Here is a 487741-nt window from a genome sequence, read left to right as displayed (position 1 = left end):
ATGTTACCATCTCAGTCTTTTTCTAGTTATTCTTTCTTTTTGATGGACTTGAGGCAACTCTTAACGTTTTTACAGACAGAAGCAGGGACAGTGTACAGACTTGAAGATGTGAGTGCATTTCAAGATCAGAGTATTTGACCACAACATTCTTCACTCCCTTTCCATTAACTTTCTTAGGTTTCCATTACAATTTTCATTGTTGCTATCACTGAAATACCTATAGTCTGCTCAAGCTATGTCTAAAATAAAGACAGACTATTTAACTACACTGCATATTTCATTTTAAGCCTGAAACTGAATAAACTTGATACTTCTGGAAAAAACAGTTCCCTTAATAAGAATAATCAATTACATTTTCCTTTCTGCCACGTGGCCAGACATGCAGAGCAATTCTTTCCACCTGGGTTCCTCATGTCATTTGAAAAGCCAGAATTGAAAGGGACAGAACAGGGATTGCAGCCCTTTCCATGTCATTACATAAACTTTCTCTCTGTGCAGCTGGTACACCAAAACCAAAGCTGCTTCAGAATAGACTCAACAGATCTTAACTGTGAGAACAAAAGAACTTTAATTCTATATTGTGATTTTTGTCCTCAAGAATTAGTATTAATGTTATTGTAGGGATCCATCAGTACATCAATAAAAAATGCACCTATTTATTTCTGTAAGTTTTGTGGTTTATTTTCTTCTCCATCTTGCTGCCCTCCCTGAACCTGCCATCCTCTGTCTGTGAAGTGTAGATCTCCTTTTTACAATATGTGACCTGTAGTAAGAAAAACCCTGAAAATTACACACCTACCCTGATCTCAGCAATTAATTCCTTCAGTATTTTATGGCATCTATACAGCCACTGCTAACTTCAAAACAGCTGGGATAAGCAGGAATTAGAGGAAGTATATAAATAAGCAATTAAATATAGAAACAAGGGAAAAAGGCGTTTTCTATTCCAGTGGGTTTTATGTGTGAGCTACAGGTACTTGTCTCCTTGCTGAGAAAACTCAGGTCCTCTTCAGAGGTCTGAAGACCCTCCCTAGGAAGGAAATGTCTTTGTGGCTCTTTCTGTAACATTGTGTTGTGGCTTCTACCAGCTAGAACAAGGCAGAAGTGTCTCTCTCCAGGCTCAACACTGTGCGTGTTGTGTACAAAGAATTTTCAGAACCTGTGTTCTGAAGGCAGTTTAATTTTACTGATTGATACATCGTCATGCATGGTCTTTACAGAGCCTCTTAAGCTTGGGCAGTCCTTTATCAGAATTTATTGTGTATGAAATCATCTGGGTCTTTGAGGTCCTAGGCCTGCTGTGACTCGGCAAAATTCCTACAGTTTGTTGCTATTTTTTTTTTTTTCAGGAGCTTTCCTATTCTTTGCATATTGATACACTGTGCTCATCTCTCATAGAACTAGTGCAGCATTTTGTTGTAAAGCCTTGTTGTAAATCACTTTTATGTTTTAAAATGTCTTTGCAAGGTGGTGGAATGACTTAGCAGAAAATATTGCAATTGCTGACAGCAGATTCTTTCCCTTAAGAGATAATGCTTGCAAAAAAAAAAAAAAAAAAAAAAAAAAAAAAAAAAAAAAAAAGTGTAAGCAAAAAAAAATCTGGAAGTCTCATTGTCCACTTTGGTTCCATGACCTTGGATGTAATTAGAAGACCTCTTAGCTATGTTTCTCAAGCAATGTGTAGATAGTCCTATATACAAACTTGACTTATTTTTGTGAAAGAGGAAAAATTAGCTAATCTAGGAGCTTGAAATGAAAGGTAACTAAATTGATTTTCTTTTCCTAAGAAATTTTTATTAATAATTCTCTGCAATCTGAAAAAATACAGACTCTTTTATGTTAGTTCCATCTACTAAGGAAAAAAAGAAATTTGGGGTTTGTTTTTTTTTTTCCCTGAAAATCTTTATCTAATTAAAAAGGTGTGAGTATTGCCTTTATTCTACAAGGTTATTTGATTAATTATATTATCTATTTCACTAGTGAGTGTAGTCCTTAGACATTTTTTGAATGAAAGTAGGACTTTTTAATCTGACTGTATTCATGGTATCATGGGAAATCCTGTTCCAGTTATTTCTCTTTCTCTTTTGCCTATTCTAAATGCCTGATGTCTGTGATAGTAGTTAAGTTATATGAATTCTGATTATTGTAGCACACATCCTGTTTTATGAATCTTTATTTTATTATTAACCAATCAGACCAATGTGTTTTGTAGCATCCTGACTTCATGTCTTTTTTTGCCATGTTTGTCTTTTCTATTGATTGCACAGAAGTGAAGAAGACAGTGTGACAGTGCTGTATACTTATTTATTTATTTATTTTCTTCTACTCATTCTTTTTCGTTTACTCATTCTTTGTTTCTGGACCTGTGGAGGAATGATGGGAACTCTTGTGCATTGCTGGCTGGTTGTGAGGGAGGAATGTCTGAGGGGCAATGAATTAATTGATGTACTTAGACTGTGAGGCTGTAGGAAAAAGAGCCCCCCCAGCCCAGACTGTTCCGGTGGCTGTGGTAGCTTGAGACTGCAGTGACACTCAGACTGCTGCAGGAGCACAGTGCAGCTACTCTTCATCACCTTGAAATGTCACATTAAAAAAGGCTCTGTCAACTTCCCAGATTTCTGGTCATGGCAGACTTGAGTTTGCTTTTGGGGGAATGGCTGTTGGTGCTTTCTGACAAATCCAGTTCCTTCCTGGTGATTTTTTTTTTTTAGGAAAGGGAAGAGTGCACATACTTAAAGCTGAGTGCCAATCATCTTAGGGCAGTAGCACCAGATGACATTCTCTCTCCTCTTCTCACCCTTTTATCCTCAAACTGGTAATCGCCTTTGACAAGCATTGCTGTGATTAAGTAAAGAGACATATTGCCTTGTTAAAGGTACTTCACAGAGTAGGAAAAAAATACTTTGAAGACTGCTTAGATTAATAATTCATAGTTAGCTGATGTAGCAGGACAAACGAAGTACACTCAAAGTTCCAGTTACCTGAAGATCATGAATGTCACTGCATCCTTAACATAATGGACAAGATGCTGCTTCAGGACTTCCAGGGACAATGTATTCATTGTTCTCCACTTTGTCCAATGTGGCAATTAATGTGATTAAGCTAGCGCCAAATCAGTTTTAAGTACTATTGCACTGGGTCGTTAACTTTAACACTGTCATCATGTTCTCCCTAGTGCATTTGCCTTATTTAAGGGTGGTACTAATGCTTAGCATTCACTTGAATCAAGAATACATTAATGCTTCTCTAGTTCTCAAGATATTACTCAGTATTCATGTATTAAGAATTACATTGGATTAATAGGGGGGAAAAAAATCAACCCTATATCCCTTAGCCACCTGAAACTCCCACTGGTACAGTAGCAAGTGTTTTTATACTATAGTTTGCAAACCTATTGGTGTTTAGCCAGTTGTATGTGTTGTTTTTATCTTTTTATCTTTGATTTTCAAGGCTGTTTAGAGTAAAAGAAAACTGGAGCTGTTCATAGATCCTATAAAGGAGGGGATACAGTGTAGTTAAGAAGAATTACCAGGTAATTCTCAAGCAGTTCCTTTTATTCTAAAGATCCATCAAGTCATGCTGGATTTTCTAGGGAGCACTATTGGGATTGGCTGTACACTGCTACAAGGGCTGCCTGAGCACATGGGCAGTAGGTCTAGACACCAGTGATGTTGCTTTTAGAAATAACTTAAATAGAGGCACAAACTGCATATTAAACTTTGGTTGGGTTTGGAAAATCGACTGATGTTTGAAAGAGTCCCAGTGATCAGAGTGAAGTGAAAGGCACATAGCAGAAACTTCAGCAAAGGTTCTGGTGTCAGTTGGCTGTGTCTAAACAGCCATGAATCCACAGAAATACTTAGGCAGCAGTTGGTGCGGGTGGCTTCTAGTCTTTGTCTGAAATTCCTCATAAAGTTGAAACAATGAAGTGATTTAATATCACATATAACGGTATCTCTGTGCTAGAAACTTAATGTAACAAAAGAAGAAAAATGAATGCATTGATTTTTTTTTTAATTAAATGTATCAGTCTGTCACTGCTCTCATTGTTCACATGTGGGAGCAAGGGTAAGAAAAATGTCTAAAATATATTCTTATATAATTTGCATGTATTTGACTTTAGAAGATTGAGTCCTTGGCCTTGAGTTTCAAGTGAAGAGGAAATGCACTCCTGTGGGTCTGTGTCTGAAAAAATTCCTAGAGAAGCATTGAATACACACATGTATCTGCTAGTGATTTTCAGACATGCTCTTCAAATGGTCATGTTGCTTTACTTGGGAGAGTTTTAAAAGTAGTCAGATGTTAAATTGCAAACATGTGGTTCACCAACATGTGAAAGTGATATGTGAAAGTCTGTGAGGAGCTAGTGTGGAAATTGATCTGTGAACTGAGTTCCAGTGAGATAAGAATACATTCACAATTTAGGGTGCACAGTTCCATGTGCAGAAAAGCATGTAGTTCTCCAAGGGCTTGTATACCTAGGAACAGTCACTGAATTAAGGAAACTTCACTGAATAAAGTTAAGACCTCCATAAGTGAGATTTGTACCACATTAATTCAAGAGGGGCTCTCATCAAAATGTAAATGTGAAAACATTTATTTTTACTTTTGTGACTACTTTTTAAAGATGTGTAACCTTCTCTGAAGTACATAAAGCACTCAGAGATCTCTTTCTGGAACAGGCAATGCTATATTTTTATGAACCAATCTATATGGACAGCTACATGACCATAATTATGCTTGGTTTTAACCTCTTCCATGTTTATTTTTTTCTTCTGAGTTCCTGTAGTTTTCAAAACAACTCCCTATGATTTGCAGTGTGACCTGACAAGCTTAGAATTAAATGTATAGAAACCTGCTCCTGTAGAGCTGGTGAAGGATGTGGTGGATTCCATCTCTCTCATGTATAGCAGGAGGAGCTGTGTTGTTGTGTTAATTAGCTCTTTTCATTGCTGCATCATTTCCTAAAAAAAAAAAGAAAAAAGAAAAAAAAAAAAAAAGAAAACTGGTTATGGACACAAGTTGACTTCTTCACTTTCAGCCCTGGTACATACCATAAACTGAATTTTCTCTAATAGCCCTTCTGTTCCAAAATTGCTTTTTTTTTTTTTGTCTCAGCAGCCTTTGAAAGCATATGTCTGCAGCACGTTGTATCTTGAAATAAACGGAGGGAACTTTCACACTACTGTAGAATCATCTGACTTGATAAGTACCAAGGAAGATGGAGTTTTTCTTGTGCACTAGCCAGATGGATCCCACAGATTCCACACTGCAGAGTCTGGTCCATAGTCTTGGCAATAGTTTCTAATGTACATTTGAGCTTCATTGTTTCATTTGTGATGACCTTCGCTTCACTAGTTAATGATTTTAAAGTGTGTAATCCACTACCTGGTTTTCTTTCCTTTTTTTTATTCAATAGCCATGTACTTCTAGAAATTGCTTCCCCTTAGATTCTCTTAGTGTTTTATGTTTTTAGAGGGAGGGTAGTTGGGAGAACAACTTCTTGGACATTTTCAAACTCTTTTACAAAATTGGGGTTGAGAATGTATAATGCTTAAGAAAATTTCCCTTTAATGACCTAGTCCACTTCCTTGTGAGAAAATCTGACCTCCTCTGTGCAAAATCCTATACAAAATATATTTTTAGGCAGAGTAGGTATATCTGCACTTCCATCCTTTGCATCTTCCTCAAATGCTGATTATTTTTTCTATTTTTAAAATGATAAAACCCAGTGAATGTTCTTTGGACATTCCCTTTTCCAGGTACTTGGGAAGATCAGTGCCTGTTTATCACATGTTTTATGTGTCTATTGCTCCTGCCCAGTTCCCCAGAGGATTTGCTAACTGAACCTCACACTCTTATTATGGCATGTGCCTGTCAGGAGTAACTTAGGGGGCAGGTGGGAGGTGAGAAGATACTTCTCTAAATAAGGGACCCTGTGAAATCCTCATCTGAGACAAAAGGAAGACAGGTTTGTTGGAAGGTACCATGGGATTTGTTTATGGATGAAAAGAGAAGAATAATTTCATAATGTATCCCTCCAAGATAAAAAGGTAGCAGCCTGTTTTGACTGCATTCTGAAGGACTTGTGGCACATGAAATAAATTCAGGGATGTAAGAGGGAACCCAAGAACCTTAGGTGTTATTTCATATAGGCTCATGTAAAAAAATTCCAAATTTTGTGTATGTATTTTTTCTATATATGATGAGCTCATTAGTTCCTCAGAGACCACAGAGCTATCTGAGGATAAGAAATGTTAGGTCACAGACTAGTGTAAAATAATTCCCAGGATGATTTTTTTAATCCTTTCAGATGAAAATCATACAAAATTAAAAACAAAAAAGTGCATTTCAAGGTTAAGAGATTATTGCAATGAGATGAGTACACAAAAACATGCATAAATTATGCCTAGTAGATGAAGCCTTTTAAGCTATTATTCTTACTAGTGTTGCATTCAGTATTTGTAATATAGGCTCTAAGGAATTCTGCCTGATGCCTGTATTTAAATTAAGGTGGAGTAGTTTATAAGCAGAATAAAATGCTCAGTGTTTCCTATTAATAACAAATAAAATATTTGCCATAAAAGGGGTTGAAAGAGATATAAAATCTAAATTGTGTACATTGGCCCTTCATTAGGAAGATCATCTCTCCTTAGGGGATTTGCTTAGTTCATAGCAATTGCTAGCACTTTGAACTGCATTTTGACTTTGGTACAAAATATATTGGACTCTTTGCAGCTTAGTGACCATGTCATGTAAAACCTACATTCAGTAAGTGGCATGCAAGGACAGTATAAATATCAGTGTGTATGTATAGATAGCTAACACATAATTATCAATAAGCTGTCATCATGAATACAAAATTATGGTGATTACAAGAACAGAAAATAACTACCTTTCTGCCTCTCTATTTAATACTAGTACATATTCTCATGTCAAAACCACAAGTTCTTTCCCAGGTCACTTTTGTGTGTGTTGTTCCTTTCTGTGAAAATCTTGAGAAAAAGAATTCTGAAAAATGGAGATTTTTCAAGCCCTCATAGACTATCCATATTTGACATTTTCCAGCAAGTTAATCTCCTTTGCAAAGCAAATTCATTATTGATCAGGTAGTTTTGGGCATAAAACACAGTAAAGCCAGTGCAGAATCTACAATAGATTTCCAGCAAATTAGCAAGAGTGGGGTAGCATGAAACAAATCAAGTACACCTTGTGGATTTTTTTCATGCAGTAATGGAAAATTCTCCCATAGCATGGCTTGTCTAGCACATGTTTCCAGAGGGTATCATTACAGATAATGGAGTTTGGTTTGCCCCTCCTTGCAATGCCAGAATTTTGCAGAGCTCCAAATTTGATTGCCATTGTCTCAGTGCATCTCTGAAAATCCATAATAGAAGCAATATCAAAACTGTCAAAAGACCCAAGCAAACAAAACCCACAAGTGTTAAAAGACAAAGTATGTGTTTTTTTAAAGTGGTACTGAACTTCAGGATTACATTTACAAAAGACCCTGCTGCTTCTGGGCTGTAATGCAGAATAACAGTTAAAGAAATATTGCAGAATGGTCAGTAAGGCAAAATCCTCAGCCCTTGGTGTTATTTGAACAGGCCTGTGGTAATGATGCTCTTTCATGGGAGCATTTAGATGTAATGTGAGGCACTTGTGGATGTTGGATATACATTACAAACATGAATATTCTCTTTCTTATCTACTCAGAAATTACCTTTCTCTCTATCCTTCTCTCACCAATCCTTTTGCTAAAAGGGTTTGTAACTTGCACATCTCTGTGTTTCAGACTGTGGTTGATGCATATGCATTCCCTGCTCTGGCAGGAGCAGTTCCTGTTCTCAAGGACAGTGATCCAGTTAAGTGCTAAATGTGCAGGTCGGCTGTGGCATCACTTTTCCAACTGAGTCCTGGCAGATTCTGTACAACAGGTTTTCATTGCAGGGATCATCTCCAAATTACTGATTGAAAATTTGTGCATGGAACATGCTGTAAGAGTTCCCTTATACTGCAGAAGGAACTCCAGTCAGTTTCAGGTTTTTGGCACAGAAGAGCTGCAAAGCCGTATGTGGCTCTCACCATGGAACTGGGCTCTGGAATCCTTTTACCATGTTGTACATTCTGTGTGAAGTCAAAAACTGGTTATGCAAATTTGTGAAAGGAAAATTCTTGAAGGATGGGCAGGCACAAATATATCAACTCTGGGTCAAGATGTCTAAGGTGCAAGCTGGTGGAAGTTGTGAGAATATACTTTAGTGTTATCATTCCAAGTTATTTTTCTTTTTTTTTTTTTTTTTTTTTTTTTTACATTCACTCTTGGTATCTGTTGGAGCTGGAGCACTGAGTTTGCTGGCTGGCTTAATGCAGAGATACTTATAATAAGTTCTTAAAATCATTAAGGAATTTTTCACAAGAAAAAATTATTTAGGAACAAAGTCATTTTCAAAAGTCTTAAGGGTGCCTCAGTCCTTCTCAGATAGGAGGGAGAGTTGGTGATAGCCTCCAAACTGAGGTTAAATATGTTTGTATCTTCTTGAACCTAAGTCTCTGTTGCTGTCTCCATGATGACTGTGCCTTCTAGGGCTGATTAAAACTGACGTTCCCCTGTTTTTAAGGTGATTAGAGGTGGCTGACTTACTACCCTGGTGTGGAATGGGAAGTAATGTGAATAATTCACTGTATTATGTAGAAAAACCACACAGATGGTTTGTAACACAGATGGAAATCAACTGTATCATTCCATCTCCTTCCCTATGGGTGCTTGGACTTGTCTCAGCATATTGCCTGGTTTCATCAGAGTAACAAATCCAAAAAACTGTCAGGTTTCCATTATCACCATGTCTTTGGCACATGAGGTAGATTTTAAGTAGATGATTCATGAGAATACGTTGTTGGAAAGGGCTATGCTGGAATGTGTGTGACAGATGTCAAAGAAATATTGCTGATATATTTTAAGTGCTGCTCCCAACTGAGGCATTCCTGAAAGTGTAAATATTCTATAGCAACAAGGAAAAAATCCTTCTGTACTCATCAGGAAGTGCTTTGTATATGGTTTTCTGGCTGAACATTTGTGATGTTGACAATAGACAGATATAGAACAACAAAATTAAAGTCATCCTTCAGGATCGTGTTCTGGGACACACAGCTGTGCTCCCATGCTGCTGTCCAGCTTTTGTGTAAAAGGTGATTTCCTCTTCACTGCCCTTTGTCATTTCTTTCTGCTGTAAACAGAACGCTTATTTTTCAGCTTGCAAAAATGTTTGTTTAAAATGCACAGAAATTCATGAGTACCTTGTAAATGCCAGTTACAATAGCAGATATGCAAGCATTCAACTGAATTTCCTTGTATGTATGTGTTAGTAGGACCAGCTTGGGAGAGTTATTCAAGGGAAAGTTTGCCACAGATGCAAGACTGTTTTAACCATACAAATAACTAGTTACATGTCTTGTACATTAAAGTATTGTAGGTTCTTAAAAATGAAGACAAAATTCCAAAACGAAGCACAAACTCTCCAAATAGTTTAGAAAATCCAGACATGGTAGGAGGATAACTGGGAGTAAAACCAGTCCACCTAGATGAGAGTGAAGGGGAGTGCATGCCAAGCTTAGGACAAGGACCCTCTTGCTCTTGTGGCTGTTCTCTAAGAACCATGAGAGAAAAATCTGCAATTAATAATTTTGACCAGAAAGATGAGAATGGCTGAGAGATAACAGCTGTTGGCAAGGATGTTCGCAGGAAATCTGACAGCACCTAAGGAAAGTGGCAAAAAAAGGGAAAGAGCCACCAAAACTCTGCCAAGGCTTTGTGACTCCATGAACTGAGTGTGTTCAGTTTCTATTTCTATTGGAAGACATCCTTGCAAGTTAACAGATCTGAAATTTCATTATACTTAATGGTATTTACCAAACATTATGACTGTAAATGACACCAAAGTTAAACTTTTAGTTTGTTTTGTTTTCTGAGTCCAATAAAGTTGCTGGGTTTTTTTTTTTTGTACTGTAAAGTATTGAGGGACTTTAGTGGACTGAAATCCAAACCAGTACTTTCAACTGTGGTGATAACAAGGTGCAAATATGAATAAAGATGTATTAAAGTGAAAATAAGCATAATAACCAGATACTAGAAAAAAAATTACTAAATATACAGTCAGATCACAATTTAAAATTTAAAGAGTATTTCCCCTTATAACTTATGTTAAAAATTTGACATTTTTATTCTGTGCTACAGAATCAGGTTTGTTTCAGGACAACAAGCAAGTTAAAAATCTTTGTAGATAAGGTGTGTTAATCCCCTTCCTAAGGCACAGGGAAATCAGAAAGGTGCCTTTGTCATCTGAAATTTTCCTCTTCTGCACAAAATTATAAATGATATAAAGAAATATATGCCTTAAGCACAAGGAACTTAAGCATACACTAACATCAGAATCAATGATTTCTGCCTAGAGAAGTGACCTTTTCTACAGCAGCCAGTGTTCTGTTTTATAAATATTTGATGAAACGCTTTAGATTGGGCTTGTTGTAACAAAGGAGATAAGTGGGGCTAAGTGTGCTGTGCTCGCCGTGGGCTCGCTGGGCAGTGCTGTCCTGACCAGCTGCTGGACCTTCTAAGAGGCTGTGTGAGGCTGTGAATTTGGCTTCCACACCTTGCTGTAGCAGTGAATTAACAAGTGAAATATATATGTGTGTGTCTGTTTCTATTTGCAAGACTCAATTCCGGCTTTGTGTCTGATTCTATAATGACAGAGTTAAAAATCCATTTCTGTGTTTGCATCCAGTATAGGCCATGCTCCAAGCAATGGCCACAGAAATTGTCTTTCCTCTTGGTTTCTGTCTACAAGTTCAAATGAATTCCGTGATGTGATACTGTCAGCTAGTTTTGTGCTTTCATGTATTTGCTCAAAAAGAAGCGCACTTTTGATGTTGTTCTACTTATGTCTCATCAAAGGTTTCGTAGCAGCTGCATTTCATGGTTCTGTGCAAAACCACCTGGAAAACATCCATCGTCTGAAAGTGATATTCTTAAGAGCGCCTTGCAGACTCAGACTTGCAGGTTGCTGAATGCTGCTAAATTGAAAACGACCCTATTTGAAAGGAAATGGATGCCGTCAATCCTTTAAGAATATCAAAAGCTACAGTACAAACAGCTCACAAAATGTAATGAGTGTCTAGAGATCCAGCTGTAAAGCTGCAGTGTAGTGCAATCTGTTGAATTTTAGTCATATAGAGTGAGATTTTGCATATCTCTCCTAAAATGATTTTGTAGTGAATGGCTATTTTAAACATTTACTGAATGCGTGATTACCTGTGCTTATTGAAAGAGACAAGACCTGTATTTAAAGGAATTGTAGTTAAATTCTCCTGTTACCTTCACGTCTTCCCCTATCAAGTTGTCAAAGAGCAAAGCATGTGCTTTATGCCTGCTTATCCAAAAGTAAATGCATTTAAAGATCATTGAAAAAGAATCATTGCTGCAGTTCTGAAATCGTTAAAAGAGTACTTGAAATACTATTTTTAAAGGAGAGATGAGAAATAAATTATACATGTTCATGATGAAATTACTCATGAAGGCCTCAAGGAACTGTTTGTGTACTTGTGCTGGTTTATATATGCATAAATTATTAATAAAAAAGGGCAATAGTACTATCAACAACAAATTTTGTTTCCTCAATGATTGTAAACAGTGAAAACTTAATTAGACTGTGGAGAGTTTGACAAGGATCTTTTAGAATTGTATGATGCAGTAATATGGTAGCAATTTTTTTTTAAATGCCGGGTAGTAAGCAGAGGAAGTCCTGATATAATTCTACAGTGATCTTCAAATTGGCTATTGTTTTTCAGAGGAAAAAAAAAATCTCAGAGATATTCTTGATGGTTCTCTAAGAATGTTGGTGGAAGGTTTACACTGGATTATTCCAAGTGGCTTTAGAAAATACTCATTTTGATGAAAATTTGATACTTTTTTAGCAAATCCATTTTGAAAAAAGAAATTTATTAAAAGTGTTCTCATGTCCACCTTGTTCCTTTAAAGTAGATCAATTAGATGACATTAAGATCCTTAAAGATCCAAAATTAGCAGAAAATACCAAATAAGAGGAGAGGTTCTGTGTCCCTATTTGTCTGTTTTCTTCTGTAGCAATCTGCTATCCCATTCCATCAATCACTTGTAGTGGCATTTAATGCTGTGATTCATACCTTTAATTTATTCCAAGAATTACCTAGATAGTGTGTAATAATTAACTATGACATGCTGTAGTATGGGTTTCACTGACTGCTACATGAAAGGACAGATATCTCTGTACTGATCTGAGACTTTTTGCTGTTCAGGTGATATAAAGGAGCCAGATGCTGGCTGTAATTAATCCGTAGAGAATTGCTCTGTTGATGGAAAGCTCTCAGCTGGAATAAAGCACACAGAGCTGGCTTCTGCACCAAACACTTCTGCCTCTGTGACATCGGAAGAAGGACAACATTTTGATCCATTAATCCAGCTGATATGTAATGTTTTATGAAAAACATGTGTTTCTAGGACATTAGGTTGGTGTTGGCTTGCCCGCAGAATCGTGGAGCTGTAATTATTTCCTTGTTTTTCATCAACGGTATTGGTCAGATGAAAAATTTCAGGAGATAGCATAATGAAAGAAGAATTTGGACTCTACCATTTTTTTGAGTAATGATTATCCTCTTAATAATAATTCCAAGAAGTATTAGAATGATGTGAAACTAAGTCCTTTAAACTATTTCCCCTGCTACATTGACAAAGATTTGTGAGGATCTCATTAGTCACAAGAAGTCCAATAAAAGAGTACTCACTCTAAGTAAAACGCTTCTTTAAAAAAGGAAATTTATTGTTTTGGATTTACACAAGCAGCAGACAGTAAGGTGCCCTTCTTGCAGGGTCACCCAAGTAAGTAGCATGGATATGTTTTCTGTTGAACTGCTTCTCCTGTTTCTTTACTTACAGTACATTTTAAGGAAAGGAAGATAAATTCGTACCAGGAAATAGAACACAAAATGAAATCTTTATTCAAAGCATAGAATCCAAATATTTTGTGGAGAATTTATCATTGCTAAAAAAGAAAATTATTGGTTTTAACTCTTCCATAGTTTTATAACATCTCCTATTCCTTCCAAATCACAGCAAAAAAGAAAACTCCCAAAGCAGAACTCTCCATGGGGAGGACTAAAGCGGGTCGTTTATGGCGGGTTTTGGGGTAGAGCTGCGTTTTTCGGTCAGGAGGGAAGGCGCCCGGCGCTCCCGCCTGCGCTGCGCCCTGGCCGCCACCGGGGGGCGCCGCAGGACGCGAGACGCGCCGGGGATGCGGGAATGCGGCTCGGGAATTCGGGAATGCGGCTCGGGAATTCGGGAATGCGGCTCCGCGGCGGATCGGGAGCGGGGCGTCTCTGATCCAGCCCTCCCTTCCAGAGCTGGAGCTCTGAGTGGCAGTGACCGTTCTGCCGTTCACCCGAGAGTTTAGAAATGCGTCGTGATAATTCTTTCTGGGCTGATCTAGCACTGGGGAGCTCCTGTCCCAGTGGAGTATCAAAGCGGGTAGGGGTGGTGGAAAGAGAAATTCCCAAATCCTGCTCTTTCTCCCCTCCCCCTCCTTCCCCCCCTCCCCCCCCTTTTATTTATTTTATTTTAACCCTCTGTTACATTAGTTACAGAATTCTGATCCAGACCCTTCTTTTGAATGCTTGCGCTTTCTGAACTTGTTTCACCTTTGGGTACAGGCAGTCATTGCCACTTCACGGTGCAAAGACAATGACTGACAGCTTTGAAATGAACTAAGCACCTGGAGCCCATTTCTCCCAGGTGTGGCTGCTGACCACATTTAACTGTATTCCTCATGCCCATACCAGCATTGCTCTTTAATGTTCTCTAGAGATCCATGGCAGAGAGACTCTGCTGATTTTTTTTTTTTCTCTTGGCATGAACACCATCAGGACTCACAGCATCCTTATGCTGGCTGCAGGGAGGTGCAAAACCACCTACCAGGTTATTCATCCACTTCAGCTTTTTGCTTGGGATCACAAGAAGTTGGCATTGCCACTTCAGGATGTGGTGAAACCAAAGGGCATGGCTGTGGTAGACAGGATGCTGTTGTAATCCAGCTTCTCTTTGGGGTAAGCCATAATTCTGACTATTAGGAAAGGTATCATTTCATCATGGTTGCTAAACACGGTGGAATTCTGAGAGACCTTCCAGGTGGGTTTGACCTGCCATCAGCTGGGTTACTGCTATAATGCATTTCACGGTCAGTGGAATGCTTTGCACCTGGGAGTCCCTCCAGCCCTGTGATGAAAGGGAGCAGCTGGGTCCTGGAAGGTCTCTTAAGGCAGTGTTAATGCCCAGCGCTCCTTTCTGGGCAAAAGAGCCCACTCAAAACACCAGTGTGGATAAGAAGCTTATGACAAACACCTCTGAGGAAAGTAAATCTTTCCATGTCTCGATGTATTCATGTGAATACTGGATGCTTTTTAAAAAATGTTTTAATTTTTTTTTAGCTATAATTAGAGCTCATTAAAGAGCTAAGTGGATCAAAACCTATGGACTGTGATACAGTTATAGACCATGTGTGTGGTAGTCTAAGAATCTATATTCAGTTCTTCACAACACAGACTTGGCAGTTTCTGTGCTTTCACTCCCACTTGCTATAAATATACAATGGAGAAATCTAAGTGTTAAAAATTTTAAAGTGTTTCCCAGGCTGTTCCTGTGATGAAATTATTGTGCCAAAGTGGGTCATAGGTGAGAGTGGAGAATGGGATCTGCTGTTCCATAATCTTGTTGCCTCATGTTAAGGGTAAAGTGCTGTAACAGTGATACTGTACATCCTGACAGGTCAAACAAGTAAGAGCAGTGCAAAGAAAACCACAGCTCATTTAATCATTGAGATTAAAAAAAGTATTAAAACCAGGGTTTTATTTCTTAAGGTGAAAGGTTTTTGAACTGCCTTTGTAGTTATTTCAATTCTGTTTTATACATTCCTGCCAAGCAGCTCACAGATGTAGGGGCACAGCTGGGCAGCACTTCTGGTTTTGCTTCTGAGGAAAGTCTGTCTAAGAGCTGGCAAAGCAGTGAACCCTTGAGTAGCTATTGAACCACTGTGCAAAGGAATCCTTCAGTTCTGTAGGGCTTCTTTCATAGTTTTTGCATGGAACTTCATGTTAAAAAAAAATACTCAAACAGGAAAATGTTATCTCTAAATTCTAGCATGAATTCCCATAAGAAGAACACAAGATTTCTGATGGGGGTGTTTCCCTCATTCCTTGTTGGCCAGTTTTCATCAGTCTTTTCTCTAACAGAAAGACAATCTGCTGTGTATTAACTTCCCTTTGGGGTCTGCCATCTTTTTCCCTCCTTAATGCAGGTACACAGCTAGTGTGTGGAGGTGTTCCTGCAGTCCCATGGGAGCTGCAACAGAGGTGGTGGTATGAAATGTTCAATCCTCTCTCTTACGAGCGTACATCATGTGTTTTTCATTATATATTTTGCAAGGATGGTAAAATACAGCTTAAACATTATTTGCTCAGCACAAAATCACTTCCCTATTGATTTGGTTACATTCTTGCTGCTTTTGCCATGCAGGCCAGCAAGCAGTTTTGTTTCCTTTGGTGAACTTAATCAATGAGAAGAGAGAGAGAACATGGAAGTAAATATGCTTGTTCATATAAAAAAATCTTACCATGCATTTCAGCAACATTCATACCAAAACAATACCCTTGTTTTTCATGAATATTCCTGTAAGAAAGAAGCCATTTTAATCTAAGCATGGTTATTAATTTTCCTCATGAATACATTGGAACACATTTATTAGGAATATTCAGAGATATGCAACTGGTGGTAGTGCTGTGTACCATTGGGAAGCCCATAATGATTGGCTCCTGAGACCTCCTTTCCTCTCTGTGCTGTGTGTTGGTGTGGGTGAGAATAATTATTGGTTTCAGTGCAATGTGTACCAGTGCCCTTTTGAGCAGAGGGCTCAGGCTGCAGTGTGTAATTGCTGGATGGATGGATTTATAGTGAGCTGTGGTCTACAGGGCAAACACTTCCTTGGCACACCATCCCTGCTTCTGCACAGCTCTGCAGCTGCCTGCTCCCAGCTTCATTTTTACACATGATGGATGCTGTCATTCCTGCTCTCTGAAAGAATCAAAAAGGAAAAAATCTTGCCATTAGTCCCATCATATGCTTATAGTTTCTGACTCTCTTATTTGACTACACTGAAATTATTTGAAGTTGTTTGATTGTTTGTTTTTTTGGTTGTGTTTTTTTTTTTTTTCCCCTGATATTTTTGTGCCCATATTTAGTTTGGAGTCCCACAAGACATCTGAAGTGCAAAAACTTTTATTAGTTGTATTTAGGAGTGTCAATAGGGCTCTGTTTGTTACTGTATCATTTTGTTATCTCACCAAGAGCATGTTATGACATTTTACATGCCTGTATTTTCTAAAAATGTGGAAATACAACTGAAGAATAATTTTTTTTGATTCTCCTTTTTCAGATAGGAAAGCTGAAGCATAAAACCAGAAAGATTCACTCAGGGCCCATAAAAAGGCTGCTGTTAAGCTAGAAATAACCTGAAGTCTGGACTCTTAGAATCCTATTTTATTATTCATTACTGATCCATATCATGTCCTTTTTGAAATATATGGGAGTCAGGATTTTATTTTCTGTTACTTTAAATAGAAAATATTTCTCCTAATAGAGGACCCTGTGCTAAATACACATGATTTTAAGTTACTGAATCTATAATCTCTGAGTTCTTTCCTTGTTTGGTTTGGAAATAATTTTTATGTTGTTCCATGAAGTTACAATTATATTATTTCTACTCAGTGCTCATTTTGATGTTGACATCATGCAAAATCTCAAATTCCCATTCCCTCTGCTGAGCATCTTAGAGCACAGAGGAGAGAGACACTGTGAGTAATAATATTTTTGATTAGTTAGTGGTTCCTCATAGTAGGACTACAAGTCTTTCTCAAGTACTGTTACATGCTAAATACAAATTTATTTTCTAATTGCATGGAATATATTTTCCTGGTACTCAGCAAATGAAACTGTATCAACCAAATTAATTCAGCTACAGAAAACAATACCTGGATTTAGAAATGGTATTTTTTCTTTCTCCTTTTTTTTTTTTTTTCATGTCCCCATTACTTTATTCTGCATGCTATTTAGAGTAGTAAAAAGGTGAAAAATTCAATTTTAGTGTGTCTGTGTGTAAGTGGTGTATTTTGGGAAATGTTCAAAAGAATGAAGTGAGTGTGCTGAAGGAATCCATGGTGCTTGTGTTGGAAGGCACAATCTGCAATTGAAGAGTTTGGGAGCTGCAATCTGCATTTGAAGCACGATGTTTCTAAAGGAGCCCACACTGCTTTACAGGGCATCTTGGATCATTAGCATTTATTTCTGTGACTGCAGCGTGGCAATCATGAATCACCCTGTCAATAGGTCCCTCGCCTGGAGTATTTAGATTTGAGACATTGATCCCTAGGAGTCCACTTTTATAAAGAAATACTGTCCATTTCCATCCAAGAAAAGACACCATTGAGAGTAAACATGGACACAGGAAGCCTTGTCTTCCTTTTGGTGTTTGCTTTCTTCTCCAGGCAAATGGATAATCTGGATTTGAATTCCACATCCTGATTCTATTACTCTTCTTGAGTTAGTTCACTTTTGATATTCTCTGCATATGAATTTATCTCAATAAGTACATGCCAAAAATGAATGTGCAATCAAAAAATCGTACCAATATGTAGTGTGTTAAACAAATTAATATTTGTGTCAATAAACACACCAAATAATTTTTAATATAAGCCAGGCAGTGATTTGATGCAAAAAAGTATAAAATAAGAGGCAAAGAAAAATCCTTCAGTTGTGAAATTGACATTAATGAGTAAAGAACAGTTCTAATGTTTCAAAAAAACCAGTGGTCCACAGGAATGTGCTGGTATTCAGATATGTACCACAACATGAAACATTGCTGTGCCACATGTGTTCGAAATACACTTTAAAGAGAGTGACTGCAATTTGATTTAATTATATTCATAATGGACATTCACAGCTTCCTAGCTATAACTGATTAATCAGCACTGAGCACATTCACGCTGAAGTCAAGGCCAGCTGTGGCATATGCACAAACATAGGAAATATGGAATACAGCCATCTATACTCTGTGCTGCAAATAGCTTTGCTTCAGTTAAAAAAGGGACCTTACCAAAAAGTTTTAGTGTACAAATGTATATATATTTGCATACACACACAGCTATATGTATATATTCATAAAAAAGTATTCTTCCTTCAATAGTTCTTGTTTGTACTTCACTATTAATTAATGTGCAGTGCTTGTGTTAAACAGCTTTAAACAGCTACTTCCTCAAGTCTTTTTAGTGTACCTCCACATTTTTATGATGTGCTTATAAAGTTTTTGAGGTTACAGGTAACTGTCACGTTAGATCTTGAATCTTCAGTTTTGGAAAGCACTGTGTAGTCAGCTGCCAGTTTTTATTAATTATTTCAATTTATTATTTCCTTAATATTTCAGCTTTCTCAGTTTGTAGCTCAAACTTCTGAGAAAGTTTGGTTTGCAGCTCCAGCAAGTTCTTCAACAGCTGCTGCTGGTTAGTCAGCATTTTATAGGTGATTGTCATTGTGTAGTACAACAGCAAAAATGCTGTACTGAATAATGCCATATATTTAATAGACTTAGAATTTTTGCAAGCAATATGAACCTTAAAATGAGTCCTAAAATAGGGGTCTTTCTTAATATTTTTTCATCTGTTATACTAAGAAAATATAATGCACAATACTTTCTGAGGCTTCTTTTAGAAATTTCCATGGTCAACAACCATAACGGTGTTTTGCAGTTCTGCTTTGCTGGGTGTGAAGCTGCTCTGTGTTGAGGTGAGAATGCTTTCATTCCCAGCTGTTATCATGGGGAAGTGTTTTATTTCACCAGAAGGTTATTTGTGCGGTGCTTCCACGACGAGCTCTGAAATAACTCTGGAATTTCTCTTTGAGAGCGTTGCCCAACCTTAGGATCTGATCTGACAACACCTTGGCCCTAGTCCTGCCTGCACTGCAGGCTCTTTGCACCACCCAGAGCACAAGGTGACTCTGGAGCCAGTTTAATTGGCCATGGAGGGATGTGCAGAGCAGGAGCCTCCCTGGAGGCTCCGCTGTGCGTGGCTGGGCCGTGCTCAGGGAGCTGCCAAGCTGATGGTGCAGGAGCCTTTGGGAACCTTGGCAGGCAGAGAAAATCCAATTAGACTTTGGACAGCTCTGATTTATGTGAAAAGCCTACACCAATAAATGTGCAGCCAGTCCACTTGCCAGCCAGGCTGTGGGGAGAAGTGCTCACAGAGAACTCATGTGTTCACAGGCCGGTTTGCAGTTTTAGTGTATCTCCACTCTCTGCCGTGCTAAAGACATGATAGTTTCAGTTAAAACTCGAGGACAAATAATTTAATCAATGTACTTCTGTTTTGTTTTTTTTTTCTGCATAATTATCATTGTGATAGAAATGTCCCAGTCCGTGGATTTAACTTCATGCCTAGGCTCTTGCACAACCCAGTGTAAAGAGCTCCTCATTCCACTGGAAAGGGTTAACAGGAGATGGAGAACAAGGGATGTGCAGTTAAGATATTTGCATGAAATTGTTAGGGTATTTGTAGGAAGCATTTTAATCTTATAATTTCTCACCAATTATTCCTTTTTTAAAATAACATCACAAATTTGAACGCAGCTAAAAGGCCCCAGGCTTTACCACACGTCCCAACTTTTACAATCAAAAGAGAAAATGTAGCCTGTCCAATTTTTATCTTTTCTTCAGCCATCTCTTCACTTAGAGAGTAAAGGGAAATGATATTTAAGCTTTTCTCTGTTCTTTCTCATCCTCCTACCTAGAAAATTATGGCACTGAGTCAGGTGGGTAATTCAGAATAGAAAGAATAGCTCTTGTTTACATCCTTGCATCTAGTTTTCAGAGCTCTTTTTATATTTCAGAATTATTTTCTCTGATAGTTATGGGTGTAAATTTGGCAGACTGTTCACACTGCATTTATTGATGATTCAATACAAATTGTCCTTCTCTGAGACAGTAGTAATGATTTTTTTTCCATGTTTTTTTCTTTCTTTTGCTTTTTTTTTTTTTTAAATATTCAAATCATGGCAACAATTGCATCATTCCTCCACTAAATTTTGAAAAAATATTCATTACCATAAGGGAACTATAGTTAAGAATCCCTTTGTGACTTTTTATAATAGAAATGGGCAAAAATAATAGGGCTATTACGTGTGCAAAAGGCTATGTTCATCCTTTATGTGTCTTAGAATTTGAATAGATGAAGTATCAAGGCTCAATGAATTGTTATCTTCCCCACTACCGAGTCAAAATAGCAACAGCAGCATTTTTGGGATGGCCATGGGATACCCAGGATGCCAGTTTGAGCTGCTTTTACTTTGGCCCGAGTTGGGCACTGGCTCACTGCTGTGTCAAATAATAACCAAATTGGTGTTGACCCTGTGGCAAAAAGAGCAAATCCTTTGGATTACCAAGTCCTCTTTGGAATAGGAAAATTACATGTTTATTTTAGCAGAGAGTAAGGCATTAAACAGGCTCAGAGAGTTGCCCTGGGTTAGATGCATCCAGGCAGTGACTGAAGATTGTTGGCCAGTCAGTGTTAAAGCCTCTCAAATCTAACTTTAGTTTTTATTGCGACTCAAAGTACCTCTAGTAGCATTTATGTCTGTATTTTTTAAAAGATTATTTACTACTGAGAAAAAGAAAATGTTTAGATATTGTATATTTACAAAATATAAGGGCTTAACCTCGCTGGAATATTTGCTAATCATCAAATGGTCAATTTTACATTCCTGCTTGAGTAAAGATGTGAAATATCCTTTCAGCAAGAAATATAAAGGCAGACATGAGGTGGAGAGCAGATATTTAAAGAAACAAATTCATAAAGAAGGGGTTGAAAATAGCCTGTATTATTTACATACCGTGGTATGTAAAGTTTCAAAGCCAAGTGATATAGGTCTTTTTTGTCTTTTTAAGATGTGTCCTATCAAAAACTTTGTTTCAGAACTCTGTGTTTCAACTATATGCTTGTGACTGTATTTTGAAATTTTAAAATTTCAGTGTCCCAACATGTAAGATTATTTCTGTGATTGCAGTCATGGCACTGAATCCCTTTGGTATTTCTGCCATTGTGGTAGATCTTGGTCTGTGTATTTAGTCATTTCTGTAGGAAAACCTAATGTATTTCTGGAAGTTTTGATAATATGTTTAGTTAGATACACACACACACACACACACATATATATATGTTAAACCATATATTTTGTTTTCTGTATAAAGGACACATAGTTTTGCCATTTTGTTCTGAAGTTTTGACTTCAAGAAATAATTATCTTGAGGTTTGTCTCATTTATTTACCATGCATCTTACTTGATAGTCCAATTCAGAAAACACATTTATCTGCTGGACATAAAATAAATGATGGTAGCAGTGGTGCTTAGCATTTTGAGAGGATTAAAAACAGTCTCCAGTGAAAGTGTCCCATTCAAACATCTCAGCTAACATTTCTTCTCTCATCCCAAATGGTAATTGGACCTCAAACTGGAGCATATAGTCCAGCAGAACAATGTAACATCACCTGAAAAATATGCCCCTGCACCATTTCCCAGTGGGGGATGCAGCCATGCATGGCAGGTGAAGTTAAAGGTATGTCACATCCTGGCACATCAGCTGTGTCGTGTCACCCACGCCGCAGCACTGCAGACTGGAGGTGACGTGCCACAGCTGAAGAGCCAGCTTTTGACAAGCTCTTCATTTCAACGAGTGTGCCAGGTGCCAGGAAATCCTGCAGTCTCCACTGCTGTTCTGTATAATCAGTCTCCAAGCCACTGTGCTCTCTCCAGTGTGGTATTTTGAAACGCCACTTAGGCAGAACAATGATTATCTACACTTTAGGTGTGCATCTGGAATAAAATAATGCCAAACCCTCTCCCCACTATCCTGCCCCTACATCTGTAAATCATTTAAATATAGCCCTTTATTTCAGAACTCCACATTTGCCAAGGAGTATCAGAAATCCATATAAAGTCCCAAGTGCCAGATTTTGTGTCTGGATCTCTGATTTAGATGAATAATGTGTAAAAGTTCATGAGGTGTGAAACTGCATATAGATGGCTCCTACTGCTTTATGCACATGAGGACATTAAGGTTTCTTCCAAGGTCAGTTCAATTTATGCTCACCAAATCCTATCAGAAATGTCACCTGCCTTCAGACAAAGCACATGACTAAGAATTTTGTTAATTTTAGCTTACTGTCCCACCATACTCACTTTTGAAAGCCTCATATTAAAAGAGGGATCATGTGAATACCATACTTTCTTAAAGATGTCATGATATATTGTAATTTAAAAGGACTGCTAGCTACTCTCACAATCTTAATTTTCCATATCCTTAAGAGTTATGAGCTAGATTTAATATTAAATTTGGTTCTAAAACTTGTTTAAAAAATAACTACAATGGCTGCAGACATATCTATGCATTTTTTTACACGTTTCAAATATACTCACCTGTTCTTTATTTGGGCTCATCCATCCCATTATTGGAAATCATATTTATAACAAAATGTATTTTTTTCCCTGTTCAAAACAATTAGCTGGTCTTATAAATTGGCCAGTGAAATCTTTCACTAAAATTGTATTGCAATGATCTTATAAATTGGCCAGTGAAATTTTTCACTAAAAGTTGTATTGCATTTAATAGCACTGTCAGTTCTTGTAGCTGTGAATTGTTGATAACTGCAGGCTATTGCTAATGCCACAACAAAGTTATTTCTAAAACATGCAGCTACATACTAAAGAACTTACTGAGTGGATTTGATTAACCTCTTTTGGACAAAAGAATAGGCTTACACAAAATGGAAGCTGACCAAAAGGTGTGATCACTGAAAAACATGACATAAATAAAACTGTTAAGAGTGGTCCAAGGAGAAGAATTAATATCCTTTATTTAATATTTATTTATTATTTATTATATTTAATTTATAGTTCATTGGTTCAAATATATTGCAGAAACAGAAAATTATTTCCATTTGAAAATGTCGAGCTGTTCAGTGCAGTGTGATGCCTCTGTTCACGTGCTTTGTGTCATAATAACTTCCAGATTTAAGTTTTAGATCCCTTGCCGGTAGCTCATCAAAAGGTGTAAGGATTAGCATGAGTAATACAGATTTATGTCTACCGAGATCCAGGAACGTTCTTTTGTGGAAAAGAATAAGACATGTCATGTCTTACTTTCCTGCAAAGCCTTTCTCTGTAAGCGACCAGGTCTGGGTGTCACTGAACCCGAGTACTACCAGAATTCTAAAATGATGCCCTTAATCCTTAGTCACCATTCTTCTTTGTGACTGCTAATAACCTGCAAAATTAAGTGTTAGTCTTTGCTGCTCTTGCTGCTTCCTTTTTTTTTTTTTGGTTTTTTTTTTTTTTTTCCCTCATAATCTCTGAGAAGCTGTTGATGAGAGCATGGTTCTGAAATGGTGCTTATGAATTTGTGGCTGTTTTGGAGAATAGGACATGAGGATTAAATCAGTAGCTAACACAACATAACAAATGACTGAATAAGGCATTATTTATGTCTTGTGTTGACATAAAGATAAGCTGCTACCTGCTGTACTATTTCTGCTCTGGAATTTCTACAGCAGTTACTTTCAAACCCACACTAAAGTGAGTAGCCATAGATGCAGAATGTTTTTAAGTCCAACACAATCCATGACTTAATAAGAAGTACCATTGAAGTGCTTCAGCTTTAGGGTAAGACAAAAAAATCATAATCATGGTGGGTAGACAAATTTACTTCACTTTTAGTGCTGTTTGAACAGTCAGGGAGCTCTAAGCTGTATAAGTTCCTACAAGTCATAAGGCAACACTGGCTTGAGAGAACTTCCCTGTGGATTTCACATTTTAGAGTTGCAGTCGTTGCTGTGGCCCATCCCTTATGTGCAGTAGCTCTGAGTAAGGTAAATCAGGCACACTTAAAAACAGGAAGTTTTTCATGTATCAATGATCCTGGTTTTTCAGATTCACCTATGGATTCTTTCTGAGATTTTTTTCCCCTCCCTGAAAGTGTGTTTGTATTTCTTAAGCACAAATATACTATATTTCTAACCAGGAGATTAAAAATGTAAATGTGTTGTTCCCTGAGATGTTCATATCTTTTTGTGGGTTTACTGGTGGGAGAGAAAATCTGGCTTGAGTTTTAAGAAATATTTACATATGTGAGTTCAAATGTTTCTAACTGCATGAAGAAAGACTGCTTTCAGCTTACAAGAGGCATTTTTAATGCCAACTTCAATTAAATTTTGCAAATGCTATATTACTAAGGAACACAAGGTTCTGATAAGAGAGAAAATTTTTTGAGGCTGGAATGATTCTTTAAAGTCTTCCATATTTGAATAATTAGTAAAGCATATATTGTTACGAAATAAGTATCAGCGTTGTCCCTTTGAAAAGCACAATAAGAAATGTCTTCAAATTCCTGCAGAAATAAAGCACACTTCTTTGGATCAGAAAATACATCTGTGTTGGCTTTAAGAATTAATACCTGTGTTAACCACAGTGAATTTAAAACTGTGTCAGAATTTCTGAAAAAATCCCCAACACTGGCTCCACTTGCTTGATCATCTGGATGAAATTTCAGGTACGTATTTCCTGTTATAGTTGCATAGGATATAAACTTTTTCTGTTTTACCTTTTTAACTCAGTCAGATTGTACAAGAACAAGCTTTGCATGCCTAATGAAGAACAGCTCAGAAGATCAGGAAAAAAAACATTTTTGTAGAACTAGCACAAACTTCAGGTATGTGAGTGCAGAAACTTTTGCTTAGCCACAAATGGTTTCTGTCAGATTCAACTTTTATCTTGGATGTTCCTGAAGGAATCTGGATTAACATAATGAAAATTGCCATGAACCATCTCATCGTAATTTTAGAAATTTCAGTGCTGAATAGTACACTAGGCTTCATTATACAGCTTCATGACTGCGTATTTTTATTTTATAAAATATTTTTGCCCTGTATAGTTTTGTTTACATTTGTTTTCCTTTTATCAGCTATTTTTTTAATGTCTAGAATTTGAAAAAAGGAGACAAAGTACCAGTAAAATTCTGATCACTAATGTTGAGGATTATATAATCCAAAATAGCAAACAATTGCAGGTTCTCTATATTTCCTAGTGCTCTTTGTACTGGACGTGTCTAAGGGGATATTCGTTACATATTTTTGTGAGTTATAAGTAATTGCAATTTATGCCAAGAATTACTGGAGTTGAAAATATCCCTCATCCTGAATTTATGGTAGGATGAGAAGCTGTGCATCACTTTTAAATTTGGCAATCAAAAGAAATCAATCATAAAGGAATAAGCATATTTAATATGCATTAGTCTTCTATGAAACTATCTGTATTGAAGTTTTTTAAAAATATGAAATATTTGCTGTGATACAAAAAGTCTGCTAAGATTTTTCATAGTCTATTTTTGTTTCCCACATCAAAAACACAGAGCAAATGTGATAGTTGAAGAACTGATGATAAAGGGGTTTTTCTGTTTCATTCATGTTATTGACAGCTTCTATCGCAGCTTTATATCTCTACACGAGTGTGCAGCATTTTTCTCTTTCTTCTTGCTTCTTTTACAGCTTTTAAGCTATTTTACTTCATGTAGTCTATGATTCATGTAGTCTATTATTCCACTACTCTTCTATTAAAGATGGAGAATGGTCCTTTACAAGGGAAGCAGTTTTGCCATCAGAGATGACACTGCCATTTCTTTAAATGCTTCTGTTAGTAATAGCAAAAATATTTTGTATAAAAGAGTTAATTTTGTAAAAGAACTCTCTTGGAAATTCATCTGTCCTCCAGTTCAAATATGTTCTTACCTCCTTTTCTTATGTACAGAGGAATTGTAACCCACCTTTCTCTAGACCCAGTGTGGACAAAAGTAGCACTACTTGTTGGTGATGGTGTGGATTAAAATAAAACAAACTCTCTCTGAAATTATAGAGCAGAATTTATAGAGCATGGAGAGATTTTCATTCTTACCTTGACTAGTGTATCCAAGAAAAAACAATGTATTTAATAAAGATATCAATATGATTTGCACAGATGGCAGTGAAGTAGACTTTTTCCATTGTGAATTTGATGGCAAGCCTTTCCCCTTTGCTGTCCTTTGCAAATTACTTCCCCTTCCTAAACTCTTGTTTCCAGAAGTCCTTGCTGTGAGAAATGTATTAGGTCGGTTACCTAGTACTTATTTAGTGACATGGGTAAAAGCACACATGGAATTTTGGAGGGGTAGGTGAGCTCTGCCACAGACACAGCAGGAAGAGAGGAGCCTCAGAAAGCAGAGTATCCCGTAAGACAAGTCTATGAAATTATGTCTTCAGGATATTAAAAGTCTACGGTGCCTGAATTTTTGAATTTCTTCGGTAATCTTACTCTTTGGCAAGGATATTGAGTGGATTTCTCTAAATATTGAAGTAAATTTAAATTTGGAAGTCTGAAATCAGGTTCCAAGTCCATAGATTGGTGCCTAAATATAACTGGCCTGATTTTTAAAAGGTTGAATATCAGGTCATTCAGACTGAAGCAACAGAAATTATTCCCAAGGGATGTATACCAGAGGCTGGTTTTAGATGTCAGTTTGGAAAACTCGGGCTTTGGGCTTCAAATTCTAAAATATATACAATAACTCTTTCTCGTCACATCTAAATTTTACTATTGATCTTTGTTAAATGTTGTGGATGAAAAATTTTTCATGAACTTTTTATGCACTTTTGAATTGTGTGACTGAAATTCCTGTTCTCAGATGACCAGGTGTTTAAATCCAGGTGCACTGTAAGTCTCGCTTTACTGAATATTTATGAACTTCTCAAGATGTAAACTGAGCTAAATGGAATAAATGCCAGTTTGGGTTAGCACACAAGTAAACCTGGACAGGAATTGTGCCATATACCCCTGTTCTGTTGGAAAATGCTTTGTAATGAAGTGATTCACCATAATTTAGTGATTCAATATTGTTACTGTGCAACCACTTAAAATGTTAGTCTGATAGTCTTAACACTGTTGTGGTCCCATATTTTATTACAAAACATAAAACATGCAATGCTGCACCAGTTTGTATCCACCTATTTGCATCTAGACTTTTCTAGGTTCTTTATTAGTGGGATTTTGGGAGCAAAGAAAAGATCATACATAGAAAATCCTTTCTGAATTTTAACTTAGTTTGATGGCTCTTGAAAGCAAGCTTTGAGAGGTTAATGAGGGTTCTGTGAGTATTCACAGAGGGTTAGCCATTAAAAAGATGACAACTGATGTGGTAATTATATCTTTTTATGGAAAATTCTCTTTGCTTATTGATCATTACAGAATTCATTGTGAGTTTCTGAACCCCAGCTCAAGAAGGTTTTAGAAGCTAAGGACCCATGACTGTGAACACCTTGTTCCTGCTGCATTGTCTCCAATGCTTGCATTTTTCAATGAGTAACTGCACTGCAATGGAAAAAGATTTGATTGTTTTATCCTTTAATAGTTGCTTCTCCAGAAATCTGTGTAAGCTGGAAATATGCTAATTTGATGTGTCTTTTGGGCCTATGCAAGCAACTTTGTGTAAGTTTGGAAGGCTGTGGAAAAATAGAAATTTTGAAAAATAGAGAGATTTAAAATATTGTGAGCACAACATACAGAGATTTTACTCACCCCCCAGCCCCCTCCCCCAAAAGTTTTCCTGCACAAGTTTTAAAATACTTGAATGTGTATATTATTAATTTTCTATTCAGTACTTGGCTGCATTTTTCTCCTTGCACTTGTGAAACAGCCACATGTAATGAAATCTTGCCAAACAGCATAGGGAGGTTGTCAGAAAATGGAGGTTCTTTACATAAGTAACATATGTAGATGAATATATAATTAATTAAGAGTGTATGAGAGGCTACATCCTCTGTAAATCTGCAATATATTATTCATTTTTCTTCACCTTTTCATTAGTTAACCTATTACTGTAATTATCACTCATCTTTTGTGGCAAGCTTTCTAGATTAGAATTAATCACTCTAAAAATAATGCAGTCACCTAAAATAGTCACATCATCAAAGATGAATTCTTCTGTGGTGCTGCAACCTGATACACCTTGGTGAAAATTTGTAGATGTGGCATTTTATATACGTTAGGGAAAAAGAGGCTGACTGCATGAGAAAAGGAGTGGTGAGTCAGAGGAGGGAGATAGGAGTGACCTTTTCCTTTTTTGTTCTTTGTCTTCGTCTTGCACTTGTGGTATGTAGTCATCATTTTCAGAGCAAAAAAAAAAAGCCAAACCAATTAATTCAGTATGATGTATAAATGCTTTCTGAAGTTAATCGACAATATTATGTCATTTAAAAAAATAATTGGGATGTAAGATCTTTATTCACATTTTCAACAAATAATATTCACAAGTCACATAAAAATTTCTTGTAGGGCGAGTCAATCATCATTTGAAAGTTTTTGGCCAAAAAATTGTCTGGTGTTCCTTGACGTGAGAGTTTCTGTAGTATCCAAATGTTCAAAAAAACCCCTAAGTGATGCAAAATATGGTCTGCATTTCCTTCTCATTTTTTCTTGTAGTGGTATAATGTTGTGCTCTCAAGAAGTAATTATGACATCTGAGAATGGATTTAGAGGTGTAAAAGCTCTAAATTAACACTACTTGTAAAAAGGGACTGAGCACTGTGTATAATTTTCATCTGTGTTAGTGGTTTCAGAAGGTGGGTGAGTGAATCAGCCCCAGCTGGAGAGGTCAGCCTTGCAATTTTTCCACCATCATTTGCACTTGGAGTACTTGTGACAACAGAAATGGAAAAATATTGGAAGGAAATTATTTTGGATCATGCAGCATGATATCTTTATGCATGATGGATAATCCTGCTGAGTGGGCTGTCAGCCAGGAATTCTTTTCCACTGCTGAAGCTTCAGACTGTGGCAGGACTTGCATTACGTGCAGTCTTCAGAAATGATATTTAAGACTAGATTTTCAGCTGTTTGCCCTGCGGAAGGAAGAGCTTTCACATTTACAACTCTCTCATATCCAACAGATTCCCCAGGGAGGAAGGAACATGGCCAGCCTCTTTTCTTTTATCAAAGGTGCCATCAACGAGCTAATTATCTAATTCAGATTAATACTTTTATCATGTCTGTTTGTGCCAGCTTTTATGTCCAGCAAGGAAATAAGACACTTGTCCTTTTTCAAGTTGCTTTGAAAAGATCAGCAGAAGACAAGTTCTAATTGCAGCTCCTGTTCCTCTGGCTTTATATTTAAGAACAGAGCAGAACACTTCCCACATGTCCTTGCCACAGTAGCTCCCAGTCTGCTGGCCTACAGACACAAACACTCTATAAAAATGTAAGTAATTAATGCAAGCACTGAAAATGGCTCTCTGGTTTGCCTTTATATCAATCATTTTGAGTTCAAACACCTCAGTGAATATTGCAAAATGATGGATTTTTAAAAATTCCTCTGTGTGATGACTAAAATGGTAGAACACTCCTGAATTTACTGGTAGTTTTCATAGTGTTTGCCTTTCTAAATCTTGCATATTCAACATTAGGAATAACTTAGAGAAGGTATTTGGTATAAGTCAATCTGTAGAAAAAAATGCAAGAGGTGAAGTATCAGACAGCTCAAGGTAAATTTATGAAGCCTTTTGCTTACCCATGTTTCAGCTGGAATCCAGAGGGATAGATTTTCCATAGCATGGGTTAAATGAGTTTTTTTGCCTTAGTGCAATGCAAGATTGTTATTCAGACCATTGTTAGTAAACCATCTGTCCCTGTGTAACTGTAAATGTTTTGGTCATGGAATCTTTTGCAAAATCATCTGGCTGCATCATTTGATGATCATGACAGAACTCATGCCTCTTGTCTCTGTGGCAGTAGTTTGTATCCAAATCCACCATCAAAATATCTGTCCCATGTCTCTTATTGACCTAATCAATCTATTTTTGACCATGGGAAGCCGGTTATTTCTTCTTAATATCTGTGAATATTCTCTTTTTTAGAACAGAAATGTGGCTGCTTGGTGCTAGTTTTGCTCCAAATGGAAGTTTGAGTGGTATAGTTCAGGCATAGGGCCCTGGAGGTATTGACTTATTTTAAAATCAGGCAGATTTCCAAAACTGAATTTCCTTTCATTCAGATACAACTTTCAGCATAAGAGATGAAATAAAAAGGTGAGAAAGAATAAATGTTGATAGGTGAATTGATGTACTTTTCCCTTGCTTAGGGACAAAAAGGAAAAGTAAGGAAATAAAAGTTACCATTTGCCGTGTCTCAGGAAAATGAAGCATTTCATGTTCACCTGTTCACAGCCTCATCTACAACACCATTTTCACTGTGTGAAAGGTGCTTGGAGGCCTATTGCTGTGAAATGCACTTGCTTTTACTACTCCTAGTGAAGGGGCAGGTAATGAGGAGAAAGTTTGGAACAATTAAATGAACTGCAGCCCCTTGTTCCCTTATCCATTAAGGAAAGAGCATTACAGGAAGCAGCTATAGTGCATAATAACTCTGGAAAACCAAGAAGAGAGCTGACATTAGTGATAATGCACTTTCTGCCTCTGGAAGGTAATATGTCTGCAAAGCAAACAATTTGAAATACACTCAAAAGCAGAGAATAAATACTGTGAGTGGAAATGCTGGCTAGCAGATTGAAGCAAAACACAAGTTTGAAATGCAGTCATTGACAGTAGGAAAAGACATCAATTGGTATAAAAGTGCTACTGGGATTTACATAGAACATTAAAAAGTTTGGGAAAAGCAAAAAAGCATAGCTTATATGTCAAAAACATTGGAAACAACTTACAGAAGAAAACAATGTAGCTATTGATTCCCCAAAATACCTCATAAAACTTGAGGGTATTGGGAATTGAATGGGAGCATGTGGTTCTGTGGGCTGGATTTTGGCCTGCATTCAGTTACTTGGCGTTTATGGTCACCCCTAAGCTTACAAACAGGTCAGGCTAATTCTTGCTAGACCTGCCTCAGTAAAACTGGAGTTGCAAGGGAGGAATGACAGAATGGCTGCATGTAAATGACCAAAATGACCCACCTGAATGGTCTACTGAAGGCTCTGCTGAATAAATTTATGTTCTGATTTTGGAGATTCGATTATATTCCCCTTAACAGTGGATTTTTGATTTTACAGTTATTTAATACACAGAAATAAATAGATTATTAAAGTAAACCTTTAAACTTATGTACTTTGAAAATATATTTTTGCCAGATAGTTGCATCCTCTAATTAATTGTAAATCTAACATAACAGCAATTTACATCTGTGTTCTGTGTGTTAATTTATCTATTTCTGTTTCTCAGTTGCTCCAAATGCAGGAAGTGAATTGCTATCACAATATTGCCTCTATTCTGTAAGTTGTTTACCCAGCTGCCATAAGGCTGTGCTGTTTCAATAACTCACATGGAATTCCACATTGCTGGGGATGCAGCTGATACCCATAGGGGTGTGCATGTGTTCGTGTCCTCCTCTGCACCCTCACACAGCACACCCTGAGACATCCAGGGTAGCATCTGAAATACGTGTGAATAACTTATTAGATCTTTCCAACAGTATAGCTGCTGTTTTCTGACTAGCTTGAATGTTTAATTTAGAAAGAACTGATGAATTTTTCATATTGATATAGTCAGTTCCCTTTTAAGTGTGTATCTTGTATCCATAGGGAAATACATGGAGTTGCCAGGGTAACCATGACTTTTCTTGAAGTCCCAGGATGATTGAACACATGCAGTTCATGGATATGTGTCTCTGTGTGGGGTGAAAAGGTTTCTGTCTAGGGCCATTTTGACAAAATTGGGATGAATGGCATCCAGTATCCCAGGGAAGCCTGTAACTAGAACAACACTGACCTTGGGATTTCTTTTGCGAGCTTGTGCAACACAGACAGAAACCACTTTGCTGTGCAGCAGCATTTATTGCTTGTAGGGAAAAAGTAAAGACAGCACTAAAGGTGCCCAGGTGGTGAAGACTCAAAGCCAGAAACTGTGAACCTTCGATGTGTCTTGCCATGGGAGCAGTAAGTCAGGCCCACAACTCTCCTTGCCTGGGAGTTGGGATGCAAATGTGGTTGTGAATTGTGGGATGGGCTGCAACCAATAAATAAAGAGCAACTGCTGCAGTAGTTCTTCCTGATACTTAATTCCACAGAGATGATGAGACTTTCCACATTTAATAATATTTGGTTTCCCCAAACCATACAAAGATTAGGCTTGTAACATTTACATATGGATGTATGAATCAGGTATGACTACATTTGCAACTTCAGCCTAAAAACCATAGACGCAGTTATTTAAAAGTCAAATGTTATGACAGGACATCACAAAAAAAGCTCTGTAGAAGTAAAAATCAAGGTTAAGAAAGGTTATATTTAATATATTATAAATATTTGCTTTATTTTTTGTGGCTTTAACAAAAATATTCTTGCAGGGTCATTCCCTAAATATCTATCACATAACTTTATACTAATTAGAGTACACATGAGTAACTCTGCTCTCATTATCTTTGGTTATCATGCACTAATATGGAAAGTTGGAAGTGTAGACCGAAGATCAGTTTTTTAAGAGTAAAATGAGTCCTATTTATATACTTGTGTACATAAAATATTAGTTGTACTTAGACTCTGTGATCTAGACAAAGGCAATTATTTTATTTTAGTGGGAAATTTAGAAGGCTATCTCAACCTGATGTGAATTCTTCTCTTTAAGATGCCAAAGACTTTTGTCTATTTCTCTTCAAACATCTTAGTTCTGCCCAGGTTAGAAACAAATTTACTGTTTTGTTCAAACCTTAAAACTACAGTGGTGCTGTTTTACATGTTGTTTTCCTTGTTTTTTTTTTCCTCTTTCTTCTGACGAATGGAATGCTTTTTTTCTGCTGCTAAGCAATGAATGACACTGATAAAACTTGGCTATTTTCAATAAAATAGAACAAGGTCAATTTGAATAAAGAATATCTTATGCTAGTCAAAATGCTCAAGGACAGGGGAGAAGGGGAAAGAAACTGAGTGGTGGAAGGAATTCAGTTACATTTTTTTCAGGGGAAGTCCAATACCTCTGCAAGTCTAAAATTAGAAATGTCTGCTGTATTAAGAAATTAGCAGTAAGAAAGGTGGACAATCTAATGAAACTGTAATAAAATGATTTGTCAAGGTCAAATATTTCAGTTTAGTGCTGCTTGAAATCTATCTAAAGTACTTAAGTGAAGCTGTGTGCAAATCTGAAACCACTTCAGTCCCACAGTGAAGGTTTTGCAGTGAAATAGATCAGCCAGTGGGAGAAAGCACATCACGAAGAACAAGTACAGAACTTAGTTATGGATTTTCATGACTGGAGCACATAGTAAGTGCTAGGAGGACTTGATGAAAAAGAACCTCTCAGTAGATGTTCTCAGTTCCCAAGCTGGTTTTGCATGTCTGGCTCCAATGGCTATTACATTCAAACACTTTGAGTTTGGCTCAACCTGAAGTTCACTGATGCAGCACTTGACTGAATTCTGTCACAGGTGTTCATGCACGTAAATGCAGACCTTACTCAACAGCTTCCACCTGTGTTCACTCCTGGGTCAGTCACTCTCTCTTTGAGCTTGTACAAAAACTTAATGCTGTTACTGCATGTGCTTTTTATCATAATATAAACATAAAATAAGTATTTTGCACTGTCATTGGATGGTGCTCCCAAGAAACTTCAGAACAATGTATTGAATTCAGGTCAAATGTATGTCTACCCTGAGCAGCAGAGTATAATGCAGTGAATGTCAAGTTATCCAGGCTGATAACTTCTCCAAGCAGGACAGAGCCAAGGTTTAGCTTCCAGTAAGAATCTGAACTCCTTGTCAAGACCAACGACCTTGCAGTATGTCAGCAGAACTGCTTGAACTACCTGGGAGAGATCTCAGGTGGAACTTTTGACTGGGAGCTGTTTCTGTGCCTGCCTGTTGCTCAGAATGCTTTGGATATGTGGGTTTCTCTTGGACAGTCCTGGGATTAAATCACAATCACAATCTTGATGTAGGTAGACACAAATCCCTGTTTTACCTAATTTGATGACAAGAAATTCACCCACAGTGAGAAATGTCAGACTGCAGTATCTGTGTTTTCTTTCAGGATTTCCTTGCAAACAGAGGTAAACAGTGCAACCATGAGAGAGACTTTGGGGCTTTGTATAGTACAAAGAGGAAAGAAAAAAGTGTTTGCCTTTGGACACCTTAGTGCATAAACCTCACAGGGATTTCTTTAGTTTAGTGGGTTCACAAGAATGATGCTTATGGTCATCAGGGAAATCTCTCTGCCACTTGCTTGTGCTCAGAGAGTTGAGAGTTTTCTCAGAGTACAAAAGCTTCTTTCTCCAAGCTGGCCCCTCTTACCAATATGGAGTTTGCAAAGCAGCTGAAGGCATCTGTGCTAAATGCACCCCAGTCCTCAGCTCCTCCAAGGCCACCAAAACAGTTTGATTTAGATCATTACCTCAGTGAAGACAAAGCCCTATAAATTTGCCAATGTAATCCTGGTTTCAACAGCAAAGGACATGAGTAGTAAAACTTAACAATGTCCATTTAAATTTAGATATCAGTGTGAAAAAGAAAGGAAGTTAGTATTAAATATATTCCTACTGTATATTTAACAAACAGTGCCTGTTGATTTGTGCCATTCATCTGGAGCACCTTAGGCAGATCTTCCAAGTCTAGAGTTTCTAGAAATCATGAATTAAAAGCTGAAATGACTCTTAGGATCTGTTGAATTTATTCCTATTTGCATTATTGTTAGATAATGGAGTTAGATTTTGGATTTTGGATACAAATGGAAATGCCCTGGCTGCTATACCTAGATGCAGAACACAAACTAAAATTCAAACACATTAAAAAGAATGAAGGATTTCCAAAATCTCCCTCCCCAAAAGGATATACTGAACAAAAGTAGGAGAAATAATGTGGGAGATTTAATTCCTCAGTAACTTCTGTCTCTGCCTTCTCTCCTATGACCCATGGTAGGTGTAGGCTTCTACCACTCTAGTCTGCAGTATCTCCTGAGGAGCCAAAGGCTACACAGCCTTGTGTAAGAAACTGAGTGCAGCACATGCACCCCTTTCATCTGGCTCAGATCAATCCCTCACTAATCCCTTTGGTCAAATATTTTATCGATGTTTATATCAAAGTACCTGAATATCATATTCTTACAAATATTTTCCAAGGATGGGTTAAAATGATGGCCACTGATATAATTGGTCTCTCGTGTTTCATGAAGTGGGTGAGACTAACTGTGATTTAATCAGATCTTTCTGTCCTAATGCATGGGTTTGCACAGAGATAGTTCCCATCTGTGCATCTCTTCTTTTTGCCTTAGGGAATTTAGCAGGAAACCTAGTGCTCATTCAAACTGTGCAGCATAGTTTAGTGATTTGTATTCTGATTACATCATAAATAATCCTCCCAATGCTTGTTCCAATATATAGTAAACACATTTGGGAAAACACACTGTGTTGAGTGGAGTTGATTTGGGATCACTAAAGTAGTATTAAACCAGCATGTTTGTAGCTCCTTCTTAAAATTTTAACCATTTGGGAGAGAGAGATTTCTGAAACTATCGGATAGATAATAGTGAACTCTAATATTTATTTTCCTTGAAGAGACAATCCTTTTTTTGGATATTGTAAATTAATTTTATATCTTATTTTGTGCCTTGCAAGCAGACACAGAAGCCATAAACTGAAACAGCAAAGCAGAATCCAAGTGCTTGAACACATTTGAAAAGGACAAATGCCTTGTTCACAACAGCAGCCAGAGCTGAGCAGAGAAAGTCCCAGTATTTTTGAAAAGCAAGGCTGTTAACAAAGAATTTAAAATGTGGTTTTAGTAGCTTTAATTACAGGTAGGTTTTTAAATGTCAAACACATTAGTTGAGCAAAAAGTAAAGTAAGTCAGAGGTGGTTAAATGAAGATTCCTTACGTTGTCATGGGCCCAACCAGCTAAACAGCTAGAATGTCTGTACCTGACTATCTTGAGAGAAACATGAAAGCCACTGTAACCTCAAATTCCTTCCTTTCACATCCTGCTCCAGACAGAAGACTCAGTCCTGTTTCCATGTGCTTGTTACCAGCACAATGTGGTTTCCTATCTTCTCACTTACACTGAGCACTGTTTTGCATGTGTTCCTCTGAATATCTTGGTTCATAAGGAATTTGCAAGGATATAAAATCCCTGAAATGCCAAAGGTGTTTTTCAGTTGCTGAAGGCTGGTTAGGGTCTTAGAAATCAACTTATTACTTTAAAAAGAGGTGAGAAAATGTCTGTTACCTCCAAGATATATTGCAATTATGTGTGCCATACATGATAATTATTTCAATGTTTAATAAAAAATAGAGATATAAGTTAATATATGAAGACTAGGCAGCATGGGGTAGACAGCAAAGCAGCTGCAAGACCAAGCAGCCCTGAATTCAAATCAAGGCTGGATTGAACCTCTGCATTTTATGGACAACACTTTTTTTTTTTTTTTTTTGAGTCAGAGCCTTACAAAAACATCTCATCTATAGATCTGTTCAATAGACAAACAGTATTTTTGCACAGTAATTTTTAATATTTCAGCTCCATTGAAGTCCTCCTGTGCAGGGCAGGTCTCTTCTAAAATCCACGGCAAAACCTTTGAAAACAAACCCCCAAAAATGTTTAGAGCAAATATATTTTGTTCTAAAACGAGACATCCAGAGATATATTCCATTTCTGGTTAACTGACTTTTCATTAATGAAAGTTCCTCTAGCTTTTTTTTTAGTGTTTTTACACATTTATTTATTCACAGATTTATTTAATTTCTTAATTGTGCTACTTGTGTGGGGCAGTTTTCAAGGATGAGATTTCAGATTACATCCAGGTGATTTCACTCACCCACCTCATCTGCTAAGTTTTCTCCATGGAATTCTTTTTCTGGATGTATTTTAAGTGATGTGGAATTTAAAAGGGACTAAATAGCTTTTTGTTCAGGAATTGTATTGAGTAAATATACTTCTTTTTCCTCAGGGTCTTACCAAGGACTAAGCTGTAAATAGTAATGTATACTCACTTTAAGATGGCCATTACTGCTATGGAAGTTGACATAATTTTGAATTGTTTTTGGTTGGTTGAGGAATGAAAGGAGTACAAAGAAGAAGCAAAGAGGCAAAGAGGCACAGGCTTGAATAACTCCAAATGCCTCTTGGCAGCTGAAATATTCAAGTGTTTAACAGAATCATAGAATAGCTTATATTGGAATGGACCTTTAAATATCATCCAGTCCAAAGCCCCTGCCATGGGCAGGGGCATCTTTCAGTAGAGTAGCTTGATGGATGTAAATACTTTGTGATGTTTAAGCTCTTGCTTTAATGGTTCTGGCAGCTGCATTTGGAAGACTGAGCCTTATCAAGGGTCAGAGCAGTGGCTTTGGGCAGGTGCTTGTTCTCTGACCTTTTCCTCACAGACACGCATCTCTCTGATCTAAATAAACTAGTTAACTCCTGCTTTTCCTTTAGAATAAAAAGAAATGAAACATTTATTCTGTAAGGTGACCAGCATTCACTAAAATGATAAGAGAAGCTTGTTTTAATGCAAGAGTGCTTAGGAGAGAACTGTGTATGATTTAGGGCAGGACACCCATGTAAACTTGTGCTTAGGCAAATGGTAAAGTTGCTTAACATGCACATGTTGCACAGCAAGGCTTCTTACTCGAGCCAGGAGACCTGAACACTGAAATATTAGGACCTGTGTGTTGTGTGTTTAGACTTGGGGTTCAGTGCTGACATACAGCAATAATGGCTTCAGATATTTTAATTGGTACACCTGCAACTGAAAAATGTTTACAGTTTACTCAGTCTATTTGGACCCAATCTGTATCTGTTATGCATTTTTAGCACTTTCTATTATCACTATCATGTGTTTGGATTATCCACATTCTTGAGCTCAGATTACTCATGTCCATGACAGTAGTGCCTAGGGAACAACACAAATCAGGGGTAATGGTAGAGATAATGTATTTTAATATTTTATCACACATAACAGTTGTCTATCTCTGCCCCCAAAGCACATAATCTGTCTCTTCTGTTAGACATATTTTTTTTTTAGTAAAGAAACAGGAGAGATCTAATTTTGCAAGACAGTCAAATTACACTTCTCTAGTCATAAAATAAAGAACTGTTACAAACAAAATCATCACCTAAAGAAAGAGTAACAATAAAACCTGTTTTTTTAAGCAATAACAATTCTTCATTGTTGTTGATCATGGATGCAGTAATTCCTGAAGGTTAATGGGTTATTTCTTGAGCACTTACAGTAACATATTCACTTATGTATTGCTTTTGCATGGCCTGGTTTTTGGCAGCAGGGGGATCACAGAGGTGGCTCCTGTGGGAAGCTGCTGGAAGCTTCCACCATGTCCAGCACAGCCAATCCCTGATGGCTCTGAAGATGGACATGCTGCTGGCCAAGGCTGGGCCAATTAGAGAGGGTGCTAATGCCTCTGTGGTGACATACTTAAGAAGAAAATCAAAACCAAATAATGCAGATTTTTTTTTTTAGTCAGAGAAGAGGAGGAGGTGAGAACATGTGAAGGAAACAACATGGGAACACCAGGGTCAGTGGCACAGGAGGGGGAGGAGGTGCTGCAGGTGCTGGAGCCGAGATTCCTCTGCAGCTGTGGTGAGACCATGGTGAAGCAGCTGAGCCCCTGCAGTCCCTGGGGATCCACCCCCAGCCTGTGGGGATCCACGGGGGATCCAGAGATCCATCCATAGTTCATGGGGATCCACAGGAGATGCAGAGATCCACCCACAGCCTGTGGGGATCCACGGGGGATCCAGAGATCCACCCACAGCCTGTGGGGGTCCATGGGGAATCCAGAAATCCAGTTGAGCTGTTTTGCCCTTGAAATATTTCTCCTTGTCCTTATCTCACTCATGAAGTGTTCATTAATTTTTTTTTTCCCTCTCCTCTGCCCAGCTGTGGCAGGGGAGGGTAAGCAGGTGACTCTTATGGGCCTCTGGTGTTGGGACAGTGTCAAACCATGACAACATGAAAAAGAGAAACTTACATTAAGTTCAAGTTCATCTTACAGAAAAAATTGCAGAGATGAAATTTGTAATAAATAACTCTAGATAAATACAAACTAGTAAATATTTTAACAGATTTTATGTGGTTTAAAAAACACCACCACACACACCTGGTCCTCATTGAGTTCATCATTATTGTCCCCATCTGGGACCAATCTGCATATGAGATTCAGGTGCTTTGAGAACAACAAGCTAGGTTATAAGAGATGAGGTTGGCTGTGAAGGAAGAGGTGGAGGGGAAGAAAAAGCTGGAGAGGTGAGAATGTAGAGTGCAATACAAAGGAGTTGTTGGAGTTCGTCTGGTTTAGGTTCCTTACTGTAAGAGAGATGTTATGATTTGTGAGAAGACAGATGTGGAGCTTGCATGTTGGGTAAGCAAATCTTCCTATCTTCATTTGCAGTCCACCTAACTTCTGTTCATCCTGGTTTTGTGTGTTTGGTTTTTATTTTCCCTAGTAAAGCAGTTTTTCTTAAATTTTGTCTTTCTCACCTGTGCCCTTACGTTCTTTACAGTCTTTAAATTCAATAGCCTGTATGTTGTTGTGTGCTATGAGAAATCTCCAGTAATGCATTATTGCTGCATATAATGAAAAGGCTTTGCAATTTTGCAGAACAGGAATTGTAAGCAAGGGACAAGACCAGGCATAGGAAGATATTCTGAGTTTTCATAAGTGCACAGAAATGGAGTCTTCATGCTTTAGCCATAAGTCAGGTGTTAGCCCCAGGCTTCTCTAGAATTACATATAGAGCAGTGAGTGATGTTGAGAATCTGTGGGCTACTTTTAAAGGGTGCAAAAAGCAGCTACTGTCAGTAAACTTGCATTTGCCATATGGGGACTCTAGTTGAAAACAGCTGAAAATGACTGATCTAAACAGTAACACACGTGTGTGAACTTCCTTTGTAACATCTTCATAACCCCTTGTGCACTGCTTGGCTTGGCTCAGAATCCCTGAGAGGATCTTGTTCTTCTTCTCATGCCTGTAACATTCCTGCTGAATCATGTAAGTGCTTATTTTCTGACTTAGCAGTCAATGCCCTTCTGGTCTCCAAAATCAAAGTTGTGAGACCTTTTTGTTCCTCCTTTACAAAGCTGTTGTATGGCAGGTTTGCTCTGAAGATCTAAGTGCCCATCCAGGTGATTATGTGGTTTCTCCCTTGGAGTTCTGATATAAAAAACTTGTCTTGCAATTAGTGGGAATGACTTTGCACAGTGGCACCTTGCTGGAATATATCACTCAAGATTTAAGAACTGAAGTTATGCCTTAGTTATTTACAGCAGTCTCTCTTGTGTCAGAATGGAGATGAGTGTTTTTCACTCCTTTTTGTGATGTTAATAAGTCTGCAGCTGGACATGGACATATCTGAGTTCCAAATGCTGGAAAATGTCAGTGGTATAACAACTTCAAGTTCACCACAAGCCATCCAATGTAGTTGGGGCAGAAGCTGTTTTCTCCCCCCATCCCCATGCTAATTAAGTCTCCTCCTAGAAAGATCTATTCCATTTTGGGTCCTACTGATGGGGCAATTCAGCTTGGATTGCTGCATTATTGTTATGTTCAGTTATTATCCTCTGGCTCTTTGTACTGCTGAATCACCCTGTCTCATCTCGGAGTGTCTTTGCTTGTGATCAGGTGGTTGAGTGACCTTGGTACCTACAAGAGTTTACTTTAGGTTGCTGTAAGACATATGATGTTAAATAGATGTTAAAGGTTCTTCAGAACAAAACTGTAAAGCTGTGACTCACTGAGCAATACAGACTGAACAAAGACAAGCATTTGAAAACAAAGAAGGTTTAATAATACCTTGTTTATGCCTGGCATTTGACTCCAGTCCTTAGATAAGTATGACTTATCTTTGGCATCCTTTGCCCAGTTCTCTTGGGGCCCAAATTACAATCTGCTTGCTGCAGCCTCTGTGAGATCGCTGCAGCTGACAGCTGCAGAACTCAGCACTGGCCAGCGAGCCAGCAGCAGTGAGTTTGCAGACGTGCTTGTGCTCTGCCTGATTTTTGCTAACTTAAAATAAAATCCTGTGGGCAGATGACACTGGTGGTGACCGAGTTTACAGACATCTCCTTTTAGTATGTCAGATAAATGTGTATATAGATTTAATAATCTGTTAAAAGAAGTGATTTTGTCTTGTTTTCCCTTGCTCTTTTATTGTTATATCTTTTCTGTTACATGAAAGAAAGGCTTGGGGGGAGAGACAAACAGGAAAAGTATAATTAAAAAAAAAAACAAAACTATGACAATATCATTAGGAGTACATGCTAACATATTTCAGTGTCTTAACTTCAACAAAGAAAATGCCATGGACTCTAGGACTGTAATGTATAGCATGGAAAAGATGGTACTATATGCCTAATTTTGAGAATAGAAATATGCCTAATTTTGAGAATAGAAATAAAAGTAAAAATGTTTTTAACTTGCTAGTGAAACTATCCAGTCCTGTTGAACAATTAGGAAGTTACTGGTGAAAAATTTTTAGTTTTATCATTGGTGTATCTGGCTGTGTAGTCCTCAAAGCTTTGCTCATCATCCTTTTAAAGGATTCAGTAGTCTGCTATTTCTTTTTTTTAGGAAAGCTTGTACTAAAATGTGTATTAATTTCAATCTAGAACCTGTTTTGGACTATTTAATTGGAGTCTAATTGGAATACCTTGGAAGCTCTATGCATTTTGAATGAAACCAAATCTGGTGCACTGCCTCCTGTCGTACTTGGAGCTGTTACTTCTCCCTGCTGGTTAGACAATCTATACTGATGAATGGTTTCAGTCTTCATTTAAAAATAAGTAATTCTTCTCTGTTGCCTGTGTTTAGGTTTCCTAGATTCTCAATGTAATTTTATTTGTTTCTATTATATTGGAATTCTGTGCTCAGTTGCAATTGAGTCTTGAAGAACAAAGCATGAAACAATTGGGTTTAATAAAAGAAAAACTCTCCTCACAGTGATCAGTAAAGCACGAAGGTGATGCTTATATGTAGGAGCACCAGATACATGTGCACTGCTTACAAACTTTAAGGGCTGTTCATGCTTTTCTTGAAATATCTCCTGACTTCATTGACCCTCTACTACTGAGAAATCAGTGGTGACATTGTACATCTAAAATTGTAGATAAAAGCCCACCTTGAGCACAACCAGCAATTCCAAGAATTAGATTTAATAATATGCTTCAAACCTATGGATTTACTTTGATGACTGTATTGGAGAATTTACCAAGTCCCCTTTTTGTAAGGTTGATCTTCAGTGCCTGTGGCTCGGGAAATGTGTAAACCACAGGCATTACTGACTTTTCAATTACTAAGTAGTAAAAAATACTTTTGTTCTACTTCAGGGCTTGAATAGTTGTGTGTGTGCTGAAAGTATGGTGAACTGTTTTGTTGAAGAAACCTTAGGACTGCTTGAAAAGAAAACAAATATTAATAAATGCAATGAAACTTTGCAGACTGAACCTTTATATTTAAAAATAATGCAGCAAGCCCTGTAGTGGTGGAACCATTAGCTGGCCTCTTCTTACATTTTGTAGAGCAGGATACTAATTTCCCAGGCGCAGAAATGACTAGCTAGCTTTATTCCATTGCTTCCAATTTTTTGCTACCCAGAAAATACTCTTCAATTTTTTTTAATAAGTTGTTATCTATGGACCAACATTAATCAGAGCTGGAAAAATGATTCTTTTTTTCTTAAAGTACAAGAGGGGAAAAAGTGTTATGGACTGTAATTTTCTTTGAAAAGCAAGTAGGTTAAAAAAATTACAATATGCTCTTTTATTGTCACTCATAAAAGCTAAACTATTACTGGGAGTTATGTGAAAAAATCATGTTTTAGTTTGGCAAACAGTATTATCAATTTGTCGAGGTTTTGCAGAATTTTTTCTGGGTCATAATTAACATCTTGGCAACCTTGCACCTATATAGCTTCATTTTTATTTTTGTGCATATTTTTTAAAATAAAAGTGCCATCTGCAGTGCTGGTAGCCTGCTCTGCTTTAATATAGACCTGGGAGATGCACAAAGACATCATACTCTTTGGTGGTGTGTAAATATCTTTGCTCTACAGTACTCATGAGAAACTTCTACTTGTTAGAATTTTGTGAATAAAAATTGCAGTTTACTTCCTTAACGAGGAGTTATAAAAAGAGAATGAAAACAAAGAAGACTGGAAAAAAGAATTAGGGCATATCTTCAAATGTCTTTGGGGATTTCTCAAGACTAGTGTGTGAAGATCCCTCATAATAAACAGTGCCTTTTGTAAAGCTCTGTGCTCTTGCACCTGCAAGTATCAGCATAGGTGTATTTCCCACTCAGTTAAAAAATGTATTCTTGAAATTGCTCTTAATGCAGGGAGGAGAGCAATGACCAATAACTGCAATACATTATTTCAAAGTCCCTGTGGCTGTTGTTATTGATACAAACTTCCAAATTCTGTTATGTGTGAAGCATTGTACTATTAACACCACCTACGCAATATTCTTATTTATAGTCTGCATACTGTATGGTGTGATAGGTGATAACAGGACTGTGTCCCTTCAGAAAAAGAAACTGTGAGGTGGTTTTGTTTGGGGAATTTCACAGAATTTATGTAATTGGTTAATTTATGGAAACTACAGTCTTATACCAAGAACCAAGTTGGTGTAAGTTGAATGATGCAAGACCCTTGGTAATTTATAAAGATAGATCTAAACTATAAATGGCCAGTATAAAACAAAAAAAAAATCCCAAACAAGAAATATATAGTAGTATTTTATGCTAACTCCTTGGAACTAATGATTGAAAACAGAGTTTGCAGATGGCACTGGAACAGAAAGAACAAATATTGAGCAATGCAACTAGACATGAGAAGGTTTTTGTTCATAACCATCATGTGTGAAGTGAACTGTTCATTTGATACAAGTGCAAGAACAGATGCTGAAAATGTCCATTATGGCATTATCACAATGAATCAATATTTTTAGTCTTGGTGTGTGCAAATGACTTGCATACTAATAATTTGTGTCATGGTGCGTTATTACAATACACAATCCTCACGTTCCTGCAGTACCCACAACTTTTTACTCCCATTGATATGTATTAATACTGCTTGCAATTTTACAGCAGATTAAAAGCCCCTTGTCATTCTGAAAGATGACTCTACTTTGCATGGTTCAGTGTGTTAGTTGAACACATTGTTTGTATCTTCAAATTTTATTCTTAAATCCACAAAGACAAAGAAATCAAGGACTCTCCTTTCAGCCAACAATAATTTTTAAAAATATTTTTATTTTTTTGAATGCAATTAAGCAGTATAATTTGTGTTTAAGGGGCTGAGGATAAAAAAGTCCTTGCCCCACATTAGGTATTTTTCACTTTTTATAACTCAGTGGTGCTGTGCATATCTTCTGCTGGGTGGCTTTTTTTTTTTAACTGCTTGATATAAGATACCCATTTAGAAACCAACAGCTTCTGGAGCTGTCACATGCTCATGTCTGACTGCTTGAAGTTTGCCTATGTTTTCAAATTCTTGTGTTGTAACTCACAAAAATAACAACAGAACTAATGCTCATGTCTATTAATTTTCTGTTTTGCATATACTATTATTTTCTATAGCCATTTGTTCTTTGACTGGAACAATGTCTAGATGCTGTTCCAGACTTTGCCAGTTCATTTGAGGTCTAGAGTAAAGCTTTAAGGGAAGCTGAATGACATCCTGAAATCCATCACTGATTTCAATGTTAAATGTGCAAGGCAATATTAAAACAAGAGCTGGCGCCTTCTGACCTCCCTTATGCAGCTGAATTAACAGTTTAAATGAAATAGATTTACCACTAGTGTCAGTCTTTGGGCTTGAGGCAGTGGGTCACAACACTCTGTGTCTGCCTTGCAGCAAGAGACAGGAAAAATATTGATATTGAAAAACTGCTTTTAAATCCCTGCATCAGGATGGTGGCAATCTGGAAAAAAAAAAAAAAAAAACAACAAAAAACCCAAAAAAACCTAAACTAGCTGAAACACACTGTAAGAGCTGTGGGGCCAAGGTTACCAAAGTGACATGTTTTGTCCATTTCCTACACAGAAAATGAAGCCAAGGGAATTGGTTGCTTACCTCATTTTTCTTCCAGCAGTAGTTTTGAGTTTCTCTTATCCCTGCCTTTGTTTTGTACTCTGTAGAGATTCTTCCCAGATCAAATGGTTCTGGTTTTTCAATAGGGCTTGCTTTTTGCTTCTGAGATTATTGCTATTTAAAAATGAATGCACCTGGTAATTTTTATCACTCCTGTCTTTAATTTGAGCTCAAAGTTAACTGCTCTTAAATTAGTAATTCCACTGCAAAGTTGAAGAGTCTTTTTGAAGCTATGAATATGTGAAAATGGCAGGAAATGAAGTGTGGGTTTCTGTTTAGAGATAACAGCACTGTTTTTCTTGCACTCCCAGGTTTTGGGTCCTTTGCTCCTAAACTCTCTTCCCCATTTTGCACAAATTGTAGACCTCAGCTCTGAAGTCCAAGTTGGTGATAAAAATTTCTGCCTAACTAAAATATCTCTGATAATTTTCCTACCTCTGAGTGTTATGGGAATATAATAAGTGCTATTAGAATAAATTAGATTGCATTTTCAATTAAAGTTTCTGTTTTGAAAACTCAAGAGCTCCAATGTCCTTTTGAATGATTACAGAAGCTGCTTGTTTGATGTCTCTTCAGTGGTACCAGCTGTAGGGAACACTTCAGGATAAATCTCAGCCACCACCCCTTGCCCAAGAAGGGGACACTAAGCCACCATTTGATGCAGAAATGAATGTTGTGTTATTTAGTTGCTCTGTAACAGCAAGAAGCATGTGCTGTTTCAGATTCATTGAGGTGTGAAGGGATGTGACTTGTGTTGCCTGTTTCTACCTTTCGCTTCTCCTTTCTAAAATTTTACCCTTGAATTTTACTGGTGTGTCATCTGGCCAGCAGACACTGGTTTTCAGACCAGTGACCTCTAGTAGCTTCTTGTTTCAGTAGCCCTATTTAAAACTAAGGAAAAGGTTTCAAAATATGGTGAGACTACAAATGGAAAGTGCTGATTTTTGTTTAAATCTCTTAATGCTGTTTGTGATGAAGGTGCTGAAATATTTTAAAGAAAAGCTCCAGTGATGAGCACACGTTAACAATACAGTGAATCACTAAGCTTTTTCTAATAGTACAGATTGTCAGTGATTACTGAATTTTCTGGCTCCTGCTGCTTTGCGCAATTCCTGCTTTGTGTTATCAAGGGTCAGGAGAAAATTGTGGTGTTTCTTTTGTGGTTCTGAACAAAGTGCCATGTTTCTTGACTTCTGAAATTAAATAATTTTGAATTTTTTTTCCCTTTTCTCTTCTTATTCACCTTTTGCACAGTAGTTTGAATTCCCATTAGAGAAAAGAACGTTAGTAACAGGCTTTCAACTTCCCAGTGCTTGCAAGGCAGTCATTAATGGAGGTATTTTGACATACTTCTTTCCATGACAGCCTTAAGCTGCAGCCACAAATGGCTTTTCAGATTTATTTGAACTCTTGTCTTTAGTTTTCATGTTTTTGATGAATGGATGTTCCCTTTAGAGTCTCTAAATATATGTTGGGCATATGAAAACATATTCAAGGTCTCTTCTTAAGTGAAAAGAAAGAGTAAAACCCATAAATAAACCATCAGAGCATTGCTTTTGGAGACATGTCACACCTGTTGTAGAATTAACATTCTGAAACTTCAGAATGTCAGGCTGTTTTTGGAAAGATTCTTCCTAATGAAGAGAAAAAAATAAAAGAAAAATAAGCAAGATTAAAAAAAAAATCACTTCAAAGAGCTACTTGCCTGATTGAGTTGGGGTGAAAAAATGACTTGATGGCTTTGATCCTTCCATCAAGTGAAACAACATGAGAGAGGAGGGGGGAGGGAAATGTGTGGCTTTGCAGAGTAATGTCATGCTATCAATGAGGACCACTAAAGATATTTATTGGCTTCAGCAGACTGTATCATAATACAAAAGAATTTTCAGTCACTGTAGGGCTACCAATGTCCTCTGCATTAAAATTTGTACAGAATGTTAATAAATCAACACTGATTATCTAATCAACACGGGGTGAGTGGAGATAGATTCAGCATTACTCTGCAAAGAATAAGGGCTGTCTACTGTGCACAGCTTATTTCCAGTAAAAACAAACATTGTATTACAGAAATATAAACATATTTGTCTAAATATGCTGTGAATATTTTATGCATAGCTCCTACTGGGGAAGGAAAAAAAAATCTATCAGACCTACAGTCTGAGTTTCATTGAAGAAAAATGCTACAATTTCCATATCTGCCACCAAATTTGATCTAAGCTTTATTGAGAACTTTATTGAGAATTGCAGGGAGGGGGAAAGGGATTGATCTTGAACATCTGGTTGGTGTTTCAGATCCTGTGTTTACCATTTATGATGTGCATGAAGCAATTGAGGACTTTGAGGACGGATGGGTTGTAGGAAGGATAACAACATGAATTGGTTGGGAGAGGAACCCCTGGGTGCTGAGTGGTGTCAGGAGCTGGCAGCTGTCACAGGAGAGGTTCAGCACAGGGTGTGAACACTCAGAGCTCTGGTGGGAGAGCCACAGGCAGTGAGCAGGGAAAATGCTTCCTGTTCCTTAGTTCTTGCTGTCTTCAGGGAATTGGGACTTTATACTGTCTCACTAAAGATGGGCAGGGCTGCATCAGGAGATATTTGGCTCTGTCATCAATTTTACCTGAAAACAGTGATCTCCAGGATTCTGTGCTCGTTTCTGGCCCAGGAATAGTTATTTCTGTTCTCTGATGTTGTGATTGTGAGTTGCTTTTGAAGCCAAGCTTTGCAGCTGACCTTTCAAATTTGAGGTGCTATCTCCTGTAGCAGAATACAACACTCCATTTTCCAAGTAATGCTAGAGCATTCAAGGTCTGCTTTTTCTATTTTGAGACTTTGTTTTTCTAACCTTCTTTTTAGTCTTCCATCAAGATGATAGAAGAAGGGGGAGGGAAGAGAATAGTGGCATATGCTTTTAAAGATTCAAAGAAACAGCAATGCAAAATTTTTTTAATGTGGAGTCAAATCTAGCACAATTGCTTTCTTGTCATCTTTATTGTAAGGCTGTAATAAATAATTAAGTTGGATGCACTACTTCTGTACAGGTTGGTGTAAAGCATAAACAGCTGCTGTCTGCTATTTCAATCTAATTTTACTTACTCCCTTTAGTGAAAATGCTGACCTAGAAATTGTCATCTCTGACTGAAGCTGCTTCTGCTCCACTACCTACATCTGATAGTAATCAGTGGCAGCTGTTTTGGAAAAAAAAATAGGATTAAAAAAGTCTACAGTGGGAATATATAGAATAGTTTTTGCATTTGGAGAACATTTCTGTATGTGATGGTGTGGTAAGAAACAGAAGACGACCCTAGGGGGTCAAGTAGCAAAGATGTGTTTTCATGCCAAACAATGAAACACTGATTAAAAAAATAAAATAATAAAATTTGTGAAAGATCTGTTTCTTGGATTATGGTAAACATTTTTTTTTTTACAATCCAGTTAATATTTAGCTAACACTGATGCATAATTGGTACACCTTACAATCAAAATTCGAGTATAAGGTGAAGTATCAAATCTTTAGCACTTTCAGAGGCTGGGCTTGGGAAGGTACAAATTTGACTCACTTGTAATAGTTCTGTCCTTACATGCTCTGGGAATGCTGACTCAATTACTTGTCTAAAAGACATAAGAGTGAATAAATGTATTTTCCTGGATTATGTACAGGATGTACAGGACAGGCCTGTAAGTGTGGGCTGATACAGTTTGTGGCTGGGGCTGTTCAGATGTGTTTGGTATGTTCAGAACATTTCATTAACGTGAATGTATTGTTTTGGAAATGGGTATTGACTTTACAGCCTGTTACTGTTTTTGTGTAACTCTTAAGGAGAATTGAATGTGAATTATTACTCCACTGGGTTGGAAATGCTGGCTGCTGGTTTTGAGTGGAAAGCAATTGAAGCCAGTTCTCACCAAGTCAGGCATCTGAAGTGCTAGGTGCTTTTCAAAACTCTAGCAGATGTCTAACTCTATTTTTAGGTGCTTGAACAACGTTTTGGAATCTGGTCTGAAAAAGCTAAAACCCCGCTGTAGATTGCAGTAGAACTTTCATGGCGGATTCAGGTACATAGATTATCTGTCTTATTAATATAGTTTCTGTGAATTCTTTGCAAGACTTGCAGGATGTTTTACTTGTGATCTCACAAATAAAACACTTTAAGATATTTTCTGTTCACTGAAATAGTAATAAAGGTCCTTTTTCATGGCATTGGTGGATAGAAACAGTCATAAAAGTGATTTCTGATTTTACTTTTATTTTTTATGTTTGGTGCCATCATGCTCTTGGTTATGTTTGGGGACTAAGAGTGATTAGGTGATGGCTGTGAGACTTTTGTTGTTTGGAGGGGTGTTTTTTATTCTTCCTTAAATTCACAGTGGTAAGGAATAACTGAGGACGTACTTACAGCATAATTTGGGAAGGTATTTTGGTAGACACATTCTTTATTTCTTTAGTTTGAAAGTCCTTTTTGGGATGTGAAAGAAGGCTTATCAGTGAAATGGAAAATTTCTGGGCCTTGGCATGTGGTGACTCTGACCTTTATGATGACATTGATTGATGTTCTGGGTGACACTCTCCAGAACACTCTGCCAAGCAACCTTGGCCATTGTCCCCCAGAAGAAAACGTGGGGGTTGGGTTGAAGCACTGAGCTTGGTCAGCCAAGAGAAAGCCCTGAAGCTGCTGCTCACCTCTTTGCTGGGGGCTCAAAGCTTTGGGCCCTCAGTGATGTCTGTGCTAATAATTATTTTTTAAAGCTCTTTTGCTGAGAGAATAACAAAACAATTATCTGTTTATTCTGACAGATTAATTGAGCATCTGTGGGGAGGATGAAGCCTTCAAGTGAGCTGCTATTCAGCATCTGTTTCCATCTTATTGGCCCTACACATTCACTTGTAAACTTGTTTAAATTCTATCCCACCACTACTGTTGGCCATTCAGATGTGCTGCCACCTGGACTTGTTCTCAGTAGAATAAGTGGTTTACCCACAGGGAATAAAATCTGAATTAGTGCAACTTGCGAGTGCAGGAATGGCCTGAGCTCTGGCTGCTACTGTGCTGCTCTTACCAGGCTGCCATCAAAACACACTTCTGGGGGTGCCCCTGGCTGTTATTTCCCCACAGTCTCCTGCAAAACTGGTGCACAGTTGCATGGCCAGAAGTTTGTTCCCTTCTCAAAAAGAGTAGAGTTATCTGTGTGATGTGGGAAAGGCATAGACAAAACTGAGGCAAATTGCCTGGCTGATGTGTTACTAGATGTTAGCAGGTTGTTCTTGAGCAGAAATGAAGAGTTAATGACTATGTTACACACAGTTTTGTTGTATCTTGGTTTAAAGAACTCTAGAACTCTCTGTTAGGAAGACCTATTTTAATTGCAAATGATTCTTTATTAAATGTAGCAGAGATTAATGTGTTTTGCTTTCAGTTTCTTCTGGGTTTCTCTGTAGTGTTTGAAGCACTGCTTTGCTTGAGTTTTTTACCATGGCGGCAGTTTAATGATTCAGTTGTTGAAGTCTGGGAAAAGAAGTCACTTAGTCCTGTTAAAAATGTTTTTGATAAATATTTACTGTCTTGTACAAAAGCTGGCCTCATCTAGTAGAGACTAGGGCTTTTCTCTACCTTTACTTCTAATAGTGCAAGGGGAATGTTGAGGCAGACTTGAAAAATAAAAATGGATTATCATTACAGTAGATGCAGGTCCTTTTAAGTATCCTTTGTTCAGCAGCTTCCAGCAACATGGAGCTACGTGTTATTGTTCTAGCTTTTTTTTTTTTTTTAATAGAAATTCTATCATTATATAGTTTAATAAGTTAAAGCAGTCCACAAATGTTGCATCCCGGAGTTTGGGTTTAGATTAGGGTTTTTAATTTATGTTAAAATAAGTCAAGTTCTGTAATCCCGCGTTTCCCCCGTGTTGTTCCCCCCCGTGGTTTCTGGCCCCATGTTGCCTGCTGCCGGATCTTCCCCCTGTGCCGCTCCTGTAACCACCCTGCCGTCCGGCCCCGGGAAACCCCGTGCTGGCCACCCCGAGCCACACGATCCCGCTCAGCCCGCTCTGGCTCAGTGCCCGCCCCTGCGGGGTTCTCTGGTTGGTTGCGGTTGCTGGCGTCACCGCCACGGCAACCGCCCCTATTGGCCGGCAGGCCGTGGATCCTCTCGCCCCGCCCCTCCATAAAACCCTATCCTGCCGGCAGCCAGGCACCATTTTCTCCCATGCGAGTGCCGGGAGCGGTCGCGTTCTTCCATCGAACCGCACCACGTGACCAATTAACCGTTCCTGCCAAGCACGGAGTAAATGGACAAATTCCTTCCTCTTTGCCGGGTCCCTAGCGCACGGTAACAGAGGCTGGCCAGCCCACGCGCCCGAGACACGGAGCCGTGTCCGGGAACCCGCGGCAGCAAACCCCGGCAGCACGTGGAAGCTACGCCACAGCCGGGCTCCCAAGAGCCGCGTGCAGCCGGGGAGAGCAAAAACCCACGCCGCACACAAAATAGCAAGTTTTGGAATGGACATTATATGTGGAAAACCCAAACTGCCTGTATACCCTTAAACAACAAGTTGGTATCAAATAATCTGTACTCCTCCCCATTGGCTTGCTCATTTAAAGAAGAATCTGATTTACAAGCTATGCTTATAACCAGCTGATGTCTAAAGGTCTTGCAGTGTAATATTTTTTGCTTGTGACTGTTTGCAAGACTTACAGCGAATGAGATAATCTTTACAGGTTGTTTAAAGTATATAATGGATTTTGTGTTTTGTATTTTAGAAGGAATTTTCCTGACATAGCATGTGAAACTAACAGCTTGATAGTGAAATAATCTGCAAGGAGCTCAGTGTGTGTTGCGTGGCAGTTTGTGGGCTGGATTTTTTTGTAGCTGTAGTAAACAGAAAAGATCTGAAACAGACTGAAATAGGGAGGAGCACGCAAATGATAATAGAGCAAAGCTTTTTCAAAATACCGCTTAACTTTCCAAATGTATTCTCTGAATTCATTATCTCAGCAGAAAAGGGGGAAAACCCTTTTATACAGCAAGAAAAAGTGACCAGAAGTGTAGATAATTAAAAGTGTAGTCAGATTATTTGATAACAGATTAGGTAGCATATAGGAAAAACAGAGAAGAATCTTGCACGGAAAGATGAGTTATGGATCCAGGGGTCAATAAAACAATCTGAGAAGCAGGAAATCTGGTAGGAATGGTGTAGCTGGTTTAGTCAAAAGCAAGACTTTGAGCATGTCTTGTGCAGTGTGCTGAGCCAGGTGATGGTGTGGGTTTAGCCTGGCAGAAAGCCTTTCAGTGAAGTTTAGGTGTTACTGGATCCTGAGGGCTCCTGCTGCTCTGTGTCAATTCATTTTCCTCAGTCCTGACAGCTTGGGTTCTCTGTGCATGAGGAATTTGCTGTGAAGGTTTGAACTTTGTTTCTCTTCAGTGCCCAGTGGTGGGGATTTTGTTGGGCAACCAGTCTAGTAAATATTTCTTAATCTGCCCAGTATAACCCATCAGGAAAGAGAGGTTTTCACAAACAAAAGCCAGACACAGCTCTCCAAACCAGTCTGTAGCACAGATGGGCACTTGGCATGGAGGCAGTGATGTTTAACGGGTGAATTCATATCCTGGAGACTTGAATGCCCTTTCCCAAAAGGTTCATATGGTATAATTTTTTTTTTCTTTTTTTTTTTTTCCATGCTGGGAGGGGGGGTTTGGACAGGGAATAGGCTGTGGTTCCTCCCCAAGGGCCTGTGTGCCACTGTTCTCTTGATGTATTACTGGACCTACTGTGCAGTAGGATGAGTGCTGACTGGAACACGGGTGTGCACTGCACTGTTCCTGTGTTTAATGGGATTTTCCTACATTGTACAGCATTTTCTTTTTCTAATTCACTCCCAGAATAGGTGTGAAAACATCTACGAAGCATGCATTCTTTCTGAATCTTTAGTCCCAAAAGTTTGAAATAAATCACAGTAGTGTGAGGAAAGAATAACTTAATCTTTCTAGGCAAGTCCTGGGAGACTGTTCTAATATCTCAATAATTACTGAGCAAGTATAATAACAGGGCACAGAATAAAAGCTGAAATCCATCAAAAATAATAAAATGACTATTTTTAGTTTGCTCTTCTGCTTGGATTTTTACCTTGTAATGGCAAGTTTTCCAGCAGTAAATATCTTTTCAATTGGTGGCTTCAAAGCCTTGCACATTTTAAATAATATTTCCTTTTTATCGATATGTGAACTCCTGCTTACACAATAATATTTACCCTAAGTAGATATGTATTGATCTGGCACTTACTCCTGGCTCACATATTTAACACAAACTGAGAGATTATTCTATATCTTCTATAATCTCATTCTAGAATGATTCCATTCTGAAGGGACTCAGCTGTTGAAACTGCAAAGTACAGTGTGTTTCTGACTAGTAAGTAATAGGCTTTTCTTGATTTGAAGGTTTACCAGCCTGCTTTCTTAGAGACTGGCATGTTTGATTTGTCTCCTGTGTGCATGTAACTCTTCCTAGTACCACTGTTTGCCACTTTACAATTTAATTAACTCGTAGTTGCCAAGTTTTTTTTAAACTAGCCTAAGGCTTCAGCTAAGAAACACGTAAAATATGCTCTGCTAATGCCACCTGCTGATGCTGAGAGTACATATCTGTCTGCAGTTTCATTTTCTTCAAAGTTTTTTTTGTGCCATCCTGTATACATGCAATGAATAACTTCTCATATGCTTTGTCAGAGTGTTATTTTAGACACATAATAATGAAATACTTCTGGCTCTTACTCCTGTGTGCAGTAATTTCACTTTAGCTCTAGTCCAACTCATAATGTGCAGTTCTGGTTGCTAAAAGTAAACAAAAGAACCCAACTTAGTCCTTGTTCTCACTGTTGTATACTAGTTCCATGCATAGTTAAATTGCAGACTTCAAATAAGCCATTCTTTACATTTTTATAAAATGTGTCTTACTGTCTCAAAAATTTCATGTGTCTGTGGAGGTATAAACTCCTGGGCTTGCATGTGACACAGTGCAGTAGAATTTAATTTCTCTGCCCCGACTTCTTGCTGTACATGGGAGGACTCATGTACAAAGTGACCCTGGTGATCAGGATCAAAGGAGTGGTAAAAGAACCTCTTTTTTTGGAAGTAGTTTTCACTTTTCTGGTTGGTGGCAGGCAGGGCTGCCAACAGCACTGAGAGACAGGATGAACATACACTCCCCACTTTTGGATGGGTTTAGCAGTGGATCATTTTTGTTCTAAACCTTGTGTTTGGTTTTCCCTCCTTGCACAGTTCAGTGGGATGCAAACAATTGAAATAACCAAGAGCTGGAATTACTTAGTATCAACCTGTACATAAACAGTAATTGAGTGATTTTGAATGGGGCTGTGCAAAAGCAGGGCAACACTGAAAGTTTAAATTACTGAAAACCTGCTTTTCACATTTCCCTCCACTAAGGGCATGGTCTGGGAGTTGGGGAGGGAGAATTGTGGTAGACTAGAATGCGTCAGGCATGAGCTTAAACTGTGAAACAGAACTCTGAAACAAAACTAATACCACTTTAGGGGAAAAAAAAAACTGACCTATTAGCATCATTAATTTATTTGTGGAGTAGCATCTCCTTTGGCAGACAGATGTTTATCATCTGCTTGTTTCAGCCACAATCATGTCCTTCACCTTTATAATGATGGACATCGTAGCTGAAACAAGGTCTGCTTCTTGGCTTTAGTGGGATTTTAAAAATATTTAATTACTATTTATGATTCCTTTTTCTCTGCTCAGTCTTAATTGTGTGCTCTGCTGTTCTTATAGTACCAATTTCTTTAGTTCATCTGATTCAAATAGTTTTCATCAAAATACTTGAGGATTTAATGTTTGTATACCTTTTTTCACTATGTGTTTTTACTTGGAGTTGCAAACATCCCAAATTTCTCTTTACCCATAAGAAAAGATCTCTCTTTCTCTCTGTGTTTTCTTGTGGATGTTGGGGCAGATATCTTTGCCTCCCCTCAGGCACTGAGCTCCAGCCCTGTGGGACAGCCCATTTGTTGTTTTGGGATCCTGGCTCTTATCTCCCATGGCTGTGACAAAATTCTGTTCCTGTAGAATATAATTACTTTTGATTGTTCTGCATTGTTCTTGCTCCGTGTTAGTTTGTTCACTAATTAACAGTAAGAAGAAATATTTGGACTCCTGACTTTTATGCCTTATCTCTGAAATACTTGTTTTGTGGTATAAAGTGAAAAACTAAGTCAGGACCTCTAACTGGCATCACACAAACCCCTTCAGCAAATGCAATTGTCTTGACATAGATGGGCCTTCCTATGCAGAAAGACAAGTTTATTTAGCAGAGATGTTAAAGTTGTTTATATTATTCCTTATGTACCTATGAAAGTGAAATATGTCACTGACAAAAAATGTGTCATGAGTTTAATTTTTCTTTTCTTATGCAAAAGAAAAGATATTTTCTTTCTTACTTTGTTGGGTATTTTTTTGAGAAAAACAGATTTTTTTTTTAACTGAAGGTATTAAGAACAAAAATGAACTTTTATTTTGGTAGACAAGCGCTTATCTGTAAGTTAAATTTTAAAGCTGTCTCTTTAGGAGGCAGAAAGGAAGAGACAGACTGATGAGTTGAAGCTGTTTATCTTGTGTGTGCAGGGGATTTGGGAATGTGATTCTGATGTATTTTAATTCTTTGAGATTGTTGCTGCAGTAATGCTTTTCTATTTTAATTTTGGATGATGCACGTGTACATAGAACCAACAGAGTAAGTTTCTGAGTTTAAAAGTCCCTGCTTGCAGCTGCTTGAACTGCACTTTGCTTTGGACTAAAACAGGTGTTTAATTTGTTTATCTGCCTCTTATCCTCTCCTCCACCCCCTGTGCCTCTGAAGTGGACTGTGAAATGCTGTAGCAGCAGTTGAGTATGGTTGTTAAAGGAAATGGAAGGAGAGAGACTCTTGCTTTAGCACAGCAGGAGTCTTTGTATGTTGTGGAGACCTGCTGCACTCACCCAGCTACCATGCAAAGATCATGTCATTTTAAAACACCATCCTAAAGGAAAATTGTCCTAAATGATGGACTTTGCTAATATTGAAGAGTAGAATTAAGAAATGTTACAAAAGGTCTAAACATACCTGGGTTTTTCTTTTCAGTCTAACAGGGGCTGTTTACTCTTGTGTTGGAGCACTTAAGGACAGCCCCATTCTGACAAGTAAAATGAAGGGGTTATGTAGTTTCCAAATATTTAATTTTGAGGAGAAAGGCTCAAAAGTATGGTCCAGAGGAAACTATATCTGATCTGCAGGTACTCCCCAGTATCCTTCATTCATTCATGTATGAATGTACCATTAGAAGTCCAAGATGTAATAAAAATGTGCATACCTGGAACTGACAATGTCCAGGTGTGTGCAAAAATCAATCAAATTCCTTCTAATCCAGAAATCAGGGTCAGTTTGCTGGTTTTTGTAGGCATTTTTGAATGTTGCATGCTTACCAACAGAAGGCTCAGCCAGCCTTACTTAGCCTGTGAACTCTGAACTCAGTAAGTAGAGCAGACTTTTCGTCTGTCAAGTTTTCATTAAATTTTAAAATACATATGCAGGTTTGTGGTGTCAGCAAAGAATTCCTTCTGGCAGGATTCAGCTTCAGGACTCTGTGCTCCAGGATAACTCTGCTTGAGCAGGAAGGTTGAACCACTGTGGTCCCTTCTAGCCTGACCCATTCTGTGACTCCAGAACTTCAGTACCTGTGTTGGTACATTGCAGCTCTCTGTGGTGTTATTTATATCCCATAATTTCTATTAGCCAGGAGCTGAGGGCTCTGCTCAGTGAAGGCAGATTTAGTGTGTGCACAAGCTGTAAACCTTGTGATGATCATTGTCACAGCATTTCCAACACAAAGGGCTTCCCTGCCCAGAACAAACCACTCTCAAGCTCACTGCACATCTCCTCCTAACCTCTTGCTGAGCCTTGGCAGGCTGGCACAATGGCAGATTCTGCAGCTGGTTTCCTTTTAATGAACTGGAAATGGCATTACACGGGTGCAGGCTTGGTGTTAACCCCTGATTGATGTGTTATTTCACCAGGTAACTTCCTCTGTGCGTGTGTTAGTGCAGAACAGGCACGTTCCACTGCACACAATGGCTTCATTCTTCACTAGATAAATATAATGTGAGTAATTGCAGTTCATTATGTAAATTCCTCTGTGTGAGACTTTTATGGAGTAGTAATGGATTTTGCAGAATGTTTTTTTCCTACACAGAATGTTGTTTTTTAAAACAATGTAACAGTGTCCATCAGGAAGGAGGCTTCTAAACCTGCAATTTAGAACATTTTGTTATAACTTAGTCTAACTTGGAGAGAACAATACTGACTATAGAAACATCTTACTACCTACAACTGGAAGGTGAAAGGCTGTTTGGTGTGATAACTTATTTTACTATTTATTAAGCATCTACATCATAGTAGGGGGACAAAGGTGGAATTTAAGAGGAAAGAAACATATACCCCTAAGTAAAAGGAAAGATATGGGACAGTAAAGAAAATGTGATGGAAATGAGGAGAATTGAGGTCTAGAGGCACCATTGTTTGTGGTAGTAATGGAAAAATATCTAAAACATAGGAAATCTCTTGGTAAATCCTAAATTTAAAGGGATTATTTTAAGTATTTCTCTCCCTGTATTTGTGTATGTTAGTACTGGTACAGAGATAACAACAAATATTTGAATATAATAATAGAAGAGCATTCTAGTGTGAAAAATAGGAACAGATCTTCTGTTGGTAAAGCATCATTAAGAATGAAATATTAAAGGACTGAAAGATATCCCTGTTCACATGATATTATTTTTTCTGACAGTATGGTTTTACATCCCATCTTATATTTAACTGCAGATTTCTGCCTAAGTTTTGTATTCTAGCATGTAGAAAAAACCCAGTCAAATAAAAAAAAAGAGCTGGCTACCCTTATACCTCAGATTGCAGTAGATTTTTAATGAATCTTTTCTGCTTGGAATAATGTGGAATGGCCTTTGTTTCTGGGCAATAATAAGTGAATGTGTGAAAATCTTATATTTTATTTCTGTTGGGTTATTCTGTTTTGCAAATAGAGGAGGGAGTCTTTGATCCTTACATTGACTGATAACACCAAGATGCAGTTGTATCAGTCAGCTCTGTGAAAAAAAGGTTGCCCAGGTTTGTGAAGACAGATCTTTGTTGTGTCCTGGTGAACTCCAGCCAATACTGTGACATATCTGGAGGTCCCTGACAGGCTTCCAATCTAACACTGCCCCTAAAATATCGACGTATACAGAACAGAAGCCTTGAGTGTTTTTGCTATAGCTGAGATCCCTGCATACTGAACAAAGACTGTTAATGAGGGAAATAGTTTCAACATACTTAGAAAAGCAGCTCAAGTCTATAAATGAATGAAAGGAAAAGCCAGATAACACAGCTGCTCTATGTAATGGCTAGCCTGTCTTCAAACAACTCGACTGTGAAATGATGCAAGCCTTGAGATTATTACTTTTCCCCACTGGCAATTTGTATGCTTGAACAGCCTGTGCTCTACTATATTTCAGTCTCAGGATGGGGGTGGCAGGATGCTGGGGGTGCATATTGTGCCAGTTGTGGTAAAAAAGGGCAATTAGGGCACTCCATTTAAAAAAAATAAATCCCTAGTCACTTCACCTACTATTCTTCAAAATGTATAACACTGGCTCTCTGGGTGGTACAGCAAGGCAAGATGCCCAGAAAGATGACATGTGTTGTCTTCAACTACTGCAGTTTCCTGGTCTTACTGCTTCAAGAAATATGTAACTGCTGCTCTAAAAAGTGCGCCTTGAAGTGTGGGCTGTCGTCAGATCTGCCTCTTGCTGCCAGCAGGCTGTGGGATCAGATGTTACCCAGGGTGCTGTGGAAGAGCTCAGCTTGGCTGAGGGACTGGAGCTGACTCTGTGCATCTGTAGGTTAAAGACTGGGCATGAACTGATTGCATCCAGACTACCTAAATGTTGTCTTGGGAAACTGAAGCTTTTTATTTACTCGATTTGGGAGAGCTTATCTCTTCAGAGCTCTGCAGTTTCTCAGCTGTGTGTTATGACTGTCTTGCTTTGCCTGGGAGTAATTAGTTTGGTTCAGCAAACCTACCAGACTCCTGACTACTAGGACAAAACTGTTAAAAAGAAGTGCCATTGAACTGTTGCAGTTTTCCTTCATAGCAAAAGCCATCACAGTATTGCTTTCTTTTCATAACTAAAAAAAGGTCTGGCTTTAGATTTTAAAGCTTGAAGCAAAGTAAGGAGCTTCCTAGAACAGCTGCTTGGGAGGAGGATTTTAAGCAGTGTGAGCAGATGACATCTCAGGTGGAGATTCCCAGGGGAGAAGTAACACCCCAGGGAACCAGCAGGGCACTGGTGAGGGGGTCGGGGGCTCATGGTGATGGATGGCAGTGGTGCCCTCAGGGGCTTGTGGCTGTAGCCCTTGATTATGAGGCAAGTGTCATAGGAGCACAGGGCATCGCTTCAGAAGGCTTTTCTTGGAGTTCCGGCACCTCCTGTTCTGGAGATATTGAGCAGCTTTTGCAGTTCAGGTTTATGAACTGATAATTTTGATATGAACTAGAACTTTTAATTTGAGAGAGAACTGAGCATAAGCTGTGATTTACATGGCTGCGTCTTCTCCAGAAGCCTGTAGGAATTAGAAGGGGATCTAGGATGAAACAGCCTTCACTACATTTATAAAGGAGGATGGAAGCATAGGATTTAGGGATCCAAGTAGCTGGAAAAATGTTTAGGGAATTTGAGGTGTTTTTTTGTGAGAAAATGGGCGGTACCTTTCTGTGGTTGGGAAAAGTGGGACTTGCAATAGGTAAAGGTGAGAACTGAACATAGAAACACACAGCAGTGGAAAACAAAATGGTGGGGCAATAGATGTACTGGAGGAAAAATAGGGAGCCTTAGATTACACATGCCAAATTATGTATCAGGTTTTATAATGCTCAGGAGAAGCTCTTGGGGTCTGATGCCTTTCCTGTGTCCTTCTTGTCTGTCTTTTTTGTAAACATTGACAAGATAGCCTATTGCGTTTCATCTCGGCAACCCTCAGCTAAAAAAAAAAAAAACAAAACTTTGAGGAAAGTTAAGAAGTTCATCCACCACTGAAAAGGATACAGTTATTTCTAGTAACAGCTGAGAAGTGGAGGGCTGAGAACTGCATAACCTTTTTATTCTTATTTTTGGGGTCCCTAATAAATGGCACATATAATAAAACATCCCCTTTGGATTGTCACTGGCGTTGTCACCAGTGTGTCCCCTTTGGTGTTGTCACTGGCCTTTGCTCAAACATTGCATTGAATCCATTATCTAAATCTACTTTATTGGTCCCAATTGAAAATTAAGCACAAGTGTTTTCACAGCATAAAAAACTCCCTGAACTAAACCAACCCTGCTCCCCCCTAAACTCCAGCCCTCAAAACCGTAAAATATTGGGGTAGGAAAAATGTGATAATAAGTTTGACTCAGAAATTTTCTTATTTTTTTCTAAAATCTATCTAATATTGTGTGCTTATAAGTAAAATTGTATAAACTGGCATTTGGGTGGTGGTTTTTTCCTTTTCTTTTTATGGATAGGAAGGATGACTATATTATAGCCTGAACTTGTTAGTATTAATGTTTAAAATGGACTGATGCATTAAAAAGTAATAAGCACAGCAGTCTGAGTGTGTCTGTTGCAATGTTAGTGACACTATGATGGATTAACAGCCTGTAAAATAGAAATGCATGCTCTGGCAAATATTTTAGCTAACACTTATTAGTTTATTTATGGGTATCAATTGTACTTCTACTTTGCATCTTTTAAACATAATCATGGTTTAATATATTTTAAAAACCTAGAAACCTATAAATCTGCTATTCTTCTGCAGGTGTGAACTTTCCATGACATGTAATGTCAAGTTATAGTATTGAAGTAGGAGTAGAATTTGAGCACTATTCACAAGGCAGAGTTTGAAACCCCAGAATAAGAAACTATCTTGTTGTTTTGGTGGGGTATTTTGTGTGATGTTGGAATCATTCATTATGCCCAAGTCCACTTTTCCACTTCAGAGTATTATAGAAGTGCCCTAATAATAGATGTTTTCATCTGTCTACAGCAGCCAGATGCCATCAATTAATGCTCCCCAGAACAAGAATGCGCTTGCACTGGTGGGAAAAAACACAATTTTAAATTTGATTCTTACCCAAGGTGGCAGTAACCCCTTAAGGAATGAAACTTGATTTGCATAAGCCAGCAACTCATAAATAGGTTTTATCAGCTTGCTATTGAGACCTTAAGACAAATAATGACTTGTTTACACTCTTCTTGAAGTTAAATCAATTTCAAACTCTGAAAAGTTAAGAAATTTGCTTAGTGCTCTTCAGTATTATATTATTTTAGACCTTATTGGAATCTCTTTGTCTTTTGGTAGTTCCTGGTGGCCTTTCTCTGCAATTGAGATCAGATATGTAAGTATAATAATGTCACAGGACACCTTATTTTGTTATATATTATTCTTTCTTATGCAACAACTTAATGGAATTCATTACCACAGTATGTTACTTTTTAATACATACTATTTCCAATTTGAGATAACTTTCCTTTTGAGATAGCTGACTTTCAGGATAAGTCAATGTTCACAATAAATGAAAAAGGCTCAACAAAGTGATAGAGCAGAGGTGGATCACAGGTTAGCAACTGCTGCCATGGAATTATACAAAATCCATTTTCTGTACTCAAGAAGCAGAACTGTGGTGAATATCAGATCAAGAAACTGGCAGTTTAGTCAAGACTTCATAAAAGCCACATTCCCACCACAAAATTCATACTTGTGATGTAGGAATTAATTGGAGAGTTGACAGAATTCTGGGCCTCTGAAGTACCTTATGGCTCTATGTAATTACCTGACATGGCACTGTTTCTTGGATTAAAAGCCATGTTATGTTTTCCACTTAGCAATAAGAATGTTATTTTGAAAATAATTGCATGCCAAGCTAAAGTCTGCAGGTTGCTTTCAGCTGAGTGCTTGGAACCTTGACCTCCCTGATGACAGTGGCTCCACAGATGTCACTTCATCTCCTGCTGCAGAAGGTGCCCCTTTGGCAGTGGCTGCTCAGGACTGTTGCTCCTCCCTCCCCCCTCAAATACATCATTTTGGCACCCAGTGTTTGTGTCACCAACCCTGCCAAGGTCTGGAGTAAAGGCAATGTTTTTCCTGACCCTTGATGCTGCAACAAGGGTCCCTTCAAGTGACTCTGAGGAATTTGTAAGGTTTGGGGGGGAACATTCACAGGCCATTATAGACATGATGGGGTTCATTCTAGAGTGTAGACAGCAATAGATTCACACTTAAATATGCTGTGACCTCTAGTTTGGTGGTTTGTTGTTTTTTTTTTTGTCAGAGAAAGAATGCTAGATAGGTTCATTTCCATAGCATTCTGTCCATTATATCAGAGCTCTTAATTACAGTTTCTCATTTTTTTAAGTCCTATCTGCAGTTTGCAGGTATTTTGAATTTATTGAACGCATTAACATTTACAACCTAGCACCAGCTTTGGGAGTAAAAAGATAGTTTATTTGCTTAGAGAAGAGTTCATTTCCCAGCGTGAAACACTTGAAAGAAACCAAAGGCAGACTTTGTCTTAATAGTTGAAAATTCAAAATAAATGAAGCTTATTTAAAATGGCAGTAACAGACTAGAGCTACAGTGGACTGCTGAAATTGGATTTGGGTAGCTATAAACATAATTAGCTTAAAGCATTCTAGCTTGCCATGCAGTGTGAGCTCTCATAGGCTGGGATTGATAATGCTTTGCTCTTTTGCATTTTAACTCCTTGTGGAGATTCAAAAGCCAGCTGATCTTAGGCTTTGTGGAAGCAAAATTAACCACACATTCCTTGGGGGGTTATGGCAAACTGTGAGCTTTATTGGGTGTTGAAATGTGCTAAAGATAACGTGACAGAAACCTAAAATGCTGTACTACCAACATACTAATTAGGATTGTATATTAGTATTCTTAAAAATATTCAGAGATTTGTACTTCTAGTTGTGTAAATGATTGATTATATGTAAAAATTGGCTGTGCCTGCTCTTAATGCTCTCATGGATGAAACACTAGTGCTTGATTTGACCTGAAGAACATACACAAACAAGGTGATAATATTGTAAAGTTGCATATAAGAAATACTGATGTGGTTCAGAATTTCTGCAGGATTTTTGTATCTCTGAAACACTAGCTCATGCCCATTATGTGAAGTTGTGCTCATTTAAGCCAGTGAGTAACGCCACTTGACCTCAATCTTTGCTGTAAGTGGGTTGGAATTGGCCAATAACTTGGCATTCCCACAACAGTGGAACACTTAGATTTATACACATGGGGCCTCCATAAAATTCTAGGAAAACATGTTCAGCCTCTCCAGAATAGGCTTCATGTGCAGCCTCCTGCTCTTCCTCAGATGTACGGATCGCTTGAAACAAGAGAGCCTGTGTTCTCACAGCAGGCAAACGCTACTCGATGAGTGCTTCCACCACTGGGCTGTTTCCAAATAATAAATTCAGAACCTTCAGATTTTGCCTTTCATCTGACAGTCTCAAGCGTTGCAAAGCTGAGATAACTTTTGTTATCCCTCTACTTCTCCTGCATCTATTTTCCATGAGTAAGTGTATGTGAAACATTATGCTTATACAGAAGTAAGGGAAAGTTTCATAGAGTTTTTAAAGGCTGGAAGGATTTTTACCATGGGATATTATAATAAATTGTTTACTGTATGAGGTGACTCTATATCCTTTCACTTTTTCCCTTTTTATTCTGCCACTGCCCTTATTTAAGGGAGATTTTTTAAAATGAAGTATATCAAACAAGAGTGAGAATGGACAATTTAGTCCGATAAATAAAAAAAATTCACTGTGGAGAACATATCTGAGGATTATAATCTTAGTATTTATAAGTGCAGAGGAATGTAGTACAAAGCAAGTATTAACACCACGTCATGTAGTTACAGCTTTTCTATTTTTTGCAGTATCTGAATCTTCTAATATATGTGGAATATAGATAAACTGACTTTTTTCCTTTCTTGTATTCTTTTTTAAATATTAATTTCCAGTGGAGGTGGCTTACATCTTCAGCAAGGCTTTTAGTACTTCAGCCTTCTGCATTTATTACTCTGTTTAGAACTCATTGTAGATAAGCATCAGAAAAAAAAATACAACAAACATTTGTGTTAATTATATAATTTCTTCCTACCCTTCTCCCCTGCACCATATGTTCTCTTCTCTGTATGGCTCTCGATTGACTTTTATTAGGGTTTGATACGTGAGAGACCCCAGAGACCTCAAAATACACGCTGATGATGCAGTTGTGACCCTGTTTCTGCACCCTTTCATAAGTGTAAATATACCTGGGGGTAAAAGAAAAGAACAATGGGATTAATTTATCAGGTAGTTATTATGTGTCTTAATATATGGGGCTTTGCCTTAGTCTGTAGTCTCTGCTTCAGCCTTTGTGTCATATCTCATATTATCCCTTGGCCTAGATTTTTTGTTTGTTTATTTGTTGTTTTGTTTTTCCTCCAATCCCTTGGATATTTTCTTGAATGTGATCCTTTGAAAAACCTTTGGGGGTTCATCAAGTTTCTCTGCCCCTGTCTGTGACTTTCCATTACAACATTTGAGTCACATATCCAAGTTTTATTTCTGCTTTCATAGGGAAAACACCTTTCATTTTCTGTGAGATACCAAAATGCACCATTGTGCTTGATCATCAAGGACACAGCAGAAAATAAGTTGCCATTTTATATCCCTTAAAAATGAGAGGCCAGGAGCAGGGAGATGCAACTTAATACACTTGTATGGGGAGCTCTACTTCAGAGACCAGTGGCATGTAAGGAACTTACCTGAACTTTCTGCTGAGGTGCACTTTGGTTTCAGAATGTGTATTTGCTATGTGCATAAATGCTTTCCTTCTCTGGTCAGTTATCTGTGCATACACTTTCCTAGTGGGATCAGAAATTATTCCAGATTTAGCAGTTGTCTCTAACAGCATAAGGACATGATAGAAATGTCACATTACTTCCAAAAGATAAATTCATTACTATGCTTTGAAACTTGGCTTTCTGCAGCCTTTGCTCCAGGACATCACAAGGCTCTAGCAAATAATGAAACACATTGCTCTGTCCCCAGTAAAGAGGACTGAAACTCTTCAGCAGGACTTACCACTTCTTTTTCCTGTCTTTTTCTTGGTCCTTCATTATGCAAACCCACTGAGGGAAAGTTTCTGCATCCTGATGGGAACAACATGGGAGAAATGCTGACGTGAATTTTGAATCCGATGTCAAGACTGCAGTGATCTGCATACCAGGAATAGTCAGCAGTGGTCAGGCCAGGACACAGCTGCAGACAGGTTGTGGTGTCACCTGTGGTGGTTTGTGGCTGTTATGGTTCAGGCTTGCTTTCCATTCACTGAATGGTCGGGAGGAGCTGATTTCCTGCATGGGCAAACCCAGTGTGCACTGATGAAAGGTGCTGAAAGCACTCTGAGGTGTACTGTACACAAGTGCTTGTTAACACAAAAGAAGCTTGTTCTTTCAAGCAAAAATTAATTTTCCTAGTGAATTTAGTTTCTTATAGACTAGCAGTGATACAAATACCATTTTTGTATTAAACAAATGTGACTGTCCAGTTTTGCACACACCAGATGCATAAACTGTAAGTCTGATATAGTATTGAATGTATGATAAATATAAACAAAGTCAAGGTTTGATGAATGACTTTATCATCTTTTCTTGCCAATAATTAGTGATGGGTTAAGTCTATGTTAAATTTTGCTGACCTCTTGAACACAGACATTTTGTGGGCTTTCAAAAAGCTTCCAGTAATGCTTGCAGAAATGAAGGTAACTGTTACTTGTCATCGGGGCACTGTGTTGGCTTGAAGCAGATAAGGATCTTTGTTAACATAAGAACTGGTTGAATCTCACAAAATGAGCTTATGAATTTACTGCCTGACAGTGTTTAGCATGTAAAAAGAAGCAAACAGCACAAGTATTGAGACATTCACCCATTTCTGTTTCATTCCTGGCTTTGGAAAGATACTATTGTTTACGTAATATGTTCAAAGGAGCACATAATTGATTATATACTGTTAGTCAGCCGTGTGCATTTTTACATTTCTGCCTGTAGGTAAGCTGAACACCTGGTGACATGGCAGCGTGTTTTAAACACTGCTTAGGAAATCCACAGTAAACAGCACAGATAACAGGATTTTCAAAATGGTTCAGTAGTACACAAAATAAATGTTCCTTTAAAGAATTTTTTTCTTTATTGCCTTCATATGAAGGTATTAGTACAGAGGGAAATGTCATCTATTTACTGTTCATGGTGGGGATGGCTGGTGGGTGGTGAAAGTTGCAGGGTGCTTTGCTACTCTGTTCTGCACAGTTCCCCTGTTAGTCTTTCTATCTTTAAACTTCTCTCTTTTTTTTTTTTTTTTTTTCCCTGAGAAAGCAGGAAGCTTTTGTCACCTAGGTATTGAATAGAGGTTCTGATATTTAAAGCAAACTGTTCAGTGCTCTTAGAGATGTTAATGTGGAAAGAAATACAGGTACTACATCTCGAGCTTCAAGACAGAAAATGTTAAGATAAGGACAGTGTACAGAGGCAGAGTGACTATTTTGAGGTGTTAATTCTAACTACAGAGGGAAGAAACTAGAATTCTGGAGCGGACACTCGAGCTGTATTGTAGGATGCAAGGATGACTCAGCCCGTGCTCAGATCATGGTCTTGCCATACTTGTTTATATTAAAGTTCAGTTGCTATTTTAAGTCTGCACATTTAGTGGAGTAGAAGGTGAGAAAAAAGCAGAAGGAGCAGAATAAAAGCAAAAGGAGGGAGGGTATATTTCAAAATGCAACAACAACAAAAATACCTGGACCAATCCCTCCTGCTCCGTACGCTGCTCTCTCAGTGGAAGAGCTTGTAATCCTATATTTGCTATATCAAGAGGATTCTTCTATGAGCACAAATTAATAATTTATTCATAGGCTGGAGTCAGCCCGCATTGATTTACTTATGCTGCATTTCTTTTCATTCATAAGCCTTTGCTGGTCCCGAGCTCTCGGAGAGTGACTTGCTGCAGTGCTCCGGCGTGGGAGGAAGCAGCAAACGCGCCTTTATGCACAAGGACGTGCTTCCCACTTCTCGATTAAATGTGCCAGCCTGACCGACAGCCGGGGCTCGCTCCGGGAAGCCGCCGCTGCCGCTCCTGGGCGATGCTCCCTGGGCAGGGACCGCCGCTCTCCTCCCTCCGCCCGCCCGCGCCCGCCCCGGTGCGGCGCCGCGGCCGGGATGCTCCGGTCACCGCACGGCGCTGAGCTCCGGGCAGCCTTCGCCCCTCCGGGCTGCGTGACAGACAGGTGCTTGTCATGCAGCCGTGCCCTGCCTGAATCGGTCTCCGGTGGGTGTGCACGGCCCCACGCCCCCGCCCCTGCCAGCCCTGCCGAGCCCTCCCAAGCTCAGCCCCCGGCAATGTGCAGCGCTCTCTTCTCGCCTTCCTGGAAGGGCTCAACTACACTTTCAGCTCCTCCAGACTTTTCTCTGCTTTTGCCGTACCCTCCCTCTGGTCCAGCTCCTCCTGTGCCTGCCTCTGTCTCGGCGCTATCCCGTTAAAAGGCTGCTGCTCCTGCTTCGCTGAACCAATGCTCTGGCTGGCTTGATCTGGGATGAAGGCTGGAGGTTATCGGCGAGGGAAAGGAGAACTCTAGGCAGCTTTCCATTTGCAAAGTGAGCAGTAATTGCAAGAAGATAGCCTTCCCAGCTGGAATCAATAGTCTGCTTTCTTGCTGCTAAGGGCACTTTGGAGCAGCAGTAGGTCACTGAAGTAACTTCAGCACACTGCTGACTGCGGAGTTGTAAAGAACTACATGCAAGTGGCTGCAGTAGTGCTGGAAAACGCTTTGCTGTTACCAGGGACACAGTAGTTTTCAAGTCATTAGAGCTTCGATTCTGGTCCCGCTCCTTCCATTACACAGAGAGGGTCATTCTTTGGAAGAATGAGGATGGAACTGTGATTTTTTTCTTTTCCAGTGTCCCCTTCTAGTGGAAAGGGGTAAGAGTGGGGGAAAAGAAGCTTTTAGAAGCAAACCCCCACTGCTGCTGAACTCAGCTTCACTTGAATTTCCCAAACCTTTCCAGGCACAGAGAGGCACAATGCCAGAGAACCTGAATCTTCTTCGGGCTTTTGGGGGCTTTTTCTTTATCTTCTGGACAGCTTTTAACACAGCCTTAGTGGATGTGGTTGGATCGGAGCAGCAGATCCCCTTGTCAGTGTAAGTGCTTTCATGCTATTCCTCTCAGGACCATGTCCAAGGATGAGAACTTGGCTGCTCAAGTTCTCCTGTTTTTGTATTGCAGATACCTGGCTGTTCAGGGCACCTTTGCTCCTCTGTCAGCTGTGTGTAAAGTGGTTGTCTCCAAGGCACTTGGCATTACTTTGATTTTTTTGTAGGAGCATATGTTGGTTGAGTATGTGGCCACTGAGTTTTAAGTGCTTGCATTTACTGAAATTTATGCTGTTAACACTTTCTCATGTGGGAATTTATCTTTCAGAACTGTTTTGCCATTTTATCTGCTGTTTTCCTTTCAATGGATATTTGTCACGTTGTGCCAAAGCACGTTTCTGTACAGGTTAATTCCTTAAATGTTAATGGTTCAGGTTGGTAGTTTCATATCAAAGGCCTTACCTTAGCACAGAGTCTAGTTTGTGCTTATAGTTGTACAGCTTCACTGATCTTTTGCTGTGCTTATGTTCCTTAGTGAGCTCTCTAATGCACAATTGCTCGGATCCTTCCGAGTGCAGCTGAAGCTGTTACAGTCTCTGTTGCTAGCTCTGACATGTGTATTACATTTCTTCCTGTCTCTCTTTTTTTTTTTTCTTCACAGTGTAAAGCTCTGGGCCTCAGCATTTGGTGGAGAGATCAAATCTATTGCAGCCAAATACTCAGGTTCCCAGCTCCTACAGAAGGTAAGGAATTCTTTGGTTGTAATAAGGAAGGTTTTACCAGAGAAAATGGAGGCAGATTTAATTTTTGAAATGAAGAGGAAAGCAGTGCTGTGTGTGCTTTTGTCCAAGATCTATTTTTGTATTGCATACTAGTCCCTGATGACTCTTTGCATTGCACTGCACTATCTGTAGAGTCCTTGCTTAACCTGATATTTTTCTGTTGGAATGACTTTTTTTTTTTTTTTTTTTCCCATTGGAAAGTAAACTCCAACACTTATTTCTTGTAGCCTAGGCTTCAGCCCAGGTTGCGGGTGTTTAGTCTGGTTGCTGCATTGTGATGATGATGATGTTTCTGTGCAGAAACAGCTGTTTCTTATGAAAGATGTTAACTTCGTTCAAGGAGCAGAATTAGCGCATATTGTATTATTTTCACCCTGGGCTCTATGTACACAATGCTCTGTATCAGGAGAAGGCGGCTGCACTGTTGTTTGTCATCTCTGCAGTTTTTACAATGCCATTATTCCCCCAATCATCTCAACCCAGTGCTGAGATGTATTACATCATTACAGATAAGAGCAATGAATGTGGTTATCTTCTTGCTCAGCTGCACAGCTGGGTAATAAGGTGGTGAAGTATAGCAAAAACTTGAGAAATTGGTATAAGTCTTCATAATTGGGACAGAGGATAATGAAAATGAGTATTAGATATATATCAAGGGCTTAATTTAAATATGCAACCTGTAGTAAACTTCTCTGTTGTGGGCAGTTTATTTTTACAACAGTTGCAAAAAATAATGAGAGATTAAGAGGAATATCTTAGATTGAAACTGCTATTTTGGGGCATTTAACATGTGATTCTCAAAATGCAATATGTAAATGGAAAAACATTGAGACATTCACTGATCAAAAGCACTCATTCAACCCATATATTAAATTTCTGCTGAATTTTTGTAGACATGATTTTTAGTTCTCAGTACACTAATTTTATTTTTTGTCTGATTGTGAAGGAAATTATTCCTTGAGCTTTTGGTAGTTATTTCAAAAGGCTTATATATGTGTGAAATTATATAACAGTACGTGTAGCAGCTGAAATAAAAAGCTTGTGCTATCCTTTAAAATGAAAGCAACTGGCTTTAGTAATTACTAAAGACATATGAGTTCTTTAGTAGCTTGCCTTTTCAGATTTGTATACCCAGGACTGTAAAACATGAATTTCACAAAGCTAAAATACTGAGCTATTAAGAACAAAAATATTTGCCGTCTCTTACTGCCTTTCAAGGCCTTTAAATGGCTTCACTTCAATATGTTGGGCAAACTTTCATTTTATTATGAAAATCTGGACACTCAATATTTATTATACTTCCAGCTCACATTCTTTAAAGTCTGTGTACTCTTACATTGTCACTGTTTTTTATGAACACCTTAAATTCATAAAGCAGATGGAGCTTTCAGTTTTGATTAGTTTGTAATCAAGTATTATTAAAAAGCTTTATTTTTTTTTATTAGGCCATAACAAACAAGTATCTTTATTTAACTTTGGAGCTCTTCCATGTGTAGCCATTTCTGTGCAAAAATGGTTTTAGAAATGAAACCTACCCAGTGCTGAGCCCAGCGTTTGCTAGGAGAATATGGAATGTACCGTGTGAGGCAATCATGGTAAAATCCACAGAGTCAGTATGGAATCCTTAATCCTCCTTCTCTTCCTCATAGTAGATGCTGCTGTCATCCCTTCTGTGATGTATTTTTTCCCTCTGAAGTAGCAAGATTGCTTCCTATTGGTTGTTATAATTGTAGGTAATTGGAAGCTATTCATTCTACCTTTTCATCAGCATCCTTTCTGTTTCACTAACCAGTCTGTGCTCCTGTTTTTGAAGGTGGACAGTTTGTGTTCTTTCACAGCTATTTCGTTTTTCTTTCTTGCTTATATTATATTTCCTTATTTAATAAAAGAGAAAAGAAAAAACACAGGTTTGGCAGGTATTTAGAGCATTTTTATTCCTCTGTCACATATATTGTTTTTTTATTTTTTTCTTCCTTCTGGTTACAGTAGTTTTTATAAGATGTCTGTTGCTTTTTCTTTTAATTAGAATTCCAAAATGTCTCTGTCCATTTAAGCTTGCTGTATTGTGGTGTTGATTGTGGCAAATGAGCCTGGATGCCAGATGACTTTAGCATATACTTTTTTGTAGCATTTTTTGTAAGCTTGTCTCAATAGAAACGTACCAAACTTCAAGGTCTGCAGGTATTTTCAACATGCAAAGTCAGTGACAGAGGTTGTCACAACAGTTAAGGAGGTGATAGCACAGGAGGGCTCTAAATACAAATGCCTTTTTTTCCCACCCCCTCCCTCCCCACTAGCCAGGCATCAAGAATATGTTTGGTATTTACTGTGAGCTCTGGTGATCAGAATCCATGTCATTTTAAAGTCAAGATTCCACTTTTAGAAGCAATGAGACTTCTGATATTACCAGAGGAGCCCACATTTCCTGATTATGAATTAAGCATCTTTAAACAAGTGAAGATATAAAATGTGTGTATGATTATGGATCTGGACAGTATAGATTCCTCAACTGTCAACTGCTTTGGAGTGCCATTTAGCTTAATACAGACTTGCTAAATGAAAAATTTATGTAAAGGTTACTTGATTCATTCTGTCAGCACACACAGTGAGTGCTGCTTTCAAAGGGATGCGCTCACAGTCGAGGTGTGATTGACAGTCTCTACTGCCCAAATGTTTTGCACATTGAGTCATTTGACCCACACTAAAATTTCATTGAGCAAATTAATTCATGTGAGATACTCAGTAAAGACATTTTTTGCCAGTTTACAGTTGTGAATATTGATGGAGTTATTGCAATTCTTAAGGTCTTGCTGTACCATGAACATCAAATACATGACCAGCACTGGTGTCCTCTTGAGTTTGTAAAAGATGCATAAGAATATTTTGGTTGCTTTTTGAAAGTATTTTTTAAAAATCCACTACTTCCCATATCTTAATTGAATGTTTCATTATTTTTTGTCATTATGATAATCTTATCCAAGTATTTTGTTATGCCTCCTAGAACTATCTGGCATACATGACTTTTCCCAAAACTGACTTTAGATTAAATACAGATGCTTCAAATTTCTTGGAAAATCATAGTTCAGTAAGTAATTTCAGAAACTGTGATGATGTTTTAAGCAAAATTAGCACTTAAAAAAGGCTCCTTGCTTTCAAAGAAATGGAACCACATTAAGTGTACAAGAAAACGTCCAGTAGCAAACAGGACTGTATTATTCCTAATTTGTCTGTTTTCTGGAGGTTTTAAAGTTGTCATACAGTACTGTAGAGATGTTCATACTCCTCACTTACTTAGGAAATACTACTGGGGCCTAAGAATTAATTTTATTTCTCCCTTAGATGTTGTTTTTTTTCCTTAGATTGTCAAAAGACATCTGCCTTATTTGAATCCTGACATTTATGATATTTTTCTTTTGTAAACACTCTGTGTTTAGTTGGTCCTGTACTGAATGTGAGAGTGCAGCCCACTGGCAAAGTCAGGCTTCAAATATGGGATGCAAAGCAAGGCTTAGGTGCCAGGAACATATTCACTTCAGCTGCTGCAATTAGCGTTTTGGAAAACAGGTTTTGGGGAATGCTGTTGTAATACAGTTAAGCTCTTAAATCAGTTGTAAAAGTGCAGCGTGGTCTGTGCTTTCTCAGGCTCCTTTTGATGACACTCTTTTTTAAAAAAATATTCTGAGCATTGATAATTCTTCATTTCTTCCTGAATTTTTGCTATTATTTATTGCAAATATAGGAATGGTGAAAATGCCCTTAATTTCTTGGTCCTTCCACAAGGGTTTGTTCCTGACCAGAAGCCTGTTTAAAGCTCCCTGAGATTTCCCTTATGTAAGTTGTCTGCTGGAGCCCTCAGTGTTATGTAAGCACTGCCTGCCTTGGTCTGAAGCAGGCTGGAGTCTGCATCTGCCTGCTCCTTTCAACAAATCCTTCATTGTGTTGGGAGCTCTCAAATCACTGTTTTCTCAGAGCAGGTTTTTCAGTCAGGGGAGCATTCCTGTTTTTAAAGATGCAGAATTGCATTTTATCTCCCTGACTAGGATGGGGTGCTGTATCTTGGTAGTTTCTTGCAACTGTGGAAATGTCAGTGCAAAATTAATATAACAGGGTGATTTAGATCAATTAGCATTCAGCTGGTGGATCTGATTCATACAGTACATCTATCTTTAGTTTAAAATGTATAATAGGGACTTAAATTCTTAGCAAGTTTAGTGCAATCATCTTGACATTAATTGCCTTTCTTTTACTCAGCCTTATGTTGGTTTTGGGTTTTGTAGGCTGCTTCTTTGCTTGAGACACTGCAACTACTGCTTGGAAAGAAGGGTCAAGTAGGATTGAGACCTGCAGATTAAAGGATAGGCATGGACTGACTTTTTGGATATCAATTTAAACTTCTGCCAGCTGAGCAATTCTAAACCAGCAAAAATAATACATAATTTTAAAATCAAAAATAGGGAAAAATGATCAATAAAATCTGTAGGCATATAGCTGTGAATCAAAAAATACAAAAAACCCATCAAAGAAAATACCACCACCCCCAAAGCCCAAAACCCAAACCAACAACAACCCTTTTCTCCCCACCAACCAAACCTGACACCTACTCCGAAGCCCAAATTCAAAATCTCACGAGGCAAGTAAATGGTGTAGAGCTTACCAAAAACTGTATTCAGAGTTAATTCATTATAATTTGGACTCCTGAAGTCTGGTTTATGCAAAATGTCTCTTAGCACCAACTTAAAATCAAACCTTCACAAATAAAACAAATAGGCACCTGAGAATTTTACACCAGTGTAATTCTGTTGATTAATGCAAACGATGTTTTGGAACTTGCAGAACTTGAATCTCCATTCCCTTTAATTCCTACAGATCTTTGGGCTACATTAAAAAAGACAAGAAAGACAAGATTATTCTCCATGCCAAACTAGGTACAGAGCATTTCAGTGTGTCTTGAAGTATTTAATGTTATCTGCAGACATAAAGATGTAAATTCTTCTAGATAGATATTTTAACTTTGTTTAAGAATAAAAAAAAATCAAACACATTGTTATGCTACTAATGTATTTGGTGGGAAAACCTGGTGGGTTCCATGCTAATTTTCAAGTAGTATGTTGACCTGTAGAGGAAAGGATTAGTCTTATCAAGCTTTGAATGCTTTCTTCTTTTTCTCCATAACCAAAAAAAACCCCTTGGCCTTAATTTTTGTAATAAAGTTCTGCCTTTCTGGAGGTATTGGAAAATTTTCTTTCTCTTCTGTGAAGTTAGAACTGCACCTTGAATGATCTGTGTTTTGTACTTTCCTCTCCTGTTTGAATATTATGGCAGGAGTAATAATTTTTTTGGTGTTGGTAATGGTTTTAAAATATAGTCAAATCAGCTTGAATATCAAACATCATGTTTTAAATTTCGCTTGATCTAAACGGGGAGCCATGCTGAATTCATGTTTTGCTTCCGTCAGCACTCTCTGTTTTGAAGTATGTTCTGTGTCTTTCTGGGTTTTGTAAGCAGAGTGTGATCCTCTTGTATTATTGAAAGTAAAAAAGTTAAATTGTTAGTATGTAAGAGGAATATGAGATGGCTTTAGTAAGTTCATGATAAATGCATTACACTTTCAGTAATGTCTTTTAATATGGAAATTATTGAGCAGACAATCCAACTGGAAAGCATCACATCTTGAAGGGAAGAGAATGATAATTCCCTCGCTTAATGCATTTATGGTTGTTTGTTTTCACATCCTGTATTGGGAAATGCTTATATTTCAAGGTTAAAGGAGCTGTTCTCCATGCAAATTATGTTGACAGTGAAGGTATGTAGAGCATGAGTAAATGCTGTATTGTAGTGGTGATTCACTCTTAAGTAACTACTGATCAATACTCCACACTTTCAAATGTCAGTACTGTTATGTAGCGGACAGTTTTTTGTTGCTGATAATAAGTCCAAACATATTTTACAACACAAACTCTATATTGATAGGGTATTTTAGTTTCTGTAGAAGCTTCACTGACAGATTTTAATGAAATAGTTAATTTAATTTGTAGTGGAGTTACAGTTTGCTTTTTTTATATATAATGTTTTTGCAAAAATTACATGGACGTTTTTATGCCCCTGTTTAGCAGCCACCAAGTTAATTTGTGTAAAGCTGTAGTACTTTCTTAGAGTGTGGGATCAAATACTTGCAAGGTTTGTATTTAAAAAGGAAGTCTTGGCAAAGACACTTCTTTTAAAATCATAGTTGGAAAGAAGTTGATAAGGGTCTTGGTAACCTTTCCAGAAGTGATTAATTTCAAAGACAAATAATTACTGAAAATATCCTGCTCTCAGGTCTCCCAGGACCTTCCAGGTGAAGTTACCCATGTAATAAATGATAACCAGTACACTGGTTTTAAAGACAACCATATAAGACATGAGGGGGTTGTGATTGCTCAAGGCACTCCTTCACATAGGAGTGTGCAGATTCTGCATCCAGCTTATGAAAAATAGGGCAATATAAATTTGTTCTCCGTATCCATGGTAGATGTACAAAAACTGGTCTTTAAACAAAAGAATTAAAATCTTGCTTGTATCAATTTATTTATTTAATTGGTTTTTTTTACTGAGAGAAAACCCTGGAATAGTGTGGAACTCTTGCAGGTTGGCTGCTCAGAACAGGTTCCTGGCCATTACATAGACTTTGTTGAACTGCCTTATATTAGGTAGATGAGCTACATCCTTTATTTTGGACTATCATCAATAACAGTAATTGTATTTCTTCTTTTATGTCTGTATCTATCTATCTGTGCTATTAATCTTTGTGTCTATATCTCCTTAAGGCATAGCTGGGGAGTCCTTCACTTTTCAGAGCAGGAACAGGTTATAAACACAGTTGTCAGTGCTGTACAGGGTAGCCAGGCTGGATGAAGACTTGCTGGTTTTCCTCTCCCCTTTTAAGCATGCAAACGATCTTATTAAAATATCATTTTACTATAGAGGAATAAATATGTCAGCTCTAATAGACTAAACTTGTTGGAAAAAGATATGGACTGCTGACACCATGTCTTGTTGGGTTTTATGTCTGACAACCACATGATAAGGTATCAGCAGGTTGAGCTTTTCAAGGTGTTCAAATGTGTTCTTGAGTGAAATGTAACTATGAAGTACAAAATGGAACTTCAGTGGGGCTTGTAAGACTCTGGGATGTCCCAGTGAGGAAGAAGGAAGTGATGAGATGTAAACTCCTGGTTGATTCCTTATGTACCTGCCACAGGTTCTAGTGCTTTGTTATCAACAACTGATACTTGTTAAAGTTTGTTCTTCACTGTTGCTATTCTTGGGAAGAATTTTCTTGAAGAATTTCTTGCATTGAAGTTTTGCTTCTTTAGGTGGAGCCTGGTAGGTTGGTTGGATGGAGTCTTCAAAGCATAAAGGTTCTTGTAGTGATTTTTCATCAAAAGAATTTGACAAGTGATTTCTTCTAACCTTATTTTCAAGAATCCTGAAAGAACTGGAAAGAGTTAAACTAATGAATTTCACTGAGGTGATAAAGCAAATTATAAAATTTTAGAAGGTGTTTTCTTTGTCAAAGTACCTGCTCCTACTTGTGTATTTTGCTTTTACTTTTCTTGACACATTTTATTGTTGTCTTTTTCTCCCTGTCTCTTTCTGAACCACCTTATTTATCTTTAATCTTTTTGTATTTAAATGGGCATATTTTTTAGAGAGAAATGTTTTCTTTTGAGTCTGATGCCAAATGTTTTGCATAAATAATTTTATAGTACAGGAGGCACTTAGAGATAGTTATTTCTATTTATCCTTCTAGATTGAGATCTTAGGGCACCAAAGTTAAGGAAGTAAAAGATGAAGGAAAAAGTTGTTCTCAGGTCCATTAACAAACCAAACTGTAAGGTGGCCTTGTCTATATCATAAGACTGGGGATATAAAGAGAGAAATGTGTATGTATAATTCATTCAGAATATCAGGGCTTAATGCGTGGATCCTGTGGATTGTTTAATAAAGTTTCTCATATGTATGACTGACAGTAATTTCCTTGAAGCATTCCTCTTAGTTTTTAGGAAAAGGTGGAAGAGCTTCTAATAGTCTCATAAGATGTTTTTCCTTGGTGCTCTCAAAACATGGATTTGACAGGCTTCCCTGAATTTTGTGCAGGTGATGGATTATGTCTTGATACCATTCCTCTACAATGTGCAAGCTGAGTAGATTTCTCTTGCTTAATGATCTGAATATAGTGATACTGAATTAAAAAATTCTAATTATACTGTAAGAATTGAGACTTTTCTGTTTGACACTAATGACTCCACAAAAGTGGTTCTCGAAACCAACACTCATCATCCCCTCTACACAAAGTCTTCTTGCCTTCCACTGTGGAGCTCTGCTTTTCATTATTTCTGGACATATGGAATAATGAATTCTGGAACAGGATTTAGAAGGTCTTTTAATTCTGATTCCTGTTCAAAGCAGGGTCAAATCGAAAATCAGTGCAGATTTCTTGGGTCTTTGAGTTTGATCTTCCAAACCTTCAAGGACAGCAGTACCACAACCTCTTTGGTTCCAATGCTTGTCTCTAGTCTGGACAAGAAGTTACTTGAGCTGGAACTTCTTATTTTGATTTGACTCCTGAGTGTTACTTCTGCCTCCCTAAACATCATTGGTTCATCATCTTCATAATCTCCTGGAAGCATGGAAAGGCACAGCACTTTGTCATGACAGGCACCCCTGAGGTCCTAATCACAGACAACATTATGGAATTCTTTAGTTGCTTCATCAAGGCTCAACACTTTTTTGACCTATTATTTTAAAATAGTTCTCAGTAGCTTTATGGACTCTTAAACTGAGCTCTCTGCTGCTTGATATTCAGATGGGTTTTTTACCACTCACAATAGGAATATGTAATTGTTCTCATAATTATGGAGTCTCAAGAGTAATTTCCACTTAGCTGATTGCATGAATAGGAGAAGACTTTTTAATTTGTCGTGGTAACACAGGAATTTATTTTCTAATCTAGGGCTAAGACAAGCCATTTAGCTCCCAGTTGCTTTATTAGCCATTTTTTTTTTTACTATCTTTATCCTGCCCAGTATCTTAAGTGAACTTAGTGTTGTAGAGAAAGAGTCTCTCAGCTGGCAGGAGGTTTTATGTCTTATTGTCTATTTTTACTTTATTCTACAGTAGCTGTCAAGGGATTTCTTTGTGCTTTTATACACAAACAAGGATTTCACTTGTTTTCAAAAAGCGGGATTCAAAATTATGCAGTCATAATATCTGTAGCCTGTTAGGTAACAGCAGAGTGAAAATGCTGTTTGGAATGCATTATGAAAACTCTGGTCAGGGCCCCAGCATGCAGTGTTCCTATTGTTCCTCCAGGTCCCATTTTAATACTTGGCTATTCATTATACTTTGAAGATTTTGTGTCAAGCTATCTAAAATTGCTAACTTTTAAAAGAAACACAAAAAAAAGATCTACATACTACGGGTATTAAAATTTGATGTGTTGGGAACACATCATTGGTCACAAAATTAGATAATTATCTACTAAAGTAACAAAGCTTTAGAGATAAAAAGCAGGAACATTCAAACTTTGGCTTTACCTTGAAGCTAAATGTCTATCATCTTCTGACAGCTGTATGAAGTGTACGAGTACTGAGCTGTTTGGCCATGATGCTATCGTATTACATTAATAGCAATTTTCACTGATAATGAAAACTGGTAGGAGGCTAAGAGCAAAGCTTTAGATTATGACTTGCAGCCATAGACTATCTGCATCCAGCAGATTTATTACCCCCTATGCACATTGTGCCTTTTATAATGTTTTCTGCCGTTTCTTCATCAAAGTACAACAAGAAAGATATTATAGATGGCATGAAAGAGAAAAAAATCTAGGTACTTGCTTCACTCGTTACAAACTGCAATGCAGTTTTACAGTAAAAGTAGGGATAAACTCTAGCATCCCCCATGAAACCTTTGTGAGGGAGGGAAGTGTGAATGAAAGAAAACTGGAGAATTTCTGTTGGTCAACTCAAATTTTCTGTGTATAGATATATCTGACTTTTATCCTGGGGCTGTGATAACTGTTCTTGATGGCCTACTTCAGTCCTGTAATCTTCGTGGCCAAAACTCAATGCAGTCCATGGGCACAATGCTAATTTAACCTGTAATGTCACACAGACAAATCTGGTGCATATAGTGGTGGTAGGATTTCGTGGGCAGTGCCAGAAACCTTAAACTGAAAATTAAAACTACAAGTGTAACTCCTCTCCCCAACTAGAGGCATATATTCCTAATTTTCTGTGCAAAATATTTCATTTTTCTTCAAATTTTAAAACTTTGAGATTAGAATTAAGGGCATCACTTCATTATAGAGAGTTTAGCATATAGAGAGAATTGGCTGGTGAAGAACACCCTTAGCATATGGATATGGAAACAGAGGGAAGTGGAATGGAATGGATCAGCTCTGAGAGCTACAAGGCATTAATTTTAACACACTGTTTAAATATAACTGCTTGCACTACTGAAAACATAACTGGTTTCCTGTAACGGTCCTGAATAACTACAAAATTGATAAAAACGCTTTTTCCTGTTGTTGATATTTGGTATCTGTAGCTGGCAATAAGTCTTCATATGGCAATGCACTGGCAAGTGAGATTGAACCTTTTTTGTCAGAGGATGACTCCCTCCTGTGCTTTGAATACAAGGTGATATGCTCTGCTGATATCAGAAAGTAATTTGCAAATTTGCAAACCTTTTCTTCTTTCCATTATAATTTTTCCATGCTGATATTTCTTTCTCATTAGCCATTTTCCACATAACTACAGTTCTGCACTACTTTTTCCTGTCTAGATCCTTCTGACCTTTTCTGACCTATTCTGGTTTTCTTCCAAGTAAGATTCAACAAGACTCTCATTAGAGTCAAATTCACAATTGTTAAATGCAGCTAAATTGGGAATTGAGCATTTTTATTTATCATTTTATGAGTGTTTGATTATTTCTGTCTACATTTCAATTACCACAGAAATTTATTTTCATACATTCTTTGCTACTCTGTCCTTCTCTTTACTCCCACTTGTTTATAGCCATTGCTTTTTTCCTTTGGAAATTTTTGCCATTAATGTAACTTTTCTAAAAGTTCCTTTAGAGGTTTAATCATAATGCTGCAGTAAGGGTCTGTTCACCTGAGAAAATGATCCAGAAATAAAATGAGTAATAGCTTAGTAATAATTTTATACCTAAGAATGGGGGAAGGTTTTGCAAATACAGCTGTTTTTCTTAAAATCTTTTCATTAAATTATGATGCATGAACCCTTAAAAGGAAGAATAAATAGATTAGGATCTATTGGTGCACTTTATACATTGTGAATGTCATTGGAAAAAGAGGGTGGTTATTTCCTCAGTAACAGCCAACATACTTGGTGGTGCCTTGGGTGGCATGTGCAGGAAATGGAGTGGGAGGGACAGAATTCTCTCCAAAACCAAAGGGAAATTCTGTCATGGAGGGGGAAGCAAGTTTTGGAGAAAGGAGCCAGCATCAGGAAGCTGCTGCACACTCAAAAACCAGCCAAAGGTGAGGACAGGGACAAATAAAGGTAGCAAATGAAGAGGAATGGAACACATTGGGAGCAAAGAAGCAGAATGACTGAAGAATGTTGGTTTTTTTCTCTGTATTTTAAGACAATTGGAGAAATAAATACATTTGTATTAAATGCAGGCAATATCTGTATTCTGGTGATTATTTTTGACAAATCTATTAAATAAATAACATAATAAAAATATGTAAGTCATAGAAGGTCAAGCTTACTTTTTTTAAGTGCACAAGTACCATGTGATTTAAAACTTTAGCCAAGAACTAAAAATAAAAAGAACTTATATGCTAAGAAATGTAAATTTCAATTCAGGAAAGGCATCTGATGTTAAATTTGATTTAGTAATGATGTAATTCTGACTTTTGTATTTTGCTTCTCAGATGCTCAAAATTGGAATGCTTAAGCATTTAAAAAAAATTGTAGTTTGCTTTGCCAAAGTCCTTTATTCTATACAGCCCCAGTGTAATAGGAATATATTTCAGCTACCTTCATAAATTCGCACTGCTCCTGTCCAGTCCACCTTAAGCACGTTGTTAATGTAGATATATATTTGTTCAGTAGAACTTCCTCAACATTGCAAGATGTCTAGGGAATTTTGCCTGAAAAAGGATGGCAGAACACAGCATTATATGAGGGACTGGGACCTATACTTATGTGTTGGAGTAATTCAAACGTTAGTGTATAGTATTATTCATGTAGACCATATTTATCTGATTGCATGCTGCTTATTTATCTTGGTTTATAAATATATAGGAGTCGAATTACTGAAAGCTCTAATTATTCTGAACATAATTTGTCAGACAAAACCAGCTGCTAACTCAGCTCTTCTGAAGTATCTTCAGTAAAATGCACAACCTAAATAATAATGTCATGAAAAGTACAGAATTCGCATTCTTCACACAAATCCTCTCTGCCTGTTGGGTACCTTCCTCTCCAGAGTCTAGTAAAAGCCTAGATTTTTCTCAGGTGGCTGCAAGGACAAAAAATCCAGGCAGAGTGTACTGTGGCTTGCATTGTTTGGGCTTCACTCACAGCAAAATTTTCAACATTATTTGACCTGTAGGTTGGCAGAGATGATCCTTTCCCATCTTGGGTGAGATGTTGATATGTTCATTGTCTAGTGCAGCCATTAAGCTGAATTAAATAATAATCCTACTTTCAAAACCTTCAAAAAACCTCCTGTTCTAGTTTGCCCCTGACTTTGGTGATTAACCTTATGCAATTCAGTTCTGAAATGTCTTCTTCCATGTGTATAAAGATGTGCAAAGTCCTGATTTGTGTCTGCAGTTTAAAAAAATTTTGATGGCAACTTCTGTGCAAAATTTGCTTCTGTGGGGTGTGTTTTAATAGGTGTGGCTTTGTTTTGTAAGTTGGGTGGCTTTGTTAATAAAATGGGTTCAAATATCACAAGTAGGTATGGCTGAATTATGGATCTAGTTGACTGAACAGGTCAATTATCTGTAACTTTGCATATATAGCAGTGCTGCCAAAAAAGAACAATCATCTATATGGCATTTATAGAATCTGTTTCCAAAGGCTTAGGAGCTCGAATGAAAACAAGGTGTGTGCAGGATTGATGTTATTATTTCAGTCTCATTTGGAAGTAAACTAATTACCATAACATTTGACTGAACAACAGTTCAGGGTCGATTGAGGCCAATGCAGATGGGAGTCACTTCCCTTGTTGATGTGAGTGGCAACTCTGCAGCAGCCTTGTGCCTGAAGTGAGGTTGTTTTGGGGTAGCTTTTCATGAAAAGCTCTTGCCTAAAGTGTTGTGTGCCTCAATTATTGCCAAAGAATAGCAGATTCTCAGTTGAGGGTCTAGGGCTGAAATCATTGCTGCTGATGAGAAGTGATGTAAAGAAGAAAAGTGAAGAAAAGAATTGCTGCTGACCAGCAGGTAGTTAAGCCAAAAAAAATTTCCACATTTATCTAGGATATATGAGAAAGTCTGCATCTACTGTGACTGTATACTGCCTTGCAAGCCTTTAAACCAGTTCTTGGAATGCTGAATTTTGTACAAATTGTAAAAGGATTGGACCTGCAATCAGGAAGTTTTCTTTTATATTCACAATAGTCATACACAATAATGAGACTGTTATCAGTAATGAAACCATATTCTCTTGGAAAAGAGGGGGAGAATGTTTGAGGGGGCAGTGCTCTTCAGACTAGAAAAACGTTATGGTTTAAATATGAAGAGTAATTATAAATCTTCTTGATGGCTTCACATTAAGTTGAGCTGTAATTTATTTCACTGCAAAAGTGTGTGTACTTTGCTGATTTCTACTTTTTCTCCTTGGTGGGTAGGAGGTTAGAATTGAAAGATGGCTTTTGTTTCCCTGTTTAATTGCCTAAAAGGAAAAGTGACTGGAATAGAATCCCATTTCTTGTAGAGGAACAATAAAATGAGATTCTCTCACCTACTGATTTCAAAATATGCACTTCTTAATTCTTCTGTTCGTTGCCTCCCACAGGAGCTGGCAATCCTTCTGTGACACCAACTCTTCTCTGTCCTCGTGTCACGTATAAGGAATTGCTTTTTTCCCTTTTTAATGAGTGACTTGATATACAGCATGTCTTTTGCCTTAAGCATTTACTTCCATTCTCCTTTCTAATACATTTAATTTCTTTCTCCCCACAATTGTCTGTCTTTGCTTCAGACTTCTGATATTATTTGATAATCGACTTTTTCATAATACAGTTTATTTCATTCTGTTTTCAGATTTACTCCTGTATATTAACTTAATTTTTTTAATATATATACACATATAGTAAAGCCGTTAGTACTTTCTCAGCTCTTGGAAACACCCCAATACCCATCGCTGAAGAAATATCAAAGCTAACTTTGATGTACATAAAATCCCTCTGGGAGTGGTGACTCCACACTTCCCTGGGCAGCCTGTGCTTGACCACTTTTTTAGAGACAAAATTTTTCCTAATATCCAATCTAAACCTCCCCTGGTGCAACTTGAGGCTTTTTCCTTTTGCCCTATCACTTGTTAACATGGACCTCTCTGTCTCTACCAGTGTCATTCAGCCCCCTTGGTTTTGGCTGCATTTAGTCTAGAACTTCTCCTTGCTTGTGGAATGTGATTTTGTCTGGAAAGTGTAAATTATTCTCTGCTTGTTCATTGTGCATGAAACAGCTCAAGGTCATGATTTGCTATAGTTGCAGAAAGGAACTGATTTACTTGGCTGTTTCTTAATGGCAACCACCTTCATTTAAAGAGAGAGACACTGTTTATAGGATTTTACAACTGCAGGCTAAATACTGTGCTAGAAAGGGGTAACAAATAACATTTGTATAGCTTTATGCCTCTTTTTTGACTGCATATTCAAAATTCCATTTTTAAGACTATTTATCTGTTCCATCTTAACTTTCATCTCATTGCTGTTGATAGATTTTACAAGATATGTTATATATATATGTATATAACCATATGCCATCCTTAAAAAACGAAACTCCCCAAAATCTTGGAAAACCTTGCATTACATTTGACTGTATTATGTAGCTGTGTGAAGCATTATGAGGTTTGGTAAAAAAAAAATATAAAGCCATTTGAATACACCTTATTGTCTGAGATGGTGAAATTTATCACTAATAAATTACATACTGCATTGTCTATTCTTTGTTTACTGTGTCTAAATAGTCCTTAAAAATCATATAGTAGAATTGTGGTATGATTCTAAGTCTTGATAAGGTTTACAGGGTTAACTTTTTTTTTAATACCATGGTTATCCAGGAGAACAAGAAAAAGGCTGATAAGAAAAAAAAAAAACACCTGTACAGATTTTCCCCCTGCCATGTATTCATTATACATTCAAGGACTGCTCTACCTGTGCAGAGATAAAAACACCCAAACACTGCAGCAAGATGTTGTATTGCAGGTGGTGTCTGTCCAGGCATGAAACAAACCCTTCCTTACTCTGGTTTTCTGAGATGTGGAGAAAGTATGAACAGAGATTTACTTTGTTGTGCTGCATAAGTATTAACAGTTGTTTATTCTGAATTAGAGAGGTAAAGGAGGAAGACAGTAGGTGAAGCTGGATACCATTGTTCATTGTCCTAAACGAGCCAAGTCTCTTATCTGATGTTCTAAGAGTAGGATTTAATTTTTTTTTTTTTTTTTTGCAAGATACTGTCTGGATTCTTTCTTGACCTTTCATATGGAAAGATTTCCTTTCCATATAAAAGTATCCTTTGCAACTTCCTTACCATAAAGTTGTTACATACTTGTAAATGAAAAATAGAAAGAATGAGAGTTAAAGATGAGCAACACCCCCAAGGACATCTGATTTTCCCAGAGCATGCTGTGAATGAGATCTTGGCTTTACCTAGTTAGTTTTGGTGTGTGTTTCTTTTGTTTGAGGTTTGGTTTTACCCAAAGTTTTATAAGGGCAAAGTAACAATTTGCTACTTAAACCATCCAGTCCCAGGTATCAGTGGTATTTTAGTAGTACTTGGCTACTGTTTGGGGAACTGCATAGCCCAGAGCTGCTGCTATGTCAGGTGTTCAGGAGTAAAGAGCACTAAAAATCAAAATCCTGAAATCAATCACTGGTATACTCTGGGGGAGGCTGGGGTATAGGTATAAAAAGCTTTCACTTTGTTTGGTGTGGTTAAACAAATTCAAAGTAAACCAGGAAACTGTTGAGGAAGCTTGACTTGTAGAGTCATTTTATTACTAAGGTTGGGTGTATAGCTGACATCAGAGGGAAAATAGTGGAAAAGAAAAGAGCAGGAAATGAAGGAGTTAGTATGTTGGCCTGGGAGCCAGGTGTAGAGGCAGGTGTGTCATGGTGACCATATTTTGCTCCAAATCTGCTCAGCTGCGTTCTGAGGAGTCTTTGCCACAAATGCTGTTGAAACAGAATATAAAGCAACTGCTCAAATGGAAGTAATTCTTGATTAGAACTTTAATAAAATTAATATTAAAGTTTTAATCAAAGGGGGATTTTTTAATGATGTGTCCCATATCATTTGATGTGTGCTGCCTATTGTGTGTCAGACATGAAGACAGATGTGTTTCTGAAGATCAGTGTTGCTTGGCTACTCAATTCCTCAGCTTTTCTGTTCTGGAACTGGGAATGGCAGCACAGTAAGACAACAGTAGGTGTTTATCCCTTTGTCTAGGTGTAGGTCTGTCTTTTTTTTTCCTCTCACCAAAGGTAAATGTGTTCCTCTTGTAAAAAATTGGCTTTTAGTTAGTTGGCTAATACTGAAAGATAAACTGCAAAAGTGCCAGAGGTTATTAAGTCACACTGGGACTCTTAGTTGTACTGGCTAATAGTCCCAGCAAGGAATCTTTGGGTTACAGCTCTCAGTCCAGACCACACTTCATCTATGAGCAGATCCTTACCTGGACTTCATTAATTTTAACCCTTCTTACCTGGAATCAAATTAATGCTAACCTCTCCCTCCCACCTCCCACTTCAGCCCTGCTTCTCGGTGGGTGAGCTGTCTGAAAAGTTCCTGTATTCAGATTCCACTCTTATGTGTTTCTCTGCTGAGCCTTTCTCATCTGGTTGGAATAATAAGCAATAGATAGTTATTAACAGGTAAATTAGAACAATTACAGTCAGGCAAAATATCGCTTTGTGCACACGGATCAATATTTCATTTTCTACCATTTTATTAATCTGTTTGGGTTGCTGAGGATAATTTGCCCTTCTCCTCCAGCTAAGAGGATGCAAATTTTCAGGAAAATGATTCCACCCTTCGGAAGGTTCTCTTTAACCAGTGCCATGTGCAAGCCGGAATTTTTAGGTGATCTATCTCAACTTTTAAAAGGAAACCCTTCAGCATTCCTGCAGTTGCCTAAACATTTTGTATCTATGACATATGCTATAAAAAAAAAAAAAAAAATCCTGTTTCACACAATAAACTTGGTCAACACAGGAAAAAACAACCAAATCTCATGCAACACTCTATCTTTCTAGGATTTATTACCATTAGGAATAATTAAAACACTTTGAGGATAGTCAGTTAAGCTTTGACTCTTTGTATGCTTCTGTCCTCAGGAGTGCTGAGCCTAATGTGGGCATTTTTGAGTTCCATCTCATTTCACATAATATGAGTACTTTATTTCATCAAGTCAGGAGAAGCATTTTAATCTCCTGACACTGTCATGAGGCAAGGTGTTTCTAGGAAATGTTACCTGTTACACTGTTATAGCAGACAAAAAAAAGGGCTTATGGGAGCCATAATCAGATTTTATTAGCTTGACCTATTTAGTAGTTTTTTCTTCCTTTTTGTGACAATTTCTGTATAGGGATCAGGAGAAGTGTCAGTTTTTCACTGTGGAAATGGTAAGGCAATTACACACACCTTTAAGGCATTATATTTTGAAGTTTTAGGTTTAATGCAAGACTTTCTTCTAAGCATAAAAAATGGGCTGGAATTTCAGAAGTGTTTTGATAATGGTCTGGGATTTTTCTGTGGAACTTTTTTCTTGCGTTTACTGTTTTTTGTCACAGGATGGCAGCATGAGTAAGACCCTAAGAAGGTATAGCAGGGAGTCCTTTTTGATGTATTTTAAAGATTTCTACAGGGTTAGGTTTGTTGCCTTTCAAAGTGAGACATAAGCTATAATTTTGCATCCTAAAGACTGATTAACTAAGTTTGTAATGCTAGTGCATCATCTTATGATCTGGAGAGCAAACTATGAAGGAACAAAGTGGATAAGTTTCTCATTTGAAAGATAAAGTTTCCACTCTGATCAGGCTTTTGAATAGAATTAACTTTTATACACTGGCCTTTTATTTTCCAGATTAGAATCCAGGGTTCATTTTAGCATGCTTCTATATGACTTGGAATTTTTTTCCTTTTTGTTACTGCACTAACAACTTTTGGCTCTTCAGAGTATTTTACAGAACATATGCTTGAGGCTGAACCAAATGCTTGGATCCCGAAACCCTGATGCATCTTAGCTATTAGAACTTTGTAGGCCAAACCCATTTTTGAAAGGAGTTATTTGATCATTGGTTTAACCAGGTCCTGGGGAAGATCTCTTACAAAGTGACTGGTTTTGCAAGACAGCTACTACTGCTAGACATGCAATTGCATGTGATTGTGTCTCAAATATTTCATCTGGAAATGCACCTGTTTTTCAGAATAAGTGGTTCTTGAACATGTACGTGTATTCTGATTTGTACAAAATCATAGATTGATTTTTCTTGCCATTCATTGCCTTTATCCTCAAAATTATTTGCTTAAAAATGTAGAATACAAAAGGAGGAAACCCAACTTCTATTCGTGACCTAATGTTTTTACATTTTATTTCTGTTACTCAAATCTAAACTCTCCAAATTTTACAGCCTTAGTTTCCTAATTATCAAAGAATTATATTATCTGATAGTTTTGTGTCCTGCTCACCTGTTATATTTTAGAGTTTTATAACTGAAGATACAGACGTTCAATACCTGTTCCAACATTGAGAGATATGAAGAAAAATATTTTCTTACTGAAAATTCCCTGCATGGTAGACTGAATTCTTCACCCTCTTTCCATAGATTAATTCAATACAAAGATCCTAGGATGTATCTTCATGACCAAGTGCTAAGCCTTGCAAGTTTATGGCTTGGGTACAGAGAGCAGTTTGGGTTCATAAGAAGCAAAAAAAATGCAGTCTGAAATAAACCCAGTATTAGCCATCATATTTACAAAACTTATAGCTGTTACTAGTAAATGCAGAATGGTAATAAAGAGGCAATAAATGGAGATTTACTTATTCAATTTTTTTCTGTAGGAGCAAGAATTGTTATTATAGGGCATTGTCAATAGAAAGGGGGAATACAAGAGGAGGGAGGATGAGGTTTGGGTGGTAAAAGTGCTGACATATCACTTGGTGTGGTTCTGACTATGTAATCTCTCTTTCCCTGCAGACTTCTTTCATACTGGATCTTAATTTGCTACTGCAGATAATTCTGCTATAAACCACTTAGAGTTGTCATATGCTCTCACATAATGCTATGTCAACCACAAAGCCAACAATGTCTTTGATCACTTCTGTGGAGTTTATTAGTCACTTTCCTTTCAGGAATTTCTGGGCCCTTTTGAAAGCTTCAAAGAATTCTACTCCAATCCTGCATCAAACCAAGACACCCTTCAGATGAAGAGGGCTCTGCATTATCCCTGCAGATGCCATTGGTGCTGGTTCTGAGTCTACAGAGGAGTTCATGAACAGCAGTGTAGTGCTTTTCTGCTACTGCTGGGGAGCTAAGCAAACTTCTGCTGTAGTACTCCCAGCTGCCAGTAATTTTAGATGCTTTAAGTATAATGCTCACTATGCAGATTTACATTTACAAATTCTATTACTTTGTCCATTTTATTCTGTGAGTGGTTCACGTCCTTACTATTCATTTTTCTGTTCGAGTGTTATTTCAGCTCTAATTTGTTTGACATTCTTGGTAGTAGTATATTTGTATTCACAGAAAAGCATGTGAACAATTTCATCTATTGATGCTGTACAATGTGCCTATTAGATATACAAGTAGCAGTTGAATATATCCCCCGACCATTGTTAGGCCTCTTCAAATGATAATGTGCCCACGTTCCTCTGTGAGGCTGATGCAGCATAAGAATGAGTCTGCAATCTTCAAGGACTCGTATGTTGTGCTAGCACTGACCAGAAATTGAAAGTAATTACTTCCATTACTTATGCAGTGAATAGCAGGGAATATGTGTACTTTCATTATGTTCATTAGTTTTACTTGTGGATCGCAGTCATTAGCAAATCACAGCCTTGCAGTTCACCTGGCTCAGTTGGGGAGCTCATCCTGTTCCCGTGGTGGAATCATGAGCAGAAATAGAGTGAAGAGTTCTGGGTCATTTTCCAGATATTTCCACATGAAGTGTGGAATCAGCCAGAGAGTGACTTTTAAAATCTTTTTTATTCCATACCAGCTCCTTCGCTAAAAATGCCTTTGTAGAGTGATACTTATTGTGCAATGATAAAAATATATACACAAATCTTCTTATTGGCCTCTTTTTGCAGAGCTATTTCTGAATATTAGGAAGAAGCATGAGCATAAGGAGATTTGCTTTCAATATCCCAGGAAAGAGAAATTATGCTCATTTTGTCCTTGCTGCTTAAAGGTTCTAATAGTAATAAGTGATATTACATAAAGGGATCTCAGTGTAGCATAACTACAGAGAAAGCTGTCAAGTCCATGTTCTAAGATCCCCTTGAAGGCAAGAATTAAGAATGACAACTTGTTAACATTTATTTCCTGAGCTGAATTTTAGGCAAGTCTATGTGTTTTACAGAAGCAACTGTATAGAACAGTGAGCATGTGGGTGTTCTCAGCAGGATCACAGTGTGCTGCTACCAGCAATCTCACTGAAAAATAGTAATGAAGCAAGAAGGAAAACAACTATCTGCTAGTAATGTATATGCTAGTGAATGAGCTGCTTGATATTAATAGCTCAAATACATCACAGTTGCAAAATGGAACAAGCTCATACTAAGTGGAATGTTAATTGGGCAGCTTCTTTAGGCTTGTGTAGCTTCTCACTCTTCAGAGAGAACTGGGGAAATTCATGATGCAGAGATCTTGAAATGTCTGCTTTGACGTGGTTCTGGCTTAATGCATTCAATAGATAAAGTGAACTAAATGGAGAAGGCAAGCTCATGAGTGGCTGAATATAGGACTTTGTCATGCTATTTTGGCATGACAGCATTTTTGAAGCATTTATGGACTTCAAGAAGTAAAGTAAGTAGAAATCATGTGACTTCTTTGTGTAAGGCTTTTGAATTTTCTGTCAAACTCAGAATTTGCTTGAGCAAAATGTTACTTGGTTTGAATTACTGAAACAGCATGCTCAGCTAGCCATAAAAATATAAACGGTGCAGTAGGTCCTTTCTGTGCTGCTGAGGGTGGTAGCACTGGATTGCCATCTCTGAAAACTACTGCATAAATGCTCTGAAGTGTAGAGGTGAACCCAAGTTCTGTGCATGAATAGAGTCTGTACTGACCATGTTTTATTGCAAAGAGCAAGCCCAAGGTTGGAAAAGTTCCTTCTTGGTACCGTGTGTGTCTGTGTGTCCCAAGGACCACTGGCAGGGCTCTTTTATTGTGTTCGCTCACCCATACCTCCTATGAGGGATTGCAGCGTTAAATTGTTATACTTTGCACTCAACACCATTAATCTAAAGTGTGTAATTTAACTGATTCTGGGTTATTAGCTGCTAACCTTGAAAACCAGTGAATAAAAAATGAAATGTATCCTGATGTCAAGCATTATTTCTTGAAAATGCAGTGCCTAGAATCAGTAATTGTCATTAACAACAGAAAGGAGACAGTGCCAGCTGAAGTATTAGTTTAGATCACCTGTTATGTAGTAAGCAAAGAAAATGGTAATATCATAAAATTTGGGAGCTTGAAGGACTGCCTTCCCCCCTTTTTTTCCCTCATCTTCACACACACCAAGATACTTTGGGGTTTAGTTAGCAAGTGGATCTTCCCCCATACACTCACCATTCTCTTTATCATAGTATTGTAGCTTGGATTCTGGAAATTTAATGTTTATTGAATTCATCAGGCTGTTAGGAAAAGGAATATTGACTCTTATATGTTGCTTAGTTATGAGCACAGTTAGAATTTGACACTGTCATTATCAACCTTCAAAATTTTCTTAGGAAAGAATGAATTAGGGTTATGTGCACCTGACATGCTTATTGATTCAAAGCATGATAGGCAATTCTGATAAGATAATTGATTTCTTAATATGGCTGATAAGTGAAAAAGGGAACTCTTCAAAATGATGGGCTTTGCATTAAAAGAAGTGATTTACTATGTATAATTTTAATTATTTCACTCATATATTTTCAACGTAACTTTTTCTGAGGTTTTTATTTAAATCTAGAGGTTGTTTTTGGAGTTTAAAATTGGAGTTATGATTATTTTGGTTTATAATTAAACTTTGGATTTAACAGGTCTTGTGTTTTCTCTATTTGCAGTTTAATTTCTCTCAAACTGTGTAATGTCTTTCACATAATTTAAATTCATGAGTTCTGAAACTTATGATCATGTGAGTCTTTCAGCTACAGGGTTTATAACTGTACTGGAATAACTGCATAAAGGAGTAGTAACTTTGAGCTTACAGTCTTTCAATATGTGAGGAAAAAAGGTAACATTTGCAGAGCAAGGGGGGGTTTTGTTTTGTTCCTCTATTTGTAAGGAGTAGGAAATGTGATAGAAGAAGTTCAAGTATGGTGGCACATCCCACACCCCCTTCCATTATTTCTCTCCCCTCATGAGACTGCACTTTCTTGGCTACTTCTTGTCATTATGTACTCTATCCTGAGACAGAAAATTAGAAAATCTCTTGGCTGGCATTATGGCAGTGATTTCAGTTAGTGGACACCAGCTTCAGCTGGAAGGATTTTCTAAAAGTTATTTATTTAGTGTTATTATATTTTTTCCTTATCTGTTTAGTGGATATGGGCACATTAATGTTTATAAAGTAGTTTCTGAAAATTGGGGGAAGGTGTTGGAAAAGCATAAAGCAGAGCCTTTCTCCTGTTCTCTGCCATAGTCTTCAAAAGGGATTAAACTTAAAAGCAGTCTGGTAGGATCAGTTCTGGGAAAGTAGCACAGTGTTTCAGCTCATTTCATATGGCTCAAAATTGGGGAGAGGCTTTTCAAATCAGTTGTATTTGCAGAGCCAGGCTTAGCCATATTTGTTTGTTGTCTTTTGTACCAAGCCATAAAGTTTTCTTTCATCATGGAGAGTTTACAAACTATTTCATATTTTTGATAATAAGAAGGGTCTGTTATCATTAATAACTAAACTCCAGCTTTCTACAAAATGTCATTCTCTTGAAAAGTTTTCTCTAATCGATACCATTCCTTTTCTGTAAAGCAATTTTTCTGTTGTTTCTGAATACATTCTATCCCCACAGAATAGCCTGATGGTGTCAGGGGTGAGAAGCCCCCCAAGATCACCTGGGGGTTATTACTGTTTGCCCTCTTTGGACAGAAGCTGTTGGTGTGCTCCAGGCCTGGTATTGTGTACATGATAGATCAAGTCAGTGATTTAAGTTTTTTCAAGGAAGAGTGGGACTAAATTTAGAGACTATTTTATGCAGGATATTATGGGAGGAAAACTGATTTTGAAGCACAGGCTTAGGATTTCTAAAAATCACCCCAAAGCCCCCATTCTGGTGAGAGTTATGGGTCTGCTATAAAGTGGCTTCTGTTGTAAGAAGGAAACTGCTCAGAAATACTTTCCCCTTCAGGATTCCTACTTGCCATGAAGTCAGAGCCCTTCCAGGATAGGCTGTACAGGAGGAAAAGAGGTTTTCACATGATAGTTATTGGTGAACCTAAAGAAACATGACTGTGCTGCTGGCATTGAAGATGGATGGCTGCAGAATATAGGAAATGTTGCTTGAAATTGCAGGGCAAACACAGACTGTTCGTTTGGGTTATCCTGTTTATTGGTGCTCTTCTCTTACCAACGGAATCTATTCTTTCTGAAAATAATTATATATTTTTTAAGAAGGGCATGTGATACAGTGGTTAAGCAATGTTGCAATGGCAATTTAAATAGTTTGGACATCTGAGGAAAACATTGTAATAATTACAGAGAGTGTTGGGCAAACTTTAATGCAAACAACTTTTTGTATGGTGCAGATAACTCTGCCAGGGATAAGTTTACAAAGTGGTATTTCTGTGGTTTCTCTTCAAGATGGAAAGAGATTTGAAGGCATTTCTTTACTTTTCTTGCATCAATTAGGAATTTGCCCCAAAATATTATTCTTCTCCAAAATGTAGCTACACTACTTTATCCTATTTTTGTTCTTTGTATTGAATATCAGAAACTGATAAAACTTGTAGTGTTTGATTAAAATGAGTAAATCTTTGCTAGGGCAAAAGCCATTTAAACATTTAATGATTATGTGTGCAGAGAATGTTTCAGCTGAAACATCTGAGAACTCTTACCAGGGCACCAGGTTGAGACTTTGAGAAGCCCTGCACAATTTAAATAATTCTGAGGACAATCACTTGTTACTTTGTTTTTGCCCTTCTTAAACCAAACTGGTTTCATTAAAAAAAAAAAAAAAAAGGTATTGATTTTCCTTTTTCCCAGTCACTTGATGTAATGTTTTCATTTTTTTTTTTCCTTGAATTTTAACATGTAATCTCTGGCAAAGAGCAGGGAGGTGTCCATGGTACTGGCACACCAGGACAGCTTGAAGCAGCAGTTGCCCAGGACTGCTGTTTTGAGACTTACATCTTTGGCTGTATCAGCCATAGAATTTGAGTGGTACTATGGAAATACAGCACTGCTTGCACAAATCAGACATTCTGTATTCATAATCATAGTGCTTTTGTCCTGTTCTGGTCCCAGCTTCATATTATCAGTTCTTATTTCTTCTTTATTGTCTGCTCTAGAAGTGAGATCCATTCAGATGTTGACCATGTGCAGAAAAGAATCAGGCTTATTTTATGTAATATTTTAAATCCTTGGCAATTTTTTCTGGATTCAAGATATGCCTCTATAGAAATGGAAATAAGGCCTAGAAACTGAGTGGTATTGTGGAGTGAGTTCCATCAGCTGCATGAGCAAGTGAATAAAAAGATGAAAGAATTTGAAATGAGCTTAAATATATCTCTTCCTATTACTTTGTCCCTTCTAATTTTTTAAATCTGTCATATTTTATATTTAAAAATTGAATTGAAACAGGACTCTTCCTTAGGATGGTATATTTTAGTGGGTTCTTAAATTTGAAAGGTTTAAAAGGCAAACGGTTTTCTTTTGTGAGCTTAAGATTACTCTTGAAAGCAATAACTCCTTCAAGAAATATAGTTCAATGGATAATATTTATGTGACCAGAAGCAATTTTAAATGTGCAGTTGGTTATGCACGTTACAATTGGAAGGGAGAATAATACAGAAATTTTGCAATCCACCAATATATCCTAATGCATTCAGTATAACCTCATTCATATAGCTACAGTTTCTTAGAGTCCAGGAGTTTGCTGAAAAACCAGTGCTGGAGTGCTACATTGCAGTTGTGTTTGGCTAAATCTCAGTGTTGGCTTTCTAACTTTGAGTTGAATCTTGCAGGCTTTGTGCTGCTCAGTTCAAAAAGTGACACTGTCAGTCTTGATCTCTGCATTCTTATAAAAAGCATCTCTGGTTTACAGTAAAACAGGGAGTTTGGTGGTACTGCTAGGTCCTGTAGAATCATGCTTTGTGCAGAGTGGAATTCCAAACTGCAAAAAGAGAATTGCTGGGAATGGAACAGAATGAACTCTCTTATGATGCTAGGCTATTAAGGCATGTTGGACTCAAATCTTGAATAAAATATGCAGGGTTGATTTTCCGTCCCAAAAAAGTTTCAGTAGGATGAGAAAAGGTAGAGGCAAATCTTAAATATGCTGAAATGCACAAGACATCTTTGCAGAGTGAAATTAAGACCAACATACAAAAAAAAAAAAAAAAAAAAAAAAAGGAAAGCAGAGAAAGGCTAGTATGAAAGCTGTGTAAAATCACTGATGACAGGAAAGAAGTGATCAAGAAATTATTCACAGTTTCTTTTAACAAAGGAGTTGAAAAGCATCATATGAAATTCAGTTGAAAGTTTTGATATAAAGGAGGTGCTGTTTTCATTAGACATAATAATCTATGCAATTCATTGTCATGGGATATTATAAATGCCAAAGTATAAATAAGTTCAAAAAGCAATTAAGCAAGTGCACAGAGGAAAGGTTTACCAAAGAGCATTAAAAATTAGGTGGATGCAGATGCTACTTTTATCTTGAAGTTCTGACATCACAGGTTTTTAATGCCTGGGAGAATATATGTGGAGCATATTAACACCTACGTGTTATGGCACCTCTTTATAGCATTTAAGCATCTACTACTGGACACTGTAGCAGTGAATATTGTGTTCATCCAATGTGACTATTCTTGTGCCCATAATGATTATTTTAGGCTACATAAAGCATACCATGTTCATTTATGCTAATTAAGGGTGACAGCATAAACCATGGTGGCTTCAGGGCGATGAAGTTCAGGCATGACTTCCTGTGCTGAGCAGGAACAATTTCAGATGTGTCATAGGAGCTCTTACAAATAACCTGGCTTTTTGCTTTCCATTATTAGCTGTGTTTTGTGTGTTATTTCCTTGCTGAGTACAGTGTGTGACTTCAGCTTGGTATTTCAGCTTGGTATTTTTGGTATTTGGTACCACTCTAGGGGAAGTAATCTTTGATCTCTGCTAAAGGAATGATTTATTTGCAGTGCTTGTCTCTTGAACTGGATGTGGCACCTTCAATAACCAGAAAAGGAAGACAATAAAACAAGTAGTTGACAGCAATATCAACCACACCAAACTGTTTCCTCCTGCTGTTTCCTCACATAATTTGCTGTGTCATAGTAGATTATATTTGTTAGTGCAATTACTTTTAAATTCCTTGATAAAATAATTTGTTAGTGCGTCTATTTAGAAAGGTCAATTAAAATTACTTAGCCCAGAGAAATCAATTTACATCAGAAAAACTGCTTGAAGATACCATTAAGTGCCTGATTCACTGACAAAACTGGATGTGCAGTTAGATTTGACCTCCAGATGTGGAGGCCTCTCATCTACAATGAACTTTCACTTTTAAGTTATGAATGCTGAAGCATATGAAAGGCTTCATGAGTCAGGAGTTCCATGGCTGAATGTTTGCTCTTGCACCATTTCACTTCAGGTCCTTCTTATTTATTGCTTTCAATTAATTTTTCTTTGTTGTAAAACAGCTAAAAAGAAAATTAGAAGCATAACCTGTCATAGTAAATCTAAGGCTACATAGTCAGTGTAGCTTGTAGTCTGTTGGTCTAAATAAACTATTCAGCTGATTAGGCATCAGTTGCTTCTTTGTGTTTTGTCTTTACAACTAAACCAGCAGAAATTGGCACAACTAAAATTAATTTTAAAAGAACAGATTACAATATATGCATCTCTTTCTCACCTCTTTTACCCTTTGTTAATTGTGAAGAGCAGTAAATCGACTTGAAATTGGGCCGAACTGACACCTACAATTCTTATGCTGTGCTTATTGTGTGAGAAACTAACTGTAGCATCATTAATCAAGCTGTCAGGTACAATGTGAAAGTCCTACATTCATTACATAAAGAGGAACTCCACAAAGAAATGGAACCCCTATGATGAATAGGCACTGGACACCAATTATTGTGGTGCTATTAATCATTACAACCAAAGTTAACATAGACTGGGGAATGCAAGCTTAAACCACTGTGGGGAAGAAATGCACATATGCTCACATTCATATATATGGTTTTGTGAGCTTAATAATCTTCAACATTCACTTGATGACATGACAACTAGAAGTGAGTGCTGCCAAGTTAACTTAGAAACACTTCTAAAGGGAAGTATGATGGATGAGGAATGTTCTTGCCACGCATGCTCTGGGAACACATGGATTGCACTGACTGTGGCTGCCTCTCAGGTTTTCCTTGGGAGCTTGGATGTTATTTCACAGAGAGATTTCTCATATTTAACCTGGAGGTGATTGTCTTGTTTCCAGAGTTGGAAAGTTTCTCATCCTATGAGAATATGAAAAGGATGATACACTTGCAAATGACAGGAGTGGTAATATCTAGTTAGTAATATCTAAAGAATATGTTCTCACTGATAGGAGTCTTTCCACATCTCTGTAAGGAATATCTATGATTGAAGTATCTAAAAATTTGTTTCCTTGGATGGCAGACATCATCCTGATTTACAGTTTTTCACATGAGTTTCTGTAAGTAGTTTTGTGGCAGGTACTTTTTGGGGGTCTTATTCCTACTTCCTGTAAATCCTGAAACTTTCTGTCTGAAATAAAAATCTGAAATCGAAGCTTAATGAATTTGATGCAAGTGAAAAAAAGCAAACCCCTAAAATGGAGAGGTAGTGGATCTCAAAGGAATTTATTGCTGTGTAGCACCATTGCAAAGCAGCATCTGTTGTTGAAATGATGTGCAACATGAAAAGTGTACACTCCACTTGTCTGACAGTCAAATTGAAGATTTTTCTGAAAATGCTGTGAAATCATTAATTTTTGTGGAAAATGGAGACTTCCCTTAGGGGTAGAGACTGTACGAAATGGGTTTGATCCTATATGCATTTGAAAGTTCTTAATGAAATTATTATGAATCTCCAGAATAGCATTTCTTTTATCCTTATGTCTTTTGCTCCAACATTAACTTTTGAAAGCCATTCTTTTGTGTTAATTCCCATCAGTGGAATAATTCTCATTTATTTCAGATGCTTTGAACACAAAGTAGATATACTTATTTGGATGATCAGTGACTTAAGCTAAACAGTGAGATTTAAACTCTTCAGTTCATCTGCCTCCCACTTCTCTTGCATTTTCATAGAAAACTCTCTGAGCTGTGGCAGAAATCTAAAGTTGATTTTTGCCCTTATGCATAAGAGAACTGTACTCTGCTGTTCTTTCTTTTTCAAGAGAATTTGAGTGGAAACCCTGCCTGCTGCTTTGCTTGGACTTTTCCAATTATTACTTGAATCCTAAAGAGTCTTCAGGATTTCTTGTCCTTTTTCAGGCTTCTGAGAGCAAATGTTGCCATCTCAATGTTTCACTGCAGAGAGGAAGCTAATTGCACGAGGCCACTTTCTGTACAATAATCACAGAACATTCAATCATAATTAATTGCTAAAATTATATAATTACAGCTGCACTGAATGAGACTAGACCATAGCATCTGTTCCAGTCCCAACTGCATTTACTCTTGCTTTTGGGAGATGCAAACTAGGATATTGCCTTTTCTGTGCCATTTTATGAATACCTAAATAAAATAGTGGTTTATTTAATGGGAGACTTTGAAGTGAAATAGATATTTTAAAACCACCATATGGTAATAATATTACCATAGGAAGAAAAGAATTATGACTTAAATTATTAATTAAATCCTTGAAGGGCTTTTAGGTTTGCTCTTCTTATCTTATGGTAAGCTATCTGAAGAATTGTCATAAAAGAATACAGTAACTTGAATGGAAGCTCTTTACACTGAGTCCAAATGAATTAGTTTGTGTTAATGACTGTATGAGAAACAGTAAGTTTAGCTCTAAATATCAAGTAATCTTTAGAAGGGAAAGGTGATCTGGTTTTGACAAAGCAGGAAGAGGAACTGAAGCTTCAAAAGACACAGTGAGAAAGGTAAAAGCCACATTTGAGTTCCTTGCTCATGTTGACTGATCTTGGTGTCCTGTCCATTGCATTTACTTCCAGGCTATTGACTGAGCAGTAAGGAAATATTTCCTTTTTGCCAGTCCTAAGCCATCAAAAAATTTGAGACAGTCCCCTTGAAACAAGAGATGGGCTTGAAAGATAGAACTAGTACATTCCATTTACCTGCTCCACTAGTTCTTAATCTTGAAGTTGACCAACTTTCAGAATTTACTCTAAAATCATGAAATTGGTATAGATATTTTTCATCAGAACTCAATTTATATGTAATAACTTTTCCCTCAGAAAACAAACCTTTAAAAAGGCATAAACAGCTTGAGATGTGCAATCATGAATAAGGAAATTTAGCAGACACTGTTCTGCTATGGAAATTCTAGGAGTTCAGGGTTATAACAGAGCATTTATTAAAGCTATTTTATTGTCAAACATTTCAGAAAATTTTGATAGATCAAACTGACAAAGAAAATAAGAGTTATATTCCAAACTAAAAAGCATCAGCGTGTGTATCTCACAAACATTTAATTCATAAATTGTATTTCTTAGTATCTCATCCTTTCTTCAGAAATCCTGTAGCACATCACTGAATCCTTGTTGGTCACTCTTTTTATGTTGGAGTCACTAGTTTTTAAGCATGTTTTTTGAACACATTAGATTTATTAATACAGTCTGATTTAAATGCTGTCTTTCCTAAAACAACCAAGCAGCATATCTCAGGCTGTCATTTAACACAAAATGTCAACTAAAAACTGCTGCCTCAGTCCTGTAAGTTCATTTACTGCTCTGTCCTTGCTAAGAAGGCAGGATTGTTTTTTATATTTCACACATATAATCAATGTTGACAATATTTGTCAAAAACTTTTTATTAGATGAGACAGAGATAAGATTGGATTTTGTGATAAAAGGAGCACTCAAACAATCTCATTTAGAATCTATAGTCTTTTTTGCAGTGCCACTCTGCAGAGATGTTTGGTGATGAGTTCTAGTTATATGAACAAAATATTTTACTGACTGAATTGTTAATGTGCTTAATTTCCAGCAGCCTTTGCAGATACATGGAAGCATATTGTGATAATTTCTAAAATGATATTTTAACATATTTCCTTGTTTCAGAACTCATTTTATGTTCAAGTGTTACCTTCTCTCTCCACTCTAAGTAAGACCACATTTATTTATGACCAGCTGATATACAACAACGCAACTGAAACTGAAGTCCAAAAGTAATATTAAGTAATATTATTGATGAATAAACAATAGGTTTAATATAGAAATAATATTTCTGTGTATTTCCTTCCTAGTTCTAATACAATACCTGGGTATATGCATGTAGTTTCCATGTATGGGGTAAAGTCACATGAAATTAGGTTTTATGTGGACTGGACAAACTGACAGTGATTCCTTTCTTGGTCAGGAGACTGAAGCTGGAAAAGGGCTTTTGACTTAATAAAATGCCATGATGGAAAAATGCAATTTGTATTGTTTCACATGGAGTAATTTAGGTCTTTGCTGTTTTTTTTTTTCGTTCATAATAGGAGCTTCAGATGAAATGTACACATTCTGTGGATATCTAGTAGTTGAACTTCAAATGAAGCCTCTTAATTGGCATTGATAATTAAAGGGAAATCAAATAAGGAAGTGCTAAGGAACTGCTTACAACAAACTGGGATTTTTGCGCTATTGAGATTCATGACTGAAAGATATTTTGATGAAAACTTTGCTGTGGCATTATGTGTGATTAAATCACACAGTGTTTGCTGAGCAGCATTGCCTTCAACAGTATCCCTATAAATTACCTTTATGCTCTTTGCTCTGAGAGTCTTTGGAGCACCTGTATTTATATGCTGCTGTCTGCTCTTGAGGACTCTTCTTTCATAATGAGGGTGCAGCTCTCCTCACGTGGTGTTTGATGCAGGCATGATTACAGACAAGATACAGAAGGTTCATATAATTTGCTTTATTTATTCTACTGCTGAAGATACGTATTTCCATTTTAAAGATATCCTCCTGTAGTTTCTCTATGGAGATTAAAAGATTTCAGTAAGCAAGTATAATTAGAATTTCTTTCCAATTCAAACAGTGATTTTCCTGTTGGTGGGAGGCTTTTTTAAAACACGTGTCTGGTGGTTATTAAATGCAAATGTTCCCGTGTTTATATTTAATTCAGGTTGAATTCAGGTCTCAACCCACTGAATACCCTGCCTTTGGCCCTACAAAACTTTATTACTGTGATGGCAAAAGGAAAATTTACAGTGTTGAGCAGCAGGGAAAACAGGGATAGGGAATGTCAGGATAAGCAGCAGGCCATCTTTGTTCATGCATCCCTTTTGTAACTGGAACAGGTTGTGCAAGGAAGGTCTTCTCCATCCTGCTGAGCTGCCACTGGGGCTTTGCCTTGTGTTGAGTTGCTGATGTGTCACTGGGGGGTTTGCTCAGCAGCATTCTGGTGCCTTGTTCTTTGCAATCTAAATTGAGTTAAAGTGACCTCTCTGCACCTAAGCTTTGAAGAAACTGAGAGACATTTCAAAAACACAGGTATTTCACTTTTTCACAGTCTCTCATACAGGTAAATAGAAAAGAAAAATTCATTTTTCTTTTCTATTTACCTGTATGAGAGTGCAAATCAGTTTGCACTGGCTTTTTTTTTTTTTTTTTTTTTTTTTCTTCTAGCTTATCTGGATGGTATAGTGATGTAAAGAAGCAACAGTTGTTGAAATCGTTCTTGTGGACAGGTTTATTTCACAGGAGAGATGTGAGACAGTAAAATGCTGCTATTTGGGTCATGAGTCTTAACAAAAGGATCACAGAAGAAGATATGCTGTAATTAAAGTGAAACATTCCAACTACTTACAACTAAAAACCTTTCTTTTGAATGGTGAAATGATGAAATAAAGCTAGGAGGTGAGTGAACAAATATGTGGCTGTGGTGTATATTGGTGTTTGTTATACCTGCATAGGGAACAAAGGCAATCTAAACAAATCAACATAAATGTGCTTGAAAATGACAGAAAATCCTACTGAATGTGCTCTATGGTGTGCTTAATGAAAGCTTCTTGGAGATCTCAAAGGTAGCACTTGTTAAGATGTGTGATATTAGGCAGCTAAATTAAGTGATCTAATGTCCTGAATTTCTGTGAGAAAATAAGGTTTTGATTTCACTTGAATCATCAATATAAAACTTTGTATTTGAGCGCATATGTTTCAGAATGTGAGAATTGTGTTACAAAGCCCTGGGCATGTACAACACTAAAACTTCATATGAAGAAGTAAAGTGCCCAGTGTTTCGAAGGATTCTGCTTATGTTATTTTGCTTATGTGTTAAACACATTGCAAAAAGTTGAAAAAAAACCCCAAACAAACAGGGAAGCGAGCTGTAAAATAGCTGTAGAACCAGTAATCCTTGTTTTATTCACGTATTGTACACTGCATTCTGTATTCTTACTGACAGATGTGGCTGATCAGTTTGAATGTAGTTGCCCTAGAGTGTTCCTTAATTCTGGGGAGATGTATTTGTGACAAATTCAAATTCTCTGTTATTAGAAAATGTGCAAGTTTCAGAAGAGTTGAAATAATTTCAGATTTAAGAGGCAAAAATAGGAAATAATTGAAAGCTTAGAGGAAAACCTATTACCTTGCTATGGCTGTGTGTATGGTGACTGGGAGCTGTCAGTGTGGAAGGAAGGAGCTGGGACAGTGATGCTTTGGGCAAACCAGCAAACAAAAGCACCCCGAGCCTGGACTACACCCCAACTCACATTTCTGTCCTGCCCGGGTAGCTGCAGTGGTTTCAGTGTAATGGTGGGTGATTTCTTGAAAACTTTAGCAAAGAGAAAGCTTTTGAGATGTTAATTTGCTCTTATGCAAATTAACCTGTCAATGGCACACTGAATGTGGAAGACCCAACTTCTTTTCCTAGAGTGGTTCCTATGGTTTCAGAGGTATGCCTTCTCAGCTGGGAAGATATGAATATTTATGGGACACCAAAAACCCTCATCTGTGTTGCAGTTTCTATAATTTTTATTTAATTTTACATTAAAAGATGTCATTTCTATCCATTGCATAGGTAAACGGCTTCATCAGCAATCATTTTATGCATGCAAGAGCTGGCCTGATTTACAGAATGCTAAACACAGATGGGTTTGTTCCTAATGCTCCCTAGTAGCTACTGCAGGAAAGAGTGCACAGTATATGCCTAATACATTATTTACTGAAGATAAATGCCAGACATGATTATGGTAAATTAGACCTTTTGAATTATTTATGAGACTCAGTGCTAAATGTTTTTCTCCTCCTTGTGTTACTATAAAAGCTGTTATATAATTGTTGGTAAACACTTTTTTTGTTAATTATTCAAGATACAGGAAATAAAATGTTTGGTTAAGTGAATCTGTTATTCACTTAAAGCCATCTGTTTTCTTTTTTTTTTTTTTTCCAAATGTATTTCAACATTTTTCTCTGCTTTCTGAGGTAAAAAATTAGTGCATTATCAGATAACATTCCTTGTAGTGCTGTTGTCACCTAGATGGAGAAATTGAAAAGCAGATGTATGGAAAACCTTTTTATTTTTATTATTATTCTTTTTTAACCATCACACTTCACTTTGTAATATTTCCTGAATACGTGAGTGGAAATATATTCCCTGATATGTGGCTATTCTTAATTGAGTGGATTTGTGGCTAAAGTTGGGTATTTTAGCTTGTGCTCTGACTTGCACGATGAAAGCAGACCTGAGCACTATTGGGATAATATTTTCTATGTTCCAATCTCTAACTGCTTCATTGGTTTCCAGTAAAACACCAAACAAAAAAATCTGACCCTGAATTAAGTATTCTATACAGTGAATTCCTCCTCCAGCCATTTTAATGTTTGTGGAGTTCTTTTTTCTTTTCCTAATTATATTTTGAAATTGAAATTCTAAGATGCTGCCATTCCCAAAGGCCAAATGAACATAATCTAATTGACAACAGACTGTTTTTTGGCAGCAAGGAACACACTGACAATGTGGGCATATACAGATTTTGTCAGTTTTTATTTAGCATTCAAAATATATTTCCCATGCTGTGAGAGTGCTTCTGCACCAATTTTAAAGCTATGCCGGCAATTATGTGTTAAAGTCTCATTTTGCATTTTTCACAGAGACAATGCCCTCTTATTCATTCCAACTGGAGCATCTTTGGAGCAATTAGTATTTATTTTGATAAATTTTCTCTATTATTTTTTCACTCAGTTGGAATAGCAACGCTCCCTGGTTGGTAGTTGTTTGGCCATCACATTTGGATGTGCTGTAAAATGTAGCCATTCTTAGGTGTGGAGATGTTGTGTGGTTTTGGGAGAATTAATTCCAGGAAGATTTTCTCCATGCTTTGTGTGTGCCTCATGAAATACCTTGTCAAACTGAGAGGTATGAATGGAGAAATGCTGGAAACACATTCCAGACTGTTCTGTGATATGTGCCCAGTTCCCACTCACCATATTTCTGAGTCTGGAGGAGGAAACAGTGAATTCGTGGAAGGTGTAAAAAGTTTGGTTGGGAAATTTTAGGCATAATGCATTCCTGCCATCGAGTATTTCTTATCAGTCTTGCTCATATTAAGAATTAGACAACTTTCTTATCAACTGGGATATTTTAGAAAGCTGTTACTGTTTCTTCTTTCTTGCAGCAGATTAAATCTCTCTCCTCCATACTTCTGTCTTGGATTCAGCAAGAGAAATGAAATACTATTCTGTGTTACCTTTTACTGATAAGTGTTTTTGAATTGTTTCATTTTCCTCAATTTATAAAGCATTATGAGAACTGGGTTGTTTTTTTTTTTTTTTTTCTGGAAAGCTTATTCTTCTATAGAAGGGGAATGGACAATTCAGGCCCAAATCTAAGCTATATATTTGTTTCAGGAAAGCTTTTGCAAGTAATGTTAATATATGCATTTTGTTCCATTAAAAGGGTAAAGTGCAAAATGTTTAGCACTTAAATCTGTGAGGAAAATTGGAAAAAAGCAGCTTTAATTTAAATTAATTCAACTTTAAGATAGATTTCTACATAGGTCCAAATCCTGTCTGTTTGGTTTTTCACCCTATAAACCAATGAGCTGAAGGAAGCAGCCCCAGTGTGGTTTGGTCTAGTCCTATGTGTACATTTCTCCAGAGTGCTGTTGCATGTGTGAGGCAAGAGGAGCTGGTTGAGAACATGCTGAGCAATGATTTGTTTCTCCTCTACCCATTTACCAAAGGAACAGGTGAAGAACAGATAATGATTTGTCCATGAATATTCACATCACTTGACCTGTTCAAATTTTTTTGTTCCCTGTGTTCTTTTCATAAATGCAGGGTCTTGAATTTCAGATGTGATTAAAAAGAATAGTTATAAACCCTGAGCTAATATACAATAGAGAACAAAATACCTACAAGGCTATAGGAAACATTTCACATCACTCCTGCAAAGCAAATTCAGCCAGCCAGGGTTAAAAGCTGGTGCTAGTGAGGTAGTAATTAATGTCAGTAAAAAACCTGGAAGCGCTGTAATGGGTAGAGCACTGGACTTCAGTCTCAAATGGTGCGATGGCCTATTTATCACCTCTAACACTGCTTGTTAGCTATCAAAGCCTGAGATTCTGTGCCAGCTTTTACATGCAATTTCTTAATTTCTATTTTCAAGGTAGATGTAATTGTGGGGCTGGTGTGGATGCAAGTAGTGGAATAGGTGTCAGCTTAAAAATTTCTGATGCTGACCTTTGAAGGAGGCGTATTAAACATTGCTGCAGTATAAAAAAAAGCAGTTGAACACTATTGCCCCAAGTTTCCCTGAATTTCATGCTAGATATGCCTAATTTACTGGAAAAAAATAAAAAGGGGTTTGGGGCTGTATAATTTCCTTGCTTTGTGGCCTTTCTTTCTCTAACAACAGTTTTGTGCACCCTGACACAGTAAAAACCACTGTCTTTGTAATTTCATTGGTATAATTTAATTAATTTCATAAAAACTATGAATTCAAATGATTTCTAGATTTTCACTGTGCAGTTAGCTGTAGGAAAAAACTGGAAAAATCCTGTTATAAATTAAATATTCTGAGCATAAATCAGTTTGGAATCCATACTGTACTTTAAGAAAACTAGTTAATTTCATTATTTGCTTATTAGAGTTTGTGTTTTGCCATAAAAATTAGTTTGGAAAATGTCCCCATTCATTCTGTTTAAATTTTGATCCTGTGAAGAAAAGTTAAGTGTAACTTTTCATAAAAAATTTTTACCCTTTGAGTTCTATCAAGTGGAATTAAATATGGCCCCTTTGTTTTCTCCTAATCCACTGGCAGCCTGCAGTTTTCTGATAAACAATTAGAGTAATGATTTATCTAGAGGGAAAACTCAAATATTTAAAAGTTACATTATCTGGAAAATTATTTTAAAACTAAATGGTGAAGCAATGGACCCAGAGGGCGTGCTGATTCAAAACACCACTGAGGAATACTTACAGTAAGGTTTGTAAGCTAAACAGCCATCAATATTTACAGGTCAGACAAATGGTGATTTATTGTACATGATTAACTTGTGCTTTAGCAGAAACCCAGTTGCCAAGACAAAAAGAAACTCCATGTGCCATTTGTTTGAAATAGGACAAATGAAATTTTTGTAGGTGAGAATAACAGATATGTCTGCAAGAAGTTGGATAGTTCATCTCTCGCTTGAAAAAACAAAACCAACCCACCACATGCTAAAAACCAGCTCCCCAAAATAAAACAAACTCGAGTTAACCAATCAACATCCCCAAAATTCTGACACCCAGGAGCTGTGTCTGGTGGAATACTGAGGATCACACATTAGATGCTGATTTTTCTCGGCTTTCTTATATTTAACGAGATGTTGCAGGCACCCAGCATGGTGTGTGTTTGGAAACACAGGTGTTAATGGCTAGCAATGAAATAACAAGTATTTTAAATGGGAAAATTGTCATTATGTAGTGGAGTACTGTTTGCCCCAAAGGGTTAACATCTTTAAATCCCCACCCCCTCCCGGAGTACATCAATAACGCATTTAGAATTCATTACTGCTAATTTTATTATTGGTAGCCGTTTACTGTGCTTTAATGGCAGTGCTGATAAGCGCCTGTCTGCAGACGATAACAGACTTTTCCCTTTCCTGTGCTCAGGGCTGGGGTTGTTTTTTTGCAGCTCAGGAGCTGCAGCTGAATTCAGGAGCTTCTGGAGCTGAGCAGCAGTAGCCAGCCCCAATCCAGCTGTTATTCCATGAGCTGACTGCAGGACTTAGGATTTAGTTCTCAGTGTTCCCCAAATCCTAGGGAAAAAAAATGGCTTTAGAAGCATCCTATTGTAACAGTGTTAGCACAGAAATGATTTGGAGATGAATGGAGCTGGGTACTTTCAAAAAACACTTTCCCAAGGATGTTTCACCTACAGAGCAGCATAAAACTAATTTTATGAAAAAGCCAAATTATATTGCTAGATAATTATTTTCTTAATGAGGTGATTTCCACCTGCTTATAGGTGACTGTCTCAGGCAGATAATAGCCTTAAGAGTCACCAAAATCCCAAGCATCCCTTGGGTGCCTGCAGGTGTGGTGCCTGCTGGCTGCTGTGCAGGGGATGGCGGGGGCTGCTGGGAGCACAGGCAGCAGCAGCTCTTTGTCTCCCTGGTGCTCCATTCATCATTTCCTGGGGAAGGAATGAGCTTCCTGCTTCCCTTGCAGTCCATGTGGCAAAACCTTTTCCTTGTCATATGGAGCCCTTCCTTGGGAAACAAATGAGCTGCTTCTGCCTCTCCTGTGTTAGGCTAAAAAGGTGTTTAAGCAGGAGGTGACTTAGACACAGTTCTGCTTCAGTAGTGGCTTCCGCTGGCTGTTGCAGGGAAAAATGGTTCTGGATTTTTTATTGCTCTGAGTCCTTAATGCCTCAAACTTCTAAGCAAGTGCTACTGGATCATGGGCATTGTTTAGCTCTGGCAAACACTGAGTTTTCCCTTATCTGATGTTCAGGCACAACTTTGGAACTACCATCAGGAAGGGTGATTCTTGTGCAGAGCCTGAGAATGCAGTAAATCTGAGGGCAGCCTGGCTGTGACTCTACTAACTCACTGTTTCATGACTTTCATCTTTTAGCTGCTCTCAGTGTGTTTTTGTAGGGTGGCAAAGCCTGCCTTTGGCTGCTTTTAAGGACCGATTTGTGTTTTTGCCTATATTCAATTATAAAGTCTATGTCAATGAAATAACTGCATGTATCATATATTCTATGATCTCGATTAATTTAATTTAATATGTCAAAGTTCCAGTGTAAACAAATCTCTGGATGCATTTGGAATGCTTCCTCTCTTCAATGAGAGGAAAATTGGGACTGCTGTGTATTAAATCCTGTTTCATAAACAGTTGTGGAAGTGCACAATTTTCGGAACATAAACAGTCTCAATGACCTCAGCAGAAATGTTTAAAGTGACTAAAATGATTAGGAGCTGACTGATGGAACTGGAAGGCTACAGTCACTACAAAGGTCTGTGCTTGGTCCCAAAAAAACTACTGGCAAGCCTTGTCAGCTTTATATGAGCTTCTGTGTTCTGGGAATCTGAACCCATTACAGTATTAAACAGGTTTTGGATCAATCTAAACTCCAAAAATCTAAGATATCTGAAAAAAATAATTGTACTATAGAAACAGGGCTCACTCTGGCAGGACAAATCAAGTGCCCTGTAGTTTAATACAGGTGAGACTATATGTGGAAAACATGCACAGCCTATCAAGAAGAACAGGAACATGAAATAAGAAGAGACCAGACCTTTCCTACTATGTCTTGAACTGATTTCAACAAAATGAACCTATTATAGAATTGCCTTTGGGGTTTATTAATTGCATGTTTTCATTTCTATGTAAATACAAAAATGCAAAAGAAAAAAAATATAAACCCTGAATCTTTAGATGAAGATTCATCTCAGGTGTCCCAGCTTTCCTCAGTGTGCTCAGCTTTTCCCAGCTGGTCAGTGGCCCCTGTGTGAAATTGGCTGTACCTGCAGTACCAGCACAGTACCAGACAGAAGTGGGTCCCTGTGCCCGTGGACAGTGCTGGACATTTAACATCAGACATCTCTTTGAAGTGTTATAGTGGAACAGGTTGAAATCTGCAGAAAGAAGCTGCTGATGATAAAACACTACCTGCAAGGAGGCTTGTAGGGACAGTAGGATGAATAAAAAATACATGATATCCATGCAAAATGTGTTCTAATAGAAACACAGCTGCCTTTTTTTTTTTTTTTAACTTACATTTTGCTAAGATCTTATCAGTGTGATGCAATGGTAGCATTTGAAGATCTTAAATTATGCTTGATATTTTTAGCAATGTGCAATGTTTTCCTTAATCTATTTTAATAGGATTTACAATCCTTCTTTGATCAGAATCTTCAAGCCTTTCTGAAGCTTCACTAAAGCAATAATTGTGGTAAAGCCAAAAGGGTTGTATGAATTTGGCTTGCAGTCTCTTGATGCAATTTACATACATTCCTACCAGGGGAAATACCCCAACACAGCATTTGTAGTATGGGTAATACATGTTGTAAATAAGTGGTCTTTTGTAGTGGTTTACAGTTAACATATTTTCTATATATTTGTCTTCTTATCTTAGAGAGTTTATTTAAGAACATTTTGAGATTCATCAGTATATAAAATTCATTTCCAGGGCTAAAACACCAAACCTGGATCCTGTTCAGAGCATTTTGTTGTATCACACATAATGAAGTGTTAGCCAAATATTTTCTTTAGCCATTACCTTCTTTTTAATCTGCTTAATCTGGTGTGAGCACACAGTGCCCTTCCAACCCAGGTGACTGCATCACATGCAGACTCCTCCCATCAGTGAAATCAGAGGCAATTCGACCAATTTAGAAATCAGGCATGGAATCAATAGTCCTGATGATCAGATTTGCACGGTACACAAACTTGCAATTGTTATATAGATGTATTAGTAGAAATATGCTGTCAATAGCATGTAAAACTATCCTAACCACCTGATTATATAACTTGATCTCCACACATTCCTTTTTACACAGTTTGTTTGGTGTAGAAAATAGGTTTTTTAAAGCAAGGATTAGTAGTAGTTAGTGTTTAAAGAAAGCATTTTTCACCCTTTTGCTCACAAAGAGGATTATATTTAAGATATCTGACTTGACCTGATTTTCCCACATGGGAGAAGCAAGCCTTCTTTTCCTGAAATGCTGTGAAGGTGTCTTTGGCCCTCCATCCACATAGGACAACCTTGGTCTAAGTGGGAAGTTCTGTAGAGCCTTCCATGGAGCCTCCTGGAAATATGTTTAGAATCTTGAATAATCTCTTTGTATACTTATTCTCTTATCCCCTTCAATATTTTTACCCTGTTCTATCTGAGAAAAACACAAAGTGCATCACAACTGAGCTTTCCTTATTAGCTGATTAAAATCTTAGGTTTTTGTTATTATGTCTGTCAAAGTTGATCACTGATAACATCAGAACAGCAAAAGCAGAGAATTTATTATATCTATCTGCTTCCTCTGAAATGCACTAAGTAGCAGAGACAGAGGCTTTGGAACAGCAGTTGTGCAAAAAAAGATATGGTAATTACTGTGGTGATGTTTTATAAAACTACTTTCTGCTATTATTTTCTGCATATCCTTGGGCTCAAAAAGCACTGAAATGAATGTCATTAAAGACAGTGTATTCCCAGCTGTGCCAAGTACAGTGTTCAAGAAATTCCTCCTGTGCCTTTTGAAAAGTGTTTCAACTTGTATAGAATCTATTTACAGAAAGGATGAACCAGAAGACTGAGTGGGGAAAATACTTTGGGAAAAAAGATTGTAAACATAAATGAGTATATATTTTCCAAAGAATTTTGGAATATCTGCAAGGTAAATACAATAGAAAAGGTTTCACTGTTTACTCTAGGGCTTTACTCTGTTCCCCTCACCCTATTTATCCATTTTAGTGTAAAAGTTAAATAGGTAATCACTGGGAGAGGTTTTTTTTGAATCTGGAATCTGTAAAGTGCATTCTTGTATTGCAGGTCACTGCAATAAATTAAAAATTCCCTGTTCCCTTTGTCATATTTCCTATTGAGCTCTAGTCACATGAATGCTGGGTATGTTAGATAATTTTTTTAGTCGAAGATGTTTAAGTTCCATGATTGTTTAATGTGTAAATTCCATGATTGCCAGATATCTGATACAAATGAATTTTATTGCATACTTAGGTAAATCCAGTCACAGTGTGTTATGAGCGTGCTCTAAAATGTTTTTCTTACTGACTGTAGAAGAGACTACAGACAGTTGGCCTCATTAAACATGTGTTGAGAATAGCCAGTGTGAAAGAATAACCTGGCATTGTATTGTCTCAATAAAATTCCGTTTTTGCAAAGGAAGGAGTTCTAGATTATCACTGCACTCAAGTTTCTAGTTTTCACAGTTATAATATTTTATACCAATTACTTTTTAAAGTGCTGTTTGTCCACTTTGTAGAATTCTATAGCCAAATGTTTTAATTTGCCATCCTACTTAAAAATCATAAATTGAATAATTGCAGAATATAAACCAGTGTTGAATTGGATAAGCTTGGTTTAAAAGGTCTGTCTCTATTTCATACTGCCCATGATTACTGAAAATTTCTTAGAAAAGGTAAATGCTGACAAATTCCAAATTGTGAAACAGTAAAATTGCAGTCAATTCAGGGTCCATCCCCACCCCCATCCCAGAACCAGAATAAACCTGCATAAATGGGATTGCAGGATTTTATTGGGAAGGCAATTAATCCCTTGAGAGAGAGCGAGATCTATTAATATGTAAATGAAGATCATGACACGGTCAGCATATTTTAAAGGGTTTTGTGTCACTGAGAGGCGTTTCCATTGAAACAAAGCCATTTCCAAGAATTTGCAGGAAAAGGAAGTTCTGAAAAAAGGAGTTTCTAGAAGATGACACTCTCAGAAATGCCCCTTTGCAGCTGGTTTCTGACAGGGAGCTTCACCCCTGGACACCCAGGCACTGGAGCTTCAGTGTTTTCTCCATGTGGTTCTTTGTCCCCCACAAACAGGGACTGCCAAGGCAGGGGACAGACCACGCTCTTTCTGGGGCCAGTGTGTTTCTAGTGAGCTGTGGGAAGGAGGAGCTGGGGTACACCAGGGCAGAGTGACCAGGATGTTTGCAGGGCAGGCACCTGCCCAGGCATTGCCTTGTTCCTCTGCTCTTCCATCCTCTCCATGCTTTCCTCTGCCCTGGGCTTTAGTTCTCATGGATAATTCCTGCCCCAGAGCCTCTTTAGCTAACTTTGCAGAGTACCTTTCCTCTGTAGTGCATGTTCTGCCCCTTATTTTCATCCAGAAATTTGAGACAAACATCCTCCTTCCCCCAGATGTGTAAGCCAGAACAGGGGCATTGACTGTGCCTGAATTATTTACTAGGGGCTTACAAAAATCTTGGGTGTGAAGGACTTGATAAAGTACTTATGGTGCTTATTTCATAGGTAAGACATAACATTTATTTTTAAATCCTCAAAAGTTGGAGAGTATTTTTGAAAATGTTTTCGTAAAGATCAGTTTTTAATGGGAGGAAATTCTTCCCTGTGAGGGTGGGGAGCCCTGGCACAGGCTGTCCAGAGAAGTTGGGAATGCCCCATCCCTGAGGTGTTCTAGGCCAGGTTGGACACTGGGGCTTGGAGCAGCCTGGGATAGTGGAAGCTGTCCCTGCCCATGGCAGTGGGGCTGGAACAAGATTATCCTAAAGGTCCTTTCCAACCCAAACCACTGTGAAGTTTTTAAAATTGTGTATGACTAATGCAAAAGATTTGATTTTACTTCCCCTTAACAATTGCCTTTTGATTTTTTTTCTTTGCTGTTTAAGTCATATTTTGATATGAAATGACAATTTTGTGACTGAACACAGTTCAATAATATTCAGCCATATCTAGTTGAGGAATATTGCTTATTTAATATGCTATTTGATGAACATTTGCCACTATTCCTATGTTTTATAAAAGGACCAGAGGTATTTTAGTTTATCAAACAATGAAAATGTAAGAAGGAAGAAAAAGTCATTTGAATTATAATGAAGTGGTATAAAATTCACAGTACATTAGTTTTCAGCTGTGGGATCTTATAATGAGAATTATTCTGCCAGGCTAAAAATTAATGTTGTGAGGAACTCCCCTCAAGTGCTTTGTGATGTTTCATATCTTTTCACTGTGTTAACCATCATAGGGTTTGACCCTGAGTTCCCAAAAGTATCTCATTAACACAGAGATTTCTGCTTTAGTTTGGATAATAAAATAGCTGTAGCTGATTTTCTCTGTCAGTTTGTCAGTGGGATGGAAATTTCTAAACTTCTACTTTCGACAAAAGTACCTCGAGAGCACCAATACTTGCCAAAGAACCTTTGTTGACATTTCCTGTGGTATTGTACAAGTATAGCAGTTTCAAATTGCATTTTCTGCAGTCCTATCAGCACAAATCTATTTGACAGAACCCAGAAAACAAATCACTGTCAGTTTGCACGTTAAGTGTTGGATTAGAAGAGCACAGAGTCATTTTTTGGCCACTTCTACATTCTTGGATTAGTTGTGCATGTTGTCTTCTGAAACTGAAGATACAACCCCTTCACCTTCACACAGGTTGTAGAAGGCTCTTTCAGTGAAAGTCACAATTGATTTTGGGAGATGATCTCAGTGGGTAGAATCAAAACACTAAGCATTTCTTTTTCAAACCAAAGATGCAAAGGCAAGTCTTTTTAGGGGTATATTTTCTTAAGAGGTTTATAGGAATGCATAGGATGCAGCTTTTGCTTTCATTCACACTGTTTCAGCTGTTGGAATGAGTGTCTGGTGTTCTGAGGTTCAGTCAATGATTCAGATTTACATCTGGAGTTATAAAATGTTGCTGCATCCATAGAAATGTTTCCTTGATGTAAAACATTAGAACTGAATAGAAATAAAATAGCAATTAAATATAATAATTTTGCATAAAAAGCATCATCACAATTGCAAAATTGCACATTTGAAACCTTAATTTGTGACATTGAGAGACCATCCTGTGCACTGGAAGTCACTGATATCATGAGGAAAGTTAAGCTTACATCATAAAATATTGGAACATGCAAGCTGAAATGCTTTTGCTTTTGAAACTGTAAATCGAGTTTCTTTTAGTTTACAAATGCTTGAGTTTGTCAGATAAATTGTTTTCCTTAGCATAACTTGTTCATTTTTTACTCCCCTGAGGGTTTTTGTTTGCTTGTTTTTAAAGACAAAGCCTCAAAGAGCTTCTTGTGTTCCCAGTTGCCAACAGCCCTGGGGATGGGTGGGTGTGAGCAGCTGCTGTGGTTGTGAGCACTTCATCCTTGGGGCTGGCAGTGCTGGCACGGGCTTGGGAGGGTGCTGAGCCTAGGAAACGGATGGATGGGATGTTAGCTGGGTGTTAAAACTGCTCTGCTGCTTCTGCTGGGTGACTCTGGTCTCTGCCTGCCCTTCTTCAGCTGCCCAGGTCCCTCCCAAACGTTTCCATCCCTTGTGGCAGTGCTGGTGCTCTCGGTAATGCTCCCAGTGGCCACTGCCTAAGAACTCTGCAGATTTCATCTTCCAGTGTCAGTTTTGGGAAGGTAACAAAGAAAAATGCTTCTGATAATCCAAGAGAGTGAGAGGAGAAGCTCTTCTCATATTCGTAACATGAAGTACCTCAGTGAAAACAAGCACACTGTAGACTGCTTCCTTGTCCTTTGAGAATATCAACAGCTTTGGCAGCAAACAAAAACAGTTCTAACAGAAAAGATCAAGGTAAACATAGGGGTTGCTGTCTTTTTCCCCTACACAGACTTGGATTTTGTTTCCTATTTGTACTCAGGAGATTATTAATTCAGTAATGGTATAGTGTCCTGGAAATGTAAAGTATTTAATTGTTGCATTTTCAGAATTTTTTTTGAAAGTCAAAATTCAAACTCTGGGCTGTCTCTGGAATCCACTTCTGTTTCCCAATTGACATCTGTTTTTTCTTTTCAAAATGAAAGGACAAGAAGGGCATAACTCCTCTTGACACAAGCTAAAGTAATTTATTTATCCCTGGGCTAAGAAGTCTAGTGTTTTTATAATTTCTGTAAAATAAATAACAATACTGGCAACAAATCTGAGGGAGAACGAGATTCAAACTTTTCACACTGTGTGCATTTTATTGAGTAATTTTTGCTTTGTTTTAGAAGATCTCAGAGATCAATTGTGTATAGTTACATGTGGGCAATGAAAAGACAATTGCAGGCCCAGAAGTCTGCAGTGTAAATACAGCATGAGAGAGAACAGCTGGACACTGCAGCAGCACAGGTGCTCTGGAATGAGTGAAATAATTGTGATTGCTGTAATAAGGGGTGCTCACAGCAGACCAGCTGTCTCACCAACATGAAGCAAAGCTTCAACTGGATCAGGTATTCATGAGTTTAACTTCTCTGGTTTACTGTCCTGAGGCTTGCAAGTGAATTTCTTACTTGTCAGAGGAGTAAATTATTAGTGGCTGAAATAACAAGAGAATGTATCTTGGCAATGTGGTTGGGAAGAGTCTGAACTTAAGAAGATGACAACAAATAAAACTGTCTTTAGAAGAAGTGTGATGTTCTTTGAACTAGTCGAGTTAGTCTGTATTTATGTGTGCTTCATAGTAACAAACGTGGAAAAAACTGGAATTGGAGAGATTTATAGTAAAAGTAAGGGAACAGCTTATTTAACATAATGCTCTGGGTATGGAAGGATTAAAAAATACTTTGCAGACAAAGCTTTGTTGCCATTCAGGGTTCAACTGCAGTGCAGTGCTTACAGGTTCCTTGGTTGGCCATGTCCTATACAATTGATGCTGGAATAAATTATATTTGTCTATGTCAGAGGAAGGCTGAATTTAGTACTGAATTAGTCTGATTCTCTCTCTCCCCTGTCTGATCTGCAAACACCCACATGTAATCAGAGTTAAATGCATTGCAGAGCCATGTCTTTTGTATCATGGTGAGCAATTATTAGTTTTCTATTATAAGTATAGAAAGTATATTATAAATATATCTATTAGTTTCACAATTTTTGAGGGAATTTTTGTATAGCAGATGAATAAGGCTTGTACATGTAAAGTATAGCACCATGTACATGTAGTAACTATTCCTGGTAGTATTTACCTTTAAACGTTATTTATTTACTATTAGTTTAGTAGTTTAATGACTTTAATGAGTAAAATGCCTTAAATAATGTGATTGCATGTCTAATGAGGGATTTGGATGAAGTCTTGCAGTCTTCTGAAAGCACAGACTCTTCCATCTCTCATGTCTGCAAACAGTGTTGCATATGCAGTCTTACAGAAATGTTAATTTCTTTTCTTTCAAACAACTCTGGTTCAACATACAAGAAAATATTTTGTGGCAAATTTATATTAGAAGACAAATGGAATGTGGGTTTGGTGTTTTGTGCCTTTTTTGTTTTGGTTTTTTTTTATTATTATTTTTATTTTATTTTATCAGCAGTTTTTGGACAAGCTATTTCAGCCTCAAACCCTTCAATTTTTTCAGATAATCTCATGCCTTAAAAATGAATATTGATGATTATACTAGAATTTTTTATAATCTACTGATTATTTTTCATTCTAAAATCATACAGGGAAAAGTGTAAGACATTAAAATGAGTATTCACAATATACATCCTGAATTACAATGTTTGCTTCTCTCAAACTAAAAGTTGTGAAGACTTCATGTGACTGTAGGGATACAAAGCAGAGCACTTAGCTGCTACAAGCTATTTCTACTGAAGACTGTTATTTTCCTCTTGTCAAAGCAAGCAGGACTGCAGATCCCAGTGAGTTACAGCTTCCTGATGCTCCCTCCTTTAATCAAAGGGAGGAAAGCAGGAACTTCGTGGTAAAGGACAAGGTCTTGATGGGCAGAAATTTCTCATGATGTGGCTGAGTTTGGAGAGCAATCTGTTTTATTCCAAATGCTTTTGAAAAGTTTTATAAAAAAGCCACTCTTGTTAATATGGAATATCAGGCTATGACTGGTTGAGTATATGTTACTGCTATCCTGAATTCTAAAATTTTTGTGCTGATTGTGGTAAGAAAATTAATAAAGATAAATCTTTTTTACTGTAAATTTCAGACATTTTCAACTTCACTGGGTTTGCTACTCTGTATTTTTCAATGAATTTTAAAATGCTGTGACATTTGAGAACAACTGGAAGAAAAAAGTATGTATGTTGCCCTTTATTCCAAAACAGTAATTCTGCACTTTTGCTTGTGTTTATATTTGCATTAAAAGAAATGTTAATGCTTGCATTGAAAGCTGGACCATTCTGAAACTGCAAATGCACTGTAAGCAGGAGAGAAAGATTATATAACTTAGACAAAAAAGGTAGAAATGGCTTTGAAATTGCAGGTACACTCAAGAGATGAAGATTCCAAACTGAAATTGTGTTGACATTTAGCATTGGAACAATGGGCTTGCATCATGATTTGTTTTTTTATAAGCAGATTTTAAAGTTATTTCTCTGAATATTTCTGCCTAAATTGGATTTTATGACCCACTTATGCATAAACATAAACTGCCTTAATAACTGAAGAGTAATTAATAGAATGAGCAGATCTTCCCAAACTTTATACAAAACTTCAGCAGTTCCAATGAAATTGTGTGAATCTTTATTAGATGTTTGACTGATGAAGAAACAAATAGCCCAGCAGGCAGTTTAAAAAGAGAAAAATATGTGTTTTGTAATAATTCTTATTATAATTCTTGTTCTATAACAATCAAAACTTAGAAGTAATTTTCGCCCCTTTTTATTGGTTTGGAAAAAAGGTGTTTACTCCGTAGATTAGTGTGCTGTCCTTAAAAAGGTGGAGGTTTCTGCGAGGATCAAGTGAAATAGGAAAATAGAAGATGTTGTTTAAAATATTTCAGGGCAGAATAAAATATTGTAAAACTTAGTATTTTTTCTGCATAAAAACTTTTGATAGGTTTCAGTCTCCTGTAACTCTGATCAATATCTGACAGCTGTATTTACTGCACACACTTCTGCTTAATTTTCATGAGGCTAGGATATAAAATCTGTATGTCTCCTCCATTTAGCAGGTTTTGCCAGCAAGGCTTGCTCCATGCATGTGAAGCAAGAATCCCTAAAAATATACAAAGCCACAACTTTCTTTACACTTGTTAGTATAAATATACTTTAAAAAATATATGAGTGTATTAAGATCTATGTTAAGTCTGCCAAAAGTGCATTAATCAGACTGGCAGGAGCAGAGATGCTAGAGAACTTAATGCTGGTTGCAATATTTGGCTAATCAGGTGTGCAGCCTCAGCTCTGGCATATGGTTAAGAGAGATGTTTGTATTCCCAAGGCAATTATCAGTAGGTTTCTGTGCATGTTCTGTGTGTTACTTACACACAGAGTAGCTGCTCTGCCTTTGATCTCTGTGTTTCTGATGGAAAGCTGCTTGTAATGGTAAATGTTTATGCAAAAGCACACAGTTGTTTAAATACAGTACATTTTGCTGACTTTAATGGTGACTCTACTATAAAATGCTGGTGGTATTGCATTTTAGCATTTGTGTATATTTAAATACTAAATTAGTGTTTTAACATTCAGGCTTTTTATATCTTACCTGGCCATCCATTTGAACTCTCTCTTGCCTCCTTGTCCCCTTCTGGTATACCTGGACATATGAAACAAGACCAGGGAAGATATTTTTACTCTGATGTAGCAGAGTCCCATCCGCTGTGCCAAGTGTTTAACCTTTTACCACAACTTAGTTCTCACATAAGTGGCATTTTATGCCCATTTTACAAGAGATTAATTTTGCTCTGCTTGTTGTCAGAGAACTGTTGTGTCTCACAGTGCTTGCAGTCGTAGTGCCAGCAAATTTCTGTTTTGAAAGTTGCTTATGCTATGGCTGAGCAGAGATGTGTCACACGTCCTGTCTTGCTGTAACAACATGATGTGTTTATTACAGCACAGAGTTGTGTTGTGTGTCTCCAGCCTCAAGGAAGCCGTTCTTACCAACTCCATTCATGCAGCGCTGTGGATTTTCTTGTGTGTGTAATAGGCTGCTGTTTAGTCAGCATGAAATCCAAATCAGCAGTCAGTGTAAGTGTGAGTGCCTCCACAGGAACTGTATCATTAAACAAAGGTTAAATCAACAAAATGCTGTGGGAAGAGAAAATTGCAATTATGAAACATTTTCTGTTTTGTCTAAAGCAATAATATGACACTGAATCTATACCATGAAATCCATAGAAACAGGAAAATCAATTGGAATAATATTCCATCCAAAATGTCTAAGAATTCTTAAATATTTTCCTGGCTATTTGTTACAATTCTGCATATCTGTGCATAAGGTGGGAGTTTCTCAGAGCATATCTTTGATGTGCTACAGGAGACTTGAAGGAGCTCAGCAGCTGGATTGCTCCCTGTTGGTAAAACCTTCAGGTAGGAAAATGCAAGTAGGTGGCTTGTAAGCAGATTACAGATTGGTCTGTGCTGAACTGCAGTCCTGCAGGAGCTTTTAACACCAGCAAATTGTCTCTAAGCATTACCTACCTACAAATATTCCTGGCCCTTTGAAGGGAGCCCTAACTGGGGACATCATGGCAGAAAGAGTTGCTTCAAAACTATAGAAACAAACTGAATTCCTTTACCACTTTTTAGTGAAGGTGGCTTATAATCATAGTAAAATGCTAAGATAATTGCAATTTATTAAAAGTATCTCTCCTTGTTTAATAGCTTTTTTTTGTCTTTATCAGTAATAAGTGCCACTGTCAACATTTTAAAGATGTTTGTTAATATATAATTTTAAATTACAGTGATATAAACAGTGCAGAGGAGTGAGATGTGCTTTTTTTTTCTATGGTTTATCAAGCAACTATCTTGCTGGCATTTTAAAATTCTTTTTAAAAAGCATGATTTGTTGAAATAGAATTTACTAGCTCAGTGTTAATGGTGGCACACAGGCACCTCGGGCATCATTAGCTATTTCACTCTGTCAGCTATTTTCAGAGGGCAAGGGTTTTATGACATTTCATTCACCAGCTGTGCATAGCTTTTGCTCAAGGAAGGTTTCTAAAACAGATAATATAAAGATGAATTAAAATTAGAAATTATGAACACATAAGGATGTATACCCCGAGAGCAGAATATGCATTTGGTTTAGAGGAGATCTGTCTCTGTGGGAGTTTTCCTGTAGGTTCAAAGTGACCTATAATTTATAGTTATCTCATAAATACTCTTTACTGTAACATTTTGAAAACATACTGTTCATACACAATTCTGTTTAGGCTGTTTTTATTCCTGTATCTGCAACTTGGGCTTGTAGCTGGTCCTGCTATACTCTGTGCACTTAGCACAGGATAAATATGTTTGTATGGAGAGCATGGAAGGAAACCACCTGTTCTCTAAAGGTGTGCAATCTGCTTTGTCTGGTTTTGTTTTCTGGGTTTCTGGGGTAGTTTTTTACCTCGATTTTGTAAATTTTAGGCATACTGTTTGGAGAAGCTTTTCCCAAGATTTTATTTTTTGGAGGAAGCAAAATATGCAGTAACAGTACAAGTTGCTGGTCCTTCATCCTTGTGATGGTGGGGTTAAAACAGGTTGGTGCACATTAAGAAGTCAGTATTTACCAGAAGTGGTTTGGTTGTATCCAGCAGTTCTAGTTCTTTCATGATTAAACTTTACAAAACTCTGCCAGTCGTAGTGTCAGGTGCCTCATGCACCAAGATTTCTCGAGCTTTAAGAGACTGCATTTGACAGACTTTGCCAGCTGTTAATCCAGGAAATGATTAAAGCATCTTGGATGAGCATAGATAAACTTTCTGATAATATCATTAGAGTGGAAATGTAATCCCCTTGAGGAAAAATCCATGGCAGCATTAGTGACATGGAATTATGTAGTGCACAGCTTAGAGGGTATAAATAGACAATATAGAGAAAAATGTTTTGCTATCTAAAGACTTAAAATATTTGATATTCTCATTCTGTTGATATTCATGGAGAGCTCTGGATTATGAGGCCTGATCCTAAACACAGGAGGGTAAAAAAGAAATTTTTTCTTGTCTTCAGTGGGATGTGAAACAGGTTGTATATAGTGAGTTTCCTTATTACAACCAATGACAGACTAGATATGGGCTTTTATTTAATATAATAATTGTTCCTTGTTTTTCTTATTCTGCAAAATTTTATTTCTTTTGTCCTAAGCATCTTGGCTTCAAAACATTCCATATTATTAAGTCTGGTTCTGAGACCTTCAAGGATTTGTAAAATATACTCTTAGCAATTAAAACTAAATTGAAGCAATTTCACCCTGCAGTCAGAATTCAACCATGTTGTTTTCATGTTTCAGCTTACCTTTTCATCTGAGATACCCAAATATTTACGCTAACCTTATCAGGAAAATAATTTTAAAAAATTCTTCCAGATGCCTGTTTACCGCTGAGGATACTGATCGCAGTCTCTGTGTTTAACCAGAGCCAAAGTGGAATGCTTAAGGTTGACTGCTGTATCAGATTCTGGGAAATCTATTATCAGGCAGAACATTTCACACTTCAGTAAACTCCAAATTAATTACATTGATGGTACATGACTACCAAAAGAAAGTGAGCATAATTAATGCTACTTCAGCAAACATCAGAGGAAATATTAGAGATTTCCAATTGATGATAATGGTAATGTGTTACATAAAAGTATTTTATTAGAAATGGTATAGTGCTGTCTCTTGCAGTGCCTGTGTAATGTACCAGTTTATTAATTTAAACATGTTTTCACTGGCAATTTAAGATTATATCAGCATGCAAATGTATTTTAATATAGTCTTAATTACATGCAGTTCCCTTGCAGGACAGTTTAGGCGTGAGGACAGACAAATCTGAAATGAGATAGGAATATGTATGAAGATATTGGAAGACATCAAACCTGCTACCTTAGACTTGTGGAGGGCAGACTTTGGCATCTTTAGGAGACTGGTTGATGCAGTCCCTTGGAAGGCATTTCTGAAGGGCAAGGAAGTCCAGGAAGGCTGGACATTATTCAAGAAGGAAATCTTAAAGGCACAGGAGCTGGATGACCCCATGAGCCAAAAGATGAGCGAGTGGGGAAGATTGTCCTGGCTGAACAGAGAGCTTTGACTGGAATGCAGGGGAAAAATAAATAAAGAGAGGGTTTATGACCCTTGGAAAATGGGATAGCAAACTCAGGAGAACTGCAAGAATGTCATGAGGTTATGCAGGGAGAAAATTGATGGGTCAAATCCTAATCTGGCTACTGCCATAAAAGATAATTAAAGAATGTTTCTATAAAGGTGTTGACTACAAAAAGGAGGCCTAAGGAGAATCTCCATCCTTTATTGGCCTTGGGGAAAACATAGTGAAGAAGTGTGAGGAAAAGGCTGAAGTACCAAATGCCAGTTCTTTGCCTGTCTTTAATAGTAAGAGCAGCTGTTCTTCAGGTACCCAGGCCCCTGAGCTGGAAATGAGGGCTGGGGAGCAGAGTGAAGCCCCATAATCCAAGGTGAAATGGTCAGCAACCAGCAACCCCCCACAGCCCTGAAACACACAGACTGTGGGTCCAGGTGGGATCCCCAAGGATATGGAGGGAGCTGGTGGCAGCACTCACTGGGCCACTTTCCATTATTTATCAGTGACTGGAGAGGTCCCAGCTGACTGCAAGTTGCCAAATGCGATGCCCATCTACAGGATAGGTAGGAATGAGGATCCCAGGAAGGTCAGGCTTGTCAGTGTGACCTTGGAGCCGGGGAAGGTCATGGAGCAGATCTTCTCAAGTGTCCTCACATGGCACATACAGGACAACCAGGGATCAGGCCCAGTCAGCATGGGCCAGTTTATACAAGGCAGGTGCTTCTTGACCAACCCGATCTCCTGTGATGACCCCTTAGTGGATGAGGGAAAGGTGCTGGTTGTTCTCTCTTTGGACTTCAGGAAAGCCTTTGACACCATTTCTGCAGAATTCTCCTGGACAAACTGGCTGCTCTTGGCTAGGCTGGGTGTACTCTTTGCTGGATGAAAAACTGGCTGGGTGGCTGGTCACCAGCGGTCTGTAGTGGGGCCAGTCATTTATCAATGAGCTAATGAGGGGGTTGAGGGTACCCCAGTCAGCTGCAGAGGACTCCAGGGTGGTGGGAATGGTCTGAGGACAGGAAGGCTCTTCAGAGGGGTCTGGTGAAGGGTCTGCAGCACGAGTCTCATAGGGGAGCTGGGGGTGTTTAGCCTGAATGAAAGGAAACTCAGGGGGGACTGAGTTTCCTTTGGCTCTCTACAACTACCTGACAGGAGGGTGTAGCCAGGTGGGGTTTTTATTTTATCTTCTCTCACATAACAAGAGACAGAAGGAGAGAAAATGGCTTCAAATGTGGCATGGGAGGTTTAGATGGCTATTAGGAAAAACTTCTTCAGTAAAAGGGCTGCAAAGCTTCCTGTGAGAAGGCAACCCAGGGAAAAGTGGAGTTGCCATTCCTGGAGGTATTTAAAAGATTTATAGATGTGGCACTGAGGGATGTGGGCTGGTGGGGGCTTGGACAGTACTGGGTTAATGGTTGGACTTGATGACATTAAAGGTATTTTCCAACCTAAACTATTCTATGATTTTCTATCTTCTAGATTTTATAGTGCAACATTAAGAGCTGATGCTATCTCAAAAGACCATCTGTAATTCAGTGACATTTACACAAAAATATGCCATTAATGGTATTATGCCTTCAATTGTTTACAATCTGAGCCATAATGAATTCCACCCTGCCTATTGTAGAGTACTGCAAGAGCAGCCATTGTAAAACAAGCTGTCAGCATCCAGAATGCAGTTTCTCACCCAGAAACAATGTAATAAGAAAAATAATTAGATTCTGTGATTAACAGAACACAGTGAAATTATATAAGGTAGTTTTGAGTTTTTTTGCAGATGTTAGCACTTTATAAATTTGCATTGGAATCTTATTTCAGCCACTAAGACTGACTTTCAAGCAACAGTAAGCAGGCTATAGTTAACCACTGAAGCAGAAATTTAGAGTCAATGAGTAATTATTAAGAGCTTTCCAGAATATTAGCTGTTTCAGTTGCTGCAGTGATGGAATAGTCCATTAGATATTTCTGTTTCTGGCAACTCCTGAGAATTGATTCTGATACGAAACAAGGAGCCATTTTGATCAATACTGTAATTACTCTTATTGATGGATTGTTTTACAATGATAGTCATCATTGCAATGTGTCTGCTCAGGAGGCATCAGCGCTGTCCGCTGCATGCCGTAATGCGCCACAAATATCGGATTCAAATCAACACACTATTGAGACTGGGCTGACAAGCGTGAAATTAATTGTTCCACTTCATGTAAGACCTGCATTCTTCTTTTGAGAGAGTAATTTGTTGCCGTGTGTAGCCTGGGAACAGTACAGCTTTGGTGCCGTGTTAGGTGTGGCTTTCTTGGTCTTTGTCTTTTCCCGGCAAGATCACTTCTTTTACCCTTTCTAAATAAAATCAAAGGAATTTGTGAATCAAGGGCTCTGGCAAAGTTCACATTCTGTCAAGTTTTTCAGAATGGAACTGCATGTCTTGGTAAGAGAAAAATAGGCTTTATCATCCAAGCTATTGAAAGGTTTTAAAATACAGGAATATCACTGAGGCAAGGAACTTCAAAATCCTTGTACATGAAAATACAGCATAACAAGATAATGTTTCAAAAGCTGTTTTTCTGGTTTTTCTTTTTCATCTGAAATATTGCATCATTACTAGTATGTTTTTTAATGAATATTTATACTGAAAATGTTCTCTTCAAATTGCCTTGGTGGAAAAAGAGACTACTTGCCGGGAGAGAAAATATTTAGAAACATAAATATAGATGTACTGTGCCACACCACTATGGTCTATTCATGGTTGGTTGGACAAATGGTTTATTAATAAATGGAAAGTAATTAATTAATTGTGATAATCAAGTGACAGTTATTAGTACACTTCCCAAAATTGTGTTGCCCTTACACTTATAGGTTTCTAATTTGAGTATGTTAATTTTCAGCTTTAGGTTTCTTAACAGAATAGTCATGACATTAAAATATTTGAACTCAAAGGTTTTTAACTTTATCCTATTTCACTTTGCCATTTTCTTCTCTTTTGTATAAGCTTTTCTCTCTCAAAGGAAAGGCAAGTTTATTGCCAACTGGCATGGTGTGTGTGCACCCATGCATGTGTAATTTCACTGCATCTGTGTAAATTCTAACAAAGTAAATTCATAGCTGGCCATGAGTATACTGGTTTGAATATGGAAAACATAGAAATAGCTGTGCAACTCAATGGACATATCTCAATCTACCATTCTGTCTAATAATGTCAGACTTAAATGTTTGAGGATGATGCTAATATTTCTGTCATGAACAGCTGAGAACAGCCTTCTTGCAGGAGTGAAGAGCCCAGCACAGAGTCCCTTGTTGGAAGCTGGTTACTGAGAATTTTAGATTTTTTTGTGTTGACAGGTACTGACTCTTAAGAGAGCACTACATTTGACCTGAGATTGTGGAGAAGGTTTCTAAAATTGAATGATAGAACTGGGATTGTGGGTATGTAGTTTGAATAGAAGTGTGTAATATTATATGGTGGAAAACTTAGAGTTTAAGGTTTTTGAATATAGTGACATATATAAAACAAGATGGAGGTTTTAGAGTAGAGGCTATTTTGTTTTTCTTTACTTTCTTCTGCATGGGTTTGGGTAGTATTGTATAATTGGGTAAAAAAGTCTGCATTGCAGGCTATAGGTAGTTGGTTATTAAATTAAAAGTACAAATAATTTAAGTGTAATTTCTTAATTAGATAGTTGATTTTTTCATTTATTTTCATAAATATAGATTTATTTTCATAAATATAAAAGCTCATGTCATTTACTGAAAAAGAGTCCTATCTTAAAGCCACTGTTCTCTCATCAAGCACAGGAGACTATCCATCTGTTTAAATACTACTTATCTAGATGGCTGTGATGGGTTTTTTGTGATGGTGCTGAGAGGGTTTTACTTCTGAAGTGACTTGTTCATTCTGTTTGTGTTACACCTGCTTTCTTATGCTCTTCCCAGGGAATCTTCCAGTGATGGAACACTACCCACAGGTTTTTAGTGTACCCTAAGCACATGCACAGATGGTTTATTTTTCAAGAATGCCACTTAACAGGCAAACATTTGCTTCTTGCCCGAAAAAAGCTGTTGAAGGGCTTGGATCGTCCTCTGACAGAATTTATCACACTGACACCACCTCTCCCCTATGTCCCATGTTTCACATTTGTGATGTGTCTCAGAGAATCACAGAATGGTTTGGGATGGAAGGAACCTTAAAGACCATCCTGTTCCAGCCCCATGCCATGGGCAGGCACACCTCCCACTAGCCCAGGTTGCCCCAAGCCCTGCCCAGCCTGGCCTGGCCTCATGCTTTAGTGCTGAGCAGTAGCTCAGTAACACACAGTGCTTGTCCAGTGTCCTGATCACCAAAATTCTTAGGCACTGATAATCTCAGCATTATCCGTCGGCAAACATCACAGATCCTGTGTCTCACTGAATCACTCTGGTCTCACCTTGTACCATTTAGGTGTTAGTAGTGTCTATCAGCAAGACCAAAGATTCAAGCATTATTTAGAAGTGGAAAAAGTGCTTTGTTTAAATCTACTTTCCTATATAGAAAGAAAGAAATATTTTGAGTTGTATAAAATAACAGAAAAAAATTTCAAATATTTAATGAAACTTTTGGCTCAAGATTTGTCCTGTGCTAATTGAGTTTTGTGTTTTTTTTTTTTTAACTAGCTTGGATGTTTGGTTCTTTTCTGCCTGAACCAGTTGAAGTTTATGCCATCATCTGAATTTCAAATTGCATTTCCAGGATGCAGGCATGAATCAAACACAAATGAAGGAAGCCCAGGGCCAGTTGTGGCTCAACTCTAGCAAATACAAAAAACCTGTCAGGGAGATTTAGCTTTGTGTTCTTTTTTCTCACGTATCCGTATTGCCGCAGTCAGCAGGGAACTTAAGCTTTCAAATATATCTTGAGACAAAACTTTTGAATTTCAATTGATTTTTTTTATTTTGTTATAAAATTCAGATTTATATGTCTATCAAAAACAATGCACAGGAGTTTGCACACAAATTAATCAACTGTGGTGGTTCTTTCATGAATTAAAAAGAAAAGTAAAATGTACCTTCTCCCTAAAGACCAAACTTTCTTTTTTTTAAAGCTCTTTTTTTTTTTTGTTGAGTTTTGACTTGTTCTTTGAAATTGTTTTTTGCAATGAACTCACTGAAATCTAGCATTTATCTTTAATTCATCCCTAGGCTAAGCACACAACAAAGCTCTTTGCTGAAGATAGATCATGCCAGAACAACAGAAATATATCAGGCAGTTCTCTAGGTCAGAAACTCAAAGAACTGCTACTTGCTGACTTTCCAAAATAAAACAGATATTTTATTGATCTGTCTCCTTAATTACCATAATCCTGTCTGCTTTATTGCTATTATGGTGTGTGTGATCTGTGATCACTGGAGTTTTATTTTATCTAGGATATCAAATATAATACCCCCTCAGTCACTTATAGTTTTGAGATTGTTTCTACAAGTATTGATTTTTCAGCTTATTTCATTAAATTGCAAGAAGAATAAATTCAAAAGCTTGCTTGCTTGATAGATGTTTACATGTTTAATTTCTTGTAGGATAGATATCTCAGTGATAGAAAGAAGGAAAAGACAATCAGAGTGCATGGTTTGCTTTCAGAGATGAAAGGAGGGAGTATTGCAGGGCAGGGCTCAGGGTTGGTAGGACCAGGCATCCTGAGGTGTTTTGCTTTGCCCCACATATGTAGATAACAGCTGCTTATCTTCAGTCTGGACTGCTTCACCCGAGCCAGAAGTTTTCTGGGCAGAGAACATAATCCTCCTGCTTGAATTTCAAGTAACGCTTTCCATTTCTGAATGGCAGAAATGAGTTTTCTTCTTGAAATTCTCTGAGATGCTCACTTTTGGTGGCTGTTGTAGTGGAACAGTGTTCCACAACAAGTTTGCTCTTTCAGGTTTCTCTTTGTGTAAGGTTTTGTGCTGGTGTGTGTGTGGAGCAGTTGATGAGTCCAGGATTTTTCAGTATTCTTTTAAAAACATAGGATTGTATTAGTTTATGCCTAAACATTGTTATGTGCAGTTTTAACAAAAACTTGTTATTTCTTCTTCAAAAATTAAAATCAAACCAAATTTAGATGAAAAAATCCAGAACTTGCTATTTTCTGAGCCTTAGCAGGCAAATGTATTTACCTTCATACTGATTTTTAAAAGAGAAAAAGTATTAAAAAGTATCAAAACTTAAAACTTCTCTTTGTCTACTGCCCAAATCTTGTTGATCATCAAAAGAAATAAAGATTCTCTCTGCAAGAGCTCTGCCAGGTGTACCTTGGCTTTTTTTTTTCCCTTTGCAATGTTATACTACAGCTGAAGTCTATTTTGCACTTTGTTGCACAGTGGAAATTCACCCTTCTTGCATAAAAAAATGCCTACTTGGAGCAGGTTGCTTTAAAAAATAAAGGAAGGAAGCAGCTAGAAAGAAAAACAGCTGAATACTTCTGAATGGGAAATACTTGGGCAGAGGGAAGTTGTGGCTATTGACACCCGGGATCTGGTACAGTTACGAACCTGAGTGTGTTCTTGAAACTGAACCAAATGCTGCCTTTAAAACCAGAATTTTGTCTCCATTCCCAACAGATATATTTGAAGTAGCAAGTGCTCAGTATATAAATGCTTTGATCGGATTAGCAGATTTGAGGATTAAGTTTGTCTCAGAACTGGAAATCACTTTGTCTAAAAAACTCATATGCCTGCATATGTATGCTAGTTTTCAGAAATTCTCCTTTCTTTCCTTATTTATACTTTAATCCTGGATAATATAAATGTAGGCACGTATAATGCATTGTATGATTAAAACTTGTGAGAAAAATGGATAAAAAAGTCTGCCTTCATTCAATTGACTCTGCGGTCCTACATCTGTCTCTCACAGGTACTGGTTATTCATCTGGCACAGTCCCAAAATGCCCCCTGTCAGCTGACAATTGTCTGCCTAAAGCTTAGTCTATAAGTAGGAATTACTTCCCCCCTTTCTCCATGCATTTGGGGAGTAAAGCTGGAGTGAATTAATTTTGAAAATCTGGAGTGCTTGCTGAAAGCAATTGGGCACGTTAGGACTGTAAACTCTGATGGAACCTGGAGTGCTCTGCTGGCATTTGCTCTGTGCACAGTGGGAATTAGTGTTCCTCCCTGGTTTGCTGCAGGGCTTTGTCCTTGGGCTCTGTCTAAGGTGGATGGTGGCACAGCTGGGGGTGCTGGAGTTATCCTGTGTGCTCTGTTCTGGGACTGGGACAGCTCCTGCGTGCCCAAAGCACTCGGGGCACACCCTCAGCCTTGTGCTAGGAAATTCCCGGCTGGATTTCCTGAGTCAGAGCTAATGGATCGTGCAGCCTGTCAGGGGCACAGGAGCAGGCGGAGCACGCTGCAGGAGGGAGCTGCTGGGCCAGGTGTGCCCAGCCGGGCTGAGCTCTGCTGGCCACACGCTGACCTGGGGCTGGGGGCTCCTTGCCTTGCTCTGAGCCACCAGGACAGCAGGGCCAAAGCTGCCTAAGCTGTCTTGCCACCACGAGAGCTGCCCAGCAGACCTCAGAGTGCTGTCAGGGCTTCCTTTGGATGTGGGATGAACCCGTGCAGGTGGAACAGCCACAGGGTGGAGTGGAACCCGGTCAGCAGCTGTGAGAGCCTGGAGAGAATGACAATGCTCCAGAAGTACATTGAGGTTTTATGTGGTTTTATTTTTATCCTCCTGATTCAGTTTGCCATTGAACTTTCCTGAATCTGGTTGTTTTATATGTGAGCTGAAGGTAATGCATATAATGTAGTGTTCTGCTCGAAACTGAAAATCTCTAATTCTTTAACAGACTTAGTGTCAGGCCTGAAAATAATAGTGAAACAGGTTCACATGTGTGTATATATATACACACATATATATATATATACTCCATAATGTATCTGTAGTTTTAAAAATAGTTCAAACCTGAGACTTCACCATTTCTCCTTTTTTATGGGAGAGCATAAAGATTTAGTGCACGAAATGGACAATTTACACTGGAAGGATGAGGATATATATAAAAAAAACTGTATGTGGAAATGAATCTGGATGTTGTGGGTTGAAAAGCAGCCATGGTGCCTGTGTGTGGATTTGTTTCCAACAAGAAAGTTCCAGTGGCAGATTTATGGAGCAGGTAACCAAATTGTCATGGCAAAGTATTGTCACTCTGGATCTGGATCAATACTCCAGAGAGTAAATACAGATGAATTTCTGTATACAGATGACTGGCATTTCAAGCTAGAATTTAAAGATTCTGTATTTTCAGTGGTTTTTCAAGGAGAAGATGGGTGCACTTTCAGACTTGTAGCTCTCAAACAAAATTGCAAGTGAGAAGACTGCAGCCTCTATAGCAATTGGAAATACAGTATCAGCTCCTAAAAAAGAGCATGATTTTCACTAGATTTATAATTGTTGGGTGAATTCTTAAAATAGTAAGAAAATGGATTTTTATTTTTTGATTAAATAGAACACAAATCTGAAATACATAGTTCAATGAAGGATTCTTAAAGTATTATATTTTTAGATTAGTAGAAATTGATGACAGCAGTTAAGTCAAATTACCATCCTCTGGTTATAGGATTTTACAGGAAAAACATATTTTGAAACCTCTCACTTTTTTCATAAACTGCAGTAAGTAAAAACTTCAGATGGGGTCAATTAAATTTTAAAGGTTTAGCAAATAGAAATAATACTAAACTTTCTTGTTAGCCCTCAGTGAAGTTGTATGAAATATTGTTTGCTGCAGCACCTCTGCAGTTTGGGGGTTCATGCAGATCACTCATAGCCTTTATTTGGTTACAGCAACATTCTACTCTTTGTATTATATTGCATTTAGATTGTATATCAGTCTGATTCTTGCTGCTGCTTGAATTACAGATTATTATATTTCGTACTGCTTTAGCTGTTGTGGACTTTTTATTTCATGCTACCTACATAGGCTTTAAAGTGTAAAATCTTTTTATGGCAACTGCTCCTCCTGTGGTTACTGTTTGCACAAGTAGGAGCTGCGCTGCTGGCAGTTTGATCAAGTAGGTGAAGGAGGGTTTGCAGGAATGTATCACGTACTGTATGCAAATTTCTTTTAGTTTAAAATTATTTAGAACACTTGCCTACTATGCATTAAGCTATTCTCCTCAGATTTATGGGGGAAAAATACCCTAAAAAAAGATTCATCCACTCCTACCTGAAGGTTTTTTTGGGCTAATCAAATGCCTTTTTTTCAGGTCCCTTCCCCTCTCCCCCCACATTAGCATTATGAAACAGGTTAGTAAAGTCACGGTTTCTTTCAAGCTATTTTAGTAACATTTATTTTACTTTGGTACCTCATTTTCACAGGGGTTTTTGCTGCAGTTAGTAAAATGTTTGATCTGTTAATATTGTGGCTTGATTTGGTAGACGGTGTGAATATTTTGTCCCCTTTTGGTTTGTTTATTACAACTTCCAAGAAACGGAGTATAGACATTTTGTATTTCTGAATGGGAAATTAAAGGAGAAGCAAAGAGTTTGTGTGGAACTCTCTGTATTGTTTTTGGACTAGAGAAACCTGGCATCCAAGAAAATTGCTTATGCAGTTAGATTTTGTTGTTTCTCCATTGGGGTGGATTACACACTCAGCTTTAGAACAAAAGAAATGATGATTTATGCAGTACATAATGGTCCAGGGGTAATGAGTATGTAACTGCATGCTTTGTGAAAAAGAAATTCAGGGAACCATAATGTATAAAATAAATAGTGACAACAGTGAATTAGAGATCCATAATTTCACTGAGAGGTTCTGAGCATGGCATAAACTTCAAATGTGAAGCTTGGGTGGTTTCTGGTGCTCCATCACTGGAATTCAGAGGAAGAATGAATTCCTGTTTGAGGCCCTTAATTCCAAATTCATGAGATTTTCTTTTCTTCTTCAACACATGAACCTCACCTTTGCCATTTTAAGCAGTGTGTCCCCACATTTTTCTATCAGGACATCTTTCGTGCTCCCAGTGTGTTCCTTCTTTCTTGCAAGCTTCAGGAAAGGAGCAATAACAGCTTTCATTTTCAAACTACTGCAAACTGACATCTCAGCTGTGCTTAGAATGGTTTTATTGCAGTCTTCTTTAAATGTGCAAAGCTGCTCATCAGTCCGGCTTAAAATCTGTGACCTTGTCATAGATTGACCATGTCTTAGGTCAATATGTGAATGCTTTTATGGAATTTAAAGAAAAAAATAAGAGTGCTGTGGTTCTAACTGCAGTTAATTCCTTGTGGAGTTGTGCAGCTTTTAAATAAATGGTTGGAAAATATTTTTTTATGCAGTTTATCTCTTAAGGGTTCTTTGGGAAAAATAAAAATAGGGGATTTATACAGAAAATAGTTGTTTTTATTTTTAAGTGATATAAAGTACCTGTGATGCTTTATGATATGTATTTATCATAGGCTAAAAAGTGGATATCTTTTTTACAAATTGAATAACAGATTATGTACATAAACTTTTAGTGGAAGAAAATAACAAAGATTTTCTTATGTTTGTTTCAATGTATCAGTTCTTCAGAATCCGGTACTGGCTGCTCTTGCTACATCAAGAGTGTTGTGTTTTAGGCTGTATATGTCTCTCTTGGATATGAATTATGAAAAGTACATTTTATTTCATCAGATTCAAGTTTTAATCAGAATTCTGTATTCTTTCCATTGCATACACACAAAGTGTATGTGCTGAAACTATAGTAATGTATTGAAAAACCCAAATACTTCTGTTTTTATATTAGGTTTGAAGTTTGCTAGTGTTATTTTAACAATCAATGTTATAAGCCTTTGCCTTTCATGCAGATACAGTACAGATGACACAAATATTATTGCTGGAATTCTATGATTATTGATTCTTTTTTTACTGTAGTTCCTAGGATTTTTGGTGTTTGGGATCCCACAATGCAAACTGAGACTGATGCCAAGGCTTCAGAGCAGAAACTTAGTCCTGAAACAAATTGTTCTTGGCGGTAAACTGCTGGGGCCTTTCACAGATTTTTGTTTTCTTCCTGATTTGCCAGAAAACAAGGTGAAGCTGACCATGGAAATATTATTATCTGTGTTTAATATCTTGAGAAGAGAGGCACCAAGTAATTAAGTGACTAATTCAAGGTTATGCAAAACTCTGTGGCAAAGCTGGGACTTGATCCCATTTCTTTCAAGTCCAAGGATAATATCTCAACCACCAGGCCATTCTTCTTCTAAGAATGTAGCTTTCATTTTAACCCAAAATTTCACTTATGCTAATTTTACTGCAAAACCAAAATCCCTTTGAATTAAATTTTCTGTAGTTACTGTCAAGTAACAAGGGACTTAAAAACTGCTTCTGCATAGTCTGACTATTATTAAGGTGTATTTGTTGGTAAAATAATGGCTATCTGAAAACATGTTTAAGCTTAACTTTTTATGCTCTCTTTGAGTTTTTATTTCCTCTGCAACCTAATACTATAGATAATTTTATTATTTACTGTAACTTTCTGGAAACTAGGCAGATTGTGTCTATCTCAGAAATATTTGAACTACACAGCATGGTTGTTATATTCCTTCTCTCTCTCAATATATATTTATAAAATGTAAGCTGAATTCTGAAGGAATTATTAATAATGTGACAGTTCACAGTAAAATTTAAAGCTGCTGTAGAGGGACACTTGACATCAGACTTGAGTTGTACTGTAGCTCTTACTTTAAAGAATTAAAAGTACAGTATTCAAAAGAAAAAAATGAAGTATGAGTCCATGCTGCCTGTCTAGAAGATGTTTTATCATAGAACAAAATTATTTCTTCTAATGCAACTTGTGAAACTCTGTCTGGAATAATATGGGAATTGTTTTACAGTTCAGCCCTGAAAAAGGGTGACAAGTCAGGATCAGTAACTGGAAGAACAACAAGTAATTAGGAATGTAATCATGGATGCTATAAATTATTGGGAAAGAAATGGAACACTAAGGAAGTCTGAAGTATTGTATATCTAATGTGTGTGCTGCTTTAGGAAACAAGCAAACATTTTATTTGCCAAAATATTTTCAGGGGAACTCAATTTTCAGAGGCAGCTTCAATGATCTGGTTTGTTAAGAAGCCAACTGGGGTAGAAATAAATGTAATGGTACTTTTGGATATTATTCATTCTTATTTAGTTTGCTCTGTGCTGTATGCTAATACCTGGTCCTTTTAAACTAATTCAGAAGATCTTGTAAATATTTTAGTGAACAAATGAATAATGTATTTTAAATGTTTATGTATCTTATCTATACAAGGATATTGAAGAATGATGACAATTTTGGCATCAAACTATTCCTGAAACACAAATTTAATTTGGTTTATGAATGAAGAAATGAAGAAACAGAAAAGTTAAAATAATTCCATCAGAAGGCTGCTGCAGTGCAGGGAAGACAGCTGCAGTGCTCAGGAGATTTGTGTTATCTTCCCAATTGTCATTTAGCAAATGCTTTGTTCTCACTCAGTGTACTGTGCAAAACAGGACCTTTTTATCCCTTTTCCTGGTCCAGATATATAACCTTTAAACCCACCTCTACCTTCTTACACCAGAAGGGAACCATTACATTATTATGGAAAATATGCAAAAGTTAGGTTCTAATAGTCATGCAAATGTATATATTTTCTAAACCTATTGATCCTTTCATATGCTGTTAACTGATACTGTATAGAATTTGGATTATGGAAGAGTTCCAAGGAAAGCCAGGGATGACCAGCTGATTATGACCTTTACCCATTTGTTGTTATAGAATCTGTGAAATGTTTCTGCTTGTTAGTGGAATTATTATGTAGGAACAAAGAGTTTTTCTTGGCAGGATTATAGCCAATGCATGCTAATTAATGGAACAAAGGGATGAGCATTACAGAAGCAATAACAGTAAAATGTCCAAGAGCAGTTGCACTGGGGCATTATCTTCTGTCAGTTGTGCTGTTTTGTGCTTTGGCACATCTCCTCTTGTCATCCCACAGTAACCAGAGACTTTTACAAGGGCCTCACAGCAACTCGCCTTGTTCTGTCCATGTGGCTTTTCTTTTCTAGAAGAAATCCTGCCCACTGGGCCAGCAGAACCAGATGGGGAGAAGTAAATAATCTAACGCTGGTATTCTGAGTGAGATATCAATGGTTCACCAAAAGGGATAGAGGATGGGTGATTTCTGTAACCACTACATGTGAGAGAAACTGTTTAGGGTGAAGTGATTCACTCTTCAAAACTACATGGTGGCAATCTGACTATCCTCTGTCTGTTCCGCCATGAGATCCTAATGCATAGAGAGATTTTCTTAGCTATCAGGGTCATCAAAGAGTTCTAAATCTGGTAACTGATAGTTAAGTTTTTACTGGAAAGCATGGCAATACGATAAAAGGTTAGTTTGCTGAAGAATGTTTTCATTTCTAGTACTGAGTATCAGAGTTCAGATACTCTTAGCATATTCTGTATATATTCTGCATTTTCTTCAATTTGTACTCCACTGTTTTATTTAGAAATATTGTCTTGTCAGGACTTCTAGTGGCTCTTTTATTAATTTATCCTATCTCAAACCTTGAGACCCCTAAACCTTGATTTTTAGATAGTTAAGCAAGTGGGTTCATGTGATTTTTCTATTTGTTGTTTTGGGAAGAAGTTTCTGCCAACCACAAATCTCTTTTAAAGCAATCACCAAACACTCTTCATTTGAACCAAGAATATAAAAGGGCCAGGGGTGTGATTGGAATATTTGCATGCTTATTTCTTGATTTTTTTTTTTTTCAAATGCAGTATTGACAGAAAACTGTAGAACAGACAGAAATCAAAGTAACATTCTTTGATGTAAACTGTTGCAAAATTTTCTAATTTATTGCGCTAAATGCTCCCTTTCACTGTTCCCTATAAATGTATAATTTTATTTTTCAGACTTGCATAGGTGTACTGATTGGCAGTGTTCTTGTGGTTTGACTTTTCATCACCAGTTGGAACAGGAAAACCTTGAAGAATGAGCCAAAAGCAAATTATGAACAGTGCAGATTTTTTTGTTTGTTTTAAAGGCTAGAAAACATTCCCTTATCAGCTAAGGCATCATTCAGCATCCATCTGATTAGGGTATTCTAGAGATGTATGACGGCACCATTAAAGCAGAAATAAAGCTCAGGAACCCACACAAGTGTTAGTGCAGTGTTGCAGGCAGGCTTGGGCTGTTGGTGTAAAATGACCTTTTCCATGTTCAAACGCCCTTTAGAAGAGTTTGGGTGTAGCTATCTGTCACGTTCTACTGGGACACTGCAGTGGGAAACTGCGAGGAGTTATTTTAGAAATGGATGGTTGGGGATGAAATTAAGCCAAATGAGGCAAGTATTGTATCTGAGAACTGTTTATTGGTAACGAAAATGAGATGGAAAAGGAGTTTCCCAAATGAAAGAGGGCTAGAAGAGACAGAAAAGAAGGAAAATGGACAAGGCCTGGGGGAGAGGGAAGAGAGAGGAGAGAGAGGGAGAAGTGGAGCTCAGGAGTGCTGTCCATGTCCCGTGGCCAGGCAGAGCTGAGGGGGGACAGAGCAGCAGGGCCAGGAGCCTGGATGGGCAGCGGGCAGGGCTGGACAAGGTGGCTCAGGCAGGGACAGAGAGAAGCAGGCAGGACGTTGGTCAGGGACACAGGGAGGCAGGACAGGTGCGAGGGCGAGCAAGAGCCAGCGAGGGCAGGAGAGGCAAAAGATAGGCTGGGGCCAGGGCAAAATGTGTAGGATTCTAAAAGCCCCCCACAAGATGAAAGCATAAGCTCCAAAAGCAAGTTCAAAAAAGCCCCCAAGGCTTAGGATGCAGTCACTTTTTATGCCCCTTGGCCCCTCCCAGAGTCTGCCTGCTGACAGGAGACTTGATGATGTCCAAAAAGAGTGGTTGAATATCGAGTAGGTTTTATTGTGCTGTAGGATTTTCAGTTATCAGAACCCTTCAGTTCTGTGATAGGAATGCAAGCTTTTTCAGAGTCAGGAATTTCTATGCAAGCATTGAAAGTAAATCTAAAATAAATTAATAACTCTGTATAACAGGTTATGTGGTGATTGTACAAGTTAGAATTCTAGAGCGAGAAGAAATGCATGTGGTGCAACCCATGGTTAAAATGGCCCCTGTGAATTGTTTTCAGTCTGTGTTTTAAAAAAAATTGTAGGTGGTGTTCTATTGAAGTCTTTAAAGATATCTTGCATCTTTTGCCAGTGGCTATTATGCATTCAGGCACCTCAGGAACAAAGAAATGACAGAGAAATGGATGGCCTGGGTTTAACTAAGTAGGTGATGGTACAGATGAGGCCTGATAAGCTTAACACTCCATCTCTGTGCTGCCACTGTGGTTTGCAAGGAGATTAGAACTGTCTGACTGTGAGGAGGGCAAGCTCCACAAATTCACTCATACATGGCAGTTCTGTAATGAGGTGATACTTCATTCCTTAAACTACTGAACTAGAACTGCACAAACAGATGTGTGCCTCTGGCAATGCTGTGCAGGCAGCACAGGCTCTGCCATGCCTCCAAATGCAAACACAACGTCCACTTGCCACAATTATATTTTATCACTGTACACTGTTCTTTGTATGTTTGTAATAATAAGGGACAAATTATGTTCTTGTGAAAAAGGGAAAGTAAATTTAAGGGTGTTTATAGTGCAGGGTAGAGCTTAAAGAGGATCTAAATAATTGTAATTTTCAGTAAGTTAACATGACAAAATTTGATGTCGGAAACTGAGAGTACCTTTCCCTTGGTTATTTGCATTATGTTGTTTCACAGCAAAACTTTCAGCAAGCTCACAAGATGGAGATGTGGCCCCACTTCGGGTGTCTTACACAGTGAAAAGCCCAAGGTCAGCTCAGACTCAGAACTCAGTTTTTCTGTGTTCGGGGGCAGCAGTTTCGCAGAACCACAGAAGGATGTGAAATGACCACCGAGACCCTAATTCACAGAGAGTTATGTGCTGACTTGTTCTGCCTGCTTTAATAGCACCACTTGTGATTTTAACTTCAGTATATGTTAATTACTCTGCTGCTTAGAGGCCCGAATGCAGTTCACCAAGGTCATTGCCTTGTGGTGCTCACTGAGGAATTTATCAATAGGTTGCCTTGCAATGACCTGTGATTGTGGTGCCTTTGTTTGATGTTCTGAGGTTTAGTGAAATTGTGTGTTTTTATTAAGCAATGAAATAGTTGCAGTTGATGGCAGTTTGCTGAACATTGTCACAAAGGATATATTTTAAAAATGGAAACTTTAATTTCCATGTCTGTGAAAATGCACTGTTAATCACAGCAGCCTAAGGTTTACTTTATACAAAAACAGTACTTAGAAGAGCTTTAACACAATGAATATTTAAATTCTGTTCTTTAGAAAGCAACAGCACTCTCTTTAAAACCAGAGAACCAGAAACTTTATCTTGTTTCCTCTCCTAGAAGCTTGCTGGTCCAGAGACAGTCTGTCGGATTAACAGGACCTCCAAATATTTTTTTTTTCCTAAGAAGGGGATGCCTCTATTAGATGGTCATCACTTAAACCTTGTATTTTTTTCAATTGCAAAGAAAAGGCATTTAATTAACAGTGGAGTTGAATAAAAAAAGCTAAGCTGCAGCATAAGCAAATGTAGTTTTCAGTGATAAGGCCATCCATTATGGGATATTGAACCACACAAGACTTAGAACATTTCTACAGGTACATTCATTAGGAGAGTATTTGTGCTGCAGAAATGTAACTTTAGGCATTGGTATTTATACTATCAAACAACCCAACCAGAGCAAGATCTTTTATTTAAGAAACAAATTTTCAAATTGCAGTACTTGAAAATATCAGCTGGTATGTGCATATGCTCCCAAAAACACAAGCTGTTTTTTTCTGTGTGCAAATAAAGTAATATTTTTTAAAGTGCTCTAAACGTATGAACAGAAAAGATACAGTAAGGAGATAACAATATGTGTTCATTTTATAATTAAAAAATTTTATGTGAGTACTGTGTTCTTCTGCTTGCTTCCTCTCATGTGTGAAGGAAGGGAAAGTAAATTAATTACTATTAGCCTGAAGGAGAGCACACTGTATTCTTTACAACTTCATAGTATTGATTTGGCTGTTATTCATGGATTCTATCCTCTGCTATGCAGATTGATGCATCTTTAATTCATAGATACATTATCATTAATAGTGGTTTATTGACCAAGCAAAACAAAGCTGTTGTTGGGTCCATTCTAGTGCCAAAGCTCTTGACTTTTTCTGATAAATGTATTTGTTTGTGCAGTCTATTACAGACTCTGGAGTTAGATGGTTTATTTCTATATACGAGGGTGATGATCTGTTGTGGTGCTACTATGGGTAATACACTTTTTCTGTGAGATGGTCTCTGTTGGTAAGGTAATGAATTCCTAAATTACAAAAAACCCTTTCTGCTCTTTTTGAGAATCAGAAAAAAGCTGAATAAGCATCTGTAGGTGCACAGTTAGTGGTGATTGGGATGGGGCTGGCCCAGCCTCATCCCCAGTGGGTCCAGCTGTGAGCAGCACTGACAGCAATGAGCCATGGAGTGCCCAGGGGCTCTGAGCAAGCACCAAAGGGAGCAGAGGGCACACAGGGGCAGTGCAGGAACATGAGGGGATAAAAGGCTGGGCTGAAGAAAAGAAGGGCAGATCCTTGCAGCCTTCTGAAGTGATGTTACTCTGTGTGGGCAGACACCTGAAGCTTTCTGAAGAGGTCTGGTGTTACTGTGTATGGGCTGAAGCTTTCTGAAATTGTGTGGGGTACTCTGTGTATTGTGGCCGTTTCAACTGTGACTCGTGCTGTGACAAGGATCCCGTGTTTGTGTACGTATTTTACAGCTAACTGAACATAAAAAACTCTCTATGTAGTAGAAAAAATAATGTGCCCTGCGTTTTAACTTGAAGTAGGTTTGCTTCAGATTTAATTTGGGCAAATTTCTTTTAAGTTTTCAAAAACAGAACTAAGCTGATGATTTGCTGAAATGCTTCCAATCTGATCAGGTACTGACTTGTGGATACACAAAAATAAATCTTCTCTAGCTTGGTAGCCAACTTATTTTGTTGTTTAGTTTTGTGGGATTTTTGAGAGAGGAGAAAAGGACAGGTTTGTAGTACAGGTGAGAGACTGCACAAATTTCTGAGTAGAGGGTCTGAATCTGGTCCATTTGGGATGGTAGGTTTTGATGAAGGTGATATCATTAGGCAGCTATGTACTATTAATAAAACCAGCTTGTGTTTTCAGTTTTGGAGGAAATAAAGGCAGAGACTGGGGCTGCTGTACTTCAGTCCTCTCTGCAACATTTGAAATTGCTTAGGGTTTATTTACTCTTTGAAGTGATGTTTGAGAAGACCTACGTGTGGGTATGATATGGTACAAAGGTTACTACTGTCTAGAGTATTCATCCGATTTTCATAAAAGACCCAAAACAGCCAAAACAAAAAAAACCCAAAACAAGCAAACAAACAAAAACCCCAAAAACAAATTAAAAAAAAAAAAAAAAAAAAGAAAAAACAAATGAAAGAAAGAGCTACAAACAGAATTCTGGCTGGGATTTTGAAGCACAGGATTTTTCCTTAATGAGGTTTCAAGTGTCATTTTTAAAAGTGTGAGAGTGAAAAAACTCTGTTGAGGGAAAAACATATTGACAGCCAGCATGCCAGATGCCAATTTAAGACTCTCATAGCTAAATGGTCCAAAGAGAAAAGGATCTGCACAAGTTCTGCTGTACAGGGCATTAGTTTATATCATATTACAGCCATTGAAAGGCAGTTATTAAATATTGGATTAAGGTGGTTTGGCAGTTGAACTTCAACCCTTTCTTTGTCCTTGTCTATTTACCAGTTTGTTTTATGAAGCTTTGAAGGAAATCATGATGGATATACTGCTCTCTAGAAGGATACAGAAAGGCTGACCATCCTGTACTCTTTCTTTGAAGTTTTATAAGTGACTGGGAATCACATATGGAAGGGAAAAGCATTAGCTTGTGTGGCAAAACCACAAATATGTTTTCACACTTCCAGGCAGTGCCAAATGCTATAGTTAGGTTCCCAAATATTTTTTTTTTCTTTTTTTATGGGCAACTTACTGACTTCTTTTCAAGACATCTGCACTCAGGCCACATGCAGGTGGTCTGATTTTCACAGATTCTGAGAATAGACTGATGATACTGGCTTTGATGTGACTGAGGGGAGTCCAGATTTTTGAAAACATAGTAATTTTTAACGTTCAGTCATGAGCTGAAGAATTGGGAGCCTAAATTTAGGTACCCAAATTCAGGTATTCAGATGTTATGCTTTTTCTTGTTATTACAATTCCCCTTTGGTCTGTAGTGTTCTGACACCTCTCTGAAGCCCTAAATCAATAGAAATACTTTTATCAGGTGCGTACAGAAAAGTGCAATGATGAGCCAGAGCAGCAGGGATCAATGCCATGTCCTTCAGAGTGACAAACAATGAAATATAAAGCTCATTTAAGAGTTAATGTTGAAGGTACCACACAATGGTTTAGAGGTATCCAAGCAGACAAATGTTCATGGTAGAGAACATTGCAAAACATAATTTGTGTCCTGAGGAGATTGTGTTTCTTTTTCTGAGGAACAAAAGCTATGAGAGATTCTTAAAAGCAGTGCTTTTGGACCTTCTCAAAAGGCATGGATATTGCTAAGCAAAGGTTTGTCTTGGAACATGCTTCATTTTTTTTTTTTTTTCTTCTGCATACATTCCACTTTATTTCAAGTTTTCTTGGCTGCTTATTTTATTTTATTGCTCGTTTAGGGGCAACCATGAAGGGTGGGAAGCCAATTGTGTAATTTTTCTTTGATGGAAAATAAGTGGTGTCTAATAAAAGTCTATGGAAATAGCAAAACCGGGTAGAAGAGTTTAGTGTAAGGCAGGCATAGGTCGAGGGGGAACAGTAAGGACAGAAAGAGACATTCAGTGATAAGAGGAGTAAAAACAGAATTACCAGAATGTCTGATTGAAAAGAATTAGTTTGTGGTTGTATCCTATGACCTTACAGCACAAATTAAATTGTCTCTTTCAGGTGTTCTTGTTTCCAGCGACCATAGAGGCTTTTGGAGAAGACTAATGCAGCTCTGTGTACAAAAGAAAATGTAGTATCTCATCCCTGCTGAGAATTGGCGATGGCAGTGAATTGTCAGGTTGCCTACTTCTGAATCTTCAGTGGCTTAGGCTAAGTGTCCAGGGTGAAAGGATTGCATTCTCAGATTGCTTCAGTGTTTTGTGAGGAACAGATTAATTGTTCATGCTTTTAATTTACTTACTTTTGCCTGAAAATATAGTGAAGGCTTTGCCTTGGGTGAACACAGCCTCTGGATCGTCTTTAATTCTGCAGGTTTATACTGATAGGTGTTTTGTTCCTCATCTAAAGCAGTTCATATGAAATGCTGCAGTGAGTTTTCAAGAGTATCCAGAACAGCCTTATGGAAAAAGGACTCTCCAGGGCAGTTCCAGAATGTTCTTTTTCAGTTTAAATGAGGGCTTTATGTTCTTTTCTAAAATAGAAGCAAAGGTGTGGGTAATTGTATAGACAGCTTCTGTGAAATAAATTTCCAAAGCAGCTCTTAATAGCCTTTGTTAATTAGCTCTTGAAACATCCTCGCCGGCCTGTGGAGATGTTTCAGATGTCTGAAAGAATTTGCAAGACAATAGTTGCTTTTTCAGCTATTTTCAGTTATGATTAAATTCATACTCAGGAAAGCTGGTGAGGTGCCCCTCCTGTGAAGGACTCCCAGGTGCCTCTGCCATGGGCTCTGGAGGCAGCAGCCAGGCAAACATTCCCAAACATTTGTTACTGTGGTTAGCACTGACCAAAGCAACTTAGTTAAAGGCAAAGATGGGAATGTGTTTCCAATTTCTGTTTGCTTGGAATTAGATTGCCTAACTAGTTATTTGGATCACCCATTTGTGGTGATTTTCTTTTCATTAGCTACTTTGGGTAAAAGTTAAAATACTGAGTTAATCTCAAAGAGCAAGCATTTGAACCTCCTGGAGGTTTCCTTATCTTTTTATTGATTAGATGTTATAATTTATGCCTCATCAATGTGACTGCTTTTCTAAAATTGTAGTTGTGATGAAAAGTACTCTGTGGTAGAGTAGCTTTTATCTTCCCCCACTAGCTTAGCTGTTTTAACCGTGCTTGTATTGAAGACCCTTCCAATTAATGCTCTTTACATGGTATTTTCAGTTATATAGTTACTATATGTGTTTATATATAGATAGACATAAACATATCTAGTTGTGGAAAGTTCAAGGAGACACCTTGTGTGGCATTTCACAGAGCAGTGTTGCTAAATCAGGAGTTGGGTTGTTTGGTTTTGATGATCATTCAGCTTAATGCTTTAATGGATTTGGTTTTGTGGCATTTACATATAGCCATGAGGTAAAAATAGGTCAGAAGTCAATATCTTTGTAAAGATTAAATATGCTGGGGGTATAGTGCCCTTGCAGTGATTTTAATGTGTAAGTTATTTTGCAAGGAAAGCAGTAACTATCCTTGTCAAGTCTGTTGATGGTGACAAATTTCCCAGGACAGCTGATCTTTGGCTATAATATACCAGGTACAGCATTGAGTAGCTAATCACAGTAAAGTAGTCTGCAAAAACTATTCCAATATTTTGTTTTTAAAGTGTATTTTGTGAAGTAACCAAAGAGGACATTGAGGCACCAGGAGTTCCTCAGGCACCAGTGTGCATGAGAGTCAAATCTGATGGGCTAATCCAGAGCTCCTAGGATTTGTTTGATGAAGTGAGCGAGAATTTCTCTGCAGAAAACGAGTGTGCCATCACACTGGGCATTGCTGATGGATTTCATCAACACAAAGAGGTTCAGGAAAGGTTAATAGGAGTGTGTAATGTGGTGTAACACAAACTCTCAATTACTAAGGAGTTCTCTAATGTCAAGGTGAGGAGAAGTGTGCTGATGTGATTAATCTTGCCATGCAGATCAAAAGGAAGTTAACAAAGCTGACTGTGGTTTATTGAGCAGGGCATTGGAAGAATAACCAAGGAAGCTCGTTCTCTTTGTAGTTCTGAACTGTTGTGTGATGTTGGGCACGTCACTGAATTTAAGGATAGCCCAATATCCTCTTCTACCTGGAGATTTTGATGGATACATACTTTATAAAGTCTTTGAAACTCTGTGACTGTAAATTTTTTTACCAACTCTAAACTAAAATTTTGTTCAACAACAAAATAAAAAATCCATAGTTGCTTATTTTGTTAAAGTTGCTTCATTGAATGAATACATTTTAGAATCAGGAGGACCAGATAGCAGCGTAACAGTGGCACTCTAACAAAACCACCCCACCACGGGGTCAGTGTGATAAGGGGAAAATACAAAGTCTTGTAGGAATAAGAGATTCACAGATGGGTCTGTTGGAGGAGTGCACCATCTGTATTTGATATCTCTGCTGTGCCTGTGCCATCTGAGTACCCTTCTGCTCAGTGGAAAAGCTCAGACTCCCCCTCACATGCACGTGTGATGCTGGAGAAGAGTTTTTATTTGGCTTCCAGTCGGGTTTATTCCAGCAGTGCATACATGGTTAGTGACCCCTCAGCTCTAATGAGGCATTCAGAGGCTGTGCTGGATGATTTTAAATCTTCTCCTGGGAATTGCTCTACCATCTCCCACATGCAGAAGGGATGTGTGCTATATGGTAGAGCACTGCAAGAGCTCATGCCACATAAGGTTGGAACTGTCACTGGTTTTGTCCCATCAATTTGAATATGGATATTGTCTTATAAAATGCTGTGATAAATTTTCCAGATGAAGACTAATTTATATGTATTTTGATTCAAAGCCCAAAGCCATGTTTTGTTATAGTCCCTGCTCTGTGCATAGGCTTTTTCAATTTCAACAGAACTGTTAATGGGGTAAGGCAGCAACTAATGAGACATTTTGAGTTTGCTCCATGTATATGGCAGGTTTTGGGTTCTATAATTTAGAAAGCCCACAAAACCAAAACCTATATAAAGTGCAAAGAGGAAGGGTGTTTTTAAAACACCTGAATAAATGACATTAAAAAAAAGTGCAGTTGTACTAAAAAAAAATACATATAAAAATTGTTATACATTGAGGAGGAAAGAAAAATGAAGGGGTGTAATGTTAGATTGCAATGAAGAATAGATTAGTCAAAAAAAAAGAATTTCTTTATGCATAGAAAAGTAGTTTATTATCAGCCTTCTGATCTCTACAATTTAAAAGAATTTGACATAAAAATTCAAGGCTACTTCAGCTAGGAAAGTCAACTTCAATGATAAAGTCATGCATTTAGGGGTAAAGAATACGGTCAGGACTGTGGCATAACTTTTGACTCTGTAACTAAAGAAAGTACTTTAACAGCTGCAAATTGTATCAGCTGCAAGCTTTTTGCAGCCTTTCAGTCTCATTAATTACATCTGATTGTTGGGATATCTCAAATATAGAATCAAAATAATTCTAATAAGTTTATTAACTCCTGTGGCCCTTCAGTCCAGCACTGCCTCTCTGAAGGGAGTCACTGTTAGGACTTGCATGGCAGAGGGAGTGAAGCAAGTCTAAACAGTTCAAGCACTGCATAGCACAGCCTTTCTGCTGGGCCAGAGATATTAATTGAAATCAAAAGTTGGTGATTTAATCAAAAGTGTATGTTTCTGCAATCTCTCTTTACATTCGCAATGTTGAGGCTTGAACATCTGAAAGTGGTTTTTTGAAAATGGCGTGGAGTAAACACACATTTAATTTTTTCATGGAAACAATGGATAGATTGGATATTTGATCTGCCATTTGCGTGCTGGTTCTGCTTTTTCATTATAAAACATAAAATATATATATGCACATATAGTTTTAACATGCCCGTGACAAAATCTCTCAACCAGCAACATTTGTGAAGTGTGTGCAATAGAGCTACGAATGCACCTCAGAGGCAAATAACAGCTCCAAATGGGCAACACAGAGAGATGACTTTTAAAGTATTATTGCAAGATTCCTGTCGAATTCCTTTCTTTAATCAGGATGGTAGTGGTATTTACTGGCTCTGAAAATCCCAGGGAGTGGGAAGAATTTTCATCATAAATGGGTAGTGTTCTGCAGATGTACAAAGCAACCAGAGCCCTTTTGAAAGACTGAGACTAAGAATGGTGTGCACACATGTAAGTAACTCGAAATATTTTTGTATACAGCACAAAGGTGAATATCTTGATTTTTGATAAGACTTGATAGAAGTAGATACAAATAGGAGCACAAATACCATGTTTCTCTTTAGAATTAAAAAATGGAGAAAAAAAAATCATGCTGTAGCCAACAGTCGTGCTCCAGGAGTGTCCTTCTTTTCCTGCCTTGGTCACTCAGACTCTGTGGGTTTTGCTGTGGTTTGACTTTGTTTTGGTGTTGCTTGTTTGGGGGGGTTCTTTGTTATTTTTTTGTTCTTCTGGGTTTGTGTGTGTTTGTGCTGTTCTTTCAGTGCCAAATATTTAGATTGCATTAAACACTTCTGATCTGAGTTTTGTACAGATAGCTTTTTGGTTTGTTATTTCTAGATGATCATTTACCAAGAAAAAAAAACCCACGCCTAAACCAGTGAAAAACATAAAAGCATTAAGGGTTCTGACAGTGAAATACTGTGTGTCTTTCCCCGGTGCTTATGTGAAATGATCTGGCAAAACAGATACCGAAGAAATAATGTATTTTTTGTGGGCTTTCTCAAATGATAAATGTTCTTGTCTCTCTAGAGAATTTCTTACCAAATGCTGATTTTTGCAAGCCAATAGAATCAGCATTTCAAGTATTTTTTTTTTATAATGCAGCAAATTAGAAGTTGTACCTGCTTCATCTTCTAGACAACTGGAAATTCATTTATCAGAAGAAATTTCCAACTATGCCTCTAATATTTCATACTCTTTTTTTAAGCAAGTCAATTGTTTATAGCAAAGTTAGAGCTGTTTTCTCTCCTTTTAATAACAATACATATGTATTATTGCCTGTGTTACAAATTATAAGAATTATCAGTATCTCTTAATGAAATAAAATTAGGGAAGATTGAAAAAGCCTAAGTGCTGAATTTTTTTTTTTTTAATAAAACAAAATAACAACTTTGTCATCAGCTTCATTATTTTTACAGGAAGGGAAATGGTAATTTAAGGCATTGCTTGTTTGAGCACCTTGATAGCAGCAGTACAACAAGGTAGTTTGCAAGTCTGGAGTATAAAGGCCAGCTTGGCCCAAAAGCTTGGTTTTTTCCACTACTCATTTTGCTTAACTAGAACAATAGTGCCACGCTGCTTTCTCCAGATGACATCAAAATATAATAATTTCATTTATAAAAAAAATCAAATTTAATTCAGAGGGACTATGTCTTTGCTCTTTTAATGTATTGAAACTTAAACCCAAATTTAATATGTAATAATTTAGTGGTGGGGAAAGGATGAGTGACCTGGAGGTCACTTCCTGCAGTGAAAGGAAGAAAATGCAGTATTAATAATGGCCTTTGTTGTGGTTTTATTGTGGTTTTGTTTTGTTTTTTCACTATCCTGAGTGATTCAGGTTTCTTGCATTGAGAGTTGCTATAAAATCAGGTTCTTTATAAGTGGAATCAAAATCTCAGCATCCTGCAGAGTGAGCACTGAGGGCACAGACACACCCAGGTTAAGCTGGCACCTCTCCTCTCCAGGCACCAGGAGAGCAAAAACAGCTGGAAGTTTTTTCCAGCCACATAATTTTTCTGTTTTGGAACCTTCTGATGATGGCTGAGAAAATGATAAAGTGCTTTTTTTTTATGGCGCTGCAATTTCAAATATGAAATATGTAATACATAAACCTTTTTAGTTGCCAGGGTCTTGCAGACCACGTAAGCTCTCCAAATTTTGTTGCAAAAGTTCTTGAAGGTTTCCAGCAACTGAGTAGACTTGCACACCATGCAAGATGTGGGGTCTTTTCAAATAGATCTGAAATAATATCTTCTGTTTCTTCCAATTTATTCCTTTGTGTTGGAACTTTGGCACTTGAATTACGAAAAAATGCATTTATTTACTATGAACTGGCATAATTATAAGATTATAAATTATGAGTTAAGAAATCATTCACATCTCTTTTGAGTGCAAGTTATTTTTAGTTTTCAAAAGCACCAGTTACTCAACATTGAGAAGTGTGGCTTTTTAATGTGCTTTCACAAGAGCCTAATAGACCATGTGGTAGGGTTCTGTGTGCCTAGAAAATGTTGTGGATTTCAACAGTTCCATTCAGTTTTCAGGCAAACACAGTGAATAATTGCCTGGCTTTCTTCACTCAATGGCAAAGCTTAAATCAATAAATCTGATGACCTGAAAGCTGTCTCTTCAAGTGATGCATTTTAGAATACTTTCTAAAAACTCAAAGGTCAAGTTTAAAGGAAACATTTTTATCAGGAGGTGATGCGTTGAACATGATCTGTGCAGCTGGAAATAAGTGATTCAAATTTGTACTTGATTTGTTTTAAATTCTCCAAAGCTTCAAGTCCTCTGGGATGTGGACAGACATTGACATCATTAATTAACTGGCAGTGTTTTCAGTTTACTGATCATTTACTGCATTTTATCGTGGTGTTTGTTACAATTGCATTTGCCTCTCTTGTCTACTGTGTTCTTATATAAAATAAAAATGTATTTTTCTATTTTAGAAAAATCCTTTTTATCTCTAGTAATGGCATAAGTGGACTTCAAGAATTGAAATCAGAACTCTGTTGATGGTATCTAAGCACAGATCAAAGAGATCAAATCTCCCTGCCTGCCTTGAGGGAGTAAAATGCAAGGGGTTTGTTTGAGGTTTCTTAGGTTGCTAGATTGCTATTAAGGTCTTAAACTAGAGATTAATGACAGTTAATAATGTGGAAAAATGAAATTATTGCTGAAATTACATATATTAAAAAATTGCCCATAATATTTGCTTTGTATTTTTAACTTTGTTCCAAAATTGTCTGCAAATTATGTTTTATTAAGTATTGTTTCATTATCAAAGCATTCACACAAGTTTTTACAGAGAAGTGTAAAGTTTAAAGGAAGTACAAAATGTCAGTCTATCTTGAAAATTAATTTTGTTGGGGAAATGGGTACAACATGTGTAGGCATTCTCTTAACAAAAGAGTCCTTTCTTGCATCACCAGCCAGCACATAACTTGTCCTGGCTTATTCACTGTTTTGAACATTTTAAGATTCATCCAGGTGTTTTGAACCACTGTTTTTGGTCACCTTGTTCTCCGTTGTCTCTCTGGAGTTCTATAAGAATCATCATTCTGCAGGCAAATTTTAATGATAATTTTTTAAAATTATACCATTTCATTTTATTCACTCAAACACTGTGGGTTGTCCCAGGAGTCTGCTGCAGAGGTTGGGGAGATATTTTTGGCACACAGGGCTAATTGGCAGGAGGCAGGCGTGCCTCCCTTCTCCCTCCCTGTGCCATGGAGGTGCAGGTTTGTGGTCAGGTGAAGGGTTTGCTGATGGGCACTGATCAGTTCAACACAGCTGGGCATGTTTTAGAGAGAGAGGGACAAACAATGGCCATTGGAAGCCAACAGTTCTTAGAGTACAGGCTGCAGTGGAATAATGTGGGGAAGAAGAATGTTCTCAGCATTAAATTACTTTTAATAATTAATTTTTACAAAACTTCCTTATAAACACTGATGAGGAAAAAAGTATTGACATGCAGAAAATAGAGGATAAAACTTGTTTTGAATATATTTTTAGTGCTTAGGCATTCTGAGAGTTATTCACACTGTGAAACGTGGTAATGCTCATCATATTGGATGAAGGATGCTTTGATGCTTGTGTTTGGATGAAGGCTCAAGTTGATGTGCTTTGTTTAGGCTTTTCTTTGCATGAATAGTTAAGCATGTCTAGATAAGCTTGCAGTGTGAGTACTCCTAATGTAAGTGTTGTATGAAGCTTGTGAAATAGGCATCTACAGAAAGTTCAGCTCAGGAGGAGGATTCTAGGTTGCTAAGGCATAGGGATTGCCAATCATATCACTATTTTTACATGATTTTTGGAGGAGATACAAGGATTTTTTATTACCTTTATTTTGGCTCCTGTTTAGTTGTGGGGAAGAGTAATTTAAACATTGTGAAGGAGAGTTATCGTTTTCCTACAGTGCATGAGATAAATATTTTTATTATTTTTTAAATGGACTTCTGGTTCTAATCCAGTTGTTCTCTCCCCATGACAGCATCTTGGCACGAAGCAGCCTGCTGTCACGCAAATAAACATCAGATAAATGAAGAATGTCAGCAAAAGTGTAATATAAAACGAATAATTAGTTGTCAAAATTTCAGCTGGTTCCCTGTGAGTAATTTTTCCCTATTTTTCTTTTCTTCTTCCAGAAATACAAAGAATATGAGAAGGATGTTGCAATAGAAGAAATTGATGGCCTTCAGCTTGTGAAAAAGTTAGCAAAGAATATGGAAGAAATGTTTCATAAGAAGTCTGAAGCCGTACGGGTAAGCAGCAGATCAAGCTGCTATTTCCTTCTATGATGTAAAACTAAATATATAGCTTAGGCTCTGCTCTGAAGGCTGTACTAGCAATTGAAGGTGCTGAAGTGGAAATGTTAAAGCATTCAGAAGTTTTTTAGGATCAGTGTTCGAGAGAATATATTTAAATTATTTATGCCATCAATAGATAAATGTAAGTGTGCAATGAGATTGGGACTACCAATTTCCAATATGAGTTTGTAAAATATCACTAGTGTGCAGTAAACCCTAAGTGCATATGGTTAAAATGTTAGACTTTAAACTATCCAACCAAAGCAGACTTAATATCAGTGCTCACTCTTATAAAGATAGTATTGCAGCAAAATGTCTGAGTTGAACAATTGTCCTTTAGTTCAAAAAAACATTGATGATCACTGAATAACTAGACTACTCTAGTATGTCTGGAAGTTTTTGTGCTTTTTTTCTTTTTTTTTGTTGTTGTATTTTTCTACCTCCATTCTGATCCTCCTTTCATAATAGCTTTGGTGTCTATTAGGCTTACTCTAAAACGAAAATAAAAGTTCAGATTTTAATGTTTTCTTATATAAAATAGCAGTTTATTGTAACATGTAAAAAAAAAATCTTCCTGTTGTAGTTTTCCTTTTGCATTATTCTTTGCTAGAAATTGAGGTGACTGCCTGGAACAATAGCTCCTGTGGCATCACCCCTGTCAGCAGCCTCACAGGACATTATGGTGATGCTGTTTACATTCAGCTGCTCTATTTCAGCCAGACTTAGCTGCTCAATTGAGCTGAAGATCCTCCTGTCTGCACTGCAGAGCTGGAGGTATCACCCGAGGACAGGGATTCCTTTTGTGTGACTGAGGATACAATTCCACCCTCAGCCTTGTATTATTCGTTATGGTGCAAAAGGGAGGAAGGAATTTGGCTACGTTTAAGAGGTTGCATTTTCAGGGCTGGCAGTGAAGTAAAACATATTTCAGCTTGTAAAACTGAGCTCACTTGGCAGGGAAGCAGAGAAAGACAATAAACATGGAACCCCGCAATGCTATTTTTACAGTGTGTTTTTCAGGGGAAAAACTACACTTTAATATGTGTGCAACAGCTTCCAGAAGCCTGAAGAATATTGACTTGGGGAAGGGGGAGGACCCTTCTTCTTGTTTCTTTGCAGAGAAAACTGCTCCCCTGAGATCATAATGTGAACAAAGCATTCTTGGAGCAGCACTTGTTTAGAGCGAGAAGTGACCGGCGAGCTGCGCACTTGGCTGGTGAGGGAATAGAATTCCATCAGGGAGGAGTGCTGGTGGGGAAGAACAGTTTGTGTCTCAATTAGAGCTTCATAACAAATGTTTAGAACAGGTTTGGTCTCTTCATACAGATGGTGGTTTTATCTAAGGAGGGAAAAAAGTACAGGATCAATATAGACCACCATGCTCTGAGTAAAAACAAGCCCAAATTCCGTGAAGTTAAACCATGCGTGTAATCTTGAGTGAATGGATTTTAGTGCTGGAAAAAGTGACTGAAATCCAGAGCCTTTTTGGAAGGTTTCCATCTTTGGAAAGGAATCTAAAAATGTGGTTTGGACAGGGTCACCTCTTTTAAGAAATGATCTGTTTAGTGTACTTTCCAATTTAGCTCTTAATTTTTGCACAATTATATTAATTGGTCCTTCTTGATGCTAGAGATGTAACGAGTGACCCATTCTGTTCTGGTAGTAAATAGTGCTTGGTAATTTGCATCCTGAGAAGTACAAAATCCATTGGTACAATGCAGGTTTTGCATAAATTTCATCCTTGGTTCATCACAACTAATTTTCCCCTCATATCTGGGGAGGTGAGATGGGAATTAGAAAACTCCTCTACACTTAAGAGTTCTGTTCCATCCTGGTACTGGATCATCTTGTCTCTAAAACACTTGAATTTTGACATAAACTTTTGATGGAAACTTGTGCAAGAGCACTGAAATGTAAAATTCAGAGTAATATGTCAGGTATATTGGTGGTGATGTTGGATGAAGTACTAAATGAAGGATACCATACAAAATATCCCTCAGCCTTAGAAATAATGGGGAAGTGATCGTGAGGCTGCAAATCCAAGGACTCAGAAAATGTTTTCCAATACTAGCCCAAATTGTTACCCTACACCACTGAGCGAATTTGCTTCAAGTACACATCAAAATCCATTGTTGATTAAAATATTTTATCCAAAAGCATTTTGGGCTAAACATACTTCTTCAGGTATTAGCAGATGTAGCACTCTGAAAGATGTTCAAAAATTCAAAGCACATAAAGTGTTTGATTTGTAGAAAAGGCCAAGAAGAATGAATTTTTCTGGAGGTTTTTTTTTTTTTTTATGGTTCTGTTTGATGCTTTCAAACATATGAACTTATTTGAAGCTACTAATCACATGTGAACTCTTCTCCCTTCTCCCCCTTAATATTCTGGATGAATTTTTATCTTTCTGTCTCATTGCTTTTCATACTGATTAGTTGGTTCAGTGTGATTTTTATCATATTCATTCCCCGTTTGAATTACCCTTCAGTATGCAATTATCCTATCACAGATTGTCCTGTTTTTGTTCTGTCAGATACATAAGATAAATGGAAAACTGAAAGTACTAAACCAATTATATAACCTTTTGTCATCTACTTACTGATGGAAAACCTTGCAAGCAACATTCCCCCCCCCCCCACCTCCTTCTCCCCAGTGTTCACTATTTACCTTGGGTTTATATCAGTTCAGGATATTCCTGTTAACTATTTCCTTCCTAATGCTGCTCTACCTAATGGAATTTCAGGCAGGCAACTTTGTATTTTATTTTGAAGTATTTGTGACATGAATTAAATTAAAATCCCTGAGCTGTGGTTTTGATTCAATGCTGCTGGTGTTTTGTTTCTATCTGTAACAAAGGTAAATGGATCCGTTTAATTTTAATATTACAATGCTTGAGATGGGAAATATCTTACTGCCCATAAGGTGACAGACACAGAAATATTTCCTGCACTGTTCAGCAGTTGTTTTAATTTTACAGCCAAGCACAAATAATCCCTTCAAGACCTTTGTGTAGTCTGCTGTCACTTGAGGTATTGCTGTTTTTCTGGGACTTTTAGTTATTTCACTCATAGGAAGTTTGTTTCATCAGTCTTAAAGTTACCTGTGAATTTTTTTTTTAATATAATTTTTAGATGGTTTTATGATACTTCAATGGCTTGACTAATTTGAAACTGAATGGGAAGAAAGGACTGTGACATAATGCTCAGTAACAAATGACCATGACAACAAACTGGATAGTGAAAAAGAGGTGGAGTTAAAATTGTTCATTTGGTGCTTTTACTTTTCCTAGTTATTGCCATATTGGGAAAAATTGAAGGCTAGAGGAAAGAGAAAAATGTAGCAAAATGAAAGATAACCAAGTTATTAGGGAATATTTGAAAAACGATTATAATAATTTTAGCTTTGTACTAAAATTTTGATTTTCATTAATATTTCCTTGCAAATATAGAGGTGCTATAAAAATGATTGTTGATTCACTGCTATGATGGCAAATCAAGTGTTAAGGATGGTTTTTCTTTAAGGCAACTACACTTACTGCAGTGAAAAATGCAAATAAGAGGCTTCTTTTTATTAACTTTTCCTACTATAGCTACCTGGTGTTCATTGTAAAGCTGATTCTCATTATAACTGTACTGTGAAAAGTAATTGCTGTTGTACAGTAATTCAATTTCAGTGCATTCATGCATCAGTAAACCAGCGGGGTTTATCTAGAGAAACCTGGGACTCTAAAGCCTTTTATCATGAAATTCCACATGCAGACAAATGTTCTTCCAAGGAGTAGAATATCAGCATTTACATTTAACAAACATTTGCAATGAAGAGAAATGGATATTTTTTTTTTTTCCACTGATGATTTTTACACCAGTCTTTAAGCTTTTTTTGGGTACTATTAGGATGATATGGTTTATGCGCAGTTAAAGTAATGTATGTCTTTGAGATGCTTGTGCTTACTCATATGCATATGTGGTATGCACATTTTAGCATGCACATGTATATTTTGTGGGTACAGATCTTTATATGTGCATTTTGGGGTTTATATGTGCCATATCAACAGCTGCAATTTACTCTTGTTTTTCCTCATGTATATGTACATATATACGTAAGAAAGTATTAAACAGCACATTCTGCATTCAGATATTTCCAAGCAAATACTGGTAAATTGGTGTCCTGGTCAATAAATGAATTGTTATTTAAAGTGATGTGTTAATGAGTGCAAAAGATCATGGCAAGTAATTCAAAGCTGAGAGTGAAAGTTGCTTCTTTATTCAGAGCACTATAAAAGATTTCCATAGGGTGTATGAAAGCTCAGTAAAAATTTCATACTGAATTCTGTAGTCAATAATTGTAGCTTTATTTACAATCCACCTCCAAATACTTTAATCTTTCCTTGAGTGTACTTGGAATTTAACTTATTTTTACTGTGTAACTTAGTGGTGAGTTCCTTCCTATTCGAGGCAACAGTGAGGAATATTCCAGGTGAATTTTGAACTGATTTTTTTTTTTTTTTTGAGATTGTTTTAAATGTGCACTGGCTTGAATACCCACGGTGTATTTTATTGCACTGTATTTTCATTCTGATTTTCTATCACTTTGATCAAGGCTAGATCGGGAATGGCATTCTTGAGAAGAGAAGCAAACAATCATTCATATTTTATATTCATATAATATAATAGAAATAGATCTTTAATGCCAAAACATGCTCCTTTTCTGGGCTCACTACTTCAAAGATAGAATAAACTAAGTTTCTTCCTTGAGCTAATTTGCATCTGTAGAATTAGAAGAAAAATTAATATCAATGTGCACTCTTCACAGCTGCAGCTCAATGGGGGCTGTATTGACCCCTGATTTTTTTTATAAATATAATAAGAGAGGGTTTTTTTTTAATCTGCAGATGGAAATGAAAAAAAAGAACCTCAACATTAAGTTTATAAAATTACTGAGGGAAAAAAATTATAGATGGTTGTGGGTGGGAGGAAATTATGGTGAATCAACCCACTATCACTATAAATAGTTTTAACTGACAGAACAAAGACATAATGAATAAAGGAGAGATGGCTACAGTTGTCTTAATTAGTGCTAACAAATTAAAGGTTTGCAGCAATATTTTTGTATTCACATTTAGTATTTTAACTGTAATTGTTGCTATTTAATTTTGGTGTCATTTAAACTTGCTCATCGTTTTACTGGTCTTCTTTGTGTGTCAGTAATAAATTTGTGTTCTTGAAAGCATCAAGAGCTTTTTTTTTACTTTTTTTGAAAATTAGGATACATTAGAAAATGAAAAGATGGATAGCAATCCACTGACAGAGGAGTATTCAATTGCATAATACATAACCTTGATAGCCACGATTTGGAGAATATTTAAAGGCACGGTAAATATTTTTCTTTATTGCTATTAGACTAGATTGCTTTTGGTAAACGTGTAGAATTTAGGATATTCAACAAATGAGGGATTGGCAAACCTATTCTAGTGCAGATAACTAAATCCCACATTGCTGCTTCTCTTTTCAGTCCTTTGAGTTTGCCAGGAAATTTTTGTATTTGTAAACAGATACTGCTATGAGTTTTGAAAGGGGAAAAAAAAATCTATTTTTATTGGAGTGTGGATGGGCTTCTTTTCTCCTTAACCTTCGTTCCCATTCCATGGCTGTGGTGTGAGAGCTCAGTGTCCTCAGGTGCATTTGCTGGTAAACAGGAGGAATGAATGAAATAGGTACAATAAGTTTACCTCATTCCTGCCCTATGTGTGTAATGGAATAAATATGGAATAGACAGCTTTAATGGAAGTTAGTTTTTTCGGTCTGCAGACCTCTCTGAATCGTAGCAGGGAGCCCAAGTGCATTGATGAAATATTTAACTCTCATAGGTCCTAAAACCCAGGTTAGCTGAGTTGTCAGAACAGGTCCTGGCAGGGGGGAAGAGGTGAAACATGGAAAAGCTCAGTGGGAGCAAATGAAAAGAAAACCAGTGAAAACTTCAGGGAGATGTTTCAGGGGATATGTGTTTGCCAGGATTTCCAGGGAGTCATGTACAGGATGTGCAATATCCAGGAATTCCTGCTCCCAGCTCGTCACTGCTGGAAAAAATTCTGCTACAGCCCTGCATGGTATGGGTACAGTTTGAAATAAATATCTACAAAAAGTAAAGCATCTTCAACCATCTTTGGATTTTGTCTGTCTTTAAAAGCCTGGCCTGTTTGTATGCTAAAGGAAAAAAAGAATCCATGGTCTAGTCAGTCTTAGGAAATCTAGTGATGTTCTTGAAGTTCAAATTTAGAAAAAAGAAAAAGTCATCATTAACACAAAAAGGCGAAAAATTAAGACCTGTAAAGAAAACTTCAAAGCATTTGCTGCAGGAGACAATTATGATAGTCTCACCTCCAGTGCCAAGAAAAGAAGGAAAAAGTATTTAAAGATAGTGCATTCAACTGTGTAGCATTTATGTGAAAATAAAGCAAGGAAATCAAGCCACTTCACAGATTAGTTCTAGTATTAGGCTTCACTGCAATAGTACATACCATTCAGTCTCTGCAATCAACATAAAATAGTTTTTCAGACAGCAGAAAAAAAACAGTAAAGTAGTTTTGGAAGAATGAAGTAGGATAAATTAGTCTCATTTATCCTTCTTTCTTATCAGTGTTTTAGGGTATTAGCATATTTTAGTGCTTTACATTAACATTAATTATTTTAACAAAGTCATATTGTCCAACTTTCTGTTCAGTGTGGGATTTAAACTAGTCACTTCAAATAGTAATGTTTTAATTAAAACTGAATTTCACTTGCACAACTGTCATCTTCTCAATTTTCAATTAGGATTCTGATCTCATATTGTAAATACATATCATTGAATCTGTTTGTTGGAATTATAAAAATAAATACTAGTACTTTTATGTCAAAGAAATTATAGATGTTCAGTGTCATATCAGTTTTAGAGGGCTTACTGATACCAATTTTTAATTGATTTTAAATATTCTCTTGAGAAGATGCACTATAACTTGCTGTTCATGTAACATTAACCTGTTTTCAGAAACCTTGTGTTCATTTGTTTTAATGCTTAGGTAATAAAAAAGATCTCTTCCTTTAGAGATTGCTCAGCCTGTGCAGAGCAGTTTTCCAAGCTGCTGCCTCCTTTTTCCATTCCATGAATGATGCCAACTCCTCTGCTCCATCTGTGGAGCGTGAGGGAGCAGCAGTGAGGAGGAGCCTGTTAATAGCTTTCTTGGAGGCATTTAATGAATGGTCATTTATCAATATTTTGAGGAGGAGAGAGACTATCATCTCTGTGTGATTCTTCATTTTGAAGTGCTCAGAAGCATTTCAATGAAAAGAGGTGTAAAGAGAATTCATGTGTGTTTTTTATGAGGATTAACTCTTCCCTCTGCTCTGTGATGGAGCTTTCAGCAGGGACAGTGCTAGGTCAGGAGTGTTGGCTCAGCCTGACCTGCCCCTGGAGCATCATTGCACGAGAAGAGCCTCCTACACACCTAACTGAGGGCAAATACCCCATTTATCCTCTTCACTCCCACCTTTCTTGAGTTTGACTTCAGTGTAATCAGGTAGGAAGAGGCCTGCTTAATCTAAAATACTTCCAGTTTAGCTGATTTTTTATGTCTCTAACAGCTGATTCTGTATTCCAAACATGCCCAGCAGTGGTCAGTGCATTTCCTTGCTCTCTCACCTTTTGGATTTTTAAAACTTACTGCTTCAAAAGTTATTCTGCCATATCTTATTTTCTCTGGACATTACAGTTTCTTTTACCTGCTAATTTGAATGGAATTATACTTTATAGGTTTATAAAATAAACCTACTGTGCTCCTTCTCCCAGCTGAAGTTTCTTTAAGACAGGAGAACTGCACAGACTCTCACAGGGCGATTTTTAAGTTCATGGGCTCTCTGATCCTTCCAGGGAGCTGCTGACAAGGGCAGGGGTAAAGAAACTCCCAGCAGCACTGAACTTCAGGTGGTCACAATTTCTGCTGGAACTAAATCAGAACATCAGGGTGGTATGTGAAACTGTTTTGGGAGACAAAAGCTGACCAACAATGAGATAAGCTGCTTCCTTTTTAGTTTTTTTTCCTCTGGAAAAGCTTATTTTGGAGGGCTTATTTTGAGTTTGAGTTAACCAAATATTTAGTTAATGTTCTTGTTTTGAACTGTATTTTAACAGCTGTCTGAAATACAACTGAAATAAAACCAGTTTTGATGCTGTAACTAGAATTTCAAATGTTCAAAACTAATCTTCCTTTTGATGAATACCAAGAAGAAGGCTCAAGTTTTGTTTGCAAACGTTAAAATTCTGGATTGTCCTGGCCTGTACTTTTACATGCCTGCAAATTGGCAATGGCTCTTAAAAAAGAAATCTCCCTTCTGGCTTCTAGAGGTGCTTGCTCACCTCTCCTTTCTCCTTTACTTTTGCTCCACTGAGCTGTGGCAAAGCTGTGCAGAATAGTCTCTGAATTTTAAGATTGAAGAATTACCCCGTGCAGAAAACCCAAACCAAAAAGCTAAGAGAGGCTTTTCCCCTTAGATTAATTAGGATCTTGTTCATTGCATGACTTGAAAAATACTTGTAAGATTAAGGCCCAGGAAAGAGATGGGAGAGAGGAATGAGTTGGATGGGCACTACTTTTTTTATTTTCTTATGGAAATGGTGGTGATGACTTAGAACTATATTGAACCATCTCCCCATTTGGACGATTTTTTTAAACTCTGGTGACTCTACAGCTGTTTAGGGAAATGGTCTAATTACTTCTAGGTCCTTCCAGTTCTGGTATTTTGTGTGCCACTGGGCTAAAACGTGCTTTGCATGCTGTGCTAGAGGGTCAGAATCTCCTCTGTCTGTAGGTCATCAGTTCCTTATGTGTAGTAGCTGCAGAAAGCTGAGCTTAAAATTTCATTTTGCTAGAATAAGGCAAGGTGGCTCACACAAGGCACATATTGATAGATCTGAAGTTTTGCTGGACAAAAGGACTCATCCAGAGTCCCATAATGTGCAAATTCTGTGGTACTTCAGTCTGTGACACTGGAGACCAAACAGCTTTAGGGCTGATAGAAGGGGTGGAAAGACTCTTACTAAAATAATAGTCTTGCTGTTGATCAATTTAACTAATTGATCGAATTTTGCTTAAAATTAAAATGTTAATGGGTTTTAAATTACCTCCAAAGACAGACTCTGAATGTGAGGTTTCACAAAAATGTCTAGGCAAAGCTTTCCATGTGCACAGCCAAAAGCATCCTAATACATTTCTGTTGGAGATTTAGGATTTGTGGCAGGAACAGCTGGGGCCCACAGCTCTGGCAAGAACTGCAGCTCACTTGGGTTGAGAGCAGGTGCAGAGCCTGACACCTGGGCTGGAGTTTGCTTTTCTGTTTTGAGGAGGCACAAAGTTAAAAATCCCTGGGTGGGGGGGAGCAAAAGTGTGAACTTTGATTTTGTAGTATTTTATGTTTGGAAGAAAGAATATTGTGTAGCTCATGTTATCCTAATCACTGTCATTTGCTGCTGGGGCCACGGTAAGAGCAAGTTTAGTCATTTATTTCAGGAGAATCTTGATTACAGTGCCATGTAATTATGCCACATTACCTTTGGTGCATGTTTTAAAATTTTTTGCAGTGAAGGGAACAAACAATAAATTATAGAGATCACTTTTTCATTTCTTTTACCTCCATATAAATAGATACACAACCATGTGTTCTTGGCCCACGTGCATTTCTCTGTCATTTAAGCTAGCACAGCATATCTTGGATGATTGCTTCTGGTGCTGTGCAAGTACTCCAGGAGGACAAATTGTTTGAGTAAATCATAACAAAAAAGGTGTTTCATGTAAGAAATAAACAGTTCCAAACTAATATTATAAATTGAAATTTTATTGATTAGTCTGGGTTTTTTTTTTAATATAAAGTTTAAATTACAGCAATCATTGTGGCACAAAGCACTACAGAAATGTTACATTATAGAAAAATCTTGTGTCCTGTGTTTTCAGTGGGTCATTTAAGAGCAGTAGTATATACAAGCAAAAAGGAAAGAACTGCTCTGTACCTGTGAGTCTTTGTTTTGAAAAGAAGCTGGAACTGAAGAAACAAGGCACAGCAAAATCTGTGTGCAGAAAAAGAGTCAGAGAGCATTTGGAGATTTCATGTAGCTTCACATCACCCTTGCCAGGTGTATCATAACGTGGACTATACACTACAGCCTCCCTAAAAAGATTACAGGGCAGCTTTCTGTACATCAGGAAAAAAATTCAGGGACATCTCAGATTAATTCTGTAATTCTTAAGTGTGAGGCTAAGAGGTTGTTTAAAACCACTGCTGTAAATGGTAAAACTTTGGCACAGGTTAAGGGAGAACCCTGGAAAACATCTTTATTTGTTAATTTATATCTTGGTTTCTTTCATCAGTGGAGTTTCTGGTTTTGATACACCTTGGGGTTAGCACAACGCGGGGATTTTCTCCTTTTTTAACACACTGAGCATGCTAGAATAACATCTATTATTAAAAAGATTGGCTTATATTATAATTTTCCATTATATTGAAAAAAAATGGGTTTTGTCAGTAAAACAATACTTTTATCACTCATTTCCCATAACTTGTAGTGAGATGGTAATTTAGCACTCTGTAAATGTGCCAATAAATTAGTAATACTTGAGTCATTAATTTTGCATTTATCTTAATTGTGTTACATCTATGGATATTTATGGAGTTTCACTTTTTTACACTTGAAAAATATTACTATTGAGATGGGTTTAAGAAAAGTAAATAATCTTAATGGGAATATTTTTGACATAAAAAATGGAAATGTTGCCTTGGTTTGTGAGTTAAACAATTTTCATTTAAATGTTGCTATGAATCGTTACAGAAGTGGGAACAGCTATTTTCCTTTTGCTTTTAGATAACTCCATGCTCATGATCTGGTAATTAAATCCCTAACCTCTTGATCTTTATTTTTGACTGAAGTTCAATAAGGAATTGGATAAATTCATAAAAGATGAGTCCATAGGTGGCTAATTAATATACTAATGGACAGCCTTTAAATCAGGAAGCCCATAAAACAATTGCCATAAACTGAAATAATTTACTGAGAAAACAAAGGCTTTTGTACTATTCCTCAAGTTCTTTACTCCAGCAATCACTGCTGGTCACTGCTGCAGAGAGTTTGGAGCTCTCTTGTGTCCCTCTGTGCTGACGCTCATTGCTGAGATTCCGTTCTTGGCTCAAAGGGTTGAACTTAAAAAGCTATTGCATGAATGCCATGTTTTTGAAAGATCAGGTAGTCTGAGGTTATGACACAGTTCTTTGGGTGCTGCTATATTCTTATTTTAAAAGTGATAATTTATTTGAAAAAATGCTGCATGCTTATGGCTTTTTCTTTTCCTCATCTACCACTTTGTTTTCTGAGCTCGAAGAAACTGAACCACGCAGGTGGCACTGGCCAGGCTGCCTTCTGCAAACCCACAGCAATGTTCAGGAGAAACTCAGACCTTTGCAGATTGAGTTTTGCAAGACTTCTTTCTCTGTATATGGAATATGGGTGGAACAGGTGAGATAATGTAGTTGTGTCATCATAATCTCTGATGATACAGTCAGGTGATAGCACAGAAAAGGATGTGGTTTTATTACAGAACTAGCAGAGAAATAGAGCATAGTTTAAAAATGATTAAAAAATGAAGTACAAAACAATGGCTTTTATATGATAGGTTCTTAGAACATTTTTATGGCACATATTGTGACAATCTGTAGGCCTATGTGTTTTTACTGTTGGTAGCTCATTAGAATCTGGCAGGTAAAGGAGAAACATCTTCTGTAATTGCAAAATTGTAAAAGTCCAGCTGTTCCTGCTGAGGATTCCTTGAGTTAAAGGGATATAGGATGTAGTCAACACAAACTCTAGGTTTTCTAAATGACATAACTAAAATGTTTCATCTAAAATAGCAGAGTTAAGACAAATGTAGAAGCCTTTCATATATTATGCATGAATGAATGAAGTCTTAAACAGCTTCGTTCTGCAGCAGGGAAGATGAGAATTGTGGTGTAACGTGGTGCTTCCTGTCACAGACACAAATTGATCTTGCATTATTCTGATTATGCTGTAGAGCAGGCCTCAGGAGGATGCTCAACATTTCAGGTGTAAGTATGATGTTGTTCAGGAAGTCAGAGGCTTGGCATTTATAAGTAGGCACAAACATTGTGCATTTCTTCCAGGAGAACGTAGTGCCAGTCCTGGGGCAGATGCTCCTTTGGCACAGCCCTACACTTACTGTGATCCCATACACGATAAATCCACACTGTTCATGCAAATCTTACAAGGCAGGGACCCCTGTGGGTGCTGATGTGGATGGGATACTTGATTTCTGGTTAATTTTAATTTGTTGAAGTAAAAGTCTTCCCAGGCACTTACAGGGCAAGATAAACTCACATTCACTCATTGCAACTCCATAAAAGTTTGAAGCTCTGATGTAGAAAAACTTGTGATGCCATATATAAAATATATTCAGATTAAAAAAATAAAAGCAATGAAGTGGGTTTTTTTTCTTTATATCACATAAAATGCTTTTTTGTGTTATCATTGCTGCTGGCATAAAGGAAAACATATTGGACAGTAAATTTGACTGCTTTTCCTTTCAATCTACGTGTGTGGTGACAAAAATAATTTAGTTTCAAAACCTGCTTTATCCCCTGCACTCAGTCTGTCACAGTTAACATATTGACTGAGCCATCCTGATTGCAGTGTGGACCTTTGTCCAGACAGAAATTATTAGCACCAGCAGCTGATTTCACAGAGGGCTGGGACCAGCCTGCAGTGGCACATTTGACTTATTGCTAATGGGACTGAATTAAAGAAAGTGTTTTGCAGGAGAAATGTCTTCATTATCTGTTATAAATGTCTGTTATTTGTTTCCCCTTATTTGTGTTACAAAGCACTAATGCTTTAAGAAGTGAAATGTGGAAGTGCTATGGTGATTTTTACTCCAGCAATTAATTGCACTGCAATCCTCAGTGGCTGAACATTTAATTTCAGACCAAAGTAAAAGAACATAAAATTAAATCCTAGATGAAATTTTATTCAGTCTGATTTCAGTATTAGTTTCTTATAATGCTTTTTGGGACACAAACATGTATTACCTACTGGCATGAAAAGAGCCCATAAAATTTAATAAAAACACAAAGTAGTTAATATACTTTTTTTTATTGGGGTACGATTTCATTTTGTTGTTGTATGTCTTTTATTTCCATTTTTCCTTCAAAATGGGCATTTTAAACTCAATATTTTCTCCTGTACAATTCTGCTCCTTTTGAAAATACAGCTTTCCTTTTCTAGTAATTTTGTTCTGCTGTTTGTGAAGAGTTGAGAATAGACAAATTAATCATGAGTTTTATTCCTTTCTCTGCCCTAAGTGCTTCAGTGTTAGTAAGCTAGTTTGGTCTGCTGGTATTACATCATATATGAATTAGGTGATGAAAATAATTTTAACCGTTTTTTTTTTTGTGGAGTAATCATAAAAAAATTAAAATAACTAGGAAAAGGGATAATTGTTTGATTTAGAATTAAAAAAATGTAACTAAACACTTTTAATTTGCAGTGTTGTATTTCACTTGCCTACTCTCACTTTTACATAGTTCACAATATATTTTCCAGTGTTTTACATATTATCACATTTATGGTTAAAAGCTGTGAAATTGTTCCCCTTTCCCTTTCTCTCACTGGGGAATTTGAGTACTCTGAGCCAAAATTAGCGTTTGGGTCATTACAAAGACACTGCTGATATTGTATTTCATACTTAATGAATCTTTATTGGCATCTGGGTCTAACCTTGACTCTGCTTAGTGAATCATAACTTGGCAGTCTCAGAGTAGGTGCTCCACTGTCCTATGAAATTCCAGCAGAGATAATTTGGTCTTTCCCAGTGATTTCTTAACAACATGCAGCATTGTGTTTTTTAAAAAACAGTAATAATAAAAATAAAATAAATGCAAAATAAAACTTCAGAATAAAAGATATTAGACTTAAACTTTGTAAACTTAATATGATTGTATTGTTAGTAAAGGTGATGTTCTCATATTTTGTACTGTTCTGCTAAAACCAAGCTTCTCCAGCTCATCGTCTCTAAAGATCTCAAAGCTTGGTATGAACTTCAGAGTTTTCAATACATGCAATCATTTTTTAGCAGAAGAGAATAGAGAAATTCAAATTTCCTCTATGTGAACAAATGAGAAGGAGCTCATTTCCAAGTCTTAACTTTCAGTATCTTAATGCAGATCTGGAGAGCTGCCCATCCCCTTTATGGGGTGTGGGAAGCTCTTTCAGGGTTCCAGGTGTCTTAACCACTGCTCTCTCTGCACCTGCTTCTCCTCCTTGCCCAGGAATTCTATGTGGCACTTCCAGTATTTCTGTTGTAATTCCTTTTCATCTCAAAAAAAGTAGTACAGAAGAGGAAAATTTTTTTTTTTTTAATGATGGGATTCTGAATTGATAGAAAATAGAGAGTTAAATATGTTTTTAAAAGGTAAAAAAAAAAAACCTGAGAAAAATCCTATTTTTATATAAGTAGAAACTCAGAGAAGACATTTGCAATCCTTGAACACAGATTAATATTTTTTTATCAAAATGCATGTATGCTTCTGATAGCTGAGTGAAAATGATACTGTGATGTGCAGTGACTGGCACCAGGAAATATCATAAGCTTTTACCTGGTGGTGACCAAGGTCTCGTGGTCCAGGCAAGTGGTGTAGCAGGAGCAGCCACCTGGTGTTCACCCTTCATCACATCCCACCTGAGGCCTCAAAGCCTGGATCATGGTGTGGTAGTTGTGCTCAGGTTTATGCTGAGGATTTTCACCTTGTGCTTTTGGGTGTAATAAAGGCCCCTGTGAACTCTCTCATTTCTGTGTCAGCTGTTTCCCAGTATCACAATTCACAGCACAGCTGCAACTTCAGCAGTGCAGGGTTCAGGTCTTAAGAAAGCAATAATGGACTTAAAAAGCTCACAGAAGAGAAGCAAAGGCAATTGCAGGTTGGAATGTCTTTGTTGCAAGAGGATTCCATAACGCGAATTCCTCATTCTTGAGAAAAAGAGCCGAGGTGGGGGTGAGCAGCATCACAAACAGAGGGGAGGACTGCAGAGCAAGCAGCTGCTCTGTTTTCCATTGCAGTGCCTAAGGGAGGCTGCTCAGCTCTTGTGAAGTCCCAGAGATGCAGACTGGAAGCTTGGCAAAGTATTCCTAAACCTCCCTCCTCCCCAGTGCACTTTCTCTGCCACCTGAAGGAGCAGCTTGTTTCATTTTGTTTTCCTCTCTCTGCAGTCAGGCTGTAGACACAGAAAGCTTTGTGGTTTTTCTCTTGGACTGAATAACCCAATAACCTGGAATGTTATCATACATACTGGATGGTTACTTTGTACCTTATTTCCTTGGATTTCTTCTTTTGGCCACTTGTGAGACAATTGTGGTCCAGATGAGCTCTGTGGTCTGAGTGTACCCACCTGCTCCCAGGTGTAGGAAGGGAATTCCAGTCTAGCTTTGGGGTGCTTAGAGCCTGAAAAGGACAGACTCAGCAGACTCTCCCTAGTAAGGAGAGAGATTTCTGTGTAGAAAGCTAATTACACTAAAGTGAAGTAAGAAAATTTCAGTGCTCAACAATTTCTGTTGCAGGGAGGGTGTTTTTTAATGTCAGCTCAAATCTAGAATCCATCCACCCAAATACGAGTTTATGAATGCATTTACCCAGCTCTTTGGCGGTCATGTATTCAGAGGTCTCTCTCACTTGTACCAGACTTATCTTCTCTCCTTGCATACACACACACAAAATCCTGATAAGTTTTTAATCTAGATAATTTTTGAAAAACAGCTTTGTGCTTTTTGTTTCTATTTGAAATCAAGCTCTATTTCTAAACCCGAAGGCCATTTAGTTTTGATGTATGTGCAGCTCTTGTACTGACAATTTTGAGGGCTCATAAAGGACCATTTTTTCTTCCTCAGAAACTTGCCTTTGGCAAGAGACACTGTTGCAAAGTGGCCCTCAAGCTGTGTTTTTTCTCTCTTTCTCATTTTAGGAATTAATCTGAGTTTTGCCATAGGGAATACCTGGTATTTCTGCTCCGTGGATGTTCCTTACAATTCAGAATATGTCGTGACAGGTACTGTGTGATATAGAAGGAAAAGGTTGAGAGCAATGGATTTTGTGGGTTGTAGGTGAAATGTGGAACACTGCAATCCAGAGAGAATATTTAAATGTCTCATTTAAACTGTCAGGCAAAGTAGATATGCAATGAATGCATATGTTCTGAGAATATCAAATCTGCTCATGTGCTACCTTCAAAGAGAGACTTTGAAATAGGAATTGCAGCTGAAATTAATTCTGTATGGCACTTTCCCTATCTTCTGGAATTGGCATCAAATTTGCCTCAGAACAAGAGAAAAGTAGTCAGACATATAGAGAGCTTCTGGAAATGGTAAAATTCTCACTGGAATTGTGGAACAGCAAAACTAGTAATAAGATTTGGTGTATTCTTTAATTTTAATACTTCTGTCTACTCTATCTGGATGTCACTTAATTAAAAAAGGAAAGGAACACCACCAAGGCATTTATTACTTTTGGGGTAAGCTGTGTGAAATCTGTCAATCTGAGTTCACCATATCCCTGAGATTCATTTTCTTTGCATTTGAAAATAAACCTTAAACCTCAAGGATGAAATGCCACTATGGCTCATTTCATTACTTCCAGCAGACAATAAACCAGCCCAGAATTAGCATTCCCCCCACAGCTGTGCCCCTTTCCCCTGTAGCTTCTGTGGAGGGAGGATTGTGAGCAGAGGTTTCTCCCATTTCTAGCTGGTTTAGCCCTGTTATCCCCAGGAAGGATCTACAGATCTCAGCACTCGCTCTCTGCCTGGTCCTTGATAATTCCATGGATGCAAATACAGAGATGTACCTGGGATATTAATCTTCCTGCCTGTTGATAAGTAAGGCATAGTATTCCTAAACCTCCCTCCTCCCCAGTGCACTTTCTCTGCCACCTGAAGGAGCAGCTTGTTTCATTTTGTTTTCCTCTCTCCGTGGTCAGGCTGTAGACACAGTAAGCGTTGTGGTTTTTCTCTCAGACTGAAGGACAGAATTAATTGGCTTTGAAGTTTCCAAATCTGTGTTTCTGAAGAAGAGATTTGCAATGAGTGACTGTGAAAGGGAGCCTCTGTGGAAGCCAAATCACTCTGGAACTGGAGCAATGCTGGCTGGGTCAGATGCCTGCTCTAAAATCCTCTGTTAGCACTTGACATGAAATTGAAATTGGAATGATTTCCATCCCTTGATGGAACTGGCTTTTCTCACTGCTGTTCAAGCATCTGTGCAGATGATGATTTTGTCCTGGTATCTCTTAGAAAGTACTCCTAAATCTAAGAGTATTTATTTGCTTATCAAGTTCTTAGGGAACCAAAAAGAACAAAGCAACCCCAACACCACTGAATTCTCCAAAAAGACTTACCAGCAGTGCCTGTGCTCAGACAGCATGTGCTGATTCCCTTGTGCCAGGAGCTGCCCAGCCCTGGTGATGCAGAACTCTCTGCTACACATCAGGCAAATTCCTTCCCTGTCACCCTACATAAGTTTGGAACTTGTAAAAACCAGAGATCTGCAATAATTTTTGAGGAAGTGGTATCAAGTTTGGCTTTCTCAAGTGAAGTTTTAATCAGTAGGCAATATGAATAATGGGAAGGGACTAATTCTCTTGATCCCAGATCAAGGTGGTGTTTTGTCTGGTGGTCACAAACTTCTAAATCCTGATTTGCCAAAGGATGAATTTGAACTTGAATGAACGTGTGGTGTAGCTGATCCTGACCACTTTCTACTTGCCCTCTAAACTCTTGGAATGGCAAAGTATGGGTTCTGCTGGATACCATTCCTGAGATCCCTGACTGAACTCCATACTTGGGGACCCTGGCAAAAACAGCTTTCAAATAGCTGTCAGTGACCTGGAAATGGATGTGAGTGAATGTGTGATTCCATTGTGAGGAGCATCATCAATGGCTTCATTTCTGTGAGCATTCCCCAGTCAAAGCTTGTGGGAGGTAGGTTTAGCTTTCACAGGAGTAGAATGAATTCTAACAGGAATGCACAGCAAATGACCTCATGTTTTCCCTTTGGCCTCTCCAAATACAAAGCACATTCCTTCTTTCTTGCTCTCCCCACTGTATGCAATGCTAATATATGGGTTAAAAAAGCACATGAATGACTGAAGAGTAATAGTTAAAAACCAACACCTTCTCAGGTAGCATTACTAAAATTAAAAATAAACAGTGCATATTTATCATCTTTTGGGACAAGGAGAAGGTTTTATTTGTGGCAAGTTGGAGACTGGTGCACTGCTGACACTAGTGTATGATGTTAGGGCTGGTAAAATATCCTGAGTCAGGTTTGAGATGTTCAATTCAAGCCTGTCCATACTCTAAAGCCAGCTAGCTTGCTACTAATTAACATCTCTTGTAGCTTTGATTTGTTTTAAGACAAATTAGTAGATGTAAAATTCTCATTCTTAGAGTTGTTAAAAAAATCTGTACCATAATAATATTCATATATGGCTTGAAAATGCAAGGTTCCTCTGCATTTGAGTTTTTAGAATAAAGCTTTTAAAACTGTTGCCTTACAATCACGTGCCAAGACAAAGTAGACTGAATAAAGTAGGATTTCTGATTGTAAAATGGGAACTGATGTGCAGAGTCTGGTGTTTCATAATGTAAACGTGATAATTGCTAGATGAAGGTTAGTTGGAAATGTTTCTGATATTTGATTTGTCTTTACCATGACAGAATTTCATAATTTATAATGTTTTAGACAATATTAATTGATGTGGAAGAAATCTGTGTAAAATCTGTTAAATGAGCTGAGAACTAAATGACTCCAAGGTACTTTGGGGATGTCAATAGTTAGACATCTCAGCAGAGCAAACCACATAATTTTTCAAGCTTTGATCTTTATACAGAAACAATATTTGAATATAGCAGTTGCCACACAGAACTCAAGAATTTAGTACTGTGATGTGAGGTGGCTGAACAGCTATTTTTGTTTATATTACCAGAATACCTGCAGCAAACAATCAGCTGTCTTAGAGAGTTAAATCCCTTTTTTTAATCCTTTCAACTCTTTAACCTGAAACAGAACACTACACATTTCAAAGAACTGATACTTCCAAATAAAGTTTAGCTGTAGATGTATTAAACCCAAAAGAGAAAAAAAACCAACCCGAAATATGAAGTTTATTTCTTAATTTCTGAGGCTGAGTAACATAATGCAAAAAGAGTGGCTTTGCTCTGTGTTTCAGGGAAGATGACTATCCTACCAAGGTTATTAGGGAATTATGCATTTCACCTTTAAAGTGTTATCTGGCACTGCCACTAAGACTTATCATTAGCATATCCTTTGACTAGAGATGGGACTCATAAGCAAAACAATATTGTTACTGTGTTGGCTCACTCAGAGTGGTAAATTTTTCTTTACCTTTAAAATAGAGATAAAATTGTTTTAAGAACTGTGCAAACTTGTATCACAATGTAAATTATTTGGGAAATGAGCCCAAGCCAGTAGAGTTGCATTAATGAAAATGTTATCTGTGAAACTGCTATAAGCAGGTCATAAACAATAATATTGGGACTTTCTATTAGCTTCTAACCTAGCTATCTTCACAAAAGATGGGTTTTTCCATTGATTCTGAAGTAGATTTGAAGACAAAGTAGCTGCCTGGTGAAATACTGTGGGACAATAACTTTCTTCCTTTGGAGGTCACCCTCTCTGTGTGGGCTAGAATAAACAGGGTAGGGCTGGAGTTGCAGATTTCCCTGTTTCTTTAACTCTTGACTGTTTCTTTGCAGATATTAAAAGTTCATATATACAACTCACATATAAAAAAAGTAAAATGAAGATATTGTGTTATTCTTCCATTTATCTTGCCTCTGCAGAGAGTTAAGATGATGGTGGTCAATGCAACTTCTGTAACAAAATGGGATCTGAATTGATCAATACCTGTATTTATACATGGAAGTGTTCCATTGTACTACTTATAGCTACCGTACTGTTTTACTACTCTAAAAGGGCTTATTCTTTGGTATTTTGCTGTTTCTCTTAATGAGGAACTGAAATATTTTCCTAGATGTAGCAGTAGAGATCCCTGGGGCTCAATGCCTGCTTTTGAAAATCCCTACTGAATGTCTGAAGAGGAAAGCAATATCCCAACTTTCAAAAATCAAGGATTTAATTGCCATTTGCACGGTCTGTTACACATTTGTGTAATAAAATTGACCTTGCAAGTTTTATTAGTGTATGACTTAGCCATCATTCATACTTCTTAAAGATTCATGGGAAACATCTTACACATTTTTATTTGAATATTGTTTGGCAAACAGTTCAAACACCTATTGGAAAAAGACTTGAATAGAGTAAGCAGCATATGCAAAACAACTCCTCAAAATCCCCAAACAACAATAATCTTGCCCTCCCTCCACCCCAAAAAAAGTCTCCCAAAATTCAACACGAAGGAATCCAAGAGTTGAGGCTGCCAAGATGATACTCTTTTACAACCCAAATCCCAGCCTTTATACCTAAGAGTTCTAAAAAAATATTTGTCTTTACTTCCTCAGTCAGTTGAAAATTATCAAGGCCGGGGGGATTGCAGACATTAACGCTGACCACCAGGACATGATTTTGGAAAGACTGGAAATGGCACATTCTTCAGCAAGCCATGAAATGTGTGCAGTGGGAACATGGCAGTCCCCATATGGAAGTCCTGCTGACAGCAGCAAAATAGTTTTTAAGCAGCATGTACTGTTATCCTGCTCCAAAGAGCTGTGAGTTGTGCGGTGTGGAAGCCTGGGAGCCTGCACCATATCCCTATTCCATCTGTGCAGGATGGCTGTGGTGCCAGACAGGTAGTAGACTCTGCTGTGCTCTGCTACCCTTCATCTGCTTTCATGACTCCCACTAGTAAAAGCAGAATTAGACTGCTGAAATTCAGTTAAATCAATGAAATTCCATATGGCAAGGGGTTAGTCACTTGTTTTCAATACACTCTTTAAAGGGTGTGAGCTTTTAATTTTGATGATATTTAGGTTCTTAAAATCAGGAGTAGAGTGCTGTTCAAGTTCCTGGTTTTAACAGATTATGTGTATTTAATAAAATTAAAAAGCTACCAGCAACCAAAAAAAAAACAAAACCCAACAAACAAACAAAAAAAACCCCCACAAAAAACCGTGCGAACAAAAAACCCTCCAACATTTTTAGAAGAAAGATATGTTTTTAACATGCTGGAAATGCAACTGATTTTGAAAACAGCTAAAGTTTCAAAATTCTATTCTTCAATGTAAGACTAGATTTTTTTGTGAAATTAGATTATTTAATTTTTTTTTAATACAGCATACATATCTTAATGTTTGAAAATTTCCTCCAAACTCAAACTAACCAAATGCCCCTATATAAACTGTTTGACTTCCTTTCCTCCTCTTGTTCTTGATAATTCAGCACCAAGATTACTCACACCTGGTGCTTTTGTTTCTCCTCAGTATTCTGATTGCCTCTTGAAGCTCTTCACAATTTCATTCTTCTACAAATGGCTCAGCTGTCTGGAAAAAGGCCGATTGCTTTTGTGAATTTCAGCATTGAGAAGCTCAGTACAATACTCTTTTGATCTTTCTGTAATTGTTTTAACAAAAATATATCTGCATTTTTATGTTCATTCTTCAACTTTGATTTCTTCACGTATTGAAGTTGCAAATTAATCTGGCTCTAGCAGTGTTATCTTCGTTCATCTTCTCAGCTGTTCTCTGTGAGTTCTGGCTTTTACATTCTCTGGTGAAAATAAAAACTTGGATATTTTTTTTCCCCATGCTGCTGATTTGCAAACTTTGCTCAGGCCCTCTGTTGTCCTGTTCTGGCCCTTCCTTTGTCCTCTGTATTACTGATTACTTTTGGATCTCTCAGTGTATTTCATACTCATAGCATGTTTCATTTGCTATGAGTATTTTCTGGAACCTCTAAGGACTCTTCTAAAGCCTCAAACCATTCTTGAATTATTCCCCAAGAGTTTCTATCCATGTTTTAGGAGAATTCTACCTGTACACTTTTGCATTACTCAAATGGAATCCAAACATTTCATACATTCTGTTAATTTATTTATTTCAGTAATGCTGTTGCCTCGCTCTATCAAGATGGTGCTTGTGACACACTGCTGGTTGGTGATTCCACCATCCCTGATGTTTTTTACATCAGGTACCTTGCTTAATATAAAAGTTTTTCTGTTGAATCTCTGGGAGCATACCCCTTGTGCTGTATGATGAAATCTGGTTTTACCCCTTTTTATTTCAGCTACTAAAAAAGCCCCGACACACAAAACATCATGAAAAATCCTTGTTTCCAAGGTCAATCATTAAAAAAGTAGAAAATACCATTTAATGTTTGCAGCAGATTATTTATATTCTGATACATTATATTTATTTAATAATTTTTCTTTAGGCTTTCTCACCTAATGAATAGAGCAGACTTATTCAAAGATTAAATCAGTACTGCATGGGGAAAAATTGTGCATCAAAAATAATATTTTTATGTTTTAAAAAATTTGTTTTCCTATGTAATATTCAACTTTGTGTGCCAGAACTATCTACTCAAAGTGTCCTCCAGAAAAAAAACCCTAGGTCTGATTTCTCTGATTCCATGCTAAAAAGCCTATGTTGCTATGCAACAATCCTAAAAGCTGGAATTCTTTCAGGTTGGCTTCAGTTAAACCCAATGTTTTGTTCTTCACTTTGCTGGATATAAGATGCTAAAATAATGTAATAAAGATATTCACTAGAATAGGATAATTTATATAAGAAACTGGGGTTTTTTTTTGTTGCAGACTATTGCCAAAAGGTGGCAGTCTTTGTCCCCAGAATCCTGCACTCTCTAGGAAATGTTATATGGCAAACATAATTTATTCCTAGCTACACCAGATAATAAAAATTACTTTTTAAGCAGACATAGAAGGTAAAACCTCCTATATTTGAAAGTTTAAGGGTGAGATAGCTGTAGTTATATTTTATTTTGACAATAGAATGTTAAATAACAAAGCTTGGAGGGGAGCAGTGATGGGGAAAGAGCACTTCACAAGTAGACTGCTAATGAACAAGAATTACTTAGGTCTCAGATTTTAGTGCCTGCAGTACTTCAGCTTTTGGAGGTGCTGTTAGGATCTGATGCTTTAGATCAGTAGGTTGCTGTGCTCATCAATCAGCCTGATGAAATTAATAGAAATTATCCACTTCCATTAAAATTCATGTTCAAGTTGTTGATTTTTCTTTACAAGTGATTCAGTTAGATCCAAGCAAAGGACAGATTGGTTTCTTACAAAATAGCCTAAAAAAGGCATCTGATGATAAATGATAGCCCTGCTAAATAGGTGCAAAAAATTGGCTATATATTTTGTGTTTAAAATTATATTCATTTTGGTTTTGTTGTTGTGGTTTTGTTTTTTTTTTATAGTGAGAGCTGCTCAGGCTGTGGGGAGAAGATGGGCTTTTTTGGCAGGGCTCTGTCAGACCTCTAGTAGAGCAAGGGCTTCCTCTGCTTAGCTGAGGAAATAGCTGAATAGTCCAAGAAGCTTGTGAAAGTTAGTAACGTGTCGCCATCTATTATATTATTGAGTTAGAAGTGAGAAATATTAAGGTTTTTAGAACTTAACAGTGTTACTCTCTGAATTCAAAAGTGTGGCAGGCAAATTTCTTGTCACCAATTGAAGGGCATGGAAGGAGTGTAAACTGAGCTGCACCTTGTGCTTATTACAGATGCAATATCTCTGTATACTCGCTGTCTAATTTTCTGAATCCTTCTCCCAAGGTTTTTCAGTTGATGGTTATCTCAGATTTTCTGCCAATAGTTACAGCAGACCACTGCGATGAAAGAAGTCATTGCTCTGTCTTTTTAAAATTTTTATGTCTATTTATTGGTACTTACATTATTGAGGTCTTACATAATTTACAGGGATTGTGTGAGGTATCAGTTGGTGAGAACTCATTCTGAACCATTTGAGTGTTACACAGAAGTGTTCTTCATTTCAATTTGCTCTTTACTTCTTCAAGGGCCTATGATGAAAGCCTAATTACTGAGCATGTTTGACTCCTCTTTGTGTCCTGGTGTAGTGAAAACATTAATTATAATGGTTTGGTCATAGAAAATACATTTAATTTCATCTTTTCAGCAGAAACATAGAGTGGTTTGAGTTGGAAGGGACATGAAAGATCATCTCATTCTACCCTGTCATGGGCAGGGACACCTTCCACTATCCCAGGTTGCTCCAAGCCCCAGTGTCCAACCTGGCCCTGACCACTTCCAGGGATCCAGGGGCAGCCCCAGCTTCTCTGAGCAACCTGTGCCAGGGCCACACCACCCTCACAGAGAAATATTCCTTCTTGATATCTAATCTAATCTTGCTGCCTTTCAGTTTAAGGCCGTTACCCCTTGTCCCATCACTACATGCCCTTGAACAAAATCCTTTTCCAGCTCTCCGGTAGATCCTGTAGGTACTTTAGCTTTACATGTTTTTCATGACAGATATTGCAAATCACTTTATTCAGTTCATTATTTGGAATGAGTTGTAACTGTTAAAAGAGCATGAAAGACTCTTTTTGAAAGCTAAATCTAATATATAAGTCTTGGAGAGGTTGCCCAACAGGTCTAATAACCAATAGATGACAAATTTTACAGTCTAACACTGCACAAACACACCAGGTTTGTGCACCATGAGCCCCTTTCGGTGGTACCAGTGGGGTTTCATGAAGGTGTGGTCCAAGGCTGGCCCTGAGGGTTTGCTCAAGGTGTGTCCTGCAATCTCCCCACAGAGCCTGGGCTGGAGGAGCAATGACCATTCTCATCCCTGCCTTTGGTGTGCTGTTGCCAAACAAAGGACAGATCTATTGGAGTGTACAAAGTCAAGGTGTTCACAGAGGCTCCAGCCTGCAAATGTAGGCAGTTTCATGGAATAAGGATTTAGTAAAAGGGGAGCCTACCTCCATATGGAACCACAGAGTTAGCTTAGATCTTCCCGTTCTCATACTGTGTGATTCTCCATCAGTGCGTGTGTTTTATATTCAACAGCTACAGACCTTTGTGACCTTCTGGTTTTTTTGTGGAAGTGTTTTGCATGTGTTTCTCAGGATCAGGGTTGACTGGGATGTAAAACTGCTTGTAGCAACAGTAGTGACCTCAGTGTTTTTTTTCCTTGTTCAGACTTTGCATGTTGGAGCACATTTTCTGGTTGTAGATAAATGCATGGTGGGAGAACCAGTGGTGATGGGTGAGGCATTTCAGCCAGTAGAGGAAGAAAGCAGTGTGGGGTGATTCACAATTCTCCTACAAACCAAGATAAATGGAGAAGTATTGTTACAATTTACACACTACCTCTGCAAACTTAAGTTAATAGTTTTTGTTGGCTTGGTTGTAGTCTTGGTTCTTACTTTTTGAACCTGCAGGTGTTGGTTAGCTCTGTGAAGACTCTTATTGTTCCCCAGGTGCATTTTAGAAGCACTTTGAGAGGCAAGACAAAAAAATTAGTCAGAAAAATGGGAGTATTCTATGAAAAGAGTTCCCTAGGTCATACCAAAATCTAGAGGTGTGTCAAACTTAATGGAAATTATGTGCTGTGTTGCATATTTTACTTTGTTTTCCAAATAAATCTGCATATGATAATTAAATGGTGATTGTTTCAGTTGATAAAAACTAATTAAGAGGTGAAAGTACAGCTATCTTTTAGTCACTAGGAAAATACACGTTACAAGACTCTTCTTAATAAGGAACAAAACACCCACTGGATTTGAACTTATTCCCTTTACAAAGCAAAACAGATAAGGTTTTGACTATGCAATGCAGCCTTTCTTTAGGGTTTGGGAATTTTCAATTTTCCATTGATTACAAGGACAGTTTAATATCGTTCTTAAGATAGAATTAAAAATACTATTATTTAAAAAAAAATAAAAATAAATAAATTAATATATGGGATGGTGTCTGTACCTGAATACAGACTTTTATTTAATAGTGACTTTGGCCAAGTGATAACCCTGTATTCTCTGTGACTTGAACATTAATCCACAGGCTACCAGCAAAATCTTTTGGGTACATGGAACTGATGTCCAATTACTAAGTCTGGACAAATGTCTACACCAGAGAGTTTTCCCAAAATGTCCAGAGAGTTTCAACATAGTCTTTTCCTCCTTTTTTATACCAGACCAGCCAGAATACACTAAACTATGAAAAGACTAAATTATCACTTAGTCTGAAAGTTGATTTTGTAATTATTTCCAGCATTCTCAGCAATGAAGTCTCCAGAACTATAAAGTATGGTTCAGGAGACCAAAGAAGCTTGGAATTTTATCTTTGAACGTCATCTTTTTACAAGAGAGAAACTGGGGGAAATGCATTGGCTTTCTCTTTTAAACATAATACTGATATTCTTTTCATTAAGACTCTATAGCACTTCTGTGCTTGGGAACCAGCTCTTGAAATTGGCAGGGCTGGGGCCTTGACACAAGGTTTTCTTTGAAATTCTGTTCCAGCTGGATCAAGTTTTTAGCATTTGGAAACTGCACACATGGAGGCATATGGCCATTAGAAATGTATCACAGCAAGACTGTCTGCAAGTGAAATCTTTGAAAGTTCTTTGCGCTGTGAATTTTCTGTGCAGGGTTGAACAAGACTTTCCCCCAGCTGGATCGTTACTTTCTTATTGCTTAGGCAGCAGCAGGCAGGGGAAACAGGGTCTCTCTCTCCTGAGGCACTGTCAGTGTGCCCATGTGCCTTCTGGACCCAGGAGAGAGCTCTCATTTCTCTGTGCTCACCTTGGGACACTGCAAAATGGGGGGGGGGGGGGGGTCAGCAGCCAAGGGGGGTCTGTTGGTGGGTTTAGGAGAGGCTGAGGAAGGTACTGCCACATGGAAAGCAGAGACTGGAGAATAATGAGACGGTCTAAAGGGACAAAGGTGACAGAATCAGACTGTGCTCGTGCAAGATGTTCTAGATGTGCTTAATGAGAGTGCAAAGGGAATAGGGAAAATTGGAAATGGAAGTCAGCAGAGTGAGGAATTAGTAGGGACCTAGAAAAGACTGGTCATGAACATGCTTGACAGTGTGCACACCAAAGCTGTTATGCAGAAGAAGAAAGAATAGCTGGTAGGTGCTACAGAAGAAGTGGAGAGTAGTATGGGAAACTTTAACAGTGGAGTTTGGGACACCTAATGTGATATTAATTAGCTCAGGATATGGAGAGAGGAGTAGGAAAGAAATAGGAGTAGGTCTAGGTCTGTGCTCAGTAAGGGAAGGAACAGGACTAAGCCATGGCTATGTTTGAAGGCAGAATTTGGTACATTCTGTTACTGAATCCATGCCTGTTTAACCTGAGATGTAACACTGGATTTCTTTGGTGAATGCTTGCGAAATCCACTACTGATGCATTTAGAAATGGATACCAACTGCCTTTCTCATATCTTCACAATAATGTTCTCTTTGCCTCAATATCTACATTAGAGAATTCTACTTGCAAGGAAAAGCTGGGAAAATTTTAGTTGAAAACTTGGTGTTTCATTTTTCCTTTCTGTTTTTTTAAATTTTCCTTTTCAGTTAATCTGTTGGCAGCTGACATCCTGACCCTGTGAGAATTAAAAACCAGTCCAATGGACATTGCATTGCTTGGTTTGAAAGTTAGACAAGGCTCTGTGCCTTGTGATCGAGTGCTGGGCTAGACAATGGAAGTAAGTCCCTGCAAGCTCTGGAAATGACCTTTGGTTTGAGCAATAAATCTTGAGCAGTTTTCTTTCTGCTGTTGTGTGACAGTAATCTGGTTGGAAACTGAAAGGAGGACAGTATATCATGACTGGTTTGGTTGAAGTAGACCACAAATTGCAAGTTGAATTTGAATTAACCTGGGGGACTGAGCTTTAGTGCAGAGGTGAGGAAAAAGCTGAGTGAGGGAACAAAGCAAAGACAATTGATTTCACTTGGTGCTTCTAAATGTAAACAGAGCAGAAACACCTTGACTCGTCCCAGGACTGCTGGCAGGACAAAGTGTTGCTTCAAGTGTCCTTTCCCCTCTTGAGTGAACATGGGAATATTTCCATTTCTCTTTAGCTCATTTGTGTTGCACATATGGTGTGGGACTCATCTCCCTTAGTTTCAATCATATAAAGTTAAACATCTAGTGAAGAAAAGAGTGAAGGAAAAGTTCCAAAGGTCTTTCTGCATCTTACAAGCTATTTTAAAATGGAACATGCAGCACCTTTGGAGTTTTTTGTCCCTACATATGAAGGATATTTAGGAAACTTCAGTGGAGAGGTGATTAACTTTGAAATAGATGAGGTTAGGCGAGAGAAGTTCTACCAAAGGAGAATTTTGCATTAAAAGAATTAGTATGAAAACAGTTATCCCAAATCTTTCTCAAGCAAGACCTGCCAAGCATTCAGCAGTGGTGCTAAGAGCTGTCAGAGCTGAGAGACAGCTGTTTTTGCTCAGCCATGTACATCCTTACAGTCCTCAAATGCAGAAAATCTGCATTTGAATCTGGAGAGCAGGAGAGCAATTATGACAGTCAGGTAAAGAATATGACCTATGGCATCCTAAATGTGTGAAAAAGACTAATAAATCAGACATTTTAATCTAGGGGTTTCAATGTAGGAGAGGGGGAAAAGGATCATTATGACACTCACAGGTTAGTGTTGACAATATATTTAAAGGTGTGTGTAAACAGGTGGGTCTATGGACTCATGCACAGGCCTGCTTCCCTTCCTTTTGGAAGGTGTTTTACAAAGTAACATTTCGATTACATTTTTAAATATATGTGGAAAAGAAAAATGCACTGGTTGTGAATTATTCATTGAAAGTAAAACTTTGCAAATTGTATTGCCATGTTGCAAATGAAATCAAAAGGATGCATAAAGGTATTGCCAGAGAATTACACAACCTGGGGGGCATGTGTGGTCGGTGCAAAATACTGAAGAATTTTCCTCTTGGCCCTGAGGCAGGAGAGGTGGCTGAAGGAGCTGGCTGTTGCTGTACCCCAGCCAGGCAAATCATTTTTTAAATGTCCTTGGAACAGCTCTAAGTTGTGTCTGCAGCTGAACTGATTCCTTGATGTCTGGGACACACGGAATTAAAAGTATGGAATAGAACCCTATTTAGCACCTCATTCTGCTCTGTGCTAGACATAATAACATGGTAGGAGCAGATTTGATAATCTGCATATTTTATATCTGATATATTGGATTTGTGCAGCCTTTGAGCACTAAAGAACTCGGTACAAGACAAATGTGTTATCTTCTTCATATGGAGTCTTCCTTCAATGCCTTGGCAAACTCCAGATGCCATAATTAAAAATAGTTTTGGCCTAGTTAAGTAGAAATGCATCTAATTACTCCAGGACTGTCTTAGCCACTGTTATGCAATGTGTGAATTTCACGTACTTTAATCCACTTGCACTTTCATTTCTGTTTTGTCCAGCACTGTGCCAAGCTGAACTCTTGTTGCTTCAAAAAACCAGCTAGCACTCTAACAACAATCAACCTGAATATCTGCCAGTTTTGAATGAATATAAGTGGATAATTGAAGTTATTTGCGATAATTGCACATGCTAAGCTTTTAATTTATTTTTATCCTTTATTTATAATTTCTGCTTTGATTGTGCTTTGCTGCACTTAGTGTGGCTGAGCATTGTCTGGCTGGGTTGCAGTGGAATTTGATAGTAGTCACAGAGCAGGCAGTTTTTGTATGGCATTAGTTGCAAGATTGCTATCTATCTTAAGCCACAAGCACTAGGAATTTGAATAGCAAGGTAACAGGCACCAAGTAATGTTCGGTGCATCTTAGTCACAGCAACAGCAATTTTAGTGCTAAAATTCCCTAGAAAATACCACACTGCTGAAGAGAACAATTTGGGGTATAAAATACACTGCCAGGCTTTCTGGAAAGAGGAAACCTTCTGTGTGTGTTTGTGTGTCCCCACCTCAAGGACTGAATCAGCCACACTGCCAGGCTGGTGTCCTTGCCCTGTCGAGGTCCTCGTGTGCTCCTGAGGGGAGCAAATATTCCTCCAAGGGCAGCATCGGTGTCTGATGCTTCTCTCTGTGTTATAGCAAACAGGTACAAAGCTTTTTGTGATAAAACATTGAGATTGGGAAGCCTGTTTGCACCTTGGGGCATTCATTGCTATCTGATATGATACTGGGTTTGGGCATGGGAAATAAAAGTGGGACTGAGGAGCAACATCAAAATCTCTCTTGGCTTCTTTAACTTGTCCACTAAATGAGCTGTGAAAGGAGCAAAGCCCAGAACCCTGAGGGAACTAAGGAGGACCTGCAGCAGAATTAGCACCATGCCAGAATATTACCTAAGCTCACTTAATGCTAATAAATCTTGTTCTCTCTCAAAACAGCCCTGCCTTTTCAGAAGTTTTCAAAGCACCTGCAGCCTTACAGATTTCCTGGTGAGGAAAACCCCTTTTTCACATCTGAAATGAACCCCAAAATGGGGAAGTCACAGGAAGGTACCTGGGTGATGTTCTTAAAGTTCAATGATCTATTGCTGAGTGCTCCCACATGCACACTCTAGGCTTCTCACGGGGAAGCCAGTGAGGAAAATTGCTCTGATGACGGAAACCCAATCTTGTTTCTCTCCCAGGAATACTTTCAACTGCTGAACTATGTTTAAATAGTTATCTGGCAGCACTTTAGGAAATATTTTTGGCATATTCAGAGCTCAATTATTGTAAATTTTGATTTGAAATTAGACATGCAAATCAATAGTGAGGCTATTAAAATTGCACTGAATATTTCACCCGAAGAAGGGTAACTACTGGTAGCTGTGAGTATTTTCTGCACACAGAAAACTGGTGTTTCAGCATATGGAATGCTGCTAGTTTTTGGTTGGTAATGTACCATAAACCTTGCTACAAGATATGAAAGAAATAAGGTTTTAAAAACAGGCATAGGTTTTCCTTTCCTGTTATCTGCTGTTTTTCTTAACAAAGTTCATTATATTTGATTAAGATAGAAATCTTGCTTACAATTCCATATATAGGAGTCAGAGAGACAGACCTGTTAAAGTTACACAAATGATTATTAGTATATTTTCTTCCAAAACACATCTCATATCAACATCGAAGTTATATTCATGTTTTTAGGAACACAAACAGATCTGATACCATGGGAAATAATAATAAAGTTTGTTAGGGTTCAGGGCTATTTTTTTTGCTGTTGATTGAATGCATTTGATGCTAGAATATAAGAGCAGCCTACAGGCTTGTCTATGCTTCTTTAATAACTGTGATATGTCAATGCATTTTTTTAAAGAAATGGTATTAAATTGTTATTATGGAATAGAAACTATTTATGTTATGGACTTAGATGATACCAGTACCTGGCTGATACTAGTTATAATTTAATTTGAGCCATCTTCTATGCTTTTTTGTGATTTGTAGCAGTTTGGTTTTGAGAAGCATTTCTAGTTTTATGTGTTGCAGTTGTTTTATCTTAAAAAAATAGAAAGGAAACAATGAAATATAATTTTTTTTTAAGATTTCATAGCTGAAAAGAGAGAAGGGCATCACTTCTGTCAGCATTCATGGATAAAGATTAGTAACCCTCCACAGTTCAGGAGTTCAGAAACTGTTTCAAATTTGGTTATGCTTATGAATTTATTTAATCTAAATTAAAAATGAGATTCTAATGAAGTAAAATCATCCAGAAGTAATGTGAAACCCTTAAAAAGTACATAAAAATAGAAAAAATCTCAGAAGCTAAAATAACTACCCTACCCTCTGGATGTTAGTCTGATTTTTTTTTTTCTTGAAATTGTTATTTGCAGCTTTTATTTTCACTTCTCTTAATTTCTGTTCTTTTTCCCCCTTGCTTTTTGTTGGATTCTTCTTGCGCTTCATCCATTTTGTTTCACCTTTCCTTTGCTCTATCTATAGCAACCTAACTTGAAAGAGAATTTATCTGGAAATATCAGTTCACTGAAATTATAATATCATTTGTCAAGAAAATTACCTTGTTAGGTAATTTGAGAGATAGCTCAGTGATTTATAAAAAAAAAATTACCGTGAGGTAACAAACACTTATTTTTCATCTCTCAACTTTTTCCATGTTATTTGTAATATCAGTACCACAAATATACAAAACATTGAGCTTATGTTTTGGTGACCATTTGGAGGCTTTTTGTGATTATGTTATTTTTTCATTTCCTGCTTCATGCTCTGTTTTTATGCATATTGCATTGTGATATTCTGGGTCAGGCAGTTCATCTTTCTCAGGTTTACGTGTGTTGGGAAAGTTCTAAGGATTAGTTCCTTAACTGGGGGAACCTCAATGGAGCTGTGCTTTAGAAGATTATAATTGCTTTATCTAAAGATTGTGTGCTGCCCTTGACCTGCCTGCTTATGTGCACACAGACACCTCCACATTTAGGGCTAAATTTTTCTAAAAACCCCCTCGAATGGTGTGAGTGTACCAATTCTCTGTGTTCACAATTCATTCCATGTAAGTGCATGCAGATAACTCACAATTCCCTTCAGGATAACCACAGCTTGGGAAGCATTTACTTGCTCCAGCAAGGATTTGAGAGTATGGTTACTCAAATGAAAATATATTGGCATTTCTATTAAGAGTGTCATTATAAACTATTAAGCTAAAATTGCTAATCATGCTAATGTTGAGACTCATTGCTAGATAACTGCTCAGTCATTAAAATATTTTAAAAGGGATTTTTTGCCTCCATATAAAAAAGTTGCAGTATTACATGTGTTTTTGATGTTTTTGCCTGCAGAATGTTAAGGAATTTCTTCCATTGTGCTTCATCCCTTTGGGAACATCTTTAAAAAAAAAATCCAACCAACCCCCTCCCAAAAACACAACAAAACCCCATGAAACATTTGCATTCAATTTCTTCATTGCGATATAATTTGTGTATATCCATTAATATGCCATTTTCTAGAGTTGGACTTTTTGGCTTTTCTTTTCTGTAGCTCTCCCAGATTTCTCATGGTTTCCTTCATAATGGTGTTCAGATACTTAAAGCAAACTGTGGTTAAGGACTGACACATCGAAAGTGCAGCATATGCTTGTATTTTTTTCATTTCATGTGGCAAAAGTTTAATTTTTTATTTAATTTTGTGAGGGCAAAGCACAAAATGTGCTTAAATATTTGCTTCTAGAGCTTCAAGGAAAAATTCCTGTCAGTAGACACTTTACTTCTTTGTCATTGAGTTTCTTGTAGAGAATGTTGCTGAAATGTACATTAAAAAAAGAACAAAAAGTAAGAATTGAAATCTTAATGAATAATTCAATAAAATAACATGCAGTACTTTTCATTTCTGAGCTGCCCTTGTTACCAGATGTTTCTACTACTGCCCATCTTATGCTTCTCTAGTTATTTCTTATATGTGGGGATAAATCTTAGTTTAAATTTATTTCACTGAGGCAAAAATGTAATTGAAACACATTGGGATCAATACAAACCATATAAGAAGCCATGAATTATTTTTCTAGCCCACTAGCTACTGATATCTAATATCACTGGTATCTCATGAAATACTATAATTTTTCTTTTGATGATTAAGAAAGTATTTCAACACAAAAAGAAAAACATGTTTCCTTTTCCATGTATTCTTTTCTGTATGAAGAATTTTTTTGATCCTTTCACTTTTTTACTCTCAAACCCATCAGTCATGAACTTTTGTATCAGGTGGGCACAGTGTAGTAATTCACCTATGCCTTTATAATAAAGGAAAATAAAGCTAGTGCATTGAATTAGAGTAATTATTTTGCATAAAAGGTCTTTTTCATGTTTGAAAAATGAGGGCTGTGTTTGTAAAAATTTCAGCAGTCACTAGCATGCTGATTAAAGCTGGGCTTCTGAGAATGTTCAAATGTGTATGGATTTGTTTCAGTTGTTATAAGGCTTCCCCCCCAGAGGAGAAAATTGGTGTTACTTCCCTTTTTAGATTCTAAAGGCAAAGATTTTTGGCTCAAATGACCATTCATTAATGTTTCACATTGCAAGGTCTGTTCCTGGTACTATTCAGATAGTACAGGAGTAGTGGGAACAACGGCTCAGAAGTTCACAGTTCCATGTGAAATGTTTTCCCCTGGATCCCCCTGCAGCGGGTTGGAATGCATTGTTATTTTTGGGTTCTCTTACCCCTGTACGTAGGAAGGTGAGCTCAGACATTTTGCCAGTTCAGTTCAGGTTTGATTTGCCCAGTGCTGGGCCCAGCTCAGCTCAGTTCCACTTTGGGTCAAATGGGTTTGCTGTGACCAGCTGGGTTTTCATGGGACAAGAGGTTTAAAGCTGGAACCAGCCAAATGTCAGGGAAGTACTCCCAGCACAGGGCTCTGGGAAGGTGACCTTTGCTTCTCTGTATCAGCCGAGGCATCAGGAGCATTTCCAGTTTTTGATTGTGCGCTTGAGATTGTAATTCTGCACCAAAGAAAAGTCTGGAGAGACTCCCCATGGGGTGTGTAGGAAGGGGGCAGGAGCCCAGCAGAGGCCCCCGGGTTTTTGGGGCTGGTGCTCGTCATGGGTGAGGGGGAGATGGGATGGGACAGGGAGGAGATAGGATGGGGCAGCAGGAGATGGGGTGGAGCAGCGGGACATGGGATGGGGCAGCAGGAGATGGGGTGAAGCAGCTGGAGATGGGATGGGACAGGGAGGAGATGGGATGGGGCAGCGGGACATGGGGTGGAGCAGCAGGACATGGGATGGGGCAGCAGGACATGGGACGGGGCAGCAGGACATGGGATGGGGCAGCAGGACATGGGATGGGGCAGCAAGACATGGGATGGGGCAGCAGGACATGGGACGGGGCAGCAGGACATGGGATGGGGCAGCAGGACATGGGACGGGGCAGCAGGACATGGGATGGGGCAGCAGGACATGGGACGGGGCAGCAGGACATGGGATGGGGCAGCGGGTCAAGGCTGGGACTCGCTGCTGCTCTGTGGACCCGGCGAGCACAAACCCTCCCTGCAGCCACCGGGGCTCTGCTCAAACTGTCAGCGCTCTGCTCAACCATTTGTTCTGCACTGGCAACCAGAAATATTTTTCTTGGTTCAGTTTCCATTATAGCTCAAACTGTATGGCAATCAATATGAATTCTGATTTCATTTTGATTTATATCCAAAGACTTGATAAATGTGCAAACTGTTATGAAAAGGGAGAAAAAATGTGTGCATGGCTGCCCACTCTGCGTATTGTTAATGAGAGTCTGGACCTCGCTTCGTGATGTAAAATATGTGAAAATATCCATGGGTACCAGTGTCTGATAGAGCAAAGAAAATAAAAGACACAGAGTATTCTTTGTTTGATTTTGGCTTGTACATATATGAATGTTCAGGTAGATTAAATGAAAGCTAGGAGTCTCTTCCATGGTTAAAATGCTGTGAAGTATAAAGAACGCTGAGTGAAACCTTAGAAAAGGTATAATGTCAATTCCCAATAGAATATCTGCAGCAAACCCCTTTATGAATTAAATGGTTCAGGTAGCTGTGTTTTGGTGCAACTGTGTTTTTTCTTGTCAGATGAAAATAGTGAGGAAAAATAACTACTAAAAGGAGTTCTGGATATTGTTAAGAGGGCAAAAATACTACTGAATTGCTGCCATTCAGTAGATGTTGCTTCTGTAATTGCAGAAAAATCTTGTGATAATGTACCATGTTAAGGTGTTATTTCAGTCTGCTCGGTAAACAAACCTCGTCTATATTTTTCTTATCATTTATAGTTGATGTGTACTTTAGAAATTCATTTTTATGTCAGTTTCTTGAAATCAGTTGCATTATTTGGGAATACCTCCTATTTACTGTTAAGGAAGATTTGAAAAGGGCTCCTATGTGCAAAATAAAGTCCATGTGAAATCAACTTTATTTTTGTTCTCTTAAAAATAATTTCAGAATGGGAGCTACAGGAAGCTGAGCACTGGTGAAAAAAGAGACATTTTTATTTCTTTATTTATTAATAGGTGAGCTGTTTTTAGAGTTTTGTATCACCAACAGAGGGTACTGAAGTTTTAAAAAACTTGGTCCTTTATTTCTTTTTTAAAATTGGAATAATTTATTTCTATTCAATGAAGTATGAGAGCAAATGAATTTCACAATGCTCAAACAATCTCTGTTTTTGTACCAGGTTTTAAAGTTGTTATCCATTATTTCAAAAATGCCCTTTTTTTTTTTTTCAGCGTCTTGTTGAAGCTGCAGAAGATGCTTACCTGAAACATGAATTTGATGCTGACTTACAGGTAGTAAAAAATTACTTTCTTGAATGTTTATTATCAGAGTATATCTAATGGTTTATACAATAGCTTGCTTGAAGAGCTGCTGTAGAAAGCCAAGCATGTGAGTAATAGAAGGATGCTGATTAGAGAAAATGGAATTAACGAAGGCTGGCTCAGTATTTTGACAGGTTATGTAGTTAGTGCTTGTGTGTTGGGACACCAAGCAGGTGGCTTTACTCTTTCAGAGATTTCATTTAAATTCCCTTGCATATCTGGGTAGATCACATTTTTAAACACAGCAATTAGCCTCGTGTTGTGTCGCTGCAGTGAGGAACTGCTCTGCAGAGAGTCCAATTTGCAGATGGGGTGGGACCCACGGGGATGGGATTAGCATGACCTTGATTTGTACAAGTGGTTTGTGTTTTGATCTGTGTCTAGAGCAGACGCTGGTTTCCCTCTTTCCTAGGAGCCCGTAGAGCTGCACCACTGCTGTGTGGTGCCTTTAGGCATAACACAGGAGGGAGCAGCACCGAGGCAGCTCACAGCTAAAAATGTTTAAAACAAAAGCCTTTTCCTAAATAAGACACATAATCAAAAAAAAAAAAAAAAAAAAAGGTTGATTTTAGAAACTGAGTAATTTAACCTGACATTAAAAGTTTAACAGAAAGTCTTACTCAGTGCTTAGATGGGTAAATACCTCCTTACCTTTAATTGAATTCCTGGATCTATGGTTTCTTGAATGACATGTTAGGTGGAGTGTTGTCTACTTTGCCTCTACCTAGCTTCAATTTTAAAACCTTCTATGAATATTTGCTGTAAGTCTATTTAAATTTTGGGCTTAAAGAATTAAAGGAAACAGAGACTTTTCCCATAGACATTTTCCCATATGCATATCTAAGAAGTAAACAGATCTGTTAAGTTTTGTTTTCAGATTTTGCCATGGTTATTTCCAGTAATCACAAACCACTTTATTTTAATGAAAATATGATGCAAATTACTGATTTCTGTACAGAAAGGAAGACTATAAAATAGAGTCAACTTATCAGAACCAAGCATTAAAAAACTGAATTTAGAAGGCTGTGATACTGAGATCTGTCAGTCCAGGCAGGATAAAATGAGTCCACTGAAAATGATAATTCACATTATTCTGTATATTCGGGGAGTGCTGGGTTATCTATTCAAATGCTTTAGAGTTCTATTATACTCCAGCCTTGCAGAGGCGTGCTGTGTTTCATTTTGTTGAACTTTAAGCCTTGGAGAAATAGGAACTATTGTCTGAATAAATCAGAAACACACTTTATGGAAGATGTTTTAGAAGGCTGTAGTAAATGCTTCTCCACTGCAGGACAGTTCTCACTTTGACGAAGTCCTTCATTTGCCGAGGCTCTGGCGATATTAACACTTTCAGGAAGCCAGTTAAAAGCCATTTGTGTCAGCAGCATTAACAGGACAATCAAATCTTTGTGTGGAGCTCTGTTGTTTATTACTGTCACGGTCCATTAAAGCTAATCAATTGTTAATCTTGGTTTCAGCGACCCCTTTGCAACCCTTCCTGGGTGATTGTTGTTCTTTATCAAAAATCGCATAATACCATCTGCTCGATAGAAAGTAATGGCCACGATGATTTGATCGTGTACATTCAAGTGGAAGGGGACAGAAGGCTTATATAATGTACAGTGTATACAATTCTGCTATCAAAGAGGAATTTTTTGGCATTTGTATTGCTTTGGCCGACGTGTGGAAGACAGGATTAAATGCTTTGAATTAGTGATATGTGATACAGCACCAGCTTGTGCTTTTTGTGCTCAGATACTCTGGAAATTCAGAAACCACATAAAGAAAGTGGTTTTCTTGCTTTGGAGAATGATAATAAAAGAGGGTAACATCTTCTGCTAGGAGATGTTTTATTTAAAAAAAAATTCAAATGATTTATAATTATTGTTAGCTGAAATTTGACCTCCTGATCTTTTACTAGCTCTGTTCTTGTGAGTGTGTTTTCTAAGATGTGAACTGCCTTGTCATGGTTCACAGAAACACTGGTGGATTTGGTCTTCTGTGTCTTGAGGACAGCATAGATAATATTGATTTAGTACATAAAATGATAGAAGGGAGAAATAAAATAATATTTTCATTGACTGTGGAAGAGCACCAACTTAAAGAAAATAATAACTGTAAGAGTTCACCTTTTAGACTCCTGGTATTCTCTTCAGTAATGCTGAAACTGTATTACTTGGTTAGACTAAACCTGATCCCTTCTGGGCATTTTTCTTAGTAACATTATTAGTTTTGTCCTTAGTTATTCCATAAGTATTCTAATCAATACACTGTAATTCTGTGTAATGGTCTAAGCACTCAACTATCTATCCCTGGATTGAATCTATTGGCACCACTGACCTTGTAGTTATAAACATAAATAAAATTCCCAGAGAATTGAAAGGAATAAATCAAAATGTGTGATGTGATGTTTAACTCATCAGCATTATACATTGCATGCTTGAGTAATGGCCAAACTATGAATCAGTGAAAGCAGACCTTACAGATTTACCTTGCATTATTTGGGGTTTGGGAGATTCTTTTTTTTTTTTTTTTTCCTGTTAGGGATGTGAAGTTATAAGGAAATAACCATCTAAATGCTACTTATATTTGAGTCTCAGTCCAGGGTTTTCTTACCTCATGGGTATGGGTGCAAGTTATTCTGTGTTATTAAATATTATTTTCAAGTTTATAAGTGGAATTTCTTTAATCATGCCTAATGCATTTGGGGATGTAAAATAAGTTACCATTTGTATGACAGGGCAAGTTGCCCTGTCAGAATATATTCACAGGTGTCAAGAATTGCTTCCTTTATATGGGAATGTCTCTGTGCTCACCTTTGTTTAAAATGAAGCCATTCCCCTGATTTTGTCACTTTAACATAATGGAAACACTCCAGCATAGAGGTCAACTGCCATTCTCACATACCCAGCAAGAGGACAAGAGTATTGGCTGTTGCAAGTTTTGGTTCTACAGTCATCTTTTTGTTTTCTTGTCTTAGCCTTTTGCTAGAGAAAAAAAATTGGAGAAAGACAATAAAGAGGGTACCATCTTCTGCTACGAGACGGTCTATTAAAAAAAAATAAAATTATTTATAATTATTGGTAACTGAAATTTGGCTTCTTGATCTTTTACTACCTCTGTGCTTGGGGGTGTGTTTCCTAAGCTGTGAACTGCCTTGTTATGGTTCACAGAAACACTGGTGGGTTTGGTGTTCAGACCCCTGGAAGAGGCTCTGAAGGGGAAAACTCTTCCCTGGAGCCGCCACATACCTAAGAATTTGTTGCATATGCAGCTGATACAACCACATAGGTTTAGAGGCTCTCTCCATCCACCACACTTCATCAGCCCACTGCAAAGTGGACTTTCAAGGGCAAGAGTGCACCAAGGTGGCAGGCAGCTGTGCTCTCCTGCACCACGGGGCTGGGGTGGCTCCTGAGCCCTCGGCTCACCGTGTCACCCGTGTCACCTTCACTGAGCTCTGTGCACACCAACCTGTGCTGTCACCAGCTGCACAGAGCCAGGGCAGGATCCCTCTGGCAGGGCTGGACTCTTTCTGGGTTTCCATAATCTCAGCAGTGGGACTGGTGCTGGGCTTTACTCAGTGCAGGAATAATAACTTGTGCTTTGTTTCTTACAAATACACAAAACCCCCATTAATTTTAGAAGAAAGGTTTGTAATAACTTCTTTCCTACCCAGTTTTTGTACTTCTGACCCCAGTGACAGGAGGAAGTCATATAAAATTTTGTCATGACTACTTGTTTATTTGCTGACTGATTTCACTACAAATACACATCTGCAGGGCAGGTCTTTTATTTTCTGTGTGTTAATTAAGTTCATTAGTTCATTTGCTTTACATTCCTGCCGAGTTTTCTCTGCATGTGTGTGATGTGGTGATAAAAAAGCAAGGTTATTTCTTTCTGCTAGAATCAAAGCTGGTGCACAGTTGATGCACCAGAACTACCAGATTTTACGTTTCTGATTGTTGTAGTTTTACTTCCTGCATAAGATAGGAGAGATTCAAGTGCAAGTGTGTTAAGATGGTTGACCTTATTTCAGTTTTATGCCTGAAGACTAGAAGAGGATTAATCAAATAGTTTTTAGGAAAAGATTAGTTTCTTTTAAGAATAGTCTTAAAGTTAATTTAGTGAGATAAAAAAGGAATACTGGTGTAAGGCTGTTTTTCATTATTCGTTTTTCTAAGATCTATAACATATGGCTGAGCCTTGAGGAAAAGGTTTGCAAAACTATACCAGAGTTAGGTACCTGTCTGCCAGATTTTGCTGTCTGTTAACTCCAAATTGCATTTCATGTCCTTGAAAAATCACATCCTTACTCTCAGACTGTGTGTGTTGGCTACATAAAAAAATCTTGTGAAATCAGCAGATGGAGAGTTAAGGGGTTTCCAGTGGTTTACACATGTGAACAATGCACTTTTTTATACATATTTTGAAAATCTACAAAAAGCAAGACTTCAGATGTTTAGAAGAAAGCACAAATAGTAAAAGAGGGCTGAGGAACACAATTAGTCCAGTTTGTGTGCTTTACAGCTTCTGGGTCTAATTCTACAACTGTTAATATTACTGAATAGTTTATTGTTTAAGGGGAGCTGCCTGATTTTTTCTAATTTTGCAATTTAGCTGTTAAATACAGAACCTAAATATAGATATAAAATGATAACCTAAATTGATGCTACTTAAAAAAAAAAAACCTGACCTAAATGTTTATTTAGTATAATGATGCCAGACAAAAGTTTATAAAGATGGATTATTAAATGTTTAGGGATTTAATAAAAATTTAAACAAATAGATGATAATTACATTGATATCAGGTACTGAAAAATACAGGGACAAAAAATAATTGAGAACAGCTCTTCCACATAATCTTATGGAACTCCTGTTATAACACATGCATTATTTTTATGTTAATACTTCAGACAAGCCTGTTTGTGTATTTATTATCTCACTAATATTGCATGAGGCACATGATAACTAGATTTACAGTCTATTCATAATTTTCTGGCTGTTAGAATAATGTCCACTACTCCAAAGTCAGCTCTTGAAGGGTCCTGGATATCCACAATGGGAAAGGGAAGCCTGTTGGACTTCAAGCACTTATAACCAGCAATTGAAATGACTTTTTGAAAAGTGCATTTAAAATAGAAGTGCAACATCTGAATTTTGACATACTTCATGGATTATTTATCCAAGCTGCATATTTTCCAAATCAGAATTCAGTCTGTCTAAACTCCAAGCCTGGAAACAGCCTAAATTCCTTTTTAGACTTTTTTTGAAATATTTTGCAGGCCCAAGTGCTCTCAGCTCTGTTTGGGTGGGATGTGGACACTGCAGCTGGAGCTTCCAATAAGGCAAGAGGAGGAAGAGATCCCTATCTCACACAAATCTAAGCTGTAAACTTCTGCACAATTCCTGCAGAAGTAATTGCAGAGAACTACAGTTTATTCATCTGTAAAATCTGCCTCTGGAGCTCTCTCCCAAGGTGCCTCGCCAGGATCTGCTCTCAAGGGGTTCATTTCTCTCTCTGACACTCAGGGTCTCTGTGGTTTTGTCCATCCAGCTGGAGGCATAGCTTGGATACAGCTAGGATGCAAAATGCTGCCAGGATGTGCAGAGGTGTGGTTCTTATACTGAATAGTTTGAATGTTTCCATACTGATCAAAAGATAAGGGCAATCAAGGACAGATAGTAAGCATAGAATTCAGAATATCCTTAAAAACTGACTGCATCACCAGAGGCCCAAACTCTTAGGAATTGCAGTGCAGTTGAAAAGCTAAAAGGAAGGAAAGGGCTCAGCAAGCCACATTTAAATCATAAAAGCATCTGTTAGAGTTTTTATTTGGTGTTAGTTTTTCCTTTGGTATTTTTTTCTTTCACAAAATACTTCATTTTTTTTTTCTGAAAGAGATAAAAGGTTCCTCTTTGCAGTTCTTAGTTTTGTATTATTCTTATTGATTTCTGTGAGCTCAAATTAAGGACTTCCCAACTGTCTAATACTGCAACAATTTGATTTTCAGACTTTTAGCCGTTTCAGTGGAAAGCATTTTAGCTTGTCTACTCTTTCCTATTTATTTGTTGAGTTTGGCAAGAGGAAAACTGAAATGGCTATGAAACTATTGAGACATTAGTGAATTCAGATGTAACTGGTTAAAAAATGCAGCAGAATTCATGCACAAAGTAATCTTCAGAGGAAGACTTTCACTTGGCCTTTACTCTGCATGCATGGCAGGGATTAAGTGTCAGAAAGAGAGTACAGAGAAAGAGGGGCCATGCACCTTCTTGGGTATTTTAATTTCAAAGCTTTTGTGTTTTCTGACTCTGTGGCAAGTGAAAAGCAAAAGGGAAACAAGGTTCCATTAAGCCAAGCTAGCAATATTTTAGCTCATCTTCTAATGATAAATGACTTCATTTTTTTCCTTTTTGCACTTTGGAGTTTTGTAGTTTGGGGGATTTTTGAGCACTGAGGGAATATTTTGGATGTTTTAAGACAATTATGATCAGTGGATAATTTCTATTACTTTTCCTCCTTCCACACATTTATCTTGCTAAGAAATAGATTCTCTTACTACAAACAAATGAAATGTAAATAACTAGAGTGATTTTATTTTTGTTTTTTTCATAACTTCTGTTGACAAGGAGTGACTTTGAGCACACTAGAGCAGAGTTTAACTCTGTCTTCAGAAGCAGAGATGCAGGAGAGATGATTTTTCAGCAATTTTGTAATTTTGGTGTGGTTCTGCTGTATATAAGGGGCCCATCCAAAAAGAACAGTAATTCTCTGCCTGTCTGCTTCAATAGCTGTCCCATCTACACGGGGCTTGACAGCAGAGCAACTGGCAGCTCTGGGCTGAATTTGTTACTGCAAATAATGTTCTCTGCTTCTGAGGAAGTCTGGCACAGACTTTCTGGAGGCTGGTTCATCTCACTTAAACTACCGGACTTGTGCTCTTGGTACCCTTAAGCCAAAAGTAGTTTCCAGCCATTTCTGCCTGAACAGCAGTCTCTATCTGAAGTGTGTGAGGTGTGTGCTGAAGAACACTCTATAAATTCAGTTCTACCCATCAAATATGGACACAGTGCTTTTGCCTCATGATACCTGCTGTAAATAGTTACAGAAATCTGAAACCTGGAGTTGTCAAAGAACTGTATGACTGGGCTGATAATGCTGTTTTCCTGAGATTTTACCTTTTATACTTATGTGGTCCTTTGCTATGTTTGCTTGCTACCAGCAATGAGAAGGAAATAACTTTATCATCCCATGAGTGTTTTCAAAATTTCAAGTTCTCTGATTAAACATTGAGACACCTCAAAGGTTTTTCTGAGCAAGAGAAACTTCTGCTTTGCAGCAACTTGTAATCACGTAGGTGGGGCTCTCAGGATATGAGCAACCTGTTCCAGTTGCTTCTCTAGTGAATATTAAGCTATTTGTATTATGTGAAACAATTCAGCAGAAGAGTTAGTGAGGCACTCAGCTCAGAAAAGCCTGATAGATGGGGCAGTTGTTTTGGATGCAGAGGCTCTAGTCTGAGTGTCTCTCCTACTTGATTCAGTGGATAGCTTTGAACAGCAGCATAGATCTTTTCCTCTCAGGCACAATTCTGCAAAAAAGAAATGTGTTTTCCAAAACTAAGAAGATTAACAGGTCACATCTAACAGCACCAACAAGATGGAACAGAAAGTATTTGCATACAGATAGCACCTGTACAGTTTTTCCTTTCCCTTTCTCACATCATTAAGTATCTCCAGGTTGGGTTTTTAATGCTCTTTGTATGCATCTTGTAAGTATTAGAGACATGTTTAAAATAACTAAAAGCTTAGATTCTTGCATATTCACACAAACTCATGGGTTTTATAAATAAAACTGAAATTTTATTTAGAACAGTGATAAAACAATTTGTTGTTTGCAACACAGAATTCTTTCATTTATTGTTTTTGCAAGGAAATTCTTTAACTTATTCCACTAGAACAGACAGAGGAATGAACAAGTATTGTTCAGATAAGGGTTTAATGGTGTACCAGAAGAAACCAGGCACATGAATACAGATAAGTTCATTTTCAAGCAGGTAATAGGGAGAAAAAGAAAAAGGAGGGAGACAGTATGAAATGAACATTTAGCAGAAAATCAATAACAGTACTTAATCCTTAAAATTAGAGTGAAATTTGTCATATCAATCTGAGAGTGAGGGTAAACTTGCAAGAACTTTACCTGAGACTACAAAATAATTTACTCTCAAAATGCCCAGCATTTCTTCCAAGATTGCCCAACTCAGAACAGATTCAGCCAATGTTTTTGCCTTCCCATGCAGTCAGAGCAGTGTGTACCTGCTGTGCCACAGCTGGAGCAGTTGGAGGCTTTCCTGCATTTCAAAGCAGACTGTCCTTTGGGCAGAGGTGATCCCACCCCTGGCAGGGGTGTACCTGTAGGCAAAACAGAGTAAACGAGGCAAACATTGTTTTGTGAAAGGAAGGATGCGGAGGATGCAGAAGAAAGCAGAACAAAGTTAGGTGTCAGAAGACTGTGAAGCGCAGAGAAGAAGGCTGGAGAAGGAGAAATACCTAAACAATGTGCAAAGGCAAAACTGTTAAGTGTTAATATCTTAGTGTTTCAAGAGTACTGACAGTAATCTTTTTGCAAGTCTCTTTATGAGCCATTACCTTTGTTTAAAGTGAGGCTAAAGTGGAGAAACTATTTTCAACTACTTAAAAAAAAAACCTTTGGAGAGAGCAGAAGAGTAGGTAACATTAAAATAAAATTTTAAGACAGGTTTCAGAGAAGTCGGGTAAAACAAGTATGCACTGGGAGTGAGGGCGAAACTCTGCATAGATGAGGAAAAAAGATCACCATGTTATTGAAAAACATGCACTCCTTGAGATTGCTGTAAACCTTAGAGGACTTGGCTTATCGTTGTCAGAGCAGACAGAGATGATGTGTTTAATAACGTGTCTCTCATAGATGTTTATGGGCCTATCAATTTCCAATTCTAACTAACCAAGAAAGCAGCTAAAGAGCCAGAAAAATGACATACAAGGTGAAGTTAGAGTTGCCAGTGCTTAATGTTTGGCATATTGGTGATAACAAACAGGAATTTGACATTGAAATTCACTTCATAGGAGGCAGTTTTTTGTATTCTTTTGTTCAGATTTGGGATTTGTGGCCTTGAAAATACTGGACATCCCTCTCTCACAGAAAAAAAAAAAAAAAAAAAAAAAAAAAAAAAGCTTGTTATCCTCTGAAAAAGCTTTTTAATTAGCTTTTAGCTTTATGCTGCAGACAAGGTCAGCAGAGCTCTGAGCCCTGTGCCCTGCCCTCAGCACTGAGCAGGGTTCACACTGGGAGTCACAGTTACTCCTACATTCCCAGTCCTGTCAAGGTCTCCGAGAATGTTTTAAGAAAATGACTTTCCTTGGTTTAAGTGATGCCCAAGGCAAGTGACAGATCTGAGGAGTTTGAGCCTATCAAGATTCATTTTGAAAAATGCTGCTTTGGCTTAGCTTTCCTTTATCCGTGGATATTCAGTATGTATCCGACAGCACAAGGAGGAGGTGATGTACAGGGATTGTTGTTTTCTGATTTGGTAAATCTTCTACAAAGGCACACTCAGCCTCTCATCAAAGCTGTGTGTCTGAGATGTGTGTTCTGCTAGGATCATGTGTTTTCTGAGTTCCCTGGAAAGTATATTTTAAAAAAATCTACTTGAAACCTCTATTTAATTCTATATGTACTTGTACTTCTGTCAGAAACTAAATACAGGTACAGAATGTTGGAAGTGCAAGAGGTGCTTAGGGGACCAGGCAGAGCTGGAGTTAATGCTTTTATTTAAAAGGCTCATTGGTGAATGATACTGAGCTCTCCTCCAGGAAAAAAAAGATCCTTAATTCACTCTTAGAAAATTCAATGCCCTATTGTTCTCACTTTTCTGAAGTCACTGTTTATAACATCACTCTCCTCCCCCCTCTGAGGAATAATATAATTTATTGGAGCAGTTCATTCATAGTCTATGTGATATCTATCTTTTGGGACAGAGATACCTTTTGCATGATGTACACACTGTTAACTTCAAACTCTTCCTGTTTGCTTTATGTGCAAGGGTTCATAATCAGGAATATTTATGCATCCTGGTACCCAGTTGTGCTGTGCTTGCTGTTTTCTGCTCTTCATAGAAAATTAAACTTTTTTTCTTTTTGGCTCACACCTACCTGAAAAGCAAAAGATTTGAGAATATTACCCAATGGATTTATGATTACTAGGCAGATAGCCAGTAATAAGCAGTGATATCTGATACTACAGCCCAGACATTCTCTGCTTTTTTCCACCTTTTTCCTATTATCTCTAGGTTTAATAAACTATAAATGGGAGACATAAATGGCAGACCATCTTTTCTCTTTTTGTGCTTTTTTTTTTTTTCCTTTGGAGGTGCCTGGTGATGAGATTAAGTTAAGGGTCATATATTCTTCCAGTCTAGTATTTAGGAATAGGCAAATTATTGAAAAGGGTGGAAGTGATCTGGGCTTATTCATTTTTGTGGGAGAGCAGCTTTTTTTTGCTACACAACAATCATTTTAAATGGAAATAACAGCATTATAGATAGAGATTTAATGAATATATATGAGAAAGGCACGATAGGAGTCACTAAGCAGTTCAGGGCTCTAGATGAGGTCACGTTTCTGACTTGTGTTGTATGAAAGTGAGTAAATCTTAGATGATCATAGTCGAAATATTTCCAGGGTATTGTACATACTACTTATTGTAGGAAAAAAAATATTTTCTTGCCTCTGGCTTATAAGAAAGATATTGAGTGAAAACCAGCTGCATTTGTACCTTAACGTTTCCAGTGCATGTATTGTGCCTTTGTTTCTAGATCTCATGTAATTGCTGACTGTGAAATTAAAATACCAAGCTCATTATTTCAATCTTGAAATATAACTTGCTTTAGACTTACGCTTTTGTCTCTAATTGTAGTGTCCATGTGTTGAGCTTCATTAACTTGAAACAGAAGGAGCCCCCACTTTTGTGTTAAAGTTAATTAAACCTGGTAATGGTTATTGTCTGAAATTTTTCTGGGTTCAAGTAGGTTATTTTGCCTCTGTCTCTATTTTCATGCATCATTTCATCAGTTGTGGTTTGTCAATTCATAATATACAGGATTTGCCTGGACTCAGTGGACTAAGGGGTTTTTTTAATCATAAAAAAATACTCTTGCATGCTTAATTAATGCATAGTTGGAAGCTTCTCCTTGTGAAATAGTCACTGGTGACTTTTAAACTCATAAAAAAATATTTGGAAAAACAAAAGCAATTATTTTTCCATGAATAATAGGTGACAGCACAGCACACAATAGATTGATGTCAAGGGCCACAGTTAAAGACTTTCAGGTCTTTTTAATATAAAAACTGAAGATTTCAAAATTCGACAAATCTACGATGTGTAGAACCTTCCGACTTAGAAATGCAGCCTTCTGAGCTGTACTCCACATGGATGTGTGGCCATGGCTGAGAGGATGAATTAAATAGGCACATTTAAATGCATATATAGTTTAGTATTTATAATTTAATAATTTTGTTCAAAGTTCTGCAATTCAGTCTTAAGTATAATGCATGATGTGCCCATCTTTATCACTGGTTTTATGGGTTATGTTTTGTGGGAGATGTACTCCTTAAAAATACCCCAAAAAACCTCCTAGTGAAAGACCATGTCTAAGATCAGGCCATGGGTTTTGTTCAACAAAGCTCAACGATTAAGTGCATGAAATAAAAGATTGGAAGTTGTACTTGCCTATGAGAAAAGCTTGGGAAAAAAGCAATGGTCTTTTCCTTGAAAAATCATGCACACCAAGTTTAAATAAGTGTTTTGTTTGTGATTCATTAAAAAGGAAAAAGGACAACATTTAAATAACAGTAATTTCATTTAATATCACTTTTCATGCATTTTAGATTTCAGATTTAAACCATCAGCTGTTTAGCTAAAGCTTTCAGACTATTCAATTGAGATGTAAAAAAAATGGCTATTTTAAATCTCTGTCCAGTTAGCTTTTTGAAATGAGGAGCATGTGTTCAGAGAAATATTGCTGTGCATCCAAAAGGTGCCAATCAGAGATATTAGTGAAAGGTTTAATGGATATTCTGTGCTGTGTGAAGCTCCTGCTGACAAAGTCAGCTCAAGAGCTTTCAGCATCATATGCAAACCAGAATTCTGCAGCAAAGAAGAGATGAGTAGAGGGGGATGGGCTGTGTTAGAATGGACCATGGAGGTTTTGGGAAGTCTCAGCTGGTTGACAGCAAGGTGAGGAGATTTCATACAATTTTTATGGCATGTGGAAGCTTATGTTGGATTTGTAATTTTTTTTTTTCTTTTTTTGACAGGGTGTATGGAATTGTGATGAGGTAAAATGGTCTGGACAGAAGCTATCTGAGGTTATGAAAAGCTGTGGGAGGTTTTGGAGGCTATGAGGTCTTTCCAAGCCTTTCTGCCCAGCCCAGTGGCCTTGGTGCCCTTGCACAGTGCTGAACTGCCCTCCATGGTCTCCTCCTCTTTCAGTCACTCCCCTCCTCACTGGGGGCCTGGCTCAATTCCCCCCTCTCCTGCTTCAAATTCTGCCCCCTTGGCAGCAGCAGAGGGCTGAGGAGACAGGCTGGGCACCTGCTGTGGGAAAGTGCTGCCCTAACTCTCCTCAGTGCCTTGCCACTGAGCCCAGTCTGCTGCCCTGGGCTGGCTGCTGGGTGATCCCATCTTACACAGGACCTGTCACAGAGGGCTCAGCAACACTTCAGATCCCCCTGTCTCTCCCCATCACAAGTGTCACATCTTCTGATGCACTCATTTAGCAGCTGGGGAAACAGTTGTGTCCTGCAAGCACTTGGGAAATTAACAGTCCCAATAAATGTAATGGTTTTGGTGCCACAGATTAGAGATGGGGTAGAGATGTTCAAAGTGCAAACCTCTCAGTAAAGGGGGTAAATCCTACATCACTGTTTGAAAATGTCCCTCATTTTCACTGAAATTCCCATACATGTAAATATCCATTGAGGTAGCTTCCTAAAAACTCAAATTATTATTTTTCTTCTAGGAAGACCTACATTTCCAGGCTTTAACTACGTGTCAAATGTCAATAATATGAAAAGGCATATTAAGGAGGTGACATACAAAATGGTAGTGTTATGAGAAATTATTCAATTTCTGTATCTACCCTTCCCTATTCTGTTTCATCTCTTAGAATAGCAATTTTCTGCAGATTTTATGGGACCTATGTTCATTGGGATCTATTACAGGTTATAGAATGAGAAATCTCTTAAAGATTAATTGAAATTCAGAGAATAAGAATGTGTGGCATGTACTATAAAACCACTTAAATCCCAAATTTTTTTTCATTTTTAATCTAAGTTCTGCACTGAAGTCCTTAAAATAGCAGCCCTAAGAGTATCCACAATTAACCCCATAGATAAACAATTATTTTTTTAAATGTAATTCCTTGGTAAATACTTTGCTGTGTATTTCTTCCAAATAATTCCCAGTCCTTGACCTTTTTACATTCAGGCAGCACCAGTGTTCCTCTTGAGCAGAGGTTGCTGGGTTTGTGGAGAAGTAGAACACCTCATCTTTTCACCTCATCTTCCTGTTTTCCCTCTGGATGTGAGAAGACAAAACTGAGAGGTGGGATTGTTGTCAAGGCCAATTTGGGTGGATCCCATTTTATTTTAGCTGGGTGACTCACCTGTGTAAGCCAGGAGAGCCCCGGTGTGCTGAGATAAATCAGGAGAGAGACAGGAGGAGATAGCAAGGGTATGGGATCCAAAGCTGCTTCATTTGCTGCCTTGCCCTTACTCTTCAGACTGCAGCTCAGCTCTTCTGAGTGCTAAAGCATTTCTGCAGTGACAAATCCTCCTCACAGCCGAGGATGTGCCTGATGCTTTCATCACTCTTGCCATGGTTGCTGGCTCCCTGGAAGCGCTCTGCCGTGTGCAGGCACCTCTGCTCCATTCTCCAGATAAGCCCTGACATTGAGTGGTGAATTTGGGGAGTGTTGCCTTCAGCCCGTGTGTGAGGGAACTCCAGAAGGACAGTATAAAATCAGTGTTTTCTGATTTGGACTTTCCAGTGCTATAAACAGTGACATCATTGTATATACACACAAATATATAATGATGAATACGGCAAATGCAGCACATTGGCTGGAAAATACATGCTCCAGGCCCAGATTTAATAGGAACTTTCATATTCCATTCTTGGAATATAAAGCCAGCATTTTTGTCTATTTTGACTTTTGCATTAATAAAATGAGGTCAGGAAATCTGTTAAAGTTTATCTTTAAAAATGTTTTCAACCCAGTCACCTTGTTTTAAATATCATTTCCGTTTGTTATCTGCACATTTAAGTAGATTGTGTTTCCTCGTGATTGAGTCTCTGAAGGAAAGCACTAACAGATTCCTGTAATTGATTATACTTTAATGATACATAATGGCAAGTTCTGTTTTCCATTATTGTTACCCTACATGCTGAACTATAACTGCTGAGATACCAGAATGTATATTGATATACAATTGATTTAGTAACATTTTACCGGTTGAAATGTCCTGCATTAACTAAAACCATGTCTCCACCGCTTCAAGGAGAAGTGGCCATTCACACATCCAGGGCAGGTTCTGTACAAATGTGCAGATGGTCACTTCACCCCGCTCTGGAAAAGGAAGCACTGCTGGGGAGCACTGCCATCACTTCTCTGGGTTTTATGGGTGATTACAGATGGCACCTGGCTGTTCTTATTTTGCAATGTTTTGCTTGTGGTATTCACATGTCCTCTGAACAGAGAGAGACTTAGCTTTCTCAGAATTTTTCCTGAGCGAAGCAGAGAAAAGAATGATCAAAACAATTCTTAACTCACTTGCTGCTGCTCGTTGTTGTGCATTGCGTTATGGAGATTGTTTGCCCAAGGATATTGCTTGATTGGATTCTGGTGATGATGTTTTTGATTGATTTACCAATTAGGTCACAGCTGTGTCAGACTCTGCAGAGAGAGTCATGGCTTTTCGAGTTAGTTAGTGATAATTCTTGTTAGTGTAATATAGTGTCATATAGTTTTAGTGTAATATAGTATAATAAAGTAATTAATTAGCCTTCTGATATCATGGGGTTCTGTGCATCATCATTCTTCTCGCATTGGGGATCCCAGCGTCGATATTTTGCTAATTACATTATTTTCTTTTTGATTGTCCTTTTTCAACAAGTGGTCCACTGCTTCTCCCTCCCCCATAAACCCTCGATGGTGAATAAGGTGGTTGATGATGTGAAAGTGTTGCTTGTCTTCCTGATTGGTATTACCTAATTATTTATGGATGTCTGCTGATGGTATAAATCTCCTCCCTCGTGTTTAGGTGGAAAACTCGAGAGCAGGGATTGCTTTGTGTGCCTGGGTGTGATGCTGTGTGCAGTGTAAGGGCAGTGAGCACAGCCCAGTCCTGCTCTGTGGCTCACGCTCCTGCTCTTTGCTCACACAAGTCAATGGTGCAGGTCTGTTCCCCCTTAGCTGCACTGCAGCCCCTGGACATTTGGCCTGTCCTAACTGGAAGGTCACAGGGAAGTTCTGGTGAGTGATCCAGCACACAGAGCTGGCCTGTGTGGGAAAACAAATTTTGAGAAGCTAATTTTGGCATTTTGAAGGTGCTGCAAAAAGCCATGGAGCTGTTGTCTTCTCAATAATTATAGAATGTAGAAACCTAATAGCTAGAACATTATAATGATGTAAAATTGGTAATGTATCTTCAAACCACTGGATAGAAACACACAGTGTGGTCAGATAAGGTACTGACTGAGGCTTTGCTTTTGCCTTGATTTTTAGTTTTCTTTACTGAGAAGAGGATGGTACTTAAAGCTTACAATTCTGGCACGTTGTGCCAACAAATCTCATTTATTGTGTTGCAAGTCAGCAGCTATATTATCAAAATCCTTTATTTTCCAGGAATTTAAATTTAAGCATTCTCATAGCATGGACCATATTAAGCCAGTGACCATTCTAAACCAAAATTCAAGGAAAAAAAAAACTTGTAAGACTGCTGTTTGGACTTGGTGAATGTCAGTGTCTGGCAGAATCAAGATACTTTCCAAAAATCTGATAATTACAGATTAATTTTGTATTTCAGTTTTAAAAATGAAATTTTAGTTTTAAGTTTAGCTTTAAATCCATAAAACTAAAAAAAGAAAGTCACTTCTGAAATAAATAGACACTTGGGTAAGTTGAGCTCAAATGCAATGACTTGCCACCACACAGATTTTTTTGGTCTATTCTCTGCTACATACATTTCGTAATGTTTTAAATTACATCACTGTATATATATGTATTAACATTCAACACTTGGATTCTGTTTAATATACGTTAAATATTAGTTTAATGGCTTTGTGTCTGACACTGATTACAATTCAAATCCTCCTTGCATGCTGTTCTGCTGATAGCAATAGCAGCATTTGTAATGTTCAGTCATTGGCATCCAAGTCATAAACACTAATATCAATTAATATATACTTATGCTTGTGTGATTACTCTGTGCAGGGATTAATAGAGAAATTATTTTTACTATCAGAAAACCATTTCAAAGAGGTAACAATGGCAAATGCAAAGCAGATGAAGTTACATAAATGGCCTTTTCAGTGGTGATATTTGAATGTTTGTAGTGTCTCACAGCAGTTTTGGAATATAATACACAATTTAATTTCCTGTATATTTGTGTTGTAGAGGAACAGTTTTTGGACTGTGAAGGAAAATTTATGCTCTAGTGCAATGTATTCTCAGCTCAACCCCACATTGCAAAAGAAACCTCTACACATTTCTTTAATTTAAGAAACATGAGTTCCTAATTAGTTACACATAGACAATGGAGGATTTTTCCAACTGCAAAATGATTAATAATACGTAATTAAAATGGAACCTGGATCAAAAACTCATCAAGTCTCCCTAATGCCATAATACTGTACCCTTTTCTGAGGCAAGTGAGCTTCTCCCAGGGGATCTGAATGATCCTCTGGAAATATGTTCCTGCAAATCCACTGTCTACTCTCATAAGGAAATTCCAAAATTTTCAATTGGGGAACTTTTTTTCCTATATTTTCATGTTAAAAATATGTAACTCATGAGAGTATTAAGTAAATTTTGGAAAATATGGTCAAATGTGTACACAAGGTATGAATATGCTCTGTTAATATAGCTGGAAGTCAGGTGTAAATAAACAAGCACACATGAAGAACAAATCAGTATTAGTCCTACAGCTTTACTGAACACGTTCTTAAAAAGTGCACAATTTATTCCTGCCGGATTAAAACAAAAATCCCACCTGCCTCTAAGCAAAGATCCTAACAAAGCACCCATAAGCCGAGAATAAAACCTCTTTACTCTTTCACCTCCTCACAGCCCCATTGCCCAGGTTTGCTGTGGAGGACTCCGCAGACGCTGTTGCAGCCCAGAGCTGCAATGGACACGGCAGAAAGGCGCCTCTGGGCCGTGTCCCGGCTCTTCAGTGGGAAGAAGCTCCGTAACGCTGGGAGCCACTAGATGCCACTCTTGTCTCATCCCAGTACAAGTCTAAGAGTATTTATGGCTGTTTAAAAAACCCAACTGTGCCCTCCCACCCCTAAAGTCCCTTTAAAGATGTTCCTTTGGTATTTCAGATATTTCGCCTTTTATTTTTTTTTCTTAATTAAACTTAAAATATGACCCTGTTGTTTATAGTTTTCCTTTCCTCCACTGTAATGCTGCACTTGTTTATAAATATTTCAAAGCTATTCCTAGACAATACTTTTGTTGCTGGACTCGTGCATAACTGTGTTGTGCTCTATCTCATTTTTCTCTTTGTGTGGGATTCCCAAAATTCTGACACAAGTATTCATCTATAGTTGATTGATTTTGCAGCCACTTATGGTGTAAGAACCTCTAAATCTAATTTTCTAAAAAATTCTACAAAGAACTTCACCTTTGCATTTTTTTTCTATACCAGATACAGTAGGAAGCTCTTGAACTTGTTGTATATTCAGATTTTGCCATTGATAACCTTTTCACTACATTTGTCCTGGCATTTCTAAGAAAGTTGCCTCACTGTAGATTCCCCAATTTTCAGGGTATTCTAAGTCAGGTAGTTGAGGAAGAATAAATGTAAAAATGTTCAGGTTATTTAAGACAGTAGAGGAAAAATTTAAAAAATAAAGCAATCCCTACAGCTTTCAACATAACAAAATTGTAATGTTCTATCTGCACAATAGTAAACTTAAATTTCTTTTGCTGGCAAGACTGAAGCTGTTGTTGTGTTTGTGTGAATGTGATATTGACCTTGTGATTTTAATACTGTTTTCCATACAGAATCAAATGCTCTTTTTCAGTTTTTAATGTATATATGACTTCTATGGACTGTAAGCTACCTGTATGGCAGCCAGAGCTGAAGAAGTCACTTGCTTGAACCATAGACAGGACATATTTTATAGGTAACCTGCAAAAGCTTGTGAATAACATGGCTGAATAATGATGAAAATTTCGTAGGCATATAAAGGTCTCCTGCACATTCACTTAAGTTAGATTTAGATTTATCTGAGCATTTTCTTGCACATGTGGAATGCTGTGAGTTAATACAAAAATGCAGAGAGATAGATCTATGGAGAAAACCTTTTGTACCCTGCTCGGTTTCTTAGAGGTGAGGGTTGTTTGAGCTCTGTGGAGAGAAATGTGATTTTGGAACATCAAAATGTGAGAATAGAGGGAAAAGATGTGAGTGCATAAAAATATGTCAGTAAAAAGGATTATTTAAATGCAGTAGAGCTACCTTTATTGAGAGTTGATAGACAGTATGCCAATAAAAACTATTATTCTCTTCTTTTTGAGAAAAAACCCAGAACTATTAGTGGTTTATAGAATTAACAGCCACACTGCATGCAGACCAAGGTCCAGAGCTAAGGTTGCCTGTGGAACCTTAACTTTATTGCTTCCATATCTCTGAATAATAACCGTGCAACTTGAAAGTTCCCTTTTTGTCATTTGCAATGGAATGATTTAATTTATTTAAGTTTCTGTGATGAACACTTAATGCCTTGCACATGTAGGGAAGGGTATAGTCCGTGACTCAGCGCCTGAGTCTGTAACTGCAGCCTGTCTGCACTGCTGCACTGAGGAAGCTTTTTGTGGTCATTAGCAAAGGCTGACCTCTCTGTTTGTATACAATGTCTTGACCATGCAATTGTTGAAGGGCAAGTTTAGGGATGTGGTTAAATTAGTCTGTAATTTCATTAACTCGCTGGGGACCGTAGCAGTTACTTATGAAAGGTCGCTCTGTAGTTCTGTTCTCCTCTACTATCAGATCTTCCCTTTGCAATCTCTTCCCAATAAGCTCCCCATTACTTCCCTTTCCTATGAATATTTAAGTGGTGAAAAGAGACTCTGTATCAGCTTTTCTGAAGCACGTCCTCACGTGGTGTATCTGGAGAACAGAAACCCTCACAGAGCTCTATTGGCTCACAGAAATGGGGGCAAGCGTTGGGTTTCCTTCTCCCAAGGCACAATGGCTGGCAGTTCCATTTGTCAAGAGTAATCCCATGCCCTTGCTTGGAGAGCTCCATGTCAAGGGTTTGCAGATGCCAGTTTTGCTCAAGAGCCACCATCTGCAGCATCAGCAGCTCCTGGGACAGGTAAACACCCTCTGACCCCACAGCAGCTCCCTCACACCACATCCATCTCACCCCCTGTGCTTCCTGAGAAGTGTCCATCTCCCATGTCCTCCTCACAGTGTCCATCCTCCCCTTCCCCAGCATGGAGCACAAGGACAGCATGCCTCTGACACCTGTCACTAAAACAGAGAGGTGTGGTGATCTTCAGGTGATGTCTCCTCACCCTGACGTGGACAAGTTGCCAGTGTCAGGAAATGTCTTGTCTGGCAATAAATGACCTTGCTCGTTCCACTTTTGGGGTAACTAAAAGGAGAAGGGGCAACTCTGGTACAGAGCTTCCAATCCTGCAGCTGCACCCCAACTCCTGCAATATTGCTTGCAGTCTGGAGAAGTGCAGGCACGGGCTGGGAGCAGGAGCTGCCTGCAGGGCAGGGCTGGCTTGGTGGGCTTGCAGCTGGATCTGCAGCAGGGACCAGGCCAGCACTGGGGTGTTCCTCCTGGGAAACCTTGGGCACAGCTTATAGGGAGCCCCAGAGTGGGAGAAGACTGTGCCATACAGGGATGAAAGCATGTCTGTTGTCATGGTGGGGGCTCTGTGCATATTTTTTTCCCCTAATTAACTAGGGCTTTTTCCCTTCTCTTCCAATATTAAGTCAGGATGCTTTCCTCAGATGTAGAAGGGCAGACATTTTGAAGGAAATTAGTTTTAATCTAATAAAGTCTGTTCCAGGACAGAATTTGCAGTAAGCATAACCTTTTATAAATAAAACTGAAAAAGAAAAAACCCACTGAATTTAAGAGAAGAGAGAGTACATGACATGGGTTTTTTTGAATAAATACTGGGACAAGGAGGTTTATTCCCCTATTAGTGTAGGTATATAACTTGGAGGCCAATAAGTGCCAGATAAACATGGACTAAAAATATAAAGTGTGGTTAAGAGAGAGATTTTATTTTCAGTTTTTACATCCCTACATATGTTGAACCTTGTTAAAAAATAGTTACTACAGAATGACAACAACATAATAATTGATGAGCTTATGGATATAATCAATGCTTTTTAGCTGACAAAAGTAATAACCTTGATTGAAAGGGATTAGGGAGAATTTATATTAAAATCAACGTAATGATAGTTATTAACAGAGTAGGAAGTTATGATTAGAATGAGAAGTGCGTTATGAGCACTTTCAGTGTTATTATATGTCATTTACAATATAATTTGCTTATTCATGTTTTTTCCTGTTTTCAATGTATGGAATGCTTCTTTTTAACAAATCACAGTAAGAGATGGGTAGCTCAGGACACTTTAAAGGGAGCCTTGTAACTTACTGTTGGGTAACATGATCAAAAAAACCTGAATCCAGGTTTCTCTGACATCCTTTGTGGTCTGTGTGGTCAGCCCCAGGGCCATGAGGAAGCTGTTGGCTGGGGTTTTGATAGCAGGTGATCTGTGAAGGATAAGGCTGCCTCTGAGGTCATAGGGTCTCCTGATAATAATTCTAATTAACTTGGGCACAGTGCTGTGTAGGCAAGTTAATAACAGCTTCCAGCTCACTTTTTTCAGTCTCTGTATTAAGAGAGTTGCTGCCCTGGCTTGTGCTGTACAGCACTGTTGTACTTAATCACAGCAGAGGTCACACCAAATTTAAAGCCAAATGTAAGGTTTGAGAATGAGAATTAAATATTTAAGTCACCCAGGCATTTATTTTTTCCATTTCACTTATCTTTTCAGGAGGCATGTGGAATTTTGGGTGGAGAAGAACTAAAGTAATAATTCCTTTTCCCATGCTTTATTCCCTATATCACTTTTTTCCTCTGTCATCTTGCTTTCACTTAAATTTAATTTTAGCATGGTGAAATACACACCAAATTCAGAAACTGAGCATGCATTAGGAATGTATTATTCTTGCTGATTGCAGGTAAGTAAACACCAGCTAAGGACTGTGCTTGCCAGCCCTTTCCAAACCTTATGTTAGAACTTGTGGAACCATGCCAAGCACTGATGGACTTCAGCTATCATTAAAAGCTAAATTTCCATGAAATTTTTGCTAAGGTTCACAGAACTCCTCAAGCAAATTTGAGCCTCATGGCGGTAGTCTGAAGATTGATTTATTGTTGTGTATCAAACTCTAAAATGGTTTGGGTTTCATGTTTTCAGCATTACAAGTAAACTTGGAACCTCTGATCCTGACGCATAGCTGAGTGCAAAATCCAGAGTGAGCCAGAGTAGAATCAAAACTGATTCTTCTCAAACCATGCAGATGAAATCTGCAGATTTTTTTTTCCTAGAAGTCTGTACTATGTGCCTTTCAAAGATAGCTTGTTCTTATTTTACAAATAGAGACAGGTAAGAGTTGGCAAACACTCTGGTGAGAAAGAAAGGAGAATGAAGGAAAAAGATTTGAAGAAGCTGTGAGCCAACCAGCCCCAGAACCATACTGTGAAATGATATGACTAAAATATGTGCATGGTAAATAGTGTGACATTGAAAAATGAAACATTCAGTTTTACAGCCAGAGGAGAAAAATGCCAGCTCCAAAATTGGGTTCTGGCAGCATGTTCAGAGAGTCAATAGGCATATGCTTGATTGCAGTTTGGGTGGAGAGAAAGGAGATTCACAAAGCTCTATTTCAGTTCTTTCTGTATTTTCCCACACTATGAATTAATCACATCTAATACTAATTATATACTTGCAACATTCTGAATTCCTGCATAAACTGTGGAAAAATGTGGAGATGTTTCCAAGACTGGAGCAGCTCTAACAATGAATCCCTATATATGCTTTTGCAACTGTTTGCTGTGCGTCACATTCAAACCCAGCTATGTTCTGCAGATTTACTCTTCTGTACTTTGATGGTGATTTACACTCTCAGGGAAGCAGTTGGGTGAAACCATGTCTCAGAAATGTGGAAGCTTAATATAAATAAATTAAACCCAGGCGCTTGATTTCAGTGAATCACAGCCTTTTGACGTTTATAATTTCAACACATGATTGTCCCCAGCTCCTCAGCCTCTGTGACTCATGGTGATGCTTCAGCTATTGGCTTGACAGAAAATGTAAAACGTAAGACTGGGGGTTTTTAGCTATTCTAGGATGCTAAAAGATCTAGATCCACACAAGTGGGACAAATTCATACATACTAACAGCATGTTAGGAAACTGTCTAATCATTCTGAATTAATGATGCCCTGATTATCTTGCCTGTAACCATGAGGTCAAATGAAGAGTTTTCTCCAGGCTTTGAGATGCAGGCAGGTGTAATTATTTTGTTGCTGTTGAAAATAGAAGCGTGGCCTGACTACAGAGGTGAAGTTATTTCAGGAGGTAAATCTGAGAGAGTTAGATTCTTCATGTTGCTAGGGTTGCTCTTGCCTGGAATTAGACACTGTGGGAAGGTTTCATCCAAAGGGAACCTGTTAGGGAGCTGAAGTGCTGGGATCAGGAGGGGCAGGTGCTGCACTCAGGTGTGGGCAGTTGGAACTGCTCTGAGTCAGTGTGGCCTGTGGGGAGCTGGGCAGGGATTCTGGAGTGCTGCTCTGTGCTGTTCAGGTGGGATACATCAGACAGAGCATCTGAGGGCACAGAAGTACCAGCGGTGCTCTGAGGGGCAGGTAATGCTGTGGGGATTTTTCATCAGGCAGTTTCAGTTCTGCAGGTATGACAAGTGTGATAATTCCCATCTTGCAGCTCAGGAATCAAGACTGATCTCTCTCATGAGATATATATATAATGCTGATTTTTGGTTTTTTTTTTTTTTTTCCCTGCACTTTTAACAAAGTGATTAAAGAATTTCTAATGAAAAATTGAATAAGTTTCAACAAGATTTTGCTGCAGAAATAAGTAGATAAGCTTGATTTTATGATTTGAAGTAAAAGAATTTGCTTTTGGGGAGAGGAAAAATTGAAGTGGGAGGAAAAATTTTGAGTTTCAGAAACAAGATTAAAATTTCCCAACTTCATTAACCTACTAAATTGCAGTTAATAGCAGAGACACAATTAGTAAGACTCCAATGAGGCTGGTGGAAAGTAAGAAGTTTCTCATTTTTATCTGATTTTTTACTTCTAGCAGGCTGGTGATACTCTTACTGCTTCAGTTTCCTCTGCATTTGTTATAAACTAGGTTGAAGAAAAGTAGAAAGAAACAAAGAATGAATAGAATAAGAAAATACGAAGGGTGAATCTCCTCACCTGCCATCTTGCAGCACTTCAGCAGATCTGCCCAGTGTGATGAGGTGTACAAAGGCTGTCTTTGGAAATCCTCTAAAGGTCTGAGAAACAAGAATATCAGGGCTAGCTGGCAAAAACATCAGTGAACTAATCTTGCTGCTTTCCATGTAGAACCATAAAGCTGGCTGTATTTTCAGGGCTGTTTTCTTTTTTTGCTATTTGTTAGTATTTGCCTGAGTCCTGCCTTTCAGTAATTACTGTGAGGCTCAGGTAGGAGAAACCCCAGCTTAACATCTGAACTTTGTCTGGATGATGCCAGTGTTGTGCGTGGGTCATGAACTCTGAGCACTCTGATCTCTCTCTACATGTCCTTAGTGCAGAGCAGGCAGGTGATTTGCTCTTTGGCCACTGCTCACAGGAGTGTCTGGGAGCTGAACTCTGCCAGAACAACTGCTATGGAGAAGCACTAAAAAACAGGCTTATTTCACCTTCTCTGGCACAGTCATACACAGGATTTGGGGAGTGGGTATTAAAATGTGCAGATGCAAACCCTCCTAATTCTTCTGTACATAAAAGTGGTATTGTAGCAGATTAGCCTCTTAGTCATGTATATGCTCCAAGATAAATGGACAGCTATTGTTTTCAGCTGCAGCACCCACCATTCACATCAAAGTCTCTGCATAGCTATAACAGAGATGAGAAGCTTTTTTAATCGAATGTGTCTCATTTCCTTCAAGTATTTATGGCTTGTCACTGTCTAACTGAACCCAAGATGCTGACAAATATGCAAGTCATTTGTAAAGCAGTTAAAGTACAGGATATATATAAGTAGAGACATTCTTCTGATTAGAAAATAAGCTTGTATTAATAATAAGTCTTCCTGTTGTAAAATTCTTTCTAAATACAGTAATATTCAGAATGGGAATTAGAGATATTTCAGGGATGACATTTCATTATTTCCAATCAGCTTTACTATAAACAAACCCTGCAAATTTTCGGTGTCAGCATATAGCTCAGGTGAAACTAAGCTCATATTTGTGCTCCAAGTACCTGAATGTTTGCTGAGGATTTATTCATGGCATATTTCTGTTTCTGGATGATGTGTGTTACATTAGGCATTTTGAATGGTATCCATTAGCATAAGCCTTTCTGTCTTTGAAAATATTTATGTCACTGAAGTTTATAAGTCTGTTTTAGGTCTCTATGTTTGTTTAAACTACAGATCAGTAAATGGCTGAGATGTGTGTTACATTTCAGGGTTTCTCCATGATACGTTGTAGGTATTGTTGCTCAGATGCCTGTGTGGTCCAGTCGTGCCATATATTATTTCAAAAAAACAGCTAACGACAAGCTATTGCTTAATGAAGTGCTTTCATGGCACCTTATTTAGGAGGGAGGATCTTTTTTCTGGCAGTTGGAGGCTTTTGTAACAATATCTACTGTAATTTCTCCCTTGGAATCTACACAGAGTAAGTCATCTGTGCAGTAAACTTATGTCCAGGAAGCCTGAATTAATAACCTCTGGGTCAGCTTCACAAATTTCTCATTATTCCAAATACCTTTTCCTGTTGGTTAAGCCTTTTGTTCAGGATGACACTGAATTGCAGTGGTTATAGATGGCTTATGACCAGGAAAATCTATTGGAATACAGGTACATTTTGTCACAGACTTAAAATGAAGCAAGCATGGGAGTAAAAGACATTAAATGTAATAGTTATCGATGAAAATAACCATTATAAACAGTAAATATGTTTATATTTTTATGAATATTGTTTTAGCTGTGGCAATAAACTCAGAGCCAACATATTCAAAACTGATAAATCTTTTTTATTAGGGAGTATATTATATTAGCACTAATCTTTATTTCTACAATAAATATTTAAAGGCAATGGAGGATTTTCCTGTCAAGCATAATTAACAAATTTATATAATATTTTTTTCAGCTGTTCTCCTTCAATGTAGACAAATGCAGTGGAATTTATATATCTATATATCATCATTTCCATTAAGAAGATAGTAACAATTAAGAAAAAAAATGCTATTTGCCCTTAAAAATGTCATTGTTCAGATGGACTTCTGAACAAAAGATGCAGGATCTCAGATAAACATCTGGTAGGAATGAGGGCTTCTTCATGGTTTTTGTTAGATGAGCTCTTCAGACTCATTTGTGACTGAAAGATACTGTATTTTCTCTTGTTATTTTCAATTTATCCCTTACCAGAGAGACAGGAAGGAGCAGTGAAATAGGAAATTAGGATGTTTAGAGAGAGTAACTAGAGAGAGCTAAAAAATGTTTTTTAAACTGTTTAGATGGCTAAGAGGCCTCTGTGTGTGTGATCTTTCCTGCTGAGCTGAGGGAAATGCACAAATACAAGATGTACCCAGTCTGGGCTGCCCCTGTCTGCTGGGGATGTCCTCAGCTCTCAGCAGATGTTTCATGCAAAACCCATCTTAGGAATATTTCTTGGATTCTTCAGAGTCTTTGGGAGATGTTATCTCTCTTGCTTCTTGAACCTCAACTCCTAATGATTGTAAACAAGACAGAGCAGCAAGCTGGATTGCGGGGTAGATGATTCATAAAAGTACCAGTTATCCCACTCCCCAAATGGATTCCAAACTAGAAATTTGCCTCTGGTTGACTTAATTTGCCTGATCAGCTTTTCTGCCAGTGTTTTAATTTAGGACAGATAAAATTACCACACGATCTAGAGCTGGAACATGGAAATGGTGGTAGTGCATCTGAAAATCTCAGTTGTTTCTTCAGTTGCATTCACAGTGTCTCCCTGTGCTCTGGTTTGACCATAACTCTGAAGTTGTGTGTAGGATTCCAAAAGTAACACAGTCCACAGCTCAGTGAGTATCCCAGTAAATTGTTATGTGAGTATCTGAGAATTTAATATAGTGAAGAAATAGTTGTCCAGACTCCAGATAGTTTCATGATGTTGCTCTGACAAATTCAGTTTATGTAATGTGTTCTTCTATTGCTGCTGTTATATTTATCATTGTTGGCCTGTCTTTGCTTGATGTGAAAAATGGTTAGAAGTTGAAAACATAAAAGAGACTGTTTTTGTATTTCATAAACTTAACTCTTGGGCTCTACCACTCACTTATTCTCACAAGTTTGGGATGGGAATAGTGTGCAGATGTTCATTTTACCTACACAGATATTTTTCAATATCCAGGTTTTTAACTTGCCCCTCTTTCCAACCTCCCTTGTCTCCCAGCTCTCTCCCTAGGGCAAATAAAAACTCATATTTGATGTAAACCTGCCTCAGCTGGTTTATGTGCATTCTGAATTTCTGTATCGAGGACTCACACTTGCTGAATGGAGTCAAGAAAAAACTTAGTGTGTGACATGAAAAAGGATTTTCTTTGCATCTTTTGTTAAAATTTTATTCATACTATCAGTACAAAGCAAAATTGTAAAGAATCAGAGAAGTGTATGTGCACACTCTGTGATACCCTGTGAGATGATTTTAAACACTTCAAACTTATTTTATGAATAAAATAGATGCCATCGTCCTTCCCCCTTTACTCTAGAGATGTGTCTTTCTTTTATTAAATTAACTCATCGTCATGATTTTGTTATTTCAACTGTGGGCTTAGCTGACCAAATTTCTGTATTGCTTGAGAGAGTCATTAATCATTTGAAGAGGATTTGTATATGTTCAGTTGCTCAACATCTCATCTCTCACTTTACCCCCAAATAAATTCAATAATGTTGCACGTGTTCTTTTGCTTTCCTTTTTATAGTCAATAATATTAATTTAACCTCCTGTGTGTTGGTGGGTGGTTGGAAGTAACAAAACAAAGATGGGATTGTGGTGAGCACCATGAAATTCTGTTCTGTTCTAGTTCTTCACTATTTAATTACTTTGATTATCCCCTGTTGGTCTGAAAAAAATAAATCTGGTAAAGTACATCTTTAATTCATCATTCAGGGCCACGGTTAGTGTTCAAATGTTGACTGCTGGGTAAGACCTGCTTGTTACTTTCTGTATTTCTGGGAGCAGGTATGAACCTCCAGCCCAGCACGAGGTTATAGGTAGGGTGTCCTGTCCCTGAGCATTCTGTGCTGGGGAGGCTGCACGGCCCTTGCTGAGCCCAGAGCAGCAACACATGTGTGCTTTAGACTGAGGAGTCTGGGATAAAGTTGCTTCTCATGAGAGACAGAGAAGATGCAGAGCTCGAGACATATTTTTTTCTTCCTGCTTGGAAGTCAGAATGAGGCACTTAGGGCATGTGACTGTAGAAAGGCACCGAGAAGTCACATAACGTCCCTGCCCATAATTGGAAGCAGCCTTGAGGTTGTCATCAACCTGAATGTGTCAGAGGAGCTGAATATGCACAGAACGACACTGATTTCACTTTAAAAGTTTTCATCTTATCTGTTTGTGAAATAGTTTGCTTTTCTATCTCTATAGCACGTTTTAAACTGTATGGATGGTATTTTTTTAATGTTCTATATTGAGCACCATTCACTGGTTACCTCATGGTAAAATTAAAAACATCAGAATATATTAGTGCTTTGATTTTGAAGCAAGTCTGCCATTTTGCTCTTCTCTTTTACAGAATTATTTTGCAGAAGTTGCTGATCCTGCTTGTTCATTAGCTTGGTATTAGCTGTAGGGCTTTCAAGAGAACTGAAGAAATCCTGTGGTTCTAGCTAGTAATAAAAATGGTGTTAAAATGAATTAAAGTCTTGCAGTTTTTTTTGCATCTGTAAGGATACACCCATATGGTATAAATTGTTTAAAAAGGTCAGCCCCATAAAACTGTTTTGGGGAATATTTGAGCTAGTGGAATTTAGAAGAAAGACATCCTGACAACCTGTTGGTATGTGTTTTGCTTAATCTAATTATTCGGCATCTGTGATTTGGCCACACCTATATCAGTGGGAGGCTACTTCTAACCTAAAAATAAAATGAGACATTGTGAAAGTCTTTAATGCTCTGAAAATATTATTAATCTAATAATGGCTTACTGTGTAATGTTTTATCTTGTTTTTCCTAGTTTGAAAAGGGAGGATCAACCCTACTGCAGGCTGGAAGTAAATGTAAGCTTGATACAAGTGTGTTCAAAAATGTTTTAGCATTCTAAAGCCTTCAGAAGTACTTATTAGTCTTCCCTTGTTTTCTTTGCAAAGTTTGTCCTTTTGGAATGACAGGTTTTAGGCTAATTGCTGCTGCTTCCAAAGTATTGTCTAAATAAAGCCCAACAAACCTCTCATGTTTATTAGTAAGAAAATCGAGCCACTTCTAAGGGTCTGTTTCTGAATTGGAGCAGTAAGTGTAGAGCCCTTGCCCATGTCCACCAGGAATAGGAAGAAGCCCAGGGAGCTCTGCCTGTGCTGAGGCCAAGGTGGAAGAGCAGGAGGGAGCTGAGAAGGGGCTGCCCCAGCCCCAGAAGGGTTCCTGTCCTGCTCACACAGCAGTGTGTGCAGAGATGATAAGCCTTAGCAAGGGCCACACTGCCATACTGCTAGATTTGCCAGGGTGGGGTTTTTTGCCTTTCCATCCTGTCCCAGTGTTGGACAGTGACTGGCTGCAGGCTTTGCCTGGTCATTGACTGGGCTGCAGGCTCTCTGGGATTGGGGGGGAATTCTGTGTTTGAAATGCTCAACCTCCACAAATGCACAGACTCTACACTTATTGTGTTCTGGTTGCATGATTCACTTAAGTCATGAAGTCTTGTTTAACATTGCTCTAGAAATTTTCATTACATTTATTCCATGATATGATGCATCTCTAGGGTCATGATCCCTGATTCTGAACTCACTATTCCATGCAACTGGAATCTTTATAACCTACACACACTGGGAGAAGGGAAAAATTACGATGTCACCAGAGTAGGGATTTGTTTTGGTCTTTAGCAGAAAGTATTCCTTAGAGGTTTCTTATGTGTATGAAAACGAGCACACTGAATATTTGCTCTTCTAAAAAAAAAAATTATAGATATCCAGTAAGGCTTGTCAAGGTGTCCAAAATATTAAACTAAAAGCCTGTCGCATAAGTGTTTTCTCCTTCCTTGTTTTATTTACTAAATTTTAGTGACCAAAGAGTTTTTGTTCCAAAGAAGAGACTCTTGAGAACTTTTGCATGTAAAAGTAAATATTTCTGAAGTTATTTATCTGTAAAGGAAAAGAAGGCTTCATCTGAAACTTGTAACCTGAAGTGATGTTTTTTAACTTTAATGGATGATTTAAAATAGCCATTATAATAACTTTGTACATCCAGTGAATCAGTTATTCCTTACAAGTCTGAGACCTTGATGTCTTGTCAATTTACTGCTATAATAGATTTTATACTATAATGAAGTATTATTTATTTATCCTCTTTTATGGAAATTTTAATAGGGTATCATATTGGAAAGGAACGTATAGCCTGGGGGAAGGTCATCTTATTTTGATTGGGTAGAAAACAGATCAGTTGTTTTTTCAAGGATGCAATTAAAGTTTCTGTACTACTTCCATAATTAAAGTGGAACTGATGACAAATTTTCAAATCCCAGGAGTTTTTTTGCACCTTGCTACTAAATAAAGACATAAAAAAGAGGGGGAAAAGTGCTGGATGTACCTAGAGAGGAGCAAGGAGGAACCTTCAGAGAATAATTGGAAATTATGAAGATTGTCTCTTAAAACAAGAGATGCTGTTTTCTCAAACATAAAAGCTTTTTAAAATTCAGAAGTTTTTATTTGATGAGGCACTTTACTTTTATGACCTTTTATGCTTGCTAAACAGACCAAGTTATTGAATACAAGAGCTTTAATCATATGCTTGAAAACATAGATTCTCCTTACTGGACAACTGCCAGAAGAGATTTTTTGAGCCTTAGAAACAGATATGCATTCAGATGTTTGTCTCTCCTTTAGCTCGAGTACCAGAATGGGGATTGCTATCTCCAGTGTGTTCTTAGTAGGACAGCCTCCCTCTGAATGGAAAACTTTCCTCATTTTGCTTTTCACATATCATGAATCTTTCTGTTCTCCTTTGAGATGTCTCTTATTTGTCAGCCTTGAGAAAATGAACTTTTTGTCTTTTTTGTTTAAACGCTGGTTATAATAGCTATTTTGATGGAACTGTAGATGTTTCAAATACTGTTCATTTCTAGCCGTCTCTGCTATTTCATGGTAGGTTTTGCTTTCCCCTTAAGTTTCCATGTTATTTGCTGCTACTTCATTTTCTCTGATGCTCTAGCCTTTTGAGGCTCAATGCAAATGCCATGAACTTTCCTTAATTTAGTATCTTTCAGATACATTTAACTTTCTCTTTAGATGAGCTGCAAAGTTACAGAAACACTGTGAAAATGGCTCTTGAGTAGTTAAGAATTATCAGTGTAATCCAAATATTGCTCTAATGCTGGCTCATTAGTGCAAATCATTCCCATTTACACCTTTCATTGCTCTGTGAATGAGACTTTTTTTGCTGTCTTGATAAAAATAATTTCTATAGTTTAGAATAAAAAATATAGCAAGCTAAAATTGTGGCTTGCATTCTTTCATGCTGTTAAAAACCAAAACACTTAATTTTAAAATGCAGTGATAAAAAGTGCTCTTATGCCAAATACTCTCTAAGTTGCAAAGGCAGTTTGCATTATAATATATCTTTTAAGGTTAATAGTAAACATTTATGTTTAAATAAACATGCTGTTTACAGTGTTAACAAATACTTGATAAAATATTTAGGCATTGCTGGATATCTATTTACAGAATGATAAATGTAAAAGGCAATATAGAACATCAGTCTTGTGCAACACTGCAATTATGTGAGATTTGTGCAATACTTTTCAATACTGCATCTAAATTACTGAAGTTTTGTTTCAGACAAATATCCATTTTTATCAAGGTGCTTGTTTAGCTCAGACATCATGCCAAAATAAGTGGCTAAAATGGAATAGAGAATTTTGAAGAATTTTCCTTCTTACCTTGCAGATCACTTCTCACCTCCGACCTGCTCCTGTGGTTCTCATTGCAGGCCACAAACTTTGCACTTCCCTTGTTTTGCTATTCTATATTTTGAAAAAATTAATTTTTGTCATAATTAACATAAATCTTTGGCAGCCATCCTAAGCGAGCACACAGCACGTGGTTTCTTATTGTGGCTGAAGGTATCTTTTGTTTTAAAACAAACTTGTTTCTGCCTGGCAGCATGAATGATGCTGTAAAGCAATTTTGTGATCAGTTCTGTAACAGCCCCATAAGTCTCTGTCTCCTGTGATTACAGGGCATGGCAGAGCAGCCCAGGGTTCTGCAGACTGTCAGCAACAGGATTATTTGGGATGTCTCAAATATGGTCAGCTCCCTGCTGGGGCAGAATGGTCCAGTGCTTGTTCTGCTGGGCACTGATCCCTTTATATTGGCTTGCACTAGGAAAACCTTACAGGAATAAAACTGAAAACTGAGATTCCTATTTGCCTTATTATTATGACACACCGTGGGCTTTCTAAATGCCAGATCAAACATGCAGAATGATGCAGATACTGCAAAGGAATGTAAAAGCAAAAAAACCCAATGTATTTACTTGAGCAAATTGAAATGCACTAAAGTCTAAAAGCTGATTTTTAGTTCTAATGATTCATGGAACAGCTGACATGAAGCAGATTTCCTCACTCACCCGCAGGTCTCTAGGTATGGCTGGAGTAAACTCATCTGTTGGACAAGTCACGATAGAGCTGCGTCTGCTCCTAACCTGGATAATTATCTTGTTATTTATTAGACTAATAACTTTCTGGTGTGTTACATGGTGTGTACTCAGAACTCACCTAGTTAAGGTTATATCAAAGACTGACCTCCATTGACAAGATTAAATTGAAGTCATTTTCTCTAAGAGCTTAGGTAGAGTATTTGTGTTGTCAGCAAACAGGACTTTATCCTCTTTCCCTTGGGCTTTATCTCAAATGCAGTGTCAGAATGCCAGATGGATTTACTTTAATATTTTTTCTTCAATTTTTAATGTTCTTTCTATCACCTTTCAGCTGTCACACTCAATAATTTCCTTGGAATGGAAGAGCCCAAAAGAAGCCATTGTATAACAGCTGTGCTTAAATGCTCATCTTTTTCAGTAGTATTTTTGAGCTGCATACATTACCTGATGTTTAATCCTTAGAACTTGCAGGACTGTCTTAAATACACTATTTTTGTAGGCTTCTCACTTGCAAAAAAACCCTCAACAAGTCAAAGACAAGCCCCCCTGACCCCGCCCCAATCCAACAGAACCCCAAAACTAAACAGGAAAATATTAATAATCTGCAATAATATAAGGACTACTCTAGACTACAATTTGCTTTTTAAAAAAATCCAAACATAAATCATATTATTGTGTATACACTGGTAGAATTGAGAAGAGAAAATACAGACTCAGACCAATAAATCAATGAATGCTAAATCAACTGAAGAAACAATCAGTCCTAAATACCCTTAATTGTAAAATAAGTGGTTTCTTCTTTCCTTTTTTTTTTTTTTAATATAGCAGTTTTAGTAGTTGGCTAGCCTTGCCACTTATAGAACTTGATGAAAGAGGTTGCCTACTAATTAACTTTGGAAAAGGAAATAATCCACAGAATGAAATTAAATAATGCTTGTTTAGAGTTGATTTCAAGTATATTCTGACATCCTTATTTGAAATTTGTCCATTTTTCCTTCCATTTACAAAGTATTATAAAAGCCATGGGTAAATAAAATTACATCCTTAAAATTACCAAGTCTATATGTGAATTTCTGTAGAAATTATTCTATACATTATATATGTACCTTAAGTTCAGTTCAAAAAGAACAGTATATTGCTGCATATTATAGTAAGAATACTTTTTTCTCAAATAAATGTAGATTTATGTTTAAATATTATATACATCTACTCTCAAATGGATATTAGGGCAGAGACTCATTTAAATTAATGTGATTCTTCAAAGACACTAAACTTTGGCCTCTTCCAATTAGGAAGAACATCACAAAGTGCTGCCAAGGTTTAAGGTATTTAAGAGGTTAAAAAAAAGTCTGTACTGTTTGTTGCTTTCAAAGCTTAGTAAAATTTCTGGTTAAACTAGGTAATAAAGATATAAAAAATTTTATCTAAATTTCTTTCACTTGTCTGGTTCTAGTTCTGTACAAAATAGGCCAAATAGTCTTCAGGAATCTTTAACAGGCAGACAATTATTTCTTGTTCAAAATAAGTCACTATTAAGTTTATATATCCAGATTAAAGCATGCATATTTTAGAAGGACAGCTATGATCTGCATTTCTAAAATTCAGTGTAAAGCAAATAATTTTGGGAAATGTCAGTCAGTACACATTGAGTACACATCTACAGCTGTAGTTAATACTCCTGAGAAGTAAAAACACTTTTAGTTTGTCAGGGCCTAAGTTCAGCACTGACAGCAGTTCTTGATCTGGTGGAAGTAAGCTAAACAGAATTCATAATTAAGTAATCCTCCAGAAAAATATTTGAATTTAGAAAACTTTGTATTAAAAATAGGACAAATATTGTTTATGATTAGAGCTTTTCTTGGACTGCCCTTAATATTTTCAGGGCAGCCAGAGAACTGAAACAATATGGGGTTTTCTTGAGATGTATGGATAAATCTGTTTTCATAAATGTACCTGTAGGAAGAGTACAGAGGGAATCTGAGAGAGGATAAAAATGTATTGTTCTACTCTTCTAGCTGAAGATGTTAATCAGGGGATTGATAGATGTACTAAACCATTCAAACCTCATTTTCATGCTGAATGTGCATTCTGAGTAGGGAATGTGGGTTTCTGTTGCAGTATGAATACTTCAATGCTGTGCTCATAAATGAACGAGATGAAGAAGGAAACTATCTGGAGCTGGGGAAGGAGTTCATTCTGGTGCCAAACGACCACTTCAACAACTTGCCTGTGAATATCAGTCTGAGTGATGTCCAAGTACCCACCAACATGTACAATAAGGGTAAGAAAAGAGCTGCTTTATTTCATCATTCCACTGGCCAAACAAAAGCACGCCCTTGCTTAAAAATGAAGCTGTTGATTAACTGTGTATTATCTGTGTTTTCCAGTTGGCAATAATACTGAAATTTTCTATGGAAGAATGTTTTAAGTATGACAGTTCTGTAATATCTTTTGTTTTGTGGCAGTTTAGCAGTTTAATGAGGTTAATGATTTGCATATGGGGCTAGCATGAGTTCTGTCATAAGAGTGTGGCAGAACATGTTTATTCTAGTGAATTATTTTCCAGAATCTTCAAATCATTTGACCAGAGCTTACATTGGCACAGTTTAATTATATCCTTGCTGAGATTTAGAATTGTCTTTGAAAGATCTAGGATAGGTGAAGGGAAATACTTTATTAGATTTATGCTTTCAAACTTCTGCGAATATTTCTAGCGGTATGTGTGCTATTCTAGCTCTGTACACAAACTCTGCTCTGATTTTGCAGATAGTGTTTAGAAGGGATGGTATCTAGTCCCCTATTTGATGTAAGTGCACATTGTACTAGCAAACAGCAACATTAGGCGTTAGAAGTGATGGACTTTGGTCTAAAAATTTGGAATGCAAACTAAACTCAGATATATATTTACTCATTTTCCTTTTGCCTTTAATCAGACAGCAGGAATTTGTATTTTTGCAGTGTTTATGCAGCACCTATCTATTTATTTTTCTCAAGCCAGTAATAAAAGGAAAATTTAGAAGGAAAGTGCCAAAGTTTCCTAACAATATCTACAGTATATTTGTCACTGGTCTGTAGAAAGCTGCCTAATCTCCTTTTCTGGTTCCTCTTCTGTGTTTTAACTATACTAAAAGACATCTAAAAGGACATTAGATGCTTTCCTCTTAATACATTCCAGGCTAGCAATTATGGTAATTCATGCAAGGATATTGTGTAATAAGGCAAATTAATTCAGATAAATTGGTCTGGTAAGGGAAGCAGTGGATATGGCAGCTTCTTTTCAAAGTTAGGATTCTGACTTGAGAATCCTGAGGAGCCAAAACTCCTACAATACTCTTAAACTAGGGATGAAAAATAAATCTTCCTAGAGAGAATTTGAAAGGTTGTGAGATGATTAATGCAGGATGTTTTGAAAAGACTTGGAAAATGCTTAAAGCTTCTAAAGATACCAAACGACTTTTTTTGTGCAAGTGCTAATATTTATTTAATCAAGCCTGTCTATAAATTAATTCATTCCAGAATTGCTAAAGAGGAAAAAGAAAAGGAAGGAATATAGAGGTCAGGCAACTGTGCTTTTTTGGAGAAGGAAATTATCCTGAGTAGTTAGTGAGAACAGTAGAACTAAAGAACCTTCAGGTATGTGATATGTGCTCATGCTATGTATTGAATGATTTTATGTGCTGATCACTTATAGTTAAAGGCCTAAGTTCAAGGGCTTGCTACATCTTGGCTTGGCCAATCATACAGGGATTTTCTGTAGCTATGGGGAAGATGGAGTTCTGTGATGATTCCTCTTTCTACTTTGTGTAATTCAGACCATCCAAAATTGTCACTTTATGCAGCTGCAGAAAAAAAAAAAAAGCATTTTAAAATCATTTAAATGTATTCCAGCAGCAGAAATCTGGTTTATTACTGGCATTTTCCTTGCACATGGACATAATAATCTTGTTTGGAGCTTGCCAATGTCTGGAAATGGTCCTCTTACCAAGAAGAGAACTTCAATTTTTTTGTTGCCCTCTGTAATGCAGAGGGGTGATAACAAGTTAATTTAATCCTAACCTGAGGGTACAAGCAGTAGATATTGATATGTTTATAACCAAGTGTCTGCAGAATACCATTTCTCTATAAAGGGCGTGTTGTTCATTTCCAGTTTATGTTTTATTTTATTGAATTACTAGGGAGAACCACAGCCAGAATTCACAGTTGAAAACAGACAAGTGTGATCACTGAATAGTTAAACACAGGGCTCTTGAGTCAACATAGAAAAAAAAACCCCTATTTGTAAGCTAATTCTAAACTTTTTCCTTAACTTTGTTTTTTTTTTAGTTGTACAGATATTGATCATTTGCAATGAGTTCAGAGAAGAGTCACAGGACTCATCAAAGAATTGACAAATGTGCCATGGACTGAGACCACAGGAGCTCAGTTCATTTAGCTTATTCAAGAGATGATTAAAGGCTTAATTAGTTGTTCTGTAGTTAATTACTAATACCAGGCTCTATAATCTGGTTGCCAAAGATTGTAAAAATCCCGTGGCTGAAATCAGGTTCCATTATTTTGCAAATTGCAAAACTGTGGGCTCAGTTAAGCTTTGGGAAAAGGTTTGGCCTGGTCAACTTCCATGATCACAGTGATCCTGCCCAGCTGTGGAATCACTGAAGTTCACAGTCCCTAAACTGGGCACTAAATGAGATTGGCTTAAAAATCTTGGCACATAAACATATTGCTATTCTTCGTTTATCTTCCGGCCCTTTCAGCCTCTTCATAGAAAAGCTTAAAAAAAATGATGGCAACAACAGGATTAAGTAATTCTCATTCTAAGGACACCTTCAAGTTTGGAATCTGAAAATAAAAAGCTGAAACCAAATTTCATTACATTTATGATGAAATCAAGAAAATGAAAATATGATAAATATCAAATCTATGACATGAAAATTTATCATGGAACATTTTGAAAAGGAAAATGAGAGCCAATAAAAAAGTCTGCCAACCTAATTTGTAAGCATACATTAGACTAGTGCCATCTTGGAGTACAGAGTGCATGCACTTACCATAATATAGAAGGAAAGATAAACTAATGAATTTAACAAAGAGTCACAGCTTTGCATTTACAGTGCTCTTGATCATCATTGTAAAATATAAAGAGCTGATCTAGTTATTGATGTGCTTTTATACTCTTCATTTCCCTCTTCTGCACACCCGCGTTCCCTGCTTTCTTCATCTCTTAGAACGGTGTATTGGCTTTGCATGACCTGGTTTGTGGTAGTGGGGAGCCACAAAGATTGCTCCTGTGGGAAGCTGCTGGAAGCTTCCACCATGTCCAGCAGAGCCAATCCCTGATGGCTCTGAAGATGGACATGCTGCTGGCCAAGGCTGGGCCAATTACAGAGGGTGCTAATGCCTCTGTGATGACATATTTAAGAAGAAAATCAAAACAAAATCATGCAGCTTTTGGCTTTTAGTCAGAGAAGAGGAGGAGGTGAGAACATGTGAGAGAAACAACATGGGAACACCAGGGTCAGTGGCACAGGAGGGGGAGGAGGTGCTGCAGGTGCTGGAGCCGAGATTCCTCTGCAGGCCATGGTGAGACCATGGTGAAGCAGCTGAGCCCCTGCAGTCCCTGGGGATCCACGGGGGATCCAGAGATCCACCCCCAGCCTGTGGGGATCCACAGGGGATCCAGAGATCCCCCTGCCATGCCTGGGGGAGGCTGTGATCCAGTGGAAGACCCAGTGGAGAGAGAGGGCCCTGCTTCCAGGCTGGAGCAGCCTGTCCTTGGAGGACTGCACCCCGTGGGAGGAGAGACCCATGTCACAGCAGTTTTGGGAAGACTGTGTGCCTGTGGGGGGAGTTCACATTGCAGCAGGTGCTGTAGTCCAGCTGCTCTAGAAGTTCACAGAGAACTGTCTCCATGCTAGAGACCCCATGGCCTCACAGGGGAAGGACTCCTCCCAGAGCAGTGGAAAAAATCTCTGTGATGAACTGACACAAACTCCCGTGCCCGTCTCCCTGTGCTGTTAGTGGGAAGGAGGGAGGAGCTGGGGGGAGAAGGTGTTTTAAGGGCTTATTTTACTTTTCATTATCCTCCTCTGATTCTGTTAGTAATAAACTCACTTCATACCTCTAAGTTGAGCCTGTTTTGCCCTTGCAGTGTTTTCTTATCTCAACAAAGCCTTTGTTAACATTTTTTTCCTCTCCTCTGCCCAGCTGTGGCAGGGGAGGGGAGGTGAGTGAGTGACTCTCATGGGTGCCTGGTGTTGGGCCAATGTCAAACCACAACAAGTGGAAAGCCATTATTGTTAAAAATATAAATATTACTGGTGTTTGGAATATGAAGCTTACGCAGTTCAGAAAAGAAATACTTTGGTATTCCTATAATGTTCATACACTGAAGGAATTTAGAACAAAGAAACGTGTGATAACTGTGCTTTACAGTTAAATGTATTTACCTGTGTATCTATAGGAACCCCTCACCTTTAGGACGTTTTGCAGAAAAGCTGTTGGTCCTTTTAAACTGCACATCATTCTCCTGCAATTGGCCTCCTTCATTTTTTTCCTGAAAAAGACTGCTCATTATAACGTTTTTTTTTAGAAATTCTTAAGTATACTTTGGGAATCTAAATCTGTCACTGCATTCTATTTCTTCTCTTTGAACACAAAGTGTGCTCATTACCTATAGGCTCATTGCTCACAGCCACAGGATTTGCAAGGCGGTATCTTTTTAAACAATGAATAATTAATTAATTAAGACATTTTGTGATAACTGTCTTAACAAGCAGTAGTTCTTCCATCCACAAATTTGGTAATTATCAACAATATGGATTTCTGACAGAAAGCAGGGAAAAGGTTCTTTAGTGAATTAGCCATATAAAAATATTCATAGAGGAAAAAGAAGGGAAGAATGAAGGCATGTTTTTCATGTTAGAAGGAAAGTTTAATTTTTGGAAGTACAGAATCAATCTGAATCTGGTTTGGGCAATGCAAAGGCAGAGTCTAGGTGGAAATAAGGCACTGTTTCATTCAGCTGCTGGGCTTTTTTATTAAAAAAGTTTATACTGGTTACATAGAGGCACAAAATGAGTTCTCATAGGTTTTATTTTTTATGTCTTCCTATTCATTTAGAATGTAAATGATTTGGGATGTGCTGCTGTCTTGGACATATCTTGCATGTACACTTCCACAGCTACACATTCCTAAGATACTCAGATACAACTTTCTGTATATCAATCAGTATATTTTAAACAGCTATTGTAGAAGACATCAGTGATAATGAAAAAATGATTAATAATTTAGAATTTGTATGGTTTCAAAATTTGATTTATTACTTTCTGAGATGACAGTAGTATGTTTAGAAGAATCTAGGAACGTGACATATAATTAAAAATTAGCACTTGGAATGTGGGTTGGGCTTTCTGGCAACCATCCACACGGAGCATGGCGTTAGGATTGCCACTGGCGAGAGTAAGATTCTAGAATGGATTTATGTACACAAGGAAATTATAAAAGAAGACTCAAAACTGCTGTTGCAGATGTTGACAGTGTACAAAAGAAAAATAGAGCAGCGTTTTACCTTTTGTTAGTATGAGAGTATAGGTAACCAAGATCCCATATTCTTTGTCCAAAGTATGTGCTGTATCTGGGATGAAGAACCTAATCCAGTTTTTGGCTTTTTTTTCCTAAATCTGTCACCTCATATTTACTCCTACTTGTGGACAGCAATGACATATTTTCTGCTATTGAGTTTTCACTCAGCAGTTTTTCCACGGAAGAGGCCTATGAATACTTGGATAAATGTGGTTTTCAGAGGAATCTAGATGAAAACCAAAGCCAAGGTGAGGGTCAGTGTGTCTTGGTGACACATGCTCAGGCAGTTCTAAGTTATGGCACCTGTTGAGAAGCAAAGCCTAGAGTAGTACAATACCAGGGGTGTCACACAGCAGGATCTCGTCCATTTATAGCAGCTTTGCATAAAATCCAGAAACCACACAGGGAAATCCATTGTGTCGATATTAGCTGAAAACAACTCCTGGTTTTGGGAATCTGTAGTTGGTCTTTGTTTATATGACAAGGTGGGCTTTATGTTTGTAGAAAGGGGAGGAGCCCAGGTTCTCTTCTTTTCAATAATTCAAAAATATCAGGATGCAAGCACTTCTCCTTGCCTTTTAAACTCTATTTCTCAGTGTAACAGTTGCTTCACAGTAAGATATTTAGAACTAAAGAGAGACTTCTGTGCCTGAGAGTTTTTTTCATGTATAAAATCATTATTTTTTTTCTAACCCCTGTATTTCATAAAATCTTACAATATCTGTGCCTCCATATTTGGTCTAAGATTGAGATTTTGGACTAAAATATTACACACCCAAAGACAACATTTCTAAATGTTTTTAAAAATAAAAATGCCTTGTAGAATGAGCCAAGTTTGACTTTGCTCATTGGGTATTTTGACAGAAGTAGGGTAAGGGTGACCATATGTGAATCTATCTAGCAGCCCTGGACAGTATCTCTGAGATGTGGTGGAGGAGGCAGACATGTGCCAATAGAGGTAGATTGGAGAAAGGATAATTTCTTTGTTTGGATCAGATGCATCTTGAGAAGTAAGTTTAATTTTGCCTTGAAAAAAGAAAAAAAAAAAAGTAAAACAATTTATCTTGGCAATAGAAGGGAAGTAGGCTTATATCAGTTGATTTAAAGTAATGGGAGGTTTTTCCTTTGTTGTAATTTCTAGTTTACTGAATATATAATCTTGTTTTACTTGCTCGGTTTTATAATGGAGAAACACTTCCTAGAGGATAAACCTTCATCCCATTAATAGAGCTGACAGTGAAATTAAGTGCATTCTACAGCTTTGCAAGACTTAGTTATCCACTGAATTTTTTGTACTTATTAAGTCATTGAGCAAAGAGTACAAACTTAACTACTGGATAAAACCCCCTGATTTTCCAATTTTAAATACTCTTATATATCTTAAGTGTATTTTTGTTTTTATCACTAGTGAATGTCTGAGGAAAAGACATATGTATATAGACATAAATGAAAGTATATATATCTATATCTATATGTGTATATATATATCTCCTATGTGGTGGAGAATGGTGTGGTCTGTTCTCACACCAAAGGATGTTGACATATATGTGTGATCCACTGAAGTATTTCAGGAAATATTATGGACACAAGATAGTTTTGTGACCACAGTTCTGCAACTAAGTTGTCAAGTCCTGCATGAGAAGAATTTTAATTTAAGCTGCAGTACAAGGTTGATGTCTCTTTTTTCCTGCCCATGCAGAGATAGTCAGATCACAGCTCTGCACTGCCTTCTGTTTGTACTGCGCACAGATCACTTCTGAGAGCCAGGATGAAATTATAACCAGTATTTTAGTGCTTGCCTGTTTTCCCAGAGCTTGTTTCCAGTGAGATTCCATTGTATAGCCTGAGGCACCGCTTCTCCCTTTAAGCTCTGTGACTATTGAAGCGTTTCAGAGCTGGCTCAGCACTTTGGTCTCTTCAGCACAGCCCCAAGTGCCACTGTCACACACAGAGTTACATTTTCATGGTCCTGAAATTCAACACGTGCTCAAGTTCTGTGCTCCGTGTGAGGAGATGGAAGCCTCTCCTGCAGAATTCTGTGGAACCGACATCTGTATCTTTTAGTTTGGGCTTTTTGCCCTTTAATCCTAGTGAAGTCCTGGGGTGAATATCACATAAACTCTTAAATGCCATTCAGAGGAGCACATACAGCAGCACCATGCTGGTAAAAATGAACAGACTTGCTCTCAACAGACTCAGTTTGGAAATTTTTCTTCCCAGGTTGATTTACAGTGATATCTGTTCAAATTAGTTTGAACATGGAAATGTCCACTCCTGCCATGGAACTTTGTGAAAAGAATTGATTACTGTCTTTGAAGTGCCAAAGGTGAAATATTGATTGGTGTGTGGAAAAGTGAAATGTAGTGGGCAATGCACAAAAGGACCATATTAACTTGTGAAGTCTACAATAATAACTATCTTTCATCCATGCCTTTTTGGTACCTTCCTTCTTTCCTGTGTTGCTCCAGCTGAATTGAAATACCAGTGTCTGGGCATGTGCAGAGGGTTATTCATGTGCATTTTCTCTTTTTAGAGACCTGATATCAATATCTGCCTCACCTAAAAGGCATTAGGCTCTGCTTCAGGGAGGATCTGTGCCGTCTGCACAGAGAAGAAAACATGTTAGAATCAGTTAGCTATTCTAATAATGATATGTCAAAATAAAGCATAAAATTTCCCCAAAAGTGTTGGGTCTGGAAAGTTACTCTTCAGCTTTCATTATACTGGAGAAGGGGGCTTATACTAATGAACAATGTTTCAGTTTTTTCCTTATATGAATACATGTTAAACTCGGGAAGTTAGGTGAAATTTTAGCCCAGTGCTTACACTGATTTCTTTTTAATGTTGACATGATTTATACTGAATTCATTTCTCAGCATTTACTACAACTATTTCTGACATTTCATCATGTCTACCACTATAAAAGAGTGAATTTTCACATCTTCTAGCAAGTTATATTTCATAGTACTGCCATGTGATTTAGAATTATATTTTGAGTTCACTGTCATGTTTTTGTGAATTTTGTAATGAAATCTTTATTCCCTACTATAATGTATTTGAGAGGGGAGGAGCCTTAATAAGAGCTCTCTCTTTCCTACCCCTGACATTAGACTGTAGTCTGTGAATTCTGCTAGTTGCAGTTTTGGCACTAGGGAGGATTTTTCTTATCAGATTGGCTGTCTTTGGTGAATACCTATCAGGAGCCCAGTGGTTGGTTAGTTTATAAAATCTCTGCTATCATAAACTGCCAGGTGCCTCAGTAAATTACTTCTGCATTTTTACATTGCCAGGCCTGGTTCTCTGTTAAGTTAGGAAATACATGTATGTTACAGGAAAGATCTTTTGTTAAAGCAGCTGGAGAACAGTTTGTGCATGGTCAGATGAAAATTATTTGCTCCAAATCCTTTCTTCGATTGAGATTAAAAGAAAAAAAAAAAAAAAACAACGAAACAAAACAAAGCCTAAAAGAAAAATATTCCACTGGATTACAGATTGCCAGGTATTTATCCTGATATATTTAGATAATGAAGTAGAAGCATTAGTGCAAGATACTGCTTTGTCTTTAGTGACACAGTAGACAGAATCAAGATAGAAAATAAAATCTGATGATCAATTATACAGTCTGTAGTTAATCTCCTGCTTTGAAAACTAAAAGCAATATTATAAATTTTAACTTAGAGAAGTCTGTCTTAACTGTCTTCAGTCTGGTTTTCTCATCCTGATACTGTGATAGGGCTGCAGTTCTGGAGTTTTTGAAGTACAGAAAACAATTTTATCAGTGCCTTCCATAACTGCAGAGTTTTTCAGTGATGGATGCTGAAGTCCATGAATATTTTCAAGCATTTCTGTCAACAGGAGATATGGTTTATGTCAACTCAACTAACAAACATAAGGCGCACACAATATGTTGCTGAGAGACTCAAACTGTGTAAATCAAGCTGTAAAATTCATGTTTTTTAAAACTGGTTCATGACTGTAAAATACTCTTTAAAGTTCAATAATAAGTAAAAAGATAAACAAGCCTTCATTAATATTAGTATAAATTCATTTTTCCTTAAATTAATACCACACTAATTCCATGTCAATGGATTTGGAATACATTCAAATATTAACATCCATTTTGACTCTTTAACCATGATCACTCTGTGTAAGTATGGATTTACAAGAAAAAGTGATTTTTTTTTACAGCTCTTAAGGTGTATTTGGACTTCACTTATTTTGAGGACATGATGACTATAAATATTTTTTTATGATTTTAAATTCAATGATTCTTATCATTGCTCACATTTTCACAATTCAATTCCTTTCCATGTTTTTTTTTTTTAATAAGGTTGCAATACTGTTTAACACAAAACAGCTTGTCTTACAGCTTTACTCATGACATGATTCTTTGCAGCATATGTGCACTGTCTTTTGTGCCTCCCTTTGTTTTTGTCATTTATCATTTCACTGGCTGTTGAAAGTATAGATTTTATCATGTGACTTAAACGTTTGTTTAAAAGCTTTCTGTTAGGATTATTGTTATTACTGCTGTGAAAAGTTGGCAATCAATTATTTGTGTGCTCTTTTATTGTTTTGTGGATTGACTGTGGAGTAGTTTGGGTTGGAAGAGATCTTTAAGGGTCATCTACTCTAATTCCCCTGCAAAAGAGCAGGGACATCTCCACTTTGATTGTGGTGCTCAGAGCCTGACCTGGAGCATTTCCAGGGAGGGGACATCAAGCAACTCTGAATGTGACCTGTTCCAGTGCCTCACCAACTTCATCCTTAAAAAATTTCTTCCTATATCTAGTCTGAACCTACCATCTTTTGATTTAAAACCTTTCTCTCTTATTCTATTGCAAGATATTTTCTTCCAATTGTTTCCATCCTTTGCCTCTTTCTACCTTTATAATAACCAATACTTTTAAAATTACTTACAAACAATATGAATAGAAGACAACTGTGAATAATTCTGACCTCAATGTCTTTCATAGAAAATACATTAGGTGTAGCCTGTATTTTTCTGCTTACCTTGTTTACTTCTTGAATGCTGGAAACATTGCAAAAGGGGATCTTTGACTTAGACTTCACAAATATTCTTTAAGTTTTGCTTGAACAGTTTAGAGACTGGTAAAGAATATTACCTGTGTCAAATGGCATTTCCATTGCATGATGCCTACTGTGTGTTAAAAGATGAGTTTATGCACTACAAGTCAATAAATGCAGACTCTAATCAAAAGTTTTGCTTGCATAGGAAAAAAAATCTGGTGCATGTAATAGTGCCTTCTCTAAAAGATATTGAAATGTGATGAACCACAACCATTTTTTGATTAAGTGAGGTTTTTCAATTTGATACTTAAAAAGAGCTATGAATATCATTCAGTCATACTTTCCTATCAATGCCTTCCAACTGGCTGCCAAAATTGAGATTACCTATTTTCTAGAATATTAGACCCCAAAAAAATCATTTCTCAAGTGATGCAGAAAGATTATAATCTGCAGCTAGCACATATGCAAAACCATTTTCCTGTAAGGTGTGAAATTAAGAAATAAAATCATGTCTGTCACTGTTGTATATGATTTTATGGACTTTGCTTCTGAACATTCAACATCCTGGAGTTGTTATTTAAATACTCATGGTCACATACTGTCCTGGACCACTATATTTATATTTTGAAATCCTTCCCTTGGATTGTTTGTCTTCACATTTTAAGATCTCTAGGACAGTGTTTGCACCGTCTTCCTAACACTGGACATTGTTTAATTTAAAAGGAGCTTTCTTAGTCCAACAGATTTCATCAAGGTTGCAGAGAATGTCCTATCTTCCCATATTTCTTTGTTTTAAATCTTGTTGCCTGTTGGACAGAGATGCACAGACTTCTCTGCTTCTTCCATCTGGTTTTGCTTAAATTCTGCCTCAAATATGATTCCCAGAATTTACTCAGGCTGCTGCTTTGTTCTTGAAAAGGGCTTTAGCTTCACAGATTATTTTTTTTTTCTCTCAAATCTCTGTCTTTAACAGCAAGCCTTTTGGAAATGTTGGCATGGCCATGCAAGATGTGTACTATGCTTTATCTTTGCTGTGTTCTAGTCTGTCTCTGGCTGTGGATCTAATCTGTGTGTTTCTAATACATCCTCATCGCCATGGCAACTCGATGTCAGATCCAGGCTACATGGAAACGTGAAGTATTTCCTCTAGAAAGCCCTGCTCTCTCCCACTCCTGATCCAGCAGCTGTTGCTTAGTTACTCAGAGCTGGGCTTTGCCTTCTGACAAATGTGAGCCAGTGAATGTTTGTTACTGAGCACTATCTCAGGTACAATATTAAGAGGCTTTTTGACCTGACGTGCCTCTGTCAATCATGGTGCCACCCCTACCTCCTTGTTGCTTTTAAGGACAAGAAACTGACAATCATGCTGGGGTTTTGAAAGCTTTAGGAGTCAATATGCATTAATTAAATGGTTGTCTGGCAAAGTAAAAACTGTAACTTTACTATGTAGTGAAGAAGATTGACATTTGACAAAGAATAATAATAGTTTATCTAAATATACATATTCACTTTGTCTACTGTTTTAGAATACTGTAATAATCTGTTTCTCCATGCTGCTACATTACACAGACCCTTTGATTTTTCTCGGGTATGTGTTGTGTGAAGAAGAGAAGGCGGCTTGCTCTTCTGGTTAAGCATTAGTATGCTTGGCTAGAATATAAACTGTTTCAAAATATTGTTTGGCTAAAAACGTACAAAGACATTTTTACACTATACTTTGTTTATTTAGGTGTCTTGCAGCTTTTATTTGGCACATTCCTGAAGGAGTAAATAGTGTTTAAGAATACATAATGGATTTTGTAATGTACTCATCCCAAGATACATTTGTACATCTGCTCAGTGTTTTTATTACTATCTTCAGAGGCTTTATAACCAGCTGAACATTTTCATATCTTGTATGAGTAAAACTTTCCTTTTACTCAAATTGTGCAGTCTTTTGGGCAAGGAGGCGCTACACAGGCACTTCCATTTTACTCAAATTGTGCAAGCAGTCTTTTGGGCAAGGATTATAAAAACACAAGAGAAGTAAGGGCCTGTAGATTTGAGAGGATAAGAGATGGTGATTTGCCATGGTAGTAGATAAGTGTGCTGTTATATCCAATAATTGCACATTCGTACTCTGTTGATGCTCCCAGGAACTGATCAGTAGAGGTTTAATTTATTATAGCCCACTACTACTGTGATGCATTTTACCTGCTGAAACATTTCTCTCTAAAGGTTTTCTTGCCTCCATTTGCTGTATGCAAGAAGCATGATGTGTTGATAAACACAGGATGACTTTGGAACCTCCTTCAAAGCATTATTTGTTGGTCCCAGCTGCACTGTGCTGTGTCATTAAGTCAGCCTGCTCCTGTAACTCCATGTCTCTGAATATCTGTGCAATAGGAATGGGACGTTTTTTGTGAAGTGCTAGTTAACAGGTTTGCATGGTCTTGTGTTTCAAATAGCTTTTGTAAAGATTGGTAGATGGATCTGCCTCTCAGAAATTTCTGTAAGGATGACTTTTATTTCCAAGGCTGTGCCTTGCCTTTGTCATTCATCACTTTGACAATAGCTCTGATAAAATTGTCCCTTTTGGTATGTTGTGCATTAAATATTTTACAGCACAGTTGGCTGAATTTAGCAGCAGTCACATTTGCTTTCTTTTCCCCTGATTTGCAGTCTGTTCCACTGGCTTCCTCCATTGCTTGTTGTGACACTTTTCCCGGCTGCCACTTGCCAGAGGTTTGAATTTCCTGGCTGCTAATAGTTACTCTTCCATCAGACTGTGCAGAAATTTCTGCTTGCCGTGTGCTAGAACTGGCTCTTTTTTTTTTTTTTTTTTTTTTTTTTTTGCAGTATTCATTACTACTTTTGCTTCTGTGATGAAAATGCAATGGATATAAGGCCTCTGTTCAATCTGCCTAATGCCTGTGTTCTCAGAATTTGTTTTCTCTTTGCCACTTGGAAAACCACTTCTATCAGTGGTTTTCCATGATGTTCACCCTTTCTCTTTACATTGTGGCATCTTACAGTTCTGTGGTGTTGTATTTTCTTGCTGTCCTTTCATTTTTCATAGTCCTCAATTTGTATCATGCAGAAGTGTGGAAATGAGTATGTTTCACTGAAAATACAGAAATATCCTGTCTGCAGTAACATGAATTAATTTATTTGTCAGGATGACTAGTTTTTGAGTTTAGCTCTCAGCTCAAAGCAGTTGTTGGGTGGGCAATCCCCTCTATTAGGAGCATGTTAGAGACAGGTCTAACTGCTCCATATACCTGGCTCCTGGGACAACAGCTCTATTAAAGCAGAATCTTTCTATTTTGTCCTGGAATGCCCTTGACTTCTGCTCTGAGTTTCTCTTTTAACTTAAAACAGAAGTTAATGGTCTATTTTCATAGCTGGTGCCTATATGCTGTTTCCAGAGCTTTGCTCTAACCTGCCCACTGGTCAGCCCCCACACTCATTGCTTTAAGCTGTTATATCTGAGAAGTTAAGCAAAGTCCAGCCAGGCCAGCACCAAATGGGTGAAGTGATTTGCTGCAGGACATTTTCTATAACTCGTATGAAGGCAAGCCCTTAGGAGACAGAAATTAATCTTTATCCCAGAATGCTGTCAGTGAGGAGTTCGCAGCTGTAATTCTGGCTTTCAAATGAGCTAAAGTTGAATCTCAGTCCGTCTTGTTAATTAAAAAAAAAAAAAAAATTACACCACTCCCCCCAAAGAAAAAAAGAACTCTATCCCCCCCACACCATAAAACAATACAAAGCATCACCCAAATGCACTCATGAAACCCAGCATAAAAATAAACACATCTGGCCATACTCCAGTTCTTCTGCTGCCACTTCAAAGGAGAAGGGTAAAGTTATTAGGGAAATGTTGGAAGATGAAGGCACTAAATGCCTACTGCTATGCCTTTATGCAGTCACGTACTTGAAGTTTTTACCATCCCGTATTGCAAGGAGAGAATGTGATTTCTGACATTGGTGAACAGTTCCCAGCACATGAAGCAAAATGGACAAACACCTTCTTTTATGTCTACAGATGGCCAGATGCTTTGATCTGTGAGCTGATGCATCCACATTACCCTGGAGTCAGAGAGAGGGGAAAAGAGAGAAAAAAGTGAAGGCAGTTGCCAAAACTGGCATCCAGCCCCAGCTCTTGAGTATGCTGGACCACCCTGAAAAGCATTCATATTAGTGTTGAGTAGTGTAATTATTAGATTGTTGGTATATGTCCCAGCAAAGTATGTGATTTTGTTATTCTTTAAAATATGACCAGACTAAATATGTTGTCAATGTCATAAAAACTAAGCTAATATTGTTGCTATCTCTGAGCCAGAAAGAATGCAGGATTTTGCATTCCTTTTCCAGTGCTTGGGCCTGTAGGCTGTGCTTGCATTGCTTTGTGGTAGGAGAGAACTGCTCTGCAGTTTAGGGCTGCTGCTGAGGCTGTCAGATATTGCAGGAGGAAAGATCAATTCCAATGCCAGCATCTCTGACAGCTTTCCAGGAGAAAGTAATGATTATATCAAGAAAAGGAATAAAATAGGGAGAAAAGACTAAGGATCATTAGACACTTTTCTTGAAGCACAGGATGGCAAGAAAGAGAAGCATTCCATACTTCCTTCATAGTTACTGAGTTTCTCAGTGGTTTCCCTTATTTTCTGCAAAACATGCTGCAGTAATTGAAATGGAAAATGGGTTGTGTAGGTATTAGTTTTGTTCTATAGACTCAGCATACTCTAGATACTTTTATGGATTCTGTGAACATAAAAAAAGTCATTACCTTTGGCTGTTGCACATCTTTTAGTCTGTGCCCCTTCCTTGCCTTTGTTGAGACTTCAGTCCTTTTCGGGCCAGCAGGATCTGTGACAGCCCCTTAATTGCTACAGGCATTTGTACTGTTCTTTGGCAATCTCATTTCAGTTTGGTGTCACTGTACTTATTTTCCCGGAGGTTGTTTTTATGTTAAATGTCAGTAAAACCAGGTAACATCTACACAAACAATGGTGGAGCAAAATCCCGTATAATTGCAAACCAGCTCATCTAAAAGACAAGGGAAAGGGAATATTTTATTTTATTTTATCTGCCAGGAAGCAAAACCAGAAATCATATTTCAAGAACTGTGGTGAAAGCTCTTTACATTTATTATCTTTGAGCCCCATAACATCACATTGATGATTTTGCATTTATATTAAGCTTTATCTTTCTTTTTTTTCCCCCTCACCAAATTTCTGAATATTCTCAGAGATTAATTTACCACCATTGACATTTAACTATCTGGGGGATGCAGATGATGTTCACCAGCAATTGAAAAACTTAAGAATACTGTTTCTAAATGAAGTACTGGGGGAATTTAAACAGTTTAGTGTAATTACTAAAATTGGAAATTGCCCAGAACATTTTTAACATACAAGTTTAACATACATGTTATTAGATGATGAGAATGTAGGATTTTTATGAGACATATGATCAGAAATGCAGCTGTATTTGGGATGGTGCATGTGGACAGAGATGCACCCACGCAGCAGAGATATAAAGTTCAGAACAAAGAGCTCCAGTGTAAAATCCTGAAAGCCTGAAGGTACTGCAGCCAGCAGAGGCTCACAACCTCCAGGTCTGTTTTGGTCTGTGGCTACCTTTGTCCCTACACCACTTTTCCTTTTATTACAAGGATCAAACTGATTGTAGCCCTATTTGCTTGTTTTATTAACGTGGTTGGTGCCTAAAATGTAACTTGATATATTGTAAAAAGAACAGCTAGCAGAAGAGACATTCAGGGTGTGGGAAGGCAGGGAATTGTCACCAGCTTTCATTTTGAAGGAATATAATGAGCATAGGTCACATTTTAATTGTGCCCTCTTATTTAAAATGCCTACTTTATGCTTCTTCCAGCTAAAAAAATAAGTCTATTAGTTTCAGAGTCACTGGATTAATGTTTAGAGTGATCAGGAGTTAGATGATTAGTGTTATCAGCCTAGTGCAGAATATGGACTCCACCAGACTCATTCAGGGAAAATGTCCTGATTTTTATTTCCATGGAGTTCTCTAATCTCTAATATGGATATATAAACATGTTAGGTGGCTCTTCACAGATAGTCTAAAAAAAGTAATCTAAAATATCCATGGATATTTCAATATGATTTTGAAAAAGTGATTTATATTTGTATTTTTATATACAAATATAATTTTTATATGCTACTGGAAAGACTGCAGTTCAGAACATAAGAGGTGAATGACTAAAGTTGTGCCATAATCTTCTGGAACTGGAATGCTTATAGAATTCAAAGAAAATTGTCATTGGGTTGGGAGGCAGAGAGTTCTGCTCACAAGTGGCATTAGAGCTCTGATTCATTAGGAAAGGACATTAAAAATTAGGGCCTGAGGAATCCAGGATAGGAGACAACCAGTGAATTGATAAAATTGTAAAATACCAAGGTACAATGGACAGTCTTGGAATGACATCCAAACATATGTTGCTAAGAAGCACTGTAGGTTACTTTAAATATAAATTAATTTAGAATTATTCTGTTTGTTTGGCTTTTCACTAATCCTAATGACTGCAGGGCATATAAAGAGCCTGTAGCCCTTTAGAGGCTTGAGAAATGGTGTCTTCTCTTTTCCTCTAAACAGAGTTTTCTAGCAACACCAGGAAAAGTAAAAGAACAAAACCCAAACCCAACCCTCTGAACTTGCTTGCTCTTTTCAAAGGTGAATTAAACTTATTGAATTAAACTTATAGATGAATTAAACTTTATCTCAGGATTGTGATGGTGAGTCAACAGTGCCACTGCAATTTTTAGTGATTTGGATACTCCATTATACATGAAGTATAAGAGCAGAATCAGAATATCAGGTTTTGAACTGGTACTGGGGAGTTCCTGTGGCCTGAGGAAGAGAATTCTCATTTTAATGCTCAGGTATAGTCCAAATGCTGAAAGATGGGCTGATATTTTGGGTTGCTGACATAGGAGCATATTTTTGCAAACCAATGATAGATCTCAGTCTTGAGAGCTGATTTGTGACGTTTTAGTCACAGCTCATTATTGGGGTAACTACAGATTGGGAAACCACTGGACAATGGGTTTTGCCACCTAGGCAGGACTGAAGTTAGTGGCCTTGGACCAGTGACATCAGTTTGTTTGATATGTGTCTGCTGTGGCAGATTTTAAGTGTATATGTCATCTTCTAGAGAAACAACTGCACTCCATGTGTTTTGTTGACCTTGCTTTTTCACCATTTCATCTATATAAACCTAAATATTTAGGTGAAAGCAACATGCAAAGCTGAGACATTTCCATTTTTCTGCTGTTTTTTCTTGATGAATGCAGGGGAAGATAACAATTTGCCTTTTTTCCACTCCATTAAAATCACATTTGAAGCAGTCTTCTAAAATCAGTACAGTGACATTATTTTGCAAGCTAATGGCTGCTTTATTTCAAATGCTTGAGCAAATGTTACTGTGTAGTCATGTATGCACACTTTTGCAAATTAAATAATGCATCTGTGATTTCACTTCTTTTTTTTCCTTTCTATTCTGCTGATTTCACATAAGATTGAACTGAGAATATCCTGTATCTTAATTGTTTCTCACCTTTCAAAATTCTCAGTTTGAAATCCAATAACTTTCTAAGACATGTTCATTGATTTCTCATTTCCCACTATTGAACCAAATCTGCAGCATAAAAACATACTTGAGCAGCCTGGGGTTTTAGGGACTGATAGATGGGGATATTTTAAACAGAACAGTTTCAACATCAGGGATTTGCTTTGTAGTTCTCTTTCTATGGAAATAAAAACTAACTGGGTAATTGTTGTGGAATGCGGGTTCAGTGTTTTCCAAATAACAACTAGTGGTATTTGCCATGAGATGTTGTGTTTTTATGCATATTCAAGTGCAAAAGAAAAGGTATTTCACTTTCTGTTCCAACAGAAAAGCTTTCAAACATCACCAAATTTAATGTTTAAAAAAATAAAGTGTTGCCATGAGACATTCCATGCATTTAGGGAAGGTTCATTGAGTAAATAATCTAAATTAGATTGACTTGTTTATGTTCTCCAGAACAAGCAATGTGGTGGTTCAAGATAGATGCTCTAAAGAGCAATTTTAACTTATCTAAAAAGTAGTACCAGGTTTCTCTGCTCTATTCAAGCCATACTTCTGTTCTTTAAGTGAATTACTTATTTTGGATCACTTATTTGACAAAGGAAACTAAAATTGTTCTGCAGCAGTTTTCAGTCAATAGACTTTTGGGTATTGAATAAGCTGAAGATGGTAAAGTTTATGGGATTCTACTTAATAAAATCACTTTTCATTGTGTGTGTGTTATTTTTTTTTTCCAGATCCAGCCATTGTAAATGGAGTTTATTGGTCAGAATCTTTAAATAAGGTGTTCGTTGATAACTTTGATCGTGACCCTTCTCTCATCTGGCAGTACTTTGGAAGTGCAAAAGGATTTTTCAGGCAATATCCAGGTAGGAAGAAGAAAAGTTTTAAAAATGCAATAAAGAATTCCATGGCTGCATTGAGTATTGTCCCAAATCCTGACTGCCACAGATAATTGCAGGTTTGATTTTACTTAATCTAGTTCTTAGAGAGATTTCCAATCAACATTTTGAAAAATTTGAGATTTTTCTACCAATTTCTATTTGGAGGTGAAACCCTCATGATAACTCATGTACTCATAAAAATTTCAATTCAGATAGACATATACAGACATGTGAAAAATAACTTCCAAATAGACTGTGAGAGGGAGAGCAAAACGATTAGAGCCTTCATATAGTAGTAAGCTTGAATTCTGTGCTCTATCAATGTACACAGGAAGACTTCATCATTATTTGTTGTTTTATTTTTGAACTTCCACCTAACCTGGCAGATTTGCATTTAAAAATTTTAAAAAAACTTGTTTGAAAGTTTATTTTCACACCAGTTGTAATAAAATGCAATCATATCACTTGTATTATTTCTATAGAAATAGATTAAAACTTCTATGGCTGCCTATTAAGTTTTATGTTCAATCCTATACAAAATTTACCACATTATAAACTATGAAGTTAAATAAACTGATTTTCAGCTTCTGTAACTTTGAATCAGGCTCATAGTGGGTATTGTTCCTTTGGCTGCTGTGGTTCAGCAACTCATGTTTCTCTAAGTCTTGAGTTTAAGCAAGTTCACTATAAGCCTGTATGTCTGAAAGTGGCTGAGAGTAATGGCTACGACATCTGTGTTAGTTTTAGATTATATTTCACTTCCCAAGCTTCATGATATTTCAAATATTAGTCCTCATTTTCAAGGCTATTTCTTATTTTCTGCTAGAAAATGAGTGCAAAAAGCAGGAAGAGTTCCCTTGTCACTTTTTTTCCTTGGAGATTTTTAAATCATTTTTCTTCTGACCCACAACTAGGAGATGTTACCTCTTCATAGTGATGCGAGTGAAAATTCAGAGTATGACCTGTGAGTGAAGCAAGCAGTGTAAGGGGAGCTGCTGCAGCCAGCCTTGGGTTGGAAGTGCTCAAGGTCTGGAAAGGACTTGGCAAGATGTGATAAATCTTGCCAGCACCAAAGACCAAGAATGGCAAGAATTTTGAGAAAATAGTGCAATGAACTGAAGGCCTGAAGAGGTTTCACCTTACAGTAGACTGAAAAGGAGTGAGGAAAGAAATTATTTCTGGTTGCCCTATACTAGGAACTTTTCTTCCCTCCTGTATTTCCTATGTTATGATGGCACTGTCTGTTAGATTAAAGTATGAAACTCCATTAACTGCTACTTAACCCAAATATCAGAGATACATTTTCCACAGGTACTGTGAAAATTTAATTTAATATTTTATCCTCTGCTTTTTTTAAACAGGAATTAAATGGGAACCTGATGAGAATGGAGTCATTGCATTTGACTGCAGAAACAGAAAGTGGTATGCAATTGATGACTGCCACTGTTTAAGAAATTTGAAATGATGAAAAGTTCAGTATTTAAAAGAAGTTTTGTCTTTCATGTCAGGTACATCCAGGCAGCAACTTCTCCAAAAGATGTGGTAATTTTAGTGGATGTCAGTGGCAGTATGAAAGGGCTTCGCTTGACTATTGCAAAACAGACAGTTTCATCTATTTTGGATACCCTTGGAGATGATGACTTCTTCAATATAATTGCTGTGAGTGTCTCAGGATTTTTTTTTTTTATTATTTTTCTTCCATCATTTCTTGCTATCAGTTATGTTTTACTTCACTCAAGCCACTTGAAAAATATTGCAGACAGGTGATGGATGACATCTGAACCCACTTGACAGACACTCTGTTTTTTCAGGGCAAGTTTCTTCAAGTGTCAGAAATTTCAGGCTGCTTGTCTGTGACTTGCAATTTGAAATCCTTTAAAGAAGTAGTCTTCACTCTGGGGTTGCAAAGAATATTTTTTTGGGTTGTTTGTTTTTTTGGTTTTTTTTGGTTTTTTTTTGCTTGAACTTGGTATATTATTTTAACTTCAGGGTGTGTCTGCCTCCCTCCTGCTTTTCTGCCTCAGCTTCTGCAATACAGTGCAAACTACTAAATGGGTGAAATGTCAGAATTAATAGATTCAGATTTTAGCTTTAGCTAAGGCTTGCATGATGTGATAAAATGCCAGCATAACTCCTCAATGTTCATGTTCTGGTCTGAAATGTATGTCTGTGTAAGTTGTGTCGAGGGGTTGCTGGTGTTTAACAGCAGTGAGAAATCAGATCCTCAGCAGCTCCTCTTGTGTACGGTACTGAGTTTTCCGTGCTGCACGTACAAATTTTAAAGCTGTGACAAGAGGCTGGTTTTACTGTACTTAAGAGTAATGGGATTAATCTTGTGGGTAAGGATGACTTCAACAAACCCAAAACTGACATCAGAACTATGATTTGCAGGGGAGGGAAGGGAGGAGGAATTGGTTGTTACATAAATTTTCTTTTGCTGATATTCTCTTGCTAATACTTTGTAAAAAAATGGTTTTCTCCAATGCGTAAATGTCTTCAGCTTCTTGACTATAAGGAAGATTTTGGCCTTTTTGTTTTTTGCTACAAGGGAAGTGTCCTTTGTGTACTAAATTAAATGACCTCAGATACACAAGTGTAAATCATTAGGATTGTCTAGAAAATTAAGTATATGTGCATGAAGTATATGTACATATACTGTATTTTAACACATAGCAAGCAGTTCAGACTATCATATCAATCTCTTTGCATGATAATTGCATAATTAGCAGAAACTCATGTTGTATAAAGATATAATTACGTACTTTTATCAAAAAAAGATTTACTGTCCTTAAAAAAAAAGTGATTAACTGTAATCTAAATAACTGCTGTTAGTTAAAAGAATGTTTCAACTAGAGTAATTACTAAGATGCCTGACCAGCTGGTTCTGGTGTTTAATCTGTGTTTATCAGTAGTTGTAACAGTTACTGTGAACTATGTAGGAAGAAAAAAAAAAGTTGGTTTTTTAAGTGAAAATTTTACTTTGAGAAAATCAAAAGGCTCATCTATAACCAAAAAAAAAAAAGTAAAAACATATGTAACTTGAATCCAAACTAATGATTTTGCCTAAGTAGTACAGTGGAAATATTGGGCAAATGCTTTTTAAAAGTAAGTATGGAAAAGCTAATCATCACTTTTCCCAATTTAAAGTTTATTTGAAAATGAGCTGAGTGTATAGAACGCCATGGAGCCACGGAATTTTTTACATAACTTATTGTCAAATTACACAAGCTGAATTTGTGTTGAGAAAAGGAAAGAATCACCCACCTGAGCCTTTCCTCCCAGCTGCACAGGCTGAAATTGTGCCCAACCCCTCTGTGGGGCCAGTCCCAGCACCTGGGCTGCCCCTCAGGCTCTCCCCTCTCAGGGTGAGGTGCAAGGCAGCTGAGCCAAGGGCTGGTGTCCAGCAGCAGCTCTGTCTCTGCAGCTTCTCACTGCCCCTCCTCGCTGGCCCTTCCCTCTCGTTGTTGTCCCTTCAGCTGGGTCACCCCTGGCCACTGTCCCTCAGCGTGTCCCCACCTCAGCCTGGCTCCCTCAGTGGTGTCCTCACCCTGGCGTGGGTCAGCCACAGCCCCCGGTGTCCAGCAGCACACCCCTTTCACCATGATGTTTTCCCAGCTGTGTTTCCAGATGTTTCCAGCTGCTGATGGCTCTTTCCAGGCACTACAGCCCCCAGCCTGCTGTGCCTCCACTCGGGCACCTTGCAGTGTCCCAAGCTGGTGCTGGCTGTGAGGGCACAGGGCACTTTGTGGCCCTCTCCAACACTGCAGCCCTCCTGCAGTGCTTGGCTAGTATCAGAAATTCTGAATTTTTAGAAAGAAAACTAATTACTGTGCTAATTACAGCATTCATCTGAGGTAATTTTTTCCTCTGTAGGTTCTCTCCTCTCTAGAACCTCTCTTAGGATGGATATGTGTGTGTTTGTTTAAATAAGTAGAAACAACAATGGAGAATGTGATTTTATGCTTATGAGCTCAGCTGTTTAATTTCATTAGGATGTTGATGTGCAAATACGAACTTGAAGGTGTTCATTGCATTGAAAGAGGTACCACAGAAATGTTGGGGAACAAGGAGAGCCTGACAGGAGTGGAGGAGAGGGGGTAAAGAGCTGTCCTGTTGCCTCGGGGTTCTGCAGGAAGAGTTTGTAGGGAGTTGTTTGTACTATGTCGTGGAATTGTGGAATATGCCAAGTTAGAAGGCATCCATCAGCCTCATCAAGTCTGACTCCTGGCCCTGCACAGGACACCCCAAGAATCCCACCACATGCCTGAGAGTGTTTGCCAAACATTCCTTGGACTCTGTCAGGCTTGATGCCGTGACCACTCCCCTGGAAACCTGTTCATTCCCTCTGGGTGAAAAATCTTTTCCTGTATGTAATCTAAACCTCCCTTGACTCAACTTCCTCTTGCTCTCTCACAAGGCAAAAAAATAACAGTGTAAACAAACAATTTTTTTTTTTTTGCTTGAAAATAGACCAAACTAGCAAGAGAGACCTGTGGTGTGTACAAGAGAGTGGGCCTTTCAATGAGGAATGGCACAGGTAGGCTGGGGCTGAACCATGAACTGCTTTCAAAATGTGCTGTGTGAAAGACATAGTGAGGGGACACAGCAAAGCCAGTCACTGTGATTTATGTTATCTGCAGAAATTGCTTCCGAGGCATTGCTTTGACCAAGTGCCAGCAGGGTAAATGAAATTTGTCAAGAACCGAGATGTTCCAGTGATCAAAACATGAGACAACAAAGCCCACACAAGAGGCTGCTTGGTGTGAAAGCCTTTAAAATCCCATACAGCTTTTATCTGTAGACAAATGTTTGAGTGAGATTGTATCTTTGTAATTCAGGCATAGCCTGCTGATGTGACAGCAGTTTCATTTGAAGGTAGGAGACACATATGTCAGTCCAAGAAATCCCCTCTGTAGGAGCTCATCCCCTCTGTCTCCAGAGCTGTCCAGCTGTGCAGTGTGTGCAAAAATGGATCTGCTGTGCCCAGAGGGTGGAGACCAAACCTTCACACAGCACACAGCTGAGCCTTGCTCAGACCGACTGCCCTGAAAGGCCACTCCAAAGTGGTGCTCTGAGAGGGCTCCTGGGCATCTGGAAGTCTCAGACAAATGGCCAAGTACCTCCTCTCTCCCCAGCCCAAAGTCTGAGGTGGAATAAGAGCTTTACTAGTGTGGGAAATCTGGACAAACTGTCTGTACTTTCTAGATGAAGCAACATTTTGAACTTGAATGACCATGACTGTCAGGATGGCTTTATTATCCACAGTGATTAACAAAGTGAATACTTGCATGTATTTCTGTATACATATAGATAGATATAAATGTATATATATCAGAAAGCAGAATTCACTGCAGGTCCTTCCAGAGAATAAACATAGAAGGATAATGTTGAAGATCATTTTAGCTTTCATGGGTAGTTTGTTGCAATATCCATCTGAAATTGATGGACTAGATGATTGAATTGCAAAAAAAATTATTGAAATACAAGAGTGATTTTGTGCTGCCTATGTTAAAATTTAAGGTCAGTTCACTGGTGCATGAACAGAGATATCTGCAACAATGAAAGAAAAGGCATGTTTTTCCAATTCACTTTGAAGTATAATTTCAAGTCAAGCATTAAATTAACAACATTATCATAAAATGAGTACTAATTTTGTCAAATGCTGAAATTTTAAAAATGGTTTTATACAAACTCTACACTGAATTAGCAAAATATTAACCGAGCCAAGAATGTTAAATTAACTTTACTGCTTTAGACACACCCTTTTAGCAAAATTGATTAGAATAAAAGCATTTTTTAATTTAAAGCACAGTAGTATAGCTCCCAGTATTAATATGTAGAATTTTCCAATATAAATAGTTTTTCAGCCTGCCTGAATAATCAGATTCTGTAGAGTTGATATGTGAGCTGGCTGACAAAGAGAGGCAGCCAAAATGCACCTCCATATGAAGTCTCCAAGCAGTGGCCTGTGCTTGTGTGCCACTTGTTTGGCACAGTAAACTGTGGAAACACCAATTCCTTTGGTTCTTTTTCTGTATTGGCTCCTTAGGCTGGGCTGAATTGGATATCTGAATATGCTTTAATATAATGTGAAATCTTTATCTGTGTATTGTTGCACAACAAAATGGAAATTTAATTTATTTCTGTGAACCTTGTGCCAGGCAGCTTAAATGTGACAAAGAAGAAATATGGAAAATGCTAAGGAAGATGTATGCTACTTGTGTAGGTGTGCTAAAATCGTATATATATCTCATTTTCAGAATATGAATAGTATCTTATTATAGAATGTAGGCCAGCAGCTCTCTAAATAATTATATGGTTTCTCTTAGTCCACATTTTAGCATGCTTACATTTTTATGCCTATTGTGCAAAGAAATAAGAAGAGAGACAAAATAATGTGAAGTAGTAAGACAGATAACTATAACTATGTAAATAAAATAAGTATCAGTGTAATTACATGTTTAAATTACAAAAGTAACCCGCGGTTTTCGAAGAGGAGCCCAGAAAACAAGGTAATTAATCTTTACATCCCTCCCCTCAGCAAAACACAGGCTATTCCCAGCTGTTGTGCAGGTATCAGCTCTCCCAGCTGCTGTCATGTGCAAAGATGTCACATGCCAGGGCATGGAACACTGGGCAATGTGAGAAAACACCATAATGCAAGAACTCTTGGAAAGCCAAATGCAGGCTTTCACTGAGGTAAATTAACAGGACATCTCTACTGGGCATTGCTGGTGAAGTCAGCAGTTGTTAATCAGATCAGGAAGTTACTTCACTAAATACAAAATTTCAAATGTCAGAATAAATGCAGGACTAAGACCAAATTACTGATGAAGTAGTGAGGAAGTGGAGGAGGGGTGAATTTCTTCACTTTTTGCACTTCAAAGATTTGGCACAGTTAAAAGAAAGGCATCACCAATATCACTGTACAACACCCTATGAAAAGGGCAAAGAAATCAAATATATGCTAGGAAGCAGAAGTTAGGTGTTCTACTAGAAAGTTACAGCTGTAGTAAGGATCTTATCAAGTGGGTGTGCAAGTTTAAGTAGCAAACACTGCTTGAATGCTTTCACATGTTACATCAGAAGTCCAGTTTTTGTGGACTTAGGCAGATGCTCTTTTGGGAATTTCATTAGGAACTGAAATAATTCTATCCAGTGAATTTTTCAATCTCTTTATATTTGAGATTTTAAAAAATTATCAGAAAGTGTATCCAATTAGTAAAGAGATAAAAAATAAAATAAATCATTAAAATGCACCCTTGCAAGAATTCAAACCTTAAGAAACTTCTACACTTTTTATATAAAGATTTTTCTTACAGTGCTTTCATTTGTATCTGTACAGTAGATGCACAACACAGAGAATACATCCAAGTTATGCTTGTTATCTTAGAATACCATTACCAAATATATTCCTTTTCACATGTTGGCACCATCCAGCTACTTTTGCCATGTATGCTACCTTGCTTAACATATTTTTGGTAGTAATAATCTCAAGGTGAATGAGATGCCACAACTGGAAATAGTGACACAATCTGTCTGGGTTTCAGAAGGATCAACATCTATGTTTTCTATGTGATTGTGTTCTCTGTGTGAGAATAAAAACTTTTAATTACCCTTTTCTGAAGCAGGTTGGTTCTATAAAGGGGGCTGTGAAGGGACTTGAAGCATGTGCTCTGTGAAAGTATCAGTGTCCTCGATCCTGCACAACTGTGGGACACTGACGGCTTAGTGGGAAACTGCTGGGAATCTCTCAGGGCTCTGGTGCTGCTGCAGTCTCTGTGAATAGCTTGATGGCATGAGTTACTCAAAACAGTAGTTAAATCTTACAGAGATCTAGTGGACAGAAATTACAACTATTTAGAGGCAAGGCTTGCTAGAGTAGGAAGTTGTTTCATTTATTTGCTGGTGGTTATAGACCTTAAAAAAATAAAGTGGTGTTGCTACAAAATCAGGAAACCTTGAGTTTATTACATACAAGTGTTTGAGCCTTTAGCATTTTATTGCATGTCGGTCAGTTGCAGACACTGTGCCTGGTATGTTATAAAGATAAATATTTACGCTCTTGTAGTTTCCAATGACAGCTACAGAGATAAAACTAAGAACAGGTTTAACTGGGAAGTATCTTGATTAGAGAACATATTGAGAAAAACCTGTGTATGACCAGAAAAAAACTTGGGAGCAGGGGCTGGTGTGCCAGAGTGTCACAGATTTTCAGTATTTTATTTCTTAAAATAGAATGGAGTATGGTCTTGTCTTTGGACTATAATAAGAGATGCTGTGTAGGTTTGGCAATATTATTTTGCAATGACTCTCAGTAGATAGATTGGAAAGTGGTCTGAAGAGAGAAACTACAGGGGAAAGTACATCATTTATCAGATCAATAAACTGTTATGAGGCTGAGATGCACATGGGACAGTGGCAGTGACTCTGAACTGTGCTAGAAGCCTTTGCCTTGTACTTTGTATTACCCATGGCACAATAGAAAAGTCCATACACTCTCACACATTGAAATAACATTGATGGCAATAAAACAATTAGGAAGCATGCAAATCTGCTGCAGAAATTCTGTGTATATATCATTAAAGTATTTTTTGCTTGTTTCTATATAACCAGTTTCTATGCTGATGCTGCTATAAATCATTGCTGTATATCCAGCAATAGCAAGTTACTCTGGGTTTATATTCCCTTATAGCTGAGGACTGAGTCTGGCACAGTGCCTCCATGCAGTTCAAATTAAATACTCTTCCCTGTGCAGGAGTAATTATGTGGTGATGAACGTGGTGAGCAGTGCACTGCTGGAATGAATGGTGACGACAGGTGTCCAAAGTGGTCAGGTTGCAGGGGTCTGTGGTGTAGAGAGGAGTGGTGCTAAGTTGAAGGAAGTGGAGCAAATTTGGAGCTACAGGCAGAGAGAGACAGTGAGAATTCACAGTGACAGAGACCCCTGCCTAAGCAGCTTTTTGTTACGAATCAGTCATTGGAGGGCTTTCTTTATTCCACTGAGGTGGAGAAAGAAGGGAGTAAATGGCGTACTATTAATCTAATGAAATATTGTCCCTAATTCGTTTTTTTTTTGTTGTTTACTGTAGATGTTCTGATTCACTTAATTGTTTATGAAAGGATGAAACCACCTAAAGCCTTACAGTTTGATCTGTGATAACTTATAAAATTATCTGCTTCTAAAGGAGATGAAATTAGGGGGAGAAGGAATTCAGTTAAGGCTCTATCTAGAAAACTATTTGTTGGGGGTACTGCTTTATTAATTTGACCTGTGTTGAAAGTTTTAAAAGATTGAAACAAGTTCAAATTTCAATCATCCATTACAAGTTCTACTGACTGCAGATGAGTTTTCTTTTTTTTTTTCAATGCTTAGGATGCTTCTGAATGTAGGAATAGGCTATTTAGCTTACCTACGCCTTGTGAGAAAAACAGATAATTCCTTCAAGATCTGTCATATATTCATGACTTTGTGTATAATAAGCCTCTCTGCTTGACTGAAATTTTGAAAATTGTCAGTCATTTATAGGATTGATTTAATTTACAGATTTTTTGGGGGGTAGTTGTTCCAGTATTAACCTTTTAAAATGTTAGGCATTGCCACAAATATTTTTCAGAACTTTTCTTATATGTAGAAAAGAATGATGAGTTCAGTTTGTGATGTATCAAACATGAGCTCTTAATATTATCCAGATTTCAATTTAAGGGATATTTTTGCCAGCTAGTGGTATATAGTACCCTTAAGTCCACCTGAGTTTTGGCATCCATTCAATGCTCCTTTAGAAATATAAACCTCTGAAAAATTAAGAATTATGTAAAAGGAAAAGAAATACCACAGCCAGTTTTCAAAAATGAACAAAATCCTTTTGTTCTTGCTTTCTGTGCTTATTTCATTCACTGTAATTCTAAGTCATTAAATTGACTTGTATCTTCCAAGCTTTTAATTAAATTTTTCATCATACTTTGTATTTCCCTCTGTAGTATAATGAAGAACTCCACTATGTAGAACCGTGTCTGAATGGAACATTAGTTCAAGCAGACAGAGCCAACAAAGAGGTAAGGAATGGAAGTAACAAAGCAATGGAGAGCTGGGATGCAGTGGGTGACAATGTGCTATAATGATCTTTTCCTAGTACAATGCATTCCATTATTAAAATTTATTAATTATTCTACTCATGCTATTTCAAAGAGTTTTATGTTACTCCACAGAAAGAAAGAAATAATCTCCTAGTCAATTTGGTTGAATAAACTTAATGGAAAATTGCAGGAGTCATTGAAAACATACTGTTAATAAAGTTTGGTAATTATTTTAAGTAAAATATTTCAAACACTTTAAATTGAACTATCGTTCTGTTAACAAAAATTACTGAGGAAGAGATTGTATTCTTAACTCAAAGTAACACTAAAATTGAAGCAAAATCTCCAAACAAATACCACAAGAATAAAAGAATTTAACATTCCAAATAGGCCTGTCAATGTAATAAAGTACTCATTCAAGAATGTTCTGTGAAAATATTCAGATTAGTTTCATCCTGCTAGAATTTTTTAGGAAAAAAATCCCATTATGGTGACTAAAGTGCAAATTTTATTTGAAGAGAGATTGCAGTATGAATCTGTAGCTTGAAGTTTAGTTTATTGCCTGACAGTTTTCTTCAGTGGTTCTGTGCAGGCACACTTCAGGAGCTGACGTAAAATTGTTTATGCCATGTGAAATTATGAAATATGATGGTTGAAAAGCCCTGTGATTCTTGTAGAAGGAAAGGCCTGTTAAAATGAGCCATGTCTGTTATTATACAGCCTCTTCCTTGCTAAGGCTTCCTGTCTTAGAGCTTGTCCATCTGTCCTGAGTCTGGTCTATGGCTGGAGCAGTCATAGTCTTTCTTTAAGTAGTTTCTATTTTCACTAAAAGAAAGTGAAAAGAAAAGTTTCAGCTCAACAGTGAATTCTGCTCAACACCCAGTGTGGTACTTCATTTGTGCTCAAGTTGTCTCTGATCAGGAAGTAGAGAACACAGCTCTGAAAACACCCTTTGGAGAGTGTCACTGCTGGGTCTCTTTATGTTTACCAAGACAAAATGATTTTGGTGTTGCTATACTGATCTTTACTCTGTTGCATTACTCCCAAGAGTTCTTTGCATTTTATCTATGTCTTACAGATAGTATTCTTCCTGGGCTTCTTCTTTTATATATTTGATATTTACCACTGTAGGTATCTAAATATCATTTGGTTGCTATGTGGGCATGAATTGTTTTTAATAATTTAATGCTGATTTCCCTCATTTTTGAATTGTGATGCAGCTTTCTAAATGAGCACTTTATTGTGGGTACATCCAATGAGCCACATGAAATATGTGCAAATTCTAGATGCAGACCTAAAGATTCAAATGTATTGCTAAGATGTCCTGTCTGGAATTAATCCTACAGTTAACCTTTCTGTCATTCTGCAACTGATCAAAATGCAGATTACCCCATACCCATATGTTACTTAATGTCAGATTTATTTTAATTTAATTGATCAAAAAGCTTTTATGCCACCCAGATGATGCTCAGATTTTAAGAAAAGAGCTCAATTTTTCAAAATAACTAATTAAATTTCATATTTTGTTTTTCAGAGTAAATGTTGATATAATTTCTGGATAGGAAATTTATTTATTTATTTATTTACAGAATAACTTTGTCCTTTGTCTATAAACTGAGGAAACAAGGTTTGGGGAAATAATTAAATATGACCTTTTTCTAGTTGGTTATATTAGTGAGGTAGTTTGTGTTCTTTCCTTGAAAGGCCAAAACTAAAAAAAAAACAAACCTGAGATAGGTAGCATGCAATAGTTTGGTGCATTTGTGCATACCTTGACTTTGCCAATCTTCATTTCTTTCTTATATGTGAGCTTATATGTTCTTATATCATTTTTCTAGACACCGTAATGAAGTTAAAACTTTATTTGCCTAAACACTAGAAGGCACAAAAGTTCCATTGTCCCCAGTATAGCTCAGAGTACAAAGTAGAGATTGTCCAAGGAGGTGGACAGCCACTTAATCCTACATGAGTAATTCGGTTATCATGCTCCTGAACCCAGTTAAAAACAGCTTTCTGAAATATCTGATACTGTTGTAAGATGTGATACTGTGTGATTTGACTGTACTGACACAGCAAATTTACCTGGGGGCCTCATCAAAAACTCACTGAATTAACTGGAGAAGTTTCTCTTGAATTCATAGCTCTTTGGTCAGGCCCATAGAAAAAAGATGTCCTCAAATGTTGTTCATGTGCACATTCCAAAACCGGTCCAGAGCTATCAGAGTATTTAGCTGTGTTTTGGAACTCATCAAAAGTATTCAGCTGTTTGGGTTATAACTTTTATTTCTGTGAGTCTCACAGATACACCAGACTGCTCCTGTAGTTTTTTTTTTGGTGGTTTTTTTTTTGTTTTGTTTTGTTTTGTTTTGTTTTTGTAATTGCCATTGTTCCATTGTAATATCAGAGCAAAAGTAGATAAAATTGCACTTTCTCAACCAGTCTTACAAGGTAAATAGTTCTTTGGAAGTTCACTGGTAATAATAATAACTCTTTATTTTCTTTTGTTTATTAAATGTTAAAAAGCCAAGAAAAATATCAAGACAAACACTGTGTTTTGTAGCTTTTCCAAGCAGTCATTATCAGCATGTGACCACATTTCTGTACTGGCAAAGTAGAGCAGAAGATTGACAGGCAATGTTTTGATACAATCTATTGCTTCAGTTTACATTTCTCTACATCTGCCTGATTTTTTTTTTTTAATTCCAACCCAGGTCTGAAAATGTAGCTATATATTTGGTTCAGAACTTTCTATCCTTCATTTTTATGTCAAATGTTCTCAACTGAATGGGTGCAAGGCTGATCACATCTGTTAGTATAAGCTTTTCTAGCACCAAAAGAAATACAAGTATTTAAAAAAAAGTTAGAACACTTTTTTTCTTTAGCTGGCAAATATCTATTCTCAAATGCTGACTTTAAATGGAAACAATTAAAATTTGCTGTAATGGTATTTCATATTGCTATAGTTTTCTTTTATGTGGAAAGAGGAGATGCGTGATGCTGATGATTGCAGGGACTGAATTTTTAACAGTTCACTCCACCACTCTTTTATGTTGCTATTCATAGTCCTGACCTTTCTTAAGACACGTATCACTTAATGCAGCACTGTGGCTGGAAACGTGCATGGAACCAAATAATTTTACCAAACTATTAGCTTATGCTGAATAAACTTGAGTTTCTACCATTTTGGCAATATATTTCTCTCTGTCTCTTTTTTTTTTTTTTTTTTTAACCATAATACACGAGATAAAAAATCCCCATTAAATGACCCTTAAGGAAAAAATCCCCCCTGTGACATACACGGATGCACACCCCAGTTCTTGCTGACTGCATCTTGCCACGTTCATCTGACACCACTTGTACCAAACAGACAGTTCTTAGGAGCAGAGATAAGAAATTACTCTGAGATGTTTGGAGCTTTTAATCTCACGAGGAAGGCAGCTGTCTCAATAACTCCAAATAAAAATTGCTCTCACAGGATCAGTACCTCAGTCTATACATGTCTTGAAATTATTTATTGAAGAACTACTTTGCTGTCTTTCTGCAAGGCTCAGATGTTTTCAGATGGAATCTTTCCACTCTGAGGACGTCACTTAAACGTGCTGAATGGCGTTCTTTGGATCGTGTTTAAACTCTCAACTTTAACAAAACAAAGAAGCAGAATCTAGAAGAATAGCTGTCCTTATCACTTGCACCTCATTTGTAGAGAGCTGAAGGGCAAACCCGGCTTCTCAGCAGAATAAATTAAATTATACTGACTTGGCGCAGCCGGGCCAGGGCTGGGTGTGGGGAGAGACCAAGTCCTCCTTTTTAGGGAGAACCGAATGTGGTGTTTGCTCCTGCTGAGAGGGCTCTGTGGTGCCAGCACAGCCAGCCCCGCTCCTGCCAAGCCCTTCCCAGCCACAGCCTTGGCTCTCCAAGGTCCAGGCGTGAGTGGATCCTGGGTTTGGCACCTGCAGCAGCCCCAGGCGGCTGGGCTACAGCCAGAGCCTCTTCTGCTCCCATCCCCAGCCTGTCTAGGTAAAACGAGACCTGGGAGCATCTTCAGGGAATGGAAGGATTTGTTTGTAGGCTGCAGGAAACAGGTTCAGCCTCAGGGCTTATAGCAGCCTGGGAAATGAGTGCTTCTTAGTGGTGCTGGTGCTGAATATTCAGTGGGATTAGGGGTAGCAAATAAACATGCTCGTTCACATTCAGGGATGGGTTGCAGGAACTCTTATCCATAATGTTCAGGGAATGTAATAGGCTGCCACAGAGCCAGACTTTCAGAAAATACAATTAGTCGAAAGAAAGAAAGAGAGAAAGAGAAAGCTGTCTGATTTATACATTTTCTCATTGAAACACTATCACTCTTGATCTCCTCCCTACCTCTTCTCTTTTTGGGGGGGAATCAGTACTGTAAACACAGTGCTCATTCCACACATTGGCTCTAGAACACTTGCCATTATTTCATTATTTTCTGGACCACAGTAGTAAGGGAACTACCTACCTAAAAGAAAAAAAAATCCATTCTCATTAAAGAATGAAAAAGCATTTAAAGCATTGTAGCTCTCTTATATCTACTCTGTGGTGACACTTTCCCTTCAGTAACATATTTATTTTCCTATTGCAACCACCAGGAAAGATATTACAAAGCCAACTTCAGTTCCATCCCACTCCTTCCATTTTTCTTTGTCTTTCAGGTAGGAACACATACCTTAGAGTAAATCTGTACAAATATACATTTGTACAGAACAGAACATATACATTAGAGTAAATCTGTACAAAGTGCACACAGAGGAAAGAAGCTGCATTTCCCTTTGAATAACATCCCAAGTATTATTGATGAAGCATTATTTTCCTCTAAAATATGTTTTATTCCATTTGCATCTTTACTTAAATTAATAGTTAAGGTTCAACTGGAATGTCTGAACTGAACTCTCTTCTCACAGCTATATTAGTAAGGGGTGAAAAGTTAAGACTTCTTAATTTATATGGTAATGGAGCTCAAGTTAGCCAAAGATTCTTGATCCTGCATCATTTTGTTAAGTAAAGAGATTAGTTAGACAGAAAATAAAATCTAGCATCAGTACTTTTACCTTTGCCATGTTCAGCCTGGCTAAATGAATGTTTTGAAGACTGGTACAGATTTCATAGTGATTGGTGTAGCAAAAGCAGGAATGTTTTTTGAACAAACCTAACCCCATACAAGTAAGTTAGGGGTTACTTGATCAAGACCACTCCTTTGTTAAAGCATTAATAAATGTCTGCTATATTACAGTAGATTTTTGAGGGATATCAAATACATTTAGTATCATTAAGCATTTTAATGTTTAACACATCCATGCATTTTTGTGATGGGAAAGGAGCAAAGGCAGGAGAAAACACGTTTTAGGCCTGAATCTCCAGCATGTAACATGCTTTTCTTTAAGAAAGTGTGAAGATACTTTGAAAGAACTAACAGTTTAAGCATCTAGACCTCATCTCTGCCAGCTGAAAGAACAGCTAAGTAATGCAGGCTTGAGTTGTAAATCTTCATTTAACTTTATGTTTTTTTACTGCTGGCAACAACCTACAAGGAGGAGATGCTAGTATAATTTGTGTAATCTATGTAGAAACTTCCCCAGGTTTTGAGCAAACTGCAGTTTTACTTTCCTGCAAAACTGCTAGTTCTGTAAGTGCTTGTTGTGTGTATTTTTGAGAGCAATGAGGATCTAATTGAACCTGGAATTTCTGTCAGGTACACTTCAGAAAGCATTATTCTTTTCAGAAACCTTATTCAATGGAGTTTGCTTCATGTATTTGTGAAAGACAAAGTTAGAATTCAAATATGTTTGTGTTTTGATATGACAGTAATGTGAGTGGTGTTAATGTATATGCCACCAGTTTTCCTAAGATACACATAGGGATCTCAGTACTAGAATTCTTCCAAGATAGAGTGTTTCAACTTTCATTTTACAATGGGAGAATTCAGTAATTTGTTTTTGGAATAATTTGGAATAATCAGGTGATATGGCAGGTGTCACTCTGTCTCCACTTATTTCTAAAAGTTTTCATAGCCTAGCAATTGTCATGAATTTTTGTGTTGGCACCCTGCAGTTCAGTTTAGATATATGGATATTGTAAGCTATCCCTAATTTGCAGAACTTGCTTTAAGTTCCATTTATCACAAAAATTAAATCTGTAATTACATTGGGTAGCATAACTGAGGTTGAAATTAATCTGTGATCCTAAATGTGGTTTAGTAATATAAAATATGCAAGGTATATATGAATTTTACCAGACTATTTTATAATTTGGCATCAGTGTTAAACAGCTGCTACCTTGAAGTGTATCAATTTGCTATACACAAATTTAAAAAAGAGTGGGAAATAGTTCAGACACTACTCTGTCACCGTCTGCACTTTCTCCACAAATTGCAAACATGTGGAACTGCCTATTTTAATACTAGTTTTCTTGGGCCAAGAGGTTTTCATCTTTGAGAAACTCCATGTTACAATTTACCTACCCCAAAGGAATCGGATGACAATCTGATTTAATGTAACTTCAGATTTAAAGTAACAATATTACAATATACATTCCTTTTTTATATGTTTTTTTAATGTACTATATATGGGTTGAGGACATTTCTCTGTAAATGTTTCCAGATGAAATATATCATCTTCTAGATGCACAGATAGGCACAGTAACTCCAAACTAAATCAAGAACTTACCCCAGCGTAAATTCGAATGACAGAAATAGACAGATGTAATGTATAACTTCCAAAAAGCTTTTATTTTTCTATGCAATTACCAGAAATTAAATAACCAGAAGACTGATTCAGCAAAGAAGCTGAGTGAAATTGCCAATAAGAGGTTGGTAAATACAAATTTTGCATATTGAATTTTATTTAAGCAAATTACTTTTGCATATTTATCTATCCATCTCTGTCAGATCTCAAAAAAAAATCAACTGTATTGCTTAGCTGTTAAAAACCCCAAAACAGTAAAGTCTCACTGAAGTCTACTCTTATTTTAAAACTGTCAAGCTGCTATAGTCCCTCAAAACTTTCAGTAAGCCCCTGACCACTGAAATTCGGTCTGATGTTTTCTATTGCAGTAACTAATTTACTTAAGAAGAATTGGGTTTTAATCTGCGTGTATTGAATCTTGAGCTCGTTGTTCAGCATTGTTTTTATTATTTTTTCCAAAAAAACCCCTTTTCCAACACAAAGTGTTAGGAAATAGTAGGGGTTGGATAATCACTACACTCAGGTAACCTGTAACTACCCTGACAAAGGGTTTGGAACGGGGTGATGCCTAAATGCATTTTGCACACGTGATGCACATTTATCAGTCAGCGCATGTGGGTAAACCTCCCTGTGACACACAAGTGAACATCACTCTCCCACCTCACACAGGCCTTCTGACTGTTTTTTTTTTCCTTTCCTGTTTATGTGCTGATGTAGTCCACCTTCACAAATCTGATAAATCTTTGCCAAGTATGTCCCAGGGCCATTTGGAGTTATGGCATGTGTGGATAGGCATGGGAAGTAATTCTAGAAGTAGCAAAGACTTGTAGTAAAGCTGCCAAGGAAACCTGGAGGAATGTTGAACCCATTAATAATGCTTTTCTGTAGGAAGCTCGACCTTGTCAGACAGTTAATAGCAAATATCATGCTTTTCCAGTGTAACTGTATAACCTCTGTGCACATATTAGTTGTGAACTGTTCCTTTTTGGAATCAGTGGAAAGTGCTTTATTCGTTGGCTTGAATCCATGGTCCTGTACCCAATCTAATTTGGGTATTCCTACTCATCATGAGTGGTACCTTATTTTTGGTAAACATAAGTAGGCTCTAACAAAATATTTGTGCAAGGTACTGAGACTCCAGTCCAGGATAAAACTTTGAAGGTTATGGAGTATTCTTATATTATTTTAATGGAAGCCAAAGAATTTCCCCCATGGCTGTGCAACTGGACTCTGTTGTTTGCTTGGAGGGTGACCACTGTCCCTTTGCTTCCAGAATATAAAAATTTGTTATCTTCTTGTGATCATAGATACCAGTCAGCTTGTCTAATCTCAATAAAGCTTGTGAGGCCATTTCAGTAGCCTCTAAGATAAGAGACCAGAAAAAGGAGCTGCCTTGGAATTTCCTGAGAATTGCCACCAAATTAGCAAAACATTCTTCAGGATTTGTATGAGCTAGATAAATCAGCATCTTATTTTGGCTACAAGTTTGACAGCTTCTGCCACAAAGGAAAAAGTCAGTTTCTGGGCTTCATCTAGAAGAGTTTTTAAATTGCCTGCAATGACCTGGAATTGGGAAAGGAAAATCAAATTCTTGCCTGTGTTCAGACTGCCCCCTCTACCTCCCTAACTTCACCTGTGTTCTGAATCATCAAAAGGGCTCTGAATATGTGTCAACTCCCAAGCACAGATTTGCTGAAATAAATTGCTTAACTTGAATTATTTGAATTCATTAACTCTGAAATCCTACTAAATCAAAAGTAGGAAACTAAGAAGTAACAAAAATGCAAGTTGCTATCAGATTTTGAAAGACAATTTCACCTGATCCCTGAAGAATGAAAACTTAATGTAATCATCTAATCAAGTATGATCCCAAATCCCTACAGTGTTCATTTAACTGTGAGGCTAGAAAAGGGGAATACACCAGGGTGTACCAAAAAATGCTTTCAACAGCCTCATTATAAGAGAAATTACAAGTTCAATCATGATAACTGGTTATGAATTTGCCCTCTTGTTCAGTTATGCCAAAGCCATATATAACAGCTGTGTGATTTTAATGTTCTGTGTAACTGTCCCATGACACAGAGACCATGAAGGACATTAAAAACCATCCTGGGTTTCTTCTCATTTAAGTTCTGGGAGCCTTCATCCTGACTTAACTGCACATGTGGATTTCTACCCTCATTCTCCTCAGCTCATGTCTTTCAGACCCTTCTGGATGATCACAGACACCTCCCCAGCTGAACACTTCTGTGCTTCCTCACTCAACTTCTGTGGAGCTCTGACCCTATAATTTTGTAATCAGACATCAGTGTCTGATTGTCATAATTGTGTGCCTAATTTGCATTCAGAATTACCAAGATTATGCATGTCAATTAGATATATGAGTCTGCAATTAGATATTGCACATTCTAGTATCTGCACATGGAAATCAAGCATACAGTTGCCTGCAAATGTTTGTGCACACAGTTGGACAGATACCCCAGACAAACAAGGGCTCCAAAATGATTGTGAAAAGAGACTGAGATAAACCAGTTTATTACTAAAAAGAGCTCTTTAAGTTGTAAAGTTGAAGTATGCTTTTTGGCTCATTAAGAGCTGGGGACTCCTGCTTTTTGAGATCTGTTTGGTTTCTGAAAGTTATTGGAAGTGGAATTAAGGTGATTTTTATGTCATTCTAAAATCACGTATGCTTTTTCTTTAAACTGATATTTCAGTGGTATATATCTTGCCATGACTTTTTTTTCTCTACTAATTGGGTTGAAATACCCTTTTCTGTTTTGCAGTTCTTTTGTACTTTTTAGCCAGTTGTGAAGACTGAAAAATAGCACTTCACAAAAGTGTTGCCTCCCCTGCTATTTTCCACCACCTAGGTCTTCATTTTCTTCTTACAAATTAATTGTCTTGTCTTCTTGTGTAGAACAGTTTTTAATAAGTCTAATATTAATATTGACACTGACAAACTACATTTATACTTCAATGACCTAATGATTAGGATCTACCATCTTTTAGAGCTGTGTACTCTCAAAGCTAAATTTTAGAAAGAATTATTTTTATTAAGTATCAGATTCCAAAAACTTACAGGGAAAATAGTTAGAAATGATATAAAATTACTATATGAAGTGAAAAGAAAGTATGAAGAAGATCTCTAAATAAAAACACAAAGAAAACCAAAACAAAATTATTTGATTGAATAAGTAGCCAAAAGTGTATCAAAAATGTGATGCCTTTGCATTATTATTGTACTAACACATCCTTTGTTTAGTGTTAGTTAAAGAGTCAGAAAGGATTAACTGGGAGTTATTTTGTTAATTGGTGTATGTGGTCATTTAAGCCTAAGAAGTTGGTCTAAAGTATTCAGAGATCTTTAATCATCGACAGGTCTGTTGTAACATTCTGACAAATGAAACCTTCTCCATGTTTCAGCATTTCAGGGAACACCTTGACAAACTTTTTGCAAAAGGAATTGGAATGCTGGACATTGCTTTAAATGAAGCTTTCAACATGCTCAATGAAGTAAGTTCATGCTTTTCAGATCCTTTTTTGTTTTTCACTTCCCTCTTGTTTGCCCTTTTTTTCAACTGAGTTTCTATTAATGAAAATGTTTTAAAATGTTTCCTGAAGTATAATGATGTATTCTGTGGAAAAAATACTGAAGTGTGTTAGTCTCCTGGAAGATGAAAAAAAACTCATCTAAACTAAATAGCAAAATATCTTTTGATTGAAGGATGTACCTTGGAAATAAGAGCTCAAACCCAAATATTCTCCAAAGAAGTTTGACTTGACAAGTGTGCCTGCTTTTATGCTGTGTGATCCTAGATTAATTAATGGTTCTAATTCCTGTGTATTCATCTTGAAGGGCAATATTGATCAATTCTTTTCCAGGCATAAAATCCTAAAATGAAAAAAGGAGTATCTTCCACCCACTGCTCATGTGTTCAGTTAGACAGTGTGGAACTAATGCCTTCATGTGGTGCATGCCAAAAATGACAATGGGAAAAGGTGCATGAAGTAAAGGACACTGTAGGCTGCTTGTAGAGGTTTTATTAAGAATTGTGGGCACCAAATAGAGTCCTGGGAACCAGAAAAACAGTACGAATGCCTCAGTGCAAGAGATGTTCTGTGCTAGTCCTCCCAATCTATGTGAACTGAAAAAAAAATCACATTGCAGGAAGTGAAGACCTGAAACAAGATCTGTTTTGCTTTGGTTTAAAATCTGTGAGATAACTGAAGTTATAATGATGAATGTGGTATAAAAATCTCATTAGACAATCTGATATCTGTGAGACTAAAGGGATCTGACATTCCATGTGCTGAATTGCACCCATGATGAGAGGTCTGTAAGATCATGATGGACTATGCTACATGTGTGTTCAGATCTCTTCAAGGTGCGACATTGATTACTTCTATTTATACTTCAACATGAAGTTTTAAATAGGTTCAATCCTTCTTGCATATAAACTTCCAGAGATGCCAGCATAAAAATATTTTCCATTTTATACAGTCATATCCGCAAAGTCTCTGGGAGATTCACTTAAAGCCACCTAGGCCAGAGGAAAAGCTAAATCTCCCCTTAGCAGAGTACAGCAAACCATCTTCCACTTTGTCTACAGGATGTGACCTTTATGTGCCAGAAGCCTATTCTTTGAATTATAGGTTAACTAAGGATGTCTTTTCTTCATTAAAAAAAAAAAAAAAAAAAAAAAAAACAAAACACAAAGTGGGTGAATGGGGAAGGGGAAGGAGTGGGTGGTGGCATAGTAAAGGAAAAAAAAGTAGAGAAAGCTTTGTGTTACACAAATAGTCTGTAAAGACTTTGGTTGGATTTTTAAATGGTTCAGGGGTTACACTAATTAAACTCAGTCAATTCTGCCTTGCAATTACCTTTCAATATTTGCTATGGTTGTCAAGACTTGAAGATGTTTGCTACTGATACCTTTGAAAAAGCATGTTTAAAAATCCACTTCCAAATTCTTTCCAATTGTCAATTTATGCAGTGTACATTATAGAGAGGAAGAATACAGAAGTGCTTGGTACAGTAGTTAGACACCTACTATGTCATGTGACAACTGCAATTATCTCTTTTGGTGACAAATGTGCTCTTTGAAGTGATTACCTTTAAAAAAATCATAACCAATTAAATAAAATTCTGTGACATTTCAAAGACTGTTAATCACAACCAACTGCTGTAAATGTCAGGATGCATTGAAATTTTTGCTGCTAACTGATGAATCACTGAGTTAATTGTAGTTCATCATAAGCCCCTTGTCATTGTTATTATTATGGAAAACACTTTCATCACTCTTGCTATTCAATAAAATTAAAAGTTTTAGACAAATATGAGAAGATATTACTCATCAAAGTATTTGAATTTAATCTCATTCTTCAAAATATTCAGATAACTGTGTAGAATAATGCAGATGCATACAGAGTGGTGTTTTAAAATAAATGTACAAAGGCATTTCCCCTTCATTAATTTCTCTTTTCAGATACCTTGTCACTTTTAAAATATATTGTCTATGTGAGGAAGATATGCCTAGACAAAGTAACTTCACCTTTATGAGAAAATAATGTCTGTAAGATCATGAAGGAATCCCACTTAAATAATTCTGGTTCTGGTTAAGATTGGAAAACCTGTCATGATGAGAGAATTTTAAGGAGTGACTGCCTTGCAAATTTCACAGAGAGTTTTCACCCAGGCAGTGATCACAATATAGCTAACTGTAAATTCACATCAGCTGCTCTTTAAGGCAGAGTGTTTCTGGTACTGTTTGCTGAGGTTTCTGTTGGATGAAAAGGAAGCTGATCTTGAGGAGAGATGCAGGTGATGGAAACGGTTGTTGAATGTGGCGTGGTTACTCAGATACAGAAATGTGAAGGCAGAAAAGACAGAGGACTTCTGGAACCCACCACCCACCCTTTCCTACTGCAGGCATTTCTACAAAGATGAAATTTTATAGGAGAACTTTTTTTAGAAAAAGTGGCTTTTAGAGTTTGGAAAACAGTGAATGTGTAAGAGTGAATAGACTGAGGAAAGCTTGAAAGACAGAGCTGTTGGTAGTCCAAATCAAACCAGAATACTCTGAATAATTTTTCATGACTGCAGGAGCAGTCAGAGTTCCTGCAAGGTAGTTCACCTGAGAACATAGGTACTGCTTTTGAAATGGACCACCCTGCTCTGGGGCACAGCAAGGCTGTGAGGTGAGGTGGGACAAGGTAATTCTTGCTTGGCTTTCTCAGCATCAAGAGAGGGGTGAGAGGATGAGGCCTTGCCTGACCTCAAATGTGATGATGTACATGAAAACTAAAAGAAAATAATTGTAATATCCCATTTATTGACTTTTTCATAGGTTTTTTAAAGTGTTCATATGGAGAAATTAAAAAATCAAATAATTTTACAACTTTGCTTCTTTTTTGTGCTAAAAGTTGGATGTTTCACCAAAATACCTTGAGTACATAAGAACCTGTTCTCCAACCAAAGCAAATGGAGACACATGGATTCAGAGTCAGAGCACCAACTCCAGAATGAAGAGATCAAAGCTCATATTCTGACAATGTGTTTGCTCTTTGACAGGAGAAAATCCCATTTGTATAAAGATGAAGCTTCCTTTGCTTATGCCAGAGGATTGCTGATTGCTGTCTGAGTACCTGTGCTGAAGTACTGCACTTCAGCAGCCTGAATTACTTACATGTATTCATTGTGGGTAACAGGAGAATCTCAGAGTATATAAGTATGAACTGGCTTCTCCCAGATAAATATTTAAAGGAAAATAGCATATGGAATGTAATCCTGAGTGAATATGAATGAATGCCATATGAACAGTCAAATGTCTCTCAGGAGTTGTGTATCTCCTGTACTTTGCAGAAAAATCAGCATTCATTACTTCTTTTTGTGTAACATGTTCTTTAAAAGGGATATTTAAATCAAAGCAAATCCTATGGATGCATCAATACTCATCATCTATCAAAACCAGGGGAATACCATTTTAATTTTGGGTAGTACTATATTTATATATGTTTCTTATTTTTCAATTCACCAAGAACATAAAATCTCTGATAAAATGTTTTCAGCCTGAATATTTTCAACTTTTTCTAAGGACGCTAGAGATTTGACAAAGGCCATGTTTACCACGTGTGATCCTATCTCTCTTCATATAACAGGAATGTGCTGTTCCTAATGGTTGTTTCCTTTTGCAGTTCAATCACACAGGACAAGGAAGCATTTGCAGCCAAGCCATAATGCTGATCACTGATGGAGCTGTGGACACATATGACACCATATTTGCAAAATACAATTGGCCAGACAGAAAAGTAAGTGTGTTATCACCTTTACTGAATGGGAAACTCAAAGCTTCATATCCAGTCTAAAGTGTGTATCTATTGAAAAGTCAGTACAATCTTTCTAATGATCTATAAATTATTTTTGATCACTAATTAAAAAAAAAAAAAGTGATGCTTATATGGGTATTGCCTGAGGATAGAGATGGCCTTTTACTGTGGTAATGAACTTGGGTTAATAAGATATAAAGGCACTGTTTCCCTCCAGGTTACATTTTTGAGCATTATATAATCCTTCCCCTGAGACACATCATTAAATATGAAAAAAAAAAAAAAATTTTCTCCCAAAATACACATTAATAATTCAGTGCTTTCTCAAGCTAAAGATGGGTATGTACTAAGGACAGCGAGTGGCTTACTATGACAGGAGAAAGAGCAGATGTAGTACTCAGTATTTTTAATTTCTTCATTTGGCAGAGTGAGGGATAGAGCTGAAAGTTGGTAAGATTTTATTAAAAATGTGTTTGGCTCAATTGATCTGTATAACAAAATTTGCCCAGAGTTAAATTACCTCATTATATAGCAAGTGGAAATTTCAGAGTAGGGCAGAAACACCTTGAATTTACCTGATGAGGAAACTCTAGTGGGCCTTGTGTCTCTATGTGACATAATTTTCTTCTACATTTTACCTTCTGCTAAAGCAAGCTTTGGGACTATTTTAGGAAGTTTTTGTAGCTCTTTGCCATGTTATATGCCTGTGGAAGCAACAACCACACAGTTTGAAGTGCAGTTTCAGCAAGTAATTGATTAATATGACTGTGCTGCATGGGGTTCTGTATTCTGAGGGGAAAAAAAGTAGCCGTTTTAATTTTCAGCTTTTAGTCATGTTTCTCTTTTATAAAATTCTGTTTATTTTCTGGATGATTTATCTAGCCCTGTTTTATGCAAACATCATATTGTTCCACTGAGAAGAAGGCCTAAAAGCTAAAGGTTTTGTGGCCAGTCCTTCCTCTCTTACTCAACGAGATACCATCTAATTTAAGTTGTTAAGCACTCAGATATTCCATGAGAACATTTTACTTTATCTAGCAAAAACTGGTGTTGAAGGAGATTCTCAGGATCTCTGAGAAGGATGTGCCTCTGATGTGCTGCATTTTCTTATTCTTTGGAGTTGGTTCCTCTTTTAAGAAGAAGAGACTCTGGGGAAACTCTTATCGTAGGAAATCAGCAAGTAAAGAATTCTCTGAAAGAGTCAGCTAAGTATTTTCACAAAAACATGTGTTGTGCATCTTTCATGTGCTAATCCACAGCTCTATCTGAGATAACAACGCTCAGCACAGCTGTTGCAAAAAGCAGCAGGAGTGGTTTCCATTGGGAATTCTTCTGCAAAGACCTAGCATGAAGAGTCTTGCCTTGTTCAGCAAGGACATGATGTCCAGGTAGCAGCTTTTAGTTAATGTGCAATATTGTACTCAACTCTTCTAAAAATATTTAATGTATTAACACAGCCTTGTAAACGGTATTTTAAGAAACATGTATGGAAAAAAAAAACAAAACAAACTAATCAGTTTTTCCTCTTTTCAGCCTGAAATGTTTCAGTATGAAAAATGTAAAAGATTTCCATATGTAGGCTTTAATGCATCAGAGCTTTGAATGTCTTTGTTGGATTTGTTATCCTAGAAAGGAAAGCTATTGAAAATGCAATATCCTACATATTTGCAGTGTCACTGTGCCTAGAAATTATGCATGCCATGCACTTGAAATTCACTGCCTTTGCATTACCCCCTTTTACTCTCTCCAAAACTTTTTTATGTTTATAAATCACACCTTTGAACTGCTTGATAGTTTCTTTAAGTACATATTTTTCCTTATTATCTATGTATTGCCCTGCCATCTTTCTTATAATTTATGTTTTTCCTCATTATGATACTGAGGTGGACAGTGGTGGAAAAGGCAATAGCTCTAATTGAGGTAAATGCTCAAGTTTCTGTTTACCTCAATTACCTGGTTAGCAAAGTACCAATTTCAGTTACAGTTGATCTAATGCTAGGTAACAGCAAATAGTTTATAATTAGTTGCAACATAAACATTTTGTTCTCTTATAGAAAGGAAAAAAAAATCTTTATACAACTGTGAAGACTTTAAAAGTTTGTCAGTGAGAATCTCTAAAAATGGAGACTGAATAGAAGCTTGCAGGATATAAACACCAATTCGTATTTTCTTCCTTTTCCCAAACCATTTATATATTTGCAAAAGACAGCCTTAATATATATATATATATATATATATATATATATATATACACCAAGTAAACAAGGAAAAGAGCACTTTATTACATATTATTGGAGATGTATTCTGCCTAACTGATTAAAAATCATCTTCCTTCTGATAATGCATTAAAATAAAATTGTGTTGCAATTATTAGAAAAGGGAATAAAATGGCTCCAGTTAAATCCCCAAAGTAGCTTAAATTAATCAATTGAGTTTTTTGAAGGAAATCAGCCTGATTTTTTGTATGAACTAGGAAATTATGACTATCAAAAGACTATTAAAAACCATCTCCTGGACTGTTTCCCTGAAAGAAGGAATGCTTTCATTTTACTGGGTTTTTTATGAGTCTCTGTCTTCCTCAGCAAAAGAAAAAAAAAACCTGAAAATATTTCCCCATGTTTACTTAGTATCTTCTGCTACTTTAAATGTAAATCTAGTAGATGCTATTTTTATAATACACTATATTTTATTTATATGACTAGTTGTTAACATCTATTTCCTTTTTTTTATGAGGCCATAGGCACAATCTTAAGGAGCTGATTCTCACGCATTAGAAATGAGTTTGTGCTATATACATAATTTTTCTCATTCATGAAACTTCAATTCAATCCTTCCAAATTTCTGTGATTCATTTAAGGCAACTCTGCCATGTGAAGTACCAAAAAGGGAATAATTAATCCACAAGAGTTAATAAATCTAGACATCTCATATAAAAGCCCAGCTCTTCATCGTGTAGCAGAAGTAAGTATTTAAAAGGAATTGTACGAAGGAAGTGTTTGTTTACAATGAGAACTATGATATAGTTGCAATAATTTTATTTTTTTTAAGATGTCCTATTTCAGGAGAAAGCCTTTTAAGTCTCAAAATGTATTTTGATGTCAGTTGTACCAGGATCATGCTTTTATTCTATGTTATTGCTCCTACTACGAGATCCAAATGCATTATCAGAAAACAAGGAAAATACTGCACTTAGGTATTTCTCTAGGCCCCTTATTCTAATTGAAAAGGATGAAAGGCCATGGGAATGGGAGGCAGGCAGACAGAGGTGACTACATGGAAAGAGAGTGCTTCAGGTCTGCTCCCAGAAGATAGTACCACTAATGATCTTTTCTTAAGTAAAACTGTCCTACTTCCTTTCTAGTGGAAAATTCCAACAGTAATGAAGATAAAATTCCATGAAGACTAATCTTATAAATGTTGCTGAAATGCCTTAGCACATCAAAAAATGAAATGATGAAGAGATTAGAGATATTAACAGAACTTCAAGCATTGTCAGGTTCTCAGCTGAAAGCCATTTTAATCACTAATTGAAAATGAGTAAACTTGGAACAGATAGTATCTACTTAAATATTATTTAACATATTTATTTTTATTATTTTAAATATAGCAAGACTGTTCTCAGAATCTTCTCATATTGCAAAGGAAAATAATGCAGTAAATTCTCTTCCATTAATTTGCACAACATTTTCATGAAGGTGTAAGGGAACTACTTTAAACCCTATTAACTCACTGACAACTCCATTAAGTCTCATGATGTTTTTTCTCTACTGGCTAAAATGACCCATTGCCTGCATATTTGAGGATCTTTTTCTCTCCTCCATTTCCCCATTGTTTTTTTGTGGCTGTCAAGTTCTGTACTTCTGCAAAACCCATCTACTCCTTGTTTTGGAGAAGCCAAAAAGCATTTCTTCCATAAACATAATTGAGAGCAGAGTCTAAAATCACATTGAGATCAAGGGGAAATCAGTATTTCAGTCTGGGTACAGACTTTTAGTATACTTTTTGGATCAATGCAGCACTCAGGTGGTCAAGGAAGATGTCAGCTTTGTGATTTTTCATGACTTGTGGCAACCAGAAAGAAATTTTCCGCTCCCGTGTCCTGAGAGGTCTTTGCTTCGTTATACTGTACTACATGTAAAATCTGGAAAAGAAAGCAAAAGAATCATTGAATCATTTGAACTTTATCCTCCCCTTTGGGTGTGTCTTTGAGTCTGAAAAGCATTTGCTTTCATAATTATGTGAAACAGTTATATGCTATGGTAAATATATGCAAAACCAGAAGCACTAATTCCTTGCTAAGTCAAGTCAAATGGAAACCAAAATCCCACCTAAAGTTTCCTCATTTTCTAGAATCAAATCCAGATAGAGAATCTGGGATAAAAATACCTCTGTATCCAGTTACCTTGTTAGTTATTCTGCAGCCTTTCTTTTTCTGGGCAAGTAACAGGGAATAGAACTTCATCTGTCTGTCTCCTATTATTCTGAGGGCTCTGGGTAGAATTAATTTTGTATGGCACAGAAATTATTTTCTTTATGCCTATGAACCATTACAACAAGGCAGAGATTTAAGATGGTTTCTATCACTGCTAAGACTTCAAGTAGAATATAAAGCATAACTGCAAGAACATCTTTATTCCAACTGCTAAGTGATTATGGTGTAGAAAGACCTAACAGCCAGTGCTGCCCATGTCTGACTGGAACCATTGAAATTACAATATAAATAGTTCCATGACTTTTAAGTGTTTATACCTACTCTTACATCTGCTTTATAGGAAAAATTTCACAGTCTGGCAGGTCTCTGGATCTATATACAGTACTTAAAATTATAATTGAATCCAGAGAGCAACACCTTGAAATTTGCTGGATTTAGATTTGATTTCGTAATAGAATACTAGATTTGCAGGCAGTAATAATCAATTAATAGCTCCTTAATTATGTGGGACTTTCATGCATACTTTTACAGAATCAGTATTTATGGTACATTTAATAATATATGGCTTTCTTAAATATTTAAGAAAATGCTTAGTCATTCCTGGTGAGAACTGGTCACTTGGTCACTAAACTCTTAATATCAATCTGCTTATTTATATTAGATAAATATAAAATAAATATGTACATTTAATTGTTCTGCCTTTTTTTAAATTAGAATCCTATTTAGTGATCCACAATCTAATGGCTTCAACTGCTGTATATAAAATAAATGTCTGAGATTTGGGTATGTGTAAAATTCCCCAAACATTGTGCTTCTGCCATAGGACAGGAAAGGAAGCTTTCCTTACCCTCCTTTAGCAAAAGAAGATGAAAACATGGCATGAAAACTATCCTAAAGAAGTTAATGTGTGCTGTGAGAACAGGCTACAAGGGAATGGGTGGCTCTGTCGTGGCACTGCAGTGGAGGGAAATCATCTTTCTCTTCATGTCTGCCCTCCACGGGTTACAAAGTTTTCTGCAGACCCTGAACCAAGTCTGTAGCTTAGGAACGAGGAAAAGCTGGCAACATGGAGCATTTGTACAGCAAATTGAGTGTCTCATGTGCAGTCCTGTCTGGATGTTATTAAACTGATTTTCTTTCTGAAAAGGCTGACGTACTTTGGAGGCAGATGCCATTACTGCTACACAAACCTGGTGCTTTATTACTGGTTATCTCAAGAACAAAAGAAGGTCCAGACACTTTATAGGCCTTTCAAGCTATGACGTAACTTTCATTAATTACTTACCTTTTTAGGCACTCCTGTAGTATGATCAAAGATGGGGTATGAGATCAAACAGAAGTTTTTGATTTCAGTCTAAAGAGAAACAACTCATCACAGCCAAATTCCTGCCCCAAGTGTGATTTCATTTTGAAAAAAAAAAAAAGTTTAAAAAAGGTTTTATTTTGCCTTATTACTGCTCCTCTTAGAGAGAAAAATAGGCAGGTAAGTCCTGTTTCACTGAATATTTTTTTTGGTCAAACTACCATAATGATTTCTACAAATTTGTCATTAGTATTTTTACTTAAATTCTTTTATATGACACTCAGAGTAGTTAAGACCTCTTTTTCAGTCACTTGTCAGTTTAATTTGCCATGAAGAGACTTATCCTTCAGTGTTTAAATTGAATAAATGGAGATATGTTTTTTGTGAAGATAAAGGTAATTAAATATTTTCCTCAGGGTATATATGGATTGCCAGAGGAAGGATTACTGCTTCTTGTATACAGTCACTTGCTGGCTAGAATCATGGATGGGCTAATGCTTTCTGAATGTTTGAAGACTTTTAGATGGAATGATAATTTACACCCATTGAAAATGCATATTCAAAGTGCCCTTACCATGCTAATATTTGTAATGTAATCAGAAAGATACGAAAGTGAATTAGCCATGAGTCATACAGAACACCTTGTAAGTAAGGGACAGTCTAAATGGAGAATAATCCAGAATTTGAAATAGATTATCCAAAGTACCCTTTGGGAACTCATGAGTATCACTAACACAAAAATGATTCCTTTTCATTGTAAAAAAGAAAATAACTTTTATGTAGGATGTAGACATAGAGAGATCCAAAACTTGAGATAAAATAGGTGTCCATAAAACGTGCCCAGATGACTGCAAGTAATCACTGTTTGCCTCTGGCATAAAACTCCTTGCGGCTGCAATATTTGGCTGATGGCCATTATTAACAAAAGAGACCAAAACAAAAGAAGTGAATATCATAACAAGAAACTGATATATTATGGATTCTGTTTACTAAACAAACCCCAAACAACCAAACTTTCTCCTAATAGTTTGTATGCTGTAAGGTCTTAGTTTTTCAAAATTATCATGCCAGAAGCAAGACACTTAAAGTGGGCATGGTAATTGCACAAATATGCCTATTTTGTTCTATGGACTATGTCTATTCCTGAGGTAATGTTTTTTGTGAAGTATTGTGTCATCTGCTTAAGGAAATGGTGAGATCATTTATTTCTTGAAGTTCTTTAACAGCATAATAAAAGCTGTATTTTAGTTTGTGTGGTTTAAACTGAGAAATGGTGCAGTTATCCTAAAAGCCAGGATTCAGTTTATAGACTGTTTTTAATTCTCTTTATAATGTATGCATCTTCTTAAACATTACAGACAGAAAAGAGATGTTGAAATTTGTCAGAGCTGCTCTATTTTAGATGAGTATCAACAGTCCCTGTAAAATATCAAGAATGTATATTGTTGATTGTGAGTGACCCACCACCAAAAAGGTGAACATAGCTGCATATATAAAATCCATTTGGTTGCATTGGACAAAAAGGGATAATACAGTACTCCAATCAATTATTTTGGATTAATATAATTTTAAAAATAAGTATGATAGTAAAAAAAAAAAAGTTAAGATGGTGTTGGATTGAGTGTCTTCCTAATTTTCTCTTCAGAGTTTGCCTTTTAGAAAGAGTTGAAATAATGTGATTTTATATCAAACGTTACATTACAGCCAAGAGTCATGGTGAAAACTAAGTTAGTGCAAGAGATAAAACTAGGGTTTCGTTCACTCATCTCAGGTTCCTCCACTAATAGCCTGAAATTAGGATATAACAGATCTGCAAACTTGCTCCATAGGTATTTTCTGACCTGTAAGCACAAGTTAAAAAGTGAAAATTTTCACTGACTTTACAAACAAGGAAGAGTGAAAAATTCACATGTACTTCGGAGTAAGTTTTAAAAACTGTACTTATGATGACCTGTTATAACCCTATTTTTTAATGTAAGATTAAGCTCGAATCAAAACCAGTATTGAGTAGTGGACAAGCAATTTAAGAGGATTAAAGATTTTTTAATGACTAAGAGGCTCAGTTTGATGCAGGAGTACGAGTAGAGGAGACAGCGTAATTGTGAGGCTTGAACAGGAAAATGGGTTATTGCATCTTTTCCTGGCCAATAGGTCAGATCCTTGCTGGTTCTGGTGAGGTACAGCAATTCCAACAGCCTGTAAACAGCTGGTAAGTACTCTGGAAAACTATGGACCACACAAAAAAATAACTGTTTTCAGACATTTTCATCTGAGTTCTGAATTCTATTTCTACCTTGTTTGTATGATCCATTCTTAATTCATTCCTGTATCATTTTTCCCTTAATGAAATCTTCATACACTCCTATTTTCTGTAACTCTCACTGTATTAAAATAAGCCATAGTGTGTTGTTTCATTACACAGGGAAACTATAACTTCTGTTGGATATTTACATTAAGTTGAGGAGGTTGGTAAATTGCATGTTTAAATATCAAATCTCAGGAGATGTTTGGAAAGGGAATGTTACAAAGAGAGGAAGTTAAATGTTTGGTATAGTATTCTCTTGCTGGCATCCCGTTACATACAGCAAATGGTATTTCTTGCTCATTTTACTCTGAGAGGCCAAATTCTGCTGGTTTGGAAGTACAACAGACGTTGTTTATATGAAATTATTATTCATATATACCATTTTCCCAGAGTACCTCTGTTATCCTTCGTGGTGTCTGGCTGTGGAACAATCCCTCAATGCATGCACATATATCAAGGCAGTACAAGAGATTCATTCCATGCAGGGGCTCATATATGTCTAGTTTAGTATTCATTTCAGTGAAATGCTTACATATGTGAGTTATTACATCCCTGCTAACCAAAGCAATGGATTCAGGCATACATTAAAGCGCTTTACTGAATTAAGAACTAAACAAGTTATCCAAACAATCCCATCTTTAGAACTCTGTTGTGGGTCTGCTGATTCTTTCTGAGTGGTTGAATCTTTAACTTTGTTAGTGGTTAGGCATTTTATAGAATACCCATTTAAAGAGCACTGTTTGTTTATCTCACTGTATTTATACCTACTTTTTCTAAACTGGCATAACAGCATTAACTGCATTCTGAGACTTCTGCAAAACATGGCAGCCTCTGTAGACTTAACTTTTGTGTTCTGTTCCCATGTGCAGACATCTGCTGCAAAACTGATAAAAACCTATTCTTTTTTATGAGGTTCTAAATTCCATCATCCCATAATCCTCTCTACTACTCTTACCATAATTGTCTCTGTGCAGAACTGACAGAATGGGATTTGCACATCTGAATAAATACATTCTCTTTCTGTGGGATATCGTTTGTGCACTGACTTGTCTTAAGATTTCAGTTCAGTCACAGAGGTTTCCCCTTACAAGTTCTTGAAAGCTTTTTGCTGGATCTTAACATTGAAGCTGAGTTTAGTGCATTGTTAGAAGACAGAAGTCTTTATTCTGCCATCTTACGTCATTAGACGTATCTTGAAAAAACATGAAGGATTTTGAATCATCCAGGACTTGTTATTGAAGAAGGCTTTAAAATCCATTGTAGTAGTAAAGTGTATATGCCAATGACTGCTGTTCAGCATGTTATTATGAAAATAGGAGCAGCTATAAATATTTATAAAACATTTTGAAATATGTGTTATGTGGCAGTTATAAAACAGAACACCTACAGAGCCTGGACAATTCAAGACAGAAGCCACTTAAGGGTTGGTTTTCCTGGAAAACTGTTTCATTCTCAAATTGTACAGTCAAGTTCCTTAGCTCTCATGCTTCAATAGGGTCTGGAAATATTCAGCAACTTCTGGTAACATTTTTGAGTTCAAATCACCTATTTCAAAAATAAGTAAAACCAAATTAACCCTGTGTGAGGTAAAATGCCACAAACACTCTTCGAAAGATGACTACTGTCTGTTGTCATGATGCCTAAAGGAAAATGTGGAAGTTAGCATGAATGGAGACAACAGACAAATATTCTAGGCAAGCTGGGCAATCCTCTTGGCAAGAATAAAATATGATGGTGTTGTAAAAAAGTAATTTTTCTAAGAGTTTTAAATCAAATGATTCAGTATTTCAGTCTCTGATGAAGAAGAATTCTTTGGGGTTTTAATAATGTCTAAGGTAGTATTGGATATTGTCTGTTTCTGTGCGTTTTAGCTGATTTAATAATACAAGATAGTAATACAACCATGAAGAAGTTTCCTAAGAATAAAAAGCAAAGGATTGAACAACACTGGCCTTTCAATGAAGCATATTTCAGTCTAAATCTTTAACTATTGCTAAAAAAAGAAAAAAAAAAATCCTTGGCATTTTGTCTATTTTGTTAACTTAATCTCTGATAGTGCAATTAACTGAGTATACATTTATTGAGTTTCCTCATCCTGAGAAAAATAAATGGCTGAATCTTTCATAAAATGAGAGTTTTGTCCAAATACTGAAACATCTGTGGTAGGGATGGGTGAAAACTGTAAACATTTGCTTTGGCTAAGTTTGCATCACGTTAGGGGGTGAGTTTTCATAAAATATTCATGCTACCAAGTTTTATAAGCACAAAAATTCATGGAAAACGAATTTCATCCTGGGTGCAAAAGTGACTCTGGTTAGACTATCTTTCTGTCCATCCATTTCTTGTCACTTGCAATTGAAAAACAGTCCCTCATCAGTCCCCAGTTTGTGGGAGCATCACTGGTGAAACCTTTTTGCAGTTGTACTGCTGGCAGTTTTGAGTGGGAACCATAGAATCTGTTGAGGGAATACAGTTAGTCTGAGATTCCCATTGTTTTCTAGTGTAGAATGGTTTGTGCTGTACTGGAAAGGTATAAAAAGCCCACCTTTCAGAAATTATTCTGGACTTTTACTGAGACCAAGTTCTTTTCTCCTCATTGTCCCACTGCCTCTGTTCCTGTGCTGCGGGGTCAGCAGGGTCACACCTTGTGATTCAGGCAGGGAATCACGAGGATATCAACGTGTCTCCTCACAGCCTGGGTGGATTCTGCTCCTCAGAGGCATTCAGAGTGCTTTCAGAACACTGTTTCTGTCTCTGCTGGGCCCATTTTTGGGACACCCAGTATCTGAGCTGGGTGTGCCTTGCTGTACCAGCAGATCTCACTCTTGGGCTGTGCTGTCCTGGGAGGTCTGGCACGTGGGCAGCACACACTGCCCGAGGTTGGATCCATACATCAATGCTGTGTGTTCAGCTCTCCTGGGAGAATTTCTTTAGAAAATGGCTCTAAGTAGAGATCAATAGTAGTTTTCTCTTTGTCTCTCACACAGGGGGCAATATTTGCCAAGATAAAAGATCCTGTTAGCTGCCTTGAGAAATAAGTTTTCATTTTCTTTGCTGGAGGTAATTTCTAGCACTGTCTTGTGTGTTACTCAGTACAATCCTGTCAAAATGGGAGTTATGTTCTACTCTGGGGCTATGTCTCTGACTTATCCCTGATTCCATGATGAGCAGTACCCACAGTATTTATATAGCCAATGGAACTGTTTAGAATTTTTTTGAAAATCGTGACAGAACTCAGTCCATAATAGAAACTTAACTTACAAATGACTTAAACAAAACATTATATCAGCATAATTCTAATAACTATGACAGTAACTTGTAAAACATATTTTGGTACATTTAAAGCAACCAAACCCAAATTCTTAGAAAATATTCACATGTGTACACAAACAGCATGAGAAAACTGTGAGTACAGAGTGTTTTGCACCATATCTGATAATACTGCATTTTTGGCTAAAAATTTTACTGGTTAAGTACATTCTGACATATGGCACCCCATTTTGAAACAAACTGTTTTATTTTGGCTGACCTAAATTCTCCTTAAAAGGCCATGCATGGAAACTAGAGATGAGCCAGACATCTGAGGATGCCTTTGTGGTACGTCATGTTTGTGACATTTCAGACAGAAACATGCACTTGGCTCTGAATTTGTGTGCAACAAGCAATAATTAATAAGCCATTGGACCATCAATATAATTGGTGGGTGCTTCCTTATGGTTTTAACAGTGTTACATACAATAATCAGTTGTATGCAAAGGTGAATATCAAAATGAAGTCTTTGACTGTGCTCTGCTTGCATTAGCAATAGGTAATAATAAATGCAATGTTCAAAATCATAGTTTGGTTCATTATAAAATCCTCACATACCTTCCCCAAGTGAGTAGACATGGCTAGACTGAGGTCGGGCAATTTTTGGTCACATAGCAGCAGGGATGTATGGAATGTCTTTTCATCCCCCTGCCCCTTCAAGCCTTCACAAAAGTAGCTCAAAATGTTCTCTTCTCCCAGGCAAAGCAGATGACAGTCATTAATCATTGGCAACCAGTCAGAACATACTTCTAGGCTGACAAATATTGACCCTTTCAGGGCATTAGCAAATTCCTTTCCTGAATCCCTCCATCAAGCTCCTGAATCCATCGAGGGAACTCTGACAAGAATTGTGCCACTACACCAGAGCAACTTTCAGATGTGCTCTTCCAGAGACTCACTTCCATAACTACTAAGAATTATCTTGAAGGATAACTGGGGTGCAGGGATGGACAGGATCTGTGCACAATGTACACCACAGGGACTCTCAGGAAAAGGAGAGGAATTCAGCACTAAAGTGCTCATGTTGTGTAAACAACCACAGCTGCTTTTGCTGAGGAGGGAGAAAATAGTTGAACTTGAGCTCAGCTCTAAGGATTGTAATGTTGCCATATTCCATGCATTTTCAAAACTTCATAATTCATTAGAAAACTGTATTAGTGAGGAATAGATGAGTAAACACTTGGTTTAGTTATTGTTTAGTGCACTGCTTTTTAAATGTTGGAATATTTAATAGCCATAAGGGAATATTAATGTAAAGGAAGCCACACAGGTATGTTACAAATGCCTGTAATGAACTTTATGTTCATTTATGTACAAACAAATACTAATAAACTTTATTTTTTCTACTAATGTACAGATCTAGCCTTTCCAAAAGATAGTAGCTCAACAAAAGAGGTGTATTTTCCTCCTTTCTCCAAAGTGACTTATTAATGGGTTGTTGAGTGGCTAAAGAGCCTGGTGTTCACCCCCACAATAATATTTGATCAAGTGTTAACAGCACTACAGTATCTACATGATCCAGAGCTGGTCACAGGAGTTGTGCCAGTAAAAAGTGTAGCTGTCCTCTGAGTGAGGTTGGATTATGAAATTAGAAGCATGGGCAAGATTATCATGCCATCATAAGCAGATATCTTTGTACTTCTATTTTTCTCCATTCATTTTGCTAATTTAATAGTAAAAAGTTTTATGTGGGTTTAATTGTCTGTGGAGGACTGCTCAGATTATGATATATTTCTCAGTAGATAACTTTCTTTTGTGGCATAGGTTCTTGCAAAAAGTTTTCGGAAACAGAATTCTAAAAACAGACTTCTGAAAATTAGTCTACCCTATGTATATATGTCTCTAAGTTTTGGAAGAGGTACATGAAAAATTAGTAAGATTTTAGAAGGAACTTTTGTACAACAATATAATATTATAGATGTATGTTTTCATTTATTCTCTAATGTGTTGACTGAGTGTAAACGTAACGTGTTACATTCTCCGTGAATGTGCAGAACAGTCTTTACCACGGGTGTAGATCTAGACCCAGTTTTAAGTTGTGCCATGTTTTTATTATTTTGGTTTGTGTTATTTGGGTTTTTTTTTTTTATTGTTGTTTCAGGGTTTTTTTTGTTTGTTTGTTGTTTGCTCCATTGATTTAACTCTCTGATGAATCTGTAACTGATAGAAACACAGAATCCAAAGGGCTGGACTGTGAGAGCCTCTCCAGCTCCTCATGCCCACGTCAGAAGCCCTTTGTCAATGGAATATTAAATTATTCCTGTATCACTGAAGTGCTTTGTACGTGCTCTCAGTGTGGATTAAGCAGCTGATGTATTCTGTTCAAATAATACCTGTACTTCATGGCAGACACAAACATGCAGTTCTAGTGTTTCTTTGACACTTGTTTGTTGTCATAAACAGTTGTAACATTTTAGGAGTGTTGTACTGTGCTAATTACAAAAGTAGGCTAGATCCTATGAAAGAAATAAAAATGTAAGAGAATCTGGACTGCGTCACAAAATGCAGGGCTTAGAAAAACCTAGAACACTCAGAAGTTGGACAGGGAATTGTCTCCCTTCAAGATAACTTGAGTCTTAAGCTTCCTTATCCTATGATTTATAAGTCTGGATCATAATCTCAACATTAAATAGAATCTGAGAGATGCTGCTATTTTATCATATTTATCAATTTCACTGCATTTCACCTGTCAGCACTGAACAAATTTCAAGAAAAAATAGAAGAGATTCTTTTATGTAAACATGTCATTGGCAAATCTCTTACATTTTTCCTATAACTGTCGCAGCCAGTGCTGCCTGTATGACAGAAGCTGTTAATAAATTAGGCCCCGAGCCTCTTGATGGCAGTGTATTTCCTTCTTGAGTTCATAGGCTTTACAGAACATTTATGTCTCATTACAGCCAGTACAGCAGTTTATGCCCTAATAAATCAAGGGAGCTTAGCAGAGATGATCTTGACAGTAATGAATCTTTCTGTTGGCATTTCCACTTCACAGACACAAATAATGAAGCAAAACTGCCCCATCTGGCCACTCAGTAAGAGTCAAATCACAGTGGGAAGCTGTTTTCTCAAGCATGACAAAGGTCATTGTTTGCAGCAGGAGTGAGGGATAGCAGGTTGTGCCGTGAGTGACAGTGTAGAATGAAGCCATTTGTGAGCTTTTATCATTATAATTACATTTGTTAGCCGTGCTGCCAAGACTCAACCCGCCCTTCTACCAAGTCTGTGTGCTCTTGCATCAAGAGCTGCCTTAACTGATTCTTGCAGCTTGTTTGGAGAGCTGTTGGTTGGGTATTGCACAGGAATTGACTTCATCAGCTCAATCAGCCGGTGAAGTGGTGTTATTATTAAAGTCTCTCTTGGTAATAGTTTTAAAAAAAAATCTGAAAATGTACTGCCTTGAAAGAGGAAAAATTGGCAAAATATGCTGCATGCTAGTTGTAAATGAACAGATATACCAGGATCACTCTGCTTTAGGAACATATGGAAGAAATGCAGAATATGTCATCTCAGATTGGTGGTGGGTGCACTGAGCCTCCTGGGTGGCCTTTGGCAGAATGTGAGCAGGTGAACTTTCCACCTGTTCTAAAATCCTCAGTTCTTGGGTCTGACATTATTGTTTTACTATTCATTTGTTAATAAAGTCCTTACAGCACAGAATTTGGATATACACCAAGAATCTGAAGGCTTTTTCCAGGCCCTTCACAAAGCATCTTCCCCATTTTGGTTTTCCACAGCTCAGCATTAAAGAGTATTCCCCAGCTTCTCTATTTTAAAGCATATTTTTCTCATTTTTATATTTTTGTGCTTGGTAAGATGGTTGGGTCTGATGTCTTCCTTTGGTAAGATAAAGTACTTTCTCCTGACTTAGTTTGTGCTTTTCACACTGCATCAAACAACAGAATTGAAACTGAAGTCTTCGGTCAGATGGGAGTTTGGGGTTGCTTTAATTTGTTAACTTTTTATTCCCCCCCCCCTTCTATTTCATGTCTCCTTCCTTCTTCCTGTTCTGCAGTGTGTTAGTCCTGCACATGTGGTGTGTGGCTGTGGCTTGTCATTTCAAACAGAGCCACCACGTGCCACTGAGGAGATGTCACCCGGGTCCCTGCATGGCTCAGTGCTCCTCGTGTTCTGGGTTTGCACACAGAATAATTCAAGTGTCTGCACGTGCATACAGTCATTGTTCTGCCTTGAATCTTTCTGAGTTCTGAGATGCTGTTGTTTCTGTAGGCATAAGTCAGCAAATAATTTGATTTATGTGGCAGTTCTCCCTTCACTTACAGTACACATTTGTACTGTAAAGTACGGGTGCACTTACAGGCTGCATGTTTAGGGATGTCTAATCCTTCTCAGGAATGCAAGAATTCATTCTGTATTAGCAACATGACACAGAAAGGATTTTTTATTTGGAAAGTCAAAAAGTTATTTTTTCCAGTTGATATTTTACAAGGGTTATGGTGCACTGTGAGAATGCAATTGCCTAAGGACAAACCTGTTGAGAATACACACACAGTCACAGGCTTGTGGGGAGTACCCAGTGCTTTTTAATGAACACAGGTCAGTAGGGACTCACTTCTATTTGAAAGAATATTAATAATTAAGTTGAAGAAAGAAGTATATTTCAATGAGATTGAGATGCCAGCTAATAAAGTCAATAAACATCTGTTGACATCTCTCAACAATAACATCTCTCAATAATAAACTTATTGTTGAAATCTCTCAACAATAACATCTAAGAATGAGGAGGTTAGGTTTATATTTACAGTTCAGACAGGAAATGCCAAATTCCCGTACAGAAGAAACCAAAAATTTCAAAGATTTTTTTTTTTTTTTTTCACTTGAGAGTAAAGGTAGATGTGAAAGAATGTACAACAGCAAGTGCTGTAATCTCCTCTTGCATGTGGCAAGACTCCTGGTGCAGAGGGTGAAATCAGTGATCTCTTTTGTGAAAGGGGAACTGGTGTTCCAAGAAAACTCTGGAGGTGTCACACTTGGTGTTACAGATGGAGTAAGGGGCTGCACCACTATTGGTGCTGGAGATCTCACCCCTTCCCACCTTTGGTTGCAAACTTTGCTTTGTCTCCCTCACCTCTGCCCTGAGCTCAGTGACTGCCCTTCTACCTTGAACTTTCCAATGACTGAGATTCTTCTCTTCCTGCTGCTTCCTCTACCTGGCACAATTGCACACTGATATTTCTCCCTGTCTCTCCTCATACTGTGTCTGTTTGGGAAGTCTTTTCTAATTCAGGCCTTTTTTTTTTTTTTTTTTTTTGGCTAAAAATCTGTTGGTTTGTTGCTTGTTTTTCTTCTCCCCAAAGACTTCCAACAATCATATCTGTATTCAGATTTATTCAAATTTATTCCAAAGCAAAGTATTTCTTTTGCAGGACAGAGAAAAATTAAGTGCTGAAGCTCCTTTTTGGTAGCAGCATACAAATTTTCCCAATTGATACAAGCATTGAAAAGCTGCAGGCGACCTTCTTGTTCTTTAAGAAAAAGAATCAAATGTACAAGTCCTACGCTATTTGTATGCTTTTCCTGTTCTTTTTTTTCCTTTTCTTTCCATACATGAAGACTGACAAGTTAAAAGATTATACCTTTCAACTGCAGTCTTGACAGATATTTATCTGTGGCTTTTATTTTGTCTGTCTTGTGTTGGGACTCACTACAAAATTTCAATACCCTGCCAGCATCTATGAAATGGAGGGAAGGAAAATACTTCTGCAGATTTTGTGTCATAACAACAATTTTGATTGCTGGTATCCAAGCTACTTTTTGCAGTACAGCATCACTTCAGTCTGCTTTTTCTTACATTCAGGTGTTTTTATTCACTGAGTGCTACTGTGCTGGCCCATGGGAATGTATGGAATTGGTGCTGCTTGTTTCATCAGCTGTGATGGTTATGAAGTTTCTCTGTAAATTCAGTTATTCTTATTTTTAGTTTTTTCTGTTTCAAAATTGAAAGGAAGGCTCAAAGAAAGTTCATAAAATCAATGTTGCATCAGCTCCTTTGGTTTATATCTTTTCTGGCTTTCACCAAAGTATTGCCATTTGTTGACTCCAATTCTGAGTGAGAAATGCTTTTCTTTTAAAAAATTATGGGCTAGTGCCTTAGAGAAAGGCTATATTTTCAAATACAGCTTTTAAATTTTACTGTCCCAAAAAGTATTTCAAATCAAAGCACTTATTTTTATCCTTTTCTTCATCACACATTGTATCATACAGTCAGAATACATCTGGCTCAGCTGATCTGTCTCCTAGAATCACTGGCCTTGCATCAGAGATGAAGATACTCTTCTTTCTCGGGTGTGAAGTAGCAAGAATAAATTTGACCTCTGGAGATTTTATAGTTTTAACTCTACATTTTTTATGTTTAGAGGGTTTTGCCATATGCTTGTGACTCTCAGATAAAATAAAGATCTCTTTAGCTGCCATTCCATTAGCAGCTTAAACCCCTCTAAGACTATGGGGCCATTATTATATGTGATACCACACAAAAATGTACAAATAATGCAGAAAACTTTGGAAGTCTAATGTACAATGGATGCCCCTTATCTTTAATATGTTGCAACTCATGGCAGTCTATGGTTTTGAAAAGAAAAATTGTCTGCTGGTAAAGTTAATGTTTGACTTAAGCAAATGTTACGTGTGGTTGTTCCATTAGGATGGTTTATGCTGTAATACCTGAAAGTAAAGATAGAATGCTTAATTTTTTTGTTATCAGGAGATATATTTCCAGCTATATTAAAAGGACTGTTTAAGAATTGCCTACTGAAGTAACTAAAAAATGGTAGAGTAAAATTATCCAAAGCTGCAAGTGTTTGCAGGAATACATGAAAGTGATTGTGGGAGAGAGACTCACTGAATTTGGGTTATTTGCTGTTGTGACCAGTTTCTGTCCTGTTTTCAATTGAAAGTCTCTGATTCTAAACCAGATATAGTGTGGACCAGGTATAGTCACCTTTATTCCTTACAAGAGATACAGAAGATATATCCCTAGAAACACCCAGGTGCATTCAGGAACAGCTGTGAATGTGCAAGTATGGTGCTCTCAGATTTTTGGCTAATGAGACTCTCAAACCTGAAATTTTCTGGGCTGTATCTGTTTGGTACCATGCCTCAAACCATGCTGAACATTAGTAGTAAATGCTACACTAAATTTTCTTGCTCACTGGAGTGTGTACTGGTTGCACAAGCCAAATTGTTGTTCAGTTCAAGGATAGTATTTCCATTTAAATTAGTAGGATTTGTACAATCTGACCTTTGGAAAGAGGTTTATACCATACTAATCTCTGTTATGAAATGTTAGTCTTAATATTTTAGTTGTTTTAAATATGCATTGGTTTGAGTGGGTTTTTATTGGGAGTATTTATTCCAAGTTAGCAAGTGGATGTCTAACAAAACTCTCACTGTAAGAATGTTTGGAAATGTATGCAAAGGTTTTCACAACAGCACTGTGTTTTTGTATATCCTATTTAAAGTGCCTGCTGGCAGGAAAAGCATTCCACTCATCTTCAGGAGATCAGGAAGTCAGTCTTCCTTCCCTTATAACACACATTCTGAACATGGTTTGAGGGTATTATGTTAATCACACCGGATATTGGAGAAATTTCTGTGTCCAGAGCTCTTTTAGATATATATTTGTGATGTTCTTCACGTTATGGTGTACTTAAGACATCTAAAAAAATACAGTAGCTTCAATCAACTTTAATTTCCAGCTGGCAGGAAAATTAGTATTAGGAAAAGCAGTAATTGCAATTAAGCTAAGATCAGATTATGACTAATTTGAAATATTTGCAACCTAAAAATATTTCTCCCTTTCCCTGTTTAAATCCCATGATAACTAAATTATTTGCTCTGCTTACAGTTCAATAATTTGTATTTGCTTGCAGAAAAAGCTAAATTTGTTTGCTTCTACTTCTAGGATAGAGAAAATATGACATTTCCTCACTATCTTCTAATACATGGTCTCTGATGAAAACATACAGAATCCTTGAGATATGTGTAGACTGGACAGCCTTGAAATGCAGAAATGTCCCATTAAATTAGTAAATTGAGTTTGGGCTGTGAAATACTTCTAAATCATCAAGTATTAGTATATAATTCTGCTATTGTAATTTCTCTGAAGTAGGATTTATATTATTTGGGATATTTTTTTCTCCTTTTACTGCATTTTTCATATTTCTTTTATATATTTCGTCAAGTCAAAGAGATGCCTTGTGACATTTAAAAATCCTTTTATCCCAAGAGAAATTTTTGAAAAAATGCTGTAAACCTCTCCAAATTCATAGAACATTAAATAAATCCCGTAGTATTAGGAATTATCAAAAATTGGGTAATATCTTATAGATAGGAGGCCAGGTCCCATCTATCTGTGGGTGTTTAAGTTGTTCTGCTTGCTAGAAGGAACAGGTGGGGTACTCAGCTGGTTTGGTTTTTCATCCTACCACGCCACTTTAGCAAGTTTCTGAAGCATCCAAGTTCTTTATTTCCCATTTCTGAAATGGCCCTGTGTTCTCTGCGCTGTCACTTGCATATGGCCTCAGAGAGGTGAAGGTTTTTTGGATAAATTTCCTGATAAATACAACAATTCTACAAAGATGCCTGGAATAAAAAGGAAAATGGTGCATGTCTTGTACTGTGGTATTCAGCAGGAAAAGCTTCCTTGGTGATTACCATTTGCATATTCCTGAAAGCAAACTTTCTGCAGAACTGATGCTCATAATCTCTGGTTCAAAGCAAAAATTAAAATAACATTAATAGAAGTTAATACACTAAGGCAAATGCACTGCTTGCATATCAGAGGGCTTGCTGCTGCATCTAATTAGAACAGCTTTAGAAATTTTTAATATATTAATAAATTGCTTTTCATGCACATTAAAATGTTAATATTCATATTTGATTTGATTTTCTGTTGTTAACACTCATAAAGCTTTTTTTTTTTAATTGATTGAAGGAGTTGACTATGTCTGCATCTCACCATTATTTAATTAAAGCATTATTTTAATTAATAGAAGTAAAACTGCTTGTTACCTATACAGGAATACTTTCAGTGCGTTTTTTACATCTGTTTTCTTGCATGTTTTTTCAGACCCAACACTTTTGTTCCAGACTTTTGTTTTTCAGATGAGTTTTGTTTGCTTTTCATTTACATACCTTCATAATCATCAAGAGTGATGTATGCTAAAGGAAAAAAATTAAACTTAGCAATAAATAAGGCAGTGTGTACATTAGAAGATCATGTTGGTGTATAAACTTCTCTAACCTTTCTTTTATGTGACCTGTAAAAGGGTGATGCTTCTCTTGCCCCTTGAATGAAAACACTCAGGGATGCAGCCCAGCCCTCTCAAGAATGTAAAAATATCTGCAAGAGCCGATATGCAAGTTCTGCCATTTGTCCTCCCATATCAGAATAAGCTGGAAACATGATTGGATGACTTGATATTAACTGGAGGTGGAGACTTGCCATCTCCTTCACCTGTTAGCTCAGCTGAGCACTTGTGAAGTTACTGCACTTCAGAGAGAGCAAGGCTCTTAGGGCATTCTGTTGATACTTCTCTTTTTTAAGTGGTACCTTCTCATCTTATACAAGATTAGAGAAAGTTTTATGCACAAAATTTTTGCACCTTAGTCTGCTTTTGGTATAAATTGATGTGGCTCTAATTTCCTTTGGATTAAATCCTTTGCAAGAGACAGACTCTCAACACTGGGTCAGTTAGTCAACTGCAGTCATAGGACAAAATAAAGGAGGAACCAGTGCCAGCAGTGAAATAACACATGAATACAGCATCCTTCTTATATTAGATCTCTCCACATAATAGCATTATCTTTTATCTTCCATCTGTAAGGCTTATGAAGAAATGCCTAAACAGGAAAATCCTCGAACCCTTTCTATTTTCCTCAAGTTTTGGACTCAAGGGTGCATACAGAAGTAGTAACACTCATAAATGTCAGCAGGCTGAAGAGCCACTGTGCAGTGTGAAAATCTTAAACGTGGCTTTGAGCACTGCTATGCATTACAAGTCCAGTCTGGAAATGAGATGACAGGCTGCTGGTTCTTTGTGTGTATTATTGTCTTACATTTTGAACTGATTTCTACTGTGCTTGGCTGGCTTTGGAATACAGAGCACAGACTTAACCATGAAGTTGTAGGTGCACAGTCTGTGGTGATTGGGATGGGGCTGGCCCAGCCTCATCCCCAGTGGCTCCAGCTGTGAGCAGCACTGACAGCAATGAGCCATGGAGTGCCCAGGGGCACTGAGCAAGCACCAAAGGGAGCAGAGGGCACAGAGGTGCAGTGCAGGAACATGAGGGGATAAAAGGCTGGGCTGAAGAACAAGAAGGGCAGATGCTTGCAGCCTTCTGAAGTGATGTTACTCTGTGTGGGCAGACACCTGAAGCCTTCTGAAGAGGTCTGGTGTTACTGTGTATGGGCTGAAGCTTTCTGAAATTGTATGGGGTACTCTGTGTATTGTGGCTGTCTCAACTGCAACAGGTGCTGTGACATATGCTGCAACATAAAGTGTGCTCCCAATGTGCAGAGAAGGTCTTGAAAGAAAGTGAATAATAGAATTCTTTGGTATTTTTTGTTGAGTATGCAAAGCTTCACTCTATGCTATGTGATCTCACTGTAGTATAATATATCAACAGCTGCACCTTACTGCTGAAAGGTTTGCTCAGCTTTTTAAAATGGTTTAGGTATCTCTGTTTAGGAATAAAAAGCCAAAAGAACAGCAGTCAATGCTGTGACACAGTGTTGACTTACCTCTACTCCTTTTTCCTAGAAAACTCACTTCCCTGTGCTGCACCAGAAAGGAGTGAGAGGAGTGTTCCTCACTGACCTGCTGGAACCCATGGCTAACATCAGCCATTTCCCAGCTGTCCTGTGTGGAACAGTCATGATGGTGTTTAGGAATTATGAATGCTTAACATGTTCACAGTTCTGCACAGTGGCTAATTAGTCCTTTTATGTGCATTTAGTGGTATTTTTAAAAGCTCTCAGGAATTCTACACAGTGGGTGCTGTTTTTGAGGGTCACAATGTCACTTATGTGTTCCTTCAGATACCTTTGAGAAGCAGTTCCTAATTCAGAGTAGGAAATCTTACTCTTCCATCTTTTTCTTGTAAGTCAAAAGGAAAGAAAACCCTTTCTTTTAATAACATATAATTATGATATTGATGCATTTTTAGCTGCATGTTTTGAGTGTCTGGAGCTTCACAATTTCTGCATCCTTTAGAATTTTTAGAACATAATGTATTAATTGACAGCAGTGGATTTTCTATTCTTTTTGCAAAAGCATCAAACTATAAAGAAAAATCCTGTACCTTATCACATGTTGTTTTAATAAAAGACATGTATTTGAATATTCAAAATTTCTTTGTCTTTTGTTCCGGTTTGATGTTTACCTCATCCTACTGTGTAAGAAGCGATATATAAAAAATAATAGTAAATATATGCGTGGCATTAGACGTGCTAGAAATTGGCTGGAGTGGCTGTACAAAAGTTGAAAGGGAAGTGTTGAAATGTGAAAAGAGGGAGAGAATAATCCAAAAAAGGGAATAAAAAAGTTATCATGACTATTAGGAAAGGATTGAACGTACAGTCATCGCGTTGTTGACAATGAGAGATGCAGGAAGGAATTCCAAACAAGCTGTCCCATCTGTGCAGCATTAACTAGAGAAAGGGAAAAAAAATAAAGGAAAATACATTAAAAAGGGACTTTTATTTTTACTTAGATGTGTGTGTTTTTTGGAAAATCAGGGCACTACATGCCCTCTGTGCACTGCCACTGCACTGAGTCCAGAGGGCAAAAGTGGTACTTGAAAATGACTTTTTTTGTCACTTTCCTTGTGAAACAAAGCATGAGCAAAAAGAAATGAGAGATACCATAAAGTTTTGATAGTTTGGTGAGATGGATGTGATAGGGTACAGCTCCTTTTCATATGTTTCTTAATAAACATGAGGTTTGCAACGATAATATTACCAATGCCAACTGCTTCAAAGAGGTCCTTTCTGTCTACTCTCCATTCTGCTTTGGCCAGATTTCATTTCATCCTGATGGAGAACAAGCCATCACTGTCTATATTTTTTCATCTATAAACCAGAAAATTCTTATAACAAAATGGCACTAGCTGGCCATTGCTAAGCTACTATTTGTAGGAATTTATTATAAATTTCTAGTCAGTAATTGTATTATTAATAATTAGCTGACATTTTTAAAGAAATGGGAGCAGTTAAAGGATTGATAACATGTAAAGGACTTATTCTGTGGGGCAGCACAAATTTGTAGTTCTTCAAGGAAAACCTATTTGAATGTTTAATTTTGTCTCACAGTTAGCTAGACTGTGTGGCATAGAATGGAAAGAGTTTTTTTTTACAGCTCGGTTCTTCCCTTTGGCAATAGAGAAGATTAGATTCATGCATTTTATATTTGTAGATTTTCACATTCTTAACTTTAGTTTTTCTTAGGAACAAAATTGAGCTTAAGTGAATAGGTGAAAATGTTTTCCTATGTTGGAAAACTATTTCTTCATTCATAAAGTAAGAAAATATTTATGAAATGTTATACATTTAATAGCTTAATTTTCCACATGATGCTGTACTGTGGCAAAAAAACAGAATTTGGCAATTTATTGTATTGCATTTACTTTGACATTGTCATATTTCATTGAGTAATTTCTATAGAAACTGTTACATCCATGTGTTAACTGTAACTTTGCCATCTACTGAAAATTAGAATTTATTGTTCTTTTCATTCTAGTCTTGCTGGAGCCTGGGGTGGATATAAGTGAAATAAAAGGTATCAGGAACTCAACAAATGGAGCACCAGAGGAATATATATATATATATATATATATATATATATATTATTTTCAGTGGTTTCTTATATTACATATTCGAGAAGGGAGAAGTTACGTTTTGACTCACACAGGTTCTGAGGACTTGGGATAGACTTTAAGGATGAGTCAAAACAACTCTTGCCTTTGAGAATATTGAAGGGAATGGCTATCTTATCTAAAAAGAATAGAATGCAGCAGTATTTATCTGTTTTCATAATTTTTCTACTCACTTTGTTGCTGTATTTGCTGGTAAAAAGTTTAAGAATCCCCAGTCCTTCTTTTTTGAGGCTTCTACTTGTCATTTTTAATATACATAAAAATTTGAATATATGTAAGTATTCAAATACATAAATACAAAAAATTATTTAGGAAATGCAAGCCTTTTCTAGTTCTCCACAGCAGGCACTTGTTTCTGTAATACTTTTGTGTTTTCTTTAAGATAAAATAATGCTTTTAGCTCTTCCTAAAAATCTGATTTTTAGTTTCCTATACAGCGAAAGGATACAATGTTTACAGCCACCCAAAAGCAGCATATTCTTGTGAGTAGCCTGATTTGAAGTGTCACAATGGAGCTGTTCCTGCATTAGGCTAAATTTGCTTAGTTTCATGAGTGAGGTGCTCAGAGTGGAGAGGACAGGCTGCTCGTTGCCTGTGGGTGCAAAATTCCACTGTTCTGCACAACACTTGGAGCGTGCTTGCCCTAGCCCACCGGAACCCAGGCAAGCTCCGAATGCTCTGGTAGCCACAGCAGGAGTGGGGAACAGCTGGGGCTGGGATTTGCCCACAGCTGAAGCTGAAAAGCTGCAAACTCTCTACAGTGCACACTGTTACAGCACAGCAGGGATCAGGCAGAGGAGAAAGGAGGAGGCTCTTTCGTGTTCATGTTCCACAGGGAAGATGCATTCCGTGTGAAGCAGGAAGGCAAAAGAGCCCTGTGCGCCTGAGTGCAAGGGTTAAATACAGCTACAAACCAGGGGTGGAGACAGAAAATCAACCAATAGGAGGATTCCAGGGGTGGAGCAAAGGGATTACATCACACTGTGTGACCAATCAGGATAGGGGGAGGAGAGGGAAAGGGCACATGGGCCAATGGGGTGTTGTGGATTGGGGATTTCCAAATGGGTGTTGCAATCGGCGATTGGCCCAGGGGATGAGTGGCTGGGAGCATTCAGGAAAAAGGGGCAGGGTCGCCGTGATAGGCAGGGAAGGAACTAGAACAAAGGGAGGGGAATAGCTTGAGGTATGGCTTTAAGGGAGGGTACAACTTAGGGATAAACCAGCTTTGGGAGAACATGTGGGGATAACAGAATGAGCCATTTAACAGCAGCTTAACAAAATGGACATGAACCACAACATGTGCTCACTGTCACTGAAAGAATTTTTTTAATTTGTATTTGTTCCTCATTAGTTTATAATGTTACAGTTATATTCAGGACAAACACATGTTTTATTTGGCTTACCATTGTTCTTTCTCGTGTTTCTGATTTTGTCTTGTTTGATATATATGTAGTCTTAAAAATAGAAACATATTTATAAGGATGGTAAAAATCAAATCCTTCAAATTTTAATAGGGATGTCAAAATTAAAACTGGAATGAAATGCTCTGGTTCTAAATGTCACATAGAAAATTGTCTTTAAAAGAGCACTGGAATTCATCAATTAAAAATTATATGCTGTGTATAACTGAAGTTTTGTGCATATTATACATTTTTATTAGAAGCAATTTTTTCTGTAGGCTTTGATGATGAACTTAATAAAATACATCTTTTAAATGTTCTAAAATATCTTCTAAACATTTTGATCACCATTGAAGTTGTCACAGTTGACCAGATCATAGTGACAATAATGAATGACTGTTCAGTTTTATGGAATGTTTGTATCTGAAGTCCTCAAAATACTCTTTTTTTTTTTTTTTTTTTTTTTTAATTTTTGGCTTATGGACAGAGAAAATGCATTGCAGAGAGTTAAAAATTTATCATGTTTAAAATTCATGGAGTGGCAATTTGGTCAGGATCACATTCCATTTTTAATGACTACACAATAGTAATAGAGGTAGAGGTGTAACACAACTACAGGTTTGATTACAGAGCTAAGAAAACTCTCCAGGAGACAGTGCAGCTGTTTAAGTGCTTTACTCACATGTTCTTCTTGGAACTCCTTCTACTTAAACGGTTTTGATCTTAAAGTTTGCTGAACCCTGCAGCCTAATGGACCCTCTTTAACCCTGGCAATCTCCCTTCAGTCCCAAGGGATCAGGCACGTGCCCAAGGTGATTCTCTGGTGGCCACAACCACAGTAGAGAGCAGAGAGAATGCTCAGGAGGGATAGCATTCCCTTGGGACAGTTGTGGTTTTGCTGTCCTACCTGAGCAAGCCACGTGCTCCTCTGAGCCATGGGAGAAGGTGGAACTGCCTGCTGCAGCTACAGCTCACACATTTAACTTGATTTGCTGCTTCCCTGCTGTGGCAATGACACCACTCCAAATCCTTGTGGCATGACATTTTTGAAGTTTTGGGGAGGACTTGGGGTGCTTTCTTGGGGTACTTTCTTAGGGTACAAGCGGACAGGCAGTGCAGAGCAGGTTGAAAGCCTGGCAGAGCTGGGAGTGTTGCATCAGGTGTCCAAGGGTTGGTGCAGGTCCTGTGGGGAGCCCGGGGCTCGCTCTCACAGCTGCTCTGCATTTGTGTTTGTGCTACTGCTGTGCTTTGACCTTGCTAGATTAAAAAGTACTGGAGTATTTCTGTCTGTGTGCAGCTCCTTCTACTCTGCCTGAAGCATAAATCTGTTCGGGCCCTTTTTTGACTTCTAGATTGACTTTTGATTGGAGAAGAAGGCAGCTCTAGTGGGTAGATGACAGGGGGATAGGTGACTTTCTGTTGACTTTTCATCAAAACCCAGCAATAGGTTCTGATTGAGCCCAAAGGCTTTTAAGAGGGTATTCCTGATAGTTTCCAGTATTTTGCATTTCTTGCAAAGCTTGATTTATTTTTAATTGTTTAGATTTCAAGGTTTATGTATTTTATTAATTTATAGCAGTAATGGGGGAGCTCAGAGCAGACACATCTCTCACTCCTTTGGCATGGAGTGCAGCAGTGGGGTTTTCCTTGCCACAGCCCCATGCTGCTCCTCTCTCCAGCTGATTTATCACCCCTTCCTCTGCCTTGCCTCAGCCCAGTCTGAGCCCATGTCTGTGAACAGGGTAAACAGAGCAAGCCAGGCTTGTCAGGAGACTGGCAGGCATTTGATAATCAACTCAGAGTAGCCTGTAGTGCTCTCTGCTCAGCACCTTGTGTTCCTTCAGCAGCCTTGAGCACCTTCAGCTGCCAGGATATTGATTGGGTAGTTTCCACTGGCTACTGCAAGTGCTGTGATACTGTAATTTCCAGTTTCTGTTTTTCTGCTGTCATTTAGAAAACTGTGCACAGTCCAGATTGGGATTTTATGGTCTGTTGCCCCCTTGGATGGTTTTTTTCTATTTTGATGGAGAAAACCTTTGAAAATGCCTGTAATCTAGAAAATATATAGTTGGTGCATGGCAATGATGCTATCACAGTAAGTGAAAAATTGATAGGGGTCATTTCTCCCTTGATAATGGATGAAAATAATGCAAACTTGCACAGGGCAGAAGAAAAGCAAATAGCCCAAGCTGCATGTAACAGATCAGAAGTTTTCACTGGTATGTTAATGTAGAGCTCAAGTTTTACATTGTGTGTTTGACACTTTGAAGGAGGAAGGCTTAGCACTGATCAGTTGTTGATGGGAAGCCTTGTCCTGCAGGAGCTTTGCTCATAAAGGCTGGAGGGAGAACTGCATTTTCCTAGTGGCTCCCTGAAATACATGGACAGGAGCCTGTTTTAAAGGTTTACGTGGTAATAAAATAATAGTAGGAGACTTTTCAAACCTGGTGTTCTTGTGATGGGAAGGAGAGTAGATTTGGCTAATTCTTTAAGCTGTAAATTGGTCACCAGGTAAATACTGTCGCTGAAACAAGCAGTGTTTTGTCACATTGGGAAGGTGGGATGAGGAGTCCAAGGGGGTTTGCAGAGTAACAGGAAGTGTAGCCTGTAAAGGCAGGTAATTTTCAACATTTGTGGGTTTGATTCATGCTGGTATGTACTAAGCCTTTACTCAGACTTCAAATTATGTTTCCTTTTTTTTTTTTTTTTTTCACATACTTAAAACTGTTTTTTCTGTAAAGTTAAAAAAAAAAGAGGGAAAAATGGTGCCTCTTTATCTTTCATGTAACTTTTAAATATTTTGTTTCTAAATTTTTTTATTCATATTATTTACAGGTATTACTTAGATAATCATTACATATTTACATATGTTTTTTGCTTAAAAGGCATTATTCAGAAATTAAGAACCCTTTATAGTAGGTGTCGTTAGAAAAATCGTGGCTCACTAATCCAAAATGAGGTGAAGATATATATTAAGAGATACTGCTACATTGCTGCAGTCAATGCAAGTTTACCCAATGTTCACATATTAATGTCCACTGTAAATTCAATTAATTAGCAAGTAATTTGGAGAGAAATGCAATTACTGTTCATTAATTACTCATTATTATGAAGCATACATTAAATACAAAACCAAGTGCAATTGATTCAGTTTTAACTTTCTTTTTATTTGTCTTTTGACATTGTTTCTGTTTTATGTGAGGATGGAGCTGTGATCCCGAAAAGGCTTAAGCATGTGCTTTGCTACGTGTACTGGGAATATTCTGAATCTTCTGTGAAAAGCATTTTAATTTGTGACCTTGTCTGTTTACTTGTGTTTGAATTTGCCACTTCCATAAGTAATTTCACTAAGTCCTGACAGCTTTTAACCTTACTGTCCTCATGAACTGCCTACATTTCATTTGAGCTCAGGGTGCCTAGAAATCAAATCTGGCACCACATACCATGAAGGAAGGACAGCGATAGGGGAAACCATGTGAATATTCCACGTTACAGAATTTTTAGAAATAATATTGTGACAAGAATACCTTTAGGACAAAATTGTGTGTCAGGAGACTGAATATCGCATTAGCTCATGTATCACTAGCAGATTGACCTCATGATGGGATGAAGGCACTGCAAGATGTATCCCCTCAGGATGCAGAGATTGCATCAGAAAGTGATGCAGGATCTGGAATCCTTTTCTGCTTTACCAGCTGCCCAGCATATGGAGTATCTGAACCAACTTAAGGCCTTTCTCTGCTTATTCTGTGCAGGGAAAAATAAAATCAGAAAGAACACGTGACATTTCTGTCTAACCTTTTGAGAGCAGGTGAAAAAACCAGGTGCATAGCAGGCATATTATAGCTCAGTGGCCTTAAAATGTGCCTGAAAAACTTTCCAAAGTTTTTCCCAGACAAGGAAGAACTGGGTGGAGAATTTGGGTTTGTCCAGTGTATTTGTGAAAAAAAAATCCAGGAGATTACATGAAATATTTGTCTGTTTCTGTGCAAAATATCAGGACCCAGGTTTATGAATTCTGGTATCAAGACCTTGTCCCACTGTCTTTGAAGCAGGCAGCACTCTTGGTCAATATTTGGAACAATTATTTGATACAATACATGTAGTTGCCAACTAGATGAAAATTTCTACTTTTCAGAAAGCTTCCCACCTTTCTTTGTATTTTAATGATCTGTTTCCAGCAAAAAATTCTGTGGATATTTGTCTTATTTACCTAAGCTTACTTGGGAACCTAATACCACAACCTATAGATTTTCAGAGAAATATCTCATTCAAGTTCCCCTGTGATACATTGTGACTTTAATCTACCTTGTAGAGTCAAATGAAATTTGTCAGGAGAGTTTGTGGTGAGGAACCTTGTTCATGAAAAGCTTCACACCATTCCCTTTATGTGTTCTGCTCCTTGGCTTCACCCAGATGTGTTTTGTGAATTTTGTGGATTGCAAACACTCTATATATGAAATCTGCTCCATGCTTAAAACACAGAGTATTTGAACAAATAAAAGGCATTGAAGATCTTGGCTTAGAAATGAGATCTTCTGAATTCTATTCCTGCCTTGTTTTCAGGGCAACACACTGCTTAGAGCCTTTGAGCTTCTGCATATCTTGGCTTTCTTTTAAATGAAGGGATGAATAAACTTTGCACATTTTTTTGCAGTTCTGTCTGTATAAGTTAATTTTATTTAACTTCTTGGTACCCCAGTTAAATGGGCAACATCTGGGGTGTCTGACCTGTTGCAAATGAAATGTACATGCAGGTTGTGCCAGTGGAGCCAAAGTTTTGCATATGAGTTTTAATATACTTTGGAAACGCATAAATAGTTGGCTGTAGAGTTTGGATTAGTGGCCCATTTGATTCTGAGATCTCTACAGCTACCAGAGACAAAAATCACCATAAAAAATAACAAAAATAAACCTGACACTGAATGGATAAACCTGAACAAAATGTCTTTGATTGGAGCATTTGGGATAGCTGCCAGGCTGGACTTTGAGATGTTTATAATGGGTTATGTGTTGATTGAGGAGAGGAGCATGAAAGGTGCAGTTTTAACACCCCCAACCTATGCCAAAGTATGCAAGAAGGTGGGGACTGCTGTTTGGACAGGGGACAGATCAATTAAATCTTTTAGGACAGGATGCTTTAAAATGCATGTTTGTAAGTTAAGACATAACCTAAACATTTTATTCACAGGAGATTCTGAAGTTTTATCCAGCTGGTGAGTTCTTGGTGGGGAATCAGTGTTGAAACAGACTCTCCCAGGTCTTCAGCAATTAATTTATTTTCAACCTTGTAGCTTTTGAATTGGTTGAGCATTTAAAATTCTTTCCTCCCTGCTAATTAGCGACCATAAGTAGAAGTGGTGATGCAGCTTTTCTTTCAGATCAGATACAGTTTAAGTTTGATTTATTCAAACACATTTTTAATCCTTTTAATGAAATAAATAAATCCTGACAAAATGTCATGGTAGAATTATCTTAACTAGAAATTCAGTTTTAACATACTGATTCTCAAACTCCCAAACAAAATCAAAGGTTAAAAAGGGTTTATTATTTAAAGAAAGGGATAGACACTGGCAAAGGAAAAACCAAGAGTAGATACACTATTTCCTCTAGCCCTTAGAGACAAACAATTCACCTGTTTCAGTAAGGTGAATTTTGTCAAACAGTGAAACTTGGATTGAAAATCAGCTGTTACCCATTTTGTAAAGTGGCTCTGGATTTAGTAAATTAAAGCATGTTGGTAAATTAAAATTTTGATTAATGGCTATTTTATATGGAAATAATCTATGGTTTGCTAGGTGGGAGAAATGGCATGGAATAGCAGTAGTGATTTTAATCCTGAAGACATATAGTAAAATTTGACATTAAATATTTGACATGAAATGTACATCTGAAAAATTGCTTGCTTTGCTTTATACTGTCAGCATAATTTAAATCCTGGCTTTGGGTTATCTTTTGGAAACTAAATTCCTTTTTTTGAGACTTGTAATTTTGACTGTGAATTTTATTCCAAGGATACCTTAGGACATTTGTGTAGTTTTCTATTATGAGAAATATTATTCTGTTGTGATTTTCCTATTTAGAGGTTTGTTTTTTTGTGAAGTTTCATGTTGTGCCATCCAGGTCAGCACAGCAAGCAGGTGAGCAGATAAATAATTCTACTGAGTACTGAAGGGCAGAAGTATCGTGAGTGCCAGCAGAGAGTTACCTCAGTGGAAAAAAAGTGCTTTAGCAAGGTGAGACAATAGAGCAAAAATAGATAAAGAAAATGTCTGTCCTGATAAATGTAAATCCAAGTACAGCAATTGAAATTTTTGGTTGGTAAAATTGGAGCTAATAATTTTAGTAGAATGGACTGGACAGAAACAAAGTTTTAAAGCAATGAGCAGGATGAGATTGAACAGTCTTCTTTGAGATCCTGGAAATAAACATAAGACTGAAGAATGGTTGAAAAGTCAATTGAATTAAGGATTTCTTTTTAAGACTTAGGAAGAAAATGCCACATATTCATACAACCAGATGACAAGCTCAATTCTCCTTTATTAGACAGCTTAAAGGCTAAAGTCACCTTATAAAATTCAAAGGAAATAAAATTTACCAGATAAATTATTATTGCTGAAACAAATTTCAGCAAGAAAGTAACATGAATCCATGGCTGCTTGCTTAAAATAGCTGTCAAAACAATAGAACACACAATAATTTGAATTTTTTCATAGTAAATTCACATAGAGGTTCACTGGTCAGCACAGAGTACCGGTATCTAGGTATAGGTCTGACTAAAATTCAAACACTGAAGTACTTTTCTCTCTTGCTATTTTAATTTACTTAAATTCCTTCAAGTGGAACTGTATTTTTTAATTGTCCTGTGAAGAATGTTGGCATCTTAATTTTAAAATAATGGTTATTTAAAAAACCCATTAGTTATTATTTTGGTTTTATTTAGCAGGCATGAAAGTGAATCAATGTTATCGTGAAGTAAGCCAGAAATAGCACCAACTACTTAAAATATATTTCTCTCATGTAGTGTCATACTGGTTCATACCCACACTCTGCTCTGATAGTCACAAAAATTCCTGGTAGACACAAATTCTGTTTTTTCCTACTGTTCTTTTTTTCTGTGATGTTCAGTAATAATGTGTATTCATATAAAAAGGCAGCCCCAAATAGGAAATTTGCTCTTCATTTACTGAGTCACTATGAATAGGATATTAGACAGAGCTGTGCAGACACTTTCTGTACATAACCAGCAGGAAAAAAACTCCAGATTTTAGGCCTTTGAATCCCAGATCCCTGCATTATTCTTTATTGTCTGGGTGTCAGCTTTCTGAGTGGTGTAAAATTCAACCAGTATCTCCTGAGGCAAAATGTCAGTGAATTCACCTATCCAATTATTGAGCCTTCTATAAATTTGTTATTACATTTTTATTATATAGGTAATAGTAAAATGCCTTGGGCATCCTTGCATAAAATAGCTAAACCAATATTAAGTTGCCAGCAGAACAGCAAACCCTTTTCCTGTCTCTGTGAGTTTGAGGGACTCGCTTTGCTCAAAGTCTCCATAATAAGATGGCTCTTCTATTATGTTTTTATGAAGGTCATTGGTTCTGGACAATTTCAGGCAGATGGTGGAACAAGAGTTTCTAATGTAAAATGCTCTATTGCAAACCTCTTTTGAATTAAGGTCAGGGTAGCTTCAACACTTTTACAAGTGAAGTAATCCTGATGAGACTCTAAAATAGATGTTGTTCATATTATTGGGATTGAAAGAATCAACCCTCATTTTGAAGTTGATGTAGAAATTCTATTCTGTATTGTCCTGTTGAACTGAGTCAAGATACTTTTCTGTGTGGAATATGTTGCCATTACCTGATTTTGAGCAAATGAGTGATGGTAGAAATGACGATCTGAAACAAATGGTTGCAGTTCCCTGGCTAGCTGCCCGTGCAGAAAGCTCTGGTTGCAGGGGGCAGCTGGGGGTGTGGGGACAGCTCCCGTGTCACTGCTGTGTGTGACAAACACAGGAATACACTGCAGAGAAAGGGAACAACATCCTTTCCAGTGCATAAGCTGACTTCTTCCTTGGGGTGTACTGGCATCATGTGAGTTTTCTCCTGATTCAACATCAGCCAGCAAGCTGTCAGCCTTGTCCTAATCCCCCTCTGACAGTGGCCCAGATAATCAATAGCACTGGCTGGCTGGGGAGAGAGTTGACTCGACTGACTGAGGCTAATGGCTCCATATGCCCAATCACAACAAATAAAGGAAAGCACTTTAGTAGTACATGTGCAGCTCTCCTGCAGTACTAACACTTTTGGGATGTTTATAGAGACCTCTTGTACATCTCTTGTCTAAGGAATGCATTGAATTTTGTTTTACACTTGTATACTTAATCTATTTCTAGTGGTGCTTTCAGAAAAATGTTACTTGAGTAAATTTGCTGTTTTGGGAAATTACAGAATTCTAGGAACATACCTCATCTGAGAAAATGTCTGACAATGAACAACTACACTGAAAGATGATGTTAAGTGTTAGGAACAGGAACACTGTAGCAGAAGGCACTTGGCAGTAAAAACTCTTCAATAGCTTTCCAGGAAAAAAAATGGTTTTGGAAAGGGCACGCAGATTGGTGTGTGGCTTGTATTTGCAGTTAGTATTACCTGAATATAGTGGGTGCTTCATGTCTACTCTAAACTGCATCATTAGGGCCATTGGGTTGATCTGAAAATGAAATTAGGAGTTTCAAAGTTGGCAGCTATAAACTGAGGGATGACAGTGACTGTGTGCTGTCTCAAATGAATGCACTGTTATTTGAAAGTTGTAGTTATTCTTCTGTGAGATTCCTGTACTTGAGTGAGCTTTATATGTGTACTGGATCAGTAAAACACTGGATCTCTATCTCATTTACTGGATTTCAGCATGGTGGAGCTTAAAAAGATGTGAAATTTTATAAAAGTGGATAATCTTCAAGTAAACTTTTTTTTTTTTTTATTTTGAATAAATAAAGAAAAATTAGCTGTCCAGAAAACTCTGAGGAAACAAATTCTGATTTCAGTGACTGTAATGGTAACATAATTGTGTGTGCTTCATGTCAACAGTATGACTGACATCAGAGTAAATGTTGGATTTCTATCCCCAGCCTCATCTTCATTGCCCCTTCTTCCAGGGAACCTATGGGGGGTTTAAAAGTATATGTTGTATCTTTGTAGCACAGAGAGCACCACAGCCTAAGCATGGCAATATTGAGAAGTGTCTATTAATAAGAATTTAGATGAGTTTTTTTGGAATCCTTTTGGAATCCTTCACATGCAGGTATCCTTATCCTCATACCTTCCAAGGAGATTAAACTGATAAGATCAGAATTTTTACTCTGAATTAAGTTGCCATGCGTGGGTTTATTCAAGAATAGCTGTTGTTTTCAGTTCAGATATCTTTATTTCTGATCAGTTTTTAAATATAGTAGTCCTTAAGTGCTGTGTGTGATGTGACAGGGAACAGTACAGACACAAAATGTTTTTCCCGTGGAGGGAAAGGCAGTGGCCAACCCTAAGGAATTGTGGAGTTGGACACGAGAACAGGAAGGGGATGATGGACAGATTGGCAAGCAATTTTAGTGGAGCTGCATTTGTTTTCTTGCTCTGGCATCAGCCAGAGTTCCTGGAGTTTCATTGCCCCCAGCTGGCCATTCCTTTTCCTCTGGTACCCACCTGCATTTCTTGTCTCTCCGGGCCAGGGTGAAGATCCATCCTGGGGGCTCCACCCTCCCTCTGTGCCAGCTGTCCCTACTGCAGGGCCCCTGGCACTGCTGGACCCTGAGGTTCAGCTGGGCAGAGATTTAATTCCATGTGTTCAATGTTATCTGGCTTAATTAACCTAATTCTACCTTTGATTGAATAACCCCTTTTTTCTCTTTTGACTGTCTCATTAAAAGGTTGAATAAAATCTCTGTCTTAATTTGTTGCACACCATTTTTCCCTTTCCTGAGGCACACTTTTTAGAGAAAGCTTGCATGTCCACTTGTTCTGTTCTCTCTTCTGTGTTTTCATGTTTGCTTGTTGCTCTCATTTTATATGAAGTCATGTGTAGATATATATGTGATGTCATATATATAATGTAGAGAATAAGGTATAATTTTAGGCTCATATTTTGACTTCATAATCTTTTCTGTTATTGCATTTTGTTTGTGTCTCAGTTGGGCACTGTGTCCCTGTATTACCTGCCATTGCATTAATGATGTTTATTCTTTTCATCACACAAAAAAGTTCTCAATGTCTCATTTTTGGTGCAGTTTGCAATTTTTACAACTCTGCCCTTTACAGTTTTCAGAAGTACTGTCTTCCTTCTGCAGTAAGCTATTTTATTCTTTAATCCTGTCTATGTCTTGTTTTCCAACTTTCATTCTTTCTCTTTTCTTCTTGGCACTAAGGGCATTACTCTGTTCTTTTGTCTTTGCATCCCTGCTCCAAGAGTCTCTTACTTTTTCTGCAGCATTAACCAACTGCATTTAAAAGTTGCAGAATGATTAGAGGGATTTTAGATATTTAAAATGACTCCATGTGTTACAAATGTTCTAGAGTTTGGAATTGCTGATCTGATTTTAGAACTTGTAATGAGCATTTGATGGAGGCAGTTAAATGTCAGAAAAGGGAGCTTTTTGAATAGATTCAGTTTTATTCTCCAGAAAATATTGCTCAAAGGAAAAATAAATACAGTGATGTAGCATGCCAGGAAAATTTTTAAGAAATCAGTTGCTCAGTGTCAAAAATCTTCCTGCAAAATGAATTATTTTTATCCTTTAAATTTGGAGTTCCCTATTTTTCACCATTAGTCTAATTTTCCTCTGTTTCCTAATGTCAAATGTAAGTTCAATATAATTGTGCTGGTGCTCAGTGTCCTCATTTTGGTTCTCAGTTCTCCTTCCTCCCATGTTTCTCTAAAAGAAGGGAGAGGAAGCCCTTTGTTTAGGCTACATGTTTTAAGAACGAAGAGTGTTTATAGAGTATTCATCTGTTTTTTCTTCTCCATGATACATATGGTGACATCACTGCATACTTTTGGACGGTTTGGACAATGCAAAACCAGCAGTGAAAATGGAGAGACCAGAGCATGTTTTTATAATTAACTGCAGGACTTAGAGCATAGCTTTGAGTCACGTTAGAGGAAAAAGCTTAGTTAGTTCTGAGCTCAGAGGATGGACCTCTGTAAGCTGTCTTTCATATTTGATGTCCCCAGTAGTTCAGGTCTTCATTCTTTTTTCTCTCTAGTATCAGGTTTAAAAAAGCCAAAGTATTTCTTTACAAACACCTCAACTGCTGTTGTGGACATTTAGCAAGCAAATATTGGAACATGAATGAATTCAAATTGACAGGTGAAACCCCTCAAGGTTTTGTACCTGGAGTCAGGTACTCACAGGTAAAATCCTTAAATGAGTTGTTCAGGATGCAGTCAGAGGAGAATGATGAAGCAAACCTGGGCTTTTTTTATTTAACTAAGATGACCATTATGTTAGAATGTCTGTAGCCTTATGTAAAAATGCATTTTACTGTTGGATGACATTCTCAGTTATAGTGCTTCTAAAATTACCTAGGATAGTTAATGGTAAGTAAAAAACCCCAGTTCTTGTGTACATGCAGGTTTCCTCCTTTAACACAGACCTTTCTAACTGTCTTGGGCCCTGCAGTCCACACCAAGTCCAGCTAAAGCTTTTTCCATTTCTCCTGTAAACAGGTAGAGCTGAATAGCCACCTCCTTTACCTTGCATTCATGTCAAGTATTTATTTCCATTTCTTTTAGGTACATCCAGCAAGTGTTTGATATTTGCTTTTATTGCAGTAGTTTACCATTTTTGACCCACAATCAATTTCTTTCAGAAATCTAGATCTATTTCTGCTGCTCCACTAAGTTCTTCCTCATCTTTCATCCATGAATTAGAACTTTCCCTCCCAATGATATAATTTTGGACACAAACTTAATCCTGTTAATTTCAGACTGTTTCTGTTGCTCCCAAATAATGTTTTGAATTCTTACATAATCACTAGGTTGGAAGAAACCTTCAAGATCATCAAGTCCAACCCAGCCCTAACACCTCAACTAAACCATGGCACGCAGTGCCGCATCCAATCTTCTTTTAAACACATCCAGGGGTGGTGACTCCACCACTTCCCCAGGCAGACCATTCCAGCACTTTATCACTCTTTCTGTAAAAAACTTTTTCCAAATATCCAACCTATATTTTCCTTGGCACAGCTTAAGACTGTGTCCTCTCGTTCTGTCAGTTGCTGCCTGGTGAAAGAGACCAACCCCACCTGACTACAGCCACCTTTCAGGGAGTTGTAGAGAGTGACAAGTTCACCCCTGAGTCTCCTTTTCTCCAGGCTGAACACCCCCAGCTCCCTCAGCCATTCCTCACAGGGTTTGTGTTCCCAGCCCCTCACCAGCCTCGCTGCCTCCTCTGGATGCACTCGAGCGTCTCAACGTCCTTCCCAAACTGAGGGCCCAGAACTGGACACGGCACTCAAGGTGTGGCCTCAGCAGTGCCAAGTACAGGGGCAGAATGACCTCTATGGTCCTGCTGGCCACACTATTCCTGATACAGGCCAGGTGCCATTGGCCTTCTAATTCCATATTCCAAGGGACATGGAATGACTTCCAGCTTTGTGTCATTTTACACATTTTTAAGGGTTCTCTTAATCTAAATCCTCAATCAAATTATTGAATTGCACTTGGTACTGACCAGATCTCTCCTTGCTTTTCCAAATTCTCTTCCTAACATGACAATAATAAATCCACTTTGAGAGCACATCTGTCTGAGAAGTGCATTCACCTTATGTTCATTTCATTAGGCTTGGAGTCCTTAGAGGGAAACAGCATCACTGAGCATGTTAATAAAGCTGTGCCTTACTTTTGTCAGGCCCAGTTGGAATCTCTCATGGATGGTATGTTGCCCATGAGGCCACGATTGGTGTGGGTGGCCATACTTCTCCTAAAAATATTTAGAGAATTTAATCAGGATATCTTTCTCCTCCTCTTTTTACCTGTGAAGTACAAAAGACACTTGTTATGAAAGGAAATAAGATTGGTTAAACACAATCACTCTTAGATTCATGTTGGCTGTTACTTTCCATGTTATTGTGTTGTATATGATTGTGAATTAATTGTTTAATCACTTTTGCTACAGTCTTTTTGGGTATTAAAATCTAGTAAGTGATTCTACAAATTTTTTCCTTGGTTATGAAAATACTTAAAAATTACTTTCCCTTTTCTTGTCCTTGGCATGTCCTTTGCTTCTCACAGATCTTAAAGAATATTCACTAATATTTTACAGATTATTTGATTAATTTCTCCAACAATACGCGGGAAATTTTATCAGACTTCATTGATTGAAACACATATTACTTACCTACAATTTTTTCCAAATATGACCTCAGCTCCTAATCCCATAGTTAAAAATGCTTGTGTCATAGTAACTACTCAAATTAAACTGTCTGATGAAGGCTGAAATATATCAACATTTGACTAATTGAACTTTTTTTACAGTTGGGTTCTGTACAATTCTGGTTAGAATTTGCTTGCGCACACATTTTGTTATGACTTGGGCCTCACATGTACTTGCTGAACAAAGCAAATGTTTTTGACTGTAAACATTTGAATTTAGATTATGGTCTTAGATCCAAGGTGTCCTCTGGCCAAGTATTCCTGATTAGTAAAGAGAAATTTTGCATTGGCCCCTATTATTCCAAGCTATGTGTTCAACTGGCACAGTGCTGTTCAGGTCAGCTGGGTTACAGTCAAGGTTAAAAACGTGGCCTATGTATCACAGCATCCTAAAGTATTTCAGAATATGGTTAACTCCTACAGAACGGATTTCCTACACTATTTAGTCATTTAAAGATGATACCTGGTATCCTCAGTTTCATGTGGAAGTGAGTTGGCAGCCTGTGTAGGTTAAGGCAAAAAAAATATAATAGTCTCTTTTTCATTCCACAAGTCTGTGTGCATTCTCTGCACATTCTCTGTATTCTCGGTATCATTTTCTATTCTGCTCCCTGAAAGATCATGCTTATTGTCATATTGCACATGTTTGGAGAGCAGGAGGTGGAGTTAAACATTCTGTATTTTTCTCAAGTAGGATTGTTTTGAAAAATCAGCTGTTCTTTCTGTCATTCTGCTCTTTAATGTGATTCCTCTGAATGTACCTGTTTTGCAGAAGAAAAGCAGAATTTTTCTGAGATCAGAAAAATTGGAAGGAATAAATCATAAAGTCAAAAGACCATGCACTTACCTTTAGTCTGTAAATGATGCTGCAAATTCTGGTGACCTGGTTAAATTCAAGGGTTAAACAAAGTGCTGTACACTGTTTCTGTCTTTAGACATTTGTTCTGTATCCATGGACTTATTTTAATGTAAATAGTCACCTCAACAGCTGTGTCCCCTTAAGCACATTTTATTTAGCAGCTGGATTATACACGTCACTTGGCAGCCATGGATTTTCATTTTTTCCCTGTGCCAAGGGGGCAGCTGGAATAATTTGAGTGCTCATTAATTTGGGAGAAATATGAGCTGCAAGTCAGACAACATGAGTCTTCTGTATGGTGTTGTACAAGGATAAGCGGATCAGGGTAGAAGCAATTTGCCCTGTCCCAAGGGGGTCTTCGTTTTTTAATAAGCTGGTTATGAAAATTCTATTTCTTTGCAGTTTAAAGAGTCTAATTAGAGCCTGTAATTTCTCTCGTATAGCTGGAGTGGATGAAGGTTAATGTTAGGCCTCCAGAGTCTTTTCACATTCATTTACAGACTTAAATCAGGTAATAGTTTGTAGCTAATTAGAATGGTGTATTAAATATTTATCTTGACTTCACTTAACTGTGAGAACACATGGATGCTGTAGGGCTACAAAAATTATAAAGAAGTACATTTAATTTTTAATCAAAGATAAAGGCATAGCAATTTTAATAGTGACTGGTGTACTGTGACAGTCTGAGCAGCAATTGCCTTCAGTTGGTTAAAATGTCAAGATAAAGGAATTTCATGTCTATTTTATGTTCCTGCTGTAGCACTTTGAAGGTTCAAACAATTCATGGGTGTATATACATATTGTCTGAAGGATTAAATATTTTTTGGCATACCAGACAGTTTTTGTGTAAAATCTCATTCATTTTTCTATCCACTAACTCAGCATTTTCAGAAATATTTTCTTAAAGAAGTTGTAGTGTGTCTACTCACAGGAAGTCCAACAATAAGCACGCTTTCCTACCAGAGTTTGCCAAACAGTGGGTCTGCTGTTCCATCAGAGCAGCATCTGTGTTTACAGCTTCTTCTGCTTTGGCTGATTTTGTATTTCAATGAACCAGTAAAGTAATCCTAAAATTCTGTGTACAAACTTTTTCCTGTTCTTGGAAGTCTTCAGTCTTACTCTCAGGCATGTGATGTGATTGCTGGGGCTGTCCAGGCCCAGGACTTGGGCTCTGATAATCCTTGTGGATCCCTTCCAACTCACATTCTATGATTCTATTACATCTACAATTCTCAAAATTCTTTGCATTCTCTGAGTAGACCTCATACACTTTTCTGTGCTACCTTATGACAATCTTCCTATTGAAGTTGAATTCTTAGAACCTGAACGTTTTGCTGCTGAAGTCAGTATAAAAACTGTCATAAAATTCAGCTGTACAGAACCAAACATTGGCTTACAAAGTGAAGATCAGCACCACATTGACTTTTACCTAAAATGGTTGGTTCAAAGCACAGGCCAGGGGGATTTATGACTCCTTGTTGTGAAGGAAAGCTTGATCAATTCAAGCCTCCTTGAAAAAAGACAGATAACCTGAGCCATGAAATACAGAACTTCACTTCAAACCAATTCTGTAAAACTTCTGCAAATGGATCATATTTTATTAAACTGGACATTTTAGTAATGCCTCTTGGTCAGAGCAGGAGTGGCTATAGATTGAATTTTTCTGGCTTTATTTTAATGATTTTTTTTTAATGTGAAATTTGTTCTACAAAGCAATTTTGTTTATTAAATATAGAGCATCCAAGTATTGCTACACACCTGCATGATACAAACTGACATTGCACAGATGTAGCTGTGATGTACCAGAGACACAGAAGCACCTTACACCTTTTATAATTATCCTTCTACAGTCTAGCAAACAAAAATTACATTGTTTTATCTGGTGAAACTTCTATCTGGTGAAATTTTTAATGCCTTTTTACCACTTTAGAGGAGTCGTACTTATTTCCAGTGGGAGTTGTGTGTGCTAATTCCCTTGACTGTGAGTACCTTGGCACTACTGCCCGTTTGCTTGTGTGTTAATGGCATTTTAGTTTAGACTGGATCCTCAGCTGCTCATCTTCTCAAGATTTCCCACAGTTTCAGTGAGCTGATTACTTTTCCCATAAACTGAGTGCAGCTCCCCCTTATCTTGTCTCATGGGTCACTTACATCCTCAGTGACTGGTCTGGATAGCAGTGAAATCCCTTGTTCATTTGTGAACAAAGCTATGGGTCTAAAACTGTAGTACCAAAAGTGGTGAAATAGTTCAAACTGAAAAGGGAAGGATCCTGATAAAGTGAAGAGGTGACCAAATAACTGAGACAAAATAAAGAAGAAATATGCTGTATATTTGACAGAGGAAAAAAAAGATAGACAAAAGGTGTCTGTAACCTCAAGATAGTCAAATCTTTCTGACTGTCAGCTTGTTCAGGCCTCAGATTCTTGGCTCATGATCTGTAGCTTTAATCTCAAGTTTCCTCTCCAGCATTTTTTGGATGCTAGAAACTCCATTACAGATTGGTAGAAAATCAGTGATAAAACTTCTAAATATCACCTTATTTTCTTACACTGCTTTCCCAGTTGCCAATATTTATAAAATGGTTTATGACTGCAATAATCCCCTCAACATCAGCTGTTATGGGAGATAATAGCCGGTTGTCAGAGCATTAACCACCCTTGACTTCACTTTGGGCCATTATGTAACAAAAGAATGAACTGGTGGTAAAGTTGCCAGGTGTATTAAATTATATGATGAATTATAGAGACTCTGTAGTGGGGATTAGTGTCCAAAAGAGACTAGTGGAGATTGCCAAACCCATTATCTGATAGGACTGCAGGCTGGACAAAATCCCAAGGGTGAAAGGCCAGTGCTTTATCCATTATGTCATCCTCTAATCTGTGTCTGCACCATACACAGTGAAGTACACTGTAAATGAGTTACCATTGTTCTGTCTTACATCCTGGAACTGTGTAATAGCAGAAGTGGAGACGTTGGCAGTATTTGGTTACTTAGAATTTAGTCTGATTTTCATCTTTTCTCATGGATTCCTGCAAAAAAATTAGTTGATATGCAAGGAAGTTGAGTAGAGTAGTAGCAGAAATTGTGTGAGCCTGCTTTTTCCACAGGAGCTTCAGTTAGGTCCAAGAAAATTGGTTATGTCATGGCTTCTGCTCTAATCCCTTCCCCTTCTCTCCATCCAGACAAATTAATTTGTTTAGGCTGCTATTTTGCATTTAAGGAAGAAAATGTATGTTCTACATTTCAGCAAATCCTCCAGGATTTTGAAGAATGTCAATATTAGGTATAGTTGAATTATGCTTGAGTAATTCATTTAGGCTTGACTTGTTAATGGTTTGTAATGACTGACCTGGAATCTTGCAAATCAAGAATGGAAACAAAAATTTCTTTAGCTTTTCAGATGATAGCATAGAATTTGTTCCTAGCTCAAATAAATCTATTTCATTTTACTTTGAAATAGTAATGTTGTTGTGATAGGAAACTGATGTCAGGTAACATTTGAAAGTTTAAAAAAGTGAGTTAAATTTTCCTCTCCCTCCTATACCCTGTGTAATTGAAGTCATTGTACCATGGTTGGATGTACCAGTTGAATGATATAAAAAGCAGAATAAAAAGAATCTTTTAAAACTCAGGAAAATATTTCTAAAATAGTTTTTCAGTAATAATTTGTAGTACTTACACAATATTTGAAGGGGCTGTTTAAAGATTTTATTCACACTCCATATAGATGAAATATTTATAACACAACCCCATGGGGCTCAAAATAGTTTGTTACAGTTACAGCTCATGCTGAAAATAGAAGTTACATTAAAGGCAACAAGCTGGTTTGGGGTAATCTCAGGCTTTTGGGTTTTTTTGAAGAGTAGTCTTTGGGATGTCATTTCCTAGACATGGTCTTAGCCAAAAAATTTAATATTATCAAAGTCTGTGGGAATTGTGTTTTCTGACTTGTTAAACTGGTAAGAAGAATTTAGTACATTCAGGCTACACATTGTTGTACCACACTTAGTACATTATTGGCTGCCTTTTTGACATCATTAACATGAGCTGCACACTAAGCAGGAAAGAGAGATGGAAAGGATTGGATGCTTATTGGATCTATTTTGTGAAAGTTTTTTGTTTTGCTTTTAAATACCTTCTCCTAAGTGGTTATTTAATAGCATTTAACCCATTTGCTCTGCCACATCTTTGCATATTATTTATTGTTAAGCTCCCGCTGTGCTGTTTGTGCCACCTGTGAAGGGACTGATCTTATTCAGTGCTGTGTGACCAATAATCAAGGATGTGTAAAATGACTAAAACTTGTGTCCCATGTAAAAATCCTTATTTTTTTTTTTCATAGCTATGTCAGTCATCAAACTCTTTTAGGGAAACAATAAGCCCTGTGCTAATAAGCCTTGAGCTGGTCCCTTTCTCATCACCTTCTCCATCCTTGCACAGTATAAATCAGCATAATCCCATCTCTCCCTGCTAGCAATATTTCTTATGTATTGGGTGAATTTTCACAGTGGGAAATTATTCTTTGTAAATCCTCAGTTACATTATAATTTTCTGTGAATCAGCAAAGTGTGTCAGCACATTTTCCTGGCTAGAAGAAATATCCTCACGTGATGTCTCATGTAAAACATGAGGCTTGAGTTTTCCAAAAGTAACTCCCAGCAGCCCTAGACCCAAAGAGCAGATCCAGAAATGCTCCTCACAGGTGAGTGGGACACAGTGCTGCTGTCCCCTCACCCCAAGGGATTAACTGCAGCACCCTTTTCCTTTTCTCCTGTACGAATTTTCTGAGGTAGGTCTGTGCTAAGAGCTGTTGTGGATGCTTGGGCAAGCACTCTTCATGAGTGTTTTTCTTGCAGTCTTTGCTTACAACAGCTTGTTTTCCAGTGACACAGACATTTCAATTATTTAGGGTTTGTTGTTGCTAACTGCCCCATCAGTTTTTAGGGTACAATATATGGAGTTTCAATTTCACTGTAATACAAAACATTATTATAAATTTGTCTGGGTACAGTGTGCAATTGCAGGAAGGAAAAAACATGAGGAAATGTATAAATGTAAACTTTCCCAGAAGAGGTATTTTGAATACGGCAGGAGGAAAATTAACAATGAAGAACCTTTTACTGAGTAACTTAACATTTCAGGATTCAATTTCATGAGGTAATGTCTTTAATTTCATGGCTTCCTTGCTCTGAGTGCTCTGCAAGTTGAGGCTTTCAGCACCTCACGGGGCAAAGGTCTCTAATAGGACAGAAGATATTGAGGTAGTGCTGTCTTACATTGCATCAGAGGGCTTTGCACCCCTCCTCAACACAATTTTGTGTGCTCATTTAGATCATAGTCTTCATGGAATTTCCTATTAACTTATCAATGCAAATAGTTGTTTTTGGTTTTTTTTACTACTTCATAATAAAAAAATGAACTGAAGTTAAAAAAAAAGCAATGAAAATATTTAGAGATAAATTGAAGGTTCAAGAGTCACTTTATATTTCCACTTCTCTTTTCCCATCCCTGTTCATGGCCCTGCATGTTATGCCCTTTGCAACAACCAGACGCACTGAATGCACTTGGAATTCATGTTTATTTTTTGATTGATTTGTGTGTGTATCAGTTAAAGTTAGTACCTATAATACATCTCACCTTGATACATTTTAAAAGTTTAACATTTTTCCCTTTTCAGATTTGGAAAGGTTTCTTGGGCAAAGATCTAGGGCCTGTTCAGATTTTTTTGTTGTGGATCTTACTGATTATGACGAGTGAATCCAGTATGAGTCTCAAAATCCTTTATGGCTGCATCCAGGCTGTTCCTCACAGGAAAATGTGGGGTTGTGCCATCTGCTTAACCCAGGCACCATCAGAAGCATCAATTCCCCCTTTTCCCACTGGTATCTTCTGAGGTGAGGTGTACAAAAGGATTCTGGAGAGAGAGGACTAGGAGGATGAGATTATGTGAAGAGTGATATTGAAGACTGATGTGGAAGTGGTGGCAAGTCCAGTGTAATGTTGGCTGGGAAGCATGAAGTGCCTATGAAAAGCTACCTTGAGAGCCCTTGTAACAGTTAAATAAATTCTTTTTGTGAGGCTGCTTAGGAGTTCAGACAATCACTTGGTCTCACATTGATCCATTGTTCCCAGCCAGTCCATTTGCTCCTCTATGCAGAGAATAGCTGAGGTGTTCCTGGACCACCACAGATTATCACTATGGGAACTTGAATTTTGTCCCTATATCCCACTTAAATTCCATAGCTTTTGCCACAGGATTATTTTTATTTCTTGCTGAGCCAGAAAGGAAAGGCTGTTTTGCTGAAGGTGTCCATGAAATAGTTTGCAGCTGCAAACAGAGGTCTGCACTGTCAGCCTCAAGCAGAAGTCCCATTTCCCCTCCCACACAGTATTTTAAGTTTCTGGAAATACTGTTTTAGCAGCTGTTTGGCACAAAGATATGAATTCACAGTTTCATTGTGTAGAATCTTGCAGATTGACTTGTCTTGCTTAACAGGGATGAGAGAAGGTCCCTATTCTCTTCCCTACACTGCTGGTTTAATGAAGTTTCAGAGGTGAGGACAGTTCAGGGACTGTGGATTAGCCCACACATAATGGATGAAACTGTTCAGTGGATATTAAAGTGGAGTGCTTAGCACTGAAATAGCTGTCATTTAAATCATCATTCTTGGCTTTCCTCACTAATGGTTGAGTGGATGCATCTCTGAGATTTTAGATAAACCTTCTGTCCAGAGTTCATAGGTTCAAACTTCAGAATATTCCCTGGCAATAAAAGCAAGAAATTTGCTAACAAAGCTCTCTTATTCTTCAAAATTTGAGGGGCTGCAATGAAGAGTAGAGAGCAACCCCTTATGTAGTCCAAACCATGATCTGTGCCTAGGTAAGGCAACAAGAATGAAAAACCAGAGACTGGAAAACCAGAGAGAAAGCAAGATAAAATTACCAATAATGTATGCAGTTATATATCTGCTTTTGATTCAGGTGTCTTAGTGCAAGATTTGTGTTCAGTTTTGTCTGAACTACTGAGCTTGGAGGTTCAATGACTTACTATTGGTTACTTCTGCTGTGTAGATGGGAGTAGTTGCCAATGCAGCTTGTGACAACTGCTGGCATGTTGTGCTTCTCACTAGTTTACTATGGACTAGTGGTTTGTACCAGAGTGCACAGAAGGTGACCATCATAAAATGCACTGTTGAAATTAGTTGGCTGCACAATATGAATTTGATTCCACAGTTTGGAACCATCTGAGCTTTTGCAGCAATCTTTTAGTGAGAAGAGGAGCTGAATGGAGTCTCTTTCCAGGGAGTGACCCTTCCAGGTCAGGAATGAGACATAATAAGAAGGTAACATATGGGAGGTTTCCACAGCTGCTGTTTTAAATATAATTAAAATACATCCATCTCAAATGGTATTTTTTGCCATTCAACACTTGCTTCAGAAAAATATGAAGTGAGAAAGTCACAAGCTCTAATAAAGTTTCTAGTTCCATTGTCCTTTCAGTTTCTTTCAGCTCTCACTCCATATTCTGTGAACATTGGCTCAAAAATAGCAGTGTACAGCACCTACTGTGTAGAAACTGCAAGTGTAATTGAAAAGGTTAAAGGTTAAAGTTTTTGCTCTTGGAGTAACCTTTGCTTTGTGTTCAGTGAATTTGACATCTACAATTTTCACTTTTGTAGATAGGATATAGAAATTCAAGACTAGCGCATCTGCCTGAGAATATTTTCTTTCTCCAAACCTAATAGTTCATGATAAGCTTTAATATAGTTGATATAATACTTTGCAGGTCAGACACAGAAAATATTTTGATTCAGGTATCTCTTTCAAGTATCTTGTAAAGCTTTCAAAATTATCCAGAACTGAAGGGCTCTCTTTCTATGATGTTTTTATGCCAGAGAGGCACTTACACCCTCTGAGGCCGATTCCTTCCCTGATGGAAGTGGTCTCTTGATTCAGTCACAGCACTTGGATATTCAAAGGTGTTTTTCTCATTTGTCTTCTACTCAGTTAGCCAGAGCATATGTAGACTATGTAAATGTTGTTACTGGATCTTCTGGGATGTGTCCATACCAACGTTGAATTTACTCAGTCTCCCTTGACTCCATATGGATTCAAAGGAAGTTGGTGTCCTTATATTATGCTGTACCATAAGATACCAGCATAGGTGCATCAGTGTGTGTCTACATAGTGCACATATCTATAAAGCTAATAGTTTCAATTTTGTTATTTTCTCCAAGGTCCAATACAAACAACAGAATGAGACAGACACCCCTTATACTTCCTAATCTATTATTAATTACAGAGATTTTAATCATATGCTTCAGTATACATATTTATACTTACTATACTATACATATTTACTATAATTCTATACATATTTATCAGAGACTACACAATATTAGTGCTATATGTGGGTTGTTCGACTGAAATAAACATTTCCTGCAATCATTTTGTAGAGCAGGACTGATTTGACACGCTTTCCATTCAGTTACCTCACATTTACAAGAAGAAAATTTGGTGGCCACTATTAACAGCTTTACCTATCAACATATATCTTGCCTGGGATTTGAGGGTATGGATGGATATTAAATCTGGTCCTTAATGTCTAATCAATGTACAGTGATAATTTCAGTAGTTGTTACAATGCTGTGTGTCCTGTTTTGCACCATAAATAGCCCATCACTGCACAGGTCTCATCCATGGACAACAGTTGAAGTAGTTTGAACTTATCTTGCCAAATTAATGTAATATTTCTGCAATACTGACTTAGTTATATTTTTATGTATCTGCAGTAAACAAATCTGTGGCCACAGTAAATTTTTCCTGTTTATTGGTATTATACATCCAGAATTATCACATAGAATACCTATCCAGAAGAATAAAAGTCGTTTAAAAGGTGTGTAGAACAAAGCTTGTTTTGAAAAAATGGGATTTAGAATGTAGAATTATTCATGCATTTTTCACTTCTAACAATTTATTACCTAAGCCACTGCTATGGTCTCTGAAAGCAGAAAATAATATGCCAAATCTTTGTTTTATAAGAATGGGCTGCCCAGGGAGGTGGTGGAATCTCCATCCCTGGAGGTGGAGTGTGTGTGGCACTGGGTGTGGCACTCAGTGCCATGGTCTGATTCACAAGGTGGTGTTGGGTCATAGGTTGGACTCAAGGATCTCAAAGGTCTTTTCCAACCTAGTTAATTCTGGGATACTTCTGCAGTGTATGGTTAATGCTTTGCACTGCAAGCTCACAGTGAATTAAGTTAATGAAGGTGGGTTCAGTGACGTGATAAAATGAAACTTGTAGAAGTAGAGGAATAATCAGAATTGTTTTCCATCAGAACTCATCTTGAGGATTTTTCTCACTATTTTGAATGATGTATTAAACAATATTTGCAATACCTATTAATATGTCTTTAAGGTCAATGTAGAAGGAAAACTTTAAAGTATCAGTGGCTTTAATTTTAACTAAAATACCTTCCTGTGATCCTGTCATGGCTGTTTTCTTACAATAATACCATGAATAATAGTCATTCTATTAATTCATGAGCAATATGGAAAGAGTATTTTAAAATTATAGTGTGACTTGTATTTCAGTGTATAAAAGAGTTTTTGCTCCATGCTGTCCATGATAAACATCACTTGTGTAATGTGTACCATGGAAAGTGTGTAGAGGAAAGTACACAATACCTTGGGACAGGGAGGAAAACAGCACTTCATAAATTTGGATCACTCACCTTCTAGCTCTCTGCTTTATAGATTCCTTTATTTTTTCAAGTAATTACAATTAGCAGATTTTTATCATACTTAATATATTTTTTAGCAAAATGGAGTAAACTAGGTATAGAAAATATGCTCAGCAAAAAATCATTAAAATCCTTGCAACAGTATCCTAGAGATAGCCCATTCCTCAGGATGATCCATGTTACCAGTTTGTCTAAATTTTATTTTTTGTAGGTTATTTTGCTGCCTGTACCTGTTATCATGCTTACTGCTCATCTGTTTAGATAAGGCTGGTCTCCTTTTATTAGGAACACAGTCTAGTTTGATTCTTTATAGATTAAAGCAGATCATTAAGTATAAATCTCTCAGAGTATTCAGTCTCATCATAGGCTATTTCCAAGCATCATTTGCAGGAAGATAAAATGTGACAGTGATTTATGCTGTATTTTGAGACTATAAATCTCACCGTGCACTTTCATGCATCTTTGCAGAACAAAGAATTTCTCTATTAATGCTTTCATAGTAATCAACAAAGTATAAAAGCACCATTCTTTTGTTTAATGCTGTGTTCCTTAGAGTTGGATTATGCAGACTGTTGGACTCAAACTTGCAACACTACACCATCAGTGTGTAGACTTTTTAAACCATATAAATCACAATTCAGTTCTGTGCATATTTTGTGTTTGAGAGACTGGGGAAAGTTTTGTGATCGGAATCTGGTCTCTAGGCGTGATGATAACACAAAGCACTATGTATGCCTAGAAACAGGATGTGGCCATTAAGAAAATGGATAAAAGGGCAGTGAGAAAATAGGGTGTCACAGCTGACAGGAAAGAGGGAGACTTTCGGAGTATTTTAAAACTACTTCTGTGGGGAAAAAAAAAACTATGGTAAATAGTATAAAGTTGGTTTATTGTATAAATATTATCATTTGTGAATGGGAAAAATTAGAAGGTTTTTTTTTTAATTTCAAAATGAATTAAATGATATTAAAGTGCTACCTCTGAGTACCTGTTGCTGTGTTGACAATGATATTGTGTCATATGAACCTTGAAAACTGAGGGGAATTAACTTGCCTGGTGTTGCAGATTCTTTATCTACAGAAGTATTTGCTAGTTAAGTGCCTCTTCCCCTACATAATAAAAATTTTCTGAATTCATAAGTGCAGAACAGATTTGTCTGAAACATACCATTTTGTACTCCGATGGTTTTAATTTATTCCTAATTACGCATTAAGCATAACTGTAGTTAAAGGTCAGATATTAAACACATTCAAAAGTTTCAACCATTTTATTACACAGAACAAAAGCCACATTTTGTCAGGAAGACATTACTGGCTGAAATATTTTTTTTAACCTACTGTATTTCTTAACCAGAAATACTTTCTTAGAAAGGGTTTGTCCTGTGAATTACACATATGTATCTGAAGTTCCACTGGATATGTTTTAAATGCAGTATTAACTGATTTATCTTTTGCATTTTACTTTCAGGTCCGTATTTTTACCTACCTGATTGGAAGAGAAGCTGCATTTGCAGATAACCTGAAGTGGATGGCCTGTGCTAACAAAGGTTGGTTAACCTTCCTCTGTGAAATCCTTGTTTTCAGAACCCCTGAGCTGAGCCTTCCTGCACATCTGACCCTTCTTCACATATGGAGTTGCTGGTAACTAATCACAGAGGATGGGTTGTTTTCTTTTTCCCAGAAAATGAAAATACTTAATTATCTTGTACCGTACAATTTAAAGAGCAAAACCACCCCAATGTGAGATTTTCTTCCTTAAAATATGTATGAAGCTTTTAAACTATGTGGTCTTAAATTTTTGTTCAGAGAACAAACTAATTTCAAAGCATTTGTTTTCTTCTATCTGTGATTACTCAGAGTGAGTTTGGTTTCTAAGAACATTGGGCACAAGTCCTGCTGAGTTAGGCATGGTATGTAAAACACCAGACATCCTGTCCCTTGAGGAACTGACAGTGTAATTGGAAAAAACTGGTTTATATCCTTTAAGAAGAAGAGCATTAAAACATCTAAGATGCTGAGATGCTGCAGTAAAAGGATTGACTAGTACAAGTAGGAATGATTCAGGAAAAAAATAGTCCTAAACCCCAATTAATCTTCAGGTTTTCCTTTTTCTTTCCTCTTGGGAAAAAAAAAAAATCTTTTTTTCCATTGTGCCACATTACATTATGATGAATTACATCAGGTGCTATCCATTTAGTCATTATTCCTCTAACTACTGTTATGTCCAGCTGATGGAAATTACTCAGTTTGAAGTCTTGTCTTAATCAGCTAATATTACACCATAATTTAGTTTAAATAATAGTATAAGAATCCTTTGAAGCATCTTTTTTGAAGACAATTTAATCAACAAAATCTTTTAACTTTTTAGCCCAGCTCCACAAATTCATAAAGATCTAAGTACAGCAACTCAGAAATTAGGACCAGGCAATGGAGGCAGCCTTAGTAGATCATCTGGTCCACGTCTTCCTTATTCCCACAGGGGAAAAGTGGTCACCTTTGTCATTCTTCAGGACTACTTTGTTCTTTTCAGAGCCATGTTGCTTTGAGTCAGAGTCTTACTCATATGAATCAACTAAACAGCTTAATGACTGTTATGTCTATAAATTTATTTCCCTCTCAGTTTAATAGTTACAATACCTGCTTTCTGATAGCTTATAATGTAAAAAATCTTCTACCTCTAATCATTAATTAAATATGTTTTTTCGGCTTTGAAAATCACAATTGGAAACAGCATGTCATGGCCAGACAGTTCAGGTTTAGATTTTTTCCTTGCAGTTTTCACTTCCAGCTTGTCCATTTTATTTCAGTGAAATGAGGGATTACAGCACAACAGATGAGGAGTGTATTAAGCTGGTCTAAAGACTAGCTGAATAGCAGGACTGCAGTTTACTCCTTGTGTGGGTGGGCCAAATTTGTTGTTGTCACTGAGGGTGAATGACCCTAAAATCAATTTTCCTTGCAGTGATTTTCCCCTTGGAAGCACAGCATAGATGAAGGCTGTTTGCAGGGTTTCCAGCTGACTGGACTGTGCTCAGCAGCCCTTTCCCTCAAAATGGGCCACAGGGGAAATTCACACCACCCTGCAAAACTTCTTTAGCTTCTAAATTCTGATTGTGAAACCTTGAAAAACCCCAAGCATGTTTTTCTGTTACATTTTTCTGTTTAAGTAGGGCGTATCTAGAGGGAGCTTGCTTAATGAAGCAAAACACCAAACCATTTTAAATACATTAAAACATTCAAGATCCCCAAAAATCCCTCTAGAGTGGCTTGTGGAATTTGCAGTGATTTACTCTTCTGTATCATAAGCAAGTGCATATTAAGGAAAACAGGATTTACTAAGATTCTGAAGTGAACTAAGGTGGAAATTTCCTAGTGCTGAGTGTGCATGTGCCAGATGTTAGCAGTAACATCTAGAACTTAGAAATGACAGGCACTGCCTTTCCCTCAGCATCACTTCCAGCAGAAAGCTGTAGAGATGAAGCTGAGAGTTAATGCATTACTTGCTAACCAAACAGCTGGGACGAGTTTCTTTTTGTTTTTCAGTAAAATTCACTATTACACTAGCAATTTGACAGCCTCTGTTTTACTTATTTGGTTTTTGAAACATTTTGTCCTGGGTCATCACTGTGCTTGGCATATTATGAAATGGACAAAGGATTGGATTCAGCAGTGCAAAGGAGCAGAGGCTGAGAGAGCAACACAGAGAAAAATGCTCCTGGTGTAGGGGAGCTGATAGTGGCTCCAGCTCAGGCAGAAGACAGATGAGCCCCGAGGCAGGCTGTGCCCCAGCTGGAGCAGTTTATAGACCATTGTATCAGCAGGGGAGAGCTCTGTGCAGGAAGCCCCTGTGACATCCATTCCCACTATTAGCATGACCCCAGCCCCTCCTGCACGGGCGCTCTGGGGTGGCTGGCAGCCAGTCACCGAGCCTGCTCACCTGCTCCAGGGGCCTCCTGGCGTGAAAGGGGGAACCTCCATGGGACTTTTACAGCTGCATGAAACAATGAATTCACTCCTTAGTCCTTACCCAGAGGATTTTTTAATGCTGCTATTGTATTAGTTGCAAGAGCATTGCATCTCTTTTGCACAGCGCCCAGGAAACGTAAAGTACTGCGCTCCATGCAGAAATCAGCTGGAGGCATTTTGCAAAGTTATCAGTCTAATGGTGGACATTTTAGAGAAAAACAAGTCAAACATGCAGGGACTGTGTAATGGGGAAAGGCAGCCCACATGTGGAGCGTAAGTGTCTGTCTTTTACCAGATTATTATACATCTCTCATGCTTGTCATTACCAAATCTTACCCATTTCCTTCACGAGTTTTTTCCTGCTGGGGAGGAAAAAAAAAAAGGTAGTGCTGACTGTGAAGGGGCTCTGAGGTGGCATAATTCACACACCAGGGAACGGAGGAGCAGGTGTTGGAATGCAAAAACTGGAGCATGGGTTTGCTGCTATCGCTGACATGGCCTCAGCAGCTGTGCACAAGGACTTCAGAGCAAGTCTTTATCTGGTGATTAAAACTGACTATAGGAACAGTAAGGGTTTTAATTCTGTGGAGTATCTCTGATCTCTAGATAAGAGATGTAAACTTAGCAGTGTAGGAAGGTAATTTTTATGAGTTCCATATAGCTAGAAACCGATAAATTGTCAAAAAACCTAAATTTTATTTAAAAATAACTAAAATTATGTTACCTAATGCTGTTCCTAGCTATAATATATTCACTTTTGGTAGAGTTTTCCCATTAGGAGAAGATCAACAGGTATTTTCACTTGTCTTTGAAATGTTTATTTCTTGACTAAGTTTATACAAAATTAATTCTGACTTACTGTCTCTTTTAGTCTTAGGAAATTAGGCTAAAACCTGTTTTCTCTGTTGTGCAGTTTGGATGTATGATTTGCAATACTACAACAAGGAATGAATCCTTTGTCTGTAACATGCTGCCTAGAGATTTCTTTTTAAGTTGTGATATAGCAGCATTCTCAGAAATACTGCAAGGAGAAATACCAAAAGTAATGCTCATCCCTGCTTACAGAGGAGTGCTCAAATAGGTGCCTCTGCTCACATTGGCTGTACCTGCTCCACAGGGGAGGTACTTTTTCTTCTAAAAGAACAAAATGCGGCAGTACCAGTGATTTGTAACATGTATAAACCTGAATGGCACAATACTGAGGTGTTTCACATTGGGTTCTGTTTTCTGTTTATTTTTTTCTTTTTGGTTTGAGTAATCTAGCTAAATTTTTTTGCTTGAAATTGTGACATAAAAACATTTCAGGAGACAATCAGAAAGGATGCTTATTTTACAGCAATGCGTTCTTTATCTCAGAGGTAATTTATAGGATGTAATTAAAGAATTTTCCAGGCATAGGCATCCAGGAGCTTCTTAAATGAGTCTTTAAGGTTTTTATTTTAGTGACATATGATAATAAAAAGAGTTAACTGCTTGTGATTCTAAAGTATATGGGCAACAAAATATCACTTTAAAAGTCTTTTTCTATCACCTTATATACAATACAAACTTTTTCAAGTACTTAATCTCCTCTGACTTTTCAGGCAATAATATCACTTTATATATATATATATGTAAATTATATATATCACATAATATGCTCATGTATATTAAGTATCTGAGTGCAGGTGTGATCACATTGTTCACTGGCTACTACTCAATGCCAACATATCTCTGCTTCAAATGTAATTCTGAAAAGAGGGATATCAAAATTCAGTCCCTCTGGACTGCTTTGGGAAAACATAGCTCCTGCCTGTAAAATGAGGGATCCACACAGTTGTGAATATTTTGGATCCCTGATTAAAAGCCTTATAAACCACAGTGTGTACATGTACATATGCTTATATACAATTTATGAGGTTCTCTATGTGAATAGTTTGCCAATAAACATATTTTGACTATGTATTGACATTTTCACCAAATTAAAAGGACCAAATAGTGAAGTGTTGCTCATTACTCACATGGCAGAGAAACCTGTTCTTTGAGGTCCCAAAACAGGAGCTGGCAGCATTTCATGAGGAGTAACATATACATTGCTTTCTCTCATGAGTCTTCCAGTGATTCAAGAAAATAAGCTGTATTTTGGGATTTTTTAAACCATAAACATAGGATTATGCTTTCTCAAGTACAGGTTTCCTAATTAAACTTATGTCAGTTGTTTTACTCTGTGGCTGAAAAAGCTCTTAGAACCTTAAGACAAAAATATAGCCCTGTTCAGAAGCAAGAGATAAACGTTAATATTATGTGTAAGTAGTCATTTAACACCCTCACACAATACTGGACTTCATATAAAATAAATAAATAAAATTCCTTAAACAGCATATTGAATATTTTAACAGTATGAATACTATACTATGAGTAAGAATGACATCCTAGGAATATTTGAGATCATGCTATAATCAAATTAGTTTAAAAAACACAAACAATGCATCACTTCTCCTTTTTATTATCAAGTTGAAGATATCCATTAGGATACTGCTAAGACTTGTTTCATTTTATAGATCTCTACTAAAATGTCTGTTCTTTCACTGTGCCTTAATTCACACACATAAAATTCATGCAGAAACATCCATTTTGTAGCATTTGAATTATGGGTTGGTGTATTGATTTGGAAAATTCTAGATTCAGACAGACCATCTTTACTGTCTTGCCAAAATTGCCCCCACCTACAAAAACACAGCTCAGAAATTCTTTGCAACTTCCATGTTTTCTAATGAAGCTTAATAAAGCTTAATATTGCAGCTCCCCAGAAGCTGTGATCTTGTCAAATGATTAAAATTGTAATGAAGCCTCTTTCATGTTGGTCTTTTCTCATTAATGGAAAGTAAATGAAGGCAAGTGATGCATTTAAATAAGGCCTGATGAAATTTTAGCCTTGAAATTTGTCAGTCCTTCATCACTATTGCATGATGTGGGCTCCAGATGCCAAGGTTGTGGTGTGTAAAGATACTTGACGTCTAAGCACTGACAAGGGAGTGGTGACAGCTCAAATATCTGAGGCCTCTGCTGTTCTCAGTGCTGTCAGTTTGGAAGAGATGCTTTAAAGCATTAGCAAGGCTGTGATCACCTAACCAAATAATTCTAGTTGTAGCCTACATTTTCTGTGACCTGCCATATCTGTAAATGACAAGTTGCTTTTTTAGTTTCAGTCACACTGTGTAGGGATGAATGTTTCAGAGCACATGCAGTGACTATTCTGTTATTGTAGTTCTGCTCCATCATGTTTCTTGAAATGGGAAGAAGTGGGTGAGATATAGCTGGGCAAAGATAATTCCTGTTCTAAATTTTAAAGCAGACAGAATTAAAAGAAAAAAGCCCAAACCATTAAACAAAAAAAGTGATCTTGAAATAAAAATTTAGTACAGAAAGTGCAGTGGTTCATAGCAGTGTTGGAAACCCTGAACACCTGGCCTTGAGGGCTGGCCAAAGGTTTCACAAACATCTCTTTTCACCAATTGTTAATGTTTGAGGCTCCTTCTGATGAAACATTCCTCTTTTGTATATCTTCTCTTTGAAAAAAGCAAAAAACATGACAGACGTAAACCACATCATACTTCTTCTTGAAAACTTATTTTATTTGTCCTCTCTGGTTTTTACCTTGGAATTGTGTGTTTTCACAGGGTTTTTTACTCAGATCTCTACCCTGGCTGATGTGCAGGAGAACGTTATGGAATATCTCCATGTTCTCAGCCGACCAAAGGTCATTGACCAGGAGCACGATGTCGTGTGGACTGAAGCATACATTGATAGCACTGTAAGTCTGCATGAAAAGGCAAAAATACTGTGGTAGAAACACTCACTATGAATCTGCTTTCTGTTGCTGGAATGTGCTAACTCAGTCTAAGAACTGGGACTTGGTATCTTTATGCTACAAGCAAATAATTCAGCATTAGTGAACTTTAGCAGATGTTTATACATTGTAATTACATAGAAAATTCTGAAACAAACCTAAGTTGCAGAATAATTTTGAAGTTTATGATGTCCAAACCTACATTTCTTATATTAATCAAAAATGGGCATTGAACAGATACTGATTATATTGAGTAAACATTTTTTCTACATGTTTTGGAACGTGTCAATGAGTATGTGGGTATAAAGACAGACTGAGAAGAATCAATAGTTTCAGTGTAGAAAGGCGAGTCAACATCCAGAGGTCAACTGTGATATCTTGGGGAAGAATACTGAGAAGATTCTGCCTTTTGAAGTGTATTGAATGGGTGGTATGTTAAAATAATTGTCATAATTATCTAATTTTAACTTGACATCCCTGTGAAATATTAGAGTTAAGGCACAACTTTCTATTATGCAGTGACTGAGCTCTTGTGGTACTTCTGTAGCATGTGTGGTAAATCATCAGATTTGCAGGTAAAGGTTGTTCATTTTCATGGATTGGTCTGAAGTAGAGTTTTATTTATTTTCTTTTGCTTAATATATTTCCTTTGTTCCAATTAAAATATTTTGGTTAGTATATTATCCATAGAACAGGAGTCTGTACTGTACAATGTCTACTATTTAGTACAGGAGATGCCAAATATTCAATATAATGGATAGAAAATCACAAATTACTCATGACACAGATGTTTCTTTCTTTCTGTTTTAAATTTTTGCTTGATAGGTAAGGTGGGAGAATCTCATCAGCTTCACTCTGATGTTTGGTGGCTTTTGTTTGTTTTGAGTCTGTGTTGCTTCCAGATGGTTCAGTCTTAAATCTATATAAAACTACCCTGGAAATAGACTTTTATTTCATTTTCACAATTATTTAGGCCTTTTCTATTCTTCATTTGTGACCATGGGTAATGAAAAATAAGTACTTAAACTGGAGTTATAAAGGAGAAACAAAAAGTTAATTGCTTTAGCAGGAATTAGCTTATCTCCATTTCCTTTTTAAAAATAATTTATTAATCCAGTCTCCCCTTTGCTCTCTTTCTTTTATTGAACCATAAGATGAGATGAACAGAAAATATGTTTTATTACTATGCCTTCTGGGCATCCCACAAAATGGGGAGATGACCAGGAGAATCTTGTTCTCATTCACTTTATTTTTTTTAAACTCTTGAAGTAATCAGTGTGTGAATGTTCAAGGGAGTTTGTGTTTGCTAGAGAGAGTAGCAGGAAGACACTCAGGTAAGTGGTGTCCTGGTGCAGCTCTCTCTTTGCCTATGAATCATTCATTAAAAGTATTGTAAACAAAATCTTCCTCCTTTCTCAATACCAAGTCATCCCCTCTACCCACCAACAAAGTGCAAATTGCTGTCTCAGAATTAATTTGACACTTTACTCTTGCTTTTGCCTGTTAATATGTATTTCCTCGATCTTTACAGGGAGAAAAATACTCATAAAAATTAGTCTGACTTTCAGGGATTCTGCTGTAGGTTATGGAAAAGCTAAGGGAAATGAACAACTTAATGTTGTGTGAAATGCTAAGTGAATACAGCAGAGGTGAGTAAAAGCAAGTGAATTTAAGAACACTAGAGGGAGCATAGAGAGGGAATCTTGAGAACACCAGAAAATCAGACAATGGAGCTGTTGCAATCTTGAATAATAGAATAATAGAACTGCTTAAATCCAAACAAAAGGTCTTTTGATGCAGTCAAAACACTTCCAGGTTCTTCTCTTTATCTCCTCTTGTTTTCCTACTCTCTTGACTAAACTAATTACTGTCACTGTGAACACACACACACATATAAATATGCATGCCTGCACTCATGTACATACATGTACACATAAATTTTAAGTGCATGAAAGCTCCATTCAGGACTCTAATGGGTTGGATTCTATAAGAAAAGATTGAATAATAAAATGCCATTATCTGCTTACTTGCAAACTACCTTTTTCCTCCCTCCTCCATCATTCTTCCCAAAAAACCCCAAAAAAACCTCAAAAAACAATACAAAAAAACCTGTAAACCATAAAAAAAACAAAACAAAAAAAAAAAAAAACCAAAAAAAAAAAAACCCCAAAAACCCAAAAAAGCCAGAAACCCTAACCAAACAGGCAAAGGAACAGGATAAATTAGTACATATAATACAAAATATACAATACAAAACTTGAAAATAGAAATGAAGAGAACCTCTTACCAAAGCAGGCTTGCTTCTGCCTCAGCTAAAGCTGCCTGAGTGCTATTTTCAGAGACAGATTCCCTGGCCATCTCTGGTGCTTTGACATTGGAAGTGCTGTTAAAATAATCCTCCCCATCCCATAACTTGTTGATTTTCACAGACAGTTTGTGTGGCCGCTGCTTGGACCTTTCCCAGTTAAAAATCTTAGTGTATTTCCAGACAGCTTAAATGTTCTTATCACCCAGCAGAGTGTGAACAGCCAGGGTTAGATTCCCAGGGCTGCATTTACATGGTTGCACTCGGTGTCACTGTGCCCTAACAGCATGGAACATACTTCCCCCAAACAGCAGAGCTAACTGGCCAGCTGTGCTGCTTCTGAGCAAGCAACATTAGGCTGTAACATTCTAGGATCCAGACAGAAAGAAGCTGGACAGTAATAATCTTAGGATAGATATACTTCCCCTGGCACCCTAGACTGTTCTCATCTAGTATTTGTGCAGGACAAAGGCATCTGTGAAAGGCAGACGTGTTTGATACCATTTAGGAATACTCCCAGAAGAGTTTTGCTACTAAAACAAAGCATCTAATTCCTGTGTCTGTTCACTTTTCTTGTTAGAGGATGTCTGCCAAATCTTCATAGAGCTGCCTCTTCAACATGGCTTTGGCACTGCTGAGGAGCTTTACATACAATTGGAAAAAATACGACCTTTATAGAAGTGGGAATCTCTGGCAAGGTGTCATATGCAGAAAGCATGACATGGAACAACCTTTGTGTGTGCCAGGGCTGTGTCCTTTGGCACTGGCAGGATTGCTGGTTGATGTAAAGTAGCTGAGACAAGGCCTCTCTGGTGACTCCATGCTTCCCTTTTTCTGGTCCCTGGACTTTTTTCTCTCCCCAGTGTTTCCTGTCTTTCTGAAGAGGTAACCAGATAGCTTCTATGGTCATTTTTAGTTACCCTTCATCAGAAAATTAGTTGTGTTTATTTCCTTTAAACCCAGGATTTCATGTTGGAAATATGATTATCACTGTGTAAAGCCTCATTTCTTTTAAAACCAGGACTTTTGACATAGGAGTGATACAATTTTAAGAAGCGTTACTGGCTCTTGGCAAACAACAGATTTCTGAAAAAACTTGAATTTAAGTCTGTGGGAAGCTGAACTGGTTGTACTTGGTACTCACCTGGAAAGCAGTGTTTAGAGGATTATCTTGGGCTAATTCTAAAGTCAGCTTCACAATAGTTGGAAATGCTAGTCTTGTATGAGCCTAGTAGCTGAAGTGCTGCCAATACCTTCAGGCTAAAATGTTGGAATTGAAGTATGTGATATGTACCAGCCAGCCTCCTGTCTTGTGAGTCCTCTGATTCCAAATTCCACACCTTTCCATAGACTTGTTCTCTTTTCCCTTTGTACTTCTCTACTCAGCAGTTTGACACACATTACAAGTGGGTGAGCTTTGTTGGTTCTATGGAATTCTGTAGAAAGGGTCTTTGGGCTGTCAAGAGTGAGGGGTCAGGTGGAAGATTCTTAATTGTGGAGTTTAATAGGAGAAGAAATTGTCTTTCTGCCTGTTCCTGTTCAGCTGTACAACCCAGAGATGCTGTAGGAAATAGCTCCAAAGGTTGCAGATGGGATACATGGGACCTAGACAACAAGGTCTGGACATCAATCCTACAGAACAGTCTCAACACAACTTTTCTGCTCAGAATGGGTCACAGTTGAATCTGATATCAGTCCTTCAGCATTGCTAAGGCCCATAAGCATGTAATGGTTCAGAAAATAAAATAACCTAATAAATGCTTAAAAAAAAAGATTTCTAAGTGATAGCTTTCAAATGTAAGCAGAAAGGAATTCTAAAACTATCATAGTATTTCAGGGAGGCAATAGTTTTAAAGTAGTCAACGACTTTTAAGCATGCATCTATAGTGAGTCAATGAAAGTGAATATTTTGGAAGGAAAAGAATATGGGCTGGGCATTAAAATATTCAAGTGCAGCAATACATAGAGGTCATCAACAAAGGACCTACTTGGACCTTTGTTAACTCTTCCTGCTGGAATTTGTTCCTCATAGGTATACCTGAATATATCCTCTGGATTTAATGTACCTTTGAGTTCATCTTCAGGCTGTTGGTCTCCAGCTGGGAGCAGATTCAGGCAAACATTCCCACGTTGTCTCTGTTCAGTTTCCAATCAGAGGAGTTCTTTGCTTAAAAAGAGCAAATGACAGTTTCACTGAATATTTTGAGATGACTGTCTGATGCTGCAGAATTTAAGAGTTCATTTAAAGCAGCAATGTTCTGAGTCATTGCAGGTCATGGTTCATCATAACATGAATGGTGAGTGCTTTTGCTCTTTGTAATTTCCTTCTATGTCAGAGGACCATGTGTTGATTCTTCATTTGCATTATCCCCACATTTTCACAGACATACATTCCATTATGGCTTTTAGTTCAATTCTAGTTCAATTCTACAGTTGCTGTTGTACATATGTGTATTTGTAAATATAAATATATTTTCCTTATTTGTTTCTTTTTTTGAAGGAGGTAATATTTGAAAGTATTTCCTGATCAAGAGACTGATGCTGTCCTAGAAAGGCAACCAACAACCTTATTTCTCCTTATGGGGCAGTAAATTGAGATAGCTTCACTGAAGTAAAGCCTTTAATAGCCATTTCTAAAATGCTTATGATGGGTGTATGTGATAGGTATATGATTATTATGTATATGATAAAAAATTACATTATTATCTATATGATTAAAAAATAAATTTATTAGTCTTCATCTCCAAAAAAAAAAAAATCAAGTACTATGTAGGCATACTTTTTACTCTGATCCAAATTGTTTGCAGAAATGCAGCAGCAATTATAGGAAGCTCATGCCTCTCAACTGTCACATCAGAATCCAGATGTTTTGTGCATGAAAATTTAAATTCTAGGATACAGTTCTTCTGACAGAGGAGAAATATATATATATATATATATATATATATAGTGCCTCTCTGGAACTGGTTCATAATTCTCCTCAGAGTTGTAAGAGAAGGTCCTGCAGATTGAAAGCTGTTACTCTAGGCATATTTTTCTATCCAAGAATTTCTGGTGTTAAAATGCTGTTTAGTCCTTCTTCCATTCACACAGTTTTCTTTGTGTTCAATGCACAGAAGGGCTTTTATGAAGTAACAAAAATAAAATAGCACCCCATTTCCACTAGCTTCTATTCCCAGAGATATCTTCAAGTACTTTTGGTGGCACAAGTTAATTGTGCTATTATAATAAGTGGGTATATTTAGCATTTCTATAACAGTAAAAGTTCCCAAGGCTTCAATTTCAAAAAAGTAACTTCTAGATTGCAGTACTGGTAGGCATTAAAATGCATCAGGGTGTTCAGAATGTTCAGGCATATCTAAAGTAAGTAGATATTGCTAATCACTGCAGAACTGAATGTCAGCAAGTGTTATTAATCAGCAGCTAAGAAAATTTGCACACAGTAATTTTTCTTTCTTTTTTTTTTTTTTTAATATATTAAGAACTAGAAATCTGTGTTTCTTTTTTTCCAATCCCACTTTGGATTTGGTTACATGCTCTAACCTTCCCTTTGTGGCCAGCATCTCTTAATCTCTAAGAATTTACAAGTTTTTATCAGAGAACATCATCACCTCCATGTGCTTCTGAGGTTCTCATGGGAATTCCCTTTTCTCACTTTGACATTTGAGTGAATTGGTTTAGGGAAGAAAAATCCCATGCATGGATATCAGGCCTTCCACCAGGTAGGATTGTTTATAAAATAAGCTTCTTCAAACTCTGCCTCGTCTCATACAGATCTCGGTGATCTTTTGATCAGATCTCAATGGTCTTTTGAATGTTCTGACATAGGAGAAAAGCAGAAAGTAGCACAGGAAATGCCTTCAATTCAGCACTTCAGTTTGGATTAATTTTCCTGGAAAAGTACAACAGTTTTGACCATTTCACTTTGAGGCTTCCATGGGAACACAATTGCAGTTCAGAGCTGCAGCACTGACAGTCTGATGTCTGCACTGGGACCTCGTAGATCTGGGACAGTGCTTGAGCCATGGACAGTGCTGATCCATGCACCTACTTGTGCACACACTCAAAAACCTGTAGAAACAGGTGCACACATTTATAGGGAGGTGCAATATCCCTTTCTGCTGGTGACTGGGTCACTGTCTGTGGAAATCTTCATTGACAATCTCATAAAAAAGAAAGCATTTGAGCCAAGGCTTTTATGAGTTCTGTGGCCCAAAATTTTCAGTTGCTATAATTAAGTACTCTCATTTTCTCCCAAACAGTTCTAATCTGTTTGTTTTACTGCTGGATCTGGAATAAATGAATTATCATGAAACACATGAACTGTTTCAAATTCAGTAAGATCTGTGTCAACTGTCAAAAAACACAATGAGTTCTGGAGATAGTCAATGAATGAACCTCTAAACTGAATAGAATTTATGCACTCCAATTGTCTTTCAGATGCAGCTCAAAACAACAATGGATGTTGTTCTTTTATGTTAGAAAATGAACATCTGATTTACTCCTGCTCAGCAGCAGGGTGCTCATCAGTGCAGGGAATGTTTTCTGCCATTTATATTTGTGCTTGATTCCCACATTCAAACACCAATACAAGAGTCTGGGTGTAGTGTGTCCCAATAAAACACAAATTGAGACCCCTGAAATCAAAACTGGGGCATGCACAGGAAAATAAAGCCCATAAGGACCTATTGGGGATATGGACACTTAAAATAAGAATGATTATTCCATGGAAACAGAGTACATGCAAACAAGGCTTCACCACAGGGAGCACCTATGCACACATTATGTACACAAGAATGTGTATCTTTCAGCTGTTTGAAGGAAACTCCTTCTTTTGATAAATTACATGTTTGTTTTCTCCACTGCTAATGCTGGAACTTTCAGTATTAGGGCAATTTCCAATGATTGCACTAAGTAAAGAATATTGCTACAGAGAGCTAATTGGTAGTTGTCAAAGTCACAGAAAAACTGTTGTAAGGAAATAGCAATACTTTAATGAATTAACACTCTTCATGGGTATTACTCTACATGGTATTTACACTGTAAAATGCTATAAGTGATACATCAAAAAGATGTTTAAAACATCAAAACCAAAAGTCCTGCACTTAAAGAGGAACATAAAATTTCCTGCTGGGGACGTGGAACATGGAATGCCATCTGTATTACATGGCACTGAGAAAACTGATTATGTTTGGACCTCTATTTCATAGCAGATGGGTTCATTAAATTTAATAGCCTCCAGAGCCTTTAGAAACAGTGTTAAAAACATGTGGAACATGCTGAGACACTTCACTTCTCGCCCCACAGTCATTATAACTCTGGCACAGACTATAAATATTACACTACTTTATTTCCATTGAATCTGATTACTATTATAATTATTTTTCATATGGTACATTTACATGAGAAATTCAGAATGCAATTTGTTCTCTTCAAACTTTGAGATTTGCAGTTGATGTCTTTAAATGCATTTTAAAGTTCTTTGCACTTGGAAGCTTTTATATGGAATTTATTTTTATCTTCCTGCGACATCAGGAAGCAGCTGTAATGCCATAGCAAAGCTGGGTCTTAAGCAGCTCTGCTCCCAGTGTGGTGCAAATAAGACAAGCATTAGGTTAAACCATTGAAGGGAAATTACAGGAGTGTTACATCTTGGCTTTTAGCTATACATTGCCAAAAGATTCTCTTTTCTAGTATTTTATTATTTATATGACGGAGTAACTTCAGTTTGACCTTGGTCTCTGTTCATCTTTTATCACTGGATGGAAGAGAGATTAAATATCTAATTTTGAATCAGATTAGTTCCTAGAGAAATATTGCTTTAAACAAAGTAAAGTCTCATCTCTTTTTGAAATATTCTCAGTATTTGATAAAGGGTTGTTTTACTACTTAGTTTTTTATTTTAAATAATACTTCCAATAAAAACATCCAAGTTTACCATGTTTAAGTGCTGTCTAACCTTCTTCCACATCTGCATTTACATGTTCTGATATTTAAACTAAATTACAGTTGAAGAAATTGTCCTCCTTGATCTTGATTTTTTTCAAAAAATAACTGTTTCCCAATACCCATATCAGCTTGTTCTTGTACAATCTAATTATCTTCTCTTTCCTCTTCCTTTCCTGCAGAATCTTGTGACTATCCACACTACCTTTTACTGTTTTTCTAAGGTCACTCTTGGTTTTAGGTTGTATGATCGTTTTAATGTGGATTTTCTCCTTCATATTACTGACTTTGACTCCAATTTTGCCACTGACCACTACTGATATTATTATCATGACCTGCCAATTTTAATAAATCACCAAAGTCCTGCCACAGTAAATGATGGATGATTACAGAATTAAATAACGATTCCTTCCTCATATAATTTATGTTTAAAGTAATAGGTAAGAATGACCAGTTGCTTAGAAAGGGCAGAGAATGAAAGGACATAGTAAGACAGGGTAGGTCAGTGCAAAAATTGATTACTGGTCTTTCAAATGGTAGTGTCCACTTCTACAGATTTCCCACAGAAGTCTCTAGGTCTCAAGAATCACGGAGTTCTTGCTTGTGTTTGGTTAAACTTGATTTCATGGAATTCCATTAGGAAGAAATTTTTCCTCATATCCGATCTAAATCTTCCCAGGCGCAACTCGAGGCTGCTTCCTCTTGTCCTGTCACTTGTCACACCTGGGAGAAGAGACTGACAGCCCCCTTCCCCCCTCCATCTGGCTACAATCTCCTTTCAGGTGTTGTAGATCCATGAGGTTCCCCCGAGCCTCCTTTTCTCCAGGCTAAACACCCCCAGCTAGTGCCAAGGAGACTTGTGCTCCAGCCCCTTCCCCAGCTCCCTTGCCCTCCTCTGGACACACTCCAGCACCTCAATGTCTTTGTGTAGTGAGGAGCCCAAAACTGACCCAGGATTTGAGCTGTGGCCTCAGCAGTGCCCAGTGCAGGGGGACAATCACTGCCCTGGTCCTGCTGGCCACCCTATTGCTGACACAGCCAGGATGCCACTGGCCTGCTTGGCCACCTGGACACCTGGGCTCATGTTCAGCTGCAGTCAGCCAGCACCACCAGATCTTTTCCTGCCATGCAGCTTTCCAGCCACTCTGCCCCCAGCCTGGAGATGCAGGGGGCTGTTGTGACCCAAAGGCAGGATCTATCTTTACCTTGTTGATCCTCACACCACTGGCCTTGGCCCATTGACCCAGCCTGTCCAGATCCCTCTGCAGAGCCCTCCTACCCTCCAGCAGATCAACACTCCCACCTAACGTGGAGTCATCTGCCAATTTACTGAGGGTGCCCTCCATCCCCTCACCCAGAGCATTGATAAAGACATTAACCAGGACTGGCCCTAGCCCTGATCCCAGGGGAACAGCACTGGTGACCAGTTGCCAGCTGGATGGACCTCCATTACCCTCCACTCTCTGGGCACAGTCTTCTAGCCAGTTTTTTATCCAGCACACAGTGCACTTGTCCAAGCATGAGCAGCCAGCTCCTCAAGGAGAATGCTGCAGGTAACTGTGTCAAAGGCTTTCCCTCATTGACCCTTGTTCTAGAGAGCTGTGATGTTTTGTAACTTGCAGTCAGCTGAGTCCTCCCTGGTTAGCCAGAACTGCTGGTAAATAATTGAAACTGGCTTCTGAGATGAAAACAGGTTGGTTGTATTTGAGTAAGAAACCATAGAATTACAAATGTCAGTAGGTTTCACCTGCTGGATGTTCTCCCACCGGTTACTGTGTACAAATGATAAAGAATTGTTCTGCTGATGAATTTGATTAACAGGTGTATTCCTGCCAGAAGGGTATTGGTCCCATTTGCAGACACCTGCACACTAGAGATAGAGCAGCTTGGGACCATTTCCAGCTGGGATCTGCCAATGACTTACAATGCCTTTGACTAAGAGCATGCTTTGCATTTCCACCTTACTTTACGGGGAATTTTCTGGTCTTGTTGTGACACAGAAATAAGATCAAAAAGTGACAAGATACTAACTAGAGAAAGAATATGTTTCTACATCCCTGTGTGCTATGGTGAATCCAGCATTTAGGAGGATGGGTCTATCCTGAGTGGAAATTACTTAAAGACATTCACAACTGATAACTGCCCATCTTTTATTTTACTGCCTTTACTCTGAGTGAAATTGAGTTAATTATAAGGAAATTGTAGGTATTTTGTCAGATATATTACCTTTTTCTGGCATGTTTTTGTCTTTAGTTTTCACATAACAGATATTTTAGGGTAAATGATAATGTAGGAAAGCAATGAATTTATATAATGTAGTAAATCCCATCCTTTGATCTCATATTTATCATTCTTTGACTTTCTGGAAGGAAGGGAGCAGTGAAGATGAAATGTAATTTATCTGCACTGCTGGAGTAAAAACCTGCAATAATAAGAAAGGCTTATTAAATTATTGGTAGTATTTGAGCTTCACTGCAGTGGCAGAATTCAGTGCAAAAAAAAGAACAGAGAATAAAAGGAAATAATCTTCTCTTTTGTCTATTGTTCTGCAGATATGGAAGTCTTTAGTTATTTATAGCTCTTTTTTTTCAGGAGTTTTCACATACAACTCAGTCATATGCACAATAAGCATAAATGTTGAAGTTTGTGTTTATCACAATCATTGTGTGATTATGACTTTCTTAGAAGTTGATAATTTGCAGAGAAATTATTCAGAAATATACTCAATTCTATAAGGAATAATAGGATGTTTCTTACTGTTTCGAGAAGCTCTTGCTTCTCGACAACAAGGTGTTTGGCCTTGGTCCACAGCACTGTATTTTGTCACATCAGATCTTTCCAAGCAGGAATTTCCATGAAAGATTAGTTTAAATATGGTCTATCCAATTGGTAAATGATCTTCAGAAACATCAGTGCCATCATGAGAAAGTTTAGAACTCAGAAGTATTTTCTTTGGAATTCATAATAGCCATTTCACCTGCCCTGATGTCAGTTTTTGGGGGTAGGAAAATGCATTCACCCTAAATATTAGTTTAAATTTGCTGCTTCTAGGAAAATCATTAAAATGTGCACGGGCTCTCTAGTGAGAGCGAGCACAAGGACTCTACAGGGCCATTGCATTTAAGCACTTCTTGTACAGAATTGGATTTTTCTTTTTTTTTTTTTTTTTTTACACTATCTTTTATTTAGTGGCACATAAATACTACGGCAGCATGCCCATTAGAAAGTGTATGCTAATATGAAAAGCCAGCACAAATTACAGAGCTTTCTCACATTGTTTTGTTCTGTTGCAGCCAATGAACTCTGAGGAACAATAAAGGCCTCAGATTTCTATGTTGACAGGTTTATCCCATAAAACTGTCCAAAAAAGTGAAAGAAAACTACCTAAGTCAGCTATATGCTTGTATTCCATATGGGTTACATTTATTGATGATTATTCCTTTTTATTTTACTCTCTAGTAAATCAGTAGTATCTCTCTTATATACCTGGAGTTACACTGACGTAAACCAGAACACACATTCATTGTGTCAGTTAAAAAAAGAAAAAAAAAATCTTAGTTTAAGATGTTTGGTAGAAAAATGGATAGAAATTTGATAGAAAAATTTTATAGAAAAGATAATCTATTTATAGATTAGGAACTTATTCAACTAAGTGATTTCACAACATTAAATGATGGAGTGTTTTTTGAGTTTTTTTTTAATTCTTTTTTTTATCATATAGTTTAAAAATAATGCTTTCAGCAGTTAAAGACTTAAACCTGCTTTCTGATCTTGTACATCTCTGTTAGCTAATAAAATCAGTTGATTTGCTTAGGCGTGTGAACCTGAAACCACATGTTCCTAATTTGGAAACCACATGATTGTCACCTTGCTATTAGAGCATAGTATTTTAGCAAAATGTTAATTTATTTTCAAAATACACATTGGGCATTTGATTCTCAAATTTTTATAGAAAACCTGGATAAAATTTTTATGGAGATTTGTTCCTGGTTTCTGGGAGTATCCGTCTTCCCTGACAAAGCAGAACAGCACTTTTCAACATCTACCTGAGCTCATTGCCCAGCCTTCAGGTAGTATTTTTATGCACTGTTTTTTGCACATCATTTTTTTTCCTTCTTTTTCTTTATGCTTCATCTGAACTTTTTCAGATGTGACTTGAGATGGACTCATTGGTATTTTGCCCTTTCAGAGGCAAATTGATGGACGAGAGAAAAGATGATTTGAAAGGGAATGAAGCTTTTTGAAAGGTTTGAAGCTTCTCATTTAATTGTTGTGCATAAGCTGCATTCCCTGCTGGTTTCTGGTGCCCTTGAACTATTATAGTATCTGTGGATTTCTTCTTCTCAGCAAATGAAATGATCCTGAGAGTTTTGTGCAGCACTTCTTCCTTTGAAATCATCTCCTGTTGTTTATCAGCTCAAATGATCTTACAACCCTATGGTTGCATCTTGTTTTGCCCTCCAGCCTCCTGCTCCATGCAGAGCAGTTCTGGGCCATTGCTTACTGACATTGCCTTCAAGGTGTTTTGTGCCAGCTAAATACATAATCTGTACAAAATTTCTGCTCATTCAGAAGCGATTAATGAGGGAGAAAAAATACCCAATAAAATACAATAATTATTTTGGCTGTATTTGTTAGGCAGCTAAGCAGATTGTTCCCTCTGAAAATGTCCAATATTTTAATTCTAAAAGATAATTGGTTCCAGCACTTAGAGCCTTGTACTGGTTTCAGTCTTTGCATCAAACTTCTAGAATCAAAAGGTTAATTTCAAAATATTTTTGGAAGGACTTGTCTTGAAGCAAGTAAGAGAAAGAGTAGGTTCCATTAATTACAACCTCCCCTCCTCCAAACACAGCTCTATTTTCCTTTGCTTTGATATTCCTAGAATCTTTTGCAGCACAGATTCATTTATTACAAGATCAATTTAGTCCTCTAGTTTGCAAAAGCAGATAGATTAATTGTATACACAGTCTTATTGATGAGATACTTCTTATTGATGATGTTTTTTTCCCTATGCCTGATTTTTCTGGTCATGTATGCTGAATTTCAGACATTTGAAATCAATCAGTTATTTTTCTACTATTCCCCATGTGTTGTGTGCTAAACATTTCACAGTAGTTTTGCAGGTGCCTTGTTTTGCCCTAGTATTAGCTAAAGCTAATTGTTTTTTCAATTACAAGTTTATTGATTTCATCATAACGTATTAAAAAAAAAATCAACAGCTGCTACAATAAAAAGCTTAAATGAAGATAAAGGAAAGCACAATAATCTTGAATTAAATATTGTAAAGTCCTGTCAGTCCTCTGATATCAGGGCAGTTTTTTTACAAAATGCAATTTTTTTTTTTTATTTTTAACCCTGACTTATGTGTGACACAAAATTATGTGTGAACTTTATAATGTCACACATATAATGCTCACTTTAGTCTTCATACCTATAAATAGTGTCTCCTGCAAATAAGAAAATGTTTGCTTCTACAGGAAGCTGCTTGACATAAGTAACTTCCTGTCTGTTTCTTCATTGCACATTTTGTGATCATAGTCCAAAATGCTGGGAACTTGAAATGATGCCATTTGCATGTAAATGTCAGCAAAAGAGTCTTCTTCATTAAATGCAAGATCTACGAGGTAAAACTGTCTGGTATGAATTGTGCTTAATTCCAGCTTTCAAAGCTAAGTTACAAAAACCTTTTGTCACGGTAAAAACCTTCACTCCTGTGAGGTTGTGAACTCCATACAGCAAAGGACAAATTACCTTGGGTTTCTAAGAGCCCTGAAAGACCCAGATTGTTTGTGACAGTAGGGGAGAGGGACAGAGCAATGGAATGGAAAATGAGCCTGGATACACCTTCCACTGCTTCTGGCTGAGCAGTGCTCTGGACGCACAAGAAATGGTATTACTTTATGAAAAAAAAAGATGGAGAAAAACCAATGGTTTGGCATAATTCAACTATGCATGTTCTTATAGCCATTCCCTTCTTAGGCTGTGTTGGATGATTGCAAAACAGACTACAGAGCAACACATCTCTTCTAGAAGTACAATCCCATTTAGTACAATCAGAGTAACATGCTAAAAATCACAAACACAATTAATAAACCTGATTTTTTAGAAGACATTCGGGCTTGCTTTACACATTCATTAGATCAGCACACTTTCATCTATCTTCAGAAAGATGATTTTCTTTCATCTTTAGATGTTGGTCTTACATTGATATGTAGAGCAAGTGAGAATTAATATAGTGCAAGATCAAAACCCCACTAAACTCATTGCAGGATCCTCATTGACTCTAATAGTTATTGGGTGAGACTCTTGCTTGGGTTGCCTTTGATTTTACTGTGACAGAAAGAGGATGTGTGACTGGCTCCTAAGAGGATTTATGATCAAGGATTGATTTTTTTTGTTTCTAGGAGGACTGTCAAAGAACCTGCCCTTTTTCCAAATGTGGAAGAGCCTTTATGTGAGATGAACAAATGAGTGTGTGTGTTTGCACCTATTTTCTGAGACTGATTCCTTTTTTCTTCCTTCTCTTCCTCCCTTTCTTTTCTTTGTAAGAGATAAAAAGACTATACAATAGATATACAAATTTTAACATAAATTGTATCACTTAATATCAGTGATATGTATCTTACAACCACTAGTTTTCTTTGGAGTTGTCTATATTTAAAAAATTATTCCAATTCCATGCATTAATGTGTTTGTACAGTTTTTAATTAGGAAGGATATATCTTCTACATAGTAGACAAGAGAATAGTTGCATCAGTAATTTCTATAGGGAATTATAAATCTAGTAATGTTTATACAGAATATATGTTTGCACATATAAGCAGAATTGACTATGGACAAATATTTCATGTTTAGGAGTATTTAGTTATTGGTGTAAAGATGAAAATAGGATTCACTCCCTTTACACACAAGCATGAGGCCAAAATTTTTACCATGGTGTGTGGAATGCTTGAGAAGCATTTGAGTCATTAATTGTTTCTGCTGCTTTGATTTGTTGTCATGTGGCTTATCTGTACAATTAGCATAATTCTTTAAAAAATATTTATTAATAAAGTTTTAACCAAACTTTGCATTTAAAGTAATCAATTGGGTTAGTGTAAGTATAATCTTTCCTGTAAATATTTTGCATTCATTAAAAAGAGAACAGTTAGTTTATACAAGTAAAATAATCACAGGCACAGACTCACAGAATATATGAGTATGGATTTTTTTTCTGTTAATTTCCATATGAAGATCAGAGAGCAGAAGCAGACAGATATAACTTGAATGACTGCTTTAAAAGTTGAAAATATTTAGATCCTTTTTTGTGTTGATTCTCATTTTTAAATCAAGATTCCTAGACTGCTGTAGGAATTCTTCAGTTATTTGCTTTAATACAGAGTTAATGTATTTTAGAAAAGGTATCAAATCTTCAAAGAGTAGAGCAATTTTATTACAAAGTTCTTAAGTCTATGTAATTTTTTATTTTGCTATTTCTTAATTCCAATGCCTTTACAGCTCCTGTGTGTTCTCTTTTTCATATTTCACAGAAGCTAAATTCTTTCCTTTCTGTCATCTAAAGGAATTCTTTTTAAAGAGAGAACTAGAATTGTAGGTTTTATCTTTGTTTTATGACTCTCTTCTCCATAGCAACATTTAAATTTCCTCTGATGAGTGTACTTTGCATGCAGAGCACAATCTATCCTTGACTAAAATGCTGTAGTTACTGAAAAATATGTGGTAGCACAGTAAAACAATTATGTGAACAATAAAGGATTTGATGTTAAATCCCTTGAAAAATCAAGTACATTTCCTTAGAGATGTTGGCCTAGTAAGCTGCAGGTTATTGTCACTCTTCTAATATTTATACTGAAATCTTACTGTCAGGAGCATCCCAGTAGGAGGCTGAATTTTATTTCTTCCTCCATGTGTGCATATCATTTTGTATGATGCCTGTAGTACTTAGATGGGGGAATAAGTGCATAGATTGCAAAAGAAAAATCATCAAAATCATAATACTTAAATGCTGTATCTAATAGCAACTGAATAAGTAGATTTTAAAGCAGAAAGTTTATATTTTCTGCTCAAAACTGAGAATTGGAATATTTTTTCTATTCTTCCCCAAGTTTTTGCTATTTATGGGAAGAGCTGAGGAAATCTGCTAGCAACATATGAAATGTTTTGCATTCTCTCCGTGTCTGCCACAGCACTTCATATCTTTCCTGAAAAAGTATTTTTGAAAAGTAAAAGTTCTAAGCCATACATCCCATGTCAAGTAAAGAGTCAGTATGTGACATGGATGGGATGAACCTGAACATTAGAAACACCATACATTTAGCAAAGCATTAAGGTTAAATTTAGTGCAGCTCAGAAGGTATTTACAGAAATGTCTGTATTATCAAAACCATATCCAGACATGCTGATTATTTACTGACATATTTGCAGTTACTTTCTATTGACTTGTATTGTATCTGATTTTGGAGCAATCAAGTCAGTGGGGCTTTTTTTCTTGTGACTGGACTTTTAAAAACTTGGCAGGAGGACTGTGGAAATAAGGTCAGTGAATGCAAAATAAGAGTATTTATTTTTCAAAGTTTCAACATAAGTAAATTGCAATAGTATGCTTTTTATAACAATAACTCAATGAAATCATTAGAAAAATGGAACATTAATAATGACATATGTTATTTTTGTTTCATTAGTAATAGAAGCTGTGGGTTTTGATATAGTAAGAAACTACTGAGTATAATTTACTCTTGCAGAAGATTTTTTTTTCTATTTTTCAAACAAATATAAGGTTGAATTCTGATCCAACAATAAGAACAATAAGTCTATAATTTTACTGTGCTTTCCTTTAAAACTTATAGACTTGGTTTCTTGGAAATCTAGGACATGCAACTACATAATGTTTTGAATAAATTGTTGAAACAGGTCTAAAATATTTTAACCTTTTTCTTTTCAATTATCATGAAATCATTTACAAAATCAGTCTTTATGAACTTCTTTTGATATGGGTGAAAAGACATACCATTTTATGAGGTACTTATCAGAACTACTGTCCCATAACTCCTCCTGCTCTAAAGGCAGTATTTCAAATCTCTGGGGTTTTGCTTGATTCAATCATATTGGTCTCACAGGTATCTGATCCAAAAAATAGTGCAAAGTCTGTGATGGTGGATCCCTTTGTCTGTCTTGGGGTTTTTTACCACGTTATTAGTGTCTAATTTTTCTTTTTCTGGTAATACCAAACACATTTCCATGAAGGGCTCAAAACAATACTAGATTATTTGCAAATGTGGAAAGCATGACAGTGTGTGCAACAGCAGCATTGAAAAACCTCCTGCAGTTATTTATTCTGTTCTACATTGTGTGACAGGACCCCAAGTTGACCTGAATTTAGACATGGAATTCTCAACATGTCTTACTGGCATAAAGCAAATTGTGAACCTCAGGGGGCCTCCAGTTTCTGAGAGTAATTTTTTTACAATACAAAATAGAACAAGAAAATATATCTAGTAAAGAATGTTTTTTTCTGGTTAAAAGGAGTTTGAAAACAAATACCACTACTTTTTTTACCTGTGTTCTTGCAAGGCTCTATGCTTTAGTCTTGCTCTTTAATCTAAGAATTTTTTTAGGTTGCAGCAAAATCTGCATAGTTCCATCAAGATCCTTCAGTCTGCTTTTTTAAATCAGAAAATTCTCTTAGGTTACCACTGGAGCTTACAGGTCTGCAGGCTCCTGTCTCTGCTGTACGTGGCAGTACAGCAAAGGTCTCTTCCTAAGCAGCTCTGTGGGGCAAGGTCCACTTCCCTTCAGCCAGCTCCTCCTGACCCACAGCTGGATGAACCAGGAGCCACCAAATGGCTCCCTGCACTCCAGCCACAATCATTTTAGCAAAACCTGCTTTACCCAGAATGCAAACTAGGACAAGTAAAACAGATGTAGGTAATGTGTATTGTTTAGTGACAAGCACCCGAGGGAGGGAGAGACACTAATGGAAAACAAATAGGAACAGGAGATACTTTGGTGTGGCTGGGGCTGAACAAAAGCATCAAAAGGGCACAGTTTACCAGGGGTGTAGGTAGAATAGAAATACCTGCAGTGCTGGAGGGCCAGGGAAAGATCACACAGTTTGCTGCAAAGCTGCCTCTTGGCAGGGAATGAAGCAAACCACACAATCAGAGGCACCTGCTGGCTTTTACACACAGACAGGCAGCTCTTACTCTGTTCAATAAAGGGTCAGACCAGAGGACTATTACTATTATTGTTAGGAAAATTATTTGTTTCCTATGGCCTCCCAGAAGGGTAATGTCAGACAAAACTCCACAGTTTATTTCAAAGGAATTTGTAGCAAATATTAAACTGAATTGCTGACATATAGGACCTTCTAACCAAGTCTCAAATCAACAATAAGATGAATATTTATCTGATGGGAGCAAAGACCTTTTTCTTTTTTTTTTTTTTAATTGGTGTTTGGTTTTTTATTGAGGAAAGACCTTGAACCTGGATTTTTAAGCTTTGGTGAAATGTGTCAAGAATTCCAGACCTGGAAAAAGCTTAATGCTCTCATCTGCTGACTTTATTATTCTTAATCAGGGTTGTGACTACTCATATTTCAGAGAATGGAAATGCTCTTGAATTTATAATAGCTTATAAATGGACTGGCTAACTGAATTCAGCAGCAGATAATAAAGAATTCTAGTTTGTAAATACTTATTAATGTGCTCATGAAAATAATCTGAGTAAAAGCAATAGGGGTCATTTTGTATTCTAAAATGTGAAGCATCTAGTTTGTGTGGTAGTTCTTAATAGGAAATCCTCACTTCAATCCATCTGATTGTAACTCCCTCACTTGGCAAAATTTGACCAAACTACATGCACCTGACTGTATTTGGCAAATTAAAAGAATATCATATTGCAAATTTCTCCTCTTGTCTGAATGTAAAAAAAAAAAGTTTCCAGTTGTCAGAGTCTAAGTAATTAACCAAGTCAAAGACTAACAAGTAGTTAAACTTTCAGAAAGGCTTTAAACTGCTCTAACCTGTTATACAGGATTTAGGTCATGTATTTACAATTTACAGATATCTGCAATTTCTGCAGCAACCCTTTTATCATGTTCAATATAGTAATTTATTTTTAAAAAAGGGCTTTTTTTGAAACACATACAGGTCATACTTTAATGTGATCATGGTTTGTATTTTGATATTGGATCACTGCAGTTTTAAGATGAAAGAATTTTACTTGTAGCAGTTCTTCCTGCCATAAATTTTGTTACATTTTATGTTGTGAAAATGGAGAAATTGTAGCTGCTTGCTCCAGTATTTGTGAATTAGACATCATGTGACAGTTCTCCTTCATGACATATACCATGTGGATATTAGCTTTTATCAGAGGACTGTGTTCAAGTTTGGGATTTTTTTTCTCTATGTTTTTGTTCAGAGGAAGGGCAAAAGGTCAGTCAGAAGCTCACTAGATATCTTGAAGGTCTTTTTGCACTTGGCATCGATTTACCTGCCTGTTTCCATGTTCAGATTATGCCTTTAAAGACAAAATTTGAGTTGGACAAACAAATTTTCTGAAGAGGTGGACTTAGCACAAGGCTAAAGTGCTACGTGAGTGAATTTCTCCACAAGCGTGGAGTAAGAGGAGGAGAATTCAGAAAAAGGGAAAACTGTATTGTGCCTGTAACAGCTTGGTTTTCTGACTTCCTCTGCTACAATGGGTTTTCTTTTTTCTGAAGTGAAAACAGAGCCCATCTTTCAACTCTTGATAAATAAGGTCTTTTATGCGTGATGGAGTCTGCTGCCTGCTCTCAATGCCTTTATACGTGAGTTGTTGCTTACAGTAAATACTGTGCACACAACCAGGTATGGCTCCTCTTGTCTGATAACATCTGTGTGGTACAAATATGCATATATGCATAAACACTTGCATTTGATTTGCATATATGCACATATAATCATACTTGTGTTTAAAGCTCAGAAATGTATTGTTCTATGCGTATATTATTGTATATTATGCATGTATTGTAATCTGTTTGCATAAGCAGTTACTAACTTTCTATTCCCATTTTGTTTTTCTTTCCTCTGTCGTGGAGGATACAACCTTCTACTTTAATATGATAATCTCCTCTTAATGTCAGTTTCATTTAAAACTAAGACTGTCTTTATGTTGAATTATATTTGTGTACAGGAAGATGGAACTACTTCACAGTTCAGGTGTGATACCATATCTGATGAGAAAACAATCCCTTTCTTGGTGTGGTAGTATTTAACAAATGTCATGGTGCTTTTGTGATACCTCGTAGAGAAGCTGCCAAATCATAAAGTCAGTTAATAAGCCCTCAATAATTTGAGTCAATTGGCAATGTAAACCTAGTTCCTCTAGTTTCTTTCCTTTACACTTTGTTTTCTGTTATGTTTATGCTCTTATTAATACAGCAGCTAAAGTGGCTGTTCAGATTAATTTAATGTATAATTGCTTGTTCTGTTTTGTTGTTTTCCAGCTCCCTCAGGCACAAAAGGTAAAATATTTTAATCAAATCCTAGTCATTCCAAGTAGTCACCAGTGCTTCACGTTTCCATGGTGGTGTGGGTGCGGTACAGGTGGTGATCAGTGAAGCTCTTCACTGTCATGGGGCTCCAAGCTGGCCCCAGGAGGGAGCCTGGCTTTGAGCCCAGCTGAGGTACCTGCAGAGAGCAGCTCTTCAAACATATCAGCTGTTTAACGTGCCAGGTATCCAGTAGCCTACAACTTGCAAACAACAGGGAGGCTATTTTATCAACAATTTGAAATAATAGTAGGGATTAAAAAAAAAAAAACAAAAAACAACCCACTCCATTACTCCATGTGAACCATTTCTGGGTCTGTTGTAGAGACTGCAGAACCCATGGTACCCTTTCACTGCTCCCCACTGTATCTACCAACACACCCCTGAACACATTCAGCATTTGACTTCTCTAACAGGTTGCATACTTTCCATACAATGTGCTCTTGCTTTAAACCACTTCTGCATCGATATGGTGTCACCAGAACCAGGACAGCACAGCCAGTGTGGCAAAGTTAAGAATTCCTTGATGCCTGTTGCATCATCCTTATGTATTTCACAAATATAATCACGGCTTCCAGAAACTAGAAAATCTAGCTGGTGTTTTGTGCTTTTGGTAAAAAAGTATTAAAACGATAAAAAGGAGTAGAATATGCTGGACAATTGCAACATTCACTTGTCCAAGTCATTCTTATTGTTCTTGGTAAAGAACCTTCAATAAGAAATGTCACAGCAATTAGTCAGTTTGACATCACTGTTATTAACATTCATGGATGATGATAGAAGTTCAATTTTTAATGAAAGATATAAGTGAAGTGATTTTTCACTTAATAGCTTTTGAAGAATGGTTGAGGGCATTCCCAGAACTTAGAAGTTCACTAATCTCAGCCACTTTTTAGTTTAAAAAGCAAGAAATATAAGGATGGGAGGCTTTATTTTAATGATACCACATGTAATTGAAATTTCCTGAGCTCATAAGGAGTTCAGAAAATTTTATTTCAAACCTGCAGGTAATATGCTATTTTATGACACTGCACCATGTCCATAGTTTATTCATACTTTGATAGTTGCAGAACATGGTACCAAAATATGTTTTTGTTTTTTTCTTCTTGAAATAAAAGGTTTCAAGAAATATTTTGTGTACAGCTTTCTGGAAAAGTAGAAGGACCAAAAGAGTGGCTAGACTAGCTAACTTTGGCTTTTTCATTTTCACCTGCTTCTCTAAACATTTGTGCCAAATGCTTCTCAACAGTTTGCAGAAAGAAGAGAGAGTCATTGTGATGTGCTGATGCAGAAAGTACAACCAGTCAGCTGTTTGTCAGCTTGTGCCATGTGGTGCTGTATTACCTGTTCTGATGGCCACAAATCTGAGCTATTAAATAATATTCTGGTGAAAATTACACAAGTTTGCTGTTAGCAAACACAATTTTCATAAATGGTCAAAATTGCAGATTTTTAATGTTTTTACCCCTAGATCAAACAATTGCAGAACTAAAGCCGCATTTTTAAATGCACTCATAGCTGACTACAGTCCAGTTGACTGTGTATTTTGTGCAGAGAAAGAGGAGAGCGGTGGGAAGGATGGGCAGGTACAAGTAATCCTCCAGGGCTTTTGAAACTTCAGGCAAGAAATATGCCTTTTAATAAGTGTGGCCTGAAAGCTTCTGAACAAATGAAGAGAATCTCTCTTGCTCTCTGCAAGGTGAAGGGAAGCAGCACAGGGCTGGTGCATGCCTTTATGAATGACTTAGTCACTGTTTTGCCATATGGTGTCTGAACTTGTACTGTATTTTTGTTGGAATCTATGTATCATCTTGCAAATGTTTTCTCTATAAACATTTCAAACAGTCATGTCTCTCTAAACATGTTCACTTTAATCTTTGAGTGATCTGAAAGAAAAATGTGGCATTTCAAGTTTACCTTTGCTATTTCATATCTATTATAAATAGTTCACCATCTTGGTGAAATGTGTTTTCTCTTATATGTGGGACACTTTGGCTTCAGACTTTTCTGTGTTTAGTCAGTGTTCTATGGTGATTAGCTATTGATTTTGAAGACCTATAGGTTTTCAACTGTCTACAGCAGTTAAATCACAATTAAACCTGTTACTCTTATGCTATTTGCTCTTAGTCAAACTGGTGCAAATTCAGAATTGGAGAGCAGGTGAAATGAATAATGATGAGTTAAAGGTGGATATGTCTGCACCGTGATATTTGTCTTGAAAAGACCTTTATGATATACCCTATACTTAAAACAGAAAATACCACAAAACCAAATCAAACCAACCACACACCCAACCAGCCAAAAAAAACAAAAAACAAAAAACAAAAAAAAACAAAAAACAAAAAACCACCAACCAAAAACTCACCAGAGTTTCAGGCAATAGAGACCTTGATTTAGTATGGTTATGTTACTTTCAGAACAAAATATGTGTAGGAAGAGTTAATGTATCTAAAAGGAAGAACTGAACCAGACAAATGAAACAAATTCATATGAATTTTACTTGTCCTCTATGTTTCTTTTATGCATGTTTTTAGGTAGCTATTCCACAGGGCTGTGAAAATAGCAGTAAGACAAAATAACTCAAATTTACCAGTTTTCAAATTTGTTCATTTTGATTTCCAAAATGACCTTTATCTTTAACAGTTATGTTAAACAGCTTTTTGTATGCACTGAAGAGCAAAAGCCATTTTTCCTTAATAGTTCAAAAAGGTGTTTTGTTTCCTAGTAGGAAAGCTTTACTTGCTTTCTTGAGCAAACACAGCAGGATTCAAAAGCTTTTGCCCTACTCCTGCTGTGATGTTTTGTTCTACTTAGCTTGAGTGAAAAGGTAAAAGTGAATAAATTAGGTACACAAATCAGAAGCAGAGAATTAGGAACACTTAAGAATTTTTTTAATGATTCTCTCATGAATGGAGCCGTATTTCCTCCATACAGAAATGTTTTAATGATATTTATTGCCCAAAAGTTCCTGACAGCTTTCTTCTCTCTTTCTGTGTTATCCTTAACTTCTGTAAGTAGTGCTGTGCCCTCCTCATATCTTGATGCTATCATCTTTCAGCCTTCTGGGAGGATCATTTATCATCCCCTGCATCGTTTACCTTATACTTTGAAGAGTTGAATTAACTGTCACTGGGAATAGAAAATTTGGAAAGCTGTAGTTTCATTGAAGTGCATGACTAGTGATTTTAGCACTTCTGTAAAATGATAACATTTAAGTGGAATCTAATGGAGTACAAAAATAATCATAAAGTAAACACTTTGACTTAGCATTCCTTTGGATCTGTTTCCTCTTCATGAGGTGCTATTGTCTTTGTTTTGTAATGTATTTTTGGTTTCTATGCAGAAAACCACATTAAGATTTTCATTTGCATGTTAATTGCAATCTTTAGTTTCCAAATTTCTCTCTCACATTCCTCAGCAAGCAAACTTACTTTTAATAACATTTTTGAATCAGCAATTTACAAACTCCAAGTAACTATTTTACAATATAAGGGTTTTTTTTTTTCATTTACTCTGTGTGTCAAACACAGAGGCATGTCTTCACTAAGACACTCACACAGGTTCCTATATTGGCCCAGAGCATAACTTGATTCTATGCCAAAATAATAGCTATTCCTTTTTCTTTTAGTCCATATAGAACACAAATTTCAATTCTCTGAGGCTTCCAGCCTGCCTCATGACTCTGACCAGCACATTAAAGTGCAGTGGTCACAGAAGACAGCACATTGTGAAGCAAATCTATACAGAGCAGGCAAAGAAAGAAGGGCAGGGTGGGTTGGTCAGATGTGTCAGAAATTCTGAACAGCCTACTGTAACTCTTGTTGCCTATACACTCCCAAGGAAGATATTTCAGAGATGTTTCTCAAATTCTTCTTTCTGTAATGGGAACACCTCAGAAAATGTTTTTATTCTTTCCTGTATATGCATGTCTGCTTTAATTCTGGAGCCTGCCTTATTCTTTGCCCTGAGAGATGGATGCTAGTGCTGGGTGTGAGGCTAAACTCTTAAGTGGCTTAACTCTAAGAGGATGATTTTTATTTGTTTTTTGGGAAGATCTGCTTGGGGTTGTTCTGAGGGGAGTAACTTTGGTACAGCAAGGAATTAAAGGGAAAACTGTTGTAGTTAAATCTGTTTCTAAAAGGAATTTTTCCTCCAGTTATAAAACTATTATCACTAGGTGTTAGAGATCTGTACCTTTTTCAGAGAGCAAGATCTGTTTCTTTATTCTAAACAGCCAAGAGAGAATTAGCCTTAGCATTTTTTCCTCAGTCTTGAGATTTATTTTCTTTTAAAGGTTTGTTATTTTTTGCTAAGCATTTTATGAAACTGAGTGTCCATAGCCTTTGGGTAATTGCCCACCTAAAACTGTTACCACCATGTCTTTCCAGTGGAAGAACATTCTGGGGCAAATCACTGATGTTGTCTCCTACATTCATCATTTTAGACTAGATAGTCACTACATTATGCAGTGACTCAGTAAAACATGGTAAATACGAGTCCCTGCTCATCCAGTTATTTGCTGACTCTGCTTATGGAAGGGGTCAACAACCTGTTCATCTGCCAAACAAATAAAAAATCAAACAGGCTGGATTATACAGTTGCAATTCTATAGAAATTATTGCAGCAGCCTGCTCTAGTTGGTACTTGTACATAACAAAATTACAAGCCAATCACTCTTGCCTGCTTCTATAGTCAGTTTCGAGAGTTAATGAGCAGTTCTTTCATAAATTCCCAGGAACTCCAGACTGTGTTTTCTTTTTCTCCATGTAAAGAATTTCAAACACCCTAAAACTCTGCTGACAGTCCCTTGGCTTTATCCTATCCATTGTATTATTTTTAGTAATATCTTGAAAGTGAGCAGACTACCCAGGGCAACAATATAAAATCTTAATGTGCTCCAAAATGTCACCTTGCAATCAGCAGAATGCTTTTCCACTTCCTGGGCTCCTTTCCCCACGAATCATGTCAGTGTGCTTGACTCTACTACTCTGGTCAAGGAGTGGAAATTCCTACATTGGTTTGGCTGCATTTGAGTTTCAACTGCTACTTTTGAACCCACAAAGTTTTGCTAAGTTTTTGGGTTTTTTTTCTTGTTTGTTTAATAACTTACTATTCCTTGATAGGTCAAGGATTATATTAGGGTTAGAATTATCTCTTCTTGCTAGCAAGGAAAACAAAAAAAAAATGATCATACGTTTGTTCCACCTCATATCCCTGGTGATTCCCTATCAGATGTAAACCTTCTTGACTCCAAACCCCATTTGTGCTCCTGTCCAATGTCTGCAAACATTCCTTCTCACCATGAGATAGTGCCATGCCTCAGGAATACTTGTTGAAATCTTCCTAAAGAAAATTGGGAGATACAGGGCAAGTAACTTTCCAGATTTTTTTTTTTTTTGTCTGATTTGTTAATGTGGAATATGCTGCATAAGGGATCTTTATCATAACCTAGGAATTGTTTTCTGAGAATGTGGGGAGCCAATTGCTATTGCTTCATCATAAGAAAACCTTTGTAAACACAAACCAAGCAAAAAAATAAATTGCAAAAGTTGTGAAAACAAAAAGAAAAGTATTAGAAGTTCTACTTGAGTGCAGAAAATATGGTAGAGATGTAAGAGGGATAGGAAAATGTGACAGTCATAATTGGGCATGACTGTCACCTACAGTATTGCTCAGCAAGATCGTCCCTGTTGCTGCACGCAACTGGCTGAACTCAGGTGCAGCAAAGCAAAATTTATATTTTACAAAATCTCCACTTGAGATCATAACTGTCTGTGTCACACTTTCAAATGTTGGATAAACCTCTTCAGCTTTAAAGTCTGTCCCTGGGGACAGAAAGGGTTGAACAATAACTCTCCACCCTCTGCTTGAGCTGTCTGTCACACGTTGCTGGTGAAGATGGACAGGCACGGAGCAGTGCAGGTCTGGAGCACCCAGCCAGGCTCTCCCTCAGGGCCGAGGCTCATCTGAACAAGGAGGAGACAATCTGAGCACTCTCACTGTCCTGTGGCCAATGATAAACACCCTGCATGTTTCTCTTGAATGGAACCAAGGTCAGGAGATCTGTTTCCTCCCTAAACTGAAAAAGTGCGTTGAAGCTTGATGTGCAGAATGAGCTAATGCTTCGTGGCACCTCTTTATCCAGCAAACTGAAAGCAGCTGGAGCAAAGGTGCTCCTGGGATCCTGACTGGCTGTCATGCTTTGTGCTGCTGTGTGAGCTGAGACCTCGGTGTGGACCAGAACAAAACCCACACAGCTCACGGCCACTTGCCCTTTGCTGGGAGAAAACAGCCCGAGGCGACTTAGGCAGGGCTGGCAGTGGGAGGGATGTGGAGCAGAGCTCCAGCTGCTTTGCTGCTGTTCCTGCTGCTTCCAGAGCCAGCCCAGCCCCTTCTCTCTCCCATGGCAGACTGCAGTGGAGAGAGGATGAGGCTCCTTTCCTGCCCTGGAGGGGCTGGGATGGGCAGAGCTGGGTCAGTTCAGATGGGGCTGGGCTGCGCTGACTGCAGGTCCAACTGCATCGGAGTCATTCGGGTAAACTGCCTTATCTCATTTAAAATGGAAATAATGTAACTGAAAACTGCAATCACATGCTTCTAATTGTCCCTTAGTTCTCAGAGATAGTATTTCTTTTTCAAATATAGCTTGCTGATGATCAGGGATTGGTGTTGATGACAACTGTTGCCATGCCAGTATTTAGTAAGCAAAACGAGACTGTAAGTACTCAGATTGTTTCTGTCATGTGCTAATGGTGTGACTGATGTGACGTTGCTTTCAGGGATCTAATAAGATTTTAGCCAACTCTTAATTTTTTTTTCTTTTCTTCTTCTTCTTATTTTGTCTGCAGTTAGTATCCCTTTATTAGCATAAAAATCTGGACAAATAACCCTAAATACCTATACTCAAGAAACCATGGTAAAATGATGAAACCCTATGTCTAAGGGAAAATCTCAGATGACAGTACTCTGTAATACTTCTATATTACTTTTTTGTAGCAAATATTCTATATAATTTTCCTCTTTGCTCTGATGTAATTCAAAATTTAATTAGTTTTACATCTTATGTATGTATCTATTTATTTTTAGTAATTCAAAAAATTGTTAAAGAAACTTAAGTGTAGTTTCCCCTTAATGCTTCATCTTTCTCTTTTGTTTATCAAATGCTAGGAGAAATTGGGAAAGAAAGGAGTAACATAGTTTTAACCATAGTTTTTAATTTAAAACCTATTTGCACATGAAAGATTTGAGTAGAGGGACTCACCAGCTATCAAAACCTTGCATGCCTTTTCTATGTGAATTGTAAGTAAAGCAGAAAGGATCAATATTATTGATTTAATTACTGCTTGATCAGCTGAATTGTACCAGTGTCTGCTCTCCCTACTTTTTAAATAATTTGTCTGTTATCTATTCAATTTCACAGTGTAGCTGCAAGGTGAAATAAGTGGTGAGAATGTTTATTTATTACTGTGGTTCTGAGTGCATCTTTTATTGTTCTTTTCAGAGGTCTAAAGGGATTCTCCTGGGAGTAGTTGGCACAGATGTTCCAGTTAAAGAGCTTTTAAAAACGATTCCAAAATACAAGGTAATACACAAAATGGTGTATATGTCATTTATATTCAGTATAACACCTCAAATATAACATAATTCATTCAATATATTGTTATTTTTTATACTTACATAGCTCCATTATGTCACCCATTTTCCTCAGGAATTTTACCTCTGTAGTGTCTGAGATCAAGTGCCAAAACCTAAGTTAAAATATTGCCTGATTTTCACAATTTTGTGGATCAGAGGGTAACATTAAATACTGACCACATTTTGTGGTCTAGAGGGCAATATTAAATACTGTCCATATTAAAATCAATGTAATTATAAAATCAATGAAGTTATCAAACTATGAAATATAGCCAGAATATAAGTCAAAATAACCAAAAGAATCATGCTGAAAAATTGCATAACTTTTAATGAAAGCCTATCCTTAAGGTGGCTTTAGGATTCCTGTTTGTGTGTAATTCTGTCCCAATTCTGTTTCTCCTGGAATTAAAGAAAGTGGCACATTGCAGGAACTACAACAAGTGCCTGCTTAACCAGACTAGTGCTTCCTTCTCTCCTACCCAGTATTTGCTAAATATTTTCCTCCACTTAGTTTTCCAAAGCCAGCGACAACTCTACAGTAAAAGTCTTGAAATCTATTATCATAAAAATTTTCAAAATCTGAACCATGATATCTCTTGTGAAATGTGCTGCATACGGTAAAAGTAGGCTTCAGGCAAACACAAAATGTAATTACTTTTCATTTAAATTTGATGCAGCACATTAGTATTTCACTACTTCTCCATGTCTGAAATGTTTTACTATAATACTCTTCTATTCACAAATGAAAATTAAATTAATATTTCCCAGTTAATTCCTAGTGGATTTTTTTTCATGACTAACAAGCATGTAACACAGTATTGTAGACACTCTTTGCTAAAGAGGCCAGCCCCTGGAATAACTGCATTTTGGCAGCACCTGTACTGAGCAGAAAGTCATACAAATTGTCTCTTAATTGTTTGCCATGTTCTCATTTAGTGATTTCTAAGAGGGTGGAGGAAGAAACTGACTTGTGAGTGCCTTCCAATATTCTCACATAAAAATTCCTCCTATCAATTTTAATTCTAATTTGAATACATTAGGATTTACCAAATGATTTCCTCGATCAATATACAGTAATTGGGAAGTTTAAATTAAACAAGAATTTGATAAAAATGATGCATAAAAAAGAGTGGCAATAATATTGATAAGGTGGATTGGCGTAAATTCCTGAGACCTGGATCCCACGAGGACAGGGGCTGTGCAAACCAGCACAGAAAAGCTGTCCCAGGCAGAAAAAAGTTGCAGGCTATGGGAAGAGGCAGCAGGTGACTCCACACTGATATCAGAGCACAGTGACAGAGACATTGCTGCTCAGAATGAATAACAGGGGACTCTCTCAGGGCACAGACCACCAAAGTTTGCTAACAGCAATGTTAAAATGGTGTTACACTTCTGTGCATGCAGGAGTACTGAATCAGTAGAAGGTAGAGGAGAAAGGAGCAAAATTTGCTCCTTTGCCAAATTTGGAGCAATGACACAATCTTTGGAGCTGCCTGTAAGGAGCTGTGGGGAGAGCGAGTTTCATTTGTAGTGAGAAGGAAGAACAATGTTGTGGTACCTGCAGAAATAAAAGCTTGGCTGTGCATGGCTGGATAGGAAAAGCCAAGTAATAGTGATGTTACTCCTAAATAATCTGTGAGATTTGGACATAGTCTGAATATGAGGATTTAGAATGAGTGGGAGGCCCAAATAATGGGTATTGGAACAGAGTGAGACTGATTCAGAAAAGAAGTTTTTTAAGAATTAGTTTTCTGTGGAAGTAATATATGATCCTTTTGCTGAACATTAGATTTTTATTTGAAGGTATGTTTTATATTGCAGGATGTGCTGCAAAAGAGGATTATTACAGGAGGCACCAATATCATGCAATGCAGTTGGGTTAGTGAGATCACTTGAGTTATAGCTTCCAGTCCCACATGCCCTAAACAAAGACTCTGCAATTGCAAGAGCATAATCACCCCTGGGACCCATTCCTGTAGAGGTAACACGTGACAAAAAATTCACACAGGGATATAAAAAGATGGTTGAAAATAGAAGTCTGCTGGACTGGAATTCTCTGAGCTTGAATGAGGTGGATTTTATGCTGAGGAAGATGAACAATAGCAATAAGCTGTTTTCAGCAGTTGTTACCTTGACTAAGCATCCCCAGATGTCAGTGGCAGTTTCTCCTGAGTAAGGTGGGGTTGGATTTGGTAATACTTGACTTCCATGTGACATTTTACAACAGCTAAAAAAGTTTCTTTGTTTCTGAATCTGTGATTTAGAGACGGAATTCAAGGTTTAAAATGGCAATGCTGCTGAAAAATGGTAGCATCACTCAGATACTGCAGAGTCTGCAGTTTCACACATTGCACAGAACATGATAAAGTGCCACCCTCAGATCCTGGGTAGGCCTCAAACAGGCAAATGCTTTTTTCCTGTGAAAAATACCACCCACATTTGTTTCTTTACCTGACTTCCATTGCCTGGATGTCATTCTGCAGTTATCAACACAGACAATTACACTTGAGATCTGATATTAAGCCAACAGCTCGTTCCCTTGTCACACTATAATAGCTAAAATATGTCCACTGTTATTATTTTGGTTATCCCTCCTTTATGAAGACATGCCAAGAACGTATCACCTTCTATTGCTCTCACTGAAGTTTATTGCTATAGGAAAACCACTAATTTATGAAACAATCTTCTGTGTGGCAGATACAGTTGACCATATACAACCATTCACACAGAGACACTATAAATTAACCTGGAATGTTTTACCTGTGACCTTGCCATAATATCATAGTCTGGTTTATATTTCCAGAAAATCACAGAACCTGATAAACTTGATCTCCCTTTTGCCTCTTAGAAAGGATTCTGACTTTTCAGCCTAGCTCAAGTTGCTTTGTGTCAGACTAATGACCTGCTTCAGCAAAGCATTTAAGAATGCACTCAAGTTAAATAACAAGATTTAGCAGTGAGAACTGTAAAGCAAATATCAAACTACGTAGTGCTGGACTTTCAAGTTCCTTTTCTTTTTTTTTTTTTTGGTATTTAATACCTCGGTGTAATGAGATGCTTACATGAAAACACACAGAATGTTACATTGTCTGAAGAATTGAAAAAAATGGGTAAGAAGGATAGGAAGACTCTCTCTGCATGGAAAAAGATACATACTGGACCTGTAGAAAAAGTCTACGTTAGCAGCAAGTCTATGCTAAGACGGGATTTTTGAATGACCACCTGAAGGATTTAAAGGCACATTTGTTGCATTCAGTGGATGCAATCAGCTGTGTAATAAGCATATTGTTAAATAGACCACTATTTTTATTTAAATAAGTACAATGCTAAATTTGGGCACTGCTAGGCCTCATCAAGCATCTTATTGCTCTCAAGGAATCTCCCACAGTTCCACTCAGTACAAAGATGAAAACTTAGAGGACATTCTTCAGCAGAAATATCTGCCTTCTGTCCTCCAGCTGAACTGGAATTAGCAGAGAGCCTTTAAGATGGGAAGATGCAAATATCACATATGACAGGTCACTGTTCTCACTGTAGCTCTGCTTTCCTTAAGTGCTTTAACAACAAGTGAGGAAAGCTGTGCACTCCTAGGAATGGGGAATTTATAATATCCCAGTATCTCTTAGCCCTGGCCCCCGTTCTGAATGCCACATGCTATGGCACCTCATATATAGCTATATTATATATGTAATTGTATAATAATTAATTGATTCTATCATACGTAGGAACAAGTGCCCTGGATAGCAGAGTTGTGGGACAGTGTAAAATCGTGCTCTGTGCTGAATTCATCACATGACAGATCCTCATTTGCACAAAATGTTATGGATCTCTGCCTATGTTATAGCAAAGTACTGTGTGGATAAGGGCTGTGAATGCCAGGTGTCCTGGATAGTCAAATCATTGCCTGATGTTTTTGTTTAAGTGTTTACTGGAGACCATGCTAATCAGTATTTCTTTCTCATTTACTTTTACAGTTAGGAATTCATGGATATGCTTTTGCAATTACAAACAATGGATATATTTTGACTCACCCAGAACTCAGGCCTTTGGTAAGAATGCTATTTATTGATCTGTTTTATTTAGCTGTATGTGTTGCATTTGGTTTTTTCCTAGTGTGAATAACTTTCATTCAAAATTTAATACAATGGAACAGATACTTTATATTGTATATATATGTATATATAACTTATCATAGTTCTTAGTAAATTTACCTTTGGAAACAACACTTAGCATGAAAAAAACCCTAGGAAAATACATATACAACTTGCTCCTGCAAAAGATGCAGACCTCCATTACTGCAAAATAGCAAAGCCAAAAATTGCTATAATTATGTTCATTTTACATTGAAATGGAATGTTGGAATGCTCTAGTGCTGTGTAATAACCCCTATTTTTCATGCTAAAGTGTTAAAGTTAATTTAATATATTTGCAGAAATTTCAATAAATCATATTTTAAAGCAAAATAGGAGCACTAGGGATTTTCTGTACTAAAAGAGAAATAGCAGCAATTTTTACCTTTAGTTTCTCTTTATCATCTTGTTTGCACTAATCACAGCAAGAAAAATAAAGTCACTGTTTTGCAAATGTTTATCAAGTTAACACCCCAGAGGGCTGGTGCATTCCTGGTTGCATCATTGTTTAGGAACAGCCCTGCCAAGTGTTCCATCACCACTGGCTTCTAGCAAAGCACTGGCATTAATGGTTCCACTGCTGTGGCCACATGGCTGCCACATGTGTTTCTCATGCAGGAACTCCAAGTAATGTCCCATTTCAACAATATTTCAGTAGAAAACAGAAATATTAACTGTTTGGATAATTTAATTTGAAAATAAAATTATTGACAAGCACGAATTATTAAGTCATTAGCATATCTGAAGTCTTCACCAAGCAAAAGAATTTTTCTTTCTAAAATATGGGCTAGGAATTGCATACTAAATTAACATTTATATTTGCACTTAGTTTGGTTTTTAACTGGAGTTGAACTTAGGAAAGTGCAACAAGGATGCTTCAATGGGTAAATCTGACATCCCAGGTTTGCAAGCCACAGCAATGTATTTAAATGAAAGTTCTCTCTCTACATCACAAGATAACTTGTCTTTGCTGTAGTGTCCCTTTCTCTTTGGGCAAATTACTTATTTCAAAATGATTAGTAATTATTCAGTATATAATAGATATTTTATAAAACAGAAGGTAATGAGGTCCAGGAACTGTGGATAGCTCTGTGTTAGGCTGACAGAGGGTCTTACCCACTCCCTAATTTCTGATGTTTTGCTTTAGTGAGGCAAAAGGTTGTTTGCTGTTACTGTCCCTCACCAAATGTACATCTTGAAGGCACTTACTTCATTTCCTTATACAATGGAATCTCTTTTTAAAATCAAAATGTTGGTCAGTAGCCCATAAGCTGTCTTCTAGGGGAACTCATTGTGATATATTCATGGTCTGTGCATTTCAGGTTTTTGGAAGAGTCATTTTTACCTCTGGGTTCTGTCAGTGGTGGGTAATGAGAGTCTTCTGTTGATTTGAATGGAGTTTTTGAGAGTGAAGTGATTGCTGGCTTGGGCCTTTGGTTTAATATTGCAGGCCAAATCCTGATACCATTGTAATATTCCATGGAATTTGTGACAATAATTATGTGAAAATAGGCCGTAGATCTGGAATTAGATAATTCACTAAAGATACCCTCTAAAATTATTTCTGTCTTAGATTTACATTCATGTCTCATTGATTACTGATTTGATCCACTCTGGTTTATCCTGTTGTTATATTTCCCAGCAGTGATGTAAAACTAGAATATTACTGAATTCCTGAGTTCCTAACCCCATATCTGTAGTTCTGGAGCTGATGAACTGCTTTTTAAGGAATTGTCTTCTGGGACACAGAGCGGAGAGGCAGGCTAGCAAACAGCACAGAATGCTTCCTGCTGCACCAGATCTTTATCTAACCCTGAGCAGGGTATGTAGCCATTAAGCTGGCTGCATTTTTGTGCTGATTATACTATTGGGTTTATATTTAAAAATGCTTTTCTGGGAGACTTCATCTCCTGATTCTTCCGCTGTTTTTTTTGAATAAACTTGGCTTTCGCTGAGGCTGACGGGTTGGGGACTCGTGGTTGGCTTGCAGGAAGGAGAGGAAGGCGCTCGCTGATTCCCGAGCGGCTGCGGCACAGGCTGCGGGAGCAGCCCCAGACCCCAGCGCTGCCCGGGAGCTTCCACAGGCCACAGAGGGACCAGAAAGAACCTTTTGGTTCCGTTCTTCACAAGACGTTAGTGGGGCGATGAGTCGCCACAAACAAGCCGATAAAGCAGGGCGGCGGGGAGCGAGGGTCCCTCGGGAATGGCTCGGGGGGACACGGGGACATCCCGGCGCTGCCCGCGGCTGCAGTGCGGGGCGGCGGCCGGCAGGTGGCGCCGCAGCCCCGCCCAGGGCGCTGCCCCGGCCCGGGGCTCCGCCCGCTGCCTTCGCGGCCTCCGGATCGCAGCGCAACTCAAACCCGCTTTCTGTCCTCCTCTTCTCTTCTCTTCTCTTCTCTTCTCTTCTCTTCTCTTCTCTTCTCTTCTCTTCTCTTCTCTTCTCTTCTCTTCTCTTCTCTTCTCTTCTCTTCTCTTCTCTTCTCTTCCCTTCCCTTCCCTTCCCTTCCCTTCCCTTCCCTTCCCTTCCCTTCCCTTCCCTTCCCTTCCCTTCCCTTCCCTTCCCTTCCCTTCCCTTCCCTTCCCTTCCCTTCCCTTCCCTTCCCTTCCCTTCCCTTCCCTTCCCTTCCCTTCCCTTCCCTTCCCTTCCCTTCCCTTCCCTTCCCTTCCCTTCCCTTCCCTTCCCTTCCCTTCCCTTCCCTTCCCTTCCCTTCCCTTCCCTTCCCTTCCCTTCCCTTCCCTTCCCTTCCCTTCCCTTCCCTTCCCTTCCCTTCCCTTTTCATCTTATTTTATTTTTACTTTTGTTACATAGCTGAAGTGCATCCATTGCACATTTTCCTGTATTATGCCCTTTTTAAGTCTCTTCCCCTACCAAAAGCACCCCAGTGGGAATGCCATAAAGTGTAGCTGATGGGAAAACCCCCTTTTTTAAATACTGCTTTAATACATCAGAATGCTCCTATATGCTGAGTTTGACCAAAAGTCTTTATTTTACAGAGTGGTATTTTATTTTCCACGAGAGAATATTTTCAGTTGTGTGATGTAATTTGTAATTTTATATTCTGTTGAAAACCGCAACCTACTGCTAATAAAAAAAAAAAAAAAAAAAAAGGGAGTTCAAAAGTGAATTTTCAGTTTTTTCTTAAGTTGGTGTATGAGGCTCCCTACCTGTATTGAAATGGGCACATGAGGACACAGTCTTCCTCATTTGTGATCATGGCAGATTTAATCTGCTTTTCAGGAACCTCTTTACACTTGTTGTGTGTGCCAGGTGTTACACTGTTAGATTTTAAAATGAAAATATGTCATGTTGATGATGTTACAGTTTGCCAAAGAAACGAGTTTACTGAATGTAAAGGAAAAATGAGAAACAAGGGATAAATACATTTTACTGCCCTTGAAAACAGCTACTATATTAATTGTGGTTAATTGCCCATTACTGCCACTGTCATTCTGCAGTCTGTTAAAGGCTGGTGCCAGTGGAAAACTGCTTTCTTTGGGAAGTGTAGTGGGATTGCAGAGAAATTAAGGAATGTCCCTGGAAGATAAGTGTCAGCCACAGTCACAGATCAGCACTATTGTGAACCTTACCTGGTGTTAGGGGTTTGTGCTGTTGCCTCTCAGCTCTGATGTGTCTGTGATTTTCAATAAATAATACAAGGTTGCTACCAATTTTTAGGAAGTCCGTGGCTTTTTTGATTCATGGCTAGCAATGGGAGTTGTATTTTTGTTCAGGGAGTGGAACAGGGTTTGGTTTTTTCCAGTAATTACTAGGGTAGAATACTCAGAGTTCTTGAACAAGGAGCCTGAGTTTCTTAAGAAAATATGCATTTAAAGACAAATGCATATGTTCTTGAATAAAAATGCATATTTTATTTACATTCTACCATTCTAAAAATAAATCTGAGGTTAAAAATGTGTTATGATTTTGAATTAATCTAATAACATCCCTGCTTACTAAAGATTTTGCACTATTTCTGGGTTTAAATCAAAATCCTCTATCTCTGAGAAGATTGAGACATTTATTCTTACTCTCAAAATAAGCTCTCTAAGACTTGTAATGGGGTTTATGAATGGCTGTTTGTGAATGCTCTTACCACTGTAAATGGATTCAACTGATGCCTTTCTATACAAGGATGCACATCTTTAACTTGATCAGTCTTGACTGGGAAAGTAACACCTAGAAATCAAAGCCTTTGTGTAATATTGCAGTGCCCTCACCAAAATATATTTGGTGGTTCAGGTGCCTGAGTGAGCTCCCATTTCATCCTTAGAATGTCAATTGTCACCTTGTGTTGCGTTAAGCTGAAGGACCTGGAGTGTTTGAAGATTCTAGATTGGTATTAAGTCTTTTGTAGCTGTAAATTTTGAGAAAATTTGTTTCTCTTAATATAGAAAAACAGAGAAATCCGAGTGTCAGGGGAAACATTAATGCCCCACTTAAGCTGTGTTAGCCTTTCAGAAGCAGCAAATCTCATTCCTCTCTGGGGAGTCCCGCCTGGAACGTGAGATAACCTACACTTACCCTTGCTTTATTCATTGACTCCATAAAACTCTACAGCTGTAGCTGACAGCAGAATATTTAAATGATTTGAGCAGTGTAAATGCCTCACGTTCATTTAAATAACTGAAGAATTCAATCACTTGAATGCCAATGATTATTCCTATTGGAGTTTACATTTCAAAAAAGACAGCCCATCTGAATCCCTGTGAGAGCATTAAATTGCTATCTAATTAGAAGTGCAAAATTACATATATTTAAAAGATAATTAAAGGTTTGAAGGCTGTTGAATAACTGGTTGTACATATAAATGAATCACTGAAAATTTGTTAGCAATATGCGAAGCTTTCTTTTATTCTTTGCTTTCAGCTTTGAAGTTAGGTATAACTGAGCTCATGGGTTTAAGTCTGGTAGTATTAAGATAAAGGCAGATGTTTTTAATTATTTCTACTCGAACCCCAAATAATTATAAGCAGCTGCCAGTTTTACATAATCCCAAATGATAAATCCCGAGAATGCAAATAAAATCCCAAATAGAGGGGTTGTTTTCTTCAGTGGAGTAAATCACATCCATGTTTCTGTGATAATTGACTGCAATCCACCTGAGAACCTGAGCTCAGCTGATGAACTCCTTGGCCAGGCTCAAGGTGTGGGACTTAAAGCTGGTATTTTGTATTGACTTTTACTTCACTGTATGTATTTCCATATTGCTTTATCATTTTAAACATTACTGCACTGTTAGAAAAGCAAATGCATATTAGGAGGGTGAATAGACAGAGTTAGTTTACACACGTGGCATAAGAACTGTTTTCTTCTATTGTTTTGCTAGAGGGTTCTCCTGTGTACATGGCACATCTAATAGTTTCTACTTTTTCTCTGCCTGGAAACCTAGAATTACATTATTCTCTTTTCCCTAGAAAATGACATGGTTCCTGTTTTCAACTTCTCTTTTCAGTATTTCTGTAAATTTTATAGTGCAGCAATTTTTCACTACCATCTGGATGGACAATCAATCCAAAATAACTGGTTTTTACTACCAACCATAACCTAGGAAATTCTGGATTAACATCTTAAATAATAGGCTGGTCATGAAAGTCTGTCTTTGGACAGGGAAGTTGTTTTTCCTATTTTCCTAAGAGAATCAAGGTGCTACCTTTTTAATATTAAACTAAGGAGGTTTGTTTGTGATGTTTGAAACAAACTTTGGGTTTTGACTGAACACCAATCAGTGTTCTGTAGATTCAAGGCTAAGTGCAGATCAATAAGAAATCATTTGAAGTTGCAGGCTGGATGGAAACTGTGAAATTGAAGTATCACGAATAACAAAACAGGACCATGTGAGCAGAGAAAAAAGTAGTCCAAATGAAATAAAGAGCTTAAAGGCCAAGCAACAGTGATTTAGATTAAGATGCTACTTCACATGTATCCCCAGGCAGAATGTTTTGGAGCTAAGTAGCACATGGAGAATGAAAGCTCAGTCACTGGGGTGATGTTGTATTACCAGGTTATACGCAGGTGAAGCAGGGAAGGGGATTTTTCACTTCTATTGTTGGTTTGGTTGTTTGGGTTTTTTTTTTTTTGTTTGTTTTATTTGTTTGTTTGTTTTGAAATCACACTTTCCCTCTGCACAGTCCCTGCAGTGGGACAGAGCAGCAGCTCGTGCTGGGAGGGCTGGTGAAGGAAGTCAGGGCTGATGCGATTTCCACTCCAAAAGCTGCAGACTTTGCATGGCAGTCAGAGGTACCCCAGACAATAAGTAAGTGGCAGCTTTAGTGTGCAGAGTCTGAGGGAAGGGAGGGAGCTGAATAACTGCCCAGACCAGGGAACTGCAAATAAGTACTTACAACCTCTGCCTGCTTATTTAAAGCTGTGTGGAACAGTGTGTAACTTTAGTTAATTTTGCTTTTCCTCTGATATTTTTTCATTCAAGATTTCTATCAGACTTTGTAGATAAGAATACCTTTGTAGGATGGCTTAGTGCAAGTTAGTTATAGAAACAATTTTATTGTGCAGAATTTTATTATGTAGAATTCAAGCTCAGCAAAATATATTTGCATATTTTCACTTGTTTTCTCTAAACAAAAGAAAAAGGGGTCATTCTCAAAGGCTGATGAGATTAATACACCTGATGAGATTAGTACATTATCCAAATTTTGAAGTGCTAGTTCAAAAACATGGAACGTCATTGAATGATGCTATGTTTTAAAATTGGAGTAGTTTTTTCAGTACCTAATTCCTTACTTTTGTACACATTAGTAGTTTGGCAATGGAGAGATATTCCTTGAAATTATTTCACCTCTCTAGGTTTTGGTTGTTTTTTAGTAGGCGCTTTTCTCATAGATGATTCCACATTGTGGCTTAGAAAATTCATTAAAATCTGGTGATGCTTCCAAGGTTGCTATCACAGCAACTTCCTCTCTCCCATCTCCCCATTACCCAGATGGAGCACGTCTGAGAAATTCCAATCACCTTAGACCCAAGACTGCAGCTGTTAAGATGTAGCTTGCCCTGTCCTTGATCAGATTGCTACACTCTGACTCTATAAACACGTGGCTGCTCATATTCAAGGCAGATGGTTTGGGACTGCTTGTGTTAAAAAAAAATTCAAAAAAAGAAAATCAAAGCAAAGGGTTTAATAATGGCACATGTAAATGGTTGTGTACAGGGTGGTGAAAAAGTGTGGCTCAGTCTTCAGCAACACACGTCACATGTTTGAATCATCCAATGCTGTAAGAGTCTGGCCCAGCCTCAAACAAAAGATACTGAGTAAGATATGATAAAGCTCATTCTAATGGAAAAAACCAAATCATGTGTTTTCCCACAAACAATAAGTTAGAACCATCCTGTAGTTTTGAGCAGACCAAAAGTTTCTTCTTTTGCAGTCCAGATATTTAACACTTTTCAGTATTTTTTTTTCCTCCCTGGGGTTAACTGCTATATAATATCACCTCATATTTTATATAAACCAAAGATTAGCAGCACACATTTTAAATCTAGCTCTTTTTCTCCTGTACTTAAATCAGAGTAATTTGGTAGAATTCCTAGTTTCTATCTTTCCCAATGGGTCCCTTAATGATTTTTTTCAATGCTTTATAGTAATCTTGCAGAAGGATTTGGCTTCAGGCTTCAATCAGCATTTTATACTTTACCCAGGAGCCTCAGAGATAAAAAGTTAGATTAGGTTTGCTACCAGAGAAGAAGATATAGATGAATGTTATTTTTAAAAACGGGGGAATTGCTTCGGTCCACAAATAACTTTTACTAAGAAATTAGTTAAGCAATAAAACCAGAAAGAAGCTAGAGTAGAATGGACATTTCAACATTACTTTTATGAAGTATTTTATATCTGATCTGCTTGCATTGGTGTTTGATGCCCTGTTTACATGAGCATAATGTAATTTTACTGCTGGGAATATGATGATATTTTAATGAAGAACATTAGTTCCTGTCCTAAATGCATTTAAGTGCACTTGCAATTCCTTTGAATGCTTATAGAGCCTAACTCTTGCTTGACCATTGGGATTTTGGCTTTGTGTCTTCTTTTATGAATTTTTAAGACACAAATGCTCCTGATTCTTTTCTGCAGAACTTTGGATGTTTTATCCAGATCTTCATTTGTTTGCTTTTGGTTTTTGGTTTTTGCTCTCTGAGTGCAAGGTGTGGAATCTATATGATTAAAATAAATACCAGCTTCATAATATGATGCTAATGGTTTGCCTGGGGTTTGAAGCCTGCTTCTGCTGTCAGACACACAAGATCAACTTTTCTTATTCTAAATAAGGGTCTGCACATGTCTGAGAATGCAGTATAGCCCAGAAGCTCTTCAACATCTGTGAGGCAGGATGTAATTAAACATTGGAATCAGTACAGGAGCTGTTTGCTCTACTCAGAAGATCCCAGCTCATGTCTTTTGTAACACTGTTCAGCTCTCAGTATTTCAGAGCTTGGCTGTAACCATTTCTATACTAGAATGACTAAATCAGATCAAAGATTTATTTGGTTAATTGGTGTAGCCACTGAGAATAAATGTAGTTACTCCCTGTGAAGATTAAAGATAATATTGATATAGCTGCAGCCATAATGAAAGACTTGTAAAACACAGCTAGAGAAATCAAGCCCTAGTAATGAATGGGATGTTATCCTCTCATATGTTATTCTTGTGAGATTTAATTATATTGGCTGCAAATTTTGTACTTCAGTGTTTGGGTATAGTTATCTCTCTGGCTATCACAGAGCAAAAATTAATCTGTAGGACTGAGCTGCCTGAATTCAAAGTCTGGAGTATGAACACGTGCTGAAAGCAGAAGTTCTTTACATCTCTCTACCCATCTGTTGAATCGTAGCAGACAAGAAGTAGACAACCTTGTTACAAGAACAGCAGGTTTTAGCAGAGGGTAAGGAAAGCACATGAAAATACTTTTCAATTGCATCTGCATCACTTCTCAGAACTTACACCGGTAGAGTTACTAGGAATTTTTTCTGCAAAAGAATGAGAATTCTTGGGATTTTACCCTACAGAATTTCTTAAAAGAACTATCTGTAAGAGAAATTGGAGTATCTAATTTTTTATGAGCAGAAATTAAGGAAGCTCAGTGAAGTCCATGCTGGGAGAAACTTTGCAGTGTTACATCTCAAAATCTCTTTGTGCTTATGAAGCTGTACTCGATAATTTTAAAAGTTTTCTGTTCAGGGAGAATTTTGTACCTATTTTTAAGTATTGTGGTCTACAAAAGCAACTGTGGGATTTATATGAGGATTTTTAATTCGGAGAGGAAAAAGGATGGGAACAACCCTCTTAATGCTCAGAGAGCAAGGCTTTCCCTTGGTCTCTGTGTAATCTGCAGAACGTGATGGAAAGCGCCTGCACCGCTGGCTGTGGTGATGAATTGCTTGTCTCAAGCACTGACAGGTTTGGTTTATGGTGTAGTTGGCCCTGGCCTGAGGGAGGAGAATCAACGATATATATTCCCTTACAGGTACAGTTTCAATCCTTCTGGTGCTGCTGAGGAGTCACAAAAGCAATTTGGGGATATTTCACACATCACAATGTCTCCTGTCGTACCTCATAAAGAGACTTGTGGTTTCTCTTGATAAAAGACCGGATTACACATTATGCCAATCCTCTCCCAAATTTACTCTTTTTTTCAAATGTAGTCTCCTAATTTTACTTATCCAGTCAGATTCTTTATTCACAGGTCTTTCTAAGTACTTCTTTCTTCCACTGAGCCAGGTTTGTGTGGTTGCACTGAGGCTGATTTTCAATGTTCAGCAGAGGGCAGAATTTCCCACGTTATAAACACCTCGGTGTCAAATTAATTTGTCACGAGAATGTTTATTTTAAATGTGCAATTTACAGCGTAACAGTAAGGAGTGATAAAACCCCCTACATTATCATTATTACTATGTTACTTTTCCCCATAAAGTTGTAGATAAAATGAAATATCAGCAAATGCTAACACCATACTTCCCAAAGACTTGCATCTTATCTTGTTTGAAGTGAAATGGGTAAACATTTTGTTGATAAGATTATAGTAAATATAACTTCCTGTACAGCTGAAAGAGCCAGTTGGAGATATTTAACATAAACTTCAAGATCCAAGGTCTTGTGTATTTTCCATATGGGGAGAAGAAAGTACAACAGCTGATTTTGACCTCCCTGTGTGTCCATCAAGAAAAGCTCTGCATCATGGCAAGAGATCATGCAAATGACCACGAGTTTTAGGTTTTTAATTCACAGCGAGCATTTACGCAGCAGTATGGTGCACTTCGTGTGAATCAAGCTACCTACTGCTAAATGTATTGCAGACCATCAGCATGCATTTAGAATTTTTTTAAAGCTTCTGATGTTAAAATCATTGTGCAAATAAAACAGGATGTGCTAACTATTCCACCTTTTTTGTACCAGTATGAAGAGGGGAAGAAACGAAGAAAGCCCAACTACAGTAGTGTGGATCTTTCTGAGGTGGAGTGGGAAGACAGAGATGATGTGGTAAGGGATGTGTTTTAAAACCCTGTCAGAAGACGTTGTTGCATCCCACTACTGTACCTGGAAACTGTTTAAGTAGTCATTAGAGAGGCCACCTGACTGCTCTCAGGAAGGGAAGGACAATAGACCCTTTTATTTAATTCAGAATTTTATAACTGTTGTGCATTGCTTCTTCCTTATGTATGCATATACCACAAACACAGACTCTTTGTATTTTTGGTAAAACTCATCACCCTTGCAGTCTCCATGCATCCCATTGTGTATTTGTGCTGGATAGCAAATATAGCACCAGAAACAGAAATAGAATGTCTCCTCAGGGCTGGCCCAGACAACTGATGAAACTCAGAAATTAGCTGAACTTCTTTCCATGAGATCCTTTTTTCCTTAATGGAAGTAAATGGGAGGATTTTACTTAATGTACAAAGTCAAAAAACATCAGATAAATAAACAAAATTGGATTCTTTGACCTATATGCGGAGCAGAGTTTCACTCCAAACTCTAATTTCAGACACATGGGTAGCTGCAGGAGCATGATTTCTGTGTCTATCACACAATGCTTTCCATTAACCTAATTTTTCACTGCTCCATCTACTCTGTAGTTTGCTCTTTATCTTATTCTTTCTTACCTTTCAGGCTTAGCCTTTTCTGCAGTACTGTATCAAAAGCTTTCCTTATGTCCATGGCTTAACCTTTGCCTGTTCTTTCTGTCACTTCCACAATAAATCTGATTTGTTAGGCATGATTCGTTTTGTGTGAATCTGTGCTGACTGTCCCTAATTAAATCGTAACTTTCCAGGTGTTCACCTTTCTGTCCCGTAATTTAGTTTTTCCCATGAGGTCCCTCCTGCCAAAGTCACGACTGCATGTCTGTATTTTTCATAGATGTCTCCTGGATCCCTTCTCAAATATCAGTCCTATGCTAGCTTCTCTCAAGTCCCTCGTACCTCTACTTTTCCAGAGGTTTGAATACATCCACTGAAGGTTCCCATATTTACTGTGTCATGTCCTTCCGAAATCTGGGATGGATCACGTACAGCAGCCCCTGGAGTCTTGTCAGTCTTCAGATGTCCTAATTTCTTGATGTCTGTTCTGACATGAGTCTATATTTTCTTTCTCCCTTACAAAATATATATCTTGCATTCCTCGCTCTCTCCGCCCCCTCGGTGAATAGTGAAGCAGTTCATCTATGTTTTTAGCAAGGTCTGTTTCACCAGGTGATAGATTGTCCTCGGCCTCTCCTCAGAGGCCACTTCACTTCCTAAGCTGCAGTTTTGTGTTGGAGTGCACACACAAACTTTTTCAACGTTTTTATAGCTTTGTGTCATTTTCTATGCACACACTATTTAAGGTTTCCTCATAAGATTTTCATATATTGTAGCAGCTTTCTGCAGTCTTGGCAATCTCACTGGCCTCATGTTTTATACCCTGCTTATTCTCTTAACTTTGATAATTTATTTTTCAACCTGTTTCTCTGCTAATGACCTTTTAAAATTTTCCCTGTCCTTTCAAATGTTATAGTTGTAGTTACACACAGATTTTAAACCTTCATGATTTTTCTTCTTTAAACCTTCATGATTTTTCTTCTTGTTATTTCTCCTGGATTTGTTTTCTTTTTTTCTTTATTACTATTATTTCTTCCATTACTTCCTCTGCGTAATTTTCACATTTTCAATTCTTTTTTTTAAAATCATATCTCAGCAGAAGTTCAGTAGTTCAGATAATGGGACATTGCACTATTTCTGTGACATTGAAAGTCAAGTTTTGTTTATAATTGAGATTCTATCTGAGTACACATGAAAGTCCAGATTAAGCTTTCCCTGAGTACTGCCTTTGATTGAGACCCTTAAGCTCCATCACATTTTCTGAAAACTTTTTTAAAAATTGATCTTTGTCTTATCTGAAGGCTACAAAAATTTTATTTCACATTTTGATGGAAAATATATACATACATTTCATCTGAATCTTTCTTTCACCAATAAAACATGTTTCTAAAAAATGAAATTTTAATTGTAACACAGAAACAAGCTACACATGGCTCTCCTTCACCAAAGGCTTTGGATGTTCTTGATTTTTTCCAAGCTTGAGTAGTAAAGCATTGTTTATTCAACTGCAGAGGCAAAGAATTAATGTATTCATATAGCTGCTTTTAACAACATAGACTACTACTGGTATATTTTTCTCCCATGAAACACTTACGTAGAAGCTGATTAAGACATTTTCTTACTTTTTGCCACATTAATTTCATGGTTACATAGTTTTCCAAGAATATAGAATGATCTCATACTGCAGCAGTGAAACTGAGTTGTAAGGAATTGATTGAAAGATATTTTGTTGAAGGAGCAATAATGCTTATTACTCTGAAAGGTGAAGACATGGCTTTTCTTCAGTAATCCAATGAGGAAAAGGTGGCCAAACTAAGGTTAGAATTTTTTTCACCATGAAATATTGTTGTCATAAATGTATCAGCTCATTTTCCAGGTTAACAATACCTGCTATCTTGCTGTTAAGGCATTTTATTAGAAACAGAGATTTTAGCATGAGCTTGTTAAGTTAACAGTGTCTTCCAGCAAGGTTTGCACACAGTACCAAAGAGGAGAATTTTCAATTTGGATAGAAAACTTTTTCTCGTTACTTCACCTAAAATTCTTCTGTTATAATTTCTAACTGAATGAATTTTTTTTTTTTTTTCAAATTAAAAAAAAGGACCATGAATGAAGGTTTTGGGGCTTGAAGCCAGCTGAGGCAGTGCTTATTTTATGCATTTGAGGAGAGAGATGAAACTGCAGAAGAGCTGAGAAACCAGATTACAAAGCCAAGAAATGCAATCACAGCAAGCAGGGAAAAAAAAAAAGAGAAGAGTAAAACTCTAAATCCCACATGCAGACTTGATCTTAAACACTACTGAGAGTTTGGAGATCCTTTTAGTTAATCTATGACTTGCCTGAGGCTTGTGGGAGGAATGGGTCTTAGACAACTGCAGGCACCAATAGGAGAAAAATGAAAACCATGTTAAAGATAAATGGAACTGTTCTGTAAATGTTAGAAAGTAGATGGTTAATTAAGACCAGCTCTCCAAGTCCAAAACCACAAAACTTAAAATAGGAAACTATTTCCAGAATTGCCTATTATGTATTGTTAAAAAAAATCTACAGTAAAATATATGCTTTATTTTATATATGCCTCCAGCTAAAAATTATTCTTTTACACTCACTGACAGAAGAGTAAGACTGTTAATTCAAATCTAGATGCCCTAGAATTAAATTTAAAGAGCTGCAAAGTTTGCAGTTTTTGATAGGTCAGCCGTGCTCAACTTGTTTGTGAGAATAAAACTAGATATTTCACTGGCAAGTTTGGTGATTCTCTTTCCCCTCCATATTAACTCGGCCTGCAGAGCACATTGATATTTGTCTTCTCAATTTCTCATTAAAACTCAACTGAATTGCTCAATCTGGCATGAGGTACTGTAGAACAGGAGATATTTATTCAGCAGGAACATGATGTCCAAAATTGTGTTTAGATAGATATGCAATAGAAGATACATGGAAATGCTCATTTTGCCAATATTTTCCTGCATTTTAAATGCTAAATTGATTTGTAATAGTGGAATTTTCAAGTTGTAATGAAAATTACAGCTGTGATATATCTATAGGTGCTTTTTCCCACAAAAAGCAAAATAACTCACATCTTACATTAGTAAATCTAAGAGTGTTCAAATTAAACATTTCCACTTATGGATGGTGTAACTGTTAAACAGCAGGTTTTTTATTTCTTCCCTAAAATGAACTGATGAATAGGCAAATTCAACACCTGAAGGCTGAGGATTTCTCAAAACACCTGTCTTGTCTTTCCTCAGTTTTAGCCCAGAGACCCTGTCCTCATCCTTGGGGATACTGATGGTCATTTTGGCTTGCAGGCCTGGGGGATGGTTCTTGGGTTTTTTTACATTTTTTTCACCATCATGGAATGTTCATCTATGAGAGGGGTTGTGTGTCCTTTGGGAGGAAGGCAGGGAGCATCAAGGTGTGCTAAGGGCAGAGTTTTGAGGGATGATGGGCCAGGCACTTAGCAGCTCCCAGGTTTGGGAGCCTGTAGCTCATGTAGAAAGAAAAAGTTACAGGAAAAGAGTGTGTTTGATCTAAAAAGTAACAGATTTAATTTGCAGAGCAGCAGCTAAATCATTGTATATAAACCCTATTCCATTTGTTTTCTGTTTTCCCTAGCTTCTCTGAATTTTTGGCTTATAAAGCAATGAAACACATTTTTGAAGGGGATTTAAAATGTCTTTTGGAAGATGTGGAGAGGTCAGGGCCAGTTGTTAAAATTGTGACTGGCCTAGGGCTTCCACTACAGGGCTAAAATTTAATAGCTTTTAAGGGGTACACCTGGACACCAATGGACAACCAGAGGGAATTGCAGAGCACTGTGGCTGTGTGCTCCCCCTGGATCACATAACTGATCCAGTGGGCTGCCATTCTGGTTTTTGTGGGCTAGTGTTAATTTTTGATGCAGTTTCTGGTGCCCATTAAGGATGCAGACCAACGTAGATTCTTAAGCACAATAGTGTAAGATAAGGGGTTTTCTCTCTTTTTGCTTTCTTGTTATCTGTGTCTCTGTTGATGTATTTAAATACTGGGCCCTGGTCTAACCAGCTAAATCCAGCTAGGAATCTAGTCTTTGCCTTGCCATGCAGTAAATACAGAATAGTAGTCACACTGTTCATACCAAATAAAATCCAGATTACTACACAAAAATGTATTTTACTATGAAGGATGCTGAGAGCTCCTATCTTATGTACATTAGCTTGAAATAGTATGGTAGGAGCCTTGGCCTATACAGCCTCTAATAAAATCTGTAAATGGGTTCTCCAGTGTGTAGTAGAATTATTGGAAATGAAGGAATGAAGAAACTTGAGTGCTACTTAGGCCAGATGAGTGTACTGGAGAGCTCAGAGTTTAAAGGATTACAGAAAAGTCAAATAAAGGAATTGAAACACATTTCCTTCATTTCAGCTTCGAAATGCAATGGTGAACCGCAAAACAGGAAAATTCTCCATGGAAGTGAAGAAGACAGTGGACAAAGGGGTACAATGTCTAAAATACTATTCCAACTAAATATAAAGCAAGCAGATAATTTTTAAATTATTTTTAAGGTTGCTACAAATAAGGTTCCCTGCAGTATATATGTTTTTTCACTCCCTGAATGTAAACTTTGCTTCTAATTATGTCAGTGACTAACTACTTGGTCTTTTATACATTTCTTATAGCAAACTAACTTCTTACCCTCTCTCCTTTTGACTTTCTTGTTCTGAATCTAGAAGCGGGTCCTGGTGATGACAAATGACTACTATTATACAGACATCAAGGGTACTCCATTCAGGTAGAGCCGGCCATAATAAATGGACGTTTCATCCAACTCATTGGATTTGTGCTTATACAGAGCTTGTGAACTCTATTAAAAGCTCATCAGCAAAGGCTGACAATGAAATATCCCTGGACAATGCTGAAAATAGCAAGGAAAAGGAGCCTACCAGCATTCCTTTCAGCTTTTCCGGGGATGGAAAGTTTGTGCAAGCTCACACAGGCAAACTCACAGTATTTGTCATGGCTTACATTTCATTGAAAAAATATTCAGTTGAGGTTTACATTGAACGAAAGGCTTTCGCAAGTACTTGGAGAGCTATAAATACTATAATCCATTTAAGTAACTACATCTTGAGCTCCATTTTATTATTTTTTTCCACAACAAGAATGTAATGTAAAATGAGATAGTATTTCACTTCCAATTTGAGGTTTGGATGTTTTCTTTCTCTGAACGACCTTCAGTGGATTTCTATAACTAAAACCAAGTAAGCTGGTAATTTTTGCATGTATTTTGGGAGGGGAAAAAAAAAAAGGAAAACAGGTAGTCACTTCAAAAATGCTCATAATTGAACTAGAAATAATCTGCTAACAAAAGAGCCCTAACTGTACTTTGCACTTGAGGCAGGAGTTTGGCAGTTGGGATACGCAACTGAAATTTTCTTCAGTGGAAGAGTTTCACATAACTTGAGCTACATTACCACACAGAAAAACTACAGGCACATTTCTCTGATGTCTAATGCATGTTAAAATTTACTGATAGGTGATAATACTCAATGGGTTATTTGTTTTGGTTTTATTTTGTGAAGTTTTTTCTGGTTGCTGTTCTTTTTGTTTGTTTGTTTTTCTTTGGCACTGGCACTCTTGCACTGTTAGGTAAACAGAAGTGGGGCTACAAACATGCATGTAGTGTGAGTTATGGTGCTAAGGACAGAAATACAATTAGGAAAACTGTCCTTTTTCAACATGATATGTCTCTAGTTTTGGGTTGTTGTGTAGATTTGGGACAACTGCACACTGTAGTGTCAAAGCTGTTTAGTGTTCAGCTCTTTCCCAGACCGAGCTGTTGATTGCAGCTTGTGTGCTCTTGGATTTGGTGCCTCTCCATGTACTTCCAGTACTAGCCCATGCATTTGCAGTCTTGCTGATTACTGCAGATTCCTAGCTCAAGATAATGCCCTTCAATGAATGAATGAATGCCAGAAGGCGTTCTCTGTTTGTGTTTGATAGCAAGAGGCATGGGATCCCCCAGCCACTTCATTAAACTTGGATGTTTTAAATGGTAGACTGAAAACCAGACCAAAACACAGTGTGTAACTGTTGAGAATTTATGAAGCTGAAGTCAATACAAAAGAGCTATGCTAGCTAAAAATATGAAACACAGAAAAATTAGTCCAGGAGGAGTCATGATGCTGTTGTCACATTTGAAATTCTTTTCCTGTCAGTAGCACCATCAATTCCCACACTTCTGTAGTTTCTCAACAGCTTCGGCTGATTTACAAAACATTGTCTCCCTCATCGTAAGGCCATGGTCATGTTCAAGGCTCAGCTGAAGAAATCTCATGCTGGGTGAACAGCAGTGAGCTTAGAGGGGCTCATTTATTAATTTGCCAGGGAATAATGGTTTACTGCACCTCTAAGCACACATAAATACAGCCAATTGTTGAGGCACATCAGAACTGAGACATCATTGAAGCAACTAATTGAACAATAAATATAATTGGTAAGAGTTTGGAAACAAACAGTTTAAGTTAATCACAGTATATGAGCTGGAAATGTTAAAAATGAAAATAGCTCTGAATGTCTACTATTGTTTGTCTCACAGATTTCAAGGTCTGCTTTATTTCTCTGCACAGTTTAGGTGTGGCTCTCTCTAGAGGACATGGAAAATACTTCTTCAGAGGGAATGTAACTGTAGAAGAAGGTAAGGTACCTACCTTCTCATGTGGCTTACACAGTAGTTTTATTGTTAATTTGGTAGTTCCTTGTCTGCAGATTCCACAAGGGAGATAGACTCTTTTTTTTCTTCAAAATCTTTTACTTCACAGGGTATCAGGCATAGTCAGACTGCTTGGGAGTCTTCTTTAGATGGGATCATCTTCCATCCTTGTCTCTCAGTATTTCAGAGAACAAGTCACAGCCCAATGTTAATTATTTGTAGTGTTTTCTGAAGAAAGTAACTACTAAGAGCACTGTAATGGCTGTTGGTTTTGTTCACAGACTATACATTGTGAAATCTTTCAGAGCTATAACTGGTATGTGCATTAGCTACAAGGATTTACATGTTTATAATAGTAGCAGAAGTACTCAGGGAAAGAACTGTTTTTTGGTTTTGCTTTTTGATAAGTCCCCAGCTAAATGAATGGAGGAGTCAACTGTGTGAGTCATCAAGTTGTTTGGCAAGAAGGTTTCTGAAGATGAAGTAAGAGTGGAGACATTTCAGAATGTTGAAGGGAAGGCTGAAAATTTTAGAAGCTGCTGAGCAAAAAGTGTTTAAATAGAGGAGTGCTTTCAGATTTTATGCTGAAATCTCTATTTCTGATTCTACTTGTTTTGTCAGTGATGTGAAACAAGACAGATAATTTCTTCAGGTCTTTGTTCTTTGGCTGTATTTTGGGACACAGATATGTTCTTGCTCTCAGGAGGAGAGATATGAAAATAAGTGCCGCGAGGTTTGAGTAGCACAGCAGCTACAAAGGAGGCACAACAGGAGATTTGGAGCTACTCCCTCCCCAGACTGTTCCCAATATCCCTTTCACAGATTTCACCAAAGTTCTTTAATGCGGCCACGCATGTCAGGCAGTCTGAGGCCCAGGTGCACCCCCAGAAGTGTTAACAGAACCATCACTGTTCCCACTCTTACCTTCACTCATTCTCTCTCACTTCATCTCACTGTCCTCCCCAGGGACCACAGTTTTAGCTCCAATTTTGGCTTCCCTGCCCTCCTTAGTCACAGTTGCTCTGTCCTTGTTCATTGTGTACTCCGGGGGGTTGAACCCAGATGCTGCCTTCTGAACCCTATTTGCTTATTGTCTATTGATAAGGGTTTTAAGAGTTTTTAAAATTGCCAAAGTACATTTTTATTGTTCTATATAACTAATGATATAGTTCTTATTTACAAGCATATGTGTGACCTGTTAGTACAAAAAACCTTTTCTGAACAATCCCATAAATTGCTGTTTGTGTTCATGGCCTGTATGCTTAGGTTTTGAGGGAATTGTCCTTAATGAATTTTTTCATTATAAGAGAGGAGAACAGCTCACATGAAATGAGAAGTGTGTATTTTAGCATAAAGAACTTTACTGGCAAAAGAGAACAAGAGAGTATGAACAGGAGTCTGTTACCATTTTGCATTTGTTTTTCCTCAAATTGTTTTCTAAGCTTTAAAAATATTATGTAACTCACATAAGTTAAATATATCAGCAAAATTTTTTTTCATGCCTTTTCAGTTTTAGATCTGATTTAACTAGTTTTGCCAGTTTGTTAGACCCTAAAGTGTATTTGAACATAGTTTACTGTGATTTATTTCATTATGGTAATACTGCACTTTCCAAGAAGGGCTTATATTATGCAAATAACCATCTGTTACCCAGACTTCTCCCTAAATAACCCATTATTATTCCTGTTACAGGTTTACATGATTTAGAACACCCTGATGTATCTTTAGCAGACGAATGGTAAGCCTTAAATAAAGCATGAAATTAGTGTCTGTTACCCTCCTTGGTTTCATATTTTTTTTGTGCGTGCAGAGCCCAATTCTTTATATTCAAAGACAAAGAAAGATTGTGCTTGTACATATAACTTTTTACTGTTTTGACAACGTGTTCACAGGTCCTACTGCAACACTGACTTGCACCCTGAGCACCGGCAGATGACGCAGTTGGAAGCAATCAAACGCTACCTCACAGGGAAGGAGCCCCTGCTCCAATGCAAGTACTCGGTTAAACATGGATTTGCAGGTTTATCCCAGCCAAAAACTGCCACACTTAACCTTCTACAAAGTGCAAAGCTACTTACTTCAACCAATGATAGGATTGCTTAGCTGATGTTGCCTTGCAATTTCATATGGTTTTGAGCTTTTCCCGGGGTATCAATAAAGATATTATTATTTCTTAGAATTAATTATGTGTTATTATTGGTAGTATTAATTATGATACAGTTTTTCGACTTTTACAGTAAACTATGTGCCTGTACCAAATATTCAAGTTTGTGTTCAGATGGTGTAACTGTACTATGCAAAATTATCATTGCATTTGGTTATATAAATTATACAGGACTGATGGGAATCAATCCTTGGATCAGGCTTCTAAAGAACATACCTGATATTTCATGAGTATTTTAGGGAGGACACATATGTAATTAGCATTTCTGAACTGCAGAGCAGAATAAAAAATTCAAATAGGTGCATATTCTGTATGTTTGCAGAAATGCAGAGCTTTTGTGACTCTTACTAGACCTACTTGTAACCTTATGGCACATGCAGACATGAGCATTAGATAATATATACATGAATGAGTTACATGAAGTGGAGTATCATTGGGTTTTGACCTAAAATTGTTGCTAATGCAATGAAATTATGTGTGAAAAACTGCATTGTGGTAAAATACAGTGTAGTATTACATAGTAAATGCCTTTTTGTGCAAAAAGTTTGAAAGCATATCACAGATAAAGTAAAATGTAAGAAAACCCTATTGTTGTGTCATCTAAAAAATGTCTTTATATGCACATACATTTACTGATTTTATTGTTCTGTGGTAGGTGATAAAGAATTGATCCAGGAAGTTTTGTTTGATGCTGTTGTGAGTGCACCAATTGAAGCTTATTGGACCAGTCTAGCATTGAATAAATCAGAGTAAGTTGTCTTTGTGTCTATCATTATTCATCAGTCATGGCTGTATTTTTATTAGTTATGTTAATGAATTGGTGGAATGCCTAACAAATCCTGATATGCATGAAAATATTATACTATTTGATCCTAAATACCACCAAGTTTGAGTTCAATCTGAAGTGTTTGTCTTGCACAGTATGTCATGATGAAAGGTTACCTGATTTCCACAATAAAGCTGCTAAAATTGTAGCCTAATTGCAACTTACAGTTCTGTTTATTTTTAACAAAGAGTACCTGGGAAATTTAATGCAAAATTTACCAAAATAATTGATGCAATTGGTATTTTGTCTCAGAATAACTTATATATAGAAAAACTTGCACTGGAAAATAATTTCTTTAATCCTTGATTTGTTTATTTTCCAGAACTACTTGGGATCTAGGTTCCTGTTAGGGAGAGGTAGGAGATTAGCCAGTCCTTTTCAGAGTTTATATCTTCTACTTTATTCATTTATGCTCTGATGTACTAAGGTGTTAAGTAACAAGTTTTTATCCATATTAGAGTAAACAGGTATTAAGCTTAGCAGTTTGCATGAAATACAGTGGTTGAAAGGCAATTCTGGAGATTATCCTGATTAGATTTTCCTAAATTTCAACCATTTTCTAAAACTTGAAAGAAAAAATACATTGCTGTACAGCATGTACTCCTACTGAATGAAAAAAGCAGCATGATAAGATCTGGTTCATCAAAGAGTTATCCAGCCTTCTCTGGGAGGATAAAGATAAGAAATTGATGCATGTTAATAAACTGTGGCCATCAGGAGGTGCAAGGTGTCATCCTACACAATGAAATAACAGATCCAAACACAAGGACAGCTGTGGAATGATGCCGGGGCTGACTTTTGAAGCCTTTTCAGATTCTGACTTTGCTTCATTCTATCTCATTAATGAAACAAGAAAATGGCTGTGGTCCCTGGTTTTGTGCTAATGGGACTGAAGTTCTTGCAGCCACACAAGAATTAGTTTTAAAATAGCTTGGTACTGATAAAAGTGCAGCAGAGGAAGTTCAGGAAGTTTGAGGGGTTTTTTTCCCAAGTTCTACAGGCTAAATGTTTTTTTTTTTCCCCAAGCTCTAGAGGCTAAAGCCTGTCGTGATGGCAGCTAAGTTTAACTCTCAGTTGCCTGTTTTAAAATGTTTGCTTACTTGAGCAATAGTCACAGCTATGACTTGAAGCATAAATATAGCACAGAAATGTTGAATGGACTGGGAGCAAGACCTGGAACTCCTGCCCATCTCAGAATCACTGTGTGTCAGTGGTTATTAAATAGTTTGTATATAGCTATGCCACACCTTTTTATTCTATTATTATAATCCCTTCCTACAAATCCTACAAAATTTATTGTGTTTGGTTTTTTAGGGATTCTTAGTCTAAATAGCATTTCTACATTGCATACTATTCAAAACCCAGATGACTATAACTTAAAAACCAGCATTTAAAAGTGAATCAATAAATAAGAGAACTTTGCTTACAATAATCTTAAAGACATGCACACTTGTGCTTTCTGTGGCAGCGAAGCAGCTTTATCTGTTTACTGTCTGAAGCTTTGTCTCTGCTTGTGCTCTGCTGTGTTTCAGGAACTCTGACAAGGGGGTGGAAGTTGCCTTCCTTGGGACACGGACTGGACTCTCTCGGATCAACCTGTTTGTGGGCCCAGAGCAGCTGACCAACCAGTAAGTAACAAACTGTGCCTGGCAGCCAGGGAAGAAAAGAGAGAAAAAAACATAGTGCATTGTTATGAAGCCCATCTACTGTTTCTTCACACAGAACAAGCTAGAAAGATATCCTAGGATCCCTTAAATTATTTGATTGGAACATTTAGAACAATAAACTATTTTACACCTGTAGCCTATAAATTTGCTTTCCCTGCACACACACTCCCAGCCTCAAATCTCTCTTCTTCAGAGCAAATTACAAACATGTTACACCTTTTACTACACCACCTGAAAACAAATTCCTGTAGGCTTTTTCAGGGATTTTGCACCATTGTTGTGGAAAATATCTTTGGTGTTGAAATAAAGCCAAGGGACAGAATTGGACTGGGTGAAAGAGAAATCAGGAGACCTCATCGTACAAGAGTTTCCCATTTTCCTTGGAGAACATATAAGCTAGTGGAGGTATTATGCATATAAAAGAAAATCTGTGTTTGATAAACTAACTTGATTGAATATAAAGGTCTATGGACTTATCTGAGGACAGATGTTGTACGAGTAGGTGACATCAACAGCACTACAATTTGTTACTGTCAGGCAGAAAATTAGAACAACAGAGTGGACATTATACTTGTTCTTGGCATAAATTTTCTTCTGTCAACAGACAGAATTTGCTGAAATTATTGAGGAATAAAGTATTTAGTTGTCCACTACCACCCCCCACATAGTATTTTGAACATAGGCTGTAAAATTACCCTTTTGTTCATTACCTAAGAGTGAATTCCAGTGGCAACAGACTAGCAAATCTCCAGTGCCTTTTCCATGTTGTGCAGCTCACAGTTCTTATATTTTGCTGGAAGAAAAAGGCTTTTTATTCTAAGCATTTTTATTTATACAAATTAGTAAAAACAATTTCAATAGTACTTAGAGGTACTGTTTTATAGTGCTTTTTACGTCTTTCACAACAAAAGTTATTGTGTGTCACAAATAATTATTAGTAACTAAATTTAACTCTTTTGTTGAACAAGTGCTATTAGAAAAACTGTGCCAAACCATTTTCTTTTGTAAATGATTGCATTTTTTTTTGGTTTCTAGCTTTTTTCAAAGCTAGAAACCATTATGTGCCATGCAACAAACAACAATTGTTTTCTTTCTCTCTTTTTTCTCAAGAGACTTCCTGACAGCTGAAGATAAGGAGAACATTTTTAATGCTGACCATTTTCCACTCTGGTACAGAAGAGCTGCTGAACAAATACCTGGGAGCTTTGTCTACTCAATCCCATTCAGCACAGGTCTGTAATTTTGTCATTCCTTAAATTCTGAACCATGCATGATGCTGAAAGGATCCCAGGAGTGTCAGTACAGTGTCAGTGTTTGTAGCTGATCTCAAATATAGATCTGAACTAGGCATTGAAATTTGCAGCTACTTCACTGGCCCTTTGACCAGGTGTGTGTTTCATGGGGCTGCAAGTGAAACCCCAAAGTGTGGTGTGACATTTTCATTTAGTATTTGCATAGGTAGAACTACATTTTAACAAGTGTTTTAAGCAGCACAAGTCCAACAGAGTAAATGTCCACATTATTGAGAAGCCCTACCTGTTGTCACCTTTGCTGCCCCTTTTAGCAGGGGAGACAAAATCTGATGGCTCATTTCAGTGTTTTAAACTTGTTTTTGGCATGCTGGGGAATTTAAAATGCTAGTGCCAGTATGTTCTGTGCATATGTAATGTTCCCTGTTTTATTTTCTGAACAATATATCCACATAGACTGTTATCTAAAACCAGGGGGGAAAAAAAACCCTGAATTTCCTGATTTTGCAATAGATTGTTTCATTTTTTCCCCCTTAATATACCCCACAGAAACTGCCAACAAGAGCAATGTGGTGACAGCCAGTACTGCTATTCAGCTTCTGGATGACAGGAAATCTCCAGTGGTTGCAGGTACAATTGTTGTAGTTTATTCATTTTGTTAATTTTTTAAAGTCTGTTTATGAATTCCTCACTTTCTCTTTTGAGTTAGCAGGTGTAGATATCAAATCTTTTAAGAAGAGAGAGAAGGATGCAGTTGCACCTATAAGATATAATTGGCTAAGTGTGGAGAGCATTTAATGCTTCCTCTTCCCACCACCTTGATCCTTTATTAATTGACTCTCAAACCTCCCTGTGAGCTATTGAGTTTGACTTTATGGAAATTACCATTATCTGTAAAGCATTTTTGGTGGACAATTCTATATCATCATAAATCAGATTATTATGATAAGGAAAAGGAAATATAACAAAGGACTATCTGATGTGTAAATGTTCCACCCAGGCTTCAAGTTTGAAAATTCTGTGCTATAACAGGATTGTTTTATAACAGAATACAATGTGGTGAGTTTGTCTAGATTATCAGAGATGTGATTTGTTCAGTGCATAGAAATTGAATAACAAAGCTCTACTGTCTGTCAGCAAGAGTATAACAGTACCTAAAGACTGAAAGGTGAAGTGTGACAACTACAGAATAGAGATAAAACACACTGATTTCAAAGTGAGAGTAAGTAATTTTGAAATTGTTGGATGTTCCTAACTCAAGTTCAGTTATTTATCTGACCAGTTTTTTTCTAGTTCCCAATGGTTACTGACCTTGAAGAAGGAAAGAATTTTGATAAATCTTGTGATTTATTTTGCCAGAAACCAAGCTCTCTTATCTCAGGAAAAATTAGATAACTACCACAAAAGCAAGAACCACCTTATTTTTTCTTGTATTTAAAATACTATTAAAAATGCAGTGAATACAATACTGAAAGAACAAGAATGTGCAAGAAAAATGGGATATCTCAAATATGTTTCCTCAAACACAGAATATTTCCACTGATAAGAAAAGATTTTAGAAGGTCAGTAGATAAGCAGCTTTCTGACTCCAATCCACAAGATACATTCTTCAGAAATTATTGAACTCTATAACATTTCATGAAATCTTAATTTTGACTTTGCACTCCTGTTAAAGCATAAAACAGCATTTAGAAAGTAATGTCACTGCAGATACCTGCAAAGTGCTGAAGATGTAACAGAGTTTTCACTGTACAAGGAAGAAGGTTGACATGTTAATTCTAGAATGCTCATTTGTTTGGAGCTAGAAAAAAGTTTCACGATGAAGTTTTCCATCATCTCTAAAATGTGTAGGGTTAATAGACATCCTGATATTTATTATTTTCTCATGATTATTTGCAATTTGGTTTTGACTTTGAGAAGGTATAACACACTATTACTTCTAATACACCATGAACAAGCTTTGGGGTTGTTTGTTTTTTTAGTAATTGTAAAAGAGAAAAGCAGGTGTTGCTTCCCCCCCAGTAATTCTCTTTATTATTGAACATTTAAAATTGCTTGGGCCCCATACTTTCTATCTAAAATAGAAAGTTTTTTAATGCCAAAGCATGGAGAAGATTTCCATGGTGTCTGTAAAAGCATAATGCCATGAAAGGTAAGAGCAGTGTACCTTCACTCTGAAGCATGTCAGTGGTTTTTTATTTCTAGTTCTGTAAACCTTAAAGACTGTGTGCTAGATATTTTGTTTACAATATGAAGCATTTTTAAGAGTTTGTTTTGAATAGTTTTTCCTTTCTCTCTTGTATGGTTTCATGTTTTCATGTGATTTTCTTTTGGGGGGAAGTCACTTTGAGTCTGTACAAACGTTTTCTATGAAAGCATCACTCACCCAACTACAGCCTCTCAGAGACAAATAAGTGTATGCTGTATTCTTGTTCTCCTTAAGATCATGAATGTGACTTGTCAGTCCTACTTTCCCTCAGAAAACTTTCTTGAAAGTACCCAGCATGTAGTTCAATTTTTAGGTTTTATTATAAGGCTGACAATATTCTGTGTTAAGCAAAATGGATTTGGAGGCAGAAACTGGAGCAGTGATAAATGGGAGAAGTTTGAAGTTTTTATTTGCTTGACTTGGGAGACTAAAGTAAGATTATGGGTAATGTTTTCAAATATCTCCATTGGAGTTCAAATTTGGCCAAAACAGCTCATTTTAATTTGTGTAAAGTAAGTATTCCTTATCCCCATTTGGTCTGAGTAGATTACAGTAAGCAGCAGGATGGGATACACATTTCATGTTAAATCACTCTGTTCCCTAGAGGGATTTGACTGAAAATTAAGCTGTGCCAGAATGTTGTTTATTACAGATCACTACAAGACTTTAAATCTGGCAGAAAGAAACAAGAACATTGTTATAAAATGGAAACCTGAATTATTCCTGCCCATGAGAGGGGAAAAAAGGAACAAAACCAACTCTTACTGCAAAATCCATAGACTGGGTTTTGGGGTTTTTGTTTTGTTTTGGGGTTATTGGGTTTTTTTTGTTGTTCATTTGTAGTGGGATTTGTTGTTGTTTTTGGGGTTTTGTGTTTTTCATTTGGAAACTCATCACTTATAACAGATTTCATATAAAAGTCTAAAGCTTAATGCAAATAGCAAAGATTCAACTGCATAAAACAGGCAAAAAATCCTGAAATCAGTGAGTCTGCCAACTGTTACTACAGAGGAATTGAGTGTTGCTGCTGTTTCACCATCTGTACCTACTAATACCAGTTCCCTGTCAGAATGTCTTTGCTTCTTGGCAAAAAGCCCATGTAATTTTTTTCTAAAACCTCTCCTGCTTCTTGCAATTGAGATTGTGATTTTCTTTTTTTTTTTTTACTTAAATGAATGCAAATTTCTATAGAAGGTGTGTAGATAAATCTTTAACATAAGTGTAGTAGCATCATATTTAGTGTTGTGTTCAGTTTAGTTGCAGGAGAGAAGTGACAGTAGTACTGCAGGCAGGGCCTTCTTTAATTTGAACACATTTATGTTCAAAATTTCTTTAGCTGAGTGTTTTCTGTGGCTGTGTCTTCTATATCAAGATTACATTGAAATGCTAAGCATCTTCAAACTGCCCCAGTTACAAAGTAAAGAGATGGTGGATTTTTTTTTTTTCTTCTTAGCAAGAACTAAAAATAGGAGAATGACCCCAGACCCCAGTCATCAAATTCAGTGAGATTCCTGGAATATTAGTGTTCCTCTGGATGACAAAGATGAAGCTAATATAGAATATCCAAATTTAGACAGTGGTTTAGCTATTAAAATTGAGGCAAATCAAGATGGAGCTGTGTTTTATGATGCTTATGTGAAGGACAGTACATTTCTGCTAAATGTTGGTAGAATTCAGCATCCCAGTCTTGTGCTCTTTGTGATTGCATGGTGAGTTGGATGTTAACTTTCAAGTGGCAAACAGAGAGTCATCTGGATAAGTGCAGCATAGGATTTCTATGTGCTATGTATGTGTTTATTTCCATTTTTTGGCAAGAGATGATGGTTTCATCAGTATGATTTAGTTACAAAAATTATTAAAGGTATTGCTCACCTATCTGAAGAAGATATGGGGATGGAAGCAAGCAAACGAGTCATCATGGAGCAAAGCAGGGTCTAAAAACTGAAAAAATTGCTCTCTCTTGAGATTTCGAGAGTGTTGACAAAATACATGAACCCTCAAAAATGCAATTTCCTGTAGAGACAGTTCAAAAGCTGCAGTACAATATAGGACATTAAAAGCCCCTCTTGTTGAAAGAGGCCATCACTGTTCACAGAAAACATGAAAATTAGCCCCTTGGTATGTTTAATGAAAGGCAACAGAGCTGACATAATCTTCTTAGGGAAAAGAAAAGAATACTAAAGAATGCTGAGGAAAATGTCTGATGAAAATTGTCAAGTGCTCTTAAGATTTCTTCATTGAACAAGCAGAACCTGGATTTCCAGCCTCATTGGAAAAGTCCATAGCCGGTTTAGTAAAAAGCTCTGGACGCTGAGTCAGAAGAATGAAGGATTACACCATGCACAGGCAAAGTCCTTAGTCTCACAGTCACTGAAAATTTAGAATTTGAAGGAGATGAGGAAGAATAGTCCATTTTTCTTTAATACAAGGCTGCTTAGAAAAGCTGAAATTACAGTTTACCTGAATCTTTTTTTTTTGCCTCATTTTGTGCAGACCAGTAAAATACTTGAATTGTAGAGGCTGGAATTGATCTCTTAAGATCATCTAGTCCAATCCTCGTGGACAAATCTTAAGAGAATCTGAGCTAGAGCTGATTACCCAGAACTGTGTCCAGTCAGATCTTAAATGCTTCCCAAGTGGAGAGGCCATGCCCTCTCTGGGTGTGTCATATTAGATGTAAATAGACAGAAAACCAGGTGGAGTTTTATTACTGTTCTCACCAATTGTTGCAAATGTAGAATTGCAAAAAAGTTTTGTTTGTATGGTACCTAAGTACAAGGAAGGAATATCTAAAGAAGTATTTTCTTTTTTTTTTTTTTTTCTTTTGTGTTCTTTTTTTTTTTTTTTTTAATATGGTCAGTTTTGTGTTGGACTTCCTATTTATCAAAGTTGAAATTAGAAAATAGAAAACACTAAATGAGCCCTCCTTGCACATGCCCTTCTGTAGCCCATCAATTCAAATCAAGTAGTAGCTGAATTTGTTTGTTTTAAAAAGATGAAAAGCTTTACCTTTACATGAATACTGCAGTTTCTGAAAATTAGCAAGTCCTCAATGCTCTTTATGTCAGCTTAACTAAAATACTATAGTAAGAGAAGCTCACTGTGGATAAATTATTGAGAAATGAAAGTATTCCAGTTCTGGGAGGATGAAGGCATGTTTACAGTAATTTTCTATCAAAGAAGAGTGATTGCCTGGGATGTGCATTTAAGCATTGCCATAACTCTGACTCTATCCTTTATGAACCTGAATAAAAAGAAAAATTGCATTAATTTTTATATATATTTGTGTACATATATATATATATGAACTAAATTATGTTTAATATATAATAAGCAATTCTTTGTATCAGGTATACATGGTGTTACTGAAACTGAAGCAAAGAAAGGCAGTCAGGCCTCTTCTGTTCACTGACAGTGGATTTTAAATGCTCTTACCAAAAATACTCTTTATGCAAACAAGAATACTATGTTTTATTTTCCCAAAGAAATTGTTCCAAGTAATGCCATGATCCAGTATTTAACTTTTCCAGTATTTAACTTTTCAAACTTGATCCTTTATTTTTATAACCAGCCCATATTCAAATTCAAGGATTTTTTTCTCCAAACCCTGGTTAGAGCAAGATTTTTTTGCAAGTGACCTCATCCATCACTTTCTTTGTTCTCCCTTTTACATAACTTTAAAACCCAACTTAAATATAGCAATAAATTCACTTATTCCGTGTTAAATATTCCTAGTCAAAATGCTAAAAGGCCTCAGCTATTTTGAATGAATCAGCTTGAAGATTTAGCATCTCCTCTTAGGTTTGTATCCATAAGCCAAGCTAAGAAATAGTAAGGAGTTATCACTGATTTGTTAGAAATGGCACACAATTTTGAATGCTTCTATTCTTGCCAGAGGAAAGTGGCCCTGATGATCCTGCTGTTTAAGATAGTCAAACTGTGACTTGAAATTAGGAAATACCCAAAATCTCATATTACTTTTAAAATACAAATCAGTCATACTGAGGCTGGTCACAGTTCAGGTATTTATTCTTCCTGTTTAGATCAGACTCTACAGGACAGCAATTTAAAAGGAAAATTTGTGAATATACCGGATTTTTAGTAACTGAGAATTTTGCTGATCTAGGCTCTAAGTATGGAAGATTCTTTAAAAAATTCATGGGGGAAAATGTGCACCTTATTTCTGAAAATATGTACCTTTATGACACAAAAAACCTCTGTTTTTCACTCCCTTTCCCCCCCCCCCTTTTTTTTTTTTGGTGTGTTAATATTTTTATCTATGTGATCTCAACACTTCATCTGGGGTTTTTTTTTAAATGAATTTAAACTGAGTTTACATGCACATCTCTCTTTTAACAGAGTGACTCTCAAGTACTTAATCAAAAGTAATTTGAGGCATTGATATTTCTAGAAGTGACAGATACATTAAAAGTTCCATAAATACTGCAATCTGCTGATGTTACAGTAGTACATAGAGCAAATACATCTGCTCTGTTCTTCTTGGACGTCTTTTTCCTATTTTTTTCACATGTATTGCTTTCATATTATTTTTAAGAACATTCAGGCAAATGTCATTGCCATATACAGTTCTTAAAATTTATGATACCATCTATAAAATTGCATTTTAATATGGAGGCCTAGGGGAAAATGAATATGTCATCATAATGACACACCAACCAAATTTTTGAGGCATTCTAAAATAGATGCTTTTCTTGTCAGACAGAAGAGTGATTTACCTAACCTTTACTCCCCATTATAAGCCACAGAATATTATATTCAGCAGTAGCATTTAGCAAATCCCTCAAAATGTTTTTCATGTTTTGGTGAAAACCATGACTTCATGTTTTTCCAGAGTTTCTTGTTCATTTTGGATATTGTTTTTGTATTCATAAATCTAATATTGGTATACAGACTAATGTTTCCAGCTTTAGAAAAACTGAGATGTGTATTTGTACAGCCTAACATTAAGCAGCTCACATGTTGGGAGCAATTGCTTGGGAAAGATGGTTTGGAGGAGGAGTGATGAGCTTTGGAGCACGTGGTGAAGTCCTGTCCATTTTCCTTTAGCTGAAAAGGGAAGCTGAAGTCAGTGACATATTCACAATTCAGACATTTGCATTCATTTGCATTTGTTCTCAGTTCATTTCACCATACAGAATCAGTCTGTGGAATAGTTTAATAGTGTTTCTGCTTTTTTGAGGTAGTTCTCTGCTGGTGTTAACTTGAGAATTTAACCTCTATCTAATTCTTGGGCTTTCCTCACCACTTGTTCTTAGAGAATCCAGGACTTTGACAGAAGCATCCCACTTAATATGTATAGTGAATGGTACAGAGCATCTGCTTTTTGCTTCTGCCCTCTGCTTTGCTTTTGGGATTTGTTGGTCAGTTGGTTGGGTTTCATTTCTATGTAATTTGTGGAGGAGGAAGATCCTTGTGATCTAACAGCAATCAGATTCTAGGGGCATTTTGCTAAAGAATTCTGCTGCCAGCAAAATAAATCCCTGACTGCAGATCAAGAAGAGCAAGGCAGCAGATGAGCTGTCGGGTCCTTTGGATAACTTCAAATAAGGCTGAGCAAGGTTGAAACTGCAATCATAAATATAAATACATTGCTATCATTTTGAGTATTGAGAACTGATTAATTTATCTTCCCTTCAGTGGACTATATTGCCAAACATTAACAGTGTTTTTTCATAATTTTACCTTGAAAAGAAGATGACAGCCTTCGCAAAAAAGTTGAGCATGTGGTGTCCATAGCCCTAAAACATGGAGGGATTCCTCTGCAATCAGTACGAGACAGCAACCACAGCTTCCACTGGAGAGAAGTGACAAGTTTGTATTTTTGGTTTGTTTATTGTGGGCTTCGGATTCCTACACCTCCTCTCCTGTTGTGGTTTGCTGTGGCTGCTGTTGCTGCCCATTTTCCCTGTGATCTGGGGAACATGCAGCCACATTTCAGGTAATACAAACTCAGGACATACCAAGAATCTGAAGATTGTGGTTACTATGCCACTTTTGGCCAAATTAAAAGATCCAAGTTGTTTTTGGATGCTTGACTAAAGCATATGTATCCTTGTCTTCTGGGCAGCAAAGTTAGATTATTATAATGATTGTTATTTTCTTGTTAACTGTTAATGAGAGATAAGCTATGTGTAGTGTCACTAAATATGCTACTTTGATATTCAAGAAGAGAGATCCAAGTTTTGATTGGACATTGTATTACTAGAAAATAATGAAGCTGAATTTTGATTGATGTTTTGCAAGCTCTCAAAGGAAAGACAAAAATGGCAAGCAATTATGTTTCAGTTTAAACTTTGTGTCTTTCAATATAGATGCTATTGGTAATTTTCTGTAAAGAACATGTATCTATTATAGTCTTCAATTTTTGCTCTAAAATGAAATTTTAGAAAATTTTTCTGTAAACAAAGCAATATAATGAGCCTTTATATGAAAGGCAGGAATGCAAAATATGTGAGCTTTCCCTGCCTTTGCAAATGCCTTGCAGAGTAGCATGTCCTGATATTTTATTGACTTTGATGAGGAAGAGTGTTTTTCACAGAGATTAGAAAAAAATACTGTGCTTTCTATAATACTCTCATGAGATTGCTGGAAGGACAACAAAGCTTTCTCAGCATCCTTTATCTGAAAATTAAATCTGTGCAGACAAATAATTTCAGTGACAGATGTCCATTGCTAAGCTTTATAAATTAAGGGCAGTTCTGTGGGGATTCCCTATATTCAGTTTTCCCCTTGTTGTAGTCAATAATTTTTATAGTCAACAAATTGTGGCTTTTATCTCTCTTTATCAGTAGATGAAATTTCTGTTTCCTCTACTGAAAAAGAAATATTTTACCTTTATTCAATAATTGAATTAATACTTCTCTCTGTTCATTTTCTGCTATGACTTTTTCATTAGAAGTGACTGGATTTGTTAATTACAAACACTTTTACCATGGTAACTATGATATACAGACTTATAAACATTCAATGAAAAATTTCCCTGTGATTTTTTCCTTTTTGTTTGTCTGTTTTTATTGGGAGGTGGTTTTTTGTTTGTTTTTTTTCCTTTGGGAAACAGCATTTTAGAGTGTAGCATCAGATTTTGCATGGATTGGCTCGCTCTGTTCCCACAGCAGAGGGAACTAATGGAAATACTTAATACTTTGCTTTCTGGCAGAACTCCCTATCCATTTACAGCCTTGTGTGTGTGCATGAAAATCCCCAAAGCATCTTCAAAGTGACTCAGAATGAGTTTCTTTAAATGTTGTTGTTCGTTTCATTGATTCTCCCTCATTTTCTTTTTTCCTTCTTCTTCTTTTTCCTTTTTTTTAAATATATAAATGATGATACAATGAGGAAAATCTGAAAGGTTTTTGGTGCTAGGTCTGGTTTTTTAAGGACTAGGAAGATGTTCTGGCTTATTCCTGACTAGGAAATATCAAGTCAATTCTTGCTTTTCTTTTGCTTGAAAATAATAGAGGTATGATTTGTGATGGAAGCTGTGCTGCTGTATCTGAGCCTGTTAGAAACACTGAGGGTGAAATCTCTCTGGAGGTTGGAAGTTTATTAGCTTTCATCTCAGGATCTACACTTTGAGTACAACTGTGCTTGTTTTAGGTTGTCACTGTGGAAAACCAGTGATTTGGCATGGCCCCAAACTCATTTTTGGGCCAATGGGCAATAAGATCCAATCCTGTCTTATTTCTGTCTTCTGTATCTGAAAAACTGAGTTTTGCTTTGCAAAATGCTGTGGCAGTAAATGGATAAAAGAGTAAAAAAAGGTAGATTTACATATTTAAATGACTTCATTTCTGAAAGTAGATTAGATTATTCGTTAAGCTTTACCAAATATTTACAAGAAAAAAAAGTAAACATCAAGAGATCAGATTAAAAAGCCTGAATACAAATATTCTACATATGTAAAAATATAAATATTCTAAAAATGTTGCCGTGATGATGTCTCAGCTGAAGTAATGTTCCCAGTCTAGGGTACCACATTTTAAACAAAATGTAAAAGAACTGAAAAGGCTTCAGGGAATTGAATGCAGGAGGAAAAAAAAAAGGAAAATGTGGTCCTGCAGGAAAAATTTGAAACAGCTTGGTTTATTTAGTTCAGGACAGAGAATGAGCACCTAATAATGATATGAAGTACTTAGCAGTTAAAAAAAAAAAAAAAAAGAAAAGAACAGACAGTAATTGATTGTTTTCAATATCTGCTAGATTTAGATTAAGACAGAGATGCTTAATTTCCTCTGGACATGAAAGTAACTGCAGATGCAGGAATGGGCTTTAATATTTAGGTTGCAATTATTACAAAGTAGATAAGAGCAAGGGTTACGTGACTCCTGCCATAGAGCCCATTACTCAGTTGAGGCTGTTACTGGAGCAGCTACAGAGCTTGATCCCAGAATCTGTCTGTTGGAAGGAGAGTGCAGATCTGCAAGTGCCAGGACACAGCTTCCCCTTGCCCTTGTTGCAGGTTGTTCCGTGGCCTTTTTCCTCCACACTATAAACTGATTGCTGATTTCTACATTGGCTGCCTGGACAGCTCTTTATCCCTGTCACTGAGGGCAGTTAGGGGACACATGAGATGTCTGTCACAAATAGCCTAAAAAGTGTTTTATCAAGTCTTGGAAAAGGTGAATGGAGCTCCTGATCTCTGTTTGTTGCCTTCAAATAATTTCTAAGAACCATTAAAATAACTACCTCTGCACACTCAAAATATTCGTGGAATTCTAAACTTATGATATTCAAATAATTTTGGCTCTGATTTCCTCTGATGGTGAAAGAGCTCTGCTGAGAGTAAGGATGGAGCCTTGAGTGAATCCAGCTAAATGTTCCCTCTGAGAGAGATGATGTGTAAACATGCAGCTACATTATCCTCCTGGTGAAGGGCAGCACTGTGGTGGGAGCTGCATCTGCAGCATGGCATTTGCAAAATGGAGCACTTGTTTGAGGATTTGGGAATAAATGGCTTCAGAAAACTCTGTAGCAAGCTTGTAAGCCAGCAGGATATCAGGCAGTGTCTCTGTGTACTCCTTTTGGGGCTTGCATCCAAAGCACTGTAGCATTTCTTCCTTCAGCATTTTCTCTGCTCTCTTCTTTCTTCCTTACTAAGTAATTAAAAAATTGCATGGAATAGTTAAGAAGGTGCTTCCTATTTTCTAGGTTAGGAAATTGAGGTAATGTTTAATTGCTGCTTTCTGGGGCAGACTGGAAAGTTGAAAACACATTTTTGGAAACGCTTTTAACAGATTTATATTATCAGTGGCAGTGCTAAGAGTAGCTGGTTTGAAAACTGCTTGTCAATTGTATACATCTTGTATTGAATAGTAATTTGTACTCTCTAAGATAGGACAAATGTAACTAATTAAACTAAGTTAGATGGCTAGTTTCTGTTTTTCTTTGCAGAGCATCACTCCTGTCAGCCACTGACTGTATGTGTATCATAGGTCATGTTTTGGTATAACACTGCATCAAGAGTTAGTAAAGGATGGTGAAATACTTTAAACTCACTACATCAAGATTTCATGATCTCAAACACTCAGCCCTAAATAGTGGCTTTGTAATATACATACACAAAACAAACAAACTTCTGTTGTTCTATACCAAGTCTTAGTGAATATTCCAAGCAATATATATACTTAGATTTTTAAAGAGTGTGAAAAAGAAAAAAGAAAGAAAATAACCCCAGTAATTTCTATCAAAACAACGCTATTGAGATTCCAGGCTTTTCAACTGCAGTGAGGGCTTTATTTTCAAGAAGCCAAAGACAGAAGCAAGTCAAGCCCTGGAGCCCTCAAACGGCTCTTTTTCCTCGCGAGTCCCGTGCTGCCCAACGGGGGCCAGGTGCTCTTTGTGGTACTTGGCCGTGATGGCAGCGTAGGCGCAGCCGTAGACAGCAGCTGCCAGCATCATCAGGCACACCACGCCGCACACCACGCCCGTGATGACCACGGTGGCGATGGCGTGGCGCAGGCTGACCGGCCTGGGCCTGGCCTTGGGCTCGCAGCCGCCGCGGCCGCCGTCCCCCGGCTCGCCGTGGTGGCCGTGCTTCGGCGAGCTCCGCTGCTCGAAGCCGTGGTGGTGGCTGCTGGCCGGCTGCACGTGAGCTGCCCTCAGAGGACAGGCCCCAAAGAGCTCGTAGGGAACCTTGAGGAGATCCTTCCCCTTCCGAATGCCTGGCGCTGAGCAGATAATGCCGTCGCTAATTCCTCCTGGAAAATCAAAACAATGGTCTCGATATTTGACAGTTGCTCAATCACCTTAATGTAAACCTGAGGTAAATTTATCATCAGTTTCAACTTCATACTTTTAAAGATTTATAGTATGTTTTAAAGGTTGTTGTTCAATTAGGTCAGTGTGAGACCATACAAGTGAGATTATTACACTGCAAAACTCACATAAGAGAGCATTTTCAAGAAGCAGTTCACCAGGAATTTGGTTACCTGTGCTTTTATGGATGTAAAACATCCATAAGTGTTAAAGTATCCAAAGTGTTAAAAAACATAGGTGGTAGAAAAATAAGAACTTTCATAGATAAACAAAGAGGTATTGTTAACTGCAAATTCAAATAACTTCTGACCGCTGCTAATTTTTATGGCGAGAAATGGAAACAACGTATTTAGAAAATATTTCCCACTTGATTGAAATATCCCATGAAATCATCACCGTTCTGACATCTTAGGCTAACTGTAACAGGGAAAAGAGAAAGTTCACAATTGTATGTACCCATGAGCAATTTCTTGAAGCAAGACTTACGGTAAAAAAATATACACAGGTATAAAGGAGTTGAGTTTAATCAATCTATTACCCTGCTCAAATGCTAAATTTAATGATTGCTTAGAGCCAGCTTCTCCAAGGAGATTTTTAGCACAATGGGGAGAGAAGTAGGAATCCACAGTCCTGGTAAATCATGTAGTTTTTCCTCAGTGTGCAGAGGAGAATACACCAAATGTAGCCCCATCAGAGCACAGGGCTTTAGGGGTGTGGTGTGTCAAGGACTTGACAAGGCCAAAATCAATGTTGACATATTTTAAAAAATTAACTAATCAAATCAGCTGAATTTTCTTTCTTTATCCAAAATAATCACCTTTCAGCTAAAGCCAAGCACAGAAATTTTCATCCTGAAAAGATTTTGAGAAGGTAATGAATACAGATGGAGCCAAACTGAAATCTGGATTCTACTCCACAAATAATGTCAATATTCCAGGACAGATTTGAGCATAGCAGGTCTCTTGGTCTTTAATGGTGAAACCAAAAGCATGGTTCCAGACATCTTCAATGTGTTAGATTGAATATGGATATGGGTAAAACCTCCAAATACTTCAACTCTTATCCTTTCATGGTTTTAAGTAACTAAATATGTGTGCTTGGAATAGAACCCTGGTGTTCCTCCTGAACTGAAGCATTCTTTATAATTTCTTGTGAGTATGCATGAAATGTCAATTGCCCAGGATGGATTCAGCTAAAAATACTCAAATATTCTGGACTTATATTGCTTTGTTATGACATACAAGAAATATCTGCAGAGCCACTGTGAAGTTTCATCCCATGCGTGTCATATAAGTAGTGGGAAGCATTACTGTGTAACTAATTTTTCTTCATGTGATTCAGACAAGTAATTTTAGAGAAATACAAACACAGAAGAGAACATAACACTTGGGCTTCCTTTAAAGCTTGCTGCTAAAATTAATTTGTAAGTTCCATGTCACTTCATTTAATTAATCTGTACAGTGTTCAGAAAAGTGGAAGGACATCACTCAACTTCTAGACAACATTGTTTTTTGAAATAAATGATCATATTTATGCTGCTGGCAGAGTAACTAAGATGATTTGATATGTTTATCTTGGATTATTTCATTCTTCTGCACAGAGAAGTCAACCCCTGCTGAATTTCCAGCATAATAGGCTAAAGCCCTGTGATAAAGTAATATTTTACCTATTCAAGATATGAAGATTTTATTGCTGAGAGGAATTTAGCCTTTTGTCTTTTCTGAAATTTACCTCACCTGAAGACCACTGCAGTGGTGATTATGTCCCTGCATGGTCAGTATGGTTTTCCAGCTGGCCTGCAGAGCTCTGATCCATGCAAAAGGCAGTCCATCAGTCTCAGGCCACATGGGCCATCTCCACATCTCCTGTGCTGCAACAGGCTCCACACCACTTTGGTACAGAGACAGGCTATCAGTACTTTGGTCACATGCAAGCATCAAAGCCTGATTTAGGAAAAAGAAAATTGCCCTGCTGTTCCAAATTCTCAGTCTGAACATACCTCCTGGGAGAAATAAATTAATTTCTTCTTACACTTAATTCCTTTAGAATTAAATCATGCTATCTTTTTCACAGCATAACTCATGAATATATTTAAAAGCTGATGTGACCAAAATACTGCCACTACTATTTATAAATGTCACTTTTCCCTGTGTGATGCCATGACAAATTCCTGTGAGGAAATTGCCAATGGATTGAGTTCCTCTTCTGGTTAACAACAAATTAGGAAGTGATGCTAGGTATTCATAAAATATTAAAGAACTACTAAGTCATAATTGATAGAAAAAGTAGAATCCTGGGTTCTCTAAAGTTTGCTCAGTACTGATATCTGTCTTGATGCTTGCCATCATGCAACAGGTAAAAAGCTTTAAAACAGTAGGTTGGTTTCCAGCAAAAATATATTGGTAGAATTAAAAAAAGTGTATGTGCACAAGTGTACTTGTTTTATATTTAGAATTGTCTCTCTCTGAATTGACAGAGTAGAGAACACACCTGTACCTGCTCTATGGTTGTGTGTGCATCCTCATGCTTTCTCTGGGCACTAATACAAAGTCCCTCTCTGATTCTAGTTTGCCACCTGTTTTTTACAAAAGCACTTACATTCTGACCTATGCATAAGAATATAGTTTAGTATGTTTATTTGAGGAAGTGACCTACAGTGTGGGGTAAATTTTAAGCCCTAGAAGTGAAGATCAGTTAGATGCTGGTTAAATGTTCTCATGTACACTATATGTAATGAGAAAAATTCCTTACCTCTGTATAGAAAACTCTCCAACCACAATTTCATGCCAAAGATATTACAATTGCATTGCCAGGGATTATCTTTGAAGAGAACCACTTTCAGGTTTGGAAGTGACTCCAGCAGAATTCTTTCCATTTTCTGCAGTTTGTTATGCTTCACAGAGAGCAATGTAATATTCCCTGTGCTGTTTCCAAATGTCTCAGGCAATCGAATAATGCTGTTGGATGACAAGTCCAGTTCTTTTAGGTGTGGGAGGAAACTGAAAGTCTTGTTTTCTATATAATGAATCAAATTTCTGGTTAGGTTTAAAACCTGTAGATACCTCAGTTTTTGGAAAGCACCAGGTGCCACACTTGAGAGAGAATTATTAGACAAGTCTAAGATTTTGAGTAACGGCGTTGCAGTGAATGAGTTTTGGTTGATTCTCCAGATACGGTTGTTTTGCAGCTGTAGTATCTGAATTTCAGGAGGCAAACGGGCAGGAATTTCAGTAAATCCTCTGTTCTTGCAGTCTGCCGTCTTTGAGGCTGTGTAGCAGAGGCATTTTTCAGGGCAGCTGTGAGCTGTGTGTGCCAACAAGATGACACTCCAACCCAAAAGCCAGCTACCTGTATCACAAATGAAAGATGATTTAAAATGAGCTAAAAATGTTTGTCTTTAGACAATACACAGGCCACAGCCATAGGCAGAAGGTATACAGTTCTACAATAAACAATAATATAGATACTACAGAATGTGTTTCTTTTATAACACATAGGTAAATTACAGATAGTGTTGAAGTACTTGAATAATGCAGAATGAAGATAATGCTACCATGATCTTAAAATGAAATACTTCCCATGTTTTTTTTCTTAAGTACAAATGATTTTCAAGAGGATTTGCCATCAGCAGAGCAGTGATGTTTGAAGGGAATGTAACAGTTTCTTTTAAAATTATTAAATTAAAATGTCTCTCTTTCTGTGGTAGTAACAACTTTAAGACATCTCGTGCCAGAAGAATTACAAGCAGAACTTCTATTTTTCATTGGTTTTACTAATATCACTGCCTGGAAGAATTGAGTCAATGTACCATTAAAAGAATTACAAGCTTCAAAGACATAGCTATAAAAAAAGTATTAGCATTAATTTTTCAGCAATTCAGAGTCTGTAAGTTTCTCCTTTAAAGTATCTGTTTATTTTTTTTGCTTTATTTCCCTTCTCTGAATGTCAACTGTACTTCTCATAGATACAGGTTTCTACACAGTCACCAGACATTTGTCAATAAGCTTCTGAAAATATAAATTAATTGAGAGGACTACTTAGTAATATTTAGTATTTATAATTATCTGCTGCTCCCTGATGTTCAGGTGGTTTTAAAAAAAAAGTTTTTACCTTTTATGTCTTGCTAATGATCTCAACTTTGAAAACAAGGTACTTAAAGCTATGCTTGTATGCATATTATACAATAATTAGATCTTCTTTGACTAAAGAAAGTCAGAATGATGAATCCATTTCTAACATTTTTTTTTACTATTTACTGTTTCAAAATGAAAACATTTTAGTTAGTTGCTACTTGAAACCTTTTGAAAATAAAGTGCTGTTTATTGACTTACAAAGATCAAATGTGAACTACTAACAGGGAATACCATATTGATGAAATAATGTATAAGAAATATGGTAAATATAAAAATGAATGTTGTATTTTGAGACAGTTTAAGGAACAAATTACTCATTAATTTTCATTCAGAAATGAAATATATATATTCAAATTATACATAATCTTCTGCAAGACTGAATTCTGCATCATAAAATTCTTTTGAAAGAATCCAGCATTCCTGCATGCAAGGTAAACAATACTTTCAGTTCATTACACTGTTCTGCAACAGTTGGCTTCAGAAACACAACTTCCAATGTAGAGGTAAAATAAACTCTTCCTTGGCAAGGAAATGCTTTGCAAACAGAAAAATTGCATTATTAATCTGAATGCTTCAGTATCTCACCTTTCATTCTGCTCTGCTTGTTCTTCCTCTGGCGGAAGATTCAGTCCAGATTTCTGATGTAGAACAGTGACAGACACTGTTCTGATTCCCACTTCAAATCTGTAATGTGCTCATCCAGTTTCCTTCCTTGAGGGTTTTTAGGTGGTGTCTGTGACTTGTGTAAAGGGTAACTATTTCTACTCAATTACTCTATCAGCCTTTGGTTTTTTCTTACGCACAATCTTCTCCCCTCTCCCTGCTTTATGACTCCTAGAGACTAATTCTGCCTCTTAATCAGACAACAAGCCATGCAAGCAGTGTCTGTCCAACTCTGACTGAACAGCTGTAATGTACAAATAATGACCTGATAACCTCGCCTCTTCAATTTGTTTAATCTCCATCAAAAGCAAAGCACAAAAAATAAAGCTGCCTTTTTAATATCCAGTATGGTTTCTGAATTCTGGTGGGTTATTAGCCAGGCTGTGTCAATTTTTGCAAGATCTGAACATGGATTTTCATTATCCTGGGCTGTGACTGGAGGCAGTGGAGTGTATAATATCACTACAAATAGTCCTGTGGGTTGATGACATGGTTTTGACAGTGCCCTTGTTTGCTCTTTAAGCTTATTCATCTGACATCCATCAGTTGTGCTGACAGGATTTTATTGCTTGGGAACACAGGACCAGTGGCTCCTTCCATAAAAATGGCACATATCCTGGCATAGTCACCATGAATATTGAACAAATTAATTTATTTTCAAAGATATTGGAAAGATGTAGCAGATGATGCTAAAATTGTACTTAATGTGTGGTGCCTTGGCTTGTTTCTTTGTTATTTCTTCAGTAGAACTCATACTGTGCCATCTACACCAATAAAAGGATTAATGACTTGTGACTGTGATGGAGCTCAGAGGTGTTGAAAGGCATGAGAGATCTCATATATAATTGAGTCTTTCCAGGCCATATGATCACTCCATCTATGAGCTGTCCTATGGAGAGGGAAGTTGTGCAATCCAAACATTTCAGACCTATAATACGACTTTCTTGGGTACAAATTCTGCCTTTAGGTGCTTTTGAAAAGATCACATAAAGCTCACTTCCCAGGTCAAAAATTATATAATGTAGGCAGTTATCTAGAAGGAGTACTAGAAAAATCAGATCATAAGGTCCAAACAGGTGTTGAAATCAGGGTCTTTACCAGAAGTTGTGCAGGGTCCTGTCAAGTTGAGACTTCCATATATCCAGTAACAGATTCCATCACTTTTCTAGGCAACCTTCTCCAATGTGTTACTCAGAATCAATAATTTTTTCTTGCATCCGGTGAGAGTTTTCCTTGGAACAGCTTGTCCCTCCCCTCTTGTCCTGTCACTATGAACCCTTGTGAAGAGAGTAACCCCATCTTTTCCATAGGTACCTTTTGGTTTCCCAAAGTCTGTGCTGAGCTCTGTGTCCCCCTGGCTCACAGGGCAGGGCTGTGCCTGTCAGTGTCCTGTGCCTTGCTCAGTTGTTTCTGACACCAGCCAAGATACCCAAAGGAGCAGTGGGTACATGGGAACAGTGAAGGAGAACATAGGAAAATCCTCATTCTCTAAAGTAAACGAGATTGTTCATCTTGAGGATCCCAGGATTACTGCTGTGAGTAGCAGACCTTACTATCCTTGACATTCTTGATGGATGGCGCCTTGTCCTGATGTGGGATGAAGCCTGGGATTTACTGTGGAGGAACACTACAAATGTAGATAACCTGTACCACAGTAATCATGGTTAACCCCAACTTTACAAAAAATGGGGAGAGAAGCTTGAAGTTCAACTGTACTGTACTTTATATTAATGTCAGATTAATGTAAAAAACTTTTTAAACTTTTGCAGCACGATACACTTATTTGCTATTTCTAAGACCTGTCTTAAAAAATACCCGTGCATCATTTTAGTGAATTAAATGTAAAATTAAATTAAATGTAAAAAGGTCTGTTATAAAATAGCATCTTCCTTAGAAGTTGTAGCCATGTTAGCTATGGATACTGTTACAAAGAATAAAGTTAGGTCAGGTACCTTTTCTTGAGATGACATCCTACTCTCGTTGCATTAACTCATCCCTTGTATCAGTGGCAGCTCTTTTCATTACTTTTGATTAACGTTGCAAGGAGGTAATAGCTTTTATATTATTGGTTTTTTTGTATGATAAGAGGCTTTTAAATTCTCTTTGGTATCTATAATTTTATTTAGCTTATGAATTCAAAGGATTTATTTTTTAAGTTATTTTTCCATCTTAATTAATATTTGCTGACCAGATGGGTATACAAGCTCCTACTGCAGTTCATTTCATGTAACATTGGGCTTAAAGAATCTCTTAACTGCTTTCCTATTTTAGGTAAGTCTTTGCACCTATAATTGTATTATTTTGAGTATGTACCATATTACAGAGATGTTCACAGGACAAGGTCACAGAAAGTTAAGCCCTGTGGGAGGTTCAGTTCCAGCAATAATGCAGAGGTTGTTTTATTTACTTGGAATCATGGTATAAGAAGTTACTACTTTTTAAAAAATCTTCATGCTGGGTTCAGATTTGGAAACATATTATTAAATCTGTCAATTTGCTTTTCATGTAGATGTGGCTATTTTTTCCTTATATTGAGAACTCTGAATGAACATGTTTTGTAAACAGAAGTTTCCCCAACCTATAATCCATGTCCTATTCCCATTTATTAGGAATAATACTTTGGTTGTGACAGAGAAGTCTGATGTGGTGAAAATTATAGTCGTGTCACAGGTAGAGATTTGCCAGAAACAGGATAACCATGAAACCTACTCTTACTTCTGGCCTTTTGAACCACCAGCAGGATTCTTTTCAGTTGTCTGATGTGGTACAGCAACTGTTATTGCAGCCTCTTAAATTAGCCTGTGCCTTGTTGCAGCAAGGTATGTTTCCCATTGCAAATAGCAAGAAAGCCCCATGAGCTAATATCTGATCCCTGCTGGCTGAGGGGGCAGCTCTGTCTCTGCTTTGCCAGCAAACTCTTTGTTGCAGCAATTACTGCCATCTGCTTTAAAGGAGGTCTATGTGTAAGAATCATCTCTTTTACAGAAGAACATTATGTTAATTAAACTCTAGCAGAAAGGAAACTATTTAAATATTTCAAATATTTAAAAGTTACAGGATTTGGATTCCATTGCATTGTATATTGAGTCCAGGCAGACATGATTATATTAAAAAATGTTCCCAAGACCACAGCAGACAATTCCTATACATACTCCTTATTAGATTTATTTTCCTTATTCTTTTGAGTGGGAAGGAATTAGAACTGAGATACTTTCAGGGAAATGGCATGTGCTTTCTCTTTACTAATGTGTGTGTCCAGATTGGTAAAACAGCTAAGTTCTTGCAACTTTGGGTAAATGCAAACCCCTCTTCATTTTGGTTCAGGACAAAGAAAATATTTGTATTTGTTGATGAAACAACCCATACCTTTATTGTTGAAATTCTTCCCCTTTGACTGGAACATTTAAAAATAAAGTAGTGCTGATGAAGAGAGGTGGTGACCTTTCCCATGAGTCACAACAATGTGCAAAGGTGACAAGGCAAAAGAGACCTGGCAGTCCCTCATGCTTTTCTTTCTACAAGGGCATTCCTGGTACTGTGAGAGCTCAGGACTCTCTCAAATATTTCCTGGTGGGGTACTAGCTTTTCAAAAGTTGACAAAACTTAGAGGAAGGCCCTATTTTTGCTTGCTTTTCACAACAGAAGTATAAGCCAATGGATCAAACTAAATTTGGCTTGAGGAAGATTTATGCCTTAAAAATCAGGCCAAATTTTCCAGACAGGTGGGTTTGTGGGTTTCTTCACGTATCTTTTGCTTAGACAGGATAAGAGGGGAGGAATATCAGCTAGAATTTAATAATATCAAATGCTGATTATGACACACCATAAGGAGGCACCATGATTTCTTTGTGTCTGAATTGTTATATGAGTTTGGTGTTATTTGATGGTGTCCCTTTCAGGTGGGAAGAAATGTTGTACAGCTCTAGAAACAAGAAGCCAAGCAGAGAGTTGTGATTTTGTACAGGGGAAGACCCCAGTTTTTCCTTTCCATTGGCTTGTTTTGCCTTACTTAGATACATCTGGTGCTTGTTTATACAGTGAGTAATTAATCTGTGAAATGCATTGTTGAAAGTTATCCTTGGGCCAGAAGATTAGTAGGATTCATATATAATCTTGAGCCATAGTTACCTCATGGGGAAAAAAAAATAATTTAGAAGGGATATAAACTTTCACTCTTAAGGGCTTTAATCAACCACTAATGACACAACTTATGGAGAAAAACCTTTCCCTGTGGGCAGTTTTTTTCCATAATTATTATTTATGGGAATTTTTACACCTTTCTCTGGCACCTCTAGGAGAGGCCAGAGTATGAGATGCAGTAGTGGTCGAGATAAACTGGAACATGCTCCAGGTGGAATGGGGTGGGAATGGGGTGGCTGGGCAGCCTGGCAGTGGCAGGGAGCTGCTGCCTGGGGAGCTGTGAGCTGCTGTGTCCTGGGCAGCAGGGGACAGCCAGGCCGAGGACCTCCTCTGCCTAGGTCAGAACTCTGTTTTTCTCCACATTGCTCTTCTGATTGGGACTGGAAAATTCTTTCAGTATGCATACCCAGGTCTTTGTCACCAGGTCTGTTCATAATCTATACACAGCTATTTGGGTCAGTCCTTTGTCTGCAGTTTCCTTTTCCTTTTCCCCCTTCCCCTTCACCCTTCCCCTTCACCCTTCCCCTTTCCCTTTCCCTTTCCCTTTCCCTTTCCCTTTCCCTTTCCTTCCACTGGGTAGTGTGGTCATTGATTTGATGTGGTATTTTAATTCTAATACAATGCTTTTAGAAGTTAGTGTGGCTTGTACTCTTTCCCATAACTAAATGAGAAAAAATCTATGAAAGTGAGAAGGGCTTAGCTGGAAAATGCTGAAACACCAGCCTTTCAGTGTGCTTTGGTAGGTAGAAAAATTACCAGGATGGATGCAAGCCTTCAGAACGAGGAGAAGCACAGGGAATAAAGATGCTGGGCCTCTTTACCTTAATTGCAAGTTAGATGAAGTTGCAGCAAGGGGCAGATTAAGTGTCAGCAGAGTATTTGTTCCATCACAAATAGCAGCAGGGGTTGCAGATTCAATTTTCAATCATTTCCTGACTAATGTCAACCACCTGTTATACATGCTGAGCATCCATAGATAGAATGTATCTCCAGTAAAAGTAAATTAATGAACTCACTGTGCCATTATTGCAAGTAAAAAATAATATTGCTTGACATCAAGCTAAGAGAATTGAAAGAAATAAAACTGGCAAGAAAAAACACATGCAAAAATAAGTACAAGTGTACACTTTGTTTCATCTTGACATTTTAGATGCTTTTTGTCCTCTCTTAAACATCTTAAAACTGAGATCACTTGCTATTTTTCTAGATAGCTTATTCTTCATCAAAGTTTTTTCTAAGCTTTTACTTACTGATTTTGTTTTCTTTTTATATTTAATGAGAATTTCAGTTCATGGTCACAGCTCACCCTGGACTCAAACTTAAGACCAGGCTATAAATCTCCTGTGCATTCTGAGTGGTTGATTTACTAGGGCAGCTCTTGTAAGAATTGGAAAGATTTTTTTTAACATCTGTAAAAGGGTTTTGAAATGTTCACAGTGTATGAAGAAATATTTTAAAGTGCAGTAAATGTTTCTTATACTGGTGCTCACGAATTGTGCTGCAAAGGAGAACTCATACTTCACTGATTCCTTTTGTGCTTTTAAGGCAAATTGTAGTAGTTCAGTAAAATTCAGTGTTAAATGTTGGGAACTCCTGTGTTTATGGGCCCAAAAGGACTTTTTCTCTTTGCCCCAGTAGTCACTTGAACACAGAAGTTTGCAGAAGCGAGGATGACATTTGCTGCAGCAAAAAGCCAAATAGTTAAACCTCTGTAATTCTTGCAACACTTTGGAATTATCCACAGGAGGCTTTTTTTGGCTTTTTTTCTTCATTAATTTAGCAAGGTACTAAATAACCTGACATCAAAATTATGCAGCTGATAAACATTAAATACATATTTTTGGTGGATTTAGTCATCAGTGGAATGTAAGTATTCCATTGGATCAGGACTGAAGTGCTCAGTAGCTTTGGAGTCAAGCTGGGATGGAACATTTCCATTGGCCGATGTTTTGCTGCAAGGGAAAAGGAAACTGTAACTCCTGAAAGGATCTCAGGTGAAGTGTGAAGGACCAACTCCTTTAAAAGTTCCCTGTTCCCAGTCTGTGCCCTCTGCAGTGTGCCCAGAATGTCCCTGTTTGCTGCTCCCACAAGCAGAGCAGGGATAGTGTCACTTTTCCCATATGGCTCCAGTGAACAGAATGAGCCAGATCCCTTTACCTGCTGCCACTGCTCTTCAGTTCAGCAGCAGATAAGTGTTACCAGGCAGTGTCATTTGCTGCTTTTCCAGTTTTCTTGTTCTCTCTGCATTTCTGCCATCCCTACTGCTTGAACTGCTGCAGCTGCAGGCACCAACAGTGCTCTCACAACATCCCAGAGATCCAATAGCAAGCTGTTTTCCTTTTCTCACCCTCTTCTTTTTAGTCTGTCAGCAAGTCTTAAACACCAAAGATGTTTGTAAAATACCTTTTTTTCTCCACAGAATGTTTTAAATGAAGTAGCAGGGTAAGTCAGGTGTATGGATAGACTTCTCATGACTCAAGTTTAGTTAGTTCTGCTGTTTTCAGACAGGATAAATCCCTGGGAAACTTAGCTAGTATACAGGATAATGATGCTTCTGTTTAGAATTTGTAAAATAGTAGCAAAATAGTCTACTGAGAAGACTTTTGTTTAAAAAATAAAAAGAAAATACTCTTTCAGAGGGCATTTTATTAATGAGAATTACAATACTGGAAAATCTGTTATAGATTAGTGAAGAACAGTAACAGTGTATCCAAATGGAACTGGTTGGATAATTAAATTCATTTAATAGGTACTGAAATTTAAACCTCTTGATCCCTCTGACGTAAACATAACTTTTAAAAGTCATGGAACTTGATTCTAAAAGTGTAATGTGGGAGAGAAACACTGGGACAATGAGTACAGATTTCAGATACCCTGGGAGGAAATGTTCAGGAGTTAAACAACAGGCTTTTAAATCAAAAAAAAAAAAAAAAGAAAAAAAAAGAAAAGAAAGAAAAAAAAAGGAAAAGAACATTGCCCGAAAGTGTAGCTATGAATATAAAAAGAAGCTTTAACCCTGTATATGTAGGTATGCAGCTTATATGAGCAGTATTATGGGATAACCAAGTGACAAGTAAGGGATCCTAAAGACTGAAATCATTAAGGAGCATCATGCTTAAACTATTCTTACACTCTTTACCTGATCTGTATTATTGTGTCTGTTTTGGCTATATGTCCTTCTGTATGTCTGTTTCGGTTTCCTGTTTTCATGCTGAGAATCCAAAAAGATCCTCATTCTATGGTTTCTCCTCTCATTAATAGAATATTTTCTTCAATATTGATTACAATTTATAAAGTATGTCCAGTGTATAATTGTCTTTCCTTGATTTGGTGAAAAGGAAAATTATTTACTGAGTTTCAACATATCTTTTAGGAGAATCATACCAAATGGCTGAGAAAATAAATTTTTAAAAAGTACAACATAAAATTATATCAATAGCCCTAAAGTTCAGACAACATTTAAATGTTGATCTCATCTTTTTGTCTTCCATGTTTATATCTGACTTCTGTGTCAACACTGGGTGATGCTGAAGTATAGAGGTAATACATATTATCATTCAATACAATGACTTTTAATCCAGAAGCACTTCTATTTTAGTATTCTTTAATCTATGGTGGGATCTCAAAAGTACCCAACCTCACTGAGCTTTGCCTATAAAGCTGTAGCTGCCTTAAGCAAAAAGGGTGTGTTTTCATCTTTATTTGCTTTTATTTCCTTCTGCAGTCTGTTATTTTGGAATATAATGGCAGGGCTGAGCTTGGTTACTCATATTTTGGCTGAGACTTTTTATCCTTTTCCCTTTTCAAAATGACAGTATCCATTTCCTCTCTGTCTCTGTGTTTCAGCAGAGTTAGAGCACATGAGTTCAAAGAACAACACTACTGACTTCTCCCTTCTCAAAGTGCTCTGTGGGAGGAGTGGGCTGACTGCTTTTAGAAGGTGAAGTTATCATCATGTGCCTAACTTTAGTGAAATAATAATTTCCATACGTTGAGTTTTTTTGGTGCCATTAAGATCTTAAAGGGTTTTCATTAGTTGCTGCTACAAACTTTTCTATGAACCTGTTAGAAAGAAGAAAGAGCAGAGCAGTCTGTAATTTGTAGTTTGTGGTGATTTGGAGATGTGTTCAAACATAGGCACTTGAGTGAATATTTGTATTTCAAGCAATTGTAGTACAGGCTTTTCCTTGGAATCTGAACACTCTCTGCTTTTCTGTATGCCATCAGCTGGTCATACTTTTACATATTGTTGCTTTCTTAGCTTTGGAGTAAAGGGATACCCATTTTAGAACTTCTGCAGACTTTGTTACATTGAAAGTGTGAAAAAGTTTTGAGAAAGAAGTGGAAGTTGCTTGACTGAATGCTTGATTTTCTGTAATACTTTGTCTAAATGGAGCTTGGGTGAAATGAATAATGTAGAACAACGTTTCAGTTGCATCATAATGCAGATTTAAGCTAAAAAAAATAAAAATCCCTGTCTATCTACAGTCCTCTTCATTGTACTGTCTCAGCACTGTTGCAAAGGCATCTCTTTAAATATTCCTGATTAGGACTTTGGACCTGGTTCTCCTAAAATCTTAGGGAAATGCACCACCCTTCCATCAACACAGGATTTGAACTGCAAGTGTGAATACAGCACATCCTTTCTAGTGTTCAATATAAGAATATAATGAAATAGTGAACAAAATACACCACTCAAAGATTCAAAATGTTTAACACCTTTTTGGACAGATGATGGCACCTGTCAGACTTGGGTTTCTAGAGTTCTCATGAGGCTAAACTTACAGGGAAAAAAATTACTCTGAAGAAGAGAATCTGTTTGATTTAAATTCCTATTTATAGGGTATCTTTAGACCAGGAGCAGCCCTAAGACTTCAGTGCTTCAAACCCTGGACCTACCTTGACTTCACGGGCAGATGTTCTCTAATGAAAGTGTCACAGAAATTCAGATTTCATGAAATAATTTCCTTATATATGAACATTACAAAACATGAGCAATGCTGTCATTTTATAGAAGAGTTTATTTTATACACAGAAGACCAGTTAACACATTTTAAGCAATGGCAATGCTGATGTTTCCTGGTTTTCAGAGATGGGCTGAACAATGGTTTCCCATGGTAGAAGCTTTGTTGTAAAGGTTTCTTCTGGTAATGTAATTAGGAAGTATTGACTCCAGTTATTGTAACTTAAACAAAACATGTTGTCCTCAGCAAACCCATTAAACAGGCACAGCCTTGTCTAAAAGGAAAACAGTCATATAGTGTTTCCATGGAAACTCAGTTAAAGTTCAGATTTGTGGATATGAGCATGATCAGCACTACAGTCTAACTCATTGAATTAAAGGAGTCTTAGTTGTGAAGTCAACCCAGTATTAATGTGTCTGTAAACATGCAAGAGTCAGAGCCTTCCATCACTATAGATGCTTTCTATCTGCACTTTAAAACAGAATAAAGCAGGGAAACTTGTGTTGTGTTGTGAAACTTCTCTTTTCGTCTTTTGTGGCTGTTTGTGCCATTGTAATACAAAAATCTATATAAGAATAGAAACTAAATCTGTTTAAATATACTTTATTGGAGTTTGTTATAATTTACTGCAACTCTAATGTGTGGTTTTGATTTCCTTTTATTTTATATAAAAGTAAGGAAGGCTTTTCCCTTAGTGTAGGGCATATCAGCTCTGTACTGTGAGAGAATGGAGAAGATAATGTTTGCTTCCATTACAAATGTGCTAAAATGATTTGTTAATTCTGGAAATTATGCTCCAGCATTCTTTTTGTAAAACAGCAGAAAAATAAAGAATTGATTGAATTGGTCTTAATTGGGAAATGAAATATGTTTTATAAATGTGTTATGGCAGAACTTCCAGGAGAACCTTTGTCATTTATAAATGTCCACATTTTTGAAAGTGGTATTTCAAAGTTATTTTGACATATATATAATATATGATATATTATGAATATATCATATTCCTATCTCTAGGAATATGATAGAGACTTCAGAATTACAGCCCAACATTTACTGACTGCTGTGTGAAATAAGCGTTTCTGGAAAGCCCATCAGGATCAGCCTGCCTTTGGTATTATGTGCCTCAGCACACAAACCTTTGCAAGGTTCACTTTCCTTGTAAATCCATAAAGGTTTGCCTCTATACAACAGTACAACCTCTGGGAAGTCCTCCCAAGAGTCCTTTCCTTGAGCAGAGTTTTCAGGGTTTTTATGTTCTCCATCCTGGAAGGGGCTTCATGTTCTCATCGTGTGCTGGACATCCCTTAACGCCCACAGACCCCAGTGAGCCCTTAGCAGTGCTCAACACCTTCCAGGCAAAAGCCCCAGCTGAATTTGCACCCATCAGGCTTCTTATTAACAAGAGAAGCTACTTTGTAAGATAAATCCTTAGTTTAAAGTATAATCAGACATCTCCCTTTCAGAAACCTTCCTGATTTATTTCAAAGCTATTACATTAAAGAGGATTACATTTGGTGCCCATTATATTGATTTCCCTCAAAACTTAAAATTTATACTTCTAAAATATGCCTTAAGACTGCTAAATCCTGCTAATCATTAGTATATAAATTTTAATAGACTACTTGTTGAAGCATCTGGATAGCAGTTTATATGAAGTAAGTATGGTCCATTTGTAATTTTATTGTGAAAGTCATGTCAGCACTTAGACTATTTCCAGAAGTTAATAACTCAACCAGAGAAGTTCACTTATGGTCATGACTTGGCACACAGATCCTGGGCAATGCTGACATCTGATTAACAAACTTTAAAAGTGTGTCAGTGCCTTCTCATTTTATCAGTCTCAACCTTTTTTAAAAGCCTTATTTCTTTGGAGTTTTTTCTTGAAGTATCAATTAAAAACATGTATTAATTTTGGTTTTGGTCCTAAGTTGGTCAATATATTGTTTTTTGTATTTTGTGGCTTTAAAGAGGTGATTTCATCTTTTTCTAATGAAGAAAATAAGCTGCTGGCTAATTTTCAGCAATATGAAAACACCTCTTAATAGACCAGATTGGCTGTAACCAACCATTTCTGCTGGCACTTAGGCAGGCTTATGTAGCAATTCTGAAGATGGGGATTTCTTATTTTTCCTGAAATATGGTAAGACAAGTGAATAGAAAGCTTCATTCCACCCCTGATTGCTTGGCCTCTTGGATGGCATTAGCTGTTTACCAGTTCATGGGCATGAACATCTGCATATTAAATAAAACAAAAGATAAGTTATTTTCCCCAATACAGGGGGAAATTTATTTCCCCAATACAGGTCATTGCTGAGAGGTATAGTTAACACTTCTTGGCCATGTTTCAAAATTGTGGCAATAAAATGTTCTAATGAAATAAATTTAAGTAAATGTGAAAATGTTCAGATTACAGCCAGTGTTAATCCATAGTTTTAGAAACTGACTTTCAAGTGAGGTATTTGTAATATACTGAACACATCTAGAAAGATGGTGTTTCTTTTTATTTAAGACATAAAAAGTTGGAGAATATGAAAGAGAAGAAAATTTATATTTCAGTATACTGGAAAATCTCAGCAATCTAAGATTGCTTTCTATTCCTGACATGGTTTAAACCTCCAGTTCAGGAGATTCCCAGAATGCTGGTTTATAGCTCTAATGCTAACTCCTATTTTGCTGAACCAAGATGCAACTCTGTTCTTTGCTACACAGATATTTAATAAAAATACATTTTTGATCCAAAAATGAAAAAAGCAGGCACACAAATCTGCTTTTGCAAATACTCTTCATGGAAAAGTTTAACATCTGTATCTTTTGCTGTTACTGGTTTTTTTTAATTGTTCAGTAAAAGACACAAATCAGATTGCAAATTCACCTTTGGATTTTCTTTGAACTTGCAACTGCAGAATACCATGGTACTACTCAATTTCAAACACATAAAGGTACGTGCACTGAGTCTTTTGGTCACATACATTTTTTTTTGTCCTTTGCTAAAACTGTAGATTATCACCATGTGGTTAAACAGCAAAAACATGGTTAAAGTAGTGATCTTAGAAAAATAAAAACATGAAAATTATTCTGGAGCATTATAGTAAACGCTTGATTTATGAATCACCCAGTAGATATGGTGTTGAAAGGCTGGAGATTTTTATTCATTATGGGGTCCTTCTGTGTATTATTTGACTTCGAGTAACATGACTCATATTTTCAGCAATTCAAAGTAATTTGCTAATCACAGTATAGCACAAACAGCTTGTTGTGATTATCACTATGCTTGTTATTATATCTCAGTAAATAAGAGATCCAAGACTTATTTCCAGATGATGTGGTTTGATAAAATGTCAGTGTTTGCTCATTCAGTGTCCCAAGCCTGGTTTGACTAATGAGATTACATTTACTCACAGACCTTGTATGGACACAAATCCCCTGGTGACAGCAGCAGAGAGAGAGTGGTTGGTGCTCAGTGTGTTCTGTAGGCAGAAAATGTTGGATTCGGTCAGATCCCTCCCCCTGGAGGGGAGGACTGGACAGAGAACTCATGAGTTCACTTTGCTGTGGATGCCCTAATATTTATCTTCAATGTCTTGTCCAAAGTATTCTGTGGCTGGCAGCAGGACAACTTGTACCCATTCTGCTATGACAGGATTGCAGTTTGGGAGGGGTAAACCACTTAGGAAATTATGATAGAAGCTTTGCCAATGTCTGAGATCAGCCTTCTCACAATGCTGAGAAATGCAGAAACAATTTTTTTTTTTTTTTTTTTTTTTTTATTGTTAACCTGCTTAGGCAGTAGCCAGAATCAAGTCTGCAAATAAAATATGATCAAGGCTTGAATGCGTTGTGTTTTAGTCACAAGTGGAAACAGAAAGTCTTATATATCCTAAGAGAATCCGGTCTCAGGATCTTCAGATAAATATCCCAATTTCTGGCTGTTTGTCTGGACTTTGAGCCTCTTAGGTTCCTTAATTGGCAGCTTGAAACCACAGCCTTTTGGCTGAGATGGAAATGTAACCTGGCTTTTCTGCTCTAAACTAGGACCTCAGCTGTGAGAAGTAAAGCTTTTTCTGAGAACTTGACAAGTCCTGGATCTTCCCTTAAGATTTGTAAAAGTGCTTACAAATACATAATGTTCCTATTTTTCGTTTCAGTCATGGGTAGTACTCAAATAGCAAGAAAACCCTATAAAACTAAAAAATGGTTAGGGAGTTATAAAAATACTCTCACTGCTTCATTATTTTAGCATTACTGTGGTCAGATTTCAATCTTCACATGCTTCCTATACCATTGGAATTATTTGTCAGAGCAGTGGCTGTGCAAGGAGATGCTGGAAGAAAGTTGAAGGCTTATAGGAATTCATAAAAGATTTGCCACCAGCAGAGTTTCCTCTGTGATGATTCTTGCCTTTTTCTGCAGGCTGCTGAAACTTCCTGAGGCTAAAAGTAGTACTACTCAGATTTCTTCAGATTTCTTTTTTTTTTTTTTTTTTTTAAGATTCCTTTCTTTTTTTCTTTTGACAATGCAATGAGCCAGGTGTCATTAGGTGTCAGGTATTTTCTAAAAGTCACAGGGAGGATCCTCCAGACACCAGGCAGGGCCGAGCTGTGCCCTGCTTCAGCCTTTTCAAACTGGGCCACCTAAGCCACTCCTTTATGCTGTCACTGTGCTCCTTGTATTCCTCAGGAACAGGACACCTCCCTGTCCAGCAAAGTGCACTAATGTAAATTTGCATGCCCAGGGATTATCTTCCTCCAGGCTTATGAGAGGTTTGTTTTAGGGTTTTTTGGTTTTTTTTTAAAGTTACAGATGGATTCTCAAGTACCTGCCTTGAGCTTTGCTCCTGGTACACAAAGTTGATCCTGGGGTAAGTGAGCAGATTTCTGTGGGAGCCTTTGTCACACTGTTGGCAGTACGTCAGCTGCTGTCCTGTAAACTTTGGGATTCAGGATGGTTGTCTCAATGCTAATTTACAGATAACCTGTTTCCCTCCAACATCCCCTCTGGAGAATCCTGAAAAATCAATGGACTTCCAGTCACCAGTGTCTATATTTTTTTATGTTTACACTCAATTTATATCCTTTCTGAGTTTCCTCCTTGATCCTGCTGCTACTTCATTAGTCCTGCAGAAGGAAGATGTGTGTCAGGGAGTCAAGGGGAGTCTGGTTTATGATGATGTTCACAGACTGCCCTCCACAGTTCAGTTTGTCAGGGCTTGGCTGCAAACCAAGCCCTTCAGCTTTCCCTGGTGCTTTGAGTTTGGATGAACTTCGGCCTCCCAGCAATCATCATCCTGCTCCCCTTTCAGCTGGGCCTCACATCAGCTTCCCAGCTTCTCCTCCCCTTCTGCTTCAGCTTGGCCTCCAGGAAACACCATTTGCCACTGCCTTCCCTCTGTCTTGGTTGTCTCCATGCACACATCATCTTCCACCCCTCAGTCTAAAAATCCCTGGAAGAAAGTAGCAGGCTTGAGGTTCCTGAGTTAAGAGGCAGAACTTGAGTTTTCCACTGCCATTTAAGGAGAATTCACTCATTAACATCCTGCATCACAATAGCTCTGATGAAGGAAGGAGTCTTTGTGTTGCTAAATCTTATATATTCAAACTATCTCACATAAAAAACCTGATAATTAAATAGGACTTAAAAATGTCTCTGTATGTGCGGTTATTCCACTTATTTGATGACAAAACGATAAAGGTAAGAAACCATAAATAATACAAGATTTTTTACAGCTTATTTTATAGAATCCAAAACTAGGTGATAGTTTGCACTTTGAGATATTTTGTGTTTGACACTATATCAGCCTCTGTAGCTCAAACTGAGATGGAAAAGGTAGGTGAACATTTACATGGATTCCAAAGGATTTAATAATAAAATATTTGTAAAGTATTAAAATAATTTTGGAGTACTTAAATATGCAATAGACATATTGTGGAGTAAACAAGAAGGCTCCATGTCAAGAAACAACAAAGGAAGTTGTAAAAACATTAGAAATTGTCCCTGAGTTAAATAATGAAATATTAGAAAACCACAACACAACAAAACAACACATTGCAAAGGACAGTTTCTGAAAAATAATGACCTCTTATCCAAATGCATAACAGATACCTTATTTTTGCTGAGGTAGGAACCATGCTTTATCATAAGAAAAACAGAAGTGTATAACTGCTCAATAGTTCAGCCCATTTTTTGTCAATTTGGCTCTTTATTTGGCCACCCATAACAGTTCACTATGAGGATGGCTGGTGTCACCACCCAGGTTTGAGACTGCCTGATGCTTTCAGGCAAAAGCTTGTATTTTCAGTACATTAAAAAATAACCAGACTTAAACTGTTAGGCTGATTTTGTTGTTGTTGTTGTTTTTGGGGTGTTTGCATCAGTCATTCCAGGTAATAAAATGAATAAATTTTTCATGTTATAATATAATTTTGAAGATCTTCTCTTTCAAGAGAGGAACTGAAAACAATGAGTAAGGGTGAGAAGAAGAAGGTATAGATAAAAGGGGAAAGATCCCTGAGAGGGAAGCTGTGTGAAGTGTCTGGAAAGTCTGGAAAGGTGAGGCTGCATTTTACTGTGCAAGTAAACTGAACCTGGGACCAGAAGCAGTCTGAGAAGTGCCCAATTCACAAGAGCTTGTTCACATTTTTCTATATCCTGCATATGGTATGGAATGACTGCCACTGAGAGTACAGCTATGTTGGGTGAGACTGAAGCGTAACTATGTTACTTGTTACATAACTATATTATTGTCTATAATAATGTCTACATAACTACATTATAGATAAAGAGGTCTTGTTGGAAAACCTCTCATTTGTTAGCTAAGACTTCCTGGAATTGAGGGGAGAAAAATACCTAGATTTTATGTTTAACTATTCTACATAAAACAAGGTCTTACAAGGTTTTTTATCATCTTTAGTGATAGGTGGGAGTCTTCTGTTAATTTCTATTGGCTCTTCTTGACAGTTTTGGTGTTTATTCTCAGGATTGAGCACTGGGCTGTAGAGTCAGTTTATCCTTTGCCTGAGCTAAATGCTGAAGATGGATTTTTAACTGAAACAGATTTAGAGTATAAATAGAAGTGAAATCAATTTTTTAAAAAGTATTTAAGTGTGTTCTGGAATATTTCACATGTAGTTATTAGATATTTTAAAAGATAATAATCAGAATTAATACTAGTAGGGAGTAAGAAGAGCATCTTAAAGAGTCTAAGCTCAATACACAAAGGTGATACAGATTGAAAAATAATCCTGCTACAAGTCTGTGTGCAACATTTCCTATTTTGTAGCCAAGTTAAACCTCATTTGAGATAATTCCATTGGAAATAGGAGGCCAAAATGTCCTTAAGATTTTAGGCATCTTTTATGTATGAGAGAGGGTCTTAATCTCTACTGTGTTCTCTGGGAAAAGGAATGGAGACCTTAAGATATTTTTGTAACCTTGCTGATCTAGTGCTTATATACAGTGTTATAGTGTATAGATATTTCAGAGAATGGAAATCCCTTTAGCTTTTGCTACTTTTTCCTATAATCATGTATTTGGAACCCATTTGTCAGGTTTGTAGGGAGACTCAGCTCCTCTCTTGCCTGAAATAAATCAGTCTAATCTATTTTCCTCTCGTATTTTAAGTAGGAAATTATTCTTTTTACTTAGAATCTAAGAAGGATTCTAATTCTTTGCACAGAAGTAATTTGCCAAGGAAGGATTTCCTTATCTTCATGTCTATTTGCTTAACCACGGAGATTGAAAGGAGCGCAAGCAATCCCGATCTATTCTGAGCAGTTATTTGTTTTCCTTCATGTTTGCCGTGTAACATTTGAGCATTTCCCTGTACTTCCATCCTGAAAGCAACCCACAGAGAGAGTGAAATATTACCTTCAGCCATGGAATCGATGCACAAGGAAATTACTTATTTAGAAATAATTATCACTGAGCCAAGAATTTAACTTTGTCCTTCTCAACCATCTGTTATTTCATAGGGTCTGCACTGCAAAAATACCAGCCACTTTATTAAACAGAGAGAAGAAATCTGAGGGAGTTTAATAACTGTTTTCTGTAGGAAGAATTAAAAGTCTTTATTTGCATCACCTAAGTAAATTTGCTAATGTGACTAAAACAAAAGATTGGGTTTGCAATATTCGTTTGAAATGACACATGTTGTGTTACATAACACAAAAATATCCCTCTCTCAGCTCCCATCAATTGTTCTCCTGCCTGCCCTCAGCTCCAGCCCACCCTCCTCTGTGACACTGGAGAAAAGGCAGCAGTGAAAAGTCCTGTTTTCCTGGCTGAACAATTTTTATCCTTTGGTTATTTTGGTTGAACCAAGCCTGCAAATGTGGAAGAATACTTTATACTTTGAAGTGTATGTTTCACACAAAGGTCAGTTAGAGTTTTTGTTATTTGTGGCAGTTGCTGGGTACCTTCCCAAACAATATTTAGAAAAATTTCAGTGCAATTTCAGCTTTTTAATCTAAATCTCTGTGGTAGCTGTTACACCCAGAAGGCTAGACTAGGAATTAGTGACATGGGAGATATAATTTTGAAGTTTTCCTGTTTCCTTTTCCCCCCTCATGTAGCCAGTTTGTAAAACACGGATTTAATGGTGGTTTGGAGCACAGATATTTTTTCAGAGGTTCTCCAGTGCTGAAGGATTAGGGACTGCTCAGGAGAATATAATGGCTGAAAAACCTTTTGAAGTATATTTGAATAGCTCTTGTGGCATTAAATGACCAGACCAAAAAAAAAAAAAAAAGGCATCTTCTAGTCACAAAGTTCTTGAAAAGCTCAGGAGGGAAAAATGTGCCAAAGTGCTTTAGTATCACATGAGGGGTTGAAAAGAAAATCATTTTCCTATACCTTAACACTGTTAAGTTTTTCAAACCTAGAGGCACTCAAATAATTTTCATCTTAATTTTAGGAACTATTAGTAATTTTTATTTATTATATATTATGTAGGATATAGAATATTTAGAAGCTGTAATGGGGAAGTTCCTGTGGGAATTGTGCAGGGGACAATGTGTAAATAAGACAAAACTGTGAGATTAAAATCTCATATTAAGATAGGCCTCTCAAAAAAAACTACCTAATGCTGCTTTCAGCATGCCATGTTTGTGAGATGTGTTCTCTCCTCCTACCCTGCAAGCACAGGTAGAGATCACAGAATCTTTTAATGGGAAAAGACCCTTTGGATCATCAAGCCCAACTGTAAATCAAGTCCAGCTATCATGTACTTGATATCATGTAGTAGTTCATTATTTAATACCAAGCCAAAGGATCTCAAAAATAATTGAGGAATTACTTCACGAGGGGAATATGTTGAAATGTCGCTGTTGTAATGTTATATTACCTTCACCAGAGTGGATGGTTTCTGTTTTACCCTCTTTAATGGCGCTGTACCTCAGAGATTAGTGATACAACTCTTTCTGAAGTTAGGTAGAGTAATAAACTGATTTCTTTTTTAAAGGCAGGCAGTAGCTAAATTGATAATGCCTATAGCTTTAGTTTCTGCACAAGCTACCCTACTGCTGAAATTGTGAAATCTGCTCAAGTGGGAGCAACCCAAATATTTCTCACTGTCTTTTATTTTCCCTCACAGTCTGTCCAAGAAAGCATCAAAATCTTTGAGTTGCTTCTATGAAACCAAACCTGCAACTGCCCCTTCTCATCCTCATGGAGAGGGATGCTCTGCATTTCACAGAAATTAATCCCAGCATTCCAATTGTTGTTATGCTGCAGCATTCCATTGTGACTCAGTGAAACACGCACATGGGATCTTTTACAGATGAGCTTTGCTGTAGTTCTCTTGTTACTGTTTCAGATTCTGTTGTGTGGTAGGTTTTGTACAGGACACAGAAAACTTCTGTGCATAATGACTCTCTTTGCAAGGAAGGTTCTGAGCTGTACAGTTATCAATTTTCTACAAAACTTTTACTCTTAAATCAGAATCATAAGATAATTTAGAGTGGGAGGGATCTCCTGAGCTCATCTAGTCCAAAATCCTGCTCAGATTTGTATATACATATAATTTGATTAGGGGAGAACAAGAGTTTAACCTCCTTAATCAATATTTATTACATTCCCATTAACTTTGACTAACATTTTTCAAGAGCAGAAGTTTTCTGGGCACTGGTATCTCTGACAGTGTGAATTCCAAAGGGCTGAGCTTATCAGGACCTTGAATGAACAACATCTAAGTACAGTGCACACAGCTCTGCCTGCTACAAGCACACGAGATTGACCCTTCCCATGCTGACACAGCATCCAGAAGTGATGTGATTGTCCTGGGGAAAGTTCCTGAAAGTGTGTGTGTGTGTGTGTTTTGCCTGCATTTCAGAAAGAGCAAGTAGGATATGCTAGGAATTAACCCAAAGGCAAGCAATAGATGAAGCAAATGAGCTGCTTGGCTGTCAGAGAGCATCTTCTCATGGACCATAACATTAATTCCTAGATAATAAAATGTAGCTGGAGAGTCTCCTCTGGTGTTTATTCAAAAGGAGAACTGGATTTCTCTACTTACTCTCTGAAGCAAAACCATCAGTGAGTTACAGATAGCAGAAAAATATTTATAACCTGCTCTCATAAGAAAATTCCTTACGTAATTTCACATCCCATTGTATCAGTCCATTACAGATTTCATTTCACATACTTTTCCCTACCTGCTAACACAAAATCAAATATGTGCATGACATCAGTGTATGTGCATTTGCAAAAGCAATAGCAATAATCTAAATGTAAATATGTTTTTAAACGATTCCTGCTGTAGACCCTAGAGGAGGAATGAATAAATGAAATTTCATTCAATTTTCCAAAATAACTTTTTTTTTGAGGCTTTAAAAAAAAAAAAAAATCAATTTTCTAGGAGCTAGATCTTCAGACTTTTAAAGTTTTTTTCAATTCTCTCAGATTAGGCAAGTGAAACCAGAAGAATCAACTGCTTTTGGAGCTTCTGCAAACCTCAGTGCTTTATATTGCTCTCCAATAGAAACAGTGATAGGAACATCAGACCAGGCTGGAAGAAATGTTCACTGATACTTGGCAAAACATAATCCCTCCTGAGATTATGAGAAACACATAATTTAAACCAGTAGTATCTTGAATAATGATTTTTAAAAATTACAATTCATTATCATTAATATGATTTTTAAAAAAAATTGATACCCAGTAATATTTGTCAGATACTTATAGAATTACATGTAATATTCTTAATTTCCATTTTTTCAAATAAATTTTTAATGCTTCTTATGTTCCACTGATAATTTATGGATTAAATGGCTTCAAAACAAATCATCACTTGAGGTGTTAACCAATATTTTCATGCTGTTTCAACAAATCTTCATGGGTTTCAGTAGAAAACACATTGTGTGGGTTCCCTACAGATGTTATATTGGTACCAATGAAATATAAATGAAGTTGGTGTGAACATAAATATGTTCAACTGTGGTTCTTTGATGTTAATTATAGAAACATGCAATTTAAATGATTTTTTTTGTTTGCCATGTGTATTCTTCACATTATACAAGCATCTTTCTGTTTAAATAGTTTGAAATATGACTGTGTGGTCTCCTCAATTTAATTAGTTGTGGTTTTTTTTTAATTTTAGGGCTTAACTTTCTCTTTTCATTATGAAACCTTTTCTTCCTAACTAATTTTAAAGAATCATTTTGAAGGAATTAAGCATGCTGGGTTTATTTATTTATTTTTGTCTTTCCCAGCTGTAGGTATCCAGATGAAACTTGAATTTTTCCAGCGGAAATTTTGGACTGCAAGCAGACAGGTATATTTTAAATTGAAGTTATTTTTCTCATTGAATCCACAACAATTTCTTAACTGTGGAAGTGATGATCTTGTCAGAAGCAAACTATTGTAAAGAAACAATGTATTTGAAGACTTGTTCTGGTTTTATATTTGGATACAGAAAAGGAAAATTCAGTGATGAAGAACAGTTGCTTGATTTTTGGAAGCAATTTGTAGGTTTATTAATTTTAGGCTCCAATAAATAAGGAGTTACTTTGTTGGCACGTGGTTTTTCTCCCTTAGAGAAAGTGTAAACAAAAATGTGGAATTTGTTTCTAGTGATAGCAGAATCATAACTTCTCACTTAGGTTTTCTCTCTAACACTAAGATCACACTGGTTAATTAACAAAACTACATTACTGAATCATGGTTGGCACTCACAGTGCTCAATAAACTTTACCTAAACCATTCAGGGATATAATTTGTACTCACTGAAAAGGATAATCAGGTACTTTCTGAGGATTAGGAGATGCCATCCGTGGTTTGAGAATCAATTGGACCTGTGCTGATACAGAAAACAAACCCTTCTGGAAAATCTTCTCTCATCTATGAATGGCCTCAAATATTTATAGTATGGAGGAGATTGTGGTGTTTCAAGCAGGTGAAATTGTTACAGTGTGAAGGAACCCTTTCTCTGCAGAGAGGAACAGAACTCACTGAACAATTCAAAAGTTTGCTAGTAATTTTTAGAATTAATTTAGATAAAGATGTAATCAATATCAACTCCTTTAAAATTTTGCTCATATGAATTTATATAAACTTTTATTTTGTAATCATCAAAGAGCAAATTGAAAATACTTTCTTTTTTTTTATATCATCTTTAGTGTGCATCTCTCGATGGCAGATGTGCTATAAGTTGTGATGATGAAGTAAGTATTTAACAGATTTTTTTTTCCATTGTATACCTCTACTGCAGTAGAAGATACAGTTGATGAATTTAATTTGAACCTCTCATTGTACATTGCGGTCTTTGTCACCTTGTAAATATTGCACTATTAGGATAGTGAAACTTCTTTTATGCCTGTTACAGGTACCCACTGAATTACAAGGTTGACTCCAGTACCTCAAACATGTGCTGCAATAATTTCTGCTTTGTGAATCCAGTTTGGGAAAATATTTGAAGCAGTGCTAAGGCATTTGTTTACCACTTTATTGTTAATGAAAAAAAAGCCTTTAGCAGTTTCAAGTCTTCAGCTGGACGCCAGCAGGAGCCATACAACCACATGTAGAAATTTAGTAATAGTATGGACATTGCTGATTTACAGATTCCAGACTTTTTCTTAATGACAAATCACACTGTTGATAGGACTCAAAAAAATATCACAGCTCCTCTGGTGAGTCTGTTGACTCTCACAACTTCTCTCAATGACAAGAAAATATCAGCTGAATATTTACAGTATAAATTAAAGCATTTAAAAGTAAACATGAAGACATTAATGCAAATTGACTGGCACAATAATCAATAAATATTAATGACTATTAATAATGACATGTTAATTGTACGTATAATTAAAATAAAGAGAATCAATAGACAAGTATGATATCTTTGATCCTAAAATAGAGACAACCCATTAATTAATTTTTTTTTTTTCTTGAGAGCTTTGAATTTGCTCATTTATTCTTGTTTGCCTGATGCCTCACATTTTATTTGAATGTTCTGTTTTCTTTTTCATTTTTGGTTTCTTAACCCATGTTACTTTCCATTACTGTTATTGTATACTGGAGCTGTGAAAAATACATAGAGGACTTGAACTGGATCAAAGTTACTGTAGTTCAGATGTGTTCTCAGACCTCAGTTAACATTCTTGCTGTGTTTATTCTGGACTTCATGCCTACAGTTTTACAAGCTCAGGGACTCTCCACCTATGGAATGTTCCCTTGAAATCTGAAATTCACTGAACTTGAACCTTTGGGCAAACCTGAGCATAGTTCACTTCCAATACCTGTGAAACATTGTGAATTAGAGCTCTTTCATACAGCTGTAGTCTATGCAAATGCTATTATCCCATGCATAAAACTTGTCTCAGAAATCTGTTTGAGATTTCGTAGTAATGAGTAAATGCATTCTGCTGCCCTTTGTCCATGCTAAAGCTAAATTACAAGCTGTTTCTTTAACACAGTAATAATACTGAACGTTATTTATCTTGCTGGCAAGTGGTGAATGAACAGTTCTGAATGAATATTTTTTTCCTAGTTAATATTTCTAAAATGAATTGAAATACAAACCCTCTTATCTTCACATTCCACAAAAAAATATATAGATTTCATTTATTTCATTATGCCTGTTTCCAATAACAGTGCTAGAAAATTCGTATCTTTTAAAGTTCTGAACTGTGCCAGTGAATAACTAAATCTTGGAGATTTGAGACATGGCCACTAATTCTTGAATTGAGCCAGTCTTTTCCCAACAGCACATAAGCCATAAGCTATGAAATTGAGCCTACTCTTTTTCTTGTCCAGCATAACTTCTCTTATTTATTTTCTATACTATGGAGAAATATTGTTTCTATAGCGGTATCTTTAGATTAATCTTTCATGCATGAGGACTGCAAATATGTATCCTCCAAAGATCTCTGTGTTGACTTAGCTCCTCTCCTCATGCAGTGAGTGGGAGGTTTCAGGTTGACTTTGGGGAGGGCAGTGTTGTGCAGTTTGAGCCTGCTGCTGAAATTCCATCCTTCACACACCGTTGGGGTTGAGGAGCTGCCTCTTCTGAGTGCATCAGCTCTGCTCAGTTCCTTGCCAGCACCATCAGCTTTTCACATTGCATTTGCCAGCTTTGGGCTTTCTAGGAGATCAAAGGTTGAAAATGAGTTATTTCAACTTCCTTTCTGACAGGTTTTCTGTCACTGGGCTTGGGTTCTCCTTTTAGAATGAATATCCTGCATTTGCATTAGGGAATGATGTTCATTCTCAACTTTTGCCTGATTTCAGCTTCAGGGTTTTTTTTAAAAACTCCACTTCAAGATAGCATTTCTGCAAATTTCTCCTCTTTGGCCCCACAGGACAGTACTAATATGTGGCCAAAATGAGAATATCTGAGCATCTCTGGAAATATCAGACTGCATTTTCACATCCTGCACAGCTACTACTGCATGGGGCTGCTTTCCTCCCTAAAACAGCACAGAAATCTTGCTGGATGTGCAGAGTGTAGCAGAAAGCATATTTTGTCATATTTCAGTACAGCCCATTAGCAACAGGAAAGGTTTTGAATTAAAAACAAAGCCAGGAGGATTCCTGTATTGAAAGCCATTGTGCTTATTTTTTTTTTTTTTCCTTTTATACAAATGTCATAGAAAATTCAATAAGAAAGGATAAAAATGTTGCTGATTTAGACCAACAATAGAAATACAATAAAGATTTAACACTGAGATAGTTATTTGGCAATCCTGAGGAGAAACTGACTTATATCAAGGTTTCAGGGTTTGAGTTGAACCTTATGTTTAAACTCTGAAGTGCAGTAATTAAAACTTTGCCTGTAGCAAGTAATTCTGTGAGGTTAAAATGGTGCATGTGTGTGTGGAGGGAAGCTCTGATTTGGCTTTACCTTGTTTTCTGCAGTTCAGACGTCTGACCCACAGAAAGCTAACAGCCCTACCTCTAAACCCAGTTCCCAATTAAAAATACAATTTGAAAAGCTTTAGGAGACCTGTGGGGCCTCTTTTACAGAAGTTTCTGGTCCCATCCCCCAATGAACAAATTAAAAAATATTACCTGGTCCCCTGTTGGTTCTGCAGGCTGACACTGTGTTTTCATTAATACATCGTTAGGGTAATGACATTGCACAAATACAGGAGAAGCCATCAGGAGCACTGAAGTTCTGTGCCTTTGCAAACTTTGCTATAAGGAGAACGTTTAAAGAGGGATTATAAAACCACAGAATTTTAGGTTTTATGATTGTTTGTAATTATCTTATATCCTCCCAATCTGTACACATCTTTGTTTACCTTTGCATGAAAAAAGCATACAAATTAAATTGGATAATATCCCATAACCAAGACTACACTAATTTTGATTTTATGTAAAACCTTACAACAACCTAAAGGTTTTACCAATTTAGAATTGACTTAGAAGCAATGTATACAATTAACTTATTGCTGTGTCCTAAAATCAAAAATTAAAACAGTATTTTATTATTTTTCAGACAATCAACTGTTACCTAATAGATAACAATGGATTTATTTTAGTGTCTGAAGACTATCAACAGGTAAGTGTAAGATTTTTGTTGAGTCGTCTCATGTAACATATTCATCTAAAATTACTTTTTTTAAAATAGGCCACCGTCTGAAAATGGTAAGGAATTTGTAACATAAAAAAAATTCCTTCTACAAAGAATGTAATCTTTTTTCTCACATGATCTCAGTTTCTTTCTCCCATTGGAGCAGGGTCTGTTCTTAAACTCATAAATGTTGTCTTTAAAGACCTTTCTCACTGCAGAAGTGTCTGTCTTCTGTAAGAGGCTTTTACTCCAAGAGAAAAAAATATCCCTGTGCCATTTTTGTCACATGGAAAAGTTGGGAAGGGAGAGGGGGAGGACATAGAGCTTTTGCATTCAAACTTAAGATAATGAGATTTTACAGAGCTGTTGGCTGAGGAGTTTGTTTTCTGAAGGGGATTACAGTCATTGAAGGATTAAAACTAAGCACTCAGCATCACAATGAAGAGGACAAGAAATATGATTATTACAGAATCATAGAATGTCTTGCTCAATCCTGCAATCCTTATGAAGGAGCCATCACCATTCTCATTAACTTTTGCCTGAAAACTGCTGGGATGGTGCCCCAGTCATGCCAGAATTGTCTGAAGTTGAATTTTTTTAATGTGTTGGGATTGTGAATAGGAATAGCCACACTCCTATTAAGCCCTCAGCTGAATTAAATTTGTCATGATGAGCATGACCTAAGAAATTCACTCATTATGGAAGGATCTTGAGACACTGAGAACCTGTTTGTCTATTTTCCCATTAGTTGTTGTTGCTATTTACAGATGCACAGCTGTGACTTGTGTCAGTGATTGGCCAGCTCATAGCTGGCTGTGGCCACTAATGATTAGGAAGAGATGTTTCTTTTGGTAACCACCTGATAAAAGCCATTATGTATTCCTGCGAACAGTTTGGACAACTGTTGCACCAGCAGTAAGCTGGAAATGTGTTCTGACCTGTTTTATTTGTTAAATGTATCCAAGTCTAAGAAGGACAGCAGAGAAGTCTCTATGTTTATGTAAATTTATCATAAGATTACGTTAGTGTACATCTGTTTTAGATATATAGTGTGTATACGGGCTGTTGTGGATAGAGGAGGGGTAGAGAAGTGGGATGATGCCTTATCAATTCCTGACCTATCTGGGGTTGCTTCAGCACTGTTTTTCTATCAGCTTTCCAAACATGACCTGAACTGCTCCAAGAATCAGTTTTTGAGGCAGAGTAATTCTTCTGAATTGCAACTAAATCCTGATGTATTAAAAAAAATTATAACCTGAGTGTAACTGCTTGGGGGAGGGTTGGCATTTACAAAGGGAGCTTTTGTGGAGAGAACTGTCACTGAAATGTCTTCATAAGACTGGTGCAGGACTTGACAAATCAGGTTTATTTCTATCTAAGGTTATATGAGGCATTTATGGTTTGGAGTTTCTTGACGTTGCCTGCCTCTCCAATCGTTAGGGTAATCTTTCTTCATCAGTCAGCCAGGGCTATTGAAGCTGGTATTTTTAGTCATGTTCCTTGTGTTTCTAGGAGACTTTACATACCCATATGTTTTGGAAAATGTTCCAGGGTTCCCCTGAGGAAAGGAAAGGAAAAAAAAAAGGCAATACTTGCCTTTTAGGTGGAGAAATGCCTTTTTTTAGCTAGGGCTGTAACTTCTCTGCCTGCGAACTCCCAGGTGCATACTTGAGGTCAGCTAAGTTCCTTGTAATGGAATTGGGGTTTAGTTCATACAAAACCTATGGAATCCATGCAATTTGAGAGTGTAGTGCCCTTTCCCCCTCATAAATTGTGGGATTTCTCCCTTTAAACAATGAAGAGAAATATCCAGTCCTCCTGGGAGCTGAGGCTCTAAAATAAAACAGGTCTTCCCAAGGTAGAAAAGTGCTGTACTTGCAAGATTTTCCACTGTCACATGAATGGCTGCAGATGACGGAGTCACTTCCATCTTACTGACCAAATTTATAACAGCAATGTTTGTTTTCTCAACAGAGATTTATTTTTATTAGTCCACAAGTACTGAATAGGGACAAAATGAGTAATTCATCAAGCTGAGTGGTTTTAAGTATGAAATGACTCTGAATGGAGGTAAAATTTATAGGATTGATGAAATGTACTGTTCCAGCTCCTTAAACAGGTCATACAGGAATTATAAACAATGTTTTTTAATGACTGTTTATGAAATCCTCTCACAACCTGTTTATATCTTTTTTGAGTAACATTTTAATCACAAGAGTTTGTGATCAGATTTGTTTGTTTTCTTTACAAGCTTTAGGTTTTGAAAGCTTTTATTTTTGCTATTGGATGTTATATAATTTACCTCAATACATTGTTTAAGCTCTCACATCTGCTCAGGGGTAATAATATAATCCCAACAACTTGCCCTGACTGGGAAGTCCTCTTCAGATTTTATGTAGCAGCAGTCCTGAAAACCTGTCTATGTAGCTGTCAAAGCCACTCTTGTCAGATCCTAGAATAAGCCAGTTTAAATTGCATCCTGTGTTGTTTTGCATTTAACTTGGCTTTTGGTAATTCCTTGCATTTTCCCCTTACAGACTGGTTACTTTTTTGGGGAGGTTGAAGGGGCTGTGATGAACAAATTACTAACAATGGGCTCTTTCAAGAGGTAAGAATTAACATTTTATCTCTTAAAAAATGCTCTAACAAAAAAATTCAAAGTCATGTAAAAGAAAGCCAAGACTGGTGGTGTGGCTGGATTCTCATCTATACCTCTGTTATCTTTTCTGTACAATTTGAGTGTAATTTGATTCCATACACATCAAATATTAAGAGTATTGGGGTCAGCCTACAGGGAGTTTCTTATTAAAGAATGGTTTATTTGACTACAATGCTAAAACTGTGTCCCTTTCCTCTTCCCACTGGGCTCAGGTGGAAAAGGGATTGGGCCATATCCACTACTGAGCAGTTTTAAACAGCTCTAAAGCAAAACATTTATGCCACATTATCATTTTGACCTGTAAAAAATTGGAGATTGCTCGAGCTAGAGAGTGCAAAATGTCCTGCTATTGAAGGGAAAATGTGTTCTCCCAGTAATCCATCTCCATTCACATGCTAACTTACCTTTGAACGTGGTTGTGACTATTGACCTGGTCTCACTATCATGATGACATTAAAAACTAACAGTGATTGTATGTGTTGTCCTTTGAAATAAATGATGCACTCTGGGTAATTATGAATAAAATTTCCCTTTAACCTGTAACTCACCACTGGAATCTTCATGACTCTCAAATGGTCTAAGAACTGTTCATGTGGTCTAAGAGCTGTTCTGTACCCCTTTGTCCTCTTCAGCACAAGAAAACTGCATTTCTACTTTTCCTTTTTATTTTCCTGTGCATTTCTAGTATGAATAAAAAGACATATCACTGCTGCCATCCATCTCTGAGTTTAGTTACTACCTGTGAGGGTGTGTACAGAGCCTCTCTGAATCTCTCTGGTTTGTGGGCTTGCTTGGTAAATCAGCTCCCCTAAAGGCAGAAGCTTTCAGTGCATGGCAGCTGAGTACCACTCCCAGTAAATGACTGACCTGAAGTGTGAGCATCTAGCATTCATGCAATCATCCCCAATCCTAATTTTCTGAGGGTGGCAACTTTTTTGCATTTAACACTACATTTTTAACATATGCTGTAGAAGGAAGTGAAATAATACCTGTTTATAGACTGGATTTGGCAATGAAAGGATCTATTTGTACAAGAGATGAAGCATTTTATTTAATGCAAAGGTAAAAATACAGTCAAAACAAAGGGATAATGTTTTAACTTGTCCCAATTTGTTTAGTCCTGCCCAACAAAACATTTCAAACAGAACATCTACTCAGTGATTGACAGTGGTGGGTACCACCATTGAGAAAAGAGGCATAGCTTGAGAGTTCTTTTTCAAATGCAGTGGGTGGATCTTTGGACTGGACCATTGGTTAGGATTTTGCTGGTCTTGGACTTCATTATTAGAGATAATGAGGGCATAAGGTCAGTGTAACTGAGCTGCATACTAAGGAAAATGTAAACACAATGAGTCAATTACTCAGCCATTATAAATTGACCATTGCAAATCAGTTAAAGAGGGGACAGAATCAAAGTGGAGTCATTGCAAGTGAGCAAGTTCCCCTACAGCAGAAAGCAGCTGCTGTATGGGAAACCCAACAAACTGTCTTTGAGCTGTGTTAGATGAGGCCTTTAAATAAATTATTCCAACAATATGAAGAAGAAATCTTCCGTGCTTCTCATGAAAAATAGTCAGATGCACTCAAAATAGCTTTAAGATTATTAATTTGTCTGTGTGGAGATTGTGTTTTGCTTTTCCAACATTCATTTATATGAAATAAGAAGAGAAGAAAAAGAATGCTCGGTGCAGTAGCAAGATCTGTCAGCAGTGCCATTTCCTTGAGAGCACAAAGTGGGAATTGCACAACTATATTGTCATTGCTGCTCTTACCATGGGGGCAAAGCAGAGAGTGAGCTCTGTCATTGCGTTTCATTCTGATAATACCCAGAGCCATCCTTCCCTGCAATTTGTTCTGACATGGCATGTACAGTCCAGCAGGTGAATTTTATAACCCTTCCCTGCTTGAGCTGGTTGTGCTCCCTTCTGGGTGAGTTTAGAAGGTTCTGTGGAGCCTGATGTGCCCTGCAGAAGGGTTTGCTGACAGCTCCAGCAGCCGTGGGGCTGGCAGTCCCCTCTTCCTTCGGTGCAGTGATCCGAGTGGCAGTGCCAGTGTGTGCTCCCACCTCACGGCTCCTGCCAGCTTCCAGGCTCTGCACCCACAAAAGGAATGAAATAACTCTTTGTCTGTTCTCCCAACTACTGCGAATTTGCAGTGATACAGAAGTGCTTTGTGGGATTGAGATGGAAGTGCTAAACAAAAGGGGGCTGTTTGCTGCTGACTATATTTCTTTTCAACCTGCAGCAGGATGAAATTCAATTTTTATGTTCGCTGTTTATTTTTTAAAGTGAACTTAAATACCTCCTTCCCTCCTCAATTTCTTTAAACTCAGTACTTCTTTTGAATAATGTGTGCATATGTATGTATGTATATTTTCTTAGTTTATGGGGTTTATAATTAGGGAGAAAAACTATATCAGTGCCTGCACAGCAACGTGACATGCTCTATGATTTCATTTAGCAAAATTATGTTTATCTTATACCTTAAGTATTGCACACAGTTAAATAATTTAAATATGATTTAAATGTATTATTAAATAAATTAGGATGTGCTTATGGAAAAGTATCTGCTTCACGTAACTTAGAAAAGTTTCTTTATGGTTTTCTCAGTACTTTGTTTATATAAAAACAGTGAAAAAAAATTTAACAGCTCAAGCCATGAAAATCTAAAAAACCAACACTAACATCAGGAAAATTAAGGGCTATCAAAGCAATGAGATCCCTAAAGAAATAAGCATAATAAATCTCTAAGAGAAAATGAAACATCTCTTGACTTCCAAGCACTTTCACCCTTTCCAGTAGGAGGAAAACTAAGCAATTCTATATGAAAAATATGGAAGCAGCATCATTTCCTCTTACAGTTCTCTTTCTACCAGGCATCCTCTTACATAGAAGAGTCTATACGTTGGTATTTGGCATTTAGTAATTTTGTAATTTTGATATTTGTCAATATTGCTGTTTGATCAGGTTGTCAGGATGTATGACTGAAGTGGCACACCCCTGAAATGCAGCTTTCCCAGGAGCTAAGGCTCAGTATATCAAGTTCTTGTTGCTCTGAGAGCTTCTCTTGTTTCTCAATTTTTCTTGTCGTGCAGATCCTTCACCTGTGCTCTCCACATGCACCAAGAGGCAGACTTTCATCTATCTGTCTTTGTTTGCTTTAGAATCAAAACCTAGCAAGTGTTTTTTGCCCCTGGTTATGAGTACAAAAGAAATTCTGAGCTTTGTTCTTCTCCTAGAAAGTAGTTTAGTAAATTCTTAAAGCCAAATCATGAGAGCAGTAACTAGTTGCTTAACAACAGGACACAGTTTTCACTGAGGCAGCACAGCCTCCAAATAAAGGATATTTTTTGTATTTTGGCCAGTATTTAATATTTAAGCATTTTATTAAGATAGTCTTAAATGTATTTGGGGATTTTTGTGCTAAATTGACACATTTAAAATTTGTGTTTATTTTCATGTGGATTTTTAGAATCATGGATTTAGCTGCCTATTAATTGGGCAAATTGTACATATATGCTTTGGAGGAGATCAGAGGTAGACAGAAGGAACACTCCAAATTGCAGTTGTTGGACTTGGCATAGGACGTATTGTCATTACCAACAAGGTTTACTTTTTATTTCAGCAGTTATTGAATGTGCATCTGGTACCTGCACACTGAAAACTCCCACATTGCTGTGGGGTATATTTTCTGCTCATATTTTATTCTTGTGATATCTAAAATTAATGTCTTTAATCTGAGTTTTAGGCATTGTTCGACTTTATGTCTCTGTAAATATTACTTTTAATGCAGTGTATTCATATACAGAATCAGTTTATACACTTAAGGAGAAACACAGGCATATTTCTTACATAAATGAGTTCTCATTTCATATTCTGTAAATACAGGCTGAGTTGTAGTTTTTGTACATGTTATTCCTGGAGAACCTTGGCAATTGGAAATAGCTGAGCAACAAAAGCAAAGATACGTGATGAGAAGTTTTTTTTGTCAAAATGCTGTAATTTAGTTTTATTCTTTCCACTGATTTTGGTGAAACTTATTACCCTGGCAGCTTCTGGACACTAATAATGTCAGTGCAGGTGTGAGAGCCAGAGCAGCAATAGTCTGGGGTTTCCTACAGCGTCCTGCTGTCTCCCCACAGGAGCCTCTCTAGACTTAGAAACTGGTTTGCTCTTCACACCATTCAGCACCGTCCCTCTTCCCCTTCCCTGTGAGAATGCCAGACAGGCTGCACTGAGTTATGTCTGAGTTGTGAACATCTTTCCACCAAAAGCGAGCTGTAATCACCACTGATTTTTCCACAGACTGCTGAATAAAGAATAGGGTCAATAATTAGGACTTCTGTATTATTGGCTTCCTTTGTTCAGCTCTTTAAAGCATTTTTTCTTTTCCTATAGACTGGATGTTTACTTCCATGGTAAAAAGCTTATTATTCCTACACATTATTTGAAACCCACCAAATCTTGAACTGCTGACAAAACATTTGAAATTTGTATGCATTGAAGACCTTTCAGCTGCTACAGTTATCATTGGTGGTATTTTATACTACCAAGTAGAAATCCATGGGTGTGATGAAAACCAGGCTGAAAGCAATAGAGGGTACATCTGCCAATATATCCTGTGCTGCTGGTAGATCTTGGAAGTTTAATTTTCTTGAACCAGATTCAATGCTCAATTGTAAGTACATTGCAAAGTAGGAGAGTGGAATTTACTGTCTCAGGAAATTGAAAATAAAAGGGTTTTCACTAAGATGTGTTTGGCTGCTGAATTTACATAAACTGATGATGCATGTTTTGGTTGTGCTAAGTAGCTGATGCTGAACAGAATTGCTCTGTGGACTTCAGATGTGGAAGTTGACAGTGTGGTGGGGTCAGAAGTCTCAGCAATGTCCTCTGTAGCAAGAACAGAGCTCCTCTGGGAGGTGCTGTGATACAGAGCATGGATTTGGGCACATAGATGGGCTTAGGAAGTTGTGTTCCCTCACTATGATCAGTTGGACACAACATGGGCAGCTGCAAACAGTTAAAGCTGAAACACAGTCACTTCAGAAAGGGTGATCTGGAAGCCTTTCTTCTGCAACGCTGGGTTAAGTCTTTCGGAGTGAGAAGAAAGTCTATTTTCTAAAATCTCAGAAAGTCTTTAGCAGTAAAACAACACCCTGGAAATGACACCTGAGCACAGGAACACTACAGCATCTTAGGCAACTACTTTGACTGCAAATGCTCCAATACCTTTCATAAGGACTAGGGCTAGAAGGCTTTTACTTTCCTATCACATTTATAATAAAACCAAAACAACTGGATTTGAAATTGTGAATGCGTTGGAACCCATACACCATCCATAGTGACAGAGAATCAGGAACTGGTTCAGTATGTGGCGGTGTTCAGGTTTCAACGTGGTTATCAGCTTCATGCACTGATCTTTGAAGTGTGCTACAAAATTCTTATTTGTTTCTGGGTCTCTTAAGAACGTTTTGCAGTAATGCTTTCACTGATATATTTTGCACATCCTGTGCTGTAATTGTTTGAATTATCTTTAGAAACTTTGAGCTAGGTGTTGAACAGCCCACTTTGAAAGTTACTGAGACAGAAATGCATTGTTTTAAATGCAAAACTCATTCCAGACTTTTGTTCAGGAAACTATGTACCTTTCTAAGCATTTGCTCCTTTTGGTTTTTTTTTTGTTTTTCCTTTTTTTAACCCTGGACACATTAGCTGATTTCTCATTTTTCCTGAACCAGAAGCTTCACACTGGAAAATTCAAATATATTTACTCAAACTAAACTCATCTAACTAAAACCAATATCATCCACAGATGATATCAAGTCTTTCCAAGTTCTGCAGTGTTTCACATAATTTTGAGGTTGTTCATTAAAACTCTTCTGCCATCACTCTAAAATTTATTCTTTTTTTCCCTGTTAAATGAAGAGCGTTTTAAGTACATTTATTAATTGGTTTTCTTTCCCTTAATCATAGTGCAATCTTAGATTGCTGAATACCCCCTATAATAATATAAGACAATCTACAAAAAATATAACCTAGTATGTTGGGGTGCATTATTAATCACATTTCTGATTATTTGTGGGATTACATATTTCAGTCTTTTAATACATTTTTATCTTTGAGCATTTAAAGAAACTATTGACTCTATCATAATGCAATAATTACATAAGAAATGTAATCCAAGTTCAAATACTGAAGGGGGAAAGGCTTTTATCAATATCAAAAATTAAGTTCAAATGATAATAGATCTTTCACATGACATTATAGTAGTATATATATTCTATTTATAGTATAGAATAGTATAACAGTGCATTTATATATACTAGTATATATATAATAGTATTATAATAGTAGTTGATTAACATTGCTTAGCAGAATAATGAAGTCCACTGATTGACCATGAAGTTCTGCTGTGTGAAACTGAAAGTTGAGACATTGATTACACTTTCAAACGTGGAACAGTCACCAAGCTTAATAAATATATTGAAAAAACAGTTACAATGAATAGAGACAAAACAATGTATTCTGCTTCCAAGGCTAGATATTAAATGAAGCAAGATGGGACTCTTTCATCCATATGGAATTTCTTGATGCTCTGCACAGAGCACATTAATACATCTAAACTGCCCTTCTCTATGCATTTATCTCTTGCCTCCATCACTGGGTGGTCCAAGTGCACACACAACACCACCGTGCTTGGATCCCAAGGAATAAAAGAGTTGATAAGGCTGGAAAGGCTGAGCTCTAGAAATTCCTTTCCAGGGGCTGGATCCTGACCATGGTTAAAGGATGAAAAAGAAGGAAGGGAAAAGCTAGGGGAAGTGGTGTATTTCTGCATGCCACAGAGGCAGCACAGCTTACACCGTGTACTGCTCTGTTTGTCTTGGCAGATCTGGGTGCGCGGATCTGGCTGTGGGCGGGATTCTGCCAAGGATGGTCAGTGTTCGACTCACACCATGTTTAGGTCTCTAGTTATGCGTTTGTCTCCCATGTGCCTCTCTCTGCCAGTCCACAAAACAATGGCTTCCTAGGCATTTCTATTCTCAGCATAAGAGAAAAACAATAATGTAAGCAGGATAACCATGTGCTAAATGTTTAGTTGAAGCTGCGACACCCAATATATTAGAGATTTTGTCTGTAAGCCAGAAAGAAAATATAGACATAATAAAGAAGCATTTAGTGATTGCTGTCACGAAATTAGATCAGAAAAATAAAATATACTCTCTACCACAAAGGAATACAACATTTTATTGGTACAGCTTGCAAGGTTTCATGGCATGCAGTGCAGGATACCTCATGGTGATACTGAATGCATTTCATGACCTGGTTTTGGCAGCTTCTGGGACATCCTTTGTGTAGCTGAATTTGTGTGCTCTTCTTTCCTCTTCACTTAGAAGCAAGGCACACATTGCAAAACATTTTAGTCCCATCTCATACCTCTATTAACCATCTCTGTCCAGTTGTGTTACCTTCTACCTCTGATGATGCAAAAGTCAAATGGAAATGTTTCAAATAACAATAGTGAGTTCTCTATATTTACACTGTTGCAAATTATCAGTTAAAGATTCTTTACATCTGCTACAGATTTTAAGTGTTTTGTTTATGTGGATGGAAAAAGTTAATTGATTGTTCTATGGACAGACAGATTTAGAGAAATAATCACAATAATTCCATGTACTAGCTCTGAGTTCTGGATTTTACATTTAGATCTCTGAAGTGTTTCAATGATGAGTAAGATTGCAAGCATAAGTAAATTTCCATGTTTACTATGCATCTGAGGAGGCTTCTAGCATAAATTGATTACAGCAGGTACCTGGAATATTTTGCCTTCATGAAAAGAAGCAACGGTAAACCCATCCTGCTTCAAATATCTGTACTGTCAATGCACTGAAATTCCACCTCTGTCTCCTTCAGAAGCAATGCCATGTTCAAAACAGTTGTGCACTGATATGCTGGGACTGTAGAAGAGGGTTTCTGCTTTACTGAAGTTTGAGTGGTCTGTTGTGAGAAGCCTCTCAAATGCATAGGCTCTTTCATTTTCTGGGGCTAAATGTGCTGATCTTAGTCCAGAACCAATTGTTTAAGCATTGTGTTGGATGTGTATTCTCCTCCTCCCCACACTGTTTATGCCATTGTGTGTTCACTCTCTGCGTATCTTCCCTGGTTCCTCCCAGTTATGCTTTTGCTTTGTTCTGTAGTCTGCTAAAATCCTTACAGTTTTCACAGCATTTCTTACACTCTTTCATGTAACCTGTATTTTAACAATCCCATTCCCTCTTTTCCCCCGAGCTGTTACAATTTTTATTTTCCTGTCCACTTTGTGAGCAGAATGTTCCATATCATCATTTTTATTCCTCTGTGTTTTCTTCTTTTAGTCAAGCAGTTTTCTGTTCTTCCCTGTAGAATTACACTTTATGACTACCAGGCCATGTGTAGGACAAACAAAGAGAGTAGCGACAGTGCCCATAGCTTACTGGACGTAAGTACAGCACGTCTCATGAGCATCTTTCCATGCCATCATCAAAGAAAATTGCTGCAAATATCTCATGGCCGTTGTAAGACTGTTATATTGATTTGGAATGCTTGCAGCTCTCGTTTTTATCCAGAGCATACAAAGGGTGCTTCATTATAAACTAACGCAAAGTGTTCTGGTTTTTCAAGTTAAATCATTTTAATGCTGGGCCACCATTTCTGAGGTTCTGTCAGAAAGTTCTTTGCACTGTATGAATTTGCCTTCTTAGGAATTTGTAAATTTGGCAATAGATTGTGTTTTGTCTGGGGGACTGGAATCACATATGCCTTTTCTGTACATAAACATGTAATTCAAATTAAAATTTGAGATTTTTTTTTAATATACAAAAGGAATGGTTCATTTACAAGGCATGTAAGTCAGTGATTTTAACAATTTCTTTTTCCTAGTATTTAAACATGTCTTTTAAAATAGAATTTCGATGCATTTAAACCCTTGTGTTGCAATTTGAGTACAAACCCTGTCCCTCTGCTAGACTTGATTAGAGACAATCTGGGTCTTGCCAAGGCAGCACTTCCTTATTGCTAAATCCTCTATCAGGGTAATAACCCCAAGGATACTTTGTGACCATGCATCCATTTTGCTGATTGCTGTAATAATCTATTAGAATTGATCAGATGGTAGATAGAGGTTTTGCATATTAAAAAGGAACTCTTTTCACAAATAGATGAGACTAATGGCATGAAAAAATTCTTATGTAAAGAAAGCAGCAGGAAAACATAGGCAATTTTCCCAGTCTGGAAAAGTTACCTGATAGTATTTCTTTTTAAATGCACATCATCTAACGATAGAAAAATATAGATCTAACTAGGAAAAAAAAAAAAAAAAAGAAAGAAAAACAACCTTAAATAATTTTGTACATTTGGGGATGTTTTCATTTACATATTTACATGATCCTGTTTTACATGAATTTTACTTATTTGCATGATTCTATGCCTGGACTTATGGCATTTATCAGTTTGTTATCCACTAAAATCTGAACCCTAAAAAAGACCATCTTCCCATCATAAATACTGGACTGCAATGAGACCTAAACTATTGGTGAAATAGAACAGGCTGCTGTGAAACACATTTGCATGAAATATCTTAAAATATATTCCAACTCTTAACAAAAACCTTCTATCCAAAGACTTGGGACTTCAGTCCAGTTTGCCTAAGCATTCAGCAAGTAGAGCTGAAGCATTATCCCTTAAAAAGTGGGCTCTAATCCAAAATAGTATTTTTTTATTATCCCAAAATTTTCCAGGATACCCAGGAAAAAAAAAACCCTGCATCTGTTATGGGATACACTGAGACATGTCAAGGATTTTTTTATTTAAAGTTCTTTAAGCCTCATGAGAGTTTTGGTGATCATCAGTATGAAAGATGAATAGAGTTTTAGGTTTTTATTTTCCTGTTGATCCGGTCACTTCTATCTATCATGACTATTAAGAAAGTATAAAGAGAATTTGCATTAAAGACACATGGGGCTAATTCCTCATTTTTCTTGTTTTTTGCCCAGTTTATTACATATCAGGTTATTAGGCAGTATCCAGTATAATTTCTGCTTAAGCAAAAGATTTGCTCACAAATGTTTATCCTTCCTGTTGAGAATTATGATTTTATAAATACCGGAATAGAGACAGAGACAAGATGGAAACTCCCTAAAAAGTTCCTATTCCAAACAGCACAGACATGGAGAAGAGACATCAGAGACTCTATCCCAGCCTTTTAGACTGTGGGAGTGAGGTGATAAATTAGGGATGGACTAGACTTACAGATCACCTGGTCCATTTCTTTATCAGAATAGTTTTGCATCTTAACAGCTCTCCAGATACTTTGTTATTTAGCACTTCTTTTGTTTTAATTGCTCCAAGACCTACATGATTCTCCATAAAACCACTTTGTTGCAAATGTAGCAGTGCTGTAGAGCCACAGAACAAAATTATTTTGGCTCTCAATAGTGGTTTAAATATGTAGAGAGAATAAAACTCCTGCAGTTTTTGTTGCAGTTTTTGAAGGAAGCATCTGTGAGTGGAAAAGGCTCTCAAGTAAAATCACATTTCATGAGAATGCATTTATATCAATGCAATTACATGTTTTTTCCACTGGAATTTCAAAGCAAAATATGTTTTCATTTTTTGTAAACATTAATGATTTTTTTCTGATATACTGGGGTTTTAAATTTTAATTAATTTCTAGTATTAAAATAGTTACTAAAACACATAATATATTTAACACTAAATAGGTATTCTTCATAAGTAATAACGAATACATTGTTTTACATGAAATTCGGCATTATACAACAAAAGTATACAGCAAATTTAATTACTTGGGCATGAAATTTCAGGGGTTTTGATTTGGAATGAAAATAAATAAGCTGTCCCACAGGGCTGACATTTTCTTTTCTTTCATCTCCAGGAAAGTCTTGTAGTTCTTTACCTTTTCCTATAAGACAGGGCTTCACAGGTGAAAATCTTTCCTGTCTCATTTTTCATTCTGCTGGGTTGGGATTTCAGCCTTCCATGGCACTGTGTGACTCCTTTGGGTCTGTGAATCCTCAGCCCTGCACAGAAACTTTCTCTGTGGCCCCTGAAAATTTTAGTTGTCCTGTTTCTGCTCTGCCAAACAGCACTGCTTCTGTGAGTGCTGATTTGGGGTGGTTAAGCATGATTTTAGATATCTGAGGAGTTCTGCCATTATGATTTCTATTTGTTAAAATAATCAGTTTGTATTTAACAGAGTCGGCAGAATTTTATGCAACTAGGACATCCTAATAAAGTTGAAGGAGACAAGGAGAAATTCCAAATTTCTGGAAGCTGACTTTTCTGCCTGGCGTTTTTTTCATTAAAGATTAATCCTATTAATAGTCTTTTCAAAAATGAAATATTCATAATATATTAGAAGTACTGTCAACAGAGGATTTTCAAAGGATTTGCTGTATTTGTTATGATCCAGAAAAACAGAGGGAGGAGGGAAAAAAACTTCTTAAACTGGATTGTCAAATGACACAGATAAACATTTAGGTAAATTCAGACTTTTCTGAGACTAATGAGGCTGAGGTAATGAATAGAGATTTGCATTATCGAGAGGCAAGCCTGTGAGTTGCAGCCCAAGAAAAGCTCATTTTATCTACCCGAGCTGTTCCTCCAGCAATAGCCTGGGAAATAGGAACCCCTAGAGGTTAAAGATTTAAGAATCATCTGCAAGAACTTTCCTTTTCCTACTGATAATCTGTGCATATGACCAAGTATGATAAAAAGGAAATTTCATTACTTATACATTTTAATAATCAATATAATAATATTTCCTGATAGTTAAAAAAGGGGGTTTTTATGCTTCATATGTATTTGAATATCCAAAGGATGGTTTTTACATGAAGAATTCATTTAAGATATAATTGCTGCATGTTTTGACTTTTTATTAAATGAGTTTCTTCTCTCCAGCCTTATAATGCCTTCTTTGCTGCAGTAAAGTGGATTATGACTGAACTTGTCTTGTAAGTAGATTTCATCAAGAATGTAACAAATATTTCTATGAATTACTAAATATTTGTACTTTTGTATATTAATATTTGTACCTTTTGTATTTTATATGCATCATGCTGTTTTTCTTCATTGCTTTTAAATATAGTCATATTTGTCGATTTTTTTTTCCAATTTTGCATTTTTGAAATCTGAATTTTAGCTGTATGACTGCAGTTTCACTTTTATCACATTCATGGTCTTCACTTATATCTGCATGTCTTTGTTTAGCAGATCACAATACACAACCCAAATTTCTTTCTGTGGTTACTGTTAAATTTTAGATACATGTCTGGCTGTTTGTGATGCTGCTTGGGTGGGCTGCTGTCAGAAGAGAAACTTGTTACCCTGACTCACTGTAGGGTTTGTCACTTCATAAAATTCTGTAAGAAGGACCCATTACAGTGCTAGATAGGGTGTACTTGGATGTTGCTGAATTTTTCTATCTCCATTAATGCTTCTAAAATTCCCAGTTAATTCATAATGATCATTATCCTTAAGAGAAGGTGCCTAAGAAACAGCAATATCACATGGAGAAGACAAAGCCTTAAAATGTCTTGTGTTATTAAGCTATATGATTTATTATTCTTCTTATCTGAAAGCAGAGCTGCAGATATGAGTGAATATTATCTGTACTGACATAGAACTGATTTTTTTCTTGTAGTTCTTGTTTAATTGTAATTTGTATGAGCTTTTTTCAAAGTTCAGAATAACTTCAGAATAATAGTTAAAGAGAATTAAATGAATGGTGCTGCCAGAGGGCAGAGATTGATCTGAAATGCAGCTTTCTAAGTGAATATAAGGGAAAGAAATTGTGTTAAAATGAGACTGATGCTACATTTCACAGCTTTGAAAATGTTAAAAACCTTCTGTGTTTATAAGTACTGTAGATTCATGGGTATATGATGAACTGGATGTTGGTTTCACATTCTTTACTTTACAACAACTGATTGATACTTTTCAATCCATTCTTCCAAGTAAATCATGGTGTATTTTAGTGTTCTTCACAATTTAGTTAGAGTTGATTAGACAGTGGTTCATCTTTTCTGCTCTTCAAAATAAAACAGCTTTATTATTTCAATTTGAGAATTAATAAAAGAAACTATTTTATGTGTACTCCTGTGAGGTAGCCAGGACAGTTATAATCCCATGGCATTTTACTAGTCAAAATACCCACATGATGAAGAAAAAGTTCAACAGCAAAAATAGTGTGCTGCTATGCTTTGAGAGTTTTAATGGACACTCCAAATAAAATCAATATTTTAAATTAAAAAGGGGTAAATCTATGATTTATTGATGGAGTTGATTTCAGAATAGGTTTTCAGAAGTAAGGAAAAAAAAAAAACCAGTAAAAATATGAGAATAGCAGTAGGTGCTAATCCCAGAGTTATGCCAGTAACTTGAATTTCAGTTCTGGGTTAGCTTTTATTTAAAATAGGATTAACGTTATCAAGCTACTGCCAGTTTAGTATTTTGAGAACATTCTGTGGGGTAATGTGAAAACTCTAATAATTTCTCCAGGTTCCTTGTGGAATTTAATCTATGCAGTTGGTGGCACTCTGATCTAACAGCTAAAGGTAAGTGTGGATTTTTTTCCTGGCATAATGGCAGAAATATCTAGAATAATTTGGACTTTTGAAATTCAGATGTGTGTACACCATTTTAGATTAAATAATAAACATCTGATAATAGTTTTCCTCCCATGCCAGCATTCTTTTTTGTTAATGTTTCCTAAAACACAAGAGAATTAAGATCTTCTATGAATAACCACTAAGTGCTTGTGTCCACTCTAGGAACACAGTACACTACTATAACAGAAAAGTTAAAATAAGATATAATTATTAAATATGTTTTTTAAAAACATTTTTCTTCATTCCAAAACAATCTTTGTGAACAAAGCAATTATACTGTTTTAGTTATATGATTAGTTGTTTTTTTTTTTTTTCTAGAGCTGCCATAAAATGTAGTGGAGTTATTGTGCTGGAAAATGCTCTTTCAAAAGTGTACATAAATATGACCATCTCTATTATTTCATACAAAACTAATATTTAAAGCTTAAGATAGTGGGTTTTATGCTGAAAAGGGCTGACCTTTATTTTGTTTTATCTTTCCGTTCAAAATAGACATTTTAATGTATTAAAATTCAATTTATTCAAAATAATTTTTTTAAATGCAGAAGCTTAATTTGAAATAATGGAAATTTTTAATACTTCCACTAAGAATGGGAAGTTTTCAGTGTAAACTGTATTTCCATATTTTAACAGACTTTTAATGGCATTTTTAGAAGTGTTGCTCAAAAGTAAAGGGCCACTTTACAAGAGCAGTGCTCTTCAAGTGACAATTTAATAGGCAAATTGTGCTGTGTATCATTGATTGGTGTAAGGATTTAAACTGAATTCTTCAGCTTCATATTTGCATAATTCTTAGCAAAGCAGGGGATAAAATTGCTGCTTTAGGCTTCATTTAATATTTGCATTGCCTGGATACAAGGCTATCTTTATGCCAAAATAATATCCTGTCTGAAGCTAAAATATCAGTCAGGCCCCTAAAAACCAAGACAAGACCAACTGTTCAGTGATTTCCCGGAGTATGAAGAGAACCATCCCTGACACTGAGGCTGTGAAGGACGGCCAGGTTTGCTGTGCTAGACCCAGAAAATGCAAAACTGTTCCTTAAGGAATGGCAGCTGTGCCTGTCCTAGTCCTTGGTGTTTGCAGAGCAGCCAAAGCAGCCAGTGTAAGAAATAAATTCTTTTTTTTTTCCAAGTGTACTGTACAAATATGCCTTAAGATATCTTGGCATGAAACATCCAGTGGCATTTGCATTGTATGCTAGGGAAAATATCTTTCAAACACAACATCCCTCTTCATCTCATGAAAATGAATGTCTGATTTGTATTTTGAGAGTGCACTCATTACAGAAGAGGCAATAATAACTTGCAAACTTCCTTTTATTTAAAACAAAAGTATCAGTGCAGCACTTTGATGGACCAATATTATTGAGAAATTTCCATTCATGTTTTAGTTGACAGTGAAGTTTTAATTTCACACGTCACTTGCTGCATTTCTTTGATGAGTTAAGAGTATTGGAAATACCCCCTCAACATGCTCATTGGAATCTCAGTACTTTCAGGGTAGTGCTTACCCAGCTCATATCTGTTTAGGTAGCCAGGGATGGCTGTTTAGAAGCAGCATACTTTAGGAAGAAAAAGCAGAAGGTATTTCACAAGAGAGCAGGAGAAAAAAGCACGTGCTTAGGTATTGTCTTCTGTAAATTCTATGTTACCACTAAGAGTTGTCATATTTATGACTCCACTGCATGAAATGAAAATTAAAAAACTTGCACATTTCTTTTTTACTTAACAATGTTTACCAATGCTCAGGAAAAAAAAAAAAAAAACAGTTCCTCGAGTGGAGAAATTGCTTCCCACTCAGATTGTGATGTTAATAGAATGTGATATGCTATGAAGATGCTGGAGGGTCCACACACACCTGCCCATTGCCAAACCCTACTATGGAAAATACTTTTGCACAAGATCTTGTAATTGCAATCACATTTGTAAATGAGAGAGAAGAACCCCTAAACCTTGGGCAACCGAATCATCTTCTGGAATCTAGTGAGGTGCAGGAAATGTGAGACCAATGAATCTTTTCAGCCTTTCTAGCCTCTTTGTTACACAAGCCATGTGTTGGTGCAAGTGAGGGTAGGTTCAAAACATAGGTGATAAACTCCAGTCATTCCTGACAACAGATAAGGAGAACAGAAGAGAAAGGGAAGAGGTGCAGTAGAGCTAGTAAGACAATTTTCTAAAAAATACTGAACTATTAAATATCTCACAAGCATAGTGAAATCATAAGAAATAACAAAACTTTTCTGACCAGCTTTAGTACCTCCTTTGAGATCTGTGCATTTGGTGGAACAATTTTTGGTTTTTTGTTATATGCACAATCTGTGAACAGTTCAGAAATGCATGCCCTGGTGTGATTGGAAATGCAGATGTGTGGCTCCCCTGGCACTGCTCAGTGGATGCACATCGAGCCCAAGAGCCTGTTCTGTGTAATCTATTTTTGTCATACCTCATCTTGTTTTCCCACTTAGCAATTAGTTTAAGATAGGGCTAACATTCGTGCTGATGTGCAAAGTGTATCTCTGTGTTAAGGAACAATGAAGGGGTGGGGAGGGAAAATAAAGGGAATGAGGGAGAAACAATGTGTGACAGATACTTCAGAGTGAGAGCCAGAAGAGCAGCTGTCCTGTAGTTTGACCTTGAACCAGCCCCACTGCTTCTTGGTAACTCAGTTTCCCAATCTTTAGGATGGAAATAGTGACATTTTTTCCTTGCATTGCAAAGACTTCAGATTAAAGGTGCTATGGAGTCTTAATTATTACTATTTTGGGAAGCAGATAACAAACATTGCTGTTGGGTAAAGTAACTCTTCTGCCTCGCCCACCCACAGAGTTATTTTAACTGATGAAACCCTACAAAGATTCCCAAGCTGTAATATAAAATAGATGTTTTGGCTTCAGTAAAATAGACCACAATTTGCATACCAAATAAATGTAAACTCCCATGAATAAAGGTTAGTGATGCACAGCACCACTGAGATAAAAATGTCAGTAAATCCATCTTGAATCTACACGGAAAGAATAAAAACTCATGCATAAACGTAAAGTAGGTTGGCAATGGCTAAACCATTAATAACTACTTTAACAGTGATGTCTTGCAAAATTACATTCCATGGATAAACTTTTTTTTTTTAATTTAATTGAAAAAATAGTGTTATGCACTGCCTAGGAAATCTCACAGGGTGGCAGAAGCTGAGTAACATTTCCGTTCTCTGCGAGCTCTGCAGTACAGCATCTCATGTTGTTCACAATTTTGTGTGCTGTTCTTCTCATGTTAACATCAAGATGTTTTTTCCTGTGCCTATAGCGCAGAGGTTGAAACAAACCCTAGAGCCCTGTGACACAGAATATCCAGCCTTTGTTTCCGAGCGCACTATAAAGGAGACCACGGGGAATATTGCTTGCGATGACTGTTTCAAGTAAGCCCTTTCAATTTTTTTTTATACAACTGTTTGTGACAAAGCAATAAAACTGAATTATTCAAGGCTGTGTTGAAGAACGTACAAGTCTGTTGTGTTTTATCCTGTGTACTGACCTCTGTCAAGGTGTCGTTTCTCCTCTTACAGGGGTCACTTAAAACTTTGATGCTCTTAAATTAAAGCCGTGCCTATTACTTTCTACCAAAAAAATGTAAAAAAGGTAGAGGTTTATGTTAATTTCAAATAGTGAATGTTTTAATACTTTTCCTAAATGCGGGCAGCATTCTAAGGGCATAGGCTGTAAGATTTGCATTGAAAAGGTAAGTGCTGTTCAGTCTCCTGTCCAGGAGTGAAACCCTGCTGGATAGGTTAGGAATTCCCTTGTGGTAGAGTGAGAGCTGATTGTTTTACTGGAATGCCAAACAGAGTTTCCTTCTTAGAACTGTTAGTCTGAAAGAGTGGGAGACGATTAAATCTATTCTCCAAACTTTCAGTGCTGGGAAGCTGAGTTAATAATAACAAATCTCACATGACAGTGCTGTAATGTCATTTCTACCAGTGCTCCTGTAAACTCATCCCTTACAGAGCTAAAAGAAGAGGAAGATTTCAGTCTAGCTTTCTTCTTTCACACTGAAAAATGTGTTTTCTCTGCATTTGGTGCCCATGTGCCGTGCGTGACATTTTGACTGTAGTTCTGGTACATTTTAATTGTGAAATTGCATAGGTATTGCTTATGCAAATTTCTGTACTTTGATAAGTCTCTTAATTGGATTTCCTTTATGCTGAGAGGTTGTCATCGCCAGGGAGATTAGTATTTACAGCAATAATTTGTCTATCAATAGAAATGTCAGGAAGAATTTATAAGTTAAACAAAAACTGTTACAGCTCTTCCTTTCCAGGCTAAATCAATATGCAATTAGCAAATAAAGGTGAAAATTTCACTTTGAAGTCAATAGGTATGCTTCTGGACTTACTCCTAAATTTTCTTCTTGATATTTTCATTACTTTAAAACAGGAAACAGGAGTAAGTACACTGCAGATAAATTTTAAGTGCTAATATTCACTTTTCATTTGCTACTGACCAACTTTTAAGTAGAAGGAAATTGTTAATGTCTAGTATGAATAATTGGTTTTATATGGCTTTGTGGAATAGAAGTATGAGAGTGCTTTGTAAATTGATGCTCTGGAACCCTTTAAGTGCAACAATGGGTCCCACTGCCTGAAAAGTACAAGCTCAACAGAATCAAGCCGTGATTTTTCCACTTGACATATCAAATACAATGAAGGTTACACTGCTGTGAGTGCTTTGTGCCAACATTGTAGAATTTAAGCAGCTGTATTTTGTGATAATTTAACAGAAGGTTACTGAGAAGTTGTGCAACAAATTATCATGCAGTCCTGGAGGTGTTCCAGGCCAGGTTGGATGGGGTTTTCAGCACCCTGGTCTAGTGGAAGGTGTCCCTGCCCTGGCAGGGGGGCTGGAACCAGATGGTTTTTAAGGTCTCTTCAAACCCTAACCATTGTATGATTCTGTTTAAATATTGCAAACAGACATGATTCCATGCAAAGAAGATTAATTTAACAGGACTAGGTTTTCTCAAAGGAATGCAGATTTTAGTCTGTGTTCCTAGGTAACTTCAGGTCAAAGGAAATAAGTTTCAAAAATAATACAATTCTGCAATACTTGGAACGCACCAAGTTGGAAACTGAGTTTAGTGAAAATTATAGTATTTCAAAAATAATGCACTAAGATCTTTTTCATAGAAAAACATTTTGTGTTCCACTGTGGAAAAAAAAATAAAAGAAAACCCTGTAAGTTGCAAACTGATCTCAAGGCACCCATTATTTTTCTCCACAAGCAATGGCAAAACCTAAAGAAATAATCCAGAAGAACTATTAGATTCTCATGGGAAAGTTGTTCGTTATACCGTTTACCCACTGTCATTAACAATCTACAAATTGCATCTAAGATTGCAGACTGCATCGGATTCCAAATATTTTTGTTATAACCCAGGACACTTTCCCGCAGAACAGCTAAGGAATTTGACCCAAAGTCCTTTGTAGACCTACATCTTCTGACCCAGTTTTCTGTTTCATAGCCTCAGTACCAATAAATATTTTTACAAGCAAGTGTATTGCTTAATATTTGTAATTTAAGAATGATGGGCTCAATCAGTCAAAATTCAGATTCAATCTTTTATGTAGTAAGTCTGGAGCTGACCCTGTGTCCGCCGCTTAACCTGTGCAGCATCACTTTGAGCCAGTGGGGATTGTTTTCTGTGTCCTCCTTGGATCATGTTATAGGTTAATCTGTGATACATAATTGCAAATATTTATTACAAACACAAGAAGATAATTGTAAATATTTACCCGATTATGCACCCTGTTGAATACTTGAACTACTTGAAAGACATTAGAAAAGTCAGTATATTGTGAAGAGGCTTGCAGACAAAAGTTGTGCAAATACTCTGCTTTAAGCACGTTTGTGTCAAAAGATACCCCAGTCCCTGGCTTTTGTTCCTGCAGTGCCAGGCACTACTATAGAGCCCTTGTCTGAAAAAGGAGACTAAAAACAGTCTCTTAGTAGAAGTAAAAATGATGACTGATGTTAATTGAAACCATATAATGTTACTTAGATAAGACATTTTGGGGCACAAATACTGTGGTTTTGCTAACAAAGTCACAGTCATAGCCAGCAAGGTCACAGGGTGAGGGGCAGAGGCTCAGTTTTATTCTGTCGTGGGTGTGCTGTTACTGATCTTATAGAAATACTCTGCCCATGCACAGAGGGACAGTTACCAACTGCAGTACTGAAAATTCATAAACATTTCCAATCATAAATTTAATCGTGGGTACTTGGATTTAAACTGAAGTATCCTAAAATAAATCACACAGTAGAAAGGACTACCTGCTAATTACTTTTTTAATAACTGGCTCATGTTTACAGCCACCTTTGGGAGCTCATTCAATGGAAGGACACCTATACACTTAAGCAGGCTTTGAGTCAGGCACTAAATATATACAGATATATAAAATGAACTCCCTATATGTAAACTTATCTCTTACAAGCAAACTACTTTGGGATAAATTGCAACGTTTAAAAACGATCTTCAAAAATATAGGTTTTATTAAGAAAGCAGGAGCCTAAAAGAAAATAAGAATTAACATAAGAATGTCATTAGGGTCAGGGTTTGGCTGTCCCACCCCATAATTTGTTGTTATTCAATATCCCAATGATTATTAAATTAATCTGTTATTTAAACAGCAATCAAAAACAAGTCAACCCACATTTTCTAAGCACTGTCAACAAGAGAGAAAAAATGGGATTTTTTGAAAAATCTGAAATGGTTTCATATTTTCCAGTAAGCTATTCCTTTTTATAGCAAAAAAAAAAAAAAAACTAATAAAAAATAAACCCCATTACTTCTGAAAACTTATATCATAGACTGTTCTGTAACAGCCTCAATGTTGAAAGTAATTAATTGCTAAAGAGAAATATTTTTTCTTTATCAGTCTCAACTGGCACTCTTTCTGTGGAGTCAGAGCTACACTAATGACAGATGTACTTGGTATGTGCTTTAAAGGTCTTGTGCTGCTCAGAGATGAGTTTCTGATTAGACATTAAGCTTGAAGTTTTAGACTTATGCAAACCAATGTTCTTCAGCAATGCTCATTGGGTACCTCACCAGTTTTTGCTTTCTGGGGATCTCATCATAACAAATTTTAGTAGCACTAGAAGTGTCTAAGAAAAGAATCCTTAGAATGTCAAAGTTGTTATAAAATAGAATTGATGATGGCTGTTAAGATTTGAAATTGTTTGCCAGTCTTTTTAGTATATCCTCCCATCTCTTTGTAGAACAAACAAAAATGTTTTTGTCTAATTGCAAATCTCATTTATACATGAAAATTCAAATGTTTTCATTTAGCTTCATTTAGGAAAATACCATTAATTTCAGCTATAACTGCTATGAAGGTGAGTGTAGCAATTTAGTCATCGGACTATTTATACTTTATGTTAAAATTTCAAGGCTGCAAGGAGCCAGTTGAGTGCATAGTTGCCAAATTTGTGAGTTCACTGTAAAAACCGTGGGTATACAGATTAGGCAGCAGTTGCACAGTCAAATGCTTAAAAATTTGCCCTTTTAACCTCTCCTGTTCATGTGTGATGACATATTGGACTTGGATGAAGATCAAAAATCTGGCCTTACTTCCAAAAAATTCCCCTTCACTTTTAATTGCAGCGCTCATGGGTCTACAAGGTCAATACCAAAACCCCAAAGAAACAGTTTTGTTTCCAGTTAAACCTTTGTTCACAATCTTAAGACACAAAGAGGAAAGTAAATATAAGAAAGCCATATTGTCACTAGGGAAGCAAGGAAGCATTTAGGTACAATTATCTTAAGCCTGGGAAAGGTTTATTCATGTTTTATGCCAGATACGAAAGATTATTGCATTTACTTTACCTTGCTGGCCATCACATGTAAATTCCTGTTAAAATGTATAGGAACTACTTATTTGAATAAACACTGTCCCATGTATCATCTATTTGTCCCAAGAGAATGTTAGCAAGCAGACATTAAGTTAACAAGGAAAACCATCAAGAAACCAAATTGTTTCTCTTGCTTTCTCATAGACTGGGCATTGAATGCCATTTATTGTCAATAAAAGAGGTAGATGGCAATGGAGGTGTAGTTCAGGATGACACTGAACCCTTCATGTGGATTTATAATGGCAAATTTCAGACTTGTCCACTAAATACACAGATTTGGCAGTAACAGATAAATAACAACACAAATGAGATGCAGACTGCTCAGGGAATGAGTATATTAGTGTCAGGAGCAGTGCAATCTGCAGACGTTAAAATGGAAATGGTTTTTAAAACCCACTTAATCTCGAGACATACCACCATTTGCTAAAATATTTCCGCATTTCTTTCTCAGTAGAGGCTTGCCAAACTGCTGTACTTGATCATGTTTAAAATGTGAAAATAAATACACAGTTCAATTTCCCATGAAATAAATAATCATTTGCCTTTTCAGATGTAGTTAGTTTACTTCTAAACAAACCAGCTTGCCACATAAACCAGCCAAAGCATCCAGGGCCAATTTCTTCTCTTTCAACGCTCTATCGATGTGCATCGAATGTCCCTGTGTCTGTCCTCGGGCATTAAATTATAGTCAGTCTTCTAGAAGACATTTTGGATTGTATTCTTTTTTACTGTATCAGCCTTTTATGATCCTGAGGGAAATGCTGTCTCTATTTCCCCACCCTTGGCTGAGCCTTGTGTGTTTTTGCACTGTTCTTTTCCAGCAGCCGTGCCCGGTACCCGCGGGACGATGGCACGTGGATGGTTTGGACCCGTGCCCCTGCTGGGTCACAGGTGTGCTGCAGCCAAACTGCTCAGGACTGCTCTTCACAGTGCTGAACAGACCTCGATTTCTGAGAGCTTGCTTAGATGTGCATGGAGCTAAAGGAATATCTTCAAGGGAAACTCTGTATTTTGCATGCCTCAGCGGTTCATTGTTGAAGTCTCAAGGATCACAATCTAAGTATATGGAATTATCTTGCACTTCTCTTTTAAAAAGTAGATCTTCCAAACTTGAAGAATACTTATGTCTGTTAAAAAGTCTTTAAATCTGAGACAACAGCAGTATTTCTAGAAACTTATTTTAGCCAAAACCCCAACACTCTAGAAGATCCAAAAATACTTTTTCCTTGTTCTTTCCTTGTAAAAAGTATCAAATTATGCAATTTAAACTGCTAGAATTGTTTATTAAAGGTCTTTATACTTAGCTTAAAATGTTATATTGTGTGTTACCCACACTTCTCCACTTGCAGGCTGAGTAACTTTCTCTTCACTTCAAAGGCACCAGTGATTATAATGTTTGTCATGCAGGTGTAATTTAAAGTCACTGCATGGGCAATTTAATTCTACCCTTTGATAATGTATATTTTGAATGACCAGTTCAGGAAACACTGTAAATTACTATTTTCATTTAAGAAAAAAGGTATATAAAATAATAGGGCAAGACATATCTAAGTTACCAGGCAGGTCTGTGCCTGCCAGTCATCAGTTTAACAATCCCTTGGACAGTTTTCAAGGCTGGAGAATTTCTGTTTGCTTGGGGATTTTGGGTGGTATTTTTTTTTTTTTTATTTTTGTTGTTGGTTTTTTTTTTTTTTTTTTTTTTTTTTTTTTTTTTTTTTTCGTTTCAGAACATTTTTAGTATGCTTGCTGAATTCTGGAGCATTTTAGTTGTTTGTACACAGATTACCACCCTATGTCTCTTTCTGTAAGCACTGTAAAACCTTGGAATTTTAGTGAAAATGAAGTTTGGCTACAGGTTTTCTCTCACCAGTAGGATGAGATGTGCATTCTTTCTCTTAACTCCTCACTTCCAATAAAACCCCTGCAGGGAAATGTGATGATCTGCACCCATTCACTCTTCATAGATAAAATCAGTACTCCATTAAAATATAAATCATAATCTACTTAAAAGTTAGCTTAATTTTACATTTTGAACAAGCATTAATAAATATTAATGAAATTACAGATAGCAGCTGATGCAATGAAAGGATGCTTTTTAATGACAAGGGATTTAAAAAGTTGTATGTATGCTGTAATGTATAGAGCTCAGTAGTAATATATTTTATTTTTATTAACAATGGCTTGGGATAGGAAAAAATGGTTGAAATTGAGAAATGTTGCAATGAATTTTTAAAGCCGGGCACAGTTGTGAAGAATTGGTAATACTGGAACATTAATTTTAGTTTGTAATATATTCATATTATAGGCAGATGAAAAACAATGCAAACATGGTTTAGACATCTTTACATGGAGCAGTTTCCTTTTTAAAGGGTTTGGGATAGCCTAATGAATATTTTAAAGCCTTTAACTTAGAAAAACAGCATGAATCTTAAGATTTGAGAGACATGCAAGGAACATTTGTATATTATATAAAACAATACAGAGTTTTAGCTGGCTATGGAAAAGATGGCACATAGTGTGCTTGAGTCTTTCAGATGTGGCCTTCTCAGTCGTTGCTAAAGTTTATGTTCAGAGAAATAAATTAACAACATCCTTGCAAAACACACTGGACACATCCAATGAGGAGTTTAGCTCCAGGATTTATTACTCTTTTAATGTGAATCTCCTGGTCATTTCTGCTTTTTATACTTCATTTTTTGTTGTGCAGCTCCTTGCTAGAGTCATGTTGTTGATGAGACTTGACCTAAAGTTGTGGAAAAGAGTAGTTACCAATTCTTGCAATTAAATGTTACTTTTACAATGTCATATGATATCTGTGAGCTTTCCTAAACCAGAATTTATCAACTTGCTTTTTAATCTTAAAATTATATTTAGAACCTAGCTTAGAAATCATATAGCATTTTAAAAAACACAATCTGAGATGTCTCTCAATACAAACCACAACTACTTGTATAGAGCTAAAGAACTCTGCTAAAAACACATATTTGCTAACATGCTCTAGTGGAGCTGCATTTTTTGCCTGGATGTCTTCCCTGACCTCTCTGTTGTGGTCTTATTAACCAGGTGTCACTGCCAAAAGAAAAAGTCTTTAGCAGACCTCTGATATGATTTGCTTTGTGCAGTCACTGTGTCTCCTCTGTTGGTCACTGTGAGCACAGAACCAGGTACCAACCCTGCTTGTGGAGACCCCCACATATCACACAGCTTGGGTTTGTTCAGGGGTATGAATGCTGGCAAATATTTAAAGTTTGTTGGATTTCTGGTCTTGATTTCTTTGAAAAAATAAAAATTGCCAGTACATTTTAAAGCTGGAGGTCTGAAACTCTTCATTATCCTACACCTCGTATGGAAAGGTGGCTGCACTAGAAAGGTCACAAACAGTCCAATGCCTCACTACACTGAGGACCTTCTGTCATCCTAAAGGCTGTACACTCTAAGTTTTTGGATGTTTGCAGGATTCCTAGCATGCAGTTGGTCAAGTACTCTTGTCTGAGCATCAGTTAATTGAGATAGAATCCCCTCCTGGTGGGAAGTGAGGGGTTTCCAACCATGGCACAGCTCTGTGAGGCTCTGAGCACTCAGCAGCACAGCAATGGTGAGGATGACACTGCTCACCTAAATCCTCACTGCTGAACTTTGCTCTAAGTATCTTTGCACTGATACCAAATTGCACTACAGTCAGTCAGGCTGTATGTGGTGGCAATATTTTGCTAGCATGAGGTCAGGATCCAATTACAAGCCTGAGGCTGGAAGTTTATCTGCCTCTTTTCATGTGAGAGAACCATTAGCTGATTTTTTTATACACTGCTCCAGCTCTCAGAAATGTTGTTATTGGCATATATGTTATTTTTATAAATTGCATTAAATATTACATTCTGTATCATCATTTATTTGGAAAGAAAAAAAAACATGAAAAAACACAAAAACCAAGTAGCACAACTTGACTGTGATATAAACATTTCATTCATTCATTGCAAAAATGTGATAAGCGAGGGAGATGTGGGTTGGAAATGTGGCCAGCAGCCTGGAAAGCACATGATAGGAGTTGGGAAACAGCAAAGTGGATATCTGCACTTCAGCTGAATGCTTAAAGTTTGTTCCAGACCATTAGGGTTGAACGTTTGCAACCAACAGTTTTGTGAGTAACACATATTTGAGTGCAGTGTGCACAATATTTTCCATTTACTCTGCCCTCATGCTGGTTTTTTTTTTTCTCTAAAATATAGGAAAGATTACATTTGACAGATGTGAAATGTAATCCCAAAGTTACAACTCATCTTAATCCAAAATACTCCAAGTTCATTAATGGAGGTTTGCAGGCAAAAAATACACTGAAAGAGCCAGAGGGAGAAGGCTGAGTTTACAGTGATGCTCAAGAGCCAGAGTGGCCACTGAGGGCTATCTAAGTTGAGTTCCATGGAAAATTAGACACTTCCTCACATCTTTGCATTTGTTTAGGTTGCCAATTTGAAAATATTGCACTGTTTATTTCAGTTCAAGCTACTCACAGTGAAAAAGTCTACCGTGCTTTGTAGGATTTGTCTGCCTGAGCAAACAAGTGGTATTTAAAGGATCTTTCCTACTGTCACACGAAAATGATTAACATGATTATGTATGTGCAGGAGGGACATTTGCTAACACAGTACCCTGACATTCTACTCATAATTTGATTTTAAGTCCCACAGTCATCACTGTGACATTAAACGATAATAGTAGCGTTCCAGTGGTCATTAAGGAAAAAAATTGAAAATACATACATGGATTTTTTTTGCCCTTAAATCAGGCTGCTAAACCTCCTGAGCATGGAATTAAAAGTGAATCCGAGCAGTGATTAAAATATTTATATTACTAAAATCCTGCCTAAGCCATGTGTTTGTCATGACCACATATTCTACTGCAGAGTGTCTGTTGTTACAAAGACAGATATAACAGCCAGGTATTTTTGTAAAATTAAAATAGAACACTGATTATAAAATACATATAGATATAGCAATGGCATGTAGATCAGTTATTACTTATGACTAAGGGTTTTTTTTTAATTAAAGTGCAATAATGAAGTATTTCTGTGAGAAAAAAAAAGAATTTTTAACAGGAAACACAGCATTGTTTTTAAACAAGTTTAATTGCTTTTAGTGTTGTTGCTGTGTTCAAATCCTCCCCAAATTACAATTAAATAACTTCCATCCTTCAGTATAATGAGAAGATATTCTCTCTAAATGTTCTGGTCCCACAAGCACAGTTTTATCCTGTGTCTTCCGAGTTCCATGCTGCTTGACATTAGTTCTGTTCCCTCTAACACTTCTCAGCCTTTGCAGCTCTTTGAAGATAATAGGGAGCCATGGATCTGAAAATCAGAGAATTCTGAATGCTCTCAGGAAGTTCCCTGCCATTCTTTGTTGCTGAAACAAGTCTTGTAGCAGTGTCAGTAGCCCCCAGAGCTAATGGCAGCAGGGCTGCAGGCCAGGAAAAGGAAAATAGTCCTGTGCAAATGACCAAGAAATGGTGGTGTTTGGGATCCTCAGTCTGAACAACCCATTATCACTGTGCCTGCTCTTACAGCTGCCTGGCCCACACTCAGGTCCATACAAAATATGCTGAGTTGAACCAGTTTCCCTAAGATTCACTGTGCTGGGGCTGTGGAAGTGGCTGCTCATTAGCAGGGAAACCTCACGTCTGTGTTCAGTTTACATCCTGTCCAAAATTTAACACCAGTGGACAAGGAAATGGATTACCTCTCCTGCATGGAAATACAGAGACTAAGCTGCTAACTGTAATATTGATTTCCTTTAAGAGCAGATGCTCTAGTCAAATGGTGGAGAGTAAACAACCTAAAGGTTAGGTTTGCTTAGCTGGACGAGACACATCTCTGGTGTGTCTGAAATAGAATTACCTCAGCTTTGCCTGTTATTGATCCAGCTATGCTAGGAAAGGAAAGGGGAAGCCAACAGCATTTCAGACACAAGGTGTAAAGCTTGCCACATACAGATTTTGGACCATATGATTGAGGTATTTGTAGTGAAGCAATGGCCTGCATTAAGAAGGGAAATCAGTGACTCACAGAAGTACGTGATCTGCAAGTTGGCCAGTGAGCAGGACCTGGTCTGTCAGGAGATACAACAGCCAGGAAGGAAAAAAGGCACAGCTCTGCCTTGCTCCTGCTGGGCCTTGCTTCCATCAACATGGGAAATGCTCCAAAATCTCTAAGGAGACAGACTGCAGAGGCCTCATGGCAAAGCCACCTCCTGCAGCAGCAGCAAACCTGCTTCCCTAGATCCCTGTCACTGCTTGTCCTGTCGTTCCTGTCCTTTCCTCCATCTTGGAACATCTTCCTCCTTTTCCAGAGAGGTTTGTCCCTCTCCCAGTTGCCTCAAACACTTTGCCACCCAGGGGTTCAGAGACAGAAAGATGAAAGAGAAAGAAGTGTGGAGAGAAGGCAGTGCTGCAAGGGTAGTGTCAGCTCAGTCCCTGCTTCTGTACTGTATATATTCTAATTATTTCTCCTCACAGAAGAAAGCAATTCTTATAATGTGAATTTTGGGAATTAGGTTGGGGATTTTGATTTGTTTGGGGTTTTTTTTTTAAGCATAGTCTGGGGAAGAAATTATAACAATAGAATATATAACTCTTTAAAGACCTTTAGACTTTTACATATACAAATAAAAGGGAGAGATTCCAATTTAAATTTAAACCAAAAAAACCCAACGAACAAAGCAGAAAAAACCCAACAAACCAGATCTGAATGTAATGTGCTGGCTCTCTAAGAATAGGTGTTGTAGCTCACACTGAGCTTTAGGTGTCATGTTTCACGCTGTCCAGGACACATTTCTCTTCAGGATCACTGTCCATGTTAGAGAGAAGGACCCTCCTGCAGAGGATGACTCAGATCCCCAAAGCCAAGCTCCTGCCCTGAATTATCCTTGAATAGTCTGAGTCTCTATTCTTGAATAGTCTGAGGCCAGAGTTGGAGGTGCTCACCCTTCTAATGCAGGAACCTGAGTTATGTGCTCAAAGGCAGCACATCACATAACTTACACTACAGCGCTGTTGTGATGCTTTCCAAGTTATAGGCTGTCTAAAGGAGTTAGAAAGAGCTGATTATCTGTGGGAAGAGTCATTTAGCCACCAGACACGCATTAAAAGTGTGCTTTCTTACCATGCCTTGAGAAGAATGACTACCAAATATAATTATGAACACAGCAGTACTTGAAGTCCAAGTCTCTTTCTTTATAATTGCACAATGAAAAATTAATTTTCAAGGAACAGATTAATAAGTATTGTTTTTGAGCAAATATTTTCTACTTCCAATTAAAACATGAAGCTGTTTTTTTTTTCCAAAGTCAATTTGCATTTTATTTGTGCACATTTTTTATATGGACCAAAACCAAAAGAGGTTAAAAAGAAACAGATACTGTGTATGCAACATGACAAAACTGTCATGTAACACTCTGACTCAAAATACAGAGTTCCTTGCAGACTTACTCCCTGTTGTTATTTTTTCTTCATTAACAAAATAGTTGGGCGTAACTAGATTTTCTTCCTCCCTCTCTGTCTACCTCTTTCAAGTATTAAATTTCTTCCTTCCTCACCTTCCCCACAAAGTCAAGAAACAGTTTGTTTTCAGGTCTGTTTTAAGTCTCTGAACCTGCACATCAAATAAACCAAGCTAGTTCCTCAGTAGTTGAAAGATGGAGGAGAAATTATTAATAAGCTCCTTATTGAGTCAATGTAGCTTCTACAGGAACCCCAACAGTTTAGTCTGTTTCATATTTGGAGATGTATGTAAGTCTATTCCTGTGCTGCCCCTATTGAAAGATGGTGATGATACTGCAGTGGACGAAAAGGATTCAAATCAAAAGATTTACACTACTTAAAACAAAAATGGCTCTATCCTTTAAATGTGAAACATTCTCCATAATAATAAGGCACTTAAACATAGACTTACTTTTGATTGTTAAAGCAGCAATAAAGTTCAGCCAAACCCCTTACTCAGTCCTTGAGAGCTGGTTTCCATATTACCAGGGACACAAATGCCAGCTTAAGCCAGCAGGTGTTCAGAAATGGTTATTGTAAGAGAACCTTTAGAGACTCACAGTGGATCTCACAGAAAGATAATACCATTTTCCCTACTTTGTCAGCGACTTCATTTCTCACTGCAGCCATGGAAGCTGTTTGCTGGAGGTTTTTCTCCCTTGCAACAGAGCCTTGGCGTACACAGTGAAGTATTTTGGTGGAATGTCTCAGTCTCTGAAAGGCTTTGGTCTGACTGTGTTTGTGCACCTTTTGTTTTCTCTGAATGTTTGGTTCCTGGGACTTACTGGCATGAATGTTCAAAATGAATTTCAAAGATGCATATGCATGTCACCATGGGAACTGAAGGCTGGTCTCAAAGAGCAGAGCTGCTGCTGGGATGATTGTGTGCTTTATCCACTTTGGGCATGGAAGCAGTGCCATGTGAATTATCTGAATAGTCACACAGCAACTGTGGTGGTTACAACTGGCACAAACTTCTTCGCCACTGATCTGGTGAGGGTAGGAACATCTCATGACTGTGAAATAATCTTAAATTACAGCAGCTGAAAGAGGTATATTTTGTTTGTGCAAACTGTTAATAGAAAAGAAAGCTAAAATGGACATTTTTTGCCCTTATTTATTTGCTCAGCTCAATCTTGGTCTTGAATTCTCTGTCTTCAATTGTTGTTATGTTGGCTTTACAACTTCATTTGCAGATTATGTTTGAGAATTGTGTAAGGGGAACATCCATATACTGCTTGATGGAAAGAAAACATTTTCTTTTAAAATTACTTCTAGTGGGAGGATGAGAAGCCAGTTGTTTCACTTTTCAAGATATTAATTAAGCTGTTATTGTGCACTAAGGAAAAAAAATGCCACAGTGAGCCAAAAGTTTCAGTGTTTCATGATTCTTAATTGCTCTCTGACAGCCACCATTACCTTAGACACTTCACAAACTTCTGTACTAGAAGTTTGTACAGAAACTGTAGGTCTGTAAGAATATTCACTGTTTGGTAAACGGGGTCAATGTACTTAGTTGATGCCTATGATGTAATTCCTAAGGTAGCAAAGAGGGGTTTTTACTTAACTAATATATTGCTCTTTGAACTTCCTTTAATTCCTAATTTCCATCAGTCAGTGCAGGTACTGCATTCCCCAAATTGATGAAGTCAAAAATTATGAAGGCTTGCAGTAATCAAGCAACACAGAAAATTTTGCTAGACTTCATAGTTTAGTTGTGTAGTAATTTATTCAGCATCATAGTTCTGTACTTGAAACATTCTTCTGGATTAAGTGCTTTCATCCCAGCTAAGTGAAGTGATGGGAGTTTTTCTTCCCCCCTCTCTAGTTTGAGGAAGGAATAGCCTTCTACTGCACAGCCCTTATGGCACCTCAAAGTGGGTGAAAGAAAAATCAGAATGGGAAATTGCCCAGCTTTCATGAGCTGGCATCTTTAAACCTGGCTGCTTTCCACAGGCTTCAGTGTTCACCTGGGGACTCACAAAAAGGGCTGTCACAAAAGGGCTTGAATTTGGGCACACCACAGGTAAAACAGAAGATTAATTACTCCCTGTTCAGCAAAAAGAAATTAATCATTTAACATCCAATTAATTGTTAAAGCATTTTATGCCCATCAGGTTCTTTTCTGTGCTAGTTTTAAAGATACAATGAATATGTTTCAGACTGCACAAAATGCAAATTGTGCCAATTTCTGGCAATAAAAGTAATGGTTTTTCTATCCTTTACTGTTTGATTTATTCATAGCTGTTTTGAGAAATTCGTGCAGTACAATTTTGGTGCTATTGCCTGCTAAAGATTTTTCCTCCTTTCCTTTTATTGGCCCCATTTCTCCCACACACAAATCCACAAAGCCACAGATGCTCCATTACAATGATGTCAGTCTTGCTACATGCTCCAGCTGTTTGGTAGGTACGTTTATAAAGTTCAGCCTTTTACATTATGCCATAAATGTATATTTCATGTATAAACATAAAGTTAACATATTGCAGATCACTCTAAGTGTAATTTTAATGGAGGTTCAGTAAGTTTAAAAAATACTGAAAAGCATTTAATCTTTCCGTTGGCAACATTTTTATAGTAAGTTTTCCAAATTTTTTTTCTTAGGCTAGGTTTAAATATTCCCTGCCCTCTCTGCTATTTCATCTTCTGTGATCTTTGGAAAAAGCAGGGAGTTATTATAGTAAGACAATATGTATTTTAAAGAAAGATGTCTGAGGAAAAATATGTTTCTCTCCACATTTTCTTGGTGCTCAAACCCTCACTTAGCATTCTGTACATTTACCAGCCAACCACACTGCAAAACACCTAATTCTTGGAGTTGCCAGCTTTCAGTGATATTCTATATGGCCAATATGCTGCTGATAGGATGTATAAATCCTAAAAGATTGTTTCAAAATTTCATGAAGAATTGGATCTGAGCTTAAAGCCATTCTTTGTATTGTGTCCTGAGTTTCAAAGGAAAGGCTAAACAGTGTCTATTTGGCTCTGCCTTTTGCCCCTTTTCTCTTTGGTAAGTGCTTAAGGGTTCAGCTCACTGAAACGGTGCATCATTGACTGGTGCCCACAGGATCCTTCCCAGGTCTCCCCTGGGTGCCTTCCTTCTTACAAGAAATGTCTTTATTTTTTTGCTCTCCCTTTGAGTTGCCTACTTTGTCTTTATTTGAATGTGGTGCTGTTATCACCATATTTATACCAGATAGTCATTATTCTAAAATAAATCACTATGGAAAATTTGAGGCCTAATCTCTGTTTTGTTGGCTCAGTAATAAAATGGCTCTCAAGAGGACAGATGAAAGCTGAGATCAGGAGCTGCTGGTGCTTCAAGCAAGACCCAGAGTGCACAAAAGCCCTAATACAACTCTAGAGACTCAAGTTTGGGACTGTGAGCTGTCAGTGTGTGGCTGCAGAGGAACCTTCATTAGTGTTGTGGATCTGTTCCATTCCACACTGTACATACATAAAAGTCTGATAAACTCCTAACAGGAACCAGTGGCTCAGAAATGCTGATAATGTCACCATTATTTGTTTTCTTTTTAATTTTCAGGTCTTTTGTTATCCAGCAGATCCCAAGTAGCAACCTTTTCATGGTGGTAGTAGATAATGAATGTTTTTGTGATTCTATCCCACCAATTACCATGGCACCTATAGAAATAAGATATATCCTTTTATTTACAAACTGGTCAGAAGAGATTCAAGATGCAAATACTGAAAAACTTCTTATCACATAAAACTTGCATTGCATGACATCGTCACCCATTATATGTGCTGTTTGAAATTAAGCCTGGGAATATGTTCTCACAATTTTTTCAATGAGAATTCACTTTTTTTTTTTTCTTTTTTGTACAGCCAATATGAATTAAGCAAGCACACTTACATGGATCTTATGTAGCATAAGGTCATGGTCATCTTTAGACAGCTGAACATCTTTCAAATTAGGCACTAAGTATGTAATTTTCTTATAAGGATGGACCTCCCTCTAACATTGATATCTTTTTATTTAAGGTTTGACTGGAGCATTGAAAATGTTTCAGAATCTGGCTTTCCAAAACTACAAAAATTTAGCAAAATAAATATATGACTTGATTTTTTGGTTGCCCCACTTCCTATTTTTTTTTTGCTGCTCTGTAGTTCAGGTAGTTCAGGATTAGTTTTTTCCCATAAGTTGGAATTTGTCAAAAGCAACCTGTAGTCTGCTTTTATTGCAGACTTATGAAAAGACAGGTCAGCAGTGTAGGTGCACACATGCTGTTGAAAACACAGATCACAGAGAGGAAAGTGCTAGAATCACTTTCTTTTCTTTGTGGTGACCACACATATCACCTTGGGGTTTTAATGAGGAGGAAGAAAGGAGCTGAAAGATTTTCACTGTATTCATTTCAAAACACTCCCATGAGAATGTAATGCTCAGAGCATCTCTCCTTAACTGCCCTGTACATAATGAATCCCTGAAATGTGAGCGGTTAAAATCTCAGAAGATAAGAAGGCGCCCAGAATCTTGTCATGGATTTCACCCTGAAGTAAGTTTCTATCTGCTTTTCCTTTCTTTTGGACTCTGGTAAATTTTTTATTTCTTTGAAAATGATTAATAGGAAAAGTATCTTCCAAGATGAAATGCTGGGAAATATTCAGAAGACTCAGAAGCCAGGGAAGTGAGGGATATTGTAAGTGCTACAAGTCTTTTTTGTACACATGTAGACAATGCCTTGGGTTGCTGCTTTTGCAGACTGGTTTGTATCATGTCAGAGAATGTGGTAGGGTGTGAGCACTGGCAGCCAGGAATATCTGAGAACTTACTCTGGCTCAAGCAGTGACCACACAGGATTCCTTGTTAGAGATGCCTGGGAACTTTATGCTGTTAATGTTTGCTTCAGTAATTAGCTTCAGTATCATACCTGTCATGCTATAGTCGTTATGCTCACCCAAAATATTGCTTGGGAGGGATAATGACTCCTCCACTACATTATTTACTGCTCTGTGTTCTGCATAATGCTCTCACACAGTGCCAAGGAGAGCTGACAGAGACCAGGATGTGATTCCAGTGGCTTGTACAGCATAGGTTCATTGACATCCTTTTTACTCTGGAGTAACTTTAATTTCTGCCTCTGCTGATATAATGCATTGTATAACAAGATCTAAAGTATAAAGTGGAGGGGATGGTGTTGTGCTTGTTGTTTCAGCCTAGAACCTAAACTTGTTCAACTCAATATGTGTACTTGCATTACTTCCTGAATATATTTAATTTATGGTCTTTGTTGTTTGCATCAGTGCTCTTATGCTTATGTTTGCTAAAAAATCATGCGTCATAATTGACTGTAGTGGCTTGTATTTATTTTCCTTTCTTGTTTTATTTTCTTTAGGAAAATGCAAGAGAATGTGGCGGTGTCTCAGGCCTTAGTGCTAAACCTTCTCTTGTTCTTCTTCCTCTGCTATTGATGATTTTCTCCAGGTGACATTGACTGATGTGTTCAACTGGCATGCTAAAACATGGATAAACTGTGAACTGGGAAATGGTGCAACATAGAGGACATGAAATATAGTCAGAGCATCAGCATTTCATGATTTTAAACTGTTGGTGATATAAATTCTTAAAGATGTGTTGAAAAAAGATTTATCTTTTTACTTTGCAAGTCATGCAGATGTGAATTTGGCATATGGCAGTCATGATTCATCAAAAAAGGACTTGGTAGATAGAGGTGACCATTGCTTTGTCCCATTGAAAACAATTTAAACTGTGTACTTTTTTCAATAAAGTATATTAAAATCACAGTTTCAGAGTGTATTTTAAGTATGCTAATATATTTGTTCAAATAATGAATGATGGGAAGAAAATAAAATAAATGGATGATATTTTATTATGCTTTTAGCCTCTTTCTGAAAAAAATCGGAGAAGGAAATGGGGACTTGGCTTTTACAATAAGGCAGAATAGCTTTTATTAACAAGTTAAGGAAACACCTGTGTGTGTATGAAGCTGAGCAGGTAATATATGGTGCTGAATTATAAAGAAGGTTTGGTTTCTGGAAATAGCCATAAAATATCTTACCTGCATTTAGAAAGTGAGTCAAAGCCTTATTAAAGCCTTCTAACTTAGGCAAGCTTTGGGTCAAATTGGTTGATTTGGCTGCAGATGGCATAAATCAAATACTTTTCATCTATAGGAATAGGAAGATATGTAGAATAGCCCAGATCAAGGGGTGACACTGTTCTCGTGTTCTCATCTCCTGTCAGACAGGAGAAGCTCATTATAAGGAAAGTGATAAGCAGAGAAAGACAGACTTGCAACACATCTGTGTCAGCAGAAACCATTATTGATTTTCACTGAGTGTCCCTGTTGGTAGGCAAAGATCTAGACCAATATGTTTTTATTCCAGGCCTTACATTCTTCTTTGTAAGGGAAATGAGGTAGTAAAGACGAGCATATTCCTTTTGCAATTGGCAGCAAAGTCCCTGCTGTGGATATATTTGCTGAAGATCTTTATCTTTGAGCTATGATAGTCTCAGTTTGTCTTTGGAGTTTTATAGAATGCTGTCAAAGGATAACCTGTCCTTCTAACAATATGGTAGTTTAAATGCAAAATAAAATACCACTGCTCTAAATCTGGTGCTTGGAGACTGCAGTTTCCTGGTTGGGTGTAAGTTTGCTTTCAGCCTTAGATAAATGCTAAGCAGATTTGCTGTGTATCTTGGTTGGGAACAGGGAGCTGGGCCACTGAGAGGGGCTTTGTTTTAAAGAATTCTACTCAGCTTGTAAGGGGAAGAACTAGTAAAACAAAAATTCCACTCCAATGCTTTAATGGGTTCAAATGCACTTGTACTTCCTCTGATTCTGAAACCATACAGGTCTTTGTACTCATAAATTTCTTTTCCTCATGGTTTCTTTTTCCTTTTTTTTTTTTTTTTTTTTGAGTGTTTTCCTACAGACTTCTTATTGGTCTCAAAATCTCTCACTATGGAATAATTTTCCAGCTGACATTCAGTCAAACTGTTGTCCTCGTGACATATTTTGTTTACTAAGCAAATCGGGAACTCAAGGCATTTTCTCCACTTGGGCTGACATGGACATCCTGCTCTTCTTTGCTTGGTTTTTCTCTGAGCTCCATTCCCCCTGACCCTTCATCATTCTTGCAAAAAATTGATGTCAATACTTTATAAATAAAGTATTTTAGTTTTTGATTCTCCTTCTGATTTTCCAGAATTCACAACATTACAGCCTCACAACACTTTTGTATATCTGATTACATTCTTCTGTAATGGTATTTAATGGTTATAGCCAATATAATACAGGTGATTTTCCTTGTTAGTAGAATGTGGAAAAAATAATCTTTCTCATTAGAGCTATTGAAAAGCTCTGCATACAACTGTCTGATGTGTTAATCATCATTGCTTACAAAGAAAGGAAATGCATTCATGGAGAAAGTGTATTTCTATAGAAGCTAGGTGAAAATCTGTAATAGTAATTCATTGTTCATTTTGGGAAGAGGTGGGTGGTTTTTTGATTGCATAGGAGCCAGGGAGTGACAAGAAAGACTAAAGCATGACAGTCTAAATTAATATTGAGAAAGAGGTTTAAATATGGGTATGTAAATGAATATTGTTCATAGAAATGTGACAGTTCATTTTCACACACTAAGGCAGAGTTATGAAGGCAGAATGCATTGGTGTACTCAAACAAGTCACTGTGTGAAGCAGAGTAATCCAAGTCAATTGCTAAATGTAAAAACTGTTGTTTTATGAATTTCCATTTCTCTTATTGAAGCCATCTTTTTAATTTTGTATCTATTGCTTAGAAGTTTCTGGTGCAGTGTGAATCCAGGTTGATAAAGGCAGTCATGAAAAATGGACACAAGGCCCAGGGACTCCAGGGTGTGTGTGTGAACCAGTCAGTCCAGAGAGAATGGCTGCAGCAGGAACAGCCTGGGCTGAACACAGAAATGATGGTTATGAGTTTCATGGGACAGAGTTCTCCAACAGGGGAAACAGATTGAATCTGTTGAAACAGATTTCCAGAAAAGCTGATCTCATGCTAATGTTGTTCCTGCCTGTGTTTGAGTTTGCTGGTCCCTGGGTCGTTACCTCTGAAGGTGTGAAGATGCCGCGCCATGAAGTGGGTCTGTGCTGTCACTCCATAGCCTGTGGCAGATCATAGAAGGTTATGGAATTTAATTCCATTATCTCACTAATCTGAGATGCTATTTTTCTTAAATACTGAAATTATTATGCAAGGTCTGATGCAAAGTCAACTGTAGTAAATAGCAAAAGAAATATGTGTGCATGTGTATACATACAGCTGCATATGTGTGAGCTACATATATTTTTAATAAACAGGAAATTCAGACATTTTCTGTATCTTTTATCTCCCTGAATCTGAGGACAAATCCGAGGAGAACTGGGACAACTGTACAATAATTTTCTGCACAGCAAGAGGCAGAGCTAAAAGCTTTTGCTTTTGTAGGGCTTGTATCTTTTTTCTTCTTTACTTTCTTTGCTAATGGCATTGATTTGCAACTTATTAGCCCCAGCTGCCTCCTCTTCCTTTAATCTTGATAAAGTAAAAGCTGTCTGGGGGCTCAGGGCTGGCCATGGACACACCATTTTCTAATAGTTTTGTGTGGGAAAACTGTCCATAACTGTCAGTGCTGCAAACACTCCTTTAAAATCATGTAAGCCAGAGAGCCTCAGGCAGGTTTCCACAGCTGTGCTATCTCCTCTCATTGTTTTTGTGACACTGAGACTGCCTGACCCACTGTGTTTTGCTGCCAGGGCCAGCTCTGCAATATGTGTGTTCGGCGACACAGGTGGCTGCCCAGGGCAAGAAGATATTAAAAGCAGCAGTAATTGTTTCATTGCCTAAATGGCTTCAAGAGACTGTTTCAGTTTTCTCCTGATAGCAGGAGCCCCAGAACAAGGCACTGGCCTCTTTAGCCCTTTGAGTTCACAAGGCAAAATAGAAGTTTGGCGCAGAAGGTTTGTGGCTGGAAGCCTCCAGTTATTTCCATGTGTTTCCTGAGCTCTTTATGGCCTCCAAGGACTTTTATATCTTGGGACTTTCTGTGCCTCAGAAATTCCAGCTTGTACAGATTTAATGTAAATAGGCACTCACAATTGGAAAGTTTTCTGCAGAAGAGTGCATCAAAACCTTTCACCCATGGAAAATATTTATATTTGATTTTCCTACTTGATTATTCTTTTCCCTGAACTGCCCCAGATATTCCCAATAATATGCAGCTTTTTTTTCTACTTGTTCAAATCCTTCCCCATGTATTTGACTGCCTTGTTATTTATCTGGTGTACAACAACATATTCCTTGTGACAGGTCCAACTCCCATGTATCTACTGAGAGAGAAATGGTTCCCATGCACGGAGTCCAGAAGGTCTCACTGGAGTTTATCACAATCCAGTCACAAGACAATTTTCTTCTCTTGTCTTTAGCCTTTGGCCCTTAAGCTCAGATCCTATTTCTTCCAATATAATAATATTCTTGCTGTAGTTCCTTGGGAGGATTTATGTCCTCTTCAAGATTCAGTCCTATGTTTCTTCCCAAGAACTGTTTTTGGAACTGGATGTTACAACTTGGATATACCAACTCCCAGTCTATTCTTGTGATGCTCTGGGTGGAAGGATGTGTCTCCAACTCTTCCAGAAGTTTTTCTCTTCTTCCCATGATGAGTAAGTAAATGGGTAACTCAGCTAATGTTTTTTATTGTTTGCCCTTCAGTACGAATTATATTATTATTATTTTTGAAGTCCACAGTTCTGCCTAGCAGAACTGAAGAATTTCAAAGCACAGTGTAGGAAGAACCCATTGTTCTTGGATTGGACATTTTTGACTATTTTCTCCTAAGTCTCATGGTGTCTTAATTAAGAGTAGCCAGTCAAACTGAGGATTGATCCAGCCATCCAAGTGATGAGAGGCTAAAACCTTAAGACAATTTCCTTTTCAACAGTTTAATTGCTCAGATTTAATTGAGCAGATTTGATTGCTCATCACTGTGGCAGGAATAACCAGATAATTGTGTTTGTGTCGCACTACCCTCTAACACCTCACCAGGTGCTCTGCTGCTAACAGTTTCTGGCAGCAAATGGGGTATGTTGACTACATAGAAATTTTCAGGTGACTCACACAAGACTGACAAAATAGTATGGAAAAAAAATCATTGCCATATCACAATAAGTGGCATGAAAGCAACTGTGTTTCCTGTGATATTTTCCTTATTAATTGCAAGTCATTTGTTATCTTTAAATGGAATTGAGGCTAAATTTCCTGTCTGTCATGTCACAGTGCTGTAAAATCCAAGTTGCTTTTGAAGAGTTGAGCTCTTTTCATTCAAGTAGTGCAGAATTTGGTTATCTCCTACTTGAATTCTTTTATCAAGAGGTTATAAGGAGTTGACAGCTAGTAGGGCCTCTGTATGATCAAGCTGGAAATCTATTTTTTTCATTCCAGATGTGGTCTTGAACTGCACTTATATATGTTTAAAGCAGCCTTGTAAGAAAAGGTTACACTTGACAATTCTGAGTCAGATTTGAACCTTAACACCAGAAGTTCAAGTGGTTAATGCTGGGTTTGTTTGACTATGTTAGGATTTAGTTTGCAGCTTTAACATGCTGGGTATTTCACTTCCAGGAGAAAGGGAAGATCAGATTTCAGTTCATGGTGAGAAGTGTTTTGAATCAGCTATTTAAATGTCTTAGGCAGAGTGCTAAATGTTTAATAGAGGAAGCTAGTCGGGACTAGCTGGGGTAGCTGAACTAACTGAGAATGCTCGGGGCACACATGCAAATGTGCAGATGAATCCTGAAAGGGGAAACACAGAATCGTTTTGGTTTTTTACTTTGTTATTCATTTGGCATTGGTCAGTTGGGTTTAACTGGAAAAATGAAATATTATTTTTCGTTTTCCCATGTTGTTTGGGGGGTGTATATGGGTGGGGAATTAATTTAGAAGGAGTCAGCTGCATTCCTGGATCTTCTAATGCTTCCTCTGAGACATTACTGTGATATGTGCAATAGTTAAGAAAGAATCCCAAGTTTCTGACAATATTTTTTTTATCTATTATAGTTAGTGAAGCTGTTTAGGTACATCTGTTTAATGTCTACAGATGTGAATGAAATAATTAATGAAAAAAAGTAATCTATTACCTTGCTAGTTTCTAAGCATCAAAAACAAGCCAGAGCAACAATTAATTTGTAATTCCATTATCTCTGCCAGACTTTAAAAAGCAGGACATGAAACCTGGTCATAAAGACTGTAATGGAGATTCCATCATCAGATCTTTGTGGGTTTCAGAAAGGCATTTTCCTTTAAAGTAGACATGCTTCCTGCTCTTTCTTCTTCAGTCTTTCAAACTCTAAATGCAGAGAATCTCAAGGACTCCCAGGAAATATGTCCTCTGGAGAAACAGTAAACAAAGAGTATTTTGAATTCTGTTTAAAACCTAGAGTTAATGTGATACACTTGAATTCATACAAGTATGGACTCAATAAGGGATATCTAGTTAATATCCTTTAGGTCCACTAGTAATGATATAAACAGACATCTCTGTCGGAAGATAAATATTTTGCAAAATATAGAAAGGTCAAGAATTTTTATTTTCCACTGATAAAAGTTTTCTTGGCAGAAAACCTCCAGATTTTATTTAAAAGAAAAAAGCTTTAAAAACTTGGGTTTATGAGAACTCAGAGGGGCACTGTTTAAGTCCAGTTTTTAACGATGAAATCCTTCTGACATATGGCAGTCATTATGGATTTGCATCTGTCTATCTTGGAGGATTTTTTCTAATAGAAGATACTTAAAAGTTTCACATTTAACAAATTTTTCAATAAACACTTGAGAACTTCTTAACAGTAAACAATGATCTTAAACTGCCTTGCCAAGGATGTAAATGATCTACAACTTCTAATACACCAAGATTGTTGCATATTTTCAGCCCTGCATTTGGGACCTCTAGGCAATGCTGTTTCAGATTAGGATAAACCATGAATTTCTTAACTGTTTCACTTGAGAGAAGAAGGCTTTATCGTTCTGATATTCATGGCAGAAAACCTGGAAATTTGTCCTACCCATTCCTTTCCAAATACAGCAACCTTATCTTCATTAGCATCGAAAAGATTTAAGATTAGTGGAGGATGCCCTAATTCAAAAAAATGAAATACCCCGAGTAAAATAAACAGGAAAACCATTCTATGTTTTATACTGCTTTCCCTGCCTTTCCTGAGCTTTTGCCTCAGTCTTACACAAGAAGAAAAATCCCTTGTAGTGTGGCAGGCATAGAGGAAAGATTATGGCCTCTTGAAAGGGAAGACTGACACATTTTTCCCCCTGTCCTGTTGTAGCTATCAATAGAAATATTCATGCCACATTCTTGGAAATATTCTTCCTTTCATGTAGTCATACTGGTAAAGCTGGCTATGAACAGGGAGGGCATACAAGATTCAGCTTTTTTATGTTTTAGAGAGTGAAATGAAATCTTTTGGACAGCATTTTCATGGCTTCAGTATACAGCAGTTTTATGAAAAGAAGATACAACATACATTATTGCAGGCAGTGCCTCAGAAGTCACTTGCAGAGAAGGCAGCTTGGTGCATACTTGTGTTGTGCCAAAGATCAGGGGCCACGTTTGCTGTGTAAGAGTGAGCACAAGCAAGGAGAGCACAGACTGAAAGCTGAAGCAGCTGAAGACAAGGGAACAGGGAGGGAAGTCCATTCCAAATAAATTCTGAAAAATGGGCAAACAAAAAGACAAGTTACCCACTGAGCTTGGTTTGGTCTTGATTCAACAGAGATTTCCTCTGGAATTCTTCTACCGTATTGTCCTCTTTTTACAGTTTGGGAGATGAAAATGCAGAGAGCTTAGGATGTGAATCCTTTGAGATTCTGCATTTGTGTTTCAATCAGGAAGTAAGAGTAGTCTGGTGCTTGACCTGACTGGGCTGTAAATACTTTGCCCCAGAACTGCTACATTGATCAAATCAGGAAATAAAACTGAGGAGCTCAGGTTTCAGTCAGCTGTGTGCAAACAATGTGAAGATATGGCTCCGAAGAATTTCACCTATCAGCTGCATGTTCAACCTATTAAACTGCAGTGTCCTGAGAGAAGATCATCTAAATCAATACAGAATAAGAAATCAAGTGTAAAATCACCTATATCTCACAAGTGCTGGTAGAGTCTTATCCATTTTTTAATGGAAATAACAGCATTAGAGGAGCAGGTATCTTTTCCATATCTTTAGTGAATTTTAGCTGAAGTATATAAAGTTCTTCATCTAAAGTATCTGTTATTTTAATGTCAGTTCTATAAGTAAATAAGCTGATTTGAAAAATAGCTCTTAAAGTATGTACATTTATCATGCTTATCAGAAGTCACATTTTCTCTCAAAGAGAGAAATCTTGAATGGTGCCTGTAAGACCCAAAGTGCAATATCCTAAAAAGTCTGCTTTCTGGAAGAAGTGAGTATTAAACTAATCTTAAAGCCTTAACATAAGTAAGTAACTGTGAAACATTGCAAAATACTCCCAAAAAAACTCTTGGCCCATTTGTTACTGAACTTCTAGAAACATAAATTTCTATTACCAGCACTGTCTTCTGGAAGACATTTGCAACTCATATAAATGAAAAACCAGGCGCTTATCAAACAGACAATGCTTTAACATATCAGTAGATCAGGTTTGGGGTTTTTTTAATGGCTGAATAATCACTGAAGAAGCACAATCGCAGTATTCATGAAGAAGGAAAGAGAAAGCAAATGGATATAAAATTGATCTATCATTCTTTGTTCCAGTCTTTAGAGACTACTGGACTCCACATCTGTTTCTTCTCCATAGTTTTATCATGATGGATCTTTTCTGCTTATAGGGCTCTAGGTCCTTTTAAAGCCTTCCATTTTGTGTTTCTATTCCTACTCACTTTTTTCCATGAGTTTTGAAAAACAATCCTAAAACACCCAACAAACCACCAAACCCTACAGAAGAAGAAAAAGAGCTCAGTGAATCTTTTCAGAGTTTTCATATAGTCTGCTGCCATTAAAAGCAGAAAGATCAGTTTAGCACTGCTGTAGGGGATGTGTGTATATATATATATTTGTATAAGTTATAATTCTGGGAAGTAGTTATGCTGTAAAGAGCATTATTTTCCTCATGCAGGTATTGATAAGCAACATGTCATCCAAGCACATCCTTCTTCTCTGGTTCTGATTACACCCTCTTAACCCAGCCTATACCTATGCACTGGAGTGCCATAACTCATGGAATATGAAGTTCAAGCTGGCTTCTCAAGTGACAGCATAACTCTTTTGAATCTCCTTCAACAGAGTCAACAGTCTTCAACAGAGAATGTAAATCCTTGTCTCCTGATGAACTTGAAGAGTGTGACAGCATTCCCTCTATCCATCCTCTGCTCCCTACTCTCCATTCCATCTATGCTCCCTACTGCCTCTGAAGTGTCTAATGGATGGGCTGGCAGGTAGAAATAAAAAAGAAAATCTATTGAGAAGCCTCAAATGGCAGCATTTTTTTTAGGTCTCTTTTCTTTCACTTGGCATCTTCAAGGATTTGTTGGGGAGAATTAGCTTCAGTTCCTTTTTATGCATTACGTAGTGTGCTGTTTAGCACTTGTGCCCTACTTGAAGTGTCTTGGCAGGACCAATCAAAAGTAATTGAATTCCATGGTGCATTTTTAAATTATCTTCTTGAATGCAATATAGAGTATAGTACTTTATCTGTCAATTCATCTTTCCTTTAGTTTCAGGGGAAGAAAAAGCATTGGTTTTATCTTGAGGCTTGACTTTAACAAAATGCTATTTTTCCTTCTGTTTCTCTGGAGTTTGCTGGAAGATGGATTGGAAAGGACCAATGACACCTACTCAGAGCAATCTGAGAAGGAAATAAAAGTACATATGGGTCTGATTCTGTGATCCACTGCAAGCATTGTGTGTTTGAAGTGGCCACTGGTGACTGGAACCTCATCATTTCTGGGCTTCTGCAACTTAGAGTTTGGGGGTTTTTAGCAGGGTTTTAAATCATGTTTACCCTCTTGGCTGTTCTTAAGCTCTGCAGCCCTGTGCTAACTTCTTTAACTGCAGTGAATTTAACCTCTTGGTTAACACAATGGCAAGAAGAAAAGCTGTGTGTATCTGTGCTGCTGCCGTGTTTTCACCCTTTTTCACCTATATCATTCTCAGAAACTGACAGTTCTTAAAAGGATTGGAGACCATCATTATTCTTTTTTTATTCAGTTGTCTCAGGTTAATAAATGACCTTTTACCTTTACTGAGGAATTTCCCCATATGTCTGCTCAAAGAATTTCCTTGGATGATTCTCTGTGGATTTCACTCCATGTTTTGTAGAAGTGAATTATGATTGGATTAGAAAGGCGTAAATCTTCCTGAGTTTTCAGGAGATTATTTCCTGGATTTCCAAAGTTAGCAGTATGTCATTCTATCTTCACCCATGCCATGGGCACTGTATCCCTGCTCCAGGTGGAATTGGTTTCTGTCTGGTTGAAATTAATTTGCTTTAAGTTGGAGTTCTAAATTTTAGCAATCAAGAGCAACTGAGATCATGCAAATATAAGCAAATGGTTCTTGAATACAACTTTTAAAGTGATTCAGAAAACTCACTGCTGAGAAAACAAAGTTTAGCTAATTTTCTCTCTGTAGAAGGCAGCTCTCTATCAGGTGAGAGCTGTTTGATCCAGTGGTATACAGAGAAACCTCCAGAGTTTAAGCTAACTATTTGACAGCAAATCATATCTTTTCCTTTATTGTGAAAGCTTCTAAGATATGGCATGTTGCTTGTGTTATCATTTTGTTATAAAGAGAAATGTATATTCTTCAAAATTCTCTTGAAAGTATAGCAATTATTTCTGATAATTTTCTGATGAGAAAAATAATAGATATTACCCAGTGAAATGTTAGCTTAAATATGTTCCTTTAAAAATTATAATGAATAGTCTCATAAGTTTTTCAGTATTCAATGAATTCAAAAAGACTCCAGTTTCTGTGCACCTCTGCTGAAATGAAAGCAACACTAATTGCACCTGGAGGGTCCTGTCAGGACATAAGGATCTGAAACATCAGGAAATTATTAGTGAAAGAAACAAATACTAGAGAGGCCAGGTTCACACTGCAGATGCTTTCTAATTTGAGGAAGTCAAATATTAGAGCTGCTTCCTAAATAAAACCTATAAGCTCCTATTTTTACATGAGTGTCCCCAAGGAGCTCTGGGCAGCTGGCACGTTTCTCTGCCCTGAGCCAGGGCTGGGCAGCTCTTACAAGGGCTGCTCTATCACTCAGGACTGAGTAGAGCTCTTGGCTAGCTCTGATTGAAATCTGGCACTTGGCACAAGTATAATTTTGGCAAATCAAAATATTTGTAGCTGGTGCTAGCTGCATCACCCATTGTAAATTTAAATATCATCTCCATTCCCAGTCATCATCCCCTGCTGCACAATCTCAGTAAGTCTGAAGGGCATTGCCTCAGCAAGTGCACTGTCAGGTTGGACTCCAGGAGCTTCCTTCTGCTTTCTTATCCTGTTAACCTGTACCTGAGTCTGCTGGGAAGGGCTGGAACACTTGTTGGCTTTGTTGTACTGGTACAATTATATCAGTTGTTGTGGCTAGAACAATTGTCTGTAAGCTTTAGCAAAATGCTATTGGCTAGAAAGTTTTTTAAATGTCCTTAACAAAGAAATCTTTCGCTGCTGCTGACTGTAGGTGAATTTTTCCCATCTTCCTATTGTATCAACTATGTATTGAGGCTGATGCTGCAATAAAAGCTCAAGGAATGGACTCCAACAGTCCCATCCTGTTTGTGAAAACAAACCACCAAACACAGTTGTAATTACACCAGCCTGGCCAGTATAGCTCCCCTTTTGGATATATTTACAATAAAGTAAAGATATCTTTTTCTTCTCACACAGCTTTCATAGTGACATAAACTAAACCAGAGATAAGCACTCATAATCCTTATAGGAATGTACAAATAGAGAGTTGTATTTATATCCCAATTATAACAGTTATAATTAAGCCACTATAGCCATGCTGGTAAATTTCCCAGTGTGGTGAAGCCCTAAATTAGGAAGTAGAGTCTGAAAAAGGTTTGCAGCTGGCTGATGCCATCCAGCTCTAAAAGAGCACCGTGCCCAGTTCAGCCAGCAGCAGTCTATGCCTAGTTCAGTATGGGGTAAGTCTGAGGTCAGAGGGGGAACTTTTCCTATCTAAATTAAAATATAGCTGTAGATTGAAGGGGGGGGAAGTGGAGATTTGGAGGGGAAAGAGATTATGTTTCCAACCTGGCTTTTCCCTACCTTTTTTAAAAAGGCTTAGTCAGGATTTCTTTTGGTCAGATTTGTGCCCAGCAAAGAGCTTAATTGTTTCTGATGTGGACCAGGAGCCTTTGCCTCTGCCAGATAAGGTGGCTGCAGTGCAGCTTTGATTAGGCCAGAGCTCAGCAGAACAGACTGATAAAGAAGGATGTCTCCTAGTTAATAGATGCTGGTGCAATAGCACAAGGCCCTGCTGCTTGGTAATCTACAGCTATTAACTCCAGACTGAATTTAAAAGGACACTAGGTTTGATTTAGAAAGATCCAAACAGCTTTGGACTATCCTGTATGCTAGAATGACTTTCCAGTGTCATACTTTTGTAGTTAAAATGAGCAAAAGCATTCCCTTTCACTCTACAGAGAGGAGACAGGTGTCTGTAACCCCTTAATGTCATCCCTTCCTAGAAAAGCCTCAGGGTGCTGGCTGATCTTCAGGGCACCTTGCAAAATACATCCTTCTCTATTAATTTTAGAGGTTATGTGTTATGATGGTAATTGGAGGTCTGTGATGGTTGGAAGGTGGGGGAATTTACCACAGGCCTAATCCCTGTTTGTTAAGGAAGGATGTGAATATTTAAATCTTGTCTGGGTAGTTTAGAAGGTACAGAAAGATTCTGGGTAAGTTCTCATTCTTTGTGACAATTTCTATAAATATTTAAAGGCATACTGTCAGATGCACTGATAACCTTTGCCCTCAGAATTGTTTATATTTTAATTGTACGTGGAATAGTTTAATAAACTGTATATATAAATTATATACACTTAGAGAGCTAGCTGTTATGGGAAATACCCTTTGATTTTTTTTCATAGTAACAAATCAATCTCTGTTCAGGAACAAACATTGTACTAAGCATGGAAAAAGTGCTGGAGGGCTTGGATATTTTTGGAACTCTAATTCTGATTTTCTAACATTAGATTTTGGCCACTGAAAATAGCATAAAATATCCATAGAGCTTTGCTCTCTATAGAGAGAGAAAAAAAAAAAAAAAAAAAGAATAAATCTTCTAAATTACTGAACACATTCAGAAGGGAAAGATTTCTAGTCACATTTCAGCTGGTGCTGCAGACAGCAAGTACTGAACTGGGGAAATCAGGTGGAAACTGAATGATGGAAACTGAATCAGATAGAAACCTTGTGCTGGCTCCGAGAGAAGTGTGCCACTGAGGAACTCCTGAGGCTGATGCAGAGGCTTTAAGGAACTCTCTCTTGCACTCTCAGCTCCTGAGGTGAGCAGTGTCTGCCCTGGGCACTCCTGCAGGGAGGGATCTGGCAGAGCTGTGCGTGCCCTGTGCTGTTCTGCAGGGACATCGTGCTCGGTTTCCTTGCCCAGCCACCAGCTCAGCTCCTTTCTCAAACTTCCATCTTTCCTCACTAAAAGCAGGGCCCAATTCCTTTGCAAAGGGAAGGAAAGCTGAAAGTAGGAGAAATTTGGCTGCTGTGAGACGGTCTAGAGTTAGTCTGATAGCTTTTTAAAGTGCTTCAGGATCCCTTGGGATGAGATGTGCTATGTAACTTTCAATTATTATATTTTAAACTATTCATTTTAAAATGCCTGCTTAAGTATTTGGCACAGTGAGACGGGTCTTGTAGAACGCAAGCTGGAGACCTGTGTAAAAGCAAAAGCAAGGCGCTTTAATGAAGCTCTCCCAAGGCTCAACAGCTTGAAGAGCTTCTTAGAGAACTGTGCACTGCCAGGCTGTTTTTTTCCCAAGTCCTTACAGCTCTGGTAATATGGTTTGAAATGAAAATAAAATACAGAAGCTTAGTTAATGTATGCCACTTCCTTTGCTGAGTTTAACACACGGCTGAGTCCTGAACTTACTTGGTCATTTTGATGATTGGCCACTTATGTATAATACACTGTACACTTTGGCTTTTTATTTCCTGTTTAATTCTGCAAAAAACAATTACAGTACCTCTCTAAGAAGCAATTGTAGTCTTTTTGAATGTCACGGCATATTAAACATGCTTGTATTTTAGCAATTGCCATAATGCATTACTGCTTAAAAAACATTTTATGCACATTACATATAAAAGACACAATAGATTTTAAGGAAAGACTTCATGCCACAGAAATAAGTGATGGCAGTTGTGCAACAATATGGGTAGCTGTTAAATTGTATTAAGATGTGGTTAACATTTTTTGACAAAAGATTTTAGTATGGTTTTGTTGAAACTTTTTGCTTTCCATGGAAAATATTTTTTTCTTGAGGGGAATAAACCAACATCTTTTTCTAAAAAAAAAAAAAAAAAAAAAAAAAATTAAAATCCAAACATGTTTGCTTTGAACTAACATTAAGAAACAAAATGAGTAGTTTCTGTTCCACTTAAAGTGTGTAGTTCTGAATTTAATTTAAAAATGTTTATTAGGATGGAAAATACTGTCTTTTTGTTAACTACCTGTTCTTTTATTTTTTTCTTACTTGAGAACTGCAAAGCTACATGAAGTTTTAAGTGTATATAAATAGCATCATGTTTCAATAGGGAAATATAATTCAGATCTGCCTGACTGTTAACATTGGGAAAAGCAGATGAGGAATGAGACATTTTCCTGAAAGAGAATGCTGTCTCTGTTCAATAAGTTTTCCCCTTCATATTGCAGTGTAGGAGTCAGTGGCCCTGATCCAACAGGCACTAAACTAGGTTTGCCCAGATTCTTACACAGCTCCATCAGCTTTGGTAGAAGAGTTTTTTTTGCTAAAAATTAAGCACATGCATAAATGTCTCCTGGAGCAGAGCCGAACTTAGCAAGGGGCTTTACCCCCTGGCAGGGCAGTGCTGCACAAGCCCAGCTCTGAGGCTGTTTGCACAATGTGTTCCAGAGCCACACTCAGCCACTCATGCATCCTTTCACTTCAATATGGGCTTGTTTTGGATTCTTTGTTCCAAAATGTGGATTTGAATTCAAATGAACCTGAACACAAGCCAACAGAGGAACCTCTTTCTGTCTCAAACTATTAAATGCCTAAGCATCTTCAATTAAAAAAACAAAAACAAAACAAAACAAAACAAAAAAAAACCTAAACAAGGGACCTGACACATACTGGCTGGAGCTGTAAAAGTCATGTGCTTATGCGGTTTTATTTATTTTTCACATATGTGTAATTGAACACTATCAAAGCAAGCCCACAATAAAATGCAGTGGGACGTCAGCATTAACATCTGTCTGCCCTGTGCTGCTCAGTGGAAGCAAACAAAGTCCCCTTTTCCACCACTATTTCTAACACTCTGCTTTCCCCCTAAGAGAAGAAAGTGGGCATGGGCCAGGCTTTGGCCATGGTGCTGCTGGTTCAAGTAAGGTACAGAGTCCTGGAGCAGGGTGTGCTTTCAGCTAATCTGCTCAGACAGACACCCCTGTGATTTGTGTGCCCTGCCTGATCTAGAGTCCCAGATCAAAGGGAAAGGCAGGCTGGTAATGTCAAAGCACACAGCTCCCAGACTGTGGAAGTGAAGAACAGCACCTTGAGCTGCAGCCGTAGAGGGAATCTGCCATAAATCCTGTTGTGGTATTAGTGCAGGATAGGTGAAAGCCACCCACTGGGTTTGGCTTGTAGCTGCCACTTTTAAAAAGTCTGTTCACTTTTTTTATAAGATACTTTGGAGGTCTCTGTTATAGCAGCATGTAGTTCTGTACTCTTATAAAACCAGAGTCTTGCATGCTTTTTGCTGAAAGCTGAGGTTTTTTGATGACGTACACATTATTGTCAGGGGAGTGACAAGCATTAGTGGCAGTAGCCAGGACTTCAAGTCAAGAAAGGGAGAAGCTCATTTCCATTTCAAGGCCTGGTGCATTATTTGGGCCTTGTGGTTGGACCAAACTCTGGCAAACTGTAGGTAAGTGGCAAAACACTCAATAATCAGGATTAGGTAATAAAATTGAAATGGTTTGAGGGATATTGGTGGATCCTGGGTGCGGAGACAAATTTCCCTCCCAATTTCCATTGAATTAAAGCATCTGGGAAAAGAGGCTGAGTGCCTGAATGAAGACAGAATTATGGAGAAAGCAGTAAATGTTGGCCTGAGGGAAGCTGGTCAATGAGCCTATACTGTCAGAGAGATGTGCTCAGCAGGAAATGCCTGTCCTCAGAAACTGGAAATTATGGCAACGAGGATTCAGCACTGTAGGTAGAAGGTGTAAGTTTACCATGCTACAGCCTGCAATCCTTTGGTAGGAAAATCTTTGATCACACTGTAAGAGATCTCCTCGGTGTGCAGCTGAGGCAGGGGTGGGCTGAGTTAGCTGCTCTGGAACCTTCCCCATCCTCTCTCCTGCCTAAAATCCTACATGAGTCTTGCCTGGGAGAGAGGAGGTAGACAAGAAGAAGACAAGAAGTGTTTTTACTGGGAAAAATTTCCTTGGAAAGTAGGCTGAAACAAGCCAACATCTTGATTCTTTGAAGTCCTTTCAGCTTTGCAGCAGCCACAGGGAGGAATGGTTATTTAGCCACCCCTGGCCCTGCAGTTGAGTGAAGTAGTTGCCTGTTGCTCTGGGGAGTCCCTTTGGTGTCTTGGTGGCTCTCCCTGTGTGATCATCACAGACATTTTCTGTAATTCCAAGGATGTGGCAGGACCATCAGTCAGTCAGGAGGCAGAAAGGACCCCTAATGCTGGAAATTGTGGTGGACTCCAAATGGTTTCAGGGGTGCCTCGGAAAAGAAACTATTAAGCTTGGGAGGGTTGGGCTCTCTCAGAAATTAAATGTGTAAAGATAGCTCCTGCAGGAATTGCCAACTGCAGTGACTGGGTTGAACAATGGAAACAGACAGGCTTTTGTTGTGGGTGCTTTGTAACAGATAATACTCAAATGATTAATGAGTTACTGGAGCACCAGTAAAGACCTAACTATTATTCTGCATGGCATTCATGAACTGCATGAACATGGCTCTTTGGCTGGAGGAAAACTCAAAAGTCAAAGCTTTGGAAAGCTAAAGCACATAAAAATGTTATACTCTTCTGTGTCTGCAGGAAGCACAGTAATGTGAAACATCCACCACATGTTTAAATTGTGTAGGCTTATTTATACATGTGCATGTTTGTGTATTTACAGGGAGAGAGAAATAGAACTATGTGATTCTACTGTTTTAAAGCTGTTTGCAGATATTTGATAGCATTTTTGTAAAAGAAATGTCTAGAATGAAAGGAATGAACACCCAAAGATTTAAAAAAATTAGGTAAATCACATTGTCAGATATCATGCTGGTCTAAAAACTCCATCTACAAGAATTAATTGAGGAACTGGACCATGAAAGCCAAGAAATGGGGCCTGAAAATAAACTTGATTAAGAAGATAATGCTGAAGACATACAAAGGAAGACTTATTAGCATAGACGAGAACATCAGTGAACAAGCAGAGGAATAAATCTCACATAGACAGCTGCTCAGATCAGATCAGAACATATTTAAAAGATGAAAGACAACACGAGGAGCAATTTCTCATTTAGACTGGAGAGGAAGACCTCCAACTGATGTATTCCTTCTCTAAATGGCTTTTGGCCAAGATGCAAAGCTTCGTCCACAATAAAATATGGGAGTTAGTTTGCTTTTATCCTACAAATCTGTAGACAGACCATGACAGGAATTCCATTATGAGAAAGGGACACAAATGATGAACAAAACAAACTTAATCAAAAAATACATGTAAAAAGAGAATAGCTAATAGATTTGGGGCATGAGGGTGGGAATGAAGTTAGGACTGATAACTTAGGCATGTGTGAAGTAAATGCCCCCTAAACCTCATAGTAAAGCTCTACTGGTTGTTTTGGGTTGGGTTTGTTTTATTTTGGGTTTTTTTTGTTTTGTTTTTGGTTTTTGGGTTTTGTTTTGTTTTGTTTTTGTTGGGGGTGTTTTGGTTTTGGTTTTTGCTTTTTTAGTGACTAGGCCTTCAACCAATCACTGGAATTCAGACTGGTACTGTTTATTAATTTATTTACTATTGTGATGAGGGTGTAAGAGTGAGAGGAAGTCTCTAGATGTTGGGTCATTCTGCCAAAAATCTGAAATGAATCCTCTCTGCTCTTAAAAAGAAAAACAAGACCAGAAGAAGGGTGGCAGATACATAAGCTACAAGGAAGTACGTAAGGTACAGAAAAAGTTAGCTAAAAGAGAATTTTATTTTATTTTCTATTTTAATTGACAATAGAGGCTTGGAGGAAGAGAAAGGAGAAAGACCTGAACTTGCCACCTGCATTTTACCCAGGGAAAATAAACACACTTTTTTTTTGTCCCAAGAGAAATTAATAAGGAGAGATGGAAGACCTAATTTGTCTAATGCCCCATTTTCATTGTTGTACAGCATTTTGGTGAGTCTAAGTCCAGAGGAACACTGACATGGCATGGCTCACAAGCTGGATGTGCCTGGAGACATGCACAGTTGGGTATTTTTGGTCAGGCACAGGCAGTCACAGCTGTTGCTATTTTTGCCCTGACTCCTCTCTAATCACTCAACACATTTTAAAGCAAGATATAATGATAGACTATGTTGCCAAGACAGAAAAATCAACAGAGTATCTAAGGGAATACGAAAAGAAATGAAAATTCAAAATGTATCTGGAAGAGAAATATAGCGGACAAAAAAACTTTTGATAAAGGTTGTTCTACAAACTTGGCAATGTCTCTGCTAGAAGTAAATATGACTGTCTGCCTGCTTTGCTTTATGTTCAATACATCCAAAACTGGGGGGGCGTGGAGGAAATACAAGGAAGTCTCTTCTCTTGGTGTGGCCAACTGAGTTTTCGGGCCTAATCTATTCTGAAATTAAAATTAGATCAAATGGTTGGATTCTACCAGGAAGTTTAAAATGGAGAATTTCCTTTATAAATATGGATAAGAAGAAGACAACTTTTTGGATGTTCTACACAGTGACTTCCATTAGAAAAATAAAATCTCTCTCTCTTTCCCCATCCGTTTACCAAAGCTCTCACTGAACTTTAGATATTATTTTATACATGACTTAAGGTAGAACTCCCTGTCACTACTTATGAAGTATCTGTGGATTTATAGTGACATTTTTAGTGGTAACCATTGAATCTGCTTATATGGCAGCCAAGGACAAAATTCTATTAACCTGAGCACTGCTGAATCAAACACGAGAAGTAGTGGAACCCCTTTGATATAAGCAAGCTAGGAAACACCTTAATTTAACACTCCCATTCTAAGGAATAAAAGTGCCAGTCCTAACCAAACTGACATAAGTAGAACAACTTGTATTTCTGATATCAAAAGTGGTTTTGTTGTGACTGCAAATCATGGTAAATTAGGCATAATCCAGCTATGCTTCTCTGTCCTTCATTGTATATTCTGTCTTTCCACTGGGGGGTGGAATATGTTTTATTAGTAGTATTATTTTTGATAAATAGTAGTGTTTAGAATATACCTAGAAGTGTTTCCTGGTAAATAAATTCCATTGTAATGGCAAAAAAGAAGTCTCCTACTGAATCCAGTACTCCATCTACCAAGCATTATAGAAGATAAAGTATGTGATTTTCTGGAAACAGACCACTGGCAATTAGCAAAACTTCATAATTTATGCTTGGAAACATACACTGTATCTACATTGGGAAGCCACTTACTCAGCAGGACAAAATCTGTACCTGCAGAGCTCCTCACATCCCAAGGGTCACCCACCAGCAGCTCCCGTGCTTTGCTGGTGCTTCCCAATCCCTTCATCCCTTAGAGGATTACACAGAGCACAGGTGGAGCCTGGCCAAACAATTGGGGGTGTCACATCAACAGGTGCACATCTGATCCTCAACAAGGGCCAAGGTGAGGGCACACAAAACAGCTCTCTTTGCTGTCAGTGTTGCTGTTAGACTTTAAAATACTTTCTGAAGAGAAAACTGTCTTGTAAAATATATCTGTGGATGTTACTTGCCAGAATTCCTCATGAATAAACTGCACTTCCTCTGTTTGAATTACAAATTGCTATAACATAATAGAGGAGATTGATTGCACTGAAAATATGTGGAAAAGGAGAAAAGGCTGTGGTTTACAAGCTGTGTAGGAGGTCCATACTAAGTCAACGTGAAAGCTCTTAAATTTTATACACAGGATTTTATAACCAATAGATTGGATTGTTTCAAGTGATGCAATCAGAATTGCTTTGCTTCAAACCCACCTGATTTACTAATACTGACTAGAACTATGGCATAACTGCATTTCAGAGTGGATTTTTCAGATGACATTGATTTTGGATGTTATTCTGGGAACTTCAAAATTTTACAATTGGCTAAAATGACTTTTTAGATCCACCTGAATTTGTCACGTGAATTATGGTTTGCATGGCTTGGCTGATGCAGGGGTAACATGTGGGGGTGTTTCCCAGTAAATGAAATTAACACACTCTTTTTGGCACAAACAGTGATGGCAAATCCCAGGCAATTTGTACAGCTTTGAGTATTCAGAGTATTCATTTCCTTTAAAAACTTCTCTGATTCATCATAGTACCAGCTTATCTTTAATCTCAGGATTATCTTTTTTATTTCATTGTTTAACAGAAATGTATATTTGAAGAAATAATAATAGCAGTAACTCTTATCACACCTCTAATATTGAGAAAAAAAAACATTTGGAGAGGAGACTTAGTTGCTAAAGATACTTTTAGTACTTGGAAATATATCCTGAAAGCTTGCTAAAGCTGTTTCTTTAAAGACAAATACATAAGAAGTTCCTATTATACCTGTGAATCCAGTGGTAACCACTATCAGCACATCAAGATCATTAAATCTAAGTAATGTAATTAAATCTAATGTTATTGAGTCAAATATAGGTAAATAATACGCATTCTGAACTGTGACACCTCTACTCTGCCCCAGGCACCCCCATTAAATAGCTGCAGGACAGAACAGGAAATCTGATCCTGTTTCACTGTTGGGATTTCTTAGCAGCATTTTAGCTTGGGCACAGAAATTGAGGATCTTCCATTGACTGAGAAGAGTAACTCCTAAGTGGGCATACATATGAAGAGTTTTATAGGGTAAAAAATGCATAACTTATTTAACCAAAAACTGGGTAAAGACCCACACAGCCACAGATTCAAATTCCAAGATACAAATTCCAAGCTAACAGCCTTCTGAAGATCTTAGAGGTAAGGGGGCAAAAGCACTGAAATGTAGTCAAACACCTCTACATAAAAGTGAAGTTTATAGGAGTATTCACTACGGTCGTTTTTTCCAGATTCAGCCTTATTCTAGATATTGTGCCTTATTTTCCTATGTAAATTGCTTTTTAAAATGCCATGTTAAAATATTTCTGCTTAGTGTAAGGGGATTAGATTAGTTTAGAAGTTTAACTGCTTCATTTATTTGTTTCAGCTTGAAAGAAGAAAACTAAAATCCCACTACCAAGTATGCAGCTACATCTTATTATGCAGTCATCCTCAGGTAATACCTGTGCCCATATAAAATAATAGAAGTTAAGGCAAGAAGGAAAAAAGTATTTAAAGCAGCAACAGCATGTGACACCAATTATGTTACAGCCAAAAATAATAATTTTTGGCATGTTATGCTTAAACTATGTTCTGTTAATGTTCCTTGGATATAGGCAGATTTCAATTTACACTCAGAAATATTTCTATTTGAGAACTATTAGGAAAATATTTTGAAATTACAATTTGAAAGCATGTGGAATGGGTTACCTCCCACAATTATGTGAACTACTGTATAGCAGAGCTGCATTAGCTTCCCTGCAACTAATGAACCATGTCATTAATTACAGGCATTCAAAATAGAAATTACTCCAAGGCAAGACAAATATTTACTATAAATAAAAGGGTCAAGAACTACAAAGTAGCCATTTTATTCTAAACCAAATGTGTTTAATTTTTATGTTCTTTCTCCTCAAATTTAATTTGAAGCACATTAACGTGATTTCATATGTCAAATCTGACAGCTGTAGGTGTACCCACAAAGAGACTTCCATCAGGGACCAGGATCACTGGAAGATTTTCAGTGAAAGTGTTAACTATATTTAAAGGTCTTTATTGAACTCATGTGACTTGTTCTCAGGATGGGTTTCTCTCAGGAATACCTAGGAGGCACATTTCCAAAGGTTTCCCTTTGGTTGTCTCACTGGCAAAACCACCTTCAACTCCCAACCAGAGCATCAGGCTGAACAGTCCCTGCATCCCCCCAGCTGCCAGAGCAGTGGGAGGAGGAGCCCCTGCCTCTTCCTCCTCACCTACTGCAGTAGATGGGACCTGGTGGGTCCCAGCAGCTGTCTGACATCTGAAAAGAGCTGCTTCTTCATCCTCAGCAGGAGCTGGGGTCCTGCAAGCTCCTGCATGGCTGGACCACTGCCCTGATGTCAAGGTACAGCAAAGCACAGCACAGATCCTGGAAATTCAGCAGGGGCCCAAGGCTGAGTGCTGCTGGTGGGTTTGGTTGAAGGTGCTGGGGTAGAAGATCCACAGAGCTCCCTTTGGTGCATCAGACAGAGTGGCTGCTGCCTCATTGCTGCTTGCTGCAGCTATAAAAGCCACCATTCCCATCCTGCCTTCAGGGAACAGGTACCAAAGACATTTATTTTCTTCCTCATTTCATGCTGCTGCTTTGCTGTTGTGTCTGGCTCAGTACAGACTGGGACAAATCAGTGGCATTTTCATATAAATCTTGCTGTGAAGGAGAGTTTTCCTCTAAAGGGAAACCTTCCAGAGTCCCCCATCCTGCAGGGAGAGCAGTGGCTGCCAAAGGTGAGGGCACTCTGACCTGCAGCTTTTACCCAGGGCCAAGCTCTCTTCACTGCCACTCTAATAATATTCTGTTGTATGTCTACTATTTTGTATAAGGTTATTTTGGCTTGGTTTGGGTAATAGATTTATTTTATAGCTGACAATATAGTCCTAAACAACATAACAGCATTTTCTTCTGTGAACTCATTATAATGGTTTGTGTCAGTCACATAGTGTCAAGTTATTGCTAGTTACATCATTGAATATTTTATATTAAATATAATTTGCCCTCTGCTTTCTTTTCTTTTTCCTCTTTGAATCACACCATTACCTCTCCAAAAGTCAGGCATGAGGGCAGGCAGATGCACTGACCATATAGATAGCAAGCAAGAAATCCTCAATGAAACAGCCAGATAAAAGTTCCCCTAACATCTACCCTCATGTTTGTAACTAGAGTGTTTGGCATAATAAAGATAACAGCAGTAGATAAGTGGTTTATCTACATATATTGCCAAGAACAAAAGAGGATGATAAAGTATTGCTGCTGTCAAGAATCCAGAAAGTGCCACAGTTCAACAAGGTACTCTGTATTACTTTGTGTCAGCTTCAGTTATGTTCACAGGGATTTTTAACAAAAATGTGAAGAACAAGTAGAGGAACTTGGTGGAAGCAAATAGCTCAAGTGGGTTTTTGTGGAATGTGGGAAAGTTGCTCAAAGTCATTAAAATCAACAAAAGCATTCATTACTTGAAGGAAAAGATTGTGTTTAAGAGAAAGGGTCAGCTGTTAAAAAAAATATTTGGGCAATATGAAAAATTACAAATCTTTTCATCAGGAATTTGGGACTGAATGCATGAGGGTGTACAGACCTAACAGTGACAACTTTTACAGCTGAACAATGCTTTTGCAATGAAATCCTGGCTCCATTCAAATCAATGGCAAAATTCCCAACTGCTTCAATGGAGCCAGGATTTCATGTGTATCTGTCTTTTTTCATTCTTCCTTGATATTTGTATCCCAACTATCTGGCAGACTATTGTCTGTACAGGTCAAAATTAAAGCTTTCTATCCATATATGTCAGAGTTACTGTCTGTTTTCTCACAAAAAAAAAAAAAAAAAAAAAAAAAAAAAAAAAAAAAAAAAAAAAAAAAAAAAAAAAAAAAAAAAAAAAGATGAAAAAGCATGACACATAGTTGCAGTGTGCTGTATCATTCACTTCATTGCTCAGAGTAAAGAGAATTGTTTGCTGCATCTGCTAGGAGGACAAAATGTCAAGAAAAAAGCTAAATGCTGCCTGTGTGTAATTCCTAACTCCAAAGCTTTTAAAGAACTCTTATTTTCAGCTCTACATGTATTATGTTTCGGATATGGGTGTCACGGGATTTAAGCAGGGGCAGAATTACCTCAATGCTGTCTCCTCTTAAAAATGCTTCCTGAATATGGAAAAGTATTGCATGGGCAGGAAGGAAGGTGACTTTCATCAAACAAATCTGTCATGCATCGAGACTATTTAACTCATCAAACGAACCCTGGTATTTGTGCCTCTGAATATAAGCATTAACCTAGAAAAATGAGAGAGATTAATGAAAATTCAAATTGAGAGAATGAAAATAAGAGATAAACTGCTGCTTTGCAGATGAATGAATATTTTAAAATGCTTAAATCTACAGAGCTTGTCATAATGCACCAAGAATTGCCCTGCTAAGTGAGAAATGACACAGAGATGGTAATAAATGTGAATGGGAAGCTTTGTGTTCCCCCAGTGCACTATTTGTACACTACAAAAGCTTTAAAAGAATTGTAATTCTACACTCACTGTTGCTTAACTTGGGGGAAATACATGCAGCCTGCAAAGTGGCTGTGTCTATTCTGCTTTAAAGCCCATCTGAGAGCACGTGGACATTGCAAACATTTCACAAATATAATGGGGAGCCTTGGAAAAGCAAGGAAATATTCAGATGAGTGAAAATCCTTTAACCATAGTCAAAGCAGATTAGAAAAGAGGCAATAAATCAGCTGACTTTAGTCTGTGGATGGTGTCATGGTAGATGAAACCAATACTCATGGTAGATAAAATATACATGGTAATACACGTGCACCTATCAAAGACAAAGGAATATGTCAATAGTGAGTGAATCCCACATCAGAAAATGATGATTGCATAGTAGTGATCTCCAGAAAGAATTCAGCTCCAGGCTAGACACAGAGTGAATCCAAGAACAGAACAGTTTTGTACAGTCAGTGAATAAGGACATATTCATAGTTCTGACACCCTCCGGTCTCTTAACTCTTCTTGTTGCTGTTATCCCAGACAGAGTAGATGAAGTTACATCAGAAACGCTGCTGTGTCGTTAACTTATTGCACAGCTGATTTGATAAAATATATTCAAATTAAATATGCACATAAATTCTCAGTTTGGTCATAGTTAAATCTTGCACAATCCATGACACAGAGGTTACACAGTCCATCATTTTTGGAGGGGGTGCATGAGCATGGTATTTCCTCTGCAAGTGCTGTTGGAAATACTTGTGAGTACGTCGTTAATCTTCAATGGCCAGTGGTCATTTCTGGAGCTGCCTCAGCAAATACTTCTGCTAGCAGTGTCTTTCTGCAGCATATTAATATAAATTTAATCCACTTGGGAAGTGCAAACAGCAGGGTTGATGAGCCTGGGATCAGTGCCAGGTTAATGCAGCTACACAGCTTTTGTACCAGCTCATATGCTATGAGCTTTGAAAGGAGCAGAGGAAAATGCATCCCTCCATGCAAGATGTACTTAAACATAGCCAGGACATTGAGGCAAATATCATAATTGCTGATGGTACAGGATGCCAAACATATCATTAGTTTCTCTCTTCAGCTGGCCAGTGGAAGAGAAAAATTATTTCAGAGTAAAAAATTTATCCTTCATTTCTCCTTTCAGTTCTGCAAGCACTTTCTCCTGATTCCCTTGTCTTTCTCAAAGTGATGCTGAATGGTCCTTTGCTTACTGCAAATATGGGTCATGGAACTGTCCTTTTTCCTTTGGCACATTTGTTAATTTTCTTAGATTTATATCTGTTGGTAATGATCAGAACTGTAAACCTAGTGCCTTAAATTCACAGAGAAAAATACAACAACCTTCAGAAGCTTGCTTTAAATCTCATTGACTGCAGAAATTTAATCTGGAAGCCATAGAGAGGCAATAAACATGGAAACCCCTGTTGCCAATTAATTTGTTACTTTTCAAGCTACAGTGCAATCATAGCTTAATTTGGTTTACCTCAAGAATCTCTTTGTGATATTTCCGTGAAATTCAATACAGTGAAAGTTAGTAATTCTGGTTTAGGAGCACAAGTTACTGGCTGTTGCCAAAGAATTGTGTGCTGCTTAATTGAGTTTTGATGTTCTTGCTGCTATCTACAAACCCAGTTTTTCCACATGGCTTTGTGATGAGATCTAAATCTCTGTATCAAATATTAAAACCCTTGGCACTTGCAAAACAGAGAGATTTATGTAATTAGCAGTGGCTGAGAAAAATAAGGTTATTCTCACTAGTGAAAGGAGACATTTTGTTTATCTAATTGATGCTTTTCCTTATGCGAAAGACTGATAAAATTGACCTAGACAAAATTTTCCCACTGTCAAAGTCACAAAACCAAGATGACATAATGCACATCCTAGAAACTAGGAGCAGAAACTTAACAGAAAACTACTGTATTTCATCCAAAGGGAAATAAACATACTGAATGGATTATAAGAAATATCCTTTAAGAGTGGCAAAATCAATTCTTTTAAGTGATAGTTAATGAAATTGTAGAAAGAACTGTTTGAAGAGCATTGGAAAGGGAGAATCTTTAAAAGGAGAAAGGCAAAGGAGTTTGTTCCTTTGGTTTCCATGTACCTTGAATTTCTGGTTTAAAAAAAATAGTAGTTCAGAGCAACAAAAGCAGGAAATTATGTTCTGAGACGTTTCAAGTCTAACATCCCAACTCTGAAATGCACCATTTTGCTCCAGTTATACACAAATACATTCAATAGGTCTGGAATGGGACCTATATGGTCCCTGTGTGTAGGGAAGGCCAACCTTCACCTGGAACAGGACAGGAGTTCTAAGCAGTTTCACAGAACAGAGACTTTTTTGAAGCTCAAAACTACAGAGGTACAGAGAGCCCATTTAAAGGCAGTGAAAGTGTGACCCTAGAAATTAAATTCTTAACTGTTGCCCAGTCCTAATTTTTAATCAGTTTGGAATCTATTGAACGTAATCTGGATATTTTGACTGAGTTTAAGTAGGTCAAAATGAAATTCTTTTGACTTAAATGTTTTTTATGGCCATGGATCATTCTTCTAGCTTTAAAGATACATTTTTGTAACCACTGCTAAATGTAAATTAGATTAGAAGGACTGTGCAGAGTGAATAACATAATTTAGCAGTTTGTCTTCTATTCCCTGACAAAATACTGCACCAAGTCCTTCTGAAATCAAGGCTGATAAATGCGCTTTATTTGTGTCTTTCTCCTTAACAGTATTGCTTCAGTATCACAAGGAATTATATGAATCCATGAATATACTCTTTATATATACTCTTTATTTATATTGAAATTATACTCTTAGAAATGAAATTTTGCTGGAGGTGCCTGGTGAGAAAGCACTGTGCAGCAAGGGAAAGGGAGGAAAACGCTAGCTTGAAGAAGAACTTGAGAAGAGTCAAGAATCTGGAAGGATAAAATGTGTATCTATTTTATGTTGCTGAATTGAGCCCTTGTACTACTTTTTAAAGTTGGTTGTCTTCATTTCTCTACAGTGTCCAATGTCCCTGGAAAGGAGAACCAAAGAGCACAGCCAGGAACCTGTTGGGCAGGGTAAGCCCAGGACAGGAGAAAGGCCAGCCAGCAAAAATGCCATGTGCCCTTTCCCAAAGTACCTGTGTGCTATGCACTGGAGCACCTGTGCAAAACACACCTCAAGAGGTAAGAATGAGGGGAAAGCATCACTGCTGCCTGTTTAGATCAAAGGGAGTAGATCAGAGACCATCCAACGGGGTTTCCTCACCAGGGCTACTCCCACTCTAACAGTTGGGAGTTTATTTGACATAAATTACAAAGAGAAGCGTATGCTTCCTTGCTTCACTGACTGAATCAGAGCCTCAGTACCTGGAGCAGTTGGATATGCAGTAAAAGCTGACCATCTACTTGTGGATACAGTGTGTTAACACATGTAATTAACTACAGGAAATTAAAAAAAAGATCACACCCCTAAGAAGAAAATATTTCTCCTTCTGACTCTGTGTTAAGTCTTCCCTGGCAAGGAATTCTGTTTTACTGCTGTTCTGGCAGATTGTTTGACACTGAGCAACTGCATTAGCACTTCTGGAGCAAAGAATAAGAGCTGAGAGTGTCAAAAAGCACTGTGGAAGCCTTTCTGCTTGAGACATTTAAAAATTAAATGACTGAAGCTTTTAGAAATTTAGTGTAATAGACTGATGCCTAACTAACAGGGAAATAAAGCAGATTGCCTAAGAGAATGTTTAAGTTTCAGTTTTGTCATGCCCTGCTGCTGGCTTGGGTTTTTGGCTAAGCTCTTCCCAGGTAAATGACTCTGTTCCTGATTCTAAGCAGGCTCCAGGCAGGAACTGGCAGAAGGAGGAGAAAAGGAAAAGGTCTTAGAGGGCACAGGTCTCTGAAGGAATGAGCTCAGCTGGTTCCTGGGGCCAGTGGCCAGCAAGAGCAGCACTCCAACCACCAAATGGTGCAGTCGAGCTTTGAGCCAGAAGAGACCGGGCCTGTCAAGGCTGGCAGAAATGGAACCCTCTCCCTGCCCCCAGTCTTCTCAGCATAGGAGGGAAGGTGAAATAGGAAAAGTAGCTGCATTATATGCCACAGTGCAAGAGGAATCAGTCCCCTGAGAGCCTCTGGGGCCAGGTCCAGCACAGGACTGTGACAGCCAAGGGCCAGGCTGCAGCTGGTCAGGAGCTGGGGAGGTCAAACATCTGCTGGAGGCAGGGGAGACCTCCAGGTCCATTAACGTTTTCAATTAACATAAATCTCCGTGTTTCAAAAACAATTTCTAGGGATTCTGATAGAACCACATATTCAGGCCCTGGACATTGCTCATGAAAGTCATATTTTGAAGAGTGACAAGTAAACCTTCACCCTGCTTTTAGCCTCATCTGCTGTGTCTTGCCTTGTCTTGTCTGTGCGTCTGAGCCAACAATGAGGGAACTTTCTTTCCTGCTTAGGCAGATGTTTACCTTTCAGCACCTGAGATGACCTTTTGACTTGGGCCTGAAATTCTGGCCTTGCTGAAATGGGTGGAAGTTTTGGCACTGATTTTGACAGAGGCAGTATTTCATTCCAGGTGCTTTGCTCAATAAAGCATATAAAATTACAAAACATGGGCCTTCCCTCTTGCTCAACTTCTCAGTCATCCCAGGTATCACTGAGTGATAAACACAAAAACCTGGAGGAAACAAAATGGCATCTAAAAAAGGCTCCTACATGAATAATTAAAATGCCTTTCAATATATATAATAGGTACACCTATACACACATATAGAAGATGTCAATGGGATCAAAGCTTTTCTCCAGCACTTTAATAGGTGGCATGCACCCTCAGTTATCTGCTAAAATCAAAACCTGTACGTGCACGTGCAGGTGCTGGGAGTTGCTTTTTCATATTGTTGGCACAGGGCCACATAGTAGAGCCATGCACCTTCATTTTTTAACAAGACTGTGTTTTCTCAGGTGTTCATTTATCTCTGTGAAGAAGTTTCTCAGACCTGTAACCTCATGTTTAGCACGCTAATAGGAAGAGGTGCTCTTGCTGCCAATAAACAGGCCTTACCTGTCTTAGATCCAAGAATATAAAACCAGGGGGTTTTATTACTTATAATTTTTTTTTTTTTCAAATATAGGAATTGTGAGCATGGAATTGTAACAATGGGCATTTGAAACAGACTGCCAAATGTTGTGGTAGGTTTTCTACCACTGTAAGTTCAAATTTGGATAACTTCCTAAATGACAAGTTTAGGTTGAACCTGCAAAATGCAGTTCCAGAGGCATGAGCCATTGTATGAAAAATATGGTCTGTATTGTAATGGCTCTTTCTGGCTTTAAAAATCTATAAGTCCATGCTGCTTTTGGTAAGAGAGATACCATGAACAAAGGCAGAATGTAATTAAGGATTATCTTCTTGGGAAAAAAATATTGCTTTGAACAATAAAGCAGAGCTAAGGAAGGTGCAAATAACTATCTATGTGA

The 487741-nt window shown here is 37.4% G+C and overlaps 2 protein-coding genes across 2 annotated transcripts; one reads left to right on the top strand and one right to left on the bottom strand.

Moving 5' to 3' along the window:
* The first annotated feature begins 68501 nt into the window (after positions 1-68501).
* On the top strand, positions 68502-458367 carry CACNA2D3 (calcium voltage-gated channel auxiliary subunit alpha2delta 3). Its single transcript, XM_053989736.1, has 38 exons — positions 68502-68620; positions 69234-69315; positions 150568-150684; positions 186942-187001; positions 221583-221745; positions 240405-240536; positions 241913-241973; positions 242060-242210; positions 250533-250607; positions 260759-260848; positions 264530-264643; positions 315809-315887; positions 321966-322099; positions 342874-342891; positions 349564-349635; positions 350420-350500; positions 354528-354602; positions 365087-365170; positions 370177-370248; positions 370482-370543; positions 372381-372448; positions 374156-374201; positions 374356-374453; positions 375283-375376; positions 376986-377081; positions 378231-378352; positions 378920-379000; positions 416457-416518; positions 417363-417407; positions 420683-420745; positions 423295-423365; positions 431822-431897; positions 435374-435426; positions 436973-437028; positions 440385-440496; positions 456060-456172; positions 456950-457032; positions 457873-458367. Exons 1-38 carry the CDS (start codon positions 68502-68504, stop codon positions 457963-457965), a joined length of 3273 nt encoding a protein of 1090 aa, XP_053845711.1. The 3' UTR covers positions 457966-458367.
* Positions 390363-412627, bottom strand: LRTM1 (leucine rich repeats and transmembrane domains 1). Its single transcript, XM_053989205.1, has 3 exons — positions 412618-412627; positions 393606-394202; positions 390363-390796 (listed from the first exon to the last, which is right to left on the bottom strand). The coding sequence occupies exons 1-3, from the start codon at positions 412625-412627 to the stop codon at positions 390363-390365; spliced, it is 1041 nt and encodes a 346-aa protein (XP_053845180.1).
* Positions 458368-487741: the final 29374 nt, after the last annotated feature.

Source organism: Vidua macroura, chromosome 13, assembly GCF_024509145.1.
Source record: "Vidua macroura isolate BioBank_ID:100142 chromosome 13, ASM2450914v1, whole genome shotgun sequence".
NCBI classification, from domain to species: domain Eukaryota; kingdom Metazoa; phylum Chordata; class Aves; order Passeriformes; family Viduidae; genus Vidua; species Vidua macroura.
The sequence above is the reverse complement of the archived record's forward strand: the minus strand, read 5'-3'. Positions and strand labels throughout refer to the sequence as shown.

Bases quoted from the DNA above. Each gene is read 5' to 3' on its own strand.
- CACNA2D3 (XM_053989736.1), top strand. From the start codon at position 68,502: ATGCCAGAGAACCTGAATCTTCTTCGGGCTTTTGGGGGCTTTTTCTTT. The intron at 240,537-241,912 runs GTAGGAAGAAGA...TTTTTTAAACAG, and splicing joins ATTTTTCAGGCAATATCCAG to GAATTAAATGGGAACCTGAT. The intron at 377,082-378,230 runs GTAAGTAACAAA...TTTTTTCTCAAG, and splicing joins CCAGAGCAGCTGACCAACCA to AGACTTCCTGACAGCTGAAG.
- LRTM1 (XM_053989205.1), bottom strand. The intron at 390,797-393,605 runs GTAAGGAATTTT...TTGATTTTCCAG, and splicing joins GGAGAGTTTTCTATACAGAG to GAGGAATTAGCGACGGCATT.